Source organism: Pleurodeles waltl, chromosome 5 (assembly GCF_031143425.1).
Source record: "Pleurodeles waltl isolate 20211129_DDA chromosome 5, aPleWal1.hap1.20221129, whole genome shotgun sequence".
NCBI classification, from domain to species: domain Eukaryota; kingdom Metazoa; phylum Chordata; class Amphibia; order Caudata; family Salamandridae; genus Pleurodeles; species Pleurodeles waltl.
The window spans coordinates 1803770020-1804346735 of NC_090444.1; the positions used below are offsets into that span (position 1 = coordinate 1803770020).

Below are 576716 nucleotides of genomic sequence, written 5' to 3' on the forward strand. Positions count from 1 at the left end.
TTTTGTTTGATGGCGTTGAAGGATTTCCTTTGGGCTTGTGTTGCCTTGGTATAATCCAGAAAAATCATGATACATGTGGATAGGTAGAGAAGTTGATTACAAGTTCTGGCCTCTTTAAGATCAGCATCCCAGTTGCCGAAGTTGAGGAGTTTAATAATCAGCGGTATTGAAGGAGCTCTGGGAGGTAGCTGTGGGGTTAGTACACAGTGTGCCTTCTCAACCACAAAGCAGGCTGCTAACGAGTCCACAGGAATCCAGGATTGAAGCCATGTCTCCATGAAGATGATCAGATGGGCGACTTGACTCCCTCCAGGAAGCCCACCAAGCTGAGAGCACTACATCGGGAGAGGTTCTCCGCTTCTGCTGCCCTGGTCTCCAAGGTGTGGACTTTCTCCTTCAGAGATACCACTTTGGACCTGAGGTCAGAGACACGTCCTTCCACCTTCATCACCCGGCCAGTTACTTATCTAAGATCTTGAAGTAATAGGCCAAGCTCAACACCAGCCTCGACAATTTTTGATACAAGGACCTCCCGGGACATCTGAATTGCTTGAAGGATGACATGTAAATCCGGGGATGTAGACAGCGTCGAACTGGAGTCTCCGTCAGGCAGTTTCTTAACAATTTCAGGAGCATTGGTAGTAAATGTGTCTATTTTAGATTGGAAGGTGGAGGCTGGGGGGTTTGTCTTCAACCAGGATGGTCAGCGTAGAGTAGAAGGGAGTTCAAGACAATGAGACGCTCACCGCTGTATATAGTACTCACCAGGGATAAAAGTGGGTAACTGCTGAGCAGTCAGGTAGGACAGTCAATTTTCACCTAGTCATAGGCCAACAAGTGTCAATCCGCAGAAGAGTCCAACCTCTCATCCATGACCCTCTTGCCCCAAATGGGGCAGCATGAGCACTCGGGAAGGGCAATCGGAGGGGTGAGCAAAGCATGTTCACAAAGCTAGGTGTTGGGAATCCTGGAGTGAGAGTCAGCAGTGCACTCACAGCTACTGTCTATGGGTATCAATAATTAGAGAGTCCAGTAAGGTCGGGCAGCTGTAAGTCCACTGAGGCGCCCCCCAGTAGCTAGTTGCTCCTTTGCCACAGCCCAACCACTTCTCGCCCAGCCCCAAAAGAAGGTTGAGGTCAAGCAAGTCAATGGAAGAGTTTCACCTGGTGGGCTGTATTAAGGTTAAAATTCACCTTTCCATGTCTCACAGGTCACTTAAAAGGAAGATAGTTCATTGAACCAGGCAGTGCAGCAGAGAGAGGCCCAAGCGGGTACGCACAGTTTAACCGCGCACTACTCTGCCAAGACATAGGGCTTGCTGCCAAGGCGGTGCCCCGGTGATATATTAGGGCTGTCCAGTAGCTCAGAAGGGCACGCACATCGAGGTGGAATAAATGTTGCTGAGAGCAAAGTAAATAAACTGGCTCTGGTGCTGAGCCCCTGACTCCTCTCCTTGGTGTGGGACCGTAGTTCTGCCATCACCCGCCGTCCAGGAGATCAGGCCGCTTTAGCACTATGGCCTGGAATCAGCATCCACAAGTCAGTTTGGCGGGTGTCTCCGCAGTCCCAATCTCTTTCCAGACATCCACTGTCAGGCCGTCACCCTAATGTTCAGCCTAGCCGCATTCATGCCGGGACACAGTGGCTGCCGCACAGCAGAGACATCAGGAGCCTGATATGGGATCTAGGCAGTCAGTTCCCCAGCATGGACATCCACTCTAAGTGGTGTGAGGTTAGGGACTCCAGGCCCCATGCCAACCAGGAGCATACACGGCAGTCACCGTGTTCATGCCGCAGGCCTTGCCACCAGCAGGGGAAAGGCAGTGTTAGGACAGGATCGAAGCCCGATATCCGTAGAGGCCGATTCCATTTATGAACACGGCCTCAGTAGGGGGTAGATGAGAAGGACGCCACAAGCCTCAGGAGGTCTGGAGACCCCTGGTACACTCCACTTGGGTATTTGCTCATCGGACACCACCACAGCCATCCACCATTTTAGTTGTATTGAAGGTGGTGGGCCTCAGAGTCTCAGCATTTGCAGGGAAGTCAGGCGAGCCAGCTCAGGGGAGACATCCGCCACCTGCTGTGAGGAGTGGTAGAGCAATTCCAAGGATTCACTGGGGTGACCCAAGGTGCTGGATTGAGGAGGATAGTCAGGGAGGTTACGGGAGTGACAATAAAACGTGCCCACTATCTTGGTTACTCCTGTCATACCCTCCACCCGTACGAGTAACTCCTAACAAGCAATTTGTCGTCCTGCTGGATTTGCATGCAGATGCCTGTTGGTGTGGGGGATAGTATTCCTTTGATTGTGGTAACCATCAGTTGTAATGATACTAGACTACATCTTTCCTCCTATGGGCTACAGAGTATTCCAGCATCTCTCCGACTTCCTACCCAGGCCTTGAAAAGCTTAACAGTTCTTTGGACCCGAACATCACAGATGTGACGCATCTTTCAATGACTGAGGGAGGATTTATTTGTGGGCGCCAAGGTGCAAAGTTCTCCAGTGTTTCTTTTGGACGCAGTAAATTTGATTTATCAGTATAGAGCATTCCTTTCAAATTACCTCTGTTTCAGTACCATCTTTCTAATGGGCTGTTGTTTCAAAAGCTCCACCTGCAAGGCACTCATGCTTATTTCAGTGTAGATCTCAAGCCTACCAGTGTCTGCCCTTAGACTGGACTGGGCCTTGTTATCCAGGATACTGGATTCCCCTATGAGACACTTTGATGTTCATTCTTTAGAACCAAGGAGGGGTAGGCAGTTTATTTTTTCTGTCTTAATTCCCATGCACGTGATGTCTCTTTCTAAATAAGATGAAATGCAGAAATATTTGAAGAAATTGCTAATTCTACTGCAATAGCATTAGGATTAGTAAAAGGGCAGCTAGATGCCCATGCTAAGATACTTCAATACACAAATACACACATATTTATGTATGTATATATATATGTATAAAATATACATATATATATACATATATATATATATATATATGTATATTATATATATATATATTCATGTGTATATATATACATATATATATATATATGTATATATACATATATATGTATATACATATATACAGATATATGTATATATACGTGTATATATATATATATATATATATATATATTTTTTTTTAATATATATAGATAACCATTACACAGTAGCATATTTGATTATATATAATTCATATTCTGCATTATCCTACACTTTTGCAAAAATAAAGGTACTGCCAATACTTTTAGACTACTTACGTTTAGGCTTGCTTTTTCTGAGAATAATGATGAAAGTGACAAGAAAGAAGTAATGTTGCAATGCTCTAGCAAATTTTTCCTCCTAGAAAAAAGGGGGGCTGTGAAACCATAATCATATATTCCTACGTACTTCAACATTATTATATAGAACACCCTTCCAAAAAATACTTACAATTACCAGTTGTTTTAATGCAATAAAATTAATGTATTAAAATGTATTATTATATAATAATTTTGAATATTATAAATCTCCCCATTTTATTCAAGTTAATCTACACTCCATGTATTTTTAAACCCTATTACAGTTAGTATATTTACATATAAATTCAAAAGGGATTATTAATTACTTAACATTAATTATTAAAACTAATTTTATACGTACCTTTAAACATATGTATCCTACATAGCCTTTATAATTATATATCTATATATATGTATATTCACAAACTTTGAAAAAAGGTCTCACCCACCTAGGCTCGATGAGGGAGTCCCAGAGGGGTGCCCCTGGGGCAAAGTTTTTTTTTTTTTTACATTTTATCACACACTTGCAAATGATCTGCGGATCCACTGTACAATTTAAAAAAAGGCCTTTATAAAACAAATAATAAAAAAAGTTTTTGGGTGGGCCATGGCCCGAGTGGTCAGTGCAACATATTGTGAATGGTTAGGGGTTGTGCGCCTCCTTCACATCCCCAAGCCTTTTCTATGCCCCGGAAACAAAATAAATTGAATGGCCAGGATGAAGAAGAGATGCAGGGATTGACAAATGGGGTTGAATAATGGTGGGAGAGTATGTTTTTGAAAAGGAAAGTGATAAACTGTGGTTGATTTTGTGTATAAATGTATTTTTAGGTCCTGTGGAAGTCCACTTTTGATGGACGAAACAGCTTGGCTGGATCTTTGTGCGGAATAAGAATTGTCTTATGAACATCATGAGAATAAAGGGAACTCACAAGCAAAATATTCTTTTGGCATTTGATTCTAGCTTAATTCCTGCCACCTGACCTTCTGCTTGAGTGACTAAAAATTTCATTTTCCATTGAATCTTGGATTGGTATTAAATAAACACAGCCTCTTATTGGTTGTTGTTTCATCTAGTATGGAGGTCCGATCAGATGTGACCAAGGTCTGACCACAGCTCCATCACTCCAGTTCAAAACTCCTCTTGTTTATGGTGATCCATGCAAGTGTTTTGTCAGTTTATCTCTCTCCTCAAATTTCCTCACTTTGACCCCCGTCAAGATCTACCTCCTCCCTATTTTGAAGAGGGGCCAAGACAGCCTTGTCCTTAGTCGTGGCATAACTAGTTTCTAGCATCACTGAGAATCAACTTAAGCATGCCGGTGCTCTTACAGATGCATATGCCTCAAGTGTGTGCTTTAAAGGATTCCCAGAGTGTTCATACACATCATCTACAGAGTTTTCATTTAGGCGATAAAAGACAGGCATAGCCTCCCTGACTTTGCACCGAAAGACCTTGGGCCATATGTATGAACACATTTTCCCATAGACATACCATGGGCAAAAATCTTTGATACATCTGGCCCCTTGTCTCATAATTCGCTGTCTTGTAGCTGCCAGCTGTGGAATAGTGGGATTTTAGAGACACCTTTACTGGGGAGTGATTGGATAAAAAGCAGGGGAGTATATCCATGACGTGAACTTTACGAATAAGAATGCCAGAGCCCAGCCACATTCCGAGGTGAGAGGACATGTGCACAAGAGAATAAAATGTGTGTTTGGCTAATGTAGGATGGTGTTCCCTCCACTTGTCAACCAGATTGCAGAGCCACATTATATCTGTGCATGCCAAACTAGTTCATGATGCAAGTTGTGCTTATTCAGATGATCTATTATTCATCATAGGCCAGTCCCTATATTTAGAACACAGCTATAGGGCATCATCGAACAAAATCAGGATCATCTATATTTGGGCAGTATACATTAACTAGCAACGGGCGCTGCCCATCCAACAAACCTGTAGTCACAACAATCCTGCCCGACGAGTCTGCAATGTGTTCTATCAATATGATGTTTATAGACTTTCTGATAAGAATACCCACCACCAGGAGCAGGATGAGTATGAGGGGAAATATTGATGTGAGCCCTATGAGGAAGTAAATGTTGGGTAGCCCTTAAGGCAGCAATTGATTTCCTGCAATATGGCTACATCTATTTTATGTCGGTCCAGGTATACCAGCACCTGTTGGGCCTTTGCACAGATTGCTCCCCCACAAACTTTCCAGGTTAGGAGGTTGACCATATGGATCATGTTGTGATCTACAATTTTGGCCTGCTTCCTTTGTGTACACCACAGAGACCGGTGTATGGCATGAACCATAATGAGTTTGTTTATGTCCCTTGAAATGGCTGTTAATACAACAAAGTGAAACAACGCCACCCCACCAACCCCAACATGCTGACCAGCTATGAAAGCCCCTGTCATGTATTACCCCAGAGAAAATGAATGCACTCCACATATGGAAGGGACCAGCGAGTGCGGCGATGTCCTGTACTACAAGCTCAAGTTTATACTTTGGGTATAACTATACTACCAAACGCCATGTCTGAAACCCTGGGCAAATTTGCCTACAATCCCCTGTTGATCTAAGTGCAATAAAATGCTTAGCATGCAATTCACTTTTTCTGCAGCTAGGAACAGTAAAACAGAAAGAATAATTTCCAAACTATGCTGCTTAACAGATTGAACATATAGAGATAATTCATGAAACAGTACACATGTATTGGTAGTCAGCACCATGTAGACAGGGCCAACGGCGGTTACTTAGTCATTGTCGCTGAGAGTAGCCGTTCCCTACAGCCGTCCTCTGTGGGAAGAGACTGGACTGGCAGGGTGGGAGACACATGTTGTTCAATAAATTTAAGAGCAGAGTCAGGCTGTAGGAAAAGGTAAGGTTTACCCTTGTATTCCAGACAAAGCTTTGCTGGGAACAGCATGGAATATTTAACCACTTTAGATCTGAGGATCTTTTTAACCTCCAAAACAGATCATTGGGTCTCCTGTATTGCTGGAGTAAAATTGGGATGGAAAGATATTCTGGATCCCTGATACTGTAAATCAGCGGTTTTGCTCTTTAGCCTCAATATGAGGTCCCTGTCCCGAAAGTTCAGCAACTGTGGTATTATCCACCTCAGGTTCTGGCCAGATGTGGATTTAGGTCCCAAAGTGTGGTGCACTCGCTTCACAATGACAACTTTGGAAAATTTGTTGCAACCAAACAAGGTTTCAATGAGGTCCTCGACAGAGCCCTCCACATTGTTGCCAGTAGCTGATTTGGGGATATCTATTATCTTACATTATAACTTATGTGACTACCCTCCACGCCTGCATTCTTTGCTTCGTTAACTTTCAGTTCCTGCATTGTTGAGGCTAAAACGTGATTCGATCTCTGTTGTGTGTTCTCCAGATGAGAGGGTCGATCCTAGTTTTTGGAATCTGTTCGGCCTGACAGCAAGAATGTCTATTTGAATCAAGGCTGTCTTTAATCTCCTTCAACATAGCTGCAGTACTTGAATCAGTTGCATCTGGTGGGGCAGCAGCATGCTGTTCACCTTACACCATTGGCTGTCTCTTGTCAAACTGAAGTATAGTTTTCTTATTATCAGTTTTACCCATTGCGGATGTTGATGGACACACTTAGTGGTATAGAATTCCAAAGAAACCTGCGGCGACCGGGGCCAGAGGGACCACACTCAAGTGTCCAAGCCACCAGGAGACTATAACACTCTATAGCCAACTGATGAGGGGGTTGCTGAGACCAGGTTCAGGGTGCAGAGCAGATGGCTTCTGTTTGACACCAATTATTTTTCACACTGGAATTCAAAGCACTAGGAATCCAGAAACAGCTTTATATCTCTGAGTGATCACGTTCTTTAAAGTTGGGTCTTAGAAGGGTGGCTTTTCACCTTCCCCTTTTGGGTTCTGTTTCTACATGTCTCATTTTGTGTTCACTGTAATAGAGCTGGATGGGTGGAAGTCATTTTATTCTATGTTCTCCATGGCCTGCTGCTACTCAGCTTGGAATACTAGCTCTGTGTGGAATGTTAGGAATGCCATTGTGTGTATGTGAAGATCCATTGGAGAAGGAAGTTAAGAAGGAAGCTACCCTTCTCTTTGTGGGGGCATCTAGACAGATACTTATCATCATTTGTACTGATAAAGGAATTACCTACATGAAAGAGGTATTCAGCACTGTAAGAAACTGGAAAATTACTTGGGATGGGTGACTAGCCACCTAAAATAATAATCACATTTCTTGTCAGGATGAACTCTCAAATTCACTAAATTAAACTGAGCTCAACCCCCTGGAAGCTATGGGAGAGAGCAGACCGGCCTAACTTAGGGCAATGTGTTTATGCAGCACAAAAACAGTAATAAAGTAAAAATGTAAAACAATAAAAATCCCAAACAGGATTAGAAAAATATAGTAACATTTATTAAACAAAATTACACCAAAATTAGAAAATTCCAATAAGGGGAAACAGAGATATAATTTTTATATGTAGAATTAGCAGCAAAAGCTTGAAGTGCCAATGTTAGTTAATGGTAGCACTAGTCAGGGACATAGGTGCCATTTGAAACTTATCATAATGGCGCGTGAGTCGGATACGCCACCTAAATTCACCCTGGTCAAAACTTTTACCTTCTGGCTTAGGGCCTGAGTTAGAATTTTGCAAATGGGTTACTCCATCATCAATGTGAGAAATAAACTGTCCCCTTATGACAAGTGCGTTATATCTTATGGCACTTGTAATAAGGTGAACAGAATATGCAGGCCGTTTGTGATAGAGTACGCACCCGCCAAGCTCTTAATCAGGCCATTAGTCTTTTAAGTCCCAATCCAGCACAGAAGCGCACTTCTAAATCCCCCTAGCACCCATGAACTCACAGGAGGCACTCAATGTGATATCTTTACTTTGTATTGTATTCTTTCCTAAGTGTTGCCATGTAGAATGTAGAAGGAGAATGTGTTTTGAAGAAGAAAGAGGCAGTTGCCGATTTGAACCTGGTTGGATGAGGTGGTGAATAAAGTATCTCTTATTTAACCTACATTACGTGTATTCTACATTATATTTATACTTGTTACACTAGCAACGAGCATGGTGAAGATAAACAGAGCACCTCAACAACAAAGATGATTACAGGAGAAACAGAAAATGATATCTGCAAGTAGCGCCAAAAAATAGATCAGTGGATCTCCATGGTGTGAGAAAGTAGCCTCTTTCTAGCCTTGTTACCCCCACTTTTGGCCTGTTTGTGAGTGTATGCCAGGGTGTTTTCACTGTCTCACTGGGATCCTGCTAGCCAGGGCCCAGTGCTCATAGTGAAAACCCTATGTTTTCAGTATGTTTGTTATGTGTCACTGGGACCCTGCTAGTCAGGACCCCAGTGCTCATAAGTTTGTGGCCTATATGTGTGTGTTCCCTGTGTAGTGCCTAACTGTCTCACTGATGCTCTGCTAACCAGAACCTCAGTGGTTATGCTCTCTCATTTCTTTCAAATTGTCACTAACAGGCTAGTGACCGATTTTACCAATTTACATTGGCTTACTGGAACACCCTTATAATTCCCTAGTATATGGTACTGAGGTACCCAGGGTATTGGGGTTCCAGGAGATCCCTATGGGCTGCAGCATTTCTTTTGCCACCCATAGGGAGCTCTGACAATTCTTACACAGGCCTGCCACTGCAGCCTGAGTGAAATAACGTCCACGTTATTTCACAGCCATTTTACACTGCACTTAAGTAACTTATAAGTCACCTATATGTCTAACCTTTACCTGGTAAAGGTTAGGTGCAAAGTTACTTAGTGTGAGGGCACCCTGGCACTAGCCAAGGTGCCCCCACATTGTTCAGGGCCAATTCCCCGGACTTTGTGAGTGCGGGGACACCATTACACGCGTGCACTACATATAGGTCCCTACCTATATGTAGCTTCACAATGGTAACTCCGAATATGGCCATGTAACATGTCTATGATCATGGAATTGCCCCCTCTATGCCATCCTGGCATAGTTGCCACAATCCCATGATCCCAGTGGTCTGTAGCACAGACCCTGGTACTGCCAAACTGCCTTTCCTGGAGTTTCACTGCAGCTGCTGCTGCTGCCAACCCCTCAGACAGGTTTCTGCCCTCCTGGGGTCAAGCCAGGCTTGTCCCAGGATGGCAGAACAAAGGACTTCCTCTGAGAAAGGGTGTTACACCCTCTCCCTTTGGAAAATGGTGTGAAGGCAGGGGAGGAGTAGCCTCCCCCAGCCTCTGGAAATGCTTTCATGGGCACTTTTGGTGCCCATTTCTGCATAAGCCAGTCTACACCGGTTCAGGGGACCCCTTAGCCCTGCTCTGGCGCGAAACTGGACAAAGGAAAGGGGAGTGACCACTCCCCTGACCTGCACCTCCCCTGGGAGGTGTCCAGAGCTCCTCCAGTGTGCTCCAGACCTCTGCCATCTTGGAAACAGAGGTGCTGCTGGCACACTGGACTGCTCTGAGTGGCCAGTGCCACCAGGTGACGTCAGAGACTCCTTCTGATAGGCTCCTTCAGGTGTTGTTAGCCTATCCTCTCTCCTAGGTAGCCAAACCCTCTTTTCTGGCTATTTAGGGTCTCTGTCTCTGGGGAAACTTTAGATAACGAATGCAAGAGCTCAGCCGAGTTCCTCTGCATCTCTCTCTTCACCTTCTGATAAGGAATCGACTGCTGACCACGCTGGAAGCCTGCAAACCTGCAACAAAGTAGCTAAGACGACTACTGCAACTCTGTAACGCTGATCCTGCCGCCTTCTCGACTGTTTTCCTGTCTGTGCATGCTGTGGGGGTAGTCTGCCTCCTCTCTGCACCAGAAGCTCCGAAGAAATCTCCCGTGGGTCGACGGAATCTTCCCCCTGCAACCACAGGCACCAAAAAGCTGCATTACCGGTCCCTTGGGTCTCCTCTCAGCATGACGAGCGAGGTCCCTCGAATCCAGCAACTCTGTCCAAGTGACCCCCACAGTCCAGTGACTCTTCAGTCCAAGTTTGGTGGAGGTAAGTCCTTGCCTCACCTCGCTGGGCTGCATTGCTGGGAACCGCGACTTTTGCAGCTACTCCGGCCTCCGTGCACTTCCGGCGGAAATCCTTTGTGCACAGTCCAGCCTGGGTCCACGGCACTCTAACCTGCATTGCACGACGTCCTAAGTTGTTCTCCGGCGACGTGGGACTTCTTTGTGCGACTTCGGGTGGGCACAGTTTCACGCATCCTCGTAGTGCCTGTTTCTGGCACTTCTCCGGGTGCTACCTGCTGCTGAGAGGGCTCCTTGTCTTGCTCGACGTCCCCTCTCTCTCCTGGTCCAATTTGCGACCTCCTGGTCCCTCCAGGGCCACAGCAGCGTCCAAAAATGCTAACCGCACGATTTGCAGCTAGCAAGGCTTGTTGGCGTTCTTTCGGCGGGAAAACACTTCTGCACGACTCTCCACGGCGAGAGGGATCCGTCCACCAAAGGGGAAGTCTCTAGCCCTTTTCGTTCCTGCAGAAACCGCAGCTTCTTCTGTCCAGTAGAAGCTTCTTTGCACCCGCAGCTGGCATTTCCTGGGCATCTGCCCATCTCCGACTTGCTTGTGACTTTTGGACTTGGTCCCCTTGTTCCACAGGTACCCCAGATTGGAAATCCACAGCTGTTGCATTGTTGGTTTGTGTCTTTCCTGCATTATTCCTCTAACATGACTTCTTTGTCCTTAGGGGAACTTTAGTGCACTTTGCACTCACTTTTCAGGGTCTTGGGGAGGGTTATTTTTCTAACTCTCACTATTTTCTAATAGTCCCAGCGACCCTCTACAAGGTCACATAGGTTTGGGGTCCATTCGTGGTTCACATTCCACTTTTGGAGTATATGGTTTGTGTTGCCCCTATCCCTATGTTTCCCCATTGCATCCTATTGTAACTATACATTGTTTGCACTGTTTTCTAAGACTATACTGCATATTTTTGCTATTGTGTATATATATCTTGTGTATATTTCCTATCCTCTCACTGAGGGTACACTCTGAGATACTTTGGCATATTGTCATAAAAATAAAGTACCTTTATTTTTAGTATAACTGTGTATTGTGTTTTCTTATGATATTGTGCATATGACACTAAGTGGTACTGTAGTAGCTTCACACGTCTCCTAGTTCAGCCTAAGCTGCTCTGCTAAGCTACCATTATCTATCAGCCTAAGCTGCTAGACACCCTATACACTAATAAGGGATAACTGGGCCTGGTGCAAGGTGTAAGTACCCCTTGGTACTCACTACAAGCCAGTCCAGCCTCCTACATTGGTTGTGCAGCGGTGGGATAAGTGCTTTGAGACTACTTACCACTCTTGTCATTGTACTTTTCATAAGAGAAAAATATACAAAACAAGGTCAGTGTATATACACATAGCCAAAAAGTTTTGCATTTCCTCTTTTCACTCTTTTCTAAGTGCTGAAAAGTACTTCTAAAGTTCTAAAAAGTTCTAAAAAGTTTTAAAAGTTTTTTTCTCTGTCTTTCTAAAAGCTCTGACAAACTTTTTTCTCTTTTTCTATCACTTTAACTCTCTCTAAAAATGTCTGGCACAGGCCAAAATGTTGATCTGTCCAAACTTGCATATGATCACCTTAGCTGGAAAGGAGCAAGGAGTCTCTGCATAGAGAGAGGTTTGAGTGTAGGGAAGAATCCTTCCTTGGAATTGTTACTTAACATGCTTAGAGAACAAGATAAGGCAAGAAGTGCCCCATCTGTTGAAAAAGTAGCTAATGGTTCCCAATCTGATCCAGGGACTCCCCCAGGAAAAGATTCAGGAAAGAAACTTCCTAGCCTGCCCATTACTAGACAGTCTAGCATAGTTGGTAATGATGTTGGGTCACACCATACAAATAGTGTTGTCTCACATCATAGCAAAAGCATTTATTCACACCACAGTGGTACTGATGTTTCTGTTAGCCAAGCTGTTAGGGTGCCCTCTGTAAGGGACAGGTCTCCTTCTGTCCATTCTCACCATACTTCTGTTTCAAGGCATGTCCCTCCCACCCACCCTGATGACAGATTGTTAGAAAGGGAGCTCAATAGATTGAGAGTGGAACAAACCAGACTGAAGCTTAAAAAGCAACAGCTGGATTTGGATAGACAGTCTTTAGAATTAGAGAAGGAAAGACAGAAGTTGGGTTTAGAAACCCATGGTGGCAGCAGCAGTATTCCCCATAGTCATCCTGCAAAAGAGCATGATTCCAGGAATCTGCACAAGATAGTTACCCCTTATAAGGAGGGGGATGACATTAACAAGTGGTTTGCTGCACTTGAGAGGGCCTGTGTTGTACAGGATGTCCCTCAAAGGCAGTGGGCTGCTATCCTATGGCTATCATTTAGTGGAAAAGGTAGGGATAGGCTCCTTACTGTGAAAGAAAGTGATGCCAATAATTTTACAGTTCTTAAGAATGCACTCCTGGATGGTTATGGCTTAACCACTGAACAGTACAGGATAAAGTTCAGAGAGACCAAAAAGGAGTCTTCACAAGACTGGGTTGATTTAATTGACCATTCAGTGAAGGCCTTGGAGGGGTGGTTACATGGCAGTAAAGTTACTGATTATGACAGCCTGTATAACTTTATCCTGAGAGAGCATATTCTTAATAATTGTGTGTCTGATTTGTTGCACCAGTACTTGGTGGACTCTGATCTGACCTCTCCCCAAGAATTGGGAAAGAAGGCAGACAAATGGGTCAGAACAAGGGTGAACAGAAAAGTTCATACAGGGGGTGACAAAGAGAACACTAAGAAGAAAGATGGTGAAAAATCTCAAGATAAGCATGGGGATAAGGGTAAAACCAAAGATCCCACTTCAAATCTTAAACACTCTTCAGGGGGTGGGGATAAAACAAATACTTCCTCTTCTTCTCAACCTACACAATTTAAAAAGCCTTGGTGCTTTGTGTGTAAAAACAGAGGCCATAGGCCAGGGGATAAGTCCTGTCCAGGTAAACCCCCTGAGCCTACCACCACTAATACATCAAGCTCTAGTTCCCCTAGCAGTAGTGGTACTAGTGGTGGGACTGCTGGCAACAGTCAAGTTAAGGGTGTAGTTGGGTTCACTTATGGGTCCATAGTAGAAACTGGGGTAGTCAGTCCCAAGACAGTTTCTGTCACACCTAGTGGCATTGGCCTTGCCACACTGGCTGCTTGTCCCCTTACAATGGATAAGTACAGGCAGACAGTTTCAATAAATGGTGTTGAGGCCTTGGCCTACAGGGACACAGGTGCCAGTATCACTTTGGTGACTGAAAACCTAGTGCACCCTGATCAACACATCATTGGACAACAGTATAAGATTATTGATGTCCATAACTCCACTAAGTTTCTTCCCTTAGCTATAATTCAGTTTAGTTGGGGTGGAGTTACTGGCCCTAAGCAGGTGGTGGTATCACCTAGCTTACCTGTAGACTGTCTCTTAGGTAATGACCTAGAGGCCTCAGGTTGGGCTGATGTAGAGTTTTATGCCCATGCAGCCATGCTGGGCATCCCAGAGGAATTGTTCCCTCTCATTTCTACTGAAATGAAAAAGCAAAGGAGAGAAGGCCTGAAAACTCAGGATCCCTCTCCATCAACAGGTACAAAGGGTATCACAGTATCCCCTAACCACCCTACCATTCAGGATACCATTCCTGTGGTGGGAGAAACCTCTCCTGGGGTGTCACCTGTTCCAAGGGAATCATCAGCTGGCAAAGCTGGACTCCCTGAGGTAGAAGTACCTCTCTGTGGGATAACTAACATTGGTGAGAAAAAGAGCACCATTTTAGTTAACATGGAGCATACCTCCAACCCTCCCAGAGAAACTTTAGTGCAGAAACCCTGCACTGCCTCACAACACTTAGGACAGCATCCCTGCCCTAGTGTGGAGCTCATAGGACAGCATCCCTGCCCTGCTCCAACTCAAGAGAAACAGCATCCCTGTTCTCTCTTCCAGCCATATGGACAAAGTTTTTGCCCAGCCATGGCTTTTCTGAGACAGCATCCCTGTCTGGCATTTCCATCACTACAAATAGGTTCAGTGGACAATTCCCACTGCTCTAAACTAAAACTTACTGATAGAACCTCTGAAAATACATCTTCACATTGTTGCTTAGCTAAAAAAACTTCAAACAGGGTGGTTTACATCCCCACAGGGAAGTAACCATATAGTGGATGATAAAGGGAGTAACCAGTCTATTGCAGAGCTACTCTCTACTTATCACCACTTAGACAATAAAGTCTCAACTGGCCAAGGTTAGCCTTATTGTCCTTCGTTTGGGGGAGGGTTGTGTGAGAAAGTAGCCTCTTTCTAGCCTTGTTACCCCCACTTTTGGCCTGTTTGTGAGTGTATGCCAGGGTGTTTTCACTGTCTCACTGGGATCCTGCTAGCCAGGGCCCAGTGCTCATAGTGAAAACCCTATGTTTTCAGTATGTTTGTTATGTGTCACTGGGACCCTGCTAGTCAGGACCCCAGTGCTCATAAGTTTGTGGCCTATATGTGTGTGTTCCCTGTGTAGTGCCTAACTGTCTCACTGAGGCTCTGCTAACCAGAACCTCAGTGGTTATGCTCTCTCATTTCTTTCAAATTGTCACTAACAGGCTAGTGACCGATTTTACCAATTTACATTGGCTTACTGGAACACCCTTATAATTCCCTAGTATATGGTACTGAGGTACCCAGGGTATTGGGGTTCCAGGAGATCCCTATGGGCTGCAGCATTTCTTTTGCCACCCATAGCGAGCTCTGACAATTCTTACACAGGCCTGCCACTGCAGCCTGAGTGAAATAACGTCCACGTTATTTCACAGCCATTTTACACTGCACTTAAGTAACTTATAAGTCACGTATATGTCTAACCTTTACCTGGTAAAGGTTAGGTGCAAAGTTACTTAGTGTGTGGGCACCCTGGCACTAGCCAAGGTGCCCCCACATTGTTCAGGGCCAATTCCCCGGACTTTGTGAGTGCGGGGACACCATTACACGCGTGCACTACATATAGGTCACTACCTATATGTAGCTTCACAATGGTAACTCCGAATATGGCCATGTAACATGTCTATGATCATGGAATTGCCCCCTCTATGCCATCCTGGCATAGTTGCCACAATCCCATGATCCCAGTGGTCTGTAGCACAGACCCTGGTACTGCAAAACTGCCTTTCCTGGGGTTTCACTGCAGCTGCTGCTGCTGCCAACCCCTCAGACAGGTTTCTGCCCTCCTGGGGTCAAGCCAGGCTTGTCCCAGGATGGCAGAACAAAGGACTTCCTCTGAGAGAGGGTGTTACACCCTCTCCCTTTGGAAAATGGTGTGAAGGCAGGGGAGGAGTAGCCTCCCCCAGCCTCTGATAATGCTTTCATGGGCACTTTCGGTGCCCATTTCTGCATAAGCCAGTCTACACCGGTTCAGGGACCCCTTAGCCCTGCTCTGGCGCGAAACTGGACAAAGGAAAGGGGAGTGACCACTCCCCTGACCTGCACCTCCCCTGGGAGGTGTCCAGAGCTCCTCCAGTGTGCTCCAGACCTCTGCCATCTTGGAAACAGAGGTGCTGCTGGCACACTGGACTGCTCTGAGTGGCCAGTGCCACCAGGTGACGTCAGAGACTCCTTCTGATAGGCTCCTTCAGGTGTTGTTAGCCTATCCTCTCTCCTAGGTAGCCAAACCCTCTTTTCTGGCTATTTAGGGTCTCTGTCTCTGGGGAAACTTTAGATATTGAATGCAAGAGCTCAGCCGAGTTCCTCTGCATCTCTCTCTTCACCTTCTGATAAGGAATCGACTGCTGACCGCGCTGGAAGCCTGCAAACCTGCAACAAAGTAGCTAAGACGACTACTGCAACTCTGTAACGCTGATCCTGCCGCCTTCTCGACTGTTTTCCTGTCTGTGCATGCTGTGGGGGTAGTCTGCCTCCTCTCTGCACCAGAAGCTCCGAAGAAATCTCCAGTGGGTCGACGGAATCTTCCCCCTGCAACCGCAGGCACCAAAAGAACGAGTTACTTACCTTCGGTAACGACTTTTCTGGTGGATACATTAGCTACCTGTGGATTCCTCACCTAATGAATACTCCCATGGCGCCAGCATTCGACGGAAATCTTCTTCCTAGTCTCTGCACGTCGACGAGGACGTCACTCTAGCCCACGCGACGCCGTCTGACGTCATACAGGCAATAAGAGGTCCTCGACGACGTGCCGACGTCAGTACCAACATTTTTTACGTGCATGAGAACAACCACCCAATGCAATGAAAGAGCAAGGCAACATCCCATAACCTTGTAAAATACACAATATTGCAATGAATAGCTGTAAATTTAATATAACGAACAAATATATGCAAATCATGTATGTACACAAAGATATATATATATATATATATATTTATATATATATACAGATAATATACACACGTATCCATATATACAACGTCTATTGCAACCTTGAAGACCAAGAGGAGCGCACTCAAGGATTACTTGGTAAGACCAGAAAGGCAACGGGGAGGCGGGTGGGACCGTGAGGAATCCACAGGTAGCTAATGTATCCACCAGAAAAGTCGTTACCGAAGGTAAGTAACTCGTTCTTCTGATGGATACAACTACCTGTGGATTCCTCACCTAATGAATAGAGTCCCAAAGCAGTACCACGCCCGGTGGCGGGTGCCTAAATGGTCAAACCAAGAAATCCTGCAGCACTGACCGTGCAAAATGGCCGTCCCTTCTGACCTCAGAGTCCAAACAGTAATGTTTCGCAAAAGTGTGAAGGGACGACCAAGTTGCGGCCTTGCAGATGTCAACCACAGGAACACCCCTGGCCAAGGCCGAAGTGGCCGACTTAGCTCTGGTGGAATGAGCTCTAATGCCCTCAGGAGGGTCCTTCTTTGCCAAAGAGTAACAGATTTTAATGCAAAGAACCACCCACCTGGAGAGTGTTCTCTTGTGGACTGCATTTCCTCTCCTCTTGCCCATGTACCCGATGAACAGCTGATCCTCCAGCCTGAAATCCTTTGTTCTATCAATAAAGAAGCTCAACGCCCTCTCTGGGTCCAGACGGTGCAGTCTTTCTTCCTCTTTAGAAGGATGAGGCGGAGGATAGAACGTGGACAAAGTAATTGTCTGAGCCAAATGGAAGGGTGAAACAACCTTCGGGAGGAAAGCAGCCTTGGTCCACCTTATCCCCATAAAAAGTTGTATAAGGGGGCTTTACCGATAAGGCCTGCAACTCACTCACTCTCCTTGCAGATGTTATCGCTACCAGGAAAACTGTTTTTATAACCAAATACCTTAAGGGGCAAGAATGCATAGGCTCAAAAGGGGACCCCATAAGGAAAGTCAGGACCAAGGACAAATCCCATTGCGGCATAACGAATGGTTTTGGAGGATATTTATTTAGAAGACCTTTCAAGAATCTGATAACAATAGGGGATTTAAATAACGATGGTTGGTCTGGAAGACAAATGAAGGCTGACAAGGCCGACAAATAACCCTTAATGGTAGCCACTGCACAACCTTTCTGCGCTAGAGAGAGAGCAAAAGACAAAACGTCCGATAGATGAGCATGTAAGGGATCAATCTGCCTCTCTCCACACCACGCAACAAATTTAGACCACCTATTAGCGTAGATAGATTTAGTGGAGTGTCGCCTGGCCGCTAATATAACATCCACTACATCAGGCGGGAGAGAGAAGGAACTCAGGTTGCCCCGTTCAATCTCCAGGCATGTAGGTGCAGACTCTGGAGGTTGGGGTGTAAAACCTGCCCCTGCGACTGCGAGAGGAGGTCTGCCCTGAAAGGGAGACGGAGCGGAGGGCACATTGAGAGTTGGAGAAGGTCGGAGTACCACACCCTCCTTGGCCAATCCGGAGCTATTAAGATGACTAGCGCCCGGTCTTGGCGAATCTTCCTCAATACTCGAGGAATCAAGGGTATGGGAGGAAACGCGTAAAGCAACTGGCCGCACCAGGTTATTTGAAACGCGTCCCCTAACGCTCCCTGCATCGGATACTGGAGGCTGCAGAATAACGGACAATGCGCGTTCTCCCGAGTGGCAAACAGATCTATCCGAGGAAACCCCCACATCTGGAAGATTAAACGGACTTGATCTGGATGGAGACGCCACTCGTGGTCGGCCGAGAATTGGCGACTGAGACTGTCCGCACGTACATTCAAGACCCCGGCCAGATGATTTGCTACCAAGCAAATCTGATGGTCCTTTGCCCAAGACCATAGTCGAAGAGCTTCTCTGCAGAGAAGGTACGACCCTACTCCTCCCTGTTTGTTTATGTACCACATTGTGGTAGTATTGTCCGTCAGGACCTGTACCGACTGACCACGAAGGGAAGGGAGGAAGGCCTTGAGAGCCAGACGTACAGCCCGTAACTCTAACAGATTGATATGAAACATCTGCTCCTCTGGAGACCAAAGGCCTTTGATCTCCAGATCCCCCAGATGAGCTCCCCACCCTAGAGTGGAAGCATCCGTTATGACCGTGGCCACTGGTGGCGACTGCGCGAACGGCTTTCCTTGTGAAAGATTGTTGCTCGCAATCCACCACTTCAAGTCCACAGCAGCATCTCTGGAGATCTTGACAGCACCTTCTAGATCTCCTTTGTGTTGAGACCACTGCCTTCGGAGGCACCACTGAAGAGCCCTCATGTGCCAGCGAGCATGCGTGACCAACAGAATGCAGGAGGCAAACAGACCGAGCAGACGAAGGACCTTGAGGACTGGAACTACCGCTCCATTTCGAAACATTGGAACCAATTCCTGAATATCTTGAATCCGCTGAGGCGGAGGAAAGGCTCGACTCAATGTTGTATCCAGTACTGCCCCTATGAACAGGAGGCGCTGAGAGGGCTCCAGGTGAGATTTGGGCTCGTTCACCGAAAAACCCAGGTCGAACAACAACTGAGTCGTTGACTGCAGATGATGCGACACAAGCTCCGGCGACTTGGCTTTGATCAACCAGTCGTCCAAGTAAGGGAATACTGCTATCCCCTTCCTTCTGAGCTCTGCCGCAACCACCGACATCACCTTCGTGAAGACTCGAGGTGCTGAAGTAAGACCAAAGGGAAGGACCGCAAACTGATAGTGCTGCGATCCCACCATAAACCGGAGATACTTCCTGTGTGACTTGAGTATCGGGATATGAAAGTAAGCATCCTGCAGGTCGACAGACACCATCCAATCTTCCTTGTTCAACGCCCAAAGCACCTGAGCTAGGGTCATCATCTTGAACTTTTCCTGTTTGAGGAACCAATTCAAGATCCTCAGGTCCAGGATTGGTCTCAACCGACCATCCTTCTTGGGAATCAGGAAATACCTTGAGTAACAACCTCGACCCCTTTCCTGCTCTGGGACCAACTCTACCGCGCCCTTTGAAAGGAGGACTTGTACCTCCTGTTCTAGCAACAGGAGGTGTTCTTCTGAACAATAAGATGGGCGGGGCGGGATGAGGGGCGGGAACTCCCGAAAGGGAAGGGTGTAGCCTTTTCCCACAGTACTGAGAACCCAAGTGTCCGTTGTAATAGTCTTCCACTTGCGGAGAAAATGCTGTAATCTTCCCCCTACAGGAGAGGAGTGAGTGGGAAATGGTGGAAGCCTAAGGCTGCTTTCCCTGCTGCACCCCTCCAGAGGACGAGGAAGAGGCAGAGTGCTGCTGAGAGGCTCCTCTGGTGCGGGCCCTCCCTCTCCCTCTAAAAGATCTATAGGGATGGGAAGAGGCAGGTTGCTGGAATCTCCCCCGAAAGGAAGAGGAGGAAGAGCCACGCCCAAATCCCCGAAACCTCCTGAAAATCCTGGAAGAGGCAGAGGAAGAAGGAGCTTGGAGTCCTAGCGATTTGGCTGTGGCCCTGCTCTCCTTAAAACGTTCCAAGGCCGAATCTGCCTTGGCGCCAAACAGCTTGTCCCCATCAAAAGGGAGATCCAATAGGGTTGACTGCACATCTGCAGAAAACCCCGAATTACGGAGCCAGGCCTGTCTCCTTGCCACCACAGTCGTGCCCATTGCTCTGGCCACCGAGTCGGTCGTATCCAGCCCAGCCTGAATAATCTGGGTCGCAGCAGCCTGGGCATCTGAAACAACATCCAAAAGACCCTGGGGAAGCTCCGTAAATGATGAGGAAATGTCCTCCATAAGAGCATGAACATATCTCCCCAGGATACAAGTTGCGTTGGTGGCCTTCAACGCCAGACTGCAGGACGAAAAGATTTTCTTGGACTGCGCATCCAGTTTCTTCGAGTCTCTGTCCCCAGGCACCGTCGGGAAAGAACCAGCCGCTGATTTGGATGAACAGGAGGCCTGCACCACCAAGCTCTCCGGTGTAGGGTGCCTAGAAAGAAAGCCAGGGTCAGTTGGTGCAGCTCGATACCTCCTGGCTACGGCTCTATGAACCGCTGGGGAAGAAACTGGTCTCTTCCACACCTCTAGCACCGGATCCAGCAAAGCGTCATTAAAGGGCAATAGAGGCTCTGCCGCAGCTGAGGCCGGATGAAGCACCTCTGTCAGAAGGTTCTGTTTTGTCTCTGCCACCGGCAAAGGCAGGTCCAGAAAACTAGCTGCCTTCCGTACCACTGCGTGAAAGGAAGCAGCCTCCTCCGTGTATTCCCCTGGAGACGAAAGATCCCACTCAGGGGAAGTGTCCAGCCCACTGGCTTTATCTAGACCATGCAGTCCATCAACCGAGTCCTCTAGTTCTCCTTCTTCCAGGACTCGTTGGTACTCCTGCTCCTCTAATAAACGGAGAGCACGTCTCCTCGAATGAAGCCTCTGCTCGATACGCGGAGTCGACGATGCCTCCGCCGAAGCCGAAGATCGGCGCGATCTTCAGAAGCCACCGACGCCGCGTCCGGCGCCACAGGTAACTTCGGCACCGATGAAAGAGCACTCGGAGCGGATGGACCCACCGGAGTCACAGGACGAAATCCCGACGTCGACGGGATGGAAATCTCCGGGGCCAATCCCTCCGAAGCCACCGGAGCGGCCACCGGCGCCGACACCGGCGCCGAGCCCACGTTCCCAAAAGGCAGAAAGGGCATAAAGGGTGCCGGCCGTAGAGGCGCAGGATCACCCAATGAAAAGGCCAAAGGGCCAGCCGGAGCACCCCCTGGAGCCATCTGTTGGAAGATGGTATACATCGCATTTAGGAATGCGGTACTATCGGAGGCCCCGACGCCGGCCTCGACGTCTGCGACGCCGGGGACAACACCAGAGGCTGCACCACTTCAATCACCGACGCCTGTCCAGGTGAAGTCGGTGACGCCGGAGAGGGCAACGGCGTCGATGGATGCGGCGTGACCGTGGGACTGACCTCCCAAGTCCTCCGGCGCCGATCCGAAGACCTGGAACGAGTCTCCTTGCTCGAATGGCGCCGTGATTCTCTACGGCGCCGGGAGTCTCGATGACGCCGATGCCTTGGCGAAGAAGACTTCTTATGATGTTTTTCTTTCTTCGACTTCGCCATAAACAACTTCGCCTCACGTTCCTTGAGGGCCTTTGGATTCATGTGCTGACATGAATCGCAAGTCGAGACGTCGTGGTCGGAGCTTAAACACCAAAGACAGTCGGAGTGAGGATCCGTAACTGACATCTTGCCCCCACACTCATGACAAGGCTTAAAACCCGACTTTCTCTGCGACATTATTACTGCAGCGAAGGACTACGCAGCAAAAAATACACTGTAACCACGAAAGTAACAGTTGCTCCCTCGAAGATAACCGTTTCGAATGCACAGAAAAAAGGGAACTGACGTCGGCACGTCGTCGAGGACCTCTTATTGCCTGTATGACGTCAGACGGCATCGCGTGGGCTAGAGTGACGTCCTCGTCGATGTGCAGAGACTAGGAAGAAGATTTCCGTCGAATGCTGGCGCCATGGGAGTATTCATTAGGTGAGGAATCCACAGGTAGTTGTATCCATCAGAAAGCTGCATTACCGGTCCCTTGGGTCTCCTCTCAGCACGACGAGCGAGGTCCCTCGAATCCAGCAACTCTGTCCAAGTGACCCCCACAGTCCAGTGACTCTTCAGTCCAAGTTTGGTGGAGGTAAGTCCTTGCCTCACCTCGCTGGGCTGCATTGCTGGGAACCGCGACTTTTGCAGCTACTCCGGCCTCCGTGCACTTCCGGCGGAAATCCTTTGTGCACAGTCCAGCCTGGGTCCACGGCACTCTAACCTGCATTGCACGACCTCCTAAGTTGTTCTCCGGCGACGTGGGACTTCTTTGTGCGACTTCGGGTGAGCACCGTTTCACGCATCCTCGTAGTGCCTGTTTCTGGCACTTCTCCTGGTGCTACCTGCTGCTGAGAGGGCTCCTTGTCTTGCTCGACGTCCCCTCTCTCTCCTGGTCTAATTTGCGACCTCCTGGTCCCTCCAGGGCCACAGCAGCGTCCAAAAACGCTAACCGCACGATTGGCAGCTAGCAAGGCTTGTTGGCGTTCTTTCGGCGGGAAAACACTTCTGCACGACTCTCCACGGCGAGAGGGATCCGTCCACCAAAGGGGAAGTCTCTAGCCCTTTTCGTTCCTGCAGAAACCGCAGCTTCTTCTGTCCAGTAGAAGCTTCTTTGCACCCGCAGCTGGCATTTCCTGGGCATCTGCCCATCTCCGACTTGCTTGTGACTTTTGGACTTGGTCCCCTTGTTCCACAGGTACCCCAGATTGGAAATCCACAGCTGTTGCATTGTTGGTTTGTGTCTTTCCTGCATTATTCCTCTAACACGACTTCTTTGTCCTTAGGGGAACTTTAGTGCACTTTGCACTCACTTTTCAGGGTCTTGGGGAGGGTTATTTTTCTAACTCTCACTATTTTCTAATAGTCCCAGCGACCCTCTACAAGGTCACATAGGTTTGGGGTCCATTCGTGGTTCACATTCCACTTTTGGAGTATATGGTTTGTGTTGCCCCTATCCCTATGTTTCCCCATTGCATCCTATTGTAACTATACATTGTTTGCACTGTTTTCTAAGACTATACTGCATATTTTTGCTATTGTGTATATATATCTTGTGTATATTTCCTATCCTCTCACTGAGGGTACACTCTGAGATACTTTGGCATATTGTCATAAAAATAAAGTACCTTTATTTTTAGTATAACTGTGTATTGTGTTTTCTTATGATATTGTGCATATGACACTAAGTGGTACTGTAGTAGCTTCACACGTCTCCTAGTTCAGCCTAAGCTGCTCTGCTAAGCTACCATTATCTATCAGCCTAAGCTGCTAGACACCCTATACACTAATAAGGGATAACTGGGCCTGGTGCAAGGTGTAAGTACCCCTTGGTACTCACTACAAGCCAGTCCAGCCTCCTACACATGGTAACAGGGAGGATTCAGGAGTGGCAATAGCACATTTGGAAAGCTTCAAAGAAGTAAGGTTGAACTCACTTTGGTTGTAAGTGTGCAAGTACTGACTGTGTAAGTTAAGCGTTTAGTGCTGTGCCTCCGAGTGCCCGATAAAAAGATATGTGCCAGCACGCAATATTGGCCATTTTGAAGGATTGGGAAAGTGACCAGTGTGTGTGCTCGACTGCTATTACAAAGACACGCATGAGCACACCGCAGCGGCCATTTTGAAAGGCTGGGCATATGCCCAATATGTGTGGCCAAACGTCTTTGAGCATAAACAAATAACAGCGCCTGGATTTATATTAAAAATGTGTTTTTGAAAAGTGTTTATGAACATGACTGTATTTTAAAAGAAGGGAAACTGACCGCTTTTTTACATTTGCTCAATTTAAAGTACATTACGGTGATAGGCACACCATATGAATTTGTGCCTGCACTACGGTGATTGCACACCACATATCTTTACAAATATCCAGTTGTTGGTTCTAAGCTAGAAACAAGCTATGGATGTAAAACCGGGTGGCTATGAAGGAGAACCCCAAAAAATGCTAGGGAACTTTAATGCATGTATTGAATTAGGCACAAAATATATGGCTGGTAAGGTGTATAAGTCAAAGAAAGGAGAAAATTTGTTTTGGTGGTCTTATCAAGGGGGTTATTTTAAACCCTAATGCCAAACCACAAGTATAAGTTCAGTAAATAGAAAGTGATCCCTGTGTTTTTGTTTCTGAATTTCCAAAGTTGTTCAAAGAAGATTTGGGATGTTTGAAAGGATACAAACAGTCTATTCGATTAACGAAAGGGGCAAAACTTGTACTGGCCAAAGTAAGAAGGATACCAGTGGCTTTACAGGATAAAGTGGAACATGAACTGGAGAAATGAATAAAACAGAACATTATTATACCTGTGGAAGCCACTGAGTGGTTAACACCGATTGCAGTGGACAAAAAGGCTAATGGTGATATAAGGCTATGCGTAGATCTAAGAGCATTAAATAAGGAAATGGTAGTAGATAACTTTCCACTGCCTAATATTGACGAGGTTATATTATCTTTGGCGGGGGCAACATTTTTTTACAACACTAAACTTTACACAAGGCTGCTATCGCTTTGAACTAACAGAAAGTTCATAAGAACTCACTGCATTTATTACTTTATAAGTTTAAAAGAATGCCCCTTGGACTTGCTTCTGCAGCCTCAGTGTTTTAGAGAATTATGACCACAGTACTCAAAGGTATAAAAGGAATCAAATGCTATCAGGATAATTTGTTGATATTTGGCATTACACTGGCTGAACACAGTAGAAGAGCAAAATTTGAGTTGAGGGAATTGGTGGATGCAGGTTTGACACTTAAAAAAAGAAAAATGTAAGTTTGGAGTACAAGAATTGTTTAGGGCATTTAATTTCAGGAAGGAGTGTGTACCCAAAGAAGGGCTACTTCTGACATTGACTGACTACGTCCATCTGGGTCCCACAATATCAACACTAGTTCTAGTCCACCTGCTTTACCATTTTCCACAAATTTACCAAGTATAGGAGCCGCACCTTTATGGAAATTGTAACCCGACTCTATTGATAACTCTAAAACTGCACTCTTTATTGAGCATATTAACAGTCCTTATTCAGCTGATATTTCTTATAAAGCTAATTGTTCTATTGCTCACTCAACTGCAAAGTTTTTGTCCTGGAATGTGGCTGGTATTAACAGCAAACTAGCTGACATTGATTGGGGGTATATGTTGATAATTTTAACATCTGTATGTTTCAGGAAACATGGGCTACCATTGGCATGTATAGGCAGGGGTTTTGTTCCTTCTTTAAAAAAGCCATGCCGTCTTCAGCTGGTAGAGCAGCAGGACGCCTCTGCATTTGGGCAAAAATGACAGAGGTGGGTGGAGTAAAGGAGCTATATGTAGATTCCCCTGACATTTTGGCTATAGTTATACAGCCAAACCCGGGCCCCCCTGTTTTGTGTATAAACATTTACAATAGACCGGGCCCTCCCAACCAGCGGTTAGCCACCATAGAGCTTCTGAATACTATAATTTTGGATCTTCGTCCAAAGTACCACATTATTATAGCTGGGGGTTTTAATGCGCCAATTGAGCCCAATTCTGCTTTTATTGAGGCCATGCAGACTGAAGATGATATATGGAATATCCCTCCCTACTCACCTCAGTCAAATTCATCCAAAGTTGGCATTAGGGCTCAGCAGATAATAGACCTTATGATACTCCATGGTCTCTGCCCTGGTAATGGAGGCTTTCCAGCTGACAGTCCTGCCAGACCAACTTTTTTCAGGGGGTCATTTAGCAGTATCCTGGACTTTGTTCTTTTTGACTTAAGGGTCTGGCACTACATAAACGACGTGAAAGTGGGCAACCAGTATACTAGCGACCATGCTCCTCTCCAAATCGTATACGATAGACAATTTTTATCAGGAGCTGTGTCTCCCCCTGATTTTGTACCTACTGGTGTCCTGAAGCTGTCTAGTAATAAGCGTGCGGTTAGATGAGACTCTTTCTAGAACTCCAATAATCTACGGGGCAAATTATGTGCTATAGTCTCCAGCCACCATCTCTTTGATGACCATCTCACACCTACTCCACTCGAAGTCATGTCTCTCCATTCAGATCTTTTTGCCACTCTTAAAAATGAGTTTTTTAAATCTGTCAGGGTAACAGCTAATCTTCCCACCTACCCTAGAAATAAGTGATATGATAAGAAATGTAGAGAGGCCAAAAGCACCCTGATCGAGGCGTTAAGATCAAAAGATAGAGAAGAAATTGTTAATGCAAGACAAAACTATGTCTCCATATGTAAGTTGTGCAAAATTGAACATGAAGAGGTGCTATGGAGCGAATTGGCCCAGGCCGCAAGGGCCCCTGACCCCAAACGCTTCTGGCTTTTGGTCGCCCACAGCGATCAAAATGAAGTATTCAAGCCAGAGTGCCATATTGCCCCTGAAGTTTGGCTCTCCCACTTCAGGGAATTGTATGGCTCCCCATCTGACTGTGATGTCATAAGCCCTGGGGAGACGACATCTTCACAGTTGCCAATGACTACTTTGCCACCCTTTTCATTAAAAGAAACTGAGCTTGCCATCACTGCCCAAAAATCAGGGAAGGCCCCAGGGCCAGATGGCATTCCCTCGGACATGTACAAAGCAGATTTGAACAACTGGAGTCCATACATAAACAGGATCTCTAATGCTGTTTTGACAAATAGATCTTATTCCGGGTCATGGAAAGAGGCAACTATTGTGCCTATACATAAGAAAGGGGAGAGGGGCACACCAGGGAACTACAGACCTATCAGCCTCTTAGATAACTTACAAAAAATACTTTGCTACCAGTTACTAAGTAGGCTGAAAAAATGGATAGCAGATAATCAAGTACTTAGCCATCTCCAGGCGGGGTTTAGAGACAAAGTTAGTACAATTGACCAGGTCTTCCGCTTTATTTCCATTAAATGGAAAACAGTTGACTTGGATTCAGGCCACCTTTTTGTGGCATTTGTAGATTTGAAATCTGCCTTCGACCTTGTTCCACGCCAAAAGTTGTGGGAAATTATGAGCAGTGTGGGGGTTCCATGTCCCATGTTAAATATAATTAGAGATCTTTATGCTGGAAATTGTTCTAGTGTTCGATGGGGCCCGAAAGGCGAACTAACATCAGAGTTTCCCACAAACCGTGGCGTGAGAATGGGCTGCGTGCTTGCTCCTACATTATTTCTTCTATTCATCAATGCATGCATCCCCTATCTTCTGGAATGTTCTAGTGATGCCCCCAGATTGGGAGGGCAAAAGATCCCACATCTCCTATTTGCTGATGACACCTTGCTAATATCACAAATGGCTACTGGTCTCTCTAACTTGCTCATGAGTTTTATGGACTTTTGTAAAGATTATGGATTAGAAATTAATTAAACAAAAACCAAATACATGGTATTTGGGGATAAAAAGCAAAAGATGAGGAGACCCATTCGCCTAGAGGGTGTCACACTGGAAAAAGTGGGTGCTTTCGATTATTTAGGACTAAAATTGAAAGATTCACACAAATGGCATGCTCATCTCCAAAAATCAGCAATGTGTTTGAAACAAAGGGGGGCGGGTGGCACTGTGAGATTTGCAGGCAGATCCCCCAGATTTGCTATGACTCCCGCTCTAGAAATATATAAATCTTTAGCAAGGGGGGGGGGGCCTATATGGAGCTGAGTTGTGGGGCCACTGCAACCTGGAGGATTTGGCAAGGGGGGAAAACTCTTTCTTAAAGATGTTGTTAAGTGTTCCCCCTAGCACTCCATCTTTGCCTATCCAAATGGATTTAAATCTTTTCCCAATTAGCCATATCACCGCCCTAAGGCCATTGTTGTTTTGGATCCGACTTTGGTCATTAGATTCTCTCATCCCATATAGACTTGGGCTGATCAACCTGGTGAGTATCAACTCTACCACAAAAATAAAATGGTGCACTTTTGTAGAGCGGACCTTTTCCTCTCTTGGTTTGGGGAACTACTGGAAGGACCATTCTTCCATTCCAAAAAATGCTATACAGATATTGAAGGATGGTTTTTGGCTTAATGTCCAAACTTCGCAACTGGTAGAAGCTTCGTCCTCTACCATGACCGGCAGTTTTTTACAAATTAAATGCCACTACGAGTTTGAGCACTTCATGGATACATTACTTTCTCCACTTGCACGTGCTCTGTATACCGGATTCAGAATAGGGTCCCTTCCTTTGTGTACCCTAACCTATAAAAGGTCCAATACAACCAATAGGTCCAAGTCATGTCCAATGGGTTGTGAGAATGAAGAATCTATGATCCATGTCCTCTTCCAATGTCCTGCATACCGCAAACAGAGGGCTCTTTGGATCATCCCTTTATGCATACGAATGGGTTTTGGGAATTGTTTACCAGCTTTGAGAATATTCAAATCGGATCCATCTGTGCTATTGGTGTGTTCCTTTTTTGTTTCTAGCTGGCATTTTAGACTTGGAATTTTAAAAGATAAAATGTAGCTATAGATATTAGTAGCAGGCAATGCAGTTTATAGTTGTGAAACATAACGTATGGTTAGCAATACATCTTAGATAAAGTATAACTAATATTGCATGCCCTCACTCTATCTGTATATTTATGTAAATGTTCATGTACTGTATCTCACTGTTTTAAGTTTTTATGATTTTAGAGTATTATCCCAAACTTCAATGTTTTTATGTCTTACTACTATTTTTCTAAATGTTTTGTATTGTGCTTTTATGGTATATTTTTACCGAAATAAAGTGATGATGATGATGATGATGATGAGTACAAGAGGTCACTTGTTTAGGGCATTTAATTTCAGGAAGGAGTGTGTCCCCAAAGGAGGAATTGGTGGACACCATTTAGAAGTTGACCTCACCGTGTTCAAAAGAGGAGGCCTTTTTAGGTATGGTGGAATATTATGGAACACATATCCAGAACCTGCCAGAAAACGTTAATAATATAAGATTATTACTTGGAAAAATAAAAAAATGTCAGTGAACTGTTCAGTGTCAGGGTGAGTTTGAAAATGTGAAAAGAGAATTACAGAATGCACCCAATTTGTAATTGTTTGTACTTGAAGATGAACCCATCATAATTACTGATGCAAGTTCTAATGGGATTGTGACATTGCTTGAACAAATGAGACATGGTATGGTAAAGAAGAATTAATTGCCTGTACACCTAGGAACTTAAGAGGGGCTGAGTTCAATTATTCAGCTGTAGAAAAATAAGTCCTGCAATATTTTAGGTGTTGAATACATTTCAGAATTTTGTGTGGGGAATTTCTTTTAAAGTTTGTACTGATCACAAACCATTGAAAGAGATCTTTCCAACTAAAGGTCTAGATTTAATTTCCTCAAGAATCATAAGATGGGCTGTGGCCTTGCAGGATTTCAATTTTGTAATGGAAAATATACCTGGGGTTTAAATTTAACAGCAGACTTTTCTTCCAGGTTGGTGGAAACTGTGAAAGACAATTATCATTTTGAGGAAGTACATGAAGAAACTGTGGATGTGTGTGAACTTATGGTAGGATGTGTGACAGAACAGGAATAGAAAGAAGTGATAGAAAAATATCTTGAATTAAAGTATATTATTTTTAAAAAATCTGATCAAAACAATTGAAAATGTGTTTTGCTAAGTGTTGTCACTTAGACTGTAGAAGGAGAATGACTTTTGAAGAAGAAAGAGGCAGTTGCCAATTTGATCCTGTTAGATTTGATGCTGAATAAACTATCTCTTATTTAACTCACATTATGTCTATTCTACATTATGTTCATACTTGATATACTCAGAGACTCACATAGTGTCAGGCAGAGGCCAACAGCAGGGTCCAGTTCATGTCCAATTCCCACTGGCCAGCTGGGTACTTACAGGAAAGGGCCTTTTACAGTTTGTGGTCTCCCTATAACCATACCGGAGGTCAGCCAACTAACTCTTGCAGCCCACATCTTTGTCCTGGGTACAACAGGCAACAGGTCCAGTCCTTAAGTGCTCCGTTTAGGTCAAAGGTAGGAGGTGCAGTCCTTTTCTGATCATTCCGAATCAAGAAACTATTCTAAAGTGGGTGCCTGGCGATGCCAGATTTATGCCTTGTGAGGGCACTTTTTCAGTAGTTTCTATTTGCCTTAGTGCAAACAGGCCCAGAATGCAATGTGTCAGTGTATTTTCAAGCTTCTGAAAGTCTTTGACCACACTAAATTTGGGCTCTGAGTGCTGGGGATGTGTGAGGTGCAGTGTACTATGATAACCCTAGTGTGCTCCCACAGCTAATACTAAAATCTAATTTGCAGAAGGTATGCTACCCACAACAAACCCAGAGACAGAAGTCTGGTAGAACAAGCATTGTCAAAGCCAATAGGTCTTGCCTATGCAAGATGTATTGAATTTTCCAATGTTTCTTACCTATGATGCAAAAGGCTGAAAGCAAAGGAAAAAAGCTTGATGACACTGCCAGCATTGACCGCATAATAGTTTTTCTTTTACATTCAACAATGCTGCACTGAAGCTTTCATTTATACTGTGTGGACTCATAACTGATATGTACATTTTCACTGTACTGTCCAAATCCATCAATGATAGACCTGATCAAGGAAGGTGCACCAACCCTTGCCAAGAATGAACACACTTATGTGCACATTCAACGATTAGCTCAATCCTGCCTCAGTGCATGCTCACGGATGATAGGACACAAGTCTGAAAACTCACCAAAAAAGTGCATGCTTCTGCATCTGGTTCAGTGATGTTCAAACTTCTGCATGCAGTGTATGCTTGCACTGTTGTACAGACTTAAACACACTATTCACTCAGACATTTGATGCACACCTGGCAGTGATGCCAATTGTGTGATGCACACTCAGTGATAATGTGCATACGTGCTGATTTTATACATAAATGCCAATAAATGTACATGGTCGTGAAACTAAGCAACCTGGTGCCCAACCCTTCTGAATGCAAACCTACCAATAAGGTTAACACTTGACAATAAAGTATGCAGTCCTACATTAGGCACATATTCAGCAAGGATGCACACTTAAATTAGGTGCACTATACAACACCAGGGGAAATGTGTTTGTGCTATAAAGACCCCGCAAAGCAGTGCACATTCCTCCGTTCTGTGATAACACCCCAGTAATGTGCACATGTATCCATGCAAAACACTTGATAGTGTTGTGCATTCACCAACGAGGTAGTGCCTACTCAAACAGGCTATTCATATTATTCTTGCAGTGCACATGTGTGAGCAAACATACTGAAGTTCCTACCAACAGAAGACACATTACACGTGTGTGGTATGGGAAGTGAAGGTTGTGGATGTGCTTCCTTTAACTAAAGTAAATCAGAGACTGTAATAAAAAATAAACGAGCAGGCTCCATGGGGAGACTAATCTGCATTGAAAGCATTTTGTTTAGGGACTGGGAAGCTTAGGAGAGCAACAGAGGAGTACGTTAAGGAGAAGCAATGGTGGGGTGCTTGGGGAAAGGGTGGAGCACATAAGAGAGTTCAAGGAAATGCATTCAGTCTCATAGAGTGCTTAATGTTAAGACCTGGAATAAAATGGAGGGACAAGGAGGGAGGGTGAGAGGAAGTACACCTTGAGCACACACAGATGGTACACTAAACAGCACAGAGGGACAGGGGGATGCAGTAGACAGCATGAGGGATGGGGAGGGCAGTGAGGGACATACACTAAACAGCATGGAGGGACTTGGAATGTGTAGTAACGAGCACATAGGGATGGGGAGGCAGCATGCAACATTTATGTTTGTTGGCTTTTCTAACACATACTTTAATAACATTGATTTTTAAAACTGCATTACCAAAAGTCAGATTAACAACTGGTACACAGTGCCACAGTCCGGCATCCCTGCCAAGAGCCACACAGCACAGGTTGGGGTAACACATTTTAGTGCCGGTTATCGCATTACTGCACTAAATTATACAGTCATGCATTATGAAACTCCTCTCTGACCGAATTGTTCGAGGAGCTTTAGCTTGCACTCAGCCAGAGATGCTTCTTTGCTGTGCCCCCCGGAAGTGTGATCCGGGCTGAGGGTTGGGGAGAGGTGACCAGTTGCCATGGATACCAGTCATCTCATCCCGGGCCTGAACTGATTACTTTGGATCTGCTTCCCTTCCATCAAACCTAAGCTGCAAGACAGCATCTGACATTTGACCTCAGTCTTTGAATGCCCAGCAAAAGTGACGAGACAAGAACAAGATTCACAGGCCTGTTTATTACAGAAAACTAATTTGTGTAAGAATACTGTAAACACGGCTTTCGCATGGGAAGGAATTAAATTGAGTTGGACAGCCTAAAGCAAATAAAACCAGCAAAAGGAAAGGCAGAAAATGTGAGTTACAAACCACAAAGCCAACGGCAAGGGATAGGCATAATGCATTCCCAGGTCAACTTTATGAAACTCCACAAGATGTCTTCTGCATAACAGACAGCTGAGCTGTCTAGTAGGCTCTGACCTAACAAAAGCAGGGTGCTTCACAGCCATACACTGGATACACAAGAATTGTCTTGGCATGCTGTTGTCTCCCTTGCAAGTGTGCTCCAAGTATTATATGTGAACCCAGCCCGCCTGTCAAGCAGGATGTGACACTGTAGTGAAAAAGGATGCTTCTAGTCCCCAGCCCACATATTTTGGGGAGTAATTTCTGCCCATTCAGGTCAGCCTATTGTTTGCTCCTGGGAGGGAATTCACACCTTTTTTACAGCTATTCAAGGCTAAACAATGCTGTGAGAAGCTGGAGAGCCAAATGCAAATCAGCCTCCAGGAACTTCAGGCAGGGAAATAGTAACTTTCTAAATGTTATTTTACTATAACATTTATCAAAAATCCAACTTTACCACTGATTGGATTTTGATTTTTAATATACATTAAAAAAAAGTTGGCTAATTGTTTTTCTAGCTGGCCCCATTCCTAAGATACAGTATTATTATTTGATATGGCTTTTCAGTGTTTCTCAACTAGAATTCTTATAGTGAAAATAACGTGTGGGGGCTAGTCATTGTAAGGACATGTTAATATTCAATTTCTATGCTCTATGTTTAAATACCATGCACCTGCTTTATGTGTTACACGGCCTACATATGGGTGACTTATTAATATTTAAAAGGGAGGTATTGACATGTTAAAAATAGTTATTTTTACAATTCAAATTTCAGTTTTTACACAGTTACAGTCAGGCTACAACAGTAGGCCTGGAGACATGTTTGCACGGCCACTAAAGTGGATGGCACAATAGGTGTTGCAGTCCAGTGGTGGCATTTAACTTCCAGGTCCTGGGTACACCTTACATCATGAACTAGGGACTTATAGATAAGTTAAATATACCACTTGGGAACATACCAACTCCACCATGATTAAAAGGGGAAGCACAGGCACTTTACTTCTGGTTAGCAAGGGTAACGTGGACAACGTTCTCATGCCAGCAAAAATATAGGCTCCAGCAAAAGGCAAAAAATCTGAGATGACCACACAGAAATGGCAAATTTCCGGCAAACACCTTTGTATATCTTTAACGTAGTGGTGAGCTTGAAACAGCATGAGCAGAAGAAAACAAATCCTACGCGTCACCAGTGTAATGACATACCAAGATACTAGATTCCTGTTTTCATGTAGGTAGCGCCTTTATTTGTAGTACAGATGATGTTAAATACCTGTATAATTTCTCTCTCCAGGAGCTAGATAGCTTTCTGCCCAGTCTCCTTCTCCAACTGATTTTCACATACACATGATGACATTACTAATGTTACATTTAAACATACATTCCAGGCTGTGCAGCAGCAGGCTGTAAAGGGTATAGAATAAACATATCCCAAAACCCCTTACACTCTTAACTATAAATTATGAGGTGTGGCCCTTTAGATAAACCAGAATGGTATGCTGGATGGCATGGTAGTTCAGTTCAGTTTTCAGTTCGCTAACATAGTTAGTTCTGCATTAGAAAATGTAATTATGTACTACTGAAGAATTGTAAGTTTGTAACTCCAGCAGCAACTGCAAGACACTTCACATACATGTCAACTCCTGCTTTAGGTACCAAATACCAAAATTGACTTACTTTAGTTTTCTGCTGCTTAAAAAAATCCCATATTCCAGTGTCATTTAATGGAGCAATTAAATTACTCACATATTTTTTTCCTAAACTGTACTTGCAGCTGTTCTTTGATCTTGCCATTTGATTTCAGATCCCTTTACAGCTTCAGAGAATTCCTGGTAAGTCTGTACCTGCTGAGGGAGCTGGATTTGACCTTTTAGCAGATTCAATCTCCAGTTGCCCGAAATAATGGACCAAGATTACGCTGAGAAATGTTAGTTCTGTCAAAAAATAGTAGCGCTGGCATTGAATCATGAATGATGGGATTGTGTGAGAGAGAAAGGCAATTGTCTGCTCGGAGACTTAACGTGCCTTGCCAAAACACCCTTTTCAGGGTTAAAAGTCCTGATTTAAAATGGTTTTCATTTAGTTTTTTTCCCAACAGAAATTGTCCACTCTTTATTCAATACAATTTGGGGAATACATTCCTCCGATTAATTTTGTTTTAAATTGTCGTCTTTCTGCTTTCCAAATGTTGACACGTTTGAGAAGGCCAAATATTCTAGGTTTTGTGTCTAAAGGTTTTGAGGGCCCCTGCTTTTACCTCTTCCTTCACAGCAAATATATTATGAGAAAAGCATAATCCGGCCTCGAACGGTAAAAGGGTTGGCCTGGAGCTAAAGCTCTCGCATTTGAAGGGGGAGGGGCGTGAACTAGACTCGAATCCTAGCAACGGCTCTGTGATCGTAAAAAAAATATTTTAAACTACCCGGCCCTAAAAAAAATCGCTCTAATTTCCTTGGGCCAAATGCGCGTTCATACAACTACGAACACAATACAAATACACGGCCTCGTCTTGTCATTAATTTCCCCTCATGCATGCCTGTGACAGCCAGCGCGAACCGGTTTGACGTGTAGAGAGACGCTTCCCCACAGAGATTAAAGACGTCCGGAGCCATCTTGGGAACAGGCAAAAACGGACATTAGCTCAAAAAAAATTAAAAGGTTCCATTTCGGTGTGTTACAGTTACAACACCAAATATGTTGAGCCTGGCCTTATCATGGCTGTTAGCGTGCCCACGTGACGCTGCGTGGGCTGGTCGCCAGCGTTGGTGCCCGCGCGCAGCCTGACATGCGCACTCCGGCCTACCCCCTTGCGGCGCTCGTGCCCGTTGGCCTCTCAGTCTCGCGCGCGCCCCTCTACGTCAAGTCGTCGAGTGGCGAATGTTCGCGGTCCTGTCAGCCGTCGTCGCCGGTCGTTGATTCCCCTCAGAGGTCGCGGGCCCCGCCTTTGGTTCCTACCCTGGGGCCCTTGCCCTGCCACCCGAGCGGCGAAATGTACCGACCGCGCCCGTTGAGCCCCGAAGTCGGCCGCGGCCTGCTGCCGCCGCTGCCTCCCTTGCCCCCGCTTCCGAGCCTGCCGCCGCTGCCCCCCATGCCGCCGCTGCCTCCGTTGACCCCGCTGCCTCCGTTGGGGCCGCTCGGATCTATAGGGTCGTCGGCGCCCCTGCCACCCTACAGGAGGGACATGCCGCCCGATCTGCCGGGAAGGGTGAGTGTTGAGGGGCTGAGCGCTGCTCGGAGGCCTGGAGGGGACGGAGGGTGGGGGTGTGAGAGAGTTGATGGGGGGCACGGGAGGAGATGCGGGGTGGCTGCATGAGAAGGAGGTGTGCGGGAAGGGGTGATGAGTGTGTGTGGGGGCGGTAGGTATATGCGTTAGATTTCGAGATCTCATTGCGGGGAGAATGGAGAACTGCAATCGGCGCAGGGATGGGGTTGATAGGGAGCTGTTTAAGATGGTGGGGTCTTTTTGCAGCAGATGAGGTAGGTGGTTGAGCAGCTTTTACCTGTGTTGGGTAAACTGGGAACTGATCCTCATCAGAAAGGGGAAGAGTGGCCTGCGTAGCATCTATGTTGTTATATCTCGAGGCACGTTGGCACTCTTGCCCTTTGGAAAAACCCAGAGCCAGCATTTTTTTTTTCTATATAAAGGATTCCGAGGACAGTTCACACAAGCGACGTGTTTGATATTAGCCGTTTGGGATTATTGTAGCTTTAAACCTTGTTTCGATAATAGGTGCATAATCTGAAGAAGCGATTTTCTTGGCGTCCTGAACGCATTCAGCGAACGGGATAGTCGCCCTGAAACATAATTTTTGAGTATCTCTGTTTGCTAGTAATACACATAATCGTTTGCATATTTTGATTCAGACATTATATTAGTCAACTCTGTTCTGCAGCATCGGCTCATTGGAAAGCCAGTGCCAGGTTCACACCTTTCGAGGCACTGTTAGTTGACACTTAAGCCCACGCTCTCACTGACAAGGTTTTGTCATGCAGTGCATCAAATACTCTGGTCTTTGGCGTTCGCCAGTTTGACTACTCTACCGTGACAGGACTTTATCTGTGATTTTTTTTTTTTTAAACCGTTGAACTGTTGTTGGGTTGCACCAGAGTTCACTTTTCGGACTTGTGGGCGCCCTCATTTTGATTTAAGTGTAGGGGCAATGGCCTTCATGCACATGGTTGCAAAGGGATGTCTCTTGAATCATTATCACAAAGGCAGGCACGTTTTTTTTTTTTTTTTTAGGTCTGACACAAGTGTCTCCGAAACCCAGTGATAATTGCTATTGTACTTGCCAAAAGGTCCGTCTCTGACATTTTGATTAGCTCGACCCATCCGTTGTTAGAGAAGAATATAAAGCAGCAAAATAGCATTGTTTTTATTGCCAGTATTGTTTGAATGGGCATCATTCTCCCCACTCTTATGCTGCTGCCTTTGACAGTAGAAACTACAGTATTGAGTAGATTCCAGTCTGTCATAACACATGATAGAAATACTGTCTCACAATAACGTTGTAGATTATTTCACGTTTGTTGGGCAGTCTTATTGTTATCTGTGACAGTAGCACCACAGAGGGCTGCTGTGCTTACTGTAGCTCTTGCTCGTTTGAAACACGACTACTGAAGATAAGAACATACATGGATAGTGTTACATATGTTGAATGTACACGAGCGTGACATTGGTGCAATGTTACGCTCGTGCCCATTTCGGATAATGCGTGTTCTTTGCAACGGGTGATAGCAGTGGCACCTTTGGAATATATGTAACTTTAACGATGCACGCTTGCTCTATTGTAAGTAATATTTATTAGGGGGAGTTCTGATGCAAAGAGATCATGGGGGAGAATGCATTGTATAATATGCATTGAGAGTCTTACAAGAAGCTGGAGAACATATTTACTAATAGAGAGTTTTTGGCTTGTGTTTGGGGAGCGGAGCATTTCAGGACCTTTTTTTGGGGGTACCAAATTTATCATAAAAATGGATCACAAACCTTTGGTGCATATTATGGCACCATCGGCGGTCGTCCCATGACAGCAGAGTTATCTAGACTAGCCTCTAGATTGCTGAGTTTCAATTTTGTTGGGAGTATGTCCCAGGGAAAAGTAATGTGAATGCATATTGTATGTTCAGGTTCACTTTACCAGAGAAGGATCATACTGATGCAGATATGAATGAATGTGAAGTAGCATACACTTTACAAGATATAAATATCCTGAACCTTGAGCACCATGTTGTTCAGGAAACAAAATAGAAAGATGATATAGAAAAGGATTTTGAGTTGATTTGTGTGAGAAAGTTCATTAAGAACGGTTGGCCTGATAAAAGGAACATTCCAGGATAACTGACAGGGTTCTCTAAAGTGCAAACAGGACAACACTGCATATAGAAGAGCCCTGTTCTGAAAAGTCTTGTTAAATGCCAGATGGTTTCAAGCCTCAAACAACTAATTTGTTGCCAAATTTGTTAGGTGTTATTTACATTTTATGAAACCTTCATATTTTATCTGCAAGTTTAAATCCTTCCATGGATACCTATGAGGCATTTAATAATTTTTTGTCCAAAAGACGAGAAACAGTTGGGACTGGATTATTCCCAGTACCAGTGTTGTTTAGTGCTTCAAGAGACAATCTATTTTGTCTTCCTTGTTCTTTTTACACACATGCTGTTTGGGGGATGTTTTGCCTGCTTTTGTGGTCAAGAACTGTCCAGAAACAGTTGTACAGTTTACCAATGTAGTGATAACTTTTTCTTTTAGGTCGAGCATAATCGTCAGACCTCGTATATACTTTTCGTATACTTCTTACGGCTTAAAGCGATTTGATTTGTTGGTTGCAGTGTCCTCTAAAAATATTTCTCTCTCTCTCTCTATATATATATAATATGATGTGAAACTTGCTTAGCCTCGCATCTCGATGCTCTCTCTCTCTCTTTCTCTCTCCTCTCTCAGGCCCAGGGGTGTGGAATTTATTAAAATATCTACTTGTCCAGGGGACAGGTTGCTTCTCAAATCTACTTGTCCTGTAAAAAGATCTACTTGTCCCTTTGGTGCCATGTAGTGTGGCGACAAATTATGGCAGCAATTAATAGCCTCTCTGATTATGCCAGGGCTACTACCATAGTAGGGCTTGAATACTTGGAGTTTCAATCCCTACTGTAGCAATTTCCTTATTTTGCCACCTTTCTGCAGATCTGCATACTGGGGCTGGAGGAAGCAGTAAGCAATAGTTCCAGGGCTGGAATACCTTTGAGTCTGCAAACCTTCTAACCTGCATGTTTTAAAGATTTTTACCAGCTTCTCTCTAATATTTTCCCATAATAAGAAAGGTTGGGCATTTACTCCTGACAATGGCAGAATTAGAACTTCTTCCAGGGTTGGGAAGAAAGTGGCTGGAGGGAAAATGAACTTGCAAATGCTCAATAGATTTTCACATGAGCAAATCTACACATCGTATTTACCCACGCTAAAATACAGTTCACAAATATTTTATAGGGGTACTACATATACCATGGGTGCACTTTTGTGACTTTCTTTAAGAATTTGGGGCCACAAGTAGGTAGGTTCAGATTTGTGACCTGCAAATTGCGAGTCGCAAATCCGAATGTAGGATGGTGTCCTTGACACCATCTGTGATTCGCAAGGGCTTCGCAAATGCCCATATCATGAATAATCATGAGGTGGGTCGCAATTTGCGACCCCCTCATGAATGGTGGCCTGCTGGAGACAGCAGACCACCATGTCTGTGACTGCTTTTCAATAAAGCAGTTTTTTTTTTTTTTTTTTTTTGTAATGCAGCCAGTTTTCCTTAAAGAAAAACGAGATGCATAACAAAAACGAAAAATGAAACGTTTTCGTCTCATTTTTTCAGAGCAGGCAGTGGTCCACAGGACCACTGCCTGCTCTGAAAAAATGTTTACAGTGACATTCACAATGGGGAAGGGGTCCCATGGGGATCCCTTCCCTTTTGCGAAAGTGTTAGCACCCATTTGAAATGGGTGCAAACTGCGATTGGTTTGCGCCCGCGTTCGCGGTCACAAAACAATCCTACATTGCACTGTGAGTTGCAATTAGGAAGGGAACACCCCTTACTAATTGCGAGTCGCAAACCCGTTTTGTGATTCGGTAACCAGGTTACTGAATCGCAAAACTGGGTTTGTGCATCGCAATGTGCTTTTTGCACTTCGCAAACAGCGAAAGTCGCTATTTGCGACATGCAAAAAGCTACCTACATGTGGGTCTTGGTCCCTAATTAGGTCTGGTGTTAACAAAGACATTTTGTTTTTATTAAACTTCTATTTCTCTCTCTTTCGGCTGGCTTTACTGTGAGTGATCGCATTCTGCTCTTCCACAAGGAGTATATTGCCACACAAAGTAGTTTTGTTCAGTGTCAGGAACTACAGTGGCAATCAGTGACTTAACGAAACTGGAGGGTGCCCCTTTGCAAAGAACATGGAGGAGCTCCCTCTCCAGACTCACTCAGGGCAGGTGCTGTGCTGACGGGGCCCCCTGGAGGGCGGCTGCGGGGCCTTTTGTTATGCCGCTGGTGGCAACGTGTGCTTTAAGAGTTCAAAAACTTTGGGGGGGTGGGGTTTGCCAATGTTTGTTACAATGTTGAGGGCCTGGTAGCTCCCACAACAATAAAGTGTTACAAAAGCCATGTCAAAACAAGACACTCATTGATGAAACTAAAAGACTTATAAAAGTATGTCAGATCAGTTGGCTTTGTCAGTGTTTGTTTATTTTCATGCTTCCCATAATCGTGTTGAAAATGGTTACACTGATTTTCCATTAGAAATATTTTTGGAAAATACTAGCATGCATCAACACATTTTACTAAATGAAACTTCATTTGCATATAATCGGAGAGCATTCTGGGAGCATTATACTTAGCCTCTTAGCCCAAACTTTTCAAACATGTGTGTACACGTTTTTTTTTTTTGTACTGGAACCAACGTCAGTTGTGTGACCTTAAAACATTTATTTACAGCACGCACCCTAATAATGAAGGCTTTCAAATAATGAACCATAAATACAAGTTCGAACAGCATTATCTTTTGGAAACACATTACCTCAACTGCAGAGAGTTCAACTCTCTGTAAACAGGCAGCCAAAGGGTTTGTGCTGCAGGGGGTTGGGCCTACTTGTCCCAAGGACAAAGTAAACATAAAAACTTGTTGCCCTTGACCCCAAACAAGATGTCCCGGGCGTCGGGAGGGCATTGCTTGTCTCCGTTATTGGTGCCTTAAATCTGATCAGGCTGCTCTGCACTCTGAAGTGTGAGGCAAGAATGCTTGCAAGACTTCATTATGTTAAAATAAAAATAAAATGCTTTTCCAGCCTTACTTTCCTATTTCTGAATAGACGTTTATACAGCGTGAGGTATTGCAGTCATCTGCTCTCTCCTCAAAGGCTTATGATTTCTGATGCGCTATCAGCCTTTTATAGTACCATTTGCAAATTTAACAAAAAAACACTACATACATTTAATACGTTTGATTCTGCATCAGTATCTTCTAAATTATATTTATGGTACCTTGTTGCTAGCTGGTACTCGGTGCACGCGTGCTCTGTTCGATTTTAGTATTCACACACACTTAAACCTAAAGCATTGTTTTTACACAGTATTTATATGATTTATGTGCTATAAAATGTATGTGCCGTAATGGCCATTCAGTAATAGCAGATTCTTATAGATAACTGGCAGAAGTACTATCGCTGCTTACAATTGACAAATTTTGACTTGCTTTACTGGGCTTTGTCAAACACACCACCACACAATTCAATTCCACACCAAACCACATAAATACCCGCCACGAGAAACAAATCCACTACAGACCATATACATACAGTAGACGCCACAAAATTCCACATCATGCTATATAATTCAGTGCCACACCACATAAACCTGCTTCACGCCACTACAGATACCACTCCATACAATTACACTCCACGATACACAATCCCACTCAACATAATTCCACTACACACAGTACCACATAATTCCAATAAACATCGTTCCACTCAACACCACACAATTCAAACACACACAATTCAAAACCAAACAATTCCACGCCACACAGTTCCACTCAAACCCCCTAGTTCCACTCCACGCCACATAATTGCAATACACACAATATAATTCAACATCATTACACATAGTTCCAAGCCGCTCCACATAAATCCATATCGCACAACATAATTGCACTCCGGCGCTATTAAATATCAACGCTCCGAATAACAAGATTGCGTACTCTTGAATCCACTTATGGCCTCTTTAATCCACTGCCAGACACTCTGTACCCCTCTAGCTCTCTTTTGTGGGTTACATCTTTCAGGAGTGTTGACATATTTTCTAATAATAATCTGCTTGTCCATGGGACAAAACATAAAATATATCTTCATGTCCTGTAAGACAATCAACTTAACCCACCTATTCTCAAATGAAGTATGTGGGCTGATAAAGACACATTAATAGATTGTGTTACAGTCTGCTCTGGCCAGTTCCTGATGCTTTTTTTTTTTATACCAAAGTAGTCAGAGATGACTATGCTAATAGAATGGTCCCCAAGCTTACTGACAGGCTGGTGCCCTCAATCTGCGCGACAGCATGGGCAGTCATTTATGCATTAGTCCGTGCCTAACAGGAAAGGTTTGCATAACATGTGCCTGACTGGAGCAGAGATATTGCCAGCAAAGAAATCCATGTACTTCCAAAAAGGCTGGAAGAAGCCACTCACCTGGACATTCTACAAATGTGTAAGACATAAAAAATGTTTGTTGCAGTAGAGGATGAGTTCCTAAAAAGTTTTGGATTAGGTGGTAAAGATGTCCAACTTGGGACCATGAGGGCAGGTTGGAATCTAGGGCCAGACTTTCAGAATTACCACCGACTATCCTAATTGGTTCCAATGAAATTAAATGAATATTTATTTTATGTGATAATCCTGAAAATCTAGTATGGATTTGGCCCTCCTTTGCACAAGTTAGACACCCCTAGTCTTTTTGGCTGTATAAGGCTCTGTAAGTTGCCAATGCTTGTTTCAACTTTGGTTTGCAAATGGTACCGCTTTTCAGTTTATTAGTGTCAAAGTGTAGATGTGCACTTCTAAAAAGATTCACTTATACCTACATTTTCTTATGAGAAAATATTACCCGAGGTGTGAGAAGAGGGTGTTTCAGGGTGGGAATGCCCTGGGAAGTTTGTACACACCCACAAAATAATGCATTTGGGAGTACTCCAAAATCTTCACACAGCCCATTCTAATGATGGACGTGGCCAAATAGTTACTCGTGTCAAAGGTCGGGCTAAATCTATGTTCAGGGTAGCAGAGGGGGAGAAAGCACCACCTAATTTAGTGGGATTGCAGGGAAAGGTCTTTTCCCCTGTGGCTTAAGAAGAAAAAAGTTTTAAAGTGCAGCTGCGCCAAATTTACACCAGTGATCAAAGTACAGACGTTGGGGTAGGCATCAATACAGGTGCAATGGCAAAGTTGCTTGTGACTCTGATTATAGGAAAAGCAGAGCATTCTTAACTCAGATTTTAGGTGTGCTAGCAGAGCAGCTTGTGATTTCCAGTTCTTCAATATCAGAATACAGGACTGAGATGCATTGGAAGAGCTACTGTCAATATTTGCCTTCATATTTGTTAGTGTATTTTTCTGATCTGCTGACTTTTGGTTAGGCTCAGCACTTGTTGTTCAACCTGGACAGGTGCATTTCATTAAAAAAACCTTTCTCCATACTTGGAAAACGCAAGGAATTTTTTTACTTTAGCCTAGACATCCTGTCCCATCTCTTACAAAGACGCCAATGTGTGTGGATGAATATACCCATTTCCTGTTATCGACTGCTAGCACAAAAGTGTTGCAGCTTTGTCCCTGTTTACTATGATTTAATGTTTAGTTGCCCGTTGGTCAAAATAGACATCAAATCTTCTTGCCCCTGACAGAAATCATCATGTCTTGGGCAATATGAATTTCCCACCCCAGTTCTTTCTTCCTTTGTGAGTTTTCCATCTTTCACTGCCTTCGTCTTTCCCCTTTTTGGGTTTTTCCCTCTCTTGCAGAAAATATGTGCCCAGTGGTACCAACTTAACCAAATTAAGAACTGGATGCTGCCCTCGTTCACCATGTCTGTGCATCTCCAGTGTCCTAAAGTCTTGTTCTGATGAGTTGTTTAGTGTGTGTATGTGTGTATATGTGTGTGTGTATGTTTGTGGTAATGTATATCCCACCATTCAATGTCTTTAAGTTCTCTTATGGCTGGAACTTTTGTTTTACAGCTGAGTAGTTTGTGTTTTAAGGGCCTTGTTTGTAATAGTATTGCAGTAGGCCTGAAAATACGTAAGGAACTACGCCCTCTAGCGGTTACATATATGGTTAAAATGCATTACTTTCTACCATTCTGTTTTCATGTCGTTATGAAAACAGACATAATGACATGTCTGACTACATGCTTATTTGACAATGTTTCCTACAAATGCTATTTGTTATAGTGGTGCCCTCTAGTGGCTGTTAAGAGCATTACAGTCAAGATGCTACAATATTAGCTGCACTTGGAAACTTGCCCCACAATGCTTTGTGGGGCATTCTTTTTACAAACCATTTTTGCCCATAACTCGCCACACAATGTTCTCTTTCTGTCTAGGTCGTCTCTGGGTCCCCACACCAGATTTTGGGTGTGTGTGGGGGGGCAGAGATAAATAGCAGTGCTTTAGTGATATGCAGGGCCTCTGGTATTATGTGGCATAGAGGACCAAATTATGCGGCAGGGTTGAGCAGTTTATATGTCAAGAAAGGTCCAGTTATGCATTTACACCAATAACTCTAACTCAAGCAAATGAGGGGTCTGTTGTATTGCAAATGCTTGTTCTCACTATTGGGGTGATGGCTAAGAGAACTCTAAGCTCACCTTTTTGGTAAAGAAGCATTTGCAATACAGTATGCCTCATTTGCTTGAGGTAGGGCTATTGGCATTGTATATTCATAACTGGACTTTTATGGACGCATACATTGGTATGCCCTACCTCATAACTTCATCTTTTCCTGCCATATAATTTCAGTGGTCCTGCATATAACTAAAGCACCCCCATTTACCCTTTTCCTCTATAGTCCGCAAAAAAAATGCCATTTAGCATTCTAATTTAAATCTGCCATGCTGATTCCAGTAGAATGCCACTTTCACCACCCCACTATCAGAGTTGCTGGCTGGCTAACGCAATTTCCTAATTAAAGACAGAAGACAGCCACAAAGGAGAAATAATCTAGAAGGGCCACCCAAACAGAGTGTTTAAACAGATATAAAGTAATAAGAATGTTACGTTGGTTTGCATTATGGTTATAATTGTAATAAGTATAGATTATTATTACAACCTATACACTTATCATATCATATAAACCGTTTTCAGAAATAAACTTTTGGCATTAGACTGTACTGCTCAAAACAACCACTAGCGGTCACCATATCAAAAAACATTTGTAAGAAACACAGTCATGTAACCATATTATTAGTCCCTAGAGAGGATAACCCCATGAAAAAACAGGAGAAGGTAATGCAGTGTAACCATATACTTAGCCCCTAAATGGCTTTTTTTAGGGCTTGCAGGCCTACTGCAATGATATAGTTAATAACAAGGCCCATAACACAACTTCTTCTAGCTGTAAAACAAAAGTTCCACCCACAAGAGAGCTTAAAAAGATAACTGATGGAAGGGGTTGTTATATTGGAGTCCCCACTAACATAGTGTGGGGACCCAGAAATAATGTAGAACAGAGCACATTGACCACATTGTTTTGAAGGTGGTCCCTTTGTCTTAGAACCTCCAGAGGGTGAGTTATTAAATACAATGTTTTGTAAAACTAATGCCATGCAAAGCATTATGTGTCAAGTTTGGTGCTACAAATATTTAATATGTTGACATGACAGTAATGCTTAGAACAGCCCCTAGAAGACACCACAATTAAAATACATGTGTAAGAAAGATAGTCTTGTAACTATATAGTTAGCCCCTAGAATGAATAGCCAGACAAAAAGAAAATGGCAACAAATAATGCAATGTAATTATATATTTAGCCCTTAGAGCAGTGGCCTCCAAACCTTTTAATGGTGAGCCCCCTAGTTGAAAAATAGAAATCATTGCCCCCCCGCTTCAGAATGTTTTATAGTTATTTTATAAAGATGGCAATGTTTAAATATGTCTGTCTAGACCTTTTTTTAAACATTGCAGTTAAGTACTGTTACCTTTTTAAAAATGCAGTAACATGCTTCTGCTTAAAACAAAGGCCTGTTATCTGTATAATGCTTGTTTTGGCCAGAGTATCACCCCCCCCCCCCCACTGCCCCCCCCAGGATTACAGGAGGCCCACCCTAGTTTGAAGACCTTCCCCCTAGAGCAGAGGTCTTCAAACTTTTTAATGCCGCACCCCCCCCCAGTTGAAAAATAAAAATCTTTGGGGCCCCCTCTCAGAATTTTTCACAATTATTTTAGAAAGATGGCACTGTTTAAATATATCTAAACTTATTTAAACATTGCAGTTAAGTACTGTTACTTTTTTAAAACTGCAATAACATGCTTATGCTTAAAATAAAGGCATGTTATCTGTATAATATTTCTTTTCGCCAGGGGTCCCTACTAACATATTGTGGGAACCCACAGATGATGTAGCAGAGCACATTGTTGTGAACATTTTGGTGGTGGTACTATTGTCCTAGGACCACCACAGGTTATAAGCAAAAATGTTTTGTAAAAAGAAGTGCCAAGCAAAGCATTCTGGGTCGAGTTTCCCGAGTGCAGTTAATATTGTTGTATCTGTTCTCCCGTTGTGCCAGGAGAGCTGCTTTCGCTTTGAGGATTTCTGTTTATCATGAAGCATTTACCAGTTTCAAGTGTTTTAAGGGGAGAATTACAAGAAATGACTCTAATTAGGTAACTTTAAACAATGTGACCAGCGCTCCAATACCGCCGATCAAGTTCACGCTGTTGTGTCTGTTTGTGCCGTGGGCACCATGCAGCAGGAAGGGGAGAGACAAAAAAATAGTTTGGCCACCCTGTACATTGGCAGTTGTGCAATAATCCATGTAATGGGGCAGTCTGCAAGGCGTGACTAACAGCCTCAAGGCGGGACAAGCGTAAAGCATCTACCATTGACATAACGTGTTTTTTTTTTTTTTTTTAAGGCACGCCCACAAACGAGTGAAAGTGATGGGCCTGGTTAAAAGCCCACAATGCTTACAAAAGGTCACAGTGCTTGCGTGCGACCTAAAAACTAATTTGGGCGTAGCCAGCTATTTCTCCCATTTACTAGCTATCTAGAATTCTTTAACATGTGGTGATGCAACCCAGGCTTGAAAACTCCGAAGAGGGTGGACAGTTGGTATTCTTCAAATGTTTCATAAACCTCTAAATATACGATTTTGGTCGATCTCTTCAAGACAGATGGTCAAAATTCAGAACAGTTTGCAAAGGAATGAATATCCGAACACAGGAAACTTTTCAACACCTTTATTTGTATACCATGTCAGTATTCCTTTACAAAAAGACCCAGCCTTTGCATTTTGTCCCAAACTTAGAAAGCCATCAGGGCAATATATAGTATGTATATTCATTATTCACTCAGCCACACAGATCGAACACTGTACAGGTGGATTAGACTTGAGCCACTCAAAACTGCTCCGCTGCAGTAGCGGAAATGTTGGCCGCATCAAAGACTGCATTTGGACAAGCGGACAGGGTGAGCAGGGGGGTGAAGGGGAGGCCGCCTGTATTTCCCTGATTCTCCGTTGTCTATTCAAATGCAGGCAAGCTGCCAAAATTGCATCCAAGGAAGGCAGCAAGGTACTCTCCGCAGTACCTGAGTTTCTTCCCTGTGCAGTGCTTCTCTCTTGCATTCCGCCCACCTGGTCAATTCTTTTGCTCCAGACTCACAAGTCATGGCCAGAGGCAGATTTCCACACATTTTCAGCTGCCTCCTGGCAAGTAGTAGGGCCAAGTCCATTACTTTGAGTCGCGCTGTGAGTTTGCAAGCCCAGAAAGAAAAATTGCATATTACACTCTAATTGCCTTTCTGTGGCTGCTAGAAAACTAGCATGGGTGAAGCCCAATATGGGGCTAAAGTTGGGCTGGACCACACCATATGGAAAAACCCCTCTCCTGCTGCCTGACTTTGGGGGCAGTCTGCTGACAACCCAAGGAGAACAGTGTGCAGCCTACAATGACGTGGGGTTTTGCAGAAAGAAAAACTGGATAAGCTCGAATCTGGCATTTCGAGATACCTTGGGTGGTAGACGCCAGTATCGACTTCCAATAAAAAGCAGAAGGTGGTGCACTTAGGTCTGCCTCCCACTGTTGTTGGAGGGTCACGAGGTCTGGTTGTGCTTTCTTCAACAAGGCCGGGCACAGTAGGGTAATCATATTGGTCATTCCAGAAAAAAGATAACTGAGGCATTTGTTCTCAATCGGTTCAGAGGGACGCTTCTTTCGCCAGTCACAGACCCAATCCCTCAAGGCTCTGTGCAAAAAGAAATGAGCCACCAGTATGTCAAAAATCTCTCTTCAGACTCGGAAAGGAGGCCAGATCACCTCCAGCAAAAAGATAAATACGTCTGCATCGGGCCATGTCTGCAGGCCGCCTCTGCCTCCATGAAGTCTCCCATACCGGGCCATCTGCAAGGGGAGCTCATTGAAGTTCTGGTGTGGGTTCTCTGTAAGGGCTTCACCTATGCATACTGCACTGCATGGACTAGGATTTTCTCCCATCGGGTCACGGAGGCTTGAGTGGGGCGCATCAGGATACAAGTCAGGAGCGTTTTGATAGGCCTACCTTACTCATGTGCGTTTCTCGACCGAATGTGCCGATCTCCATCTGGTGAGCCACTGCAGTTGGGCAGGCACATAGTATACCTCCCCCCATTCACCGGTAAGCAGTAACCACCCTATGTCTGTATGTTCCCCAGTATAATGTGGTAAGCAAGCTATCCAATTCCCTGTACTTAGATCTGGGGAGCCAAGAGGTATAGAAGGCGCAGTAACAGGACCATCTTAGATATGGTGATCCGTCCGTGCACCGGGATCGGTAGGGTACTCCAAAAAGATATTGAGTTCTGTGCAGCCGAAGAGGCCCCTGTTAAGCTTCAGGATGGCAGAAAAACACTGAGTCTCCTCCGCGCCTGGTCAGAAGGGGAAGGCACACATCTTGTGCCAGTTCACCTCTAGTCCCTACAACGATCCGACAGATCAGCCACCGCGCCTTCCAAGTCAGAAGTGGCACCATGGATATATAGAAGCAAGTCACCTACGTACAGGGACATGCAGAGTTGGTTTTCTGATACCTGTAGACCCCGGTAGTGTCGTCCTTGCTGCACCTTTAACACAAGCAGTTCCGGCTCATTCATGAACAGCAGTGGGGATAGTGGGCAGACCTGTCAGTTACCACCCGCCACTGCACATGCTTCAGAACACCGGACCAGTTCGGGCACTTGCCTGCGGCTGAGGAGTACAGGAGCTTTGTCCACCTAACAAAAAGCACTATAAAAAAATCCCACATGGAATGTCTTGTGTATGTCCACTGAGATGGCCAGGGCATCAAATAGAAAAACTCTCGCATCTAAAATCTACACAAATTGTTGGATATTCGGTTGTGTGCTTTGGATGGGAATGAAGCGGGTGTTCTAGTTCAGTCATATGAGGTAGCATTCTATTTGGCCAGCATTTTGCTCAGTATTTTATAGTCTGCATTGATCATGGATAATGGGTAGTAGGAATCGACTGCTGAGGGATCTTTACCTTTCTTTGGCAGCAACAATATTACTGCCGCACGCAAGGATGCCAGGAGCACATCAGTGTGCCTCGCCTCGTTAACGCCTGTCACAAGTCGCAGGGAGACTTCTGTCGGGTAAGTAGAGTAGAATTCTACAGGTAGGCCGTCAATTCCAGGGACTTTGCCCCTTGTCATCTCCTTGGTGGCTTCATAACTTCCTGCAGTGCAATCTCTGCCCCCAACTGCTTGGCAAGTCCCGGATCGAGCATAGGCTAGGAGGCGTCTGCAATGTAGCGGAACATGTCAGTCCTCAACCCCTATACTAGCTCACGGTGGAAACTTCATGAAATCTGCGTTAATATCTTCCTGCGTAAACACAAGCCAGCTGCTAGACTCTTAAGTCTGGGGAATGGTATAGCTCCCAGCGTTTTACCTGAGTAGCCATGCTAACATGTTTCCTGCTTTGTCCCTGTCAGCTTGGACCCTCACTATGTACATCCTGTAGTCTTACTGGTGCACTCCACCAAGATGACCAGCTTTTCGAGTTGTGCGAGAAGTCGCTCCATGCTGTACAGCATATCTAATCCCTCAGGAAGCCCCTCTAAGACTGCCATGTGTTGTATAACAGAATGCAGTTGGGCACACCCACCTTATTTGCTAAACAGTGCCTGCACATGACCATCTTCAACACCACCCATTCAACCTCTACTGACATAGCAGAACCCTAGCTATCAGCCCAGTCTTCTGTGATTTTTCTCTAGCAACAAAGCCCTGAACACTTGGTCTTCAGCAGTGATTCATCTAGCCTCCTGGAGGGGATGCAAGTCCGATGTGCAGACCACTGGAAGGTACAGTTATCAGGATAGTTCAGCGTCTAGCACCCTCATGCATGCATCTGGGCTGCTAAGCACCTTGTCCAGCTTCACCTTTAAGTCATGCACACTAGAGTGTAAGGAGTAAGCCCTAGCTGACGGGTTCCTCACTCTCCAACAGTCCACAGTCCCCAACGCTGTACCCAACTATAGAAGGCAGTCGCTAGTGTAGTTGCAGGTGCCACATGCAGCGGGTAATGGGACCTATCCATGCATGTGTCACCCACACAGTTAAAATTGCCACCTACTGTTTGAGTGTAGGGAAGGAGGGCAATCAGACTGTCCGAATAGGGCACCTGGTCAGTGTTGGGGGCATAGACGTTAAGCAGTGTTACATCCTTATCATCCAGTTGTCCCACCACAAGCACAAACCTGCCACCTGGGTCCACGACTGATCTATGTAGCTGAAATGGCACCCAAGCATAATCCAAATAAGGAACCCCCTTGCAAAAGCAGCGTAAGCCGTATAGTGTAGCTTGTGCCTCCAACTCATGTGCAATGTCTTGCCCTCTCAAGCCGTTAAAAGCATCTTCAGCAAAAAAGCAACCGTGCCCGTTTCTGTTTTGGATACGGCAGTACTTTATAGTGCTTGGAGGGTGATGCCAGCCCTGCACCCTCCAGATTGAGTTGTCCGTGTTCAGCCAATCCATCTTTAAACTTGCAGCTTAAGGTTTAATCAGGCCATCTGAGCCCCCTGATACCATGCTGCCCCTCAACAGCACACATAACAATAAATAATGACAACCTCCCTACTCACCCCCCCTGCCCCCCCCCCCCCCTGCCCCCCCAGAAAGTGCAACTGGCTCAACAAATAAATCCCAACCTGTGTGGGAAGCCCAGAAACATTGGGAGGAGCCAGAGACCATCCAAGGCAGGAAAGGTTAGGTACTTAAAGTTGTGAAAGTGGTGTAAAAGCAGACCCCCGCCTACACACAGGGCTCCCAAACCAGCAGCAAAGACAGTCAACAAATAGTCAAAAGACATTTTTTTATTTATTTTTTTTATCAAGGTTACTGCTCACCAGCGTGTCAAACATTGTCATCCAGTGAGATGGGGCTGACCCACTTCAGGACATCTCCCAAACCTGGGATCACAGAGACTCCCGAGCTTGATGTGGACCACCACTGGGATCAGACATCTGGGTGCTGGGAGCTACCACTGGAGTGCCTGGAAGCCACCACCTCTACTGCGCTTGTATGTACATCTTTTGCCTAGACGTCCAAGTGGGTTCCTGACTGTTGGACCACTCGCATCTTTGGCCAGTCAGTGGAGGAGGGTCCAGAGGATCCGGGCACCTTAATCCTGCATCCTCTCTCTCCACCTAGTCCCATGCAGCAGAAGAAACTACAAAATGTGTCTTGTCCTCCGCCTGTATCTTCAGGCAGGCTGGAAAGAGTGAGGCATACAGCAGTCCCAGTACTTTGATGCGATGCTTGAATGAGACATGCTGCTTCTGCACCAACATGGTGAACTCTGAATAAAACAACAATCTCCTGCTCTCAGCCGCAAATGGAACATGTACCCAGGCCTGCCGGAGATGGAAACCTCCATCCCGGAAGAAAAGGAGATGGGCCAACACTGGCCTGGATCAGGTCCCAGGCCTAGGCGGTGAGGTTGGGACCCTGTGTGCTCAGTCCAACACATTGAACATAGATAGGTCTGCGGGTGCCACCACTTCCTCCAGCGAGTACTCCTTGAGATTGAGCATAGAATCTCCCTCCACTCCCTCAGGCAGTCTGACAATCCTGATGTTATTGCAGTGGGTCTTCCCCTCCTGGTCATCATGGTGGGTGCAAGCCGTGACATCTGCACCTCCAGGTCAGTCAGGTGGTGCACTGTGACCTGGGCCTCGGGTCCTAGATTCTCGACTGCTGACTCCAGAGAGGATACCCTTCCTGCCACCTTCTTGGAGTCCTCCTGGAGCAGACCCAAGTCCACTGCATTTGATTATGTTTTAGCCTCCTGGCGCTCTCCATTGGTGTCAAACGCAGCCAAGAGCTTGTCTGTCTTGGAGTCCATAGTAGAGGGGTCTTCTTCCTCAGTGTTCCACTTGATCCCCTCATGAGAGACACAAGGATGTGGGGGGCAATTTTGTGACTGTGCGGCCCATTGTCCATCAAGGCAAGTGGCAGGGGGACAAGACAAAGCAGTAGGCAGGGATGTCTGTCAGCTGTGATGCACTCCGCCAAAGGGCCATGAAAACCCTGTCCCAGTCACTCTCTGGTGTACACCCAGGCCACTGCAGTGGCACGTCTGCTCCCAGGAGCTAGTGTGGCTCCTTCATTCATCACTAGGAGTGTCCAGCAGGAGGGGCCACAGCAGTGAGCTTTAGGGCATCCCGTGGTGCCATCTCGATGGTCACTGTCCGTTGCCTCCAGGCTCCCCTTCCCCCCAGTCCCAGGGATGGGCCCAGTACGAGGTGGACTTGCCTCCAATCAAAAGGCCTCTGGTGTGCCAATAAAGAACCTCCAGACGATGCCAAGGGACCAAGGGGAGTAAGCCTCACTGAGTCTTTTTTTCCGACTGTGGTGAGGGAGTGGGTCTTAAAAGGTAGTCACAGGGCTTCAGCCAGGGTGGAGCACACCACCCCCATTCCGCCTGGAGGAGCAACTCTTTCGGAGGGACCCAGGCTGTGGGATGGACGCACTATCAATGGGAGGGGCCCGTCATCCTGGGCTGGCTTCTGTTAACGCGTGGCTTGAATACCCCGGGCTGCTGGATGGCACACTCTTTCAAACTGACCCTGCATCCTGACCAGGGTGGGCCAGATAGCCCTGCAGTTAGTACACAACTGTGGGGTCGCCATCTTGGGCGTGGCCTAAGGATTGCAGGCGCTAGCTTCTCACGGGACCTGTGCAGGAACCAAACTGAGACTCGCCCTCTCTACAGTGTCTTCAAGACTCCTGGGGTGCTGATGCTGTTGATGAGGTGGCTGGAGTCAGGTGCGAGTGCCAGGGTTCCGAGTGGTGGCGAGACGCTTCAGCTGAATACATGGTGACTGGCTCTGCCCCCACCTCCAAATCCTACTCACAAAACTACCTGAAGCCTCTCAAGGCTTCTCAAATTTGCTTTGTTCAATAGAGTTGCTAATTAAGTTTCATGTTGAAAACATGCATGTTTCTAATGCATGTTAAGGATTAGCTGTATTTTCATTTTACAGTTACGACAAAAAAAAAAGATGGTGACCCCTCACACATGACGTCATGCATCCTCATAGGGGTCTTGCTTCGCCTCCAATAGATGTTGCAGATGACCTCCCAAAGAGATTCTTTTTATTATATTTTAAATAAGTCTCAGGAGTGTGGAATTTAATAAAATATCTACTTGTCCCGTAAAACAAATAAAAATCTACTTGTCCCTTTGGTGCCATTTAGTGTGGTAACAAATTATGGCAGCAATTTCATTAAGAGCGAGCTCTGATAATAGCCTGTCTGATTATGCCAGGACTACTACTATAGTAGGGCTTAAATACTTGCAAGATCAAAGCCCGTCTATAGCAATTTCTGAATTGCCACCTTTCCACAGATCTACATACTGGCGCTGAAAGATGCAGTAAGCAATAGTTCCAGGGTGCAAATGCCTTTGAGTCTGAAAACCTACTAACTTTTTTGTTTTAAGGATTTTCACCAGCTCTCCTCTAATCTTTCCCCATAATGAGAAAGGTTGAAAATTTACTCCAGACAACGGCAAAAGTTAGTTCTTCCAGGGTTGGTGAAAAAAGTGGTTGGAGGGAAAGTTAACTTTTAAATGCTCAACAGATTTTCACATGAGCATATCTACACATGTATATTTTCTCATACTAAATTAGAGTTTGCAAATATTTTCTATGAGTACGATTTACTGGTCTACTTCTGTAAGTTCTTGTGAATTCATTAAAGCCACTAATTCAAAGACATACCATGGGTGCCTTTTTGTGACTTTCTTTAAGAATTGGGTTCCTAATTTGGACAGGTGGTAACGAAGACATTGTGTTTTTATTAAACTTCCATTTCTCTATTGGCTGGCTTTACTGTGAGTGATCGCATTCTGTTTTTCCCCAAGGAGCATATTGACATACAAAGTAGTTTTGTTCAGTGCCAGGATCTACGGTGGTGTAACGAAACCAGAGGGGGGGGGGGGGTGCAAAGAACATGGAGGGCCCCCTCCTTCCAGACTCACTCAGGGCAGGTCTTGTGCTGAGGGGGCCCACTGGATGGGGGCTGCAGGCCTTTGTTAGGCCACTGGTGGCAATGTGGGCTTTCTGAGACAAAAACGTTTTTTTTTTTTGCCAGCGCTTGTTACAATGGCGAGGGCCTGGCAGCTGCCACAACAATAAAGTGTTACAGAAGCCATGTCAAAACAAGACACACCTTGACAAAACCAAAAGACTCAAAAAAATGTTCGATTAGTTGGCTTTGCCAGTGCTTGTTTATTTTCATCCTTCCCATAATGATGTTTAAAATGGTTACCCTGATTTTACATTAGGAATACGTTTTGGAAATACTAGTATACATCAACACATTTTACTATATGGCGCTTCAAAGAAATAGCTGCTAAAATTTTAATGAGCAAAACATTTTTTTCCCTACTTGTATTTTTTTTCTCAACATTTTATTTTGAAAGCAAAGAATCCTCACTCTTGCTTACAACCTTCTGCAAACATTTGGATCTAATCAGAGAGATTTCTGGGAGCATTATACTTAGCCTTATATTGTTAAACATTTGTATACACTTTTTTTCCCACCACTGGAACCACTCTCAGTAGTGCAGTTTGACCTTAAAACGTTTATTTACAGTGCTCACCCTAATAATGAAGGCTTTTAATTAATGAACCATAATTACAAGTTCACACAGCATTAACATATGGACACACATTACCTTAACTGCAGACAGTTCCTTTCTCTGTAAACTGGCAGCCAAATGATTTGTGCTGCATGGGGTTTGGCGTCCTTGTCCCAAGGACAAAATAAACATGAAAACTTGTTGCCCTTGACCCCAAACGATATGTCCCGGGCTTTGGGCAAAAGGAATTCCACTCCCTGAAGCATAAAACAAAAGGGGGAGGTGGAACTTATTTAGCTGTAGTCTAGCTCCACTTCTGGCAAGGAACTAAGTATTCAAACTGAAAGGAATCACACCCTTACTACTTTTTAAATCTTTGAACCTTATCAGAAAAAAAGTTAGTCCTTTTTATAGAAGGACTGTTAATTTCTACAATTTATTGGCAGACTACATCATCAATTCCTTGCCTAGAATGTAAATATATCCGGTCAGGCTGTAACTCTCGACTCCAACATCTTGGTCCTCAACAGAAGGGATCGCGAAATACAATTACATAAAAACACATATTTTAGACTTGGGTCATCTGGCAAGGGTAAAAACAAGTTAGTCATTATAGTAGATAGTTTCTCCTTAATTTTTTTTTTTAAATGTTTTTTTTTTTATGGGACTACGTGTTCCAGCCTCGTTGATATTTGCCAACCAAGGTCATTCTGCTTTTTTCAGGACCAGTGACTGTCCATAATACTTAAATTGTCAAAGTTATACATACCTTTTGTGGTTACACATTCATACATGCTACACATACCAATCAGTCTGTTATTTTAAGGTAGTTATCCGTGGGTGCAAAGAAAGAATTCGTTTTTTTATCATTGATATATTGAGTATTGCACACCCCATGTCGCTATGTGATACTGTCTACCTTTTGTTACCTTTTTTCAGTGCCACACTCTAAAAATGCCCATCACCAAATGCGCAAGCATATTTTACTTCAGTCATTTTTTAAAAACACATTTTTATTATTTTCGCCACAGTACATACAATACTTGGCATGTTGTGCTTTATAGTATAACTTGTCCTTTGTCCTTGATCCATGTTAGGGTATTTTACATTTGTTTGATATAGTTGGACCATCTAACCTCCAGTCAATATGTATCTATAGGACCCATTCCGTCCCGGCATACAGGTGAATTACTTTATCATGGCATGTATAACTTCAGTAATTGTTAATGTGTTCTCCAATAACTAATAACATTCCCACCACCCCCCCCTTAAACTTGACATTGGGTTCTCGTGTGTTTGGCATGGCAGAGATATTTCTCATCTTTAACTATTAGTTATGTCTCAAGTGGTTAAATTATGGATCTATTCCGGAGGGGGTCTAGCAGTCTATCCTCATTGATAGTAAACAGGAGAGCAGAGCTCCACAACCCACTGCCCGTTTCCGCAGTCTCTATTTCCTACAGGAGGACTTCAACAAGCTCAGTGTTATGTTGTTAGTAACCCCCCCTTCCTCACCCATTCTCCCTTTCGTCCTCGCAGGTTACCTTGACGGTTCCTATTAACACGTCCCATTCCAATGCTATGGGGTGCTTTCGCAATTCTCTACCATACTCCCGCCGGAGGGCGGCGCTATCTGCCGCGCCCCATTCCTCCACCTCTGTACTTCACTGTATCATCGAGGGTGCTGTTGCTTCCTAGCGCCAAGTTAAAAGGCGTTTTGCTAACAGTAGGGCTGTTCCCTTCCCTTTTATGGTTTGTGGGAATAGCCTGAGAAGGCACGCTTCTGCTGTTCTCTAGTCGCGCCTCCCCGTCACTTTCTCCAGTATGTTACCAATACTGTACCATTATTGAGTGATACTAGGGCAGCTCCAGAGCATATGGAGCAGCGTTGCATCTCGGGCATGCCGGTGAGAGTGCCGGGAATAAAATGTGGAGCCTATGTGGCGTAAGATAATATGGCTCTGTGTAATATAGTGTATTGTGTGAACTTAAACCTAGTATTACGGGATATTTGTTTTGGGTATTCCAGAATGCAAGACCACTCTTCGTCCGAAAGTTCCATATCCATGTCCTACCCCCATTTGGTTCTCTGGGGTGTTAGGGGCTTTTGTAAATGCACTCTGAGACCTTTATCGAGCCATCTAATTAAGTGTCTCCCATGCCCCGTGATGTACATTGTGTGAATGAAATCATGCATTGGGGGTTCAATTCCATCCAGAGCCCCGTGATCTCTGATGTAGTGTACTATGTTAGCATATAACAGAAATAGTGAAGTAGGCAAGTTGTGTTCATGAGTGAAGTCCATTTGTGTGAGCAATTTGTGGTCCTTGAACAATAGTGTCCACTCCTTCCTGTGTCCACACTTGTATCCTACCCTGGGTCAGTATTCCAACATTTGTGGGGAGCCGCAACAATGGGATATTTGAGGCTTAAAGAATTGTGTTGTGGTGTACCTGAGGGTAAGCTTCCAGTATTGTAAAGTCACTCAGTCCCTCTGGGTGGAGTGGGATCCAGGTCAGATCAGAGAGTGGATGCGGCCTCTGAACATTGATTGTGTGAACTCTATTTCATGTACATTGCATCCAGCTAGCCAGTATGCCAGCCATTGGAGTTGACTTAGTATACAGTAGGCTTTAAAATCTGGTGCACTCATACCTCCCTGGTCTGCAGACATCTGCAGTTTCACTAAGCTTATCCGGTGTCTACCAGTCCCCCATATGAGGTCTATCAATATAGAGTGAAGTGCTTTAAAATAAGCATCAAGGGCCATTACTGGCAGATTCACGAAATAGTACATGATACGAGGCAACATTACCATCTTTGCCAGTGCCAGCCGGCCCGCAGTGGACAACGGCAGTGTTATGCAGAACCGGACCTGAGACTTGAGCGAAGCCATCGCTCTCTGTAGGTTGCCCTCTAACCGATCCATTGAGGTTCTGTATATTTGAATTCCTAGGTATCGGAAAGTGTCAGTGGCTACTTGCATTGGTTTGTTACCGAAGACAATTGGGTCACTGTAAAGAAATGGCTCCCTGTTGCAGTTACCCCCCACTTTTTGCCTGATACTGATGCTGACTTGACTGAGAAGTGTGCTGGGACCCTGCTAACCAGGCCCCAGCACCAGTGTCCTTTCACCTAAAATGTACCATTGTCTCCACAATTGGCACAACCCTGGCACCCAGGTAAGTCCTTTGTAACTGGTACCCCTGGTACCAAGGGCCCTGATGCCAGGGAAGGTCTCTAAGGGCTGCAGCATGTCTTATGCCACCCTAGGGACCCCTCACTCAGCACAGACACACTGCTTGCCAGCTTGTGTGTGCTGGTGGGGAGAAAATGACTAAGTCGACATGGCACTCCCCTCAGGGTGCCATGCCAACCTCACACTGCCTATGGCATAGGTAAGTCACCCCTCTAGTAGGCCTTACAGCCCTAAGGTAGGGTGCACTATACCACAGGTGAGGGCATAGGTGCATGAGCACTATACCCCTACAGTGTCTAAGCAAAACCTTAGACATTGTAAGTGCAGGGTAGCCATAAGAGTGTATGGTCTGGGAGTCTGTCAAAAACGAACTCCACCGCTCCATAATGGCTACACTGAATACTGGGAAGTTTGGTATCAAACTTCACAGAATAATAAACCAACACTGATGCCAGTGTTGGATTTATTAAAAAATGCACACAGAGGGCATCTTAGAGATGTCCCCTGTAGTTTACCCAATTGTTCAGTGCAGGACTGACTGGTCAGTGCCAGCCTGCTGCTGAGAGACGAGTTTATTACCCCATGTGGTGAGGGCCTTTGTGCTCTCTGAGGACAGAAACAAAAGCCTGCTCTGGGTAGAGGTGCTTCACACCTCCCCCCCCCCCCCCCCCCCCTGCAGGAACTGTAACACCTAGCTGGGCGCCTCAAAGGCTCAGGCTTCGTGTTACAATGCCCCAGGGCACTCCAGCTAGTGGAGATGCCCGCCCCCTGGACACAGCACCCACTTTTGGCGGCAAGCCCAGGAGAGATAATGAGAAAAACAAGGAGTCGTCACTGGCCAGTCAGGACAGCCCCTAAGGTGTCCTGAGCTGAGGTGACTCTGACTTTTAGAAATCCTCCATCTTGCAGATGGAGGATTCCCCCAATAGGATTAGGGATGTGCCCCCCTCCCCTCAGGGAGGAGGCACAAAGAGGGTGTAGCCACCCTCAAGGACAGTAGCCATTGTCTACTGCCCTCCCAGACCTAAACACACCCCTAAATTCAGTATTTAGGGGCTCCCCAGAACCTAGGAACTCAGATTCCTGCAACCTAAGAAGAAGAGGACTGCTGAGCTGAAAAACCCTGCAGAGAAGACGGAGACACCAACTGCTTTGGCCCCAGCTCTACCAGCCTGTCTCCCCCCTTCGGAAGAAAACTGCTCCAGCGACGCTTTCCCCAGGACCAGCGACCTCTGAATCCTCAGAGGACTGCCCTGCTCTAAAAGGACCAAGAAACTCCCGAGAACAGCGGCGCTGTTCACCCAAGACTGCAACCTCGTTTCCAAAGGAGCAACTTAAAGGCAACAGCGTTTCCCGCCAGAAGCGTGAGACTTGCAACCCTGCACCCAGCGACCCCGACTCGACTGGTGGAGAAACAACACTTCAGGGAGGACCCTCCGGCGACTCCGAGACTGTGAGTTACCAAAGTTGTCCCCCCTGAGCCCCTACAGCGACACCTGCAGAGGGAATCCCGAGGCTCCCCCTGACCACGACTGCCTGACTCTCAGATCCAGACTCCTGGAAAAGACCCTGCACCCGCAGCCCCCAGGACCTGAAGGATCGGAACTCCAGTGCAGGAGTGACCCCCAGGAGGCCCTCTCCCTTGCCCGGGTGGTGGCTATCGCGATGAGCCCCCCCCCTTGCCTGACTGCATCGCTGAAGAGACCCCTTGGTCTCCCATTGATTCCTATTACAAACCCGACGTGTGTTTGCACACTGCACCCGGCCGCCCCGTGCTGCTGAGGGTGTACTTCCTGTGCTAACTTGTGTCCCCCCCGGTGCCCTACAAAACCCCCCTGGTCTGCCCTCCGAAGACGCGGGTACTTACCTGCTGGCAGACTGGAACCGGGGCACCCCCTTCTCCATTGAAGCCTATGCGTTTTGGGCACCACTTTGAACTCTGCACCTGACCGGCCCTGAGCTGCTGGTGTGGTAACTTTGGGGTTGCTCTGAACCCCTAACGGTGGGCTACCTTAGACCCAAACTTGAACCCCGTAGGTGGTTTACTTACCTACAAAAACTAACAAATACTTACCTCCCCCAGGAACTGTTGAAAATTGCACTGTCTAGTTTTAAAATAGCTATATGTGTTTTATTTGAAAAGTATATATGTTGTTGTGATTATTCAAAGTTCCTAAAGTACTTACCTGCAATACCTTTCATGCAAAGTATTACATATAGAATTTGAACCTGTGGTTCTTAAAATAAACTAAGAAAATATATTTTTCTATACAAAAACCTATTGGCCTGGAATTGAGTGTGTGTTCCTCATTTTTTGCCTGTGTGTATGTACAACAAATGCTTAACACTACTCCTTTGATAAGCCTACTGCTCAACCACACTACCACAAAATAGAGCATTAGTATTATCTCTTTTTGCCACTATCTTACCTCTAAGGGGAACCCTTGGACTCTGTGCATACTATTCCTTACTTTGGAATAGTGCATACAGAGCCAACTTCCTACAGTCACCTATGTCCATCTTACAGATTAAGAATGCTATGGATTCGGTGTAGTTGATCTCTAGTCCAGACAATGGTGCGAAATCTGCAAATATCTGTGCAGCCGTCTTTAGGTTCTGGCCCAGATCATTTGCATACAGCACAATGTCATCGGCATACAAAGATACAGAGTGCACCTTAGTGCCTATCTTAATTCCCCACGTCTCAGCGTCTTGTTGAAGTCGATGTGCCAGGGGCTCCACTGCCAAGACAAACAGTAGGATAGACAGTGGGCTCCCCTGCCTAGTGCCCCGAAAGACTGGCTAGGAGTCCGAAATATTCTGTTCAGTGCGGGCTCTTGCTGTGGGACCAGCATATAGCAGTCACACCCAACGTATGTATTCTTTCGGGAGCCCAAATCGCTTAAGTACAGCGAACATGTATTCCCAATTTAATGTATCAAATGCCTGGCGAAGGTCCAGGGAGAGGCAACCCGCTCGGGATATCACCCTCCCGTATAGTCCATAATGTGATATAGGCGACGTATATTTAGGGATGTATTACGGGTCGGTATGAATCCACATTGATCCGTATGTATCAAGTTACTTATTAAGGGGAGGAGTCTCTGTGCTAATATTTTAGCCAGTATTTTATATTCATTATTCAATAACGATAGTGACCTGTAGGACGGCATATCTGTTGCAGGTTTATTAGCGACATTGCTATTGCCTGCTTTGTCGTATCAAGGAGGTGACCAGCGACTATTGAGGTCTGGTACAGTTTTTCCAATTGATGAATCCATTTTGTGCTGTACAAGGAATAACTCAGCTGGGAGGCCATCCGACCATGGAGATTTATTACGAGAAATGCCCTTGATGGCATCTCGTATTTCCCTTTGTGGTATCTGTGCTCCCAGGGCTTGCTTGGCAGTGTTGCTAAGCTCCGGCAAAAGGAACTGAGCTGCATTTGATCTAGTTCTGGGGGACAGAATACAGCGTTGCTTAGTAGTCTCCAAATGCAATATTATGCTCCACCTGTGTGTTTATGCTATTGAGTTGCAGAGTGAAGATGTGTAAGATAGGAGTGGGAGATGGCTTGTCATTTATAAGACGTTCTAGACGTGTGCCCGCCTTATCCCCTTCACTGTGCGCTCGTTCCTTGCATTTTGTATAATCCACCACTCACAGCAGTTCAAGGAGGTTCGCATGTTCAGCCTGAGCATCCTGTAATATCTGGGCCTGGGGGGCATGAAGCACAGCCTCCATGGGGCCCCAAGATGTCTTCTACACGTTTTAACTCCCTCATTCTTACCGCTCGGGTACCCGCCGCCGCTCCCATTATGGCCCATCTTATTACCACCTTAAATGCCTCCCATTCTACCAACAGAGAGGATGCGGTCCCTGTGTTGTCAGTGAAGAAGTTTGTTATTACTTGAGCTATCTCCTCCTTCAATACTGCATCCTCAAGGAGCAGTGGTTGTAACCTCCACATAGGGATCGGTGTGGACGCCCTTCCCCACTTCACCCTCTGTTCTAGTGGATTATGATCTGATATTGTTTTCCCTAAGTAGGTGGCATGGGTCACTTGGGTCTATAGTGTGTTTGTGCATAATAAACAATCGAGTCTTGCGTGTACTTTATGTGGGCAAGAGTAGAAGGAATATTCCCTCATCCCCCCCCATTTCTTGCCAGCCATATGTCGGTGAGAGCCCAACCTTGCATTTATCTTTGTAGTGCATTAGTGCCTGACAGCGGGGGGGGGGTGTCGGGGGCAGCGGCAGACAAGGGACGTGTCTACTACTGTACTATCATCGCCTCCTAGGAACCAGGTAGGCACGCTCAATGGGTGCTTCAGAAAGGCATCTTGTTCACTGTTTAGGGCGTAAAGTCTTCCCAGCACTACGGGCTTCCTGACTAAATGACCCCTGACTAAAGACTATCTTGAAAGGGACACCAGAAAGTATCCATATTGCCGCCCCATCAGCGAATGCAGTGTACGAGGTGTGGAACAACTGCCCTCTCCATTTTCCACGTAATTTCCCTGCCTCATGGGTGGTGAGGTGTGTTTCCTGTAGGTACTCTGTGAGATTTACAACTGTTCAATTGGGCTAATATTCTGTGCCTTTTATGGATATATACCATTCCACGCACATCATAAGTGATGATATTGTAATTGTGTGTGGGCAACATGATATGTCACTAGTGTGCTGCTCTCCTTCCCGATCCTTATATTACTGGCCTTATATTACTCTGCGTGCTGTTTGCAATACAAGTGTTGATGTCTTAATAACAATACAGTTAACATTTCCCCAAACTGTTCAGTTCTAGGCAGAGCAGAAACTTTTAGCCAAACCATTACCTAACAGGAAAGTAACCAGTATGTAACCATTATGTAAAAACAAGCCTTCGCAATGGGGGTTGTATAAGATGCAAGAAGCTATGTGCGTCTCTCTTGCGACTGACAACTTACTCCAGTTTTGGAACTTTCATAGATTCACATACTTGAATCATTCCCTGTCGTCGAGATGGGAGCCTCAGTTGTAATACAAAATCACATTCACTTGTACAAAAAACTCAGAGGCACCAGGCCTCTTAATTTAGTAACATCTCACAGTCATTGTATAAAAAAGGACCAAACTTTAGCGACAACCAATCGGCTCCCACTACCCCCTAGAATCCTCCTGTGAGGAGCTGATTTCCCTCAGATTTTCCACCGCACGTTGTGCTAAGGAGTCTCCACTGAGCTCTCCTCAGTTTTTCTCTCACAAACACTGTTTGGGGTGAATTTGGATTTTTCTCTCTTAAAGATTTCCTCAAGGTGATTTAAACTGACTATTATGTCAGACACCTAAGAAAGGGCTCTTCAGAGCTTGTGCCACATGCATGAAGAAAAGGCTGCATGTTGATGACCAGCATAAAGACTGTATTTACTGTCTCTATCCGAGGCACAGGCCTAGAGACTGCAAGGTATGTAGAACCTTTTCTACCAAGACCCTTAAGGATCGAGAGGGTTGTCTCCTCATATGGCTCCAGAAATTAAAATCCAAGGACAACCCTTTGTTTGATGAGGATAGTGCCTCTTCATCTGTTTCTATGGCAAATACACCTGTCAAGAGAAAGTCTGAAGTCTCTTCAGAAGAAACACCAAGAAACGTGGCTAAAAAATCTACTGAGGCACCCTCAAAGTCTGGCAGCCCTTCAATGATGAGGATAAAAGCTCCTGACTTTAAGTCTAAAAGGAAGCCAGCTCTCAGCCATCGACGCCACCACTAAAAGGTAAAACATACCTTAAAAAAAAAAACTTCTGTGCCATCGACAAGTTAATCGTCGACAGCACTGTTGACGACTCGGGTATTGACAAGGACTTCTACTGTCGCTACACTCTCTCTTTGGCGAGATCCGGCTCCTCGTCGAGGGCATGTTCCTCCTTGACGACGACACGCCATATAGCTCCACTGTCGGCAGTTACACCAGCGACTCATCGATGACCCCACCGCTATTGCACTTGCCAACGCCCTCGTCAATGCTGCTTTCGCCGACGACTGTTTCAATGACGGAGCACCACCTGTTGATGCTGCTCTTACCATCGACGATGCTTCTACCGTCGACGTTCCCACCGTCGACGACAGTCGAGACAGGGATGCTCTTGTTGACAATGCCATTGTCGATTACACCACAATTGACGACGAGGACTGCTCTAAAGGCACAAAGACCAGATTTGTTGCCTCTGATGTCGTCAGGAAACCAGGGCACTCACAGGAGGACAAAAAAATATCATCTAACGCCCTCTGTTACATCGCCTAGCAAGGTTTCCAGTCTATTACCATTGCATCTTTTGGATGAAGATGACTCCGATGAGGAAGGTACTTTTGGATTCGCCTGCAGCCCTTTACAACTGAGGGTCAAGTGCCAAGACTACTCCGACGATGATGAGGCTTCATACTATACCCAAGACTACTGTAAGCAAATGTCATTGGTCGGCCTCCCTCCTGGATTGGTGTCAGACTTGCAGGCAATGTTGGCAGATTATCGGGAATGTTTCCCACCTAAACCTTCGCCCTCACAACAGCTGTTGCTTCCGCCGCCGCCAGCAACTCCTCTCTTGCCACAGCCGCATCATGCCCCTCAACCAAGGTCACAGCAGTCTTTGCTTTCCACACCAAGACAGCAGGTATCCTCTGATGAGGCGGAGGAAGGTGAGATACAGCCTGCCACTGATGAGTGGGATGATTACATAATTCCGACTCCTGCCTCGCCTACAGCACCCATAGTTGAGTCTCCGCCTGAGGATATAGGTGGCTTCCATAACCTGCTTGAGCATGCCACCACGCAGTTCGATCTCCCAATGCCCACCACTCAGCAGGATTCCTTCCTATATGACTTCAGATAACCTCACAGAAAAATGGTCAGAGCAATTCCTATCATAGACCATGTGTGGAGCCAGGGCCTGAAGATTATGCAGAATCCAGCTACGGTGCCTGCAATGCTGCAGAGACTGGACCAAAAATATAAGCCAACAGAAGATGCCCCGGCCTGCCTTTCAGGACATCCGAAACCGGACTCCGTCATATCACAGACCGCTCAACGTCAATTTAGGAATCCCTTTACGCCATTGACATCGCCGCCAGATAAAGAAGGGAGGCACCTAGACAATATTGGCAAGCGCTTTTCTTCCATGTCTGCCATTGTGGTCAGAGTGGCCAACTCCCTTGCTCTGCTAGGCAGATACGATCAGCAGCTCTGGTCAGATGTATCCCAATCGTTAGAAGAGCTTCCAGATGCCTCCAAAGCAGAAGCTAGAAATGTTCTTATGGAAGGCCAGTGATCGTCGGCGGAAATAATTGATTGTGCGCTAGACATAGCTGCGATGGGTTTTAAACTGCTCGCTGGTTCAGCGGTATTGAGGCGGCAAGGCTGGCTTAAAGCCACCAACTTTCGGTCAGAGGTATAGACGAAAATCCTAGGCCTTCCATATGACGGAGATGCTCTGTTTGGAAAACGTGTCAACAACGCTCTTGAAACCATCAAGGTGGATACAGAAACAGCCAAATCCCTAGGCACTCTACAATACAGAAAAGTGCCCTTTTGGGGTGCTAGAGGCAGAGGTCAGCTGTCCTTTCGTGATGGATACCAACAATGTAGGTACCCAGCCTATTCGTCCACGTTTCAGGCCACCTCCAGCAGCATACACCATGCCCTACCACAAACCCAAACAGGGGCGTCAACCTAGAGAGCCCACAAGTAGACAGTGATGGTCTACCTTCACGGCTTGTTCATCCTCCTGCAACTTATCATGGAACACTCCACATCATCTACATCGCTAACAACAGATAACCAAAGACAAGTGCGTGCTGGATGTGATCGTTTCGGACACCTATTGGAATTTACTCAAATACCACCTCCAATGCCTCCATCGCGAGTTCATCAAAAACACCTTTGTCTACTTTGCCTGGAGGTAGCCCCCATGTTGTGGAAAGGGGCTATAGAGTCTGTCCCACATTCCCAGAAGGGAAAGGGTTTTTTCTCCTGATTCTTTCTCATCCGGAAAAAGTCTCTCCTCTGGCAGCCAATTCTGGACTTGCAGGAGTTAAACAAATAACTCAAAAAGCAGACATTTCGCATGGTCACCCCCCAAGACTTCCTCCAACTTCTAAACAAAGCAGACTACATGGCCTCTCTGGACCTTCACGACGCGTACCTTTACATTTCCATTCATCCGCTCCATTCAAAGTACCTGAGGTTTGCGGTCAACAGCAAACACTTCCAGTTAAAGGTCCTTCCCTTTGGCCTACGTTCAGCACCACAAACCTTTTTCCAAATGTCTAGTGCCAGTGGCGGCCTACTTGAGAAGGAACAAAACCAAGTCTTCCCTACCTCGACGACTGGTTGGTAAAAGCTCCATAAACGGACATCCAGGCAGCAAAAAATTCAGTCAGGGTAACTCTACGCCTTTTTCAAGGAATTAAGCCTTACGCTCAACAGGGAAAAATCGTCTCTGCAGCCGTCCATTCGTCTAGCCTTCCTGGGGGCTATCTTAGACACTCAACGAGCCAAAGCCTATCCAGTGCCGGACAGACAGACAAAGCTAACACAGCTGGCAAGGTACGTCCAAAGAAAACTGTGTATCAGTGCGGCAGTTCAAGTCCTTGCTGGGCATGATGTCATCATGTATCAGCCTCATTCCATTCTGCCACCTCCGAATGCGTCCGATTCAAGAAGAACTGGCTAAGCAGTGGATACAAGCGGAAGGTTCCTTCGAGGATACCATCCTCGTCACGCCGCGTTTGGTTCATTCTCTGAATTGGTGGACAGTTCCCGAGAACATTTCCAAAGGTCTCCGTTTCTTGGCACGAGTTCCTCACGACAGATGCATCGCTCACAGGATGGGGCGCATGCTTGCAGGACCTTTGGGTGAGCGGCAAGTGGCCACCCTCTCATCGTTCGTTCCACATAAATCTTCTCGAGCTGAGAGAGGTCCATTACGCCTTGCAAGCTTTCCTTCCAAGGATGTGAGGGTCAGCTGTGCTGGTCAGGACAGACAATACCACCACAATGCACTACCTGAACAAGCAGGGAGAAACACGGTCTCACATACTCTCCTGAGAGACACAGACCATCTGGAAGTGGTGCATTCACCACTCCATCCACATCACTGTGGAGCATGTCCCAGGCCTTCAGAATACCATTACCGATTCGCTAAGCAGACTGACCACATCCTCCCACAAGTGGGAGTAACACCAGAAGACGCTAGATAGGATATTCTACCAATGGGGAAAACAGAATCTGGACCTATTTGCATCCTACCAGAATGCCAATGCTGACATTATGCAAGTTGGAATCACCAGCGGGGGTCATGAGGGGATGCATTTTCGATCGCATGGTCAGGGATCTGTGTGTTCACTTTTCCTCTGATTCCCCTCCTTGCAAGTGTGATCAGGAAGATGAAGTCAGAACCCTGCCAACTGATCCTCATAGCTCCAGCGTGGCCGCATCAACTGTGGTACACTGAGTTGCTTCTACTGTCAGCCTCTCCATTCATCAGGCTCAGACAAATCCCAGACCTGCTTACCATGAATCTGGGGCAGGTGAGGCATCCGGACCCCAAAACGCTCAGTTTGCAGGCATGGCTCCTGAGTACAATGAGCTTGGACATTTAGACCCCCCCACCTGAGTGCAGAGACGTGCTAGCTAATGCACGTGCAGCTAGTACCAGCAAGTCTTACTGACTAAAATGGAAGAGATTTTGTATTTGGTGCGAAGCCCAAAACGTACATCCTCTCTCCTCCGCACCAGAGGCAGTGTTGCCCTATTTATTACAGCTGGCACGTTCAGGGCTAGCCCATTCCTCAATTAGAGTCCATCTAGCTGCCATATCCAGATACAGAAGAATGCCAGGCAAACCATCTTTATGCTCTCTCAGATTGGTAAAACAATTTCTCAAAGGTCTCTTCAGATCATTTCCTCCAGTGAAACCGCCACCGGCATGGCAACTTAACATTGTTCTTGGCCAGCTTATAAAGGAGCCTTATGAGCCGACCCACAGAGCAGAGTACCTCAGTTGGAAGATGGCTCTCCTTTTTGCCCTTACTTCGGCGCGCAGTTAGTGAAATTCAAGTTTCAATATACTAGAGCCTTTTCTGCAGTTAGGACAGGACGGAGTCATCCTGTGCACCAATCCTAAGTTCATGCCCAAAGTACCCTCCAAGTTCCATATCAATGAGCCGGTGGTGCTCAAGACTTTCTTTCCAAACCCGCAAACTACTGCGGAAAGAACTCTGCATTCACTCGACTTGAAACAATGCATAAAATTCTATCTGGACAGGACAAAGTCGTTCAGACAATCCACTCAGTTGTTTGTAGCGTTCAATGCTACTAGGAAAGGTCACTCGGTGACCAAACTATATCCCGGTGGATTAACACCACGATCATATTTTGTCATCAGAGGACAGGAAGGCCTTTGAACACAACCGTAAGAGCAGAATTCTACTAGAGCTATCTCTGCATCCTGTGCGCTGTTTGCTGGTGTCTCGATTAGACATTTGCTGTGCTGCGACATTGAGAACAACTCACACCTTCACGCAGCATTACTTCCTGGACACAGAGTTGCTACGGGATGCAGCCGTTGATCAAGCGGTCCTTTGTAACCTGTTCCTATGACGGTGAGTTAAAATATTTATTTCCCTCCATCCGCTTATTTGCTACTATAACACATTTTCTTTGATATCATGTTGTTGATCACAGTAAAAAGTGTATGTACATATTATTAGACCAGTTTGCATTTCAGAATGCTATGCTATTGTTTGTAGAATGAAAATGTGTTATTCACTGCTTACTGTTCTGACTCAAGCATGTGAATCTATGAAAGTTCCAATACTGGAGTAAGAAATAAGTTACTTTCCCTTTAACTGTAGTTCTCTAGTATTGGAAACTTTCATAGATTGACATGCGGCCCACTTTGCCTCCCCTGGGGAGCTCACCTTCATTTTCCCAGCCTTAGAATATCGTTGCACTTGTGCTGGGAAAATCTGAGGGAAATCAGCTCCTCACAGGAAGGTTCTAGGGGGTGGTGAGAGCTCATTGGTTGTTTCTAAAGTTTGGTCCCTTTTTCTACAATGACAGTGAGATGTTACTAAATTAAGAGGCCCAGTGCCTCTGAGTTTGTTATACAAGTGAATGTGATTTTGTATTACACCGGAGGCTCCCATCTCGACGACGGGGAATGATTCAAGCATGTGAATCTCTGAAAGTTTCCAATACTGGAGAACTACAGTTAAAGGTAAGTAACTTGTTTCTTGTGTAGTGTACTAATCACAGTGTCCATCCATCCAGGCTCACCACTTAATACAGGAGTTGCCTTCTTCATAGGAGGTGGGGTCTCATCCACCATTCTGCATCATTCTCTGGGCTGGACAGGTGACAATCAGTGATCCGCGCATCTCTCTCTGTCCCTTGATGACTAATCAGGTGACCACGTTTATACAGCAGTCCAATTGTAGCTCGTGTGCGTCTGTGGGGTAATCAAAGGGAATAATGCTATACTTTCTGAGTTGGACACTACAGTGCTGTTCACGGAGGAAGCAATGCTGGGTGGAGGAGAGCCCTCTTTGTATTGAGTATGCTGTTTGTATTGCTGCTCTCTCACACTCAAATACTTGTGATAATGTTGGTCCAGTATTCCTTCGTGTTGGGCGCTGCCGAGTTTGTCCTTCCCCGCGTGGGAGTCGGGCTTGCTTCGGCGGTGGGGTATCAAACTGTTCCTTGTGGCTCGAGTGTGGGAAGGTCTTGTTCAGCCAGTCATGTACCAGTTCAGTTGTTACAAAAAAATGAGCTTTTTGGTTGTACGTGATACGTAACCGGGTTGGGAACAGTAGGGTGTAGGATAGCCCCTCCGCTCAGTTGTTTATTTACGGCCTGGAAGAAGGCCCTACTCCTCTGGACCGCCAACGTGTAGTCTGGATATAGGGATACCTTAGCATTATCTACTATGATAGGGTCCGCCTCTCTCACCGCTCTCAGCAGGAAGGCCCGATCTCTGTAGTTCAACACTCAAGCCATCATGGATCGGGGTGGCGCCCCCAGCAGAGGTCTCCTATTTGGGACTCTGTGCGCGTTCTCTATCGTGAAGTGAGTCGATAGCCTGTTGGTCGCTATAGTTTTCAGCCATGCCTCTACATGTTGTGTGGCATCCCGCCCCTCTGTACCCTCCGGAAGGCCAACTTTACAAGCGTTATTACGGTGTGATCTTCCTTCCGCGTCTTTGATTCTCTCTCTTGTGGGGCTTCCGTTTTCGCTGTCTTTTTGGGCAGGCAGGAAGGTGGCATCACTTGTTTCTGTTTTACTCTGTCCGCCAATTTCTTATGGTAGTCTTTTAGAATGCCAAGTTCAGTGGTGATAGAACCCAGCATTCGTTCTGTTGCCAGCCATGATTACCTAATTTTCTACTGTATGACATCCAACTCCTCCATTGGAGGGTCTGTTGCTGTGGCCGGTACGTAGTTCCTTGGCGTTGATGTCCCCGTGCTGTCTAGGTGTTTTCCTTTTGTGCCGCCCATTTTCACGTATGTGTGTAGTTTTTGTAGTCTATTATGCCAGCACTCTAGTCCCAATATTTGATCCAGCGGGGGACAGGGGCCCCCCTCAGCGACCAAACTGCACACCCCCTCCCCCCCAGGTTAGCGGCCTCCGCACTCACAGGCAAATCTTATTAACTGTTGTGGGGTACAGGAGTGAACGCTGTCATGCTCACCTACTTGCGGTTCACCCAGATCCTCATGGAGGCTCCAGCAGTCGAGGCCGTTACGTGTCTTGGGCCCTCCGGTAATCTCCTACCTGGTTTTTCTCACGGCCAGCATGCCGGGGCCACTCCACCATGCACCTCCCCGAGATGTGGCCTTCTCAAGCCCCGGCTTTTAGCATCTTCCGCCTCTGGACGCGCCAGGCAGTCTCCGTACTCTGGCCTTCGTGTCGCTCCACTTCATGCTCCCGGGGGGGGAAAAGGGGGCGGGTGGGGAGGCCTCGGCGCCACAGCACAGGCCCCTCCTGGTCATCTTGGATCTCAACCGCAGCCCCCCCCCTTCATTGCTGGCGGGTCTGCACCGGCAGCTCCGTGATCAGATGACCGCCATCTTTGGCAGTTAGCCACGCCCCCCCTTATTTCACTTCAGTCATATTGCCTTTTTTAACAGTTACCATGTAGGTGCATGTTAATCATACACACACATCTAGGTACATTCATATTTCTCAACATACTTGTGATTTGGGCAAATCTTTCCCCACAAGGATCTAGAGAAGAGCAGCCCTTACAGTCCCACTCCAAATAAAAGCAATGGCAGTCAGTATTGTTAAATACGTGTATGTATACCTGTGAAGAATACATTGCGTGAGGTGTAGTGCTGTGCAGTGCATACACAAGGAAAGCATGTGCTGTGTGTGTGTATGTGTGGTTGGGGTGAAGTACAGTACATAATGGTTAAAGTGTTGTACAGCAAACATGGTGAGTGTGTGTGCTGGCAGTGTTGTGTTTGCAAATAGCACTCTGGTGAAATACAGAAAAACTACAGTACTGGACAGTGCACACTGATTTGAATTTGTGAGCTGAATGTTTGCATGTCTCTAGTGGCAAAATACATGGAGGTAACGGAGCTGGATAATAAGTGTGTTGTGAAAGTATTCTGCGCCTGCAATGTTACATCACATCAAGGACTCGGAATTCCATTGTGTGAATCCCCAGGCCTGCATGTGACGACATGAGGATTAGGGGATTCTCTTCAGCCAGATTCGTGTATTGCTGCATTCCTTTGAGCTTGGGGGACACACTAGAGGAAGGAACTCCCCATTTACATTAAATGATGGATAACAAGGAAGGTGTGTGGGCACCTCTCAGAATGGAGATAGGGCTGATAAGGGAATCGTTAAGTGTAGGGCTGGCAGCCTAGGATTATCCTTTTGATGCACGCTTTAGCTGACTTCTGATGTGAACCCTGGTCACCTCTATGAACTGTTGTGGGTCTATAAACTTCTATGTCTTTCCTGCTGTGACAGAGAACCCCTCAAGAGGGAAGAAAGGAAAGATGTACACTTTAAAAGAATCAGAACCCCCCAACATAAATTTCAAAGACTCGGAACCGAAATCACATTTGATATCTGGAAGAGGAGGTTGAGACGCTAAAATTTGGCATCTTCGAAGCAGCTGGTGTGGGGGGTGCGTGGGTGGTTGGGGCCTGTGTGAAAAGGGTTAGTTCTGTTAGACTTCTGCCTGTGACCAGCACTGGGGGGGAGGGGGTAAAAGCCCTACTAGTCTCCTTGCTGGGTGAGGGGTTATTACCTCAGAAAACAAAGATCACCTGTTCTGGAGCCTGGAACACCAGCGCCTATCTGCCTCCCAGGGTGCACTGCCCTGGGCAAGAAGAGGAGAGCGTGGGAGGATGTGAAGTCCATTGGGTAGCCCTACAGAGAGGATTCCCTGTGTGAGGGTTGAGTGAAAGTCTGTGCACTGATTGGATTGTTGCCTTTGTGCAGAAGTGATCTGGTGACCCCCTATATGCCAGGAGAGGATCGCCATGACGCAAGCCTTGTGAGAGCTGTACGTGAAGCGCTATGCCCACACTGCCTCATTGCTGTGACCCTCATATTGCAGAGTGGGCTACAGTTGAATTTATCGTTGCTTGTGTCCACTTTAAGGTGTGTCCCTGTAGGCCAGGAAGGGTCACCTTTGTGTGGGCAGGTGCACTAGAGGAGTCCGCACTAGAATAGAAAGTACAACAGCAAACTCGTATGCCACAAGGGGCTGCCGGTACCACCATTGACCGATGTTTGAGTCGTTCCCTGGACAGAAGATTGCAGTTGTGAACAGCAGGTGAAGCTTACACACCAAGACTTACACTGAATGATTCCTCCAAGGACCCTGAAGGTTGCCTCCAGGGATACTGCACCACTGGTGTGTGCTATAGTTGGGGGCTGCAGATCGAATCCCCCATGAGGGGAGGAGTGCTGTACCTTGGGGCAGGCTGCCAGCACTACTCGAGGGAGAGAGCCTGCGCTTGCCAGATGCTGCTGTGTGTACCACGAGTGGCCCAAATCCCCCGAACAGGATAAGGACTTGAGATCGCCCCTAGGGAGGGCACTCGCGGAACACTTCCATACCTCTGGAGAGGGTAAGGCTAGAACTAGGCTAGTGGGGCCCTGGGGCACTCGCTACTGACCGTACTGCAGCACCATGGACACTTCTGACTAAGTCCCAAAGGTTTAAAAGGAGAACTGTTGAGTATGGCTATATTGTGAGCTTTCCATGGATGCGGCCACCAGTGAATGGGGAATAACCGCAACAACGTTATAAGGAAGCGGGTGGGACAGAGAGCGGGTGCATCAACTAGAGCCCTGACCTCAAGGGGATTGTGATGTTCATGAATGCCAATATTCCTTTGTATATATAGAGTTTAAAAAAGTAAGTATTTGATTGTAGATTAATTTCTTCTTAGTACTGTCTGCACTTTGAGTTATAAGTAGTGTTCACTCACCTCTATCTACACTTCTTGCTAAGGGAGAGATTTTGATATGTTTCAGAAAAGCAAACAGCAAGAAAGGGGTTTAATAAGTTCTTACCTATCTTCTTCCACACCTGATGTTTGGGTAGTGGGCATTCTGGATTATAATACTTTGATCACCTTTTTATTAGTATTGATAATGGAGAGCTGTGTCCTCTTATTGCTGAGTGGGTATATGGCCTGCTCCTAATTCCTAAATGTGCAACTTTATCCACTGTACCCTCCTTTCTAATGACAGACTACTGTTAAGGAGCCTGGACTTAATTTGTCTCTCTCCATTGTTTTATTTTGCAGAGATGGTCTCCCACCCGACTTGGAGAGGCGGAGCAAAGCCTACGTGTTTCCGTGGGGAATGATTGGTATCGCGGTCCCCAACTAGAACCACGTAATGTGCAGAAGGATGTGTTCTCTGACCTTGACAGGTAGGATGCTAAATCAGTGAGAGGTGGGAGAGAATTTCCATATGATAAGCTAGGTGCTTGTAGTGTATGTCTCAAGAAATTAAACAGAGTTTAATTCTACAGTGTCCAACTTTTCAAGCCATGTCAACACCGTTGTTGTTACATCTTGGCTGAATAACATTCTGCAGTCGTGCTCCCATCTGAAATGTTTATACAGTGCTTAAAGGGTAGAAAAAGTGTATGTGGAAATTATTTTGGATATCATACAGAAAATTGACTTTGCTGCTATATCAAATTTGTTGTTAGGTCTTTTTTATTTCATAGAGTTTCTGTGCCCGAAAAGCCTATATGTGCCTTTTATTAATGAACTAATTTGCCATTTTTACAGATAGTTGGGGGTAAGAGTTTTGTGTACATTGCAAAAGAAAACCCTTCCTCTGTGAATTGTTAGCCACAAATACATTGTTCAGCATTACTATTGGAGTGATGGTTCATCTCTGGCCTGTCCCTGTTTACTTGTCGTCTTGGCTTCTGAAAAGCTATTTTTAAATTATTGTGTTATGCCGGGGAGTGAAGCTGCAATCGGTGATCTGTCTCCAGTTTGAAGCGTACATTTGTTGCAGCCCCTAGCCAAAAGAAACTATTCTTGTTAAAAATCCAAGTACCTGAAGCAATTTTCCATCAGCTTTGCCCTTTACGAGGGTAATCATTCTACTCTTCCCGACCTGTAGTTGGCTGTCATACTTGGTATTGCAAGTGCCATAGCTGGTGTGAACCTCCAAGTTGGAGAATTTCTTGGCATTTTTATTAGCTTTGAAGTATAGCCTTTTAAAGCCGAGTCAGTGATTACAGGAGTAGTTGTGACAAAAATAGAGTGTGCAAATGAGGGATAGAATGAAGGCGTCCATCCAGGCAATCGGGAGTATACAAGCTAATGCAGAGTAACGCACACCACATAAATCAGTGAGCGCATACCTTCCCACAAATACACAACAGGGACAGGCAGAGAGTGAGCTCCACATACATTAGGTGGGTGCCCTTAACTGTAAAGGCTGAGCACTGTGTCCAAGGGAAAGATGGGTGTTCAAGTGACTAATGGACAGAGAGAGAGTGCAGCTAACTGCAAGGGAAGAGGCGTAAGTGCAAAACTCACTGAATAGGAAAGAGATGCAAGTGCCAAACTCATTACAATGCACTCACTCACATATGAGCTTGCAGGAGCATGACCCATCCCAAGGGAAGAGATGGGAGAGTAAGCCAAACTACAAAAGGAGAGAGGTTGCATCCGAATGGGGTGCAAACACTTGCTTGGAGAGTGCGCACCAGAAGCAAAGACAAATACATAGAGAACATCCCAAACAAAAGGACAGAAGTAAGGGAGCAAAGATAAAAAACGATCACAAGCTTTCATGAAAGGTCTAAACCCATTCTCTCAGTCACTTATAAGGGACATATGCAGACCCAGCTAGGAAGACTTTCCTTGTTCCATTAGCAGTCTCACACACTCGGAGCTCTCAGCGTCATTCCGCTGCCAAGCTTACCTTCACCAACAAGGAGCCATCTTCATGAAGCCTCAGAAGGTCTCTTCAGGTGACTGCAAGAAGAAGAGAGGTGCCGTTGGAAGTGGCTCAGGATGCAGCGTTGCACAGGGAGCCCCGAGGACAGCTCCCTGTGGGGAAGGAGCAAATAATGATCACATAGTGCTAGAGACAACTGCCAGAGCACCGCTTGCCAGCTATGGTAATCCTGGACCCACCTGTCAATGCTGGCCAGTGTCTCATGCTCAGTGGATGTCAGGGCGGGGCAGTCCTCCTCCGTCTTGCTGGCTTTTCACGCTGCTATTTTCTTCCCCCTCATCACAGAGTGGTGGAGGAGGCGAAAGCAGCAGAAAGCAACACCCCCACAAGACCTTCTGGGAGCTCAGCTGCAGAGGTGGGGGACGCTAGTGCTTGGCAGCCTCCAGGGTAGGGAGCGGCCACATCGGACGTCACCCAAAGCTTCTTCCTAGGATCCCGGTACCTGTTGTGACGATGATGAGTGGTCGCAGAGAGAGACCGGGGCTAGGGGAGAAGCAGACAGAACTCTTATTTATTTATTTCTTTTTTGGTGCGATGAAACAACAAACCTACGTCTCCAGTACAAAGTTGTGATTATGTGACACACTCACACGGCGAAACCACACCGCTGCCGTGACCCGTTGCCCCTGACCTTCCCCATGCACAGCCACTAATAGACAAAGCAAATGAAAAGCAAGACAAGATTTTTTTTTTTTAAATGCGTTCTACACTCCTAGCGAATGAAAGCAGCAGCGCTGCTGAGGAGGGCTCTTAATACAAGAAAAAAAAAGTTGCTAAAATGGTCATAATATGAGGGACAGTGGAGGAGTAGTGTCCTTGGTCCTTGCTCTTTGGGAGAAGTAAACACATGAAGAGGCATGAGAAATGCATGACATGGACAAATGGGGAGAAAGAATAGGAGAGCGACAAAGGAGACAGCAAATGGAAAACCTATGGCTGGCCTGAAGCCCCCAAAAGTAGATACAGCATGTCTCTTCGTAAATGTAAATATTGCAGGCAGCTTTTCTACCTTTAAGTTACAGATAATGCTCAAGTTTCTTAAAGGCTCTTCTTTTTTTTTTTTTTTTTTTATCACTAAACTGATAAGCCACATTACCGGTTGATCACGGACCAACCTTTCCAAAAATACAGTTTAGTCAACTACAGTAGTTTTTGCTAAATCTACAAAGCAGTTGTTAGGTATTTGGAAAACAGGAGAGCAACTTTGTAGTGGGTCAGTTTGGCTCTGCTAGTTTTAATTTGTCTGAATTTGTGTCCTGTCATTTTGAATGAAACACCCCCAAAATAAAAACACGGTTGAAGCGGACATTGTACACATTTCCATTAACACCTTCACTGCTAGTTCCCTTAAGTCTCCCAATAAAAATGGTACCTCACTTGTGTGGGTAGGGCTAATGCCCACAACAGGAAACAGCCCAAAACGCAACATGGATACATCAAATTTTTCTGGGAATACTGACCTGTTCTTTGCAAAGTGGGTAGCTGTGATTTTTGGGGCCTACTTCAGCTGGCACGTAGGAAAACATAGCAAACCTGTACATTTTTAAAAAGTAGACACCTAAGGGAATCCATGATGGGGTGACTTGTGTGGCTCTCAGCAGGGTGTTTTACCCAGAATCCCTTGCAAACAACAAACTTTGACAGACAAAAAAAAAAAAGATTTTCCTCACATTTCTGTGATGGAAAGTTCTGGAATCTGCACAGAGCCACAAACTTCCTTTCACCTAGCATTCTCCTATGCCTTCTGATGAAAATGATACCTCACTTGTGTGGGTAGGCCTAGTGCCTGTAACAGCAAACTGCCCAAAATGAAATTGATACTTCAATTTTTTCCACAGAAAACTGACTAGTTTTTTCAAAGTGGGTAGTTGTGATTTTTTTAGGCCTTAGCTCACCTAGCACCTAGGGAAACCTAGCAAACTAGTACATTTTTGAAAACTAGACAGCTAGGTAAATCCAGGGAGTGGTGACGTTTGTGGCTCCCACCACATTTCTTTTATACCCAGAATCCCTTGCATACCTCCGTGTGCCTAAAATATGTCTGTGATGGGAAATTCTGGAATCTGGGGCGAGCCACAAATATTCTGCCACTCAGCATCCCCTCTCGGTCGCCTGATAAAAATGATACCTACGGTGTGTGGGTGGGCCAAGCGCCTGTGACGGAGAAGGGCCAAAAACATGTATAGCTTGAGGGGGAACGAAAGCGTGTTTTTTTTTTTTTAAAATACCTTTTTAGGCTGACTCTGCTTTAGGCACGCACACAAGTGAAGTATCATTTTTATGGTGAGACTTGAGGGGGAACACTGGGTGGTAAGAATTTTGTGGTTTGTTTCCGGAATAATATGGCAAAGAATTGCAAGAAAAAAATGATTTTAGTCACATTTTGAGGTTTGCAGAGTAGCGTGGGTAAGACAGTGTGGTATGTGATAGATGCGAAGCACACCACCATGGCTTTCCCAGAAGTCTAGTCTTCAGAATTGTCTGGGTCTGCTAGGTTTTTACACGTGGAAACCTAGCCAAGCCCCAAAAATGCAACTGTTCACCATTGCAAGTGATGTGAAACTAGGAGTTGGCCTAACTCTCCTGGCCTAATTTGTAAAAACACCACCCAACAAAATCAATTATCCTCTTGCGCATTGGGGTGAAATGCTTTACTCCACAGGGGAGCAGCAATACTGTTTCCCCATTTTTGAGGGGGTTGAGGCTTAGCCATGCCCATGCTGGGTAGCCTCCACTCTACCAAAAAAGCAATCCCTTGTGTCAAGTGGACTTTATGCCCCCCACTGGGGGTGGGGTGGTTCAGTGGGACTGGTCAGACTGTTTCCCTTTATGTATGGGGGAGGGGGCATGGACATGGGGGGGTGGGGTGTCAGAAAGACTGTGCCTGGTGAGGGGTGGGGGCATTGGCAAGCCCATTTTGGGCAGCCCTCACCCCTATAAGGTAAAAAAAAAAGAAAAAAAAAAGAAACAGAACCTTTGTGTCTGGCGGGCTTTCTGTCCTATTCTCCCCCCACCCACACCCACCCACACACACACCCACACACACACACACACACACACACACACCCACCCACCCACACACACACACACACACACACCAACCAGGGGGGGCAGATCGGGAGTCATAACCCTTATGTGCCCGGCAAGGGGGGGTGGAGGGAGGTTGGTGTCTGTGAAGGGATGGGGCACTGGCTGGCATGCCCATTCTGGCAGCCCCCACCCCTCTTTTATATTGGGAAAAAAATCCCTTGTGTCCAGAGGGTCTTCTGCCCCCTCCGCCCCAGGGCGGTGGTGGTCTGATTGGGGATAATAACCCCTATGTGCCCCCTGAAGGGGGAGTGAGGGTTGATTAATATGGCCAAAAAAATGGGGGAGCAAAAGCCCTTGCCCAAGGGGCCGATCTTAACTCCCTGGTGCCTAGTGGGTGGATCCCGGCTTGGGGATCACACTTTTGCAGCGATCCCCATGCATGGATCTACTAGGGATGGGTACAGTTGGAAAGGGGATATGCTCCTCTTTCCAATAATACCTCTCCCGTCTGCCTTGGTGCTGGAAGGGGGTCTGAGATAGCCCCAGAAGCATGCAGGCAGTGAAAGTGAAATGAGCCGATTGGCTCATTTTGCTTTTGTTTTCAGTGAATGACATCCGCGTGCCCTGTGAGGTGCTTGTCTTTTCACTGAAAACTAAAAATAGGCTAAGGAGTTGAGCAAGCTCTTTCCCAGCTCCCATTGCTGTTTGTAAAAAAGAAAATCCCTTTGCTGAAAGCAGCAGAGGGATTTGCTGGTAGTGTGCAGAGGATGTAACATCCTTTGCACACGACCACAGTGGCAGAGGACGTGATTAAGTCCGCATCACAGTACTGGTTGAAAAATCGAGCGGAACAGAAAAAATAAAAATGGAAATGGCAAAATTGATTGTCATGTAACAATAATTGCAAACAACATCATTTGAAAGCATGTAATGAGTGGATGGATGCTGCAGTTTTATCCAGTTTTGTAAATGGTAAATGTGTGATCAGCTTAATATTTGTTACCATTCTTTTTACCATGATATTGGAAACGGGTCACATCTTATCCTGCCACTCAAATGTGGATGTGCGAGTAAAAAACAGTTAAGGAACTTATGATAATGCTGTCATTTAATGGGTTCTTTTCACTCTCATCAATCATAGCTGTGCAGTTGTTTTCAATTACTTCGTACACTTTGCAATCCTTATGTAGATGAAGTTTCTTTTCAGTGACTGTGAAACCTCTCCCACAGTGGTAGGATAATAACGAATGTGAACATTTAGGAAGGCAGGTACTATGCCACCCTCCAGCTTGAGCATATGGAACACAAGACAAGTCTTGTGCTGCTGTTCACACTTGTTGCCCGGGTGTTGACTAGGATACCATTTAAAGAGACCTCTTTGATGTTCTTGATCAGTGTTGTGGTGCCTCATACTTGTGATTGTGATGGTTATTATTTGACAATTACGTTATAATGATCAAACTCTGCAAAAACATAAAATGGCTGTCAGAGTCCACTGGGCTCTGCCAAATGACACTTCCATGTAGGCACTGATCTTGGCAGCGTGTCTACCCACTGGACTTGGGGACAAAGAGAGCTGTCCGCTTGGGTGCCTAAAGGTTGCACTTGACTGCAAACTTATTGGCTAGGCCCATAGCAGTGCTTTGTCGTTCTAATTGAATGATGTAACTAAAGGCCGTACCCTGTCCAAAGGCTATGCCAGGTGGGCTATGGGGGTATAAGAGCGTGATGTGGCAAAAATCTGTCCTGTGCCAGAGCCACCTGGGTGCACATGAAAGCCTGGGCTTCACAAGCTTGCTGGTCAGAAAGACTCTAGGATGGCATAGCAGAAAACTATGTCCTACACCCTGAACCTGCAGCTGAAGGAAGTGCTTTGCTGTCATGGCTTCCCATATCCACAACTGAAGGATGTGCTTTGCTGGATTGGGACTGCGTTCTGACTGTTAAATGCTCCTGTAGCAGAGGATGAATCTGGCCTAGTGACAGTGCACTCACTTGACATGGCCATGGGCTCTGCCCTGTGCTCTTAAGGCTTTTTCACCTTAGTTCTGAGCCCTTGTTTTTTTTGGGGGGGGGGGGGGGGCAGGGATATTTGGGGTTACTTCATGCTTATGCCTCCATAACTGGCAGAGCTATATGGGAAGGAACTATTGTTTTTATGATAGTTATGACATTTTCCTAAACGGTAGCTAATTTTTTCCAGTTTTTGTACGTTGGACCTCCTTTCAGTTTGTGGAGGTAACAGGTTTGAAACCCATTGGCGATCTCAGAAAGCTATAGATTTCTGAAAAGGTGACAGATTTCTGAATTCTGCAAAAGGCAATTTCTGTAGTTACCTTATAGTTTTCACAAATAGCTGTTGAAATGAAAAGAATATTGAAAATTAGTAACAAAAGAATGACCATTTGTTCAAACATTTTTATCTGTAACATCTGTAACTTGTTGTTGTAATAGCCAATTTTTAAAAGCAATATACCTTTACTTCTGTTAGACTCTTAACTATTCGTAGTAGCATGTTATTCAGAGGGCATTTTTCAAAATGTAATTTTTCTTGCACACTGGCTAACATTTGAAAGGCACAAACTTGGAGAAATCCATTTGGTAATGGCAAATGTCTCCCAATAACAATGGTACCACACTTGTGTGGTTAGGCCTGGTGACAGCGACAAGAAAGGGCCCAAAATGCAACGTGATCACATCACGTTTTTCCACTTAAAACGGACCCATTTTTGGTAAGTGGATAGCAGTGCTTTTTGGACCCTAGCTCAGCCAGCACCCCTGACAACCTAGCAAACCTGCATATTTTTGTGTGCACAATCACTTGCACACAAAAAATATATATCTTAAATGTGGTTTAGAGCCATTACTTAACTTTACTTACATTTGGTTGTCTTCCATGTCACTCATTTCCTCGTTTCCAAAACTGCTTCCTTTGGTCTTTGTCCTTCCACTGGCTAGCAGGCTACTGCAGGTACTTTTACTTACCACCCCCCACAGTGTTTCCCTCCACTGAATAAATGTCTTTGAGAAAAAAATTAAATTGCCTAATGAATGTTTTTTTTTGCTTTTTTATTGTCTGGAATCGTAAACCATACATAGTTCAAGTTGTTCCTTCAATCAATATTTGTAAAGTGCGGCTACTCACTCATGAGGGTTTCAAGGCCCTGGGAGGGGCCTCATCCGAAGAGCCACATCTTGAGGTTCTTCCTGAAGATGGTGAGCGACAGGCTTTGTCTGAGGTGCAGGGGGAGGTTGTTCCAGCTCTTTGCTGCAGTGTAGGTGAAAGATCGTCATCCAGCAGTGGTTTTACGGATGCGAGGGACGGTGGCCAGTGCCATCTGGACAGAGCAGAGGTATCTGGTGTGGGTGTGGAAGTTGTTAGCGTTTGTGAGTTTTAAAAAAAATAATTTGATGTTAATTGAAAGGGTTTCTGAAAACAGTACATACTTTCTTTCTTCAAGCCACCAAACCTAAAATGAGAATTCTCAATCTTTCTCACAGAGATGGTCCACTAGAGGGAGCTAAACGTCCAGCAGAAAACCACCACTTGCCTTATTTTCAACATTCGGCATATGTTTCAATCTCATGCTTTGTGTTTCTCACAGAGACCTCTTTGATAAAAAAAAACTTGACTGAGGTAAAAGATGTTTTGAGATGGTCTCAATTGTGAAGCACCTAAAACAAATAAAATGCTGAATCACAGACATATGGGACAGGCTTGACTAATATACCCTTAACCGTTATAGACGGAGGCTTCACCAGGACAGGGACAAACCAGGCCAATTATTAGCCTGAATACTCCGAAGGGAAACAGCCCCCAGCACAGGTACTACACTCTCAGTCACCAGAAGGCCAGAGAGTGACAACAAAGGAAGACATTGCACAACACTTGGAAATGGTGTATACTGCGTATCTAAGTGTTCAGGCCCAAGAATATATCTTCTTCCGAGCGAAGCTTGATATCCCCATGCTCCCACCAGCTGCTCCAGTCTTCGCGGCTCCCCAGGCACGCTCTTCAAGAGGGATGACTCTGGCCCGACTGCACAGCAGGTCTGCCCTCCATTCAGGCCTTGCTACTCGGCCAGGAGCTGCAAAGCTTTTGCCAGGCCAGAGCCTCTGTTGAAGCGCTCTGTGACCAGGCCTGCAAGCCCTGGTGCACTTCACCTCTCTTACCGGTTTTGCTGCACTCTGGTATCCCAGCCGCCGCCCTCCACGAGCCAGTACAAATGTCGGTCGCCATTTTATAGATTTGTGCGTCCGCAGCTTGGATCCATGAAACTCTCTCCAGGCAGCAAAGGATAGTAGTCTCTGCCAGGGGTGTTACTGGACACTCCTCGACCCAGGGGGAAAGTTGGAGGCCAGGATGGAGCTGGATGGGGCTGGTCATCCGGCACTCCCGGGTCTTGCGTCCTGCACCATTTGCTGCGTTGCCATGCCCCGGGTTTGTCCCTTCCGTTGCCCCAAACCTTGGTTACTATATTCTTCCATTAACTCACTCTCTATAAACAGACTTTTAAATCTTGTTCCTATCATGTCACATTTGCTGCGCATTTAAAGATAAATGTCAGGCTGTGTCTTATGAGGGAGCTTGGTATTTACTTTTCTTTTGCTGACTTAAAAGTAAGAGAATTGATATGGCAGTCCTGTTGGATACCCATGTGAGTGGAGAGGGTCTAGGATTTTTTTTTTTTCCTAGCACACAAACTGGTGATCTTTCAGGATATTTTGTAATTAGTACAAATGTAGCGAATTGTCTTTGTAATCCTGAAGTGTGGTGGTAATAAGTATTGGAATACGATCAAAACCCATCAATGCGCACTGTGTGATGAAATTTGCACACATTATCGTTTGTGTGCAATAAAACTGTATTTCAATGCAAATATATTGCTAATTTCATTTTAAAGTGTTTTGTCTGTAATGGTAGTGCTCTAGCACACTAGGCATACTCCACCCCATGCCCTTCCACTCTGTGCTATTAAACTCCACTTTACCCCCTCCACTCTAAAACACTGTACAACACACCCTGCAACGTCATGTCACTCCACGCCCATCCACTCCATTTACTCGCTCCTCTCCAGTGTACTCCACTCTACCCTACTCCGCCCTAATTTAGCCCACTCTACTCAAATCTACCTACTCCAGTCCACTCCACTCCCCAATGACCCACACGTCACTCCAATGTGCCACATGCCACTCAGGTCTACCCCACTCCAGTCCAGTCTAACCCAGTCCACCCCTTTCCACCCCACTCCAATCTACCCCACCCCAAACTACTCTATTTCAAAACATATATATTTCTCTTCCAGGGGATCCTCATCAATAGTCATAAACATTGAATATTCCCGCCCTTGTGCGGGGACCCTGGAGCATATATAAAATACACACATATAAAGTATGAAATATGCACGAAAAATAAATATATAGCTTTTTTAGTAGACAAATTTTCATACCAAACTCATGTCTACATGTGTAAAACAGCAATGCAGACTATAATCACAAACGGGCTAAAATGCTTTATTTCTATGGAGTTTTTTTGTTTTTTTTTAAACAGTTCTGTTCAAAATTACAATACGAGAAAAAATATTTAACTAAGCCCCATAACTGGGCCTAGGGAAATAAGCAGTAGTAACATCAGAGAAAAAGAAGAAAAAACTACATTGAAAAACAATGAAATTCAACGTTAAGCATTTAGAGTTCTTTCAAGTAACTATGACTTGAGCCCTAAGGTAACTATCTCGTGCCTTCACCTTGCGGTTTTCTTATCAATTTTTTTGCGACTGTTGCAGTAATATCAAAGATTTAATACATTATATCATTTATGATCTAATATGTGGAGTAATTGGTTGTGCATGGCCAAGGCGCAAGTTATAGTTACCTTACGGCTCGAGTTATTTGAAAGAACTCCAACTATAATTGCTGAATTTCTGTAGTTTTGTACGGGTAAATTCAGAACCTAACTATAACGTCCCTGTGTGTGTGTGTGTGTGTGTGTGTGTGTGTGTGTGTGTGTGTGTGTGTGTATATATATATATATATATATATGTGTGTGTATATATATATATATAAAAACAATGAAAAGAACTTCCACAGAAGGACGCACACTCGGGAAATCCCAGAAATTAATTAGAGTATTTAATTCACACACTACGCGTTTCGGCTGTCAAGCAGCCTTGATCACGTGTAAAATTCCACCAATATACATTTAGTTTAAATACCCATCGGATATAAGCATAGAAACAGGACTACACATTGCATCAATTTTACAAACAGTGGAAATAAAATGGGAGTAAATCTATAGAAAATTATTCAATACAGCTAATACAGAAATAAATATATCATTAAGACAATACTTTTCCATATATTACGAAATGCAATATTTCCATAAGTAACGAATTAAGGAATTTAAAACCATCACCTTTCAACTAAGAATGCTGGCATCTCCTGACTGGCTCCTAATCAATACCCATATAAATAAATAAATATAAATCTAAAATATTACATACATGAGTATAACAACTTAAATACATGAGTATAAATTTATTTAAATTTTTTAAAATTTCTAATGCACCTTATATTACTTTGTTTTAATGAATTTAATATTCTTAACAATTATAAATGTCAAAAAATGTGCAAAATCAATTATATCGGCATACTCAATTGCATATAAATATCTCCATAGTTAAATATAAATATAAATAAGAACCAGTCAATTTTAAATTTCATTTCACTTATTTCACACTTTCAAATATACTTTATCAATGTACTGAAATCTCAAGTATTAATTCAACATTCCCTATATTACTCCCTAAAATGATTATAATCCTATTTCCTCCAAATCTATATAACAGCATATTCTACACAATTTCTAAATATCCGATATCCCTGACACCTCGTGACTGAATCACCAGCTTTGTATTCTGAAATCGGGAATCCATCCGGACTCCTCCATTCTGAAAAAATAAAAAAAGTAGAATAAATATTAAAAGTATTAAAAAACATACTCTCAATGAAAAGCCACTACTCAAAATGCTCAAGCATCATTATTAATCCGGATGACTAAAGTCTCCCACCCCATATAGTAATCTTGAGAATAGTCATCAAAATAGATGAGTGGTAAGCTCTTCACTCCTATTCAATCCTTGAGGTGTCTTAGTTTCTAAATCAACAATATATTTGGATTCTTTTCCTCCTCTGTGATGCACAGGTATATGTTCGATGCCAAAATACTCCAATATAGTGGCATTGGAGTTATGGTACTCCTCAAAGTGTCTAGCTACCGGATAGTGGGGATCTCTTGATGTAATAGCCCGCATATGTTCAAGGATACGTTTTTTTCACTGCATGTTTTGTACTTCCCACATACCACAGGTGACACGGGCATTCCAATACATAAACAGTGAAAGGAGTACTACATGTAAGAAACTGCTTAATGGGTCTGTTTGTCCCTGGTCTTTTTATAGAGTACTCTTTTCTTGCCACACTGTTACGACAGGCTTTACAATGACCATAGGGAAAAAATCCCTGTAGATTATGCTCCTTAACATGAGATAAAGGAGAGATATCATTAGATCTCAACATATCATGGAGATTACGACCTCTTCTGTACGTAATCAAGGGCCATCTCTGAATCTCCTTGCCTATAACAGGATCACTCTTCAGAATGTTCCATTGTTTGGAGATAATCTTTTTAATCTGTGTAGTGTCCTCATTAAAAGTTAAAATTAATCGAGTATCATCCTTATCCTCTTTTTCAAATATGGCCATATTGTCAAAGAGGGTCTGAGTTCTCTCAACTTTCTTAATTTTTTCTGTGGCCTTTTTGATTACCCACTCCGGGTAACCCCTTTGTTTAATTCTTCTAATCATTTCTACCTGTTCTCGTTCAAATGCCTCATCTGTATTGCTTATTCTTTTAGCCCTCAATAATTCTCCATACGGAATACTCCATTTAAGTTTATCTGGATGTCCACTAGCAGCATGTAATAAGCTATTTCCTGCTGTAACTTTACGGAAGAGTTCAGTATGCAACATCCCATTTTTAATCTCGATTTTTGTATCTAAAAATTCAATAGACACACTACTAATATTGTATGTTAACCTGATATTGAGGTTATTATCATTGAGTTTAGTAATAAACTTGATAGCTTTGTTTTTCCTGTGTGTGTGTGTGTGTGTGTTTTGACTGTGCATACATATGTGTATATATATATGTGTGTGTGTGTGTGTGTGTGTGTGTATATATATATATATATATATATATGTATGCATGCAAAGTCAAAATTCCTCACTGTGCAAGGAAAACAGATTCTCCTGAGTTTGAAAATATCAGCGTAATTTACTCTGTGTACCTCCCTGCCCAACATGTTTCAGCAGTAGTTTTGATCACAGTACGTCGGAAACTGAAAAAGGTTCTGTAAACATTGTCACAGTGGAAAAAAACCAACAAAGGGCAAAAAGTGAACATCAGCCTTTATTGTGGTCGGACAATAGCCACCATATTACAGAAGCATATACAGGGAGTGCAGAATTATTAGGCAAGTTGTATTTTTGAGGATTAATTTTATTATTGAACAACAACCATGTTCTCAATGAACCCAAAAAACTCATTAATATCAAAACTGAATATTTTTGGAAGTAGTTTTTAGTTTGTTTTTAGTTTTAGCTATGTTAGGGGGATATCTGTGTGTGCAGGTGACTATCACTGTGCATAATTATTAGGCAACTTAACAAAAAAAAATATATATACCCATTTCAATTATTTATCATTACCAGTGAAACCAATATAACATCTCAACATTCACAAATATACATTTCTGACATTCAAAAACAAAACAAAAACAAATCAGTGACCAATATAGCCACCTTTCTTTGCAAGGACACTCAAAAGCCTGCCATCCATGGATTCTGTCAGTGTTTTGATCTGTTCACCATCAACATTGCGTGCAGCAGCAACCACAGCCTCCCAGACACTGTTCAGAGAGGTGTACTGTTTTCCCTCCTTGTAAATCTCACATTTGATGATGGACCACAGGTTCTCAATGGGGTTCAGATCAGGTGAACAAGGAGGCCATGTCATTAGATTTCCTTCTTTTATACCCTTTCTTGCCAGCCACGCTGTGGAGTACTTGGACGCGTGTGATGGAGCATTGTCCTGCATGAAAATCATGTTTTTCTTGAAGGATGCAGACTTCTTCCTGTACCACTGCTTGAAGAAGGTGTCTTCCAGGAACTGGCAGTAGGACTGGGAGTTGAGCTTGACTCCATCCTCAACCCGAAAAGGCCCCACAAGCTCATCTTTGATGATACCAGCCCAAACCAGTACTCCACCTCCACCTTGCTGGCGTCTGAGTCGGACTGGAGCTCTCTGCCCTTTACCAATCCAGCCACGGGCCCATCCATCTGGCCCATCAAGACTCACTCTCATTTCATCAGTCCATAAAACCTTAGAAAAATCAGTCTTGAGATATTTCTTGGCCCAGTCTTGACGTTTCAGCTTGTGTGTCTTGTTCAGTGGTGGTCGTCTTTCAGCCTTTCTTACCTTGGCCATGTCTCTGAGTATTGCACACCTTGTGCTTTTGGGCACTCCAGTGATGTTGCAGCTCTGAAATATGGCCAAACTGGTGGCAAGTGGCATCGTGGCAGCTGCACGCTTGACTTTTCTCAGTTCATGGGCAGTTATTTTGCGCCTTGGTTTTTCCACACGCTTCTTGCGACCCTGTTGACTATTTTGAATGAAACGCTTGATTGTTCGATGATCACGCTTCAGAAGCTTTGCAATTTTAAGAGTGCTGCATCCCTCTGCAAGATATCTCACTATTTTTGACTTTTCTGAGCCTGTCAAGTCCTTCTTTTGACCCATTTTGCCAAAGGAAAGGAAGTTGCCTAATAATTATGCACACCTGATATAGGGTGTTGATGTCATTAGACCACACCCCTTCTCATTACAGAGATGCACATCACCTAATATGCTTAATTGGTAGTAGGCTTTCGAGCCTATACAGCTTGGAGTAAGACAACATGCATAAAGAGGATGATGTGGTCAAAATACTCATTTGCCTAATAATTCTGCACTCCCTGTAATGTTACAATCAACAGATGTGAGTGTTGTATTTTCATTAGCCACTTTTGAAACTGTTGTACCCGTTGGCATTTAAAGATTATACGAACCTCATTTACATGCTATTGTAGTTGCAAATCCGACAGTATAGAATATTGCAAAGCGCTCTTGAAAATATGTAACAATGCGTATTACATTTGATTAGCAAAATGGAATGAAAACGTGATATTATCCACAAGAAAATAGGATTTTTACTGAGCCCCGATGTGTGGCAGGAAATCAGTCATGAGCTGAATCAGCACAGTAACTGAGATGCGCTACAGTATCACGTTGTGCAGGAGGTTCTAGGAAAATTCATGACACAACCTGTGACTGAAAATGCTGAAGTGTTGTGCTAAGCAGGGTGTGTACAACATCAATAGTGATGGAAACGGTCCGAAAGACGTGTAGTGTCTGCAGACTGTGTGGAATAAAAATAGACATGTCAAAGGAGTGAAATCCCAGCTGAGCAGGTCAGTGCCATACAAGGATGTTACCATAAATTTAAGCTAAAGGAAAAATAATGTAGAAAGGCACAAAATTACCATGCAAGAGAAATACTAATAATATACAAATGAATGGTCTATGTATTGCCTGAGTGGACAAAACCACACCACTGTTACCATTACCCATGCCTCCCGCAAACATGCAGGTGCTCTAAAGAAATCAGGCACAAAGTGAATACATCATACAGTGCTTCGCAGGCGGCCATCGAACCAACTCAACACAACCTGCGAGAGAAAAAAATAAAAAGCAATATAAAATCATTCTAAGAAAGAACACAATAACATGTCACTAAAAAGGAAGCAATTGCACTTTAGTTCAAGTCTGATGGGTTTAATGTATCAAAATCTAGTATATATCTTGATTCCAGAGCTCGCGGTCTCTGTTACCTGTTGCTGCCTCGGATAGCTAATACTACAGCATCAAAAACAAACTTCAACAGTTTCTCATTTTGAAAATCTGCTTCAGAAAAAGGTCTGGCTACTGGATTCTGTGGGTCATTATGTCTGATAGCCCTCATGTGCTCCAATATGCGTTTTACCTTTATGAATGGTGCTACCTATGTAGAACCTATAACATGGGCAGATAAGGCTGTAAACACAAAATTCTGTATAACAGTTGTAGTTCCTCTGAACGGTATGTGTATGTGAACTATTGGGTATCCTCGCTGTGGTGGAACTATAACTGCACGCTTTACATTTCATACGGCAAAAGAAGCTCTTAGTAAAGAGCGATTACTGGAGGTTTGCGTGACTGTTGTGATGCAATTTGTCCCTAAGTGACCTGCATTTGTGAAAGGTATGTATTTTTCTGATGGATACAACTCCCTGTGGATTCCTCACCTTATGAATTCGATCCTTGCGCCAGCATCTGACTGAAAGTCTTCTTCCTAGCTGTCTACGTCGACAAGGATGTCATAATGGCACGGCTCCACGTGACTCCGTCTGACGTCAACGTGCCAATAAGAGGTCCTCGTCGGCGTACTGACGTCAGTTTTCCTTTTTTCTGTGCCTTCGACGCCATCGGTTTTTCTTCCTGGCTCGTTGATAACTGTAATGATTTTTGGAGGTTACAATGTCGCCTCCTAAGAAGTCTGGTTTCAAGCCGTGTAGAGAAAGCAGGGGTCGAATGTCAGTGACTGACCCCCACTCGGACTGTATTTGGTGCCTTAGTTCAGAACATGATGTGGAAGGTTGCTCTTCGTGTCAGAGCATGAATCCAAAAGCTCTGAAGGAACGCGAGGCGAAGCTCTTCTTAGCTAAAGCAAAGAAGAAGGGCCATAAAAAGTTTTCCTCCCATGCTTCTCCCAAGAAGCATAAGAAGCAGTGTCATCATGACTATCGGCACCGTTCGGAGCGGAGCCGATTGAGGTCGAGGTCTCGTTCTTCACGACGCCAGAAGATGAGTCCTACTGTCACGCCTCAGCAGGAGAGTCCAGAGTTGTCACTGGCACCTTCAGTTTTTGAGGTCACTCAATGTAGCCCTCACTTTTCACCGGTGCCGAGGGGTCCTGATGTTCAGCAGACCTCTGCACAACAGTACCCGGCTTTCCCGACTCCAGGGACGGATCCGGCCGCATTTTTGAATGCGATGTATGCTGTCTTTCAATCCATGGCCCCTGCTGGTGCACATGCGGGTCCCACGGGGCCATTGGCATTCAATTTGGGCTCACCGGCGTCGTACAGGGCTGCTCCATTCATGCCCTTCTGCCCTACAGAGACTGGCGGTTCGGCGCCTAGGGTCTCCCCTGGCAGGAATCCTCCACCTGTGACTGTGGATCTGCCTGCATGTCAACAGACTCCTTCTCCGCGCCATCCGGTGTTGTCGTTATCTCCATCCAGACCGGCTCTTTCGGCCAATCGACTTTGAGAAGGTCATCAGCCGACTTCGTGTCGGTGCCGGCACTGGCGCCGGATGAGCCTAGGAGCCTTCCTGGCCCTGTTCGGGGTTCGAGATCGTCGGCGTCAATGGATTCTTTGTCGACGCCGGCCCTGGAAACACATCTTAGATCTCGGAGGAAGGCATTGAGACTTCTGGAGGAGGAGGAATACAGACAGCTTGAGGAAGGCGAGATCGAGCCTTCTGATGACTTCCAGGGTCTTGCCACTGCAAGTGGTTTGGATACTTCCCCGGAGTGGGGCACTGCGTCTCCTGGGGAGTTTACTGAAGAGGCCACTTCCTTCCATGTGGTGGTGAGAAAGGCAGCTGAGTATCTGGATTTGCTGTTGTCTGTGGCAGAAGTTAAAACTAACCTGCTCACAGAGGTACTTCATCCCTCTTCCTCCATTGCTGACCGTTTGCTGCCTTTCAATGAGGCTTTGACTGAGCCTATTTTGGATCTGTGGAAAAGGCCAGTGACATCTGCTGTGAACAGAGCAGTGGCGAGGAGACATAGAAGTGCCCCAGGAGATTCGGTTTTTCTGTCTCGTCACCCACTCTGGAGATCTTGGTAGTTCAGGCAGTCATGTTCTGCAAAGACTGCCCCTGGAACATTCCCTGGAGTTCCGACTGATAGGGAATCCAAGAGGATGCAGCAGTCTTCAAAGAAGATTTTTTTCATCTTGCAGGATGGCCTTTAAAGCTACTAATTCCACCTGTGTGCTAGGCAGATACATCCATGCCCTAATGGACTCTGCTAAGGAAATGGCGAGGGATCTGCCACAGGAGATGCAGAAATCATTTGGGTCCCTTTTCTTGGATCCGCCCTATCGTGCCTTTAGAGGGCGGGGTAGGGGTGTAGGGCTAGAGGTCCAGCCCAGCAGCTCTCTTCTTCTTATCCTCCTCTGGTGGACAACTGCAGAAGCAGCCCTAGTTTTCCCCACTTTATCATCCATACTTCTCCTGTAGGAGGGAAGATTGAGTCTTTTTCTGCAGAAATGGAGGTCAATTACAACAGACTTGTGGGTGCTAGGAATTGTAGAAAAGGGCTATGCTCTCCCCTTTCAGGAGTTCCCTCCTCCCTTCCCCCCCGTCCCTCCTTTTGTTCAGAAGACCATCTTCTGTTGTTGCAACAGGAGGTTGTCACCATGTTGGCAAAGGGCGCTATAGTGTTGGTGCCGTTGCAGGAAAGGGGTCAGGGGTGTTATTCAAGAAATTTCCTGATTCCCAAAGTGGACGGTCGGTTGCGGCCGATCCTGGACTTGAGGATTTTGAATTTGTTCCTCAAGCAGGAAAAATGCTGACCCTAGCACAGGTGCTATTGGCGTTGAACGAAGGAGACTGGATGGTGTCTGTCGACTTGCAGGACGCGTACTTTCATGTTCCCATAATCAAGTCGCACAGGAAGTATCTCTGTTTTGTGGTCGATCGCAACACTACCACTTTGCTGTCCTTCCTTTTGGACTTTTCAGCACCTCGGGTTTTCACAAAGGTGATGTCAGTTGTTGCAGCACATCTCAGAAGGAGGGAGGTAGCAGTTTTTCCCCTACCTGGACGATTGGTTGATCAAAGCCAAGTCTCCAGAGCTTGTGTTGTCTCATCTGCAAATGGCAACCCAGTTGATGTTCGATCTGGGTTTTTCTGTAAATGTGCCCAAATCTCACCTAGAGCCCTCTCAACGCCTGCTGTTCATAGGGGCAGTACTGGACACGACAATGTTTCGGGCCTACCCCCCGCCTCAGCGCGTTTGGGACATTCAGGAGCTGATTCCGTTGTTTCAAATTGGAGCGGCAGTTCCAGTCCTCAAGGTCTTACGCCTGCTACGTCTGTTTGCTTCTTGCATTCTGTTGGCCACTCATGCTCGCTGGCATATGAGGGCTCTTCAGTGGTGCCTCCGCAGACAGTGGTTCCAGCACAAGGGGGATCTCAGGGATTCAATAAAGATCTCCAAGGACGCTGTAGCGGATCTTCTTTGGTGGGCAGAGGACGGCAACCTTTCCCTAGGAAAACCGTTTTCACTGCCTCCTCCAGTGGCCACAGTGATTTCGGATGCTTCCACTCTAGGGTGGGGAGCTCATCTGGGGGACCTGGAGATCAAGGGTCATTGGTCTCCAGCGGAACAGATGTTGCATATCAATCTGTTGGAATTGCGGGTGGTACGTTTGGCGCTCAAGGCCTTCCTCCCTTCCCTTCGCGGTCAGTCAGTTCAAATCCTGACGGACAATACTACCGCAATGTGGTATATAAACAAGCAGGGAGGAGTAGGGTCGTACCTTCTCTGTAGAGAAGCCTTGCGACTCTGGTCCTGGGCTCAGGACCATCAGATTTGCTTAATAGCAAATCATTTGGCCGGGGTGCTGAATGTACGAGCGGACGGTCTCCGTCGTCACTCCTCATTAGATCATGAGTGGCGTCTCCATCCGGATCTAGTCCTCCACATCTTCGGGATGTGGGGTACTCCTCGGGTGGATTCATTCGCCACTCGGGAGAACGCGCATTGCCCGTTATTCGGCAGCCTCCAGTATCCGATGCAAGGGTCGTTGGGGGGCGCGTTTCAGATGTCCTGGAGCGGCCAGTTGCTTTACGCGTTTCCTCCCATACCCTTGATTCCTCGGGTTCTGAGGAAGGTTCCTCAAGACCGGGCCCAAGTCATCTTGGTGGCTCCAGACTGGCAGAGAAGGGTATGGTATACAGACCTGCTTCAACTCTCTCAGTGCCCTCCACTCCGTCTCCCTCTCAGGGCAGACCTCCTCTCACAATCGCAGGTTCTACACCCCCACCTCCAGAGCCTGCGCCTCCATGCCTGGAGATTGAGCGGGGCGACCTGAGTTCCTTTTCTCTCCCTCCGGATGTAGTGGATGTTATTCTCTCGTCCAGGTGATACTCCACTAAATCTATTTATGCTGGTAGGTGGGCAAAATTTGTGCTTTGGTGTGGAGAGAACCAAAAGGATCCCTTAAAAGCCCACCTTTCAGATGTACTTTTGTTTGCTCTTAGTTTGGCAAAGAAAGGCTGTGCGATAGCTACAGTTAAGGGTTATTTGGAGGCTCTGTCGGCGTTTCTTTACCTTCCGGACCAGCCATCTTTATTTAGGTCTCCAATTGTAAATAGGTTCCTTAAGGGTTTGGTGAATAGATTTCCTCCTCCTCCCTTTTACATGCCTCAGTGGGACTTAAATCTTGTTTTGACATTCTTAATGGGTTCGCCTTTCGAGCCCATGCATTCATGTCCATTGAGATATTTAGTCTTGAAGACCGTTTTCTTAATCGCAATCCCTTCTGCCAGGAGGATTGGAGAGCTTCAAGCACTTTCCGGTAAGCCTCCTTTTACCATGTTTTTCCCTGATAAAGTGGTTCTAAAAATCAGGGCTGCTTTTCTGCCGAAAGTTGTCACCCCTTTTCATATAGGGCAATCTATCACTCTACCTGCATTTTACCCTCCTCCCCACCCGTCTAAAGAGGAAGAGAGGCTCCATAGGTTGGACCCTAGGAAGGCCCTGAGTTTCTACCTAGAGAGGACTAAGGACTTTCGCTTAGATGATTAACTGTTTGTTGGGTATGCTGGACAGCGAAAGGGCAGAGTGGTCCAGAAACGAACACTCTCCAGGTGGGTCATCTTGTGTATTAAGATTTGTTACTCTCTGGCGAAAAAAGTCCCTCCTGAAGGTATCAGGGCCCACTCTACTAGGGCTAAGTCTGCATCCTCGGCCCTAGCGAGAGGAGTTCCGTTAATAGATATATGTAAAGCGGCAACTTGGGCGTCCCTCCATACTTTCATAAAACATTATTGTTTAGACTCTGAGATGAGGAGGGACGGCCATTTTGCTTGCTCGGTATTGCAAGATTTCTTGGTGTAATCAGGCGGGCACCCACCACCGAGTGCGGTACTGCTTGGGACTCTATTCATAAGGTGAGGAATCCACAGGTAGTTGTATCCATCAGAAGAACAAGTTACTTACCTTCGGTAACGCTTTTTCTGGTGGATACACTAACTACCTGTGGATTCCTCACGGTCCCTCCCGCCTCCCCGTTGCCTGCCTGGTTACACTCTTATCTTGCTTTATTTGGATTAGTATTTCTTCTTATATTTATATATTTTTTTGTGTGTGTGTATGTGTGTATATATATAATTTTTTTTTGTATATTCATGTATTTAAGGTAATAATGTAAATATATGGATTCAATGGACAAGATTTTTGTGTTCGTATATATTTATATATATATCAGTTTTCATGGTCGGTTTACACCTGTTCGCCTCAAAGGCACGAAAAAAATTAGGTGAAACTGACGTCAGTACGCCGACGAGGACATCTTATTGGCACGTTGACGTCAGACGGAGTCACGTGGAGCCGTGCCATTATGACGTCGACAACTAGGAAGAAGACTTTCTGTCGGATGCTGGCGCAAGGATCGAATTCATAAGGTGAGGAATCCACAGGTAGTTAGTGTATCCACCATAAAAAGCGTTACCGAAGGTAAGTAACTTGTTCGTTAAGAACGCCATCAGTTTTAAATATGTGCCAATTACGATTGAAAATGTTTCTTATGTGAAAGCCACAATTAAAGAAGGTAGTAAAGAATCTCACCTTCTAGGAACAGTCTTTACAGGGGCCTTGTTTGTGGTGGAGAAAATTTGTACTGATAACCTTCTCTAACTTGTTGCATGCTTGGTCTATCACCTTGTTGTTTTAGGCCCTCTTTAAATCTTTCAATCCTATTTCTCTTTTCAGTTTGAAATGATTCTTGAGTGCTACAATTAAGCTTGGCACGTAGAAGCTCGCCATAGTAAATACTATAAAGCAAGCTGGATGGATGTACACTTGTGGCATACAGCAGACTGTTGCCAGCAGTTGGCTTGCGGTGCAGCCTAGTGTTAAGCTGACCATCACTAGCTGTTAAATTTACGTCCAAAAACACAGTAGATGTGTTGCTCACATGCCCAGTAAGTTGTATGTTGTTGGTATTTTTCCTTGAGATTGGAAATAAACCTCTTGGCCAAGATCTCACCGCCTTTCCACATAGTGAAAACGTCATTGATATCTCTTACCCACAAAATTTTGTGATTCTCAAAGTCAACCAACTGCATGGACACCTACTCCTCCCCACAGCCCATGAGCAAGTTCGCGTAGCTGGGGGCGCAGCAAGTGCCCATCACAGCTCCCTAAAGTTTGTAAATTTTGTTGTCCAACAGAAAAAAGTTATTACTCAGACATTAAAGCAACATGTCAAGCAGCATCTCGGTATGGAGCAGATTAAAAACAGATCTAGTTCTCAAAGTGTCTTGTTGTGGCAGCTTCTATCTCTTTTGTCTGATGGAGGTATGCAAACTGCACACATTGAGTCATTAACAGAAAGTTATCTTCCCAATGTATGCTCTCAATTCATGTGAAGAAATGTGTAGTGTCTTTGACATAAGTTGGTAAAGCTGTAACGTTCTCAAATAATGATAAATAGTTAGAGGTATTCTCCAAAAGAGACCCTATAGCAGAGACAATTGGTCTGCCCAGCCGACTCAGAGCATGCTTGTGGAGTTTGGGCAACATGTATAGGATGGGAATCCGAGAATGGTCACACTTTAGGAATAGCTATTCATCCCATTCAAGGAGACCTTGATCTCTCCAGTCTCCAAACATCTTCCAGTATTTTCGTTTGGAATCAGTTATTTCTGCATTGCTGGAGGAGGCATAACATACTGGATCACTGAGCTGTCTATACTCTTCCTGCAGATAATCATCCTTAGACAAGATCACCACATTGCCCCCCCTTGTCAGACTGTCTTTATGACCATTGTGGTATCCTTTCTTTAGATTCTGCAATGCTTGATACTCTTGAAAGGTTGTTTCTGCTAATGCTATCAGACTTGTGCTTCAGCTTCTTTAATTGATTATACTTTTTTCAGACATATCCACTACGTCGCAGTAATTTGAAGGTTAAAGGTTGATTAGGTTTAAAATTGCTTGTACAGAGGTTATCAGCATTGATATTCAAGTTGAACAAATTCAAGAAGGGATCCTCCTGGTGGTCACTAAGGGTTTCAAGCATAGCCAGTGTGCACATTTTCTATGTCCCCACTATTGAAATTGCTGATCGTACGTTCATGAACCTGTTTGTCTTGTGTCTCGGATCATGTGTGAAACAATTTCTTCAGGTTAAGTTTACCTTCATTTTAACATTTAAACTCCTACCTTACCTATCATGATGCTCGTGTTTAGTGGCATGTGAGAGGCCTATTTTTTTAATTTACTTAGCTGCACCTTAGGCTAGTGGCTTCCCTGCTGCCTGTTAGGACCGCCATTGTCCTTTCCCTTTTTGGTGCCATTTTAGAGATGCCATTTTGGAAGGCGCTCTAGTTGTTCCTCCTTCTAGCCCACTATAAAAAAGCTGATGAGTTGAGCCCGCTGCTGGCGCGCCTAAGGCATGCCCATCTGTGTCCGAACGGGCCCGGGGGCCAGAAACCCTACTCTAATTCAGGCAAATTGATTTACTCCCCAAATCAACTGTTAAGCATTAGGAGTCACCTCAGTAAAGCTTCTCAGTACTCTGTTAATCCTGATTCTCCTATTAGAAGATGTGGCTCCTGTCGATGGCTCCCTCAGTCTAAATCTTCCCTTGCTCCCATGAAAGATTTAGAGTTTATTGGCAATTTTCTTATAGTCAACTGTCGTTCTCTTCCCACCCATAAATTAGATATCTACTCCCTATTGAGAGAGTGTGCCCCAAAAGCTCTTTTTTTTTTTTCTTTTTTTTTTAAACGAAACCTTGCTCTCCGAGAAATCCTCACCAGATGTGGTTGTGTGTCTACCCCAAGATTACTTAATACATCGCCTAGGTAGGCCCATCTCTAAAGGCGGAGGAGTTGTAATCATTTATAAAAAAACGATCAATTGCACTACCCAGCCCATTGCTATACTTGATAGTGAGAGTTTATTCTTCTCCTTTGCAATCAGTGCTAGGTGTACACTCTCTGGAATTCTAATATACCGTCCGCCCCGGTCCACATGGGAGGTTCTTACAGGCTCTACCAGAACTGGTTGCGGACTTGGCCTGCAGACACCCTAACTCTACCATCCTGGATGATTTTAACATCCATATAGATGAGATGCACATTACAGCTAGCAAAACTATCTTAATGGATATGGCAAATTTAGACTTTGTACAGGTGATCAGTGCCCCTACTCATGTCAAAGGTCACACCATTGACTTAATTGTTAGCAATCTTCAAACTTTAGCTGTACAACCCCCCCTTCCTTTGGTCTGGTCCAATCATTTCTTAATTCCTTTCAATATCACACTTATACCCTCTTCACCAATCTACCAACCATCTAGGAAACTGACCTGTAGGGCTTGGTTAGACACCCTAAAACATACCTGCACCTTTCCAATATAATCTTGTTCAGCAGAAAGATTTAATGAATGGATTTCTAGCTCCCTAGATATCATATTTCCGACCATGATGATGGTCAAAAATTGTGGTCAGAAAAAGCCACTTTGGTTTTCCCCTCAGCTGTGTCTAAAAAGGAGTGTAAAAAATTGGTAAGGAAATGGAGGGAAAACCTACAATGATGACTCCAAATCGTAATACAGAAAAGTGATCTGATTCTATCATATGTAAATCAAACCCATGCAGGTAGTCTACTATGCTTCTAGAATAGAGCAATCCTCTAATTCCCCTAAGGAGATTTTCACTGTATTTATGGAATGACTCGGGAACCTGTTGCTTCCAGTATTATGAAAGCATCCAAAGAACACAGCAATAATCTGGTGTTTTTTTTCTCCAAAATAACATTTCTGATATCCAGGCAACTTTTTCTAACGATTCAGCTCAAGAGCCTAAAAAGTCACCTCAGGCTGAACACCAATCCCCCAGACCCACTCTTGTCATTCAGCCGATGACAGGAGAACTACTTGGAAAGTACCTGCTAAGAATAAAATCAGGATCTTCTCTGGATCCTGCCCCTCCAGCCGTCTTAGCTCAAGGTTTGGATGTTATAGCGCCGATTCTCACTAATATTTTTAACGATTCTTTTATAGTTGGTAATTTACCCCAAACTTGGAAACACGCTATTATCAAACCACTACTGGAAAAAAAACTAAGCTGAATGCATCTCTACTAAGCAATTCTAGACCTATTGCTCTTGTTCCTATAGCATCCACAATAGCTGAAAAACATGTCAACAAACAAATCACTGGCTTCTTGGAAGAACATAAGCTCCTACATTCCATTCAGATGGGTTTCAGACCCCAACATAGCACGGAAACCGCCCTTTTGTCAGGGACCGAAGAAAACCGACAACGGCTAGATACTGGAGGCTATGCAGCAATTATTTTACTAAATTTAAGTGCGCCATTCAACAGTCTATCATAAAATCCTTCTTCAAAGAATTACCCAATTTGGACTTGAAGGCACTATTTTTAACTGGCTCTCTTCCTTTTTAGAAGGTAGGTCTTTTCAGGTTTTGGATAGGTATTTTTTTTTTCTGACATCCATTCTTTTAGCTGCGGGGTTCCTCAGGGCTCTTCTCAAAGCCCTACTCTTTTTAACATTTAAATGTCCCATTTGGCAACAATTGTGGAACCCAGTGGTCTTTCCTTAATATTTTATGCTGCTGATACTCATTTGGTTTATTCTTTTAGCACCAATGTAAACTCTGACCAAGAAGTGCTATCCTCCTGTCTTTCAGACATCGCTAATTGGATGTCAGACAGTAAGCTTAAACTAAATGATGAGAAAACGGAAGTAATGTTGGTTGGCAATTTTTCGCTATTTAAATCGCCCATCTCAGTTCCAGAAGAATCGAAGAAACTCTCCCTCCTCCCTTCCCCCCGTCCTCAAGGAAACTATAAAAAGCCTAAGAGTATGGCTGGACTGAGGTCTATCGATGGAACAGCATGCAAAAAAATTGGCGGATTCGTGCTTCAATCTTTTAAGAATGCTCAGAAAAATCTTCAAATTTCTTCCCTTTCTCGCCAAAAGCCCTTATATTATCTCGCCTAGATTATGGGACTGTTCTGTTTCTGAGCTCTCCCATCTGTGTACTAAGTAGACTGCAGATGGAGCAGAACCCAGCAGCCCGGCTACAAATGGACATCCCTAGAACTGGATTGGCCAAACCAGCCTGAGCCTCCCTTCATTGGCTTCCTATCCAGCAAAGGATCAATTTTAAAGCTATGTCTATAGTGCATCGAGCGCTCTTCTTGATAGGGGACCGTCTCTTATCAAGCGAATGATCACACCTTACGCTCCTCAAAGATCCCTTAGATCCTCATCTGCAGCCCTAATTAACACCTGCTGTGTTAAGAAAATAAGATGGGGAGGTAGGTCCTTCACATTTATAGCAGATAACCCCCCACCCTCCGGCACTGGACAATTCCAAACTCTCTTCAAGGTAAATTGAAGACACTATTTTTCCCATCATAAGATTCCACTGTGATTCCTCTGTCATCTTTTTAGCGCTGGGAGGCCTTCGGGTAGCCATGCGCTTTATAAATCTATGAAACTTGAGTTTTCATAAAAAACAAAAAATAAATTCCATGGTCCACGGTTAGACTGTTCTTGAAATGTCGATGCAGGTGCCCTTTTCACATGAGGCATGTATCCAGTTTTTATAATTAGTACATTATACTCCAGTGTCGTTCACCAGCAGAAATTGCACTGGGCCTTCATACCTCTGCTGCAGACAATTAGTTCCCTGAAAATGTTTTTTACTAGGACCCACTCGCCAGCCTTGAGATTATTCCCTGGGGTCTGCAGAGGTTTTGGCAAAGCTTCCTACACCTACTGGTGCAAAAGTTGTACTTACTTGGTCACGGCAAATAAATAGTTTCAGCAATTAATTAGGCAAATGCTATTTTGCAGTGTGTTTTGGAGGCCCCAGGGCAGACATCAGACACCCTGTGACAATTTCATGGTGGCTCAGCATGTTGAACTAGGTTTACTGTGCATGCTCTTGAATGTTATGGTTGTTTCAGCGCACGTTTTCACAATTTTGGTTTTCAGTATGCCATCCTGTTTCTCCACTTAGCATGCTGCTTGTGGATGATATACACAATGGAACTTTGTGCTTGATGGTTAATGCTTTGGTCACCCAGTTCATCACTATCTTCAAAAAATAAAAATTAGGCCATTGTCTGAAGAAATTATTTTAAGCAGCCTGATCCTTTGCAATAGTTCCTTCGACAAGTTGTTTGCAACCCTCAGGGCATCATCCAACATAGTGGGTTAGACCTTTATCCAGACTGAAAACAAACCATTACATATGGTCAGTTTTCAAACGTTAAAAAGGTGCCTCAGCTGGTATAAAATGTCCCTTTTCCATTGATATTTCCTTTCCAGCATTATGCAGGCCACAAGTCGTGCATGTTTGACAGCTTCAGCATGTTCGTGAAAGTTCTTGTTGTACCAAAACTGTGAGAAATACCTGTGCATTATGTCCCATCTCAAATGGACAGACCTATGTATAGTTAGTGCCATATTTCGAACCATTGCTCAAGGCAATCTTATTCTTCCCCTAGGTCCTATCCAGATATTATTCAGTGATATTCCTTCCTTTTGCCATTTTTGTATCTCTGGGTGGGTTGCTAACGATTTTAAAATGAGTTGGCCATGTTTTCTTTTCTTTCTGTGGTAGTGAGAAATTCCCTTTCTTTACAAAGCCATGGGCTACTCCGACTGCGCACTATCGCTATGCACATTTACTATCAATCCTGTGCTTAGTTCACTTGCTTTAGTCAATGCGCTGATCTCTGTTTGTGAAGATATTTATAAAATTTTAAGAGTTTCAACAGCAGTTTTTTGTTTTAATGTGGTAAAAGCATATGCAGCAGTAGTATCCCTGTTTGCCATCTACACATAGATCCTTCTCTTTCCTGAAAGGCAACAGCTGTTAAATCAGTTCGGCCTTTAGTCTGTTTTTCAGTTACAAGGACACTATTGGGTGTTATAGACTTTCATCTCTTCAGGCAGGGTCATAAGGTAGCTAAGTTCAAGGTGGTGCATTCATGCAGAGGTTCTCAGAGCGTTCCTGCTCGAGCACCTCTGTTTTTATGGTCGAGCGCAAATCGCTCTGTCCCTGCAGTACCGTCTGTATGGGCTTTTAACCACGCCCATCAGTTTGATTGATTCGTGGGCTTGCCTTTTACAATTTGCTTCATTTCATTAGTGAAAGGCATGCATACATCAGGTCTTTTCCGTTGTGCGCACTGGCCAACTACTGAAAGCATACGAGGCTCCATGTTTTCTCAATGGTTTCTGGACTTCTTTTTCTCTTTATTTCGCAGGCAGTGCGATCTCGCTGGGCGGTAGACAGGCGCTTTGCATGACATTGACCATGTTACATGGCTAATTGCACTTTTGTCGGTTACATGGATAATTGCACTTTTGCCTACGTTTCACTGCTAGCCAACTTCTGTTTCCTTTTGTTTCTCCATCACGCTTCATGGTGGCCTTGGACTCTCTTATGTGAAACTGTTTACTTTTCAGTTTATATGCAGGAAAAGTTTGGTTAGGAGTTAACACTGCTAATTGATCTAACTTGAGCAATCTTGCAGGCGCATTGCATTGCAAATGCTTTTTTACTTTATAGTTGTCAAATACCTATTAACTGTGTCATTGAGTGTTTTGGATCTTCCATTTTCAACCACTGGCTTGTATTAAACCACCTCTTTAAGTTGTTGTCAGTTGGCTCTGTTCAGGGAAATATTCTTCTCTCATCTTATGCACTTTTTTTTTTTTTTTTTTTGGGTGTATTCGTCCATTGCTACTCAAGTGTTTGCATTGAACTGCCCAAAGGACTGCTTAACTACTATCACCCTCTTTTTCCACCTCTCAGGCCTCCCTCACGTCTTTCTTGCTGTAACATGCTAATTCTCTTCCAGGGGATCCTCATCAATAGTCATAAACATAGAATATTCCCGCCCTTGTGCGGGGACCCCGGAGCATATATATATAAAATACATACATATTATCATGTGTAAAACAGCAATGCAGGCTATAATCATAAATAGGCTAAAATGCTTTATTTCTATGCAAGTTTTTTTTAATTTTTTTTTATATATTATAAAATCACAATAGATCATAAATATCTACCTAAGCCCCAAAAACTGGACTTAGGGAAGTAAACAGCAGTAAATATCAGAGAAAAATAGAAAAAACCACATTGAAAAACAATGAAGCATTCTTAGCCAATAGGCTGCATGCAGGTTAACACAGGAGAACCATAAAAACTTTGGCACCGTGCCTTTAAGACCCTGAGCACCTCCAGTATCCCACCATGCCTCAGGGGTGAAGGGAAGGTGACAGTTGGTTCACAGTTAGGTCAGTTCTTTTTTCCGGCTTCTTCTGAGAGGATCCTGGAGCATTGAGCTCTCAGTTTTTCTGAGTTTTTCTTCAGAAAAATCCTTAAAAATAGTGTTTTTCCTATTTACTCGACAGATAACATCTTTTGTCTGAGTTTGGAAGTCTTTTTTGACAGAAAATGCTATCTCTTTTTGTAAAATGTCCTTCTTGTGGGAAGAAGAAAGCCCAGTCAGACCCACACTCTCTGTGTATTGTCTGCCTGCCACAGAGTCACTGTCCTGACACCTGCAAGTATTGTAAGAACATGTCAAGGAGGACTCTCAAAGACAGAGAGAAGATCAGGCTACATGGGCTTCAGGAGAGGAAAAAGTCAACATCCTCTTCACTTTCCAGACCTACAGCAGAAGGAATGGCCCGATCGACGTCGACAGGTAGGATTGTACCTGTTTGTTCTCCATCGACGTCATCGGCACCACCGTCTCACCGGCATAGATCGCCGTCGACGGCGACCAGACCGACGTCGAGGGACAAAACGTCGAAGCATGGACACAGGGGTACATCTCCGTCGACGGCAGGCCGCCGTTCGGCGTCGAGTCATCTCCGGCGCTCCCGTTCGCCATTGAGAACGTCTCACCCCTTGGCGTCGAAGGACAAGACACCAAAAACACCTCGACGGCATGAACATCCGCCGTCGACCACTTGCCACTCAACGTCGAGACACACGACGGCGAGTAGGTCCAGGTCCCGCGATAGGCGATCGGCGTCAAGACACTCGACGGCAAGACCTCCGACGTCAAGACCTTCGACGTCGAGAACAGATCAGCCATCGCAACCTTCGACGTCGAGGATGCAATCGACGTCGATACAACCTTCAGCTGTGTCACAGGCAGTAGAGCCAGCGGACAAAGCTCCCTCACCGGTGGTCTCTATAAGGAGTGCATCATCCCATTCCAGAGCATCGGGGCATGTTTCTCCCATCACAGCATCCCCGGATTCACAATACTCTAGGATGTATTCTCCTACTGCCTCATTACCGAGAACGCCATCGCCTACAGCTAGAGCAGGACGGGCTCGTTCTGCTTCTCGTCAGCCGACCACAAGACCTGCACACTCTGCTACAGCCTCTCGGAGCAGGTCCCGTTCCCGAAGGAGAACCAGGTCACGAACACCACGCAGAAGATCACCTTCTTGGTCTTCTTCAGGATCGTCTGTTGGGCGCTACTCCCCCACACTCACAGATTCTCCACCTGCTAGGATTTCCCCGGTGGATGATATCACCACTTTTAATGAGGTTCTTCTAAGGGGAGCGCAGAAGCTAAATATTGAGGTACCGGAGCCGGCCACCTCATCCTCAGTTATCTTTGAGACCCTACAACACAGATCAGTCTCGAGAAAACTGCTGCCACTAGTACCGGGTTTGCTGCAACCGACTATGGACACTTTTCTGTCTCCAGCCACTCTCAAGTCTGCCCCGGCTAGGATTCAAAAGAAATACAAAGCTCCGGAACAAGATCCTTTATTCCTGCGGAAGGATCCGCCACCGGACTCTGTGATCTTAGCCGCAGCCAGAAAAACACACTCTGTGGCATCATCTTCCACAGTCCCCCCGGATAAGGAGAGCAGACACCTAGACTCTCTGGGGAGAAAGATGTGCGGTACGGCGGCATCTGCTATGAAGGTCTCCAGCGCCTCAGCACTTCTGGGCAGATATGACCGCTCTCTGTGGGACTCACTCCACAGATTTACAGAAAAGTTGCCCAGGGAAGATAGACAGGACTTCCAGGAAATCTTGCAGGAAGGGGGCCTAGTATCTAACCAGGTCATCAGCGCGGCGGCGGACGGGGCGGATTTGGCTGCGCATGGGTATGCGCACGGAATCTGCGCTAGGAGGTCTTCCTGGCTACGGCTCACGGGTCTGAAACAGGAAGCACAGCAGCGCATTTTGAACCTCCCATTCAGCGGGAGTTCGTTGTTCGGTACCCACGCGGATGAAGAGATGGCCCGAATGAAAACGGAAGTCGACACCATGAGGGCAGTGGGCCTGGAACGTAAAAAAGACTTCAGGCGGAGGTACAGGCCGTATGACAGACGACCATTCCAGCAGAGGGTTCAAACCCCTCACTGGTCTCAAAGGCCACAACAACGACAGGGACGTCCCCTGTTTCAGGCAAGTAGACCCACAAGAGACAGAGGGTCAAGTAGACCTCAACAGTCTACAGCAAAGACACCATCAAAGCAATGAGGCATTGCTTCCCTCAGCACTGTGCACCACTCCGGTGGGGGGAAGTGTTACGCATCATCTTCGCGAGTGGCACTCAATCACAAAAGACAAATGGGTGCTCAATATTGTCGAACATGGCTATTCTCTCCTTTTCAAAAAACCTCCTCCACACTTGCCGCCAGCAAGGTGTTTTCCTTCTCATCTCAGCCTGCTACGCAAGGAAGTTCTCGCACTCCTACAAAAGAAAGCTGTAGAAAAGGTTCCTCCGGCACAAAAAGGAAAAGGGGTGTACTCCCGTTACTTTCTGGTGGCGAAAAAAGGTCAACAGGGCCTCTTCAGACCAATTCTGGACTTACGGCTCCTGAACAAGTACATAAGAAAACAAAAGTTCAGGATGCTAGCCCTTCACCAGATTGTCCCGCAACTGCATCAGGGAGACTGGATGTGCTCCATCGACCTACAGGATGCATATTTTCACATCCCAATAGCAACCAAACATCGGAAATTTTTACGTTTCCAGATAGCGTCACAGCACTACCAATTCAGAGTCCTTCCATTCGGCCTGAAGTCTGCACCCCGAGTCTTTTCAAAATGTGTAGCAGTGGTAGCGGCACACCTTCGAAGACAAAAAATATTCGTCTACCCCTACCTGGACGACTGGCTAGTGAAGGCCTCATCTCCGGATCAGGCGAGAAAACATCGAGATATCGTTCTAAGAACTTTCGAGTCTCTAGGTCTTCAAATCAACCACGACAAGTCAACCTTGATTCCAACACAAAACCTCCACTACCTGGGAGCGATACTAAACACAGAGCTCCAAAGAGTGTATCCTTCGGAGGAACGACTTTTATCAATCCACAGGAAGTGTCAACATCTATTAACAGCCGATGCACCTACAGCTCGTCAGGTGACATCGCTTCTGGGCTCCATGGCTTCATGCATCTTCATTGTCCCGAATGCCAGGCTACGCATGAGGCCCCTTCAGGAGGCATTAGAGAACAATTGGAGCCAAAAGACTGGTCACTGGGAGGACAGAGTTCGACTACCAGCAGTGGCTTTTCAATCACTACAATGGTGGATGCACAGACCTCACCTGTCGATAGGTTCTCCGTTTCACCAGACAATTCCAGTCGACACTCTGGTAACGGATGCGTCTCTTCAGGGTTGGGGTGCTCATCTGGGTTCCTTCCAAGCTCAGGGTCTGTGGTCCGACAAGGAAAAGAACTATCACATAAATCTACTGGAACTCAGAGCAGTCCATCTGGCTCTCAAATCTTTCTCTCCATTGGTTCAGGGGAAATCTATCCTAATTCAGACAGACAATACAACCACAATGTATTACCTGAACAAACAGGGGGGAACAAGATCACTACCTCTGTCTCGAGAATCCCAAACGATATGGCATTGGCTCCTGGCCAGGGGAATGTCTATCACAGCGGTACACCTGCCAGGTCAGCAAAACGTAGAGGCAGATTTCCTGAGCAGACATCTGGAAGACGCGCACGACTGGGTGCTACACGACGAAGTCGTCGAGGACATCTTCGGTCAATGGGGTCGACCTCAGTTGGATCTCTTTGCAGACGAAACAAACAAGAAATGCCCAGACTTCGCATCCAGGTTCTGCCGTCCGGGATCTCAAGGGAATGCCCTGTTGATCAACTGGTCAGGGACATTTCTCTACGCCTTTCCACCGATTCCCCTCATACCGGCAGTAATCAACAAATTTTACAACTCCAGAACCAGAATGATTCTGATAGCGCCACAATGGCCCCGCCAATTCTGGTACACGGACCTACTCAACTTATCGGAAAGACCTCACAGGAGGTTGCCGTGCAGACCGGATCTCCTGAGCAGAATGGAAGGCAGAATCCTACATCCCAACCTTCCCTCTCTGAGCTTGACAGCACGGCTCCTGAATTCCTACAGTATGGGCACCTAGGGCTCTCACAGGAGTGCATGAGCATCTTGAAAGAGTCAAAACGACCTTCCACGCGGCGTTCTTACGCTTTTAAGTGGAAGAGATTTTACATCTGGTGCTCTCAACAAGGTATAAATCCCATACGAGCTCAGGAGGACGTCATACTATCCTATTTACTTCATCTGGCGAAGTCTGGTCTGCAGGTATCTTCTATTAAGGTTCATTTGTCTGCAATTACAGCGTATCGTAAGTCGCCTTCTCAGGAATCCTTCTTTACGATACCTGTAGTCAAGGATTTTTTTAGAAGGCTTGAAAAAGGTTTTTCCTCCCATTCGGAGACCTTCTCCTCCATGGGAACTGAATGTAGTCCTGTCAAAACTTATGGGCCCTCCTTTTGAACCTATCCACAAGGCCTCTTTACAGCACCTTACGTGGAAGACGGCTTTTTTGGTGGCCATTACTTCAGCGAGGAGGGTCAGCGAAATTCAGGCTCTGTCTTGCAGAGAACCGTACACGGTTTTTCACGATAATAGAGTGGTTCTGCGAACTCACCCATCTTTCCTTCCGAAGGTGGTGTCAGAATTCCATATCAATCAGACTATATCTTTACCGACTTTCTTTCCCAATCCGGAGACTCCGGCTGAGAAAGCATTGCATTCTTTAGACTTAAAAAGAGTGCTGAAATTCTATTTGGACAAAACAAAACCGATTAGACATTCTAACCATTTGTTTCTGAATTATGGTCATTTAAGAACAGGAGAGGCAGCGTCTAGACGAACAATATCAAGATGGATTGTGTCTTGTATTGTTAACACTTACCAACTGGCTAATAAGCAATTACTGGCTAGGCCAAAAGCGCATTCCACAAGGGGAAAAGCGGCTACTGCTGCCCTCCTTAACAATGTACCAATTTCCGAGATTTGTAAGGCTGCTACATGGAAGTCTGTGCATACCTTTACTAAGCATTACTGTTTAGACTCGGATGCAAGAGCGGATGCCCAGGTGGGGCAGGCCTCTCTTAGAAATCTATTTGCATGAATATGTATTCTTTCCTGCACTTCTTTCGGACAGTCCGCAGAGTTTAGGGATGGGCTTGCTAATCTAATCAATGTTTATGACTATTGATGAGGATCCCCTGGAAGAGAAGGATTAGTTACTTACCTGTAAATCCTAGTTCTCTTCCAGGGGTATCAAAGTCATAAACAACCCACCCTCCTCCCCGGACTTAAGTCTCCTAGAAGTGCAGGACAGATTATCTTTCTGATCAGTTACACAGATTGTCACCGTAAAAAAGTACTGACCTAACTGTGAACCAACTGTCACCTTCCCTTCACCCCTGAGGCATGGTGGGATACTGGAGGTGCTCAGGGTCTTAAAGGCACGGTGCCAAAGTTTTTATGGTTCTCCTGTGTTAACCTGCATGCAGCCTATTGGCTAAGAATGCTTCATTGTTTTTCAATGTGGTTTTTTCTATTTTTCTCTGATATTTACTGCTGTTTACTTCCCTAAGTCCAGTTTTTGGGGCTTAGGTAGATATTTATGATCTATTGTGATTTTATAATATAAAAAAAAAAAAAAAAAAAAAACTTGCATAGAAATAAAGCATTTTAGCCTATTTATGATTATAGCCTGCATTGCTGTTTTACACATGATAATATGTATGTATTTTATATATATATGCTCCGGGGTCCCCGCACAAGGGCGGGAATATTCAATGTTTATGACTTTGATGAGGATACCCCTGGAAGAGAACTAGGATTTACAGGTAAGTAACTAATCCTTCTGCATGCATTGCCACATTAAACCCATACTCATTGACGTTGCCAGTGCTGTTTGTTTTATTGTCTTGGTGTATGTGATGTTCCAATACTCCATTACATAACTAAGCTGTGGAAAAATTGACTGAGCCTCCCATCTCTGAAGCTGTAGAGGGAGTGTTCTCTTACAATTCCCCCACACCCACCAACGTTGCAGAAGTGAATCTGAAATGCAGGCAAATCGCTGTTACCGTTAAGCTGTACTGTTCTGTTGGGAATGTTTATATTTATTGTCCAGGGCACTGTTAAATTTAAAGATTTGTTTTTATGTATGTGAAGTCTAACTAGTATTGCTAAAATAGGGACATAAAGTGAAACATAGTCTTTCTTTGCCTTTCTTCGCAGTCGCTAGATCAGAGTTCTCCAAAACCTTTGTTTTGAGAGCTAATTTGATTAATAAAAAATCAGTCCTGAGCCATTAATATAATTAGTGTTGCAATAGTGATTACATCAAACAAGGTTATATTATTTGCCATCCTAGGGAAAATTACCCGTAATGATCACCCCTGAATCGGGCAGAGTAATGCAAAAAAAAAAAAAAAGGCTTTTTTAATTTATGTGGGTAGTACATAATAGCCACAGCTTAAATGTCCCTGGCACCAAGGTAAAATTAGTAATAAATCATATGGTGTTGGGTATGTTTATCACTCTGGTATCATCTTCAAATATATTTTAGAAATTAAACCATCAGTTTATCAATTTTGAAAATACATACATTCTCATTTCAAGTGTTCAAGTCCCAATTTTCATATACATATAGTAATTCAGTTAAGCAATAGCTTCTAATTTAATAGGCTGGACTGGACACGAGGGGCTACTTCTAGGCAGCTGGAGAGCTACCAGTAGCTCACGAGCTCCTCGTTGGAGAAATATGGGCTAGATAACACTATTTGTTTTCTGAAGCTCACTGATTATTTTGTGTTTCTGGATATCTGCTTTAACCCAAATAACGAAGACACTCACAATTGTCCACCTTTTTTATTGTGGTTTTCTCTGTCTACAACTTTAATGTGCAGAAGTAACTGTTTTTCATAGGGGAGGAAGTAGATCTTTTCTCAATGTAATGTAGATTTTGCTTGTGACCATCACAGCATACAACATGGGAAAGTGGTTTAGCCAACTTTAGTCTTTGGCTCTCTGGTACTGTCATTGATGCCACTTTTTGTGCTTGCATGCAGGTTAGCATAAAAGAAAGTGCACTTCAATGCAGAGGCCTTTTCTTTTAATTCTATATCCTTTTTAGGTCTCGCCTAGACAGAGCACACACTGCTTCTTCAAGACCTTTTCCTTTCTGCCAGTAGGGTCAGAGGTCTCCCAATTCTCCCAATTCATTGGTTTCATTACTGCTCTCATTGACTTGGTACATATTAGTCAAATGCCATAGGTTTTACTACTTCTTTGTGTGTTTGTTCCTTCTCTAAAGCATGGACGCATTACTTGTGGCCATCCAGTGCTCACTACCGCCCTCCTCCCCCACCACCTGCTCAAATCCTTCCTCTCTCTCCTTTGCTGCTGCTTGCACTCCCTCGTTCATGTTGCTGTTTGCCCCTCCCTCCCGTGTTGCTGTTTGCCCCCACCCTCCCTCCCTTGTCTGTGTTGCTGTTTGCCCCCACCCTCCCTCCCTTGTCTGTGTTGCTGTTTGCCCCCACCCTCCCTCCCTTGTCTGTGTTGCTGTTTGCCCCCACCCTCCCTCCATTGTCTGTGTTGCTGTTTGCCCCCACCCTCCCTCCCTTGTCTGTGTTGCTGTTTGCCCCCACCCTCCCTCCCTTGTCTGTGTTGCTGTTTGCATTCCCCACCCTCCCTCCCTTGTCTGTGTTGCTGTTTGCATTCCCCACCCTCCCTCCCTTGTCTGTGTTGCTGTTTGCATTCCCCACCCTCCCTCCCTTGTCTGTGTTGCTGTTTGCATTCCCCACCCTCCCTCCCTTGTCCGTGTTGCTGTTTGCATTCCCCACCCTCCCTCCCTTGTCTGTGTTGCTGTTTGCCCCCACCCTCCCTCCCTTGTCTGTGTTGCTGTTTGCCCCCACCCTCCCTCCCTTGTCTGTGTTGCTGTTTGCCCCCACCCTCCCTCCATTGTCTGTGTTGCTGTTTGCCCCCACCCTCCCTCCCTTGTCTGTGTTGCTGTTTGCCCCCACCCTCCCTCCCTTGTCTGTGTTGCTGTTTGCATTCCCCACCCTCCCTCCCTTGTCTGTGTTGCTGTTTGCATTCCCCACCCTCCCTCCCTTGTCTGTGTTGCTGTTTGCATTCCCCACCCTCCCTCCCTTGTCTGTGTTGCTGTTTGCATTCCCCACCCTCCCTCCCTTGTCCGTGTTGCTGCTTGCCCCCTCCCTCCCTCACTCGGCCTTCCCTCCCTTCCTCGGCCATGTTGCTGCCTGCCCCCTCCCTCCCTCACTCGGCCGTCCCTCCCTCCCTCACTCAGCCGTCCCTCCCTCCCTCCCTCGGCCATGTTGCTGTTTGCCCCCTCCCTCCCTCGGCCGTCCCTCCCTCCCTCGGCCGTCCCTCCCTCCCTCGGCCATGTTGCTGTTTGCCCCCTCCCTCCCTCACTCGGCCGTCCCTCCCTCGCTTGTCCGTGTTGCTGTTTGCCCCCACCCTTCCTCCCTTGGCTGTGTTTCTGTCTGCCCCCTCCCTCCCTCACTTGGCCTTCCCTCCCTCCCTCGGCCATGTTGCTGTTTGCCCCCTCCCTCCCTCACTCGGCCGTGTTGCTGTTTGCCCCCTCCCTCCCTCACTCGGCCGTCCCTCCCTCCCTCGGCCATGTTGCTGTTAGCCCCCTCCCTCCCTCACTTGGCCGTCCCTCCCTCCCTTGTCCGTGTTGCTGTTTGCCCCCCACCCACCCTCTCTTGTCCGTGTGGCTGTTTGCCAATGTCTGTGTTGCGGTTTGCCCCCACCCTCCCTCCCTTGTCGGTGTGGCTGTTTGGGCTCCACCCTCCCTCCCTTGTCGGTGTGACTGTTTGGGCTCCACCCTCCCTCCCTTGTCGGTGTGACTGTTTGGGCTCCACCCTCCCTCCCTTGTCGGTGTGACTGTTTGGGCCCCACCCTCCCTCCCTTGTCGGTGTGACTGTTTGGGCCCCACCCTCCCTCCCTTGTCGGTGTGACTGTTTGGGCCCCACCCTCCCTCCCTTGTCGGTGTGACTGTTTGGGCCCCACCCTCCCTCCCTTGTCGGTGTGACTGTTTGGGCCCCACCCTCCCTCCCTTGTCGGTGTGACTGTTTGGGCCCCACCCTCCCTCCCTTCTCCGTGTGGCTGTTTGTTCCCCACCCACTCTCCCTCCTCCGTGTGGCTGTTTGTTGCCCACCCACTCTCCCTCCTCCATGTGGCTGTTGTGAGAATGTTAATGATTTTTTTTAATTCTATTCTCTAGCATGGCGACCTAGTTATTCCTGGCTTTCTTAAACGCCTTGTTGATAATTTGGCACTTTAAATTCCTTGCTATCAAGTTGTCTGTTAGGGTCACAGAGTGTATAATCAAAGTCCGTAATCCCACTGCAGTTGTAATATGAAATCTAACTTTACCTAGTGCAAAATTCTTTTTTTGTTAGTATCCTGTAGAAGAACGCACTCTACAACTTGGCTGATAACACCCTTATTGTGCCTGATGGCGTGCTCTTTCTGCCTAATCAGCTGACTTACAAGAAGTCCATAAAGACATGGACCCTGATTGGGAATTCTATCAAGCCGTACAATTAGAATAGATCTGGTCTTCCTGCACCAGGATTTATTGGATGTGGGAACAATGACTCTGATTTTACCCGCCAGAAAACCCAGCAAGTAAAATGCCTGTGGGAAAAGGCTGCTTTGGAGCCCCAACCGCTTACATAATCTCTGCCCAAAGCTCAGATAAGGTGCTGGAGGGGTATTACATGCATACCCATGCCAGCCAACACTTCCTTTCCTTCCTTCACTGCTCTCACCCCACACCTGCCTTATAAAAGTGGCCTGTACAGTTATATCACCTACTCAGGGCAGGTAATCATTGTGTGTGTTAAATCCCATGGAATGGAATGCCACGCAACTTGTAATGGGGACATGTGGGCTACTTAAATTGCCTAGAGATAGAATTAATAGGGCTGATAGGCTCAGTTGTCATATTCCACCCATCTACAAATACACAGCAAGGGTACTTCACCACACTGGGACAAAAAAAAAAAGGGAATGTAATTCAATTAGATGTAGTAGTGTAAATTCGAACCTTCTGCTATCTCAAAAAAAGTTTTGATTGTGCCTCTGATTTGCAAACCACTAATTGAGGTCCTTAGTTTTCACCTCTATTTTTTCGTTCACCTTAAGTCGGGCTCCACAAATTATTAATGCCAAGTCAGGACTCGAAATCTTTATCTACTGTTACTATACTTGATTTTACCTTCGTCTTACGCATCTGATTTTATCTGCACGATCCCTGAATAGATGGAAGAAAGGTTTTGTCAAACCCCTTCTAAACAAGTCAAACTTGAACCACAGGGCAGAAGCTAAGAATATTCTCCTTTTGCCCGCAAACACTAAAATTGGTGAGAAGTTCTGGCTCAGTGGGTTTCTAATAATCCTGAAGTGTGCCAGTTTCTAGGTACATGTAAACAATCGAGGGACAGGGTGTTTTAGGACAGGTCCAGTGTGCAGTCCCCCTGGGCAGTAGGTAACAATCAAGCTGAGCACACTGTTCCTAAAAAGAAAAGGAAAAAGACACATGGGCACTTATAAATTTAGAAGCTAGAAACCCTCACACAACCATTGGATGTCATGCTTCATCATCAGGTCTGCTCCTCGTCGGGCTGGCGCTGCAATGCCCGACGGGCCCCTACAAGTAGGCTCTATGCCAGAGATCTTTAAAGTGTGTGCCACAAAGGTAAGTAGGAGGAAAATCAGACCCACTGTGAAGAATAGAGATCTAGAACATTAAAATTGCCTCAAACCACCCAGCAACAAATGTATTGTGAATGATGGGTCTCGGACAAGATTAAAAACACGGGGAGTATACGAGAAATAATGTTCCTATACTCTAACCATTAACATGTAGGGCACAAAGGACATTGGCTCTCACCCTAACTATAAGGTAGACATGTTTCACGCCTCAGCTGTCCCTAAAGATCAATTGGTGTTTAATCGGAACCACAGGAACCTTAGCTACTCAGAAAAACACAAAAACACACATTGGGCAAAAGTGAAACAAAAAATGTACATGAACAGCTACGCAAAAAGAAAAAAGCCACAATCGGCGTAAACCTGTAGCAAGAAAACAGACCACAACAAACCACATGAACAAAATGTGTGAAAAGCCACAAATGTGATAGTGGTGGCATGCTAACATGCTATAGGTGACATTGCAAATGATGCATCATACAGCCATAAAAAAAACACTACAAAGCCACATACGTCAAGTACATGATGCAGTGCTTACCCTGCTCTATTAAGGATCGGGCATCATGGGTAAAGTGCTGGCACCTTTACTGAAAGCAATAATTGTAGAAATATACTATCACATAATGCTGTACCATCGTCAAGGACATTTCAGTTGATAATGACTTCTCCTTTGTCCAGGCCACCTTCTTAACACTCACACTCACACCAAGGAGAGCTGCTTTTTTTGCAGTGGTAATTTACATTGCAGCAGTGATCCTAAATTTGAAGTTACCTACTGTTGACACTGGAGCCAGTCTACTTACAGAAATGTTATAGTCCAACACTTCTACTTTTGAGCTCTTGATTGGCTGTTCAGTGCCAAATGAAATGATTCTTTGACAGTGTCTTGGTTCAAGCCTTGTTCTGTTCCTCTAGTGACCTGTCCAATTGCTTGCTGCTACTGGCTTGCTCCTGAGGATTCATCATTTTTAGCAGGACATCCCTTCCAAAAAAGTATGGTAGTTCAAGCTTCTGTTAGTAAGGTCAACCAGAATGCATTGCCTTGAGCTTTCTCTTACAGGGAATACAAACAAAATGGTTCACTCAATCAGATTTGTGGAACCCTACTTGTCACTTGTGGGGCTATCCAGGTGCTGGAAGGGTCCAGTTGATTAGCAGAAAAGCAGGTCTTCATGGACTTCCAGAACTCTGGAAGAGATGGGGTTTCTGTAGATAAAAGGGCAGCTAGTTTCTTGTCTTCGCTACTAGGTAGGAGAAGGAGCGACCTTCCTATCTGTTATGTCGGAATGTGAAGGTAAGGGTTAGAGAAAGGGAGGCGGAGCTAAGGTGTCTGGTGGGCTTATAGAAATTCAGGTGATGGTTTAGAAAGGCTGGTCCACAGTTGTGTAGGACCTTGTATGCATGGGTCAAGAGCCTGAACTGGCATCTTTTCTGTACATGTAGGGGATGATGTGGATCTCCTTAGATTAACCCTCAACAAGTCTGGCTGCATCTTAAGATTCCCATCAACTAGGTCTCCCTCACCATGACAAATACGGATGCCTAGGTACCTAAAGGTGTGTGGTTGCCATGGGACCGTACTCCCAGCAAGACAAAGCTCTAGATTCGGAAGCGTAGAATCAAAAGGGAAGAGGCATGATTTGGACCAATTGACTTTTAGGCCAGACAGTGAGGCAAACTGCTGCAACAGGGTTCCAATCTCGGGGGGGATTTGCGTTACATCCCTAAAATACAACAAGAGGTCATCAGCGTACAGCGATGCCACGTGCAGGCTGTCCCACAGGGTAATCCCCCAGTCAGAGCCCCTATCACGCAAGACCGCCTCCAGGGGCTCCATGGCAATGGAAAAAAGCAGCGAGGAAAGTGGGCAACCTTGCCTCGTACCTCTACACACCCTGCCTAGCTCTGATATAATGTCCCCACCTTAACCCGGACCTGGGGATTAGTATCTAGCAACTTAACCATCTGAATAAAGTGGGGCCCAATACCAAACTGCAGCAAGACCTGGAAAATATACGCCACTCTAAGGAAACAAAGGCTTTCTCCAGATCAAGAACAAGACAACCCGCCCGTGGCCAGTCCCGTCTTGCATAGTGCATGATGCGGAACAGTCACCTGATATTGTGTGATGTATCCCTTGCTGGCACAAATCCATTTTGATCCAGGTGCACCAGGCCCGGCGTTATAGGCGCAAGCCGCATTGCTAAAGTTTTGGCCAGTATATTGTAATCCGTGTTGAGCATTGCTAGCGGCTGATACCATCCCAGCTCTACTGGGTCTTTGCCAGGCTTGGGAAGGGACACAAGCAGCGCCTCCCCCTGGGATGGCGTCAAACAGCCCTTCCGCACTGCATCCTCATAAATGCGTAGTAACTTGGGTGCAAGTATTATATTAAATGTCTTGTAAAAGTCAGCCGGCAAACCATCCGGACCCGGTGTCTTACCAGACGCCAGCTCGCGAATACTGGCCTGTATCTCAGCGAGATCAAGAGGCTCCTCCAGTGCATTCCCTTGGTCCACCGTCAGTTGTGGGAGTTCCACACTAGCATGCAACTCAGTACAAGACCGTTCAGAGGAACTCACCATTGAGGTGTACAGGGTCTGGTAAAGCTGCGTAAACGCAGTATGTATTTCCCCCGGCGTGTGCAACAGACGCCCAGACTCCGAGCGGACCTCCATAATCGGGCCTTGGTCACGGTCACCTCTGACCAGCCAGGCCAGAAGTTTGCCCGACTTGTCTGCTGAGGCATGCGATCTCGCTGAGTGCACAGCATAATTCAGACAAAGCAGCTGTTCAAGCAGAGACAGACGCTCAGCTCGAACCCTGGCTAACCAGGCCTCATCCGTAGGGCTCCAGGCAACTTCACTCTCTGGGCGCAACGAGTCGCGCTCTATACGAGCTAGGTCATGTTCGATCAAGCGGCGCAAATTCCACTGAGTCCCCATACAGTGACCTCAGAAAAAGACCTTGAAAGCAACCTATTCCAATAGGCCCGTAGAGGCAGTACCATTGTTATGCTCAAAAAATTCAGGGATCGCCGCTTCCAGTGATGCTTTAAAAGCTGTGTCCTCCACAGCTCAGGCCGGAGTTTCCAGGTAGGGACAGCCGAGGAGGAGATCCCAACCCAATCGTACAATCTGTAGGTTGTGGTCCGAGTGCGTGCGCCCTAAGTAATCTTTACCTACAACAGCAGAGGTCAGGTTCCGAATGCAGAGTATTCTATCCAGTCTTAAATGGAGGGTGTGCGTAGCAGAGTAGTACGCGTAAACTCTGTCTGCAGCATTCCGTTGCCTCCAAATATCTATCAGGTGCCATTGTTGCGTGCAATCTACCAACCCACATGTGGCTACCACCGCAGGAGATTTAGGCAATGGGGGGAAGGAACGGTCTAAATCAGTATCAAGCACACTATTTAAGTCCCCTCCCAATAACCAAGGGTAATCGCTCCAGCCCGCTAAGTGGTGGGACAGATTGCGCAGAAAAGAAGTCTGATCTACATTTGGTGCGTATATAGAGCCCAACACTATGGCCCGACCCGCAAGTCGGCCACAAACCAGGGCAAATCTCCCTTGCGAGTCTATAATCTGTTCTTCTGCTACAAAAGGGACACCCGCTTTAATCCAAATCTGGACACCTCTGGCATAAGTGGAGTGCCCTGTTGCATATAGTTGGCCCCTCCAGTGCCGCTGCAAGCAAGAGAGCTCTATAAGCGCCAAATGGGTCTCCTGCAAAAAAGCGAAGTGGACAGAGTGCCTTTTAAGATATGAGTATATGGAGTATCGGCGCCCAGGCATGTGTATGCCACGCACATTCCAAGTGACCACAATATATGGATTCATGGCGACATCAGTTTAGTACCCATCCCGCCCTCAAGCGTGACGCTGCACGCGCTTTAACAGGCTACCAGCACCCGGTCAAACACCCTGCACATAGCCTCCAACAGAACCAGAACAAAACCAATACCATAAGAGCAGATAAACAACCGGTCTCCGCCCAAACCCAGCAACTTCAACATTCAACAACATAATCACACATTCTAAGTCTCCGTTAGCAGGAGAGTGGGGTAGGCCAATTCACGCAGTAAAGCAAGCTCTTATTAACCTGTCAACCCTGCAATAGCAAATAACAGAAGGGGGGCCCAGCAGCTAACTGCAGTTCGTAAACAACAATCAGTGACAGTTACAGTGCCAGCAGCAGCTTGCATGGTCTATCCATGGGAATTTCCCACGCCTTGCAGCCGAGCCAACTGGTGGCATACATTTAATAACATATCGACTCTGTTGCCCAGGTGACCCATGAACTCCAAGCAGGGGGTTACAGCATTGCTGAGTCCTCCAAGTAGGCCTCTGCAGGGCCTAGAAAAGTTTGTCTGCTGTGGCAGGCGGGCACTCCTGAAAGCCCAACTCCGAGAGTCGGTCCGGCGTGACAGGCTGATCACTGGGAGGCTGTGAAATTTCAGTTTCTGATTCCGCCGCCGCTGGAGAGGCACCTATAGCTGCAGCTGATTGACTCGCCTCACGCCGCTCCTGTATGAGCTGTTCCAAGTCAGGTGCATGTGACGTTACCTCCGCAGTCGCACCACCTCCCTTACGGCCATTCCTTGCCCAGCTGCGCCTGTTCTTCGATGCAGGCGGGTTCCTCTCCATTTCCTGACCATACATGCGTCCCAGCGACTCCCACGCCGCTTCTGACGTGGTGAAAAAATGAGATTAATTCTCAGCCACGATGCAGAGTTTGGCGGGAATAGTAGAGAGTAGTCCAGGCGCAGGGCTCGGAGTCTGCGCTTCAAGGGCATGTAGGAGGCCCGGTATATTTGCACTGCCAGCGTATAGTTCGGAAACAGCATTATTTGTGCGTCGTCCACTCGAGGCGGCGGGGAGGATCTCAGTCTTGAGTAGGTCACAATCCACATAGTGGAGCAAGCGAATTATAAAGGGGTGAGGGCCGCTCCCTGGAGGCCTAGGCCACGTGGGGATTCGATGAGCCCGCTCCACAGAAAAGAAAGGAGTCTGTGTACCAGCCAGCACCATTCCCCGAAGCCAGCTCTCTGAGTAGGCTACCGCATCCCGACCCTCCACTCCTTCCGGCAAGCCAATCACACGTATGTTGTTTTTTCTGGTGCAGCCCTCCGGATCTTCCACACGACGCTCCAGCTCCGCCAGTCGCGCTAAAACACCCCCCATCGTAGACTCCAAGTGAGTCGTCACCAGTGCCAGCTCATCCACTCGCGCCTCTATCATACCTTTTTTGTCTGCCAGATTGCGGTGGTCAGCGTGCAGGACAAGGTCACTGGCCACTTTGTCGATCTTAGCCTCCAAAGATGTGCGAGCCCGCTCCAAAGAGTCCCAATGTGCTCCACCGCAGCCAGCACAGCATCTAACTTCTGGCTATCGTGTGCCGCAGCGTCCTGCGACCTCCCAGCTCCAGTGCCAGAGCGAAGGTGGCCCGTCCCTGCCATGACCAGGACAAATGCAAGCTCCTGCCAGTTCCACTCCACTCACCGGGCGACTCGCCACCAGCTTCAGCAGCTCAGAACCCCTCGGCTCACCCTGTTGGCACGGGAAGACCAGACCAGGAGTCCGCTGTAACCATTGTGGCGATCCCGCAGCAGATTGGGCCCTCCAGGGCAACCTCTAGCTCCTCACCGCACTCCACCACACTAGCGTAAGTCCTCCGCACCAGGTACAAGATGGGACCTACTCTTCATCGCCCTCGTCGTAGCTGGCAGTTATTTTGCTCCCCTGCCTCTTCCGATGCCAGGTAGAATAACACCTCACCAGGTCTGCTACCAGGGCTGGGCCTGCTTGCCTGCGCCTCCGATACAGCGCTGCGCAGCAGCACGAGCAGCCCAGCCCACAGCTGCTCCGCTGCATTCCTCCTGCCCCACGCCTTCAGGCCACTGCACCCCAATATCAGGCCTCTGAGGCCTTCGGCAATCAGTTCAGCCAGGGGAAGACCAGCAGCCCAAGCTACGTGGCCGGGAGGCCCGGCCCTCCCTCGCCGAGCCTGGGCGCTCCTAACAGGGAGCCGACGCCTCCTGCTGTGCGTCTGCAGGATCCTCCTGCTCCACTTCACCCAGACGGGGCACTAGTTCTCCAGGGGTCCCCCCCTGCAGGCCAGTGTCCGCGGGTGGGCCTCACCGTGCCGCTGCAAGTCCGCACTGCCGCTTACTCGGGCCGTGGATCCCCACAGGCGTGCCCCGATTCCGCTTCACCGCGCCGGGGAACCGGCACTGAGCTCTGCTGCTGCCTGGGGCCCCACAGCCGCCCGGCATCTAACTTAGCAAGCGCCCCCGGCTGTCGATCCCCCATGTGGTGTCAGATTAGCCGGGCGGGACGCAGAGCTTTCTTAGCTCGCATCTGCCATGATCGCCTGCTTAGCCACCAAAATGTATGCTTGCCTGATGCCATGGCCCTGAGATTGGGCTGCAGCAATCTGTTCCACAATGCCATAATCCCTTAGGCGACCAGGTATAAGTGGTTGTGGATCTTGAGAATCCCCATCTTTATCTCCTAGTTGTTCTTGGCGCTCGGTCCTCCTCTGCCTCTCGCTCTTCCTCGAAGTAGTTTGTCCCGTCTGTTCACACCCCATTATTATCCTTCACACAACTCTGTGGCTCTCTCTCTCCATCATTTTCCCATGTCTTGCAACTCACCACGCCTTCGTGTTTAGTCTGCTCCTGAAGCGTCAGCTTTTCTTCCGGGTCTCTAAGCATGTGAGTCATTACTATGCATACCTCTCCATTATTGGGCACTATATGGGGGCCATCATGGAATCCTTATGTGTATTACCGAGTTCCCTGGCACACTCTTGCTACTTCCTGGTTGTGGGATGCTGAGACTTTTCTTGGACCTCATTGAGGAAGAGCCGTTTTAAAATGTTGCAATTGCCCTGGGTTCTGTCTCCCTTGGACCTTTGGGAATGGATGGTGTTCCTGAACTTGAAGGCTGAGTACTTTCATGTTCCAACCCTGCAGGTTTTTTAACATGCTTACTTATTTTCCCACCTGCACCATTTGTTATGCTACACTGGGACCTTATTTTGTTATCTACGTTTTTGATTTGTGCAGTTGCTCATTGAGGTTGCTGACTCTTATGATGGGTCGAACAAAGTAATAGTAATAGGCTAACCATCCGTTATGTGCATGTAGTGTCCATACGTTTTGTATTCAGTTGTCTGGGAATGTGGTTGAGTCATTGGAGATGTTGAGGATGGGTGTAAGTGCTTCACTGATTGGTAGAAGTCCTTTGCTGAAGGCTTGGTGTGGTCAAGGGTCAGACGCAGTCCCTGAGTGAATGCTCTTCGTGATAGCAACGATTTAGACTCTGATGATGGCAGGCCACAATGTCCTGGTTCATCCATTGTTCGTTATGGGAAGCTAAGTTGTAACGGTGAGATGGCCCAGTTGAGGGTCGATGATGCTGTATATGGAGGTGATTTTGTTAAAGAAGAATTCTGCGAGCTTGTGGCAAAGATATTGTGAGTGTGTGATGTTGCTGGAAGTGGCAGGAAGGGTGGTGAAAATTTGACGATGCTGCTTGATGTTACTGGTGTCAAAAAGATCAGCAACAGCTGTACAGCTGTGGGCTTATTTGAAGAGGTTTCTATCTGCAGTGTCTAGACTTGTTCTCCATTTGCTCTCCACCTGCTTGCAGTGGTGTTTAATCACCCTGAGTTTCTCTATCAGCTGGCCTGCGGTTCATGCCATTAGGTTGAGCTTGAGGGGAGCCACTGTGTGTGTGCGCGCATGCAGTCATCCAAGTGTTGAGCTTTTTCATGGCTTTTGTCAAGTCACTTGTTTGCTCGATGAGGACGGAAGCCCATTACTCTTTTGAGATGCTTTTCCAGTTATGGCAGGTGGTTCTTCTTGACCATAATGTTGCTGATTTAATCGAAAATCTGGTCCAAAAGGTGTCCGGCAGTGTGGATGGGTTCTGTAATCCTGGGTGAGGCCAAGTTTTCTGAGGTTTTCTAGAATGGCCCTTGAAGTTGGGTCATTGCAGTCTTCTAGAGGAACGTTAAAGTCTAAGAAGAGGATGAGGATGCTGGCCTTTATGAGTAGTGTGTTGAAGACCATGATGTCGCTGGCGAAATTGGAGCGGGATCTTGGTGGTCTGTATGTGATGGTTCCTCCCAATGAGAAGTTAGCTGTGATGCTTATCTTAAACATGAAGTGTTCCGTGTAGCTGGTAGAGGTGTCTGTGTAGGTGGTGCAACTGATGCGATCTTTGAAAATGATGGCGACTACACCTTTGGGACTGTGCTGCCTAACAATCTTGTAACGGCGGGAATGGCTGTAGCGATGTCTGGTGCTGGCATTGAGTTTGGCCATGTTTCCGTTGAGAAGGAACAGGTTGGAAGCATGTCATGTTTTAGGCCCCATATCTCTATGGCATGTTCGATGAGTGAGAGGTTGTTGAGCATGCATGCGAATGAGGTGTGTTTGGCTGGTGTATGATCTGCATAAGTGTGAGCGGGTGTCTGGTTTGTTTGAGTGGAGTGCTGGGTGCTGTTGGTCTGGGAGTGGTCGATGCATGGTGTTGGAGAGTGCAGAAAAGCGTGGGCGCTCTAAGGGCCAGATGTAGCAAAGGTTTTTCCCCATTCTGTGTCTATGGGAAAAACTGTTCGTACATATGGCCCTAAGTGTTGTGTGGTAGCAGAGCAGCGGGCAGTGTTGGATGAGCACAGCAGGGTTTCAGTGGGTAGGTGGAGAATCAGTGGTTCTGGTGTTAGGCACGGACAGGCACAGAGGGGCTTATCTTTGTAAAGCCTGGTGCATGCATCCCGCTGCAGCTGCCACCATTAAATAGGACCTGGAAGAAGGGAGGAGCACAGAATATCATGGGGGGTAAACCAGTGATGTTAATTCCTGTGCATATGGAGGATTGAAAATCCATTGATGCCACTTCCTGACAAATGTATGATAAATCAATGATATCAAAACTTGTATTTGCTTAGTACTATGAAACATCATGTGGACAATGCCCGGGCTCCAGCTCCCACTTATCTGAATTGGTCCTCCAACAATTCTAAGGCCTTTTTGGACCTAGCCTCGCTCCCTTGGTCCTTGCCTCATCTTGCACTCCTTTTCTCTTGCATGCTGTTCCTTCCTCTCGTCCTTCACGCCTATGCCCTTTTTGTTTTCACTGTCTCTCTCCTTTGTCTACGTCCTTGTGTCCATGTTTGTCTCCACTCTGACTTTTTGCCTGTTTTTCACTGTCCTCTCTTCCTTTTAACCGTTTTATCACTCTCCACCCCCTCTCTTTGTCTCCTAATGCCATTTCTCCACGCTTTTTCTTTTGCCCATTTTCCTTGTGCCCGTTCCTCCTGCACATTCATTCCTCTGTTTTTTCACTTTCCCCCACTCCTTACCTGCTTCCCCTTTGTGTGCCTTCTTCTGCCCTATCCTAGCACCTCCCCCCACACCCCCCCAAACAAATAATCCCACTAAACTCCCATCGACTCCAGGACCAACATTATGGTGGCCGCTACTCGACTGCGCTCTGGTACCCTAAAGGCAAGCCGGTCTGTGCCCATTGCCACGTATCATGGTGTAGCCGAACTCTGCAGCTATACAATCTCCCTTCTGCATACACTCAGCACCAGATGCCACAACAACAGCTGCTTCCATGCCTTGCCTCGTTCTAAGGTAGGATCGTTCTCATGCACTAACTGCCATTTCACCTGCAGCAACACGACAACCATACGCCTGCCTCACCCCATCTGACGTGCATGCTCCCATCACCAGATCTCTTAGCAAACAGGCCACCAAGGTCTGGGACACCATTTATGACGCACACCCTGGACATCCTCTTCCTGATAGACCTGGCTAAACACCACATCAGCACCCACCATCTCCACAGCCATTCTCCAGAAACTGGACCAACACCCTCAATGCCCACAAACCAAACCTCATCGGCAACCTGCATGTTGACATCAAAGCCTTCAATTACTTGACCACTACTGGTGCAAGCACCCTGGACCCCCTGAAGAACATCAAACACCCCAGAGCCAGCTACAAAACCGAAGACATTACAAAGTCCAAACACCGCCCCAAAAAGCACTGCCAAAATCATGAGCATAGTCCACTCTGGGGGGCTCCACCAACCCTTGCCACAACTGTATACAACCTAGGAGGAAGTCTGATCACCTCACTGCCATCATCAACGCTCCCATCCAAAGTGGAACATTCCTGGACAGCTGGAAACATGCAGAAATCACTGGTCACCTTAAAAAAAATATAATAATAATAATAAAATAAGCAGACCCAAAAGAGCTCCGGAACTACAGACCAATCTCACTCTTGTTTTCCCATCCAAAGTTGTGGAGAAAGCGATCACTAAATAGCTCTTCAGCCACCTTGAACACCATCACTTACTAGACATCTCGTAGTCTGAATTCCGCAGCAACCAAAGCCTAGAAACTGCCTCATTGCAGCAGAGGATGACATCTGGACCATCATGGACAAAGGGGAATCCGCAGTACTGCTACTACTCAACCTCTGTGCGGCATTCAACATTGTCTCCCATTGCACCCTCATCACAAGTCTTCATGACTCAGGAATATATGGGCCCACCCTGAGATGGCTGGCCTCCTTTCTGTTTGACAGTACTCCTGCCCTACACTTCTAAAACCAAGAACCTCATCCTCGGAGTCCCATAAGGATCATCACCGAACCCTGCCCTCTTTAATAGCTATATGGCACCACTCACCCACATCACAAGATCCCACGGAATCGGCATGGTCTCCTATGCAGACAACACCCAGCTCATCCTCTCCCTGACAGACAGTGACAACACCACCAGGACCAACTTCACTGCCTTCATGTCAAACGTAGAAACCGGATGAGACAGAACTGCCTTAAACAACACAGATAAAACAGAGGTCTTGATCTTCAAGAACAAGATCTCTCCATGGGACCTCCCTGGTGGCCACAGACCTGGAAACTTCACTCACCCCCACAGACCATGCTAAAAACCTTGACATCATCTTGAACGACACTCACGATGACCAAACTAGTAAACACTGTCATCTCCTCCTGCTTCTTAATCTTATATATGCTTTGCAAAATATTTAGATGGCCCACCATTGACACTAGAGACACGGTCAACTAGCCCTTATCAGCGTACGGGATTATGGCAACACTGTCAACATTACGAATCAAGTTATACAAAGACTCCAGATCACCCAGAATGCCGCCAGGCTCACCTTTAGCATCCCCCATAGCACACACATCGCGCCCCATGCAAGAGAGCTACACTGGCTACCAATCCAGAAGCAATGCCAGTTCGCACTGTTAACCATTGCATACAAAGGCCTTCACAACATATGACGTGCCTACGTCAACCACTGCCACAAATTTCACCAATCCATCAGGCAACTGCGCTCAACCTCACCCCACATCACACAAATACCACGCATCCGCAGGAGCAAATTAAGAGGACACTCCTTCTCCTATATCGCCACCAGATCCCTAAATTACCTTCTACATCAAATAAGAACATTCCCAACCCTACTCTAGTTCTGCTTAAACTAAAGACCTGGCTGTTCCACTAGGAGTCTGGTCTCATCTGCTCCAGCACCTGGTACGCACGCTTTACAAATCCTCATAGCATAGCATAACAATCAGATGTTGGTATTCACTTATGAATAAAGGTGCAGGGGTTCAAGAAGGGGCTTGTCAAGATGGATTATTCTGTGCATCAAAATGCGTTAAGCTCTGGCCAGCAATGAAACTCATGAGCTTAGGGCCGGTGTGAGGCTATTTTATGTGCCATTGAGGCAAATCTTAAATCTTTGCTCAAAGCCTTCCTTTTTTGCTGCTCTTTGTTTTGAAGACAGGCAGGTGAATAGCAAAAAGAGAATAAGTATGCAGTGTGTGCTACATAAGTGTTTACACCCATCCGATGACTTTGGCAACCTAATATTTCGTACCGACCTCCTAGATTTACTGAATGAAAATTTGAGATGGGTGGGGCATAGGTGTTATTTTTTTAAACAAGTTTTGGATGGTTTGAATTCAGTTGACCGAAACGCAAAGCTATGTAGAAAGAAGCTTGGTTTTTTCCAGAACCCACAAAGATGTTTATAACCAAACGGTTTGTTTTCTGTGTTTCTTATTGATTGGTAATTTATGCCAGCTAAGAAACTATTACTGATGTTTCTTAGATGCCGATGGGCACTTGATTTTTTTTTTCCTCTGTTTTATGAGTAATGCAGATGTATTTTGTGATTTATACTGAAAGTTTTGACATTTTTATTTCTGTATGATTTGTAAATGATATGGTCATGACCTGCCCATAACGCTATGCTTTATGAGCAGATAACAAGTCTGCCCTTTTGTGACTTGCATCTATTTTCCACGATGACTTTTCACAGGCCTTCTAATGAGTTTCCTTCAGGCCTGGTGGAGCTCAAGGAGTGTAGCGGATTTAAAACTCTGTGGAATTCCACCTACCCTATTGGCACCCTGTCCTCAATGCGCCCGATCTCGGAAGCACTAACCAGGGTCGGGCCTGGTTATCCAGGCCCAACCCTGCTTATCGCTTCAGAAATGACAGGGCCATGGGTAGCACAAGCTACTGTTTCAGGCCTCTTGTGCGCCGGCCTGCCCTGTGTGCAATGAAGGCCAGTGCACAAGAGGCCTGTAATGCAGGCCAGGGCCGTAGGCAGCAAAATCTGCCTTTACGGGCCTGTTGTGCACCAGTGTGCACAAAAGGGAAAAAAACGAGGACTTACCTGGGTCCTCTGGGTGGGGGTGTCCTCATTCCCAGCAGCATGGCTCTCTGCCTCCCTCTGCCCCTTGCTCCCGGGCTGCTTGTAGAGGGACGCCTGGTTCCCGAGCTGGTGCCAGCAGCAGTTCCATGCCAGCCGAGAATGCGCACTGCAGTCCAGTTATGGGCCACAGAGCGCAAGCACAGACTGTCTGCGCTTACGCTATGTGGCTCATAACTGGGCTGCAGTGCGCTTCGCTCCACTGACAGGGCTAGCAGAGTTTTTGGACAAACTCTTTACTGCCCACGCTTAGTTTCCTTTCCGCCTTCCTTGGCCTGCAGTTGAACTCTGCTGTGTGCATCTAGCACCAGCATATAGATGTGATTTCTCCCCTCATCTCTGTGCCAGTCATTGAGACTGATTGTGCCTCAATACAGTGGTGGCCCTATCTGTTCTGTGCATGAGTCCTTCTCTGTGCATCACACAGCTGCTTGCTGTTGGGCCGTATTCGTGCACTTCCTATTAGCTCTTGATAAGTCATTTTTCCTCAGGTGCTCTTTTCCCAGTCTTATTGTATATTTAAGCTATCCGCCTTATTACTTTGCTTCCAGGTAGACTCACAGACTAGCAGTCTACCTGGTGTACCTCCATTCCCCAGTAAATGGTCCTGTAATTTACTGCAGTGACATGTTCTATATCCCCACTATGGCCTCGTCTGGCCACTAACCCATTCCTCTTGGTTGGACTGCATGTAATATTATTCCCTCTTTATGTTTTAGCTTTAGTGTTAAACCTTTGTCTTCATTTGTCGGGTTGTTTACTGTACTCATACTGCTTTTCAGTGACTCCATTCTTCTTTGGATTGCCTGGCTCACTTTCTTTTCTTTCCAGGAATCATTGGTTTGGAAGTCTTCTCCATTTTCAACTGGTCAGCCTTTCTCTCCTTGGCACACCTTTAACTGTTGTTGTTTTTATTTGGCCTTCTGATGCTCTCCTTTCCTAATTTTTCTGCCACACACCACTGCCATTGTGGGACCTCTAGGCCTCAATGACACCTGAATGGCTTCTTCTGATGGATAAATCTACCTGTGGATTCCTCATCTTTTGAATGCTTCCAGTGCGCCAGCATTAGATGCAAATGTTTTCTTTCTAGTTCTCAACGTCGAAGAGGACGTCTCAATGGAATGGCTCCGCATGTGACTCAGTTTGACGTCATCTGAGCCATAGAAGTCCTCAACGGCATGCTGATGTCCATTCCCTTTTTTCCACGCATTCGACGCTGATGATTTTTGCCTGTGATGCCTGAGTTCCGATCACAATGTTGGAGGGGATTCTCTTCTTGCCAGAGTATGAACTCGAAAGCACTGAAGGAAAAAGAAGCGAAGCTGTTCCTGGCAAAGGCCAAAAAGGAGAAGCATGGCAGTCGTAGGTCCAGATATTGAGAGGAGTAGTCTTCGCATAGATGTTCAAAATCACATAAGCTGTATTGCTACAGCTCTTGGTGTTGCTCTTCCCGAGATGCTAGCCAGAGGTCCTTGTCACCGGTTACCAAGTCTTGATGCAGTGTGACCTGGGAAGTGAGCCGCGCTCTTTCTCCATAACCAAAGTTGCTAGAGTAGTCACTGGTGCCGTCAGTTGAAATCTCTGTGTTGTCTTCAAGTCCTGCAGCGCAGTTATCTCCTGTTAGTTACCAGGAGATTGAGAAGCAAGACTTAGGTCAGGTCCAGCCTCAACAAGGATATCCGGCATTCCAGACTCCTGGGGCGGATCCATCTGCCTTTTTAAATGTTATGTTCAGCGTTTTTAACAGGATGATCCTTCAGATTTTAATCTGGGCTTCCCGGCATCCAGCTCCTTTTATGCCTTGTTTTGTCTAATGCTCCATCACCTTCAGGGATGACTGCGCTGCCGATACCGCCGTTGGAAATATTCGTCTGGCGTTGAATCACTCAACTCCATACTGGAGTAAGATCCCGATGTCTGCTCCTGCTTCACCGGCACGGCAGCTAACATCTTCAACGCCTGTGCACTCTTTATCTATACCACATTTGGAGTCGAGACTAAGATCTAGAATGGAGGCATTGAGGCTCTTGGAGGAGCAGCAGTATTTGGAGGAGCAACAGGATTTAGAAGGAGAGATCCCTTCTCTTTCTCATGGACTTGAGGGTATTGAAGTGGCAAACTAGACACTTCTCATGAGGAGGAGTTAGTCACCTGGGGGTATTCCACCTCGAACTTAACACTTACCATGGTGTGATCAGGTAGGCTTCGACCTTCGGAATTTGCCATTACCCGCATTCAAGCTGAAGTCCAACTTCCTTACTGAGATTCTCCACTCCTCCTCCGCTACATCTGAACCTTTGCTGCCGTTTAACGAGGCTTTCAGTGCCAGTTCTGGATCTGTGAAGGAAGCCCTTGTCTACACCTGCTGTTTCCAAAGTAATTGCTAGAAGGTATAGGGCTGTGCCAGGTGACCCCAGACCCCCCCCCCCCTCCAATTCCTAAGTCTGCATTGGACGCCTGAAAGTCTGGTAGTACAGGCTTCTTATTCTTTTAAAACGACTACTTCCCTACGATGTCTGCAGATATGGAATTGAAATGCATGGAACAGTCTGCTAAGAAGGTCTTTACATCATGTAGCATGGCTTTGTAATCAGTTGATGCTCAATGTTTGATGGGCAGATATATCCATGCACTGATGGACTCAACTAAGGAGGTGTTTCCCAAGCTTTTGCAAAATGTGCAGAAACATTTTAGGGAGCTGTTGCAGGACAGTCAGGTGGCTGCTAAACAGGTCATCCAATCTGGCCTGGACACGGCAGACTATGTTGCCAGAGCCTTGAGTACATCGGTGGCCAGCAGGACACATGCATGGCTTAGGGGGTCGGGTTCTCCTCTGATGTATTATCCGCCTTGATGGATCTCCCGTTTGACGGGTCCATACTGTTTGGAGAGAAAGCTGACTCAGCTCTCGAAAGGTTCAAGGAGAGGAAAGCCACGGCTACGTCTTTAGGACTTCAGTCACTCTGGTCGACCTATATATCTTTCTGTAGGTTTAGGTGGTTTGGCCGCAGCTCCTCCTTTCGTGGGAGGTAGTAGTTCCAGGGTCAGTAGTCTGCCAGCCCCCTTTATAGGTCATACAAAGGTCGGGGAAGATTTTGGCAACATGGTTCTGTCAATCAGCCTTCCTCCTCCTCCTCCTTCCTTCTCTGGGAACCTTTCTGGAAAGCAGCATGTTACAGAACCTTCACCTACATGGCTGGAACAGGACAACCTGAATTCCTTTTCTCTCTCCTCTGAAGTGGTGGATGTTATATTATCGTCCAGGCGTCACTCCACCAAAACGATCTATGCTCGTGGATGGGCCAAGCTTGTCAAATGGTTGGAGCACAGACACGTGGACCCCTTAAGGTCCCTCTTATCCAATGTTTTACAATTTGCTATTTACCTTGGCTGAGCAAGGTTGTGCAACTGCAACAGTGAAGGGCTATCTCTCTGCACTGTCTGCATTTATTTGTTTACCTGACCAACCCTCTTTAAGTACCCTGTAGTTTTATGGTTTCTTAAGGGTTTAACTAATATATTTCCTCACACTCCGTTTATAATGCCTCAGTGGAATACATTTTTTAATTTTAATGTAACTGATAGGTACACCGTTTGAAACATTGCATAGTTGCTGGTTGAGGTTTCATACATTTAAAACTGTCTTTCTTATAGCGATCACGTCTGCTAGGCGTTTTAGTGAGCTGCAAGCTCAAAGTGTAAAACCCCCATTTACCACTGCTAACACATTGGTTTTGAGAACCAAGGCTGCTTTCCTTGCAAAGGTGGTCACCCTTTTCCATTTATGGCAGCCAATCATTCTTCCGTCCTTTTACTCTCCTCCTCATCCCTCTGTGGAGGAGGAAAGGCTGCACCGTCTGGATCCAAAGAGAGCGCTGAGCTGCTTCATGGACAGGACGAGGGAGATTCAGATGGACGATCAGCTCTTTGTTGGCTACATGGGCAAGGTGAAGGGCAAAGCTGTCCACAAAAGAACACTATCAAGGTGGGTCATTCTTCGCATTGATATATTATGCACTGGCATAGAAGGATCCTCCGGGGGGCATAAGAGATCATTCTACCAGAGCTAAGTCTACTACTTCAGCTCTGGCTAGGGGTGTACCTGTGGTTGATTTTGCATGGCAGCAACTTGGGCTTCCCTCCACAATATTGCGAACCATTTTTGCTTAGACTCAGAAGTGAGGAGGAACGGCCACTTTGGCCACTTTGGCAGCTCAATGCTGCAGGATTTCTTGGTATAGCCAGACAGGCACCCACCTCTGAGTGCAGGACTGCTTTGCGACTCTATTCATACGTTAAGGAATCCACAGGTAGATGTATCCATCAGAAGAACAAGTTACTTACCTTTGGTAGCGCCTTTTCTGTTGGATACAGTATTTTCCCGTGGATTCCTTACTGTCCCAACTGCCTCCCCGTCGCCTGTCTGGTTATGCCAAGAATGAAATTGTTTGTATATATTGTATATATATAATATATATCTGTATTTCTGGCAAATTCTATACACACAGTGTATATTTATATTTGCATGTATAAATATTCTTGTTTTGAGTTTATATATCTTGTGATGATGGGGTGTTTACATGTTTGCCTCAAAGGCACGGTTAAAAAAAAAAAAAAAGTGGGTGAAACTGACGTCAGCCTGCGGCAAGGACTTCTTGTGGCTCTTATGACATCAGTCACGTGCGGAGCCTTTACATTGTGACGTCCTGGTTGATGTGGAGAGCTAGAAAGAAATTATTTTGGTTGATTGCTGGCGCATTGGGAGTATTCAAAAGGTGAGGAATCCACAGGTAGACACTGTATCCACCAGAAAAGGAGTTACCGAAGGTCAGTGACTTGTTCTTTGGAAAGCTTTTGCTCTACCACCAAATTTTTGTTTTATGAAATGGACGGCGACAGTCCTCCTTTGGTTCATTCATTTACAGGACCCTCCTTTTTATGGGCGAGCACAAAGTGCTCCGTCCATTCAGTAATCTCTCTTGGGCTTGAAACCACGCCCATGCTACGTCAGTCACTTACATTGGTTTGTGGGCTTGGCTTTTAAAATCCGCTTGCTTTCATTTGTGAAAGGCATGCATAAGTCATGCCTTTTCCGGTGTTTAGCCCACCTACACAGCACTGGTAAAGTAGCAAAAACATACAAGGCTCCATGTTTTCAGCCTGGAGTCCAGATTACTTTATCAGTTTATTTTACACGCAGCGCAATCGTGCTGTTTTTTTAAAAAATTTGCTTTACAACACTAATAGCACTAACTCGAGCAAATGCAAGACCCGTTGCATTAAAAATGCTTGTTAATTTTGTATTATCTTTCATGGTAGCTCTGTTCTAGTCGACATTAGTGTGCTAGACCTAGGCTCCCTAAATATATGGGCTGTCCAATGGTAATTTCAACTGAAGATTAACTTGTGCTGTTCATTAGAACATATTTGTTGGACAGTACATTGTCTAACCCCTTAACTGCTGAGGCTTTTTCATACCAGTGCTAAGCCCTTTTGTTTGACTATTTAGGGTAGATCACTCTTAAGTCTCCACAACGTTTTTTCCCACATATGGTATCCGCACCCTTTTTCCCCAACACCATGGGGAATTTAAAGGTATCTGAGGTTTATGGATACCTCTGGAGGAGACTGAGAAAATAGCCACATTATAGCAAATTTCTGTTTCCTAAAAATGGTATCAACAATAGGTTTGCTGTACTAAAATGGCAGGTTTTCAGTAATACGTAGAGCTGTAGCAATTGTTTTACCACAGTTTTTGCATTTTTTAGAGGTTGCTTATTTTTCATAATTTTTGTATTTTATACCAACTTCCAGTTTGTGATGGCTAGATCTATGAAACCCATGGGTGATGCAGGAAAGCCGTACATCTCAGAGAAATAGACAAATCTTAGTTAATCAAGTATTTAGTTGTGTAGACCTGTCAAGGTTTTCTAAAGAAAGTTCTGTTGGAATATAAGTATGTAAAATGGATTGGAACAAACAATCATGACACTGTTTTCACCTGTACCTTCTTGTCATTGTGGCTGCTTTACAAAAACAATACACAGATACATCAGCTACTCTTTTGGTTGCAGGTGTGTATAAATACGGTTTGTAGATTCAACAAGAACCTGAGGTACCCAGAGACAACAATCTATGCCTTGCAATGCTTTTTCATTTATATATAACCTCTCCCACCAGGTATTTTTACCCAGAAGCTCTTGGAACCCCTAAACTTTGGATAAAAACACATTTTCCATATGTTTCTGTGATGGAAAAGACTGAATTCTTTTGGGAGCCACAAGATTCCTACCACCCACAATTCCCATACATTTCGTCATAACAATGATACCCCACTTGTGTGGGTGGGTTAAGAGACTGCAGCACAAAAGGCCCTAAAGTGCTGTGTGGAGAGAGCAGTGATTGGGGTTGCTGTATTATGTGGGGCTGTGCTGACACCCATGAAAAACTAAAAACCACAGACCTATTTGAAAGCAACCTAGGGGCTTCTAGTGTGGTCTGCTTTTTAAGGATCCTATAAGCTTTTCATGTCTGCAATGCCCTGCAGACCTAAGGACATTGTGGGCAAGAATGTAGTGAGCATAACTACTTTTGAAACTAAGGTAAACGTGCTTGGGAAGACTGTCCTAGGGTCTGTGAAGGGCACTTGAAAAACTACTAAAGATAGATTTTGCTGCACAGGGTACTCTGTGACGTGGGCTATGTTCTGTCCATAGTTATGTGCAGTGACTGTAAATCACTTATATGGCTAGCAGAACATTTACCTCATTTTGACAGCGGATAGAGGTCAACGAGGTCATGAGCAAATTAAAGATTTTCTTAAATGGAGAAAACTGTTACAGTGGCTGTTGGACTAGTGTATTAGTGGCCCATGGAAGGTATGTATCCCTGCACAGCCATTGAAAGATTTATAACAGGACAGCTCCACCTCAGTCAATTTCCCAGTATTTCATTTTTGTATGGTACAACATAAAGCACATTGAAAAACATAGGCCTGGCTGAGATGGCCCCATGGGGCCACTAATGAGATTCCTATCTCTATCCTTGCTTAGATCAGACTGTGCAACAATGATATGGCTGAGTCTTTCTCATGGTTGCAGGAATGCGTTCAGTAAAGTACAGATCCTATAGGATTGCCACGTTCTCTACAATAGATGAAGTGTAGGTGACTGCTTTATCGGTAAGATTTTCGATGGCTGCTGACTGAATTGTATGTTGCTAACTGGGTCAGGTGGGTAAATAATTTCTTATACCATATGCAAGTTTTACGACTTGCAATGTATGGCTGAATTACCTGGTGATTTTTATCCACTCTGCCTGCGTACTTTTGTAATGAGGTATACAGAGGGCTTGTGAAGTTCAGCCAACTAACAGCATTAGTTACCAGAGAAGTGCTCTCGTCAGGGATTGTAGTGCGCATGTACACATCCTGCCTATTGGAGAATTTGACTGTGAGCGGTTTATTTGAATGCAACACAGTGCTCTGCGATTTTGGAGCTTCTTAAAAACAAGCTCCTGTGGAAATCTTTTGCAATTACATAGAACTGTACCATGAGGCACAGTGCCAGCTTTCTACAGCTCACTGAGCGACTCTACTCCTGTATAGAAGTTGTCCATATAAAGGATATAACCTTTCTAAAGAAGTGGCTGGACAAGCTCCTATACAATGTTTGTTGTGACTCATAGCTTGGAAGGGCAACCTTCAGGATTAAAACAGTCATTCCCTGTATTCACTCTCAGGTTGTATACATAACCAGTAGAAATCTCACATAGAATGTACATCTTGATGCCATAACAAGGTATTTCCTGTATGTATTGCCTGAATAGCGGTCGCCCTGTGTACAGAAGCAATGACTCATCAATGGCTATATTCAGGGCCATTGGAATTATGCGATTGTGTGGCTGCTGCATTTTTTGCTTAGTCATAAATGTTTGTTTCTAGCTCAGAGTTGATGTGAAGTGTAAGGCCATTTGTAAAACTGGACTGTCACCTTTCTGTTGTGTTTTGTAATATTTGGATGTTAAACTGGTACTAATGAGGTAAACCAAATTCCCATACACTAATAGGTTTAAAAATTACGAAATAATGAAGTAATACTATGAAAAAATCTGCAGTATACACATAATTTGCCCTCTCCTGCCGCCTAATTCAAAGTGGCCCTGGCTATATTTGTTCCAGGAGTATAAACCTCCTGAAACCTGGCAGACTAATGTTCGTGGCTAGCTGATTTTTCTGCAGCCTAGTTTGATCTGGATGGTCCTGGGGCAATGCAGTAGAATTATCATTGAAATAGTAAAATCAGATCTCTGCTCATAACTGGTGCAAAGGACTGTATCTTTGGTTTGTGCGCTATCCCTGTTTTGAGCATATTGCCCAGAAATTCCTTCAACTGAGTGAAGTGGAAGTCCACCGGTATGCCCTAGACCGAGGCTTGAGAGTGCCTTCCTGCTCCCTCTGAAACTATTTGGCATACAGTTTGTTTGCTGCACAATTTCCGGACGAAAGTCTGCATTCAAAAGAAGATGGTCATAGTCAGTGGGCTAAAAAGTTGCTTTATTGACTTTACATCCAGCGTCTGCAAGAAACGGTGGAATTTCTGGCTGCACTAAATTTGGGGGCTGCCAAGAGAGCACTTGGTCTGTGCTGCCACACATGGCTGGGCTCTGGGATGGTCTATGCTGCTACTGTCTCTCCGCTGCACAGATTGTGTTTGTGAAGGGACATCATTACTGCTGTTATCATGTTACTCAGAATCAATGGAAGACTATTCATTGGATGGGACGCTGCTGACTGAAAAATTACTTTCAGATTCTGTTCCATTTTCTTCTTCCTTGGATTCTGTTTCACTATCTGATCCTGCCTCAGAGCTGTCCTCAATTCGGTTTAGGGCCTGGGCAGTAGTCATCCACTGAGGTGCCATCTCTGCTGATTGTCTAAAACCTTCTTTCCAAACCATTTTATTCTACATAGAAGGCAGGATTGTTGTTCTAGAGTGGTGGGTGAATGTGCTCGTCTGTGAGATGTGTGTGACGGTGTAAAATAAAAATTAATTAAAAAAACACTAAGCTTATCGATGCAGCTTCTCCAAAGACTAAAAGGGAAAAAAACACATTATTACTTAAATATGCTAACACAACATATTACATGGGGCAGGTAGCTCAGTTTAGCAAGCAAGTGTCACCTGGGGAGAGCAGAACTGCCCAACATCTTCAAAGAAATGGCCCAGTTCTGAGCTATGTGCTGTTGTACTATGTGCTGCCTTACGTCAACGTAGGCACTCTTGCGTCATAGTGCAAAGGTGTTTGTGTTATGGTCAGGATAGTTTTGTGCGGCAAGTGGCCTCTTCTGCGTAAAATCTACACTTTCTGTTTTTTTCATCAAATAGAAAGATATTTCTTCTTGTTACGCCAGACTCTGGCGCATGCTGGATATTGGTGCAATTCCCTGTCTGCAGGTCTTTGTAGATATGGATTTACTTCACAAACCACAGAGGATGCACAGGAACTCCCATGTACCACCCATGGAACACCTTTCTGACGCTAAGTAACGCATGGCAGCACAATGCGTTATCACTTTTTTATTTAACAAATTACCTCATATGGCCATTTGCATTGCCTTGTAAAATCTCAACAAGAACTTTGTATTGGGTATGTGTGAGAAAAGTCCTGCAAGCACCATCTTTCAGTCTGGCACATATTTATTATAGTAAGATCACACAAACCAAATTTCAACATGGGGGCAGTTTTAGACAACACTTAAAACAAGCCAGTTACATTGATTATCACACTCCCCAATGGCCCAGATGGGTAACCCTCCAATAGGAGGTAAGTAATACACTTAATATATACATTAGTAAACAGTAATAGGCATAGAAAAGGTTAGAAAACAGTGCAAATAGCAAAAAAACAATAGTGACCCTAGGCTGAGCACAAACCACATACTAAAAAAATGGAATGTGAACACAGGACCCCTACCTAGGTAAGTGGAATGTGTAGAGGGGGGCTGGGAGTAGTAGAAAACCACAGAGGTAAGTAACACAGTAGCCCCCCCCCTCACCTACTCCTTCCCCCCCCGCCCCCCCAAAAAAAACCAGGAGAGCAGAAGTAAATTGCTGGAATTTCCCCATTCCCCATACCACCCAAAAGGAGGAAAAGAAGACACCCAGACAAGACTGCAAGAAACCAGCGGTGGATTCCTGAAGAAAGAAAACCTGTGGCGAAAGAAGACCAAGTCCAAGAGTCACAGTGGAGCCCAGGAGGAGTAGAAGCTACTACTCACCCAGCTGCACTTGCAGGAGTATGTCTACGGTGATGAACAGGTCAGCACTGCACCCCCGGAGCTGGAAAAGAGTTCCTGATTGATGCAGATAATGACCCACACTTGAATGCAGATTGCAGACTGGTGTTGGTGCAGGAATTCCACCAACAAGCCTTGGCAAAGGCTAATTTGCGGTTAGTGGAAAAGTGGTGCTGCGGGGGACCAGCAAGTCCCAGGAGGACTCAACCCCGGAGGGGAAGTCACAGTTGACCCTCAGCTTCGCAGAGAGTCCACAGGAGCAGAGGCAGCACCTACAGATGTCCCACAGGATAGGTACACAGAAGTTGCAGAAGGAGCCCACATAGCACTACAGAAAGGGATCCCATGCTACAGGAGAACCACGCGGAGGGTTGTGCATCGCAGGAAGGAGTGCTAGGGATTGGAGCTGCACGTCGCATGAAGATACCTTTGGAGGAGATGCAAACAAGACTTGGTAGCGGCAAGAGACATGGTGCACGGGGGTACTTCCCTGCGTGGGAAGTCAAAGGCTTACCTCCTCTAAAGTTGGACAGCTGGCACAGAGGACCAAGGGGACTACTCCGGACCACCACCCATGATGCAGAATCCACGCAGCCGGTCGTCGTTGCAGCAGGTGTCTGCGGATGCAGGAGAGTGACTACTTCACTCCAAGGGAGATTCCTCCTTCTTGTGCAGGCTAAAGAGTTTCTGTCTTAGGAAGAGGCACAGCCAGGGAAATGTTGCAAAGCTGGAGTTATGGAAATAGTGTTGCAGAAGAGTTTTCTTTGTTGATTGCAGCGTTGTCAGTTCACTTGCAGTTCCAGTGGCAAGAAGTGGAGGTTGCAGATGAATCCTGCTTGAGTCTTGCAGGCCGAATCTGAGGACCCACCCAAAGAGAGATGACCGAAATAGTCCTGAAAGGTTAGCACCTATCAGGAGGGGGTCCTGATGTCACCTGACTGACCTGGCCACTCAGTTGCTCCCAGAGTTCCCTGCCAACCTTGGAAGCAAGATTGCAGAATCCAGGAACCCCCCTGTAGGAGCTCTGAGTACCAGCACTCGAGTTGTGATTAACAGGGGAGTGGTCACTCCCCTTTCCATTATCTAGTTCCCTGCCAGATGTGCCCTTCAAAGCATGCCAGTGGCTACCCCTCCCAAGCCATGGAAAACCTATTTCCAAAGAGAGAGGGGGTTACCTCCCACTCCCAAAGGAAATCCTTTGTTCTGCCTTTCTGGGCTTGATCAGATCAAGCAGCAGGAGGAACCCTGTCTGATGGGTGGCATCAGCTTGGGCTGCCCTGAAAACCCTGTAAGACTGGTGGTAGCAATGCTGGGGGTCCTCTAAGGAGCCCCCAGGGTGCGTGGAATCACACTTCCAATGCTTCCAACAGTATTGGAGTATGATTCTGACATGTTTGATACTAAAAATGCCCATGTTTGGAGTTACCATTATGTAGCTGGACATAGGTAGTGATTTATGGACAGTACACGCGTAATATCTTGTCTGCGTAATATGGCATCCCCGCACTCACAAAGTCCAGGAAAAAGGATCTGGAGTTTGTGGGGGCACTTCTGCTAGTGCTGAGAGGGCCTACCATAGGGGTGACTTACAGTGACCTGTAGTGAAACCGGGTGCATGCACCCATTTCACACAGACTACAATGGTAGGCCTGGAGAACACTTTGCATGGGCTCCCTATTGGTGGCATTATAACTGCTGCAGCCCATAGGGATCCCCTGGTACTCCAGTGCCCTGGGTACCTAGGTATCATACATTAGGGACTTACATGGGGGGGGGGGAGACAAATATGCCAATTGTGGGGATAAAAAGGTACAGTTACCAATTTAGAAGGGATAGAGCATAGTCATTGTGGTCCTGGTTAGAAGGATCCCAGTGAACACAGTCAAACACATTGAGAACAGGCAGAAAATGAGGGTAACCATTCCAAGAAGAGGGTCCTTACCTACAAATCTCTAGTGCAAAGACCATATTTTCCTTAAAACACTCCCGTGCTGCAGCCAGTGGTTGACAGAGAAACTGGGTAGGGACTGTAAAACTGGGTAGGGACTGTAAAACTGGGTAGGGACTGTAAGCTTTGGCTGTTGGCCGACTCCTGCACTAAAGGGGTTAATTTATGTTCATGTACACTTCTGCACCCTAATTTCACAAGAGCACTGCTCTGTTTGACCATGTCACCATGGTTAATTCAATTATTGTATGAAATAATCTGGAAATAAATTGCTTATTAGAACGTTCCATTTTTTTTACTGCTTCCCCTTCTGCTCCTGATGGCTCATTTGCAACTTTAGCATGTGTTTTTGTTTGTATTCTTAAGGTTATATTCATTGGCCTTAACTTGATTAATTCAGTTGCTGTTATAATAACCTATTCCTTTCCCTCGAATGAACCATTTTTGTTAAACTACAATTACTCAGGTTCCTAGTGCTATTGGCTTGCCTGGTCTATTTGCTCACAAACATTTGTAGTAGGCAGCCTGCTGCTGAGAAAGCTGAAATAATTCATTTTTTTCAAGCAACTTTCAGAAATGTTCTTCAGGCAGTGGTTTTACTTTTAGATAGTGATAATGCTATGTCGTACTACCTAGCTTGCCCATCTCAACCACAGCACTTCTGAAAGCTATACGTCATAGAGGTGCTAGTCATTTACAGAGGCTTAAGAATCATAACACATATATTGTAATTGACCTACACTGACTATCATTAGAAGCTTAAATTTACTTAATGGCATATAGCGTACCCTAAGCCTTAAATCTTGGTCTACCCAGCTACGTTGGCTAAACCACTTTTGGCTGATGGCCACTGAAACCCTAGAAATAAAATTATTATTTTTTGGTACCTCTAGTATTAAAGCAGAGACCACACAATCAACTATGGATCAGGGGAGATCCTCTTGACTTTTTTGGCCCTGTAGAAGTCCATTACCATGAACCTCTCTGCTCCAGTTAGTCTGCAAGGACTTCCTTTTTTCCACTCCTCTTTAACACCAGGTGTCTGTCCGGAATTGTAATCCAGTCCACTCCTCGATGTTTGCACCGTAAGCAATGAATTTCTTGCAGAAAGGGCCCTTAGAAGGTGTATCCTTTGAGAAGAGTGGCACATGATTTAATTGCTTCTACGTCTTGATCCTCATAAATGGGTCGTGAGGGCTATTCATGACTTCATTTGTTTAACAATTCAGGTCAAATTTGAAATAACGTCCCAGTATCGAGTTCTCCTGGCCCTGACCATGCAGGAATGGACAGTGATGTTCCCAAATCTATGGGATGCCTATTTCCTTTTGTTGTGCACCACCAGAACAACAAAATCAAGTTAGTGTGTTAGAGCTCAGGGGCGTTCTTAAAGCACCAAAGGTGTTTCTTCCCAACCTTTCAGGCTGTTTTAATGCAGGTTTTTTGGGACAGCATCGTTCACTGTCAACCAACATGGCAGAGGGGGGTTTTGGACCCTCAGCCGGCAAATCTTGTGCATCTGAAGCAGTTTTATTCCCAGTGACAGTTAACTTTGCTTTTAATCTCAGTATAACTTGTGTTGCCTGTTTGTAGAGTATCTCCAATATGTACTTTACCCATTGTGACAGTTATAGTGTTCCAGCTTAGACTTTTCTGCAACTATCTCTTTGCCACAACTCCGGTAGATCTGCTTTGGCAGCAACCTGGTCAGGTCCTTTGCCACCTTCTTCCTTCTTCAGAAAGCTAATCGGCTTGCTTGTAAACTGAATGGTGCCAGTTAAGTTTTTAGCCTACTGATGGAGATAACAGATGTAATCTTCACAGCCAAGACTTCAGCCACTAAATTTAAATGGGTCACTGGGATAACTTTGTTCCAGGTTCCAAGCTGAGGGTCTTGTTTAACCCCTTCGCTGCCAGGCCCTTTTCCCCCTTCTGTGCCAGGCCTTTTTTTGCCTATTTGGAATAGTTCTTGCTTAGGCCCTCATACCTTTTTGTCCACATAAGCTACCCACGCCAAATTTGCGTCCTTTTTTCCCAACATCTTAGGGATTCTAGAGGAGACTTTGTGGGTTTCCCTGAAGGAGGCCAAGAAATTAGCCAAAATACAATGACAATTATTATTATTTTTTATTGGAAAAAGGGGCTGCAGAAGAAGGCTTGTGGGTTTTTCCCTGAAAATGGCATCAACAAAGGGTTTGCGGTGCTAAAATCACCAGCTTCCCAGCTTTCAGGAAGAGGCAGACTTGAATCAGAAAACCCAATTTTTCAACACAATTTTGGCATTTTACTGGGACATACCCCATTTTTATGATTTTTTTTTTGCTTTCACCTGCCTTACAGTCAGTGACAGAAATGGGTGTGAAACCAATGCTGAATCCCAGAAACCTAAACATTTCTGAAAAATGTAGACAAAATTCTGAATACAGCAATGGGTAATTTGTGTAGATCCTACAAGGGTTTCCTGCAGAAAACAACTGAAATAAAAAAATATTGAAATTGAGGTGAAAAAAACAGCCATTTTTCTCTACGTTTTACTCTAACCTTTTTCTGCAATGTCAGATTTTTTAAAGCAATATACTGTTACGTCCGCTGGACTCTTCTGGTTGCGGGGATATATAGGGCTTGTAGGTTCATCAAGAACCCTAGGCACCCAGAGCCAATAAATGAGCTGCACCTTGCAGTGGGTTTTCATTCTATACCGGGTATACAGCAATTCATTTGCTGAAATAGAAAGAGTCAAAAATGGGTATCAAGAAAACCTTTGTATTTCCAAAATTGGCACAAGATAAGGTGTTGAGGAGCAGTGGTTATTTGCACATCTCTGAATTTTGGGGTGCCCATACTAGCATGTGAATTACAGGGCATTTCTCAAATAGATGTCTTTTTTACACACTGTCTTATATTTGGAAGGACAAAATGTAAAGAAAGACAAGGGGCAATAACACTTGTTTTGCTATTCTATGTTCCCCCAAGTCTCCCGATAAAAATGGTACCTCACTTGTGTGGGTAGGCATAGTGCCTGCGACAGGAAATGCTCTAAAACACAACGTGGACACATCACATTTTTTACCGAAAACAGAGGTGTTTTTTGCAAAGTGCCTACCTGTAGATTTTGGCCTTTAGCTCAGCCGGCACCTAGGGAAACCTACCAAACCTGTGCATTTTTGAAAACTAGAGAACTAGGGGAATCCAGGACGGGGTGACTTGTGTGGCTCTCACCAGGTTCTGTTACCCAGAATCCTTTGCAAACCTCAAAATCTGGCTAAAAAAACACATTTTCCTCACATTTCGGTGACAGAAAGTTCTGGAATCTGAGAGGAGCCACAAATTTCCTTCCACCCAGCATTCCCCAAAGTCTCCCCATAAAAATGATACCTCACTTGTGTGGGTGGGCCAGGTGCCTGCAAAAGAATAAGGTCAAAAACTTGTAGACATAGAGGGTATAGCACAGTGAGTTGATAAGGACATATTCTTCTTTTATACATCTTTAGGCTGACTCTGCTTTGGGGACCCACACAATTGAGGTGTCATTTTACTGGGGAGACTGAGGGGAACGCTGGGGAGTAGGAATTTTGCGCTGAAGCGGTGATGGTACAAACGAAAGTCAGGAAAATATGCTTTTTTAAGCAAATTTTTAGGTTTGCAGAGGAGTCTGGGTAAGAAAATGTTGGGGGATTCATGCAAGCCACACCTCCCTGGACTCCTTGGGGTGGCTAGTTTTGAAAAATGTCTGGGTTTGGTAGGTTTCCCTAGAGGAAGGCCGCACCCACGACCAAAAACATAGGTGCCCCCTCCCCCCAAACACAGGTAGTTTTGCAATATATTATTTTGATGTGTCCACGTACGTCCGTGATGTGCCAAACACTAAAATTGTGAAAAGAAACGCACTTAGGTTATGTGAAAAAGACCCCTCACTCACCAACCAAGTTGGTGGCATACTTCATCATCGGGGTCCCACCTGAGACATCTAGCGTGTCACAAGTGTGCTGCGACGCCTGAAAACAGCGGAGCAGGTTTTGTCATTTGTACCACACATACTGGTTGGATTTGGCACATGGCTGAGTGATGGTTCAGTAGATCAAATTTTATTAACAAGAGCGCCACCCCGCGCACACTGCCGGCCGAGCGCCACCCCGCGCACACTGCCGGCCGAGCGCCACCCCGCGCACACTGCCGGCCGAGCGCCACCCCGCGCACACTGCCGGCCGAGCGCCACCCCGCGCACACTGCCGGCCGAGCGCCACCCCGCGCACACTGCCGGCCGAGCGCCACCCCGCGCACACTGCCGGCCGAGCGCCACCCCGCGCACACTGCCATCACTACTTTTCCCCGTTTATAAACAACAAAGAAACCACTAACTAATTATAAAACAAGTACAAAACTACAAATACAACAGCTCTAACTAAATACAGGACAGTAATGCCAACCGCGAAACTGAACATACGAAAATATAAAATATGCAGTTTACGCTCACGGTATTTCCTCAAAAATTTTCTTGGTGTGGTAATTTCTGAAACAGACAGGCACACATAACCCAGGCTTTGAAGGTCAATCGGGCAGTACATCCGGCTCTGCCTCCGGATACCTCTTCGGGCACATACTCTACATTTCTTAGTGGGTAAGTCTTTCTTGGTAGTGGGAGGAATGTGATCTGGAAAGTGGCGATCTTTCAATCTAGCCACATCCTCCACCACTGCTACTCTAGGAACTCTTACCTGTTCCACCACAATAAGGCTCGATCACCGACTCCTGAAATTTAACAAATGCCATCCTTGATTGAGGTGAATAATAGTTGAACACAATAAAGGCATTAAAAGTTGCCAGATGAAATAAATGTAGGGCCAACTTTTTATACCACACATACGACTTACGTAGAGCAGTGTAAGGCTCCAACCTCTGATCTACTTTGTCAACACCACCCGTGTGCCTATTGTAGTCCAAAATGCACGCAGGTTTGTGCGCTTCCGCAACCTGGCCCCAAACAGTCACAGGGGAAGTACTCTTATCATGGATGGTAGACAGCATGTACACATCCCTCCTGTCTGAAAATTTCAGAGCTAGGAGCTCATTATTCCGCAAGACACTGCACTGCCCCCTCTCAAGTTTTTTTTACAGACAAGCTCCCTTGGATAGCCTTTCCGGTTAGAACGGATTGTGCCACAAGCAACAGTGTCCACTCTAAACAACTCCTTGAACAACTGCACTCCAGTGTAGAAATTATCTATGTACAAATGGTGACCTTTGTTAAACAGTCGTCTACCAAGTTCCCACACAATCCTTTTGCTAACTCCAAAAGTGGCCGGGCAACCAGGAGGGTCAATACTGGAATCCCTACCAGTGTAGACCCAGAAATTATACACGTACCCTGTACTGCTTTCTGACAGCATATACAATTTAATCCCATACTGTGCCTTCTTACTAGGAATGTACTGCTTAAAAACTAAACGCCCCTTAAAAAGGACCAAAGACTCGTCCACACTTCTCTTTGCCTGGAACATAGACCTCTGAAAAACGATCTACAAAATGATCAAGGACAGGCCTAATCTTAAAAAGACTGTCACAATCAGGGTGATCTCGTGGCAAGGCTAAAGCATTGTCTACAAAATGCAGCATACGAAGAAACAAATAGCGATTACGAGTCATAGTTGCAGGAAATATAGCCGTTGCCATCAAGGGACTAGTAGACCAATAAGAAGCCAGTGACGGCTTCCTTATCAACCCCATCAAAAAAGTCAAACCTAAAAACTTTCATCTCTTCAAGATATGTGGGAACCCACTGAGTAGCTCTAGACTGAGCCTAAGTCTGGCAGTGTTGTCCCTCAAATAATGCTCCGCATACACATTAGTCTGCTCCACAATCTCTTCCAAAAATACATTGTCCATAAACAATTGAAAGAAATTGACAGGCAAAAGTTTTCCGTATTGACTCTACAACCTGGAGACCATTAAACGGAGGTAACTTGGGGACAGTTCAGGTGTCAGGTCTTCTAATCGGGAAACCCTTCAGCCCCAGGCTGCTGCACTCTTGGCACATCAATGGCCTCCTCTAAAACAGGCCCTTCATCTGCACTAAGAGTGGCTTCCTCATCAGAAGAATCCTCTCGGACAGAAAACTCACTGCCAGAATCTCACTTCCTCCTAATCATGGTCTGAAGATGACTCAAAAAGCATGCCAATAACCTGCTGAGCGGTCACTCTGCGGCTAGCCATGATCCTCTCTAACAAATGGGTTGCCAACAACCACCAGCACTAAAATAAGTAATAAACAAAGTGTAGCTTTATCACAAAGTTTTGTACTAAAAAACGATACCACTCACTTGCCAGAAAAAGCTACTCGCCAGCAACTACTCTGCACAGACAGAGCAATCACCAATGATATCCCACTAAAAAGAAAAAAAGCAAATTAGACGTATGACAACACAAATATCATTGTGCCCAAATCTAAGGACAATTTCCCACACAGTACTACATTTAGTACACCACCTATGAACATGTCATTCATGCACGTCAACAATACTCCTTAGCAGTACATTGCTTTTGCTTACCTAAAACATGCAACTGTGCAAACCGCAGGACAACTACTGCCAAAACCGCAAGGATCCACAGCAAAGGAAGCAAAAGCTTTGAACTAGAACAAAAAGAAGATTTAAACTGTTAGAATCACAAATACAAATACTTTGCCAGTTGACAAACAGCCCGCCACCAAGAACTTAGAAACTGTCTCTGGTGCCTAAGTGGCTTCTGCCCCCCTTGGGGGCAGATGGGCCTAAAAAAATGGCGAAATGGCCAGCAGCTCTGTGCCCTGTTTGAGGGGGGCGACCCTTGCCAAAGGGGGCGAAGAGGGGTGTCCCCAGCACAAAAAAAACTACGGGGAGAAAAAAAAAAAAACTGAAACATATAAAACATGATTGCCCCCGTGGCAGCGACCCTTGCCTAAGGTGTCGCTGCCCAAAAACATATGGCAAACATAATCCCTGGTGGTCTAGTGGTTTTTGACATGCTGATGTCATCAGATTGCAGAGGGGGGCGGTTGGGGTGTAAGGGGACGGGATTCCCCTTCCATCCACGACCGGGGGTGGGGGGGTTGTACCAGGTGCAGGACGAGGTGATCTCGTCCCAGGTGCAGGACGAGGTGATCTCGTCCCAGGCACACGGGAACCGTGTCACAACTATTTTTATTGTGTTTTTTTTTTACTTGTTCTAGAGTAGAGCATACTGCCAAACATGTGTGCCAACAAGAAATCCGGGTGGCACATGTGTGTAAACCATACAAAACACGAGGAAGGTTGGCGGCATGTTTTAACTGAAAAAAGGCATCCTGCTTTAACCTAATTTTGTTTAATTTAGTGGTGGGTGAAATCTCTTAATTTTTCTTGCACAAATCCATAAAACTTGTATGAAATTGTGGTTTCAAGGCACAGTGTGGTTTGCTGGTAACTCGTATGACTTTTTTCTCCTGACTGCACACTTTGGATAAAACAGTCTTTTAAGATACTACCATAAGACTGGTTCCAGTTTCTGTGCGAATGAGACTTCCATGCAAAAATTGCACAAAAGTGTGTAATGCAAAATGTCAAGTAAATTTGGGAATTTCTTATAACGCAAAAGCCGGGAATTATATGAATTTCGAAAGTATAATGTTTTTATTTTGATCCACATTAGTAGAATAGAATCTGATTTGTAGTGTGTGAGGGCATTTGTTAGCCAGCCCCGCACACCTTTCCAGTGAATGTTTTTCAACATTCCACTACATTCCTAAGGAGGATTAGTAGTGGGTTCACCTGTATCCAACGGAAGCTGACACTGCTTCCAGAACCATTAAGTTCCATAGGGGTACCTGGCATACATACTTTGGAATGGAATGCCAGGCTGAGTGAGGCTGCACTTGGATGCTTCAAAAATAAAAAATGGATCCTGTGGCTGATTTAAAATATAGGGATGAAAAAGGTAAGTGGGACAAGAAAATCCCCTGTAAAAATGAAATTTTCTTTGGTCACCTTTTCTCTGGAAGATAATTGCATCCATAGGAAATTTAAGAACGGCAGAATTTTTTTTTTTCTTTTTTAGTAAATCCAGACATTCTTTATACTTGCCAGCATTTTGGCCCCGATATTTAGTACTAGGTCACTTTTTTAAATAGATTTTTTTGGGCAGAGTAATGACGGCTTGGCTTATAGGGGTAACTATAGACCATCAGACAACTATACTTGTCAACGAACGTCTGTTAAAACAAGCAGTCTTTCTCTTGATACTCTGTTTAAACTAATGATTCAGCTTGAGCATAGTCTTGAAAAGTAAGTTTATATGCAAGCGTAGTTACTTAATATTCATTGAGGGTTTTGTGCTACGAGCTGGATATAAACACTTTTAGTTATGCCCCCACTAAACCTCCTTCCCAAACTGAGGTCCTACCTTTCATGATTTCCTCTCAGACTTTAACACAGCCTTACTTTGTAACCCACCTCCAGGTTCTTCTGGCTTCCTTTGCTAAACCACCAGTCGCCACTGGAAAACATCAACAGTTTTTGGCAGCAGAATCATTACCTAGCATAAGGGGGAAACCAGAAGGAAGGGTTGTGGAGACTTGGAGATAGTTGTAAAGGGGCAGTCTGTGGGGGAGACCAGGATCTGGTCAGGAAGAGACCCATAGATAGGAGCGTAGTAAGGTACAGAGACCTCGGAAGTGAGCACCTAGTGCAGGGAGTGTAAAGAAGAACAGAACCAACCTCGGGAGAGCTGAAGAGGTCTGAAGGATAGAGTGGGCTTATCAGCAGTCTGCACTGGCATTAAAGAGATAATGAATTGTTGACAAAGATGATATAAGGTATTAAAAATGGGTTTCTGTGTGGCTAGGTTAGGCCCCTAAGCCAGGCAGTAACCACCACTTTAGTCAGGGCAAGGGAGCTGCAACCTGCGATAACACCTGCTCATCCCTTTGGTAGCTTGGCACAAGCAGTCATGCTTATCCCAGAGGCAATGTGTAAAGTATTTGCACAACACACACAACCCAGCAATGCAATAAATACACCACAAAAGAGATTTCTCAACCAGGTGTATAAGAATAGACCATACCAACATAAATCAGTAATGCTATACCAATCAGGCACTTGTCACATGATCAATCAATAAGGAATTTGTAAAGCGCACTACTCACCTGTGAGGGTCTCAAGCAGGTCATCATTGATGCCAACAAAGGAAAAGTATTTCCATATTGTAAATGTCTAAAAACACACCCGCCCCATGCCTGCCATTGAGATTCTGAAATTATATACATATCTTGAAAATATACCCGTCACCTCAACAAGGCCAGGACAGCATATAACATTACATCAGGGCATGAAAAATGCAAAATGAGGACCGAAATCTTATGGTGAAATGTTGCACCTAAAGGAATCACCACAAAACCCCTTTTATATGAAAGGAACTGCGCATCTGAGCTGCTTCTACACGATGAGGGTGGTAAATACAACACATCCCGTCCAGCTCAGGAGCGCCTGCGCTCCTATTATAGAAAATAAGTTACTGAAGGGCTCGGCAGGTACGGGACCTCTGTCCTGCGAGCCGTAAGGTGAATGCCCCAACGAAATGCCACCAGAAAGGAGGGAAGCACACACACTAGAACGGGGGGGCTCCTGGGCTCCCCCTTGTGCAGGATTTCCAAAGGGGGCTGCTTCGGGCACCCCTCGTAGGAGGGAAACGGTAGGGACGATCCTCCTGGCTTTGAGGCGCAAAGCCCAACACTCCCACTGCACCGGCAGGGCTCTTCTCACCTCTCTGCTACTGTCACGGTGCTCCCGCTGAGCCACATGTTCCCGACGGCAGCTCCCTAGGGCCCACAGGGAGGGGGCCGTGATGCTCTTCTGCCCTGACGGGTGATGACAGCCTCTTCTGGCCCTGTATACTCTCATGGAGCAGTGGCAGTGATGACACCATAGAAGGTGCCTGCTGGTGCCCCTGGGGCAGTAAAGGAAGCACGCTTTGTCTGCCCTACAACAAAGGCTGCCTGCGGCTCCTCTCATGCTGGTGGCATCTGTCTCTTCACTTTATAGTAGGGGAATGCGATCCACATGCTCCGGCCCAGGCAAGACCACACATGTTGCGCAGGGTCCAGGGGAGCATCAGCCCGCACCACGCAAGGCAATCTCTGGCACATCTCCATAGCCAGAAAAAGTGCTTTACTTGGTGCAAGACAGTAGAAGGTGGGGGAAAAGGGGTGCACATCCCAACCAACTGGAGAGCACCAAATGTAAGGAAAGCAGCAGAAGGCCATCACATAGGGCAGCCAGGCAAAGTAGTAGTACCCTCTGCAGCCCATCAAGTACAGGCAGCAGTCCAGCACCACAAGCCCAGCAGTCCAGATGGCGGTTCCTTCTTAACAGCACCACAGTCCTCGGGTGCAGCGTGTCCAGCCAGCAGCATCTGGCGACATGTTCCTTGCAGTGTCTAGCAACATGTGGGAAAAACCCCTGTACTTATACTCATTTTGTCTTTGATCTTATGGGGCACTTCAGAGGACCTTCAGAAGTGCATAACACCCCCCTTCATTCCCAGCCCTGGCTCCAGGCATTAGGGGGTAGACGAGCCCTTTGTGCGGGACATAGCCTATACAAATGTGAGTGCGCCCCACCTCCCCTCTCCCAGCCCAGGGACTCTATTCATTATGCAGATGTAATCCTTTCAACCCTCCCTGTGTGATGGCTGTCTGGAAAGTATGCACAAAACCCAGCTGTCACTTTACCCCAGACGCGGATTGGAGTCAAGCTACAAAGCACAAGATTCATAAGCACAGAGAAATGCCCACTTTCTAAAAGTGGCATTTCTATAATAGTAATAAAGCATCCACCCACACCAATAAGCAGCATTTCTTACTACCATTCCAAGCATGCCCACGTTGCTGCTGATAGATCAGAAAAGACCACTTGGACATAGGCAAGATTATTCCTAATACAAACCTATGGGAGGCAGCACTCGCAAGAGTGAGAAACCAAATAGGCTGTTTGTCACTGTCAGGACAGGCCACACAATAAGGCACGTGTCCTACCTTTTACCTACACAACACCCTGGCCATAGGGCTACCTAGGACCTTCCATAGGGGTGATGTATATGTAGTAAAATGGGGAATTTCAATCCTGGCAAGTAAATTTAGATGCCAAGCTACTATGAGAGTAACTGTGCACACGGGCCCTGCACTGGCAGGCCTGAGACAGGTTTGAAAGGAAAGGCTACTTCTGTGGGTGGCGCAAACTGTGCTGCAGGCCCACTAGTAGCATTTAATTCACAGGTTCTAGGTAAAAGGGATACCACTGTGGAAGGGACTTCCAGGTAAATTAAATGTGCCAATTTAGGTGTAAGCCTATCATACCAAGTTTACAGGGAAGAGCACATGTACGTTAGTCCTGATCAGCAGTGATAAAGTGCCCAGAGTCCTAGAGCCAACAAAAAGAGGTCAGAAAAGAAGGATGAGGAAGGCAAAAAGTTTGGGCCAGGTCCACCGTAAGGGAAATGAATAGAAATTCAAACAGTAGGACATAAGGCTCAAATAAATGTATCCAGCACACTCCTCCTCTCAGGCTTTGGGTTCCCTTTTGTGGCAGTCGGAGTATTACATTAAGCCTGGCCCCTGAAGGAAGGTTTGGTGAGCAAGGTTTTGAGAGTGAATGATGAGTGGAGTAACAAGGCGAGTGAAGAACCTTTGAGTATTAGTGGCCTCCCTAAGAAACTGTGATGGGAAAATTGATGCACGGGGAAAAGAGCCTATGCTGAGTGATTAGAGGGGCAGGGAGAAGAGAACCTAGTAGTAGATAATGGGAGGACAGGGAAATGAGCCTCTGCTAAGTAGGTGGTGGGTTTGGAAGCTTAATTCTGTGTGTGCGTGAAGGAGAGAGTGTCTGGTTAATTGGGAGATGTAGAGGTGGAAAGTCTTCGGGAATGTCGGATAGACTAATATTCAATGATGAATTGATTGATTGTGAGATGGGGCAACAGAGGGAACTATGAGCGACTTGGGGCCACGTAGTGACTGGAGTGGCCGAGAGCATCTAATCTTATTTGACAGAATGAGAAGACCTAGCCGGTGACGGATTTTGGGGTGGGGGAATTTGGGGAAAGATAAAATAAGTAATGGTTACAGCGCCAGGGTTGGTGGAGTTGTTCGAGGATGGTATACAGAGAATAATTCAGTAGATTTTTCTTATCTAACTGCTAACTCCACGTACATGTGATATGGACCAAAAGCCTTTAGAATCGGTGGTTGTCAATATCGGCACAGGCTTGCTTTCTACAAATGTCGCTTGGAAGACTCATACATTGACCAGATATAGATTTTCTACATATTGGGTTACGGATAATACCAAGTTCCTTTTGGTGTCCTGTAGACTCTCGTTGTAGTTCGGGAGCTTGATTTGCAAATTCTCTGCGCTTGAATGCAACCATTCACGCTGAGGCACCTTTTCTGAGACACGTGGTGCCTTCCAAAAGCGTAATATGTTGATCCAGGCCCTTGGGCTCGCATTGTGCTCGATGGGCATGCGTCTTCATGCAAGTACGCCCTGCTCATTGCTGTTGTGTCCAGTTTCTCTTAATTGTTGCAGCGCTAGCTTTCTGAACAGATACAGCTTTCTCTCTGCCGGGGATCTTGGGGGAGACGCACTCACCGCAGAGAGATGCTTGCAGCATGTCTTTTCAGGCGCATGCACCCACGCCACTGTCATCCTCCTGCATAGACCCAGAAGGCACGAACAGCAGAAACATACCCCCAGCACGCACATCAGAGACTTCTACGCGGTGGGTGGGAGTTGAAAGTTGAGTGAAATAATGGGGAGGCCATATTGGCTGACTACTTTGGGGGGCACGAGTGCACTGGAGATCAGGCGAAGTGTAGATGCTGCTTTCATTGACGAAGCCAGGGGGCGCTGGTGAGATGCTCACCTTCTAGTTGAAATAAGGGGACGTGGTTCCGCATGGACCAGAGAAGGATGCTTCGGTGGCGCTAGCTGCTGGGAACCGAGGATGATGGACCCTGGAAGTACAGACCGAGTTTTTAATTGACTGTGGATTGGGGGTGCACAGGCTCGGAGTGTGACTAAAGATCAGCGTTCCATGCAGCACGGCAGACGTGGAGTGGAAGCCGCCTGCTCATGCATGAATGCCGTACGCAGCGCAGAAACGAGGAAACCAGGCCAGGCCAGGCCAACGCCCCCCATCCCTACACCACTGCGACCAGCTCGGCAGGGACTTGCAGCGGAGTTCTGAGTCAGCACCGAAGGCGGCCGAGATTTCTTAATATACTTTGCTTAGACTCCGGTCTTGTTTTTCGTGTTCTTCAGTTGTATTGTATGGTTCATAACGCTGTTTTGCTTCTTTTCAGTTGTACTTCGGGTGTGCGTTAATTAAACTTGAACCTGATGTTGCCTAATGGGATATTTGTTATTTAAGTAAACACGTGTTGGCTCAACAAGAAGGGTATGCCTTCGAACTTGACCTCACCGCGCTACCCATAAGGCGTTGGATTTTGGCGCACTGCATGAAAAGTAGCGAAGCGTGGAAGGCCCTGGTTTGCAGAGCAGGACACTAGCCAGCGTCTACTAATTTCCAACCTGAGAGGGCATGGGGAACAAAGAACTAGACAAACGGCCAGAATGTCAGGTAACAGAAGCCTACTGGGCATCCAGGAGTTCAGCTCATGGGCTTGAGGGGCAGGAGGGAACCGGAGGGAGCAAAGAGCCGCGAGAACCATTTTCTTGTCTTTGGTTTAGCAGTCTACTCTAATCCTTTATTTACTCACTTCATTTTGCCTATTATTGATAACTAATCACATTAGGAATGATGTTGCTAAACTAGAGATTTGAAGAAATCTACGGCCAATGAGGAATGCTTGCCTTAAAGGAGAAATGACTGGATGGCATCCTCAGTCCTGCCGCATGATGTGAGAGATGCGAGAAGTTTCCCTGGCGCCCATTTAAGTGACCTCCTGGGATCAGTACTGCAAGAATAAACGGGCATTCGAGGATCACTTAATTGAAATTCATCCTGGCAAACAGCATTTCCAACCGGATGGTGTGGGCGGCTCATTGAAATGTTGCTGGGAGTTCAGGCTTTTTCCTGATCGTTTTTCACGGCGGCTTGTCTCTGCCTCCCATTCACGTTCAGCAGCAGATCAAGTGGATTCACCCATCTTCTTCCTCGTGCAACCCCTAGAGGCTTTGTTGTTTATTGCAAATGTTTTGTATATTGTAGTCCAAGAGAGCACGTAAGGAATGTTATTGCTAGCATTAACTTATGCAGGGTTTATTGCATTTGGTATCCCGTAACACATTGTTGCATGCCTCTTGCTTAAGTTTTCAAATTATATTCTTTGCATATTTTGGATGCAGTGAAGATGTCCCTATAAACAAAGTTATTTCTGTGCCGTGAGCCCTGTTTTTTAAATTGTTTTCACTTGCATGTTTGGGATCGCAAAGAAGAAAGGCTAATATTTACTGCATGTTTGATTTGTACAGGACAAACCTAGCTATGCTTTTCATATGCTTACACAATGAGCACAGGTTGGCTTACCTGAGTAGGCTAATGTCCATTTGTGATTATCAGTGGGGCTGAAATTCTTGGGAAAGCTTCCTTGTACTGTTAGGATTCCTATAGTTGCACTGGGAATCTGCTGAGCCAAAGCCCTGACTGCGAGTGCAAGCGAAGACCCGTCCGTGTTTACTTGTTAAGAATTAAAGAAGTGAAGAGTGGCTGGCGCAGAAAAAGACACACAATCCTGTCACCACGTCCTGCACACAGGTAAGGCTCCTTAGACTCGGTCTGGCACAGCTGCAGTGTATTATACGCCAGAAGAGAGAAGCGCTCAATAACGGTATGAGGTATTGCCAAAAATTTCTTGATGAACCGAGGGGAGCTCTACTCACAGATCTTGATTGACTGCCTTTCTCAGAGATCTGAAACAGTTGATATGCAGAACCTCCTTTCTGATGCATAACAGGCCCCTGAGAGCTCGAACTACCTTATTTTCTCTGTAGCACAGGTGAAAAAATAAAGCGTTTCTCCGTGTCTAACATACCTCTTGTGCGATGTGTTGCATGGATTTCTTTCTCTAATGTAGTTTTAACCAGACCGTTTTTTTTTTTTTTTTTTTTGTCCCAGGAGGAATGCAAGCATTGGTCCTAATCCTGATCGATACGAGAGGAGTCTGGGTGACGAGGAGCCCCCCATACCATATGTCATGAGGTATGGGGATGACTTGCTGGATAGAGATCTTTATAAGCCGCCTCCGTCGTACAGTCCTCCTCTGTCTAGTCTTCAGTCAGACAGGAAGATTGAAGGACGAATGAACGAGTCTTTGCGCCCATTGGACCGCGATCTGAAACGCCCACATTATGAAGAAGACCTCTATGCATCGGTAGCACCGAAATACAGAAGGAGCAGGAGTCCTTCCCCATACAGCAGACAGGTGACTGTGGGGCATGAGAGTTCCCAGCGCATGCAAGTACTGGTTAACCAGAGTAGCAATCCTCCTCGTGATATCCCAGTTTCAGCAAACCCCCCTCAGTCTGCTAATGTCGTGTACCCATTACAGCAACCAGAAGGACCTTCACCAATGCCTCGGTCAATTCTGAAGAAGCGAGTGGAACAGGCACCAGAGCCTGCCTTGAGCAATCAGGTTTGATTCATGCATTTGTAATCTGCTCTTTTTTTTATAACTTTAGCGAGTTGGATGGTTACGTGCAAAATTGTGCTAATGATGCATGTTAAAATGATTGCACGAAATCTATTCTAAGTTCTTAGAAGAAATCAACACTTACAGTTTTAATGTGAAATAGCCAATGTTTGCTTAAAGATAGCCCCAAAACAAGAGTTGATTATGTTCTGATAACTGTAAGCTTCCAGTAATTTCACCTAGGGTGACATTTTATATTCTGTTATGACAGCTTGTACCACATACAAATGAAAATTTAGAGATTTTCCTTTGATCGTTTTGTGCTAACTAAAGGAGTGTAAAAATACTCTTTGCCTGTCATCAACAGCCATGCCAAATATTGGCGTCTGTTAAATAATTTTCGGTCTGTTAAGCATTGGATGAGAAAGCTGGCGCATCAGTATGTTACTTGCTATGTTATGTTTACTCGAATTACAAAATTTCAGAAAGTCTGCCTTTTCTCTGGAATTAGGAATTCTTTCAGCTAAAGCTAGAATTATGTCTACTGGTTGCATGGTTTAGTGGATTTATTCTTGTGTCTCCAGCCTTCAATCTTGCACAGCCTTGTAAGATTTCCCGTTTGCAGTTGGACCACGATCAGTGTAGCAGCAATATGGTCATTCAGTACAGAAATAGATCCACCTCCCTGTTTGAACCATTTTTATGACAATTGAATATACTACCACCCCACAGGCCGTATTCCCTTTTTTTTTTTTTTTTGCACTTGTGTGAATAGGACTGTTTTTGGAAGCTTTATTTTCACACATTAAATCTGGAATTATAACTATTTTTTCCCCAGTTGCGTCAAAGCATCATGCTGATAATATATTGCAATCTTGTAATTGCTTTAATGAAGCTTTTTTCTCAGTCACTCAGTGTCTGAGTGACACTATCTCCCTGGTGATCTGCTGTTGTAGGAAGAGCTTTAGTGATCTGAAGTGAGAAGCATGCATTAGATTCAAATGTTGTCACTATGTCTTTACCGAACCAGCAAGATTTGGTTTGTGATTTCGAGACTTGCAAAACAGGTAATATTTGTGTCTCACCCACATTCTGAATATGTTTAGAAACATTTAAATGTAGAATGCTTTGTAAACATATGTTATACGTGTCCATGGAAAAACTTTAAGCTGGGCGCAGTCATCCACACCTAAATAAATGTTGTTCCAGTCATTGGAAGTGATACCATAGTCAATTTGTCAATGTCACTTGTTTTTGTGACGTCCTTGTCAGTCAGAAACTCGGTAATAAAAGCACTGACTAAGGTCCCTGCCCCACAGTTAATTTATGTGTTCAGCCAGTCATTTGACGAAGAGCGATTTGAAAAGCTTTTTGACTATGTGCTCATAGAAAAAGGAAACAGCATGTCAGTTGCAGTAGAACCCGCTCTGTTTGATTGCCAAAACCATTGTTAGAAATGTTTAATTTGTCTACCTGACTTTCAGAAGGATATTTAGGACCATAAGGAGAATACTATCCAAGTAGTTTTCTTTTACAACTTTTTCATTCAACTAACTGGCGATATACTGGCTGCAGACAGTGAATAAGTCACAGCTGTGGTGTCACTGCTGAAGCTAACATACCGATAATAGCAGGTGTAGCAAATTATTCCTTCCAACAGAGTTGTCCTCTAGCCCCAGATTTCTTTTTCTCCCCGGTTGAATGGCAGAGGGGCTTAAAGAGAAATATACTGCCCTTTATACTCGATCTCTTAATGAAGTCAAATCTTTACCCTGCTCTAGTGTCAGCCTGACAAATAACAGGCGAGAATACAGGGCTGGTTCAGTGCTAATAGGTTTTAGCTGAATTGAAGGTGTGGGATATTGAAATGATCAGCAAAGCCTTCCAGCCCATAAAAGCAGAGCAGGGACTGAAATCTGTAGGAAACTTACGTTAAAGAAATAACTGTATTTGTGCAACAGGAACCAAACCCAAGTCCAGGCAAATATTTTTTTTCTTATAAATAAGAAATCATTTACCCGAGCTTAATAAATGGGTTCAGTGTTTCAGCAACAACACTAGGAGGTGAGGCTTAGGCCGGACCAAAGCCGAGACTTACAAGCAGGCCTTACTTTTTCTACTAACTCTACACCTAGATTTTGAAGGAGGCATCTCACCTTAAAGCATAAGGGAAAATGCCTCATTAGATTTGTATTAATAAATATTAATAAAGTATTGTAATGCATACTGTTGATATCCCCACACTTGGAATGTTCCCAGGCGCCAAACTGGATCTCAAGATGTTTTTCTGAAATGCTCCTCAATGCCAGTAAATGGCACTGTATAGCTTGGTGGTGATTTGAAACTGACCTGGAAGTGAAGGATCAGAGATGCTTATAAGCTTCACCCCTGCACACTGAATTACGTTCCTTCTTCCTGTTCCATGTGATGTGGATCCGAAGCTCCACTCCAAGTTTTGCTGGCTTTCTTTTAACTCCAAAATTATGCAGGCCGTTTGCCAGAGATGTCTCCCCGAAAGACCTTATTCCGGCAGTCGTGACTGGAAGAAACTGATGTCTGTTAAAGACCCACACCATGTATGCCTACAGTGCTCGTGCTCTGGTCGGTGCTCTTTCTCGTGATAAGTGCTCCATTATGCACCCAAGGCAAATGGAGATTGAGAGGCAAAGCATAATACGAAGTCATGGTCGAAACAGAGTCATGAGGCTTGGTCATGTGGTCCATCTTGTTAAAAATCCAGTTCTTGCTTGAAGTCTTCTGCTGGTTGAAAACGCACTATAAACCAAGAAAGCCACGTGGGACTCTTCCCATCCTACCACTCGTTGGAGTGGGAAATCACAGTTAAGCTACTAAAAGGGTGCGACATCTACTGATTCTGAGCCAGTCTCAAATTTGGTCCTGGCGTGCCCTGAATATTGTGTGGATTATCAAAGCAGCATCTAATAGCTGTGCCCATGAAGGTCATGTTCGAAATTTTCTAGTCTGTACCAGCTCCAGCCTATGGGCTTCATGGAAGCACAGGGGCCTCCAGTTGGACTACAACTGACGAGCTATTCCCAACACAACTTCTCTCAAAGCTCAATTAGCCTGGCGATTTCTGAAGATGATTCAGACTTCCACTCTGGCTACAATGTCATTTGGCACGGATACCAATTTTGCCTGTGCAAGTACTCAATCTGACTGTGAATGACAGCTGGCCTATGAAATAATAAAGGGGCAACCTCTGATTTTACAGCCATACCTTCAGACTTGGGCTTTCCCTCAAGATCTGTATTATCAAAGGCTAGAGGCCCTCTTTCGACTCTGACGTGGCTTAAAGGTATACCTAATGTGCTCACAGTACTGTTGACGAGGACGCAAAAATTCTATATCCCCTATCATTTCACTACTGAATGGCTGTAATAAGACTTGCAAGATATCAGTGTGCTAGATAATATACAAGGTACAGAGCTGGACACACAACCTGGTCTACCAGTGGAAATAATTACCTCTTTTACTGTAGTGGTTTGATGAGATAGCAGAAGTGCTAGATTTGAAGTTGCCTACCTTGGAAATTAAGGCCAATTTATTGACTGAAATTCTTCAGCCCGACTTCATCTGAGCCCCTACTGCAATTTAACTAGATCTGTATGTGCACTCTCATGGCAACTTGGTTGAAGCCATACTACGCTTCTCCGGTCAATCACCCTGTGGCTCAACTTCACAGGCCAGCCTCTGACTACCTTGTGGCGCAGGCATCCAGGAGTCAAGTGAACCCGAGTGCTTTTGCAGGTGAAACCCATCCTGCAACCCCGAGACAGGGAGTCAAAATGTATTGATGTCTATGGGAAGATTTTTTTTTTTCTTGGCTAGATTAGCCCAAATGATCCTAGGCAGACAGGTCGCAGCAAAGTACAAGGCCTGGACAAAACCTGACTTGTTAGTATATGCTATTTGTCACCATTGTAGTGCTTAAAATGCATGTCTGGATGCAATTAATGGTGCTTTCAGGATATGCCCAAGCGTCCCTTGCTAGCATTCCCCTCGATGAATCATTAAGATGCAGCTCAATCTTTGGAGTTATTGCCCCTAGTTAGACAATTCGACCAGCAATATAGAAATCATAGGGACTATTTCGGAGACCTACCTTAGAGGCAGCTTTCCTGACTGGTGCAGCAGCAAACGTTGCCCTTTCCTGTCAGGGGGTTTGGTTATGACTCGGGCTGTTTACTCCAGCAGAGATAGCAATAATCCAGCATGACCTCCCCTGCTGTAGCTGTTCTCGAGATGCTATGATTAGATTCCTCTGGACCACGACCTGCCCGTGGAGCACTGGATGTGAGATTTGATGCCTGTCTGGAAATCTATAATTTTTTCTTCTGCTTTCATTTGTGTCGACCTCTACTTGTCTCTCCACTAAAGCAATATTTTAGCAGATTACTCTTCTAGCTTGATAAAAGCATTCCTTCTCCTGCTGGTCGAAGGTACCTTATAGTGGGTGCATTCCCAAATGGGCGATGGTGCTATTACGTCACTTCCTTTAGCCAAAGAGCTAAGGCCTCAGGCCTGTTCTGAACCTGCAGCCCTTGAATGCCTTTCTGAAGAAGAACAAATTAAAAATGCTCATTCTGGCTCACATTCTCTCTGCTCTGGATCCAGGGGACTGGATGGTATCACTGACTTTATAGGACACTTATTTATATAACTAATATGTTCATGTCTTCAGGGGTGTGGAATGTAATAAAATATCTACTTGCGCATGAGACAGGTTGCTTCTTGAATCTACTTGTCCCTTTGGTGTCATGTAGTGTGGTGGCAAAATATGGAAACAATCTCATTAAGTAAGAGCTCTGATAATACCCTCTCTGATTATTCCAGGGCTACTAATATAGTAGGGGTTGAATACTTGCAATTTTAATCCCTGCTCTAGCAATTTCCTTATTTTGCCAGATCTACATAGTGGGGTCAGAGGAAGCAGTAAGCAATAGTTCTAGGTCTGGAATGCCATTAAGTCTGCAAACCTACTAACTTGCATGTTTTAAGGATTTTCACCAGCTCTTCTCTAATCTTTTCCAATAATGAAAAAGGTTGGAAATTTACTCCAGACAAGGGCAGAAGTAGAAGTTCTTCCTGGGTTGGGGGGAAAAAGTGGTTAAGGGGAAAGTGAACTTGTAAACGCTAAATTGATTTTCACATGAGCAAATCTACACATGCATATTTACTCGTGCTAAAATACAGTTCAAAAATGTTTTTTAGGAGTACGATTTCCTGGTCTACTTATGTAAATTCATAAAAGCCACTAATTCAAGGACACATACCATCAGTGCACTCTTGTGACTCTATTTAAAAATTGGGTCCCTAATTAGGTCTGGTGTTGAAGACATTTTGTTTTTATTAAACTATTTCTCCATCGGCTGGCTTTGCTGCGAGTCATCGCATTCTGCTCTTCCACAAGGAGCATATTGGCACCCAAAGTAGTTTTGTTCAGTGCGTGCCATGAACTACTGTGGCAGTCAGTGGTGTAACAAAACTGGAAGGGGCCCCCTGCAAAGAACAAGGAGGAACTCCAGACTCACTCAGGGCAGGTGTCGTGCTGAGGAGGCCCCCTGGAGGGGGACTGCAAGGCCTTTCTTATGCCACTTGTGACAGTGTGTGCTTTTTGGGACCAAAAAACGTTTTTTGCTTTTTTTGCCATTGTTTGTTACAATGCTGAGGGCCTGGCAGCTCCCACAACAGAGTTGCAAAAACCGTTCTAAATAAGACACCATTGACAAAACCAAAGGACTCGCAGAAAATGTTGGATTGATTGGCTTTGCCAGTGCTTTTTTATTTTCATGCTTCCCATAATCTTGTTGAAAATGGTTACACTGATTTTCTATTAGGAATATTTTTTTGAAAATACTAGCATGCATCAATACATTTTTATAAACAACGCTTCAAAGAAATAGCACCTAAAACTTCATGGTAGCAAAACTTTATTTTCCTACTTGGATTTTTTTTCTAAACATTTTATTTTGAAAGTAAAGAATCACTACTCTTGCTTACAAGCTTCTGCAAACATTTGCATCTAATCAGAGCATTCTGGGAGCATTATTTAGCATCATATTGTTAAACTTTCGTATGTACACTTTTAACTGAAACCACAGTAGTGCAGTGTGACCATAAACATTTTTTACAGCGCTCACCCTAATAATGAAGGCTTTTCATTAATGAACCATAAATGCAAGTTCAAACAGCATTAACATATGGACACAGGTTGTAGAAAAGTGCTACTGTTGGCATTGTTACCACAGGTCCGCCCCCCACCCCCTCCTTCTTTTTACCTAGTGTTGATACCAATTTTGATTGAAAATGTGCTGGGATCCTGGTAACCAGGCCCCATCACCAGCGTTCTTTCCCAAAAACTGTTCCTTTGTTTCCACAGTTGGCACAGCCCTGGCACAGTTAAGCCCCTTGTAAAGGGTACCCATGGTACTAAGGGCCCTGTGACCAGGGAAGGTCTCTAAGGGCTGCAGCATATATTATGCCACCCTAAGGGACCCCTCACCCAGTACATGTACACTGCCTTGCAGCCTGTGTGTGCCATGCCCACCAGCCACTGCCTGTGGCATAGATAAGTCACCCCTCTAACAGGCCTTACTGCCGTAAGGCAGGGCGTACTACACCACAGGTGAAGGCATAGCTGCATTAGCAGTATGTCTTTACAGTGTCTAAGTCCATTCTTAGGCATTGTAAGTGTAGTGTGGCCATATTAAGTATATGGTCTGAGAGTTTGTCAAAACGAACTCCACAGATACATAACGGCTACACTGAATACTGTAAAGTTTGGTATCAAACTTCTCAGCACAATAAACCTACACCGGTGCCAGTGTGGGATTTATTTAAAAAATGCACACAGAGGGCATCTTAGATATACCCCCTGTATTTTACCCAATCCAGTGCAGGACTGACTGGTCTGTGCCAACCTGCCACTGAGACGTGTTTCTGACCCCCTGGGGTGAGTGCCTTTGTGCACTCTGTGACCAGAAACCCAGCTTGCACTGGGTGGAGGTGCTTCACATCCCCCCTACAGGAACTGTAACATCTGATGGTGAGCTTCAAAGGCTCAAGCCTCGGATTACAGTGCCCTAGGGCACTCCAGCTACTGAAGCTGCCCCCCCCCCCCCCCCCCCCCCCCCCCCCCCCCCCCCCAATTCTCCAAAACCCTTTTCCCCCCAGGGACACAGCCCCACTTTTGGTGGCAAGTCTGTCGGTAAAATTAGGGAAATCAGGTAGGAGCGACAACCCGAGCCAGGACCACCCCTAGGGTGTCCAGAACTGAGGTGACCCCCCTCCCTGCTGAATCCTCCATCTTGGTTTGGAGGACAGGGACCAATAGGATTAGGTTTGTGTCACCCTCCCCAAGGGAGTGGGCACAAGGAGGGTGTAGCCACCCTCTGGGACAGTAGCCTTTGGCTACTGCCCTCTAACCCTTAAAACGCCCCTAAATCTACGATTTAAGAGCCTTCTTGGACCCAGCTCACCATATTCCTGGCGACCTGACAAGGACTAATTAGCTGAAACCCCTCACAGAGAAGGAAGACGTCAACTGCTTTGGCCCCAAGCCTACCAGACTGTCTCCTGCTTCAAAGAACCTGCAAAAGAACACAATGCATCCAGCTGGACCAGCAACCTCTGACAAGCTCCAGATACTGCCCTGCACCCAAAAGGACCAAGAACTCCCATGGACAGCAGCCCTGCCCAAGGAGAAAACAGCAACCAATGAGTCACTCTGAATATGTGATCCCTAACCGCTCTGCACCCAAGACCCGTGTCCAGGTGGCCCAACCAGCTAGAGAGGATCCCCAGGCGATTCTAAGCAAATGCCCACCCAGATTATTGCCAATATTTCAAGAACTGTATAACTTATCGATTTCAAACAAAGTACTGTTGATATGTGTGAAATATGAATCAATTGAAGTACTTATCTGCAACTTGAATGTTGTGGTTATAAAAATAATTAAGGAAAGATATTTTTGCTATATTTAAACCATTGGTCAGGAGTTAAGTGTGTGCTTCTTCTATTGTCTATTTACTACACGTGCTTTGCACTACCCTCTGATAAGCCTAACTGCTCGACCACACTACTACAAAAGAGAGCGTTAGTATTCTCTACTTTAGCCTCTGTTAAGCCTCTGGGGAACCCCTAGACTGTGTGCACACTGTATCTTATTTTGATATAGTATACAGAGCCAGCTTCATACACATATATTTCAAATGCAGACAGTTCCCTTCTGTGTAAATTGGCAGCCAAATGGTTTGTGCCGCAGGGCGTTGGGCCTACTTGTCCCAAGGACAAAATAAACATGAAAACATGTTGCCCTTGACCCCAGACAAAATCACTCGGGCGTCGGGTGACATCCCTGTGTCCTGCAGTTGCACTGCTGCCGCAGGCATCTATGATTCACAGTGGGTGTGGAACTCACTGTTTTCTATGGCATTGTTCGTGACTCATCTTTAGAGAATAGGGATGACATAGGGATGACTGCTCAAGCGGACTTGCCGCAGTTCATTGCAAATCATCGCTGATTGATGGCTGAACTCTTGATCTCCTTAACTGTTTTCCTTCAATGAGCTGAGGATCTGAGCCCTAAACAGAATATTCCCTTGATAGATGCTGCATTTGCGCTGTTCCTTCTGTAATACAGATCACACCAGAACAGAATCATGGCGTTCCCTAAGAATTGAGGGCATCACCTCATGCTAATGAGTGGAACACTTTCTTTGTGCCCATACTATAGTATGGATGTGTACGCAGCCACAAGGAAACCACCAGGAAGCTCACCGACTGTGCTCTGCAAAGAGGTGGCATATGTTTGCAACTGTCCTACTGACCATATCTGTGCTAAGCACTCCCATTTAGAAGTGTGCCTTGACAAATACCAAGGCAGTGCACACACTATTTAATTTCTTGTCAGCTTTTTGATGCTTCCAGTGATCTGACTGTCAACAAAAGCTTTCCTACCTATGACAGGCAAGACAGCACAACTGCTGTGTGCTGCTGCCGCAAGCTAGGTCGGGTGGAGATCCTCTGCCAGGCAGAACAAAGTCTCTGAAGGTGACTGAACCAGGCAAATATATTTTTGTTAACTGGCCACCTAGCAGGTTCTGAGAACACTAGATAAAGAGTTGAGCGTTATTTGCCTGGCAAACTACAAGCACCATCTCCATCCTGAGTTGGCACAGGTCATCTTTGATCAGTGTAAAATTCTTTGGTTAGAGATGTTCGTTACTGTCGTACACCCATTTTCAGAGCTTCTACATATTGGAGTTTCCTCTAAAAGGTAATTGTGAGACACATTTTTTCTGCGATAGAACACTGGTCGCCTGTGTTCGTTTCTACCACATTCTCTATTGCCTGGAGTGCTGAGAAATGTAAGATTAGACCAGGCCCAAGTTATGGATCAGGCGAATGTGACATCTGGAGCGCCTGAACATTTATCCTCCGATTTGGCTATCCTTTCAGGAAGACCTTCTGTCTCAGTAAGAGGTTGATGCCTACACTTGAATCTCTGCCGCCTACTTCTCTTGGTGTTACAGATGGAGTGGTGACAGTCCAATCCTTTTGGCTTGCTTCTGGGAGTAGTAGAGGTCATTCCTATATCCAGAGACCTCTCGACAAAGTCCATCTGTGTCTGGTGCTGCGAAAAGTTTGTTCCGTGGTCTGGGGCACATCACAGTTAATTGCCAGCCCATTTTAGGTTTGCCCGATAAACCCTATCTTTAAATCACTGGTTATGATGTGTTTTCTTGAGGGACTGCCATATATGGTTCCTCCAGTCCGTTCTGTCCTGTCTCAGTAAAACCTAAGTCTACTCTGCTTATTTGAACACCATTCGAGTCTGTGCACAGTTGAGCACTAATAACGTAGGTGGCAGTGGACTATACTGCATGCACCTAACCCCTGCCACTTACTTTATAACAGAAAAAGTCATAAGCTCAAGTCTTACTGGTGCGTGCACACATCACAGTACCTGCCGCCAAAGTGAAAGCCTTTAAGAAGGAACTGTACAAAACTCAAATCTCAGTGGTGCACCACATTCAATCAAATTAAAAAGTCCAATTCATCAGTATTATTCCATTTGTATCTTCTCTTTGTGTTATTTAGCCAGGCCCATCTGTGCAGTCAGATCCAGGAAGAGGTGGAGTGGGGCCACCCACCTTGTTCTTTTTTCCCAGTGGCTACATTACTTTTACTAACCGGGTCTTGGTTGCAGTATTCAGGTGCTGTTTTTCAGCGTAGGTAACATGTTGTCTACAATGCAACTTCTTCCCTGATTATAATGGATTGGAATCGATTTGAATTAAAATATATATATATATATATATATATATATATATATATATATATATATATATATATATATCCCTGAAGAAGTCCTGTCTTGAGGACGAAACGCATTGGCTGTAGCTGTTATGAATTTGTTCTAATTTTAAAAGAAAAGAATAAAGAGAAGATACAAATGGAATAATACTGATGAATTGGACTTTTTAATTTGATTGAATGTGGTGCACCATTGAGATTTGAATTCTGTGCACAGTTGCTGTTTTCTGTTAACCAAGGCAGATTTTCTTACTGGTATCACTTCTTCACCACACATTAGTGAGCCACAAGTGCTGTCTGTGCAACCTGCAGCACTTTCTTGACAGATTTGTTCTGAAGATTCAGGTTGCCTTCCTGCCAAAGGCGATATTACACTTCCATGTTGATCAAGCCATCACCTGCCAACAATTTACAGTCTGCCACACCCCGTGAAAGAGAGGATGAGGTCAACCAGCATTGATTTTCTTCACTGGCTATACGAGAGATCATTGTGTGGATAATTCGCTTTTTGTTGATTTCACCTGGACCAAGGAAGGCAGAGTGATGCAGAAGCACTCTGTTAAGTGGATGGTTCTCTGCATTAAAATCTGCTGCACACTGGTTAAGGAGGAATCTCTAGAAGGCCGTTGAGCCTCATTCCTCCTCCATCGTGTCCCCATGATGGCATTGACAAGAGGGTTGCCTGTTGTGGAAATATGCAGACTGTGATATGTGCGTCTCTGCTCAAGTTCATAAAACACTGCTGCCTGGTCCAATTATAGTCTTTTGTATCTGCTCAGTACTTAGCAGACCCTCCCCATTTTGTGAGGTACTAGTCTATAAGTGTACCTATTCTAAAGGCAAGGAAACTGCAGTTAGAAGTGACTGTCAGATTACCAGTTTACTTACCTTTGGTAACTCAGGTAGATATATAATATGTTGTGTATTAGTGAAGCACAATATCACTTGCATGGGTGTCCTGGCTCTGAGCATGTGTACCTTGCCATGCCTATTGTAGGTTGATTAACTGAAAAGCTAGGTTTTCGGCTACTTGAAGAATTTGGGAAGAGAGGAGGAGAATCTAATGGTGAGTGGGAAGTCATTCCACGCTGTAGGAGAGATGTAAGCAGGGGTGTAGAATTCCTATAGGCCGGAAGCCCAGGGAATATTGTTTGGGATCAAGGACAGCAAGTTTTCATGTTTATTTTGTCCTTTGGACAAGTAGGTCCAACCCCCTTCAGCACAAACCCTTTGGCTGATAGCTTACAGGGAAGTAAACTATCTGCAATTGAGGTAATATTTGTGCCCATATGTGATTCGGTTAGAACTTGTATTTATGGTTCATTAATGCAAATCCTTTATTAATAGGATGTGCGCTCTAAATAAACATTGTCAGCCCACACTGCACTACTGACAGTGGTTCCCGGAAAAAAATATGTATATACACATTTGAAAAGTTTAACAATGAGAGTACGTGTAATGCTCTTAGGATGCTTTCTGATTAGATGCAAATGTTTGCAGAATTTTTTAAGCAAGATTGATGATTCTTTTCTTTGAAACTATGTTCAGAAAAATATCCAAGTAGGAAAAAATATTTTTCTAAATTACTGTGAAGTTTCAGGTACTATTTCTTTGAAGCATTTAGTAAAATGTGTTGATGCATGATCTAATTTAAAAAATATATTCATAATGGAAAATCAGTGTAACCATTTTCAACAAGGTTATGGAAAACATGAAAATAAACCACCACAGCAAAACCAACCAATCTGACATTGGTGGTCAGTCTTTTGATTTTTTTCAATGCAGGTCTGGTTTTGACGCGAGTTTTGTAACACTTTATTGTTGTGGGATCTGCTAGGCCCTCGCAACAAACATTGGCAAAGAACAAACATAAACACATTGGTCTCAAAAAGCACACATTGTCACAGTAGTTCCTGGCACTGAACAAAACTACTTTGTGTGCCAGTATTCTCCTTGTGGAAGAGCAGAATTCTTTCACTCACAATAGACCAATAGAGAAATAGAGTTTTAATAAAAAACAAAATGTTTTGGTTAGCACCAGAACTAATTAGTGGCCCGATTTTTTTTGACAAAGTCTAAAACGTGTACCCATGGTGTATGTATTTGTATTAGTGGCATTCATGAATTCACAAGAATTTACAGCAGTAAACCAGAAATCATACTCCTAGAAAATGTTGTGAAATATAGTTTAGCACGAGTAAGTATGCATGTTTGCATTCATCTCACCCTACTTCTATGCTCTCCCTAACCCTTCCACATCCTCTTTCCCCTCCGCTCCCCTATTATTCATCTCAAGCCTTTGGATTGAGTAAATGAAGGATAAACTCCCAATTAACACTTCTGGATTTCTTTCCTCCTCCACCCCTCCATTACTCCAGTCAATCTAACTAACAAACTCTCATATCTGCAACTCAAATTAACTCATAATAATACTAAAACTGTACTCCTTATTAAATTATACTAATCCATCACTAATTCTTGTTGGGTACCGGAGTAGCGTGCTACTCATCGAAAAGCGCTTCGACGCCTCTTCAGGGGTAGTAAGCGCTATATAAATACGATTACAATTACAATGTGTAGATTTGCTCATGCAAGCATCTATTTTGTGTTTAAAAGTTTACTTTCCCTCCAACCACTTTTTTCACAACCCTCGAAGAACCTTTACTTCTCTTCCAGGGGATCCTCATCAATAGTCATAAACATTGAATATTCCCGCCCTTGTGCGGGGACCCCGGAGCATATATAAAATATACACATATTATACATGTGTAACAAACAGTCATGCAGGCTATCATGTTAAAAACAGGCTAAAATGCTTTATTTCTATGAAGTTTTTTTTTGTTTTAATATTAAATACTACAATAGAGCATAAATATGTACCCAAGCTCCTAAAACTAGGCTTAGGGAAGTAAGCAGTAGCAAACTCTAGAGAAAAAATAGAAAAAACTGCATTGAAAAACAATGAAGCATTCTTAGCCAATAGGCTGCATGCAGGTTAACACAGGAGAACCATAAAAACTTTGGCACCGTGCCTTTAAGACCCTGAGCACCTCCAGTATCCCACCATGCCTCAGGGGTGAAGGAAAGGTGACAGTTGGTTCACATTTAGGTCAGTTCTTTTTTCCGGCTTCTTCAGAGAGGATCCTGGAGCATTGAGCTCTCAGTTTTTCTGAGTTTTTCTCAGAAAAATTATTTAAAAAAGCGTTTTTTCACTTTTCACTCGACAAATAACACCTTTGTCTGAGCTAGGCAGGTTTTTTCTGACAGAAAAATGCCTTCACTTTTTGTCAAATGCCCTGCTTGTGGGAAGAAGAAGGCCCAGTCAGATCCCCACTCTCTGTGCATAGTGTGCCTGCCTCAGAGTCGCTGCCCTGACACTTGTAAGTACTGCAAGAACATGTCTAGGAGGACTCTGAAAGACAGAGAGAAGATCCGGCTACATGGGCTTCAGGAGAGGAAAAGAACATTGTCCTCCTCACTTCCCAGTCAGCCAGAAGGCCATTCTCAGGAGAGAATGGCCCGGTCGACGTCGACAGGTAGGAAAGTACCTGTTTGTTCACCGTCGACGTCGTCGCTACCACTGTCTCACCGGCATAGATCGCCGTCGACGGCGACACGCCCGACGTCGAAGGGAACGGTGTCGGAGGGACATCAGAGCAGGGGCAGGTCTCCGTCGACGGCAGCCCGCCGATCGACGTCGAGCCATCGCCGGCGTGCCCGGTCGCCGCCAAAGGCTGTGCGCCCCCTGACGTCAGGACACACGACGTCGAAATCGCCACGACGGAACGAGAGACATCCGCCGTCGACCTCCCATCGCTCCACGTCGAGGCACACGACGGCGAGCAGGTCGAGGTCCAAGGATCGCCGTTCGACGTCAAGGCACTCAACGTCGAGGCACTCAACGTCGAGGCATGAGCAACCGGCTGGGCGTCCTTTGACGTCGAAACAGCCATCGACGTCGACACAGGTTTTACCTGTCCCACAGGGAGCAGAACATCACCCCACGCCAGACAAGGCGCCATCTCCAGTGGTCTCCATACCGAGCGACTCTTCTCGGTCAAGAGCGGCATCTTCTGGGCATGTCTTGCCCATCAACCTATCTCCGAGATGGCTGGAGAGCCTCAACAGACCAGCGGCCTCCCCAGATTCGCAATATTCGTGAATGTATTCACCTACTGCCTCCCTGCCAAGAACGCCATCACCGACAGCCAGGGCAGAACAGGCTCGTTCAGCTCCTCGCCAACCGACCGCGAGGCCTAGACGCTCGGCTACAGCATCTCGCAGCAGGTCTCGCTCTCAACGAAGATCCAGGTCGCGGTCAAGAAGAAGATCACCCTCTTGGTCTTCATCAGGTTCATCTGTCGGGCGTTACTTACTCACCCTAACAGATTCACCACCTGCTAGAGTCTCACCGGTGGATGACATTACCACATTCAACGAGGTGTTGCTAAGAGGAGCGCAGAAACTCAACATAGAGGTTCCAGAACCATCTACCTCCTCATCGGTCATCTTTGAGACTCTACAACAGAGATCAGCGTCAGAAAAAGTTGCTGCCTCTAGTGCCTGGCTTGTTGCAGCCAACCATGGACACTTTTCTGGCCCCAGCCTCGCTTAAGTCTGCCCCGGCTAGAATTCTCAAAAAATACAAGGCTCCAGAACAGGACCCTTTATTCCTTAGAAAGGATCCGCCACCGGACTCGGTTATAATAGCTGCCGCCCGAAAGACCCACTCGGTGGCATCTTCATCCACGGTACCCCCGGATAAAGAGAGCAGGCATCTAGACTCTCTGGGGAGAAAGATATGTGGGACAGCGGCTTCAGCAATGAAGGTCTCCAGTGCGTCTGCGCTCCTGGGCAGGTATGATCGTTCTCTGTGGGACTCCCTCAGTAGATTTACAGAAAAATTGCCCAGAGAAGACAGACAAGATTTCCAGGAGATACTACAAGAAGGATGCCTGGTATCCAACCAGGTTATCAGGGCGGCAGCAGATGGGACGGATTTGGCTGCTCATGGATACGCACATGGTATCTGTGCGAGGAGATCTTCCTGGCTGAGGCTCACTGGCTTGAAACAGGAAGCACAACAACGCATCCTGAATCTCCCATTTGCCGGGAACTCTCTATTCGGTGCCCATGCAGACGAAGAGATGGCCCGCATGAAAACCGAGGTGGATACCATGAAGGCGGTGGGCCTCGAAAGAAAGAAAGATTTCAGGCGGAGTTACAGGCCGTATGACAGGCGCCCTTTCCAGCAGAGGGTTCAAACCCCTCATTGGTCACAAAGGTCACAGCAACGACAGGGACGCCCTCTTTTTCAAAGGAGAAACACAAGGGAGCGAGGGTCAAGTAGACCTCAACAGTCCACTCCGAAAGCACCCACCAAGCAATGAAATCTCGCTTCCCTTGACACTGTACACCACTCCGGTGGGGGGAAGTATTACGGCTTATCTTCACGAGTGGCACTCTATCACAAGAGACAAATGGTGCTCAATATTGTCGAACATGGCTATTCTCTTCTTTTCAAACAGCCTCCACCACGCTTGCCACCAACCAAAGACAATCCATCTCATCTCAGCTTGCTACGCAAGGAGGCTCTCGCCCTCCTAAAAAAGAATGCCATAGAAAAGGTTCCACCTGCACACAGAGGACAGGGGGTCTACTCCCGTTACTTTCTAGTGGCAAAGACGGGTCGAGAGGGCGTTTTCAGGCCAACTCTGGACCTACGGCTGCTGAACAAATACATAAGGAAGCAGAAGTTCAGAATGCTAGCGCTTCACCAGATTTTCCCTCAACTGCATCAGGGAGACTGGATGTGCTCCATCGACCTACAGGATGCGTACTTTCACATCCCGATAGCTCCCAAACATCGAAAATTCCTGCGCTTCCGAGTATCGTTACAGCATTACCAGTTCAGGGTTCTACCCTTTGGCCTGAAATCTGCCCCAAGAGTTTTCTCGAAATGTATGGCAGTGGTGGCGGCACATCTCCGAAGACAAAGGATATACATATATCCATACCTAGACGACTGTCTACTAAAGGCTTCTTCTCCGGAGCAGGCGAGAAGCCATCGGGACACTGTACTAGGAGTTTGCTAAGCTCTAGGTCTTCAGGTCAATTACCAGAAGTCAACCTTGATTCCAACGCAGAATCTTCACTACCTAGGAGCTATCATAAACACAGAACTCCAAAAAGTGTATCCTTCGGAGGAACGACTATCCTCAATAGATAGGAAGTGCCAGGACCTGTTGAGAGCCAGCGCACCTACGGCACGTCAGGTGACATCACTGCTGGGCTCCATGGCATCGTGCATTTTTATTGTCCCAAATGCCAGACTCCACATGAGACCCCTCCAAGAGGCATTGGAGACCAACTGGAGCCAAAGAACAGGTCGCTGGGAGGACACGGTGCGGCTACCGGCGGTAGCACTTCAGTCATTGAGATGGTGGATGCACAGACCTCATCTGTCAGTGGGTGCTCCGTTTCACCAGGTGCTTCCATCCGACACCCTAGTAATGGATGCATCTCTTCAGGGATGGGGGGCATATTTGGGTCCTTTTCAAGCGCAGGGTCTGTGGTCAGACAAGGAAAAGCAGTACCACATCAATCTGCTAGAACTCGGCTCTCAAGTCTTTCATAGCGCTAATTCAGGGGAAAACTCTCTTGATACAGACGGACAATACGTCGGGTATTACGGGTATTACTTGAACAAACAAGGGGGAACGTGGTCCCTACCCCTATTGCGAGAGTCCCAAGCGATATGGCATTGGCTCCTGGCCAGAGGAATGTCAATTACAGCAGTTCACCTGCCAGGTCAGCAGAACGTGGAAGCAGACTTTCTAAGCAGACACCTGGAGGAAGTTCACGATTGGGTCCTACAAGGCGAAGTCGCAGAATACATCTTCGCGCAATGGGGTCGGCCTCAACTGGATCTCTTCGCAGACGAAGTAAACAAGAAATGCCCAGACTTCGCATTCATGTTCTACCGTCCGGGATCTCGAGGGAATGCCCTGTTGATCGACTGGTCAGGGATATTTCTTTACGCTTTTCCGCCGATTCCCCTCATTCCGGCAGTGATCAGCAAACTTTACAGATCCAGGACCAGAATGATTCTTATAGCGCCACAATGGCCCCGACAGTTCTGGTACACGGATCTCCTCAACCTGTCGGAAAAACCTCACAGGAGGCTGCCGTGCAGACCGGATCTTCTGAGCAGAATGGAGGGCAGGATTCTACATCCCAACCTACCCTCTCTGAGCTTAACAGCATGGCTCCTGAATTCCTGCACTATGGGCACCTAGGGCTCTCGCAGGAGTGCATGAACATCTTGAAAGAGTCCAAACGGCCTTCCACGCGGCGTTCTTACGCTTTTAAGTGGAAGAGATTCTACATATGGTGCTGTCAGAAAGGTCATAATCCCATACGGGCGCAGGAGGATGTCATACTGACCTATTTGCTTCATCTAGCGAAGTCCGGTCTGCAGGTATCATCTATTAAGGTACATTTGTCTGCTATTACAGCCTATCGCAAGTCACCTTCTCAGGAATCCTTCTTTACAAAACCTGTAGTCAAGGATTTCTTAGAGGGTTTGAAGAAAGTTTTTCCGCCAATTCGGAGGCCTTCTCCTCCATGGGAACTGAACATAGTCCTGGCAAAACTTATGGGCCCTCCTTTCGAGCCTATACATAAGGCCTCTTTACAACACCTTACGTGGAAGACGGCTTTTCTAGTGGCCATTACTTCAGCGAGGAGGGTCAGTGAAATCCAGGCCTTGTCTTCAAAAGAACCGTACACGGTTTTTCATGACAATAGAGTGGTTCTTCGAACTCACCCATCTTTCCTTCCGAAGGTGGTGTCAGAATTCCATATTAATCAGACCATATCTTTACCGACGTTCTTTCCCAATCCGGAGACTCCGGCAGAGAAAGCATTGCACTCATTAGACTTGAAAAGAGTGCTGAAATTTTATCTGGACAAGACAAAATCGATTAGACACTCTAACCGCTTGTTTGTAAACTATGGTCATTTAAGGACAGGAGAGGCAGCATCTAAGCGAACAATATCAAGATGGATAGTTTCTTGTATTGTTAATACTTACCAGCTAGCTAATAAACAATTACTAGCGCGGCCTAGAGCGCATTCCACAAGGGGTAAAGCGGCTACTGCTGCTCTCCTTAACAGTGTTCCGATATCTGAGATTTGTAAGGCTGCTACATGGAAGTCTGTCCATACGTTTACAAGACATTATTGTTTAGACTCAGATGCAAGAGCGGATGCCCAAGTGGGGCAGGCCTCTCTAAGAAATCTATTTGCGTAAGACATATTTATTCCTGCACTTCTATCGGACAGTCCGCTGGGTTTAGGGATGGGCTTGCTAATCTATTCAATGTTTATGACTATTGATGAGGATCCCCTGGAAGAGAAGGATAAGTTACTTACCTGTAAATCCTAGTTCTCTTCCAGGGGTATCCTCATCAAAGTCATAAACAACCCACCCTCCTCCCCGGACGCACGTCTCCTAGAAGTGCAGGACAGACTGTGTCTGGAATCAGTTATACAAATTGTCACCGTAAAAAGAACTGACCTAACTGTGAACCAACTGTCACCTTTCCTTCACCCCTAAGGCATGGTGGGATACTGGAGGTGCTCAGGGTCTTAAAGGCACGGTGCCAAAGTTTTTATGGTTCCCCTGTGTTAACCTGCATGCAGCCTATTGGCTAAGAATGCTTCATTGTTTTTCAATGCAGTTTTTTCTATTTTTTTCTCTAGAGTTTGCTACTGCTTACTTCCCTAAGCCTAGTTTTAGGAGCTTGGGTACATATTTATGCTCTATTGTAGTATTTAATATAAAAAAAAAAAAAAACTTCATAGAAATAAAGCATTTTAGCCTGTTTTTAACATGATAGCCTGCATGACTGTTTGTTACACATGTATAATATGTGTATATTTTATATATGCTCCGGGGTCCCCGCACAAGGGCGGGAATATTCAATGTTTGACTTTGATGAGGATACCCCTGGAAGAGAACTAGGATTTACAGGTAAGTAACTTATCCTTCTGCCTTGTCAGGAATAATTATTCAATCTTTCTCAGTATGGAAAAAAGATTTAAGTACTGCTGAAAATCCTTAACACATGCAAGTTTATTAGGTTTGCGCAGGTCCAAAGGCATTCTAGCCTTTGAACTATTCGTTACTGCTTTCTCCAGCTCCTCACTACGTTGATCTGTGGAAAGGTGGCAAGATAAGGAAATTGCTCTTATACGGCTTGAAATTGCTAGTGTTCAGTCCCTACTATAGTATTAGTCCTAGCATAATCAGAGAGGCTATTGTCGGAGGTTTTACATAATCATATTGCTGCCATAATTTGTCACTGCACTACATGGCAGTGAAGGAACAAGTAGATTTGTTTTTTTTGTTTTTTTTTAACAGGACCAGTAGCTTTTTGAAGCACCCTGTCCCAAGGACAGGTAGATATTTTGTTAAATTCCACACCCCTGTGTAAGAGAACCCCTGTCCTCCTGATGTGGGTCTATGGAGATGTGGGATGTGTGCGGGAAGGAGCCCTTTGGAGCAGTGTGGGTGGTTGGTGGAAGGCGATGTGACTGTTCAGGCAGGAGGGGCCTGAGTTGTCGTGTCTTGAACATGTGTGAGGATTTTACATTTAATTCATTTGTGTATTTTGGAGCCAGTTTAGTCCCCCTGAGGTTTTGTGTGAGTTCTCTGTGGGAGGTGGAGGATGGCTTGCTGCTGAGATCTGGATGGTTTGTATTCTCCTAGAAGCGAGACAGAAAAAGGAATAAGTAAATAAGTAAGAAATGAAGTCGAAAAGTAAGGAGAGTGAAACATAGAAAGGAGAGAACAAAGGGAGGGAAATAGAAAGGAATGAAGTGACGATAAAACTAAAAGGTGATGCGTAGACCAAAAGGTGATAAATGAGATAATCGGGGACAAGGAGAGAGGAACGAGATGAGAGAGAGAGAGAGAAACATTGTCAAGATAGAGATTTGATAGAGAGTGGAATGAGAAGAGGATTGAGAGATGGAGTTTGTGAGGGAGACAGAAGCAGCGGAAATAGAGAAAGAAAAGTGGGGAGGGTAAGAAGGAGAAAGGAGCAAAGAAAAACAAAAAATGGGAGGATGGAAATGACAAGGGAGGCAGATTGAGTGGCAGTGGATCGGGATAAGAAAAGGTGCGAATAGGATATGAGTGGCATAGCGAACAGATATCAATTATAGGTAGAATTATTAGGTCATAAGATGCATTGGCACCCATGCCCAGGGGTGCAAGAAGCTACAGTGCCTCTGTAATGGTTGTCTTTTTGTACCAACCTAGAGGTGAAGGGGTAATTATGTTTTCTGCTTTGCATTAGGGTCCATGGCGTTCCTACTATGCTACTGATTTTGGTAGCTTGCACCCCACTTGGGCTTGCATATTAAGTTGGTGCTTTTCTATAGTGCACACAGCCTTAGCAGCAGTGCACAAAGCACCTTTATTGCTGCACATAGAGGTAAAAATTAGAGGGAACATTACGTGTGAGTTACAGTTTCTATAGTGTTGCTTGGGAGTCATTTGAAGATCTTCATCAGCATCTTCAGGGAGTGGAAGCAGAATGTGTTGATTGATTTGGCTTGTATTGTCTTGTCCAGTTTGCTCTTGATGGTTAATCTCAAGTTCTTGTTGGGGGTTCTGGATCCAAACTCGGCAGGTCGCCATTTGGAGTCCCATTCTAAGGTGCTGTTGCCGAAGATCATTACTCCTGTCCTTTCAGTGTTGAGCTTGAGACAGTTGGCTTTCATTCAGTTAGCGACTTCAATCATGCAGGCTGTTAACTTGATTCTTGTAGTGGGGGTTTTGTCGGAGATGAGAGAATTAGTTGTTTTTTTTTACTTTAAAAGAGAGGATGTTGATGTAGTATGCAAGGATGACATTAGCTAGATGGATTATCTGTTCCTTGAAATGGGTGGAGCTGAATGATGAGTCTTGAGGCACTCCACAGATGAGTTTGCTGAGTTCTAAGGAGTTAATTGCTATGTTGACAGCTTGTGTTCTATCCATTAAGGAACCTGATCCAGTGGAGAGCGGGCCCTGGGATGGTTAGTCTCGGGTAGGCAGGCCCCTGATGAGGACGGGGTGTGAAACAGTGTCAAATGCTTCAGAGAGGTCCAGGAGATCGAGGGCTGCGGTGTCTTCTTTGATAGCAATGATTGCGGTTTCTGTACTGTTTGGGCCCGAATATGTCATTTGTGGCGTGGGTTGTCAAGGTGGCCGGTGAGGTCATTGGTTGATTAATTTCTCTCTGACGTTTGCAGGGAGTGGTAGGATTGAGATGGGTCTGTAGTTAAAAAAAATAAATTAATAAATTAAATAATTAAAAAAAAAAGTGGCTGGGTCACTGGATGGTTTCTTGATCAGGGGCATTATGGTGGCATGTTTCGGGTGTCTAGGAATATGGCTGAGTTGATGGAGGCATTGAGATGGTTGTTTGTGCTTTGATGAAGGCATGGTGGGGGCTTGAGTCAGATGGAGCTCATGAATGGATGGTCTTTAATGTAACAGCAATTTCGAGCAAGAGGTGAGGGTTTGGTTATCTCCTTCACTGTCGCAAATCAACTTCCCATCACAGGAGTCCAAGTTTCTATTTCTCATCAATAGTAATAAGCACTGAATAATCACACCCACGTGTGGGAACCCTGGAGCACTTATATACACAAATATATATATATTTTTTTACTAAAATAACAGGTTACTGGGACCTTATAGTTAGACTTGCATTTTAGAAGTACAAAAGCATAGAAATTCATGTTATAGTTATCTCAAGTAACTATAGCTCGTGCCCTAAGGAAACTATAATTCACGCCTGCCATGCACAGTCTTGTTGTCAAAAATGTTACTGCAAATATTACATAGATGTTATCAATGATGTTATCAGAGATAGCATGCTTGCTGTAATTTGTGGGGCAATTAGAAGTGCATGGTGAGGGTGCCCTTTAGTTACTTGAAAAACCTAACTATCACTGCAGAATTTCTATGGTTTTGTATGTTTAAAATGTGAGCCTAACTTTAACGTCCTTGTAACCTTTGTTCTCTCGTAGGGGATTTCCATGTATAGTCATAAGCACTGAATAGTTCCGCGCGCCTGCGGGGACCCCGGAGCACTGATGTGAAGTATATTCTTAAGTGCAAACACCAGCCGTTTGAAGAAAAGGTCTGTCAAAAAACACTTAAGAATAACATTGTGCAGCCTATGTGAACAGCTACACGGGCCAAATTGTTGAAAAGAAAATCAATAGTAGTGTAAATTCATGTTCAAACACCTATTTATTCTAGAAATGTAATAACAAATACATTCTCATACTTTATTTACACCTCTGATGAGAATAAAACAATGCAGGGCAGTGTAGCCCATAGGCTGCCATTATACAGAATGTAAATAGAGCTGTGCCTTTAAGAAAGGAAAGTCTTCCTGTATCCCATCATGCACAGCAACAGGCAGTTGCCTCAGTTCTTTTTTCCGGCTCCTGCTGACAGGACCCTGAAGCATTGAGCTCTACCTCACAAAGCGTTTTGTGACAGAAATTCATTGAAATATCTTCTGAATTTCATTTTCACTCGACGTTTTTACCTTTGAGTGATCATTTTCTACTGATTTCTGTTAAATTCTGACAGAATTTTGAGGTTTTTCTAGTTAGAAATGCCTTCACTTTTTGATAAATGTCCTTCTTGTGGCAGAAAGAAGGCTAAAACAGATCCACATAGGGTCTGTATAATTTGTCTTCCATCCAGCCACAAACCGGAGTCGTGTGACATTTGTAAAACCTTTTCTAGAAGAACCCTTCGTGATAGAGAGAAGATCCGACTTCAGGCGAGAGAGGACAGGAGAAAAAGTGGCCATTCCACTACAGAGCGAGGAGAAGGTCAGGCTTCTACCAGGGCTCAACCTGTTTCCTCCATGACTCCTTCCAGACCTGCTGAAAAACACATAGATCTCCGACGACGTTGAGAGCGTCGACGTCGAAGCAGGGAACGGCGCCAACATGTTCGCCGTCGAGGAGTGGTTCGCCGGCGAGAAAAAGACATCGTTCGCCGTCGACAGCTATTTCGCCGTCGAGGCGGCGAAGACACCCGACGTTGAGAGGATCTGGGTCGCCGCCGTCGGAGGCGTTCACCGTCACTGCACCGACGTCGAGGGTCGTCGTCGAGAGGTTCGCAGTGGCGAGACGAGTCGACGTCTAGAGGCACTCGCCGTCACCGCAGTTTGACGTCGAGGAGTGCTTCGACGTCGAGAAGACCATCTAAGAGGCCTAGAAGGGTTTATACAACCTCGGAATCCTCGGCCTCGCTTATCCTACTTCCAGCATCGCCACAGCTCTCGCAAAGGCAGTCGCCGTTACCACAGACGCCGGTAACACCTACGGCTCCTCTTCCGGCGCCTCCTCCAGAGCCTGTTCCGAGGACCCCAACGCGATCTGCAGGGCGTTCTGGATATTCGTCGAGGCGTACATCTACCTCTAGGCACCGTCGTCAGGAATCACATCATGGACATTCTTCATCGTCCACACGGGACTACTCTCCAACCTTATCGGACTCACCGTCCCCAAGAGTGTCCCCCATAGATGATGTCAACACATTTCAGGAGGTCTTAGTGAGAGGGGCAACCAAGCTGAATATCCCGCTAGCAGCTCCGGCCCCATCGACATCAGTGATCTTTGAGACCTTGCATCAAAAGACATCTTCACGACCTTTACTTCCACTGGTTCCGGGTCTTATTGAGCCAGCAATGGACATTTTTCTCACGCCGGCTACAACAAAGTCTGCTCCTTCCAGACTCATTAAAAAGTACCGTCCACCAGAGCAAGATCCTCTATTCTTGAGGTCGGACCCAGTACCAGACTCGGTAGTTACAGTGGCAGCGAAGAAATCGCATTCGACGTCACCGTCTTCCTCTGCTCCTCCAGACAAAGAGAGCAGAAAGATCGATGCTGCAGGAAGAAAAGTATGCTCAACGGCATCCATCACCATGAAAGCAGCCAGTGCCACTGCTTTATTAGGGAGATATGATCGATCCCTCTGGGACTCTATACTGCAGTTCGCGGAGCATCTCCCTAGGGACAAAAGGGAAGATTTCCTAGAGGTCGTGAGCGAGGGAGCTATGGTTTCTAACCAGATTATAAGTGCTGCGGCGGATTCTTCAACACTATCCGCACATAACTATGCTCATGGTATCGCGCTCAGGAGACATGCATGGCTGCGGCTTACATCGCTTAAACCCGAAGCACAGCAGAGGATACAGAACCTACCTTTCTCAGGCTCCACTTTGTTCGGCTCTCATGCCGATGACGAGATGGCCAGAATGAAGTCGGAGCTGGATATCCTGAAAGCGGTAGGCATGGAGCGACCTAAAGAACAGCGAAAAGGATTCCGCCCATATCAAAGAAGACTGTTCACCCACAGGTATCAGACTCCACATTGGACGTCTTCACGCCCTCAGCAACAGCAGCAGCAGCAGCATCAGAGGGGCTTCTCCAGAAGGTCGACAAGGGGTCGTTCAACACCTCAGACCCAGACACCTCGACAGGTGCCCGCGTCTAAGCCCTGAATCTTCGCTTCCCCCTCCTCCGTTACCCACTCCGGTAGGGGGAAGTATCTCAAATCATCTGGACGAGTGGCTACGCATCACATCAGACGCCTGGGTTTTGAATATTGTGAGACATGGTTACGTTCTCCGATTCACCAGTCCTCCACCATCTGTTCCACCCAAAACAACCAACCGACACCTCGAAGCTCTTCAGTTAGAAGTCACCATCCTATTGCAAAAAAGAGCCATAGAACCCGTCCCGATCAGCCAGCAAGGGAAGGGGATTTATTCGAGGTATTTCCTTGTGCCAAAAAAAGACAAGCAAGAGTTTCGTCCCATTTTAGACCTAAGGACAGCAAACAAGTGGATTCGCAAAGAGAAATTCAGGATGCTATCCTTGCACCAAATTTACTCACATCTTCGTCAGGGCGACTGGCTCTGTGCAGTAGACCTTTGCGACTCTTATTTTCATATTCCGGTGGCCAAGAAACATCGAAAATTCCTAAGGTTCACCGTCGGAAAACATCATTACCAATTTGCGGTTCTGCCCTTCGGCCTAAAATCAGCGCCGAGGACTTTTTCCAAATGCATGGCGGTGGTAGCCGCCCATTTGAGGAAGCATCGAATTTTTGTCTACCCCTATCTAGACGATTGGCTCATAAAGGCCTCCAGTTATCTAGAGACGCAACAACATTTCAAATGGCCTCTACAGCTGTTACAGAAACTCGGTCTTCAAGTAAATCTCCTGAAATCCACAGCAACACCGGTTCAGAGGTTGCATTACTTAGGAGCCATTATAGATACAAATCTAGGAAAGGTGTTTCCTTCGGAGGAACGACGATTATCGATTCTCCAAAAGTGCAAACAACTGCAAGAGGCTCCACAGACCACTGCAAGAGTAATAGCTTCCCTACTGGGCTCGATGGCGTCTTGTATCCATCTCGTTCCCAATGCTCGCCTCCATATGAGACCATTACAGGAAAACCTGGAGGATCAATGGAGTCAACTAATGAACGAATGGGAGAACAAAGTCCTCCTTTCTCCCCACGCCTTACAGTCCCTCAAGTGGTGGTGTCTACCCGACAATCTCTTGGTGGGGATTCCGTTCCAACGACAGCCTCCAGCTCAAACCATTGTAACAGATGCGTCACTGCTCGGATGGGGAGCGCACATGGGACATCTTCGAGTCCAAGGCAAGTGGTCACAGAAAGAGAGTCTCTATCACATCAACCTGCTGGAACTTCGAGCGGTCCACCTTGCGCTCAAAGCTTTCCTTCCCTCTCTGAGAGCGGAAACTCTCCTTCTTCAGACGGACAACGTGGCCACCATGTACTATGTAAACAAACAAGGAGGCACCAGGTCCAGGATTTTATCCAGGGAGGCTCAGACAATCTGGCATTGGCTTCTAGCCAGGAACATGTCGCTAGTAGCAACTCACCTGCCGGGCATCCAGAATGTGCAAGCGGATGCTCTCAGCCGAGTAATGGACGAGAACCACGAGTGGGTTCTACACGACGACGTCGTTCATTCCATTTTCGCACTATGGGGTTCCCCCTCTATAGACCTGTTCGCAACCCCAGAAAACAAAAAATGCCAAAACTTCGCCTCCAGATATTACCATCCAGGGACACTGGGGAATGCCCTGTGGATAAACTGGTCAGGAACATTTCTTTACGCCTTTCCACCACTTCCCCTGATTCCGGCGGTCCTCCAGAAGTTATCCAATGCTCAGTCCAAAATGATCCTGATTGCTCCGGAATGGCCACGACAATGGTGGTTCCCAGACCACCTTCACCGGTCACTCAAACCACACATCGGGCTCCCTTATCGTCCGGACCTGCTCACGAAGTTCGGAGGGCAGATATCTCATCCCAACCTCTCATCACTGAGTTTGGCAGCATGGCTCCTGAGCTAGTGCAATATGGACACTTGAACTTACCTCAGGACTGTATGGAAATCCTGAGAGAAGCTAAGCGCCCTTCCACACGATCCACTTATGCAAGCAAGTGGAAGAGATTTTGTGTGTGGTGTTTAGACAACAACATTGACCCGATATCCTGTGGAGAAGTCTATTCTGCCATACCTCCTAACATTGGCAAAATCGGGCTTACAATTATCATCAATAAAGGTACATTTGGCGGCTCTAACAGCATACAGGAAGAGCCCATCACAGCCTTCCTTTTTTCGAATCCCAATTATTAAAGACTTCCTGGAGGGTTTAAAAAAGGTTTTTCCCCCCATTAGAAGGCCGTCTCCTCCATGGGAATTGAATGTTGTCCTATCGCGCCTGATGCTACCTCCATTCGAGCCAATACATAAGGCATCGCTTCAACATCTCACATGGAAAACTGCTTTTCTGGTGGCAATCACTTCAGCGCGTAGGGTCAGTGAAATCCAAGCCCTTTGCTCTCAGGAACCCTACACGGTTTTTCATTCTGCGAAAGTGGTAATGAGAACTCATCCAAAATTTTTACCGAAAGTCGTCTCTGATTTTCATGTGAATCAAACCATTTCACTTCCAACTTTCTTTCAAAATCCAGCTACTCCTGCTGAGAGAACGCTGCACTCTCTGGATGTAAAGAGGGTTTTGAAATTTTACTTGGACAGGACAAAATGCTTACGTAAATCACAACAGCTTTTTGTTAACTATGGCCCACTTAGAACAGGGTTGGGTACGTCTAAGCAATCACTATCCAGGTGGATTGTTTCATGTATAATGTTATGTTATCAGTTAGCGAACAAGTCCCTCGGTGGTAGGCCAAAAGCCCACTCTACTAGAGGGAAGGCAGCTACTACAGCCTTAATGAGAAATATACCTTTGGCAGAAATATGCAAGGCTGCCATTTGGAAGTCTGTCCATACCTTTACTCAGCATTACTGCCTTGATACAGACGCTAGGGCGGATGCACAGGTTGGACAGGCCTTGCTTAAGAACTTATTTGCATAACTTTAGTGTTTTGGCACTATTTCTTTCTGTCTGCTCCACCGCGGTTATGGGGATGGGCTTGCTACTCTATTCAGTGCTTATGACTATACATGGAAATCCCCTACGAGAGAAGGAATGGTTTCTTACCTGTAACTCCAGTTCTCTCGTAGGGGTATTTCCATGATAGTCATAAGCAACCCTCCCTCCTCCCCGGTGGAGTTCACATAGAAACAGTTGCCATAAATATGGTTGATGTTGGTACTCCAACAAAGCTGGTTCCAGGTTAAAAGCCTTCAAAAAGAACTGAGGCAACTGCCTGTTGCTGTCCATGATGGGATACAGGAAGACTTTGCTTTCTTAAAGGCACAGCTCTATTTACATTCTGTATAATGGCAGCCTATGGGCTCCACTGCCCTGCATTGTTTTATTCTCATCAGAGGTGTAAATAAAGTAGGAGAATGTATTTGTTATTACATTTCTAGAATAAATAGGTGTTTGAACATGAATTTACACTACTATTGATTTTCTTTTCAACAATTTGGCCCGTGTAGCTGTTCACATAGGCTGCACAATGTTATTCTTAAGTGTTTTTTGACAGACCTTTTCTTCAAACGGCTGGTGTTTGCACTTAAGAATATACTTCACATCAGTGCTCCGGGGTCCCCGCAGGCGCGCGGAACTATTCAGTGCTTATGACTATCATGGAAATACCCCTACGAGAGAACTGGAGTTACAGGTAAGAAACCATTCCTTTTTTTTCACAGATTAAAAAAAAAAAAAAAAAGTTTTTATGTAAAGTAATTTTCATCACTGTACATTAATCCTACTACTGCTGTGCACAGCCTTTGGCTGAGCATGGCTGGGGTTGGCTGCTAGACCTGGCCTATGGCCAGGCCCTGCACCCACCCCTCCTTAGTGCGCAATGGGGGTTGGTCACAGGGCCTGGCCTGTGGCCAATCCCCCTAACCACGCCGCCGTACACTGCCTTAGGCAGTGCGTGATGGGAGTTGGCTGTGGCCTGTCTCTGTGTATGAGAATATGTATGTGAGGGTGTATCTGGATGTGAGAGTGGCTGTGTGAGTGGCTGTGTGAGTGTCTGTGTGGGTCTCTGAGGATTTCAATTTGTCTGGGAGTGGATGCCTGGGGGTCTGAGTGAGTGGGAGAAAGATTGAAAGAGAAATTGAGAGAGAGAGAGAAAGAGGGAGAAAGTATTTTTTTGGGCTTCGTTGAATTAAATACTTAGGAGATATTGCTGGATAAAATAAAAAGAAAAATGTATTTGTAAATTAGAGTGTGATCACTTTTCAGTTTTCATCTTTAAAATTGGAAATTTTGGAAATTTAAAAAGAAATTAAAGAAGGAAAATAGCCATGGACACATATGGAGTTGAACCCTCAACTTTCAGTGTGTGGGTATGTTAACTTTACCTTTAAGCCATAGGTGACTCCTTACGGTGATGCTTCCTATGACAGTCAGCCCTCACTTGTGATTCACTACGAAGGTTTAACAATCAAAACACTACTAAATAAACACACACACTGCCAGGCAATACTAGGATTTGAACCTTCAGCCTACTGAATGGCAGCACAAGACCTTGACCATTAGCCCAGAAGTGACTGTTTCGCTCTGCTTCCAAAAGTACTTGTAACTGTCGTACCAAATATCTTGCTGTCTGACTTTTTGAAGTCATTGTATGGAGAGACTATTGCAATGACAATCTCTCTCTTCCATTCCTTTATGGTGGTGATGTCCCCCCCCCCCCCCCAAAAAAAAAAAAATTGAATGCCCTGGGACCTGGCCCACCCGGGGGCTTTACAGAAACAAGCTTTTTTACAATTATTATAATTTTTTTATTTATTTTCCAGCAGATGTGCTGCGATGACTGCTGAAGATGTTTTGGAAAAAATGCATTTTTTTCTTCTTTTCTTTTTTTTCTTTTTTGCTCTGGGTTGTCCCTCTGAGACCCCAGCACCAGAGATAAGGATCCGGGTGAACCTGCCCTGGCTTTTTTTTTTTTTTTTTGTATTTAAATATTTAATCTTTTTTCTTTCTTTCAGGGACTCGGCTAAAGCAGTCTCAACATGGCTTCCAACAATTGTTACACACACACACACACACACACACACACACACACACACACACACACACACACACACACACACACACCTCTATATACACACACACCTCTATATACACACACACCTCTATATACACACACACACACACACCTCTACACACACACACCCACCTCTACACACACACACCCACCTCTACACACACGCACACACACCTCTACACACACGCACACACCTCTACACACACGCACACACACCTCTACACACACGCACACACACCTCTACACACACGCACACACACCTCTACACACACGCACACACACCTCTACACACACGCACACACACCTCTACACACACGCACACACACCTCTACACACACACACACCTCTACACACACACACACACCTCTACACACACACACACACCTCTACACACACACACACACACCTCTACACACACACCTCTACACACACACACACACCTCTACACACACACACACCTCTACACACACACCTCTACACACACACACACACCTCTACACACACACACACACCTCTACACACACACCTCTACACACACACACACACCTCTACACACACACACACCTCTACACATACACACACACCTCTACACACACACACCTCTACACACACACACCTCTACACACACACACCTCTACACACACACACCTCTACACACACACACCTCTACACAGACACACACCTCTACACAGACACACACCTCTACACAGACACACACCTCTACACAGACACACACCTCTACACAGACACACACCTCTACACACACACCTCTACACACACAGCTCTACACACACACACACACACACACACACACACACAGCTCTGCACACACACACACACACACACACAGCTCTGCACACCTCTGCACACACACCTCTGCACACCTCTGCACACACACACACCTCTACACACCTCTGCACACACACACCTCTATACACACACACCTCTATACACACACACCTCTATACACACACACCTCTATACACACACACCTCTATACACACACACCTCTCTACATATATAGCTCTCCATCCTGTGAAAAAGACTAAAAATGGGCAGATTACATTTAGTTTTCATTTTAAACAAATATTCAATTACCACAGCTCGTCATTGAAAGAAAATGATCATAGAAATATCTCACAAACTTATGTTTAAAAGGAAAAGGAATATGAGACATTGTTAGTCAGTAGACTGCCACTCAAAGAATAACAGAGAAAACGGGCACAGTGCTATTAATCTTCAAAGTACCCCATATATGTAATAATGCCTCACAGGCGACAGATCAGTTCATTTTTCCGCCTCCTACTGCTTTGATCGAAGAGAACTGAGGTCTGCCTTTTTTGACACAATTGTCAGAAAACCCATTTTTTTCAACTTTCAAGTTAACATATTTTGAACAATCTCAGTACCTAGATTAGAGATCAGCTTTTTGTCAGATGCCTTCACTTTTTGTGAAGTGCCCATCCTGTGGGGAGAACATTAATACTGATCCTCACTCAGTCTGCCAGAGTTCCTTCATTCTTTCTCCTGTCCTTGTTGTCAGATGCTGTCCAGGTACACTCTAAAGGACAGAGCAAAGATCTGGCTTCATGAACTGCAAGAGAAAGGAACAACTGGGTCATCAAGAGGCTTTGAAGAGCCTCAGCCTTCCTCCAGAGAGCCTTATCCTCATCTAAAAACTCCCCACAGAGGAAGATCTTGTGACGGACACCAAAAAAGGCGGTTCTGGTCGACTTTGAGAGAGATGACGTGAACGGAGAAAGTACCCGTTTGTTAACCATCGAAGATGGGGTCGACTAATAATCTGACGTCATAGAGCACTCGTCACCTGACCTCGAGACTCCAGTCTCAATCACCATCACCATTGGCAGGCAGAAAACACCATTCAGCGTTGTCAGACTTAAGTCATTGTTTGTTTGTATCGCCATCTGACTCGCTGTCAATGGCCAGGAGCTATTAATTGACATGAGAAAGGTAGACGGTGAGGCGGGTGGCGAAAGTCCACACAATGTCAAACGAGAAACAGTAGACATCTTGTATTTCGAAGGCATCGAGGGATAAGCGATGATTGATGTAGGCATAGGTTCAGCTGCTGCCATCTAAACCTCCTTCTTAGTCATTAAACATCTCACTATGTTGGCTAGAGAGCTTACAGAAAAAACATGCTCCTCACACTTTGGACTTGGAGTGTTCACGTACAGAGTCTCCATCAAGAGTCGAGCCAAATACCCTATCTCCTAAAGGGACACCGTCTCATCAGACAACACCATCAGTACCTTAGATGAAGGGTTTGCACCTGCCTGTCACAACCAGGTCTCTTCACAGATCAAGGAGTCCTCTACATCATAGATCTAGATCTAAAGCAACATCTAGAACCAGGTCCACATCACGGACCAGGAGATCACATGATTCTACTTCCAGACATAGGAGACGATCAGCCTTATTGTCTAACACTTCTCTCTCCTCAGTTAAAGACTACTCTCCTACCTTAAAGGACACACCTCAAGCAATTGTTTCCCCAGTGGATTTCCTGTTAACCTCAAATGATGTTTTGCAGCATGAATCCTTTTCTAGATTAACATGCTGTGCATTATTCTGCCATGTAGTGGTTGGGTCCGGAATTCTTTCCTCTTTCCTTTTTTTTTCTTTTTCTCCTTGGCCATCGGCAAGTACTATTTGGTTCTTGGTCCGTCCCCTATGTGATGTCAGACAGCACCCTGAAAGATCCTGTTCGTGGTAGCCATCTTCAAATTATTTTTTCCAACATTGGGGCTGGAAGAAAAAATAGGCGCTTAAAAGGTTTTGGGACAGCACCGAAAAAAAGCAGGAAACATCAAGGTATTTTTTAGTAAAATATTGCTGAACGAGGGAAGAGACGAGCAACATTGAGAAGAGAACTGCTTAGCATACGAAGGGAACCGCTGAACATATCCTCCTGCAGGGGATGCTGGCGGAATATGCACGTGGCAGCAAAATGAAGTAAGGTAGGGGTTATAGAAGAACCCCCGCTTGCCTGCCAAGAGACCGCAGGGACGAGGGATGCGACGCCTGCGCCGCTTTTGTACCCAAAACACTCCAGGCGCACTGAAAGCAGAGAGAGGAACACCATGCAGCAATGCATAGCTGTTAGAAATGGGGTCTCTAGTTGGCAGTGGTATGCACCTTTGCCCAAATAGGGACCACAATCCTAGTCGGGGTAAGTCAAACTCAATCCAAATTATCCTGTGCCCACCCTCTGGTAGTTTGGGACTGAGCAGTCAGGCTTAACGTAGAGGGCAATGTGTAAAGTATTTGTGCAATAAATAATACAGTAACAGTAAAAACACCACAGAATTACACCACACAGGTTTAGAAAAATATAAGCTATTTGTCTTAGATTAAGGTCAAAATGATAAAGATCCAATAAGCACATGTTGAGATATCACTTTTGTAATATTAAAAAGTCTTAAATCTTAGAAATCAACCGTTGTCTCTTGTTTGCGGCAAAATTAACATGCCCAGAGACCGCAGGGGAGGAGATGCGTGGAAAAATAGGGTGCACGTCATAATTTCCGATGCGGCACAGACTATGCGTTTCTTTCCACGCTGCAAGGGCCTTTGCGTTGATTTCCATTGAGCAGTCTTGGTTCCTCACTTTGATGCGGGGATCTTTTTGAACCCAGGGACTATGCGTGTAAATCCTGAGTGTGCGGGACGAAGTCACAGGTGTTGCGTCAATCCAATAGGGCAATGCGTCGAATTTCCTGTCGCACGGCAGGCGCTGCATTACGTCTTCTCTTGGAAGTTGGGCTGCGTCGTTCCGGTTTGGCTGTGCAGCAATTTTCTCCTATCAAGGTGGGCTGTGCGTTGTTTCTGGTAGCTTTTTGGCACACAAGGGAGTACCTTGAACAGATGAAATCTTTGTGGTCCTGAGACTTCAGAGAGCAGGAGGCAAGCTCAATCTAAGCCCTTGGAGAGCACTTCTCAGCCAAATCAGAGGGCAGCAGGGCTGCCCAAATGAGTCCTTTGAGCAGCCCGACAGTTCCTCTTGAAAGGTTGCATGTTCGGGTCCAGAAGTGTCTGATAAGGTTGGGTCAGGGACCCAGTTTATATACTCAAAAGTGCCTTTGAAGTGGGGGAGACTTGAAAGAGTGGTTTTGAAGTGCACAATGTCCCCTTTCAGTGCAGGTCTGTCTGCCAGGGTCCCAGTAGGGGGTTTGTCAGTCCATTGAGTGAAGGCAGGCCCCTAGCCTTTTGTAATGTAAGTGTCAGTCCTTCCGGCCATCCAGCCCAAGAGGAACAATTCACTTTGCGGAAGAGTGCAGGAGTGACTGAGTATCCTGTGTGTTTGGTTGCCTGAGTGAAATGGACAAGGAAGCTGTAAACTAGCCCAGAAATCTCGAGTGGGACGGCGAGAAAAAACACATGCTGAAGAAAGCGATGGATATTGAAAGGAGACTTGAAAAGGTAAAGAGTGCTGAAAACCTCAGAGAAAGAAATCCCTTACAAAAAGTCTTAAAAGGCAGCCCCAGTGTCCAAGAAAACTATGTTCTAGGGTCAGCCACGAACAGAGGGGGCCCACGGATCCCACACCAGGGAGACTGAAGAAGGTAGAATGCCGAAAGAGGTAAAAACCTCCACAGGTGAACCCCAAAACCGTCAGCGGAAGAACAGCCGACACCTAAAAAGAGATCATCGACGACACAGGATGTCGAAAAGGCATTGGGTTTGGAGAAGAAGCGGCGTCGACTAGAGGCTGAAATGGCAGCACTCCTACAATGCAGAAAGGAGTTTGACCCGCTAAAACAATTCAAAATCCTACCAGAACCTTTTACAAGGACAGACGTTAAAGAGGAAGTGACTGCTCTAGACTGGCTAACAAACAGGATACCAGCAATGTCAACATCCCGCAAAACAGCCTCTTCGAGGTGAAGGGAGAGCGAGGGGCCAACCCTCCAGAGGAGGACGACTATCCAGTTGACTCGGAAATACTCTAAAGCCCACACACAACACTGATTAGGGGAGGGGGTGAAATAGCACAATACCCACAAGAATGGAAAAGATTACCACAGACAATTGGGTTTTAAACGTGGTACACCACGACTACTGTATAGAACTCAAAAACCCACCAACACCAAACCCACCAAAGAAGAAAAGAGATCTGAGAATAGAACTGGTACTACTAAGGAAAGAAGTAAAAACTCCTGCAAAAAGATGCGATAGAAAGAGTGCCAAAGGAGAAGTTAAACAAGGGAAACTACTCACCCTACTTTCTGTTACCAAAACTAGACTTTACACTAAGTCTGATACTGTACCTCAAGTTATAAAATTGATCTGCACACAACTTTTCCAGATGACAACCCTACAAGAGGTAATTCCACTCCTACAAAAGGGGGACTACATGGCAACCATAGACCTAAAGGACACCTATTTGCACATACCTATGAATTAAGCACATAAATACTTCGGGTTCGTACTTGAGAAGGTTCACTGTCAAATCAAGGTCTTAGCCTTTGGAATAAAGTCAGCACCAAAGGCTTTTACAAAATGCCTGGCAGCAGTTGCGGCATTCCTAAGAAAGAAGTGGATTCATATATACCCCTACCTGGATGACCGGCTAATAAAAGCAACTACAAAAGAGAATTGTCAAATGGATATTCACAGTGATCTCAAGCCTACAAAAGCTGGGTTTCAGCATAAACCACAAGAAATCATCCCCAAGGCCACAACTGGAGAAGAATTTCCTAGGAGGCAGACTGGATGCAGGGAGAGCACATGCATACCCTACCCAGAAGAGACGGCAGTCTATCACAGAGCAAACTTGTCTTTACCAGAGGGGTCGATCTCTTACAGGACAGTCATGAAACTAATGGGTATGATGGCATCCTGTATTTCCCCTCCTATCCCATGTGAGACTCCACATGTGGCCATTCCATGAATGGCTAGGCAACAACTGGTCCCAAGCCACTGGGAGTTGGGAGGATCTAGCGGTTGTAACAAAGAAATACAGAAGGATAAACATTGCTGGGCATCCAAAGTCATATCCAAGGGGACGACTTTCAAGACTACAGCTACATCTGTAACCATCACAACAGGTGCTTCTCACAAGGGATGGGGAGCACACACAGACGACTCAAGAATTCGAAGCCAGGGGAGCAGGGCAGATGCAATAAAACACATGCTTTTCCTAGAGATGATGAGCGTTACTAGCCCTGAAAGCTTTTAAAACACAAGTAAGACATACTAATCTAGACAATACAACAGCAATGTTCTACCTAAACAAACAAGGGGGCACCAAGCCCTTTACCCTAAGCAAACTAGCCCAAGAAATATGGAAATGGGCGATACCACAAGGGGTCAACTTACAAACAGTTGGTCGGCCGACGGGGGAAGGACAACATAGAGTTGGGCAGACTGAGCAGGCAGGACAGCAGCACACACGAATGGGAGATAAAATAAAAGAGCTTAGAAAAAATCTTCTGGGATTTGGGGCACACCAACCATCAACTTCTTCACATCAGCAGAAAATAAAAATGGCAACTCTTCGCCTCCAGGTTTCCACACCCCCATCAGAGGGGAATGCCCTGTCACTATACTGGTCAGGGAGATTTGCCTATATCTTTCCTCCGTCCGACCCACTTAATACCAAAAGTATTGGAGAAGACTAGGTGTAGGAGGCTGGCCTGGCTTATAGTGGGTACCTGATGGTACTTACACTTTGTGCCTGGTCCAGTTATCCCTTATTAGGAGAGCAGCTTAGGCTGAACTAGGAGACATGCAAAGCTCCTACTGTGCCACTTAAATCACTTAGCACTATATCATAAGAAAACACAAAACTCAGTTACTAAAAATAAAGGTTCTTTATTTTAGTGACAATATGCCAAAGGTATCTAAGAGGATCTACTCCCTTAGGAGGTAAGTAAAATACACAAAATATACACACAAACCAAAATCCGGTAAGTAAACAGTTAGAAAAGTAGTGCAAACACTGTAGGACACAATAGAATGCAATAGGAGACAATAGGCCTAGGGGCAACACAAACCATATACTCCAAAAGTGTAATGCGAACCACGAATGGACCCCAGGGCTAGTGTAGTGTGTAGAGAATCGCTGGGAGTGCACAGAAGCCCTAGCAGCTGCAGATCACGCAGTGCACAAGATTACGGTCTGGCGTGGGGAGGCAAGGACTTACCTCCACCAAATTTGGACAGAAGGACCACTAGATTGTCGGGGTCTTTTGGATCCAGCTCCTGTGTTCCAGGGACCACGCTTGTCAAGATGAGAGGGTACCCAGAGGACCGGTGATGCAGAAATTTGGTGCCTGCATTAGCAGGGGGAAGATTCCATCGATCCATGGGAGATTTCTTCTTGGCTTCCAGTGCAGGGTGAAGGCAGATAGCCCTCAGAGCATGCACCACCAGGAAACAGCTGAGAAAGCCGGCAGGATTAGGCGCTACAATGTTGCTGGTAGTCTTGCTACTTTGTTGTGGTTTAGCAGGCGTCCTGGAGCAGTCAGCGGTTGATCTTTGGCAGAAGTCGAAGAAGGAGATGCAGAGGAAATCTTGTGAGCTCTTGCATTCACTTCATGAAGAGAAACCCACACCAGAGACTCTAAATAGCCCTCAGAGGAGGATTGGCTACCTAACCAGGTAAGAACCTATCAGGAGGGGTCTCTGACGTCACCTGCTGGCACTGGCCACTCAGAGGTCTCCATTGTGCTCTCACACCTCTGCATTCAAGATGGCAGAGGTCTAGGACACACTGGAGGAGCTCTGGGCACCACCCCTGGGGTGGTGATGGACAGAGGAGTGGTCACTCCCCTTTCCTTTGTCCAGTTTCGTGCCTGAGCAGGGGCTGGGGGCTCCCTGAACCGGTGTAGACTGGCATATGCAAGGAGGGTACCATCTGTGCCTTTCAAAGCATTTCCAGAGGCTGGGGGAGGCTAATCCTCCCCAGCCCTTAACACCTATTTCCAAAGGGCGAGGGTGTAACACCCTCTCTCAGAGGAAATCCATTGTTCTGCCTTCCTGGGACCGGGCTGCCCAGACCCCCGGAGGGCAGAAACCTGTCTGGGGGTTGGCAGCAGTGGTAGCTGCAGAGAAACCCCCAGAGAGCTAGTTTGGCAGTACCCATGGTCCATGCTGGAGGCCCTGGGATGCATGGGTTTGGCACCCCAATACCAGATTTGGCTTGGGGGGGGGGGGACAATTCCATGATCTTAGACATATTACATGGCCATGTTCGGAGTTACCATTGTGAAGCTACATTTAGGTATTGACCTATATGTAGTTCACGGGTGTAATGATGTCCCCGCACTCACAAAGTCTGGGGAAATTGCCCTGAACAATGTGGGGGCACCTTGGCTAGTGCCAGGGTGCCCTCACACTTAGTAACTTTACACCTAACCTCCACTAAGTGAGGGTTAGACATATAGGTGACTTATAAGTGCAGTGGTAAATGGCTGTGAAATAACGTGGACATTATTTCACTCAGGCTGCAGTGGCAGTCCTGTGAAAAAGAATTGTCTGAGCTCCCTATGGGTGGCAAAAGAATTGCTGCAGCCCATAGGGATATCCTGGAACCCCAATACCCTGGGTACCTAGGTACCATATACTAGGGAATTAGAAGGGTGTTCCAGTGTGCCAATCAGAATTGGTGAAAATAGTCACTAGCCTGCAGTGACAATTTTAAAAGCAGAGAGATCATAAACACTGAGGTTCTGGTTAGCAGAGCCTCAGTGATACAGTTAGGCACCACACAGGGAACACCTATAGGCCACAAACTATGAGTACTGGGGTCCTGGATAGCAGGATCCCAGTGACACAGGCAAAAACAAACTGACACACAAGTAGAAATGGGGGGTAACGTGCCAGGCAAAATGTCACTTTCCTACACTAGGCAACCAGGGACAAATCTCATCCTAATAGCCCCAAAATGTCCCAGACAAACTTGGTACTCCAACCTTCTCGAGCTGTCTAAGGGACAAATGATCAAGATCAAAGTAGAACGGGACCTGCCCACAATGCAAAGGGGATGAGCGTTCCACCCAGAACCAGTAACACTCAATTTAACAGTATGGCGCCTGAATACATAGAATTCGGACACCTTAACCTACCACTCAGGACCATGGGAATACTAAAGAAGGCTAGGAAGCCAACACCGAGAAAATGCTACACATCATAATGTAAAAGGTCCCTCCTATTGTGCACAGAGAAGAATACTTTGGAGACAATATCTAGACAGGAAACAGTAATAACTTATCTTAAATACTTGCTGCACAGCGGCCAACCACTCCTCTCTCAAGGTACACTTGGCAGCAGTTGTGGCCTACACTAGAGGAGATTTATATAAAAGATTTTTCAGAGCACCTGTTATAAAAGGTTCCTGTAGGGATCCAAAAGAACCCCCCACCCCCTATGCACAAAGCAGAACTCTGGTTTACCACATTAAAAACAGCTTTTCTGATAGCAATCATATCGCTACGAAGGGTAAGCAAGATTCAAGCGCTAATAATACAGGAACCATACATGCAAATTCGCAAGGACAAACGCAGAACAAATCCTCGATTCCAACCTAAAGTAGGGTCAAATTCCACGGCAACCAAACCATGCAGTTGCCAGTTTTCTTTAAGAATCCACAGACACATTTAGAAAGGATATTACATACCAATTATGTGACAAGAGCTCTAATATACTACCTAGAAGAGACCAAACTGTTCTGCAAAGGTAACCAACTGTACCAAATCCGGTAAGAGGTCACCCGTCACAAAGGGAACTATTGCACATTGGATTGTGGAGACAATCCAAACATGGTACAGATCGTCTGGCAGTCACCTAACTCCCCCCCCCCCCCAAAAAAAAGCACACTCAGAAAGAAAAAAGGGCACAACACTAGCTTTCATGGCAAATGTGCCCATACACTACCTGCACAGCAGCAACAAGGGCATACCCACTCACATTACAAAGTATTATTGTGTGGACGTTCAAATGCATGAAGAAGCTCAAGTGGGACAAAAAGTACTACAGCACCTGTTTACAAACTCATTATTTCACCCCAACCAACCCACAGAAGGGGAAACTGCTACATAATCTAATGCACAGCATGTGAATCCCGAAAAGGATTCATGCTGCAAAACAAAATGGTTACTTACCATTTGGAGTAGTTTTGCAGCCTGAAGAGTTTTCTGGATTCACATGCTACCCACCTCCCCAGAAATGAGAAAAGGACAAACCGGTGGGAAGGAGGTCTTATGTATATAAAAGCAAACGAAAGAAAAAGAATCTGAAAATGGCTACCATGCACAGGAACTTCCAGGGTACTGTCTGATGTCACACAGAAGACTGACCAAGCACCAAATGGTGGTTGAGACGCCTGGGAGGAGGGGACAATTCCAGACCCAGCCACTGGATTGCGGAATAATGCACAACTTGTTAATCTTGAAAGTTGTGAGGCTGCAAAACTACTGCTACCGGGATATAACAATTAAGTTCTCCTCAAAGGTGCAAACGAAGTGAAAATTGACATGCCAACAACTACGACTTCAGTTATCTTTGAGATTCTACATCTTAGAGCAGTGAGAAGGCCACTCTTGCCACTGGTTTAGGGACTCTTGGAGCCTGTGATGCAATTATTTTTTAGTGTCCGCATTCTTGAAATCCGCTCCATCCCGGATCATTAAAAAAAAATGTAAGGCTTCTTACCAGGGCCCTTTGTTCCATGGTGCTGATCTTCCTCTGGATTTAGTGATAGTGACTCCTACACGCAAATCCAACTCTGTGGCTTCTTGGTCTTCAGTCCCTCCAGACAAGAGCTGCAAGCAGATACTCTATTGGAAAGATATGTGTAACATCTGCATCTTGTATGAAAGTGGCAAGTGCCTTCGCCATACTAGGGAGATAGGACCGATCCCTGTGGGACTCCCTCAGTGGGTTTACAGAAAAACACGACTTTCAGGAAATCCTGAATAAAGGTAGCCTTGTATCCAACCAGATAATAAATTCAGCAGCAGTGGATTCATCAGACCTAGCTGCCCTGGTACTTATGGCATCTGCGAGAGGCGGTCTTCCTGGCTATCTCTCACAAATTTGTTTTCAGGCAACACCCTGTTTTGGTACTCGTGGACAAAAATGTCCAGAATGAAAATTTAAATGGAAACTACCAAAGATGTTAGTCTAGAGAGGAAGAAATACCGCAAGAGGTGCTGGCCATACAACAGTTACTATTTTTCAGTAGAAGGTTCAAACTCCTCAGTGGACTCAGGATCCCCAGCAGCAGGCAAGATCTCCCTTTCACACTTGCAAGCCATCCAAAAGAAGAGGATCACAACAACCTGTGTCCAGAAAGAAACCTGCTAAACAGAGTCTTCACTTCACCCTTCTCCATTCCAGCTCCAGTGGGGAGAGGTGTTGCCAATCATCTGGAAGAGTCATATTCAATCGCAAAATACAAATAGGTCTTGAATATTGTTCAGAATGGATATTCTCTTAGTTTAAAGTCCCCTCCTGTTTCTAGTCCTCTGGTAAAAACGTCATGGTATCAGCAAGACCTCTCGTAAATAGAAGTCAACATTCTCTTGTAGAAAGAGGCTGTAGAAGGTCGTTCCCCATCTCCAAATGGAATTGGGGATTTATTCTTGTTATTTCCTGGTAAGAACGATAGCTCCGAAACAAGAGTTCAGACCCATCTTAAATCTGAAAGTACTGAACAGATACAACATAAGGAAAAGGACAGAATGCTGTCTTTTCACAAGATCTGCCCACAAATACATCAAGGAGACTGGATGTTTTCAGTAGAGTCTGAAGATGCTTATTTCCACATCCTAATCTCCGTAAAACATCTGGAATTTTTCCACTTCAAAGTGAGATCTCAACACTATCAGTACAAAGTACTACAGTTCGGCCCACAGTCAGCTCCACAAACATTCTCTAAATGTATGGCTGTGGCAAGGATTATAGTATAGAGTTTGACATCTACATTTATTTAATAATGCAATAGGTTTCTATGAAGCACACATATGGGCGGTCTGTGATCAATGCCTAGCTCATCAAAGGGGTGACCTTTTGGGAGGAGGCCAGATAATTTAGGTAGGAGTGTTAAGGCATTAAATCCCAGCTAAAGGTCTTATGAAATTGGCCCGTAAACCCATTGGGCCGGGCGATTTATGGAATTTGAGCATCAATAGTAGACTTGACCTCTTCTTCTCTAATTGGATTATCTAACTAGCTCCACCCCGCCAAGTATTCTATTGGTGCATCTTCCTCTTATGTCTCAGATATGTACAGACGTTTATAGAAATCTCGAAAGGAGTTGGTTTTATCCCGTTCGATTGAGACTATATGTAAGGAAATGCCTCCTTGGCATGGTTACCCCCTGACTTTTTGCATTTGCTGATGCTAAGTTATGATTTGAAAGTGTGCTGAAGCCTGCTAATCAGGCCCCAGCACCAGTGTTCTTTCACTAACCTGTACTTTTGTATCCACAATTGGCACGCCCTGGCATCCAGATAAGTCCCTTGTAACTGGTACCCCTGGTACCAAGGGCCCTGATGCCAGGGAAGGTCTCTAAGGGCTGCAGCATATCTTATGCCACCCTGGGGACCCCTCACTCAGCACAGACACACTGCTTGCCAGCTTGTGTGTGCTAGTTGGGATAAAAAGACTAAGTCGACATGGCACTCCCCTCAGGGTACCATGCCAACCTCACACTGCCTACAGGTATAGATAAGTCACCCCTCTGGCAGGCCTTACAGCCCTAAGGCAGGGTGCACTATACCACAGGTGAGGGCTTAAGTGCATGAGCACTGTGCCCCTACAGTGTCTAAGCAAACCTTAGACATTGTAAGTGCAGGGTAGCCATAAGAGTATATGGTCTGGGAGTCTGTCAAACACGAACTCCACAGCACCATAATGGCTACACTGAAAACTGGGAAGTTTGGTATCAAACTTCTCAGCACAATAAATGCACACTGATGCCAATGTACATTTTATTGTAAAATACACCCCAGAGGGCATCTTAGAGGTGCCCCCTGAAACCTTAACCGACTACCCGTGTAGGCTGACTGGTTTTAGCAGCCTGCCACACACCAGACATATTGCTGGCCACATGGGGAGAGTGCCTTTGTCACTCTGTGGCTAGTAACAAAGCCTGTACTGGGTGGAGATGCTTCTCACCTCCCCCTGCAGGAACTGTAACACCTGGCGGTGAGCCTCAAAGGCTCACCCCCTTTGTTACAGCGCCCCAGGGCACTCCAGCTAGTGGAGTTGCCCGCCCCCTCTGGCCACGGCCCCACTTTTGGCGGCAAGGCTGGAGGAGATCATGAGAAAAAAAAGGAGTCGTCACTGGCCAGTCAGGACAGCCCCTAAGGCATCCTGAGCTGAGGTGACTCTGACTTTTAGAAATCCTCCATCTTGTAGATGGAGGATTCCCCCAATAGGGATAGGAATGTGCCCCCTTCCCCTCAGGGAGGAGGCACAAAGAGGGTGTAGCCACCCTCAGGGCTAGTAGCCATTTGTTACTAACCCCCCAGACCTAAACACCCCCCTAAATTCTGTATTTAGGGGCTCCCCAGAACCTAGGAAACTAGATTCCTGCAACCTAAGAAGAAGACTGCTGAACTGAAAATCTGCAGAGAAGACGGAGACACCAACTGCTCTGGCCCCAGCTCTACCGGCCTGTCTCCCCACTTCTAAAGACACTGCTCCAGCGGCGCGTTCTACAGGGACCAGCGACCTCTGAATCCTCAGAGGACTGCCCTGCATCTAGAAGGACCAGGAACTCCTGAGGACAGCGACTCTGTTCACCAAAGACTGCAACTTTGCAACAAAGAAGCAACTTTGAAACAACACACGTTTCCCGCCGGAAGCGTGAGACTTGGCACTCTGCACCTGACGCCCCCGGCTCGACTTGTGGAGAACAATCACTTCAGGGAGGACTCGCTGGCGACTGTGAGTAGCCAGAGTTGACCCCCCCCCCCGAGCCCTCACAGCGACGCCTGCAGAGGGAATCCTGAGGCTCCCCCTGACCGCGATTGCCTGCTTCAAAGACCCAACGCCTGGTAAAGACTCTGCATCCGCAGCCCCCAGGACCTGATGGATCTGACCTCCAGTGCAGGAGCGACCCCCAGGTGGCCCTCTCCCTTGCCCAGGTGGTGGCCCCCCCTTGCCTTCCTGCATCGCTGAAGAGATCCCTTGGTCTCCCATTGATTTCTATTGAAAACCCGACGCTTGTTTGCACACTGCACCCGGCTGCCCCCGTGCCGCTGAGAGTGTACTTTCTGTGCTGACTTGTCGTCCGTACCCCCCCCCCGTGCCCTACAAAACAACCCTGGTCTGCCCTCCGAAGACGCAGGTACTTACCGGCTGGCAGACTGGAATCGGGGCACCCCGTTCTCCATTGAAGCCTATGCGTTTTGGGCACCACTTTGACCTCTGCACCTGACCGGCCCTGAGCTGCTGGTGTGGTAACTTTGGGGTTGCTCTGAACCCCCAACGGTGGGCTACCTTGGACCCTAACTTGAACCCCGTAGGTGGTTTACTTACCTGCAAAAACTAACAAACACTTACCTCCCCCAGGAACTGTTGAAAATTGCACTGTCTAGTTTTAAAATAGCTATATGTCATTTATGTGAAAACTTTATATGCTATTTTGCTAATTCAAAGTTCCTAAAGTACCTACCTGAAATACCTTTCATTTGAAGTATTACTTGTAAATCTTGAACCTGTGGTTCTTAAAATAAACTAAGAAAATATATTTTTCTATACAAAAACCTATTGGCCTAGAATTGTCTCTGAATGTGTGTTCCTCATTTATTGCCTGTGTGTGTACAACAAATGCTTAACACTACTCCTCTCATAAGCCTTCTGCTCGACCACACTACCACAACTTTGTTCGCCCAGTAGACATAAATTTTCGGAGTCGAAATTAAGAATGCCAGTTTAGGAGCCGAAACCTTTGTCTTCCTCTTTTTCGATCCCGAAAAAGCAATCTTAGGAGCCAGAAAGATTCAACATACACAGAGGAGCATGGACTTTCAAAAAGAGTTACAGAAAGCCACAAAACCTCTGAAGAAGAGTTAGAGGTAGAACCAATTCTAGAAATTATGGATGATAGGCAATCCAGGATCCACATCCATAAAGAAACGGGAAGAACTCTTATAGCACCTCCATTAAAAACAAAGAGGAAGCTAGCTTTTCAGGAGGAATTAGACACTGTGCATCCTCCAGCTAAAGTGCCAAGGCAGAAGGAGAAACCACCACCTCCTCAGTCTTCTCCTCCTCACTCTCCTCCTCATTCTTCCTACCTACCTACCAGCCCTACACCAGTGCATTCACCCACTCATTCATATGATTCACAATAGGACAAAGTTGATCCATGGGATCTTTATGACCCTGATCCCATTACAAGTAATGATCCAGACAGCTATCCCTCTAAACCATCACCACCTGAGGATAGTACTGCCTATAACCAGGTGATAGCTAGGGCTGCAGCATATCATGGTGTTACCATGCATACAGAGCCACTAGAAGAGGATTTTTTATTCAACACTCTATCCTCAACTCATTCTAGGTACCAATGCCTCCTAGTGCTCCCAGGCATGGTAAAACATGCAGATCAGATCTTTAACGAACTAATAAAGGCACACATCATAACACCTAGAATAGAAAAGAAATATAAACCTGCACCCTCTGACCCTGATTATATCACCCATCAGGCTTAGTTAGCGCTGCCAGGAAGAGGGCAAATAGTCAGTCATCAGGAGATGCACCCGCTCCTGATTAAGAAAACAGGAAATTTGATGCTGTAAGGAAAAGAGTTGCGTCCCAGGCAGCAAATCAGTGTAGGATAGCCAACTCGCAAGCACTGTTAGCTCGCTATGACGGAGCCCATTGGGACGAGATGCAGGACTAGCCATTTCAAACAACCTGATAAGATCTGCCCTAGATGCAGCAGATACCGCTGCTAGGAGTGTCTACACTGCAATCACTATACGTAGACATGTATGGCTCCGATCTTCTGAACATGCCACAAACAGATGTACACTGGGTAAGTGACATTTTCTATACCCCCCTCCCCAAGAGCAGTGATCTTTTGATCTTCCTCTGTGGTGCTAAGAATGGAGTCTCCTTATGCGCCTTTTCCTCTACCTTTAGTTTCGCCTCAAGCACCAACCTGTCCTGGGTTTTCTATTTAGTTAAAATGGATATTGGAGAGAGATTTTTCTCTGACAACTGCCTTGAAGACATTTCAAGTATTGGACAGGGTAGTGTCTTGAGAGGGTTGTTCACCTGAAAGAATTCTCAAATAGCCTTAGCAGTTCATCCCAGAAAAGGCGATTTCTTGTGAGAAATCCAGGGTAGAACCACTAGTGTAATTTAGATGTGGGGTTGTCCAGTCTAGTGTGAGCCTACAAGGACGTAATCTGATAAAAGCAATTGGATGGAAACTAGTCACCATAATGAAATGTTCTAGTGACTGGCTTATGATTGTGTAGTCAAGTCTTGAATATGTACGGTGGGAATGTGAAAAGGTGTAATCCCTAGTGGTAGGGTGCACATTTCTCAGGGAATCTATTAGAGCCACAGTTTGGATAGCTTGCTTCTGGGTCTTGATAAAACTTCCTGTATTGGAGCGATGTGGATGGGTGCTGTCTAGTTCAGGGTTTCATTTGAGTTTGAAATTTCCTCTTAGAACTCTCTCACCCTCAGCAAACCCTCCCAGAAGGATGAAGAATGACTTGATAAATGCAGCCTGACTAGAAATGGGGGGCATCAACTGCTGCTGTAGTGCAACTCCGACCCATTATCACCCCTTTTACTATCATTAGTCTGCCCTCTTTTTCAAATTTGATCTTTAGAGCAGAGGATACGCTCTATGTTGTAATCTATGATTCCTTGTTACGTTTGAGGAGGGTGGGGCGGGTAGGAGTGTGGGGGAGGCGGGGGATTGGCCATAGGCTAGGCCCTGTGGTCAATCCCTGTACTGAGCACGCCCGGAGGCTGTGTGCCCCGTGGGTTTCACTGTGGGGTCTGGCCACGGGCCAACCCACACTGCTTGCAATATTGGGTGCCCATGGGTTGGGGTGTTGGGTGGGCATTTGGCCGCAGGGCCTGGATGCAGACCATGCACTTCAGTGGCTGTTCACAGCAAGGGTTCTATTAAAGTAAGGCAATTTAATATTACTTAATGATTAAAAAGCCCATTGAATTTCACTGAAAAAAACAAAGGTTGCAGGGATATTCTAGGTAGGAAATGGTGTTTAAAAAAAAAAACCCTCTAATTCATTAAAAAATTAAAAGTTTGAGTGACGTTATAGTTGGGTTCAGATTTTGTGCGTACAAAACCATATAGCAGCCCTGCATATTTATAAATTATATTATATTTATAACTTATATTAATATGTTACCCAGCCAGAATACTATATTAATAATAGCCTCGGGTAGGTGGTGGTCCCCGGGGCCCCAGAGGTTTGCAGGACCAACCCTTCCCATTATTATAATATATATGTATAATTAATAATAAGCCCTGGGGAGGTGGCGGTCCACGGGACTTCTATAAGCTCTAGGTGGGGGGCCCCAATGCGCGCACCTCTCCCATTTTGCCCACAATGCCCCCAGGACCTGGCCCACGCAGGGGCACAATTAAAAGCAAGTGCAGGAGACCACACTTTTTTTTTTTAAAGTAGTTATAATAATCACTGCAAAATTCTCGGATTGGCTGTGATTATCACTATGATTTTTGTTGTTGTTTTTTTTTTTTTTTTTCTTTTTCTTAAAAAAAAAAAACATACTTTTAAGCCTTGGCGGGGTCAATGAGAGACCCCTGCACCAAGGCTAAGGGCTTCCTTACTTTGGCCCTTTTGTTTTGTTTAACATTTCTTTTTGACGCTCAGTTGAAGCAGAGTCTCAGAATGGCAGCCAATCAGATCTCTTCACAAGATTGGAAGTATTTGCAAAGCCTTCACGCTTTCAGATGTTCAAATTTGGTTTCCTTTTAATATTCCAAAAAGTATTGAACAGATTTACCCCAAATAACAAAAAGCACTCTTTCTGAACCAAGAGCTACCTCCTGACAAATTCAGTGTAATTCTGCCCAGCGGTTCTGGCTGTAATCTTATCTAAAATCACACTTTTTGACAGCCCCCAAATACATCTGTCTATACACCTGTGTGTGTGTGTGTGTGTGTGTGTGTGTGTGAGTGAACCTTTTCCTTCTCCATTTGAGCTCCAGTTGCATACAGTGAAATGTGAGTTTGAGTTCCTCTGTGTACTAGCTAACTTGTGGTCAGGCTCTTGCTGTTGCGTTTGATTTTGAGGGTGCTAGAGTATTGTTGCATGCAGTGCTCCGGCTGTTGAGGTTTTTGGTGACTTTCAGCAAGTGCTCTGAGAGGATGGAAACAGACTTCTCTTAGAAGTTGCTTTTCCATCTGCGGCTGGTGGTTCCGATGGTGTGGGATGGTTATGTTGAATCTGATGAGGATGCGGTCTGTCCAGGTCATGTTTGCTGGCTTGACCACTGTGATGTTGCTGATTGAGGAAAAAAACTGGGGCCAAAATATGTCTGGTGGTGTAGATGGGTTTGGTAACAGGCTGAGTGAGGCGAAACAGGCTGGGTGAGGCGAAACTTTGAGATTCCCTAGAAGGGCTGTAGAGTTTGGGACAGTGAGGTCCACGAGGTGAAATAGATACTCACTGCCCTCCTACCTCTGCATTATGTGGAGTGCACTCTAGAACATCATAATAAAATTCCAAATTAGATTTTGGCAAATTATCACCTGCATTCACATCAAAGTGCTGTAGATCTGATGGTGCAGAAAAAAACCGATTAAGAAACTGTCACCGTATGAAGGTGTTGCTCATATATCCTAAATGCACTACCAGGGATTTGTGAAATCACTGTGGAACCATACAGGGCTTTCTGTTGGCCCATGGGGAATATTGCTGAATAAATCTCTGAATCCAGCCTTGCACCTGGAAATATAAGTGAGGAATCTGAGTTAAGATAGTGTCCATCTGAAACAGGATTACTGAATGTGAATAAATTGCTTTATTCGTCCAGAAAGCCTGCATCAGAAACGTCTGTGATGAGATAACCTTTTTATATTGTGTTATTTTAAAAGTGATGGTGGAAAGGTGCATTCAAGTCAGAGAAATGAAAAAATACCAGTCAGCTAAATCCCAGTAAACAAAGGAGCAGTGGTTTGGGCATGAGTTTGTTCAGTGTTGGGACACAAGGTTGTTTTGTTTTCCACACCAACTGTCAGAAAATACTTTTCCCCCCCCAGAAAAGATTCCACTCTTTCAAAGACAGCAGCATGAAATTAGAGGATATATATTTTCACACCTCCTTACAGAAGGAGTTCAGAGTAATTGAGTTTCTGATGGATACAACTACCTGTGGATTCCTCACCTAATGAATACTCCCATTGCGCCAGCACTCAACGGCAATCTTCTTCCTAGCTTCTGCACGTCGACGAGGACGTCACAGTTGCCCACGCGACGCCGTCTGACGTCATACAGGCAATAAGAGGTCCTCGCCGACGTCGGTTCCCTTTTTTCCGTGCCATTCGAAACCGTTATCTTCGAGGGAGCTACTGTTGCTGTTCGACAGTTAGTGTGTTTTTTGGATCTATTTTTTCTTTGAGATTACAATGTCGCAGAGAAAGTCAGGATTCAAGCCCTGTCGTGAGTGTGGGGGCAAAATGTCTGTAACGGACCCACATTCTGACTGTTTGTGGTGTCTTAGTTCCGATCATTATGTTGACAAGTGTGATTCTTGTCAACATAAGAATCCTAAGGCCCTGAAAGAGCGCAAGGCCAAGCTTTTTCTGGCGAAGTCGAAAAAGAAGGAAAAGAGACACCATCGAAAATCCTCGTCACCGAAGTCTCATCGGAGTCATCGGGACTCCCGGTGTCGTCGAGAATCACGGCGCCGGTCGAGTAAAGAGAGGTCTCGGTCGAGGTCACCATCAACTCGACGTCAGAAGACTTGGGAGGTCAGTCCCACTGTCACTCCCCATCTGTCGACGCCGTTGCCTTCTCCAGCCTCACCGACTTCGCCCGGGTCATCGGGCCAACCACCTTCAGTGTTTGAGGTTCTGCAGCCTCAAATGTTTTCTCCGTCGTTGCAGACGTTGAGACCGGCGTCTGTGTCGCCTTCGAACCAGGCACCCCAGTACCCGGCTTTCCCGGCCCCTGGAGCTGATAATACCGCATTTTTAAATCCGATGTTTTCCATCTTCCAGCAGATGGCTCCAGGTGGTGGACCGGCTGGTCCTTCGGGCCCTTTGGCTTTCAACATGGGTGCTCCGGCTCCGCTTCGACCGGCACCCTTTATGCCCTTTCTCCCCCTGGGGAACGTGGGCTTGGCGTCGGTATCGGCTCCGGTGGCTCCTGAGGCTTCGGCTCCGGTGGCTCCTGAGGCTTCGGCTCCGACAGCTTCGACTCCGGCGGCTTCGATGTTTCAACCAGTGGCGCCGTCTAGACCTCCTACGACTCTGAAGCAGTCTTCTCTCTATCCGACTCCTCGTTCGGTGCCGAAGGTACCTATGGTGCCTGTAGACCCGGCGTCGGACGGATCCGAAGATCAGCATCGTTCTTCGACATCTGCTGACGCCATGTCGACGCCGAGGATAGAGAAGAGGCTGCACTCGAGGAGGCTTGCTCTCCGCCTCCTTGAAGAGCAGGAGTACCAGAGACAAAACCTGGAGGAAGGAGAGATTGAGGACTCTTATGAGGGTCTCCATGGGCTGGACACTGCTAGTGGCCTATATACTTCCCCCAAGGGACTTGTCATCTCCTGGGGAGTATACAGAAGAGGCGGCCACTTTTCATTCTGTTATCAGGAAGGCAGCTAGCTTCTTGGATCTTCCTTTGCCAGTGACTGAAGCCAAGCAGAATTTGTTGACAGAGGTGTTGCACCCGGCCTCTACATCGGCAGAACCACTTTTGCTGTTCAATGAGGCGCTGCTGGAACCTGTTTTGGAAGTCTGGAAGAAGCCAGTGTCGTCTTCAGCTGTCAATAGATCTGTAGCTAGGAGGTATCGGGCTGCACCGGCTGACCCTGGTTTTCTTACCAGACATCCAACACCTGAAAGCTTGGTGGTCCAGGCTTCCTGCTCAGCAAGGTCTGCTCCTGGCTCTTTTGCATCTGTGCCCTCGGATAGAGACTCCAAGAAGATGGACATGGCATCCAAAAAGGTGTTCTCGTCATGTAGCATGGCATTGAAGTCCACCAATGCTACATGTATTTTAGGAAGGTACATTTATGCTCTGATAGACGAAATTGCATCTACGCATACGGAGGTCCCTCAGGGGCTATTGAATCTGGTATCGGACGCTCAGGCAGCTGCAACTCAGGTTATCCAATCTGGGTTGGATACAACTGACTCAGTTGCTAGAGCAATGGGCACTGCTGTAGTTACGAGGAGGCAGGCTTGGCTTCCTAACTCAGGATTTTCCTCGGATGTACAGTCGACCCTACTGGACCTTCCTTTTGATGGGGACAAGCTCTTTGGTGCCAAGGCGGATTCGGCCTTAGAGAGGTTCAAGGAGAGCAGGGCCACGGCCAAGTCGCTGGGCTTGCAAGCCACTTCTTCTGCCTCCTCCAGATTTTTTAGGAGGTTTCGAGGATTTGGTCTTGGCTCCTCCTCCTCCTCCTCCTTTCGAGGGAAATTCCAGCAGCCTACCTCTGCTCTCTCCTATAGATCTTTTAGAGGGAGGGGTAGGGTCCGTACCAGGGGAGCCTCTCAGCAGCACTCTGCCTCTTACTCTTCCTCTGGAGGGGTGCAGCAGGGGAAGCAGTCTTAGGCTTCCACCAATTTCCACTCACTCCACTCCTGTAGGGGGGAGGTTACTGAATTTTCTCCACAAGCGGGAGGTCATAACTTCAGACTCCTGGGTTACCAGCATTGTGAGAAAAGGCTACACCCTTCCCTTTCGGGAGTTTCTGCCCCCCCATCCCGCCCGCCCATCTTATTGTTCAGAAGAACACCTCCTGTTGTTTGAACAGGAGGTTCAAGTCCTCCTTTCAAAGGGTGCGGTGGAGTTGGTTCCGGAGCAGGAAAGGGGTCAAGGTTGTTACTCAAGATACTTCCTGATTCCCAAGAAGGATGGTCGGTTGAGACCAATCCTGGACCTAAGGATCTTGAATTGGTTCCTCAAACAGGAAAAGTTCAAGATGCTGACCCTAGCTCAGGTGCTTTTGCCGCTGAACAATGGAGATTGGATGGTGTCTGTCGACTTGCAGGATGCTTACTTTCATATCCCGATACTCAAGTTGCACAAGAAGTATCTCCTGTTTGTGGTAGGGTCGCAGCACTATCAGTTTGCGGTTCTCCCGTTTGGTCTTACTTCAGCACCTCGAGTCTTCACGAAGGTGATGTCGGTGGTTGCGGCAGAGCTCAGACAGAAGGGGATACCAGTATTTCCTTATCTAGACGACTGGTTGATCAAAGCCAGGTCTCCAGAGCTCGTGTTGCGTCACCTACAGTCCACAACCCAGTTGTTGTTCGACCTGGGCTTTTCGTTGAACGTGCCCAAATCTCACCTAGAGCCCTCTCAGCGCCTCCTGTTCATAGGGGCAGTACTGGATAAAACATTGAATCGAGCCTTTCCTCCGCCTCAGCGGGTTCAGGACATTCAGGCGTTGGTTTCAATGTTTCAAAATGGAGCGGTCATTCCAGTCCTCAAGGTCCTACGTCTGCTCGGTTTGTTTGCTTTGTGCATTCTGTTGGTCGCGCATGCTCGCTGGCACATGAGGGCTCTTCAGTGGTGCCTCGAAGGCAGTGGTCTCAACACAAAGGGGATCTCGAAGGCTCAGTGAGGATCTCCAGAGATGCTGCCATGGATTTGAAATGGTGGATTGCGGACGACAATCTTTCCCGAGGAAGGCCATTTCTCGCAAGTTCCGCCTGTGGCCACAGTAATAACGGATGCTTCCACTCTAGGGTGGGGAGCTCATCTGGGGGACCTGGAGATCAAGGGGCTTTGGTCTCCAGTGGAACAGATGTTTCATATAAATCTGTTGGAGTTGCGGGCTGTACGTCTGGCTCTCAGGGCCTTCCTCCCATCCCTTCGTGGTCAGTCGGTTCAGGTCCTGACGGGCAACACTACTGCGATGTGGTATATAAACAAGCAGGGAGGGGTAGGGTTGTACCTTCTCTGCAGAGAAGCTCTTCGGCTATGGTGCTGGGCAAAGGACCATCAGATTTGCTTGGTAGCAAATCATCTGGCCGGAGTCTTGAATGTACGTGCGGACAGTCTCAGTCGCCATTTCTTGGCCGATCACGAGTGGCGTCTCCATCCAGATCAAGTCCGGATAATCTTCTAGATGTGGGGGTTTCCTCAGATAGATCTATTTGCCACCCGGGAGAACTCGCACTGCCCGTTATTCTGCAGCCTCCCGTATCCGGTGCAAGGAGCTTTGGGGGACGCGTTTCAGATGACCTGGTGCGACCAGCTGCTTTACGCTTTCCCCCCCATACCCTTGATTCCTCGGGTGTTAAGGAAAATTCGCCAAGACTGGGCCCAAGTCATCTTAATTGCTCCGGATTGGCCAAGGAGGGTGTGGTATTCCGACCTTCTCCAACTCTCACTGTGCCCTCCGCTCCATCTCCCTCTCAGGGCAGACCTCCTCTCGCAGTCGCAGGGGCAGGTTTTACACCCCAACCTCCAGAGCCTGCACCTTCATGCCTGGAGATTGAACGGGGCAACCTAAGTTCCTTTTCTCTCCCGCCTGAGGTAGTGGATGTTATCTTATCGGCCAGGCGACACTCCACTAAATCTATCTACGCTAATAGGTGGTCTAAATTTGTGGTTTGGTGTGGAGAGAGGCAGATTGATCCCTTACGTGCTCATTTGTCGTATGTTTTATCTTTTGCTTTGTCTTTAGCACAGAGGGGTTGTGGAGTGGCTACTGTTAAGGGTTACTTGTCTGTCTTGTCAGCCTTTAGTTGTCTTCCAGACCAGCCTTCTTTATTTAAATCCCCAATAGTACTTAGATTCTTGAAGGGCCTTATGAATAAATTTCCTCCAACTCCTTTCGTTATGCCTCAATGGGACTTGACCTTGGTTCTAACTTTCCTTATGGGGTCCCCTTTTGAGCCTATGCATTCTTGCCCAATAAGATTATTAGTTCTTAAAACAGTTTTCCTGGTTGCTATTACCTCTGCAAGGAGAGTGAGTGAGTTGCAGGCTCTATCGGTAAAACCCCCTTATACATCTTTTTATGGGGATAAGGTGGTGTTGAGGACCAAGGCTGCTTTCCTTCCGAAGGTTATTTCACCCTTTCATTTGGCCCAGACAATTACTCTATCCACGTTTTATCCTCCGCCTCATCCGTCAAAGGAAGAAGAGACTACACCGCTTGGACCCAAAGAGGGCGTTAAGCTTTTACATAGACAGAACGAAGGATTTCAGGCTGGAGGATCAGCTTTTCATCGGATACGTGGGAAAGAGGAGAGGAAAGGCAGTCCACAACAGAACACTCTCCAGGTGGGTTGTTCTTTGCAATAAAATGTGTTACTCTTTAGCAAAGAAGGATCCCCCTGATGGTATAAGAGCTCATTCCACCAGAGCTAAGTCGGCCTCCTCGGCCTTGGCTAGGGGTGTTCCTGTGGTCGACATCAGCAAGGCCGCAACTTGGTCATCCCTTCATACTTTTGCGAAGCATTACTGCTTGGACTCTGAGGTCAGAAGGGATGGCCATTTTGCACGGTCAGTGCTGCAGGATTTCTTGGTTTGACCATTCGGGCACCCACCACCAAGTGCGGTACTGCTTTGGGACTCTATTCATTAGGTGAGGAATCCACAGGTAGTTGTATCCATCAGAAGAACGAGTTACTTACCTTCGGTAACAACTTTTCTGGTGGATACATTAGCTACCTGTGGATTCCTCACGGTCCCACCCGCCTCCCCGTTGTCTGTTTGGTCTAACCAAGTAATTCTTGAGTGTGCTCCTCTTGGTTTTGAGGATTGGTATATATTATGTATATATGTTTATATGTATATACATAGTGCATATATGTATTTACTTGTTTAAAAAAAAAAAATGGTAGGTTGAATTCTCAGAATATGTTTGTTTGGAATATCATTAAATATTACTATTGTTCTTTCATCTCAATGGCCTATTATTCTCAGGCACGTAAAAAATGTTGGTACTGACGTAGGCACGTCGGCGAGGACCTCTTATTGCCTGTATGACGTCAAACGGCGTCGCGTGGGCAACTGTGATGTCCTCGTCGATGTGCAGAAGCTAGGAAGAAGATTTCTGTCGAGTGCTGGCGCAATGTGAGTATTCATTAGGTGAGGAATCCACAGGTAGCTAATGTATCCACCAGAAAAGACGTTACCGAAGGTAAGTAACTCGTTCTTCTGGATGATTTGACAGCTCGGTCAGACAAGATTCTATGGCTTGCTTTGTCTGCCTCATTGGTAGTCACAAGCTGCATGAGTCCTCTGCTGATTTATAGGGTTAGCCTCTCCCCCCCCCTCCCCCCCCCCCCCACACACACACATTTATCTCTGCTTGTGCAAGCATTGAGAACCGGAGTGTTAGCATAAACCTGGTCTGTAACTGTTCCCTTCTCACTCAGAAACTAGCTGTGGGCAAAAAGAAATACTTTTATTAATCATGGCAAGTTTGGATTAGAGTGCTGTAGAGTGGATTGATGTAGATTGGGGCAGAGTGGAGGGGCATAGAGCCAAGGAAGTAGAATGAAATATGTCATAGAGTGAAGTGGCATACAGTAGTGAATATAATGGTGTAGTGGAGGCTCATAGAGTGGAAGGTTGTGGGGTGACATGGAGTATAGTTTTGTCATAGAGTGAAGGGGCTGAAAGTGGAGTGACGTAGTGGGATAGCACAGAGTGGAGTAAAGTGTTGTGGAGTGGGGTTGATTGGTGGAGTGACTCAGAGTAGAGAGGGTTTGAGTGTTGCCGAGTAGAGTGCAGTGATGCAGAGTAGAGTTGTAATTACAATTATATAGCACTTATCCCTTCACTCCAGTGTGATAGAGAGCAGTGGTGCAGAATAGAGTGGTGTAGAGTGGGAGCGACAGAGCTGTGACAGAGTAGTGCAGAGTAGAATACAGTGGTGTATAGTGGCTTTGAGTGCAGCGGCACAGAATAGAGTAGCGTGCAGTGGCACAGTGTCTTGGAGTGGTGTGTCCTGGGGTGGCACAAAGTAGAGTGCAGTGGTGTGGCATGGCACAAAGTGGCGTGGTTCAAAGTGGAGTGGCGTAGAGTGGAGTATTCATGGTGTGGTAGCACACTGCCATTATAGACAAAACATTTGTGACAAGAAAAAAACAGGTTTTAAAGGCCTTGTTACAGAGCAGTGTGCAAGAATACAGTCAACTTGTTATACTGCACAGGAGGCATGAAGCTGTACAGCCTAAAAAAAAATTAAGCCAATAAATAGAAAGCAAGCAAATGTGAGTTACAAACCACAATGCCAATTTTAAGCATTGGGTGGAATGCAATCCGAATGTCCATAAGATGTCTTTAGCATGCCAGAATGCTGCGCTCTCTGGTAGGCTTCAACCTAAAAATGGCCTGCATAACTGCCTGTCAGATGTGATTTAAAAAGAAAATGCTGCTGCTGTGAGAATATTTTTAAGTGCATTGCCAGTTTTGCACCCTGAATACAGCTTTAAGTAAAGGCTGTTGATTTATTTTATTTTTCAGTTCTAAAAAATGTTAAAATGTACCTTGACTGATTTGTTTAACAGGCTGAATATTTTTAAACCAAGCTAAAAATGTCACCTCCTATCTTCATGTATTTTGTTTATATCCATTTATTTATAAAATAGAGATTACAAAATGTGAATTCAGAGAGCATACATGTGATCAAGTACTAAGGTTAGAGTTGAGTAACACTTTTCAGTCATGAAATCTTCACCCATGCACTCTGGAACAATGTGATTCAGCATGTGTGTACAGTCTACGAGTCTATGGCAATGAGACTTTGGGCGCATAAACATGAAAACACATGTATTTTTAAAAAACAAAATCTTTGAATGAACAATATGCTGATATTTGCCACTGAGCTGAATCTTCGTCCCCCTTCCCCCAAAAAGTTTCCATTATAGTTTAACTGTCAAGTGCAATAAATGGTTCGTCTGTAGTACTTATCCAAAATGTTGTGTTTAATGTGGGTTTATTTTCATTACACTTTTGTTGTTTCATTCTGACATGTCTGCTTTTATTATCCTTTGCCATATGACTACCATGCCAAATATTTAGTTACTGTTTCAGCTAGTGGTATTGAACCGCACAACACAAATCTTGAATAGGGTGACCTGATTGTCCTTTAGGGTATCTTCGTTTATTGTGATGAGCACTGCTCACATGAGCGATCCCGGACCATGATATTTTATATGAATGTGTGTGATATTATTCCACATGCAACTGTTTTTTTTTCCCCTACTTTTGTGGACAGCGAATCACTGCACAAACGTTTTAGGTGTGCATTGGCTTTTTGCCATATAAAGCAGGGGTAAACTGCAGATCAAGTTTTATGATAAGATCAAATACCCTTACTACAGGAGAGGTTGTTCACGCAGAACCTGTTCCCAAGCTGACGCCAATGGCTAAACTCCACTTTGCACATCTTTCTTCCATGTACAGCAGTGTAGGGCTTGACAGGCATTGGCCTGTTGCCCAGTGTTTGCAGAAGCCAAATACCTGCTGCATGCGGGCCTCTGCCGTACACCACATGGTGGGCTGCTGGCCTGGCCTTGGACTAGGCTGTGTGTTCCATTGTTTGTGGATGTCTGGCCCTCCACCCCCATTGCCTAAGGTTTTTGGCTTTATGCAGTGGAGTGAGCAGGATGACTTAGCCTCTGGCTGTGCTCTGCACAGTCTCTCCGTGTGTGTCTAAACCACACTGCTTATCTACTTTGGATATGTACAATAGGGGTAGTATGCAGTCCGTATTTTACAGCCAAACTTTGTGCTCAACCATCTGCAGATGTCTGACCCTGCTACACACAAACTTTGACTGAGTGCAGTGGGAGTGAAATCCAGGTCCTGAAGTCACAGGTGTCTGACCAAAACAGCACGTGGCCTTTGATAGTGCTCAATGGGGTGGGCTGCAGGGCCTTGCCTATGGCCTGTTCCTACACCAGACCCTCTGCAGGTTTTCAAACATCCATCTGCCCTACTTAGCGGGGATTAGCTGCAAGGCCTCGTCTGTAGACAAACATTTACAGCCATTTTTTTTATTTTTACATAATGCTGTTTACTTGGAACCTTTTTTGTTTATTTTACCTTTTTTAATTTCTTTTTTTATTTTTGGTAAAATTATTTTTAGTACACTTATTGTAACTGTAATTTTTTTTATTTTTTTTAAAGTCTTTATTTTTTCATATACTGATACAAATGTTTATGGTTTATTTTACTATGGAACATTGTGTTATTCTCCCTTGAACAAACTAATTTAGCTGCTTGTTACATTTCTTATAGCATGGTTTCTCCTAGTCTCTCCTCACAAGAATAACATCTGCCTACGAAATTTCATTTGAGTACGCGACACAGATTTTAAATCGTGCTTCTTATGCCGAATTGAGTATGTTCAAGGAAAACACTTGCTGCAGGATATAGCCACAAAATGAAGATGTGACCTAACAGCATTAACTTTCTACCCACGCAGGATTGGTAACACAAAAAAAAAAAAAATTGCTCCACCAAAGATTCTTTTGTCTGGGGGAAGTGTAGCAGGAGCCAAAGCAGTCTTAGATGTTATAGAAATCTCCAACATCATCATCCTGAAGAGGCACAGTAGAAGATTGCCGGTGTGGTGGTTTATCAGATTCTTGGAATGACAGTGGTGGATGTACGATTTAAATCTCTCTCTGAAAGGACAAAGGCTTGTTGGTATCTTGCTAAATATCCTTTGTCTCAGGAGACTATGGGCTTGTTTTTTTTTAATACAATTTCTAGTGACTTAAGTTAAAAAAAAAAAAAAAATGTATTTAGTCCCCCAGGATTTACTAATTTTCTGATGCTAGTAGAAACAGTGCTGTGATGTCAAGGCAGTAGAGCAAGATTGTGAAGGCAGGGCTTCCTTTGCTTTGCCCTTAACTGCAAAATCTGGAGTCACAAATCCTGTAACTTTTCACAGAGTTGAGTTTGCTAAGAAAACCAACTAATTTAATTGTTAGATTCAAGGGATTTGTTACTGGTTAATGTTAACATTTCTACTGTTTGTTTGGCGTGCAGTACCAAGAAATGATACAGCTACTCCACGGCATTCCTCATTTCCTTGGAGTCATGGAGGATATGTAAATACTTGGACACCATTGGAGTCTAAAAACCTTTACCCCTGTTGTTGTGTTTGTAGCTGATTTAAACGTTTTCTCACTTCCATCATAGCTTCTGTGTAGATGACCAGGAGAGGGAAAATCCTTAGCTGCTCATAGAAGCATTGAAGAGCGGGCTCAAGACACCAGGTCTTCTTTCTCAGTCTTTTGTGGCAAGTTTCTTTATATCTGTATAAGGGGACACGAAGGCCAGCTAAGGAATTTGGGGGAAGTATTCCTTTAGTGTGTTCTTGATGTATACGCATTTAAATACTTGGCATCAGAGGCAATTTCTGGCAAGTGTATGAGAGACTCTGAAGAGGCAGCATTAACATCAACATGACAACTCTCCTGGTGACAGGTTGTCACAGGATGAGATGCAAACAGTAGAGATACTACAGTGACACATGCTTGACCACTATTGAGTTGCACTGCCTTGTCTGCAGAATGGTGATCTTCAGTGAACAACAGTCGCAGGCTTAGAAAAATCCATTTCTGGCACAGCAGTAGATATACAAAAAGTAAAAACGTATATATTGTATTTGTTTTTTTTCTTTATCCCCAACATAGTACAAATATAAAAACATTATGTTCTTTAAAACGTTTTTTTAACCATCTTTTACAGCCTATAAATGGATATAAATATGTTGTTTGATTTGTATGTCAGCGAGCCTGAATAAGGGATGTTGTGCATTAGTAACAGAATGTCTCAAACTTTGTAATTGAGAGGGATTGTACTATTGATATTCCCCCCATAGATTGGTTTGCACAAGAGCTTTGCATACAGCATACCACAGGTGAAAACCCTGATGTTCACAGACTATATCCATGTACAGCAGGTGATGGACAGTCAGCCTCTCTGCACAGCCTTTGCAAGTGGCTGACATTTTGTGCACATCAAGTTCTGGGGAGCACAGTAGGAATGGGCCTGGTGTCTAGCCATTCCTCGCACCACACCTGTTGCAGGGATCCAACCCTGCTGCTTAGGTCCTTTAGCCACCTACAGCGAAGGTGGGTTGTAGAGCCCCTCCTCCCCATTCCCTCGCTGCACACAACCTTCAACTGTCTGCAGTGGGGGTAGTGAGCAGAGGCTGCCCTTCAGCTCAGCCCTGAAGGCCCACATATTTCAGGATTCCAGCCCCTATTTTACATAGCCATTGACTGTGTGCAGTGAGGTTGGAGTACAGAAGTCAGCAATAGTGTGTTTTTTCAGGTCTGTGAGTGTGCTCCTGAGTGTCGGGGTGAGATACACTGTACATATACTTTTGCCTCCACTACACTATCAGTCAGTATAGTGCATGTCTGTGAGTGTGCCCCTAACTCTCTGGGTGAGTGGTGCTGAAGTGACACGTGCCTTGGGATCTCATACTATCTCATAGTGCCTTTGGGATCCATGCTATGAAATGGCATTAACGTCTACATCTGGTGGCAAATATTCAATATGTGAGCTACCGAATGCAGTTATTGTGCGTTGCAGAGGAAATTATTAGGTATGCAGCCTTTGTCTTTACTAACATCTGTCGAAGGCATAAGTGGAAATGGACTGGATTTTTTCCACAAATGGATACATCCCAAAAACCTGTCAACAAAGTGATGTCCTCATACCTCCAGGACCATAGCAAGGGATCTATCTACCACAATGTCAGCTGCTTCGGCATGGCTGGAATTTCTGAAGAGATGCAGTGCATTACACAGAAGGAAAGAATTGGATCCTCCTTACTAACCTGACAGAATGTATCCAATTCTTCCTATAATTGTTCACAAAACATAATTTCAAAGGCTGTCCTCAGGGCCACTATGAGATCTTCATTTATAGTGATAGGTGTTGCTTAGGTGTGGAATTCCAGACGCACATTTTGTGTGTATGTATACACAAACACACATATTCCACAAAGGCTTGCTTGTTTGTTTTGGGCCTCGACCTCTGTTTACAGCTAACCATCATTGTGTACAAATTTATTTTAGGCCATTTATGCCCCCCCTGGGTCCGGCTGAGCTAGAGGCCAAAATCCACAGGTAGGCACTTTGCAAAAAACACCTGTTTCCTGTGAAAAAATATGATGTGTCCATGTTGTGTTTTGGGCCATTTCCTTTCGTGAGCGCTAGGCCCACCCACACAAGTGAGGTACCATTTTTATCGGGAGACTTGGGGGAATGCTGGGTGGAAGGACATTTGTGGCTCCTCTCAGATTCCAGAACTTTGCCACCGAAATGAGAGGAAAAAGTGTTTTTGTTGGCCACATTTTGAGGTTTGCAAAGGATTCTGGGTAACAGAACCTGGTCAGACCCCACAAGTCACCACATCTGGGATTCCCCCAGGTGTCTAGTTTTCAGAAATGTGCTGGTTTGCTAGGTTTCCCCAGGTGCCGGCTGAGCTAGAGGCTAAAATCCACAGGTATGCACTGTTTTCTGTGAAAAACTGTTGTGTCCATGTTGTGGTTTGGGCCATTTCCTTTAGTGGGTGCTAGGCCTACCCACACAAGTGAGGTACCATTTTTATCGGGAGACTTGGGGGAACGCTGGGTTGAAGGAAATTTGTGGCTCCTCTCAGATTCCAGAACTTTGTCACCGAATTTGTGAGGAATTTATTTTATTTTTTTAGCCAAATTTTGAGGGCTGCAAAGGATTCTGGGTAACAGAACCTGGTCAGAGCCCTACAAGACACCCCATCTTGGATTCCCCTAGGTCTCTAGTTTTCAAAAATGCACAGGTTTGGTAGGTTTCCCTAGGTGCCGGCTGAGCTAGGGGCCAAAATCTACAGGTATGCACTTTGCACAAAACACCTCTGTTTTCTGTCAAAAAAATGGGATGTGTCCACGTTGTGTTTTGGGGCATTTCCTGTTGCTTGCGCTAGGCCTACCCACACAAGTGAGGTATCATTTTTATCGGGAGACTTGGGGGAACATAGAATAGCAAAACAAGTGTTATTGCCCCTTGCCTTTCTCTACATTTTTTCCTTCCAAATATAAGAGAGTGAGTAAAAAAGACGTCTCTTTGAGAAATGCCCTGTAATTCACATGCTATTATGGGCACCCCGGAATTCAGAGATATGCAAATAACTACTGCTCCTCAACACCTTATCTTGTGCCCATTTTGGAAATGCAAAGGTTTTCTTGACAGCTATTTTTTACTCTTTCTATTTCAGCAAATGAATTGCTGTATACCCGGTATAGAATGAAAACCCAAGGCAGGGTGCAGGTCATTTATTGGCTCTGGGTATCTTGATGAACCTACAAGTCCTCTATATCCCCGCAACCAGAAGAGTCCAGCAGACGTAACAGTATTTTGCTTTAAAATATCTGACATTGCAGGAAAAAGTTACAGAGTAAAATGTAGAGAACAATTGCAGATTTTGTCTCCTCAATTTCAATAGTTTTGTTTTTCAGTTGTTATTTTCTGTAGGAAACCCTTGTAGGATCTACACAAATTACCCCTTGCTGAATTCAGAATTTTGTCTACTTTTCAGAAATGTTTCGGTTTCTGGGATCCAGCATTGGTTTCATGCCAATTTCTGTCACTGACTGGAAGGAGGCTGAAAGCACAAAAAATCGTAAAAATGGGGCATGTCCCAGTAAAATGGCAAAATTGTGTTGAAAAATTGGGTTTTCTGATTCAAGTCTGCCTGTTCCTAAAAGCTGGGAGGCTGGTGATTTTAGCACCGCAAACCCTTTGTTGATGCCATTTTCAGGGGAAAAAACACAAGCCTTCTTCTGCAGCCCCTTTTTCCCATTTTTAAAAAAAAAGAATTTTTCACTGTATTTTGGCTAATTTCTTGGCCTCCTTCTGGGGAACCCACAAAGTCTGGGTACCTTTAGAATCCCTAGGATGTTGGGAAAAAAGGACGCAAATTTGGCTTGGGTAGCTTATGTGAACAAAAAGTTATGAGGGCCTAAGCGCAAACTGCCCCAAATAGCCAAAAAAAGGCTTGGAACAAGAGGGGGAAAAGGCCTGGCAGCGAAGGGGTTAAGGGCTTAGTGCTCTGAGAGGGCTGTGTTTTCCAAGGGGCCTCATGGATCCAGAAGGAATGATGCTGAGTTGATATCTGCACCCTTGAGCAGAGTGGCTGTGAAATTAGAGGAAAGTCCCTAAAATCTTATCCAAATAGTATCCAAATTCTAAAGGGCTTTCTCTCCTTTGCGCCCACGCCATACTTCATCCGAGGTAAGTATTTGATCGAACATGACATTGCCACAGCATGGTTTACTGGCAGCTGTCTCTTGTGTTTCCACTGTGGTAGATCCACCAGTCTTCTCTTCACCAGTGTCTCAAGAAGTATCTTCTCCGGTGTCTGTGCCAGATTCTCCTCACTATGTCTGAGTTCTGGACAGCACTCTAGAACACTGAACAGGCATGCAAGTAGATTTAGGCATTATAAACACTGATATGCACTTTATTAGGCTGCTAATACTTTTCTAAGCAGTTGTGGATGCCCTGTGAAAAAGTCATGGACTCCACTCTAAGTACCACTGCCCCATACTTCTCCTGTGATTTCAGGCTTAGTAGAGTCTATAAGGAATTGTTCTTAACTACAGCTTCATCAAGGGCTGGATCACCCAGACGTCCTGCACATAAAGTACAAATCTTGGGACCGGAGTCTGGTTTTCTTCCATGCAGATCCTCAACTGGACGTAGCTATTTTTTTCTGTTGTATGTATTCACCAACTTTTTGATAACCACATTTTATTGATTTTACTGCAAGAGTGAAATGGTTCAGAAAGCAAGAGTCCATCACATACACATTACAATTCCAGTTGTGATGTTAAACAAGTAGATAATGAAACGGGGATGGGAATCACTTTTCCACCACTAATTGACGAGTGTATTGTAGTAAGAACATCGCCTCCTACAGATCGTTCATTGTTCGTGTGGACACTCTAGCACCTTGTACACCAGGTTCCCCCAGTTTACTGCACCAGTAGACTTCCTGGGCTTAGCAATGTCTTGCTTAGCGACAGTAATCCCGATACCTACTAGTATTTATTCTCCTTTGAGCCCACTCCCATCAACTAAAATCGCCAGTAGTGCTGTGCATAGGAGGCAGTCAATTGGGTGCTCTATATCAGAGACCGCGTACAGGAGATTTCCTTTCAGTAGTGTGCAATGACAGGTCATCCTCAGACCATGTGGAAGAATCTGCTTTCTTTGCTGGCACATCAAGGAAACATGGCCCTCATGAGTATCCATATGTTCTCAAGGCGCGGGGGAGTAGAGTAGGTCTTATGTAGGTTTTTCAGTGCATTTAGGTGTGTGGAGATAACCAGTTCTCTCGGGGCCATCTTTGCATTCCACCAATTGATGCAATCCATGGGTCCTACCCAGTCTTCCCATCAATCTCTGAATTTCTGGGAGGTGTACAGGGGTTTGGAGCCTTGATTATGAAGGATATGTAGATGCATGATACAGCCCCCCAGCCCTGTGGACCAAAAGTAATTTCGGAATCTTGGGGGTTGTGTTACAGTAGGTTTGCCTGTGTGGGTTGCTAGGTCATTAGTGCATTGCAGATTTGTAGGTAATTATTATAGAATTGCGATCTGTGGAGCATAAAGTCTGTCTACAGTTCACCAAGGCTGTCAGTTGGTAGCTGGTTTGCACGTCTCCTAAACTAGTAATGTCAGTAAGGTTCCAGCAGCTAAAGCCTTTTAGTCAGGCTATTTGTTTAAGCCATTGCTGAGCTACAGGAGGTCTCCTGCGTGGTTTGCGATCAAACTGGGTGCAAAGGAGAGTGAGATTCTCTAGGATAGGAGGTGCACTTGCATCAATTCTGGAGTCGTTCTGGATTTAGTAATCCTTCATTGTTATGGTGACTTTGTAGGTACATTGCGAATCAGAAGGCAGTTTCTTCATGGCCACCAAATATACAGTTAATCACCCGATTCTGGGCTGCACAGTTGTAGATGTAAGGGTTAGCCATGCCCATCCCTCCATGTATCGATTTTGTATGTTTACAGAAGGCTATCATATGGGATTTGGTTCCTCAAAGGAACAGTCTTACCTTCATTTCGAGTTGTTTAAACCAAGTGTGTAGAACGAGAAGAGTGATATTTTGTAAACGAGTCTAGGTAGGATTATTTTAAAAAGGGAAACTTGCCCAATGACATTGAGGGAGGTTTGCCCGTTAAGACCATTCTCAGGTGGCGTCTGCTTGCAGGGGTTGAAGATAAGGTTTCATGTTAGCACTGTTGCCAAGGCAATGTGGATGCCAAGATACTGAAGCTAGGATGGCATATTGGGAGTCATGACTGCCAGTCAATTATTAAATTGTTGCCCTTAAGCACGACCAGGAGCCATTTTGTCCAGTTGACCTGAAGTTCTGAGGCCTTCTTATAGAGGTGCAGTATGTAAAGCAGGCGTGGGCTCAACATGCAGGTGACGCATGAAAAAGAGAACATTGTCTGCATTTAAAAAAGGGAAAATGTAACGCTATCTGATGTTCAAAGCCCGCTGCACCAGCGGAAACCCCAGAAGTGACTCGATAACCAAATAGCATTGGTGAGAGAATCATCCATGTCTAGAATTGTGACCGAAAGGGAATGTGGGAGAAAGGATGCCATACTCATTTGAGCCGGGGGATGAGCATACAAAATGTTGTCGTAGGCGAGAAAATGTGGTTTGAACCCCATATTGTTAAACAACTGAAAGAGGAATGGCAAGTCCAGTGAATGAAGGGCCTTTACAAAGTCAAGGACTAAGAGTGCAGCAGAAAGAATGTGGTTGTGCACAAGTGCATTGTGCACTCCGCGAATACAGTAATGGGTGCTGCGAAGAGACATGAAGCCACACTGATCTGGATGAGTGAGCACAGAAATCACTGCCAGCAATTTGCTGGCCAGTATTTTAGTGTAGATTTTAAGCATGGTGTTAATCAGCTAGATCAGGTAGTAGGAAGAGCAGTGTTCTTGGAACTGCCTGACTTACGGGTAATAAGAATGCTGGCTAGATCAAAGCTGACCCGTCTGAATGGCTTCTAGGTGGTAGAGATTAAGGAGGTGCGGGACATGCACGGTTTTGAACTTAGCATAGTATTGAGTCTGGAAACCCTCTGACTTTGGTGTCTTTCCTGGTGGTAAGTCTGCATTAGCTACAATGACTAAGATCAGAGTGATCGTTTTGTCAAGTGCCATTCTTTATCTGGAATGGCAGCAAGGAGTGAGATTGATAATAAGGATGTAGGTGGATTTGCACTGGGCACGCTGGTATTGTGCAATATAGTTTAGTGTAGTATGCAGCGAAGGTGGCTGCAATTGCCGAGCTGTGTCAATTGAGTTGTCTATTCCAGCCTCCCCAATCTTTGTCTCCAGTGCTGTATGTGACTCTTGGATTGCTTGCAGAATGAATCCTGTGCTGGGGGAGTTGGTGGCCAGAGAGGCCGATGGTTGATGACTAATTGGATTAGTGACCCCTGAGGAGGATTAGGTGTACCACTCTGTGTGTGAAGAGGTTGGGCAGTCTAGTCTCATGTTGACAGCCCCCCAAAACGCCCACAGGCTGACACCATTGAGTGTAGTGTATCTATAGTATTGTGGGTAGCACAAGCAGTCAGCTGGCTGGAGGGTGTGCAGGACAGGGGGAGCGATTACTGTGTTGCCGTTTGGTTGGTGGGTCACCTCTGCACTGGCAGTGTATTGGGATTGTACACTTTTATTTCATTTCAAGAGGAGGGTAGATCTCAATGTTTGGATGAGTACCAAGTTGTGCATGGTAGGTTCACAGTGACCTCCCTTAGTTCATTGGTTAGATGAAGTAATGGTCTTTGTCGCAGGTGTGGGATGCATGCCCTCCTCAGGTCCTCTGCAGGAAGTTTGTAGGCCCAGGAGGTCGAAATGGGGTGTGGGAATGCCTCAGGGATGATGGACCCACACTTCCAGACCTCCCACCACCTGGGTTATGGATCTTTCAGCAGTGGGTCCCAAAGACACTTTCGTGAGGGGGGCTAGTTGAAAGTCCTAGGGCCCCCACCTTGAGTTTCCAGGTTAGTGGAGATTGTGTTACTGACCATGTCAAGAGGCCCTCCCTGCCGACCTTCTTTTCAGGTATGGGTTCTCCAGCTGCAGCACAGAATGTGTTTTGATGGGAGAGCCTTGGGTACCACAAAGGCCCACGGATGGGTGGCCTTCATTTCAGCGGGTCTCTGGTGGTGTCTTTGCCTTCTGTGTCGATTCTCGACCTCCATGGCCTGCACCTCCTGGCCGGCGTAGTGCGGTTGTGTGTCCCTAGGGCCCTGCCTGTGCTACCCTCACCATGCTGCCATGGTTCCACCTGAAAACATACAATCATCGACCGACCCTCTGATTCGACGCTGCAAAAGGCAGACACTCCCCCAACAGGCTACCACACCTGTTTCGGTGTCGAGCCAAAAGATAGAGGCTTCCATCTCCGAACCGAGTCTGCGCCATGCTACATTTGAGCTGAAACATCCTCACTCCTTTTCAGAGCCAAAACATCAGAGTCCACCTTTGGAGCAGAAAACACCTTCCTGTTAGAGGAAACTGGACTTTCGACTCGAACAAAGCATGCCGCCAGTAAATTTACAGAAAATTATTTTAAAGGCACAAAACATACTTTAGAACAACAAAGGGATGAATCAGACATTCAACCCTTTCTGGAGCTTATGGAACATAAACAAAGGAGAATTCAAATCCAGAAAGAGACTGGTAAAATTATTGCTTCTCCTCCTCCACTTACCAAAAGGAAGTTAGCATTGCAGGAAATTCTGGATACTGCTCCTTCACCAGCAAAAATGTACATACACACATGGAAAAGCCAAAAACTGTTCAGCTTTCTCCACCACATTCGCCTCAACTTTCCTTTTCTCCATAACCTCTACTCCACTACCAGCTTCACTCACACACACACTCATACTTACTCACAGGACGAAGATATAGGTGACACTAGATATACCCTGGATCCGTGGGATATGTATGACTGGTCCAATCCCGCCTAACAATCCTCAATTGGTTATATCCAGGGCAGCTGCATATCATGGGGTGCAAATGCATGCTGAACCATTATAGGAAGATCTCCTTTTCAACACCTTATCCTCCTCTCACAGGCAGTACCAGTGTTTACCAATGCTCCCTGGTATGCTCAAACATGCAGATGACATTTTTAAGTAGCCTGTTAAAGCCAGAGGCTTTGTAGCCAGGATAGATAAAAAATATAAGCCTTCACCAACTGACCCAATTTTTATTTCTCAGCAGTGAACACCAGACTCCATTGTAGTCAGTGCAGCCAGGAAGCGTGCAAACAGCCAGTCCTATGGGGATACTCCTCCCCCTGACAAAGAGAGCCACAAATCTGATGCGGCAGGTAAAAGGGTAGCAACACAAGCAGCCATTCAATGGCGTATTGCTGATTTCCAAGCCCTTTTCACTAGATACTACAGGGCACATTGAGATGAGATGCAAGAATTCTAGCAATATCTCCCCAAGGAACATCAGAAAAGAACACACCAAATAGTGGAGGAAAGGCAAGCTATCGCCAATAATCAATTCAAGTCTGCAGCTGATACTGCAGCTAGAGGAAGAAACACTAGCATTACCATCAGGAGACCTGCTTGGTTAAGGTCCTCAGGGTTTAAACCTGAAATACAGCAGGCAGACCTTAATATGCTGTTCAGTAAACAGCAGCTTTTTGGACCAGAGGTGGACACGACCATTGTTAAACTCAAAAAGGACCATGGGAGCCCTTTTTACTTCACCATTTCGGGGCTCATTTCGTAAACCTCAATTTAGAGGAGGATTTAAATCACATGCTCCATATGCTTCCACGTCCCACTCAAAACAGGGACAAAAATGTTATACAAGGGGTTTGTATGGAAATGCCTTCCTTGGCAAGGTTACCCCCTGACCTTTTGCCCTTTGTTGATGCCAGTTATGATTGAAAGTGTGCTGGGACCCTGCTAACCAGGCCCCAGCACAGGTGTTCTTTCCCTAAACTGTACCTTTGTTCATACAGTTGGCACACAGAAGTCGCTTGTAAATGGTAACCCTGGTACCAAGGGCCCTGATGCCAGGGAAGGTCTCTAAGGGCTGCAGCATGTATTATGCCACCCTGGGGACCCCTCACTCAGCACATGCACACTGACTCACAGCTTGTGTGTGCTGGTGGGGAGAAAATGAAGTCGACATGGCACTCCCCTCACGGTGCTATGCCCAAATCCCACTGCCTGTGGCATATGTAAGTCACCCTTCTAGCAGGCCTTACAGCCCTAAGGCAGGATGCACTATACCACAGGTGAGGGCATAGTTGCATGAGCACTATGCCCCTACAGTGTCTAAGCCAAACCTTAGACATTGTAAGTGCAGGGTAGCCGTAAAGAGTATATGGTCTGGGAGTTTGTCAAACACAAACTCTACAGTTCCATAATGGCTACACTGAAATCTGGGAAGTTTGGTATCAAACGTCTCAGCCCAGTAAGTGCACACTGATGCCAGTGTGGGATTTATTGTAAAATTCACCCAGACAGCATCATAGAGATGCCCCCTGAATATCAGTCTGACTCCAGTGCTAGGCTGACCAGTTTCTGCCAGCCTGCCACAACCAGGCGAGTTTCTGGCCACATGGGGTGAGTGCCTTTGTCACTCTGTGGCCAGGAACAAAGCCTGTACTGGGTGGAGGTGCTTCTCACCTCCCCCTGTAGGAACTGTAACACCTGGCCTCAAAGGCTCCTGAAAGTTGTTCCAGCAGCCCAGGACATCCCAGCTAGTGGAGATGCCTGCCCCTCCGGACATCTCTTCCCTCCCCCCCCCACCACCACCACCCCTTTCGGCAGCAGGGCCGGAGGAGATAATGAGAAAAACAAGGAGGAGTCACCCACCAATTAGGACAGCCCCAATTGTGCCCTGAGCTGAGGTGACCCCTGCCTTTAGAAATCCTCCAGCTTGAGTTTGGAGTATTCCTCCAATAGGAATAGGGATGTGCCCCCCTCTCCTCTGGGAGGAGGCACAAGGAGGGTGTAGCCACCCTCAAGGACAATAGCCATTGGCTACTGCCCACCTGACCTAAACACACCCTTAAATTTAGTATTTAGGGGTGACCCTGAACCCAGCAAATCAGATTCCTGCAACCTACAACAAGGAGGACTGCTGACCTGAAAGTCCTGCAGAGACGACAACTGACTTGGCCCCAGCCCTCCTGGCCTGTCTTCAGACTCCAAGAACGTGCACAGCAATGCATCTGAGAGGGACCAGCGACCTCTGAGGGCCCAGAGGACTGCCCTGAACCCGTAGGACCAAGAAACTCCAGAGAACAGCAGCACTGTTCAAAAACTGCAGCAGCTTTAAAGCAACTTCCAAAGAACTCTCTCTTCCCACCAGAAGCGTGAGACTTCCCACTCTACACCCTACTCCCCCGGCTCGAGTTCAAGAGAACAAACACCAGTGTCCACTTTTAAAATAGCTTATTGCCATTTTAACCTAAACTGTGAGTACTACTGTTTTAAATCAAAGTTCTCTACTTACCTGTATGAAGTACCTTTTGCATTTTATGTATTTACCTCAAATCTTGAATCTTGTGGTTCTAAAATAAGTTTAGATATCTTTCTATATAAAAACTATTGGGCTAGAGTTACGTCTGAGTGTTTTCCTTATTTATTGCCTGTGTACAACAAACGCTTAACACTACCCTCTGATAAGCCTACTGCTCGACCACACTACCACAAAATAGAGTATTTATATTATCTAATGTTGTCACTGTCAACCTCTAAGGGGAACCCCTGGACTCTGTGCACACTATCTCTCACTTTGAGATAGTATATACAGAGCCAACGTCCTACAGGGATCTTTCAGGGCTTCTTACAGAGGACAAAATTTCAGGTCCAGAGGTAAATCCCCTACCTCAAGGGATGCTTCCACCTCCTCAAAATAATGACTTCCCATCCATTCCACGCCAACATACATCTCTACATCTTTGGGCGGAAGACTGCAACATTTCCATTCTCCCTGTAACAAATTACAAAAGGTCAGTGGGCACTGTCAATTTTCTACAATGGTTATTGCCTAGAACTTATCTCTACTCCACCAAACATTTTGCCCCGTTTTCACAGGCTCTCTCTCGAACGCACTGCTCTGCTGAAACAAGAGGTACAATCTCTACTACTAAAAGAGTCAATAGAAATAGTTCCCATCAGTCAACAAGGGAGAGGAGTATTTCCTCTATACTTCCCCATAACACAAAAGGATGGCACTCTCAGACCCATTCTGAGGCCGCTAAATCAATACATCTGTCAGAGCATTTTCACATGGTCCATATACGGGATGTAATTCCTTTTTCACAAAAACAAGATTACATGACAGCATTAGACTAAAGGACGCTTACTTCCACATTCCCTTTCATCCAGCTCATCGCAAGTATCTAAGGTTTGTAATAGCAGGCAAGACCTATCAATTCAAGGTACTACCCTTTGGGATAACAGCACCAAGAGTATTCACAAAATGTCTAGCTGTATTCGCAGCATACCTCAGAAGGCAGCACATACATGGCTTCCCTTATCTAGACAACTGGTAAATAAAAGCCAGCACCATTCTAAACTGTCAACAGCACAAACAATACACAATAGATACCCTACACAAATTAGGGTTCACAATCAATGACCAGCACAAAGTGAAGCATATCTAGGGGCAATTCTGAACACTCAGCGTTACCCTACCCAAATCCAAAACAAATACAGGCGCTTCACAATCTCATATCCCAATTACAAGTCAGTTAAACTTACACAGTAAAGTTTGCCATGAGGCTATTGGGAATTATGGCATAATGCAAAGCAATAGTGCCCAATACACATCTAAACATGAGACCACTGCAACAGTGTCTCTCACAACAATGGTCTCAGGCACAGGTTCAACACAAGGCTCTAGTGTTGTTGAACTTCCAAACTTATAAATCTCTACACTGGTGGAATTAAACCAACTATCAAAAGGGCGGCCATTTCAAGACCCTGTGCCGCAGACCATAATCACCACAGATGAATCAGTGACAGTTTGGGGAGCCCATCTCAACAATCTTGCAATACAGGGGGAATGGGACTCAATCCGGCAAATTTACCACCTAAACTACTTGGGATTGCTGGCAGTGTTCTGAGCAATAAAAGCATTCCAACCACAAATCATACACAAAACAGTCTTAATAATAAGTGACAACAATGTATTATCTGCAGAAAGAGGGAAAGACTCACTCATCCCAATTGTCCCTTCTAGCACAATTTGGAAGTGGCCGATTAACATTCACCTGCTAGCAGAATACATCCCAGAGATACACAGCCAGTTATCGGACCTCTTAAGCAGGATTCCATTTCTAGTCAACATAATCTGTCACACTTCCTTCACTATGATATTCATGGCTCCCACATGGGCACGTTAACACTGGTACGCAACACTATTGGATCTGTCAGTAGTACCACATCACAAGCTCCCAAACAGACTAGCCCTGTTGACCCAATCCCAGTATGCTCAACCTCACGATTTGGCTCCTGAGGTCATAGAATTTGGATACCTACAGCTTCCATTGGAATGTATGGACGTTTTGAAACAAGCACGTAACCTACAACCAGGCAGTGCTACGCAAATAAATGGAAACATTTTTTATATTACTGCCAACATAAAAACATTGATCCACTTGAAGCATCAGTACAGGATATTTTGTTTGCTTCATTTACAGAAAGCAAATCTTGCATATTCATCTATTAAAATTAATTCAGTATCAGCATATCTACAAAACAGGCAACCCACCTCTCTGTTTAGAATTCCTGTCATAAAAGCTTTTATGGAAGGTCTTAACAGTTATTCCACCTACAGCTCCAGCATGGAATCTTAACAATGTACTCGCACAACTTATGGGTCCACGATTTGAACCTATGCATTCTTGTCCTCTTCAATTTCTGTAATGGAAAGTAGCTTTCCTAGTAGCAATTAATTATTTACGAAGAATAAGTGAAATTCAAACATTCCCTTCAGAAGAACCCTTCTTCCAGGTACACCAACATAAAATAGTACTTAGGACAAATCCAAGATTTTTACCCAAAGTCATCTGATCATTTCATATTAATCAGTCAGTGGAATTGCCAGTCTTCTTTCCACAACCAGATTTAGTTGCTGAAAGAGCTCTCCACACTCTTGATCTCAAAAGAGCTCTGATGTATTATGTAGACAAAACGAATGACTTTAGAAAATCTGAACAACTTTTTGTCGCTTTCCAACAACCTCATAAAGGTAATCCTTTTTTCAAGCAAGGGTTAGCCAGATGGATTGTAAAGTGTATGCAAACTTGCTATATTAAAGCTAAAAGGCAACACTTAGTAACTCCTAAAGCACATTCCACCAGAAAGAAAGGTGCTTTAATGGCATTCTCAGGAAATATACCAATGACAGACATATGCAAAGCAGCCACATGGTCCCCACCACACACATTTACTAAACACTACTGTGTAGATGTGTTATCTCGACATCAAGCAAATGTTGGTCAAGCAGTGCTTAAAACACTATTTCAAACCACTTCAACTCCTACAGGCTAACCACCGCTTACTTGGGAGAAGAGCAGCTTTTTAGTCTCTGCACAGCATGTGTATCTGCAGCTACATATGCCATTGAATGGAAAATGTCACTTACCCAGTGTACATCTGTTTGTGGCATGTAGTGCCGCAGATTCATATACACCCCCTCCCCCCCCCCCCGGAAGCCTGTAGCTCTTGTAGTACATTATCATGTAAATATGCATGTACATTGCATGGACATCTTCACTTTCTATATATATTCATACATATACAATTCTTCACTCCGTACATCACCCTACTGCTGGAAAACAATCTAACAAAGGAGTCGCTGCCAATGCGCACTCACTGAGAGGAGAAGATACTCAATCCCATGATTCGAAAAAAGCTTCTTTGAAGAAAAGCTTGTAACATTCCTAGCCGAACACTAGATGGCGATATATGCACAGCATGTAAATCTGCAGCGCTACATGCCAAGAACAGATGTACACTGGGTAAGTAACATTTTCCATTAATATCTCTTTAACCCCCCCCCGCCCCCCGACTCACTAGTGGTACATGGTACATGCCCCATGCAAGAGAGCAAATGCCCAAGGCACTGGGAATGCCCCGGGCACTGATGCAGTGGGGAAAAAGGGTGCCGGCTCAATCAGGAGCACATTGGCATATTGCCAGCTTGATAGGGCTGTTAGCAAGATGATACTGACCAGTGGGATGAAAAGGGGGGGGAGTTTACATGGCACCTACCGGAACAATTTTAAGGGCACATGAAAGTTTATTAGGTGAGTAGATTATCTCAGATGACTCTTACTTGTTTCCCTTATGCAGCAGTCACTGCAGCTAAGGGTGTAAATTTGAGTATCCTCATCAGGAGACCTGATTGACTTCAGACATATGGCTTTAAGCCCGAAGTTCAACAGAATCTGATCAGCATACCGTTTGATGGAGAACATCTATTCAGCCCTCAAGTTGATAGGCTGGTGGAGAAGATCAAAATGGATACGGTTACTGCCAAGGCCATAGGAGCTTTACAATCTCCATCCCCTCGGGCGAATTTCTGTTGCACATGGTTTCATTGAAATTGCAAAACACCACCCCAGAAGCTCAACCTCTTATCAGAGGCAGGAATAGCACACACAACCCACCAAGGGGTATTACAATAGTTCATACAGAGGAAACACCAATAGAGGTAGAGGTGGAGCAGCTAAGACAGCTGCTCCTACCAAACAGTGACTCCCTATCTCCCACCCTTCATGCAACACCTGTCAGGAGGATATTACAAAGGGGCCTGCCGCGGTGTCGCAACATCACTTCAGACCATTGGGTTTTAACTAATGGGGAAAACGGATACTGCTTGGAGGTCACTGCTACACCACCAAACATCCCACCACACTCCCTCTTCCTTTCCCCTCAACACTAGCATCTTCTGCAGGAGGAAGTACAGTCCCTCTTACAAAAAATCACCATAGAACTGGTGCTGCACCACCGTGGAAACAAGGGGGTGTACTCAATGTATTTTCTAATTCCTGAAATGGATAGCTCCTTCAGTCCCGTCCTAGACATCCGGCACTTAAATAAGTACATCAGATCAGATCATTTCTGTACGGTTACGCTATAAGATGTCATACCACTGCTAAAGAAAGTTGACTTCATGATCTTCCTTGATTTGAAGGATGCCTACTTCCACATCCCAATCCACCCAGCGCATCGAGGTTACATCAGATTTGTGGTAAGTTGCCAACATTATCAATTCAAAGTCCTGCCCTTTGGGATCACCACCGCACACAGTTATCACATAATATTTACCTGTGGTTGCAGCACACCTACGGAGAAGTAGTGTCCACATCTTCCCTTACCTGGATGACTGGCTAATAAAGAGCTCTAGCAGACATCACTGTCATGCTCGCACAGCTCACGCTGGATCTACGCCACAATCTGGGATTTACCATAAATTTGGAAATTCCATCTACATCCATTACAGATTCAACCTTTCCTATGGGCCACCCTCAATTTTATTTCGGGAAAAGCTTATCCCATTCCCACTTGAGTTGAAGCTTTTCAGTCCCGTCTACTCTTTTTCAACCAAATCGTCATCTAACTGTTTGCAGTCATTCGCTTATTAGGTATGATAGCCTCAGTATTGTCGTAGTACTACACTCCTGACTACACATGCTTCTGCTGCAGGAGTATTTAACAGAACTGTGGTCACAGGTGGAGGGTCAGTGGGAAGAGCTAGTGTTAGTAAAGTCCCGCACACACCACTCTGCTTGGGGGGAACAGCAAACATTTGCAATAGGGCATGTATCACCTTATTCCAAGTCCAGGGGTCCCCTTATTAGTGAAGAGTAGGCAGTGTTTAAAAGTCAGGCTCTCTAGAGGTAGCTGTGGATGAGCAGCCAAGGCTTATGTAGGAGACATGCAATGCTCATGCAATACCACTGTAGTCACACAGCACTCACACACAAGAACCACACAGCGTTACAAAAATAAAAGTACTTTATTTTAATGACATAAATACTAAAATGCTAGATAGGCAGCTCTCCAATAGGAGGTAAATAAACAAACTATTGTATTACAGTAGCAATCACAAACTGTCATAAAAAGCAATAGAAAACAGTGAGAAGCAATAGGCAATACTGAAAGCCTAGGGGGGAGACCAAACCGTATATTAAAAAAGTGGAATGCGAAGGTCGGGTCCCCTCAACGAAGTGGAATCGGCAGAGGGGAGCTGGAGGTACTAGGAAACCCCAAAGGTAAGTACTGGGTGTCCCCCAGCCACAGGAGAATTAGTGGTTCTACCTAAACCAGCCCAAAGGACTTCAGAGAAGGAGATTGCAAGACCCAGACGAGATTGCAAGAAACCAAAGGTTGATCCTAGAAGAGGAAGACCTGGGGAAAAAAAGGGGACCAAGTCCAGTTTACGTTAGAGTGTCCAGGGGTGGCAGAAGCCACTACCCCACCCGTCTGTGGATGCAGTAGTTGGTAGACAGACAGTCAGCATGCACCTTATTACGCAGGCTGCAATGGCAGGCCTGCAAACACATTTTACATCGGCTGTCATGGGTGGCATAATCTATGCTGCAGCCCATGGGGAAACCCTGGTGCCCCAGTGGCCTAGGTACCGTATCATAGGGACTTATTTGGGGGCATCAGTCTGCCAAATGTGGGGTGTTCGTGGTTCAAACACCCAAGTGTAAAGGGGTCCTGGTTAGCAGGATCCCTGTGAACACAGTCAAAACACTGACAACAGGCAAAAAGGGAGGTGTCCATGCCAAAAAGAGGGTACTTTCATACAAGGCAGACTTTAGGGAGCTCACCTACCAAACATCAATGTTCAAGGTCTGTGGATGCTCCTACAACAAACACATCACGCAAACTACCTTGTGCTGTTAGCAATTCAATTTGGTACTGAAGGCGTTCTTCTGCCACATCCATCACAAAACTGTCCTGATTGAAACAGTATACTTGGCTGTTATGTATTCCCTTCAGAAACAGAGCACTCACTTGCCCCAACTGTCCACACTAGCACAAAGCATTTGGTGGTGGGCGATAAACTGCAAGGTCACCTTTTAGCGTAGTATCTACCAGGAGTGCACAACGACTTGGCAGACCTGCTCAGCAGCATGCAGCAACAAGTCCACAAGTGGGAACTCCACCCCAAAGTGCTAATCTCTGACTTCCAACATTGGTGTTTTCCCAACATAGACCTGTTCAACTGCTGAAAACACAAAATGCCCGAGCTTTGCCTCCAGGTTCCCACACATCAAGGGAAATGCACTATGGCCAAGCTAGTAAGGCATATTTACCTACCCGTTTTCACCTTTACTTCTCCTTCCATATGTAGTGACGAAACTATGGCAGAGTTCGCTCACATTAGTTCTGGTAGCTCTTGCATGGGTCAGACAGCCTTGTTCCTCCAGTGTTCGATCTTTCATAGATTCAGATGCTTGAATATTCCCCGTCGTCAAAGTAGGAGTCTCACAGTACATTAATAAAGCAGTTCACTTATTTGTATACAAATACAAAATGAAACATTTTTATATATATATGTTCGATGGCATGTGTAGCTGCAGATACACATGCTGTGCATATCCCGCCATCTAGTGTTGCGCTCGGAGTGTTACAAGTTGTTTTTCTTCGAAGAAGTCTTTTCGAGTCACGAGATCGAGGGACTCCTCCCCTTTCGGCTCCATTGCGCATGGGCGTAGACTCCATCTTAGTTTGTTTTCTTTTCGCCATCGGGTTCGGACGTGTTCCTCTTCGCTCCGTGTTTCGGCCCTAAGGCAGGGTGCACTATACCATAGGTGAGGGCATAGGGGCATGAGCACTATGCCCCTACAGTGTCTAAGCCAAACCTTAGACATTGTACGTGCAGGGTAGCCTTAAGAGTATATGGTCTGGGAGTCTGTCATACACAAAGTCCACAGCACCATAATGGCTACACTGAAAACTGGGAAGTTTGGTATCAAACTTCTCAGCACAATAAATGCACACTGATGCCAGTGTACATTTTATTGTGAAATACACCCCAGAGGGCATCTTAGAGATGTCCCCTGAAAACATACCGGACTTCCATTGTGGGCTGACTAGTTTTGCCAGCCTGCCACACACCAGACATGTTGCTGGCCACATTGGGAGAGTGCCTTTGTCACTCTGTGGCCAGGAACAAAGCCTATACTGGGTGGAGGTGCTTCTCACCTCCCCCTGCAGGAACTGTAACACCTGGCAGTGAGCCTCAAAGGCTCACCCCTTTGTTACAGCGCCACAGGGCATCCCAGCTAGTGGAGATGCCTGCCCCCTGCGGCCACGGCCCGACTTTTGGCGGCAAGGCCTGGAGGAGATAATGAGAAAAACAAGGAGGCGTCACTGGCCAGTCAGGCCAACCCCTAAGGTGTCCTGAGCTGAGGTGACTCTAACTTGTAGAAATCCTTCATCTTGCAGATGGAGGATTCCCCCCAATAGGATTAGAGATGTGCCCCCCTCCCCTCAGGGAGGAGGCACAAAGAGGGTGCCATTTGCTACTAACCCCCCCAGTCCTAAACACCCCCCTAAATTGAGTATTTAGGGCCCCCCAGAACCTACGAAGACAGATTCCTGCAACCTGAAGATGAAGGACTGCTGACCTGAAAGCCCTGCAGAGAAGACTGAGACACCAACTGCTTTGGCCCCAGCCCTATCGGCCTGTCTCCCCACTTCGAGAGAAACTGCAACAGCGACGCGTTCCACAGGGTCCAGCGACCTCTGAAGCCTCAGAGGACTACTCTGCATCTAAAAGGACCAAGAACTCCAGAGGACAGCGGCTCTGCTCCAAAGAAGAAACATCTTTGCAACAAAGAAGCAACTTTTAAAGAACACACATTTCCCGATGGAAGCTTGAGACTTTGCACTCTGCACCCGACGCCCCCGGCTTGACCTGCGGAGAACCAACACTACAGGGAGGACTCCCCGGCGACTACGACCCTGTGAGTAGCCAGAGTTTACCCCCCTGAGCCCCCCCAGTGACGCCTGCAGAGGGAATCCAGAGGCTCCCCCTGACCGCGACTGCCTGTTTCAAAGAACCCGACGCCTGGTAAAGACACTGCACCCGCAGCCCCCAGGACCTGAAGGATCCGACCTCCAGTGCAGAAGCGACCCCAAGGTGGCCCTCTCCCTTGCCCAGGTGGTGGCTTCCCCGAGGAGCCCCCCCCCCCGCTTCGCTGAAGAGACCCCTGGGTCTCCCATTGAATCCTATTGCAAACCCGACGCCTGTTTGCACTCTGTACCCGGCTGCCCCCGTGCCGCTGAGGGTGTACTTTTTGTGCTGACTTGTCCCCCCCCCCCCCCCCGGTGCCCTACAAAACCCCCCTGGTCTGCCCTCCGAAGACGCAGGTACTTACCTGCTGGCAGACTGGAACCGGGGCACCCCCTGCTCCATTGAAGTCTATGTGTTTTGGGCACCACTTCGACCTCTGCACCTGACCGGCCTGAGCTGCTGGTGTGGTAACTTTGGGGTTGCTCTGAACCCCCAACGGTGGGCTACCTTGGACCCAACTTTGAACCCTGTAGGTGGTTTACTTACCTGCAAAACTAACAAACACTTACCTCCCCCAGGAACTGTTGAAAATTGCACTAATTGTCCAGTTTTAAAATAGCTTATTGCCATTTGTATGAAAACTATATATGCTATTTTGCTAATTCAAAGTTTCAAAGTGAAATACCTTTCATTTAAAGTATTGTTTGTAAATCTTGAACCTGTGGTTCTTAAAATAAACTAAGAAAATATATTTTTCTATACAAAAACCTATTGGCCTGGAATTGTCTTTGCGTGTGTGTTCCTCATTTATTGCCTGTGTGTGTCAACAACAAATGCTTAACACTACCCTCTGATAAGCTTACTGCTCGACCACACTACCACAAAATAGAGCATTAGAATTATCTCTTTTTGCCACTATCTTACCTCTACGTGGAACCCTTGGACTCTGTGCATCCTATTTCTTACTTTGAAATAGTACATACAGAGCCAACTTCCTACACATGGTTACACTCTTCTGGCTTTAAACCAGAAATTCAACAGGCAGTACTTAACATGCCTTTTGATAAGAAACACTAATTTGGGCCTGAGGTCGATAAGACCATAAAAAAGCTGAGGAAAGACTCAGATACTGCCAAAGCAGTGGGAGCATTATACACAACATGTATAGAGGCTCCTTTCTCAGGCTACAGTTTAGGGGGGATTCAAACCACAATTCTCTGAAGCTTCTACCTCCCAGGCAAAGCAGGGACAACATCAGTATCAGAACGGGGTTTAGAGGGTCCTATAGAGGATAGTATTTTAGAAACAGAGGCACATGCCAAGCCTCAAAACAAACCACTACCCATCCAAACAGTGACTTCTTTCCCATCCCTCCACCCCACACATCTCCTGTGGGGGGAAGACTACAGCAATTCCACTCTCATTGGTAAAATATCACCACAGACAATTTGGTGTTATCAATTATCCACAATGGCTATTGCCTAGAATTAATCTCCACCCCTACAAACGTTCCATCGCGTTACCACAAATAGTCCCCAAACACACAACGCTCTGTTGCAGCAGGAGGTACAATCTCTACTACTAAAACAAGCAATAGAATTGGTCCCACATTCTTAGCAAGGAACAGGGGTATACTCATTATACTTCCTCATTCCCAAAATAGATGGCACTCTAAGGCCTAACGTAGACCTCAGGCCTCTCAATCTGTACAACCTGTCAGAACATTTTCACATGGTAACTTTGCATGATGTCATTCCACTACTACAAAAACAAGATTTTACATGACTGCTTTAGACGTCAAAGATGCGTATTTCCATGTTCGGTGGCATGTGTAGCTGCAGATACACATGCTGTGCATTATCCTGCCATCTAGTGTTGGGCTTGATGTGTTACAAGTTGTTTTTCTTCGAAGAAGTTTTTGAGTCACGGGACCGAGTAACTCCTCCCTTTCGGCTCTATTGCGCATGGGCGTCAACTGCATCTTAGATTGTTTTCTTTCCACCATCGGGTTCGGACTTGTTCCTCTTCGCTCCGTATTTCGAATCGGGAAAGTTAGCTAAAGTATCGAAAAATTTGACGGTATTGTTATCGCTCGGTACCGGGTTAGTGTTAGAGTATCGGCACCGACATCTAGACTGCGTTGGCGGCCCTTCGGGGCTTCCACTCTTCACCAAGGCCTGTTCGGCCTGACCACACCCGTCGTCCCAGACTAATGGACCGGACCCCCTTCCGTTTCTGTCCTAAGTGTCACTCAAAGTATCCTTATACAGACCAGCACTGGGTCTGCAATCTGTTTGTCACCCGAACACAGAGAGGATACTTGTGAAGCTTGCCGAGCGTTTCTATCCAAGCAGACCTTGAGGGATCGACGAGCAAGAAGACTGCAAATGGCGTCGAAACCAAAAGAACAGCTCGACGTCGAGGAGGAAGAAAGAATCTCCATCTAAGAGACAGAATCGGATGAATCCGACAGTGAATGACCCTCGACGGTACAATAAACCGTGAGTAAACCTGCCCCGTCCCAAAGGAAAAAAGACACGGTCACGGCCAAAGCCATGGGCTTTCTATTCCCCACAAGTCAGAGGCACCTTTAGGAAACCACAATTCAGAGGGGGGTTTCGGCAACAAACATCTGAACCTTCCACCTCTCAAACCAGACCCACCTATCAAGCACAATTCCAAAGGGGGAGGGTTTCGTGGTTCCTATAGAGGCCAATTCCCAAAAGGAAAGGGAAAATTCTAACCAGCCAAACCAAGCCAGACCAAGCAGTGACTTCAATGTCACAACATCCCAACACTTGTCACCAGTGTGGGGGGGTGGGGGGGGGGGGGAGTGGAGGGGGGGGTTAACCACATACTACCAAAACTGGACACATATTACCACAGACACATGGGTCCTATCAATTATCCAACATGGTTATTGCATAGAATTCACAACATTCCCTCCAAATGTGCCACCAAAAACACACAGACTATCTCAACAACACTTACCTCTATTACAAATAGAGGTCCAAGCACTGCTACAAAAACAAGCAATAGAGCTCGTACCCAATCACCAAAAAGGAACCTATCTTAGATCTCAGAACACTAAATCTCTTCATCAAATCAGATCATTTCCACATGGTAACAGTTCAAGACGTAGTTCCCTTACTAAAAAAGGGGGAATACATGACAACATTGGATCTCAAGGATGCGTATTTCCACATACCCATCCATCCTTCTCACAAAAAATACCTAAGGTTTGTAATGCAAGGCAAACACTGTCAATTCAAAGTGCTAACGTTCGGATTAACAACAGCCCCCAGAGTATTCACAAAATGTCTAGCAGTAGTAGCTGCTCACATAAGGAGACAGCACATGCATGTATTCCCATATTTGGACGACTGGCTAATAAAAGCCAACACTCAACAACAATGTCAATTTCACACGCAATACGTCATAGAAACTCTACACAAACTAGGGTTTTCTATAAATTACCAAAAATCACATCTGCAACCATCCCAAATACAACAATACTTGGGAGCAACGCTCAACACACAAAGGGCAATTGCCACTCCAAGTCCACAGAGTCCAATCGTTCCAAAATGTAAGATCAAGCATACAACCAAACCAACACTACACGGTAAAGTTTGTAATGAAACTACTAGGCATGATGTCCTCATGCATAGCCATTGTCCCAAATGCAAGATTACACATGCAACCCTTACAACAGTGCCTAGCAAAACAATGGACACAAGTACAGGGTCAACTTCAAGATCTAGTGTTGATAGACTGCCAAACACACTCTTCGCTTCAATGGTGGAACCCTATGAATTTAAACAAAGGGCGGCCATTTCAAGACCCAGTGCCTCAAGCTACTATCACGACAGATGCTTCCATGGTTGGGTGGGGAGCACGCCTCAACAATCACAGCATACAGGGTCAATGGGACAATCAACAAAAACTACTTCACAGAAATCACTTGGAACTGCTAGCGGTATTTCTAGCATTAAAAGCGTTTCAACCAATAATAACCCACAAACACATTCTTGTCAAGACGGACAACATGACAATGTACTATCTCAACAAACAAATGAGGACACACTCATCACAACTGTCTCTTAGCATAAAGGATTTGGCATTGGGCAATTCACAACCACATTCACCTAATAGCACAATACATACCAGGCATTCAGAATCAATTAGCCGACAATCTCAGTCGAGATCACCAGCAAACTCACGAATGGGAAAAACATCCCCAGATCCTACAGGATCACTTCCACCGCTGGGGAACACCAAACATAGACTTATTCGCAACAAAAGAAAACGCAAAATGCCAAAACTTTGCGTCCAGGTACCCACACCCTCAGTCCAAGGGCAATGCTCTATGGATCAGCTGGTCAGGGATATTTGCTTACGCTTTTCCCCCTCTCCCACTCATTCCTTATCTGGTAAACAAATTGAGTCAAAGCAGACTCAAACTAATACTCATAGCACCAACCTGGGCTCGCCAACCGTGGTACACAACACTGTTGGACTTATCAGTAGTACCCCCACATCAAACTACCAAACAGACCAGATCTGTTAACACAAAACAAACAGATCAGACACCCGAATCCAGCATCGCTCAATCTAGCAATCTGGCTCCTGAAGTCTTAGAATTTGGACATTTAAATCTTCCACAAGAGTGTATGGAGGTCATTAAACAAGCGAGAAAACCTACAACAAGACATTGTTATGCAAACAAATGGAAAAGATTTGTTTGCTACTGCCACACTAATCAAATTCAACCACTACATGCCTCCACAAAGGACATAGTAAGCTATTTATTACACCTACAAAAGTCTAATCTAGCATTCTCTTTCATTAAAATCCATCTCACTGCAATATCTGCCTATGTGCAGATTACACATATAGCATCACTTTTTAGAATCCCAGTCATTAAAGCATTTATGGAAGGATTAAAAAGAATCATACCCCCCAAGGACGCCACCAGTACCTTCGTGGAACCTTAATATTGTATTAACACGACTCATGGGCCCACCATTTGAACCCATGCATTCTTGTCAAATCCAATATCTGACTTGGAAAGTAGCCTTTCTAATAGCTATCTCATCACTTAGAAGAGTAAGTGAAATACAAGCATTTACTATTCAAGAACCCTTTATACAAATACATAAACATAAAGTGGTTCTCCGTACAAATCCAAAATTCTTACCAAAGGTCATATCACCATTCCATCTAAACCAAACTGTGGAACTCCCGGTCTTCTTTCCACAACCAGACTCAGTAGCTGAAAGGGCCTTGCATACATTAGACATAAAGAGAGCACTAATGTATTACAGTGACAGAACAAAACAATTTCGTTAAAAAAAACAATTGTTTGTAGCTTTCCAAAAACCTCATGCAGGCAACCCTATATCCAAACAAGGCATTGCCAGATGGATAGTTAAATGCAGTCAAACCTGTTACCCTAAAGCAAAAAGAGAATTTCCCATTACACCAAGAGCACATTCCACTAGAAAAAAGGGTGCCACAATGGCTTTTCTTGGAAATATACCAATGTCAGAAATTTGTAAGGCAGCCACCTGGTCTACGCCTCCTACATTTACTAAGCATTACTGTGTAGACGTGTTAGCAACACAACAAGCCACAGTAGGACAGGCTGTATTAAGAACATTATTTCAGACAACTTCAACTCCTACAGGCTAACCACCGCGTTTGGGGAGATTACTGCTTTGTCGTCTATGCACAGCATGTGTATCTGCAGGTACACATGCCACCAAACGGAAAATGTCACTTACCCAGTGTTCATCTGTTCGCGGCATGAGATGCTGCAGATTCACATGCGCCCTCCCACCTCCCCCGGAGCCTGTAGCCGTTTTTAGTTGCATTAATTGTAAATATGTAAATAACTATTATTTTAATACACACTATGTACATACATTACTACTCTATTGCATGGGCACCTCTAGTATACTCACAACTCCTACCTCACCCTTTGCGGGGAAAACATTCTAAGATGGAGTCAACGCCCATGCGCAATGGAGCCAAAAGGGAGGAGTTACTCGGTCCCGTGACTCAGACTCCTTTGAAGAAAAACAACTTGTAACAGTCTGAGCCCAACACTAGATGGCAGGATAATGCACAGCATGTGAATCTGCAGCGTCTCATGCCACGAACAGATGTACACTGGGTAAGTGACATTTTCCATACCCATGCATCCAGCTCACAGAAAATACCTCTGGTTTGTCATAGCAGGATAACATTATCAGTTCAAAGTTCTGCCATTCAGCATAATAGCTCCAAGGGTGTTCACAAAGTGTCTAGCAGTAGTAGCAGCCTACTTAAGAAGGCAACATATTCCCGTATTTCCACATCTAGACGATTGGCTAATAAAATCCAGCAATTTTACACAATGCCAGCAACACAGTCAGTATGTAAGAGAAACCCTACATATACTAGTGTTCACTCTAAATTACCAAAAATCTCACCTTCAACCAGCACAGGTACAACCTTACATAGATGCTATTGTAAATACTCAAAAAGTGCTAGCATATCCAAATACAGAAAGGATACAGGCTTTCCAAAATCTTGTACCACAAATACAGCCTTGTACCACAAATACAGCCAAATCAACAATACACTGTAAGATTTATCATAAAGATTCTAGAAATGATGGCATCCTGCATAGATATAGTACCACATGCAAGACTCAACATGAGGCCTTTACAACAATGCCTCCCACAACAGTGGTCTCAGGCACATGGTCAATTGCAAGATCTGGTGTTGATAGACCGCCAAATGCACACGTCCCTTCAGTGGTGGAATCTCAGCAATCTAATGAATGGGCGGTCATTTGAAGACCCCGTGCCTCTGACCACAATAACAGATGCATCAATGATAGGTTGGGGAGCCAATGTCGACAACCAATACCACTCGAGGGGAATGGGATTCCAATCAGAAGGAATTTCACATAAACCATTTAAAATTAATAGCTGTTTCTTGCCCTAAAAGCATTTCGACCCCTTCTCAAACACAAGATTGTTCTGATAATATGATCATGTATTACCTCAGAAAACATGATGACCATGTATTACCTCAGAAAACAAAGCGGGACACATTCATCTCAACTGTCCCTACTAGCCCAGGCAATGTGGAAATGGGCAATTCACAATCACAATCTGTTAGCAGAATACATTCCAGGAGTACACAGTCAGCTGGCGGATCTCCTAAGCAGAAAACACCAACAAACACATGAATGGGAGATTCACTTTCAGGTACTTCAAAAGTACTTCAAAAAAATGAGGAACACCAGAAATAGACCTATTTGCCACAAGCAAAAACGCAAAATGCTAAACCTTTGCATCCAGACACCCACATCCCCTATTCAAGGACAATGCTCTATATGGATCTTTGGGTCAGGGATATTTGCTTATGCTTCCCCCCCCCCCCTCGCCCACTCCTTCCCTTTCTGGTCAACAAACTACGTCAGACTTCTCTCACCATGATACTTAAAGCCCCAACGTGGGCACGACAACATTGGTACACAACACTCCTAGACTTGTCCATAGTACCTCATTCCAAACTCCCAAACAGACCGGATTTGTTAACACAAAACAAAGTCAAATCAGGCACCCAAATCCCAGTGCTCTCAATTTAGCAATTTGGGTCCTGAAGTCATAAATATTGGATATCTAAAACTTCCATTGGAATGTATGGAAGTGCTTAAACAGGCACGTAAACTTAGTACTAGACAATGTTATGCTAATAAATGGAAAAGGTTTGTTTACTACTGACAGTCTAAAAACACTGATCCACTTATAGCATCAACACAAGATAGTGTATGCTACCTACTTCATTTGAAACAATTTAATTTGGCTTCTTCATCCATCAAAATTCACCTTACTGCAATACCTGCATACTTACAGACTATTCAGCACACTTCTCTATTCAGAGTTCCTCTTATTAAAGCCTTTATGGAAGGACTACAACTCATTATTTCACCTAGAACACCACCTGTCCCTTCTTGGAATCTAAATATTGTACTTACCAGACTCATGGGCCCATCTTTTCAACCCGTGCACTCTTGTCAAAGTAAATTTTTAACATGGAAGGTTGCCTTCCTTGTAGCTATCACTTCATTGCGAATAGTTAGTGAAATCCAAGCATTCACTCTTGAAGAACCTTTTTTCCAAGTGCACAAACATAAAGTTGTACTTAAGACAAATCCCAAATTTCTACCAAATGTAGTATCTCCTTTTCACATCAACCAAATAGTGGAATTGTCAGCCTTCTTTTCACAGCCTGACTCAGTTGCAGAAAGAGCCCTTCATACTCTAGATCTCAAAAGAGCTCTTATGTACTATATAGATAAAACTAAAGATTTTAGGAAAACAAATCAACTTTTCGTTGCTTTTCAACAACCACAAAACGGCAATCCTATCTCTAAACAAGGATTAACAAGATGAATTGTTAAATGCATACAAACATGTTACATTAAGGCAAAAAGACAACTTTTGATCACATTCTACAAGAAAGAAAGGTGCGTCTATGGCATTCTTAGGAAACATACCAATGGGTGATATATGTAAAGCTGCCTCATGGTCTACTCCTCATACATTTACAAAACGTTACTGTGTAGATGTATTTTCAAAGCAACAGGCCAATGTTGGCCAGGCTGTCTTACAAACACTATTTCAAAGAACTTCAACTCCTACAGACTATCCACCGCTTTTTCATTTTTTTTGGGGGGGGGGGGGGAGAGAGAGATTAACTGCTGTGTAGTCTATGCATAGCATGGGTATCTGCAGGATACATGCCATAGAATGGAAAATGTCACTTATCTAGTGTACATCTGTTCGTGGCATGTAGTGCTGCAGATTCACATGCACCCTCCCTCCTCCCCGGAAGCCTGCAGTCTTTTAAGTTTATCATTCGTACATATGTAGATACATTTGCATGGACATCTCTTTATATTCTTCTACTCTGTCACTCCTTCCTTCACCCTTTTCGAGAAAACAAAATCTAACAATGGAGTCGATGCCCATGCTCAATGTGACCGAGAGGAGTCGCCACTCGATCCCGTGGCTCCGAAAAGACTTCTTCGAAGAAAATCAACTGGTAACACTCCCAGCCCAACAGTAGATGTCGGAAGAGATATACATAGCTTATAGAAATACAGATATATAAGTGTAAATGAACTGCTTTATAAATGTACTGTGAGACTCCTACTTCGGGGGAATGTTCAAGCATGTGAATGTGTGAAAGGTACCAATACTGGAGAAACTACAGTTACAGCCAACTGACATTTTCTTCACTGACCTTCGCACACAGCATCAAGGAACGTTAAGAGATCCCAACTCCAAACAATTCAACCTAGCAATTTGACTCCTGAAATCCTAGAGTTTGGTCTGGGTGCATGGGCATTTTCAGGGGGTCTTGTAGACCCACTACTATGTCCTGTTAAGGTGCAAAGTGGTAGAAGTTTGTCTGCTACTGTCTTCCCAGTCACAGAAATCTCCTAAAACCAACAGTTCAGATCATTGTCCTCTACCTATTTTACTTGCAACGGTTAGGAACAACATGCATGTCCATTCGTCTACTCTTAGCTGCAATTGCAGCATATGTGCAAAACAGGGAACATTCCTCACTCTTCAGAGTCCCTGTAATTAAAGCTGTCATGGAAGGGCTTAAGAATCATTCTTCCCAGACTACCTCCAATTCCATCCTGGAAACATAATATAGTCCTCACAAGACCAGTGGGACCCCTCTTTGAGTCCATTCTTGCCATCTTCAACTTCTGTTCTGGAAAGTGTCCTTCTTAGTCACCATTACCTCACTTAGACATGTAAGAGAGATTCAAGCATTAACTTTAGAGGAACCTTTTTTCATAGTGACATGGTGTTCCCTAGAACTAATTCAAAATTCCTGCCCAAGTTAGTTATTTTCACCTTAACCAAACTATAGAACTGCCAGTTTTCTTTCTTCCCACATCCAACAACAGTAGCAGAGCGGGCAATTCATACACTAGCTGTTTAAAAAAAAAAAAAACAAATCCCTCATGCACTACCTAAATGGGACACAACCATTACATAAGTCTCAACCACTGTTTGTTTCTATTTACAAACCAAGTAGAGGGACTGCTATTTCAAAACAAGGAATCACTCGTTGGCTAGTCAGGTGTATTCAGACCTGCTACGCCAAAGCTGAAAGGCAGCTCCTAACACCTCACAGCCACATTCTACTTGACAAAAAGCAGTTTCAATGGCTTTTATTAGTAAACATTCCAGTTGCTGATATTAGTAAAGCTGCTACTTTGTCCAGACCACGCACTTCTACTAAACATCATTGTGTGGATGTTCTAACAATACAGCAAGTTCAGGTGGGTCAGCCTGTTTTGCATACACTTTTCCAGTGTTCTGCAACATCCTCCGGCTAGCTTCTACCTTACAGGGGAAACTGCTTTTTAGTCCATGCACAGCATGTGTATCTACAGCTACAAATACCACAAACGGAAAATGTTAGCCTGCAGACACCTGTTTGTGGCATCTAGTGCTGTATATTGACTTGTGCGACCCTGCTTCCTGGAAGCCTTTGGTTGTCGAGGATAGCTTTTTTCTTCATCTAGTATTTTTTTCTCACTGCATAAACAACTTTATGCTTCACCTCACTCTGTATCCTACACCCAGTGGGAGGGGGGAATCACACTAACTATGGAGTCCATGTTCTTGTGCTATACTTCCTAAGGGATGAATCACTATACCTCAAGACTCAGAAGACGTCTTCGACCAAAAACACGTTGTACACAGAGTCTAACACTAGATGGAAGAAATATGCATAGCATGTGAATCTGTCACTACATGCCACAAACCGATCTTAGAAGTAAGTAACATTTCCCTTCTGGTGGATACAGTCTTCCCTGGTGTGTTAGGGCATACATCAGATTCCATAATATGCTTCCATTTCATAAACTGTGTTTGTTTGTTCTTGATGTTCTCTTGATTATTTTACTAATCCCTCATAGCACAGTAAAAGGCACCAGGAACTAGTGCTTTATGTTACGTCCTGGGTGGGTTGAGTTGTGCCTGAAACTGGATTGCAACACTTGGCAACTCTGGTGAATTTTGGTGTTAACTTCAGTTTATATCACACTCAGAGTAAATTTAACAATACATACTATGAACTTAACATGGGAATCCGATAAGGGGGTCACAATGAGCCCAAGCCCAATCTTGCTTTGTGTGTAACACCAGATGAAACACGAGCAATGGCATCATAAGTGTTAAACTTTATTCCCTCTCATTGTTGGTAATGGATAGCCAAATTTCCTCCAGCCCTTCTCAAAACAGGAAATATACAATTGGAATTCCCCACGTGAAACATCTAATAGAATTCTATTTTAGACTCTTAAGTGTTGATAACAAGATTGTTATAGTTCAAACATTATGGACAAGAATGTCTTGAATACACTGAGAAATTAATTGATATTTGATGTTGAGGGTGTGGTGTCTAGAAGAGAGTTGAGTTTGTGTTGAATGGGGTTTATGGGTGCTTTTTAAATGTATAGATAATCTTTAAAAGAATTGCCTGTAAGATTAACTTTTATCTATAGAACAAGAAGACTTAGTGTCGTGGCATTTAGAATTTTTTTAATGCGCTTTGGAAATGTATTCTTTGGTCAGTGTGAAGAGGGCAAATGCCTTTTTGCAATGTGTAGAAATTAAAGGTGGGTGGAACACTCAGTTTCACTTTGCGGAGTTGCATAAAGTCAGTGTATTTCCACTGAGTTACGTTAGTGGGCAAAATTCGGTCACGTTGCACTGCTGTTATTTTGCTCCAGAAACTTGTTCCACTCTATGAAATCATCCTGAAAGGCACCACACGGTGCTCCAGAGGGTGCAGTTTCTTTCTGCCACTTGAGTAGTATTTCAGGTTTCACAGCACAGAGAGTCGCAACCTGCCACGGCTGTCCTTGTTGGGAAATCTCACTTCCAGGCATTCTAGCTCTGAAAATTGTGCCAGGAAATGCAAATTCTCGCTTAGATTCACCAGATAGTCACATTAGAGAAAAAAGTCTGGCATGCGGCGATTGGTGGAGTTTTGCCGGAACTCTACAAACCGAACGGAAAACAGTGTAGGCAAAACTCAGCAAACTCTGCCGGCAGAGTCTGCGTCAGCCCCGTCAAGATGAAGCACAGGGAGTTCAGGATTTTGCAATAGGTCATTGATTAATGATTGAACATATTCTTAGTCTGTTATGCTTAACAGATGTTGGTATCCATCTGATGGGCTTATTATTGTTCTTGGAGCAATTTTTGGCATTTTGTAAGCTGGATAGAATGCGTAATTGTTAAAAGATTTCCAAAAGCTATACCTGGGTTTTAGCCCTTTCAAGGCATATTTCTTGTGGCTTGGTTTTGTGTGTGGTCGCATTTGACCTTGTAGACAGTATCAAGAATTTGCCTTACTGATTTTGTAATGTCTCATTTTACTGTATTGGGGATAGCTCCATTTCATTCAAGTAATGGTTAGTAATAGTAGTAGTAATTTCCATCACCTTTGATAGAGTTCTTGGTTACCTTAGTATTGTCATTTGATTGTTTAAACAAATGCTCCTATGTTTTTTTTTTCTTTTCTTTGGCTGATAAATACCTTGATGGAGATACTTTATAGTAGGGAGGTGTTTGGTGGATATAGGTGTGTGGTGGATAAAACATAGCTAATTGCAGAGGGATTTTGTTGGACTGCTTTTGACAGTGGTAGGCAAGTCAGAGGCAGCCAGTAGTATACTTGTATAGAATGGATTATTGGATCCAATTTCAAATTTAACCTAGAACTCTTACTACCCCAACCCCCCCACTACCCAAAAAAAAATATCCTCTCCCAACCCCAGAGAGTTAAAAAAAAAAAAAAAAAAAAAAAAAAAAAGTATGAGAACATACCACCACTGCTGCTCCAAAAATCCCTTCTTACTTCATAGGGATCTACAAGCATATTTTGCCAAGGGGAGTGAGGATAAAATCAATACAGTAGATTGCTCTGCTTGGATAAGTGTCTGTACCCCTTTTCTTGCTGTTTGAGCTTCCCTGTTGCACATTGCTATACTGACAATCACATACTTCAGATGTAAATGGAATCCAGTCTGATTTTTTCATTTTGAGTTTGTCCTAAGTATGTTAACAATCATTTGGCCTCCAAACCGTGTAAGTTAAAACTAGATATGTGCCTCAACACATCCCCATTGCTACAAGCTCTGAGGATCATAAAGGCTGTTGGTTTACTAAACCTATTTTTAAGAATGCATGCGAAATCACATTAAACAGCACTAAACTAAACGTGTTCGATGGCATGTGTAGCTGTAAATACACATGCTTTGCATTAGTCTGCCATCTAGCTTTGGGCTCGGAGCGTTAAAGGTTGTTTTTCTTCAAAGAATGTTTTTGAGTCAGGAGATAGTGACTCCTCCTCTTGGTGATACTGCGCATGGGCATAGAGTCCTTTGTTAGATTTTCTTTTCACCGTCTGGTTTGGATAGGTTTCCTCTCGTTCCAGTGGATCTGGGTTTGGTACTTATGAACTTTATTCAAATAAAATGTTATTATCAGTGGGCCAGTTAATGAACACCGTTGCACTCATGCACAATAAAATGCATAAAATCGAACCATTGCTCTTTAAAGAAATAGATCCATAAAAATAAAGCCATGGAGCTTGTATCTCGTTCAATAAATGAGTGTCATTCATGCTGGGATGTTATTGTGTTTGCTCCCTGGCAGAAGGCTTGTTACTGAGTCTTGTTGTCAGCTGTAAATACCTTGGCCAGGGTGGGATCCACACCCTCCAGATAACTCACTGTATGGGTGATCAGTTTTTGGTTGGTGGAATTAAGACATTCTCTTCCAGGGGATTCTCATCAATAGTCATAAACCTTGAATATTCCCGCCCTTGTGTGGGGACCCCGGAGCATATATAAAATACACACATATTAAGTATGAAATATGCACGAAAAATATATATAGCATTTTTAGTAGACACATTTTCATACTAAACTCATATGTGTAAAACAGCAATGCAGACTATAATCATAAACAGGCTAAAATGCTTTATTTCTATGGAGTTTTTATTTTTTTAAAGTTCTTTTCAAAATTACAATAAGAGAAAAAATATCTACCAAAGCCCCACCACTGGCCTAGGGAAATCAGCAGTAGTAATCATCAGAGAAAAAACTACATTGAAAAACAATGAAGCATTCTTAGCCAATAGGCTGCATGCAGGTTAACACAGGAGAACCATAAAAACTTTGGCACCATGCCTTTAAGACCCTGTGCACCTCCAGTATCCACCATGCCTCAGGGGTGAAGGAGAGGTGACAGTTGGTTCACAGTTAGATCAGTTATTTTTTCCGGCTTCTTCTGGAGCATTGAGCTCTCAGTTTTTCTGAGGTTTTTCTCAGAAAAATACTTCAGAACAGCGTTTTTTTCCACCTTTACTCGAGATCTAACACCATTGTCTGATTCTGGAACTTTTTTCCTGACTGAAAAAATGCCTTCACTTTTTGTGAAATGCCCTTCCTGTGGGAAGAAGGCCCAGTCAGATCCACACACACTCTGCATTGTGTGCTTGCCTCAGTCACTGCCCTGACACTTGCAAGAGCATGTCAAAGAGAACTCTGAAGGACAGGGAGAAGATCAGGCTTCATGGGCTTCACGAGAGGCAGAAAACATCGTCCTCTTCGTTTCCCAGGCAGCCAACAGGCCATTCTCAGGAGAGACGGGCTAGATCGACGTCAGCAGGTAGGAAGATACCTGTTTGTTCCCCGTCGACATCATCGCTGCCACCATCTCACCGTCATAGATCGACGGCGTCCCGACCGACGTCGAAGGATACGGCGTCAAGAGAGCATGGCTACCGCAGGGGCACTCCGTCGACGGCAACCCACCGATCGACGTCGAGCCATCACCCGCGTGCCCATTCGCCGCCGAAGGCTTCGCACCCCTCGACGTCAAGGAAGGCGACGTTGAAATCGCCCTCAGCTGCGAGAACGAGGACATCCGCCGTCGGCGGCCCACCGCTCGACGGCGAGGCACACGACTGCGAGCAGGTCGCGGTCCAAGGATCGCCGGTCAAAGTCAAGGCACTCAACGTCGAGACAGGAACAACCGGCGGCGCTCCCTTCGACGTTACAGCTGTCGACGTCGACACAGGTTTTACCTGTCTTGCAGGGAGCAGAGCATCGGCTTCCGCCGGCGGATAAGACCACTCCATCTCCGGTGGTCTCCATAAGAAGTGGTTCATCTCGGTCGAGAGCTGCATCGTCTGGGCATGTCTCGCCCATCAATTTGTCACCGACGTGGTTGGAGAGCCTTAATAGACCAACGGCCTCCCCGGACTCGCAGTATTCGAGGATGTACTCTCCTGCCTCTCTCCCCAGAACACCATCACCAACAGCGCGGGCAGGACGTGCTCGTTCTGCTTCTCACCAGTCGACCACGAGGCCTGGGCGCTCTGCTACAGCATCTCACAGCAGGTCACGCTCCCATAGATGATCTAGGTAGAAGGTCGCCCTCTTGGTCATCGTCCGGTCATCCGTCAGACAATACTCCCCCACCTTAACGGATTCTCCACCAGCTAGGGTTTCGCCGGTGGACGACATCACTACCTTTAATGAGGTGCTTATCAGGGGAGCACAAAAGCTAAACATAGAGGTTCCAGAACCGTCAACCTCCTCATCCGTCATTTTTGAAACTCTGCAGCATAGAGCGGTTTCGAAAAAGCTGCTGCCGCTAGTGCCTGGTCTGTTGCAACCAGCCATGGACACCTTTTTAGCGCCAGCCACCCTCAAATCAGCTCCTGCTAGGATCTTGAAAAAATATAAAGCGCCTGAACAAGATCCTTTATTTCTCAGGACGTATCCGCCGCCGGATATTGGCCGCAGCCCGAAAAACACACTCAGTGGCATCATCCTCCACGGTTCCACTGGACAAGGAGAGCAGACATCTAGACTCTCTGGGGAGGAAAATGTGCGGCACGGCGGCTTCTATGATGGTCTCCAGTGCTTCTGCACTCCTAGGCAGATATGACCGTTCGCTATGGGACTCTCTGAACAGGTTTGCAGACAAATTGCCTAGGGAGGACAGGCAGGACTTCCAGGAGATCTTGCAAGAGGGATGTCTGGTCTCCAACCAGGTCATCAGCGCAGCGGCAGATGGGGGAGACTTAGCTGCACATGGATACGCACATGGGGTTTGTGCAAGGTCTTCCTGGTTGAGACTGACTGGATTAAAACAGGAAGCACAATAGCATATCCTAAATCTTCTGTTCAACGGGAACTCGCTGTTTGTACCCATACGGACGAAGAGATGGCACGCATGAAGACGGAAGTGGACACCATGAGGGCAGTAGGCCTGGAGAGAAAAAAGGACTTCAGACGAAGGTATAGGCCTTATGACAGGCACCCTTTCCAGCAGAGGGTTCAAATCCCTCATTGGTCCCAGAGGCCACAGCAGAGGCAAGGACGCCCACTTTTTCAGTCTCGTAAGGCCACGAGGGAATGAGGGTCAAGTAGACCACAGCAGTCCACACCCAAAGCGCAAGCCAAACAATGAGAACTCGCTTCCCTTAACACTGTGCACCACTCCGGTGTGGGGAAGTATTACAGACTTTATTCACGAGTGGCGTGGTATAACAAAAGACAAATGGGTGCTCACCAACCAAATGCAATCCGTCTCAAGTCAGCCTATTGCGCAAAGAGGCTCGCGCCCTTTTACGAAAGCAAGCAATAGAAAAAGTTTCAGTTGCGCACAGAGGGAAGGGGGTTTACTCACGTTATTTTCTGGTAGCGAAAAAAGGCCGAGAGGGTGTTTTCAGACAATTCTGGACTTACGACTACTGAACAAGTACATAAAAAAGCAAAAGTTCAGGATGCTGGCCCTTCACCAGATTTTCCCTCAGCCACATCAGGGGGACTGGATGTGCTCCATCGACCTGCAGGATGCGTACTTTCACATCCCGATCGTTCCCAAGCATCGGAAATTCCTGCGCTTCCGGATAGCCTCACAGCACTATCAGTTCAAGGTGCTACCATTCGGCCTGAAATCTGCCCCTCGCGTTTTCTCTAAATGCGTCGCAGTGGTAGCGGCACATCTACGGAAACAAAAAATCTTCATTTACCCATACCTAGATGACTGGCTACTGAAAGCCTCCTTTCCGGAACAGGCGAGAAGCCATCGGGACACTGTGCTCAAGATTTTCGGGTCTCTAGGTCTTCAAGTCAACTACCAAAAGTCCACCTTGATTCCAGCGCAGAACCTCCACTACCTGGGAGCAATACTAGACACAGAGCTCAAAAGAGTGTATCCTTCGGAAGAACAACTATTATCAATAAAGAAAAGGTGTCAAGACCTGTTGAAGTCCGATGCACCTACAGCCAGTCAGGTGACATCTTTACAGGGCTCCATGGCATCATGCATTTTCATTGTCCCGAATGTCAGGCTACCATTGAGGCCCCTCCAAGAGGCGTTGGAAAACAACTGGAACAAAAGGACAGGCCGCTGGGAGGACAGAGTGTGGCTGCCGATAGCAGCACAACAGTCATTACAATGGTGGATGCACAGACTTCACCTGTCAGTAGGAGCTCAGTTTCACCAGGTAATTCCATCCGACACTCTGGTAACTGATGCGTCTCTTCAGGGATGGGGGGCTCATCTAGGTCCCCTTCAAGCTCAGGGCCTGTGGTCCGACAACAAAAGGGAGTACCACATCAATCTGCTGGAGCTCAGAGCGGTCCATCTGGCTCTCAAGTCTTTTGCTCCATCGATTCAGGGGAAATCTCTCCTAATACAAACGGACAATACGACCACAATGTATTATTTGAACAGACAAGGGGGAACGAGATCCCTACCCCTATCTCGGGAGTCTCAAACAATCTGGCATTGGCTCCTGGCGAGTGGAATGTCGCTTACAGCGGTTCACCTACCAGGTCAACAAAACGTGGAAGCAGATTTCCTGAGCAGACACCTCGAGGACGCCCATGATTGGGTCCTGCACGACGAGGTCGTCGAAGACATCTTCGCTCAATGGGGTCGGCCTCTATTGGATCTCTTCGCAGACGAGGTAAACAGGAAATGCCCAGACTTCGCGTCCAGTTTCTACTGTCTGGGATCTCGAGGGAATGCCCTGTTGATCGACTGGTCAGGGATATTTCTCTACGCCTTTCCACCGATCCCCCTCATACCTGCAGTGATCAACAAACTCTACAGATCCAGCACCAGAATGATTCTCATAGCTCCTCAATGGCCCCGTCAGTTCTGGTACACAGATCTCCTCAACCTATTGGAACAACCTCACAGGAGGCTGCCGTGCAGACCGGATCTTCTTTGCAGGATGGAGGGCAGGGTACTTCACCCCAACCTACCCTCTCTGAGCTTGACAGCATGGCTCCTGAATTCCTGCAGTATGGGCACCTAGGGCTCTCGCAGGAGTGCATGAACATCTTGAAGGAGTCCAGACTACCTTCCACGCAGCGTTCTTACGCGTTCAAGTGGAAGAGGTTCTACATATGGTGCTGTCAGCAAGGCCAAAATCCCATACGGGCTCAGGAGGAGGTCATGCTGTCTTACTCCATTTGGCAAAATCTGGTCTGCAGGTATCATCTATTAAGGTACATTTATCTGCCATTACAGCCTATCGTAAGTCACCTTCTCAGGAATCCTTCTTTACGAAACCAGTAGTCAAGGATTTCTTAGAAGGTTTGAAAAATGTTTTTCCGCCCATTCGGAAACCCTCCCCTCCATGGGAGCTGAACATAGTACTATCAAAACTTATGGGCCCTCATTTCGAACCTATACACAAAGCCTCTTTGCAACACCTCATGTGGAAGACGTTTTTTTTGGTAGCCATTACTTCCACAAGGAGGTTCAGTGAAATTCAGGCTTTGTCCTCCAAAGAACCGTACAGTCTTTCACGACAATAGAGTGGTTCTACGTACTCGCCCATCATTCCTACCGAAGGTGGTGTCAGAATTTCACATCATTCAGACTATTTCTCTACCAACTTTTTTCCCCAATCCGGAGACTCCGACGGAGAAAGCTTTGCACTCCCTAGATCTGAAAAGAGTGCTAAAATTTTATTTGGATAAAACCAAGCTGATTAGACATTCCAACCACTTGTTTATAAATTATGGTCATTTGAGAACAGGGGAGGCAGCATCAAAACGAACCATATCAAGATGGATAGTTTCTTGTATTGTTAATGCATACCAGTTGGCTAACAAACAACTACTTGCTAGACCTAAAGCACATTCCACAAGAGGAAAGCCGGCTACTGCTGCCCTCCTTAATAATATTCCAATATCTGAAATTTGTAAGGCTGCTACATGGAGGTCTGTACATACATTTACTAGACATTACTGTTTGGCCTCAGATGCAAGAGCAGACGCCCAAGTTGGGCAAGCTTCTCTGAGAAATTTGTTTCCATGATGCATATCTATTCCTGCACTTCTATTGGACAGTCCGCAGAGTCAAGAGATGGGCTTGCTAATCTATTCAATGTTTGACTATTGATGAGGATCCCCTGGAAGAGAAGGATAAGTTACTTACCTGTAAATCCTAGTTCTCTTCCACGGGTATCCTCATCAAAGTCATAAACAACCCACCCTCCTCCCCGGACGCACGTCTCCTAGAAGTGCAGGACAGACTGTCTTTCGAATCGGCTACACAGCTTGTCACCGTAAAAAAGAACTGACCTAACTGTGAACCAACTGTCACCTCTCCTTCACCCCTGAGGCATGGTGGGATACTGGAGGTGCTCCGGGTCTTAAAGGCATGGTGCCAAAGTTTTTATGGTTCTCCTTTGTTAACCTGCATGCAGCCTATTGGCTAAGAATGCTCTAGTGTTTTTCAATGTAGTTTTTTCTCTGATGATTACTACTGCTGATTACCCTAGGCCCAGTGGTGGGGCTTTGGTAGATATTTTTTCTCTTATTGTAATTTTGAAAAGAACTTAAAAAAAAAATAAAAAAAAATCCATAGAAATAAAGCTTTTTAGCCTGTTTATGATTATAGTCTGCATTGCTGTTTTACACATGTATATATGAGTTTAGTATGAAAATTTGTCTACTAAAAATGCTATATATATTTTTCATGCATATTTCATACTTTATATGTGTGTATTTTATATATGCTCCGGGGTCCCCGCACAAGGGCGGGAATATTCAATGTTTGACTTTGATGAGGATACCCCTGGAAGAGAACTAGGATTTACAGGTAATTAACTTATCCATACTGTTGCATGTCTGCATGTACGGACCCCAGATGAACCCACAGCAGTCTCAGAAGCCTATGGCGCTCCTCCAGGGTCCTATGGCAGAGGCAGAGCATATGGGGCATGTTTCAGGTATTAACCCGCAGAGCCGGAAAAGTCCATCTTTTGGTGGCCGTCGTCAAGGACCCTCATTTATTCCTACTGGGAGTACCCCAAGCGATAGAGCAAGTACTTCCTCTTGATACTGTAGGATAAAGTTTCACCCAAATATGACTGGGGAGCTAGGATCTTTCAGCTGTTTAGAACTAGCCAGGTGTGGTGCCTTTTCTCGAGGGCTGTCTTCTCTCCAGTGAGGTATTGAAACTTTGTTGTTTTTTTTGGTTAAAATAGTTTATGGTTAAGCTCTGATGTCCATGGGCTCACAATATGAAACTGCTTTATTGAGGTATTAAGGTATCTTAGTGGCCGCAGTCCTTGTTTTGTGAAAAAAGTTGGTAAAAGCTGCTCTCCTTGCTAGAGACTGTTTGAGTAAGCTGAACTCCAACCTTATCTGTGCTGGTGATGTATGCCTTGGGAGCTTGAACATATGTCTGTAGATGCTTACTACTGTAGCATACATGACCTTTGCTTCCCTACCGTAGAGTGCAGTACTGCCGTTGGCTAATATTGGAACCACCTTAGCCCCTGCTACTTCTTGCAGTGGGCTCAGTGTGTACTTAGTCAGTTTTAGCTGACAGTGTATGTAGCCCCATGGAGAGCGCACCCCCTTTCTGTCATTAGTTCTTTGTTTTAGAAAGGAACCGTGATGGTCAAGAAAAAGGCCTAGATATTTATTGGTTGCTGTTTTTAAGTGTACTTCCTTCCACTGAGCCATCCAGGTTGTAACCCCTTTAGAGTGATCTTGCCTACTCTTATGATTAGTCTTTTTAGGGTTGATTTGCAGCCCGTTCTTAAGGGAGTAGTCTTCTGTGGCTTTCAGGAGATGTTGCATGCTTACTCCTTGTTCTGCTGAGCAGCACAATGTCATCTGCATATAGCAGGTTTGACAGTTGCTTCTTCCCCAATCATGGTGCGTGGGAGTTGTCTGAAGATAGCGCTTTTGAAAAGTCTGCTATGAAGAGATTGAATAACATGGGGGCCAAGACGCAGCCCTGTTGTAAGCCTCTTGTCTGTATCTTCCTGGATAGGTTTGATCCGTTGCCCAGTTTAATCCTAACCCACGTGCTGGTGTACAGGGTCTCAATGGCTTTCAGCAGTTGCTGTGGGATTTGCCAGCATTTAAGTTTCTCCCAGAGTCTTTCGATTGATGCTCTCAAAGGCTGCTTTGAAGTCAGTGAAACTAAGATAGAGTGGGAGCTTTTTGGCCTTTGAGGAGTCTAATATGAGAGACAGTGCCATGATGTTGGTGTCCCTGCCTGAGTTACCGGTAAACCCTGTTTGGTTTGGGGGAGGGGATTATTGATTCCTGACCGGCCCAGTCGACCAGCTGTTCAAGGAGAGTGCTGGCATAGTAGTTCGCTTCGTTGTCTGAGTGCGATCAGTTGGTAATTACTGGGATCTGACTTGTTGCCACCTGTTTGTATTGGCGAGATTATGGATCCCACTCCAGGATTCTGGGATTGGTTTGCTAGCCAGGGTGTAGTTAAAGAAGGGGGCCATGTCTTCGTCCCACTTCTGTGGATCCAGTTTATAGATGGCCTGAGGAACTCCGTTTGGGCCGGGGGCTCCTGCCCTTGGATTCCTGTACTGGAAAAGACAAGTTCACTGTCCACATTACTGGAGCTACAGGTGGCTGGGTTGTCAAGCTTGGTTGGCCTGCCTAGGCCACTGGTAGCATGATCCTCAATGCCTTTGACTTGCTGGAAATGGAGTTTAAAAAAAGATGCCCAATCCGCCTCCGAGATGTTAGTCCATGACTAGACCTCGTGGGTTTTTCAGTGCATTTACAGTACTCCAGAATTTGCTGGCATTCTTGTGTTTAATGTCCCAGATGCGTTTGGCCCAAAATATCTCCATACGTAGCCTCCTTGTTATCCATGCAGCCTTTTTCAACTTTTCTTTCTCTTGTTTGTTTGGTGAAGTGGCATACTTGATCGGGAAACCGGTGGACCAACTGGAATGCTTGATTAACTTTCCTCTTTTGCTGTTGCAGACTGTGCGAGGTTTAGGACTTTGTGATTTGTGAGGTTTGGCTCCAGATAACTGCAACATTTCCGACAAAGTGCTCGGTGTATGAGTGAATAAAAGCCTCCCATTTGTCTTTAGGTGACCCTTCTCTTCTTTGGGAGGTTTTTAAGTGCTTGTTAGCTTCCTCAGCCAGGATAGCTAAAGAAGTAGCTGTCATTTTAATTATTTTTAGCTGGCTCAGGTGTTCAGTGCCGTCAGGCTCCTTGTTGGCCGTATGTAAGGCTGAGGTCGAAGTGAAGGCCGCTTCCGGTGGTAGGTGATAGCTTTCAGACCTTAGACCCAGTTTGAAGGAAGAGACCGTTTGTAACAGTGTTAGGAAGACTCAGGTGAAATTGATTAGTGATTTTCCATTTGCAGCATGGAACGATAAGGAGGGGGTTGGATATCTTGGCTGAATCGGGCGTTTAGGGCTATGAGACTCAATAGAGCCAACTAAGACTGTTCTTATGTTGCTTCTTTTTGCCGTTTTAATCAGTGCTTGTTCTGGATTATGCGACTGGTGTTCCTGAGCATAGGTGACCCTCTTTGCATGTTCATGTTGAAGTCTCCTGTTACCAGTAGTGGAAGTGAGTGGGGGGAGCCAGCCACTTGAGTGATGTGGTCCACAGCAAGTTTGACATTTTTCTCTTGATTTTTCAGTTTCTGAGGCATATATATGTTAACTAGGATTAGCCCTTGCACCTTCCCTCTGTGTTGATAGGTAGGGTGCGTAGTGAGAAATTTGTTGGTGTCCAAAAAGAGTATCTAGCAGCTGGCCTTTAGAGCAGTTGACAGATATACCCTCAGGCCCCCTTTCCCTTGAACGAATTAGCCTTCCTTAATTGCGGGAAGGAGGACATTGGAATAGCCCAGGATGGGGATTGGTTCCAGGGCCCAAGTTTATTGTAGGGCGATGATTGAGACCTTGAAGGTAGTTGAGTCTGTCAGGATCTTGCAGTTTGTCCTTTAGGCCATGAATGTTCTTGTACTTCTGAACTTTATTCTGCCTCTTTCTATTCACATTGGTATAGTTTTGATCGTGTTTTTACTCTATACTAGATCTGATTTAGATCGTCAGGATCGATTTTACGTCCTTACGGGGGCCTTTGCCCTTTTGGGCCTAATTCAATGTCAGGCTGATGGAACAAACTCTTTTGATTCTGTCCTTGGTGTCATGCCAAATTCCCATACACCGACCAGCATCTGGTGTGTAATCTCTGCTTAACGCCTGACCATTTAAAAGAGACCTGCCGATGCCATTTCGATCCAAGAAGACTTTTTGGGACCTAAGTGCGTGTCAGTTCGGTCCACAGAAGAGATACCTGATATGTTCGGAGAGGAGCACATGCATGAAGAGGTGGGACAGCGCACAACCTTATCGATCAGAGTTTCGGACTCCGATCAAGATTACGATGTTGACAGCCAGTCCATACCTCCGGCACAACATGTGAGTACACCTGCCAAGTCACACCACCCAAAGACAGTCAAAAACACTCCTGCACTGGTCTTCGGTCCTCCACTGCCTTCGGCCCGTGGTCAGAGCTGATAAATCCAGATGGACCAGCCTTTGAGTTTGGCACAGAGAACATCTAAGACCATAGTGCATTCAGTACCGACTAAACCCACTGTTGCAGATGTTTCAGTATCGAGCTGAAAATGTGTGACCTCTGAGCTGAAAAAGAAACGTTACCACTTCCGGAGCCAACACTTTTGGTTCGAATCAAACGCTTGGTGTCGAAGTCTTCGGAACCCAAAAACATCAGTAGCACACTACAGCTACAGTGGACTCAAATATAGAACCTATTTTGGAGGTTATGAACGTGAAAGAGGGTAAACTTCATGTTCAGATGGACACAGGGAGGATAATTGATTCGCCTCCTGCAACTATGAAAAGAAAATTTACTTTTCAAGAGACTAGATGCTGGGCTTCCACCAAAGAAAATCTCAGCAGAGGAGAGAGAAAAGGCTACACAGCAACAGCAGCCTTCACCACCATGCCACCATATACTCCTTTCCATTCTTCCACTCCACTCCACCACCACCCACTTAAGACACAGTTTTCACCACAGACATCCTCAGCATCACCTCACAGGGATGATCTTAGTGACATTCAACAATATACAGATCCATGGGACCTATATGACCCTGATTCCAGTCTTTATAACAATCCAGATTTATATCCTGTCAGACCATCTCCACCATAAGATACCATTGCCTATAACCAGGTTATAACTAGGACAGCTGCCTACCATAATGTTAAACTGCACACAGATCCCATTGAGGAGGGGACTTTCTATTTAATACATTAACAGCTACACATAAGGAATACCAATGCCTTCCAATGCCTCCAGGCATGCTCAGACATTCGCCTGACATTTTTAAAGATCCAGTCAAGGCCAGAATAATCACACCTAGGGTGAATAAGAAATATAAACCTGCACCTTTGGACTCAGTTTTTATCAGGACTTGGTAACCACCTGATTCCATAGTCTGTGCAGCCAGGAAAAGGGCCAGTCGGCAGTCCACTGGAGATGCTCCTCCAGACAAGGAAAGCAAAACGTTAGATGCAGCAGGTAAAAAGGTAGCTTCCCAGGCTGCAAATCACTGGAGGATAGCAAACTCTCATGCACTCTGAGCAAGATATGTTAGTTAGGGCCTACTGGGACCAGATGGAAGAGCTTTTACAGTATCTTCCACCGGAACATCAAAAATGGGGACAACAGATAGTCACAAAAGGGCATTCTATATCTAATAACACTATTAGATGTGCTACAGATGCAGCTGATAGAGCAGCAAGATGGCTTCACTTCGCATTCCACTGTTGTATATGGTTTGGCCCTCCCCTAGGGCCCAAGCTATTTTCTACAGTTCTTGCCAATGATGGTGGTTTTCTGTGCTAATAACTGATTGCTATCATGTATTTATATAGTGTATATGTACCTCCGGTTAGGGGGACTGCCTATAAGTAATCTAGTGTAGTGTTACTGTAATAAAGTACCTTTATTTTGGTAACACTGTGTAGTGCCTTTCATGTCTGATAAGTTACTGTGTTACTATTGTGGTATTGCATAAGTGTTGCTTGTTTCCTAGATAAGTCTTGGCTACTCATCCATAGCTATCTCTAGAAAGCCCTGGTTTCCTAGACACAGTCTTCATTCACTGATAGGGGTTGCCTGGACATGATATAAGGTGCCAACAACATAGGTGTACACCACACACGAGGCCAGCTTCGTACACTGGAAACACGTTATTATGAGTTACCCAGCTCCATAATGGCTTCATTGTAACCTAGGGTGTTTGATATCAAACACCTTGTGTTAATAAATCCAGGCTGCTGCCAGCTTCGGAGTTATTATGACGTGCACCCAGAGGGCACTGAACAGGTGCCCCCATGAACCTTGCTAGTCTTAATGCTGATTGACTGGTCTCTACCAGCCTGCCCACACAGACTGGTTTTTGTCCCCCTGAAGGTGAGAGCCCGTGCTCTGAGGCTAGAAACAAAGCCTACTCAGTAGTAAAATGTTCACCCTTTCTCCAGCAGGAAGCCTAGCAAATCTGCAAACCAAGGACAGGAACTTTCAAGGCCCTGCCACCTTGTGGTATGCAACCCTTGGCTTCCCTAGACCTTGGTTTAGCCACCCCCTGTACTGAGGCCCACCTGGCACCAGAACTGGTGGGAAAATTAGTAGGTGTGCACCGCCTTTGGGCCAGTCACACCTCTATGGTGGGCTACCTGAAGTGGACACTAAGAAGGATTCCACCATTCTGTTTTTAGTGGAACAAGGCCTTCTGGGATAGGGATATGCCCACTCCCCCACAGGAAGTTGTCATATATGGAGTGTGGTCACCCCAAGAGTAACCTATTGGCTACTGCTTTCCACTTCCTTAAATTGAGTATATAGGTGACAAAACCCTGCCTGCCTACCTGCTACTGTACCGCCAGTTGCAGCATCACGACTGGTCCAGCAGCTGTGAGGACTCCAAAAGCCTCAGCGCTTCTCCAGCACTTCGCCAGCCCATCAGCCTATCCCTTGGAGCCACTTTCCTGCAGGCACCATCTGCAACGTCCAGTTCTGCTGCCCACTGAGTCCACCGACGCACCAGCCATCCAGGAGGAGGTCACTGTGTTCTAAGAGACCAGTCCCGTCTCCCCTCAAAGTGAAAAGACTTCAGGACCACCTGGAGCTGAGCTGCACTAATTCCAGGGGTACTGGATCCTTTGCACCATCTAAGCCTCGTGGACCCCTTGCACCATCCAAGGATTGTTGAAACGTATCCCAGACACCAACACTGCAACCAAAGACCTGCTGGCGAGGGATGTCAGCACTGCAGAGGACATCCTTCAGAGTCATCCAGTTGCCTTGTTTTTTCTCTCCCTCTGCAGGTCACCCAGAGAATAATGTGCGCATTGACACAGGAGCACCCCTGCTAAAGATTCTCTGTACTGAGCTCCCCAGCCTGAGTCCATGACTCCCAACAGGAAGCCCAACGATCAGGACCTCCTGGACTTGTCCCTAACTCCCTAATTCACCCTTCTAGCACCCTCCTACCCACAGAGAACGGATTGCAAGGACCCCTGTGCAGTAAAAGTACTTTGGAACCTTTACAGTGTTAAAGAGCATTTAAATACAAGTTACTTGGAAATTTTCATAAAACTTAAACAGTATTTAACTTCTTTGAAAGTATTCTAGTGGTAAAACATAATATAAACAAAATAACTACCTATTTTTCTAAGAAATTGTTCTCAAGTTCCTTCTCGACTCTCATTTATAAACTGTGTATTCAACAAATGCTTAGCATTGCCCTCTATAAGCCAAACTGCTTCCCCGCACTACCACAGAGCTTTTGGGATCATTGCTTTAACCTCTGTAAACTAATAAGGTTAGTCTGTACTATCTACATAGTGTTCCCCTACATTTGATGCACTACCATCCTGTGTGATGGCCCGCTTCCTTCAATCACACTCTTCACAATTTAGGCCCAAACTCCTGGATCAGTTTAATCTCCTTCCACCAACCCACTCACACCCTCCCCCAGGACTCCTTCTCAGTCACATCCTACACATGCATAGAACCAGACCAGAAGGATGGGGGTTGTCAAACAGTTGCTCACTAACGGTGAGACAACCTCTCACTCTACATCAGAGCCCCTTCTTCCCTTCCCTTTTTTTCTTTTTTACATGTTGCAAGAAGTTGAAGACCTACCTGTGTCACCTTCTAATATGGTTTCTGCAGTGCTACACATACACTAGACTAGACCATATTAGGGCTACATGATAATCTGCACTGCTCGCGAGCGCTGGTCATTACATGTTTTTTTTATTTTATTGTTTTATTTTTATTATTGCATTGCTGGAGGCTCCATGGAAAGAGGGAAAAGACAGTAGGCAACGTGGATGGAGGAAGGGGGTGATAGCAACATGGAGGGAGGGCAAGTTGGGTTTGGCACTGACAGCAGGTGGAAGGGAAGAATTGGGATCATGCACACTAACAATGGAGGGTGGGAGGAAGGGTCTGAGGCAAGCTGATGGACAGCAGGGGTTCAGAAGGCAGACTTGCAGAACATCGAGTTGGGGAAGAAGTACACAAGGGAATCATCTTAAAAAGATACACTCTTTTTCACTGCTTTAAGAGAAAGAAAACTTGACCTAACAAAATGGAGCTCTGGAAGGACACACACAATGTGCTCATGCCCCAAGGGCAGTACATACACAAAGAAGGAAGCCTACTGCAGCCGAACCCTGAAAAGCAAGGAAATGAGAGATAGAGCCACACAGTGGTAAGCAATATATGGCCTCTGAGCCACTGTTGGTAATCAGAAGGTCACAAAAAGACAGCAGCGATCTAAAAAATCAGGACAGTCTGTTTTGGGCCATATGTGTTGATCTATGTCAAACTGTTGTTCCCGAACATCCCTTTTACAATAAGATATATATGCTCAGCATCTGAGATTGCTCATATATGTCAGAACTGTAAGCCCTTTATGCGTATTCTAGTCATTCCTTTAGAGTGCATGTTGTATGATGGAAAATAGTAATGGACTTCTTATCCCTTCGCAAAATTACCCTCTGTCCTTGTAGTCAGACACGTCTCCTGCAGATATGCCACTGCATCTTTGGGTCTATGTGGATACCCTCCTAGCTTTTGAGAGATCATTTATCCCTCTCACATTTTACAGGATCATGTCCAAGTCCGGGACACTTGTTTAATTCTTATGATTCTCTGTATTTATCAGTTCCTATCTTAGTGTCTGATTGCATAAAAGTTACTTTAACTCACATCTTGTTGAAATCTGTCTGGTAGGCTCTGTAGAAGCTCTTAACTCTACAACTTTACTTACAGTGTGTCACATGCGGGGGTAGAAGGGCCCGGGGAACAAGTGACAACCTTGCCCAAGTACCGAGTTTATGTAGTCACAAAGCACCTCCCCTCTATATCCACAATGCTTCACTGGGCATCCCCTCCAAATAATTAAAATGTTAGTTACCTTTGTTTCAGCTGCCAACTGTCCTTGGTGATGTAATAGACCTGCACAGAACTGCAGCAATATTAAGATAGTACAAAGGAGGAGAAAGGAGAGAAGGGAGGGAAACTTCACCATCAGATCCACATGCAACTGTTTGGCAGATATAAATTGTGATAGGTTGTCCATTTTGTCCTGCATAATTTTGTTTCTGAACAAATGCCATTGATGCCACATCTCTATCAGAGGAGCGGCCACTTAGAACTCTTGAATCCTGATTACTCTACCTCCAGAGTATAACCAAACTTCCCATTGACCTTTATGAACTTAATGACCTCTTGAAAGTTAGTGAATGTGTGCTCTTTACTTTTATGTTCGATTTTCAACCTTGCAGCATACAGTATCTTAGTCCCACCCTAGCTGCTGGAACCTCTTCTTCACTGTAATGTAAGCTTTACAGCTAAGCAATTGTGAAATTGGAGACAATGGGTATTGGCATACCATCACAATGTAAGTCTTTTCTCCCAGCTACAAACAATGTTTTTGAAATATGAAAATGTATTATCTACAGTACAGTTCTGGTGTCTTAAGGATGCTGTATAAAAAGAAGCTAAACTTGTGGAGTGAGAAATATGATGTATTTTTTGTCTTCAACAACAGTTACTTTGGAATAGATTGTAACCACTGTAGGAGTGCAGATGTCTTAATACAGACTATTCATGGAGTCCATCTTAGCTTGGATAAGAATAACTGCTCCATTTTGAGAGTTTAGTATTTCTGGGCAAAGGAATTGTATTGGATTTCAACTTTATAAGGCAATGAATATTATATCTCGATGAGATGTCAGCTCTTTGCAATTTCATAGTGTATTTGATTTATTTCCTTTTGTATTCCAGCACAAAACCATTGTGAGCAGTCCTGCATCCTTGACTCCTGCTCCTGGACCGGCTCCTGCACCTTCTCCTGCATCTACTCCCATCCCACCTACTTCATCCCCACAAGCAAGCAATAATTCCTTCTCGTCTCAGGTTGAAACCTTACTCAAAATTTTTAACAAGGCTGCAAATAGCGATACGACGAGAAAACAAACTGAAGATGGATTATATGATCACAGTCCTTTTTCCACAGATGGCATCAAAGATCAGAGGGAGCCTGGGGCAAAAGAACAGGGTACATCACTTAGTGCTGACTTCCTCCTTCCCCATGAAAAAGCCAGTAAGGATGGCAGTGGGTTCCCAAATATCTTGGACATGGCAACTGACCATTCCAGGGTACCACAAAGCAAGCAGCAAATCCTTGACAGCATTGAAGATGAGGAGAAATTCCTTTATGGTGATGATGATGGTAAACCTAGCCCGTCCTTGGGTAAAAAAGACCTACCAAGTCATTTGGATGAATCTGCGAACAAACCGCCTGCACTGCAGGGATCTGACGCTCCTGTAGAAAAATCAGACAATGAAATTTCAGCAATCCATGACTTGTTGAAGACAATTGGACTTGATATGGATGTTGGTGAAGTTGGCCAGCTGACTGCTCGCACCCAGGAGCGACTTTATGGTAAAAAGCCAGTTTCTCATTCTCCAGAGCGCCGCATATCTGATCCTAAAAAACCAGACTCCTGGGAGTTGCGCCGAAGTAGGAGTGATACTCAGTCTCCAGAATCTCCAGTGATTGCTTCCCAGGCATCTGACAAAGATCTTCAGCAAACCTCTAAGGCACAAGTAAAAGATGCAACAGTTGGGCAAGATACTCTTATTTCCAATAGAGCCCCAAATACTGTAGTCACTCAGACAATAACTGCACCTATCCCAGCCCCACGTGACACTACCAAAGGACAGAAGCCAGTGAACAGTGAACCAGCACCTCCGACAGTGCAGCAGCATGGACAGAACACAACCCCTGGTTGGCAAAAGGCCAAGTCTTCCCAAATTTCCACTCGGACACAGTCCATTAGTCATATTTCCCCTAAACAGCCATCTAACAAAGGAGCCCAATATTCACAGCGTCATTCCAATTTAATTTCAGTTACGACCACAATTGAGAGTAATGACAACTCTAATCTCAAAGTGACTCCAATACCTGAGCCCCCACAGCCCTTGAGGAAAGATGGAGATGCTCAGAATCCAACAGACATGCAACAGTTGAAGCCTGATGTAAAAGAACCATCTACTACAGGCCAGGAGCCTCAGACAGATAAGGTGAGCCTACTTTGTGTTTGTATTTAAGGACTAATGGCAGATATCAGACGTGTTTGGAGGTTATGGAAAGACTGACCACTTGAACCTTATGCAATGAGTTACTTTAAGATGTGCTCTACAATTATATCCAGGCCTCTAATGCTGTACTTTGTATTTTTGTATAAACCTAATCTAACGTGTGGCTGTGGAAAACAAAAAAAACCTTGTCAAACTATTTCACGTCTACTAACACAATACATCGATGGGTATGTTAGCAAAAACATTTTCAGGCATTAGCCAAGACGTTTTGCTTTTACTAGAATTCTGTATATGATAAATACTTATAGGGGTGTTTAGTTGACCCTGTTTATCCATTGTCCGCTGACTTTAATGTCATTCATATTTTGATTCCACCCACAACAGCATATGTTATGTGGCACATGGTAAGCTCACTTCAGCAATGTGCTTACCTGACTGAGTGATAACATTCTGCTCATGTGATCTATGCTCATCCTCACAATAATTGGTCCCTTTCATTGCCAGGGATTACTGGTGCTCGTGTACTTGTGCTTTAAAAAGATTTACAAACGACACCAAGGCTATTGATTTTGCTAGTACCTGTTATTTCTATTTTTGGCAGCGTTGTGCTATTTTCTCCAAGACCATTTGGTGCATCAGAAAGAGTGCTTTTATGTAGCAGAGAGAGGAGCAGATAAAATTGTGTTAAGTTACATAGTTCCTATTAAGGTTGTACTTTTTAACTTCTGACAAGTATCACAGGTTTTTCAAAGAAAGAGTTCAGCCCACATCTGAAGAGATTGATTGTGCCATTGTTTGCCGGTCTCCTTATTTTCTGTACCTAGTTTGAAGTCTCTTCAGTTTGTTTTGTGTTGAATATAGGCCTTTGTAGAGTCTTTCTTTTCCAGGACATACATTGATGCATTCACTGCATGCTGATCAGCTGAAGCAGACTGTAGCCCTAGTCTATGGGAGAATGCCTTAAGCTATTGAGGGCAAATAAAAAGTTGGATTTCAAAGTTTATTTTCCTCTGAAATTAACCTTGAAAGGGTTTTTAGTTTCTGTCTTAATTTCTTGTATTTTCAGGAGCTGAAATAAATTCTCTTGCCTTATATGCTGTGACGCTGCCTTGCGTTGACGGCCAATAATAGATCGTGGCTCATCTATGACAACACATTGCATGATGACAAAACTAAAGCTTTTAAGCTACTTTAGCTAGTTTGCCAGGGTTAAAACTTCTGCATTGCAATAGTGCTGGTGCCAAATGCCCATTAGTTGAAGGACATGGTTTCCCTTTTCTGGCTAGAATCTATTATAGCTCTTTTATGATCTCCTTTTGACTTCTCTATAAGATTGCCTTTAGTTCTAGCATTCTCCACAAATTCCTTTTCAGTGACAGTCCACAGTTGATTACACAGCTTCCCTATCCAGACCTCTGTGCTCCTTAATCAGCCTGCATTTTCACATCCAAACTATGAGCCCAATAATCTTTTCATTTTGTCCTCCAATCTCAAACTCAATGCTCGTTTAGCCATAATCCATTTTGCACCTCAGTAACGCAGCTAAAAACTACGCACCAGTGGTCGGTGTTCTTCATGGCTCTGCCCTTATTGCTCAAAATGGATATTGTCTCAATTTGACATCTCTTCCACGTAATAAACAACTAAAGAAATACTTTCAGTTACAGCAAAACTTACTTTACGAGGAAGTACACGCCCAGTTACAAATGAATGCTGTGAAGGAAGTACCTTCTTACCAAAAAGAGCCATTGGCTGATAAATGCATCTCTTGATATAGTAAAAAGAAATGTAAACATGCAGAAACAGGGTTTGAAAATCAACTTTCAGAAATTAAAGATCATCCTAGTGAAAAGGATTCTGTACTCCATAGCAGCATTAGACTGCATTGTCCCAAAAGTGTTTCCTTCAGATGAGAGACTGTCATCTATCAAGTAAAAATGTTGCTTTTTGTACAGGACACTCAGTCCAACACCACAACAAATTTCTTCATTATGGGGTTCAGTGGTGTAGGAAGTTGGCACTGTACATACTATCTCAAAGTGAGCGATAGTGTGCTCAGAGTCCAAGGGTTCCCCTTAGAGGTTGATAGTGGCAAAATTAGATAATTCTAATGCTCTATTTTGTGGTAGTGTGGTCGAGCAGTAGAGTGTAGTGTTAAGCACTAGTTGTGCACACACAGGCAATAAATGAGGAGAACACACTCAAGGGCTTAACTCCAGGCAAATAGGTTTTATATAGAAAAATATATTTTCTTTATTTTAGAACCACAAGATTCAGATTTGAGGTAAGTCCATCAAATGAAAGGTACTTTACACAGGTAAGTATAGAACTTTTATTTAAAACAGTAGTAAACACAGTTTAAGTTAAAATGACAATAAGCTATTTTAAAAGTGGGCACAGTGCCAAAATCAACAGTTCCTGGGGGAGGTAAGTTCGGTTAAGTTTCTCAGGTAAGTAAAGCACTTACACAGTCAGCCTCCTGGGCATAGGCAGCCCACCGTTCTTGGGCCAGCCACCAACTGAGCTAAGAAGAGGGCCACCTGCTGGTCACTCCTGCACTGGAAGGTGGTTCCTCTCGGTCCTGGGGGCTGCAGGTGCAGTGCTTGGTCCAGGCGTCTGGTTCCTTGTTACCAGGCAGTCGCGGTAAGGGGAAGCCTCTGGATCCTCTCTGCATGTGTCACTGTGTGGGGTGACGACTCGGGTTACTCACGTCGTTGTAGTTGGCTGGGAGTCCTCGCTGCAGTGTTGGTTTTCCTGAACTCGAGCCGGGGGCGTCGGGTGCAGAGTGTAACGTCTCACGCTTCCGGCAGGATGAGAGACTTCTTTGAAAGTTGCAAAAAAGTTGCAAAGTTGTTGCTGTTTTTAAACAGTGCCACTGTTCTAGGTTTTTTTTTTGGTCCTTCAGGTTCAGGGCAGTCCTCTGAGTCCTCAGATGGTCGCTGGTAGTTGGTGGATGCGTCGCTGTGCAGGTTCTTTGAGTTTGGAGACAGGCCGGTAGGGCTGGGGCCAAGTCAGTTGGTGTCTCCGTCGTCTCTGCTGGGCTTTCAGGTCAGCAGTCCTTCTTTCTTCAGGTTGCAGGAATCTGATTTCCTGGGTTCAGGGTCGCCCCTAAATACTAATGAGTGGTGGGTGGCTCCTCCTTGTTTTTCTCATTGTCTCCTCCAGCTTTGCTGGCAAAAGTGGGGGCAGTGGCCAGAGGGGCCGGCATATCCACTAGCTGGGATGCCCTGGGGTGCTGTAATAAAAGGCATGAGTCTTTAAGGCTCACTGCCAGGTGTTACAGTTCCTCCAGGGACTAGCCTAGGACTAGGGGTTGGACTGGTATTCAGCTGGCAACTCTGGGTGTATTTTACAATAAATCCCACACTGGCATCAGTGTGCATTTATTGTGCTGAGAATGTTTGATACCAAACTTCACAGATGTCAGTGTAGCCATTATGGAACTGTGGAGTTCGTGTTTGACAAACTCCCAGACCATATACTCTTCATGGCTACCCTGCACTTTCAATGTCTTAAGGTTTTCCTTAGACACTGTAGGGGCACAGTGCTCATACACACATGCCCTCACCTGTGGTATAGTGCACCCTGCATTAGGGCTGTAAGGCCTGCTAGAGGTGTGACTTACTTATGTCACAGGCAGTGAGAGGTGGGCATGGCACCCTGAGGAGAGTGCCATGTCAACTTAGTCTTTTTCTCCCCACCAGCACACACAAGCTGTGAGGCAGTGTGCTTTGCAGAGTGAGGGGTCCCCAGGGTGGCATAAGACATGATGGAGCCCTTACAGACCTTCCCTGGCAACAGGGCCCTTGGCACCAGGGGTACCATTTAGAAGGGACTTATCTGTGTGCCAGTGTTGTGCCAATTGTGGGAACATAGGTACAGTTTTAGGGAAAGAACACTGGTGCTGGGGCCTGGTTAGCAGGGTCCCAGCACACTTTCAATCATGATTGGCATCAACAAAAGGCAAAAAGTCAGGGGGTAACCATGCCAAGGAAGGCATTTCCTTACAAGTGGCTTCATCCACTTTCCTAACATCAAATGCCAGAGCTGTACATGAGACCCCTAAAACAGATGCGTCCCTTCTATGGTGTTGTGCCCATTAAAAAAACATATACAAGTCCTCGAAACCTGGTCTGAGAGAGAGAGAGGTCTTGCCACATCAATCTGTTAAGAGTTAGGAACTGATCATCTGACTTTGAAATTTTCTTCCTTCGTCGGTGGACAGTGCAACTGCAGTGAGTTACCTGAACAACCAAGGGAATGTATTTGTGGCAGTTGTCTCTAGAAGCTCAGACCACGTGGAAATGGCTGTTAGAAAGAAACCCAACTATTACAGTAATCCATTTACCAGGCTTTCACGAGCAAGCTGATACCCTAAGTCATGTGATAAAAGCATACCACAATCGGATCCTAAAAGACGAAGTACTTCTTTGATGAATGGGGTGTCTTCCAGTAGACCTTTTTACAGGCGTAGACAACAAAAAAGTGTGCACATTTTACTTCAAGATTCTGCCAACCAGGAGCCATGGGGGATGCCCTCTTGATCAACTGGTTAAGGAGATTTCTCAGTGCTTTTCCTCCCATTCCACAGGTTCTGCCAGTGTTGATCAAACTAGACCATTTCAAAGTAAGAATGAAAACTTTCCAGCAATCATAATAAAGTTTCAATTCTATTAAAGACACAGGCACGGATTAGGCTGTTCTTTATTTTTGCACCAGCAGCAATTAGTCAACATTTTAATAACTTGCTCAAACTACATTTCTCATGAAATATCGGGAAAAGAAAACAAACAATCCAACCAATCAGAGGCCAGCATGTTCTTGAAGACGACCTGTAGACATTCTAGCCCCCTCTTTATTCCTCCGAACACAGCTTGGAAAACTGGACCTTAATCAAGTTAAGAAGATTGTTCCGAAAAGATAAATGACACTTATATAATGCCTATGTTCTGAATAACCAACAGAAATACAGTTTGACCAGAACCATGAGAGAAACTTCCAGTAATTTCAGATAGACAATGTGTCAGCTAGCAGGATTACCTGTAACGTGTAATTATTTCTGTAACATCCTTCTCGGGTTAAACTTGAAGAGTGGAAGCAAGACAAAATCATTTTTAAGGATGTGTTAATTCTTGCCTCAGTTTTGTTAATAGAATTGAAACTTTGTTAAAATAGCTAGGAAAATGTTCATTCTATATAGGGACCGGATACCAGGATTAGTGTGGTTCAACATTTTTCCACAATTAAGGATGCCAAGTTCGGTACAGGTTTAAAATAAAACCTTGGACCCATCTGCAGCATTACAAATGTCATCCAAGCTGGCTTCCAAACTAAAAGGAGTTAGAGTTAATTTCTCCCCTAACTGAGAGAGCATCACACTTGGATATAGCAATACCAGCTTTCTGCATAGCCCATCTGACAAAAGTAGGAGAAGAAACGGCTCTGTGGGGTTTGGTAAGATCAGTAAGCAAGTGTTATGGACTACTAAGCTTTAATTGAACGTACCACCCACAATTTTGGAACATCTGGAAAAGAAGAATATGAAACCACTTTTGAATTAGTTTGTTCTCTTGGAAATATAAAAGGTTTTTCTCTCTCAGGGGATTTCCATGTATAGTCATAAGCGTAGAATAATTCCCCGCCCACGGGGACCCCGGAGCACTTTTTCCAATATCACTTTTTAAGTGTCCCTGTTCTCCTTACTTCAGAAAGGCCTGCCAAGACACTTAAGAATGTTCCCATGCAGCCTCAAGGAAGGGCTACAGTGTTCAAGCTTCTTCATTCAGATTGTCCTTGAAGTAAAAACATTAAATGCTTGACAAATAAAAGCCATTTTTCAGACAAACTACTTCCAAAAACTTAATTTATTTCACAAAAACCTCTAAGAAGGAGTGCAGAACAGTGTAGCCTATAGGCTGCCATTAGTAATGAAGAAAAAGAACAGCCAGCCCTCCAGTATTCCATCCTGCCTAGAGAGAGGCTGTTCCTCAGTTCTTTTTTCCGGCATCTGCTGACAGGACCCTGGAGCATTGAACTCGACCTTTTTATTTTAGAGAAACTTTTAGATAAAAGGCTTCATTCGAAGTCTTTTCTCTTTCTCTACTACATTTTGCAGTTTTCTGAGAGAAGTTTAAGGCTTTTTTCCTCAATGCCTTCCTTGTTTGACAAGTGCCCTAAATGTGGCAGAAAGAAGGCTAAAACAGACCCTCATGAGCTCTGTATTATTTGTCTGCCCTCATCACACATTCCTGCCTCCTGCAGCATCTTCAAGACGTTCTCCAGGCGCACTTTACGCGACAGAGAGAAAATTTGCCTTCAAGGGAGAGCAGAGAGAAGACGCCATGGAACCAGTGGGACCTCTGAGCGAGGGGAAGGTCAGTCTTCCACCAGGTCTCATATCTCAGCCTCCAGTGGTCGTGGGAGGTCTGAGAGACGCTCTTCAGGGCGAAAATGACACCGGTCCCGGTCGACGTTGAGAAGGTCCGGTTCGACGTAGTACAGAAGTCACCAGTCGACGTCAAAGACCCCAAGGCGCACGATGTCGAGGAGCAGATCGGCGTCGTCTAAGTAGACGTCATGGCTCGACGCCCCGCACAGCATCGACGTCGAGACGGGAGAGAGATCGACGCCGAGGAGCCACAAGAGGTGGAGAATTTATTCCTCATCGGAGCGCTCTTCCTCAGTAGTGCTGCTTCCTTCGTCACCTTCTTCTCGTCCTTCTCCGCCTAGGTCTCCTCCTCCAGAGCTTCCGGCAACGCCACCTCAGCCAACGGGCCAAGAGTTGCCACAACCAGCGCCACTTCCGGCACCTCAAGTACCGGTTAGTATACCACCTAGGCCGCGCTCTACATAGCGCCACCGTTCACGCCATGGCCATGACTCTTCCAGATGAAGATCGCACCGCAGATCGAGGCGCAGATCAAGTTCAAGGGAACATGAGGGAGACTTGGTCTTCCACCAGAGACTATTAACCGACTTTGTCGGACTCTCCTCCTCCTCGGTCCTCACAGGTGGATGACATTAACACCTTACATGAGATCCTGGTCCGAGGTGCGTCGAAACTAAATATACCGATGGTCGCCCCTACGCCATCGGCATCTGTCATCTTTGAAACACTACAACAACGTTCAGCTGCCAGACAACTACTACCCATAGTGCTTGGCCTCTTGGAGCCCGCTATGGAGGTTTTTCTTACACCGGCATCGACAAGGCCTGCACCGCCCAGGCTGCAGAAGAAGTATCACCCTCCGGAGCAAGATCCGGTCTTTTTGCGCTCTGATCTGCCACCGGACTCCAGATAAGGAGAGTAAGCGATTGGACTTGACAGGCCGTAAAGTCTGTGGTTCGGCGGTGTCCTCTGATAACGGCGAGCGCCACAGCCCTTTTGGGCAGGTATGATAGATCTTTGTGGGACTCCATCTTGCAGTTCGCAGAACATCTCCCTAGAGATCACAGAGAGCACTATTTAGAAGTAGTTAAAGAAGGCGCCATGGTCTCCAATCAAATCATAAGCGCGGCAGCGGATGCGTTGTTGCTTTCAGCACATTATTACTGCCATGGTGTGACGCTGAGAAGACATTCCGGTCTGCGGCTCACGTCATTAAAACTGGATGCCCAGCAAAGAATTTTGAATCTGGCATTTTCAGGATCCACATTATTCGGCTCACCCGCAGATGACGAGATGGCAAGGATGAAAGCGGAGGTGGACACATTAAAGGCAGTAGGATTGGACAAACCTAAAGAGCAACGTAGGTCCTTCCATCCTTTCCATCGCCGCTACACCACACAGAGTGTTCAAGCCCCTCAATGGGCCCCTACGAGGCCTCACCAGCAGTACTAGAGGCCCTACCAGCGTAAGGCACAGAGGGGATGATCAGTCCATCAGTCCACTCCGAGCACCCAACAGCCTACCACCTCAAAACCCTGAGAATTTCCTCCCCCCAGCTTCGTTAACCACTCCGGTGGGGGGAAGCGTCACCAATTGCCTGGTAGAGTGGCAAAAAATTACAACAGACGCTTGGGTCTTAGACATTGTACAGAATGGATATTGTCTCAGATTTTCAACACCACCTCCGGCTATCCCGCCAAAACAAACAACTGCACACCTTGATCTCCTAAAGGTGGAAGTTTCCATCCTCCTCAAAGAGAGCAGTGGAATCGGTTCCCTTCAGCCAACAGGGGAAAGGTATTTACTCAAAATACTTTCTCATCCCAAAGAAGGACAAAAACGAATTCAGGCCCATTCTAGACCTCAAAATGGCCAACAAATGGATCCGAAAGGAGAAGTTCAGGATGCTATCCTTACACCAGATATATCCTCAGATTCAGCAAGCAGACTGGCTATGCTCAGTGGATCTACACGATGCGTATTTCCACATCCCCATCGTGAAGAAATATCGGAAATTCCTGAGGTTACTGGTAGGTCAACATCACTTCCAATACCCGGTCCTACCATTCGGTCTCCAGTCTGCACCTTTTCCAAGTGCATGGCAGTGGTGGCAGCTCACCTCCGGAGGAAACGAATCTTCATATACCCGTATCTGGACGACTGGTTAATCAAAGCATCCACTTATGCAGAAGCAAAAGGGCATTTCCAAATGACCTGCGACCTCCTGTACGATTAGGTCTTCATATCAACTTTCAAAAGTCAACGACCGTACATGTCCAGAGGTTACATTACTTAGGAGCTACCATAGACACATTGCAGGCAAAACTGTGTCCTTCGGAGGAACGATGCTTATCTATTCTCCGGAAGTGTTGGGATCTCCGATCAATGCATCACCCAACAGTGCGGACAGTCTCCTCACTTCTTGGATCCATGGCATCCTGCATTTGTCTGACACCCAACACTCACCTCCACATGCGTCCGCTTCAGGAATGCCTGGAGGACCAGTGGAATCAGTGGTCGGGGAGCTGGGAAGATCGAATTCACCTATCCACTCATGCAATCAGATCTCTAACTTGGTGGTGCTCTCCAACCAATCTCCTAAAGGTGATGCCATTCCGGGCACAGCCTCCAATGCAGACTATTGTGACAGATGCCTCTCTCCTCGGATGGGTAGCTCATATGGATCACCTGTAAAAACAAGGCCGATGGACACAGAAAGAATCTTTATACCACATCAATCTCCTAGAATTACGAGCGGTACACCTAGCTCTCAAAGCGTTCCTACAATCAATCATAACAGGCAACTTGCTGGTGCAGACAGACAATACCACCACTATGTTCTATCTGAACAAACAGGGGGGCAACTGATCCAGAATCCTGTCACAGGAATCCCAGACAATATGGCACTGGCACCTAGCCAGGAAATTGAACATAGTGGCTACCTGTAAGCAAATGCCTCCTTGGCATGGTTACCCCCTGACTCTTTGCCTTTGCTGATGCCAAGTTATGATTTGAAAGTGTGCTGAGGCCTGCTAACCAGGCCCTAGCACCAGTGTTCTTTCCCTAAAACTGTACCTTTGTCTCCACAATTGGCACACCCTGGCAGTCAGGTAAGTCCCTTGTAACTGGTACCCCTGGTACCAAGGGCCCTGATGCCAGGGAAGGTCTTTAAGGGCTGCTGCATGTCTTATGCCACCCTGGGGACCCCTCACTCAGCACAGACACACTGCTTGCCAGCTTGTGTGTGCTGGTGGGCAGAAAATGACTAAGTCGACATGGCACTCCCCTCAGGGTGCCATGCCAACCTCACACTGCCTGTGGCATAGGTAAGTCACCCCTCTAGCAGGCCTTACAGCCCTAAGGCAGGGTGCACTATACCACAGGTGAGGGCATATGTGCATGAGCCCTATGCCCCTACAGTGTCTAAGCAAAACCTTAGACATTGTAAGTGCAGGGTAGCCATAAGAGTATATGGTCTGGGAGTCTGTCATACACAAACTCCACAGCACCATAAAGGCTACACTGAAAACTGGGAAGTTTGGTATCAAACTTCTCAGCACAATAAATGCACACTGATGCCAGTGTACACTTTATTGTGAAATACCCCCAGAGGGCATCTTAGAGATGCCCCCTGAAAACATACCCAACTTCCAGTGTGGGCTGACTAGTTTTTGCCAGCCTGCCACACACCAGAAAGGTTGCTGGCCACATGGGGAGAGTGCCTTTGTCACTCTGTGGCCAGGAACAAAGCCTGTACTGGGTGGAGGTGCTTCTCACCTCCCCCTGCAGGAACTGTAACACCTGGCGGTGAGCCTCAAAGGCTCACCCCCTTTGTTACAGCACCACAGGGCATCCCAGCTAGTGGAGATGCCCGCCCCCTCCGGCCACGGCCCCACTTTTGGCGGAAAAGGCTGGAGGAGATAATGAGAAAAACAAGGAGGAGTCACTGGCCAGTCAGGACAACCCCCAAGGTGTCCTGAGCTGAGGTGACTCTGACTTTTAGAAATCCTCCATCTTTTAGATGGAGGATTTCCCCAATAGGATTAGGGATGTGCCCCCCCTCCCCTCAAGGAGGAGGCACAAAAAGGGTGTAGCCACCCTCAGGGCTAGTAGCCATTGGCTACTAACCCCCCAGACCTAAACACACCCCTAAATTGAGTATTTAGGGTCCCCCAGAACCTAGCAAGATAGATTCCTGCAACCTGAAAATGAAGAAGGACTGCTGACCTGAAGCCCTGCACAGAAGACGGAAACACCAACTGCTTTGGCCCCAGCCCTACCGGCCTGTATCCCCACTTCGAGAAAAACTGCAACAGCGACGCGTCCCCCAGGGTCCAGCGACCTCTGATGCCTCAGAGGACTACCCTCAAGAACTCCTGAGAACAGCGGCCCTGTTCCAAAGAAACTGCAACTTTGCAACAAAGAAGCAACTTTTAAAGACCACACACTTCCCGCCGGAAGCGGCAGACTTTCCACTCTGCACCCGACGCCCCCGGCTCGACCTTCGGAAAACGAACTCTACAGGGAGGACTCCACGGCGACTGCAAGCCCGTGAGTAGCCAAAGTTGACTCCCCCCGAGCCCCCACAGCGACGCCTGCAGAGGGAATCCAGAGGCTCCCCCTGACCGTGACTGCCTGCTTCAAAGAACCCGACGCCTGGTAAACACACTGCACCCGCAGCACCCAGGACCTGAAGGATCTAACTTCCAGTGCAGGAGTGACCCCCAGGAGGCCCTCTCCCTTGCCCAGGTTGTGGCTACCCTGAGGAGCCCCTTCCCCCTTGCCTGCCTGCATCTCTGAAGAAACCCCTGGGTCTCCCATTGAAACCTATTGCGAACCCGCCGCCTGTTTGCACACTGCACCTGGCCTCCCCCGTGCTGCTGAGGATGTACTTTCTGTGCTGACTTGTGACCTGTGGTTCTTAAAATAAACTAAGAAAATATATTTTTCTATATAAAAACCTATTGGCCTGGAATTGTCTTTTGAGTACGTGTTCCTCATTTATTGCCTGTGTGTGGACAACAAATGCTTACCACTACCCTCTGATAAGCCTACTGCTTGACCACACTGCCATAAAATAGAGCATTAGAATTATCTCTTTTTACCACTATCTTACCTCTAAGGGGAACCCTTGGACTCTATGCACACTATTTCTTACTTTGAAATAGTATATACAGAGCCAACTTCCTACACTAACCATCTTCCAGGGGTTCAGAACATGCAAGCGGATGCCCTCAGCAGAGTTCTAGAAGAGAACCACGAGTGGGTGCTCAACGAAGATGTCACTTGAGACATTTTCCGTTTGCAGGGCACACCATCTATCGACCTTTTTGCCACAGAGGAAAACAGAAAAATGCTGCGACTTCGCCGCCAGGTTTTACCACCAAGAATCGCTGGGCAATGCTCTTTGGATAGACTGGTCCAACAAATTTCTGTACGCCTTTCCACCGATTCCGCTGATCCCAGCAGTCCTCCTCAAACTGTCAATGACATCAGCCACAATGATCCTCATTGCACCAGAGTGGCTGAGACAGTGGTGGTTCCCTGATCTGCTTCAGAGATCATTCCAGCCCCATCTCAGGCTACCCTGCAGACCAGACCTCCTGACGAAGTTCGGCGGACAAATGAGGCATCCCAATCTCTCATCATTGAATTTGACGGCATGGCTCCTGAGCTAGTCCAGTATGGTCACCTAAACCTGCCACAGGGTTGTATGGACATTTTAAAGGAGGCGAGGAGGCCGTCTACTCGTTTGGCGTACTTTCAAATGGAAAAGGTTCTGCATCTGGTGTTCTTCTAAGGGGATAGACCCTACATCTTGCAAGGAAGATGTCATTCTCCCATACTTGTTACATTTGGCTCGCTCTGGCCTGCAACTTACTTCAATAAAAGTTAATTTGGCAGCTTTGACCGCTTATAGGAAAAGTCATTCGCAAACCTCTTTCTTTAGGGATTCAGTCATCAAAGATTTCCTAGAGGAGTTAAAGAAGGTCTTTCCTCCAATTAGATGCCCTTCACCACCATGGGAACTCAATGTGGTCCTTTCACGTTTAATGCAGTACCCATTTGAACCGATACACAAGGCATCCCTCCAACATCTCACTTGGAAGACGGCCTTTCTAGTAGCGATCACCTCAACACAAAGGGTCAGCAAAATCCAGGCCCTCTGTGCGCACGAGCCTTACACAATATTTCATTCTTCCAAAGTAGTCTTACAAACACATCCAAACTTTCTACCTAAGGTCATATACGACTTCCACATTAACCAGTCGAGTACCTTGCCACCGTTCTTTCCAAACCCTTCCACCACAGCTGAGAGGGCTCTCCATTCTCTAGATATTAAGAGAGCATTGAAATTTTATCTAGATAAGACCCATCCTTTACGGAGAACTACACAACTGTTTGTTAATTACGGATCTGTACATACTGGCTTAGCCACCTCAAAGCAATCAATAGCGAGATGGATAGTCTCTTGTATTTTATTGTGTTATCAACTAGCTAAGAAAACCCTATAGGGTAAGCCTAAAGCCCATTCCACCAAAGGAAAAGCGGCTACCGCTGCTCTATTGCGGAATGTTCCATTAGCAGAAATTTGTAAAGCTGAGACTTGGAGATCAGTTCACACCTTTACTAAACATTGTCTATATTCGGACGCTAGGGCAGATGCTCAAGTAGGCCAGGCTTCTCTTAGAAAGCTTTTTGCTTGAGAACATATTCACAGATTACTCTAACTGCTCCTCCGCTGGTTTTGGGATGGGCTTGGTATTCTATTCTACGCTTATGACTGTACATGGAAATCCCCTACGAGAGAAGGTATAGTTTCTTACCTGTAACTCCAGTTCTCTCGTAGAGGTATTTCCATGATAGTCATAAGCAACCCTCCCTCCTCCCCGGGGGAGCAGTTAGATGTCTTGATTACGTTTATTCCTATTGTCAGCCAGTAACTACCTGCAAAAAGAACTGAGGTAACAGCCTCTCTCTAGGCATGATAGGATACTGGAGGGCTGGCTGTTCTTAAAGGCACAACATCCTTTTTCTTCATTACTAATGGCAGCCTATGAGCTACACTGTTCTGCACTCCTTCTTAGAGGTTTTTGTGAAATAAAAGAAGTTTTTGGAAGTAGTTTGTCTAAAAAATGGCTTTTATTTGTCAAGCATTTAATGATTTTACTTCAAGGACATTCTGAATGAAGAAGCTTGAACACTGTAGCCCTTCCTAGAGGCTGCATGGGAACATTCTTAAGTGTCTTGGCAGGCCTTTCTGAAGTAAGACGAACAGGGACACTTAAGAAGTGATATTGGAAAAAGTGCTCCGGGGTCCCCGGGGGGAATTATTCTACGCTTATGACTATCATGGAAATACCCCTACGAGAGAAGTGGATTTACAGGTAAGAAACTACCTTCAGCATGAATCCTTTTATGGGTTCACATGCTGTGCATTATTCCACCATCTAGTGGTTGTGTCTGGAAAGTTGTGTTCTAGTCTTTTTATTCTGCTGAGGTGTTACCGGCCACCATTTGGTGGTTAGTCCAACCTCTGTGTGATATCAGATGGTGCCCCCAAAGTTCCTGTGTGTGGCTTTTATCTTGAGGTTACTTTTTCTGCTGTTGGGTCCAGAAGCACAATGAAGGATCTTCAAAAATTAATTTAAAAATAGAGATTTTTTTAAAAAGGTTTTTATAGAAAGACCAAAGCTGGGGAGACTGTCGAAGGGGGTGGTGAGAGGAGAAGATAGACCTCGCTGTGCCCCCACGAGGAACACCACCGTGAACTAACCTCGTGCACATTGGGAGACTAATCAGACACTTGCGGACCTGGTCTGGGTTACTGGAGGAGGCAGGCGGACCTACCGCTGACTGAAAATGAAGACAAAGCAGGCCAGTAAGGGCCATGGAGAATACTCCCTTTAGGTTTTGCCCAAAGTGCCACCATAAGTTCGCAAAAAGGTTCCTCCCCGTCCCACCCTCCTCCCCAAAAAGGTCTGCAACTTTTGCCTGCGCAATGACAACAAGGGGGAAGTCTGCGAGGCCTGCACGCAGTTAATACTTAAAACTCTTGTAGGAAGTTGGCTCTGTATGCACTATTTCAAAGTAAGGAATAGTATGCACAGAGTCCAAGGGTTCCCCTTAGAGGTAGGATAGTGGCAAAAAGAGATAATACTAATGCTCTATTTTGTGGTAGTGTGGTCGAGCAGTAGGCTTATCAAAGGAGTAGTGTTAAGCATTTGTTGTACATACACACAGGCAATAAATGAGGAACACACACTCAGAGACAATTCCAGGCCAATAGGTTTTTGTATAGAAAAATATATTTTCTTAGTTTATTTTAAGAACCACAGGTTCAAATTCTACATGTAATACTTTGCATGAAAGGTATTGCAGGTAAGTACTTTAGGAACTTTGAATACTCACAATAGCATATATACTTTTCAAGTAAAACACATATAGCTGTTTTAAAACTAGACAGTGCAATTTTCACAGTTCCTAGGGGAGGTAAGTAATTTTTAGTTCTTGCAGGTAAGTAAACCACCTACGGGGTTCAAGTTTGGGTCAAAGGTAGCCCACCGTTGGGGGTTCAGAGCAACCCCAAAGTTACCACACCAGCAGCTCAGGGCCGGTCAGGTGCAGAGTTCAAAGTGGTGCCCAAAACGCATAGGCTTCAATGGAGAAGGGGGTGTCCCTGTTCCAGTCTGCCAGCAGGTAAGTACCTGCGTCTTCGGAGGGCAGACCAGGGGGGTTTTGTAGGGCACCGGGGGGGACACAAGTTAGCACAGAAAGTACACCCTCAGCAGCATGGGGGCAGCCGAGTGCAGTGTGCAAACACACGTCGGGTTTTCAATTGGAACCAATGGGAGACCAAGGGGTCTCTTCAGCGATGCAGGCAAGGGGGGGGGCCTCCTGGGGGTCACTCCTGCACTGGAGTTCCGATCTTTCAGGTCCTGGGGGCTGCGGGTGCAGGGTCTTTTCCAGGCGTCGGGATCTGGGAGTCAGGCAGTCGCGGTCAGGGGGTGCCTCGGGATTCCCTCTGCAGGCGTCGCTGTGGGGGCACAGGGGGGGCAACTCTGGCTACTCACGGTCTTGTAGTCGCCGGGGAGTCCTCCCTGAAGTGTTTGTTCTCCACAAGTCGAGCCGGGGACGTCGGGTGCAGAGTTGCAAGTCTCACGCTTCCGGCGGGAAACGCAGTTGTCTTGAAGTTGCTTCTTTGGAAACAAAGTTGCCGTCTTTGGTGAACAGGGCCGCTGTTCTCGGGAGTTTCTTGGTCCTTTTAGAGCAGGGCAGTCCTCTGAGGATTCAGAGGTCGCTGGTCCTGGGGAGAGCAATGCTATAGCAGTGTCTTTAGAAGGGAGGGAGACAGGCCGGTAGAGCTGGGGCCAAAGCAGTTGGTGTCTCCGTCTTCTCTGCAGAGTTTTTCAGCTTAGCAGTCCTTCTTCTTAGGTTGCAGGAATCTGAGTTCCTAGGTTCAGGGGAGCCCCTAATTACAGAATTTAGGGGGGTGTTTAGGTCAGGGAGGGCAGTAGCCAATGGCTACTAGCCCTGAGGGTGGCTACACCCTCTTTGTGCCTCCTCCCATGGGGAGGGGGTCACATTTCTAACCCTATTGGGGGGGATCCTCCATCTGCAAGATGGAGGATTCCTAAAAGTTAGTCACATCAGCCCAGGTTGCTTTAGGGGCTGTCCTGCCTGGTCAGTGACTCCTCCTTGTTTTTCTCATTATCTCCTCCGGCCTTGCCGCCAAACGTGGGGCCGTGGCCGGAGGGGGCGGGCAACTCCACTAGCTGGAATGCCCTGTGGTGCTGTAACAAAGGGGGTGAGCCATTGAGGCTCACCGCCAGGTGTTAGTCCTGCAAGGGGGAGGTGATAAGCATCTCCACCCAGTACAGGCTTTGTTACTAGCCACAGAGTGACAAAGGCACTCTCCCCATGTGGCCAGCAACATGTCTCGAGTGTGGCAGGCTGCTAAAACCAGTCAGCCTACACAGGTAGTTGGTTAAGGTTTCAGGGGCACCTCTAAGGTGCCCTCTGGGTTGTATGTTACAATAAAATGTACACTGGCATCAGTGTGCATTTATTGTGCTGAGAAGTTTGATACCAAACTTCCCAGTTTTCAGTGTAGCCATTATGGTGCTGTGGAGTTCGTGTTTGACAGACTCCCAGACCATATACTCTTATGGCTACCCTGCACTTACAATGTCTAAGGTTTTGTTTAGACACTGTAGGGGTACCATGCTCATGCACTGGTGCCCTCACCTATGGTATAGTGCACCCTGCCTTAGGGCTGTAAGGCCTGCTAGAGGGGTGACTTATCTATACTGCATAGGCAGTGTGAGGTTGGCATGGCACCCTGAGGGGAGTGCCATGTTGACTTACTCGTTTTGTCCTCACCAGCACACACAAGCTGGCAAGCAGTGTGTCTGTGCTGAGTGAGGGGTCCCCAGGATGGCCTAAGATATGCTGCAGCCCTTAGAGACCTTCCCTGGCATCAGGGCCCTTGGTACCAGGGGTACCAGTTACAAGGGACTTACCTGGATGCCAGGGTGTGCCAATTGTGTAAACAAAAGTACAGGGTAGGGAAAGAACACTGGTGCTGGGGCCTGGTTAGCAGGCCTCAGCACACTTTCAAATCAAAACATAGCATCAGCAAAGGCAAAAAGTCAGGGGGTAACCATGCCAAGGAGGCATTTCCTTACAACTCTGAAGGTACGACACAGGCAAAGACTGGAACACTACACCATGTCCCAGAAATAGGAGTCTCTCACACGAGGAAGCAAAGAAAGAGTTCTTCGAAACAGACTAAGAGGAGTACGATCAAGGCTTCGAACCAGTCATCTCGAGGACACATGGCAGGACCTCAACGTTGATTCACCCTAGGAGGGTATAGGTAACTACCCATTGAGGAAATCTCCACCGGATGACTAGACCATGTACAACAGCCTGGTGAAAATGGCTGCAGACACCTATTGGGTACAGCTGGAAGAAGAGAAAAAAGGGGGGATCATGCTTCCTCATAGAAACACTACTGCCACCCCAAAAGGGAAGCATTTACGTGCCCATGCTGTCCTCCATCCTGGATAAAGGCAAAGAGGCTTTTAGGAAACCAGGTAACTTGAGAGCTCTCGCACCCAGAGTGGAGAAGAAATACAAGCACTCCACACAGGACCCTAAATACATCCAGGGAAAAGTCCACACAGACTCCATTATTGTGACCACTGCGAGGAAGAGAAACACACCCACCTCCATGGTTCCATCACCCGAGAAAGAGAGTAAGATCCAGCACCTGCTGGGAAAAACAATGGAAAGTGAGGCTGTCACACAACGGAGGATAGCCAACTCCAATGCCCTCATGAACCTCTAAGGACACTACCAATGAAAGGAGATTGAAGACCTCATGCAGCACCTTCCTGAGGATTGCAAATAAAGAGCTATGGCGATCATTCAAGAAGGGAAGGGCATCACCAATACATGCTTAGTCAGCACTACATGCAGCGGATACATGATGCAGATGTGCACGGGCACCACCCCTAAGGAGACACGCCTGGCTCAGGATCTCAGGATTCAAGCCTGAGGTGCAGGCATCAATAATAAATGTGCCCTTCATAGGGGACGTCCTATTTGGACAGGCAGAGGATAATACCCTGCAGCAAATAAAAAAAGATGATGAAACAGCAAGAGCAATGGGTGCTCTACAATTCAAGGAAACGCATAAAAGGGGCACCCCCTATGAGAAGTCCCACAGGCAGAGCTCCCTTCAGTACAGGACACCAATAAAGCCAGCAACAAGTATCTTCTTTACAAAACACATAACTGCGGCCTTACCAACAATGGCAGCTTACAGCAAGACAGCCCTTTCGAGGAAGGGCAAGAGGAAGAGGACAAACCCGCAGGGGCATGGGATCTGCTAACAATTGACTGTCACGTCAAGGATGCCAAACACAACACCAGTGAGGGGCAGAATCAAGGGATTCCTACAAGAATTGAGAAACATCACCACTCACAAATGGATCCTAAATATCATCCACACGGATACTGCATAGAAATGAGCAAGCAACCCCAACAAAACCCCCAAGGGTGTGGGGCTTAAAGGGAAAATAACTAAAACTCTGGACAGAGGTGAAAGAACTACTCTTAAAAGGAGCCATAGAACTCATGCCACCACAAGAAAGGTGGTACAAGGTACTCACCATATTTCCTAGTGTCAAAGCAATATCTGACCATAAGGCCAATCCTAGACCTCAGGATCATAAACAAATTCACACAAACACAATGCTTTAAGATCAATAACTTAGAAGAAGTAATCCCACTACTGCGGGAGGGAGATTACATGGCCACCCTAGACCTAAAGGATGTGTATTTACATGTTCGGTGGGATGTGTAGCTGCAGATACACATCCTGTGCAGTCTGCCGTCTGGTGTTGGGCTCGGAGTGTTACAAGTTGTTTTTCTTCGAAGAAGTCTTTTCGAGTCAGGAGACTGAGGGACTCCTCCCACTTCGGTTCCATTGCGCATGGGCGTCGACTCCATCTTAGATTGTTTTTTTTCCGCCATCGGGTTCGGACGTGTTCCTTTTCGCTCCGTGTTTCGGGTCGGAAAGTTAGTCAGAATCTCGGAAAAATTTGTCGGTATTGTTTCGTTCGGTATCGGGTTAGTTAGAACAAATCGACACCGAATCTTGAAGAGCTCCGGTAGCCCTTCGGGGTAATTTCGATCCCCCGTCGGGGCCTGGTCGGCCCGACCGCGTGCAACTTCGAGACTGATGGAACGGACCCCGTTCCGATTCTGTCCTAAATGCCATAATAAATATCCTTATACGGATCAACATTTGGTCTGTAACTTGTGCCTGTCCCCTGAGCACAAGGAGGATACGTGCGAAGCCTGTCGCGCGTTTCGGTCGAGAAAAACGCTCAGAGACCGAAGAGCCAGGAGGTTGCAGATGGCGTCCACGCCGACAGGACAACAACGGTTCGAGGAGGAGGAAGAAGAAACTTTCTCCATCCACGAGTCGGATTCCGAAGAATTCGACGTCGAAGAAACACCAACCGTGAGTAAGACGTCGAAACAAAAAGCTCACGAAAAGACTGACAAAGCCCAGGGGACGCCACCGCCAACAGGCCATGGCTTAACCCTAAAAGTAGGTGACCGTCCATCGGCACCGAAAAAGGGCGAGCTGGTGTCGAAGTCATCCGACTCCGGTCGAGATACAGGCACGCAGCAATCTCGGGACCGAGAGAGTGGCGCAGAAAAAATTCGGCACCGAGACAGCGGCACTGAAGTTGGTCAGCACCGAGAGGGCACAACGCTGAAAAGAAAAAAGATCTTGTCGGAGCTGAAAAAATCCGGAGACACGATTTCGGTGCCGAAACATCCGGCAACCGAACCGAAAACTGGTTCCTACTCAGAGGAACAAGGACTGTCCTCTCAACTAAAAAAAAACACAGATTTGAGGAGGAATTACAAACAATAGAGCCAGATCACACGCAAAAGCGGCTCTGTATTCAAAAAGATACAGGGAAGATCGGCACTCTTCCCCCAATCAAAAGGAAAAGGAAACTTGACTTCCAACAAGGAGACAAGCAACCACAAGCAAAGGTGGTAAAGAAGGTAACTCCACCACCATCAACTCATGCATCACCAGCACCAACTCCACCATTAACACACTCACCAGCTCATACCACAATGAGCCAGGATGATCCAGATGCATGGGACCTCTACGACGCTCCAGTATCGGACAATAGCCCAGAGTCGTACCCAACTAAACCGTCACCACCTGAGGACAGTACATCATATGCACAGGTGGTCGCTAGGGCAGCCGAATTCCATAATGTATCACTACATTCAGAACCGATCGAAGACGACTTCCTCTTTAACACCCTGTCCTCCACCCGTAGCCATTACCAAAGCCTTCCCATGCTCCCAGGAATGCTAAGGCACGCGAAACAAATATTTCAGGAGCCAGTTAAAGGCAGAGCCATAACTCGAAGGGTGGAGAAAAAATATAAGGCACCACCAACAGACCCTATATTTATTACAACACAGCTGACACCGGACTCTGTAGTTGTGGGGGCAGCTCGTAAGAGAGCCAACTCGCATACATCAGGCGACGCACCACCTCCGGACAAGGAGAGCTGCAAATTTGATGCAGCGGGAAAAAGGGTTGCAGCACAAGCAGCAAATCAGTGGCGTATCGCCAATTCGCAGGCACTCTTAGCGAGATACGACAGGGCTCATTGGGATGAAATGCAACATTTCATCGAACACCTACCCGAAGAGTTCCAAAAACTAGCGCAACAGGTGGTGGAAGAGGGACAAAGTATCTCGAACAATCAGATACGGTCTTCCATGGATGCAGCAGATACAGCTGCAAGGACAATAAACACTGCAGTCACAATAAGGAGGCACGCATGGCTGCGCACATCTGGTTCAAACCTGAAATCCAACAGGCTGTGCTCAATATGCCGTTTAATGAACAACAATTGTTTGGGCCAGAGGTGGACACTGCCATTGAAAAACTAAAAAAGGACACCGATACAGCCAAAGCCATGGGCGAACTCTACTCCCCGCAGACCAGAGGCACATTTCGGAGGACACCTTTTAGGGGAGGGTTTCAGGGTCAACCCACAGAAACCAACACTTCACAAACAAGACCACCTACCAGGGTCAATTTCAAAGGGGAGGTTTTCGGGGGCAATATAGAGGAGGCCAATTCCCAAGAAGTCGGGAAAAATTTCAAGGTCCCGAAACCCCTCAAAATAAACAGTGACTCACAAGTCACACAACCCCATCACACAACACCAGTGGGGGGAAGACTAAGCCAATTCTACAAATCTTGGGAAGAAATAACGACAGACACTTGGGTCTTAGCAATTATCCAACATGGTTATTGCATAGAATTTCACACATTCCCTTCAAACGTCCCACGAAAACACACAATATGTCAAAACAGCATATAGATCTTCTAGGACTAGAAGTTCAAGCATTACTACAAAAGGACGCAATAGAACTAGTACCAAGCCCACAGAAAAACACAGGGGTTTACTCACTGTACTTTCTAATACCAAAGAAGGACAAAACTCTGAGACCAATACTAGATCTCAGAATACTAAATACCTACATCAAGTCAGACCACTTTCACATGGTCACATTACAAGACGTAATCCCACTGCTCAAACAGCAAGACTACATGACAACATTAGACCTAAAGGATGCGTATTTCCACATACCAATACATCCTTCACACAGGAAATACCTAAGGTTCGTATTCAAAGGAATACATTACCAATTCAAGGTGTTACCATTCGGAATAACAACTGCGCCAAGAGTCTTTACAAAATGCCTAGCAGTAGTAGCTGCACATATCAGAAGGCAGCAAATACACGTGTTCCCTTACTTAGACGACTGGTTAATCAAGACACACGCTAACAAAATGTTCACGTCACACAAAGTATGTCATACAGACCCTTCACAAGCTGGGTTTCTCTATCAACTATGCAAAGTCTCACCTTTTGCCGTGCCAAACACAGCAATACTTAGGAGCGACAATCAACACAACAGAAGGGATAGCCACTCCCAAGTCCACAAAGGGTTCAAACATTTCACAAGGTGACACAGGCCATGTATCCAACACAAAAGATACATGCAAAAATGGTATTAAAACTCCTAGGCATGATGTCCTCATGCATAGCCATTGTCCCAAAAGCAAGATTGCACATGCGGCCCTTACAACAATGCCTAGCGTCACAATGGTCACATGCACAGGGTCAACTTCTAGATCTGGTGTTGATAGACCGCCAAACATACATCTCGCTTCTATGGTGGAACAGTACAAATTTAAACAAAGGGCGGCCTTTCCAAGACCCAGTGCCAACATACGTTATAACAACGGATGCTTCCATGACAGGGTGGGGAGCACACCTCAATCAACACAGCATCCAAGGACAATGGGACATACATCAAAGAAAGTTTCACATAAATCACTTAGAACTGTTAGCAGTATTTCTAGCGTTTAAAGCATTCCAACCCATGATAACCCACAAATACATTCTTGTCAAAACAGACAACATGACGACAATGTATTATTTAAACAAACAGGGGGGGGACACACTCGACACAGTTGTGTCTCCTAACACAAAAAATATGGCATTGGGCAATTCACAACCACATTCGCCTAATAGCACAATTTATTCCAGGGATCCAGAACCAGCTAGCAGACAATCTCTCTCGGGATCACCAACAAGTCCACGAATGGGAAATTCACCCCCAAATACTAAACACTTACTTTCAAATTTGGGGAACACCTCAAATAGATCTATTTGCAACAAAAGAAAACGCAAAATGCCAAAACTTCGCATCCAGGTACCCACACCAGCAATCCCAAGGCAATGCTCTATGGATGAATTGGTCAGGGATATTTGCGTACGCTTTTCCCCCTCTCCCTCTCCTTCCATATCTAGTAAACAGATTGAGTCAAAACAAACTCAAACTCATACTAATAGCACCAACATGGGCAAGACAACCTTGGTATACGACACTACTAGACCTGTCAGTAGTACCTCATGTCAAACTACCCAACAGACCAGATCTGTTAACACAACACAAACAACAGATCAGGCATCCAAACCCAGCATCGCTGAATCTAGCAATTTGGCTCCTGAAATCCTAGAATTTGGACACTTAGACCTCACACAAGAGTGTATGGAGGTCATAAAACAAGCTAGAAAACCTTCCACTAGACACTGCTATGCAAGTAAATGGAAAAGATTTGTTTGTTACTGCCATAATAATCAAATTCAACCATTGCATGCATCTCCAAAAGATGTAGTAGGATATTTACTACATTTGCAAAAATCCAATCTAGCTTTCTCTTCCATAAAGATACATCTCCCCGCAATATCTGCTTACCTGCAGATTACTCATTCAACTTCCCTATTTAGAATACCTGTCATTAAAGCGTTTATGGAAGGCCTAAAGAGAATTATACCACCAAGGACACCACCTGTTCCTTCATGGAACCTCAACATTGTCTTAACAAGGCTCATGGGTCCACCTTTCGAACCCATGCATTCTTGTGAAATGCAATACTTAACGTGGAAAGTTGCATTTCTCATTGCCATCACATCTCTAAGAAGAGTTAGTGAAATTCAGGCGTTTACCATACAAGAACCATTTATTCAAATACACAAGAATAAGGTAGTTCTAAGAACAAATCCAAAATTCTTACCAAAGGTTATCTCACCGTTCCACTTAAATCAAACAGTAGAATTACCAGTGTTCTTCCCACAGCCAGATTCAATAGCTGAAAGAGCACTACATACATTAGACATCAAGAGAGCACTAATGTACTACATTGACAGAACAAAACTAATTAGGAAGACAAAACAACTATTTATTGCCTTTCAAAAACCTCATTCAGGAAATCCAATTTCAAAACAAGGTATTGCCAGATGGATAGTTAGGTGCATCCAAACCTGCTATCTTAAAGCAAAGAGAGAGCTGCCTATTACACCAAAGGCACACTCAACCAGAAAGAAAGGTGCTACCATGGCCTTTCTAGGAAATATTCCAATGAACGAAATATGTAAGGCAGCAACATGGTCTACGCCTCATACATTTACTAAGCACTACTGTGTAGATGTGTTATCTGTACAGCAAGCCACAGTAGGTCAAGCTGTACTAAGAACTTTATTTCAAACTACTTCCACTCCTACAGGCTGAACCACCGCTTTTGGGGAGATAACTGCTTACTAGTCTCTGCACAGCATGTGTATCTGCAGCTACGCATGCCACTGAACGGAAAATGTCACTTACCCAGTGTACATCTGTTCGTGGCATTAGTCGCTGCAGATTCACATGCGCCCACCCGCCTCCCCGGAAGCCTGTAGCCGTTTGGAAGTACATCTTAAACATTTGTACATTTGTAAATATATTACATTAAACCTTCATTTTGTACATACGTATTCATTCCATTGCATGGGCACTATTGTTAGCATACACAACTCCTACCTCACCCTCTGCGGGGAAAACAATCTAAGATGGAGTCGACGCCCATGCGCAATGGAACCGAAGTGGAAGGAGTCCCTCGGTCTCGTGACTCGTAAAGACTTCTTCGAAGAAAAACAACTTGTAACACTCCGAGCCCTATACCAGACGGTGGACTGTGCACAGCATGTGAATCTGCAGCGACTAATGCCACGAACAGATGTACAGTGGGTAAGTGACATTTTCCATCCATGTCAACCAAGGACACAAGAAATATTTATGGTTCATGTTGTACAAGGAACACTACCAATTCACAGTGCCGCCCTTCGGCATAAAATCTGCTGCATGAGTATTCACCAAGGTTCTCTCTGCAATAGCAGCACACTTAAGGCAGGGGAATCGACAACTACCCATACTTGGATGACTTGCTAATAAAGGGACAATCAAGGAACAAATGTAAGAGAAACGTACAAGTGGTCACACACACGTTACAGCTCCTGGGGTTTATAATGAACCAGGAGACGTCATCACCTCAACCAGAAAAAGTAAAGGTTTTCCCTTGAGTCACATTAGACCCCATGTGGGCATGGACTTACCCAGTCCAGAAGAGGTTAGAAGCCATTGAGACACAAACTTGCCTGTACCAGAGAGGTTAGTCTCTAACTGTGAGGACTGTCATGAAACTCATGGGCTTTATGGCATCTTGCATTCCACTGATCCCTCATGAAAGATTTACACATGCCCATCCAGGAATGGACCTGCAGTAAATGGTCACAAGCCACTTGCAGCTGGGGGGTGATCTAGTGGTTGTCACAACAGAGGTTCAAAGGGAGATGCATTGGTGAAGCACAACAAACATGAACATAGGGAGAGTATTCAAGACACCTGCTCCAACTGTGACTATCACAACGGACGCATCACACAAGGCCTGGGGAGCTCGCACTGGTCTTCTGAAGGTACAGGGCCTATGGAACAATTTGGATGCAGTGAAACACATCAACTACCAAAAACTGAAGACTGTCTTCCTAGCCTTAAAAGCTTGCCAGGCAACCTGATAGGCAGAACTGTAGTGATACAGACCGACAGTACAACCACCATGTTCTACCTGAACAAATAAGGGGGAACAAAGTTCTTCAGCCAATCAAGGCTAGCCCATGGCATCTGGCACCGGGCAATCCAGCACCAAATAACTCTTCAAACGGTTCACCTTCCGGGAGAACTCAACACAGGCAGTCAAACTAAGCAGAAAAGAGAACAGCTCACACAGTTGGGTCATCCAAAGGATTTTCAACACCTGACACACACCAAGTATAGACTTGTTTGCTACAGCAACAAAGGCAAAATGGCAACACTTCACCTCCAGGTTTCCACACCACCGGTTAAAGGGGAATGCCCCGTCACTAAATTAGTCAGGAAAATTTGTATACACCTTTCCTCCAACTCCTGTAATCCACAGGAGAAAGTCTGACTCACAGAGCAAAATCATCCTAATAGCCCCACAATGGGCAAGTCAAACCTGGTACCCCAATCTACTGGAGATGTCCAGGGGACAGATGATCTCACTGAAACCAGTGAAGGATATATTGACAATACAACAGAGAGAAGTCTATCACCCGGCACTCAACCTATCAGCTTGGCTCCTAAATACTTAGTGTTAGGCCACATTCAACTTCCTCCAAAGATGATAGGAAGCCAAGCACATGAAAATGCTGCACGCTTAAATGTAAGAGAGATATCCATTGGTGCATAGTCAACAATAAGATTCTCAGACACACCAGAACATAGTACTAATATCTCATTCATCTGCTAGACAGTGGCATCACCTATGCTTCAATAAGGGTACATCTGGCAGCAATAGTGGCTTACACTAGGGACACATCAGGAGCCAGTCTCTTTACATCCACAGACGAAAAGAGATTCGTAGAAGGATCAAAGAGTGGTACCACCCATATCAGCACCAACATCGTTATGGTACCTGAACAGTGTATTAACGCAATTGATGGCAGAGCCATTAAAACCCATGCACAAATCAGATCTGAAGTCACTTTCCCTAAGGAAAGCCTTCCTGAGAGCAATCGCGTTGGTACGTAGAGTTGGCCAACTGCAAGCACTATTGGTACATGAACCCTACTTGCAAATAAACAAGGACAAGGTGTTCCTCAGAACTAACCCTTGTTTCTTACCAAAGGTAATAACGCAGTTCCATGTTAATTAAGGCATACTGCTACTGGCTTTCTTCTAGTAGCCAAAGACGCAAGTAGAGAGAGACCTCCGTGCTCTGGATATTCAAAGGACCCTAATGTGCTACCTAGAGGCGATTAAAGTGATTCGCAAAGGGAACCAGCTTTCTCCCGTAGGGGATTTCCATGTAAAGTCATAAGCACTGAATAGTTCAGCGCGCCTGTGGGGACCCCGGAGCACTGATGTGAAGTATATTCTTAAGTGCAGATATCAGCCCTTTGAAAAAGGTCTGTCAAAAACCACTTAAGAATAACACTGTGCAGCCTATGTGATCAGCTACACAGGCCAAATTGTTGAAAAGAAAACAGCTGTAGTGTAAATTCATGTTCAAACACCCATTTGTTCTAGAAATATAATAAGTACATCCTCATACTTTATTTACACCTCTCATGAGAATAAAACAATGCAGGGCAGTGTAGCCCATAGGCTGCTATTATACAGAATGTAAATAGAGCTGTGCCTTTAAGAAAGTAAAGTCTTCCTGTATCCCATCATGCACAGCAAAAGGCAGTTGCCTCAGTTCTTTTTTCCGGCTCCTTCTGACAGGACCCTGAAGCATTGAGCTCTACCTCACAAAGCTTTTTTGATAGAAAATTCAATTAAATTTCAATTTCACTCGACGTTTTTAATATTGAGTGAACATTTGCTAACCTTTTCTGTCAAATTCTGACAGAAATGTAAGTTTTTTTCTATTTTTATAATGCCTTCACTTTCTGATAAATGTCCTTCTTGTGGCAGAAAAAAGGCTTAAACAGACCCACACCAGGTCTGTATAATTTGCCTTCCATCCAGCCACAAACCTGACTCCTGTGACGTCTGTAGAACTTTCTCCAGAAGAACCCTTTGTGATACGGAGAAAATTCGACTTCAGGCAAGAGAGGACAGGAGAAGAAGTGGTCAGTCTGCCACAGAGCGAGGAGAAGGTCAGTCTTCTACCAGGGCTCACCCTGTTTCCTCTGCAACTTCTGCCAGACCTGCTCTTAAACGGCATAGGTCTCCGACGACGTTGAGGCCAGGAACGGCGCCAACATGCTCGCCGTCGAGGACCGGCTCACCGTCGAGAAAGAGGCATCGCTCGACGTCGTCGCCCGCTTCGCCGTCGAGACGGCGTGGACGCTCGCCGTCGAAGATCTTGGTCCGGGTCGCCGTCGGCGCGACGAGGACGATCGGCGTCGAGGGAGAGTGGTCGCCGTCATCACATCGACGTCGAGGGAGGTTGTCGTCGAGGATCTCAGCTACTAGGGGAATCAACGGCAAGAGGCACCCGCCATCACCGTACTTCGACGTCGAGGAGTGTGTCGACGTCGAGGCGACAGTCAAAGAGGCCTAGAAGGGTTTATACCACTTCAGAATCCTCAGCCTCGCTCATCCTACTTCCAGCTTCACCTCCGCTGTCTCCTCAACAGCTGCCGTTGCCGCAGACACCGGTAACACCCACAGCTCCGCCTTCAGAGTCTGTTCCGGTGACTCCAGCGGAATCCATAAGACATTCCAGGCATTCCTCTAGACGTTCGTCTTCCTCTCGGCACCATCGACATGAGTCACTTCAGAGATCTTCACATTCACGTCATAGACATTCCTCTTCGTCTACACGGGATTACTCTCCAACCCTGTCGGATTCACCGTCCCCGAGAGCGTCCCCCATAGATGACGTGAATACCTTCCAAGAGGTCCTAGTGCGCGGGCGACCAAACTAAATATCCCGCTGGCGGTACCCGCCCCATCGACCTCGGTGATTTTTGAGACTTTACACCAGAGAACAGCCTCAAGACCTTAACTTCCACTGGTCCAGGGTCTTCTCGAACCGGCAATGGACATTTTTCTGACACTGGCCACAACAAAATCTGCTCCTTCCAAGCTTATTAAAAAGTATCGCCCACCGGAGCCAGTGCCGGACTCTGTGGTTATAGTAGCGGCAAAGAAATTACACTCTACATCTCCGTCTTCCTCCGGACAAGGAGAGCAGAAAGATCGATGCCGCAGACCGAAAAGTATGCTCTACCGCGGCCATCACAATGAAAGCAGCCTGTGCTACTGCTTTATTAGGAGGATATGATCGTGCTCTTTGGGACTCTATGCTACAGTTTGCGGAGCACCTACCCAAAGACAAAAGGGAAGATTTCTTGGAGATCGTGGGTGAGGGTGCCATGGTTTCCAACCAGGTGATAAGCGCTGCTGCGGAATCTTCGGTGCTGTCGGCACATAACTACGCTCATGGAGTAGCTTTAAGACGACACGCTTGGTTGCGATTGACATCTCTCAAACCAGAGGCACAGCAGAGAATTCAGAATTTACCATTCTCAGGCTCCACCTTGTTCGGCTCTCATGCCGATGATGAGATGTCAAGAATGAAGTCTGAGCTAGACACTTTAAAAGTGGTAGGCATCGAACGCCCAAAGGAACAACGAAAAGTATTCCGTCCCTACCAGCGAAGGCTATTCACCCACAGGTATCAGACACCACACTGGATGTCATCACATCCCCAGCAGCAACAACAGCATCATAGGGCCTTCTCGACAAAGCGAAAGTCGACAAGGGGTCATTCCATGCCGCAAACTCAGGCAACTCGCCAGGCCCCCGCGTCTAAGCCCTGAATCTTCGCTTCCCCCGCCTCCGTTATCCACTCCGGTAGGGGGAAGTATCTCAAATCATCTGGACGAGTGGCTACGCATCACATCAGACGCCTGGGTATCGAATATTGTGCGAAATGGTTATGCTCTCAGATTCATCAGTCCTCCTCCATCTGTTCATCCCAAACCAGCCAGCCACCACCTCAAAGCTCTTCAGTTAGAAGTGGCAATCCTATTACAAAAAAGAGCAATAGAGCCCATCCTGATCAACCAACGCGGGAAAGGGATTTATTCGAGGTATTTTCTAGTGCCAAAGAAGGACAATTTGAGAAAGCATTGAATATTTGTCTACCCCTGTCTAGACGATTGGCTCATAAAGGCCCCAAACTATCTAGAGGCTCAACATTTCAACTGGGCTCAACAGCTGCTCCAGAATCTCGGTCTTCAAGTCATTCTTCTCAAGTCCACAGCAACGCCTGTTCAGAGGCTGCATTACTTAGGGGCCATTATAGATACCAATCAAGGAAAGGTGTTTCCTTCGGAGGAACGACGATTATCGATTCTCCAAAAGTGCAAACAACTAGAGAGAACTCCACAGACCACTGCAAGAGTAATATCCTCTCTACTGGGGTCGATGGCGTCTGGTATCCACCTCGTTCCCAATGCTCGCCTCCATATGAGACCCTTATAGGAGTGCCGGGAGGATCAATGGTGCCAACTGATGGACGATTGGGAGAGCAGAGTCCTTCTTTCCCCCCACGCCCTACAATCCCTCAAGTGGTGGTGTTTAACCAACAATCTCTTGGTGGGGATCCATTTCCATCAACAGCCTCCAGCTCAAACCATCGTAACAGACGCATCGCTGTTCGGATGGGGCGCGCACATGGATCATCTTCGAGTCCAAGGCAAGTGGTTACAGAGAGTGTCTCTATCATATCAACCTGTTGTAGCTTTGCGCAGTCCATCTTGCGATTAAGGCCGTCCTACCTTCTCTGAAAACGGAGACTCTCCTCCTCCAGACAGACAGCGTGGCCACCATGTATTACGTAAACAAACAAGGAGGCACCAGGTCCAGAATATTATCCAGAGAGGCTCAGACAATCTGGCATTGGCTTCTAGCCAGTAACCTGTCGTTAGTGGCAACTCACCTGCCGGGCAGGCAGAATGTTCAAGCGGATGCTCTCAGCCGCGTAATGGACGAGAACCACGAATGGGTATTACATGACGACGACGTTCGTTCCATTTTCGCACTATGGGGTACCCCCTCTATAGACCTATTCGCAACCCCAGAAAACAAAAAATCCCGAAGCTTCGCCTCCAGATATTACCATCCAGGGACGCTGGGGAATGCCCTGTGGATAAGCTGGTCAGGAGCATTTCTTTACGCCTTTCCACCGCTTCCCCTGATATCGGCAGTCCTCCAGAAGCTATCAAATGCTCAATCCAAAATGATTCTAATTGCTCCAGAATGGCCACGCCAATTGTGGTTTCCAGACCTTCTTCACCGGTCACTCAAGCCACACATCAGACTGCCTCATCGTCCGGACCTTCTCACGAAGTTCCGAGGGCAGATATCTCATCCCAACCTCTCATCGTTGAGTTTGGCAGCATGGCTCCTTAGTTAGTGCAATATGGACACTTGAACCTACCTCAGGACTGTATGGAAATCCTAAGAGAAGCAAAGCGCCCTTCCACACGATCAGCTTATGCATGCAAGTGGAAAAGATTCTGTGTGTGTTTGGACAACAACGTTGACCCGATATCCTGCGGAGAGGAAACTATCCTGCCATACTTGCTAAGTTTGGCCAAATCGGGTTTACAATTGACATCAATAAAAGTGCACTTGGCGGCTCTAACGGCATATAGAAAGAGCCCCTCTCAACCCTCCTTTTTTAGGATACCAATTATCAAAGACTTCCTGGAGGGCTTAAAAAAGGTCTTCCCTCCCATTAGGAGACCATCTCCTCCTTGGGAACTGAATGTTGTCCTGTCGCGTCTCATGCTACCTCCGTTCAAGCCAATACATAAAGCATCACTTCAACATCTCACGTGGAAAACTGCTTTTCTGGTTGCAGTCACATCAGCGCGTAGGGTCAGCGAAATCCAGGCCCTTTGCACTCAAGAACCCTACACGGTCTTTCATTCTGCGAAAATAGTGATGAGGACGCATCTGAAATTTTAACCAAAAGTCGTTTCCGACTTTCCTGTGAACCAAACCATTACCAACTTTCTTTCAAAATCCAACTACTCCTGCCGAGAGAACCCTGCATTCTCTGGATGTAAAGAGGGTTTTGAAATTTTACTTGGATAGGACAAATTGCTTGCGGAAATCACAGCAGCTCTTTGTTAACTATGGCCCAGTTAGAACAGGGTTGGGCTCATCTAAGCAATCATTATCCAGGTGGATTGTTTCATGTATACTGTTGTGTTATCAGTTAGCGAACAAATCTCTTGGTGGCAAGCCAAAAGCCCATTCTACTAGAGGGAAGGCAGCTACTGCGGCCTTAATGAGAAATATCCCTTTGGCAGAGATATGCAAGGCAGCCACTTGGAAATCGGTCCATACCTTTACACAGCATTACTGCCTTGATACAGACGCTAGGGCAGATGCGCAGGTTGGACAGGCCTCGCTTAAGAATTTATTTGCATGATTCATGTTTTTCCAGTATTATTCTGTCTACTCCGCCGTGGTTATGGGGATGGGCTTGCTAGTCTATTCAGTGCTTATGACTATACATGGAAATCCCCTACGAGAGAAGGAATGGTTTCTTACCTGTAACTCCAGTTCTCTCGTAGAGGTATTTCCATGATAGTCATAAGCAACCCTCCCTCCTCCCCGGTGGAGTTGACATAGGAAAAGTTGTCATAGTAGTATCGATGTTGGTACTCCAACGAATGTTTTGTTCCTTCATGTCAGGTTACAAGCCCTCAAAAAGAACTGAGGCAACTGCCTTTTGCTGTGCATGATGGGATACAGGATGACTTTACTTTCTTAAAGGCACAGCTCTATTTACATTCTGTATAATGGCAGCCTATGGGCTACACTGCCCTGCATTGTTTTATTCTCATGAGAGGTGTAAAAGTATGAGAATGTACTTTTTATTACATTTCTAGAACAAACGGGTGTTTGAACGTGAATTTACACTACAGCTGTTTTCTTTTCAACAATTTGGCCTGTGTAGCTGTTCACATAGGCTGCACAGTGTTATTCTTAAGTGGTTTTTGACAGACCTTTTTCAAAGGGCTGATATCTGTACTTAAGAATATACTTCACATCAGTGCTCCGGGGGTCCCCGCAGGCGCGCGGAACTATTCAGTGCTTATGACTATCATGGAAATACCCCTGCGAGAGAACTGGAGTTACAGGTAAGAAACCATTCCTTTTATGTCATTTGCCAAAGGAAACAAGGGCTCACCCAGTATCCAAAGCAAACATCGCAAGATGGATTGTTGCCACCATCCAAATCTGTTACCCAAAATCGGGGAAACTACTAGCTGCCAAACTTAGAGCGCACTCAGCCAGAGAAAGTTGCCGCACTTGGTGTATCTGGCAGACGTACCTATTGAGGAGATCTGCGCCCCAGCAACCTGGGCATCGCCACACACCTTGGCTGAACACTATTGTGTGGACATTCAAATGAACAAAGAGGCACAAGTAGGAAAGAAGGTACTACAATACCTATTTGCCAACTCATCCACATTTCACCACAGCCAGCCCAGAAGAGGGGATACTGCTGTATAATCTAATGCACAGCATGTGAATTCAGAAAAAGGTTCATACTGCAAAACTAAATGGTTTCTTAACTGTAGAAATAGTTTTGCAGCTTGAAGAGTTTTCTGGATTCACATGCTACCCACCCACCTTCCCAATAAATGAGATGAGATAAGCAAACAGGTGAGTGAAGAAAAAGGGAAAAAGAAGAACAAAATATGAAAGAAGAATAAAGAATCTGAAAATGGAAGCCAAGAACAGGAACATCTGGGCCGCTGTCTGACATCACACAGAGTATGGACTATAAGCACCAAATGGTGGTTAACGACACCCCAAAAGGAGGGGGGGAAAAAAAGACTACAGCACAACTTTCCAGACTCAACCACTAGATGGCGGATTAATGCACAGCTTGTTAATCTGGAAAACTCTTCAAGCTGCAAAACTACTTCTATGGGTGAAAAACCATTTAGTTACTCCTTCCGGAGTATACATACACTACCTGTTAAGTTCAGAGCACATACGTCAGAGTCTCTGCGACATGACACCAAACACAGTAGTGTAGCCAGTTTCACTGACATCTGCTTCCTCTACAAAAATGTATTTGAAGTCTATGATTTAAATAGTCTCAGGACTTGATTGACGTTCCATAAAGCAGAATACCGAGGTTCGGGGGTAAAAGATAACCAGATGCCATGGAGACGTTTGCAGACCAAAGGATGTTTTTCAACTGGATGCTCATAGAAAGGGGAATGATCCGGTGAGATGGCTGATCGAAAGATACGAATAGACCTGTAAGACAGCCCTTGCGAAGCTAAAGAGGCAAGAACATTCAAGATATGAGCAACATCTGACCCCATGGGATCCACCTGATTTTGGTGACACTAACCCAACCATCTAGACCATGCCAAGCAGTATCTTTTATGCGTGCTATCTGCCCAAGATCTGGCCAGTAGCGAAGCAGCTTCTTGAGAAATACCAGAGACTTTACAGGTTTCCCTGTAATCCTCCATGCCATGAGACAAAGGAATCTTGAGAGAACCAAGTAGTGTGGATTCCCCTGGGGATCCCAGAGGAGATCCGGAAACAGGGGTAGATTGGAAAACCTCAGTCCCATCAGACCTGGAAATAAAACTTGAGATCTCCAAATCTGGGTGATCACCACCAGATTCACCAGCTGCCTCTGAAGCTGCGTGGGCAACCTCATCATTATGGTGAATGGGGGAAACATGTAAACTCTTTCCTTGCTCCAGTCCTGGAAAAAAGCATTTGTCGCTTTGCGTCTAGGGCCAGACGCTAGATGCAATACCTGCCCAGTTGATGATCCAGGCCAGAAGCGAACAGTTCTATTGTGAATGGGCCCCAGCTGGACTGGATCGCTTGAAACACTTGTGGGTGTAATTTCCAAAGACTGGCATTCTCCCAATGTCGGGACTGCCAATGCCATCTGATCGGATTTGCCTGGAAGAAATTTTGCTGAGACTGATATCTGATTGGCCAGGCAGTAAGTCCAAAATGTCCACGTCAAGTCTGAGAGAGATTCTGGTCTCATCCCTTTCAGATTGTTGATGCAGTGAAGATGATGTAGCGAACCGCTGCTACATTTGCCATTTTGAGACGGTCAGGTTGAAAGCTGAAAATGGCCCTTCTCGTGTCTTCCAAGAGGGGAACCAACTGGAAGTACTTTAGACCTCGATTGAAGTGAAACTTCTTAAGGCATTGTAGATCCTGGTAATGTAGAGAACCTTAGAAAGTGATTAGTATGTAAGGGGACAGTAGACACACGATGTGGGCCAAGTTTTGAAGACAGATCGAGGTTTTGGCTAGAGCTTTTTGCAGCTCGTGCTTTATCTTGGACAACTTCTGAGATAAAAGACTCAGTGGCTTTGACCAAATCCACTACGAACCTCCGAAATTGCATTGATCTGGATGGGGTTAGAGAAGATTTCCATTCGTTGATCAATAAGTTTAGAGACTCCAAAAAGTTGATTGCTAGTCTGTTGTAAATGACCGGACAGGTGTATCTGGCATTATTCCATGGATATCGTCCTGGTGAATAATCAGATGCATGCCTTGGGGCCTCAAGCATTCTACCACTGGTTTAAAGACCTTGGTAAAACACAATGCGGCGGAGGATAGCCAGGAATTAAAGCAAACTGGAAGATTTGAGACTTCCACTGAAACTGCAGGAATCACTTGTGAGGTGGGAAAATGTGAACTGAAATAGGCATCCGTCAAGTCCAGACGCACCATCCAGTCGCTCTTGCAGCACATTTCTGAGAAGGTGGATACCCTCCATCTTAAAGTGGCGGAAAACCAGCCACTCAGGTTGGTAACAGGTCGCTGACCCATCCATCTTGTCTACCAGACACAGGTTGCTGAGAAAACCATGGTGGTGTAAGGACGTCAGTGCAAGAGCCCCTTTCTCTAAGAGCTGGCCAATCTCTACCGCCATGAGGTCCATTTGGCTGGGGGTAAAAGAAAGGGGCCTGGGCTTAAGAGGCTGGAAGGGAGAGCCATATAAGTCGATATGCAGCCCCTTTACAGTTTGAATAACCCATGCTTCTGGCGTGAAAGCCTCCAAGTTGTGATAGAAGTCTCCCAATTTGTCCCCAAGTCTGATGGCCTTGGAAGGTTGTACACTCACCTGGAGCATTGTTGTAGGAACCGTTGGCCTTGGAAGCTCCTCTCCACCCCCGACGACGAGGGTAACTTCTGGTTGGGTAAAAGTTACCAAACGGCTGGAGTCTTACCACTGGCTTCTCCAACTGTCTATATCTCTGGGGGAGCTTGTTGGAAGGATGGGCTGGTAGAGTGCCCCTGATCACGACCAGCACTGGAAAAAAACCTTGGGCATAAAGCTTTGTTTTATGGAACATTGTACTTTGTCAAGAGAGTTAAAAGTATTGACAAATCTTCCCCATTTGCAGATAAAAGGTTCCCCCGAAGAGAATCCCTTCTGCGATGGGTGCCGCCTTTGAAGTTGCCAATTCACCCAGTTTCGGGTCTATTTTAATCAAAAACGATTGAATTGGCGTCCCTAGAAAGATGTTCACCCTTTATGCCCAACTAGACAGTTTCTGGAGAGATAAGGGCGCTAGATGCTTTAGTGTCTTAAGCCATGTCCAGTATTTTGGACAATGAGCCTACATCATCCAGTAATTTCTCCTGGCATGCCTGCCGGGAGTGATCTATTCCTTTTTTGGGTCCTTCACAAATTTTCCTAGAAACGTAGCCATCAATCTCTGGAGTAAAGGTGACCTTACCGTCAAGAGAAGTACTAGGACGTTCCGCCCTGAAGCAGCTATCGACCCCCTTATCTAGAGGATTACGTAATCCGGAAGCCACATAAGATGCTACCTTTGGCACAGGGGACTATTCTGCCGAACGCAGGTGTAATTTGTCGTCTGGAATGAAACATGTCAGTTGGGAGTTTGGGAGGGGTACCATGAGCCTGCTCAACCTTGAGGTTATTAGGAGGGTGCCGAGGCCTGCTGCAGTCACCTTCTTTGTCAGAGATGTTAGGGGAGTCATCCCCGTCCAAAGGGGGGGAAAAAGGAAGAGTCTAACAAGGCTCCAGGAGTTTGGGCCTGCGGGTCAGTTGGGCTTGGGGAGGGGGGGCAGTTTGGTGAGGGAGGGGAGGAATCCTGGGATGTATCCCAATAACAAACAAGTCTTACCTTAAAAAAAAACGGGCTTTCTATCTTCAGGTGGCGACTCTGGTATGGTTAGACAATGATCGGCACAAACAATAATGAATGCGATATAAAAATGAACATTGGAAATCACAATTTAACAGTAAAAAGAAAATAAATTAATAAAAGAGTAGAGAAAACAACTGAAGCTACTGGTGAAGTGATCAAGAGGGGGAGCGAATGACTGCGGAAGTCTTCAAGGACATGCTGCCCTTGGATGCAATGGAATGTTTGTTTCCTTTTCCCAATGTTTCAAGGGAAGAGTGATTTGAGCAAGTTATTATAATGTTGACGAAAGGCTGCTGGTGCAAAAATGAAGAAGAAAGAACAGCCTAGTCCTTGCCTCTGGTCCTTTAACCACTTCGCTGCCAGGCCTTTTCCCCCTCCTGTGCCAGGCCTTTTTTGGCTATTTGGGGCAGTTCGCGCTTAGGCCCTCATAACTTTTTGTCCACATAAGCTAACCAAGCCAAATTTGCGTCCTTTTTTTCCAACATCCTAGCGATTCTAAAGGTACCCAGACTTTGTGGGTTCCCCTGAAGGAGGCCAAGAAATTGGCCAAAATACAGTGAAAATTTCGTTTTTTTCAAAAAAATTGGAAAAAGGGGCTGCAGAAGAAGGCTTGTGGTTTTTCCCCTGAAAATGGCATCAACAAAGGGTTTGCGGTGCTAAACTCAGCAGCTTCCCAGCTTTCAGGAACAGGCAGACTTGAATCCGAAAACCCAATTTTTCAACACAATTTTGGCATTTTACTGGGGCATACCCCATTTGTGCAATTTTTTGTGCTTTCAGCCTCCTTCCAGTCAGTGACCGGAATGGTCATGAAACCAATGCTGGATCCCAGAAATCTAAACATTTCTGAAAAGTAGACAAAATTCTGAATTCAGCAAGGGGTCATTTGTGTAGATCCTACAAGGGTTTCCTACAGAAAATAACAGCTGAAAAAGAAAAATATTGAAATTGAGGTGAAAAAAACATCAATTTTTCTCTACTTTTTACTCTGTAACTTTTCCCTGCAATGTCAGATTATCGAAAGCAATATACCGTTACGTCTGCTGGACTCCTCTGGTTGCGGGGATATATAGGGTTTGTAGGTTCATCAAGAACCCGAGGAACCCAGAGCCAATAAATGAGCTGCACCCTGCAGTGCGTTTTCATTCTATACCGGGTATACAGTAATTCATTTGCTGAAATATAAGGAGTAAAAAATAGCTATCAAGAAAACCTTTGCATTTCCAAAAAGGGCACAAGATAAGGTGTTGAGGAGCAGTGGTTATTTGCACATCTCTGAATTCCGGGGTGACCATAGTAGCACGTGAATTACATGGAATTTCTCAAATAGATGTCTTTTTTACACACACCCCTATATTTGGAAGGAATAAATGTAGAGAAAGACAAGGGGCAATAACACTTGTTTTGCTATTCTATGTTCCCCCAAGTCTCCCGATAAAAATGATACCTCACTTGTTTGGGTAGGCCTAGCGCCCGCGACAGGATATGCCCCAAAACACAACGTGGACACATCACAGAAAACAGAGCTGTTTTTAGCAAAGTGACTACCTGTAGATTTTGGCCTCTAGCTCAGCCGCCACCTAGGGAAACCTACCAAACCTGTGCATTTCTGAAAACTAGAGACCTAGGGGGATCCAAGGAGGGGTGACTTGCGGGGCTCGGACCAGGTTCTGTTACCCAGAATCCTTTGCAAACCTCAAAATTTGGCTAAAAAAACACATGTTCCTCACATTTCTGTGGCAGAAAGTTCTGGAATCTGAGAGGAGCTACAAATTTCCTTCCACCCAGCGTTCCCCCACGTCTCCCGATAAAAATGATACCTCACTTGTGTGGGTAGGCCTAGCGCCCGCGACAGGATATGCCCCAAAACACAACGTGGACATATCACAGAAAACAGAGCTGTTTTTAGCAAAGTGACTACCTGTAGATTTTGGCCTCTAGCTCAGCCGCCACCTAGGGAAACCTACCAAACCTGTGCATTTCTGAAAACTAGAGACCTAGGGGGATCCAAGGAGGGGTGACTTGCGGGGCTCGGACCAGGTTCTGTTACCCAGAATCCTTTGCAAACCTCAAAATTTGGCTAAAAAAACACATGTTCCTCACATTTCTGTGGCAGAAAGTTCTGGAATCTGAGAGGAGCCACAAATTTCCTTCCACCCAGCGTTCCCCCACGTCTCCCGATAAAAATGATACCTCACTTGTGTGGGTAGGCCTAGCGCCCGCGACAGGATATGCCCCAAAACACAACGTGGACATATCACAGAAAACAGAGCTGTTTTTAGCAAAGTGACTACCTGTAGATTTTGGCCTCTAGCTCAGCCGCCACCTAGGGAAACCTACCAAACCTGTGCATTTCTGAAAACTAGAGACCTAGGGGGATCCAAGGAGGGGTGACTTGCGGGGCTCGGACCAGGTTCTGTTACCCAGAATCCTTTGCAAACCTCAAAATTTGGCTAAAAAAACACATGTCCCTCACATTTCTGTGGCAGAAAGTTCTGGAATCTGAGAGGAGCTACAAATTTCCTTCCACCCAGCATTCCCCCAAGTCTCCCGATAAAAATGATACCTCACTTGCCGTGGGTAGGCCTAGCGCCAGCGACAGGAAACACCCCAAAGCGCAACGTGGACACATCCTAAATTTTGGAAAAAAACAGAGGTGTTTTTTGCGAAGTGCCTACCTGTAGATTTTGGCCTCTAGCTCAGCCGGCACCTAGGGAAACCTACCAAACCTGTGCATTTCTGAAAACTAGAGACCTAGGGGAATCCAAGGAGGGGTGACTTGCGGGGCTCGGACCAGGTTCTGTTACCCAGAATCCTTTGCAAACCTCAAAATTTGGCTAAAATAACACATGTTCCTCACATTTCTGTGGCAGAAAGTTCTGGAATCTGAGAGGAGCTACAAATTTCCTTCCACCCAGCGTTCCCCCACGTCTCCCGATAAAAATGATACCTCACTTGTGTGGGTAGGCCTAGCGCCCGCGACAGGATATGCCCCAAAACACAACGTGGACATATCACAGAAAACAGAGCTGTTTTTAGCAAAGTGACTACCTGTAGATTTTGGCCTCTAGCTCAGCCGCCACCTAGGGAAACCTACCAAACCTGTGCATTTCTGAAAACTAGAGACCTAGGGAGATCCAAGGAGGGGTGACTTGCGGGGCTCGGACCAGGTTCTGTTACCCAGAATCCTTTGCAAACCTCAAAATTTGGCTAAAAAAACACATGTTCCTCACATTTCTGTGGCAGAAAGTTCTGGAATCTGAGAGGAGCCACAAATTTCCTTCCACCCAGTGTTCCCCCACGTCTCCCGATAAAAATGATACCTCACTTGTGTGGGTAGGCCTAGCTCCCGCGACAGGATATGCCCCAAAACACAACGTGGACATATCACAGAAAACAGAGCTGTTTTTAGCAAAGTGACTACCTGTAGATTTTGGCCTCTAGCTCAGCCGCCACCTAGGGAAACCTACCAAACCTGTGCATTTCTGAAAACTAGAGACCTAGGGGGATCCAAGGAGGGGTGACTTGCGCGGCTCGGACCAGGTTCTGTTACCCAGAATCCTTTGCAAACCTCCAAATTTGGCTAAAAAAACACATGTTCCTCACATTTCTGTGGCAGAAAGTTCTGGAATCTGAGAGGAGCCACAAATTTCCTTCCACCCAGCGTTCCCCCACGTCTCCCGATAAAAATGATACCTCACTTGTGTGGGTAGGCCTAGCGCCCGCGACAGGATATGCCCCAAAACACAACGTGGACATATCACAGAAAACAGAGCTGTTTTTAGCAAAGTGACTACCTGTAGATTTTGGCCTCTAGCTCAGCCGCCACCTAGGGAAACCTACCAAACCTGTGCATTTCTGAAAACTAGAGACCTAGGGGGATCCAAGGAGGGGTGACTTGCGGGGCTCGGACCAGGTTCTGTTACCCAGAATCCTTTGCAAACCTCAAAATTTGGCTAAAAAAACACATGTCCCTCACATTTCTGTGGCAGAAAGTTCTGGAATCTGAGAGGAGCTACAAATTTCCTTCCACCCAGCATTCCCCCAAGTCTCCCGATAAAAATGATACCTCACTTGCGTGGGTAGGCCTAGCGCCTGCGACAGGAAACACCCCAAAGCGCAACGTGGACACATCCACAATTTTGGGAGAAAACAGTGCCTACCTGCGGATTTTGGCCTGTAGCTCACCCGGCGCCTAGGGAAACCTACCAAACCAGTGCATTTCTGAAAACTAGAGACCTAGGGGAATCCAAGGAGGGGTGACTTGCGGGGCTCGGACCAGGTTCTGTTACCCAGAATCCTTTGCAAACCTCAAAATTTGGCTAAAAAAACACGTTCCTCACATTTCTGTGGCAGAAAGTTCTGGAATCTGATAGGAGCCACAAATTTCCTTCCACCCAGCGTTCCCCCAAGTCTCCCGATAAAAATGATACCTCACTTGTGTGGGTGGCCCAGGTGCCTGCAACATAATAAGGCCCAAAACCTGAAGGGATAGAAGGGATAGCACAGCAAGTTTATAAGGGCATATTCTTTTATACATCTTTAGACGGACTCTGCTTTGGGGACCCACATAAGTGAGGTGTCATTTTACTTGGGAGACTGAGGGGAAAACTGGGGAGTAGGAATTTTGTGCTGGAGCGGTGATCCTACTAAGAAAAATCAGGAAAATATGCTTTTTTTATGCAAATTGTGAGGTTTACAGAGGAGTCTGGGTAAGAAAATGTTGGGGGAGCCACACAAGCCACACCTCCCTAGACTCCTTGGGGTGCCTAGTTTTAAAAAGTTTCTGGGTTTTGTAGGTTTCCCTACATGACGGCCGCACCCAGGACCAAAAACATAGGTGGGCCCTCCCCCCCCAAACACAGGTATTTTTGGAATATATCACTTTGATGTGTGCACATACGTCCGTGATGTGCCAAACACTAAAATTGTGAAAAGAAACACACTTAGGTTATGTGAAGAAGACCCCTCACCCACCAACCAAGTTGGTGGCATGCTTCATCATCGGGGTCCCACCTGAGGCACCTAGCGTGTCTCAAGTGTGCTGCGACGCCTGATTACAGCGGAGCAGGTTTTGTCATTTGTACCACACATACTGGTTGGATTTGGCACGAGGGTGAGTGATGGTTCAGTAGATCAAATTTTATTAACAAGAGATTTCACAAAAGTGAAATGCACTGGTAATAACTGAAAGGCCAAAAAACTGAACCAATGACTCACAGCTCGTGAGCTGTAAAGCCACGACAAGGCACCAACCGCTTTACAGTCCATTCACACACCTTTCATACATGACATGCACTAGACCATTCACGCCGCCAGCCACGGGCCCAGCACATTACAAGACTCGCATCCACAGACAGCGCCAGTCAAGGGCCCATCACTTTCATACGCCCACATGCCTGATACAGCAATCACACCAGCTGATGAGTGTGTGGACTGGCGTTTGGCCGGCACTGCCAGCCAAGCGCCACACCACCAGCCAAGCGCCACCCCACCCACACCACCAGCCAAGCGCCACCCCACACACACCGCCAGCCCAGCGCCACCCCACACACACCGCCAGCCCAGCGCCACCCCACACACACCGCCAGCCCAGCGCCACCCCACACACACCGCCAGCCAAGCACCACCCCACACACACCGCCAGCCAAGCGCCACCCCACACACACCGCCAGCCAAGCGCCACCACACCCACGCCGCCAGCCAAGCGCCACTCTACACATGCCATCCCCTTTTTTTTGTTTTTAAACAACAAAGAAACCACTAATCATAAATTAGTACAAAACTACAAACACAAAAGCTCTAACTGAATACATGACTAATGCCAACCGTGAAACGGAACATATAAAAATATAAAACACCAGTTTACGCTCACGGAATTTCCCAATAATTCTTCTGTGTGTGGTAGCTCCTGAAACAGCCACCCACACACAGCCCAGGCTTTGAAGGACAATCAGGGCAGTACATCCTAGTCTCCTTCCTGATACCTCTTCGAGCACAGACTCTACATCTCTTAGCAGGAAAGTTTTTTTTTGGCCGTGGGAGGAATGTGCTCAGCAAAGTGACGATCTTTCAATCTAGCCACATCCTCCACCACTGCTTCTCTAGGAACTCTTGCCTGTTCCAGCACAACAAGGCTAGCTATGAGAGACTCCTGAAATTTCACAAATGTCATCCTTGACTCTGGAGAACTATCCTTAAACACAACAAAAGCATTAAAAGTTGCCAAGTGGAACAAGTGAAGCGCTAATTTCTTATACCACACATAAGACTTACGAGCAGCAGTGTAAGGTTCTAACCTCTGATCTACTCTATCAACACCACCCATGTGCTTATTATAGTCTAAGATGCACACAGGTTTGCGCACTTCGGCAACCTGACCCCAAACAGCCACAGGTGAAGTACTCTCATCATGGATGGTGCTTAGCATGTATACATCCCTCTTGTCTACAAATTTCAGAGCTAGCAGCTCATCATTCCGCAAGGCACTGCACTGTCCCTTCTCAAGTTTTTTACAGACAAGCTCTTTTGGATAGCCTTTCCGATTAGAGCGGATTGTGCCACAAGCAACAGTGTCCACTCTGAACAACTCCTTGAACAACCGAACTCCAGTGTAGAAGTTATCTACATATAAATGGTGACCTTTGTTAAACAGTCGTCTACCAAGTTCCCACACAATTTTCTCACTAACTCCAAAAGTGGGAGGACAACCAGGGGGGTCAATATTGGAATCCCTACCAGTGTAGACCCGGAAATTATAAACATATCCTGTACTACTTTCTGACAGCATATACAATTTAATTCCATACCGTGCCCTCTTGCTAGGAATGTACTGCCTAAAAACCAAACGACCCTTGAACAGGACCAAAGACTCATCTACAGATATTTCTTTCCCTGGAACATAGATCTCTGAAAACCGATCTACCAAATGATCAAGGACAGGTCTAATCTTAAAAAGACGGTCAGAATCAGGATGATCTCGTGGCAAGGCTAAAGCATTATCTACAAAATGCAACATCCGAAGAAGAAGCTCATACCGGTTACGACTCATGATGGCAGGAAATATAGCAGTTGCCATCAAGGGACTAGTAGACCAATATGAAGACAGCGACGGCTTCCTTATCAGCCCCATCAAAAAAGTTAAACCCAAGAACTTTTTCAACTCTTCCAGATTTGTGGGAATCCACCGGCTAGCTCTAGAGTGTGGCCTAAGTCTGGCAGCGTTGTCCCTCAAAAACTGCTCTGCATACAAATTAGTGTGCTCAACAATCTCTTCCAAAAATATATCGTCCATAAACAACTCAAAAAAGTTGACGGGCAAAAAGTTTTCCGTATTAACTCGACACCCTGGAAAACCAGTAAACGCAGGCAACTGTGGCTGCTCCATGTTTGGTGCAACCCATGCGTCAGGTCTTCCAATGGGAAGCCTTTCAGCCGCTGGCTCCTGCACCATTGGCACATCACTGTCCTCCTCTAAAACAGGCCCTTCATCAGCACTGAGAGTGGCTTCATCATCAGATGATTCATCTCTGACAGAAAATTCACTTCCAGAATCCTGCACTTCCTCCTCTGCCTCAGATGCAGAGTCAGTCTCATATTCATGGTCAGAAGATGACTCAAAAAGCACACTAACAACCTGCTGAGCGGTCATCCTACGGCTGGCCATGATCCTTCCTACTAAAATTAACTGGACAAATACACCACCAACAACCAGCACTGTGTAAGATAAGTAACAAAGTATAGGTTTATCACTAAGAATTATAAACTCAAAAACTATACTGCTCACTTGCCTGAAAAAGCTTGACTCACCAGCAACTACTCTGCACAGCCACAGCAATCACCAACGATATCCCACTAAAAAGAGAAAAAAAAAAGCAAATTAGACATAAGACAACACAATAATCATTGTGCATAACTCTAAAGACAATTTCACATACAATCCTGCATTCAGTACACCACCTACAAACATGTCATTCATGCATTGCAACAATACTCACTTGGAGTAAATTTATTTACTTACCTAAAACATGCAACTACGCAAACCGCAGGACAACTACTGCCAAAACTGCAACAAGCCACAGCAAAGTCAGCAAAAGCTTTGAACTAAAACAAAAAGGAGAAAAACTGTTATTATCATAAAAGTAAATACTTCGCCAGTTGACAAACACTCCGCCACTAACCATTTTTTCATTTTCCCGTGTCTAGTCTTCTCTGCTTGGGGGAAGATGGGCCTAAAAAAAAATAGGCCAATCTACCCCCAAGGGGAGGGGGCAGAAATCGCCCAGATTACATTGCACCCTTTGGGGGGGGGGGCGACCCTTGCCCAAGGTGCCACACCCCCACACAAAGCACACACACACATACATAGTATCCCTGGCGCTATGGGGATTCTGCCCCCCTTGGGGACAGAAAGGCCTAAAAAATAGGCATATCTGCCCCCTAGGGGGGCAGAACTGCCCAAAAATACATGTGGGCCCCTGGGGGCGACCCTTGCCCAAGGGGCCACCCCCCAACACAAAAAATAAAAATCAACAATAAAATCCCTGGTGTCTAGTGGCTTTCTGCCCCCCTTGGGGGCAGATCGGCCTAAAAATAGGGCCAATCTGCCCCCAAGGGGGGCAGAAACGACAATAAATACATTGCGCCCCTGGGGGGAGCGACCCTTGCCCAAGGGGCCACCCCCCAACACAAAGCACACATACATACATACTATTTCTGGCGCTATTGGGATTCTGCCCCCCTTGGGGGCAGAAAGGCCTAAAAAAAATAGGCCTCTCTGCCCCCAAGGGGGGCAGAACTGCCCAAAAATACATGAGGGCCCCTGGGGGCGACCCTTGCCCAAGGGGCCGCCCCCCAACACAAAAAATACAAATCAACAATAAAATCCCTGGTGTCTAGTGGCTTTCTGCCCCCCTTGGGGGCAGATCGGCCTAAAAATAGGGCCAATCTGCCCCCAGGGGGGGCAGAAACGACGTAAAATACATGTACCCCCAAAGGGGAGCGACCCTTGCCCAAGGGGCCGCCCCCCAACACAAAAAATACAAAGCAACAATAAAATCCCTGGTGTCTAGTGGCTTTCTGCCCCCCTTGGGGGCAGATCGGCCTAAAAATAGGGCCAATCTGCCCCCATCTGCATCGCGATCGGGCAGCAGGAATGCTCAAAGAGACATCGAGGGAAAGGAAAACCCTTTCCTTTCCCTCGATGCCTCTCTGAGAGCACCCCCACCCCGCAGGAAGGTGAAATACTCACCTTCTCCCTTGACGCGCTGGAAGCAAATGGCTTCCAGCGCGTCATTCCCCCTTTCCATGAAATCAGCGCGCGATCGCGCGCTGACGTCATGGGGGGGGGTGGGGGGGGGGGTGGGCGTGAAAGGGGAAGGGATTCCCCTTTCAGCCCTGGCCTGGGGGTGTTGGGGGGCGGCCCTCGGGGGAAGCGCTAGCGCTTCCCCCAACTGCCAGTCCCTGGACGTAATGGTTACGTCCATGGCGCCACACGGGCGCTGCCATGGACGTAACCATTACGTCCGTGGCGGGGAAGGGGTTAATAGAATTATTGTATGGACCCGTTCTCTTCCAGGGGATCCTCATCAATAGTCATAAACATTGAATATTCCCGCCCTTGTGCGGGGACCCCGGAGCATATATAAAATACACACATATTAACATGTGTAAAAAACATCAATGCAGGCTATAATGTTAAAAACAGGCTAAAATGCTTTATTTCTATGAAGTTTTGTTTATTTTTATTTTTTTTATATTATAAAGCTACAATAGAGAATAAATATCTACCCAAGCCCCTCAAACTAGGCTTAGGGAAGTAAGCAGCAGCAAACTCTAGAGAAAAAGAGAAAAAACTGCATTGAAAAACAATGAAGCATTCTTAGCCAATAGGCTGCATGCAGGTTAACACAGGAGAACCATAAAAACTTTGGCACCGTGCCTTTAAGACCCTGAGCACCTCCAGTATCCCACCATGCCTCAGGGGTGAAGGAAAGGTGACAGTTGGTTCACAGTTAGGTCAGTTCTTTTTTCCGGCTTCTTCTGAGAGGATCCTGGAGCATTGAGCTCTCAGTTTTTCTGAGTTTTTCTCAGAAAAATTCTTTAAAAAAGCGTTTTTTCATTTTTCACTCAACAAATAATATCTTTGTCTGAGCTAGGAAGGTTTTTTCTGACAGAAAAATGCCTTCTCTTTTTGTCAAATGCCCTGCTTGTGGGAAGAAGAAGGCCCAGTCAGATCCCCACTCTCTGTGCATAGTGTGCCTGCCTCAGAGTCACTGCCCTGACACTTGTAAGTACTGCAAGAACATGTCTAGGAGGACTCTGAAAGACAGAGAGAAGATCCGACTTCATGGGCTTCAGGAGAGGAAAAGAACATCGTCTTCCTCACTTCCCAGACAGCCAGAAGGCCATTCTCAGGAGAGAATGGCCCGGTCGACGTCGACAGGTAGGAAAGTGCGTGTTTGTTCACGCTCTGCTACAGCGTCTCGCAGCAGATCTCGCTCTCAACGGAGATCCAGGTCGCGGTCAAGGAGAAGATCACCCTCTTGGTCTCATCAGGTTCTTCTGTCGGGCGTTGCCCACCCTTACAGATTCACCACCTGCTAGAGTCTCACCGGTGGATGATATTACCACATTCAACGAGGTGTTGCTAAGAGGGGCGCAGAAACTCAACATAGAGGTTCCAGAACCATCTACCTCCTAATCGATCATCTTTGAGACTCTACAACAGAGATCAGCGTCGAAAAAGTTGCTGCCTCTAGTGCCTGGCTTGCTGCAGCCAACCATGGACACTTTTCTGGACCCAGCATCGCTTAAGTCTGCCCCGGCTAGGATTCTTAAGAAATACAAGGCTCCAGAACAAGACCCTTTATTCCTTAGAAAGGATCCGCCACCGGACTCGGTGATCATAGCTGCCGCCCGTAAGACCCACTCGGTGGCATCTTCATCCACGGTACCCCCGGATAAAGAGAGCAGGCATCTAGACTCTCTAGGGAGGAAGATATGCGGGACGGCGGCTTCAGCAATGAAGGTCTCCAGTGCGTCTGCGCTCCTGGGCAGGTACGATCGTTCTCTGTGGGATTCCCTCAGTAGATTTACAGAAAAATTGCCCAGAGAAGACAGGCAAGATTTCCAGGAGATACTACAAGAAGGATGCCTGGTATCCAACCAGGTTATCAGCGCGGCAGCGGATGGGGCAGATTTGGCTGCTCATGGGTACGCACATGGTATCTGTGCGAGGAGATCTTCCTGGCTGAGGCTCACTGGCTTGAAACAGGAAGCACAACAACGCATCCTGAATCTCCCATGTAGGAAGTTGGCTCTGTATGTGCTATTTCAAAGTAAGGAATAGCATGCACAGAGTCCAAGGGTTCCCCTTAGAGGTAAAATAGTGGTAAAAAGAGATAATACTAATGCTCTATTTTGTGGTAGTGTGGTCGAGCAGTAGGCTTATCCAAGGAGTAGTGTTAAGCATTTGTTGTACATACACATAGACAATAAATGAGGTACACACACTCAGAGACAAATCCAGCCAATAGGTTTTGTATAGAAAAATATATTTTCTTAGTTTATTTTAAGAACCACAGGTTCAAATTTAACATGTAATATCTTGTTTGAAAGGTATTGCAGGTAAGTACATTAGGAACTTTGAATCATTTCAATTGCATGTATACTTTTCAAGTTATTCACAAATAGCTATTTTAAAAGTGGACACTTAGTGCAATTTTCACAGTTCCTGGGGGAGGTAAGTTTTTGTTAGTTTTACCAGGTAAGTAAGACACTTACAGGGTTCAGTTCTTTGTCCAAGGTAGCCCACCGTTGGGGGTTCAGAGCAACCCCAGAGTTACCACACCAGCAGCTCAGGGCCGGTCAGGTGCAGAGTTCAAAGTGGTGCCCAAAACGCATAGGCTTCAATGGAGAGAAGGGGGTGCCCCGGTTCCAGTCTGCCAGCAGGTAAGTACCCGCGTCTTCGGAGGGCAGACCAGGGGGGTTTTGTAGTGCACCGGGGGGGACACAAGCCCACACAGAAATTTCACCCTCAGCGGCACAGGGGCGGCCGGGTGCAGTGTTAGAACAAGTGTCGGGTTCGCAATGGAAGTCAATGAGAGATCAAGGGATCTCTTCAGCGCTGCAGGCAGGCAAGGGGGGGCTTCCTCGGGGAAACCTCCACTTGGGCAAGGGAGAGGGACTCCTGGGGGTCACTTCTGCAGTGAAAGTCCGGTCCTTCAGGTCCTGGGGGCTGCGGGTGCAGGGTCTTTTCCAGGCGTCGGGACTTAGGTTTCAGAGAGTCGCGGTCAGGGGAAGCCTCGGGATTCCCTCTGCAGGCGGCGCTGTGGGGGCTCAGGGGGGACAGGTTTTGGTACTCACAGTCGTAGAGTAGTCCGGGGGTCCTCCCTGAGGTGTTGGTTCTCCACCAGCCGAGTCGGGGTCGCCGGGTGCAGTGTTGCAAGTCTCGCGCTTCTTGCGGGGAGATTGCAGGGTTCTTTAAAGCTGCTCCTTTGGATAAAGTTGCAGTCTTTTTGGAGCAGGTCCGCTGTCCTCGGGAGTTTCTTGTCGTCGTCGAAGCAGGGCAGTCCTCAGAGGATGCAGAGGTCGCTGGTCCCTTTGGCAGGCGTCGCTGGAGCAGAGTTCTTTGGAAGGCAGGAGACAGGCTGGTGAGTTTCTGGAGCCAAGGCAGTTGTTGTCTTCTGGTCTTCCTCTGCAGGGGTTTTCAGCTAGGCAGTCCTTCTTGTTGTTGCAGGAATCTAGTTTCTAGGTTCAGTGAGAGCCCTTAAATACTAAATTTAAGGGCGTGTTTAGGTCTGGGGGGTTAGTAGCCAATGGCTACTAGCCCTGAGGGTGGGTACACCCTCTTTGTGCCTCCTCCCAAGGGGAGGGGGTCACATCCCTAATCCTATTGGGGGAATCCTCCATCTGCAAGATGGAGGATTTCTAAAAGTTAGAGTCACCTCAGCTCAGGACACCTTAGGGGCTGTCCTGACTGGCCAATGACTCCTCCTTGTTATTCTCATTATTTTCTCCGGCCTTGCCGCCAAAAGTGGGGGCCGGGGCCGGAGGGGGCGGGCAACTCCACTAGCTGGAGTGTCCTGCGGTGCTGTGACAAAGGGGTGAGCCTTTGAGGCTCACCGCCAGGTGTTACAGCTCCTGCCTGGGGGAGGTGTTAGCATCTCCACCCAGTGCAGGCTTTGTTACTGGCCTCAGAGTGACAAAGGCACTCTCCCCATGGGGCCAGCAACATGTCTCTAGTGTGGCAGGCTACTGGAACCAGTCAGCCTACACAGATAGTCGGTTAAGTTTCAGGGGGCACCTCTAAGGTGCCCTCTGTGGTGTATTTTACAATAAAATGTACACTGGCATCAGTGTGCATTTATTGTGCTGAGAAGTTTGATACCAAACTTCCCAGTTTTCAGTGTAGCCATTATGGTGCTGTGGAGTTCGTGTAAAACAGACTCCCAGACCATATACTCTTATGGCTACCCTGCACTTACAATGTCTAAGGTTTTGCTTAGACACTGTAGGGGCACAGTGCTCATGCACTGGTACCCTCACCTATGGTATAGTGCACCCTGCCTTAGGGCTGTAAGGCCTGCTAGAGGGGTGTCTTACCTATACTGCATAGGCAGTGAGAGGCTGGCATGGCACCCTGAGGGGAGTGCCATGTCGACTTACTCATTTTGTTCTCACTAGCACACACAAGCTGGTAAGCAGTGTGTCTGTGCTGGGTGAGGGGTCTCTAGGGTGGCATAATACATGCTGCAGCCCTTAGAGACCTTCCCTGGCATCAGGGCCCTTGGTACCAGAGGTACCAGTTACAAGGGACTTATCTGGATGCCAGGGTGTGCCAATTGGGGAATCAAAAGTACAGGTTTAGGGAAAGAACACTGGTGCTGGGGCCTGGTTAGCAGGCCTCAGCACACTTTCAATTCAAAACATAGCATCAGCAAAGGCAAAAAGTCAGGGGGTAACCATGCCAAGGAGGCATTTCCTTACATCCCATTTGCCGGGAACTCTCTATTCGGTGCCCATGCAGACGAAGAGATGGCCGGATGAAGACAGAGGTGGATAGCTTGAAGGCGGTGGGCCTCGAAAGAAAGATTTCAGGAGGTGGTACAGGCCGTATGATAGACGCCCTTTCCAGCAGAGGGTTCAAACCCCTCATTGGGCGCAAAGGTCACAGCAGCGACAGGGACGACCTCTTTTTCAACGAAGAAACACAAGGGAGCGAGGGTCAAGCAGACCTCAACAATCCACTCCGAAAGCACCCACCAAGCAATGAAATCTCGCTTCCCTCGACACTGTACACCACTCCGGTGGGGGGGGGAAGTATTACGGCTTATCTTCACGAGTGGCACTCTATCACAAGAGAGAAATGGGTGCTTAATATTGTCGAACATGGCTATTCTCTTCTTTTCAAACAGCCTCCACCACACTTGCCACCAACCAAAGACAATCCATCTCATCTCAGCTTGCTACGCAAGGAGGCTTTCGCCCTCCTAAGAAAGAATGCCATAGAAAGGTTCCACCGGCACGAAGAGGACAGGGGGTCTACTCCCGTTACTTTCTAGTGGCAAAGAAGGGTCGAGAGGGCGTTTTCAGGCCAATCCTGGATCTACGGCTGCTGAACAAATACATAAGGAAGCAGAAGTTCAGAATGCTAGCGCTTCACCAGATTTTCCCTCAACTGCATCAGGGAGACTGGATGTGCTCCATCAACCTGCAGGATGCATATTTTCACATCCCAATAGCTCCAAAACATCGAAAATTCCTGCGCTTCCGAGTAGCGTTACAGCATTACCAGTTCAGGGTTCTACCCTTTGGCCTGAAATCTGCCCCAAGAGTTTTCTCGAAATGTATGGCAGTGGTGGCGGCACATCTCTGAAGACAAAGGATATACATATATCCATACCTAGATGACTGGCTACTAAAGGCTTCTTCTCCGGAGCAAGCGAGAAGCCATCGGGACATTGTACTAGGAGTTTGCGAAGCTCTAGGTCTTCAGGTCAATTACCAGAAGTCAACCTTGACTCCAACGCAGAATCTTCACTACCTAGGAGCTATCATAAACACAGAACTACAAAAAGTGTATCCTTCGGAGGAACGACTATCCTCAATAAACAAGAAGTGCCAGGACCTGTTGAGAGCCAGCGCACCTACGGCACGTCAGGTGACATCACTACTGGGCTCTATGGCATCGTGCATTTTTATTGTCCCAAATGCCAGACTCCACATGAGACCCCTCCAAGAGGCATTGGAGACCAACTGGAGCCAGAGAACAGGTCGCTGGGAGGACACGGTGCGGCTACCGGAGGTAGCACTTCAGTCATTGAGATGGTGGATGCACAGACCTCACCTGTCAGTGGGTGCTCCGTTTCACCAGGTGCTTCCATCCGACACCCTAGTAACGGATGCATCTCTTCAGGGATGGGGGGGCTCATCTGGGTCCTTTTCAAGCGCAGGGTCTGTGGTCAGACAAGGAAAAGCAGTACCACATCAATCTGCTAGAACTCGGAGCGGTCCATCTCGCTCTCAAGTCCTTCATACCGCTAATTCAGGGGAAAACTCTCTTGATACAGACGGACAATACAACCACGATGTATTACTTGAACAAACAGGGGGGAACGAGGTCCCTACCCCTATCGCGAGAGTCCCAAGCGATATGGCATTGGCTCCTGGCCAGAGGAATGTCAATTACAGCAGTTCACCTGCCAGGTCAGCAGAACGTGGAAGCAGACTTTCTAAGCAGACACCTGGAGGACGTTCACGATTGGGTCCTGCACGGCGAAGTCGCAGAATACATCTTCGCGCAATGGGGTCGGCCTCAACTGGACCTCTTCGCAGATGAAGTAAACAAGAAATGCCCAGACTTCGCATCCAGGTTCTACCGTCCGGGATCTCGAGGGAATGCCCTGTTGATCGACTGGTCAGGGACATTTCTTTACGCTTTTCCGCCGATTCCCCTCATTCCGGCAGTGATCAGCAAACTTTACAGATCCAGGACCAGAATGATTCTTATAGCGCCGCAATGGCCCCGACAGTTCTGGTACACGGATCTCCTCAACCTGTCGGAAGAACCTCACAGGAGGCTGCCGTGCAGACCGGATCTTCTGAGCAGAATGGAGGGCAGGATTCTACATCCCAACCTACCCTCTCTGAGCTTAACAGCATGGCTCCTGAATTCCTGCAGTATGGGCACCTAGGACTCTCGCAGGAGTGCATGAGCATCTTGAAAGAGTCCAAACGACCTTTCACGCGGCGTTCCTACGCTTTTAAGTGGAAGAGATTCTACATATGGTGCTGTCAGAAAGGTCATAATCCCATACGGGCGCAGGAGGATGTCATACTGTCCTATTTGCTTCATCTAGCGAAGTCCGGTCTGCAGGTATCATCTATTAAGGTACATTTGTCTGCTATTACTGCCTATCGCAAATCACCTTCTCAGGAATCCTTCTTTACAAAACCTGTAGTCAAGGATTTCTTAGAAGGTTTGAAGAAAGTTTTTCCGCCAATTCGGAGGCCTTCTCCTCCATGGGAACTGAACATAGTCCTGGCAAAACTTATTGGCCCTCCTTTCGAGCCTATACATAAGGCCTCTTTACAACACCTTACGTGGAAGACGGCTTTTCTAGTGGCCATTACTTCAGCGAGGAGGGTCAGTGAAATCCAGGCCTTGTCTGCAAAAGAACCGTACACGGTTTTTCATGACAATAGTGGTTCTGCAAACTCACCCATCTTTCCTTCCGAAGGTGGTGTCAGAATTCCATATTAATCAGACCATAACTTTACTGACGTTCTTTCCCAATCCGGAGACTCCGGCAGAGAAAGCATTGCACTCATTAGACTTGAAAAGAGTGCTGAAATTTTATCTGGACAAGACAAAATCGATTAGACACTCTAACCGCTTGTTTGTAAACTATGGTCATTTAAGGACAGGAGAGGCAGCTTCTAAGCGAACAATATCAAGATGGATAGTTTCTTGCATTGTTAATACTTACCAGCTAGCTAATAGACAATTGCTAGCGCGGCCTAGAGCGCATTCCACAAGGGGTAAAGCGGCTACTGCTGCTCTCCTTAACAATGTTCCAATATCTGAGATTTGTAAAGCTGCTACATGGAAGTCTGTCCATACGTTTACAAGACATTATTGTTTAGACTCCGATGCAAGAGCGGATGCCCAAGTGGGGCAGGCCTCTCTAAGAAATCTATTTGCGTAAGACATATCTATTCCTGCACTTCTATCGGACAGTCCGCTGGGTTTAGGGATGGGCTTGCTAATCTATTCAATGTTTATGACTATTGATGAGGATCCCCTGGAAGAGAAGGATAAGTTACTTACCTGTAAATCCTAGTTCTCTTCCAGGGGTATCCTCATCAAAGTCATAAACAACCCACCCTCCTCCCCGGACGCACGTCTCCTAGAAGTGCAGGACAGACTGTGTTTTGAATCAGTTATGAAAATTGTCACCGTAAAAAGAACTGACCTAACTGTGAACCAACTGTCACCTTTCCTTCACCCCTGAGGCATGGTGGGATACTGGAGGTGCTCAGGGTCTTAAAGGCACGGTGCCAAAGTTTTTATGGTTCTCCTGTGTTAACCTGCATGCAGCCTATTGGCTAAGAATGCTTCATTGTTTTTCAATGCAGTTTTTTCTCTTTTTCTCTAGAGTTTGCTGCTGCTTACTTCCCTAAGCCTAGTTTGAGGGGCTTGGGTAGATATTTATTCTCTATTGTAGCTTTATAATATAAAAAAAAAAAAAAAAAAAAAAAAACTTTATAGAAATAAAGCATTTTAGCCTGTTTAACATTATAGCCTGCATTGCTGTTTTTTACACATGTTAATATGTGTGTATTTTATATATGCTCCGGGGTCCCCGCACAAGGGCGGGACTATTCAATGTTTATGACTTTGATGAGGATACCCCTGGAAGAGAACTAGGATTTACAGGTAAGTAACTTATCCACATGGCCTCAACAGGGGTGTTTCACAGGCCTTCTTCACCCATCAGAGACCATACAGGAAGCTGCTGTGCAGATAGCCCCTTCTTTAGAAATTCTGGGACCAGAACCTACACACCTAACCTATCATTGATGGGTTTAGCAACTTGTCTTCTGCATTTTTGAAATATCAACATTTAGATTTTGTAAGAAAATCTTGAAAGGGGTGAAGACATCCACTAGAATGTCATATTCTTCCAGATAGTAAAGATTCTACATCCACTGTTAACCTTGTCTCATGCCAAGAGGAAGAGGTTATCCTGTATATTTTGCACTTAGAAAGATTTGGCCTTTTTCCCCCCTTCCTTATTAGTTCTTCTTGCAGCAATTAACTGCATAACAGAAATCTTGTCAACAAGCCTTTTTCTTCCAAATACCATTAGTGAAGTGTTGCATCTGTCCTTTTTTGCAGGGTGATCCCCAATCTTTTTGCCTCCTCCCTCCTAATTTTTCGGATCATTTTTTGTTTGCTTTAGGACTCTGGGCACTTTACCACTGCTAATGAGTGCTAAACTGCATATGCCCTCTTTGTAAATTGTATTGTTGATTGGTTTATTGCTGATTGGCATATTTGATTTATTAGTAAGTCCCTAGTAAAGTGCACTAGAGGTGCCTAGGGCCTGTAAATCAAATGCTACAAGTGGGCCTGCAGAACTGGTTGTGCCACCCATATTAGGAGCCCTGTAAACATGGCTCAGACCTGCCACTGCAGTGTCTGTGTGCAGTTTTAAACTGCCAATTCGACCTGGTAAGTGTACCCACTTGCTAGGCTCAAACCTTCGCTTTTTGGTACATGTAAGGCACCCCTAAGGTAGGCCCCAGGTGGCCCCATGGGCAGGGTGCAGTGTATTTAAAAGGTATAACATGTACTGGTGTGTTTTACTTGTCTTAACAGTGAAATACTGCCAGATTGGTTTTTCACTGTTGCAAGGCCTTTCTCCCTCATAGGTTAACATTGGGGCAGGCTTTATATAACTTTAAAGCGCAGATTCCTTTTGAGGGCAGATAGAAATAAGTAGTTTGGGGTCTCTTAACTCACAATTTTAAAAATACATCTGTTAGTGAAGTTGTTTTTCAGACTGGGAGTTTGAAAATGCCACTTTTAGAAAGTAGACATGTTCTTGCTTAAACCATTCTGTGACTGCTTGTTTGTGGATTCCCAGTCTGGGCCAGTTTGACAGTTGGGCTGTTCACTATTCTCCTCTAGACAGTGATACAAAGGGAGCTGGGGTGTAGCCTGCATATTCTGATGAGCCATCTGGGCTAGGGTGGAGGGAGGAGTGGTCACTTACACCTGAAAGGGCTGAGCCTGCTGTCGCACATTGCAGTCTCCGACCCCCTAGAGTATCTCTGGGGCCAGGCCTAGACAAGGAAGGATCTTTCCAACATGAGACCTTGCTTTGAAGTTTGCCAACTTCAAAGGGGTATTAGTAGTAGACCGAAACCCCCAGACTTTAGATCACTTCTGGAAATCAAGAGGAACCTCTGTCAAGGAGAAGAGCTGGAGGAGTACTGTCCCTTTGCTGTGTTGCTTTGCTGGACTGGCCTGCAGTTGATGCTTCTGCCTGAAGAGAGTGCAACGTGTGAACTTTGGGAATGTTTCCATGGGAATCATCCTGAAAGGCGCTCGCAGGACAATGGTCCGTGCATTTAATAATGACTAGGTTGGATTAAGTTAATTACCTGTATTTGGGTTTGCCTTCTCAATGGATTAAACAAAAAAAAAATCTTCAGGCACTATAAAATGCTGCTGCACGCCTTGTTTTGGGTGTTCACAGTTGAGAATCCATTATCAGGCATCTATATAAATTGCCCTAGCTTACAGTTAAGAAGAGGATTCTTTTTATGGTGCTGCTATTCATACACGGGCCTTCTACAAATGGGATCCGCAGTACTTTGATTAGTAGGATCCAGCATTATCCATAGGCTACGAACTAGTCATGGGTATCTACCTATGCTTTTTGGCCCCCCCCCTTTTACTCTATCTGCAAGGCTGCTACTTGGTCAACACCACATACCTTCACCAAACATTACTGTGTTGATTTCCTACAACGTCAATACGCTTTGGTTGTTCAATCAGTCTTGAATACCTTTTCAAATACTGCATTATCTGCTTGCTAGTCACCGCCATGGAGAGGCACTGCATTATAGTCTATGCAGAGCATGCACATCTACAGCCACAGATGCAATTAACAGACAGTGCTGCTTCTAAGTGTAGTGCTTCAGATTCATATGTCTCCACGCACCTCCCTGTAAGCAAGTGATGTTTATAGATGTTCTTTACTGACTTCATTTTTATAATGTGGCGCACATTGTTTTCAACACACAACAGCACATACAGTACCCACACTTTCAGAAGGAAAACAGTCTGAGGTGGAGTCTGTGTGCTGTTACATTGTTGACAGAGGTTAGCGTTATGGCAGGTTTTGTGACTCGAATATCTTTGATGAAAAACAAGTTGCACATGTCGGGGCCCAGAACTAAGATGGAAGTATGCAGGGCATGTGAATCTACAGCACTACACACTAGTAATAGATGGTTATGGGTAAGTAGCATTTTTCTTCCTGTCTTTGGAGTCAAGATATTGGGGACACCTAATTTCTGTTCCTTCATGTTATTTTACCAAAAACACACTGTATTGTTTTCTGAAACTAATAAAACCTAAATCATAGCTATCATTACAGTCTCTATTCCTGCTCTTATAATATTTGTAGCCAAATAAATAAGATTTGAATGCTAGGTTGTGTGCACTGGGATTAATATCCCTTAATGAGATCTTGGCCTCCCAGCTATTAAAATTGGGCAGTTTTAAAAAAGATTTTCACTTTAAATGGAAAGATGAGCTTAAAATAATATTAATTGCTAACCTTCGGAACACAGAAGTATCAAGTGCTTGTTTTCAGTGTTTGAATTACAGATGAATGTCACTTTCTACTGAATGCAATGTGGCATTGTCCAACACCACTGGCATGATTTACATTTGCTCTGTCCGACACAAATCTTGTTTTTTAAAAACCAAGACTAAAGGATGAAAGCCAAATGGTTTCCATACATAATTAGTGGACTAAATATAAATTTTTCTCTTCCAGGGGATCCTCATCAATAGTCATAAACATTGAATATTCCCGCCTATGTGCGGGCACCCCGGAGCATACATCAAATACACACATATAAAGTATGAAATATGCACGAAAAAAAAATATATATAGCTTTTTTAGTAGACATAACTTTCATACCAAACTCACATATACATGTGTAAAACGGCAATGCAGGCTATAATCTTAAACAGGTTAAAATGCTTTATTTATATGAAGTTTTTTTTTTTTATCATAATAAAAATTACAATAGAGAATAAATATCTACCCACCCAAAACTTGGCTTAGGGAAAAAAGCAGTAGTAATCACTAGAGAAAAAGAGAAAAAACTACATTGAAAAGCAATGGAGCATTCTTAGCCAATAGGCTGCATGCAGGTTAACACAGGAGAACCATAAAAACTTTGGCACCGTGCCTTTAAGACCCTGAGCACCTCCAGGATTCCACCATGCCTCAGGGGTGAAGGAGAGGTGACAGTTGGTTCACAGTTAGGTCAGTTCTTTTTTCCGGCTTCTTCGGAGAGGATCCTGGAGCATTGAGCTCTCAGTTTTTCTGAGTTTTTCTCAGAAAAATACTTTAAAACAGCTTTTTTTCCTGTTTTACTCGACATCTAACATCATTGTCTGAGTTTGGCAGTTTTTTCCTGACAGAAAAATGCCTTCCCTTTTTGTCAAATGCCCTTCTTGTGGGAAGAAGGCCCAGTCAGATCCACACACTCTTTGTATTGTATGCCTGCCTCAGAGTCACTGCCCTGACACTTGCAAACACTGCAAGAATATGTCAAAGAGGACTCTGAAGGACAGAGAAAAGATCAGGCTTCATGGGCTTCACGAGAGGCAGAAAACATCATCCCCTTCCTTTCCCCAGGCAGCCAACAGGCCACTCTCAGGAGAGAATGGCTAGGTCGACTTCAGCAGGTAGGAAAGTACCTGTTTGTTCCCCGTCGACGTCGTCGCTGCCACCATCTCACCGCCATAGATCGCCGGCGACCCGCCCGACGTCGAGGGAACATGGCCATAGCAGGGGCATATCTCCGTCGACGGCAGCCCGCCGATCGACGTCGAGCCATCACCGGCGTGCCCGTTTGCCACCGAAGACCTCACGCCCCCGACGTCAAGAGACACGATGTCAAGAGACACGGCGTCGAGATCACCACGACGGCAAGAGCGACATCCGCCGTCGGCCTCCCACCGCTCCACGTCGAGGCACACGACGGCAAGTAGGTCGAGGTCCAAAGATCGCCGTTCGACGTCAAGACACTACGTCGAGGCACTCAACGTCGAGGCAAGAACAACCGGTGGGGCGCCCTTCGACGTCGGCACAGCTGTCGACACAGGTTTTACCTGTCTCGCAGGGAGTAGAACATCGCCTCCCTCCAGCAGACAAGGCCGCACCATCTCCAGTGGTCTCCATACGGAGCGATTCATCTAGTTCGATAGCGGCATCATCGGGGTATGTTTCACCCATCAACTTATCACCAAGATGGTTGGAGAGCCTTAATAGACCAGCGGCCTCCCCGGATTCGCAGTATTCACGAATGTACTCGCCTACTGCCTCTCTTCAGAGAACACCATCACCGACAGCGCAGGCAGGACGGGCTAGTTCTGCTCCGCGTCAACCGACCACCAGGCCTGGGCGCTCTGTTACAGCGTCTCGCAGCAGGTCACGTTCCCAACGACGATCTAGGTCAAGATCACGACAAAGATCGCCCTCTTGGTCGTCGTCAGGATCATCCGTTGGGCGTTACTCTCCCACCTTAACAGATTCTCCACCAGCTCGGGTCTCACCGGTGGATGACATCACCACTTTTTAATGAGGTGCTTTTAAGGGGAGCGCAGAAGTTAAATTTAAAGGTTCCAGAGCCATCTACCTCCTCATCAGTCATTTTTGAGACTCTGCAACATAGAACAGCGTCAAAAAAGCTACTGCCGCTAGTGCCTGGTCTGTTGCAGCCGACCATGGACACTTTTTTGACGCCAGCCACCCTCAAATCTGCTCCGGCGAGGATTTTGAAAAAATATAAAGCGCCTGAACAGGACCCTTTATTCCTAAGAACGGATCCTCCACCGGACTCAGTAATATTGGCCGCAGAACAAAAAACCCACTCGGTGGCATCATCCTCCACGGTACCACTGGACAAAGAGAGCAGGCATCTTGACTCTCTGGGGAGAAAGATGTGCGGCACGGCGGCATCCATAATCAAGGTCTCCAGCGCTTCTGCTCTCCTGGGCAGGTATGACTGTTCTCTGTGGGACTTCCTCAACAGGTTCACAGAAAAGTTGCCCAGGAAAGACAGACAGGACTTCCAAGAAATCCTGCAAGAGGGATGTCTGGTATCCAACCAAGTCATCAGCGCAGCGGCAGATGGAGCAGACTTAGCTGCGCATGGGTACGCACATGGAATCTGTGCAAGAAGGTCTTCCTGGCTGAGGCTGACTGGTTTAAAACAGGAAGCTCAACAGCGCATCTTAAATCTCCCTTTAAACGAGAACTCGCTGTTTGGTACCCATACGGATGACGAAATGGCACGCATGAAGACCGAAGTGGACACCATGAGGGCAGTAGGCCTGGAGAGGAAGAAGGACTTCAGGCGGAGGTATATGCCTTATGACAGGTGCCCTTTCCAGCAGAGGGTTCAAACCCCTCACTGGTCCCAGAGGCCACAGCAAAGGCAGGGACGCCCTCTTTTTCAGGCTCGTAAAGCCACAAGGGAACGAGGGTCAAGTAGACCTCAGCAGTCCACACCGAAAGCGCCGGCCAAACAATGAGATCTCGCTTCCCTCGACACTGTACACCACTCCGGTGGGGGGAAGTATCACAGATTTTCTTCACGAGTGGCACTCTATCACAAAAGACAAATGGGTGCTCAACATTGTCGAAAATGGCTACTCTTCTTTTCAGACAACCTCCAGCGCACCTGCCACCAGCCAAATGCAAACCATCTCATCTCAACCTGCTGCGCAAAGAGGCTCTCGCCCTCTTACGAAAGAAGGCAATAGAAAAGGTTCCATTGGCGCACAGAGGAAAGGGGGTTTACTCCCTTTATTTTCTAGTGGCGAAAAAAGGCCGAGACGGCGTTTTCAGACCAATTCTGGACTTACGGCTGCTGAACAAGTACATAAGAAAACAGAAGTTCAGGATGCTGGCCCTTCACCAGATTTTCCCTCAGCTACATCAGGGAGACTGGATGTGCTCCATCGACCTGCAGGATGCATATTTTCACATCCCGATAGCTCCCAAGCATTGGAAATTCTTGCGCTTCCAGATAGCCTCACAGCACTATCAGTTCAGAGTGCTACCATTCGGCCTGAAGTCTGCCCCCCGTGTCTTCTCGAAATGTGTGGCAGTGGTAGCGGCACATCTTCGAAAACAAAAAATCTTCGTCTACCCATACCTAGACGACTGGTTACTGAAAGCTACCTCTCCGGATCAGGTGAGAAGCCATCGGGACATGGTGCTCAAGGTTTTCGAGTCTCTAGGTCTTCAAGTCAACTACCAAAAGTCCACCTTGATTCCAACACGTAACCTCCACTACCTGGGAGCTATACTAAACACAGAGCGCCAAAGAGTGTATCCTTCGGAGGAACGACTATTATCAATAAAGAGGAAGTGTCAAGACCTGTTAAAATCCGACGCACCGACGGCCCGTCAGGTGACATCTCTGCTGGGCTCCATAACATCATGCATTTTCATTGTCCCAAATGCCAGGCTGCGCATGAGGCCCCTCCAAGAGGCGTTGGAGAACAACTGGAGCCAAAGGACAGGTCGCTGGGAGGACAGAATGCGGCTACCAATAGCGGCACGTCAGTCATTGCAATGGTGGATGCACAGACCTCACCTGTCAGTAGGTGCTCCGTTTCACCAGGTAATCCATCCGACATTCTGGTAACGGATGCGTCTCTTCAGGGATGGGGGGCTCATCTGGGTCCCCTTCAAGCTCAGGGCCTGTGGTCCGACAACGAAAAGAAGTACCACATCAATCTACTGGAGGTCAGAGCGGTCCATCTGGCTCTCAAGTCTTTTGCTCCATCGATTCAGGGGAAGTCTCTCCTGATACAAACGGACAATACAACAACAATGTATTATCTGAACAGACAGGGGGGAACGAGATCCCTATCTCGAGAGTCCCAAACAATATGGCATTGGCTCCTGGCCAGAGGAATGTCGCTTACAGCGGTTCACCTGCCAGGTCAACAAAACGTGGAAGCAGATTTCCTGAGCAGACACCTAGAGGACGCCCACGATTGGGTCCTACACGACGAAGTCGTCGAAGACTTCTTCGCTCTATGGCGTCGCCCTCAATTGGATCTCTTCGCGGACGAAGTAAACAAGAAATGCCCAGACTTCGCATCCAGGTTCTACCGTCTGGGATCTCGAGGGAATGCCCTGTTGATCGACTGGTCAGGGATATTTCTCTACGCCTTTCCACCGATTCCCCTCATACCGGTAGTGATCAACAAACTTTACAGATCCAGCACCAGAATGATTCTCATAGCACCGCAATGGCCCCGTCAATTCTGGTACACAGATCTCCTCAACCTATCGGAACAACCTCACAGGAGGCTGCCGTGCAGACCGGATCTTCTGAGCAGGATGGAGGACAGGGTTCTGCATCCCAACCTACCCTCTCTGAGCTTGACAGCATGGCTCCTGAATTCCTGCAAATGGGCACCTAGGGCTCTCGCAGGAGTGCATGAACATCTTGAAAGAGTCCAGACGACCTTCCACGCGGTGTTCTTACGCTTTTAAGTGGAAGAGGTTCTACATATGGTGCTGTCAACAAGGTCAGAATCTCATACGGGCTCAGGAGGATGTCATATTGTCGTACTTACTTAATCTGGCAAAGTCCGGTCTGCAGGTATCATCTATTAAGGTACATTTGTCTGCCATTACAGCCTATCGTAAGTCACCTTCTCAGGAATCCTTCTTTACGAAACCAGTAGTCAAGGATTTCTTCGAAGGTTTGAAAAAAGTTTTCCCGCCCATTAGGAGACCCTCTCCTCCATGGGAACTGAACATAGTATTGTCAAAACTTATGGGCCCTCCTTTCGAACCTATACACAAAGCCTCTTTGCAACACCTTACGTGGAAGACGGCTTTTTTGGTAGCCATTACTTCCGCGAGGAGGGTCAGTGAAATTCAGGCTTTGTCTTCCAAAGAACTGTACACTGTTTTTCACGACAATAGAGTGGTTCTGCGAACTCACCCATCATTCCTACCGAAGGTGGTGTCAGAATTCCACATCAATCAGACTATCTCTTTACCGACTTTCTTCCCCAATCCGGAGACTCCGGCGGAGAAGGCGTTGCACTCCCTAGATTTGAAAAGTGTGTTGAAATTTTATTTGGATAAAACAAAACTGATTAGACATTCCAACCACTTGTTTGTAAATTATGGTCATTTGAGGACAGGAGAGGCAGCATCTAAACGAACAATATCAAGATGGATAGTTTCTTGTATTGTTAATGCTTACCAGTTGGCTAACAAACAACTACTAGGTAGACCTAAAGCGCATTCCACAAGGGGAAAAGCGGCTACTGCTGCCCTCCTTAACAATGTTCCAATATCTGAGATTTGTAAGGCTGCTACATGGAAGTCTGTACATACATTTACTAGACATTACTGTTTGGACTCAGATGCAAGAGCAAATGCCCAAGTGGGGCAGGCCTCTTTGAGAAATGTATTTGCATGATACATATCTCTTCCTGCACTTCTATTAGACAGTCCGCAGAGTTAAGGGATGGGCTTGCTAATCTATTAAATGTTTATGACTATTGATGAGGATCCCCTGGAAGAGAAGGATAAGTTACTTACCTGTAAATCCTAGTTCTCTTCCAGGGGTATCCTCATCAAAGTCATAAACAACCCACCCTCCTCCCCAGACGCACGTCTCCTAGAAGTGCAGGACAGTGTGTCTTTCGAATCCGTTACACAGGTTATCACCGTAAAAAAGTACTGACCTAACTGTGAACCAACTATCACCTTTCCTTCACCCCTGAGGCATGGTGGGATACTGGAGGTGCTCAGGGTCTTAAAGGCACGGTGCCAAAGTTTTTATGGTTCTCCTGTGTTAACCTGCATGCAGCCTATTGGCTAAGAATGCTCCATTGCTTTTCAATGTAGTTTTTTCTCTAGTGATTACTACTGCTTTTTTCCCTAAGCCCAGTTTTTGGGGCTTGGGTAGATATTTATTCTCTATTGTAATTTTTATTATGATACAAAAAAAAAACTTCATAGAAATAAAGCATTTTAGCCTGTTTATGATTATAGCCTGCATTGCCGTTTACACATGTGTATGTGAGTTTGGTATGAAAGTCATGTCTACTAAAAATGCTATATATATATTTTTCGTGCATATTTCATACTTTATATGTGTGTATTTGATGTATGCTCCGGGGTTCCCCGCACAAGGGCGGGAATATTCAATGTTTATGACTTTGATGAGGATACCCCTGGAAGAGAACTAGGAATTACAGGTAAGTAACTTATCCATATGTACCATAAAAGTACTCTCTACCATACTTTATATTTAGGCTGTTTTTTCACTTTATTTTTTGTGAATTTCAGTGGTGGTTTCTCAGTGTTTTCCAAATCTTTTGAAGTCTGTACTTGTTAATGTTTTCTGGGACACTAACTCTCTTAAGAAACCTGAATGTTTTGTTTGTATCCGTAAATATCCTTGGTACCCTACAATGAAACAATAAAAGGAAATTCCTCTGTATATACCAGGAGGTGTTTTAACAGTTTATTCTGGATCCCTTTTTCTATCCAGTAAGATCATTTATATAAAAACTCCCAACTTTGGGTGAGTCCGCGCTGGTGGTAACATCCAACCAGGGTGTGCAAAGGCACCTATGATGAAACGTGCCACTTTCAGTGGGTGAGGCGTTTACTACAATTCTTTTTGAATACTAGAAGGTTACTTTAATGGTAGTTTCCTATTTCTGCCCCCTTCTTTAGTCTAGTTGCCACTTTGTATGTACCAGTGTTTATTCAACTGTATAACTCCCAAAATACTGGTGGTAGTTTTTAGCCATTAAAAAAGTGCGTCTGTCCCTTAAAGAAAACAAAAAAAAAAACACTGTTGGGCGGACTTGAAATCATTTGAACTACCAGCACACGAGGATACTTTCCTCGAATTGCACTAGTTAACAAGCCTTTGTTTGTTACAGAGGACGGTATCCTAGGCAGCCCCATCCTCTGTTTACCTTTCTTTGTGTTTTGGTAGCTGTTATTACCACATCCAAATGTCCTCATTAGGTTGACCTTAAAAATGTGTTGTATGTGATGTATGTCAGCTAATGGAAAGCTATAACTGAGAACTACATTGAAGGAAACCAAATCCTGGAAAAAACAATTTTCAGGTAAAGCAATTTTAGGGTAATAAACACAAATCGAAAATTAAAGGAATCATTTGAAAGGAAAGATAATTTAAAGGAAAAATCCAAACTTGCATTAAACTTTGGTGGAGTTTAGGAGTATTGAACGTTTTTTTTACTTCAGGGGTGGGTGATGTTTAGAGGTGAATAGGAGTTTTTATGGGTCAGTGAGGAGTCTGATTCAGGTGTAGAAAGGAGTTTTTAGGATTCAGGTAATGTTAAAGTTTAGGGGTTGTGAGGGTTATTAGGGATCTGGAATGAACAAAGTGTATGGGTGATGAGGGTCTTTTAGGGATCGGGTGTGCAAAGAATTTAGGGATAGTAAAGGTTTTTAGGGATTAAGTATGATGAGGTGTACGTTGATGATTTTTAAGGTTCATGAATGGGCATAGTTTAGTGCTGGCAAGGTTCAGTGATGAGCAGAATTGAGAGGTGGCGAAGAGTCTAAGGTTTAGGATTGGATATACTTTTGGGATTGTGAGAGGTTAAGGTTCTGGACTGGGTGGATGTAGAGTGATGGGTTTTAAGGGTTCAAGGATGGGTGCTTATTTATAGGAACAGGATTTTAGGATTCTGGGATGGTTGGAGTTTAGGGGTGGAGTTTCTGCATGGAAGAGGGTTTTTACAGTTCAGTAAAAGGCGGGGTTTAGAGATAATGAGGGGCTTTAGGGCTCAGGCATGGGTGGCATTAAGAGGTAGACCTCTTTAAGGGTCATAGTTATGTAGAGTTGAGGCTTTTAGGGGCCAGGGATGGATAGTTTTTATAGATTCTGAGGGAGTAAAGGATGGATGTTGGTGTTGGTGAGGGGCCAGCAAAGTAAAAGCCTCCAAAGTAATTCTCTGACAGCGTATTGTAGGAAGCTGGCCTGGTGTGTGGTCTGTACCTAAGGAACGTAAACCATATGCCAGGTCTTAACTTAGTGTAGTGTAGGCAGTGTCTAGAAGCCAGGTTCTCTAAAGGTAGCTTTGGATGAGCAGCCAGGACTTATCTAGGAGACATGCAAAGCTCATGCAATACCTCTGTGGTCACACAGAACTTACACACATGAAAGAAAAAACTCAGTGTTGCAAAAATCAAGGTACTTTATTTTAGTGACACAATTAACAAAAGTACTAGACGGGCTTCCCTCCAATAGGAGGTAAGTAAACACACTAAATATGTACACTAGTAATCTGAAATAGGCAAAAATAGCAATAGACAATAGCGACCCCAGAGGGAGCCCAAACCATGTACCAAAAAAATGGAATGCGAATGCAGGACCCCCACCCAGGTAAGTGGAATCTGTAGAGGGGAGCGGAGGGAACTAGGAAAACCCAAAGGTAAGTACCACAGTGCCCCAGCAACCAGGAAGAAAGGAGTAAGTTGCTGGATATTCTCCTAAACCACCAAAAGAACTGAAAATAAGGAAAATGCAACACCCAGACAAGACAGCAAGAAACAAGCGGTAGATTCCTGCAGAGGAAGATCTGAAAAAGAGGCGACCCACTGGAAGGGAACCCAGGAGTCGCAGATGAGCCCACGCAGTACAACTGAAGAAGGGTTCCACGCCGCAGGAGTATGCACGCAGAGGGCTATGTGTCGCAGGGAAGATTGCTGGGGCCACACAGAGCCTGATGATCCCTTGGAGATGCCAACAAGCCTTCGTAGCGGTGCACGTGGGTACAGTCCTGCGTGGGAAGGCAAGGGCTTACCTTCACCAAAGTTGGACAGCCGGTAGAGAAGACCACCACCAGTCGTATGTTGGAGTTGGTGCCTACGGATGCAGGGGAGTGATTCCTTCTATCCAGGGGAGATGATATATTTTTTTCCTGGTGTAGACTAGAGACTTTCCACCCTCGGAGGATGCACAGCTGGGACAATGTTGCAGAAGCTGGAAGGAGCAGTGTAAACAATCTTGCAAGCTGAGTCTTCATCATGAATGCAGATTGTCAGTTATTGGAGGGACCGGTTGCAGTTCCAGTGGCCAGATGTCAAAATAGAGGTTGAAGAGTAACACTACTGAAGTCTTGCAAGCTGAATCTGAGGACCCACCCAAGAGGGAGACCCTAATTAGCCTTGGAAGTGGGATTGTTCACCCAGCCAGGTGACCACCTACAGGAGGAGGCTTTGACGTCACCTACCTTACCTGGCCACTCAGAACCTCCCAGAGGCCTCTGCCCACCTTGGATTCAAAATGGCAGAGTCAAGGGACCCTCTGGAGGAGCTCTGGGCATCACCCCTGGGGTGATGATGGACAGGGGAGTGGCCACTCACCTTTCCATTGTCCAGTTTCACACCAGAGCAGGGGCTGGAGATCCCTGAACAGGTGCAAACTAGGTACGGAAGGAAGGCACCAAATGTGCCCATCAAAGCATACCAGTGGCTTGGGGAGGATCCCCTCCCAACCCACGTAACACTGATTTCCAAAGGGAGAGTGTGTAACCAACTCTCTCCCAGAGGAAATCCTTTGTTCTGCCTACCTGAGCTTGAGCTGTTCAAGCAGCATGAGGGCAAAAACCCGTCTGAAGGGTGGTAGCAGGTTGGGCTCCCCAGAAAGCTGGGGTCCTTTAAGGAGCCCCCAGAGTGCGTGGAATCATACTTTCAGTACTGGCAACAGTATTGAGGTATGATTCCGACATGTTTGATACCAAACTTGCCTAGGTTTGGAGTTACCATTATGTAGTTGGACATAGGTAGGGACCTATGTCCAGTACACGCATAAAATGTTGTCTCCGCACTGACGAAGTCCATGAAAATTGAGCCGGAGTTTGTGCTCATGCAGGGGTGCCCTCACTCACAGGTACCAGCACCCTGCCCTCTGGGCTAGGAGGTCCTGCAATAGGGGTGACTTAGTGACCTGGTGCAGTGACCTGTTATGAAAGGGGTGCATGCACCCATTCACGCAAGCTGCAATGACAGGCCTGCAGATACACTTTTTATGTGCTCCCTATGGGTGGCATAATACATGCAGCAGCCCATGGGGGACCCATGGTACCCCAATGCCCTGGGTACCATATAATAGGGACTCATAAGAGGGTGCAAGTATGCCAAATGTGAGGTGTTTGTGGTCCAAGCAACCAAGTTTAAAGGGAGAGAGTATAGTCGCTGGGGTCCTGGTTAGGAAGATCCCAGTGAACACAGTCAACCACACTGAAAAAAGGCAAGAAGTGGAGGTAACCATGCTAAAAAGAGGCTACTTTCGTACACGTATAAGACACAAATTCAAAATAGTATCCCATGAAGTAAATGGCTGAAATAGATATCTCTAACAAAAATGATCCTGAAGGTAAGACCTGCAACCATTGCATTTACACCTTAAAAATAAGCGTGCAAAGGAAAATTTTGACAGGAAAAAAAACAAACATTCTACATATTTGTTTCTATGAAATGGTAAATGCTGTTTATCCTGCACATTTCTGTTAAACAGTTTAGGTAAAATAGTTTCTGAGTAATGGCATTCTTCTCAGTCGTTTTCCATGAAATGCCATTCAACTGTTCCATGACCACGTAGCAGAACTAAGTAAAAGGCAGAGTTCCTTCGTAAATAAAAACCTTTTTAACGTACAGTAGGAAATATTTTTTTTCTTCTGCTGCATGGCCAGACAATTACAGGTTTTCCAAAAAATTACTCCTTGTTCTGTGGAACATAAGTTTGAAATGCATAGTGTGGCTGCAAACCTACAATAAATATAGCGTATGAGAATATGTACTCCAAGTGAACATGCTGCTAGTAATTTGTGGCAGATTCATCTTAAGAGCAGTATAATGTAGGTCGCTTAGCCGGAAATTATTGTAGTTCGGAAGGTGTAACGTGGCATTCCCCCTTCTAATGATTTCTGGCAGTTCACAAATTAATCATAATGTAATAAATGTTTATTTGTTGATGGCTGTTCAGGCGCATGCAAAGTTAGCTCTAAGGTAGCTCACAAGAGCTGAAAAGCTACTTGTCCTTTCCTTGTCTAAAACACAGCAGTAGGTATGCTCTTTGACCCATCTGTCACACTGTCTGCCGGCAGCAGTTATTTGGCTGTTTCAGTTCATCCATCTTAACTTACTATAGTTGAATAGCTGTTATTTTCGTATTATTGGTGAGCAGGGATGTTGTAACTAGACTGTATTAATAACTTAGAGACAGGTTTGCATTTGTATATTGTTGACGTTTATCTGTGAAGTGGAGGTCATTTAGTAAGCATTTTCCTTCCCGTATCTTTCAGGTAATCGAAGAAATTGAAAAGATTAAAACTGAGCAGGATCTCCGACAAAAGAGGCTTCGTTATCTGGGGATAGAGCTGGAAAGAATGAAGAAGCAAAGAGGTATGCCTGTGATTTGATTTTACTGGCATATTTCTGGTAGTTTTACGTTGTTCATGTTGGTATTGACTTTTGTCATCCAAGTGCATGAGATACCGTTTCTAAAAGAGTCTTAACTACCAAGTTTCCACAGCATTTTAGTTTTTAATAGTTAACATGTATTTATATTAGATTGGAAATTGGCAGCCAGATTCCTGTGACTAGATTCAAATCTAATTTTGCATTTAGTTTATATCAACTTCTCCTTCATCGGATCTTCATTTATATTCATAAACCTAGAATATCTGTCTCGATGCAAGAAATTTGGGAATAGATTTAAAAAGGAGAATATTTTTACTTCAATTATTTAAAAAGGAAATACCTACACGTAGCATTTTATGTTTTATTAAATCCAATGATATTCAAATGTAACTTAAGATGGATTAAGACTGAAAAGATCTATTTAATGTATGTTCTGCAATGGGTAAATGAAGTATGATGGCTGGACTGGGGCACATCAAGCTTAATAAAGTGACATTTTACTGCTCTTGGGTCCACAGGTGTAGCATCTGGGGTTGTTAGTATGTTCTGAGTAGCAACGGTGCTCTGAACCATTGCTTTGCCTTTGTTTTGCTGTTTTACTTTTAAATATCTATTTTCTATTCTATCTTGATAACGTCTTTTGATGTTCAAATCATTATTGAAGACTTAGGGTCTGATTTAGAACTCTGTTGACGGGTTACTCCGATCAACGGTGATGTATATCCCATCTGCCGAAATCTAAATCCTGTTGTGCTCTGTGGGGTTTAGATTTCGGCTGGAGTAATATCTGTCATTGTTGTGACGGAGTAACCTGTCCAGTGAGCTCTAAATCAGGGCTTTAGTGTCTGATTGCCTTGCCTTCTATAGTGCTATGAAGTTGACAGACTGTTGATTTTCTCTAAATGTTGAAGAGTTCAACATTTGCTAAGATGTCATTCATGTGGTTAAGGGACTGGAAATAGCTTGAATGTAGGTGCATTTGGGCCTTCTCTGCTGGTGGGTGTCTCTGCTCATCTCTACTACGATATACACTTACCATTTTCACTCTTATTTAGGGCTTCGACCAAGCAAGATTACCAGGATGTCTGTCCACCTTCCTCTGACTTGTTGGGGATTTACTTTGAAAGTCTCAGGGGTCACAGAGCTGCTGTTTTGGCTCACCATAAAGGACTTTATGCCAGTGTCCTTGATCGTGACTCATTTCATGTCAAGACTCCTGTTGTCTTTGAGATTTTGCGCCCTGCTAAAGGAGTTATCTTTGAAATCCTTAGAGACTTGAAGACAGTTTAGTGTTGAATATCCCTGATTCTATTAGGAACTGAAAACAAATGCCAGCAATAGATGTGCAGGTTTTGCAGGGGTCCCTGGAGTACCTTGTGTCTAGTTATATTTGTTAGGTGAGAAGGAAAGTGAGCTTGGCTAATGTTGGATATCTAGGATACTAGAAGTTCCCCTCAAACATACGTCTGATTCAAATTCCTTGATTTTTTTAAATTTATTTATTTTTAAAAACCTGCAACCGCACCTGTTGCAGACTCTTAGCCATGGCACTACATGAGGACATTGTGCTTGCAATGTTGAGCCATTTGGTTTCAAATAATCTTTTTGCGGCTAAGGGCCGTGCACACCAAAAAGGCACTTCAGTTGTGACCCCTCAGTAAACAGGGGTTGCAGACAACATGTTGACATGAGCATGGTAATTATTTGTTACAGTGGGGGCATACATTAATGGAAATATTTTCAGTTACTTCCTGCTTATTTTCATGAAACCTACTCATTTCGTATACTGTATAGACTTCAATGTGATGGTTAATAAGCAAGGTATTTGCCTGTAAAAATAGTTTTGCAAGTTGGAACTCCATTAGATTTACATCTAGTGTTTCTGTCGGGAAACATTCCCTGCTTAAATGCATGTAAACTCGTAATGCCCCAATACATTCTTTCTATCTTTAGATTGCTTTTTTCTAGTGTTTTTTTTTTTTTTTTTTTTTTAAGTTCTCTTACTTTTCAGAAATGCCCTCCTTCACTGGGGATGCTGGAGAATTGCCTGTGTATCTAGAAGAGTTCTACGCTCAAACAATTGTTAGTGGTAGCTGTTTCTTTGCAGTGTGATCCTCTTTTATGTTTGTACCAGTCCCCTCTAGAGGTGGCAGTGTAGTGTGGGCGGTTGCAAATAAATGTTTCAGAAGCCTAGTCAAACCTGTGTCTCCAACCGCTTTGAAGTGAACATCCAGATAATGTTTTGTCAATGTTTACTGATGGCTATATGGTTGCCATAAATATATTATTTTTGCTGGAAGCGTTTGTCAAAAATGTCAGTAACTTCCCTTATTTCCCCTTCTGGATACTAGCCTTTGGTTCTGACTGAGGCTCTATCCGACCATTTGTAACCCGTTTTGATGGGCTTTTTCTATGTTGCCTGTTCCCTTTGACACTGGTGGTAGGCTTTTGACTGGAACAGAATTAATGAAACTGTTTGTTTTTCTTTAACGATTTTGTCTGGTCAATGTAATACATAAAGGGTCTCCTCACTTTCATTAAGTGCAAGTCAAGGTGTGGCCTATCCCCTCGTCTCCCAGCCCCTCCCATTGAGAAGCACTGCAGTTAGTTTGTCTCCAAGGGTGTCCTTGGGGAGCAGACCAGGGGGGGTTTGTAGACCCCTCTGGCTACTCACCCTTGAGGGTGGCTACACCCTCCTTGTGCCTCCTCCCTGAAGTGAGGGGGGCACATCCCTATTCCTATTGGGGGAATCCTTCAAAACCAAGATGGAGGATTTTTAAAGGCAGGGGTCGCCTCAGCTCAGGGCACCTTAGGGGCTGTCCTGACTGGTGGGTGGTGACTCCTTGTTTTTCTCATTATCTCCTCTGGACTTGCTGCCAGAGGTGGGGGCTGTATCCGGAGGGGCGGGCATCTCCACTAGCTGGGATGCCCTGGGGCGCTGTAACAACAGACATGAGCCTTTGAGGCTCACCACCAGGTGTTACAGTTCCTCCAGGGGGAGGTGAGAAGCACCTCCACCCAGTTGCAGGCTTGGTTCCTGGTCACAGAGTGACAAAAGCACACACCCCATGTGGCCAGAAACTCATCTGGTTGTGGCAGGAACTGGTCAGCCTAACACTACGAGTCGGACTCTTATTCAGGGGGTATCTCTAAGGTGCCCTCTGTGTGCATTGTTCAATAAATCCCACACTTGCATCCGTGTGCATTTATTGTGCTGAGAAGTTAGAAATCAAACTTCCCAGATTTGAGTGTATTCAGTATGTGTAGGAAGTTGGCTTTGTATATACTATTTCAAAGTAAGAAATAGTGTGCACAGAGTCCAAGGGTTCCCCTTAGAGGTAAGATAGTGGCAAAAGTAGATAATTCTAATGCTCTATTTTGTGGTAGTGTGGTCAAGCAGTAGGCTTATCAGAGGGTAGTGTTAAGCATTTGTTGAACACAAACAGGCAATAAATGAGGAACACACACTCAAAGACTTACTCCAGGCCAATAGGTTTTTATGTTGAAAAATATATTTTCTTAGTTTATTTTAAGAATAACAGGTTCAAGATTTACAATTAATACTTTAAATGTAAGGTACTTCGCTTAGATACTTTAGGAACGTTGAATGACAACAATATCATGTACAGTCTTTGTAAAAATGGCAATAAGCTATTTTCAAAGTGGACACTGTGCAAAAATCAACAGTTCCTGGGGGAGGTAAGTAAAGGTTAATTTGGAAGGTAAGTAAATCACTTACAAGTCTCAAGTTTGGGGCATAGGCATGTGCATTTGGCGGTTCAAGGCAACCCCAAAGTTACTACACCAGCAGCTCAGGGCCGGTCAGGTGCAGAGGTCAAAGAGGTGCCCAAAACACATAGGCACCTATGGGGAACAGGGGTGCTCCGGTTCCAGTCTGCCAGCAGGGGGTGGGTGGCAGACCCGGGGGGGTTTTGTAGAGCACCGGGGGGGGGGGGGACACGAGAAGGCACAGAAAGTACATCCTCAGTGGCACATGGGCGGCCGGATGCAGTGTGCAAAGCAGGCGTCGGGTTTTAGATTGAAAACAATGGAGGGACCCGGGGGGTGGGGAGGTCACTTCAACAATGCAGGCAGGCACGGGGGGTGTTTCCTCGGGGTAGCCACCACCTGGGCTAGGCAGAGGGTCGCCTGGGGGTCGCTCCTGCACTGGAGTTCGGTTCCTTCAGCTCCTGGGAGCTGCAGGCGCAGTGTTGGTTCCAGGCGTCGGGTCCCTTGTTACAGGCAGACGCGATTAGGGGGGATATTCTCTGCAGGTGTCACTGTGGGGGCTCAGGGTGGTCGTCTCTGGTTACTCACGGGCTCGCAGTCGCTGGGGAGTCCTCCCTTAGGTGTTTGTTTTCTGCAGGTCGAGCCGGGGGCGTCGGGTGCAAAGTGGGAAGTCTCACGCTTTCGGCGGGAAACGTGATGTCTTTAAAGTTGCAAGTTTGTCGCAGATTGTTGAGTGGGGCCGCTGCTCACTGGAGTTTCTTGGTCCTGGGGGTCAGGGCAGTCCTATGAGGCTTCAGAGGTCGCTGGTCCCTGTCGGATGCTTTGCTGGAGCAGGTTTTCGAAGTTGGAGACAGGCCAGTAGGGCTGGGGCAAAATCAGTTGTCGTCTTCCTCCTCTGCAGGCTTGTATGTCAGCAGTCCTTCTTTCTTCAGGTTGCAGGAATCTGATTTCCTGGGATCTGGGGAGCCCCTAAATACTGAATGTGTGTTTAGGTCTGGGAGGGCAGTAGCCAATGGCTACTGTCCTTGAGGGTGGCTACACCCTCTTTGTGCCTCCTCCCTGTGGGGAGGGGGGCACATCCCTAAACCTATTGGGGAATCCTCCAAACTTAAGATGGAGGATTTATCAAGGCAGGGGTCACCTCAGCTCAGGACACCTTAGGGGCTGTCCTGACTGGTGGGTGACTCCTCCTTGTTTTTCTCATTATCTCCTCCAGCCTTGCCGCCAAAAGTGGGGGCAGTGGCCAGAGGGGTGGGCATCTCCACTAGCTGGGATGCCCTGGGGTGCTGTAACAAAAGGGGTGAGCCCATGAGGTTCACCGCCAGGTGTTACAGTTCCTGCAAGTGGGAGGTGAGAAGCACCTCCACCCAGTACAGGCTTTTGTTCCTGGCCACAGAGTGACAAAGGCACTCTCCCCATTTGGCCAGCAGCATGTCTGGTGTGTGGCAGGCTGGCAGGAACTGGTCAGCCTACACTGGAAGTCTGGTTTGTTTTCAGGGGTCATCTCTAAGATGCCCTCTGGGTGTATTTTACAATAAATTGCACACTGGCATCAGTGTGCATTTATTGTGCTGAGAGGTTTGATACCATACTTCCCAGTTTTCAGTGTAGCCATTATGGAACTGTGGAGTTTGTGTTTGACAAACTCCAAGACCACATACTCCTATGTCTACCCTGCACTTACAATGTCTAAGGTTTTGCTTAGACACTGTAGGGGCATAGTGCTCATGCACATATGCCCTCACCTGTAGTGTAGTGCACCCTGCTTTAGGTCTGTAAGGCCTGCTAGAGGGGTGACTTATCTATGCCATAGGCAGTGTGAGGTTGGAATGGCACCCTGAGGGGAGTGCCATGTCGACTTAGTCATTTTCTCCCCACCAGCACACACAAGCTGGCAAGCAGTGTGTCTGTGCTGAGTGAGGGGTCCCCAGGGTGGCATAAGACATGCTGCAGCCCTTAGAGACCTTCCCTGGCATCAGGGCCCTTGGTACCAGGGGTACCAGTTACAAGGGACTTACCTGAGGGCCAGGCCTGTGCCAGTTGTGGAAGCAAAGGTACAGTTTAGGGAAAGAACTCTGGTGCTGGGGCCTGGTTAGCAGAGTCCCAGCACACTTTTTAATCATAACTTTGCATCAGCAAAGGCAAAAGGTCAGGGGGTAACCATGCCAAGGAGGCATTTCCTTACATCCACCACCAGCATAAAAATTCAAATGGAAGGAGAAGCCATTACCTACCCATACTTCTCCCCCTCATTCACCACAACTTTTTTTCACCACCACCCATTAGCCCACCACTTTTGCCTTCACCAACTCATTCACAGACATATTCTCATGGTGATATGGTTGATCCTTGGGATCTGTATGATTCAGATCCTATACCTGCTAATGACTTGGACTTATATCCTTCCTAACCTTCCCCACCAGAAGACACTACTTCATACACGCAGGTTATTTCTATGGCAGCAGCGTACCACGGGTTTCTTATACACAGTGATCCTTTTGGAAGAGGATTTCCTTTTAAATTCCTTATCCTCCACACACTCACGATACCAATGCCTCCCAGTGCTACCTGGCACGATAAAACATGCGGATGAGATATTCAGTGAGCTGGTCAAAGCTAGGGTTTTAACACCATGCATCAACCAAAAATATAAGCCTGCACCTACAGACCCTGCTTACATTACCCACCAAGTACCTCCAGACTCAGTGGTTGTGAATGCTGCTAGAAAAAGGGCCAATAGTCAGTTGTTAGGGGATTCCCCTCCCACTGACGGAGAGTAGGAAATTTGATGCTGCTGGCAAGAGGGTAGCTACACAAGCAGCTAACCCATGGTGAATTGCAAACTCACAAGCCTTGCTTGCAAGGTATGATAGATCCCACTGGGACAAGATGCAGGAGCTGTTAAAAGACCTGCCAAAACAGCACCAAAAAAGAGCTCAACAAATTGTTTAGGAGGGGAAGTCCGTAAGTAATAACCATATACGGTCAGCCCTTAATGTTGCAGATACAGCAGCTAGAAGCATGAATATTGCTGTCACCATACGTAGTCATGCATGGCTACGTTCCTCTGAAATCAAGCCAGAAATAAGGCAGGCAGTACTGAGTGTGCCTTTCGATAAACACCTGTTTGGTCCTGAGGTTGACACCACAATAGGAAAACTCAGGAAGGACTCAGACACTGCTAAAGCAATGGGCCCTTATATACAACACCTTACAGAGGCTCCTTTCGTAGGCAACAATTTACAGGAGGATTCAAGCCACAATCCGCAGAGGCTTTTAACTCCCAGTCTAAACAAGGGCAACAACTGCAGTACCAGAGGGGGATTTAGAGGTTCTTATAGAGGCCAACATTGTAGGGCCAGAGGCAAATTCCAGGCCTCAAAACAGTGAATTATTAAGCACCCCACAACCCAACACATCTCTCGTGGGGGGCAGACTGCAGCAACTCCACTCCCAATGGCAAAATATCGCACAGACCAATGGGTACTTTCAGTTCTCTTCCAGGGGATCCTCATCAAAGTCATAAACATTGAATATTCCCGCCCTTGTGCGGGGACCCCGGAGCATATATATATAAAATACATACATAATATCATGTGTAAAACAGCAATGCAGGCTATAATCATAAATAGGCTAAAATGCTTTATTTCTATGCAAGTTTTTTTTTTTTTTTTTTTTTTTTTTATATTATAAAATCACAATATATCATAAATATCTACCTAAGCCCCAAAAACTGGACTTAGGGAAGTAAACAGCAGTAAATATCAGAGAAAAATAGAAAAAACCACATTGAAAAACAATGAAGCATTCTTAGCCAATAGGCTGCATGCAGGTTAACACAGGAGAACCATAAAAACTTTGGCACCGTGCCTTTAAGACCCTGAGCACCTCCAGTATCCCACCATGCCTCAGGGGTGAAGGGAAGGTGACAGTTGGTTCACAGTTAGGTCAGTTCTTTTTTCCGGCTTCTTCTGAGAGGATCCTGGTGCATTGAGCTCTCAGTTTTTCTGAGTTTTCCTCAGAAAAATTCTTTAAAAAAGCGTTTTTTCACTTTTCACTCGACAAGTAACATCTTTGTCTGAGCTAGGAAGGTTTTTTCTGACAGAAAAATGCCATCTCTTTTTGTAAAATGTCCCTCTTGTGGGAAGAAGAAAGCCCAGTCAGACCCACACTCTCTGTGTATTGTCTGCCTGCCACAGAGTCACTGTCCTGACACCTGCAAGTATTGTAAGAACATGTCAAGGAGGACTCTCAAAGACAGAGAGAAGATCAGGCTACATGGGCTTCAGGAGAGGAAAAAGTCAACATCCTCTTCACTTCCCAGACCTACAGCAGAAGGAATGGCCCGATCGACGTCGACAGGTAGGATTGTACCTGTTTGTTCTCCATCGACGTCATCGGCACCACCGTCTCACCGGCATAGGTCGACGGCGACCAGACCGACGTCGAGGGACAAAACGTCGAAGCATGGACACAGGGGTACATCTCCGTCGACGGCAGGCCGCCGTTCGGCGTCGAGTCATCTCCGGCGCTCCCGTTCGCCGTTGAGAACGTCTCACCCCTTGGCGTCGAAGGACACGACACCAAAAACACCTCGACGGCATGAACATCCGCCGTCGACCACTCGCCACTCAACGTCGAGACACACGACGGCGAGTAGGTCCAGGTCCCGCGATAGGCGATCGGCGTCAAGACACTCGACGGCAAGACCTCCGACGTCAAGACCTTCGACGTCGAGAGCAGACCAGCCATCGCAACCTTCGACGTCGAGGATACAATCGACGTCGACACAACCTTCAGCTGTGTCACAGGCAGTAGAGCCAGCGGACAAAGCTCCCTCACCGGTGGTCTCTATAAGGAGTGCATCATCCCATTCCAGAGCATCGGGGCATGTTTCTCCCATCACAGCATCCCCGGATTCACAATACTCGAGGATGTATTCTCCTACTGCCTCATTACCGAGAACGCCATCGCCTACAGCTAGAGCAGGACGGGCTCGTTCTGCTTCTCGTCAGCCGACCACAAGACCTGCACACTCTGCTACAGCCTCTCGGAGCAGGTCCCGTTCCCGAAGGAGAACCAGGTCACGAACACCACGCAGAGGATCACCTTCTTGGTCTTCTTCAGGATCGTCTGTGGGGCGCTACTCCCCCACACTCACAGATTCTCCACCTGCTAGGATTTCCCCGGTGGATGATATCACCACTTTTAATGAGGTTCTTCTAAGGGGAGCGCAGAAGCTAAATATTGAGGTACCGGAGCCGGCCACCTCATCCTCAGTTATCTTTGAGACCCTACAACACAGATCAGTCTCGAGAAAACTGCTGCCACTAGTACCGGGTTTGCTGCAACCGACTATGGACACTTTTCTGTCTCCAGCCACTCTCAAGTCTGCCCCGGCTAGGATTCAAAAGAAATACAAAGCTCCGGAACAAGATCCTTTATTCCTGAGGAAGGATCCGCCACCGGACTCTGTGATCTTAGCCGCAGCCAGAAAAACACACTCTGTGGCATCATCTTCCACAGTCCCCCCGGATAAGGAGAGCAGACACCTAGACTCTCTGGGGAGAAAGATGTGCGGTACGGCGGCATCTGCTATGAAGGTCTCCAGCGCCTCAGCACTTCTGGGCAGATATGACCGCTCTCTGTGGGACTCACTCCACAGATTTACAGAAAAGTTGCCCAGGGAAGATAGACAGGACTTCCAGGAAATCTTGCAGGAAGGGGGCCTAGTATCTAACCAGGTCATCAGCGCGGCGGCGGACGGGGCGGATTTGGCTGCGCATGGGTATGCGCACGGAATCTGCGCTAGGAGGTCTTCCTGGCTACGGCTCACGGGTCTGAAACAGGAAGCACAGCAGCGCATTTTGAACCTCCCATTCAGCGGGAGTTCATTGTTCGGTACCCACGCGGATGAAGAGATGGCCCGAATGAAAACGGAAGTCGACACGATGAGGGCAGTGGGCCTGGAACGTAAAAAAGACTTCAGGCGGAGGTACAGGCCGTATGACAGACGACCATTCCAGCAGAGGGTTCAAACCCCTCACTGGTCTCAAAGGCCACAACAACGACAGGGACGTCCCCTGTTTCAGGCACGTAGACCCACAAGAGACAGAGGGTCAAGTAGACCTCAACAGTCTACAGCAAAGACACCATCAAAGCAATGAGGCATTGCTTCCCTCAGCACTGTGCACCACTCCGGTGGGGGGAAGTGTTACGCATCATCTTCGCGAGTGGCACTCAATCACAAAAGACAAATGGGTGCTCAATATTGTCGAACATGGCTATTCTCTCCTTTTCAAAAAACCTCCTCCACACTTGCCGCCAGCAAGGTGTTTTCCTTCTCATCTCAGCCTGCTACGCAAGGAAGTTCTCGCACTTCTACAAAAGAAAGCTGTAGAAAAGGTTCCTCCGGCACAAAAAGGAAAAGGGGTGTACTCCCGTTACTTTCTGGTGGCGAAAAAAGGTCAACAGGGCCTCTTCAGACCAATTCTGGACTTACGGCTCCTGAACAAGTACATAAGAAAACAAAAGTTCAGGATGCTAGCCCTTCACCAGATTGTTCCGCAACTGCAACAGGGAAACTGGATGTGCTCCATCGACCTACAGGATGCATATTTTCACATCCCAATAGCAACCAAACATCGGAAATTTTTACGTTTCCAGATAGCGTCACAGCACTACCAATTCAGAGTCCTTCCATTCGGCCTGAAGTCTGCACCCCGAGTCTTTTCAAAATGTGTAGCAGTGGTAGCGGCACACCTTCGAAGACAAAAAATATTCGTCTACCCCTACCTGGACGACTGGCTAGTGAAGGCCTCATCTCCGGATCAGGCGAGAAAACATCGAGATATCGTTCTAAGAACTTTCGAGTCTCTAGGTCTTCAAATCAACCACGACAAGTCAACCTTGATTCCAACACAAAACCTCCACTACCTGGGAGCGATACTAAACACAGAGCTCCAAAGAGTGTATCCTTCGGAGGAACGACTTTTATCAATCCACAGGAAGTGTCAACATCTATTAACAGCCGATGCACCTACAACTCGTCAGGTGACATCGCTTCTGGGCTCCATGGCTTCATGCATCTTCATTGTCCCGAATGCCAGGCTACGCATGAGGCCCCTTCAGGAGGCATTAGAGAACAATTGGAGCCAAAAGACTGGTCACTGGGAGGACAGAGTTCGACTACCAGCAGTGGCTTTTCAATCACTACAATGGTGGATGCACAGACCTCACCTGTCGATAGGTTCTCCGTTTCACCAGACAATTCCAGTCGACACTCTGGTAACGGATGCGTCTCTTCAGGGTTGGGGTGCTCATCTGGGTTCCTTCCAAGCTCAGGGTCTGTGGTCCGACAAGGAAAAGAACTATCACATAAATCTACTGGAACTCAGAGCAGTCCATCTGGCTCTCAAATCTTTCTCTCCATTGGTTCAGGGGAAATCTATCCTAATTCAGACAGACAATACAACCACAATGTATTACCTGAACAAACAGGGGGGAACAAGATCACTACCTCTGTCTCGAGAATCCCAAACGATATGGCATTGGCTCCTGGCCAGGGGAATGTCTATCACAGCGGTACACCTGCCAGGTCAGCAAAACGTAGAGGCAGATTTCCTGAGCAGACATCTGGAAGACGCGCACGACTGGGTGCTACACGACGAAGTCGTCGAGGACATCTTCGGTCAATGGGGTCGACCTCAGTTGGATCTCTTTGCAGACCAAACAAACAAGAAATGCCCAGACTTCGCGTCCAGGTTCTGCCGTCCGGGATCTCAAGGGAATGCCCTGTTGATCAACTGGTCAGGGACATTTCTCTACGCCTTTCCACCGATTCCCCTCATACCGGCAGTAATCAACAAATTTTACAACTCCAGAACCAGAATGATTCTGATAGCGCCACAATGGCCCCGCCAATTCTGGTACACGGACCTACTCAACTTATCGGAAAGACCTCACAGGAGGTTGCCGTGCAGACCGGATCTCCTGAGCAGAATGGAAGGCAGAATCCTACATCCCAACCTTCCCTCTCTGAGCTTGACAGCATGGCTCCTGAATTCCTACAGTATGGGCACCTAGGGCTCTCACAGGAGTGCATGAGCATCTTGAAAGAGTCAAAACGACCTTCCACGCGGCGTTCTTACGCTTTTAAGTGGAAGAGATTTTACATCTGGTGCTCTCAACAAGGTATAAATCCCATACGAGCTCAGGAGGACGTCATACTATCCTATTTACTTCATCTGGCGAAGTCTGGTCTGCAAGTATCTTCTATTAAGGTTCATTTATCTGCAATTACAGCGTATCGTAAGTCGCCTTCTCAGGAATCCTTCTTTACGATACCTGTAGTCAAGGATTTTTTAGAAGGCTTGAAAAAGGTTTTTCCTCCCATTCGGAGACCTTCTCCTCCATGGGAACTGAATGTAGTCCTGTCAAAACTTATGGGCCCTCCCTTTGAACCTATCCACAAGGCCTCTTTACAGCACCTTACGTGGAAGACGGCTTTTTTGGTGGCCATTACTTCAGCGAGGAGGGTCAGCGAAATTCAGGCTCTGTCTTGCAGAGAACCGTACACGGTTTTTCACGATAATAGAGTGGTTCTGCGAACTCACCCATCTTTCCTTCCGAAGGTGGTGTCAGAATTCCATATTAATCAGACTATATCTTTACCGACTTTCTTTCCCAATCCGGAGACTCCGGCTGAGAAAGCATTGCATTCTTTAGACTTAAAAAGAGTGCTGAAATTCTATTTGGACAAAACAAAACCGATTAGACATTCTAACCATTTGTTTCTGAATTATGGTCATTTAAGAACAGGAGAGGCAGCGTCTAAACGATCTATATCAAGATGGATTGTGTCTTGTATTGTTAACACTTACCAACTGGCTAATAAGCAATTACTGGCTAGGCCAAAAGCGCATTCCACAAGGGGAAAAGCGGCTACTGCTGCCCTCCTTAACAATGTACCAATTTCCGAGATTTGTAAGGCTGCTACATGGAAGTCTGTGCATACCTTTACTAAGCATTACTGTTTAGACTCGGATGCAAGAGCGGATGCCCAGGTGGGGCAGGCCTCTCTTAGAAATCTATTTGCATGAATATGTATTCTTTCCTGCACTTCTTTCGGACAGTCCGCAGAGTTTAGGGATGGGCTTGCTAATCTATTCAATGTTTATGACTATTGATGAGGATCCCCTGGAAGAGAAGGATTAGTTACTTACCTGTAAATCCTAGTTCTCTTCCAGGGGTATCCTCATCAAAGTCATAAACAACCCACCCTCCTCCCCGGACTTAAGTCTCCTAGAAGTGCAGGACAGATTATCTTTCTGATCAGTTACACAGATTGTCACCATAAAAAAGTACTGACCTAACTGTGAACCAACTGTCACCTTCCCTTCACCTCTGAGGCATGGTGGGATACTGGAGGTGCTCAGGGTCTTAAAGGCGCACGGTGCCAAAGTTTTTATGGTTCTCCTGTGTTAACCTGCATGCAGCCTATTGGCTAAGAATGCTTCATTGTTTTTCAATGTGTTTTTTTCTATTTTTCTCTGATATTTACTGCTGTTTACTTCCCTAAGTCCAGTTTTTGGGGCTTAGGTAGATATTTATGATATATTGTGATTTTATAATATAAAAAAAAAAAAAAAAAAAACTTGCATAGAAATAAAGCATTTTAGCCTATTTATGATTATAGCCTGCATTGCTGTTTTACACATGATATTATGTATGTATTTTATATATATATGCTCCGGGGTCCCCGCACAAGGGCGGGAATATTCAATGTTTATGACTTTGATGAGGATACCCCTGGAAGAGAACTAGGATTTACAGGTAAGTAACTAATCCTTATCCTGCAATGGTTATTGCCTAGAATTGATTTCTACCCCTCCAAACATTCCTCCACATTATCACAGGTTGTCCCAAGAATACAATGTTCTATTACAACAAGTACAATCGCTACTACTAAAACAGGCAATAGAATTAGTCCCACATTCTCAATAAGGAACAGGAGTATACTCACTATACTTCATCATTCCCAAAAAGGATGGCACTCTCAGACCCTTTCTACATCTCAGACCACTAAATCTATATATCCTGTCAGAACACTTTCACATGGTAACTCTGCAGGATGTCATTCCACTTCTACAAGAACAAGATTACATGACTGCATTAGACCTCAGGGATGCTTATTTCCATATACCCATCCATCCAGCTCACAGAAAATACCCAAGGTTTGTGATGGCAGGAAAACATTACCAGTTCAAAGTTCTGCCATTCGGCATAACAGCTCCAAGAGTATTCACAAAATTCCTAGCAGTAGTAGCAGCTTACCTAAGAAGACAACACATACATGTCTTTCCTTATCTCAACGTTTGGCTAGTAAAATCGGGCAGTTTTATACAATGTCAACAGGACACTCACAATAGAAACCCTACATACATTAGGGTTAACTCAGGGTGATCCCATCTTCAGCCAGCACAAGTACAACCTTCCCTAGGTGCTATTCTCAATAATCAAAAAGCATTAGCCTATCCAAATGCACAAAGGACACAAGCTTTCCAAAATCTCATACCACAAATGCAGCCAAATCAACAATACCCAGTAAGATTTATCATGAAACTATTGGGAATGATGGAATCCTGCATAGCAATAGTACCGCATGCAAGACTAAACATGAGAAGGCTACCACAGTGCCTCTCACAGCAATGGTCTGAAGCACAGGGTCAATTGCAAGATCTAGTGTTAGACAGCCAAATACACAGGTCCCTTCAATAGTGGAATCTCAGAAATTTAATAACGGGGTGGTCATTTCGAGACCCTGTGCATCAGACCACATTAACAACAGATTAATCCATGTTGGGGAGCTCATCTCATCAACCTTACCATTCAGGGGGAATGGGATTCAAAGCAGCTAAATTATCACATAAACCATTTAGAATTATTAGCTGTATTCCTTGCCTTAAGTGTTTCAACCACTTCTCAAACACAAGACTGTCTTGATAAAAACAGACAAAATGGCAACCATGTATTATCTAAAGAAACAATGCGGGACAAATTTTTTCTCAGCTGTCCCTTCTGGCCCAAACAATATGAAAACGGGCAAGTCACAGTCACGTTTATCTACTAGCAGAATATATCCCAGGAATACAACATCAGCCAGCAGATCTCCTAAGCAGGACACATCAACAGATACACGAATGGGAGATTCACTTTCAGGTACTTCATCAGTACTTTCAAAAAAGTGGAGGACAGCATAAATAGACATATTGGCAACAAGCAAAAATGCCCAAGCTTCGCATCCAGACACCTACACCTTCTCCAGTATTGGATCTTTCATAGATTCACATGCTTGAATCATCCCCGTCGTCGAGGTGGGAGCCTCACGGTAAGTTTAAATACATAAAGCAGTAAGTCAGTAAAAGTAAAACAAGTAGGCCCCAGTAGGTTGCCTAGAGTATTTTACAGTCTATCCACTTTGTTTTGTGAAAAGACCCGGAGACTCCGGCGGAGAAAGCTTTGCACTCCCTGGATCTGAAAAGAGTGTTAAAATTTTATGTGGATAAAACCAAGCTGATTAGACGTTCCAGCCACTTGTTCATAAATTATGGTCATTTGAGAACAGGGGAGGCAGCATCAAAACGAACCATATAAAGATGGATAGTTTCTTGTATTGTTAATGCATACCGGTTGGCTAACAAACAACTACTTGCTAGACCTAAAGCGCATTCCACAAGAGGAAAGGCGGCTACTGCTGCCCTCTTTAATAATGTTCCAATCTCTGAAATTTGTAAGGCTGCTACATGGAAGTCTGTACATACATTTACTAGACATTACTGTTTGGACTCCGATGCAAGAGCAGACGCCCAAGTTGGGCAAGCTTCTCTGAGAAATCTGTTTGCATGATGCATATCTATTCCTGCACTGTTAATGGACAGTCCGCAAAGTCAAGGGATGGGCTTGCTAATCTATTCAATGTTTATGACTATTGATGAGGATCCCCCTGGAAGAGAAGGATAAGTTACTTACCTGTAAATCAGTGGTTCCCAAACTGTGCGCCGCGGCTCCTTGGTGCGCCGTCAAAATTAGCCAGGGGCGCCGCACACAGTCTGGAAACCACTCGGAGGTGCTTTTAATCGGTAGCTTTTCACCGTGGTTTTGGAAACAAAACCCCCTGCATTAATTATTGTGACCAGCGGAGGGCGCCAGAGTACCATTAATAATATCCCTATGACAAAAGAAATAATTTAAAATAAATGGTTTTCAGGAACCTGAACGAGAGAATTAAGAAGTCAAACTGTAAATAGTGTAGGTACAGGTACAGGCTGGGATTACGTTCCCCCACCCGCCAAAAAAAAGTAACATAATGGGGAGCCGTGGCCAACACGGCCAATAGGTCAAAGGAGCCGGGGATCGAAAAAGTTTGGGAACCACTGCTGTAAATCCTAGTTCTCCTCCAGGGGTATCCTCATCAAAGTCATAAACAACCCACCCTCCTCCCCGGACGCACGTCTCCTAGAAGTGCAGGACAGACTATCTTTCGAATCGGCTACACAGCTTGTCACTGTAAAAAAGTACTGACCTAAATATCAAACATACACTTAGATTAGCATACCCCCATCCCACTCGCATTCAGAATTTTCAGACACTTCTACCTCAGTTCCAGGAAAACCAGTCTTACACAGTAAGGAACACCATACGTCTCTTGGGAATTATGGCTTATTGCATTGCCATAGTCCCCCCAGGCAACATTACACATGCATCCCCTACAGCAGTAAAATAATAAACAGAGGCATAGGGAGGAATAATTGTCCAGTGTATGTCCTCCCGATGTTAATACTGTGAAAATAAACAAGATACACTGTTCCAAAGGAAAAATAGGCGAAGGGATACAAAGGAGTCCTAAATTTTAGGAGCAAGAATCCTCACACACCCAACTGGGTGTCATGCTTCATCATCGGAGTTGCTCCTCGTCAGACTGGTGCTGCAATGTCTGACGGGCACCCCCCGAAGGGATCTCTTTGCCGGAGATCTTTTCTCGATGATGCGAAGACCCCAAGAGTGAGTTTGGAAAAGAGAAAACTACGAGAGTCAAACTAAAGATTAAAATGAGCTCACAAATCCGAAACAGAGGGTAACCATTTTATTAATCCAGGGGGGGGGGGAGAGAAGGGGTGGGGAACTACCAAATCATCCCTGACGAAGGGTTAACATGTTTCGCGTCTCTATGGTCCAGCCGGATCCAGTGACGCTTCTTCAGGACCTTATGACTAGGTAGATTGCCTGTCCTATAACAGTGAAAATCACTTTTGGGTTCTAGTTACTATAAGGACATGTTAACATTTCATTTATACGTGTCCTACTTTTAAACACCATTCACCCTCCTTGTGGGCTACAAGGGCCTCATAGAGGTGACTTACTAATAGTTAAAAGGTAGTTTTTATCTCTCATAAAAGTTTCTTTTGACAGGTGGAATTGTAATTTTTACACTGCAACAGTTAGGCTATAGTTGTAGACCTGAAACCATGTTTGCACGTCTATTGTAAGGGATGGCTGAATAGGTGCTGTAGTCCACTAGTAGTACTTAACTTACATGCCTCAGTAAATTTTTACCATATACTAGGGACGCATAGGCAAATTAAATATAACAATGAGTATATCCCAATTCAACCATGTGAAAAGGAGAAGAGATAATTTACTACACCACCAGGAAAAATAGAGGGTCCAGCAAAAGATGAAAAAGCCAGAACGATCATGCAGAAAAGACAGCTTAACTAACGCAACGTGAGCAGAATTCCCCACTGATTCACACTGTACTGAATTCATGTCCATGGGCAGAAAGATTCAGAAGTAAACACAAAAAAGAAATGAAGTTAAAATGAAAACATACCTGCCAGCATGTTATTTATAAAAACTCAGGCAAAATGTTCCTGAACATCTAAAATAACTGTTTCAGATGGCACTTCTGTGTGACCGCAGATAAGAGCAGAGCACTTTATGGATTACTTCTCACAGAGATAGAAAAAATAATTAAGGTGCTCACTGTCGCTGTGGAGCAAGCTTATGGATGTATTGTTATGGACGTATGCTTAAGGACTTTGGTGTACGGCCGTGAAGTGACAGATATTTTGTTTTGCTTTGATCTTGCATGACAATGATAGCTTTTCCTCCTTTTATTCTTAATAGGGGTAATCAACAAACTGTTGTGGAAAATCTTGTTGCTAAACGTATTTTTAAACATTTTCAGTTCTGTAAAGGTAAAATATGGAAGGTCATTTTTTTCTTTACATACATAGTTTGAGTTTATAGCATTTTTGTATTTTATGTTTTGCTGTCTTGGCTCATAGTCAATGTTTGTGATGTAAAACTGAATTTAAAGACACGTAACGTTACCGTTCACTTCTTTGCAGGGCAAGAGATGCACCTTTGCACTGTTTGAAGTGCTTCTCTGACCTATTGTCAAGTGAGGAAAAGCAGAAATTTTATTTTTGTTGGAGGTGTGACATTTAAGATTATCCACACAGCTAACGAAGTAACACATTTTGGTGCTTTCGTATAGGCCATTCATTGCTATATGTGTGGGTAGAAGCCTGTAACAGGAGAGAAAGCATTTGAACGTACTTATTCAGGCTGCATTCTGTATTTCCTGCGCAGACAAGTCAGGCTAGGAGTAGTTGGAAGCAGACACACACTGTAAAGGACTCGCCTGGTTAAAGGGAAGAAATACTCAAGACCCACAGTACATGACCTATTGAAGGGCATTTGGGGAGTGGAATATTAACTGCACTGAAATTAGTAACTCTTACTTCACGTTTGACTGCACAGCCTGTAGCAGCTACCCAGAAGCCACATCGTTGCTCATCCTGGTGGTAATCTGAGTCACAGGATAAAACGAAAAATTACTATATTTTGCCGGAAGCTAACCATGCAGCCACACATATTGAGCATGTCAATACTGATAAGATAATTTAACTATTTAGTAGGCAGACCTAAATGTAAACCACTTCTACAACGAGTAGACAACGTCCGCTTTCTGGGCTGTCATCAAATAATGACTGACCCAACTTGTTTGTCTTTCACGCTGGATCCTGCTTATCGCCCCTGACAGTAGAGCTCAAGTACTTGCAGTATGTTTCGCCATGCATGAACAGTCTGAAAACTGTTTAATGAATTGAACTCTTTCTCTTTTGAGAAAAATGGTCTCAGTCTAAATGTTTACAAGTTGTTCCTTTCTTTTTTTCTCGATTAGCGGAGATGCTCAGAAAGAAACCCCATGACAAAGACACCAACACAGATGCAGTCCTGAATGAAGTGACCAGGATGCAAGATTCTATTAAGGTTGAGATGGTGGAAATATGCCAGGAGGCTGCAGATGCCAGGACAAAGCTGTACGAACTTGAAACAGTAGCAATGATTTTGGGTGTTGCCATCAAAGCCAATTCACAAAATTCTTCCACTGAAACCAAGGAAGACTCGGCTGAAAAGAACAGCAAACCAGTGGCTTCAGGACAAGAAAGCAGCAAGCCTGTAACAGCTGCACGAACTGCCAAACATGTAGCTTTAGCAGGAAAAGACACCAAAGGTGTAGCTTCAGTTGAAAAAAACAACACATCACTTGTTATGACTCAAAGAAATAGTATAGACAAAAGCAACAGTCCAGTGATTTCAAATGAGAAAAATAGAATAGAAGTAGTTTCAATTGGAAACAGTGGCGTGGCAGAGATGGAAACCAATTTGGACAACACAGTTCTCCAAAACAAGCAGAAAGCACCATTGCAGGTTAGTAGTATTGACCAGTACAATGTGGCTGCCGATTTTTGTGGCGATTTCCTTATGCTTAGCACTCATATCTTGGTTGCAACAGCTGTTGTCATCTTTATTTTAATTAACAGCGTGCACATGATTTAAAACTCATTAATAAAATTGTGTCAGTATTTAGCTTTCAAAATGTAACTTTCTGGTCATTTGTAGCAAGGGATAGCTAAAACAATTTTCTTCTTACAGTTTAAGTTGTAAGTTACTTAAATTATTTGCATAATATGCATGGCTAGGAAAAAGCTTACAAGCATCTACAACAGAAAACTGCAAATTATGACAAATGAACTATTTAATAATTTACGTTTGTACTCTTAACAGTAGATTCCTAACCATTTGAGTAGGCCAATGTTGGATCTGGAGAAATTTGCTAGCAATGCTCCTGCACACCGGAAATTGGTTCTAATGACGCCACACCCCCTTGGAAGTATCTGAGCTGACACACATGTAAGGGTTCACCACTCCATTCTGGTGTCACATCCTTGCATATCTGGAGCTCCATTTGCAACATTGTCAGTTTTTTGAGGTTTCAAAAGTCTTACAACAACCATAAGCCAGGGAAAACATCCCCACCTTCAAACCGTGCCGATACTGTAGGTACTAGATGTCTGTCACAGACCCACACAACATGCTTTTGTAGTGCTTAGGCTTAAGTCACAACTTGCAATATATATTTAAAGAGGATCTGGGAACAAGATGTGAAGGTTTAAACTGGGAAGTAGAGAAGCCATTGTAGTCGAAGCACAAGTCCTGCTCCTAATCACGTGGCAGCTGACTATCCCAGTGCGAGGCGATTTCTGCAAAAAGTCCAGTTGCTGGTCAAAGTCTTCAACAAACTTGAAGGTGCTTGGTAAGAACAAGAAAACCAAGGGCAACTTGGCCCCTCACCCACCATGGAGTCTAGTGAGAAGGTACGAGGGTGTCAAGCAAAACATTTTACCCCTTTGGTGTCAGGCTAATTTGAACCTGTCCTGGAGTTGGTCCTGGCGCACCTTGGATTCCCCAACCTGTCATTGATTCCACATCAAATAGCAGCTTTAAAGGAAGTTATGCAGCACATAGTTCATGCACTTCCAGCTCAGCTCATTCTTATCAACCTTTGTTTGCCTCTGAGCTGTTAAAGATAGTCTAACTTTTGCCAACAGGTCTTTCCCCCACCCCTCATGCAGAATCATCTCTCAAGCCCTGTTACCCAGCCCATACTAATTCCAGTTCAGCTTTTCATACCGGCTCAGAGGTCTACAACAGTTCCTTCTGTGTGGGTATCAATATAGACAACACCAGCATGACATCCTATTTCGACGTCCGTCTCTGACCTCAGATCATTAGTCCCTCTTCAAGTGTGCACTGTTGTACTAAATAACAAAGGCATAACCAGTCAGTTTGATGGCATGTTTGGCTGTAGATACACATGACCTGCATACTTCTGCCATCTAGTGTAGGGTCTGGAAGGTTGCAAGTTGTTTTTGTTATAAAAGTCTTTTGAGTCACAACGTACTGACTCTTCTAGCTGGTAATACACATAGTCCTTGACTCCATCTTCAGACTGTTTTCATCTGCTGTCTGCTCCAGTCATGTTCTCTCAGAGCTCCGGTTCAAGACCTTATTATGTCGCTTTCATTCAGGAAAACTTCTCCAACTCTGTTGGTATTGTTATTGATCGCGTTTCTCTTTATCATTTTGCGTTTCATAAATCTGTGGTCTCAGTATGACGTAGGCATATACACTGATACAGATATAGAGGCTTACTCATCTAGACCTTCACCACCCAATAGCACCACTTCTTACTCATTTATTGGAGCTTTCATAGAGTTACATGCTTGAATACTTCCCCATCGTTGAGATGGTAGTCTCCGGTGGAATATTCAACCTAGGCCTGAAAATGTACGTATACAATACATGGCCTAGGCCTCCATGGAATAACCGATCAGTCATTTTGTAAAATAGACCCAAACTCAAATTTTAACCAATCAGGTTGCCTCACCCCTTAAAACCTCCTGTGAGGGGCTGCCTTTTCGCTCTGCTCAATATTTTCTCTCAGGAGATCTAATACTTCAGTTTTGGGACATTTCTTTTCTTCTCTGGTGCTTCAAACTGGCTGCCATGTTAGACACACCAAGGAAAGGCCTTCTTAGATCCTGTGCCTCTTGCTTGAAGAAAAGTTTATATGTGGATTATCCATATGAGTAATGCATTTACTGCTTATATCCCAGCCATAAAACAAAGGACTGCAAAATACGGAGAAAATTCTCTACAAAGACTTTGAAAGACAGAGAGGGTTGTCTGCTGTTGTGGCTTCAGAGAGGTAGGACTGCCCACTCAGCCTCTGATGAGGATAGTGCCTCCTCCTCTATTTCTGCTCCTAAAACACCTGTTAAAAGAAAGCAGGAGGGCTTGGATATTCAAGAGCCACCTAAGAAAATGGCACAAAAATCAGCTGGGACATCTTCTAAAAGTCCTACCTCTCCGCAGAGGAAGAAAACAGGCACAGAATGCTTCAAAAAAATAATCCAAAAAGACTTTCTGAACTCGCTACCCCACCGCCTAAGGTTCACCACAAGTTAAAGAAACCAAGTTCAGCACCGCCGACAGCGCCATCGTCAACGGTACTCTCGTTGATGACTGACTATTTCATCAGTGACGCTGGTTGTAGTCACTCTTTCAATGTCAATGGCAGCGGCTGCAGGATCCTCGTCGACGATGCTATCATCCTCGTCGACAGGACACCCCATTTTGTCAACGCTATTCTCGTCGACGACACTCCCATCGCCGATTGATCTCACCACGGCGCTCCCTTCGACGGTACTATCGTCGTCAACCACCCCGTCGACGTTTCCAGTGACAACGATATCGTCGATGCCTCCGTCGACGACAACAGTTTTTTTCTCGTCGATTATCAAAATGTTTCCAGCAAAGTGGCAGAGACCATCAACATTGCCATAATATCAATCTGCGGAGCATACTCCTCTCAAGAGGCTTTCCAAGACTCATTTGACACCGTCTGTCGCATCACCAAGCAAGGTGTCAAGACTTTTGCCGATGATGATGAAGAATCAGATCAAGACGCATTGTTTGGAGTAGCCAGGAGTCCATCCCAGTTGCATGTTAAATTTCAGGAGTACTCTGATGATGACTCCTATTATAATCAGCATTATTATGATATAGTCCCACAGCACCAACAACAAGGAATGGTGTGCTTGCCTTCTGGTCTTGTTTCTGACCTACAGGCCATGCTGGCGGATTATAGGGAGCGCTTCCATCCTCAGTCGGCAAGAGATCCTACACCCGTGGTTACTGCACAATGTACTCCGGTACCTCTACCAGTTCTTCCTGCTGCACCGCAAATACCTCCTCAAGCTCCACAGAGTCCACAAGCCCAAGCCAGATGAAGCGGCTGTAGAAGTAGTTCTCTTGGAGCAGGGTGAATGGCATGATTATGTACTCCTGGCACCCCCCTCACCGTAGCAAACTGCAGTTTAATCCCTGCCAGAGTATATTGGATCTTTTCATAATCTATTAGAAACAGCGGCTGCACGTTTTGAGCTCCAAATGCCATCCTCACAGCAGGATTGCTTCTTATGACTTTAAAGAGCCGCATAAGAAAGTAGTCAGAGCAATCCCTATTATAAATCATGTATGGAAACGGGGATTAAAAATTATGCGGAACCCCGCAACGGTACCAGAGGTGTTGCCAAAGCTGGATAAGAAATATAAAGCAACAGAGGATGTCCCTGCTTGCTTGGTGGGTCATCCAAAACTAGATTCAGTGGTTTCTCAAGCTGCCCAGCGACGCTCTGGAAACCCTTCAGCACCTCTATCTGCAACGCCAGACAAGGATGGTAGGCACCTTGACAACATTGGAAAGAGATTTTCTTCCATGTCTTCTATTGTGGTCCGTGCTGCAAATTCCCTGGCGCTCCTGGGCAGATATGACAGGCAGCTATGGTCGGACATTTCACACTCAGTCGATTATCGCTTCCGACTTGCTGGAATCCAGAAGATAAAGATTCTCATTGAAGGTCCACGCACGTCTGCAGAGGTTGACTGTGCTTCGGACATTGCTGCTATGGGGTTTCGGCTACTGGCTGGTTCAGCTGTCTTAAGGCACCAAAGGTGGCTTAAGGCCAGAAATTTTAGACCGGATGTCCCAACAAAGATCCTTGACCTCCCTTATGATGGGCAAGATCTTTTTGGTAAACATGTGGATGATGCTCTTCAGGCAATCAAAGCAGACAGATACTTCCAGGTCTTTAGGATCACTGCAGTATAAGTGCACACCCTTTCGAGGATCCAGAGGTAGAGGCCACTGTTCCTTTCAAGGTGGTTACCAATCATTCAGGTATCCAACTTATTCCTCTCAATACCAGTCTTCCAGACCCCAAAACCATCAGAGACCACCTCTGTCGGTGGCATACAACAGCCCTCCTCCTAGAGGGAAGTCGAGGAGACAATCTGACACCTTCCGCAGGCAATGACAGCCTCCAGGGGCCTGCTACCTCTCCTTCTTTGACACCTCACCTGCAACGTTGGCGTAAGATCACAAACGACAAGTGGGTTCTGGTCATAATAAATTATGGTCATCTGCTATAGTTCACTTGCATCCCCCCCGAGACTCCGCCTTCCCGGGCACGTCAACATCTGCATCGTCTCCTTCTGGAAATAGATGTCATGTTATCCAAAGGGGCGATAGAGGTAGTGCCTTATTCTCAAAAAGGAAGCGGTTTCTATTCTTGCTTCTTCCTCATCAGTAAGAAAGCTTGTTTGTGGAGAACCATCCTGGATCTCAGGGAGCTCAACAAATATCTAAAGAAGCAATCCTTCCACATGGTAACACTGAAGGATGTTTTGCAACTTCACAACATAGGGGAATTCATGGCTTCCCTAGATCTGCAGGATGCCTACTTCCACATATCCATTCACCCCAAACACCAGAAATTCTTAAGTTTCATGGTAGCTGGGCGGCACTTTCAATTCAAGGTGCTACCTTTCGGACTCTAATCCGCTCCCCGGATTTTCACAAAAGGCTTAGCCCCTGTTGCAGCGTATCTGAGGCACTTCAAACACCAGGTATTCCCATATCTGTACAACTGGTAACTGAAGTCTTCCGACATCCACTCTCTACGCCACTCTCTCTCAAGACAAAATTACGCCTATTCCAACAACTAGGTCTCACTCTCAGTCGAAACAAGTCCCATCTTTAGCCTATCAGAAGAATAGTTTTCCTGGGAGATATACTGGACACGACTCAAGCAAAGGCGTTCCCAGCTGAGAAATGACAACTCAAACTTGTTACCCTAGCAGATACAATTTGGAAAAGAAAGTTTCTTTCAGTAAGAAAGTTCAAATCATTACTGGGGATGATGTCGTCCTGTATCAATCTAGTTCCCCACTGTCTCCTTCGGATGCGCCCTTTACAAGAAGAGTTTGACAAACAGTTGTAACAGACACAAGGTTCCTTCGGGGACATCATACAGATAACAGCAAGGATCGTCGACTCCCTCAATTGGTGGTCAACACCGACAAACATCTTCAATGGTTTAGGATTCTTAGCTCAGGTCCCTCCGTTTTACCATAACAACGGATGCTTCGATGGTGGGATGGGGTGCATGTCTTCAAGGTCTTCAAGTGAGTGGCAGGTGGCCCCCTTCTCATGCTACTCTTCACATCAACCTCCTTGAGCTCAGAGCTGTGTACCTGGCATTGCAGCTTATCTGCCAAGAATATGTGGCTCATCGGTGCTTGTCCCAACAGACAATACGACCGCCGTGCACTACATCAACAAACCAGGAGGGACTCTGTCTCATCTGCTGTCCAGAGAAGCTCAAACCATTTGGAGCTGGTGCATTCAACATTCAGTGCACATACGAGCAGAACATCTTCCGGGAGTGAGCAACAACCCAGCAGACTCAATAAGCAGGCTCGGCACATCTTCCTACGAGTGGGAGCTGAATCAGAGGGCACTGGATGCAATATTTCTCAGGTGGGGAAAACCAAATCTGGACCGGTTAGCGACGTCCCGGAACGCGAAAGGCCGGTTTCATGAAAGCTGGCATCACCAACCAGGGTCGTGGGGAAATGCCCTTTCAATAGCATGGTCAGGGATTTATGCTTACGCTTTTCCTCCGATACCTCTACTTCTGCGAGTCATTAGCAAGATCAAATCGGAACCCTTCTAGATAATCCTAATTGCTCCAGCCTGGCCACGTCAACCGGGGTACACAGAACTTCTGTTGCTGTCCTCGAGTCCTTCCATCAGGTTTGCACCTATACCGGAGCTACTAACCATCAGCCAGGGCCAAGTCAGGCATCCGGATTCCAAGACTCTCAGATTATGTGCATGGCTCCTGAGTAAAATGAGTTCGGCCATTTGAATATTCCTAATGACTGCAAAACTCATTTAGCTAAAGCACGTGCTGATAGCACTTGTAAAACATACAGATTAAAATGGAAAAGGTTTTGTTTATGGTGTGTTCCTAATGGCATTCATCCGCTTACATCTGCTCCAGACCAGGTTTTACCATATCTTCATCTGGCGCGATCAGGTCTCGCGCATGCATCTATTAAAGTTCACCTGGCTGCTATCTCCAGATATAGATGGCTTTCTAATGGACCTTCCCTCTGGTCTCATAGGCTTATCAAGCAATTCATGAAAGATCGGTTCCGATCTTTTCTTCCAGTCAGAGCACCGCCTCCAGCTTGGCAGCTAAATACAGTCCTGATTCAACTAATGAAGGAGCCATTCGAGCCCATTCAGAAGTCAGACATTAAGTATCTCTCCTGGAAGGTTGCACTCCTCTTGGCTTTAACATCTGCTCGCCGAGTAAGCGAGATCCAAGCAGTTACCATACAGGAACCTTTCATGAGATTTGCTGATGATAGTCATCCTACGGACAAACCCTATGTTTATCCCCAAATTGCTGTCAGACTTCCATATTAATGAGCCAGTGGTGCTAAAGACTTTCTTTCCACAGCCTCAGACTGGAGCAGAAAGATTGTTGCATTCCCTTGATGTCAAACAATGCCTTAAATTTTATCTGCAGCGAACATCCTCGATCCGGAAATCAAATCAACTGTTTGCATTTAGTGCACCCAGAAGAGGGCATCCTGTTGCTAAACTGACTATTTTTAAATGGATCTCAAGCGCAATAGCCTTTTGCCATCAAAGGGCTGGTCGACCCCTGGATGCCAGAGTACGTGCGCATTCTACCAGGGCAGTCTGTACATCCTGTGCGCTCTTCTCTGGTGTGTCACTGCCGGACATCTGTCGAGCAGCGACGTGGAGAAGGACACACGCCTTCACGAAGCATTACTGTCTGGATGCTAAGGCGCTACGAAATGCAGCGGTGGGTCAAGCAGTCCTTAGGCATTTTTCCGATAAGGTGAGCTTTTGTTTTCCCACCATCCGCTTCTGATACAATATCACATTTTCTGTTAAATATTAACGTACCTCTTAAGCATATTCATTTATGTTTCAGAGGGTTAACTTTTATTGCTTTGCATTTACCTCTTTTAATGCGAACGATATCTTATGATGAGATGAACAGTGTTCATCAATACAGAAAATGCGTTGGTTACTGCTTGCTAGTCTTATTCAAGCATGTGAATCTATGAAAGTTCCAATACTGGAGTAAGAAATAAGTTACTTACCTGTAACTGTAGTTCTCCATTATTGGAAGCTTTCATAGATTCACATGCGACCCACCCGCCTCCCCCGGAGGAGCTCACTTTCTCTCTTTTCCCAGTGTTTTTCATTATTACAGCACTTATGCTCGGAAAATCTGAGGGAAGGCAGCTCCTCACAGGGGGTCCTAAGGGGTGAGGCAATCTGATTGGTTCAAATTTGAAGTTGGGTCTATTTTACAAAATTACTGTGATAGGTTACTCTATTGAGGCCTTGGCCATGTCTTTTCAGGCCTAGTTTGTATATTCCTACGGGGAAGAATTCAAGCATGTGAATCTATGAAAGCTTCCAATACTGGAGAACTACAGTTACAGGTAAGTAACTTATTTCTTTTCGAGAACGAGTGGGAAGGGCAGCTACATTCCACCAGTACCTCTCCCTAAAGGATCCTATTGAGGATGATTGTTTTTATTGAGACTCTGCCGCACATAAGTCTACGCAGTACCTCCCTATGCTGAATGGCATGTTAAGACATGCTGACAATATATTTTAAGACCCAACCTGAGCCTGTATTATTACCCCAGGAGTGGATAAAAAAAATACAAGGCTTCGCCCACAGGCCCTAGCTATATATCAAGGGTCAAATTCCAGCAGACTCTGGTTGTGTCAAATGCTAGGAAGAGTTAATTCCCAAGCTGCTCCAGATGCTCCACGACCTGATGAGGAGAGTAAACTCATTGACACCTCTGGCAACTGAGTGACTGCTCAGGCGGCAAATCACTGGTGTATTGCCAATATGCAGGCACTCCTGGCAAGATATGATCGTGTCCATTGGGACGAAATGGAGCAGTTACTCCAGTACTTCCCAAAGGAGCACAGAAGAGGACAAGAAATTATTAATGAGGGACAGTTAATTTACAACAGTTCCAAACGCTGTGCTTTGGACTTGTATCCCATAGCAGCCAGAGCTATCAATACCAGTGTCCTTTTAAGCCAATTTGCATGGCTACATATTTCCAGATTCAAACAAGAGGTACAACAAACAATATTAAATGTTCCATTTGATAAAGAGCATCTTTTTGGTCTCCAAGTAGATTAGGCACTAGAAAAGATGAAAAAGGACAATGAGGTGGCAAAATCCATGGGCACCCTCCATCTTCCTGCTTCTCGTCGTGCTTTTCGTAGGCCACAATACAAGCCAACCTCTAAATCTTCAGGTGAAACATCATCATACAATAAAGGTCAGCCACACACATCCTCACACAGAGGTTTTTACAGGTGTACATATATGGGAATCAATTACAGGGGTAGATGTAAAACACGCTCCCCTCAATCCTCCACCACTGTCTCTAAACACTGACTTATTCCAGCTTCCCGCCTTCAGTTATTTCTCCAAAATTGGCAAACAAATTACAACAGTTCAATGAGTGTTTGTTATTATCCAACATGGTTACTGTCTGGAGCTCAGTTCCACACCTCCAAACACCCAGCCTTGTTGTCACAAACTTAAACAGAATCACATCACTCACCTCAAACAAAAAATACAGTCTTTACTACAAACTGGGTAAGAGAACAACCTCCTATTCAACTTCAAGGAACCAGAGTGTATTCCCTTTACTTTCTTGTACCCAGGAGAGATGGCTCTCTAAGACTATTCATAGATCTGACATTTAAATCATTACATTATATCAGAACATTTTCATATGGTCACACTTCAAGATATGCTCCCTGTAGGAAGTTGGCTCTGTATGTGCTATTTCAAAGTAAGGAATAGCATGCACAGAGTCCAAGGGTTCCCCTTAGAGGTAAGATAGTGGCAAAAAGAGATAATACTAATGCTCTATTTTGTGGTAGTGTGGTCGAGCAGTAGGCTTATCAAAGGAGTAGTGTTAAGCATTTGTTGTACATACACACAGGCAATAAATGAGGAACACACACTCAGAGACAATTCCAGGCCAATAGGTTTTGTTATAGAAAAATATCTTTTCTTAGTTTATTTTAAGAACCACAGGTTCAAATTCTACATGTAATATCTCATTTGAAAGGTATTGCAGGTAAGTACTTTAGGAACTTTGAATCATTTCAATTGCATGTATACTTTTCAAGTTATTCACAAATAGCTACTTTAAAAGTGGACACTTAGTGCAATTTTCACAGTTCCTGGGGGAGGTAAGTTTTTGTTAGTTTTACCAGGTAAGTAAGACACTTACAGGGTTCAGTTCTTGGTCCAAGGTAGCCCACCGTTGGGGGTTCAGAGCAACCCCAAAGTCACCACACCAGCAGCTCAGGGCCGGTCAGGTGCAGAGTTCAAAGTGGTGCCCAAAACGCATAGGCTAGAATGAAGAGAAGGGGGTGCCCCGGTTCCAGTCTGCTTGCAGGTAAGTACCCGCGTCTTCGGAGGGCAGACCAGGGGGGTTTTGTAGGGCACCGGGGGGGACACAAGCCCACACAGAAATTTCACCCTCAGCGGCGCGGGGGCGGCCGGGTGCAGTGTAGAAACAAGCGTCGGGTTTTCAATGTTAGTCTATGAGAGATCAACGGATCTCTTCAGCGCTGCAGGCAGACAAGGGGGGGCTTCCTCGGGGAAACCTCCACTTGGACAAGGGAGAGGGACTCCTGGGGGTCACTTCTGCAGTGAAAGTCCGGTCCTTCAGGTCCTGGGGGCTGCGGGTGCAGTGTCTTTTCCAGGCGTCGGGACTTAGGTTTCAGAGAGTCGCGGTCAGGGGAAGCCTCGGGATTCCCTCTGCAGGCGGCGCTGTGGGGGCTCAGGGGGGACAGGTTTTGGTACTCACAGTCGTAGAGTAGTCCGGGGGTCCTCCCTGAGGTGTTGGTTCTCCACCAGCCGAGTCGGGGTCGCCGGGTGCAGTGTTGCAAGTCTCACGCTTCTTGCGGGGAGTTGCAGGGTTCTTTAAAGCTGCTTCTTGAAACAAAGTTGCAGTCTTTTTGGAGCAGGTCCGCTGCCCTCGGGAGTTTCTTGTCGTCGTCGAAGCAGGGCAGTCCTCAGAGGATTCAGAGGTCGCTGGTCCCTTTGGAAGGCGTCGCTGGAGCAGAGTTCTTTGGAAGGCAGGAGACAGGCCGGTGAGTTTCTGGAGCCAAGGCAGTTGTTGTCTTCTGGTCTTCCTCTGCAGGGGTTTTCAGCTAGGCAGTCCTTCTTCTTGTTGCAGGAATCTAATTTTCTAGGGTTCAGGGTAGCCCTTAAATACTAAATTTAAGGGCGTGTTTAGGTCTGGGGGGTTAGTAGCCAATGGCTACTAGCCCTGAGGGTGGGTACACACCCTCTTTGTGCCTCCTCCCAAGGGGAGGGGGACACAATCCTAACCCTATTGGGGGAATCCTCCATCTGCAAGATGGAGGATTTCTAAAAGTTAGTCACCTCAGCTCAGGACACCTTAGGGGCTGTCCTGACTGGCCAGTGACTCCTCCTTGTTGCTTTCTTTGTTCCCTCCAGCCTTGCTGCCAAAAGTGGGGGCCGTGGCCGGAGGGGGCGGGCAACTCCACTAAGCTGGAGTGCCCTGCTGGGCTGTGACAAAGGGGTGAGCCTATGAGGCTCACCGCCAGGTGTTACAGCTCCTGCCTGGGGGAGGTGTTAGCATCTCCACCCAGTGCAGGCTTTGTTACTGGCCTCAGAGTGACAAAGGCACTCTCCCCATGGGGCCAGCAACATGTCTCTAGTGTGGCAGGCTGCTGGAACTAGTCAGCCTACACAGACAGTCGGTTAAGTTTCAGGGGGCACCTCTAAGGTGCCCTCTGTGGTGTATTTTACAATAAAATGTACACTGGCATCAGTGTGCATTTATTGTGCTGAGAAGTTTGATACCAAACTTCCCAGTTTTCAGTGTAGCCATTATGGTGCTGTGGAGTTCGTGTTTGACAAACTCCCAGACCATATACTCTTATGGCTACCCTGCACTTACAATGTCTAAGGTTTTGTTTAGACACTGTAGGGGTACCATGCTCATGCACTGGTACCCTCACCTATGGTATAGTGCACCCTGCCTTAGGGCTGTAAGGCCTGCTAGAGGGGTGACTGACCTATACTTGCATAGGCAGTGAGAGGCTGGCATGGCACCCTGAGGGGAGTGCCATGTCGACTTACTCGTTTTGTTCTCACTAGCACACACAAGCTGGCAAGCAGTGTGTCTGTGCTGAGTGAGAGGTCTCTAGGGTGGCATAAGACATGCTGCAGCCCTTAGAGACCTTCCTTGGCATCAGGGCCCTTGGTACTAGAAGTACCAGTTACAAGGGACTTATCTGGATGCCAGGGTCTGCCAATTGTGGATACAAAAGTACAGGTTAGGGAAAGAACACTGGTGCTGGGGCCTGGTTAGCAGGCCTCAGCACACTTTCAATTGTAAACATTGTAAACATAGCATCAGCAAAGGCAAAAAGTCAGGGGGCAACCATGCCAAGGAGGCATTTCCTTACATCTAGGTCTTCAGGCCCTGACCGTGACTGCCTGTAACAAGGGACCCGACGCCTGGACCATGCACTGCACCTGAAGGAACCTAACCTCAGTGCAGGAGTGACCCCGGGCGGCCCTCTGCCTAGCCCAGGTGGTGGCTGTCTCGAGAAGCCCCCTGTGCCTGCCTGCACCGTTCGAGTGGCCCCCGGGTCCCTTCATTGAATCCTATCTAAAACCCGACGCCTGCTTTGCACACTGCACCCGGCCGCCCCTGGGCCGCTTGGTGTGTGTGTTGTGTGCCTACTTGTGTTCCCCCCCCCCCCCCCCCAACACACACCCCTTAGTGGCGGAATGGAACCGAGTAGCCCTGTTCTCCATAGGTGCCTATGTGTTTTAGGCACCTCTTTGACCTCTGCACCTGACCTGCCCTGAGCTGCTGGTGTTGTAACTTTGGGGTTGCCTTGAACCCCCAACGGTGGGCTGCCTATGCCCAGGAGCTGAGACTTGTAAGTGTGTTACTTACCTGAAACCAGGAACTGTTGATATTTTAACTGAGTCCACTTTTAAAATAGCTTATTAACATTTTAACAAAGTCCGTCTCCACCCCCACCAAACCCCCGAAAAAAAAACAAAAAAAACTGGTAGTTTGTATTTGAGAATTTTGATGTGTCCATATAGTGTTTTGGGGCATTTCCTTTCACGAGAACTCGGCCTAACCACACAAGTGAGGTACCATTTTTATCTGGAGACTCGAGGGAATGCTGGGTGAAAGGAAATTTGTGGCTCCTCTCAGATTCCAGAACTTTGTCACCGAAATGATGGAAAAGTTTTTTGGGCCAAATTTTGAGGTTTGCAAAGGATTCTGGGTAACAGAACCTGGTCAGATCCCCAGAAGTCACCCCATCTTGGATTCCCCTAGGTGTCTAGTTTTCAAAAATGCGCAGGTTTTGTAGGTTTCCCTGGGTGCCGGCTGAGCTAGTGGCCGAAATCTACAGCTAGGCACTTCTCAAAAAACATGTCAGATTTCAATGTAAAAATGTGATGTGTCCATGTTGCATATCCTGTCGCGAGCATTAGGCCTACCGATGCAAGTGAGGTACCATTTTTATCGGGAGACTTGCGGGAACACAGAATAGCAAAACAAGTGTTATTGCCCCTTGTCTTTCTCTACATTTCTTCCTTCCAAATGTAAGACAGTGTGTAAAAAAAAGACGTCTATTTGAGAAATGCCCTGTAACTCACATGCTAATATGGTCTCCCCGGAATTTAGAGATGTTCTAATAACCACTGCTTCTCATCACCTTATCTTGTTCCTATTCTGGAAATACAAAGGTTTTCTTGATACCTATTTTTCACTTTCTATATTTCAGCAAATGAATTGCTGTATACCCGGTTTAGAATGACAACCCATTTCAAGGTGCAGCTCATTTATTGGCTCTTGGTACCTAGGGTTTTTGATGAACCTACAAGCCCTATATATCCCGCAGCCAGAAGAGTCCAGCAGACGTAATGGTATATAGCTTTAATAAATCTGACATTGCAGGAAAAAGTTTAGAGTAAAACGTGGAGAAAAAATGGCTCATTTTGTTCACCTCAATTTCAATATTTTTCTTTATCTCTGCTGTTATTTTCTGTAGGAAACAATTGTTGGATCTACACAAATTACCCCTTGCTGAATTCAGACTTTTGTCTACTTTTCAGAAATGTTTAGCTCTCTGGGATCCAGCCTTGGTTTCACACCAATTTCTGCCACTAACTGGGAGGAGGCTGAAAGCACAAAAACTAGTACAAATGGGGTATGTCCCAGTAAAATCCCAAAATTGTGTTGTATAATTGGGTTTTCTGATTCAAGTCTGCCTGTTCCTGAAAGCTGTGAAGATGGTGATTTTAGCACCGCCAACACTTTGTTGATGCCATTTTCAGGTAATAACCCACAAGCCGCTTTCTGCAGCCCTTTTTTCCCATTTAAAAAAAAAAAAAAAACTTTTTGCTGTATTTTGGTTATTTTCTTGGTCTCCTTTAGGGGAACCCACAAAGTCTGGGCACTTCTAAAATCCTTAGAATGTTGGGGGGGGGAAAAGGACGCATTTTTGGCGTGAGTAGCTTATGTGGACAGTTATGAGGGCCTGAGCGCAAACTGCCCCAAATAGCCAAAAAATGGCTTGGCACCTAAGGGGGAAAAGGCCTGGCAGCGAATGGGTTAAGCCGGTCAAGCAGCAGGAGGGCAGAAACCTGTCTGAGGGACTGCAGCAGCGTGGGCTGCTCACAAACCTTGGAAGAATGCTAGGAGCAGTAGTAGGGGGTCCTCTAAGGAGCCGCCAAAGTGCATGGAAGAATCATGCCACCAATGTTGCCATTAGTATTGGGGTATGATTCTGACATGTTTGATACCAAACATGCCTAGGTTCGTAGTTACTATTATGTAGCTGGACCACAGTGGCCAGTACATGGGTAAAATGGGTTCCCGCACTTACAAAGTCTAGTGCATTGGAACTGAAGTTAGTAGGGGCACCTCTGATCATGCAGGGGTGCTCTCACAAATAGGAACTTGCACCCTGCACTTTGTGCTGAAAGGGCCTGTTTCACAGTACAAGGTCTCTGGGATACCAAACTCTGGGGTCTCAACATCAACTAGCTTCTAGATGTTCACCCAGCATTGAAAGTATTCACTCACTCGCTGATCAGCAGAGTGTCTTGATCTGAACATGACAACTATGTACTATTTACAGGGGTGGGGGCGGACAGGAGGCGGGGTGGTGCATTTCCTACAGCTATCCTGCCTATCTGTTCGCAACAGCGGGCAACAGAAAATGCCCAGTCTTTACCTACAGGTTCCCACACCCCAGCTCCAAAGGCAATGCTTCATGAATGAACTGTCACGGATGTTTGCCTACTCTTTACCGCCTCTCCTTCTCCATTTCTGGTTCAAACCTCTGACAGTCTTACCTCACACTAATACTAGTGGCTCCCACATGGGCCTGAGAGCCCTGGTTCCCAGCCCTTCTTGAAGTATCAGTAGTTCCTCACGAGAAACTTCCCCTCAGCCTGGACCTTCTCACTCAGAACCATGGAGAAATCAGGCACCTAAATCCCAACAAACTCAATCTAGCAATTTGATTCCTGGGGTCATAGTTTGGTTGTCTGGCCATCCTTAAAGAAGCATGCAAACCCACTACAAGAGCATGTTACGCAGCAAATAAGAGTATCAATCCATTTAACGGAACAACGCAAAACATTTTGTTAACTACTACATTTACAATGCTCTGGCCTTGCATTCACATCCATACGTTTACATTTAGCAGCAGTTGCTGCCTATCTTCAAAACAGACAATATTGGTCTTTGTTTAAAATACCAGTCTTTAAAGCCTTCATGTAAGGTCTTGTAAGTGAAATTCCACCAGCACCTGCATAGAATCTTTATTCTCGCAAGACTTATCGATCCTCTGTTCGAACCACTACATAATTTATCACTCCAATTTCTATCTTGTAAGGTTGCTTTTCTCACTGGCATCACTTCTCTCGTGTGTCAGTGAGCGCTAGGCACTAATCTTAGAAGAATCTTTCTTCCAGCTACATAGAGCTAGGGTAGTACTTCACAGAAACCCAAAATTCCTTCCAAAGGTGGTCTCCCACTACCACCATAACCAGTCAGTGGAATTACCTGTGTTCATTCGTCACTCAATCAGTTGCAGAAAGGGCTCGTCATACTTTAGACATTAAAAGAGCTCTTATGTATTACATTGACAGAACTAAACAATTTTGCAAACCCAAACACTTTTTGTTGCCTTTTTGCCCCCTCATAAAGGAAAGGCCATTTCTAAATCAGTTATTGCTAGGTGGATATTTGCATGCATACAAACATGTTACATTAAAGTCAAACAAACTCTACCTTCATCTCCTAGAGCACATTATAGTCACACAATAGGGGCTTCAATGGCTTTCCTTGGTAATATACCTATAGCTGATATATGCAAAGCAGCTACATGGTCTACACCACTCACCTTTACTAAAGGCTATTGTGTGTATATTTCAGCATTCCAACACACTGTCAGTCCGTCAGTGCTACGCAGACTTTTCCAAATAACTGCAACACCCACAGGTTAGCCACCGCTTTTGGAGGGTACTGCTTTACAGTCTATGCAAAGCATGTGTATCTACAGCCAAACATGCCACCAAACAGAAAATGTTACTTACCCAGTAACCATCTGTTTGTGGCATGTAGTGCTGTAGATTCACGTGTGCCCACCCTCCGCCCCAGACACTTGTGTATTTCATTTACATTCCTATTTATATGGACATCTCTTTACTTATACTTAATCTGCACTCCATTCATACCTGCATGTTGGAAAAAAAAAAAACTGACAATGACGTCAATGCCCATGCCCATTAGCACCAAGAGGAGGAGTTACTCTACCACAAGATTCAAAAGACTTCTTAGAAGAAAAACGACTTGCACTTTTACGGACCCAACACTAGATGGCAGGAGTATGCAAAGCATGTGAGTCTACAGCACTACATGCCACAAACATATGCTTACAGGGTAAGTAATGTTTTCCTTGTTGAGGCATTTCCACACAATGCACAAGCACTTTGTCACTTTCCATGAAACACTACATTTTTTGTTTAATAAATGTTTCATTCAAGCTATGAACCTTTGTGAAATAAGAGACCGTACATTTATTTGGAAGCTATTTCTGACCCTCGTGTTCATTTTTCTATGTCCTTTACATAAAGGAACAGTTGTTGTAGGAGGCAACTGTGTGGCCTCTCAGTAAATAAGCAACATACTTTTAACTAATTTCATCAGAACCACATACAACTATACTGATTATCAACCGAGGTTCTAAGGATAAAAAGGTACCAGTGGCATATCAGTTTTCTACATAAATCCATGTTTAATGATTTAATTTGCAATCACTGCAACTGAATTGGCAATGCATATTGCGACATCCTGAATGATGCCAAGTTTACATATTCACTCATTCAGAATCTATTTTGGTTATCTACTTGCCTTCACTACTTCTTCGTCCATTGTGATAGCATTGCTATGCTATGTATTCAAGATTCTGGGAATTAGTACAAAAATCAAAATGGGAAGAGGGTAGAATTTCATTTTTGAAAGTGTGCACTTTGAACCTTGGCACTCTTGCTTTTGATAGTCGTTAGACTGCTATGTGCTGACATTGTTTTATTAACAAACGCTTGTATACAATGGAACAAAGATGGTCTAAGTTCAAATGGCTATGAGGGAATAGATAGCCACTCGAGTAGAGTTTCTTTCAGAACAATTTGGGTTTGAGGTCTTTGTAAGCAGAACAGCTTTGCGATGCAGCATTTTCAGTAAGTGTCCTTACTGATATGCAGCCATTTGATCCAGCAATCTGATTTCAAGCTCCTTGCAGCAGATACAGTATCACTTTGAATAATATTCTGTGCCCCTTCAGTACATATTGATAATCCTTCTGACAGAGGTATATTTCTATGTTTCTATTTAGGGTGCAAAAACAATCGCTGATAAACGCAAGTCTGCAGAACCATCTAAATCCGTTGCGTCCCTAGCAAATATGTATGAGTTTTGTGATGGAGGAAGCCACTGGTGCAAAGACTGCAATGCTATCTGTGCCAACTTGTATGATTACTTCACTCACATGCACAATAGGAGACATAGACAGGTATGTATAGCTTTCATGTTCTTTATCATTTCTTAGACTTTTAACAAGTGATGCAAGCTAGTTTGTACTGATGTCACCTAGACCCAGTATTTGACCAGGAATGCCCGCACTGATTTCCTACATGCATATTATGCTTGCCATGCAAGTGATTTTCATTCTTTTGCAGTTTGAGTGCAGTTTACAGTTCTCAAGTCCAGTGAAGACAGCCAGTTTAATCAGCTTCTACAACATGAGGCCTAGAAAGAAATTTCACCTATTAACAAATAGTTTACTTTTGGACTGTATCTCCTATCCTATTTTGTACAAACACCTAGAGACTAGGTATGTTTGATGGTAGCTAATATACACTTTTAAAGGAAATATTTAATTGTTTTAAGTGTATCCAGCAGTGCGTTGCCTTGAGTATTTGGCAGGCACTTATTATATTGTATTTAAAAACGGCATCATTGTTAGGCACACCACTGTTGTATGGAACTCGCCAATTGTCATTTTATGAGAATTTAAGCCCGCATGAGGGGGGACATGACACGCTGGTAAGTTGTGATAGCAAAACTCTTAGAGCAATCATGGCACATGTGAACTTGTGCTCTGGTGTGTGGCTCACCTCTTCACGTTGTCAAGCTTTGCACCCAAGTTATTTCCTTCTTTATCACACAAATGTCTCAGATTTGACTTATTTTATATCTTTACACTAGGCCTGGGTGGGTTATTTTTAAATGAAATAATGCCTTAATGTTGATTTTTGTTTCTACAAACAGTCATGCAATTGTCCATGTCAAACGAGTTTGAAACGTGTTTTGAGGGAGATGTTTTCTCCTCATAGTGGTGTGCTGCTAGTTTGTTAGATGTGCCCTCGCTTTTAATTTTCCCCGTCCTTCGCTCCTGTTGAGTACAGCCACAGAGCCATTGTGAATCCTAATTAAGATTATTTCCGGTGTAGGCAATGCTACCACCAACACATCACTGCACTGTGTCCTCTAACCGTCACCATCTGAACCCCCAAAGTGCAACCTTCTATAACATAACATTCCATGGAGACCCTACATATATCCCTTCTTTGACAAATAATATTACAATACAACGAAAATACAATCAACACATAAACCCCATAAAAACTGTTAAACATAAAACAAAAGGAAAACCAAATGATATCATCATTTGCAGGAAAATACAAAAAGACAAAACAGCCTCAGTAAATTGTAAAACCCTCAAAGCGTTTAGAAACAGAACAATTATGTTGAGGACGATTATTTTGCAATGAATACTTTACCTCACTTTCCATTTGTTGACATCCAAATTCAACTTGTTCATCAGGATCTCTTACCACTCTCTCCTTATTCCACACGCTAACATCACTCGTATGCACATTGCTAGACCACACCTTTGCAGCCTGGAAGGAAGCACTACAATTTGACTCCTTATATTTGGCACAGCCAGTTTATCTTATCCTTACCCAACAACTTTTTTTATATTGTCACCAACCACAAACCTCTGCCACCCTTCAATTTAATGTTTCCTGACATGTTAGACACCTTGCAATAGCTTAGGATTAAATTTAAAAAAAAACGACAAACCCAACCAATTTTGAGTCAACCTGGTGCACACCACTCCCCCTAACAAAACGAAATACACAAGTGATGTTGTTCACCAGTGCTAGTCCTTGGTACCCACAACATCTCATTAAATTCATCCTTCCGAACCCAGTTTGTTAATAAAAGTCAACTGCCATTTCATAGTATGATTAAACCGATCAACCAAACCATTCCTCCTGAGATGAAATAGAACTTCTCTTCCAGGGGATCCTCATCAATAGTCATAAACATTGAATATTCCCGCCCTTCTGCAGTCATGCAGGCTATCATGTTAAAAACAGGCTAAAATGCTTTATTTCTATGAAGTTTTTTTTTTTAAATTTTTCTTTTTTTATATTAAATACTACAATAGAGCATAAATATGTACCCAAGCTCCTAAAACTAGGCTTAGGGAAGTAAGCAGTAGCAAACTCTAGAGAAAAAATAGAAAAAACTGCATTGAAAAACACTGAAGCATTCTTAGCCAATAGGCTGCATGCAGGTTAACACAGGAGAACCATAAAAACTTTGGCACCGTGCCTTTAAGACCCTGAGCACCTCCAGTATCCCACCATGCCTCAGGGGTGAAGGAAAGGTGACAGTTGGTTCACAGTTAGGTCAGTTCTTTTTTCCGGCTTCTTCTGAGAGGATCCTGGAGCATTGAGCTCTCAGAAAAATTCTTTAAAAAAGTGTTTTTTTCACTCGACAAATAACACCTTTGTCTGAGCTAGGCAGGTTTTTTCTGACAGAAAAATGCCTTCACTTTTTGTCAAATGCCCTGCTTGTGGGAAGAAGAAGGCCCAGTCAGATCCCCACTCTCTGTGCATAGTGTGCCTGCCTCAGAGTCACTGCCCTGACACTTGTAAGTACTGCAAGAACATGTCTAGGAGGACTCTGAAAGACAGAGAGAAGATCCGGCTACATGGGCTTCAGGAGAGGAAAAGAACATCGTCCTCCTCACTTCCCAGACAGCCAGAAGGCCATTCTCAGGAGAGAATGGCCCGGTCGACGTCGACAGGTAGGAAAGTACCTGTTTGTTCACCGTCGACGTCGTCGCTACCACCGTCTCACCGGCATAGATCGCCGTCGACGGCGACACGCCTGACGTCGAAGGGAACGGCGTCGGAGGGACATCAGAGCAGGGGCAGGTCTCCGTCGACGGCAGCCCGCCGATCGATGTCGAGCCATCGCCGGCGTGCCCGGTCGCCGCCAAAGGCTGTGCGCCCCCCGACATCAGGACACACGACGTCGAAATCGCCACGACGGCACGAGAGACATCCGCCGTCGACCTCCCATCGCTCCACGTCGAGACACACGACGGCGAGCAAGTCGAGGTCCAAGGATCGCCGTTCGACGTCAAGGCACTCAACGTCGAGGCACTCAACGTCGAGGCATGAGCAACCGGCTGGGCGTCCTTCGACGTCGAAACAGCCATCGACGTCGACACAGGTTTTACCTGTCCCAAGACCAGCGGCCTCCCCAGATTCGCAATATTCGCGAATGTATTCACCTACTGCCTCCCTGCCAAGAACGCCATCACCGACAGCCAGGGCAGAACGGGCTCGTTCAGCTCCTCGCCAACCGACCGCGAGGCCTAGACGCTCGGCTACAGCGTCTCGCAGCAGGTCTCGCTCTCAACGAAGATCCAGGTCGCGGTCAAGAAGATCACCACCCTCTTGGTCTTCATCAGTTTCATCTGTCGGGCGTTACTCACCCACCCTAACAGATTCACCACCTGCTAGAGTCTCACCGGTGGATGACATTACCACATTCAACGAGGTGTTGCTAAGAGGAGCGCAGAAACTCAACATAGAGGTTCCAGAACCATCTACCTCCTCATCGGTCATCTTTGAGACTCTACAACAGAGATCAGCGTCAAAAAAGTTGCTGCCTCTAGTGCCTGGCTTGTTGCAGCCAACCATGGACACTTTTCTGGCCCCAGCCTCGCTTAAGTCGGCCCCGGCTAGAATTCTCAAAAAATACAAGGCTCCAGAACAGGACCCTTTATTCCTTAGAAAGGGTCCGCCACCGGACTCTGTTATCATAGCTGCCGCCCGAAAGACCCACTCGGTGGCATCTTCATCCACGGTACCCCCGGATAAAGAGAGCAGGCATCTAGACTCTCTGGGGAGAAAGATATGCGGGACAGCGGCTTCAGCAATGAAGGTCTCCAGTGCGTCTGCGCTCCTGGGCAGGTATGATCGTTCTCTGTGGGACTCCCTCAGTAGATTTACAGAAAAATTGCCCAGAGAAGACAGACAAGATTTCCAGGAGATACTACAAGAAGGATGCCTGGTATCCAACCAGGTTACCAGCGCGGCAGCAGATGGGGCGGATTTGGCTGCTCATGGATACGCACAGGGTATCTGTGCGAGGAGATCTTCCTGGCTGAGGCTCACTGGCTTGAAACAGGAAGCACAACAACGCATCCTGAATCTCCCATTTGCCGGGAACTCTCTATTCGGTGCCCATGCAGACGAAGAGATGGCCCGCATGAAGACCGAGGTGGATACCATGAAGGCGGTGGGCCTCGAAAGAAAGAAAGATTTCAGGCGGAGTTACAGGCCGTATGACAGGCGCCCTTTCCAGCAGAGGGTTCAAACCCCTCATTGGTCGCAAAGGTCACAGCAACGACAGGGACGCCCTCTTTTTCAAAGGAGAAACACAAGGGAGCGAGGGTCAAGTAGACCTCAACAGTCCACTCCGAAAGCACCCACCAAGCAATGAAATCTCGCTTCCCTCGACACTGTACACCACTCCGGTGGGGGGAAGTATTACAGCTTATCTTCACGAGTGGCACTCTATCACAAGAGACAAATGGGTGCTCAATATTGTCGAACATGGCTATTCTCTTCTTTTCAAACAGCCTCCACCACGCTTGCCACCAACCAAAGACAATCCATCTCATCTCAGCTTGTTACGCAAGGAGGCTCTCGCCCTCCTAAAAAAGAATGCCATAGAAAAGGTTCCACCTGCACACAGAGGACAGGGGGTCTACTCCCGTTACTTTCTAGTGGCAAAGAAGGGTCGAGAGGGCGTTTTCAGGCCAATTCTGGACCTACGGCTGCTGAACAAATACATAAGGAAGCAGAAGTTCAGAATGCTAGCGCTTCACCAGATTTTCCCTCAACTGCATCAGGGAGACTGGATGTGCTCCATCGACCTACAGGATGCGTACTTTCACATCCCGATAGCTCCCAAACATCGAAAATTCCTGCGCTTCCGAGTAGCGTTACAGCATTACCAGTTCAGAGTTCTACCCTTTGGCCTGAAATCTGCCCCAAGAGTTTTTCTCGAAATGTATGGCAGTGGTGGCGGCACATCTCCGAAGACAAAGGATATACATATATCCATACCTAGACGACTGTCTACTAAAGGCTTCTTCTCCGGAGCAGGCGAGAAGCCATCGGGACATTGTACTAGGAGTTTGCGAAGCTCTAGGTCTTCAGGTCAATTACCAGAAGTCAACCTTGATTCCAACGCAGAATCTTCACTACCTAGGAGCTATCATAAACACAGAACTCCAAAAAGTGTATCCTTCGGAGGAACGACTATCCTCAATAGACAGGAAGTGCCAGGACCTGTTGAGAGCCAGCGCACCTATACAGGTGACATCACTGCTGGGCTCCATGGCATTGTGCATTTTTATTGTCCCAAATGCCAGACTCCACATGAGACCCCTCCAAGAGGCATTGGAGACCAACTGGAGCCAAAGAACAGGTCGTTGGGAGGACACGGTGCGGCTACCGGCGGTAGCACTTCAGTCTTTGAGATGGTGGATGCACAGACCTCGCCTGTCAGTGGGTGCTCCGTTTCACCAGGTGCTTCCATCCGACACCCTAGTAACGGATGCATCTCTTCAGGGATGGGGGGCTCATTTGGGTCCTTTTCAAGCGCAGGGTCTGTGGTCAGACAAGGAAAAGCAGTACCACATCAATCTGCTAGAACTCAGAGCGGTCCATCTGGCTCTCAAGTCTTTCATACCACTAATTCAGGGGAAAACTCTCTTGATACAGACGGACAATACAACCACGATGTATTACTTGAACAAACAGGGGGGAACGAGGTCCCTACCCCTATTGCGAGAGTCCCAAGCGATATGGCATTGGCTCCTGGCCAGAGGAATGTCAATTACAGCAGTTCACCTGCCAGGTCAGCAGAACGTGGAAGCAGACTTTCTAAGCAGACACCTGGAGGACGTTCACAATTGGGTCCTACACGGCGAAGTCGCAGAATACATCTTCGCGCAATGGGGTCGGCCTCAACTGGATCTCTTCGCAGACGAAGTAAACAAGAAATGCCCAGACTTCTCATCCAGGTTCTACCGTCCGGGATCTCGAGGGAATGCCCTGTTGATCGACTGGTCAGGGATATTTCTTTACGCTTTTCCGCCGATTCCCCTCATTCCGGCAGTGATCAGCAAACTTTACAGATCCAGGACCAGAATGATTCTTATAGCGCCACAATGGCCCGACAGTTCTGGTACACGGATCTCCTCAACCTGTCGGAAAAACCTCACAGGAGGCTGCCGTGCAGACCGGATCTTCTGAGCAGAATGGAGGGCAGGATTCTACATCCCAACCTACCCTCTCTGAGCTTAACAGCCTGGCTCCTGAATTCCTGCAGTATGGGCACCTAGGGCTCTCGCAGGAGTGCATGAACATCTTGAAAGAGTCCAAACGGCCTTCCACGCGGCATTCTTACGCTTTTAAGTGGAAGAGATTCTACATATGGTGCTGTCAGAAAGGTCATAATCCCATACGGGCGCAGGAGGATGTCATACTGTCCTATTTGCTTCATCTAGCGAAGTCCGGTCTGCAGGTATCATCTATTAAGGTACATTTGTCTGCTATTACAGCCTATCGCAAGTCACCTTCTCAGGAATCCTTCTTTACAAAACCTGTAGTCAAGGATTTCTTAGAGGGTTTGAAGAAAGTTTTTCCGCCAATTCGGAGGCCTTCTCCTCCATGGGAACTGAACATAGTCCTGGCAAAACTTATGGGCCCTCCTTTCGAGCCTATACATAAGGCCTCTTTACAACACCTTACGTGGAAGACGGCTTTTCTAGTGGCCATTACTTCAGCGAGGAGGGTCAGTGAAATCCAGGCCTTGTCTTCAAAAGAACCGTACACGGTTTTTCATGACAATAGAGTGGTTCTTCGAACTCACCCATCTTTCCTTCCGAAGGTGGTGTCAGAATTCCATATTAATCAGACCATATCTTTACCGACGTTCTTTCCCAATCCGGAGACTCCGGCAGAGAAAGCATTGCACTCATTAGACTTGAAAAGAGTGCTGAAATTTTATCTGGACAAGACAAAATCGATTAGACACTCTAACCGCTTGTTTGTAAACTATGGTCATTTAAGGACAGGAGAGGCAGCATCTAAGCAAACAATATCAAGATGGATAGTTTCTTGTATTGTTAATACTTACCAGCTAGCTAATAAACAATTACTACTGCGGCCTAGAGCGCATTCCACAAGGGGTAAAGCGGCTACTGCTGCTCTCCTTAACAATGTTCCGATATCTGAGATTTGTAAGGCTGCTACATGGAAGTCTGTCCATACGTTTACAAGACATTATTGTTTAGACTCAGATGCAAGAGCGGATGCCCAAGTGGGGCAGGCCTCTCTAAGAAATCTATTTGCGTAAGACATATCTATTCCTGCACTTCTATCGGACAGTCCGCTGGGTTTAGGGATGGGCTTGCTAATCTATTCAATGTTTATGACTATTGATGAGGATTCCCTGGAAGAGAAGGATAAGTTACTTACCTGTAAATCCTAGTTCTCTTCCAGGGGTATCCTCATCAAAGTCATAAACAACCCACCCTCCTCCCCGGACGCACGTCTCCTAGAAGTGCAGGACAGACTGTGTCTGGAATCAGTTATACAAATTGTCACCGTAAAAAGAACTGACCTAACTGTGAACCAACTGTCACCTTTCCTTCACCCCTGAGGCATGGTGGGATACTGGAGGTGCTCAGGGTCTTAAAGGCACGGTGCCAAAGTTTTTATGGTTCCCCTGTGTTAACCTGCATGCAGCCTATTGGCTAAGAATGCTTCATTGTTTTTCAATGCAGTTTTTTCTATTTTTTCTCTAGAGATTGCTACTGCTTACTTCTCTAAGCCTAGTTTTAGGAGCTTGGGTACATATTTATGCTCTATTGTAGTATTTAATATAAAAAAAAAAATAATTAACAAAAACTTCATAGAAATAAAGCATTTTAGCCTGTTTTTAACATGATAGCCTGCATGACTGTTTGTTACACATGTATAATATGTGTATATTTTATATATGCTCTGGGGTCCCCGCACAAGGGCGGGAATAATCAATGTTTATGACTTTGATGAGGATAGCCCTGGAATAGAACTAGGATTTACAGGTAAGTAACTTATCCTTTTTTGACATGCTTAATACTAGTTCAGCTAAAATCTTTATCATCTTATGAGACACTAACTGCGTTCCCTTAGCCGTTACCAATTAACAAGGATATCCCTCTCTCTTGTGCTGCTTCACCAAGAACTTTGTGGACCAGAGATGTTCAAAGCTGATTTGTTCCATGGAACAATTACACCTCCATAGGTGTATCTGAGGACTTATGAGTGACCTGTTTTGTCACTTACTGCACAGACTCTGATCTCCCTGATGTACACCCCCAGTGCTTTGTTCACTTAGTGCCACCAAAGCTCCTCTTTCATAGCACAAATCCCCACATATCCTTCGCAAGCTAGATCCAAAACCCTCCTCTGTAAATAGGGCAGCACCAGTTGATGTACATGATGTAACTATCCTTATTTACAAGTCCATTCCTGAGCAATTTGAAAGTATAGAGTGAAATCAGATTGCTCCAACTTTTCACATAGGGCCACCTTGACACAACCCAATTTTTTTACTTGCATCAAAACCATGCCATTCTCTAACTCAATCCTCCCCTCCTCCTCTCATACAGCTCTCTTAAAAACGTCTGACAAACTCTTCATAGCAGAAACCACATCAATATCATCCTCAGACTTATCATTGAAACCCACTTCACTTAGGGGTAAACACGCCAGTGTTCTATATTTTGTTTCCCTGGTACATACTCTATCACATATTCATATTCTTAAAAGTGATTTTGCTGCTTTGCTATCCTAGGATTGGCCTTATCAGCACTTTTAGTAGGCAATAAACCTGCAAATGGTTTGTGGTCAGGTCACATGATAAAATGTGGCCCCTCAAACATACATTTTAAAATGCAGCATTCCCCACTATAATGCAAAGGCCTCCTTTCCTATGACCAGCAGGTGGCCCTCATCTTTGCCCATTCGGTGCCTGGCGCGAGAAGCCCCCTAGGTGCCCTGCCTGCATCGTCAGAGTGACCCCTGGGTCCCTCCATTGATTCCAGTACAAAACTCGACACCTTGTTAGCACACTGCACCCAGCTGCCCCTGTGCCGCTGAGGGTGTATTTTGTGTGCCTGTTTGCCCCTCCAAATGCTCTAACAACCCCCCCACCCCAGTCTCCAGTCAGCTCCCCGAGGACGCAGGTACTTACCTACTGGGAGACTGGAAAGTAAGAAATGTATTTAACTAAGACAAGTCGACTGCTTGTGCTTCTACCTCCCCGTCCGCCGGGGTATGGGGTGTGCTTCCTAATCTGTTCAGTGTTATGACTATTGATGAGGATCCCCTGGAAGAGAAGGATAAGTTAAGTCATAAACAACCCTCCCTCCTCCCCGGACGTAATTCTGGAGGTACAGCAGTCTTCATTTGTCTAACCTATTTCTTCTTATCACCGTAAAAAAGTACTGACCTAACTGTAACCCAGCTGTTACCTCACTCTCACCTCTGAGGGATGGTGGGATACTGGAGGTGCTCAGGGCCTTAAAGGCACGGTACCAGTTTTTTGGTTCTGCTGTGTCAATTTGGATGCAGCCTATTGGCTAATAATGCCCCTCTATTTTCAATGCATCTTTCTTTCTACAATGAATTGTTTACACTTTCCATGCTCTCTTCTTTGATTGCAGAAAGTTTACCTCTAATTGAGGAGTTTAATTAAAGAAAAACTTAACAAAAAATAAGACATTTTTAGCCTCTTTGTCAACATAGACTGCATAATTGCTTACACATGTATATACTATATATGTACTAAAATTCTCTGCACGATTACTTTTACTTATTAATTTGATGCATATACATGTGTGTTTATATATGCTCTGGGGTCGACGCACGTGGGCGGGCATAGTCAGTGTTTTTGATACCCCTGGAAGAGAACTAGGGTTTACTGATAAGTAACTTAAACTTCATCACCGTCTACCAACTCTTGCAAGTACAGCTGGGTGGGTAATACATCCTACTCCTCCTGGACTCCACTGTGACTCTTGGACTTGGTCCCCTCTCTCTATGGGTCTTATTTCTTCAGGAATCCACTGCTGTCTTTCTTGCGGTCTTCTCTGGGTGTCTTTTTGTTCTTCTCCTTTTGGGTGGTTTGGGGAAATCCAGTAATTTACTTCTGCATTCCTGGTCGCTGGTGGGGGCGCTGTGTTACTTAACTTTGTGGTTTTCTCTTACTCCCAGCTCCCCTTTACACATTTTACTTACCTAGGGTGGGCCCCTTTGTTCGCATTCCATGTTTTGCAGTATATGGTTTGTGCTCCCCCTAGGGTCACTATTGGTTTAGTATTTGCACTGTTTTCTAACCTTTTCTATGTCTATTTCTGATTGTTAGTGTATATAGTTAGTGTATTACTTACCTCCCAAGGGTGGGTTACCTTTCTAGTATTTTGTGGTGATATGTTCCAAAAATAAAGTACCTTTTTTTGTACAACGGAGTGTTTTCTTTTCATGTGTAAGTGCTGTGTGATTACAGTGATTTTGCATGTCTCCTAGATAAGCCTTGGGTGGTCATCCACAGCTACCGGTAGAGAGCCTGGCTTCTAGACACTAAGAGCAAATACCTGGACCTGGTTATAAGGTGGAAGTACTTTGGGTACCCACCCAGCACCAGCTGTAGGACAGTTTCCTACAGTAATGTTTTTAAAATAAACCTACCTTCAGTTCCTAAATTGTGGACAAGTAAGGCTGTGTGTTTTTTAAATAATAAAGGTGTTGCCATCAATTTCCTCAAGATGTGATTTTAATGCTTCTTTCCTCCTTTGCTAGTCTAGAAAAGACACAACGGTTCAGATAAAAATGGAGGTGGGGCTAACATACCCTCCATACCAGAATAATAAGTGGTGAAATAACTGTTACCAGAAAGTAGAAGACGAAAGGCTACTTATTGATATGCAGTACAAATCGGGCAAATTCAAAATGGTGAAAACAGACTTGTTGATTATTTAATACAAGAGTCAGACACAGCACACAGTAAGCATCGTCCACAGGGCTGGCTTTTTTCTATGGTGCGCCATGTGACACTGCCCGGCAACCAAACAACGCTCTGCACAGTGTCGCGCACACTGTAATACTGCTGCACACAGAACATTGCCGAAATACTCAACTGGTCATTTATAGACTGCCTCCAAATTTTGGTACATTGAGACAATCAGGCAACAGTTTAGCACAATCAAGGAAAATATAGAAACACAGAAGAAACTTTGAGTCCCAAAACTAGGCAAATCAAAATCCTGGCAGTTGCAAGTTGGTGACCGGGTTCCCACTTGTTGCCAATATCTAAAGAAGACGCGGTCACACCCCTGTTGTGAATGATAAGTGTATTCCTAGCGTAGGCAATGGAACCACCAACTCCCTGAAATCTCTTAAGCGCAACCTTCTATAATGTAAAACCATTCTAAGTAAACCCTACAACTCCCATCTGGCTTGTGCCCCTCTCCCTCTGGTGCGATGTATGTAAAATCGAGGAAGTTATTACACCGAAGACTCATCCCATGTATAATGTGTAACATACAGTTTGCGACGTCAGCTTTTCCAATGCCTGTTTCAGCTACTTAGGCATCCTCCAGTATTACTTGCTGTCCTCTTTGTTGTGAAATAGCAGCAAACGTTTTTTAAGTTGCATGCTGCAAATGTGGGCTAAGAACACTTGATGGATTTGTTGTTCACCTTTCTAAATCACACTGAGCACCCCCACACTCTTTTCGCCTTTACATTGACTAGGTCTCTGCTTAAATATGCTTGCTTAACAGTGAATGTTTTAACATTCAGAGAAACATGGAGTAAGTCTCAAAAGTCGCTCCACACTTCCCTTTGAGTGCCTTACGTTTACACCAGTTTCATCAGAGATCCTCTCATAATTAAATAATGGCATTTAGGATGTGGATCATCTTATCTCAAGTCAAATGACTGCTGTTAACAGTTTCAGCATGTACAATGCCATTCATCAGGATCATCATTGTCTTCTCTGGCCTAGTGGTAGTGATGGTCCATGCATCAGGTCAGTTTAATAGTATAGATTTAAGGCATCTATATCATGCACCAGGTGTGCTCCATCAAAGAATAAGCAGTCCCCTAAACTCCCACCCCTTGCGGTTGTCCTATAATAGGTGCTGTAGGAAGTTGGCTCTGTATATACTATTTCAAAGTAAGAAATAGTGTGCACAGAGACCAAGGGTTCCCTTAGAGGTAAGATAGTGGCAAAATTAGATAATTCTAATGCTCTATTTTGTGGTAGTGTGGTCGAGCAGTAGGCTTATCAGAAGTTTGTTGTACACACACACAGGCAATAAATGAGGAACACACACTCAAAGACTTAATCCAGGCCAGTAGGTTTTTATATTGAAAAGCCTTTTCTTAGTTTATTTTCAGAACCACATGTTCAAGATTTACAGTTAATACTTTAAATGTAAGGTACTTCACTTAGATACTTTAGGAACTTTGAATGGAAACAGTATCATGTACAGTCTTTGTAAAAATGGCAATAAGCTATTTTCAAAGTGGACACTGCGAAAATCAACAATTCCTGGGGGAGGTAAGTAAAGGTTAGATTAGGAGGTAAGTAAAACACTTACAAGTCTCAGTCCTGGGGCATAGGCAGCCCACCATTGGTGGTTCAAGGCAACCCTAAAGTTACCACACCAGCAGCTCATGGCCGGTCAGGTGCCCAAAACACATAGGCGCCTATGGAGAACAGGGGTGCTGCGGTTCCAGTCTGCCAGCAGGTAAGTACCTGCATCCTCGGGGGGGCAGACCAGGTGGGTTTTGTAGAGCACTGGGGGGGACACTAGTAGGCACACAAAACACACCCTTAGCGGCACAGGGGCGGCCGGGTGCAGTGTGCAAAGCAGGCATCAGGTTTCAGGTAGAAAACAATGGAGGGACCCGGGGGTCACTCGAGCTATGCAGGCAGGCACAGGGGGGGGGGCTTCTCGGGACAGCTACCACCTGGGCTAGGCAGAGGGTCGTCTGGGGGTCACTCCTGCGTCAAAGTTCGGTTCCTTCAGGTCCTGGGGGCTGTGGGTGCAGTGTTGACTCCAGGTGTCGGGTCCCTTGTTACAGGCAGTCGCAGTCAGGGGGAGCCTCTGGATTCTCTCTGCAGGTGTCGCTGTGGGGGCTCGGGGTCGGGGGGTCGTCTCTGGTTACTCACGGGCTCGCAGTCGCCAGGGAGTCCTCCTTGAGGTGTTGGTTTTCTGCAGGTCGAGCCGGGGGTGTCTGGTGCTTCTGGCAGGAAACGTGAAGTCTTTGGAAGTTGCTTCTTTGTTGCAAAGAAGTAGCTGGTTTTGAACAGGGCTGCTGTTCATGGGAGTTTCTTGGTCCTGTAGTCCAGGGTAGTCCTCTGAGGCTTCAGAGGTCGTTGGTCCCTGTCGGATGTGTTGCTGGAGCAGGTTTTCAAAGTTGGAGGCAGGCCGGTAGAGCTGGGGCCAAAGCAGTTGTCGTCTTCCTCCTTCTCTGCAGGCTTGTAGGTCAGCAGTCCTTCTTTCTTCAGGTTGCAGGAATCTTATTTCCTGGGATCTGGGGAGCCCCCAAATACTGAATTTAGGGGTGTGTTTAGGTCTAGGAGGGCAGTAGCCAATGGCTACTGTCCTTGAGGGTGGCTACACCCTCTTTGTGCTTCCTCCCTGTGGCGAGGGGTTGCACATCCCTAATCCTATTAGGGGAATCCTCCAAACTCAAGATGGAGGATTTTTCAAGGCAGGGTTCACCTCAGCTCAGGGCCCCTTAGGGGCTGTCCTGACTGGTGGGTGACTCCTCCTTGTATTCCTCATTATCTCCTCCAGCCTTGCCGCCAAAAGTGGGGGCAGTGGGCAGAGGGAAGGGCATCTCCATTAGCTGGGATGCCCTGGGGCGCTGTAACAATATTGGTGAGCCTTTGAGGCTCACCGCCAGGTGTTATAGTTCCTGCAGGGGGAGGTGAGAAGCACCTCCACCCTGTACAGGCTTTGTTCCTGGCCACAGAGTGACAAAGGCACTCTCCCCATGTGGCCAGCAACAAGTCTGGTGTGTGGCAGGCTGGCAGAAACTGGTCAGCCTACACTAGAAGTCGGGTAGGTATTCAGGGGGCATCTTTACAATGACCTCTGGGTGTATGTTACAATATATTACACACTGACATCAGTGTGCATTTATTGTGCTGAGATGTTTGATACCAATTGTAGGAAGTTGGCTCTGTATGTACTATTTCAAAGTAAGAAATAGCATGCACAGAGTCCAAGGGTTCCCCTTAGAGGTAAGATAGTGGCAAAAAGAGATAATTCTAATGCTCTATTTTGTGGTAGTGTGGTCGAGCAGTAGGCTTATCAGAGGGTAGTGTTAAGCATTTGTTGTACACACACAGGCAATAAATGAGGAACAATTCCAGGCCAATAGGTTTTTGTATAGAAAAATATATTTTCTTAGTTTATTTTAAGAACCACAGGTTCAAGATTTACAAGTAATACTTCAAATGAAAGGTATCTCACTTAGGTAACTTAGGAACTTTGAATCAGCAAAATAGCATGTACAGTTTTCACAAAAATGGCAATAAGCTATTTTAAAACTAGGCACTTAGTGCAATTTTCAACAGTTCCTGGGGGAGGTAAGTGTTTGTTAGTTTTGCAGGTAAGTAAACCACCTACAGGGTTCAAAGTTGGGTCCAAGGTAGCCTACCGTTGGGGGTTCAGGGCAACCCCAAAGTTACCACACCAGCAGCTCAGGGCCGGTCAGGTGCAGAGGTCAAAGTGGTGCCCAAAACGCATAGGCTTCAATGGAGAATGGGGGTGCCCCGGTTCCAGCCAGCAGGTAGGTACCCGCGTCTTCGGAGGGCAGACCAGGGGGGTTTTGTAGGGCACCGGGGGGGGGGGACACAAGTCAGCACAAAAAGTACACCTTCAGCGGCACGGGGACGGCCGGGTGCAGAGTGCAAACAGGCGTCATGTTTGCAATGGAGTTCAATGGGAGACCCAGGGGTCTCTTCAACAAAGCAGGCAGGCGGGGGGGGGGGGCTCCTCTGGCTAGCCACCACCTGGGCAAGGGAGAGGGCCACCTGGGGGTCGCTTCTGCACTGGGGGTCGGATCCTTCAGGTCCTGGGGGCTGCGGGTGCTGTGTCTTTACCAGGCGTCGGGTTCTTAAAAGCAGGCAGTCGCAGTCAGGGAGGTGCCTCTGGATTCCCTCTGCAGGTGTCGCTGGGGGGGCTCCGGGGGGGTCAACTCTGGCTACTCACAGGGTCGCAGTCGCCGGGGAGTCTTCCCTGTAGTGTTGTTTCTCCGCAGGTCGAGGCGGGGGCGTCGGGTGCAGAGTGGAAAGTCTCACGCTTCCGGCGGGAAGCGTGCAGTCCTTTAAAAGTTGTTTCTTTGTTGCAAGATTGTATCTTCTTTGGAGCAGAGCCGCTGTCCTTGGGAGTTCTTGGTCCTTTTAGATGCAGGGGAGTCCTCTGAGGCTTCAGAGGTCGCTGGACCCTGGGGGACGGGTCGCTGTTGCAGTTTTTCTTGAAGTGGGGAGACAGGCCGATAGGGCTGTGGCCAAAGCAGTTGGTGTCTCCGTCTTCACTGCAGGGCTTTCAGGTCAGCAGTCCTTCTTCATCTTCAGGTTGCAGGAATCTATCTTGCTAGGTTCTGGGAGCCCCTAAATACTCAATTTAGGGGTGTGTTTAGGTCTGGGGGGTTAGTAGCCAATGGCTACTAGCCCTGAGGGTGGCTACACCCTCTTTGTGCCTCCTCCCTGAGGGGAGGGGGGGCACAGCCCTAATCCTATTCGGGGAATCCTCCATCTGCAAGATGGAGGATTTCTAAAAGTCAGTCACCTCAGCTCAGGACACCTTAGGGGTTGTCCTGACTGGCCACTGACTCCTTGTTTTTCTCATTATCTCCTCCTGCCTTGGCGCCAAAAGTGGGGCTGTGGCCGGAGGGGGCGGGTATCTCCACTAGCTGGAGTGCCCTGGGGCGCTGTAACAAAGGGGGTGAGCCTTTGAGGCTTTGAGGCTCACCGCCAGGTGTTACAGTTCCTGCAGGGGGAGGTGAGAAGCACCTCCATCCAGTACAGGCTTTGTTACTAGCCACAGAATGACAAAGGCACTCTCCCCATGTGGCAGGCTGGTAAAACTAGTCAGCCCTCACTGGAAGTCGGGTATGTTTTCAGGGGGCATGCCCTCTGGGGTGTATTTCACAATAAAATGTACACTGGCATCAGTGTGCATTTATTGTGCTGAGAAGTTTGATACCAAACTTCAGTTTTCAGTGTAGCCATTATGGAGCTGTGGAGTTCGTGCATGACAGACTCCCAGACCATATACTCTTATGGCTACCCTGCACTTACAATGTCTAAGGTTTTGCTTAGACACTGTAGGGGCACAGTGCTCATGCACCTATGCCCTCACCTATGGTATAGTGAACCCTGCCGTAGGGCTGTAAGGCCTGCTAGAGGGGTGACTTATCTATGCCACAGGCAGTGTGAGGTTGGCATGGCACCCTGAGGGGAGTGCCATGTTGACTTAGTCATTTTCTCCCCTCCAGCACACACAAGCTGGCAAGCAGGTTGTCTGTGCTGAGTGAGGGGTCCCCAGGGTGGCACAAGACATGCTGCAGCCCTTAGAGACCTTCCCTGGCATCAGGGCCCTTGGTACCAGGGGTACAAGTTACAATGGACTTACCTGGATGCCAGGGTGTGCCAATTGTGGAAACAAAGGTACAGGTTAGGGAAAGAACACTGGTGCTGGGGCCTGGTTAGCAGGGTCCCAGCACACTTTCAATTCATAACTTAGCATCAGCAAAGGCAAAAGGTTAGGGGGTAACCATGCCAAGGAGGCATTTCCTTACAGGTGCGTTTTAACAGTAACATCCAGAGCTATAGCATCCTAAATCTAAATGGAGGGCTTTTGACCATGTGTGCAAGAGGGGGGTCTCCAGTGCTTAGATTTCTATGGCAGCAGTCCCAGGAGTTGGCCTTAGGGAGGTTAGTGATAGGTCTTTATAGGGAAAAATAATAGCAAAAGGGACACCTCAGCTGTCACCTGGCGGCTGACCACCTGGTCCTTCAGTGCATCCACCAGTCTCTCCCACACCCCAGCCACCTAGATTGGTGCCCCACCCCCACTTAGTGTCCCAGAGTCTGTCTTCTGCCTCATAGTCCGCCCACCTAGTGAATTCTTTTCTCCACATGGACTTGCGCGGGCCTCTCTGGAATTTCCAATTTCCACTGCGATTTCCCTCTTACCAAGGGCAAAGGCTAGGTCTTGAAATCCACTGGTGACCTTATTCTTAGCTGTGTGAGGGAACCAGCCCAAGAGACAGTGCTTTGCTGTGCAGGGGACCTCCCTTTCTATAACATCTGGCAGTCTCTGTGATATCTTCCCAGAAGGTAGCTAACTCTGGACAATTCCAAAACATGATAAAACACCGCTCCCACCTCTACACACCTAGGACATTTCACATCTGTTACCTGATAGTATCTGTTCACCTTCCCAGGAGTAAGATACACGCCCTGTGTAGCACATAGAAATTGATAAGTTTGAACCTGACATTCCTAGTTGCCTTTGTGTTTTATAGGAGACCATCCCAGTCATGGTTCTCTATTCCTGTGTTAAGGGCTGCCTCCCACTTGTCTTTGATTGCAGTTAATGGGACTGTAATCTCTACTCTCAGTCGTCCATAAAGGCAGGTGACCACTTTGTATGTCCCCGAGACAATAAGTACATATTGGCAACAATGTGCCTGCCGGCGTTCCACCAGCCCAGATTTCCAATGTTGACGAATGGCTGCAGTGAGTGCAGTGTGAGAGGAAGTGGCCTCGGGTGGGTCATATCTGAGGCAAAACTCCTCTAAGGGGAGGAACACTCCATTCTCAGTGTTCCTACTGTGGTCGCCCCTGCCTCCTGCCATGTCATCACACCACCCAATGTCCCTCCATGGGGAGATCCTCAAGAAATCCTATTGGTATGTCCAGTGAGTATGGGGATTTTAGCCGCGCCTTTCAGAGGCTCTGTGCCCAGCAGTGTTGTATTACTAGAAACTCAGCAGTGTCATCAGCTCCTGATGTCAGAAGTCTGAGGAGAGCCCTAGCCAGTCTAGTGATCCCTTGAGCAGGTAGAGGTTAGTGCCCTACCTAATGTGGATAGGTTAGACTGAGAACCTTTAACTGAATACCAAACAAACTGGCAAAAGTGTACTGTGGAGGCAGCAGGACTCGAACAGGAAACACATCTTAAAGTGCAGAGGTGTTAAAAGGGCTAGTGTTGAGATTTTCTGTATAACTTTAGAAAGAATATAAATTAAATGGTGCTCCAACGAACAGAGAATTATTGGAATGCCACCTCAGTGGCATTTTTAATTGTTAAAGGCATGTGTCCTCTCCCTGTTTGCTGTTTAAATTGTGTGTTCGGTTTTATTTTGTAATGGTTAGTGAAGTAACTTCTGCATCATAAGATTCTCTTCCAAGGGATCCTCATCCATAGTCATAAGCACTTAATAATCCCACCCCTGTGTGGGGACCCTGGAGCACTCTTTTAAATAATGTGTGAGATAATACACCCAGTTCTTTCATATATATATGAGCCCAACACTAGATGGCAGAAGTAATGCACAGAATGTGTATCTGCAGATACACATGCTGTGCATTACTTCTGCCATTTAGTGTTGGGCTCGGAGTGTTAAAAGTTGTTCTTCAAAGAAGTGTTTTCGAGGCCTCCTCTTCGGTTCCATTGCGCATAGGCATCGACTCCATTGTTAGATTGTTTGCTTTCCGCCGTCTGGTTCAGACGTGTTTGCTCTCGCTCCGAGATTTTGATTCGGAAAACTTTGAAAACACTTTCTTTTCGTCAGTATTGTATCGATCGGGTTTACTCTGCCATTGGCACATTGGTACCGTCAGAGAAGTCAACTCTACTCGCCCTTTGGGAGCCGCGGGCCCAACTCTGGCCTAGTCGGGCCAACCGCGTGGAAGCCTCATTGATCGGGCTCCTTTCCGGTTCTGTCCTCTGTGCCATGCGAAATATCCTTATACAGACCAACATCTCATCTGTAATCTTTGCCTTTCCCCTGATCATCGGGAAGAAAATGATGAGGCTTGTCTATCCTTCCGTTCTAAAAAGACTCTTCAAGACAGGAGGGCACGAAGACTCGAGATGGCGTCAAGAAGCACCGAACATATCGACATGGAGGAGGAAGAAATCATGTAAACAGCAGTCTCCGTTCGAGGTTCCGACTCCGAACAGAAATCCGAGGAAGACAGACCGGTCACGGTGGGACAACATGTGAGTATGCCTGCCCCGTACCCTCGCAAAAGCAGAAGGCCTTGGGTACGCCACTGCCAGAAAGGAGATGGCTCGGCCTGAAAAAAGACCTACCGGTGACCAAACTACCAGTTTGAGCAACGAAAAAGGCCACTCCTCCCAAAACATCGGAGGCAACAAAAGGCTTCATGTCCGACTCCAGCAAACCCCATTTTTCGGAGCAGAAAATGTGAAAATCACTTTCGGAGCCGAGAGCATCAACCACCTCATCTTTTTCGATCCCGAAAAATCCTCCTTCGGAGCCGAAAAGGCCAGCATATACAGAGGAACATGGACTTTTTCAAGAGACTGAAAGAAAGCCACAAAACCTCTGAGGAGGAGTGTCAAGTACAACCAATACTTGAAGTTATGGACAAAAGGCAAGCCAGGATTCACATCCATAAAGAAACAGGCAGGATCCTAACACTTCCTCTAAAACCAAAGAGAGGAGGAATTGAACACTATGCAGCCTCCAGCAAAAGTGCCAGAGCAGAAGGAGAAACCACCACCTCCTCATTCTCCTCCTCATTCTGCACACCTGCCTACCTCGCCTCCTACTAGTCCTACACCAGTGCAGTCTCCCACTCACTCTTTCGACTCACAACAGGGCATTGTAGATCCATGGGATCTTTATGATCCAGATCCCATTCCTAGCAATGACCCAGACAGCTGTCCCTCTAAACCTTCACCACCTGAGGATAGCACTGTGTACAATCAGGTTCTAGCTAGGGCTGCAGCATACCATGGGGTCACCATGCATACCGAGCCACTGGAAGATAATTTTTTGTTTAATACCCTATACTCAACACTCAAAATACCAATGCCTTCCCATGTTCCCAGGCATGTTAAGACACGCCGATCAAAGATTCAGTGAGCCGGTTAAGGCACGTATAATAACGCCCAGGATAGAGAAAGTATAAACCTCCACCCTCTGAACCTGATTACATAACACATCAAGTACCTCCAGATTCACTAGTAGTTAGTGCTGCCAGAAAAAGAGCAAACTCCCAGTCATCAGGAGATGCTCCCCCACCTGACAGAGACAAGAACATTTAATGCTACAGGGAAGAGAGTTGCATCCCAGGCAGCATGTAGGAAGTTGGCTCTGTATGCACTATTTCAAAGTAAGGAATAGCATGCACAGAGTCCAAGGGTTCCCCTTAGAGGTAAGATAGTGGCAAAAAGAGATAATACTAATGCTCTATTTTGTGGTAGTGTGGTCGAGCAGTAGGCTTATCAAAGGAGTAGTGTTAAGCATTTGTTGTACACACACAGGCAATAAATGAGGAACACACACTCAAAGAGCATTCAAAGTCAATAGGTTTTTGTATAGAAAAATATCTTTTCTTAGTTTATTTTAAGAACCACAGGTTCAAATTCTACATGTAATATCTCATTTGAAAGGTATTGCAGGTAAGTACTTTAGGAACTTTGAATAATTACAGTAGCATATATACTTTTTACATAAAACACATATAGCTATTTTAAAAGTGGACACAGTGCAATTTTCAACAGTTCCTGGGGGAGGTAAAGTAATGTTAGTTCTTGCAGGTAAGTAAACCACCTACGGGGTTCAAATTGGGGTCCAAGGTAGCCCACCGTTAGGGGTTCAGAGCAACCCCAAAGTCACCACACCAGCAGCTCAGGGCCGGTCAGGTGCAGAGGTCAAAGAGGTGCCCAAAACACATAGGCTTCAATGGAGAAGGGGGTGCCCCGGTTCCAGTCTGCCAGCAGGTAAGTACCCGCGTCTTCGGAGGGCAGACCAGGGGGGTTTTGTAGGACACCGAGGAGGACACAAGTCAGCACAGAAAGTACACCCTCAGCAGCGCGGGGGCGGCCGGGTGCAGTGTGCAAACACGTGTCGGGTTTCCAATGTAAATCAATGGGAGACTAAGGGGTCTCTTCAGCGGTGCAGGCAGGCAAGGGGGGGGCTCCTCGGGGTAGCCACCACCTGGGCAAGGGAGTGGGCCTCCTGGGGGTCACTCCTGCACTGGAGTTCCGATCCTTCAGGTCCTGGGGGCTGCGGGTGCAGGGTCTTTTCCAGGTGTCGGGATTTTAGAGTCAGGCAGTCGTGGTCAGGGGGAGCCTCGGGATTCCCTCTGCAGGCGTCGCTGTGGGGGCTCAGTGGGGACAACTTTGGTTACTCAGTCTTGGAGTCGCCGGAGGGTCCTCCCTGTAGCGTTGTTTCTTCACCAGTCCGGTCGGGGTCGCCGGGTGCAGTGTTGCAAGTCTCACGCTTCTTGCGGGGATTGCAGGGGTCTTTAAATCTGCTCCTCTGGATACAAAGTTGCAGTCTTTGTTGAACCAGGGCCGCTATTCTCAGGAGTTTCTTGGTCTTTTGGAAGCAGGGCAGTCCTCTGAGGATTCAGAGGTCGCTGGTCCTGGGGAAAGCGTCGCTGGAGCAGTGTTCTTCCGAAGGAGGGAGACAGGCCGGTAGGGCTGGGGCCAAAGCAGTAGGTGTCTTCTTCTTCTCTGCAGGGTTTTTCAGCTCAGCAGTCCTCTTCTTCTGTAAGTTGCAGGAATCTAAATTCTTAGGTTCAGGGAAGCCCTTAAATCCTAAATTTAAGGGCGTGTTTAGGTCTGGGGGGTTAGTAGCCAATGGCTACTAGCCCTGAGGGTGGGTACACCCTCTTTGTGCCTCCTCCCAAGGCGTGGGGGTCACATTCCTATCCCTATTGGGGGAATCCTCCATTTGCAAGATGGAGGATTTCTAAAAGTTAGTCACTTCAGCTCAGGACACCTTAGGGGCTGTCCTGACTGGCCAGTGACGACTCCTTGTTGTTCTCATTATTTCCTCCGGCCTTGCCGCCAAAAGTGGGGCCGTGACCGGAGGGGGTGGGCAACTCCACTAGCTGGAGTGCCCTGTGGTGCTGGAACAAAGGGGGTGAGCCTTTGAGGCTCACCGCCAGGTGTTACAGCTCCTGCCTGGGGGAGGTGTTAGCATCTCCACCCAGTGCAGGCTTTGTTACTGGCCACAGAGTGACAAAGGCACTCTCCCCATGTGGCCAGCAACCTGTCTCGAGTGTGGCAGGCTGCTAAAACCAGTCAGCCTACACAGGTAGTCGGTTAAGGTTTCAGGGGGCACCTCTAAGGTGCCCTCTGGGGTGTATTTTACAATAAAATGTACACTGGCATCAGTGTGCATTTATTGTTCTGAGAAGTTTGATACCAAACTTCCCAGTTTTCAGTGTAGCCATTATGGTGCTGTGGAGTTCGTGTTTGACAAACTCTCAGACCATATACTCTTATGGCTACCCTGCACTTACATTGTCTAAGGTTTGGCTTAGACACTGTAGGGGCACAGTGCTCATGCACTGGTGCCCTCACCTATGGTATAGTGCACCCTGCCTTAGGGCTGTAAGGCCTGCTAGAGGGGTGACTTATCTATACTGCATAGGCAGTGTGAGGTTGGCATGGCACCCTGAGGGGAGTGCCATGTCGACTTACTCGTTTTGTCCTCACCAGCACACACAAGCTGGCAAGCAGTGTGTCTGTGCTGAGTGAGGGGTCCCCAGGGTGGCATAAGATATGCTGCAGCCCTTAGAGACCATCCCCGGCATCAGGGCCCTTGGTACCAGGGGTACCAGTTACAAGGGACTTACCTGGATGCCAGGGTGTGCCAATTGTGTGAACAAAAGTACAGGTTAGGGAAAGAACACTGGTGTTGGGGCCTGGTTAGCAGGCCTCAGCACACTTTCAAGTCAAAACATATCATCAGAAAAGGCAAAAAGTCAGGGGGTAACCATGCCAAGGAGGCATTTCTTTACAATATACATCTAGTGGCTGAAATAAACAATGAGAAACCAGAAAACCTGGAATTAATCTCAGCTTACCCACTTTTCCAAATTGTGTGATCCTAGGCAATTGTTTAGTGTCACTTTCCCTCCTTTTTCTGCATTATCACATTTAAGATGTCCTCAAAATACATGATTCATGGTGTGCGCTGCACATAACCTGCTTCTATGTTTGATTTAATAAACTATAATGTTTTTTATGTATGATAGGAACCCAGGCCACCCATAAAGTGCACGTACCAAGTGACTTGCCTCTTTAATTTACTATAGGTGGTGTTCTCAGGGTAAGGGAAATAATTAATGTTTCCAAATATTATGTTTGAAAACTATCACTTTAAAAGGAATACATCTCAAAGCACTGATAAAATAAATTGTACTAATGCGAAAAGGTTCTGCATGTTAACTAAATACACTTAATTAATTTTGAAGAGACTGTCTTAGTTTTACACTTATGCTGCAAGGTGTCATTAAAAATGAAGGCGTTTCTGAAGTTAAGTGCAGGAGTCCCTTCTTCCTTTCTTTAGCACCAATTAAGTTTGAAATAAAAGATTGTGTGTGTATTTAATATTTTTGTTAGTGTGGAGTCGAGCAAACAGCTGCCCAGTGCTCCTGTTGCCCCAGGGGCCGCATGTAAAGGTCAGAGGGGCCGCATGAGGCCCGCGGGCCGTACTTTTGAGTATCCCTTGTGTATATGTATGTCTATATGTTCGGTGGCATGTGTAGCTGCAGATACAAATGCTGTGCATTATCCTGCAATCTAGTGTTGGGCTCGGAGTGTTAAACATTGTTTTTCTTCGAAGAAGTCCTTTTGAGTCACAAGACCGAGGGACTCCTCCTTTTTTGGCTCCATTGCGCATGGGCGTCAACTCCATCTTAGATTGTTTTCTTTCTGCCATCGGGTTCGGACCTGTTCCTCTTCGTTCCGTATTTCGAATTGGGAAAGTTAGCTAAATATAAAAAATTCAACGGTATTGTTATCGCTCGGTACCGGGTTAGTGTTAACGTATCGGCACCGATCGCAGAGGCGCTCCGGCGGCACTTCGGGGCTTCCGCTCTTCAGCAGGGCCTGGTCGGCCCGAACGCATCCATCGATGAAGACTAATGGATCGGACCCCCTTCCGCTTCTGTCCTAAGTGCCACTCGAAGTATCCTTATACAGACCAACACCTGGTCTGTAATCTGTGTTTATCACCAGAACACAGGGAGGTTACTTGTGAGGCCTGTCGGGCGTTTCGATCAAAAAAGACCCTTCGTGATCGACGAGCAAGAAGACTACAAATGGCGTCGACACCGAGAGAACAACTCGACGCCGAGGAGGAGGAAAGAATTTCCATCTAGGAGATGGACTCTGACGATTCCAAAAGTGAGTGAACCACGACGATGCAGAAAAAAGTGAGTAAAACTGCCCCGTCCAAAACTCACACAAAGGTGGTTAAGGCCAAGGGGACGCCACCGGCAGCAGGCCATGGTTTAACCCATCGAAAAGAAGGTGACCTAACATCGGCACCGAAAAAGGCCAGAGATTTGCCGAAGACTTCCGACTCCGGTCGAGATTCTGGCACCGAACGATCTCGACACCGAGAGTTCGACTCACCCAAGGTGAGGAAAATAACGTTGGAACCGAAAAAGACTTTAGCGGAAACATTGGTACCGAAAAAAGCGGCTTCGGAGCTAAAAAGAAGCTCTTACACAGAAGAGCAAGGACTTTCCAGTCAAATGCATGAAAAGCACAGATTCGAGCAGGAAATAAGTATGGTTGAGCCAGACCATACGCAAAGGAGGTTGCATATCCAGAAAGAGACTGGGAAAATTCAAACTCTTCCTCCAATTAAAACAAAAAGAAAGCTGGCATTTCAAGATTAAGAAATGCAGCCAAAGGCGAAGGTGGGCAGAGAAAAAAAACACCACCACCAAGTTTTTCTCCACAACCTTCCCCACTACACTCACCACAGTTTTCTCCGGTGGGAACACCTCCTATGCATTCACCTACGCATACAGGGATGACGCAGCATGATCCTGATGCATGGGACTTGTATGATGCTCCAGTATCAGACAACAGTCCGGACTGTTACCAACAAAGCTGTCATCTCCAGAGGACAGTACTGCATATACGCAGGTACTATCAAGGGTATCTACGTTCCATAATGTAGCAATGCCCCTTGAGCCAATAGAGGAAGATTTCCTATTCAACACCTTGGCATCCACCGACACTTCCTACCAGAGTCTGCCAATGCTCCAGGGCATGCTCAAACATGCAAAACATGTATTCCAGGAGCCAGTCAAAGGAAGTGCTATCACACCTAGGGTGGAGAACAAGCCTCCACCAATGGATCCTGTGTTTATAACACAGCAACTTACACCAGACTCGTGGTTGTAGGAGCAGCAAGAAAGAGGGCAAGCTCTCAATCGTCAGGAGACGCTCCACCGCCTGACAAAGAGAGTAGGCAGTTTGACGCAGCGGGCAAACGAGTGGCAGCACAGGCAGACAATCAATGGCGGATCGCAAACTCACAAGCCCTACTTGCTCGCTATGACAGGGCACACTGGGACGAGATGCAACACATTATACAACACTTGCCTAAAGAACACCAGAAACGTGCCCAGCAGGTTGTGGAAGAAGGACAAGCAATTTCCAACAAACAAATAAGGTCCGCATTAGACTCTGCAGACACAGCAGCACGAACGGTCAACACTGCGGTAACCTTTCGCAGGCATGCATGGTTGCGAAGCTCTGGATTCAAGCCAGAAATCCAACAAGCAGTGTTAAACATGCCTTTTAACCAGGAACAATTGTTTGGGCCTGAAGTGGACACAGCAATTGAAAAATTAAAGAAGGACACAGCCAAAGCTATGGGCGCTCTCTACTCCCCTCAGGGCAGAGGCACATTTAGAAAGCCACAATTTAGAGGGGGGTTTCGAATGCAAACACCAGAGCCTTCCACCTCGCAAACCAGACCCACCTATCAGGCACAGTACCAGAGGGTAGGGTTTCGTGGCTCATATAGAGGTGGACAATTCCCAAGAGGAAGGGGAAAGTTCCAGACACCTAAAACAAGCCAAACCAAACAGTGACTTCAATGTCACAAAACCCCAACACTTAACACCAGTGGGGGGGAGACTTACCGCATACTATTAAAACTGGAGACACATCACTACGGACGCATGGGTCCTAGCCATTACCCATCATGGTTATTGCATAGAATTCACAAATTTCCCGCCAGATGTGCCCCCAAGGGCACACAATATGTCCAAACAACACTTAGACCTATTACAACTAGCGGTCCAAGCATTATTACAAAAACAAGCAATAGAGTTAGTACCCAAACATCAGAAAGGAACAGGCATCTACTCACTATATTTCCTAATTCCAAAAAAGGACTAAACATTAAGACCTATATTAGACCTCAGAACACTGAATCTCTTCATCTAGTCGGATCACTTCCACATGGTAACACTTCAAGACGTGGTTCCCTTACTAAAAAAAGGAGGACTACGTGTCAACGTTAGATCTCAAGGATGCCTACTTTCACATACCCATCCATCCTTCGCACAGAAAATACTTAAGGTTTGTAATACACGGCGTACACTATCAATTCAAAGGTGTACTGTTTGGGATAACAGCCCCTAGGGTATTCACAAAATGCCTTGCAGTAGTAACCCCTCACATAAGGAGACAGCACATGCACGTATTCCCATACTTAGACGACTGGCTAATAAAAACTAGCACTCAACAACAGTGTCTTCTTCACACGCAATATGTTATAGAAACTCTACACAAACTAGGGTTTTCTATAAATTACCAGAAATCACATCTGCAGCCATCCCAAATACAACAATACTTGGGAGCAACACTCACCACACAAAAAGTGATTGCCACTCCAAGTCCACAGTGGGTCCAAGCGTTCCAAAATATAACATCAAGCATACAGCCAAACCAACACTACCCAGTAAGGTTTGTAATGAAACGTCTAGGCATGATGTCTTCATGTATAGCCATTGTCCCATACGCGAGATTACACATGCGGCCTAGCAAAACAATGGGCACAAGCACAGGGTCAACTCCAAGATCTAGTGTTGATAGACCGCCAGACACACTTCTCGCTTCAATGGTGGAAACCTATCAATTTAAACCAGGGGCGGCCATTCCAGGACCCAGTGCCTCAAGATGTGATCACAACAGATGCTTCCATGATGGGGTCGGGAGCACACCTCAACAAGCACAGCATACAGGGACAATCAACAAAAGCATTTCAACCACTAATACCCACAAACACATTCTTGTCAAAACCGACATGACAACAATGTATTATCTCAACAAACAAGGAGGGACACACTCGTCACAACTGTGTCTCTTAGCACAAAAAATTTGGCATTGGGCAATTCACTATCACATTCGCCTAATAGCACAATACATCCCAGGCATTCAGGACCAGTTGGCAGACAATCTCAGTCGAGATCACCAGCAAACACACGAATGGGAAATTCATCCCCAGATCCTACAGGATTACTTCCTATGCTGGGAAACACCAAAAATAGACCTATTCGCAACAAAAGAAACCGAAAAATGCCAAAACTTTGCGTCCAGGTACCCACACCCTCAATCCAAAGGCAATGCGTTATGGATCAGTTGGTCAGGGATATGTGCTTACGCCTTTCCCCCCTCTCCCACTCATTCCTTATCTGGTAAACAAATTGAGTCAAAGCAGACTCAAACTAATACTCATAGCACCAACCTGGGCTCGCCAACCGTGGTACACAACACTGCTGGACCTATCAGTAGTACCTCACATCAAATTACCAAACAGGCCAGATCTGTTAACGCAACACAAACAACAGATCAGACACCCGAATCCAGAAGGCTCAATCTAGCAATCTGGCTTCTGAAGTCTTAGAATTTGGACACTTAGACCTTACACAAGAATGTATGGAGGTCATTAAACAAGCTAGAAAACCTACTACAAGACATTGTTACGCAAATGGAAAAGATTTGTTTACTACTGCCACACTAATCAAATTCAACCACTACATGCTTCCACAAAGGACATTGTAAGCTACTTATTACACTTATAAAAGTCTAAGCTAGCATTCTCTTCAATTAAAATACATCTCACAGCAATATCTGCCTATCTGCAGATTACACATTCAACATCGCTTTTTAGAATCCCAGTCATCAAAGCATTTATGGAGGGACTAAAAAGAATCATACCCCCAAGAACACCACCAGTACCTTTGTGGAACCTTAATATTGTATTAACACGACTCATGGGACCACCATTCAAAACCATGCACTCTTGTGAAATGTAATACTTAACTTGGAAAGTAGCCTTTCTAATAGCTATCACATCACTTAGACAAGTAAGTGAGATACAAGCATTACTATACAAGAACCCTTTATACAAATACATAAACATAAAGTGGTTCTCTATAAAAATCCCAAATCCCTACCAAAAGTCATATCGCCATTACACCTAAACCAAACAGTGGAACTCCCAGTCTTCTTTCCACAACCAAACTCAGTAGACGAAAGAGCCTTACATACATTAGACATAAAAAGAGCACTAATGTATTACATTGACCGAACAAAACAATTTGGTAAAACATAACAATTGTTCGTAGCCTTCCAAAAACCTCATGCAGGTAATCCTATATCCAAACAAGGCATTGCCAGATGGATAGTTAAATGTATTCAAACTTGCTATATTAAAGCAAAAAGATATCTACCTATTACACCAAAAGCGCATTCTGCTAGGAAAAAAGGCTCCACAACGGCTTTTCTGGGGAATATACCTATGACAGAAATTTGTAAGGCAGCCACCTGGTCTACGCCTCATACATTCACAAAGCATTTGCTGTGTAGATGTGTTAACAACACAACAAGCCACAGTAGGACAGGCTGTATTAAGAACATTATTTCAGACAACTTCAACTCCTACAGGCTAAGCCACTGCTTTTTGGGGAGATTACTGCTTATTAGTCTATGCACAGCATGCGTATCTGCAGCTACACATGCCACCGAACGGAAAATGTCACTTACCCAGTGTACATCTGTTCGTGGCATGAGTTGCTGCAGATTCACATGCGCCCTCCCATCTCCCCGGGAGCCTGTAGCCGTTATTAGTTGAATGAAAATTGTAAATTTGTGTTCGATGGCATCTGTCGCTGGAGATACACATGTTGTGCATAGCCCGCCATCTGGTGTTGGGTCGGAGTGTTACAAGTTGTTTTTCTTCGAAGAAGTCTTTCGAGTCACGGGACCGAGTGACTCCTCCTCTTTGTCTCCATTGCGCATGGGCGTCGACTCCATCTTCGATTGTTTTCTTTCCGCCATCGGGTTCGGACGTGTTCCTGTCGCTCCGAGTTTCGTAACGGAAAGTTAGCTAACTATCGGAAGATTACGTCGGTATTGTGGCGTTCGGGATCGGCTTAGATAGAATCGACACCGCATCGAAGATTGAAGAGCTCCGGTGCCCTTCGGGGTAGCTTTCGATCCCCCGTCGGGGCCTGGTCGGCCCGACCGCGTGTACAACAACGCTGATGGAACGGACCCCGTTCCGTTTCTGTCCCAAATGCCACAACAAATACCCGTATACAGACCAACATTTGGTCTGTAACCTGTGCCTGTCGCCTGAGCACAGTGAAGAGACTTGCGAGGCCTGTCGTGCGTTCCGGTCCCGAAAGACACTTCGTGACCGTCGAGCCAGGAGACTTCAGATGGCGTCCACGCCGACAGCGCACCGAGAGTTCGAGGAACAAGTGGAAGAAGAAACCTTCTCGATCCACGAATCGGACTCCGAGGAATTCGACGATCAAAGAACTGTGAGTAAGACGTCGAAGAAACAAAAGAAAAGTGACAAGGCCCAGGGGACGCCACTGCCACCAGGCCATGGCTCGACCCATAAATTCCGTGACCGACCATCGGCACCGAAAAAGGCCGAAACAGTGCCGAGATCGTCCGACTCCGGTCGAGACACCGGCACGCAGCCTTCTCGGGACCGAGAAAGTGCTGCTGAAAAAGATCGACGCCGAGATAGCGATGCCGAAACGGCTCGACGCCGAGACAGCGGCACCGAGGAAGATCGACGCCGAGAGGTTTTGACTCTAAAAAAGAAGGTGGTCACCTCGGAGCCGAAAAGGAATACAGACAGGGTTTCGGTGCAGAAACGACCCGCAACCGACCCAGTTACCGGTTCCTATTCAGAGGAGCAGTCCTTGTCCTCTCAGATGCGAAAGCATAGATTTGAGGAAGAGTTGCAATCCACCGAAGTAGACCATACGCAGAAACGTATTTTCATACAGGAAGGAACAGGGAAAATAAGCACACTTCCCCCTATTAGGAGAAAAAGGAGACTGTAGTTTCAGACAGACCAAGCACCACAAACAAAAATGGTGAAAAAGGTAACTCCGCCACCCTCTCCTCCACCTGTAACTAACGTTTCGCCAGCACAAACTCCATCACATTCCCCGGCTCACAACACCGTGAGCCAAGGTGACCAGGACCAAGACGCTTGGGACTTATATGACGCCCCAGTGTCGGACAACAGTCCAGAGGCGTATCCCACAAAGCCCTCACCACCAGAAGACAGCACAGCTTATTCACAAGTGGTGGCTAGAGCGGCAGAGTTCCACAACGTAAACCTCCACTCAGAACCAGTCGAGGATGACTTCTTGTTCAACACCCTCTCATCCACCCACAGCTCCTACCAAAGCCTGCCTATGCTCCCAGGAATGCTTCGGCACGCAAAGGAAATCTTCAAGGAGCCGGTCAAGAGTAGGGCAATCACACCAAGGGTTGAAAAGAAATACAAAGCACCTCCCACAGACCCTGTTTTCATCACCACACAGCTGCCACCAGATTCCGTCGTAGTAGGAGCAGCTCGCAAGAGAGCCAACTCCCACACATCTGGGGATGCACCACCCCCAGATAAAGAGAGCCGCAAGTTCGATGCAGCCGGAAAGAGTCGCAGTACAAGCTGCAAACCAGTGGCGCATCGCTAACTCTCAAGCACTACTTGCGCGCTATGACAGAGCCCATTGGGACGAGATGCAACACCTCATTGAGCATCTACCCAAGGAACTACAAAAGAGGGCGAAACAGGTGGTTGAGGAAGGACAGAACATATCTAATAATCAGATACGCTCCTCTATGGACGCAGCGGACACAACTGCGAGAACAATGAACACATCTGTGACTATAAGAAGGCACGCATGGCTACGAACGTCTGGTTTTAAACCAGAGATACAGCAGGCAGTGCTCAATATGCCCTTCAATGAGAAACAACTGTTCGGACCAGAGGTGGACACGGCAATTGAGAAACTGAAAAAGGACACTGACACTGCTAAAGCCATGGGCGCACTCTACTCCCCGCAGAGCAGAGGCACTTACAGCACCTTCCGCAAGACAACCTTTAGAGGGGGGTTTTGGGGTCAGGCCACACAAGCCAGCACCTCACAGGCAACACCGTCCAGCTACCAGGGACAGTACAGGGGAGGCTTTCGGGGCCAATATAGAGGGGGACAATTCCCTAGGAATAAGGGAAAATTTCAAAGCCCCAAAACCCCTACAACTAAGCAGTGACTCACATGTCACTCATCCACTCCACACAACACCAGTGGGGGGAAGAATAGGTCATTACTACCAAGCATGGAAAGAAATAACTACAGACACTTGGGTCTTAGCAATTATCCAACATGGTTATTGCATAGAATTCCTACAAATCCCTCCAAACATACCACCAAAAGCACAGAATTTATCGAAACAACATTCCGACCTTCTAGAAATAGAAGTCCAAGCATTATTGCAAAAGAATGCAATCGAGCTAGTACCAAAGTCACAAATAAACACAGGAGTTTATTCACTGTACTTCTTAATACCAAAAAAGGACAAAACACTGAGACCAATCCTAGACCTCAGAATACTAAACACCTACATCAAATCAGAACACTTTCACATGGTCACGCTACAAGAAGTGTTACCATTGCTAAAACTACAGGACTACATGACAACCTTAGACCTCAAAGACGCGTATTTCTATATACCAATACATCAATCGCACAGGAAATACCTAAGGTTTGTATTCAAAGGAATACATTACCAATTCAAAGTATTGCCGTTTGGTTTAACAACCGCACCAAGAGTCTTTACAAAATGTCTAGCAGTAGTGGCTGCACACATCAGAAGGCAGCAAATACACGTATTCCCGTATCTAGACGACTGGCTAATCAAGACCAACTCACTGACAAGGTGCTCACACCACACAGATCAGGTCATACAAAACCTCTGCAAACTTGGTTTCACCGTCAACTTTGCAAAATCACACATTCTGCCGTGCAAGGTACAACAATACCTAGGAGCCATAATAGACACAACAAAAGGACTAGCCACTCCAAGTCCACAAAGAATTCAAAATTTCAACAATATCATACGACGCATGTACCCAACACAAAAAGTACAAGCAAAAATGATATTACAACTCCTAGGCATGATGTCCTCATGCATAGCCATTGTCCCGAACGCAAGACTGCACATGAGGCCCTTACAACAGTGCCTAGCATCACAATGGTCACAAGCACAGGGTCACCTTCTAGATCTGGTGTTGATAGACCGCCAAACATATCTCTCGCTTCTATGGTGGAACAGTATAAATTTAAACAAAGGGTGGCCTTTCCAAGACCCAGTGCCACATTACGTAATAACAACAGATGCTTCCATGACGGGGTGGGGAGCACACCTCGATCAACACAGCATACAAGGACAATGGAACGTTCATCAAACAAAACTGCATATAAATCACCTAGAACTGCTAGCAGTTTTTCAAGCACTAAAGGTTTTCCAACCAATCATAACTCACAAATACATTCTTGTCAAAACAGACAACATGACAACAATGTATTATATAAACAAACGGGGGGGGGACACTCAACGCAGTTGAACCTTCTAGCACAGAAGATATGGCGATGGGCAATTCACAACCACATTCGCCTAATAGCACAGTTTATTCCAGGGATCCAGAATCAACTTGCAGACAATCTCTCTCGAGATCACCAACATGTCCACGAATGGGAAATTCACCCCCAAATTCTAAACACTTACTTCAGACTTTGGGGAACACCTCAAATAGACTTGTTTGCAACAAGAGAGAACGCAAAATGCCAAAACTTCGCATCCAGATACCCACACAGGCAGTCCCAGGGCAATGCCCTATGGATAAACTGGTCAGGGATATTTGCATACGCTTTTCCCCCTCTCCCTCTCCTTCCTTATCTAGTAAACAAATTAAGTCAAAACAAACTCAAACTCATATTGATAGCACCAACTTGGGCAAGGCAACCCTGGTACACAACACTGCTAGACCTATCAGAAGTACCCCACATCAAATTGCCCAACAGGCCAGATCTGTTAACACAACACAACCAACAGATCAGGCATCCAGATCCAGCATCGCTGAATCTAGCAATCTGGCTCCTGAAATCCTAGAATTCGGACACTTAGAACTTACCCAAGAATGTATGGAAGTCATAAAGCAAGGCATAAGGCCATCCACTAGGCACTGCTATGCAAGCAAATGGAAGAGGTTCGTTTGCTACTGCCATCATAATCAGATCCAACCATTACACGCATCTCCAAAAGATGTAGTGGGTTACTTGCTACACTTACAAAAATCTAACCTAGCTTTCTCTTCCATTAAAATACACCTTGCGGCAATATCTGCATACCTGCAGATTACCTATTCAACTTCACTATATAGGATACCAGTCATTAAAGCATTTATGGAAGGCCTTAAAAGAATTATACCACCAAGGACACCACCCGTTCCTTCATGGAACCTCAATGTTGTCCTAACAAGACTCATGGGTCCACCTTTCGAACCCATGCACTCTTGCGAAATACAGTTCCTAACCTGGAAAGTTGCATTTCTCATCGCCATCACATCTCTACGAAGAGTGAGCGAAATTCAAGCGTTTACAATACAAGAACCTTTTATCCAACTACACAAAAATAAGGTAGTCCTAAGGACTAATCCTAAATTTTTACCAAAGGTTATTTCACCGTTCCACCTAAATCAAACGGTAGAACTACCAGTGTTCTTCCCACAGCCAGATTCCGTAGCTGAGAGGGCACTACATACATTAGATGTCAAAAGAGCATTAATGTACTACATTGACAGAACAAAAAACATCAGGAAAACTAAACAACTATTTATTGCATTCCAAAAACCTCATGCAGGAAACCCAATATCAAAACAAGGTATAGCCAGATGGATAGTTAAATGCATCCAAATCTGCTACCTTAAAGCAAAACGACAGCTGCCCATTACACCAAGGGCACACTCAACCAGAAAGAAAGGTGCTACCATGGCCTTTCTAGGAAATATTCCAATGCACGAAATATGTAAGGCAGCCACATGGTCTACGCCTCACACGTTCACCAAGCACTACTATATAGACATGCTATCCGCACAACAAGCCACAGTAGGTCAAGCCGTGTTAAGAACCTTATTTCAAACTACTTCCACTCCTACAGGCTGAGCCACCACTTTTGGGGAGATAACGGCTTACTAGTCTATGCACAACATGTGTATCTCCAGCGACAGATGCCATTGAACTGAAAATGTCACTTACCCAGTGTACATCTGTTCGTGGCATCAGTCGCTGAAGATTCACATGTGCCCACCCGCCTCCCCGGGAGCCTGTAGCAGCTCGGAAGTTAGCTTAAGCTTTGTACATTTGTAAATATATAATTTAAACCTTTAATAGGTACATACTTAGTCACTCCATTGCATGGGCACTGTTACTACAACACAACTCCTACCTCACCCTCTGCGGGGAAAACAATCGAAGACTGAGTCGACGCCCATGCGCAATGGAGACAAAGAGGAGGAGTCACTCGGTCCCGTGACTCGAAAGACTTCTTCGAAGAAAAACAACTTGTAACACTCCGACCCAACACCAGATGGCGGGCTATGCACAACATGTGAATCTTCAGCGACTGATGCCACAAACAGATGTACACTGGGTAAGTGACATTTTCAAAATATATCACTTTAAACTACATTATGTACATACATATTCACTCCATTGCATGGGCACTATTACTATAATACATAACTTCTACCTCACCCTCTGCGGGGAAAATAATCTAAGATGGAGTCGACGCCCATGTGCAATGGAGCCAAAGAGGAGTCACTCGATCTCGTGACTCAAAAACACTTCTTCGAAGAAAAACAACTTGTAACACTACAAGCCCAATATATATATGTTCGATGGCATGTGTAGCTGCAGATACACATGCTTTGCACATCCCGCCATCTAGTGTTGGGCTCGGAGTGTTACAAGTTGTTTTTCTTCGAAGAAGTCTTTTCGAGTCACGAGATCGAGGGACTCCTCCCCTTTCGGCTCCATTGCGCATGGGCGTCGACTCCATATTAGATTGTTTTCTTTCTGCCATCGGGTTCGGACGTGTTCCTTTTCGCTCCGCGTTTCGGTTCGGAAAGATAGTTAGAATCTCAGAAAATTCAACGGTATTGTTTGCGTTCGGTATTGGGTTAGTTACAACAGATAGACACCGATATTTGAAGAGCTCCGGTGGCCCTTTGGGATTTTTCGATCCCCTGTCGGGGCCTGGTCGGCCCGACCACGTGTCTCTTCAAGGCTAATGGAACAGACCCCATTCCGCTTCTGCCCCAAATGTCACAACAAGTATCCTTATACAGATCAGCACCTGATCTGTAACTTGTGTTTGTCTCCAGAACACAAATAAGATACTTGTGAAGCCTGTCGAGCGTTTCGGTCGAGGAAGACCTTAAGAGACCGAAGAGCGAGAAGACTGCAGATGGCGTCGGCGCCGACAGGACAAAGACACTTGGAGGAGGAACAAGAAACCTTCTCCATCGAGGAGTCGGACTCGGACGAGGTCGATCCCGAACAGACGCCTAAAACCATGAGTAAGACGTCGACACATAAAACTCACGAGAAGACTGCAAAAGCCCAGGGGACGCCACCGCCAGCAGGCCATGGCTTAACCCGAAAAAATAGGTGACCGAACATCGGCACCGAAAAAAGGCACGCATGTGTCGAAGACATCCGACTCCGGTCGAGATACCGGCACACAGCAGACTCGACCCTGAGACAGCGGGTCCGAGCAAGTTCGGCACCGAGAGACCGGGACGCCAAAAATAAAAATACAAAAAAGTGTTGTCGGAGCCAAAAAAGACAGCCGGAACAGTTTCCATTTTGAAACATCTGGCCTCTGAACCGAAATCAGGTTCCTGCACAGAGGAACAGGGACTGTCCTCACAAATGCAAGGACATAAGTTCGGACAAGAACTGGAGTCAATGGAGCCAGACTACACCCAAAGAAGGCTCCACATCCAAAAGGACACAGGGAAGATAAGTACTCTTCCCCCAATTAGGATGAAAAGAAGACTTGCCTTTCAAGAAAAAGACAAGCAGCCGCAGGCAAAGGTGGCAAGACAAATAACACCGCCACCATCTCCACCACGCTCAACGCACACATCACCGGTAGCCACTCCACCACTGATGCAGTCCCCAACTCATACTGGAATGAGTCAGGATGATCCCGACGCATGGGATCTTTATGATGCGCCAGTGTCCGATAACAGCCCAGACTGTTACCCAGCCAGACCGTCACCACCTGAGGACAGTACAGCATACACACAGGTGGTGTCAAGAGCAGCGGCATTTCATAATGTCACCCTGCATGCAGAGCCTATTGAGGATGACTTTTTATTTAAAACACTATCCTCCACTCATAGCCAATACCAAAGCCTCCCTATGCTACCGGGAATGCTAAAACACTCCAAACAGGTGTTTCAGGAGCCTGTGAAGGGCAGGGCCATAACTCCAAGGGTGGAGAAAAAATACAAGCCACTGCCAACAGACCCGGTATATATCACGCAGCAATTAACACCAGATTCTGTGGTAGTAGGGAAAGCTCGCAAGAGAGCAAACTTTCATACCTCGGGAGACGCACCACCTCCAGACAAGGAGAGTCACAAGTTCGACCTGCAGGGAAAATGGTTGCAGCACAAGCGGCCAACCAATGGCGCATTGCCAACTCACAGGCACTGCTGGCAAGATATGATAGGGCTCATTGGGACGAAATGCAACATTTCATTGAACACTTACCCAAAGAGTTCCAGAAAAGGGCACAACAGGTAGTGGAGGAAGGACAGAGTATCTCGAACAATCAGATACGGTCAGCAATGGATGCAGCAGATACAGCTGCTAGGACAGTAAATACTGCAGTAACCATAAGGAGACACGCATGGCTGCGTACGTCAGGATTCAAGCCGGAAATACAACAAGCCGTGCTGAATATGCCCTTTAACGGACAGCAGTTGTTTGGGCCGGAGGTGGACACTGCTATCGAAAAACTTAAAAAGGACACTGATACGGCCAAAGCCATGGGTGCAGTCTACTCCCCACAGAGCAGAGGCACATTTCGCAAAACGCAGTTTAGAGGGGGGTTTGGAGGACAAACTACAGAACCCATAACCTCACAAACAAGGCCCACTTATCGGAGCCAATATCAGCTGGGAAGTTTTCGGGGACAATATAGAGGGGGACAATTCCAAAAGAGTAGAGGGAAGTTCCAAAGTCCCAAAACTCCTCAAAACAAGCAGTGACTTCCACGTCACAAATCCCCAACACAACACCTGTGGGGGGGAAACTAACCAAGTTTTACAAATATTGGGAGGAAATAACAACAGACACTTGGGTCCTAGCAATTATCCAGCATGGTTATTGCATAGAATTTCTCAAATTCCCTCCAAACGTCCCACCGAAAACACACAATATGTCAAAACAACACATGGACCTTCTAGGACTAGAGGTCCAAGCGTTGCTACAAAAAGAAGCAATAGAATTAGTACCAATTCATCAGAAAGGAACCGGAGTTTACTCTCTGTACTTTCTCACACCCAAAAAGGACAAGACTCCAAGACCTATATTAGATCTCAGAACGTTAAATACCTACATCAAATCAGATCACTTTCACATGGTGACATTACAGGACGTAATCCCACTGCTCAAACAACAAGACTACATGACAACTCTAGACCTAAAGGATGCATATACCGATACATCCTTCACACACAAAGTACTTAAGGTTTGTATTCCAAGGAGTACGTTACCAATTCAAGGTGTTGCCATTCGGAATAACAACTGCGCCAAGAGTTTTTACAAAATGCCTGGCAGTAGTGGCCGCACATATCAGAAGGCAGCAAATACATGTGTTCCCGTACCTAGACGATTGGTTAATCAAAACCAACACACTAGAACGCCCGGGAACAGCGGTTCACAACACACAAGGTACGTTATAAAAACCCTCCAAAAACTAGGTTTCTCAATCAACTACACAAAGTCACACTTTCAGCCGTGTCAAACACAGCAATACTTAGGGGCGACAATCAACACAGCAAAAGGGATTGCCACTCCAAGTCCACAAAGGGTACAGGCATTTCACAATGTAATACAAGCCATGTATCCAAAACAAAAGATACAAGTCAAAATGGTGATTCAACTTCTAGGCATGATGTCCTCATGCATAGCCATTGTCCCAAACGCAAGGTTGCACATGCGGCCCTTACAACAGAGCCTAGCATCACAATGGTCACAGGCACAGGGTCAACTTCTAGATCTAGTGTTGATAGACCGCCAAACATACACCTCGCTTCAATGGTGGAACAATATAAATTTAAACCAAGGGCGGCCTTTCCAAGACCCAGTGCCTCAATATGTAATAACAGATGCCTCCATGATAGGGTGAGGAGCATACCTCAATCAACACAGCATCCAGGGACAATGGGACACTCATCAAACACAGTTTCACATAAATCACTTAGAACTACTGGCAGTATTTCTAGCGTTAAAAGCATTTCAACCCATAATAAGCCACAAACACATTCTTGTCAAAACAGATAACATGACAACGATGTATTACCTAAACAAACAGGGAGAAACACACTCAACACAGTTGTGTCTCCTGGCACAGAGAATATGGCTTTGGGCGATTCACAACCACATTCGCCTAATAGCACAGTTTATTCCAGGGATTCAGAATCAGTTAGCAGACAATCTCTCTCTGGATCACCAACAAATCCACGAATGGGAGATTCACCTCCAAATACTAAACACTTACTTCCAAAGTTGGGGAACACCACAAATAGACCTATTTGCAACAAAAGAAAACGCAAAATGCCGAAACTTCACATCCAGGTACCCACAAGATCAGTCTCAGGGCAATGCATAATGGATGAGTTGGTCAGGGATATTTGCATACGCTTTTCCCCCTCTCCCACTCCTTCCATATCTGGTAAACAAATTGAGTCAAATCAAACTCATACTAATAGCACCAACTTGGGAAAGACAACCTTGGTACACAACACTACTAGACCTCTCAGTAGTGCCTCATATCAAACTACCAAACAGACCAGATCTGTTAACTAAACACAAACAACAGATCAGACACTCAAATCCAGCATCGCTCAATCTAGCAATTTGGCTCCTGAAGTCTTAGAATTCGGACACTTACACCTTACACAGGAATGTATGGAGGTCATAAAACAAGCTAGGAAACCAACCACTAGACATTGCTATGCAAATAAGTGGAAGAGATTTGTTTATTATTAACATAATAATCAAATCCAGCCATTACACGCATCTGCTAAATACAGTGTAAGCTACTTACTACATTTGCAAAAGTCAAAGCTAGCTTTTTCATCCATTAAAATACATCTTACTGCAATTTCAGCTTATCTGCAAATTACGCACTCAACTTCATTATTTAGGATACCAGTCATAAAAGCGTTTATGGAAGGCCTCAAGAGAATTATACCACCAAGAACACCACCAGTTCCTTCGTGGAACCTCAACATTGTCTTAACACGACTCATGGGTCCACCTTTCGAAACCCATGCACTCATGTGAAATGCAATACTTAACATGGAAAGTTGCATTTCTAATTGCTATCACATCTCTAAGAAGAGTAAGTGAGATACAAGCATTTACCATACAAGAACCATTTATTCAGATACACAAGCATAAAGTAGTCTTACGAACAAATCCTAAATTCTTACCAAAAGTCATATCACCGTTCCACTTAAATCAAACAGTAGAACTACCAGTGTTCTTTCCAGAACCAGATTCTGTAGCTGAAAGAGCACTACATACATTAGACATCAAAAGAGCGTTAATGTACTACATTGACAGAACAAAACAAATTTGGAAAACAAAACAATTGTTTGTTGCTTTCCAAAAACCTCATACAGGGAACCCAATATCCAAACAAGGCATTGCTAGATGGATAGTTAAATGCATTCAAACCTGTTATCTCAAAGCAAAAAGAGAACTGCCTATTACACCAAAGGCACACTCGACTAGAAAGAAAGGTGCTACCATGGCCTTTCTAGGAAATATTCCAATGACTGAAATATGTAAGGCAGCCACATGGTCTACGCCTCATACGTTTACCAAACACTACTGTGTGGATGTGTTAACGGCACAACAAGCCACAGTAGGCCAAGCAGTACTACGAACATTGTTTCAAACAACTTCAACTCCTACAGGCTGAACCACCGCTTTTGGGGAGATAACTGCTTACTAGTCTATGCAAAGCATGTGTATCTGCAGCTACACATGCCATCGAACAGAAAATGTCACTTACCCAGTGTACATCTGTTCGTGGCATGAGACGCTGCAGATTCACATGCGCCCTCCCACCTCCCCGGGAGCCTGTAGCCGTTATAAGTTGATTAAAGTTAAACTTGTACATTTGTAAACTTGTAAATATAAGACTTTGAGTCACATTATGTACATACATACTTACTCTATTGCATGGGCACTTTTACTATATACACAACTCCTACCTCACCCTCTGCGGGGAAAACAATCTAAGATGGAGTCGACGCACATGCACAATGGAGACGAAATGGGAGGAGTCCCTCGGTCTCGTGACTCAAAGTCTTCTTCGAAGAAAAACAACTCGTAACACTCCGAGCCCAACACTAGATGACGGGATATGCACAGCATGTGAATCTGCAGCGTCTCATGCCACGAACAGATGTACACTGGGTAAGTGACATTTTCCATATATACATATACATATATATATATATATATATATATATATATATATATATATATATATATATATATATATAGATTTGTATTAGCATGGACATCTCTTTTCTTTTACCTATATACTCTTATCACTCCTACCTTACCCTCTGTGAGAAAACAATCTAACAATGGAGTCGATGCCCATGTGCAATGGAACCAAAGAGGAGTCGTCACTCGATCTCGTGACTAGAAAACAATTCTTCGAAAAAAAGCAACTTGTAACACTCCAAGCCCAACACTAGATGGCAGAAGTAATGCACAGCATGTGAATCTGCAGCGGAACATGCCACGAACAGATGTACACTGGATAAGTGACATTTCCATATATATATATATATATATATATCTGCAGCCTATAGAAAAGCCTAAAAATGGGCAGTTTACATTTTGTTTTCATTTTAAACAAATATCCATTTACCAAAACTCATGTCATTGAAAGAAAATAACTATATAAATCTCTCACAAGCCTTTATTTAAAAGGAAAGGGAACATGAGACATTGTTAATCAGTTGGCTGCCACTGAAAGGATAGAACTGACACTGATTCAAGATCCTCACAGTACCCCATGTATCCAATCATGCCTCACAGGTCAGTTCATTTTTCTGGCTCCTACTGTTATGATCCTGGAGCACTAAGCTCTGACTTTTTTGACAGAATTGTCACAAAAACCCTTTCATACTTTTTCAAGCTAAAATCCTTTGAACAATCTCAATATCTAGAGTACAGAGACAAACTTTCCTGTGGGAAGAAGGTGGCTTAGACTGATTCTCACTCTGTCATTGTCTGTCAGTCTCATCGTCCTGATTCCTGTCCTCCTGTCAGAAGCTGTCCAGGCGCACTCTAAAGGACAGAGAGAAGACCGATGTCGACAGAGGGTCAGCTGCTGCCAACTTATTCTGCTGAATCAAGGCCTTTCTCTCCATCTAGACCTCCTTCTCAATCATCATTAAACATCTAACCACGTTAGATGGAGATTTTACAAAAAGACAAGCACCTCACACTTAAGGTTCACAGGTATTTGCTCCCAAGAGTCAAGCCACATACACAATCACCTAAAGAGACCCCTCCTCTTATGTTCTCACCACTCACACCATCAGTACTTGTTAGGAGTCCTCACCTGCCTGTCACACACAGGTCTTGCAAATCCAGGAGTTCTCTACGTCATAGATAGAAATCCAAAGCAACATCCGGATCCAAGTCCACATCACGGTCTAAGATCTCATGATATTGCTTCCATGCATAGGAGAAGATGATTACACTCCTGGTGGACCACTGTTTCTCTTCAGTGTAAGACTACTCTCCTATCATAACTGACCTCTGGACAGAGGGTACCCAGTGGATGACCTGTTAACCTTCAATGACGCCCTTGTCGGAGGTGCTAACAAACTGAAAACTGACATTCCAACAAATACATCGGTTTTCTTTGAGACTCTAGATCATACAGCAGTAACAAGGCCACTCTTGCTACTGGTTCAGGGACTCTTGGAGCCTGTAATGCCCTTTTTTGACCCCAGTATCCTTGAAAATTGCTCCATCTCTGATCCTTAAAGAATAAAAAGGCTCCTGCCCAGGCTGGGACCTTTTTTCCTCATGGTGGATCCTCTTCTGGATTCAGTTATAGTGGCTGCAGCACACAAATCCCATTTTGTGGCTTCTTCGTCTTCAGTCCCTCCAGACAAGGACAGCAAACAGATAGACTCCAAAAAATGGAAATGGAAAAGATGATGTGTGGAACATCTGCATGTGATATGGAGGTGATGAGTGCTTCTACCTTCCCAGGGAGATGTGACAGATCCCTGTGGGACTCCCTCAGCAGCTTTACTGAAAAACTGCCTAAAGAAGACAGACAGGGCTTGAAACAAATTCTGAATGAAGGTGGTCTGGTATCCAGCCAGATAATAAACTCAGCAGCAGCTGATGGATCAGACCTAGCTGGTCATGGCTACTTCCAGCTCCCTCCTACTGATTCAACTTCCTTGGGTGGGGGACTGCCTTTCACATTCCACTTTTTTAATATATGGTTTGGCCCTCCCCTAGGGCCATCACTGTTGTCAATGCTTATTGCTTTCTATGCACTTTACTAATTACTAACATGTATAGAATAGTGTGTTTACTTACCTCCAGTTGGGGGATTGCCTGTCCAGTTTTCTAGTATTTGTGTTACTGCAATAAAGTACCTTTACTCTGGCGTTAAACAGTGAGAGGCCATTGTTTCAGAACATATTCCTTGGCATGCTGGGACCATGTGTGCATTGGCTTAGAAAAAAGATATTTAGAATATTGGGAGAGTTGTACTTGTTATAGGCACTCCATAAAAGCTTTTTTCCACATCCTGCTCCTCAAAAAAAGCTATTCCCCTACCCATTCTCATACTTCACACCTTGTTACAAACCTCATTTTTTAATGTACCTCCTATCCTATACTAATTCCTTTCGTCACAGTTTTGCTCTAGCTTTCTAGAGTAACCATGCTTTGAGTTTACATGCCCACTGAACGTCTTAGCCCTCCGTTTTTTTAAACACACTAGTCTAAAATGCTCTTTCCCTCTTATTCCATCCTCAGAACATTTTGTCTATCCACATTTCTTGACTACAGGCAGTCGCAGCATGAGCGCTAAGATATTATCTTCTTTGTTATGGAAGCGGGAATTGCCTACCTGATGTGGTAGACACCTGTGCTCTTAATCTTTTAGCTGATTGCTATCCCACTAGAAAATTACCTTCAGAGTTTCGTTATGCTCATGCTGAAGCGTTTGTTGTCTTCATTTATGGCGTATTGTGAGCAAGGAATGTTAATTTCTGTGATAAGTCCTTTTTTGCAGCTAACTCACTGCTAAGAATTTTGTTGTAAAATGTGTTTAGTAAAACTAATGGACTGTACATATTAAAACACAAACAAGATATAAATTTCCCCAAAAACTGTCATGACTATCAGAGTAAGAACTGGGTACGAACATATTGCCCAAGAATGTGTTTTTTTACTGGTTTTAAAGCTGCTATTTACCTACAGTATACCACACTTTTACCATGATGGTGATGACTGAGAATGCTAAATACAAGTAAGTATTTTTTTTTTAAATATAGCAAAAGCTGAAGAGTTGTAGTTACAGAGAAGAGAATAGTTTTTCTTCCTTAACGGTGAGAAATATAGAGTAAGGAAGAAGAGAGTGGTTTGAAATGGGTAACTATTTGTATTAATAAACATAAGCATTTAATCTTTGTGCTTTTTTCCTATAGACCCTGGATCCATACAAGAGACCATGGGCCAACAAGGGCCAAGTTGATGCTAAACAAGATGCAACAAAAACAACCAATAAAATATCTGTCCCCGCCAAAGGTATATCCTCCGCTTTCATGAAACATTTGAATTGTTAGTAGTAAAGTGTGCCTATCCGAGAAGTGAATATCACAAGAAAACAAATTTCAGAGCCATTTGTTGTGAATGAGGAAAACCAACATGTATGTAACATTAACAGCTTTGACGCTTATCATAAACGTGCCCCACATTTACAGGGTGGGGTGGGAAAAAATCTAAATCAACTGTAAGCAAAACTGAATTTGAAAGTACACCCCTCAGTGAACAAATATTTTTTTTCCAAAATTTAGTTCTATACTTTGCATCTAGTGGCACAGCAATTATACTATTTATAAAACTCATTTCTGCATCCCAGAGTCCTCATTGAGAATTAGTAACTTAGAAACTGCAGTCTATCACAAGGCCGGTATACCAGATTTCAAATGGAGAAAAAATGCTAATAATAAACAGAAAACCTCTTAGCAGCAACATCCTAGCTTGCTGAACCCAAACTTAACTCTAAAAACATGTTAGAACTGAAGAGAAACACACCTTACTAGGCAGCATTTTTGCAGAGCCTAGAAACTCCCTGTTCTATTGTGCTTTGTACAGACATTTACTAGCGATAACATCTGTAATTTCGTCCGGCTAGTGCTGAGATTGCAGAACCTTTCTGACTCTTTTTAAACCCTTTTTTCACTCAAAAATCCATTCCATTTAGTCCTATGATGTTTCGCTTAACATCTTTTGATGGCTTAAGAATTTCCTTGTAGGGATTTTGATTATCCTTTAATTTTTTTCCACTCTTTATAGACAAAAAATACCTTTCCAAGTATCCCAGCTGGGAAAGAAACAAGCATCAGTAAATGCATTAGGTTTGGTCTATATTGTTAATGTTTTTTGGTACGTTTTAATTTGAGCAGCTGTGCAGTAGAAGTTAAAGAAACTCTATAAAGGGTGGATAACATTAATAGAAATGTCTATACCGCGTGGGGGAAGAGGAAGCAATGAAAGGTGAGAATAGTAAACATGTATCTCTAACTACTAGAATTATGCATAATTGTTTGGCAGAATGGCATAGGACAGGAATGGTGGCCATCTGTAAAACATGAAAACAAACATGAAGGAAAATGCTGTGCTTTTGAGAAAAATTACCTGAACCATGCATTGCAGCAACTTCGCGAGGACACAGTAGTGTGTGCCAGGACAATTACATGGACTGAAAGACAGGGAAGCTTCCTTGCAGTGCAGAAATAAATATAGCAGGGTCCACTAGGCAGAACAATGACCACATAATATCAATGCAAAGAAAAGCCAGGCACATTGATTACCCAGAAGTGGTTATGCGACTGGTGCAGAAATATGGTAATGTGCACATCTGTGTGCGAACAGTACAGGAACTGGTTGTTAAAAAGCTATTGAGCTGAACAGTGGGCAGCATGGTAACGACCATTAGACAGCCAGCTGTAAAGTAAAAAATTATTCCTCACCTTATGGTGCAAGATGCAAAGTGATCCTGGGGGTGGAACGCTTCCAGTCATAGCCGGTGTCGGGTTGGAAGTGCGGTTTGTAAAACATGGCTAATATGGCTGCTTTGAGGAACATTTGCCACAGTGAAACACATCTGCCTTGCTAGAAGTACTTAACGACCATACCCCATTAGTCAACTAGAGGGTTGTTGAACTAATCAGGTGTAGTCTGGGAATTTTCTGATTACATGGTTATCGTATTTGGGAAATCCATTTTTGTATATGCCCTGTAGAATAGCGTCCCGGTCCCTTCGATTAAGTAATTTAGCAACGATAGTTCACGGGGCACCCCCAGGGTGTGGCAGGCAGAGACCCTGGGGGTGCCCCGTGCACCCTCTCCACCACAAAGAATTGGGACAGTCTGGCATCGAGAAGCTGTCTTATCCAATCTTCAAAAACAAATAAGTTCTAGTGCAGTACCCTCAGCCACATCTGGAGAGCCTACAAATTGCAAATTATATCTGCAAGCTCCTTCCCCTCTGTCATCGACTTTCAGTTCTGGGTTTTTAGTCTGCATCTTGAATGCCTCTACCATGGCCTTTAGGAATTTCACCTCTTACTGTAGCTCACCCACCTGTTCCGTTGTGACAAACCTTTCATTCACCTTACGGATGTCTGCACACAGTAAGCTGACATCAAGGGCTATTGTCTAATTTCGGCTTCTACTGCTATATTGGAAGCTTCGATGGCTGCCAGGATTTGCACCCCTGTGGGTCCCTGCAGCTCCTGCTGGCCATTTCGGTATGGTAATTGCTGGCTTTCCTGCTGCCTAGGGGCTGTGTATCAGTCTATGGTGGTCTGTTGGGTGTTACATTTTTTTTTTTTTTTTTTTATCCTTGACCGAGTTGGATACGTGTGGCTATTCCAGACCCCAGGATCCAGTCATGTTGCAGGTTACTGCCACCCCAATGGCACCAGGACTTGCCACTGAGAAAAGTGATCAAGAAAGAGATGTTATAAGGTGGCGTCACACAATACTTGTTTATTACAAGTAGCTTTCTTTTCGACTTCTAGTGAGCTTGCAGTGCTTTTTTCCCCAGAATTGTGGGATTTATTTTTTTTTTTTTTTTTGGTTCTTCATAAAAAATTCTTACAGTAAGCGTAAGCAATAAGCTGCCAAATTGCAGGAGCAGTGTGACAAAGGGCTGTGAACTTGCAGCTGCAACGTGTATGTTGCTGCTCCAACCAGGCATGCCTGGTTGCCTCTGCAAAGCAGTATAAAAAATCACAACAATTGCAGAGAATTGTAAAAATAAGAAAAACAGAAATGAGGGGGAGGAGAGAAAGAGAGTTAAGGGGGGTGGGGGAGTACCCCTATGTGGTCAGTGCAACCCAGGCTTCCAGAATACTTTTGATGTGTGGCCGCATTTGAGATTAAGTGAAAGGAGGGTTTGAGGAGGCCTTACAGGAATGGAAGGGGAGGAAATACAGGGGTGAGCCCGCAATGCTTTGTTAACATTCTGTATTTATTTGTTTTTTTTATGATTAGCTATAACTCACTGCATGCATGAATGGTTGAGTGTATAATATTGAAATAAGAAAAATTAGTTGCAATTGATAATGATCTAATATTCCACACAATAAAAAACACTTTTAGGGACAATTCTTTGGTATAAGTACCACACTCACAGTGAATAGATGTGCAGTCATCAAGTGTCTGTATCTCAATCTCTAAATTTGTCTTGTGGATAACTAATGTTAACCTCAAGAATAGCATTTAATAAGTATATATTCTCCAGTATTGGATCTTTCATAGATTCACATGCTTGAATCATCCCCGTTGTCGAGGTGGGAGCCTCACGGTAACCTGAAATACACATAGCAGTACACTTTATACACTAGGCCCCAAGTGCCCCCTTAGGTTTTTTTATTGTCTATCCGTGTCGTTGTGCAAAAAGACCCAAAGTTGAACCTCGGCCAATCAGGCGTCCACACCCTCTAGAACACTCCCAACAGAGGCTCTTTCCATTAGATTTTCTACTGCACGTCGTGTGAAGGGAGTCTCTCAGAAAATTTCACTTTTACCATTCTAACATGTCTCAGCAGACTAAGAAAGGTCTGTTTAGAGATTGTGGCAGCTGTGGGAAGATGAGACTTCACGTTGATGACCCCCACAGAAAGTGTATCTATTGCCTGCATCCTGACCACAAGGTGAGAGACTGTAAAATCTGTTGCACCTTTAGTCAGAAAACCCTCAAGGACCATGAGGGTAGGCTTCTGTTGTGGTTCCTGAGACAGAAGGCCATGGAAAATCCATCCTCAGATGAGAGTGAAGCATTATCTCGCTCCCTCAAACATCCTGGAGAGAAGGGAAGACTATCCGAGGAACCCCCAAAGAAGGTGATTAAGAAGACAAAACATAAATCTATGGAGAAACGGGCGCCAAGAGCCTGCTACTGCCGGATCAGACCCAGGCAAAACTCCTAAAAAGGTTTGTTCAGAGCCTACGATGCCTGGGGGGGGGGGAGGCACCCCCAAAAGGTGCCTCTGTCCCTGTCGCCGACGATTGATCCGGTAAGGCCTTCCTCTGATGTTCCCCAAAAAGACGTTTGTCGACGACCCCGTCGACAGTCACAGTGACAACGTCTACTTTTACGGCGGTGTCTCCAATGATCCTAACATCATCACCGTTTTCATCGACGACGATCATAACTGCTAAAATATTCAAAAAGGCATAGTCGATGAAGCACATGTCCGCAAGGATGAGGAAAAAGACGTTGACGAGCACACCTGGGTCGTCGACCAGACAACCGTTGACAGGAGATCTGTCTGCGAGAGACCCGTCAACGGCACCTCCACCATCGACAACAGATCTGTCAACGGCACAACTATCGACGAGAGTCCTGTCTACGGCAATACCCGTCGACGAGGGGACTGTCGACGACTAACACTGCAGTGTCAGCGGCAGGGATGGAACTTTGTCCACACAATCGTTGACCATCATGCCACCCTCAGGAGATTTCGGAGCACAGCATGAGTCCACAAGATTTCTCCCTCTTTCTTTTATTACCATGTGAGAAAGACCATTATCAATCCTTCCAAGACATACGTCTCCAAGTAAAGTCTTGTCATATCCCCCGCAGCATCTCATGGATGACGATGAGGACAATTATTCCCAGGATGGGAATGTTCGGTGCAGCCAGTAGTCCATCTCAGCTGCATGTAAAATGCCAAGACTTGGATGAGGAGGAAGAAGGGCAGCAGCAGCTCTATTATTCCTCAACTATATATCAGGAGGGCTCTTCATACCCAATGGGGGAGCAGGAATCTTCTTTCCCCATGCCCAGGTCTCTGGTGACAGATCTACACAGTATGCTGAAAGACTACTATAGACGGTTCCCACTGTCAACGCCGGTAACTCCATCTAGACCTTACAGTCAACGGACACCTATGCAGACCCCTTTTACCAGCCTCCCAGGAACACCGCACAGAGGTGTCCCATTGGTTCCACCGCCACAAGATGAACACATCTCGACAGATGGAGAGGGAAGAAAGAGAGATTTCTTAGGCGGCCCCTAGTGAGTGGGATGACTACCTCATTCCCACGCCGTCACCACCGGCAGCAGGACCGGTTGATTCACCTCCTAAGGACATCGGGGGTTTCCACAACTTAATGGAAAGGTCGGCCAAGAGATTCACTTGCCTATCATTTCCCAGGAAACAGATTGTTTCTTATATTATTTCAAGGAACCATCAAGGAAATCAGTAAGAGCGATCCCAATAGTGGACTTCCTATGGCAGGAGGGATTGAAGGCAATGAAGAACCCAGCCACAGTGCCTTCACAGATGCAAAAGCTGGAAAAGAAATACAAGGCCCCTGACAACACTCCAGCCTGTTTAATATCGCAACCAAAGCCGGATTCTGTAATATCCCAGGCTGCACGTCTATCAAAGAACCCTTCGTCACCTATCGCAGCGCCTCCAGACAAGGATGGGAGGAGGTTGGATAACATTGGTAAAAAGTTCTCCTCGGTGGTGGCGATCACAGTAAAGGCGGCCATCTCCTTGGCCATACTAGGGAGGTACGATCGCCAGATGTGGGCGGACATGTCAGCTTACGTGGATTTGTTACCTGGGGATGTCAAGGTGGAAGCAAAGAAAGTGCTGCAAGAGGGTGAGCGGATCTCAGCGGAAATCATTGACTGCGTGATAGACATTTCGTTAACAGGTTTCTGACAGCTCGCAGGAGCAGCGGTCTTGCGTAGGCAGGGGTGGCTCAAGTCTACCTCCTTCCGCCCAGAATTCCAGAGCCGCATTCTAGATATGGCGTATGATGGGGAAAGTCTATTTGGGAAGCATGTTGACGACATGCCACAGTCCATCAAAACAGATACTGACACTGTGAGATCGCTTGGTACCTTGCAGTACCGCAGACAGCCCTTTCGTGGGGCAAGAGGTAGAGGAAATTACTCCTTTCGAAGGGGTTTTCAACAACACAGACCCCAGTATCAGTCCTCTACAGCAGGACCCAGACAGCAATACAGCCAACATCAGCAGCATTACCGCTTACCACCTACCGCAGCATATCTGCACCCGGCGAAGGGAAGACCAGCGCCACAGGGAAGAGATACCATGAAGAAAATAATGACCAGCTAGCCATACCAGCTTCCTACACTACAAGAGGCTTGAAGGTCAGGGGTCGCATCACTTCTCACTTCCTTCGTTGGAAAGTAATAACATCAGACAGGTGGGTGTTGGATGTAGTGGCTAGAGGGCATACTCTGGAGTTCATACAGAAACCACCGGACGTCGCTCAGTCGGGCCCTCCACGAGTAGCCCAACTCTTCAAGAAAGTACAATTGAAGCTACGCAAGGGAGCAATAGAGCTGGTCCCTGCTCCTCACAGGAGCGAGGGGTTCTACTCACGCTTCTTTCTGGTAAAGAAACCTTCAGGAGACTGGCACCCCATTCTAGACTTAAGGTCGCTAAATAAGTTTCTGAAGAAACAATCGTTCAGGGTGGTAACACTGCAGGACATCTTGCGCCTCCTGAGTCCTGGAGATGATATGGCATCCCTAGACCTCCAGGATGGGTATTTTCATGTTCAGATACACCGCAACCATCGAAAATTCCTCAGGTTCAAGGTAGCTGGTATGCATCTACAGTTCTGGGTCCTACCTTTCGGTTTAAAATCAGCCCCCAGAATTTTTACAAAGATGCTGGCTCCAGTAGCAGCTCATCTTCGCCAGTCGGGCATGCAGGTGTTTCCCTATCTCGATGACTGGCTCATCAGAGCACCCTCAAAAGGTCAAGTGGTGCGTCACATATCTCTCTGCCTCCAGTTGTTCGACAATCTGGGGCTTACCGTCAACTACCAGAAGTCGCATCTTCACCTCACGCAGACATTGAACTTCTTAGGAGCGGTACTGGACACTGTCCAAAGCAAGGCGTACCCATCGCAGGAAAGGAAATTAAAGCTCAACAGGTTAGCCCGCAACCTCTCGGCAAAAAAGTGAGTTTCAGTTTGCACTTAGAAGTCATTGCTGGGAATCATCTCGTCATGCATTCCGCTGGTTCCAGACTGTATATGCGGCCCCTGCAAGAGCAATTGGATGTGCAGTGGTGCCAGGTTCAGGGTTCTTTCGAGGACAAAATTCTCGTCACACCGGAAATGAGAGCAGCCATGGCATGGTGGGCGACACCGGCAAATTTATCCAGCGGTCTCACATTTCTTCATCAGGTGCCTCGCTATATCGTGACGACGGATGCCTCCCTCAAAGGTTGGGGTGCCCACCTTCAAGATCTTCGAATCAGTGGGTCTTGGACTCCAAAGGACAGACAGCTCCACATGAATCAGCTGGAGCTCAAAGCAATAGATTTCGCTCTAAAAGCTTTCTTACCAAGGCTTCAGGGTTCAGATGTCTTAATCAGGACGGACAATACCACAAGCATGTTTTACCTAAACAAACAGGGTGGCACAAGGTCTCTACAGCTGTTGCAGCAGGCTCAAAACATCTGGAAATGTGCCATAGCGCACAACATTTCTCTGAAAGCAGAGCATGTCCCAGGACACATCAACGTGCTGGCGGATACCCTGAGCAGGACAATTATCCCCTACCACGAGTGGGAACTAGACCAGGAGATTCTGGACCAACTCTTACAGTTATGGGGCAGACCAAACATCGATCTGTATGCCACGTTCGAGAACAAGAAATGCCCTTACTACGCAAGCTGACTTCCCCAAAGAGGATAGTGGGGGAATGCATTTTCTATGAGATGGTCCTGCGTTTATGCCTACGCCTTTCCCCCTATCCCACTGATACCGAGAGTCATCAGCAAGATGAAGGCGGAGGGTTGTCGCCTCCTATTAATAGCACCGAGATGGCCCAGACAGGTGTGGTTCACGGAGCTCCTCATGCTCTCGGAACAACCACATGTGCTACTCAAATGGAAATCATCCCTATTAACGATGCACCGGGGCCAAGTCAGACATCCGGATCCGTCATCTCTCCACTCATCGGCCTGGCTCCTGAGTTCCATGAGTACTCAGCTGTAAACATCTCTTCTGAATGTAGGGAGATTCTAGCCGGAGCTAGAGCGGATACTACCAATAGAACCTACAGGTTGAAATGGAAGCGTTTTTGTCTGTGGTGCGCAGCTGAAGGGATCCACCCGATCGCCTCCCCTCCAGAACAGGTACTAACGTACTTGTTACACCTGGCAAAGTCTGGACTCTCATACTCTTCAATCCGCGTGCATGTGGCGGCAATTTCAAGATACCGCAGATCTCAGGATACGGTTTCAATATATTCCACCAGAATTGTAAAGCAGTTCCTTAAAGGCCTGTTTCGTGCTTTTCCACCAGTGCAGAAGCCTCCACCGTTGTGGTCCCTAAACGTGGTCCTGGGGCAGCTCACAAAACCTACTTTTGAGCCCATCCATAGAGTGGAGTTAAAGTTAATTTCATGGAAAACTGAGTTGTTCCTGGCTCTTACTTCAGCTAAGAGAGTGAGTGACATACAGGCATTCACCATCAAAGAGCCTTTTCTTCAGTTCACCACTACTAGTGTGATTCTGAGAACGAATCCTAAGTACATTCCGAAAGTGCCCTCAACTTTCCATCTGAATGAACTAGTTGTTTTGAAAACCTTTTTTCCTAATCCGCAGACAGTGGCAGAAAAAGCATTGCAATCCCTGGACGTTAAAAGATGTCTAAAGTTTTACCTACAAAAGACTCAGAGCATACGCAAGTCAGACCAGTTGTTCGTGGCCTTTGGAAATGCAAGGAAGGGCTTTGCAGTATCCAAACAGACTGTGGATTGGCCTGCAAGTCCAATTCTGTCATATTCAGGTTGGTAAGCCTCTCCACAGCAGGGTAAGAGCCCACACGACAAGGGCGGTAGCCGCATCTGCTGCCCTCTTCGCAGGAGTACCCCTACGGCAGATCTGTAGAGCGGCCACATGGTCCAGCCAGCATACGTTCATGAAACAGTACTGTCTCGATAAGGCGAATAACATGGACACAGCAGTGGGTGAAGCAGTCTTGAGGCATTTATTTTGGTACGGTGAGCCTCTTGGATCATCCCACCTCCGCAAGCAGGGTAAGGTGAACAACGGTTTCTTATTCTAATCAAGATTACATGTGTTCTATTTCTTATGCTTATGCTAGAGCTGGATTATCGTAGCATGCTACATATTTGTAGTAATGCAGAGATCTATGTTTATTATGACTGATTGTTACATACAGAGGAACATTGTTACATTGCAATTGAACACTAACTGGAGGTACTGTTGCTCTCATTTCTATTGATATTCTGATGTTTAGCCAGTAGCTGCAGGCAGTCATGCGGAAGTGTGTGCCACGGAGAGCCAGTGGATGTATATCAGGACAATGTCCCCCCTCGCCCCCCCTCTACATGAGCTCTTAACTTCACACTCTTACTAGAAAATCTGAGGGAAAGAGCCTCTGTTGGGAGTATTCTAGAGGGTGTGGACACCTGATTGGCTGAGGTTCAACTTTGGGTCTTTTTGCAAAACGACATGGATAGACTATAAAAAAAAAACCCTAAGGGGGCCCTTGGGGCCTAGTGTATAAAGTGTACTGCTATGTGTATTTCAGGTTACCGTGAGGCTCCCACCTCAACGACGGGGATGATTCAAGCATGTGAATCTATGAAAGATACCAATACTGGAGTACCACAGTTACAGGTAAGTAACTAATTTTCATCATGATTAAAGTGGAGGAGTGCTAATCCAATACTGCAAAATTGTCACATAAGCTAATAATAAATCATGTGAAATGAGTTATGCAAACATAAAAAGAAAAAAGTCAGTCGTTGGAAGCACTTTAGGAGTCAGTTAAGCTGGTAATATTGGGGTGCCCCTTAAGAATGAAGCCCGTAAAGACTCAAAGCATCTTTGCCTAATGCCAGAAGTGAGATACCCTGTCATCCATTTGCCTTGTTAGGAAAGAACATTGAATATTTTCTGTTTTATTTAACCTTTAAACCAATGTTACCTTTTAGGTTCAGAATTTTTGATGCCAGTCACTGGGTTTTACTGTGAGCTCTGTGAAGATTTCTTTGGAGATCAACTATGTGCTGAACAGCATGTTAAAAGCTACGGTCATAATGAAAGTTATAAGGTTAGTTCCCTATGCATCCAATTCACTTGGGGGCTGGGTGTCATTTCTGGCTCTTCCATTGATTAAAACTCAGTTCAGTTTTACAACTTACTTTGGTCTTTGCACTATGTGAGTGACAACTGTAACTTGACAGTCTTAGTTGTGTCTAATATGTTGTAATGATGTGTTGTGAAAGAAAGCCACCAAATAAGATATTTGTGCTCGTGCAAACAACTTCAGATATTATATTTTTGACCCAGTGCCTTATTCATAGAGGGGTATTTGAGAAGAATTTCCCTAAATGAGTTAATCAATCCTGATATATTGTTTGTTGTCCCTTTGGCTTAAGAGTGTTTGTTTTTCCATGATGTGACAGAAGCACTGGGAAGAAAACAGGGTGTGGAACTGATGCATGTAGTGTCTTGATATGCAGTAAAATGCATAATGGTCTAATTTCTAAAGTGTGTCCAGCTTCCCCATGAGGCCTCCCAGTTCTGGTCAAATACCCTGAGTAACTGTCCAATGCACAGATAATTTACGATGTAGCAAATGATCAGGTCTTCTGTAGTTTTTAGATCGAAGCCTACCTGTCTGGTTTGCTATACACATCTTGAGGACTTTCAGAAAGTTGACCTAGGAATGCATTCTGCTCATTGATTACCATTGCCTTTGTGGTTTGTAACTCACACTTTCTGGCGTTCCCTTTGCTGGTTTTATTTGGTTTAGGCTCTCCTAGCTCAGTTCATTACTCCCACTGCCTAAACAGTGTTTTCTGTATCCTTCCTTGAGCTTGCTTTCTGTTAACAGGCCTTCAGATCTTTTTCTTATATCGTCACGTTTGTGTGCATTCAAAGACAGGTGAACTGTCAACTGCTGTCTTCCAAGTTGTAAGTGCTTGTTTACTTCTCTTTCTCTGACTTTAGTGAGAGGATTTATGTGACAATCTTGCTGGGTACTCAGTGTAGGAAAGAGGATTTGTTTTCTAGCACACATTTAAATGAACTGTGTGAGTATTTGTAAGGAAATGCCTCCTTGGCATGGTTACCCCCTGACCTTTTGCCTTTGCTGATGCCAAGTTATGATTTGAAAGTGTGCTGAGGCCTGCTAACCAGGCCCAAGCACCAGTGTTCTTTCCCTAACCTGTATCTTTGTTTCCACAATTGGCACACCCTGGCATCCAGGTAAGTCCCTTGTAACTGGTACACCTGGTACCAAGGGCCCTGATGCCAGGGAAGGTCTTTGAGGGCTGCAGCATATCTTATGCCACCCTGGAGACCCCTCACTCAGCACAGACACACTGCTTGCCAGCGTGTGTGTGCTGGTGGGGAGAAAATGACTAAGTCGACATGGCACTCCCCTCAGGGTGCCATGACAACCTCCCACTGCCTATGGCATAGATAAGTCACCCCTCTAGCAGGCCTTACAGCCCTAAGGCAGGGTGCACTATACCATAGGTGAGGGCATAGATGCATGAGCACTATGCCCCTACAGTGTCTAAGCAAAACCTTAGACATTGTAAGTGCAGAGTAGCCATAAGAGTATATGGTCTGGGAGTCTGTCATACACGAACTCCACAGCACCATAATGGCTACACTGAAAACTGGGAAGTTTGATATCAAACTTCTCAGCACAATAAATGCACACTGATGCCAGTGTACATTTTATTGTGAAATACACCCCAGAGGGCATCTTAGAGAAGCCCCCTGAAACCATACCCGACTTCTAGTGTGGACTGACAAGTTTTAGCAGCCTGCCACACACCAGACATGTTGCTGGCCACATGGGGAGAGTGCCTTTGTCACTCTGGCTAGTAACAAAGCGTGTACTGGGTGGAGGTGCTTCTCACCTCCCCCTGCAGGAACTGTAACACCTGGCGGTGAGCCTCAAATGCTCACCCCCTTTGTTACAGCACCCCAGGGCACTCCAGCTAGTGGAGTTGCCCGCCCCCTCCGGCCATGGCCCCACTTTTGGCGGCAAGGCCGGAGGAGATAATGAGAAAAACAAGGAGTCGTCACTGGCCAGTCAGGGCAGCCCCTAAGGTGTCCTGAGCTGAGGTGACTCTGACTTTTAGAAATCCTCCATCTTGCAGATGAAGGATTCCCCCAATAGGATTAGGGATGTGCCCCCCTCCCCTCAGGGAGGAGGCACAAAGAGGGTGTAGCCACCCTCAGGGCTAGTAGCCATTGGCTACTAAGCCCTCAGACCTAAACACACCCCTAAATTGAGTATTTAGGGGCTCCAAGAACCTAGCAAGATAGATTCCTGCAACCTAAGACGAAGAAGGACTGCTGACCTGAAAGCCCTGCAGAGAAGACGGAGACACCAACTGCTTTGTCCCCAGCTCTACCGGCCTGTCTCCCCACTTCAAGAAAAACTGCAACATCGACGCGTTCCACAGGGTCCAGCGACCTCTGAAGCTTCAGACGACTACTTTGCTACTCCAATGTATTTCACTCTGACTCCACACTGTGCCACTCGAATACATGACACTCTGCCACTCCACTCAACAACACTAATCCACTCTTATCCATTCCCCTTTGTGACACTCCACACCACTTTCTTCCATGCTACTAATTTAGCCATGCTGAACAGCAGCCCTGCTGGTGAACGTGGCTAGAGCACATTGGCAAAGCCAATAACTCTTGCATATGGCTTGGCCAATGCTAGTTAGATTTGAGACTCCAGTTTGATGGAGCAAATCACAAGAGGGGAGCTTGTTACATGCTTTTGCTGCTAGGAAGAAGAATGTTCTTCTCATTCTCAGTTTAAAAGTTGGAATTTTAAATAGCAGGTATTTTCTAGCCCTAATAAGTCTACTTGGAAACTAGGGATAGAGACCCTATTACTTCATAGATTCACATGCTTGAATCATTCCCCGTCGTCGAGATGGGAGTCCCGGGTACATTAAAATAGCAATGTAGAAGCAACTGTAATGGGGGAAAAAAGCCCAAAGGCTTTCAACTTACTAGCCTATCCTTGTCTCTTTGAGCGAAAAGGACCAAACCCAAGTCTCAGCCAATCAGACTTCCCCTCCCTCTAGAACCCTCTTGTGAGAAGCTCCATTCCCTCAGGTTTTCTTCCATACGTCGTAATAGGGAGTCTCCACTGAGCTCTACTCAGTCAAATCTGCAAAGATCTATTTCTAGTGCTTTTTCTGACAGAGAAAGAAGATTTCTTCAGCAAGTAAGGCTTAAAAAATTTCCCTGGCCTAAGGGAATTCTATTTTTTCAAAATTTCAACATGTCAGACAAGTAAAAGAAAAGCCTTTTTAGAGCCTGTAGAACCTGTGGAAAAAAGAGACTTAGGGCCTGATTCTAACTTTGGAGGACGGTGTTAAACCGTCCCAAAAGTGGTGGATATACCACCTACCGTATTACGAGTTCCATAGGATATAATGGACTCGTAATACGGTAGGTGGTATATCCGCCACATTTGGGACGGTTTAACACCGTCCTCAAAAGTTAGAATCAGGCCCTTAATTTTGAAGATCCACACAAGGACTGCATTTATTGCCTCTATCCTGATCAAGTAGCCAAGGACTATAAGGTATACAGTCCTTTGTCTAAAAAAAACCCTCAAGGACAGGGAGGGTAGTCTACTGAACTGGCTACAGAAATTGAAATTCAGATCAAACCCCGTTTCTGGTTCTGATAGTGAAGAGTCGTACTCTTCATCAAGAAAGTTCCAAAAAAGGGGCAGATCTCCTCAAGCTCATCTTTCTGAGGATCCACCTAAAGAAGCTCTCAAAAAGAAAAAACAAGTGTCTTCTAAAGCATACAGCCCTTCCAGTTCTCCTCACAGGAGTTCTGTATAATCCAAAAGAGACTCTAAAGAGCATTCTGTTTCCTCAGAACGCAGCAAAAAAGCCTTTTTTGAGCCCCCAACACTACTTTCTGTGGTAAAACACACTTTCAAAAAAACATCTGGAAGAAGTACGATGACGACACCGTCAACGGCAGCATCAAAAGGAGTGTATATGGCCTCATCGTTGACTGCCACAACATAGACTATCTCTACAGCAGGTTCTGCTTCAAAGATGGTTACCTCAACGACATCCTCGTCGAACGGTTTTTCAGTCACGTCGTCGACGATCAATGTACTCATCGTTTCTCCATCAACGAAACCGTCGGTGAGACCATCGTCAACGATGACACTATTACCATCGTTGACAACCTCGTCGACGAGTTTCACCGTCGGCACAGTTGACTCCGTCGACGATACTGTTGACGGTAAAAAAAATATTAAAAAAATCTGAATTGCTGTCGCCATTGCTTCCATCACCAAGTAAGGTGGTATCATTGTTACCTACACATCCTTTTAGAGGAGGACGATTCAGAGGATGAGGTCCCGTTTGGGATTGCACATAGCCCTTCAGAACTGCATGTGAAGTGTCAGGACTTGGAGAAGTATATGCAGCACGGTCCCCAATCCTTTTATTTGCAGACACAGCAGTATCCTTATCAAGAACAAATTGTCCCTTTGCCGGGATCTCTTGTAGCAGACTTACAATTGATGTTAGAGGACCACACAAGGCGATTTCCGCCATCCGGCTCGGAAGTACATCAACCATCTTTGCCACCCTCTGTGTCTCTTCCTTCCACTCCTATTCATCCTGGGGTTCCACAGTTAGATATACCACCGCATACACCTATATCAGTTCTGACACAGGATCTGTCATCATAGGACGAGGGCAGAGAGGAGGGAGAATTGCCGGATGCAATAACAGAGTGGGATGATTACCAAATTCCTACTCCATTTTCACCTTCCTCTGTCCCATTAGATTCCCCCCTGGGTGACATTGGAGGTTTTCATAGTTTGTTACAAAGAGCTGCAAAGAGGTTTGAGCTGCCCGTGCCAACAAAACGAATGGATTGTTTCCTTTGATTGTGAAGAACTGTAGGAAGTTGGCTCTGTATATACTATTTCAAAGTAAGAAATAGTGTGCCCAGAGTCCAAGGGTTCCCCTTAGGGGTAAGATAGTGGCAAAATTAGATAATTCCAATGCTCTATTTTGTGGTAGTGTGGTCGATCAGTAGGCTTATCAGAGGGTAGTGTTAAGCATTTGTTGTACACACACAGGCAATAAATGAGGAACACACACTCAAAGACTTACTCCAGGCCAATAGGTTTTTATATAGAAAAATATTTTCTTGGTTTATTTTAAGAACCACAGGTTCAAGATTTTGAAGTAAACACAAAAATGCAAGGTACTTCACATAGGTAAGTTAGGAACTTTGAATAAAAGCAATATCATATACAGTCTTTGTTAAAATGGCAATAAGCTATTTTAAAAGAGGACACAGTGCAAAAATCAACAGTTCATGGGGGAGGTAAGTAATGGTTAGTTTGTCAGGTAAGTAAAACACTTACAAGTCTCAGTTCCTGGGCATAGGCAGCCCACCGTTGGGGTTCAAGTCAACCCCAAAGTTACCACACCAGCAGCTCGAGGCCTGTCAGGTGCATAAGGTCAAAGATGTGCCCAAAACACATAGGCGCCTATGGAGAACAGGAGTGCTCCGGTTCCAGTCAGCCAGCAGCTAAGTACCCGCGTCCTCGGGGGGAAGACCAGGAGGGTTTTGTAGAGCACTGGAAGGGACACAATTAGGCACACAAAACACACCCTCAGCGGCCCAGGGCAGCCGGCTGCAGTGTGCAAAGCAGGCGTCAGGTTTTAGATAGGATTCAATGGAGGGACCCGGGGGTCACTCTAGCGGTGCAGGCACAGGGTGGGGGCTTCTCGGCACAGCCACCACCTGGGCTAGGCCTGGGGTTCACTCCTGCACTGAGGTTCGGTTCCTTCAGGTCCTGGGGGCTGCGGTGCAGTGCTTGTTCCAGGCGTCGGGTCCCTTGTTACAGGCAGTCGCGGTCAGGGGGAGCCTCTGGATTCTGTCTGCAGGCGTCGCTGTGGGGGCTCAGGGGAGTCGTCTTGGGCTAATCACGGTCGCAGTCGCCAGGGAGTCCTCCATGTGGTGTTTGTTCTCTGGATCTCGAGCTGGGGGCATCTGGTGCAGAGTGGGAAGTCTCACGCTTCTGTTGGGAAACGTGAAGTCTTTAAAGTTGTTGAAGAGTTGCAAGTTTGTTGTCGTCCATCGTCTCTGCAGGCTTGTAGGTCAGCAGTCCTTCTTTGTAGTTCAGGTTGCAGGAATCTGATTTCCTGGGTTCTGGGGTGCCCCTAAATACTAAATTTAGGGGTGTGTTTAGGTCTGAGAGGGCAGTAGCCAATGGCTACTGTCCTGGAGGGTGGCTACACCCTCTTTGTGCCTCCTCCCTGTGGAGAGAGGGGGCACATCCCTAATCCTATTGGGGGAATCCTCCAAAACTAAGATGGAGGATTTCTAAAGGCAGGGGTCACCTCAGCTCAGGGCACCTTAGGGGCTGTCCTGACTGATGGGGGGTGACTCCTTGTTTTTCTCATTATCTCCTCCAGCTTTGCCGCCAAAAGTGGGGGGATTGGCCGGAGGGGCGGGCATCTCCACTAGCTGGGATGCCCTGAGGCGCTGTAACAAAAGGGATGAGCCTTTGAGGCTCACCGCCAGGTGTTACAGTTCCTGCAGGGGGAGGTGTGAAGCACCTCCACCGAGTACAGGCTTTGTTCCTGGCCACAGAGTGACAAAGGCACTCTGCCCATGTGGCCAGCAACTTGTCTGGTTTGTGGCAGGAACTGGTCAGCCTACACTAGAAGTCGTGAAGTGGTATTCAGGGGGGATCTCTAAGATGCCCTCTGGGTGCATGTTACAATAAATTGCACACTGGCATCGGTGTGCATTTATTGTGCTGCGAAGTTTGATACCAAACTTCCCAGTTTTCAGTGTAGCCATTATGGAACTGTGGAGTTCGTGTTTGACTAACTCCCAGACCATATACTCTTATGGCTACCCTGCATTTACAATGTCTAAGGTTTTGCTTAGACCCTTTAGGGGCATAGTGCTCATACACATATGCCCTCACCTGAGGTATAGTGCACCCTGCCTTAGGGCTGTAAGGCCTGCTAGAGGGGTGACTTACCTATGCCACAGGCAGTGTGAGGTTGGCATGGCACCCTGAGGGGAGTGCCGTGTCTACTTAGTCATTTTCTCCCCACCAGCACACACAAGCTGTGAGGCAGTGTGCATGTGCTAAGTGCGGGGTCCCCAGGGTGGCATAAGACATGCTGCAGCCCTAGAGACCTTCCCTGGCATCAGGGCCCTTGGTACCAGGGGTACCAGTTACAAGGGACTTATTTGAGTGCCAGGGCTGTGCCAATTGTGGAAGCAAATGTACAATTTAGGGAAAGAACACTGGTGCTGGGGCCTGGTTAGCAGGATCCCAGCACACTTTCAATCAAAACTTAACATCAGCAAAGGCAAAAAGTTATGGGGTAACCATGCCAAGGAGGCATTTCCTTACAAGAACCTTTTCAAACGAGTATAAAATTGATGCCAATAGTGGACTATTTATGGGATGAAGGCATCAGGGTGATGAAAAACCCGGCTACCGCCACTCCTGTCTTGCCTCGTCTAGATAAAAAATATAAGGTACCTGAGGAATCCCCGGCCTGCCTCATGGGGCACCCCAAACCGGACTCAGTTATTACCCAAGCTGCACAGCGCAGGTCCAGAAACCCTTCGGCACCAATATCTGCTCCACCAGACAAGGGGGGTAGAAGACTGGATAATATAGGGAAGCGTTTCTCCTTGATGTCTTCTCTTATGATAAGAGCCTTTAACTTTTTGACCAAATTGGCAGGTACGACAGGCAGTTATGGGCAGACATTGCTCCCTACTGCTCCTCAACTACCAGAGGACTCAAAGGAGGTGAGAAAAATCTTGCAGGAAGGTGAAATGTCTTCCGGTGAGGTTATAGACTGTGCAATGGATATCGCTACCACGGCGTTTCGGCAGCTGGCAGGCACAGCTTATTAAGAAGGCAGGGTTGGCTTCGTGCAACTTCGTTTCGACCGGAGGTTCAGAACAAGATTCTAGACTTGCCTTTTGAAGGAGAAGCCCTCTTCGGAAAACATATTGACGATGCACTTCAGTCCATAAAGGCCAACACGGACACAGCCAGGTCCCTTGGCACGCTACAGTTTAGAAGGCAACCTTTTCGGGGTGCTAGAGGTCGGGGTATTCATCTTACAGGGGAGGATTCCACCAACACAGATACCCCTCTGTCTCCGCTGCGTCTGTCCTTTCGTTCTCAGTACCAACAGAGACTGCCTGCACAAGCGGCATATTCGAGAACAGCGCACACTGGGAAGAGCAGGAAGATAAGCGAAGGACGCACACAATGACTTTCTAGTGACTCCAGCTACGTGCATTTCCTCAGATACAAAAATAGGGGGAAGTATTTCCTACCACTTTCACAATGGGCAAAAAAATTACATCAGACCAATGGGTCTTAAACCTGATCCAATTTGGCCATGCTTTGGAATTCCTGCAGATTCCTCATGCAAGACTCCCCCACCCCCCTTCCACTAATGGTGAAACACTTACATCTGCTCAAACAGGAAGTTGAATCAATGCTCCTCAAGGGAGGTATAGAGAGAGTTCCGTATTAAGACAAAAAGAGGGAATTTTATTCTCGGTTCTTCCTGATTCAAAAGAAGTGGAAAAGCTGGCACCCAATCTTAGATTTCAGGGATCTCAATACTTATCTCAAGAAGCAGTCGTTTCGCATGATTACCTTAACAGATATCATGTTCCTTCTAAATTCAGGAGATTTCATGTCCACCCTCGATTTGCAGGACGCATAATTCCATATCCCTATACACCCTCCCCACAGGAAATATCTCACATTTGTAGTAGCCGGAGAGCATTTCCAGTTCAAGGTGCTTCCTTTCCGACTGGGAATCAGCTGTGAGAATTTTTACAAAATGTTTGGCTCTAGTCGCAACATTCGTCAGAAGGCACAACCATCAGGTATTTCTGTATTTGGACGATTGGCTCGTCAAGGCCAAGTCCAGATCTCAGGCTCTTAGGTCGACATACACCTGCGTGGAGCTGTTCATAAATCTGGGCCTACATTTCAGGGGGCGATATTAGACTCATCCTCCAACAAGGCATCTCCTACAGGAGAGAGGCTGAAAAAGCTCATATCCCTGGCCAGGCTTCTGCATAAAAGAAAGTATGTTTCAGTTCGCCTCTTCAAGTCACTGTTGGGAATGATGTCCTCCTGCATTCCACTGGTACCGTTCTGTTGTTTCAAAATGCGACCCCTCCAGGAACAGCTTGGACGTTCAGTGGACATAGCCCAAGGGGTCTTTCGATGATATAATTAGGATAATGAAACCCATGATATCATCTCTGGCCTGGTAGACTTAGGAGCCTCAATTGTTGGTGGGACTTTCTTTGCTCCTCTAACCAGCCCCGTGGGTGATCACTTCCGATGCATCTCTCGAAGGTTGGGGATCTTTCTTCAGCACTTGCAAGTCAGGGGCAAATGGAAGCCACATCAGAGGTCTTTTCACATCAATTACCTCGAATTGAATACAGTCCGCTTAGCGCTTTCCTTCCAAAGATAAGGAGCTCATCAGTACTCATTCGGACAGACAACACTACAACTATGCATTATGTCTACAAGCAGGGAGGAACAAGATCTCTCCTCTTATCGAAAGAATCTCAACGCAATTGGAACTGGTCCATCAGTCACAAAATAAACCTTCGAACAGAACACGTCCCAGGCATTCAGAACGTCATAGCGGACTGTCTGAGCAGGTCAGTGTCATCCAACCACGAGTGGGAGCTGGATCAAGGAGTGTTAAATTGAGTTTTCTCCCTATGGGGAAAACCAAACCTGAACCTCTTCGCCACCCGGCAGAATACAAAATGCTGGTTCTTTGCAAATCAGGATTACCATCTGGGCTCTTGGATGAATGCATTTTCGATGGCATGGTCAGGAATTTATGCTTACGCTTTTCTTCCCATTCCCCTCATACCGAGAGTACTGGCAAAGATCAAGAATGAACGCTGCAGACTTCTCCTGATCACTCCAGCATGGCCTCAGCAGTATTGGTATACAGACCTGCTTCTCCTCTGAGAGCCACAGCATCCCTCTTCCAGTAATTCCGTCCCTCCTTACAATGAGCAAGGGTCAAATTCTCCACCCGGATCCAGCTTCACTTCACTTGACAGCCTGGTTCCTGAACACCATGAATTTGCATACCTGAGTATTCCTTAGGAACGTAGAGTCATCCTAGCCAGATAGCCAGAGCTACAGCTGACCGTACCAATAAATGTTATCGTCAGAAGTGGAAAAGGTTTTGCTCATGGTGTGCGCAGGCTCAGGTACATCCTTTCTCTTCATTACCGGAGCAGATGCTACCTTATCTTCTCCATCTGGCCAGATCAGGTTTGGCAAACTCTTCAATTAGAGTTCACTTAGCAATTTCCCCCATTGACGTAAGGACAACGCACCTCCTCTGTGGTCCACAAGGGTCATCAAAATATTTCTTAAAGGGCTGTTCCGATCTTTCCCACCAGTCAGACCTCCTCCACCATCGTGGCCGCTTAACCTGTGTTGTCTGAATTATTGAAGCCTCCGTTCTAGCCTATTCACAGGGCAGACTTAACATTTTTATCCTGGAAAGTCGCTCTCCTTCTCGCTCTTACCTCAGCCAGAAGAGTGAGCAATATCTAATCATTCACTATTCAAGACCCTTTCTCACAGTTCAAGAGAGACAGGGTAGTCTTATGAACAAATCCAAAGTTTATACCTAAAGTTCCTTTGGATTTCCACATTAATCAACTCGTGGTAGTAAAGTTGTATTTCCCAAATCCTTCAACACCGGCGGAACAGGCTCTTCATTCATTGGACGTTAAGAGGTGCCTTAAGTTTTATCTGGATAGAACTAGGCATTTTAGAAAATCAAATCAACTTCTAATAGCATTCAATGATCCTAAGAAAGGCCAGTCGTTGTCCAAGCAGGGGATTGCAAGATGAATAGCCTCTGCTATTAACTATTGTCATACAGCAGCAGGAAAACCTTTACTTGAACCAACTCATGCACACTCAACCAGGGCAATGGCTGCATCCACGGCGCTCTCCGCAGGAGTGCCCGTTCAGGACATCTGCAGGGCGGCCACCTGGAAGTCAATGCATAACATTTGCGAGGCATTATTGTTTGGAAGAAACACAGCAGGGTGATGTGGCAGTAGGACAAGAGGTATTACTGCATTTATTCCAGTAACGGTGAGCTGTTGTATTTTCTTAATTTCATTTATCCCCGTCAGCCCAGTATGTTTCACGCACATTGTATAGCATTATTTTCTTTCTTTGGTGTATTATTTATTTATCATGCTACAGTAATGTTCTCTTCGCATATTCATTGCTTATTTAATATTTCTTCTGTCATTCATGGTGATGTTTATTTCAGTGATTGTGGTGATACGTATTATTCAGTGTGCTTCATTACTGCTTGCTATACTGATTCAAGCATAAAGTTCCAATACTGTAGTAAGAAAATTTGTTACTTGACTGTAACTGTAGGTTCGATGGCATCTGTCGCTGTAGATACACATGTTCTGATAGCTCGCCATCTGGTGTTGGGTCGGAGTGTTACAAGTTGTTTTTCTTCGAAGAAGTCTTTCGAGTCACGGGACCGAGTGACTCCTCCTTTTGTCTCCATTGCGCATGGGCGTCGACTCCATCTTCGATTGTTTTCTTTCCGCCATCGGGTTCGGACGTGTTCCTGTCGCTCCGAGTTTCGGAACGGAAAGTTAGTAGATTTCGGAAGATTTTCATCGGTATTGTTGCGTTCGGGATCGGCGTAGTTAGATTCAACACCGCATCGAAGATCGACGCGCTCCGGTGCCCTTCGGGGTACTTTTCGATCCCCCCGTCGGGGCCTGGTCGGCCCGACCGCGTGTCCAACACCGCCGATGGAACGGACCCCGTTCCGTTTTTGTCCCAAATGCCACAACAAATACCCGTATACAGACCAACATTTGGTCTGTAACCTGTGCCTGTCACCTGAGCACAGTGAGGAGACTTGCGAGGCCTGTCGCGCGTTCCGGTCCCGAAAGACACTCCGTGACCGTCGAGCCAGGAGACTTCAGATGGCGTCCACGCCGACAGCGCACCGAGAGTTCGAGGAACAAGAGGAAGAAGAAACCTTTTCGATCCACTAATCGGACTCCGAGGAATTCGACGATCAAAGAACCGTGATTAAGACGTCGAAAACAACACATAAGAAAAATGACAAGGCCCAGGGGACGCCACTGCCACCAGGCCATGGCTCCACCCATAAGTTCGGTGACCGACCATCGGCACCGAAAAAGGCCCAAACAGTGCCGAGATCGTCCGACTCCGGTCGAGACACCGGCACGCAGCCTTCTCGGAATCGAGAAAGTGCTGGAGAGAAGCAACGACACCGAGATAGCGGTGTAGAAACGGCTCGACGCTGAGACAGCGGCACCGACGAAGATCGACGCCGAGAGGTTTCGACTCTAAAAAAGAAAAAAGCCACCTCGGAGCCGAAAAAAGATACAGGCAGAGTTTCGGTGCCGAAACAACCCGTAACCGACCCAGGTCCAGGCTGTTATACAGAGGAGCAATCGCTGTCCTCTCAGATGCGAAAGCATAGGTTTGAGGAAGAGCTGCAATCCACCGACGTGGACCATACGCAAAAACGTATTTTCATACAGCAGGGAACAGGAAGAATAAGTACCCTTCCCCCTATCAGGAGAAAAAGGAGACTGGAGTTTCAATCAGACCAGGCGCCACAAACAAAGATGGTGAAAAAGGTGACTCCGCCACCCTCTCCTCCACCTGTAATTAACGTCTCACCGACGCAAACTCAGTCACATTCCCCGGCTCACACCACCATGAGCCAAGGTGACCAGGATCAAGACGCTTGGGACTTATATGACGCCCCAGTGTCGGACAATAGTCCGGAGGCATATCCAACAAAGCCCTCACCACCTGAAGACAGCACAGCATATTCTCAAGTGGTGGCTAGAGCATCACAATTCCACAACGTAAACCTCCACTCAGAACAAGTCGAGGATGACTTTTTATTCAACACCCTCTCCTCCACCCACAGCTCCTACCAAAGCCTGCCTATGCTGCCAGGTATGCTTCGGCACGCAAAGGAAATCTTCAAGGAGCCGGTCAAAAGTAGGGCAATAACGCCAAGGGTGGACAAGAAATATAAAGCACCTCCTACAGACCCTGTTTTCATCACCACACAGCTGCCACCAGATTCCGTCGTAGTGGGAGCAGCTCGGAAGAGAGCCAACTCCCACACATCTGGGGACGCACCACCCCCAGATAAAGAGAGCCGCAAGTTCGATGCAGCTGAAAAAGAGTCGCAGTACAAGCTGCAAACCAGTGGTGCATCGCTAACTCTCAAGCACTACTTGCGCGCTATGAAAGCCCATTGGGATGAGATGCAACACCTCATCGAGCATCTACCCAAGGAACTTCAAAAAAGGGCAAAGCAGGTGGTTGAGGAAGGACAGAACATATCAAATAACCAGATACGATCTTCTATGGACGCAGCAGACACAGCTGCAAGAACAATTAATACATTTGTGACCATTAGAAGGCATGCATGGCTAAGAACGTCTGGGTTCAAACCAGAGATACAGCAGGCAGTGCTCAATATGCCATTCAACGAAAAACAACTGTTCGGACCAGAAGTGGACACGGCAATCGAAAAACTTAAAAAAGACACTGACACTGCTAAAGCCATGGGCGCACTCTACTCCCCGCAGAGCAGAGGAACCTACAGCACCTTCCGCAAGACACCTTTTAGAGGGGGGTTTCGGGGTCAGGCCACACAAGCCAGCACCTCGCAGGCAACACCGTCCAGCTACCAGGGACAGTACAGGGGAGGCTTTCGGGGCCAATACAGAGGAGGGCAATTCCCTAGGAATAGAGGAAAATTTCAAAGCCCCAAAACCCCTACAACCAAGCAGTGACTCAGATGTCACTCACCCCCTCCACACAACACCAGTGGGGGGAAGAATAGGTCATTATTACAAAGCATGGGAGGAAATAACTACAGACACTTGGGTCTTAGCAATTATCCAACATGGTTATTGCATAGAATTCCTACAATTCCCCCCAAACATACCACCAAAAGCACAGAAATTGTCAAAACAACATTCCGACCTTCTGGAAATAGAAGTTCAAGCACTATTTCAAAAGAATGCAATCGAATTAGTACCAATCACACAAACAAACACAGGAGTCTATTCACTGTACTTCTTAATACCAAAAAAGGACAAAACACTGAGACCAATCCTAGACCTCAGAATACTAAACACCTACATCAAATCAGACCACTTTCACATGGTCACTCTACAAGAGGTGTTACCGTTGCTAAAACTACAGGACTACATGACAACCTTAGACCTCAAAGACGCGTATTTCCATATACCAATACATCCATCTCTCAGAAAATACCTACGGTTCGTATTCAAAGGAATACATTACCAATTCAAAGTATTGCCTTTTGGTTTAACAACCGCACCAAGAGTCTTTACAAAATGTCTAGCAGTAGTGGCTGCACACTTCAGAAGGCAGCAAATACATGTATTCCCGTATCTAGACGATTGGCTAATCAAAACCAATTCACTAACAAAGTGCTTACAACACACAAATCAAATCATACAAACCCTCTACAAACTAGGTTTCACCGTCAACTTTGCAAAATCCAACATTTTGCCCTGCAAAGTACAACAATACCTGGGAGCCATAATAGACACAACAAAAGGAGTAACCACTCCAAGTCCACAAAGAATTCAAAATTTCAACAAGATCATACAACGCATGTATCCAACACAAACAATACAAGCAAAGATGATATTACAACTCCTAGGCATGATGTCTTCATGCATAGCCATTGTCCCGAACGCAAGACTACACATGAGGCCCTTACAACAGTGCCTAGCATCACAATGGTCACAAGCACAGGGTCACCTTCTAGATCTGGTGTTGATAGACCGCCAAACTTACCTCTCGCTTCTATGGTGGAACAGTATAAATTTAAACAAAGGGCGGCCATTCCAAGACCCAGTGCCACAATACGAAATAACAACAGATGCTTCCATGACAGGGTGGGGAGCACACCTCGATCAACACAGCATACAAGGACAATGGAACGTACATCAAACAAAACTGCATATAAATCACCTAGAAATGCTAGCAGTTTTTCACGCATTGCGGGCTTTCCAACCAATTATAACTCACAAATACATTCTTGTCAAAACAGACAACATGACAACTATGTATTATCTAAACAAACAGGGGGGGACACACTCAACGCAGTTGAGTCTTCTAGCACAGAAAATATGGCGATGGGCAATTCACAACCACATTCGCCTAATAGCGCAGTTTATTCCAGGGATCCAGAATCAACTTGCAGACAATCTCTCTCGAGATCACCAACAAGTCCACGAATGGGAAATTCACCCCCAAGTTCTAAACACTTACTTCAGACTCTGGGGAACACCTCAAATAGACTTGTTTGCAACAAGAGAGAACGCAAAATGCCAAAACTTCGCATCCAGATACCCACACAGGCAGTCCCAAGGCAATGCCCTATGGATGAACTGGTCAGGGATATTTGCCTACGCTTTTCCTCCTCTCCCTCTCCTTCCTTATCTGGTAAACAAATTGAGTCAAAACAAACTCAAACTCATTTTAATAGCACCAACTTGGGCAAGGCAACCCTGGTACACAACACTGCTAGACCTATCAGTAGTACCCCACATCAAATTGCCCAACAGGCCGGATCTGTTAACACAACACAACCAACAGATCAGACATCCAGATCCAGCATCGCTGAATCTAGCAATCTGGCTCCTGAAATCCTAGAATTCGGACACTTACAACTTACCCAAGAATGTATGGAAGTCATAAAGCAAGCCAGAAGGCCGTCCACTAGGCACTGCTATGCAAGTAAATGTAAGAGGTTTGTCTGTTACTGCCATCATAATCAGATCCAACCTATCCACGCAACTCCAAAGGATGTAGTGGGTTACTTGCTTCACTTACAGAAATCTAGCCTAGCCTTCTCTTCCATTAAAATACACCTTGCGGCAATATCTGCATACCTGCAGACTACCTATTCAACTTCCCTATATAGGACACCAGTCATTAAAGCATTCATGGAAGGGCTTAAAAGAATTATACCACCAAGAACACCACCTGTTCCTTCATGGAACTTAAATGTTGTCTTAACAAGACTCATGGGTCCACCTTTTGAACCCATGCACTCTTGCGAAATACAGTTCCTCACCTGGAAGGTTGCATTTCTCATCGCCATTACATCTCTAAGAAGAGTAAGCGAAATTCAGGCGTTTACAATACAAGAACCTTTTATACAACTACACAAAAATAAAGTCATCCTAAGGACTAATCCTAAATTTTTACCAAAGGTTATTTCACCGTTCCACCTCAATCAAACAGTGGAACTACCAGTGTTCTTCCCACAGCCAGATTCCGTAGCTGAGAGGGCACTACATACATTAGATGTCAAAAGAGCATTAATGTACTACATTGACAGAACGAAAAACATCAGAAAGACTAAACAACTATTTATTGCATTCCAAAAACCTCATGCAGGAAACCCAATATCAAAACAAGGTATAGCCAGATGGATAGTTAAATGCATCCAAATCTGCTACCTTAAAGCAAAACGACAACTGCCCATTACACCAAGGGCACACTCAACAAGAAAAAAAGGTGCTACCATGGCCTTTCTAGGAAACATCCCAATGCAAGAAATATGTAAGGCAGCCACATGGTCTACGCCACACACGTTCACCAAGCACTACTGTGTAGACGTGCTATCCACACAGCAAGCCACAGTAGGTCAAGCCGTGTTAAGAACGTTATTTCAAACCACTTCCATTCCTACAGGCTGAACCACCGCTTTTGGGGAGATAACTGCTTACTAGTCTATGCAGAACATGTGTATCTACAGCGACAGATGCCATCGAACTGAAAATGTCACTTACCCAGTGTACATCGGTTCGTGGCATCAGTCGCTGGAGATTCACATGTGCCCACCCACCTCCCCGGGAGCCTGTAGCAATTCGGAAGTTAGCTTCAACTTTGTATATTTGTATATACATTATTTTAGCCTTAAATAGGTACATACTTAGTCACTCCATTGCATGGGCACTATTACTACAACACAACTCCTACCTCACCCTCTGCGGGGAAAACAATCGAAGATGGAGTCGACGCCCATGCGCAATGGAGACAGAAGGAGGAGTCACTCGGTCCCGTGACTCGAAAGACTTCTTCGAAGAAAAACAACTTGTAACACTCCGACCCAACACCAGATGGCGAGCTATGCAGAACATGTGAATCTCCAGCGACTGATGCCACGAACAGATGTACACTGGGTAAGTGACATTTTCATTCTCCAGTATTGGAATCTTTCATAGATTCACATGCGACCCTCCCTCCTCCCCTGGGAAGCTCACCGTTGTAAGGAAATGCCTCCTTGGCATAGTTACCCCCTGACTTTTTGCCTTTGCTGATGCCTAGTTATGATTTGAAAGTGCGCTGAGGCCTGCTAACCGGGCCCCAGCACCAGTGTTCTTTCCCTAACCTGTACCTTTGTCTCCACAATTGGCACACCCTGGCACCCAGGTCAGTCCCTTGTAACTGGTACCCCTGGTACCAAGGGCCCTGATGCCAGGGAAGGCCTCTAAGGGCTGCAGCATGTCTTCTGCCACCCTGGAGACCCCTCACTCAGCACAGACACACTGCTTGCCAGCTTGTGTGTGCTGGTGGGGAGAAAATGACTAAGTCGACATGGCACTCCCCTCGGTGCCATGCCAACCTCACACTGCCCATGGCATAGATAAGTCACCCCTCTAGCAGGCCTTACAGCCCTAAGGCAGGGTGCACTATACCATAGGTGCGGGCATAGGTGCATGAGCACTATGCCCCTACAGTGTCTAAGCAAAACCTTAGACATTGTAAGTGCAGGGTAGCCATAAGAGTATATGGTCTGGGAGTCTGTCATACACGAACTCCACAGCACCGTAATGGCTACACTGAAAACTGTGAAGTTTGGTATCAAACTTCTCAGCACAATAAATGCACACTGATGCCAGTGTGCATTTTATTGTGAAATACACCCAGAGGGCATTTTAGAGATGCCCCCTGAAAACATACCCGACGTCCAGTGTGGGCTGACTAATTTAGCAGCCTGCCACACACCAGACATGTTGCTGGCCACATGGGGAGAGTGCCTTTGTCACTCTGGCCAGGAACAAAGCATGTACTGGGTGGAGGTGCTTCTCACCTCCCCTGCAGGAACTGTAACACCTGGCAGTAAGCCTCAAAGGCTCACCCCCTTTGTCACAGCGCCAGAGGGCATCCCAGCTAGTGGAGATGCCCGCCCCCTCATGCCACGGCCCCACTTTTGGCGGCAAGGCCGGAGGAGATAATGAGAAAAACAAGGAGTCGTCACTGGCCAGTCAGGACAACCCCTAAGGTGTCCTGAGCTGAGGTGACTCTGACTTTTAGAAATCCTCCATCTTGCAGATGGAGGATTCCCCCAATAGGATTAGGGATGTGCCCCCCTCCCCTCAGGGCTATTGGCTACTAACCCCCCCAGACCTAAACACACCCCTAAATTGAGTATTTAGGGGCCCCAGAACCAAGCAAGATAGATTCCTGCAACCTGAAGACGAAGGACTTGTAAGGAAATGGCTCCCTGTTGCAGTTACCCCCCACTTTTTGCCTGATAAGTGTGCTGGGACCCTGCTAACCAGGCCCCAGCACCAGTGTTCTTTCACCTAAAATGTACCATTGTTTCCACAATTGGCACACCCCTGGCACACAGATAAGTCCCTTGTAAAAGGTACCAGTGGTACCAAGGGCCCTGTGAGCAGGGAAGGTCCCTAAGGGCTGCAAGCATATGTTGTTCCACCCTAAGGTACCCCTCACCTAACCCATGCACACTGCCATTGCCGATTGTGTGTGTTGGTGGGAAGAAAAAGGCAAAGTCGACATGGCACCCCCCTCAGGATGCCATGCACACAAAATACTGCCTGTGGCATAGGTAAGTCACCCCTCTAGCAGGCCTTACAGCCCCAAGGCAGGGTACACTATACCACAGGTGAGGGCATAGCTGCATGAGCAATATGCCCCTACAGTGTCTAAGTCTATTCTTAGACATAGTAAGTACAGGGTGGCCATATTAAGTATATGGTCTGGGAGTTTGTCAAAAACTAACTCCACAGCTCCATAATGGCTACACTGAATACTGGGAAGTTTGGTATCAAACTTCTCAGAATAATAAACCCACACTGATGCCAGTGTTGGATTTGTTAAAAAATGCACACAGAGGGCTTCTTAGAGATGCTCCCTGTATTTTTCCCAATTGTTCAGTGCAGGACTGACTGGTCTGTGCCAGCCTGCTGCTGAGAGACGAGTTTCTGACCCCATGTGGTGAGGGCCTTTGTGCTCTCTGAGGCCAGAAACAAAAGCCTGCTCTGGGTGGAGGTGCTTCACACCTCCCCCCTGCAGGAACTGTAACACCTAGCAGTGAGCCTCAAAGGCTCAGGCTTCGTGTCACAATGCCCCAGGGCACTCCAGCTAGTGGAGATGCCCGTCCCCTGGACACAGCCAGGGGACGTCAAGTCCAGGGGAGATAATGAGAAAAACAAGCCCCTAAGGTGTCCTGAGCTGAGGGGGGACCCCTGCCTTTAGAAATCCTCCATCTTGATTTTGGAGGATTCCCCCAATAGGAATAGGGATGTCGTCTCAACCTCCCACCCCCTCAGGGAGGAGGCACAAAGAAGGTGTAGCCACCCTCAAGGACAGTAGCCATTGGCTACTGCCCTCCCAGACCTAAACACACCCCTAAATTCAGTATTTAGGGGCACCCAGAACCTAGGAAACTAGATTCCTGCAACCTGAAGACGAAGAAGGACTGCTGACCTGAAGCCCTGCAGAGAAGACGGAGACACCAACTGCTTTGGCCCCAGCCCTACCCGCATGTCTCCCCACTTCGAGAAAAACTGCAACCGCGACGCATCCCCCAGGGTCCAGCGACCTCTGAAGCCTCAGAGGACTACCCTGCATCTAAAAGGACCAAGAACTCCTGAGGACAGCGGCCCTGTTCCACAAAGACTGCAACTTTGCAACAAAGAAGCAACTTTTAAAGATCACACGTTTCCCGCCGGAAGCGTGAGACTTTTCACTCTGCACCCCACGCCCCCGGCTCGACCTGCGGAGAACCAACACTACAGGGAGGACTCCTAGTGTTGGGCTTGGATTGTTACAAGTTGTTTTTCTTCCAAGGAGTTTTTTTAGAGTCATGGGTTCGAGTGACGACTCCTCTTCGGTTCCATTGCGCATGGGCATCAACTCCATTGTTAAATTGTTTTCTTTTCGCTGTGGTGTTCGGACGTGCTTCCTCTCGCTCTGAAATTTCAATTCGGAAAACTTTGTAAAACTTTCTTTTCGGCGAAATTGTATTGATCGCGTTAATCTTCCTTCGACACAGCCATACCGTCTGGAAACAACTTTGTTCGTCCTTCGGGGCACGCAAGCCAAACTGGGGCCTATTCCGGCCGACCATGTGGAGAGCCTCATAGATCGAACTCAGTTACGATTCTGCCCTCTGTACCACGCGAAGTACCCCTACACAGACCAGCATCTGGTTTGCAACCTCTGCCTTTCTGCAGACCATCAGGAGGCAAACTGCAAGGCCTGTCGATCCTTCCGATCGAAAAAGACTCTAAGACAGGAGACAAGAAGGCTCGAAATGGCGCTGAAGAAGACCTACTGCAGACAGCGGTCTCAGTCCGAGATTCGGAGTCAGAGCAAGAATCTGAGGAAGACAGACCCGTCGGGCCAGCCAGCATGTGAGTACGTCTGCCCCTGCTCCCTCACATAAGAAAAAACAGAAGACCTCTGGTATGCCACTGCCAGAAGGCCATGGCTCGGCCAGAAAAAAGACTGTTGGTGTCCGACCCTCCAATTCGGCACTGAAAAAGGCCACCCCTCCGAAAACCTCTGAGTCGACAAAAAGCTCCATTTCAGACTCCAGTAAACAGCAAATTTCGGAGTCGAAAATTCGGAGCCGAGACCTTCCTCATCATTTTCGATCCCGAAAAAAATGGCATATACAGAGGAGAACAGACTTTCTAAAAGACTTAAGGAAAGCCACAAAACCTCTGAGGGGGAGTCAGAGGTCGAACCAATACTTTAATTATGGATGAAAGGCAGTCCTGGATCCACATCCATAAAGAAACAGGGAGAATTATCACAACACCTTCTTTAAAAACAGAGGACGCTCGCATTTTCGGAGGAATTGGACACTATGCTGCCCCCAGCTAAAGTGCCAAAACAGAAAGAGAAGCCAGCACCCCCTCAGTCTTCTCCTCCTCAGTCTTCTCCTCCTCATTCTCCACACCTACCGATCTCTCCTCACACCAGCCCTACAACAATGCATTCTCCAACTCATTCCTATGACTCATAACAGGACAATGTTGATCCATGGGATCTTTACGACCCTGATCCCAACCCAAGCAACAATCTAGACAGCTACCCCTCTAAACCATCGCGACCTGAGGATACTACTGTGTATAACCAGGTCATAGCTAGGTCTGCAGCCTATCATGGGGTTACAATACATTCAGAACCACTAGAAGAGGATTTTTTTATTCAACACATTATCTTCAACTCATTCTAGATACCAATGCCTCCCGATGCTCCCAGGTATGGTAAAACATGCAGATCAAAATTTTAACGAGCTGGTGAAAGCACGCGTTATAACAACTAGAATAGAAAAAAATTCAAACCTGCACCTTCTGACCCTGATTATATCACCCATCAGGTATCACCTGATTCGATTGTGGTTAGTGCTGCCAGGGACAGAGCAAATAGGCAGTCCTCAGGAGATGCACCCCCTCCTGATAAGGAAAGCGGAAAATTAGATGCCGCAGAGAAAAGGGTGCGTCCCAAGCAGCAAACCAGTGGAGAATAGCAAATTCACAAGCACTACTAGCGCGTTATGATAGAGCCCATTGGGACGAGATGCAAGATATAATACAGCATCTCCCAAAAGAACACCAAAAAAGGGCTCAACAGGTAGTGGAAGAAGGGCAAGCCATTACAAATAACCAAATAAGATTTGCCCTAGATGCAGCAGATACAGCTGCAAGGAGTGTCAACACATCAGTCACTATTCGCAGACATGCATGGCTCCGATCTTCTGGATTCAAGCCAGAAATACAGCAGGCTGTGTTAAACATGTCCTTCGATTTAAAAAAAAAAATATATATATATATCTTTTTGAGCCAGAAGTAGACACATTAATAGAAAAGCTACGAAAAGACTCCAACACAGCTAAGGCAATGGGTGCACTCTTTTCTACACCATATAGAGGGTAATTTCATAAAACTCAATTTCGAGATAGTTTCAGACCACAGCTGTCAGAGGTATCAACCTCCCAAACAAAACCAGCATACCAAACACAGTACCAACGAGGTGGATTTAGAGGCACATATAGGGGAACAATACTCTAGAAATTGAGGAAAATTCCAGACCTCTAAGCAGCCTGCAACACACCCAAAAAAAAAAACAGTGACTTCCCTCACTCCCTTCCACTCCACACCTCTCCTGTGGTGGAAGGCAACAGCAGTTCCATACACATTGGTAAAATATCACCACAGACAACTGGGTGCTATCAATTATCCGCAATGGTTATTGCCTAGAATTGATAAACACTCCTCCAACTATTCCACCAAGGTTTCACAAACTATCCACAGAGCACACAATTCTGTTAGAAGAAGAGGTCCAATCTCTACTACTCAAACAAGCAATAGAGCTAGTTCCACAGTCTCGGCTAGGAACAGGAGTTCACTATACTTTCTATACTTTCTAATTCCCAAAAAAGATGGCACCCCCAGGCCAATATTAGACCTAAGGCCCCTCAATCTTTACATCCTGTCAGAACATTTTCACATGTAACTTTATAGGATGTTATCCCACTGCTACAAAAACAAGATTTTATGACCGCTTTAGACCTCAAGGATGCGTATTTCCACATACCCATCCATCCTGCCCACAGAAAATACCTCAGGTTTGTCATTCAAGGAAAACACTACCAATTCAAATTGTTACCCTTTGGAATAACATAAAAGCCAAGGGTATTCACAAAGTGCTTGGCAGTAGTGGCAGCTTACCTAAGAAGACAACATATATATGTCTTTCCATATCTAGGCGATTGGCTAACAAGCAGTTGTACACAATGCCAAAATCATACAAGTTATGTAATACAAACTTTACACACGCTAGGTTTCTCAATAAATTACCAAAAATCACACCTTCAACCAGCACAGCTACAACCGTATTTAGGTGCGATACTAAATATTCAACAAGCACACAAAGGATACAAGCTTTCCAAAATCAAATTCCACCAATACAACCAAATCAACAATACACTGTAAGATTTGTCATGGAAATTCTAGGAATAATGGCATTCTGCATTGCGATTGTTCTACACGCAAGATTAAACATGCAGCCCTTACAACAGTGCCTTGCACAACAGTGGTCACAGGCACACATCAACTCCAAGATCTAGTGTTGATAGACCGCCAAACATATATGTCCCTTCAGTGGTGGAATTCTACCAAACTAATCAAGGGGCGGTCATTTCAAGACCCTGTTCCTCAGACCATACTTACAACAGATGCATCAATGATTGGTTGTGGAGCTCACGTAAACAGTCACAACATTCAAGGACAATGGGATGTCAAACAGAAACAGCTACACATAAACCACTTAGTTATTAGCTGTCTTTCTAGCCCTCAAAGCGTTTCAACCTCTTCTCACACAGAAGAATGTTCTTAACAAAACAGACAAAATGACAACCATGTATTATCTGAATAAACAGGGAGGGACACATTCATCCCAGATGTCCCTTCTAGCCCAAAAAAAATTGGAAATGGGCAATCCACAACCAAATTCATCTATTAGCACAATACATCCCAGGGATAGACAATCAGTTGGCAGATATCCTCAGCAGAAATCACCAACAAACTCACGAATGGCAGATTCATCCTCATGTACTTCAAAAATACTTTCAAAAGTGGGGAACACCAAACATAGGCCTGTTAACATCAAGCAAAAACACAAAATGCCAAAATTTTGGATCCAGACACCCACATACCCTACCCAAGGGCAATACTCTATGGATCAGTTGGTCAGGGGTACTTGCGTATGCTTTTCCCCCACTCTCACTCCTTCCGTTTCTTGTCAACAAGTTAAGTCAAACGTCACTCAACATGATACTCATAGCACCAACATGGGCACGTCAGCCGTTGTACACATTACTAGATCTATCTGTAGTACCACGCTCCAAACTCCCATGCAGACCAGATCTATTGACACAAAACAGAGGTCAAATCAGACATCCAAATCCCAAAGCACTCAATCTAGCAATTTGGCTCCTGAGGTCATAGTTTGGATACTTATAACTCCCATCAGAATGTATGGAAGTTATTAAACAAGCAAGATGTACTCTTTGTAGCTTTCCAACAACCACATACAGGCAATCCTATATCAAAACAAGGTTTAGCAAGATGGATTGTAAAGTGCATCCAAACATGCGATATCAAAGCATAAAGACAGCTTTTAATTAATCCCAAAGCACATTCTACATGAAAGAAAGGTGCAACAATGTTTTTTTTAGGGAGTATACCAATGGCTGAAATATGTATAGCAGCTACATGGTCAACACCTCCTACATTCACTAAACAATACTGTGTAGATGTATTATCACAACAACAAGCCACAGTAGGTCAAGCTGTTCTAAGAACATTATTTCAAACAACTTCAATTCCTACAGGCTAGCCACCGCTAATTTTTGGGAAGACAAACTGCTTTGTAGTCTGTGCTGAGCATGTGTATCTGCAGCTACACATGCCATCTAACGGAAAATGTCACTTACCCAGTGTACATATGTTTGTGTTATGTTCTGCTGTAGATTCACCTGCACCCTCCCTCCTCCCCGGAAGCCTGTATTTGTTTAAGTTAACACATTTGTATATACATTTACATTTGCATGGACATCTTACTTTATACATATATACTCTCACTCCTTCCTTTACCCTCTGTGGGAAAACAATCTAACAATGGAGTCGATGCCCATGCACAATGGAAACGAAGAGGAGGAGTCACTCGATCCCGTGACTCAAAAAGACTTCTTCGAAGAAAAACAACTTGTAACTCTCCGAGCCCAACACTAGATGGCAGGAACAGTGCACAGCATGTGAATCTGCAGCGGAACATGCCACGAACAGATGTAAACTGGGTAAATGACATTGTCCATAGATATATTTGTTTGATGGCATGTGTAGCTGAAATGAATGAAGAAATACAACAGCTCACCGTTACTAGAATAGATGTCGTAAAACCGCTTGACCTACCGCCACATCACCCTGCTATATTTCTTCTAAACAGTAATGTTTTGCAAAAGTATGCGTTGACTTCCAAGTGGCCACCCTGCAGATTTCCTGGACGGGCACTCCTGCAAAAAGCACTGTGGATGAGGCCACCTTCCTTGTTGAGTGTGCATGAGTTGGATTCTGTAAAGGTTTTCCTGCTGCTGTATGTCAGTAGTTAATAGCAGAGGCTATCCACCTTGCAATCCCCTGCTTGGACAACGATCGGCCTTTACGAGGAGCACTAAATGCTACAAAAGTTGGTTCGATTTTCTAAATTGCTTAGTTCTATCTAGATAAAACTTCAGGCACCTCTGAACGTCCAATGAATGCAAAGCTTGTTCCGCCGATGTTGATGGATTTTGGAAATACGACTTTAGTACTACCAGCTGGTTAATATGGAAATCCGAAGGAACTTTAGGTATAAACTTTGGGTTCGTTCGTAAGATTACCCTGTCTGTCTTGAACTGCAAAAAAGAGTCTTGTATAGTGAATGCTTGGATCTCACTCACTCTTCTGGCTGAGGTAAGAGCGAGAAGGAGAACGACCTTCCAGGATATAAATTTTAAATCTGCTTTGTGAATTGGCTCAAACGGAGGCTTCATTAATCGGGATAAGACCAAGTTAAGTTGCCATGATGGAGGAGGAGGTCTGATTGGAGGGAAAGATCGGAACAGCCCCTTAAGAAATAGCTTTATGACTCTTGCAGACCTCAAAGGAGCTATGTTATCTGTACGTCTATAGCGGGAAATTGAGTCCTTTGTTAGATTGTTTGCTTTCCACCGTTGGGTTCGGACGGGTTTCCTCTCGCATTTCACAGTCTCATATCTCAACTTCAATACGGCCACACTTACACAGTAAAACTAGTGATGAATCTATTGGGAATGATGGTTTCATATATAGCCATAGCCCCAATGCAGGACTACACATGCGACCACTACAGCAGTGCCTTACTCAGCAATGATCTCAGTCACAGGGTCCAAATTCAGGATCTAGTGTTGTTGGACCGCCAGACTCATTGCTTTCTGCAATGGTGGAATTATGCCAATCTATCAAAAGGGCGGCCCTTTCAGGACCTGTGCCTCAGACCACAATCACAACAGATGCATCACTGATAGGTTGGGGAGCTTATCTCAACAACCTCGCCATACAAAGTCAATGGTACTTAATCCAACAGACTTATCATATAAACAACTTGGAATTACTAGCAGTATTCCGAGCACTCAAAGCTTTTCAGACACATATCGTACACAAGATAGTGTTAATACGGACAGACAATATGACCACAATGTATTATTTCCAAAAGCAGGAGTGGGGAAGGGGGAGGGGCACTCATCCCAATTGTCCCTTTTAGCACAGCCACTTTGAAAATGGGCAGTTCACAATCAGATTCAATTAGTGGCAAGAGTTATTCCACCTAGAGTTCCTCCAGCCCCTGTGTGGAATCTTAATATCATACTCACAAGACTTATGGGGCCACCATTTGAACCAATACATTCTTGTACTCTACAGTTTCTATCATGGAAGGTTTCATTTTTAGTAGGAATCACATTTTTAAGAAGAGTTAGCGAAATTCAAGCGTTCACTTAGAAGAACCTTTCTTTCAAATCCATAAGGATAAATTAGTTCTTAGAATAAATCCAAAGTTCCTGCCAAAAGTTGTTTCACCTTTTCTTATCAATCAGTCAGTAGAATTGCTAATCTCCTTTCCACAGCCAGATTGAGTTGCTGAAAGAGCTCTTCTGATGGATACAACTACCTGTGGATTCCTCACCTAAAGAATTCTCCCCATGCACAGCATTCAACAGAAACTTCTCTCTCTAGCTCTGCACGTCGGCGAGGATGTCACAATTGCAGGACTCCACACGGCTCCGCGTGACGTCATCGTGGCAATAAGAGGTCCTCACCACCGTGCTGACGTCCGTTCCCTTTTTTCCGTGCCTTCGATAACGGTTACATTTCTGTTACCTGCATCGTTAGCTCTTCAGAAGGGATACTTTGTGTATTTCCAGGATGTCGGCTCCGAAAAAGTCTGGTTTCAAGCCATGCAGGGAATGTGGAGGTCACATGTCTGTGACTGATCCGCACAACAATGGTCTTTGGTGCCTCAGTTCCGATCACGACGTCCAAGAATGCGGATCCTGCCAAAAGATGAATCCGAAGGCATTGAAGGAAAGCAAGGCGAAGCTTTTATTGGCAAAATCCAAGAAGGAGAGGAAGCAGCACCATCGGTCCTCTTCTGGAAAGTCATCCCATAAGAAGCGACATCATCGTGACTCCCGACGTCGGTCCAGAAGTCGGTCGGCGTTGAGGTCTCCATCGTCCTGGCGCTGCAAGTCTTGGGAAGGGAGTCCGACGGTGTCCCCTCAACCTGCGACGCCGCAGACGTCCCCAGCGCAGTCAGTCTTTGAAGTTGTGGAGCCCCAAAGTCATCTGGCTTCGCCAGGGCATCCTGAACCCGAAGAGTCCAGCCCGGCACCGGCTCCACAGGCTTATCCTTCGATTCCGGGTACGGATCCTGCGGCACTCCTTAATGCCATGTTCCAGATCTTTCAAAATATGGCTCCGGGAGGTGGTGCGCCGGCTGGCCCCACTGGTCCCCTGGCTTTCAATCTCAGCGTTCCGGCTCTATATAAACAGACGCCATTTATGCCATTTTGTTTGGCTGGAGATTCAAGTCAGGCCTCTCTGCCGACAGTGCAGCCCTCAACGTCGAGGGAGAGACCTTAGATGCCGGTGTCAGAGGTGATGGAGCGAGAGGTCGGATGTCGGCATCGGATGCAGGTGCCTTCTCCATGGCGCCGATGGATCCATCTGTGCCGTCGGGTGGATCCGGAGAACCTGTCATGATGCCTTCCCAGCGCCATTCACTGACCTCGCTCCACTCCATGTCGACGCCGGGGCTCGAGGCCAAGTTGAGGTCACGTCGGAAGGCCCTTAGACTTTTAGAGGAGAGGGTATATCAGCAGCAATTCCTCGAAGAAGGGGAGATCACTAATCCCCAGGGTGATTTCCCTGGGTTGGACACAGCAAGTGGTCTTGATACCTCTCCAGAGTATGGCCTGGCCTTCCCTGGTGAATATACAGAAGAGGCAGCCTCTTACCACTCTGTTATTAGGAAGGCCGCAGCATTTCTGGATCTTCCTTTACCGACGACGCAGGTGAAGACCAACCTTTTCACTGAGGTTTTGCATCCTGCTACAGCCATGGCGGATCCTCTTCTACCATTTAATGAAGCCCTGATGGATCTGATCGGAGAGGTTTGGAAGTAGCCTGTTTCCTCTTCGTCTGTTAGTAGGTCGGTGGCCAGGCGTTACAGATCTGCGCCTGGGGACCCGAGTTTTTATCCAAACACCCTTCACCAGTGAGCTTGGTGGTGCAAGCATCCTGCTCTTCGAGGTCGGCCCCTGGTTCGTTTCTGGGAGTACCAAGCGGATGGACCAATCGGCCAGGAACGTGTTTTCTTCTTGCAGCATGGCTCTAAAATCTGCCAATTCAACATGTATTCTGGGCAGGTATATCCATGCCATAATGGATGCGACGAAGACTGTACTTCCGGACATGCATCAGGACTTGCGCAGTCTTCTTTCGGACGCTCAGGCAGCGGCTACGCAGGTTATACAGACAGGGCTGGATACCACGGACTCTATTGCAAGAGCCATGGGGACTTCCGTTGCCTCCAGACGGCATGCGTGGTTACGCCATTTCGATCTTTTAGACGGCTGCGTGTTTTTGGAAGAGGTGCTTCCTTTCGTGGGAGATCACAGCAGCCGGGGCAGCTGTCCTCCAGCCTTCCTTATCGTTCATACACGGGGCGGGGTAGAGTCCGCACAAGAGGTGCCACCCAGCAGCAGCACCCTTCCACTTCCTCTGGAGGGTTAAGTCAAGGAAAGCAGCCCTAGTCCTCTCACCATTGTTTCTCATACCTCTCCTGTAGGGGTGAGGCTTTCACTTTTTCTCCCCATTGGGAGTCCATAACAGACTCTTGGGTCATCAGTTTGGTGAGAAAGGGTTACGTCCTTCCCTTTCAGGAGATTCCTCCTCCCTTCCCTCCCCGTCCTTCCTTTTGTTCAGAAGATCATTGTAAGGAAATGCCTACTTGTCGTGGTTACCCCCTGACTTTTTGCCTTTGCTGATGCCAAGTTATGATTTGAAAGTGTGCTGAGGCCTGTTAACCAGGCCCCACCACCAGTGTTCTTTCCATAACCTGTACTTTTGTTTCCACAGTTGGCACACTCTGGCATCCAGGTAAGTTCCTTGTAACTGGTACCCCTGGTACCAAGGGCCCTGATGCCAGGGAAGGTCTCTAAGGGCTGCAGCATGTCTTATGCCACCCTGGGGACCCCTCACTCAGCACAGACACACTGCTTGCCAGCTTGTGTGTGCTGGTGGGGATAAAATGACTAAGTCGACATGGCACTCCCCTCAGGGTGCCATGCCAACCTCACACTGCCTATAGGTATAGATAAGTCACCCCTCTAGCAGGCCTTACAGCCCTAAGGCAGGGTGCACTATACCACAGGTGAGGGCATAAGTGCATGAGCACTATGCCCCTACAGTGTCTAAGCAAAACCTAAGACATTGTAAGTGCAGGGTAGCAATAAGAGTATATGGTCTGGGAGTCTGTCAAACACGAACTCCACAGCACCATAATGGCTACACTGAAAACTGGGAAGTTTGGTATCAAACGTCTCAGCACAATAAATGCACACTGATGCCAGTGTACATTTTATTATAACATACACCCCAGAGGGCATCTTAGAGATGCCCCCTGAAACCATACCGACTTCCAGTGTGGGCTGACTAGTTTTAGCAGCCTGCCACACACCAGACATGTTGCTGGCCACATGGGGAGAGCGCCTTTTGTCACTCTGTGGCTAAGTAACAAAGCCTGTACTGGGTGGAGGTGCTTCTCGCCTCCCCCTGCAGGAACTGTAACACCTGGCGGTGAGCCTCAAAGGCTCACCCCCTTTGTTACAGCACCCCAGTGCACTCCAGCTAGTGGAGTTGCCTGCCCCCTCCGGCCACGGCCCCACTTTTGGCGGCAAGGCCAGAGGAGATAATGAGAAAAACAAGGAGTCGTCACTGGCCAGTCAGGACAACCCCTAAGGTGTCCTGAGCTGAGGTGACTCTGACTTTTAGAAATCCTCCATCTTGCAGATGGAGGATTCCCCCACTAGGATTAGGAATGTGCCCCCCTCCCCTCAGGGAGGAGGCACAAAAAGGGTGTAGCCACCCTCAGGGCTAGTAGCCATTGGCTAATAACCCCCCAGACCTAAACACACCCCTAAATCGAGTATTTAGGGTCTCTCAGAACCTAGGCAACTAGATTCCTGCAACCTAAGACGAAGGACTGCTGAGCTGAAAAACCTGCAGAGAAGACGGAGACACCAACTGCTTGGCCCCAGCTCTACTGGCCTGTCTCCCCACTTCAAAAGAACTGCTACAGCAACGCGTTCCACAGGGTCCAGCGACCTCTGAAGCCTCAGAGGACTACCCTGCATCTAAAAGGACCAAGAACTCCCGAGGACAGCGGCTCTGCTCCAAGAAGGAAGCATCTTTGCAACAAAGAAGCAACCTTGAAAGAACACACGTTTCCCGCCGGAAGCGTGAGAATTTGCACTCTGCACCCGACGCCCCCGGCTCGACTTGTGGAGAAACAACACTACAGGGAGGACTCCCCTGCGAATGCGAGCCCGTGAGTAGCCAGAGTTGACCCCCCTGAGCCCCCACAGCAACGCCTGTAGAGGGAATCCAGAGGCTCTCCCTGACCGCGACTGCCTGCTTCTAAGACCCGACACCTGGTAAGGACACTGCACCCGCAGCCCCCAGGACCTGAAGGATCCGACCTCTAGTGCAGGAGCGACCCCCAGGTGGCCCTCTCCCTTGCCCAGGTGGTGGCTACCCCGAGGAGCCCCCCCCCACCCTTTGCCTGCCTGCATCGCTGAAGAGACCCCTAGGTCTCCCATTGAAATACATTGCAAACGCGACACCTGTTTGCACACTGCACCCGGCCGCCCCCGTGCCACTGAGGGTGTAGTTTTTGTGCTGACTTGTGTGTCCCTCCCTCCCCCCCACCCCCCTGGTCTGCCCTCCGAAGACGCGGGTACTTACCTGCTGGCAGACTGGAACCGGGGCACCCCCCTTCTCCATTGAAGCCTATGCCTTTTGGGCACCACTTTGACCTCTGCACCTGACTGCCCCCGAGCTGCTGGTGTGGTAACTTTGGGGTTGCCCTGAACCCCTAACGGTGGGCTACCTTGGACCCAACTTTGAACCCTGTAGGTGGTTTACTTACCTGCAAAACTAACAAACACTTACCTCCCCCAGGAACTGTTGAAAATGGCAGTGTCCAGTTTTAAAATAGCTTATTGCCATTTGTGTGAAAACTGTATATGCTTTTTTGCTTATTTTTTTGCTTATTCAAAGTTCCTAAGTGAAATACCTTTCATTTAAAGTATTGTTTGTGAATCTTGAACCTGTGGTTCTTAAAATAAACTAAGAGAATATATTTTTCTATATAAAAACCTATTGGCCTGGAATTGTCTTTGAGTGTGTGTTCCCCATTTATTGCCTGTGTGTGTACAACAAATGCTTAACACTACCCTCTGATAAGCCTATTGCTCGACCACACTACCACAAAATAGAGCATTAGTATTATCTAATGTTGCCACTATCTTACCTCTAAGGGGAACCCTTGGACTCTGTGTATGCTATTTCTTACTTTAAAATAGTACATACAGAGCCAACTTCCTACAATCATCTCCTGTTAGAACAGGAGGTTCTCTTCCAGGGGATCCTCATCAATAGTCATAAACATTGAATATTCCCGCCCCTGTGCGGGGACCCCGGAGCATATATCAAATATACACATATTATACATGTGTAATAAATAATCATGCAGGCTATCATGTTAAAAACAGGCTAAAAATGCTTTATTTCTATGAAGTTTTTTTTAATTTTTTATATTAAATACCACAATAGAGCATAAATATGTGCCCAAGCTCCTAAAACTAGGATTAGTGAAGTGAGCAGTAGCAAACTCTAGAGAAGAAATAGAAAAAACTGCATTGAAAAACACTGAAGCATTCTTAGCCAATAGGCTGCATGCAGGTTAACACAGGAGAACCATAAAAACTTTGGCACCGTGCCTTTAAGACCCTGAGCACCTCCAGTATCCCACCATGCCTCAGGGGTGAAGGAAAGGTGACAGTTGGTTCACAGTTAGGCCAGTTCTTTTTTCCGGCTTCTTCTGAGAGGATCCTGGAGCATTGAGCTCTGTTTTTCTGAGTTTTTCTCAGAAAAATTATTTAAAAAAGCGTTTTTTAATTTTTCACTCGACAAATAACATCTTTGTCTGAGCTAGGAAGGTTTTTTCTGACAGAAAAATGCCTTCTCTTTTTGTCAAATGCCCTGCTTGTGGGAAGAAGGCCCAGTCAGATCCCCACTCTCTGTGCATAGTGTGCCTGCCTCAGAGTCACTGCCCTGACACTTGTACTGCAAGAACATGTCTAGGAGGACTCTCAAAGACAGAGAGAAGATCCGGCTTCATGGGCTTCAGGAGAGGAAAAGAACATCGTCCTCCTCACTTCCCAGACATCCAGAAGGCCATTCTCAGGAGAGAATGGCCCGGTCGACGTCTACAGGTAGGAAAGTACCTGTTTGTTCACCGTCGACGTCGTCGCTACCACCGTCTCACCGGCATAGATCGCCGTCGACGGCGACTCACCCGACGTCGAAGGGAACGGCGTCGAGGGAACATCAGAGCAGGGGCAGGTCTCCGTCGACGGCAGCCCGCCAATCGACGTCGAGCCATCGCCGGCGTGCCCGGTCGCCGCCAAAGGCTGTACGCCCCCCGACGTCAGGACACACGGCGTCGTCATCACCACGACGGCACGAGAAACATCCGCCGTCAACCTCCCATCGCTCCACGTCGAGGCACACGACGGCGAGCAGGTCGAGGTCCAAGGTTCGACGTCAAGGCACTCTACGTCGAGGCACTCAACGGCGAGACAGGAACAAAAGGCTGGGCGTCCCTCGACGTCGAAACAGCCATCGACGTCGAAGCAGGTTTTACCTGTCCCACAGGGAGCAGAACATCGCCCCACGCCAGACAAGGCACCATCTCCAGTGGTCTCCATACCGAGCGGCTCTTCTCGGTCTAGAGCGGCATCATCTGGGCATGTCTCGCCCATCAATCTATCTCCGAGATGGCTGGAGAGCCTCAACAGACCAGCGGCATCCCCAGATTCGCAGTATTCGCAAATGTATTCACCTACTGCCTCCCTGCCAAGAACGCCATCACCGACAGCCAGGGCAGAACGGGCTCGTTCAGCTCCTCGCCAACCGACCGCGAGGCCTAGACGCTCTGCTACAGCGTCTCGCAGCAGATCTCGCTCTCAACGGAGATCCAGGTCGCGGTCAAGAAGAAGATCACCCTCTTGGTCTTCATCAGGTTCTTCTGTCGGGCGTTACTCACCCACCCTTACAGATTCACCACCTGCTAGAGTCTCACCGGTGGATGATATTACCACAATCAACGAGGTGTTGCTAAGAGGAGCGCAGAAACTCCACATAGAGGTTCCAGAACCATCTACCTCCTCATCGATCATCTTTGAGACTCTACAACAGAGATCAGCGTCGAAAAAGTTGCTGCCTCTGGTGCCTGGCTTGCTGCAGCCAACTATGGACACTTTTCTGGCCCCAGCCTCGCTTAAGTCTGCACCGGCTAGGATTCTCAAGAAATACAAGGCTCCGGAACAAGACCCTTTAGTCCTTAGAAAAGATCCGCCACCGGACTCGGTGATCATAGCTGCCGCCCGAAAGACCCACTCGGTGGCTTCTTCATCCACGGTACCCCCGGATAAAGAGAGCAGGCATTTAGACTCTCTAGGGAGAAAGATATGCGGGACGGCGGCTTCAGCAATAAAGGTCTCCAGTGCGTCTGCGCTCCTGGGCAGGTACGATCGTTCTCTGTGGGATTCCCTCAGTAGATTTACAGAAAAATTGCCCAGAGAAGACAGGCAAGATTTCCAGGAGATACTACAAGAAGGATGCCTGGTATCCAACCAGGTTATCAGCGCGGCAGCGGATGGGGCGGATTTGGCTGCTCATGGGTACGCACATGGTATCTGTGCGAGGAGATCTTCCTGGCTGAGGCTCACAGGCTTGAAACAGGAGGCACAACAACGCATCCTGAATCTCCCATTTGCCGGGAACTCTCTATTCGGTGCCCATGCAGACGAAGAGATGGCCCGCATGAAGACCGAGGTGGATACCTTGAAGGCGGTGGGCCTCGAAAGAAAGAAAGATTTCAGGCGGAGGTACAGGCCGTATGATAGGCGCCCTTTCCAGCAGAGGGTTCAAACCCCTCATTGGTCGCAAAGGTCACAGCAGCGACAGGGACGCCCTCTTTTTCAACGAAGAAACACAAGGGAGCGAGGGTCAAGCAGACCTCAACAATCCACTCCGAAAGCACCCACCAAGCAATGAGATCTCGCTTCCCTCGACACTGTACACCACTCCGGTGGGGGGAAGTATTACGGCTTATCTTCACGAGTGGCACTCTATCACAAGAGACAAATGGGTGCTCAATATTGTCGAACATGGCTATTCTCTTCTTTTCAAACAGCCTCCACCACGCTTGCCACCAACCAAGGGCAATCCATCTCATCTCAGCTTGCTACGCAGGGAGGCTCTCGCCCTCCTGAGAAAGAACGCCATAGAAAAGGTTCCACCTGCACAAAGAGGACAGGGGGTCTACTCCTGTTACTTTCTAGTGGCAAAGAAGGGTCGAGAGGGCGTTTTCAGGCCAATTCTGGATCTACGGCTGCTGAACAAATACATAAGGAAGCAGAGGTTCAGAATGCTAGCGCTTCACCAGATTTTCCCTCAACTGCATCAGGGAGACTGGATGTGCTCCATCGACCTGCAGGATGCGTACTTTTACATCCCAATAGCTCCAAAGCATCGGAAATTCCTGCGCTTCCGAGTAGCGTTACAGCATTACCAGTTCAGAGTTCTACCCTTTGGCCTGAAATCTGCCCCAAGGGTTTTCTCGAAATGTATGGCAGTGGTGGCGGCGCATCTCCGAAGACAAAGGATATACATATATCCATACCTAGACGACTGGCTACTAAAGGCTTCTTCTCCGGAGCAGGCGAGAAGCCATCGGGACATTGTACTAAGAGTTTGCGAAGCCCTAGGTCTTCAGGTCAATTACCAGAAGTCAACCTTGACTCCAACGCAGAATCTTCACTACCTAGGAGCTATCATAAACACAGAAATACAAAAAGTGTATCCTTCGGAGGAACGACTATCCTCAATAAACAAGAAGTGCCAGGACTTGTTGAGAACCAGCGCACCTACGGCACGTCAGGTGACATCACTACTAGGCTCCATGGCATCGTGCATTTTTATTGTCCCAAATGCCAGACTCCACATGAGACCCCTCCAAGAGGCATTGGAGACCAACTGGAGCCAAAGAACAGGTCGCTGGGAGGACACGGTGCGGCTACCGGAGGTAGCACTTCAGTCATTGAGATGGTGGATGCACAGACCTCACCTGTCAGTGGGTGCTCCGTTTCACCAGGTGCTTCCATCCGACACCATAGTAACGGATGCATCTCTTCAGGGATGGGGGGCTCATCTGGGTCCTTTTCAAGCGCAGGGTCTGTGGTCAGACAAGGAAAAGCAGTACCACATCAATCTGCTAGAACTCAGAGCGGTCCATCTCGCTCTCAAGTCTTTCATACCGCTAATTCAGGGGAAAACTCTCTTGATACAGACGGACAATACAACCACGATGTATTACTTGAACAAACAAGGGGGAACGAGGTCCCTACCCCTATCGCGAGAGTCCCAAGCGATATGGCATTGGCTCCTGGCCAGAGGAATGTCAATTACAGCAGTTCACCTGCCAGGTCAGCAGAACGTGGAAGCAGACTTTCTAAGCAGACACCTGGAGGACGTTCACGATTGGGTCCTGCACGGCGAAGTCGCAGAATACATCTTCGTGCAATGGGGTCGGCCTCAACTGGACCTCTTCGCAGACGAAGTAAACAAGAAATGCCCAGACTTCGCATCCAGGTTCTACCGTCCGGGATCTCGAGGGAATGCCCTGTTGATCGACTGGTCAGGGATATTTCTTTACGCCTTTCCGCCGATTCCCCTCATTCCGGCAGTGATCAGCAAACTTTACAGATCCAGGACCAGAATGATTCTTATAGCGCCGCAATGGCCCCGACAATTCTGGTACACGGATCTCCTCAACCTGTCGGAAGAACCTCACAGGAGGCTGCCGTGCAGACCGGATCTTCTGAGCAGAATGGAGGGCAGGATTCTACATCCCAACCTACCCTCTCTGAGCTTAACAGCATGGCTCCTGAATTCCTGCAGTATGGGCACCTAGGGCTCTCACAGGAGTGCATGAGCATCTTGAAAGAGTCCAAACGACCTTCCACGTGGCGTTCCTACACTTTTAAGTGGAAGAGATTCTACATATGGTGCTGTCAGCAAGGTCATAATCCCATACGGGCGCAGGAGGATGTCATACTATCCTATTTGCTTCATCTAGCGAAGTCCGGTCTGCAGGTATCATCTATTAAGGTACATTTGTCTGCTATTACTGCCTATCGCAAATCGCCTTCTCAGGAATCCTTCTTTACAAAACCTGTAGTCAAGGATTTCTTAGAAGGTTTGAAGAAAGTTTTTCCGCCAATTCGGAGGCCTTCTCCTCCGTGGGAACTGAACATAGTCCTGGCAAAACTTATGGGCCCTCCTTTCGAGCCTATCCATAAGGCCTCTTTACAACACCTTACGTGGAAGGCGGCTTTTCTAGTGGCCATTACTTCAGCGAGGAGGGTCAGTGAAATCCAGGCCTTGTCTGCAAAAGAACCGTACACGGTTTTTCATGACAATAGAGTGGTTCTACGAACTCACCCATCTTTCCTTCCGAAGGTGGTGTCAGAATTCCATATTAATCAGACCATAACTTTACTGACGTTCTTTCCCAATCCGGAGACTCCGGCAGAGAAAGCATTGCACTCATTAGACTTGAAAAGAGTGCTAAAATTTTATCTGGACAAGACGAAGTCGATTAGACACTCTAACTGTTTGTTTGTAAACTATGGTCATTTAAGGACAGGAGAGGCAGCATCTAAACGTACAATATCAAGATGGATAGTTTCTTGCATTGTTAATACTTATCAGCTAGCCAATAGACAATTGCTAGCGCGGCCTAAAGCGCATTCCACAAGGGGTAAAGCGGCTACTGCTGCTCTCCTTAACAATGTTCCAATATCTGAGATTTGTAAGGCTGCTACATGGAAGTCTGTCCATACGTTTACAAGACATTATTGTTTAGACTCAGATGCAAGAGCGGATGCCCAAGTGGGGCAGGCCTCTCTAAGAAATCTATTTGCGTAATACCTATCTATTCCTGCACTTCTATCGGACAGTCCGCTGGGTTTAGGGATGGGCTTGCTAATCTATTCAATGTTTGACTATTGATGAGGATCCCCTGGAAGAGAAGGATAAGTTACTTACCTGTAAATCCTAGTTCTCTTCCAGGGGTATCCTCATCAAAGTCATAAACAACCCACCCTCCTCCCCGGACGCACGTCTCCTAGAAGTGCAGGACAGACTGTGTTTTGAATCAATTATGAAAATTGTCACCGTAAAAAGAACTGACCTAACTGTGAACCAACTGTCACCTTTCCTTCACCCCTGAGGCATGTTTGGATACTGGAGGTGCTCAGGGTCTTAAAGGCACGGTGCCAAAGTTTTTATGGTTCTCCTGTGTTAACCTGCATGCAGCCTATTGGCTAAGAATGCTTCATTGTTTTTCAATGCAGTTTTTTCTATTTCTTCTCTAGAGTTTGCTACTGCTCACTTCTCTAATCCTAGTTTTAGGAGCTTGGGCACATATTTATGCTCTATTGTTGTATTTAATATAAAAAAAAAAAAAACTTCATAGAAATAAAGCATTTTTAGCCTGTTTTTAACATGATAGCCTGCATGATTATTTATTACACATGTATAATATGTGTATATTTGATATATGCTCCGGGGTCCCCGCACAGGGGCGGGAATATTCAATGTTTATGACTTTGATGAGGATACCCCTGGAAGAGAACTAGGATTTACAGGTAAGTAACTTATCCTTCTCTCCCTATTATTGAAGGGTGTAGTGGAGTTGGTTCCAGAGCAAGAAAGGGGTCGGGGTGTTATTCCAGGTACTTTCTGATCCCCAAGAAGTATGGTCGTCTGAGACCTATTTTGGACCTGAGGATTTTGAATTGGCTCCTCAAACAGGAGAAATTCAAAATGCTGACTATCACAGGTGCTTTTGGCGTTGGACAAGGAGAATTTGATGGTGTCAGTCGACTTGTAGGATGCTTATTTTCACATTCCCATTCTCAAGTCGCACAGGAAGTATCTCCGGTTTGTGGTAGGATCGCAGCACTACCAGTTTGCGGTCCTTCCTTTTGGTCTTACTTCCGCGCAACGGGTCTTCACGAAGGTGATGGCGGTTGTTGCAGCACACCTCAGGAGGAAGGGAGTAGGAGTATTCCCTTACCTGGACGATTGGCTGATCAAAGCCGAGTCTCCGGGGCTTGTGTTGCATTATCTGCAGCGGACAACCCAGTTGTTGTTCAGTCTGGGTTTTTCAATAAATGTGCCCAAGTCTCATCTAGAGCCCTCTCAATGCCCCCTGTTCAAAGGGGCAGTACTAGACACAACGTTGAATCGAGCCTTTCCTCCGCCACAGCGGATACGGGACATTCAGGCGTTAGTCCAATGTTTGAAGAAGGAGCCGTAGTTCCGGTCCGCAAGGTCCTTCGTGTGCTCGGTCTGTTCGCTTCTTGCAATCTGTTGGTCACTTATGCACGCTGGCATATGAGGGCTCTTCAGTGGTGCAAGCAATGGTTTCAGCACAGAGAAGATCTCAAGGAATCGATAAGGATCTCCAGAGACACTGCAGCGGATCTCCGATGGTGGGCTGTGGAAGGCAACCTTTCTCAGGGTAAGCCTTTCTTGCAGCCAACTCCGGTGGCCACGGTGATAACGGTTGCCTCCACCTTAGGGTGGGGAGCTCATCTGGAGGATCTGGAGATCAAGGGTCATTGGTCTCCAGTAGAGCAGAAGTTTCATATCAATCTGCTGGAACTGCAGGCGATTCGTTTGGCCCTCAAGGTCTTCCTCCCTTTCCTTCGCGGTCAGTCAGTTCAGATCCTGACGGACAACACGACCGCGATGTGGTATATCAACAAACAGGGGGGTGTAGGGTCGTACCTTCTTTGCAGAGAGGCTCTGCGACTCTGGTCTTGGGCGCGGGACCATAGGCTTTGTGTAGTGGCAAACCATTTGGCCGGGGTCCTAAACGTACGTGCGGACATAATCAGTCGATTCTTCTCGGACAACCACGAGTGGCGTCTGCATCCGGATCTAGTTCTTTACATCTTTCGGATGTGGGGTTTTCCCCCGAATATACCTCTTTGCCACTTGAGAGAATGCGCATTGTCTGTCGTTCTGCAGCCTTCAGTATCCGATGCAAGGAGCGTTCGGGGACGCGTTTAAGATGTCCTGGTGAGACCAGTTGCTTAACACGTTTCCTCCTATACCCTTGATTCCTCGGGTTTTGAGGAAGATTCGCCAAGACTGGGCCCAGGTCATTCTGATAGCTCTGGATTGGCCACGAAGGCTGTGGTATGCAGACCTTCGCTGACTTCTCACTGTACCCGCCGCTCCGTCTCCCTCTCAGGGCAGACCTCCTCTCGCAGTCGCAGGGGCAGGTTCTACGCCTGCACCTTCATGCCTGGAGATTGAACGGGGCAACCGGAGTTCCTTTTCTCTCCCACCGGAGGTGGTGGACGTTCTTTTATCGGCCAGATGACACTCCACCAAGTTGGTCTATGCAAGTAGGTGGGCTAATTTTGTTCGTTGGTGTGGAGAGAAGAAAATTGATCCCTTAAGTGCCCATCTTTCTGATGTTTTATTGTTTGCATCGTCATTGGCTCAGCGTGGTTGTGCTATGGCCACGGTTAAGGGCTATCTTTCGGCTTTTTTATATCTTCCACGTCAGCCCTCCATATTCAAATCTCCTTTGGTTGTTCGATTTTTGAGGGGGCTTTCTAATAAATTTTCTCCCAGGCCTTTTATTATGCCGCAGTGGGACTTGAATTTGGTGTCGACTTTTTTGATGGGCTTCCCCTTTGAGCCACTTCGTTCCTGCCCATTAAGATATTTGTTTTTCAAGACTGTGTTTTTGGTGGCCATCACGTCGGCTAGACGTGTTAGCGAACTGCAGGCTCTTTCTGCTCACCCGCCTTTCACCACTTTTTATAGGGACCAGGTGGTTTTGAGGACCAGGGCGGCTTTCCTCCCCAAGGTGGTGTCTCCATTTCACTTGGGACAATCAATAACTCTCTCGACGTTCTACCCTCCTCCGCATCCATCTAAGGAGGAGGTAGGACTCCGTCTGGACCCTAAGCGGGCTTTTATTTCGACAGGACGAGAGAGTTCCGGTTGAATGAACAGCTCTTTATCGGATACATGGGGAAGGGGAAGGCCATCCACAAGAGAACGCTCTCCAGGTGGGTCGTTCTTTGTATTAAAATATGTTACTCATTGGCAAAGAAGGATCCTCCTGAGGGGATCAGGCCTCATTCCACCAGGGCCAAGTCAACCTCATCGGCTTTGGCCAGAGGTGTTCCGTTGGTGGACATCTGCAAGGCTGCGACTTGGTCTTCCCTCCACACCTTTGTGAAGCATTGTTTGGATGCGGAGGTGCGGAGGGATGGACATTTTGCGCGGTCGGTGCTGCAGGATTTCCTGGTTTGACCAGACGGACACCCTCCTCCGAGGTGGTACTGCTTTGGGACTCTATTCATTAGGTGAGGAATCCACAGGTAGTTGTATCCATCAGAAGAACAAGTTACTTAACTTCGGTAACGCTTTTTCTGGTGGATACATTAGCTACCTGTGGATTCCTCACGGTCCCTCCCACCTCCCCGTTGTCTGTCTGGTCATACCAAGATCGCATTGGGTGTGCAATTCAGTGCTTTAGTTTCAGTGTTCTACATATGTGTGTGTATGTAGATAGATAGATAGATAGATAGATAGATAGATAGATAGATAGATAGATAGATAGATAGATAGATAGATAGATCGATAGATAGATATATATGTTCGATGGCATGTGTAGCTGCAGATTCACATGCTGTGCACAGTCCGCCGTCTGGTGTTGGGCTCGGAGTGTTACAAGTTGTTTTTCTCCGAAGAAGTCTTTTCGAGTCACGAGACCGAGGGACTCCTCCTCTTTCGATTCCATTGCGCATGGGCGTCGACTCCATCTTAGATTGTTTTTTTTCCGCCATCGGGTTCGGACGTGTTCCTTTTCGCTCCGTGTTTCGGGTCGGAAAGTTAGTTAGAATCTCGGAAAAAAAACGTCGGTATTGTTGCGTTCGGTATCGGGTTAGTTAGAACAAATCGACACCGAATTTTGAAGAGCTCCGGTAGCCCTTCGGGGTAATTTCGATCCCCCGTCGGGGCCTGGTCGGCCCAACCGCGTGCGACTTCAAGACTGATGGAACGGACCCTGTTCCGCTTCTGTCCAAAATGCCATAACAAATATCCGTATACGGATCAGCATCTGGTCTGTAACTTGTGCTTGTCCCCCGAGCACAAGGAGGGTACGTGTGAAGCCTGTTGAGCGTTTCAGTCGAGGAAGACGCTGAGAGACCGAAGAGCCAGGAGATTACAAATGGCATCCACGCCGACGGGTCAACAACGGTTCGAGGAGGAAGAAGAAACTTTCTCCATCCACGAGTCGGATTCGGAAGAACTCGACGCCGAAGAAACAACAACCGTGAGTAAGACGTCGAAAATAAGGACTCACGAAAAGTCCACAAAAGCCCAGGGGACGCCACCGCCAACAGGCCATGGCTCAACCCAAAGACTAGGTGACCGATCCAAGGCACCGAAAAAGGGCATGCTGGTGTCGAAGTCATCCGACTCCGGTCGAGATACCGCCACACAGCAACCTCGGAGCCGAGACAGCGGCTCCGAGAAACTTCGGCACAGAGACAGCGGCACCGAACAATTTCGGCACGAGACACCACGCCGAAAACAAAGAAGGTTTCTTCTGAGCCTAAAAAGACTTCCGAAAACTGGTTTCTATACAGAGGAACAAGGATTAACCTCCCAATTACATAGATTTGGAGAGGAGCTTCAAGCTGTAGAGCCTGACTACACGCAAAGAAGGCTTCATATTCATGAGGACACAGGGAAGATAACCACTCTTCCCCCAATCAAAATAAAAAGGAAACTTGCCTTTCAACAAAAGGACAAGCAACCACAGGCAAAGGTGGCAAGGAAAACAACCCCACCACCGTCTCCACCACCATCAATACATGCATCACCGCAACAACTCCATCACTAATGCACTCACCAGCTCATACTACAATGAGTCAGGATGATCCCGATGCATGGGACCTTTACGATGTTCCAGTGTCTGACAACAGCCCAGACTCTTACCCTACAAAACCGTCACCACCTGAGGACAGTACATCCTATACACAGGTGGTCGCAAGGGCAGCCGAGTTTCACAATGTCTCCTTACATTCGGAACCAATTGAGGATGACTTTCTCTTTAACACCCTATCCTCCACCCATAGCCAGTATCAAAGCCTTCCTATGCTCCCAGGAATGCTAAAACATTCAAAGCAAATATTTCAGGATCCAGTTAAAGGCAGAGCCATAACTCCAAGGGTGGAGAAAAAATATAAGCCACCGCCCACGGATCCAATATATATTACAACACAACTAACACCAGACTCAGTAGTTGTGGGGGCAGCTTGTAAGAGAGCCAACTCTCATACCTCAGGCGACGCACCTCCTCCAGACAAGGAGAGCCGCAAATTTTATGCTGTGGGAAAAAGGGTTGCAGCACAAGCAGCAAATCAGTGGCGTATTGCCAATTCACAAGCACTTTTGGCAAGATACGACAGGGCTCATGGGGATGAAATGCAACATTTCATTGAACATTTACCCAAGGAGTTCCAAAAAAGAGCGCAACAGGTGGTGGAAGAAGCACAAAGTATCTCAAATAATCAGATACGGTCTTCCATGGATGCAGCAGATACAGCTGCAAGGACAATAAACACTTCAGTCACAATACGAAGACACGCATGGCTGCGCACTTCGGGGTTCAAACCGGAAATCCAGCAGGCTGTGCTCAATATGCCGTTTAATGAACAGCAATTGTTTGGGCCGGAGGTAGACACTGCCATCGAAAAACTCAAGAAGGACACCGATACAGCCAAAGCCATGGGCGCACTCTACTCCCCACAGAGCAGAGGCACATTTCGGAAAACACCTTTTAGGGGAGGGTTTCGAGGTCAACCCACAGAAACCACAACCTCACAAACAAGGCCTACCTACCAGGGTCAATATCAGAGGGGAGGTTTTCGGGGGCAATTTAGAGGGGGCCAATTCCCAAAAAATCGAGGGAAATTCCAAGGCCCCAAAACCCCTCAAAATAAGCAGTGACTCACAAGTCACACACCCCCTTCACATAACACCTGTGGGGGGAAGACTAAGCCAATTTTACAAACTTTGGGAGGAAATAACAACAGACACTTGTGTCTTAGCAATTATCCAGCATGGTTATTGCATAGAAATTCGCCAATTCCCTCCAAACATCCCACCGAAAACACACAATATGTCAAAACAACATATAGATCTTCTAGGACTAGAAGTTCAAGCATTGTTACAAAAGGACGCAATAGAATTAGTACCAATTCAACAAAAAAACACAGGAGTTTACTCACTGTACTTTCTAATACCCAAAAAGGACAAAACTCTGAGACCAATACTAGATCTCAGAACACTAAATACCTACATAAAATCAGACCACTTTCACATGGTCACGTTACAAGACGTAATCCCACTGCTCAAACAGCAAGACTACATCACAACATTAGATCTAAAAGATGCGTACTTCCATATACCAATACATCCTTCACACAGGAAATACCTAAGGTTCGTATTCCAAGGAATACATTACCAATTCAAAGTGTTGCCATTCGGAATAACAACTGCGCCAAGAGTTTTTACAAAATGCCTGGCAGTAGTAGCTGCACATATCAGAAGGCAGCAAATACATGTGTTCCCGTACTTAGACGACTGGTTAATCAAAACCAACACGCTAAAACAGTGTTCACAGCACACAAAATATGTCATACAAACCCTTCACAGGCTAGGTTTCTCCATCAACTACGCGAAGTCACACCTTTTGCCGTGTCAAACGCAGCAATACTTAGGAGCGACAATCAACACAGCAAAAGGGATTGCCACTCCAAGTCCACAACGGGTTCAAACATTTCACAAAGTAATACAGACCATGTATCCAACACAAAAGATACAAGTCAGAATGGTAATGAAACTACTAGGCATGATGTCTTCATGCATAGCCATTGTCCCAAACGCAAGATTGCACATGCGGCCCTTACAACTGTGCCTAGCATCACAATGGTCACAAGCACAGGGTCAACTTCTAGATCTGGTGTTGATTGACCGCCAAACATACATCTCGCTTCTATGGTGGAACAGTACAAACTTAAACCGAGGGCGGCCTTTCCAAGACCCAGTGCCACAATACGTCATAACAGATGCTTCCATGACAGGGTGGGGAGCACACCTCAATCAACACAGCATCCAAGGACAATGGGACATACATCAGAGACAGTTTCACATAAATCACTTGGAAATGTTAGCAGTATTTCTAGCGCTAAAAGCATTTCAACCCATAATAACCAAAAAATACATTCTTGTCAAAACAGACAACATGACAACAATGTATTATCTAAACAAACAAGGAGGGACACACTCGACACAGTTGTGCCTCCTCACAAAAAATATGGCATTGGGCGATTCACAACCACATTCGCCTAATAGCACAATTTATTCCAGGGATTCAGAACCAGTTGGCAGACAATCTCTCTCGAGATCACCAACAAACCCACGAATGGGAAATTCACCCCCAAATACTAAACAATTACTTTCAGATTTGGGGGACACCTCAAATAGATCTATTTGCAACAAAGGAAAACTCAAAATGCCAAAACTTCGCATCCAGGTACCCACAAGATCAATCCCAAGGCAATGCTCTATGGATGAACTGGTCAGGGATCTTTGCATACACTTTTCCCCCTCTCCTTCCATATGTAGTAAACAGGTTGAGTCAAAACAAACTCAAACTCATACTAATAGCACCAACATGGGCAAGGCAACCTTGGTACACGACACTACTAGACCTGTCAGTAGTACCTCATGTCAAACTACCCAACAAACCAGATCTGTTAACACAACACAAACAACAGATCAGACATCCAAATCCAGCATCTTTGAATCTAGCAATTTGGCTCCTGAAATCCTAGAATTCGGACACTTGCACCTCACACAAGAATGTATGGAGGTCATAAAACAAGCTAGGAAACCTACCACTAGACACTGCTACGCAAACAAGTGGAAAAGATTCGTGTATTACTGCCAGAATAATCAAATTCAGCCGTTACACGCATCTCCGAAGGATATAGTAGGATATTTACTACATTCGCAAAAATCAAATCTAGCTTTCTCTTCCATAAAGATACATCTCACCGCAATATCTGCTTCTCTTCCAGGGGATCCTCATCAATAGTCATAAACATTGAATATTCCCGCCCTTGTGCGGGGACCCCGGAGCATATATAAATAAAATACATACATATTATCATGTGTAAAACAGCAATGCAGGCTATAATCATAAATAGGCTAAAATGCTTTATTTCTATGCAAGTTTTTTTTTATTTTTTTTTTATATTATAAAATCACAATAGATGATAAATATCTACCTAAGCCCCAAAAACTGGACTTAGGGAAGTAAACAGCAGTAAATATCAGAGAAAAATAGAAAAAACCACATTGAAAAACAATGAAGCATTCTTAGCCAATAGGCTGCATGCAGGTTAACACAGGAGAACCATAAAAACTTTGGCACCGTGCCTTTAAGACCCTGAGCACCTCCAGTATCCCACCATGCCTCAGGGGTGAAGGGAAGGTGACAGTTGGTTCACAGTTAGGTCAGTTCTTTTTTCCGGCTTCTTCTGAGAGGATCCTGGAGCATTGAGCTCTCAGTTTTTCTGAGTTTTTCTTCAGAAAAATTCTTAAAAATAGTGTTTTTCCTATTTACTCGACAGATAACATCTTTTGTCTGAGTTTGGAAGTCTTTTTTGACAGAAAATGCCATCTCTTTTTGTAAAATGTCCTTCTTGTGGGAAGAAGAAAGCCCAGTCAGACCCACACTCTCTGTGTATTGTCTGCCTGCCACAGAGTCACTGTCCTGACACCTGCAAGTATTGTAAGAACATGTCAAGGAGGACTCTCAAAGACAGAGAGAAGATCAGGCTACATGGGCTTCAGGAAAGGAAAAAGTCAACATCCTCTTCACTTCCCAGACCTACAGCAGAAGGAATGGCCCGATCGACGTCGACAGGTAGGATTGTACCTGTTTGTTCTCCATCGACGTCATCGGCACCACCGTCTCACCGGCATAGATCGCCGTCGACGGCGACCAGACCGACGTCGAGGGACAAAACGTCGAAGCATGGACACAGGGGTACATCTCCGTCGACGGCAGGCCGCCGTTCGGCGTCGAGTCATCTCCGGCGTTCCCGTTCGCCGTTGAGAACGTCTCACCCCTTGGCGTCGAAGGACACGACACCAAAAACACCTCGACGGCATGAACATCCGCCGTCGACCACTCGCCACTCAACGTCGAGACACACGACGGCGAGTAGGTCCAGGTCCCGCGATAGGCGATCGGCGTCAAGACACTCGACGGCAAGACCTCCGACGTCAAGACCTTCGACGTCGAGAACAGATCAGCCATCGCAACCTTCGACGTCGAGGATGCAATCGACGTCGACACAACCTTCAGCTGTGTCACAGGCAGTAGAGCCAGCGGACAAAGCTCCCTCACCGGTGGTCTCTATAAGGAGTGCATCATCCCATTCCAGAGCATCGGGGCATGTTTCTCCCATCACAGCATCCCCGGATTCACAATACTCTAGGATGTATTCTCCTACTGCCTCATTACCGAGAACGCCATCGCCTACAGCTAGAGCAGGACGGGCTCGTTCTGCTTCTCGTCAGCCGACCACAAGACCTGCACACTCTGCTACAGCCTCTCGGAGCAGGTCCCGTTCCCGAAGGAGAACCAGGTCACGAACACCACGCAGAAGATCACCTTCTTGGTCTTCTTCAGGATCGTCTGTTGGGCGCTACTCCCCCACACTCACAGATTCTCCACCTGCTAGGATTTCCCCGGTGGATGATATCACCACTTTTAATGAGGTTCTTCTAAGGGGAGCGCAGAAGCTAAATATTGAGGTACCGGAGCCGGCCACCTCATCCTCAGTTATCTTTGAGACCCTACAACACAGATCAGTCTCGAGAAAACTGCTGCCACTAGTACCGGGTTTGCTGCAACCGACTATGGACACTTTTCTGTCTCCAGCCACTCTCAAGTCTGCCCCGGCTAGGATTCAAAAGAAATACAAAGCTCCGGAACAAGATCCTTTATTCCTGCGGAAGGATCCGCCACCGGACTCTGTGATCTTAGCCGCAGCCAGAAAAACACACTCTGTGGCATCATCTTCCACAGTCCCCCCGGATAAGGAGAGCAGACACCTAGACTCTCTGGGGAGAAAGATGTGCGGTACGGCGGCATCTGCTATGAAGGTCTCCAGCGCCTCAGCACTTCTGGGCAGATATGACCGCTCTCTGTGGGACTCACTCCACAGATTTACAGAAAAGTTGCCCAGGGAAGATAGACAGGACTTCCAGGAAATCTTGCAGGAAGGGGGCCTAGTATCTAACCAGGTCATCAGCGCGGCGGCGGACGGGGCGGATTTGGCTGCGCATGGGTATGCGCACGGAATCTGCGCTAGGAGGTCTTCCTGGCTACGGCTCACGGGTCTGAAACAGGAAGCACAGCAGCGCATTTTGAACCTCCCATTCAGCGGGAGTTCGTTGTTCGGTACCCACGCGGATGAAGAGATGGCCCGAATGAAAACGGAAGTCGACACGATGAGGGCAGTGGGCCTGGAACGTAAAAAAGACTTCAGGCGGAGGTACAGGCCGTATGACAGACGACCATTCCAGCAGAGGGTTCAAACCCCTCACTGGTCTCAAAGGCCACAACAACGACAGGGACGTCCCCTGTTTCAGGCACGTAGACCCACAAGAGACAGAGGGTCAAGTAGACCTCAACAGTCTACAGCAAAGACACCATCAAAGCAATGAGGCATTGCTTCCCTCAGCACTGTGCACCACTCCGGTGGGGGGAAGTGTTACGCATCATCTTCGCGAGTGGCACTCAATCACAAAAGACAAATGGGTGCTCAATATTGTCGAACATGGCTATTCTCTCCTTTTCAAAAAACCTCCTCCACACTTGCCGCCAGCAAGGTGTTTTCCTTCTCATCTCAGCCTGCTACGCAAGGAAGTTCTCGCACTCCTACAAAAGAAAGCTGTAGAAAAGGTTCCTCCGGCACAAAAAGGAAAAGGGGTGTACTCCCGTTACTTTCTGGTGGCGAAAAAAGGTCAACAGGGCCTCTTCAGACCAATTCTGGACTTACGGCTCCTGAACAAGTACATAAGAAAACAAAAGTTCAGGATGCTAGCTCTTCACCAGATTGTCCCGCAACTGCATCAGGGAGACTGGATGTGCTCCATCGACCTACAGGATGCATATTTTCACATCCCAATAGCAACCAAACATCGGAAATTTTTACGTTTCCAGATAGCGTCACAGCACTACCAATTCAGAGTCCTTCCATTCGGCCTGAAGTCTGCACCCCGAGTCTTTTCAAAATGTGTAGCAGTGGTAGCGGCACACCTTCGAAGACAAAAAATATTCGTCTACCCCTACCTGGACGACTGGCTAGTGAAGGCCTCATCTCCGGATCAGGCGAGAAAACATCGAGATATCGTTCTAAGAACTTTCGAGTCTCTAGGTCTTCAAATCAACCACGACAAGTCAACCTTGATTCCAACACAAAACCTCCACTACCTGGGAGCGATACTAAACACAGAGCTCCAAAGAGTGTATCCTTCGGAGGAACGACTTTTATCAATCCACAGGAAGTGTCAACATCTATTAACAGCCGATGCACCTACAGCTCGTCAGGTGACATCGCTTCTGGGCTCCATGGCTTCATGCATCTTCATTGTCCCGAATGCCAGGCTACGCATGAGGCCCCTTCAGGAGGCATTAGAGAACAATTGGAGCCAAAAGACTGGTCACTGGGAGGACAGAGTTCGACTACCAGCAGTGGCTTTTCAATCACTACAATGGTGGATGCACAGACCTCACCTGTCGATAGGTTCTCCGTTTCACCAGACAATTCCAGTCGACACTCTGGTAACGGATGCGTCTCTTCAGGGTTGGGGTGCTCATCTGGGTTCCTTCCAAGCTCAGGGTCTGTGGTCCGACAAGGAAAAGAACTATCACATAAATCTACTGGAACTCAGAGCAGTCCATCTGGCTCTCAAATCTTTCTCTCCATTGGTTCAGGGGAAATCTATCCTAATTCAGACAGACAATACAACCACAATGTATTACCTGAACAAACAGGGGGGAACAAGATCACTACCTCTGTCTCGAGAATCCCAAACGATATGGCATTGGCTCCTGGCCAGGGGAATGTCTATCACAGCGGTACACCTGCCAGGTCAGCAAAACGTAGAGGCAGATTTCCTGAGCAGACATCTGGAAGACGCGCACGACTGGGTGCTACACGACGAAGTCGTCGAGAACATCTTCGGTCAATGGGGTCGACCTCAGTTGGATCTCTTTGCAGACGAAACAAACAAGAAATGCCCAGACTTCGCATCCAGGTTCTGCCGTCCGGGATCTCAAGGGAATGCCCTGTTGATCAACTGGTCAGGGACATTTCTCTACGCCTTTCCACCGATTCCCCTCATACCGGCAGTAATCAACAAATTTTACAACTCCAGAACCAGAATGATTCTGATAGCGCCACAATGGCCCCGCCAATTCTGGTACACGGACCTACTCAACTTATCGGAAAGACCTCACAGGAGGTTGCCGTGCAGACCGGATCTCCTGAGCAGAATGGAAGGCAGAATCCTACATCCCAACCTTCCCTCTCTGAGCTTGACAGCATGGCTCCTGAATTCCTACAGTATGGGCACCTAGGGCTCTCACAGGAGTGCATGAGCATCTTGAAAGAGTCAAAACGACCTTCCACGCGGCGTTCTTACGCTTTTAAGTGGAAGAGATTTTACATCTGGTGCTCTCAACAAGGTATAAATCCCATACGAGCTCAGGAGGACGTCATACTATCCTATTTACTTCATCTGGCGAAGTCTGGTCTGCAGGTATCTTCTATTAAGGTTCATTTGTCTGCAATTACAGCGTATCGTAAGTCGCCTTCTCAGGAATCCTTCTTTACGATACCTGTAGTCAAGGATTTTTTAGAAGGCTTGAAAAAGGTTTTTCCTCCCATTCGGAGACCTTCTCCTCCATGGGAACTGAATGTAGTCCTGTCAAAACTTATGGGCCCTCCTTTTGAACCTATCCACAAGGCCTCTTTACAGCACCTTACGTGGAAGACGGCTTTTTTGGTGGCCATTACTTCAGCGAGGAGGGTCAGCGAAATTCAGGCTCTGTCTTGCAGAGAACCGTACACGGTTTTTCACGATAATAGAGTGGTTCTGCGAACTCACCCATCTTTCCTTCCGAAGGTGGTGTCAGAATTCCATATCAATCAGACTATATCTTTACCGACTTTCTTTCCCAATCCGGAGACTCCGGCTGAGAAAGCATTGCATTCTTTAGACTTAAAAAGAGTGCTGAAATTCTATTTGGACAAAACAAAACCGATTAGACATTCTAACCATTTGTTTCTGAATTATGGTCATTTAAGAACAGGAGAGGCAGCGTCTAAACGAACGATATCAAGATGGATTGTGTCTTGTATTGTTAACACTTACCAACTGGCTAATAAGCAATTACTGGCTAGGCCAAAAGCGCATTCCACAAGGGGAAAAGCGGCTACTGCTGCCCTCCTTAACAATGTTCCAATTTCCGAGATTTGTAAGGCTGCTACATGGAAGTCTGTGCATACCTTTACTAAGCATTACTGTTTAGACTCGGATGCAAGAGCGGATGCCCAGGTGGGGCAGGCCTCTCTTAGAAATCTATTTGCATGAATATGTATTCTTTCCTGCACTTCTTTCGGACAGTCCGCAGAGTTTAGGGATGGGCTTGCTAATCTATTCAATGTTTATGACTATTGATGAGGATCCCCTGGAAGAGAAGGATTAGTTACTTACCTGTAAATCCTAGTTCTCTTCCAGGGGTATCCTCATCAAAGTCATAAACAACCCACCCTCCTCCCCGGACTTAAGTCTCCTAGAAGTGCAGGACAGATTATCTTTCTGATCAGTTACACAGATTGTCACCGTAAAAAAGTACTGACCTAACTGTGAACCAACTGTCACCTTCCCTTCACCCCTGAGGCATGGTGGGATACTGGAGGTGCTCAGGGTCTTAAAGGCACGGTGCCAAAGTTTTTATGGTTCTCCTGTGTTAACCTGCATGCAGCCTATTGGCTAAGAATGCTTCATTGTTTTTCAATGTGGTTTTTTCTATTTTTCTCTGATATTTACTGCTGTTTACTTCCCTAAGTCCAGTTTTTGGGGCTTAGGTAGATATTTATCATCTATTGTGATTTTATAATATAAAAAAAAAAAAAAAAAAAAACTTGCATAGAAATAAAGCATTTTAGCCTATTTATGATTATAGCCTGCATTGCTGTTTTACACATGATAATATGTATGTATTTTATTTATATATGCTCCGGGGTCCCCGCACAAGGGCGGGAATATTCAATGTTTATGACTTTGATGAGGATACCCCTGGAAGAGAACTAGGATTTACAGGTAAGTAACTAATCCTTACCTACAAATTACTCATTCAACTTCACTATTTAGAATACCAGTCATTAAAGCGTTTATGGAAGGCTTAAAGAGAATCATACCACCAAGAACACCACCTGTTCCTTCATGGAACCTCAACATTGTCTTAACAAGACTCATGGGTCCACCTTTCGAGCCCATGCATTCTTGTGAAATGCAATACTTAACGTGGAAAGTTGCATTTTTGATTGCCATCACATCTCTCAGAAGGGTGAGCGAGATTCAAGCATTTACCATACAAGAACCATTTATTCAGATACATAAAAATAAAGTAGTTCTAAGAACAAATCCCAAATTTTTACCTAAGGTTATCTCACCGTTCCACTTAAATCAAACGGTAGAATTACCAGTGTTCTTCCCACAACCAGACTCTGTAGCTGAAAGAGCACTACATACATTAGACATCAAAAGAGCACTAATGTACTACATTGACAGAACAAAACTAATTAGAAAAACAAAACAACTATTTATTGGCTTTCAAAAACCTCATACAGGAAATCCAATTTCAAAACAAGGCATTGCTAGGTGGATAGTTAAGTGTATTCAAACCTGCTATCTTAAAGCAAAGAGAGAGCTGCCCATTACACCAAAGGCACACTCAACCAGAAAGAAAGGGGCTACCATGGCTTTTCTAGGAAATATTCCAATGAACGAAATATGTAAGGCAGCAACATGGTCTACGCCTCATACATTTACCAAGCACTACTGTGTAGATGTGTTAACTGCACAACAAGCCACAGTAGGTCAGGCTGTACTAAGAACATTATTTCAAACTACTTCAACTCCTACAGGCTGAACCACCGCTTTTGGGGAGATAACTGCTTACTAGTCTATGCACAGCATGTGTATCTGCAGCTACACATGCCATCGAACGGAAAATGTCACTTACCCAGTGTACATCTGTTCGTGGCATGAGTCGCTGCAGATTCACATGCGCCCACCCGCCTCCCCGGGAGCCTGTAGCCGTTTAGAAGTAGATCCTGAACATTTGTACATTTGTAAATATATTACTTTAACCTTTATTATGTACATACGTATTCATTCCATTGCATGGGCACTATTACTAACATACACAACTCCTACCTCACCCTCTGCGGGGAAAACAATCTAAGATGGAGTCGACGCCCATGCGCAATGGAATCGAAAGGGGAGGAGTCCCTCGGTCTCGTGACTCGAAAAGACTTCTTCGAAGAAAAACAACTTGTAACACTCCAAGCCCAACACCAGACGGCGGACTGTGCACAGCATGTGAATCTGCAGCGACTCATGCCACGAGCAGATGTACACTGGGTAAGTGACATTTTCCATATACATTGCATCGACATCTCATTGCTTTACTATATATCTGCATATACATTTACACACTCTTTACTTCACCTTCCTGCGGGACAACAATGGAACAAAGGACCCGATGCCCATGCGCAGTATTACCGAGAGGGGGAGTAACTCGATCCGTGTCTCTTTTCTTCTTAGAAGAAAAACAACTTTGTAACACTCCAAGCCAAACACTAGATGGCGGACTTATGCAAAGCATGTGAATCTACAGCACTACATTCCACAAACAGATGTCTACTGGTTAAGTAACATTTTCAATATGTATATACATTTCATATATTGGGCTCCAGGATCCTGTGTGTGGTGAGAACTGTTTGCTGCTTATATTTTCAATTACTATTTCCCTGAAGGTGCACTAGAGTTATTGAGAATTACGTTTTCCTTCTATTGACTTCAGTTGATGCTTGAAGTTTTACTTTGTTAAAAAATATTTTTGTACTGTTCAGGCTTGCATGTAAAAGACAATCTGTCTGCACATGGGGTATATAAAGTAGGGTAGCTGCCTTGGTAATTGTCTGCCTCTCCTGCCAAGGTGTAGGCATGGATCCCACTCCATTAGGGGTTGGTGGCAACATTACTGCCTTAATATTCAGTCAAACTTTGCCTAGATTGGGTTCTCCCAATGTTTTATCAATAAGGTGTACTTCTCCTTCCCTTCAGATGTATTATTGTTAGCTAGTATAATTCAGCTAGATGAATGTATGAAGGATCCAGTGCTGGAAGAGGAAGTTAACTATTTGTAACACTTGTTTTCTGCTTTTGCTGACTTCTCATACATATCCACTCAAACCTAATTTACTCTTCACCTTTTTTAAGAGCTCGTTTAGGTGGTCCTCTAAACAGGGCTACAAATAGATAACTAAATGTATTTCCAGGTGCTGCTTGCCTATAGTATTCAGAGATAATCTCCAGCCCCTAAGTAGTAAGCATGTAGTTACAAATGTGATGGTGCTCATGCCATTAAGTAGGACGAGTCCTACTAGGTCTCAAAAGATAAAAGTAGTTACAGACTGGATTTGAAATGAGCCAGGCTCTATAATCCTGTAATAGCGTTTACAGGCAAAAACAAAACAATGTCTCAGCAATGGCCCTAAACCTAAGGTATTAGGTGTCAGTGATGCATTCCCTTCTTTACTTGACCTTGCATTTCCTATGATTATTTAATTTTTCCATATGGTGTTTTTCTGTAGTCCTCTTTCATGTGGCATAGTATGATTGTATTGTGCCTACTATGAACAGTTACCTTTAGGAGCCTAGGTGAGTTCAGGCTGTGGTTTGGTGTTTATGATGGGACAGGACTGATTTGAGGTTAAAGGCAGTGAGTTCCTTACAGTGCCTGTACGTGGCTCACAATTTGTTCACACTACATGCTCATTCAATTCCTGGTCTCTGTGTGGAGCATAGAGCGCAGTGATCATATATTTGCCAATTGTAATTACCTTTTTATGTGTAAGTAGTCGGAAGGAGAACAAAAAGAAAATACCTTTTTTTCTTTTCAGGTGAGATGTGTGTGTGTGAGTATGGTAATGGGGCGCTGGCTCAATGAAGTACATGCAGAATGACAGACTAAAAATACATTGTTGAAGAGGAAGAAGAACGTGTGTGCAAGATGCATGACTTCAAGATGGATAGAGAAGAAAGGTACATTTATCCACCAGTGAGATACTGCAAAGGAAAGTGGTATGAACTGAAGAATAGGAGTGATTAAGGTCCATCCTTCCAGACCTTAGTAATATATTACTCAGTCTCATATTGTCAGAATGGAAAATTGTCAACTTTATTGGTTCACCAAAAAAAACATTGCTTTGTATGTGATAGTTATCATTTGGAAAACCAGTTGGGCTGAAACTTGTTTGAAGCATATGTTCTTTTGTTGTGTGATACATCTGGATACAGTAACAAATTCACAGAAGGACACCCACACTCTGGTCAGGTGGCACGATGTGTGAAAAGGATTTTATTTGAAATGCTTGAAGCAAAGCACTCAATTACTTAGGTGACACCTCTTAGAAAGGATTCCTAATTGTGCGTCTTCGTTCACACCCCTTTCAGGGACTTGCCCAACACTCCTTTTTCGTCCCACTTAAGGCACTGATGAGGTCCATAATGAACTGTTATTTCATCTAAACACATGTTCTTTACTGCCAGTGTCAGCAAATTGTAGTAGTTGTTGGATAATACAGCATATCTTGTCTTAAAGAATGTGTTTACTAACTTTAGATACCCACACAAATCAGGTGGCTTTGAATATTCTCTTAAGTGCCATATAAATGTGTTTTCCAAAGTGATGTATGTATTTTGAAAACCTTTTTTGTTTTCACAGAAGTATATTGAGAAGAACCTACTTTATGAGGAGAGAAGAAAATTAGACCGGCAGGTTGGTCTGGCTGCAGTCAAGGAAGCAGATCGCCGAAGAGCAAATGAGTTAAAACGCAAGTTGCAAGAACAGCCAAAAGAGGCAAGCGAGGAAAAGGACTCTAAGGTACCAAAGAAGGGAGACGAGCATTCAGCAAAGGATAAAATAACCAATAAAGATGAGTCTGCCAATCAGAATCTTAGCAAAAACGAAACCTCACAGAAGAGTAGCACTCAGTCTGCTTCTAAAAAGGATAAGGAAGACAAAGTAGATTCTGATAAATATGATCCAGCTTCCACCTCTGTTTTTGGCAAAGTAAATTGGAAAAAGCCATTGCATGATAAAAAACCACAGTCTGTGCCAAAGAGTGTTACAGTGGCAGACGTCACAGACCAGGAGAAGAACGAACAGGAAAAAAGCCAAGAGACTGGTAAGGAAGCAGGACGAGAGAACGACAAAGAAAAAGACCAAAAGGAAAGGCTTAGAGAAAAGCTACGAGAGAGGCTAAGAGATATGGTCAAAGACTTGGATAAAGACATTGACAAGGTCAAGGATTTGTCAAAGGAGAAGGATAAGAAGGAGAGAGAACGGGAGAGGGAGAAAGAGAGGGAGAAAGAGAGGGAGAGGGAGAAAGAGAGGGAGAGGGAGAAAGAGCGGGAGAAGGAGAGGGAGAAGGAGCGGGAGAGGGAGAAGGAGAGGGAGAGGGAGAAGGAGAAGGAGCGGGAGAGGGAGAAGGAGCGGGAGAGAGAGCGGGAAAGGGAGAGAGAGAAAGCGAGGGAACGAGCCAGGGAAAGGGAGCGAGAAAGGGAGAAGGAAAGGGAGCGAGAAAGGGAGAAGGAAAGGGAGCGAGAAAGGGAGAAGGAAAGGGAGCGAGAAAGGGAGAAGGAAAGGGAGCGAGAAAGGGAGAAGGAAAGGGAGCGAGAAAGGGAGAAGGAAAGGGAGCGAGAAAGGGAACGGGAAAGAGAAAAAGAGAATGAATCTCAGCTTGAGAAACAGAGTATTAAAATTAAACTTGCTGGAAAACCAACATTATCTCAGTCAAGTCCGTTTAAATCTAGTAATTCTAATTCTTCACAAGCAAAAGGGAGCATTAACCCATTAATTCCAAGCACCAGGCGATCTGGCAATGCTACGCTAAACAAATCATCCCCTCTGGATTCCACCAGGTCCTCTCCTACTGCAAAAGTAAATTCTTCATCTAATAATTTGACACCAGCCTTATCCAAGAAGGTCTGTGGTAAAGATGAACATATAAAGGTGACACAAAAAAGTGTGAAAGGTGATGCAGCGGTACCTAATCAGCAGAAATATGTAAAAGCTCCAGAGATGACAAAGCCTCAAACCCAGACTACAGGGTTAACAACAGTTACTCAGCCACTGTGGCCCCAAGTCCCCACATTACAACCGTTTGCTACACCATTATGGCCACCAGTTCCAGTAACATATGGAATACAAACCATTGTAACTCCTTCTGGGTTGCCACACCCTTATACTCAACCTCAGTGGCCACCTGTTACCGCACCAATTGGAATGCAGAACAATCAGACAACTCACGAAACCCCTAAACCAGTTGCTCAGCCTCAGTGGCCATTAGTAGCAGCGCCATTTGGAAGAAAAAATATACAGTACAATGTAAGAGCCCCTGTGAGAAACGAACCTCAGTGGCCACAGATTTCTGTAGTGGAAGGAGCACCAACAGGTGGCAAGGCAAGAGGAAACATGCCATCGTTAACTATTCCTCAGTTTTCATCTGTACCTGTAACACAAACTGCGGTTATCCCAACATCGACTACTGTAGCTAAAAGTGTCTCTGTTCCACCTAAACATCCTGAACCTGCAGTAAGTGAAAAGGCAACTAAATCCTCCCTGACGTCAACAAGTGCTAAAGATCTTTATGACATATTTTACAGCAGTGGTGCAAAGATTTCAGCTGATACAAAGGTAAAAAGTCTCTCCACTGGAAAGGAGAATGTACATAACTTGGACACTGCCAAAGAGAAGGGGGCTAATGCAACACCTAGCGCTAAACAAAACACTGGTGCTGTTGTGCGCACTGGGAAAGCAAGTTCACTTGCTACCTCCAAAAGCAATAATCGTGCAAGTAGTAAATGTGCATCTCGCGAAACCAATGTGGTTCCTCCTGACTCCAAGGGTACTAAAGTTGCACAACCTACCGTGTCAGCTACTACTGCCAAGCCTGATAAAGTTAGTCCACCACCCACTAAAGCTGATGATTTAGCTGACTCCCAGAAGTCTACTGCTTCAGACATTCGTATTAAAGAAGAGCCCATTGATCCTGAATTTGATAAAATGATGTCAGGAAATAATAAAGTGATAGAGCATGAACACAGGGATCTACGAAGTGCGAAAGTAGGGACTTGCCCTGCACCATCAGAACCCAAGGCAGGCACAGTAGACAAAAACAAAAAGGATGAGCCTAAATCTGCAGCACAGATTGTAGCAAGTGCACCAGTGAGTGTTGTACCAAACCCCCCAGAGCCTCAAACTGTGGTTACTCCAGAAGAAACACAAGATGAAGAACCAGAAGGAGTCTTTGTGACTGAAGAGGATGAAGAAATGGAAGATGAGATAACGCCTGAGCCATCTGGAACAAACAGTCACTCTATCTTCACAGCTTTGCGACAAGGAAATGTTTTTATGGAAAGTAAAGAGCCCTCTGGGAATTTAGATCTCAAAAGTGCAAGCACTGATGGCGAAAGAAAGGAATATAACTCATCTGGCTCTGATGATCAAGTGTGTGTAGCGGAAGATTCGGGTGAAGAAGAGCATGACCCTTCAAGCCCAGAATCCTCTTCAAGAAATAAAAAGCTCACAGATGATAGTGAAGGCAGCCATGTTGAATCCACTGAAATGTCCACTACTTGCTGTGATGATGAGCTTGCTGCAGAGATTCCATGTAATGAAGCAGACAATGCTGAAATAGCAGCATCTCCATCTGGAAAGGCTGACAGTTTGCGGAGCCGGCAAGCAAAGATCAATCCAAAGACTCCTTTAAAAGAGTCAAGACGCTCTGCGCTTCAAAGGATAAAGAAATAAATTATGTAAATATTAAAATATGTATAATGATTTTCGTATGTTTTAAGAGTGGTACTCTGTCATTTAAATGTATTCTAGTTTATCCTGTTAGTATTATATATGGCTTATTTTTATGCTTTTATTCTGTGGCATTTTGCAGATGTCTTAAAATTTAAACTACTCTAACATTTCATTACTTAAAAGTGATCAAGTACCTGGGGAAAAAATAAATAATATAATTAAGAATTGGAAACAGAACACATAGAGATTTAAGAAAAAGTTGCCCAATTTTTCTTAATTCCTGAAAACGTTGAATATTTGTTGCAGAACACTTGTACAGTTTGGTGTTTATTTTTTTTTTATTGCATTGTAAATTTTCTTAGGTTTACTTCTCTATGAAAGGGCACCCAGACATTGGCAGGAGTACGAGAAGGCTGAACTTCAAAGTGTCTAAAATAATCTGAGCTATTTCAGCTGAAAATTTGGGAACGGTTAATTAACCTAAGAGATTAAAAGATGTGATTTTTCTGTGTCCGATTTGGATTGGTACCCTGTACCTTATACCTGTTCAAGTATTGAAGGGAGCCTGATGCATTTAAAAGCCACCATTGCAGTTTTCAGTCTATATGAACTTGTTTACTTATTTGCTTTAGGCACGTTTGTCAATCACTTAAAATAAATGGCATAAGTGGAACCTTATTTGTGTTCAGTTTTTTTCTTATAGTTTAGGAACACCTCATCTTGCACCTAGTAGGAGGGCATTTGATCTGATCTGTGCGTATGTTAATAATGAAACATGTCCACTTCATCCTAACTGAGGTGATACAGTGAATAATGCTGTATGCGTCAGAAGCTAGGCTGACCTTATCAAACAATCATTGGACGATATTTAGTTTTACTAAGTTAATAAGCAACATTTGATCCAATTGTGATGCAAACCCATTTTCCTTCATTTCAGAATGTCCTTTGATAGTCACAAACATTACAATTATTCTTTATTTTTTACTTGCAGGTACTCAGAAAGAAACACTAATGCATCTTTCATAGAAAAAACAAGGATCTAGCCATTCTTGAGCAGATGCATCTCCATTGTACTCTAGCAAAGGTTACATTTTTGTGTAAATGGAGTTTTTTTTTTTTTTTTTTTACATAAAACTACATTGCAGCACAGAAACTAGAGAAATATTTTTTAAAAAGGAGGAAAATGCAGCTAGACAGACTGCACCACTTGCAAAGCTGAAACTATCCAGTCCTGCTTTAAGGATTAATCAGTTGCCGCAGTCGGTTATGTTTTTCCAGTTTGTGGGAGTAGGGTCTTAGAAAATTGTAGGGTGTCATTTAACACTTGTTTTTATAGGAGATTCTCTCTAGTACTTAAAAAAAAAACAAAAAACTCATTCAATGCCATTACCATGGTATTTCTGTTTTCAACAGCTTATTTGGTAACCATGGCGTCACTCTTTGTGAAGTGCCTTTTGTATGGTTGAACAAAACGCTGCTCCAGACCATCACCATGTGCATGTTAGGTTTTCCGCCATCACCTATCATACCCCAATACTGTTGCCAGTATTAGTTGTATGATTACATGCACTCTGGTGGCTCCTTAGAAGACCCCCAGCATTGCTCCTACCAGCTTTCTGGGGTTTTCCGGGCAGCCCACTCTGCTGCTACCCCTCAGACGGGTTTCTGCCCTCCTGCTGCTTGAACAACTCAAGCCCAGGAAGGCAGAACAAAGGATTTCCTTTGGGAGAGGGAGGCAACACCCTCTCCTTTTGGAAATAGGTGTTACCTGACTTGGGAGGGGTAGCCTTCCCAAGCCACTGGTATGCTTTGAAGGGCACATGTGGTGCTCTCCTTGCATAAACCATGCAACGGTTCAGGGACCTCCAGTCCCTACTCGAGCGTGAAACTTGACAATGGAAAGGGGAGTAACCATTCCCCGTCCATCCCAGTGTGCCTCCAGATGGCCACTTGATTCTGACATCTTGAATTCAAGATGGGCAGGGGCCTCTGGGAGCATCTGAGTGGCCAGGTCAGGCAGGTGACATCACAGCCCCCTCCTTGATAGGTGGTCACCTGGATAGGTGACCAATCCTCCTTCCAGGGCTATATAGGGTCTACCTCTCGGGTGAGTCCTCAGATTTGACATGCAAGACTCCAGCAGGAATCCTCTGCAAGGTTTACTTCGACTTCTGGCCACTGGAACCGCAACTGGACTCCTCAGGAACCTACAATCTGCAGCGACAACTCTGCTCTGCAACATTGTTTCTCCGGCTTCATCCAGCAACTGCAACATTTTCCCAGCTGTGCATCCTCTGAGGGCGGTAAGTTTTTGGTCTGCACGAAAAGGAAGAAGGAATCTCCACTGGAGAGGAGGAGTCACATGCCTGCATCTGCAGGCACCAACTGCGACGACCAGCTGCATGGATCCTGCATCACAGGTGGTGGTCTGGAGTTGTCCCCTTGGTCCTTTCTGCCAGCTTTCCAACATTGGAGACGGTAGATCCTTGCCTTTCCACGCAGGACAGTACCCCCGTGCACTGTGTCTCTTGCAGCTACCAAGGCTTGTTGACATCTCCTCCAATGGATCTTCAGGCTGTGTATAGCTCTAGCCCCCAGCACTCTTCCCTGTGACGCACAGCCCTCTGCATGCTTCTCCTGTGGCATGGGACTTCTTCCAAGGTGTGCTGCGTGGGCCTCACTGTACCTCCTGTGCTTGCTGCCTGTGGGTCATCTGTGGGGGCTACCTCCTGCTCTTCTTCAGACTCTCCTGGTCACTTGGGACTCCCTTTCATGGGTTGAGTCCCCATAGACCTTGCTGGTCCCCGCCAGCTCCACTTTTCTTCATTTGCGACATTAGCCTTTGCCAAGGCTTGTTGTGGTGTTCCCACACCAAACCTCAGACTGACTAATCTTTAATCCAGCACGGGACGTCAACTGCTTCACTCAGGAACTCTTCAGCTGCTCTAGGGCTGCATTGCTGACCTAGTTAGTCTCATCGTCGACCAGATCCTGTATCCACAGACGGGTGGGTAGTGACTCCTGCCTCTACCTGACACTCCAACGTGAACTGGACTAGGTCCCCTTCTTTTCCAGGTCTTCCTCTTCCAGGATCCTTGTACTCTTGTCTGGGTCTTGCAGTATCCTTCTCTAAATTACTTTGGGTGGGTTTGGTGAGAACCAGTTACTTACCTCTCCTGGTTGCTGGGGGGCTCTCTGGTAATTACCTTGTGGGTTTCCTAGTTCTCCAGTATTGGATCTTTCATAGATTCCCATGTTTGAATCATCCTAGTCGTCAAGGTGGGAGCCTCACAGTAACCTCAAATACACAAAACAGTAGGTTTAAAACCACTAGGCTTAAGTAGTCCTCACAGGCTGTTTTATAGCCTATCAATTTTGTTCTGTGAAAAAGACCCAAACTTGAGTCCCATCCAATCAGGCTTCGACACCCTCTAGAACACTCCCAACAGAGGCTGTTTTCTCGCAGATTTTCTACCGCACGTCATGTGAAGAGACTCTCCCTGAGCTCTGCTCAGTTTACCTTTTCTGACACAAAATGTTTCTCTCAGAGAACCCAGTTTTGCAGTTATATCATGTCTGAAAAAAACAAAAAAGGGTCTGTTCAGAGATTGTGGCAGTTGTGGGAAGAAGAGACTACATGTTGATGACCCCACAAAATGTGCATCTACTGTCTCCATCCAAACCGCAAGGGGAGAGACTGCAAGATCTGTTGCGCCTTCAGTCAAAAAACCCTCAAGGACCGTGAGGGTAGGCTTTTGTTGGGGTTACAGAGACAGAAAGCCATGGAAAATCCTTCTTCAGATGAGAGCGAAACGTCATCTCATGCTTCTCACTCCTTAAAAAGAACAGGTGACAAGGGAAGACTGCCTGACGAGCCACAGAGGAAGATGGCCAAAAAGACCACTCTCTCTACTACTACTGAGAGACAAAAGAAACATGAGAAGGCGACTTCTGAATCAGGGACCCACACATGGTTGCCAAAAAAGGTTAGTTCAGAGCCTACTTTGCCTCTGCAGAAGAAGGTTACCACTAAAAGTGCATCCCTGTCTCTGTCACTGCAAAAAGATCCGGTAAGGCTCTCCTCAGACAAAAAACGCCCGTCGATGACGTTGTCGACTGTGACATCGACAGTGTCGTAGACATGTACAACGGCAGTTTCACCAAAGATCATGACATTGTCACCATTATCATCGATGACGATCATTACCGCAAAAATATTTTAAAAAGCTTTGTCGACGAAGGCATCGTCGACAGCGGAGGCATCGTGGGTCCATCAATCGACAAAGGCACTACTGTCGACAAAGCACCTGTCAAGGCTTAAAAAGACACCATCGTCCAGCACACCGACGATGACTGCACCGTCTGGGAGACAAATGCCAACAGGGGACTCGTCGACGTGGGGACCGTCAACGGGAGCACCGTCGACGAAGACACCGTCTACGAACATGCCGTCGACGACAATGGCAACTGATAAACCGCCGACCCTCCTGCCATATTCTGAAGAGCAGGATTCAACAAGATTCCTACCTCTTTCACTCATCACCATGGGGGAGAAATCATCACACATTCCTCCAATACATACCTCCCCGAGCAAGGTATTGCCATATCCCCCGCAACATCTCTTGGATGACGACGACGACATGTATTCCCAAGATGACGGGATGTTTGGGGCAGCTAGTAGTCCATCTCAGCTGCATGTAAAATGCCAGGACTTTGATGAGGAGGATGAAGGGCAGTACCAGCCCAACTATTCTTCAACTTCATACCCACCGAGGGGACAACAATTATCCCTCACCATGCCTAGCACATTAGTCGCAGATCTTCAGTGTATGCTGAACGACTACTACAGGAGATTTCCATCGTCAACACCCATAACGCCGTCCAGGCCTGACAGCCACCAGACACCTTGTCAAACCCCGAGGACCAGTCTCCCGGGGACGCTGCACACTGGCATACCATTGAGTAGCCAAACACAGGATGATCATCCCCCGACGGACTACGAGAGGTAAGAGGGTGAGATAAGGGAGTCAGTGGCTCGCGAATGGGATGACTATCTCGTCCCCACACCATCTCCACCTCCAGCAGGGCCGGTTGATTTGCCTCCTGAAGACATAGGAGGTTTTCATAATTTGATTGAGAGAGCGGCAAAGCGATTTGATCTGCCTATTGTTTCTCACGAAACCGTGTTTCCTTTATGACTTCAAGGAGCCATCAAAGAAGTTGGTAAGAGCTATACCAATAGTAGATTTCGTATGGCAAGAGAGGTTGATGGCGATGAAGAATCTGGTGACAGTGCCTTCACAAATGCCGAGGCTAGAAAAGAAATATAAAGTGCCTGATAACTCTCTGGCCTGCTTAGTGTCGCAACCGAAGCCGGATTCGGTAATATGTCAGACGGCACAGCGTACTCTAGGAACCCTTCCACACCTATAGCATCTCCTCCAGACAAGGACGGGGGAATGTTGAATAATATTGGAAAGAAATTCTCCTCAGTAGCGGCGATCACTGTAAAGGCAGCTAATTCCCTGGCCATTCTAGGGAGGTGTAATCGCCAGATGTGGGCAGATATCTCTCCTCTCTTGCCGGAGGATGTCAAGGTGGAAGCAAAGAAAGTATTACAAGAAGGTGAACGGATTTCTGCCGAGATTATAGATAGTGCAATAGACATTTCCTTGACAGGTTTCAGACAACTAGCAGGGGCAGCGGTCTTGCATAGGCAAGGGTGGCTAAAGTCTACCTCCTTCCGCCCGGAGGTCCAGAGCCGTGTTCTGGACATGCTGTTTGACTGTGAAAGTCTGTTTCGAAAGCATGTCGACGACATGTTACAAGCCATCAAAACAGATACAGATATGGCTAAATCACTGGGTACCCTGCAGTACAGGAAGCAGCCCTTTCATGGAGCAAGGGGTAGAAGAGGTTATTCCTTTCGAGGGGGCTACCATCAGTACAGACCCCGTATCAGTCTTCTTCGACAGGACCCCAACAACAGTACAACCATCAGCAGCAGCATTATCGATTGCCACCTACCGCTGCTTATAGACACCCAGCGAGAGGGAGAGTGGCTGCCCGAGGAAGGGATGCAGGCAGGAAGCAATGACCTACCAGCCATACCAGCGTACTACCCCACAGCAACCTTGAAGATTGGAGGTCGCATCACTTCTTACTTCCTTCAATGGGCAGCAATAACATCAGACAAGTGGGTGCTCGATGTAGTGGCCATACCCTGGAGTTCACGCAGACACCACCGGACATCCCTCCGTCAGGCCCTCCACCCCTGCGAGTGAACCAACTCCTCAAGGAAGTGCAAGTGATACTGCACAAAGGAGCGATAGAACTGGTCCCTATTTCTCACATGAACAGGGGATTCTATTCCCGCTATTTTCTGGTAGACTGGCGCCCCATTCTGGACTTAAGATCACTAAACAAGTTCCTAAAGAAACAATCGTTCAGGATGGTGACACTACAGGACGTCATGCGCCTTTTAAATACCAGAGATCATATGACATCCCTAGACCTCCAGGATGCTTACTTTCATATTCCAATACACCGCAACCACCGCAAATTCCTCAGGTTCAAAGTAGTTGGTATACACCTACAATTTCAAGTCCTCCCCTTCGGATTGAAATCGGCCCCCAGAATTTTCATGAAAATGTTGGCTCCTGTGGCAGCACACCTCCGCCAGTCGGGCATGAAGGTATTTCCCTATCTCGACGACTGGCTCATAAAGGCACCTTCAAAGCCACAAGTGGTGCGTCACATTTCGGTTTGCCTCCAATTGTTCAGCAACCTAGGGCTTATTGTCAATTATCACAAATCACATCTTCACCCCACACAAACCTTGAATTTCTTAGGAGAGATAGTAGACACGGTCTGCAGCAAGGCGTATCCATCTCACGAAAGGAAACAAAAGCTATGCTCCTTAGCACGCAAACTCTCTTCAAAAAAGTTTGTTTCAGTCTGCACCTACAAGTCATTGCTAGGGATGATCTTGTCATGCATTCTGCTTGTCCCAGATTGCAGGCTGCATATGCGACCCCTACAAGAACAATTGGATGCACAGTGGACTCAGGTGCAGGGCTTTTTCAAGGACAAAATTCACATAACACCAATAATGCAGACCACCATGGCTTGGTGGGCAACGCTGACCAATTTGTCCAACGGGCTCACGTTGCTTTATCAGGTGCCCAGTTACATAGTAACGACGGATGCTTCTCTCTCAAAATGGGGTGCACACTGCCATGATTTACAGATCAGCGGATCCTGGAATGCAAAAGAATGTCGACTCCACTGGTGCTCAAAGCAGTAGGTCTAGCTCTCAAAGCCTTTTTGCAAAAATTTCAAACCTCAAGCGTATTAATCAGGATGGACAAAACTACCAGCATGTATTATCTAAACAAGCAGGGGGGCACAAGGTCTCTGCAACTCTTGAAACAGGCTCAGAACGAGTGGGAGCTAGACAAGGAAATTCTCAATCAACTCTTCCTTTTATGGGGCAGACCAAATCTCGATCTGTTTGCTACGTTCAAGAACAGGAAATGCCATTATTATGCAAGTTGGCTTCCCCAGAGAGGGTTGTGGGGGAATGCGGTTTCGATTAGATGGTCTGTGGTCTATGCCTACGCTTTTCCTCCGATCCCGCTGATACCGAGAGTCATCAAGAAAATGAAGACAGAGGGTTGTCGCCTTCTGTTAATAGCTCTAAGATGGCCCAGACAGGTGTGGTACACAGAACTCCTAATGCTCTCAGAACAGCCACATGTGCAACTCAGAGTTCAACCCTCTTGACGATGCACCAGGGACAAGTCAGACATCCGGATCCATCATCTCTTCACTTATCGGCTTGGCTCCTGAATTCAATGAATATGCAACTTTAAACATCTCCTCAGAATGTAGGGAAATCTTATCAAGGGCTAGAGCTGACACTACCAGTAAGACTTACAAATTTAAATGGAAAAGTTTTTGTGTATGGTGTGCAGTGGAAGGAATACATCCTATCCGTTCTGATGGATACAACTACCTGTGGATCCCTCACTTATTGAATTCTCTCCTTGCGCCAGCTTTTGACAGAAATCTTCTTGCTAGCTTCCGCACGTCGACGAGGACGTCACAATTGCCCACGCGACGCTCTCTGACGTCATACAGGCAATAAGAGGTCCTCGCCGACGTCCGTTCCCTTTTTTCCGTGCCATTCTAACGACGGTTATTCTTAGAGGGAACTACTGTTGCTACTCTCCGTAGTTACTGTTACTGTTTCTTTCTTCGAGAGAGAAAGAATGTCTCAAAGAAAATCTGGTTTTAAGCCCTGCAATGAGTGCGGAGGCAAAATGTCGCTGTTTGTGGTGTCTCAGCTCCGACCACGACGTTGACAAATGTGACTCTTGTCAACGGATTAATCTGAATGCGTTAAGAGCGAGAGGCGGAGCTCTTTTTGGCGAAGTCCAACAAGTCCCATCGGCGTCATCGTGACTCCCGGCGTCGTCACGAATCTCGGCGCCGATCGAGTAGGGCGAGTAAAACATGGGAAGTTAGCCCTACCATCTCTCCACAGCCTCTTGCATCACCGGCTTCGCCGACTTCACCTTTGAATCCACCATCTGTATTTGAGGTTCCTCAGCGTCAGGAGTTCTCACCAGCTTCTCAGACGCCGGGGCCGGCGTCTATGTCACCTCGAGCCCAGGCTCCACAGTATCCGGCTTTCCCGGCCCCAGGAGCCGACAGTTCCGCATTTTTAAATGCGATGTTTGCTATCTTTCAACAGATGACTCCAGGTGGTGGACCGGCTAGCCCTTTGGGTCCTTTGGCCTTCAACATGGGTGCTCCGGCGCCGGTTCCTGTGGCGTCAAATTCACAGCCGGTGACGCAGAGTAGATCCGCGGGTCCGGCGCCAGAGCATTCTCCTGTCCATCCTTTGCCTCATACAGCCCCGAAGAAGTCCATGGCGCTGATGGATCCGGCGTCAGATGAATCAGAGGATCGGCGTCAAGCTTCGACGTCGGCTGAAGCCATGTCGACGCCTAGAATTGAAGCCAGGTTGCATTCAAGAAGGCTTGCTCTTCACCTTCTTGAGGAGCAGGAGTATCAGAAGCAGGCATTGGAGGAAGGAGAGATTGAGGAACCTCTGGGGGACCTCCAAGGTTTAGATACAGCTAGTGGTTTGGACACCTCTCCAGAATGGGACTTAAGATCTCCTGGAGAGTATACAGAGGAGGCTGCTTCATTCCACTCTGTAATAAAGAAAGCAGCTAATTTTTTGGACCTTCCCTTGCCGGTCTCTGAGCCTAAGCCTAATATTTTAATAGGTTTTACATCCTGCTTCGACGGTTGCAGAGCCACTTCTGCCTTTTAATGAGGCTCTGTTGGATCCAATTCTAGAAATCTGGAAGAAGCTGGTGTCATCTTCTGCAGTTAATAGATCGGTATCTCGCAGATATCGGGTGGCTCCTGCGGACCCAGGCTTTTTGTCCAGGCACCCAACCCCTGAGAGCCTGGTGGTTCAGGCTTCATGTTCATCCCGGTCTGCCCCAGGTTCTTTTCCGGGTGTGCCTTCAGACAGACTGGATCATTCTTCCAAGAAGGCTTTTTCTTCATGCAGCATGGCTTTAAAATCTACTAATGCTACATGTATTTTGGGGAGATACATCTACGCCGTGATGGATGAGATAAAGTCGTCCCATGCTGAGGTGCCCCAGGAGGTGTTGAGTCTGGTCTCCGATGCTCAAGCTGCGGCAACCCAAGTGATCCAGCCTGGGCTGGATACGACTGACTCTGGAGCCAGGGCTATGGGCACTGCTGTTGCTACAAGGAGGCAGGCCTGGCTTCGTTCCTCTGGTTTCTCGTCAGATGTCCAGTCAGCCCTGCTGGATCTTCCCTTCGATGGGGATAAACCTTTTGGCTCCAAGGCGGACTCTGCCCTAGAGAGATTTAAGGAGAGTAGGGCAACGGCGAAGTCTTTAGGCTTGCAGGCCTCCTCTTCTGTTTCATCCAGACTTTTTAGAAGATTTAGGGGGTTTGGTTGTGGTTCATCCTCCTCCTTTCGAGGCAGATTTTAACAACCCGCCACTGCTCTCTCCTACAGATCGTACGGGGAGGGGTAGGGTCCGAACCAGGGGAGCCGCCCAGCAGCACTCTGCCTCTGCCTCTTCCTCTGGAGGGGTGCAGCATGGGAAGCAGCCTTAGTCTTCCACCAATTCCTTCTCATACCACTCCTGTAGGGGGGAGGTTATTGAACTTCCTCCGCAAGTGGGAGGTTATAACATCAGACTCCTGGGTCACCAGCATTGGTGGGAAAGGCTATGCCCTTCACTTTTGGGAATTTCCTCCCCCCATCCCGCCCTTCCTACTGTTCAGAAGAGCATCTCCTGTTACTAGAACAGGAGGTTCAAGTCCTCCTTTCAAAGGGTGCGGTGGAGTTGGTTCCAGAGCAGGCGAGGGGTCAGGGTTGTTACTCAAGATTCTTCCTGATCCCCAAGAAGGATGGTTGTTTGAGACCAATCCTGGACCTGAGGATCTTGAATTGGTTCCTCAAACAGGAAAAGTTCAAGTTCTCTTCCAGGGGATCCTCATCAATAGTCATAAACATTGAATATTCCCGCCCTTGTGCGGGGACCCCGGAGCATATATAAAATATACACATAATATACATGTGTAACAAACAGACATGCAGGCTATCATGTTAAAAACAGGCTAAAATGCTTTATTTCTATGAAGTTTTTTTTTATTTATTTTTTTATATTAAATACTACAATAGAGCATAAATATGTACCCAAGCTCCTAAAACTAGGCTTAGGGAAGTAAGCAGTAGCAAACTCTAGAGAAAAAATAGAAAAAACTGCATTGAAAAACAATGAAGCATTCTTAGCCAATAGGCTGCATGCAGGTTAACACAGGAGAACCATAAAAACTTTGGCACCGTGCCTTTAAGACCCTGAGCACCTCCAGTATCCCACCATGCCTCAGGGGTGAAGGAAAGGTGACAGTTGGTTCACAGTTAGGTCAGTTCTTTTTTCCGGCTTCTTCTGAGAGGATCCTGGAGCATTGAGCTCTCAGTTTTTCTGAGTTTTTCTCAGAAAAATTCTTTAAAAAAGCGTTTTTTCACTTTTCACTCGACAAATAACACCTTTGTCTGAGCTAGGCAGGTTTTTTCTGACAGAAAAATGCCTTCACTTTTTGTCAAATGCCCTGCTTGTGGGAAGAAGGCCCAGTCAGATCCCCACTCTCTGTGCATAGTGTGCCTGCCTCAGAGTCACTGCCCTGACACTTGTAAGTACTGCAAGAACATGTCTAGGAGGACTCTGAAAGACAGAAGATCCGGCTACATGGGCTTCAGGAGAGGAAAAGAACATCGTCCTCCTCACTTCCCAGACAGCCAGAAGGCCATTCTCAGGAGAGAATGGCCCGGTCGACGTCGACAGGTAGGAAAGTACCTGTTTGTTCACCGTCGACGTCGTCGCTACCACCGTCTCACAGGCATAGATCGCCGTCGACGGCGACACGCCTGACGTCGAAGGGAACGGCGTCGGAGGGACATCAGGGCAGGTCTCCGTCGACGGCAGCCAGCCGATCGACGTCGAGCCATCGCCGGCGTGCCCGGTCGCCGCCAAAGGCTGTGCGCCCCCGACGTCAGGACACACGACGTCGAAATCGCCACGACGGCACGAGAGACATCCGCCATCGACCTCCCATCGCTCCACGTCAAGGCACACGACGGCGAGCAGGTCGAGGTCCAAGGATCGCTGTTCGACGTCAAGGCACTCAACGTCGAGGCGCTCAACGTCGAGGCATGAGCAACCGGCTGGGCATCCTTCGACGTCGAAACAGCCATCGACGTCGACACAGGTTTTACCTGTCCCACAGGGAGCAGAACATCGCCCCACGCCAGACAAGGCGCCATCTCCAGTGGTCTCCATACCGAGCGACTCTTCTCGGTCAAGAGCGGCATCTTCTGGGCATGTCTCGCCCATCAACCTATCTCCAAGATGGCTGGAGAGCCTCAACAGACCAGCGGCCTCCCCAGATTCGCAATATTCGCGAATGTATTCACCTACTGCCTCCCTGCCAAGAACGCCATCACCGACAGCCAGGGCAGAACGGGCTCGTTCAGCTCCTCGCCAACCGACCGCGAGGCCTAGACGCTCGGCTACAGCGTCTCGCAGCAGGTCTCGCTCTCAACGAAGATCCAGGTCGCGGTCAAGAAGAAGATCACCCTCTTGGTCTTAATCAGGTTCATCTGTCGGGCGTTACTCACCCACCCTAACAGATTCACCACCTGCTAGAGTCTCACTGGTGGATGACATTACCACATTCAACGAGGTGTTGCTAAGAGGAGCGCAGAAACTCAACATAGAGGTTCCAGAATCATCTACCTCCTCATCGGTCAATCAATCAATCATAGTATTTATAAAGCGCGCTATGTACCCGTTAGGGTTTCGAGGCGCTGAGGTGGGGGGGGGGTGGAGAGGCTGTTTAGCGGTCGAAGAGCCAGGTCTTGAGGAGCCTTCTGAATGTGAGGAGGTCCTGGGTCTGGCGTAGCGGAGTGGGGAGAGAGTTCCAGGTTTTGGCGGCGAGGAAAGAGAAGGATCTGCCGCCTGAGGTCTTGCGCTGGATTTGGGGTACGATGGCTAGGGCGAGGTTGGCGGATCGGAGTTGGCGTGTTGGGGTGTAGAAGTTGAGTCTGGTGTTGAGGTAGGAGGGTCCGGTGTTGTGAAGCGCCTTGTGAGCGTGGGTAAGGAGTTTAAAAGTGATCCTCTTGTCTACTGGGAGCCAGTGGAGTTCCCTCAGGTGTGGGGAGATGTGGCATCGGCGGGGTATGTCGAGGATCAGTCGGGCGGAGGCATTTTGGATCCGTTGGAGTCGTTTGATGTCTTTGGTAGGGATGCCTGTGTAGAGTGCGTTGCCGTAGTCAAGTCTGCTGCTGACGAGGGCCTGGGTCACCGTCTTTCTGGTTTCTGTTGGAATCCACTTGAAGATTCTGCGGAGCATACGAAGGGTGTTGAAGCAGGAGGAGGAGACGGCGCTGACCTGTTTGGACATGGTGAGGGCGGAGTCCAGGATGAAGCCGAGGTTTCTTGCGTGGTTGGCAGGGGTGGGCGGGGGACCAAGGGCGGAGGGCCACCAAGAGTCGTTCCAAGCCGAGGGAGTGCGCCCGAGGATGAGGACTTCCGTCTTGTCGGAGTTGAGCTTCAGGCGGCTGATGTTCATCCAGTTGGCGATGGATTTAAGTCCCTCGTGGAGGTTGGTTTTGGCGGTGAGCGGGTCATTGGTCAGGGAGAGGACGAGCTGGGTGTCGTCGGCGTAGGAGATAATGTTGAGATGTTGGCGGGCCAGTTTGGCGAGGGGGGCCATGTAGACGTTGAACAACGTAGGGCTGAGGGAGGATCCTTTGGGGACGCCGCAGATGAGGTTGGAGGCTTTGGAGCGGAACGGGGAGAGGCGGACTCTCGGAGTTCTGTCGGAGAGGAAGGATGAGATCCAGTGGAGGGCTTTGTCTTGGATCCCAGCTTCCTGGAGGCGGGTCAGTAGGGTGCGGTGGCAGACTGTGTCAAAGGCGGCGGATAGGTCGAGGAGGATGAGGGCTGAGGTTTCGCCCTTGTCCATTTGAAGTCTGATGTCATCTGTGGCGGCGAGGAGAGCAGTCTCAGTGCTGTGGTTTCGTCTGAATCTGGATTGTGAGGGGTCCAGGATTGAGTTGTCTTCGAGGAAGTGGGTGAGCTGAGAGTTGGCGATCTTCTCGATGACTTTGGCTGGAAAAGGGAGGAGAGAGATCGGTCGGAAGTTTTTGAGGTCGTTGGGGTCAGCCTTGGGTTTCTTGAGAAGGGGTTGGATTTCTGCGTGTTTCCAGCTGTCCGGGAAGGTGGCGGAGGAGAAGGAGAGGTTGATGATCTTGCGGAGTTCGGGGGCGATGGTGGCGTTTGCCGAGTTGAAAACATGATGAGGGCAGGGGTCCGTAGGGGAGCCTGAGTGGATGGTGTTCATGGTTGTTATGGTTTCTGCATCGTCCACGTGGGTCCAGGCGGTGAGGCGGCAGTCGTGGGAGGAGACGCCGGGGGTGGGGTCTGGCGGTGGGCTGGAGTCGGTCATCTTTGAGACTCTACAACAGAGATCAGCGTCAGAAAAGTTGCTGCCTCTAGTGCCTGGCTTGTTGCAGCCAACTATGGACACTTTTCTGGCCCCAGCCTCGCTTAAGTCTGCCCCGGCTAGAATTCTCAAAAAATACAAGGCTCCAGAACAGGACCCTTTATTCCTTAGAAAGGATCCGCCACCGGACTCGGTTATCATAGCTGCCGCCCGAAAGACCCACTCGGTGGCATCTTCATCCACGGTACCCCCGGATAAAGAGAGCCGGCATCTAGACTCTCTGGGGAGAAAGATATGCGGGACAGCGGCTTCAGCAATGAAGGTCTCCAGTGCGTCTGCGCTCCTGGGCAGGTATGATCGTTCTCTGTGGGACTCCCTCAGTAGATTTACAGAAAAATTGCCCAGAGAAGACAGACAAGATTTCCAGGAGATACTACAAGAAGGATGCCTGGTATCCAACCAGGTTATCAGCGCGGCAGCAGATGGGGCGGATTTGGCTGCTCATGGATACGCACATGGTATCTGTGCGAGGAGATCTTCCTGGCTGAGGCTCACTGGCTTGAAACAGGAAGCACAACAACGCATCCTGAATCTCCCATTTGCCGGGAACTCTATTCGGTGCCCATGCAGACGAAGAGATGGCCCGCATGAAGACCGAGGTGGATACCATGAAGGCGGTGGGCCTCGAAAGAAAGAAAGATTTCAGGCGGAGTTACAGGCCGTATGACAGGCGCCCTTTCCAGCAGAGGGTTCAAACCCCTCATTGGTCGCAAAGGTCACAGCAACGACAGGGACGCCCTCTTTTTCAAAGGAGAAACACAAGGGAGCGAGGGTCAAGTAGACCTCAACAGTCCACTCCGAAAGCACCCACCAAGCAATGAAATCTCGCTTCCCTCGACACTGTACACCACTCCGGTGGGGGGAAGTATTACGGCTTATCTTCACGAGTGGCACTCTATCACAAGAGACAAATGGGTGCTCAATATTGTCGAACATGGCTATTCTCTTCTTTTCAAACAGCCTCCACCACGCTTGCCACCAACCAAAGACAATCCATCTCATCTCAGCTTGCTACGCAAGGAGGCTCTCGCCCTCCTAAAAAAGAATGCCATAGAAAAGGTTCCACCTGCACACACAGGACAGGGGGTCTACTCCCGTTACTTTCTAGTGGCAAAGAAGGGTCGAGAGGGAGTTTTCAGGCCAATTCTGGACCTACGGCTGCTGAACAAATACATAAGGAAGCAGAAGTTCAGAATGCTAGCGCTTCACCAGATTTTCCCTCAACTGCATCAGGGAGACTGGATGTGCTCCATCGACCTACAGGATGCGTACTTTAACATCCCGATAGCTCCCAAACATCGAAAATTCCTGCGCTTCCGAGTAGCGTTACAGCATTACCAGGTCAGAGTTCTACCCTTTGGCCTGAAATCTGCCCCAAGAGTTTTCTCGAAATGTATGGCAGTGGTGGCGGCACATCTCCGAAGACAAAGGATATACATATATCCATACCTAGACGACTGGCTACTAAAGGCTTCTTCTCCGGAGCAGGCGAGAAGCCATCGGGACATTGTACTAGGAGTTTGCGAAGCTCTAGGTCTTCAGGTCAATTACCAGAAGTCAACCTTGATTCCAACGCAGAATCTTCACTACCTAGGAGCTATCATAAACACAGAACTCCAAAAAGTGTATCCTTCGGAGGAACGACTATCCTCAATAGACAGGAAGTGCCAGGACCTGTTGAGAGCCAGCGCACCTACGGCACGTCAGGTGACATCACTGCTGGGCTCCATGGCATCGTGCATTTTTATTGTCCCAAATGCCAGACTCCACATGAGACCCCTCCAAGAGGCATTGGAGACCAACTGGAGCCAAAGAACAGGTCGCTGGGAGGACACGGTGCGGCTACCGGCGGTAGCACTTCAGTCATTGAGATGGTGGATGCACAGACCTCACCTGTCAGTGGGTGCTCCGTTTCACCAGGTGCTTCCATCCGACACCCTAGTAACGGATGCATCTCTTCAGGGATGGGGGGCTAATTTGGGTCCTTTTCAAGCGCAGGGTCTGTGGTCAGACAAGGAAAAGCAGTACCACATCAGTCTGCTAGAACTCAGAGCGGTCCATCTGGCTCTCAAGTCTTTCATACCGCTAATTCAGGGGAAAACTCTCTTGATACAGACGGACAATACAACCACAATGTATTACTTGAACAAACAAGGGGGAACGAGGTCCCTACCCCTATCGCGAGAGTCCCAAGCGATATGGCATTGGCTCCTGGCCAGAGGAATGTCAATTACAGCAGTTCACCTGCCAGGTCAGCAGAACGTGGAAGCAGACTTTCTAAGCAGACACCTGGAGGACGTTCACGATTGGGTCCTACACGGCGAAGTCTCAGAAAACATCTTCGCGCAATGGGGTCGGCCTCAACTGGACCTCTTCGCAGACGAAGTAAACAAGAAATGCCCAGACTTCGCATCCAGGTTCTACCGTCCGGGATCTCGAGGGAATGCCCTGTTGATCGACTGGTCAGGGATATTTCTTTACGCTTTTCCGCCGATTTCCCCTCATTCCGGCAGTGATCAGCAAACTTTACAGATCCAGGACCAGAATGATTCTTATAGCGCCACAATGGCCCCGACAGTTCTGGTACACGGATCTCCTCAACCTGTCGGAAAAACCTCACAGGAGGCTGCCGTGCAGACCGGATCTTCTGAGCAGAATGGAGGGCAGGATTCTACATCCCAACCTACCCTCTCTGAGCTTAACAGCATGGCTCCTGAATTCCTGCACTATGGGCACCTAGGGCTCTCGCAGGAGTGCATGAACATCTTGAAAGAGTCCAAACGGCCTTCCACGCGGCGTTAGTGGAAGAGATTCTACATATGGTGCTGTCAGAAAGGTCATAATCCCATACGGGCGCAGGAGGATGTCATACTGTCCTATTTGCTTCATCTAGCGAAGTCCGGTCTGCAGGTATCATCTATTAAGGTACATTTGTCTGCTATTACAGCCTATCGCAAGTCACCTTCTCAGGAATCCTTCTTTACAAAACCTGTAGTCAAGGATTTCTTAGAGGGTTTGAAGAAAGTTTTTCCGCCAATTCGGAGGCCTTCTCCTCCATGGGAACTGAACATAATCCTGGCAAAACTTATGGGCCCTCCTTTCGAGCCTATACATAAGGCCTCTTTACAACACCTTACGTGGAAGACGGCTTTTCTAGTGGCCATTACTTCAGCGAGGAGGGTCAGTGAAATCCAGGCCTTGTCTTCAAAAGAACCGTACACGGTTTTTCATGACAATAGTGGTTCTTCGAACTCACCCATCTTTCCTTCCGAAGGTGGTGTCAGAATTCCATATTAATCAGACCATATCTTTACCGACGTTCTTTCCCAATCCGGAGACTCCGGCAGAGAAAGCATTGCACTCATTAGACTTGAAAAGAGTGCTGAAATTTTATCTGGACAAGACAAAATCGATTAGACACTCTAACCGCTTGTTTGTAAACCATGGTCATTTAAGGACAGGAGAGGCACCATCTAAGCGAACAATATCAAGATGGATAGTTTCTTGTATTGTTAATACTTACCAGCTAGCTAATAAACAATTACTAGCGCGGCCTAGAGCGCATTCCACAAGGGGTAAAGCGGCTACTGCTGCTCTCCTTAACAATGTTCCGATATCTGAGATTTGTAAGGCTGCTACATGGAAGTCTGTCCATACGTTTACAAGACATTATTGTTTAGACTCAGATGCAAGAGCGGATGCCCAAGTGGGGCAGGCCTCTCTAAGAAATCTATTTGCGTAAGACATATCTATTCCTGCACTTCTATCGGACAGTCCGCTGGGTTTAGGGATGGGCTTGCTAATCTATTCAATGTTTATGACTATTGATGAGGATCCCCTGGAAGAGAAGGATAAGTTACTTACCTGTAAATCCTAGTTCTCTTCCAGGGGTATCCTCATCAAAGCCATAAACAACCCACCCTCCTCCCCGGACGCACGTCTCCTAGAAGTGCAGGACAGACTGTGTCTGGAATCAGTTATACAAATTGTCACCGTAAAAAGAACTGACCTAACTGTGAACCAACTGTCACCTTTCCTTCACCCCTGAGGCATGGTGGGATACTGGAGGTGCTCAGGGTCTTAAAGGCACGGTGCCAAAGTTTTTATGGTTCTCCTGTGTTAACCTGCATGCAGCCTATTGGCTAAGAATGCTTCATTGTTTTTCAATGCAGTTTTTTCTATTTTTTCTCTAGAGTTTGCTACTGCTTACTTCCCTAAGCCTAGTTTTAGGAGCTTGGGTACATATTTATGCTCTATTGTAGTATTTAATATTAAAAAAAAAAAACTTCATAGAAATAAAGCATTTTAGCCTGTTTTTAACATGATAGCCTGCATGTCTGTTTGTTACACATGTATAATATGTGTATATTTTATATATGCTCCGGGGTCCCCGCACAAGGGCGGGAATATTCAATGTTTATGGCTTTGATGAGGATACCCCTGGAAGAGAACTAGGATTTACAGGTAAGTAACTTATCCATGCTGACCCTAGCTCAGGTGCTTTTGGCGTTGAACGAAGGAGATTGGATGGTGTCTGTCAACTTGCAGGATGCTTCCTTTCATATCCCTATACTCAAGTCGCACAGGAAGTATCTCTGGTTTGTGGTAGGGTCGCAGCACTTACAGTTTGCAGTCCTCCCGTTTGGTCCTACTTCAGCACCTCAAGGCTTCACAAAGGTGATGGCGGTGGATGCGGCAGAGCTCAGAAGGAAGGGGATAGCGGTATTTCCTTACCTGGACGACTGGTTGATCAAAGCCAAGTCACCTGCAGTCGACAACCCAGTTGTTGTTCGACCTGGGTTTTTCTGTGAATGTGCCCAAATCTCACCTGGAGCCCTCCTGTTCATAGGGGCAGTACTGGATACAACGTTGAATCGCGCCTTTCCTCCGCCTCAGCGGATTCAGGACATTCAGGCGTTGGTTCCAACGTTTCAAAGTGGAGCGGTCATTCCAGTCCTCATGGTCTTGCGTCTGCTCGGTCTGTTTGCTTCTTGCATTCTGTTGGTCACTCATGCTCGCTGGCACATGAGGGCTCTTCAGTGGTGCCTCCGGAAGCAGTGGTCTCAACACAAAGGAGATCTCGAGGTATCGGTAAAGATCTCCAGGAACGCTGCGGCGGATCTAAGATGGTGGATTGCGGATGGCAATCTTACTCAAGGAAGGCCGTTTTCACAACCTCCGCCGGTGAGCACAGTAATAATGGATGCTTCCACTCTAGGGTGGGGAGCTCATCTGGGGGGACCTGGAGGTCAAAGGTCATTGGTCTCCAGTGGAACAGATGTTTCATACAAATCTGTTGGAGTTGCGGGCAATACGTTTGGCTCTCGAGGCCTTTCTCCCCTTCGCGGTCAGTCGGTTCAGGTCTTGACGGACAATAATACCGCGATGTGGTATATAAACAAACGGGGAGGAGTAGGGTCGTACCTTCTCTGCAGAGAAGCTCTGCGGCTATGGTCCTGGGCAAGGGACCATCGGATTTGCTTGGTAGCAAACCATCTGGCCGGAGTCTTGAACGTGCATGCGGACAATCTCAGTCGGCACTTCTCGACCGATCATGAGTGGCGTCTTCATCCAGATCTAGTCCGACAGATCTTCTAGATGTGGGGAATCCCTCAGGTAGATCTTTTTGCCACTCGGGAGAACTCGCACTGCCCATTGTTGTGCATCCTCCAGTATCCGGTGCAAGGAACGTTGGGGGACGCGTTTCAGATGTCCTGGTGCGACCAGTTGCTTTACGCGTTCCCCCCCCCCCTACCTTTGATTCCTCGGGTTCTGAGGAAAATTCACCAAGACCGGGCCCAAGTCATCTTAATAGCTCCGGATTGGCCAAGGAGGGTATGGTATTCAGATCTTCTCCAACTCTCTCTGTGCCCCCCGCTCCGTCTCCCTCTCAGGGCAGACCTCCTCTCACAATCGCAGGGGCATGTTTTACACCCCCACCTCCAGAGCCTGCACCATCATGCCTGGAGATTGAACGGGGCAACCTGAGTTCCTTTTCTCTCCCACCTGAGGTAGTGGATGTTATTTTATCGGCCAGGCGACACTCCACTAAATCTATCTACGCTAGCAGGTGGGCTAAATTTGTGTGTTGGTGTGGAGAAAGACAAATTGATCCCTTACGTTCCCACTTATCAGATGTCTTGTCTTTTGCTTTGTCCCTGGCACAGAGGGGTTGTGTAGTGGCTACAGTTAAGGGCTATTTGTTGGCTTTGTCAGCCTTTCTGTGTCTTCCAGACCAACCTTCCTTATTTAAATCTCCTTTAGTATTAAGATTTTTGAAAGGTCTCATTAATACATTTCCTCCCACTCCTTTCATTATGCCTCAGTGGGATTTAAATCTAGTCTTAACATTTCTTATGGGCTCACCGTTTGAGCCAATGCATTCTTGCCCTATAAGGTTATTGGTTTTGAAGACTGTTTTCCTTGTTGCAATTACTTCAGCTAGAAGAGTGAGTGAGCTGCAGGCTCTATCTGTTAAGCCCCCGTATACATCCTTCTATGTAGATAAGGTGGTGTTGAGGACGAAGGCTGTTTCTTGCCGAAGGTTGTTTCACCCTTCCATATGGGCCAGGCTATTACTCTCTCCTCTTTTTATCCTCCACCTCATCCTTCGAAAGAGGAAGAAAGACTGCATCGTTTGGACCCAAGAAGAGCGCTGAGCTTCTTCGTAGACAGGACGAAGGAGTTTAGATTGGAGGATCAACTCTTCATTGGGTACGTGGGAAAGAAGAGAGGAAGGGCAGTCCACAAGAGAACACTCGCCAGGTGGGTCATTCTTTGCATTAAGCTGTGTTATTCTCTGGCAAAGAAAGAACCCCCTGATGGAATAAGAGCTCATTCCACCAGAGCTAAGTCGGCCTCTTCGGCTTTTGCTAGGGGTGTTCCTGTGGTTGACATCTGCAAGGCCGCAACTTGGTCATCCCTCCACACTTTTGCAAAACATTATTGCTTAGATTCGGAGGTTAGGAGGGATGGCCATTTTGCACGGTCAGTGCTGCAGGATTTCTTGGTTTGACCATTGTAGGAAGTTGGCTCTGTATGCACTATTTCAAAGTAAGGAATAGTATGCACAGAGTCCAAGGGTTCCCCTTAGAGGTAAGATAGTGGCAAAAAGAGATAATTCTAATGCTCTATTTTGTGGTAGTGTGGTCGAGCAGTAGGCTTATCAAAGGCTAGTGTTAAGCATTTGTTGTACACAAACAAGCAATAAATGAGGAACACACACTCAAACAATTCCAGGCCAATAGGTTTTTGTATAGAAAAATATATTTTCTTAGTTTATTTTAAGAACCACAGGTTCAAGGTTTACAAGTAATACTTCAAATGAAAGGTATTTCAGGTAGGTACTTTAGGAACTTTGAATTAGAAAAATAGCATATACAGTTTTCACATAAATGACATATAGCTATTTTAAAACTAGACTGTGCAATTTTCAACAGTTCCTGGGGGAGGTAAGTGTTTGTTAGTTTTTGCAGGTAAGTAAACCACCTACGGGGTTCAAGTTTGGGTCCAAGGTAGCCCACCGTTGGGGGTTCAGGGCAACCCCAAAGTTACCACACCAGCAGCTCAGGGCTGGTCAGGTGCAGAGGTCAAAGTGGTGCCCAAAACGCATAGGCTTCAATGGAGAGGGGGGGTGCCCCGGTTCCAGTCTGCCAGCAGGTAAGTACCCACGTCTTCGGAGGGCAGACCAGGGGGGTTTTGTAGGGCACCGGGGGGGACACAAGTCCACACAAAAAGCACACCCTCAGCGGCATGGGGGCGGCCGGGTGCCGTGTGCAAACAAGCGTCGGGTTCTCAATAGAAATCAATGGGAGACCAAGGGGTCTCTTCAGCGATTCAGGCAAGGAGGGGGGTTCCTCGGGGTAACCACCACCTGGGCAAGGGAGAGGGCCACCTGGGGGTCGCTCCTGCACTGGAGGTCGGATCCTTTAGGTCCTGGGGGCTGCAGGTGCAGAGTCTTTACCAGGCGTCGCTGTGGGGTCTCAGGGGGGTCAACTCTGGCTACTCACGGTCTCGTAGTCACCGGGGAGTCCTCCCTGTGGTGTGTGTTCTCCACAAGCCGAGCCGGGGGCGTCGGGTGCAGAGTGCAAAGTCACGCTTCCGGCGGGAAATGTGTGATGTTTCAAAGTTGCTTCTTTGTTGCAAAGTTGCAGTCTTTGGGGAACAGAGCGGCTGTCCTTGGGAGTTCTTGGTCCTTCTAGATGCAGGGTAGTCCTCTGAGGCTTCAGAGGTTGCTGGACCCTGGGAACGCATCGCTGGAGAAGTGTCTTTAGAAGTGGGGAGACAGGCCGGTAGAGCTGGGGCCAAAGCAGTTGGTGTCTCCGTCTTCTCTGCAGGGTTTTTCAGTTCAGCAGTCCTCTTCTTCTTAGTTTGCAGGGATCTGAGTTCTTAGGTTCTGGGGAGCCCCTAAATACTGAATTTAGGGGTGTGTTTAGGTCTGTGGGGTTAGTAGCCAATGGCTACTAGCCCTGAGGGTGGCTACACCCTCTTTGTGCCTCCTCCCTGAGGGGGGGCACATCCCTAATCCTATTGGGGGAATCCTCCATCTGGAAGATGGAGGATTTCTAAAAGTCAGTCACCTCAGCTCAGGACACCTTAGGGGCTGTCCTGACTGGCCAGTGACTCCTCCTTGTTTTTCTCATTATCTCCTCTGGCCTTGCTGCCAAAAGTGGGGCTGTGGCCGGAGGGGGGCGGGCAACTCCACTAGCTGGGGTGCTGTAACAAAGGGGGTGAGCCTTTGAGGCTCACCGCCAGGTGTTACAGTTCCTGCAGGGGGAGGTGAGAAGCACCTCCACCCAGTACAGGCTTTGTTACTAGCCACAGAGTGACAAAGGCACTCTCCCCATGTGGCCAGCAACATGTCTGGTGTGTGGTAGGCTGCTAAAACCAGTCAGCCTACACGGGTAGTTGGTTAAGGTTTCAGGGGGCACCTCTAAGGTGCCCTCTGGGGTGTATGTTACAATAAAATGCACACTGGCATCAGTGTGCATTTATTGTGCTGAGAAGTTTGATACAAAACTTCACAGTTTTCAGTGTAGCCATTATGGTGCTGTGGAGTTGGTGCATGACAGACTCCCAGACCATATACTCTTATGGCTACCCTGCACTTACAATGTCTAAGGTTTTGCTTAGACACTGTAGGGGCATAGTGCTCATGCACTTATGCCCTCGCCTATGGTATAGTGCACCCTGCCTTAGGGCTGTAAGGCCTGCAAGAGGGGGGTGACTTACCTATACCTATAGGCAGTGTGAGGTTGGCATGGCACCCTGAGGGGAGTGCCATGTAGACTTAGTCTTTTTAGCCCCACTAGCACACAAGCTGGCAAGCAGGTTGTCTGTGCTGAGTGAGGGGTCCCTAGGGTAGCATAAGACATGCTGCAGCCCTTAGAGACCTTCCCTGGCATCAGGGCCCTTGGTACCAGGGGTACCAGTTACAAGGGACTTACCTGGCTGCCAGGGTGTGCCAATTGTGGAAACAAAGGTACAGGTTAGGGAAAGAACACTGGTGCTGGGGCCTGGTTAGCAGGCCTCAGCACACTTTCAAATCAAAACTTAGCATCATCAAAGGCAAAAAGTCAGGGGGTAACCATGCCAAGGAGGCATTTCCTTACACTATGCCCTCCAGAAAAGTATCCGGAGCCACACTGCCCCGATCATCCGCCGCGTATAACCCCCGATAAAACTCCGCAAACACCTCTGCTATCTGATCACTCGTTCGCGCCTACCCTCCTGAAGGGGAACGGACTAGTTTTATCGTTGACGCTGCGCATTGTGCTCGCAATCGATGCGCCAGAAGCTTCCCACACCTCACCCCCAATGTAATATTTATGCTTGAGACGCGCTATTGCATACTCCGCCCTGTCCCAATCTAGCCGTTTAATCTGTTGCCGCGCCTTCTCCAACTCCTGCCAAATTCTAGGCGCACCAGTGGATTTATGGGAGCGCTCCAGTACAGCCACCCTCCGTTCCAGTTCCTCCCTCATCTCTCTCCTTGTTTTATTATCTCTAGCTGACAGCGACATCGCCTCCTCCCTCACCCACCACCTTCAAAGCCTCCCACAGAGTCTCCAGACAGGTGCTCCCATAGTCATTAAAACTAAGATAGTCTGTGATCGCACACTGGAGCAACTCCACCGTTGCTCCTCTCTGCAGCAACAAATCCCTAAAGCGCCAGCCTGGAGTACCCACCCGGCTCATGTCCATAGTGACCTCTACAGTAATAGGAGCATGATCCGTCGAGGTTCGATCGTGGTCTCCCTAACTCGGGAGATGAACTCCTGTGAGGCCAGAAAAAGGTTGATCCGTGCATACGTCTTAGTTGCCACTGAGTATAAGGAATAATCCATTAGCGTAGGATGCGCCTTCCTCCACACATCCTCCAAACTACAGTCAGCCAGCCACTGACGCCCAGCCGCTGTCAGCACCCCAGTCTGCCCAAAGCGGTGACCAGAGCGATCCAACTCATTATCCATCACCAAGTTAAAATCCCCTCCCACCAAAATGGCGCCATCTGGCGAGTTAAGCATTGGAGAAACAGCCTGTCTCAGGAAGTTTTCCTGCTGGGCATTAGGGGCGTACAGGGAAGCAATAGTAAAGGAGAAGGCCCCCACTTTTATTCTAAGAGCCAAAAACCTGCCCTGCACCTCATATATTTTTGCCACTACTTCCCCAGAAAAGGTCCTCGAAAGCAGTATCGTTACCCCAGCGTCTTTCGTGGAGGCTGAAGACCAGAATTGCCTAGGGAACTACTTCGAGCGCATGCGATATGTGTCCTTATGCAATAAATGCGTCTCCTGTAACAAACAAATATGACTCCCAGAATTCTCAAGACCCAACAGGATCGCCAACCTCTTAGTCAGACTGTTAAGCCCGCGGACATTCAAGCTTAAACACTTAATAGCCATGCATCATAAAAGGAAGATCGCTCAGGAGGAGAGGAGCCCCGTGGGAGTTCAGTCGCTCTGAACAACATGGCCAAACCGCTAAGACACCCAGTGAACAGACTCCAAGGGAAGCACACCAACGTGCAACTATAACGCACAACAGGTGCTCACAACATAAAAGTCCTCTCACACTCATCTCCAAAGAGGCAAAGTCTCAACAGGGCAGTAGAACCACTCAAGTTCGTCGAGCAAAGTCCAACGACTCCACCGCCCAGGGCCCTCTCAGACGGCCAAAAGGCCTGAAGTAATGTGACCCATAGCAGACCAGCCGCCCCATCCTTAAGCACTGGTCCCAGCTGCTACGCTACTCAATGCCGACTGCTATTCCAACATCTGCTCCGATGTGGTAGGTCGCTGCTGCTTCCTCCTCTCCTTTCGCCGCCAGCGCGGTCGGTCCTCGCCAGCCAGACCCACACTCGCACCAACATCCTGGCTATCACTCTCCAGGCGCAGAATCCGGCTCACCTCCGATGTTCTCTTCACTTGCCGAAGCTGATCCTCCCATCCGAAGACAAGGCAGAACGGGTGACCCCAAGAGTAAGACACATTGTGCGCTCGTAAATGCTCTGTAATGAGCTTAAATTCTCGCCGCCGCTGCAAAGTCCGTAACCAGAGGTCCTCAAATATTTGGAGGGTGTGCCCTCGAAAGTGGACCAGCGGAAGATTACGAGCCCATTGCAATATGCTTTCTTTAAGCCTGTAGCTGTGGACACATGCTAGAATATCTGGCGGACGGTCCCCGGCCCCACCAGCGCAGCCCACTCGATGAACTCTATCTATGGTGATCTCCCGGGACTCCTCTAGGCCAAGAACCGAGCGGAACAGCGCTACCACAGTGTCTCCAATGTACTCCTCCTCAGCCCCAATCGGCACTCCTCTGATGCGAATATTATGCCTTCTCGACTGGTTCTCTAAGTCCTCCACCACAATCTGAAGGAGGTCCTGCTGCTCCCGTAGGCGTATGAGCTCCTGCTGCATGCCTGCCACCTCCTCATCACAGGAGATCTCACCATCTTCAACCTGTGCCACCTGCTCACCCAGGGACGTGACCTGCACTCGCAGCTCCTTCACCTCTTGGAAATGTCCCTACTGAGTTCCTGCAGATCACTCTGGAGCGAGTTGAACAAGGAGGTAAGGAAGCCCTTCGTAACGGGAGCCCCCTCATCCTCTTCCATCTCCATTCGTACCTCTGGAGACTTCGCTGCCGGCGGCCCTTCAGCAGCTCCGGTCAGCATCTCTCTCACTGTCCGATCCCGCTTGGGCTTGGAGGTCGCCATCACTCCCGGCCTCCTACTGCGACCGCACAATCACCCCAGCAGGGGCCTCCTCGCGTTATCTCCGGGGGGCCAGGCCACCCCAGGCCTTGTGTTTCCGCCAGCAGCCACTGACCTCTCCACTCCCAGGCTCTCTGAGGCCAATCGCCACTCAGCTGCTTTCTTTAGCTCCAGTTAGGGCCACCGATGGCCGACCGCACCGCCGATTAGTGGCCCAACCCTGTGCCACTGCAGGCTGCACCACGCCGGAGCCAGAGCAACCCAGGAGCGCCCCGGGCCGCCCGTCACTTCATCCGGAGGCCCTGCCCTCCATGGGGGGCCAAGCAAGACAACCGCTTCGCCCCCCAGGGGCACCCAGGGCTCAACTTCGTACTGGGCCCCTGGCACAGCCCCCACCGTGCCGCGGCACCGCAGTACCTTCCTGGGCCACTGCCGCGTCACCACGAGCGGCCGACAGACCGCCGGGACCAGGAATCACCACGCGGCCCGGTCCCCCTTGTACCGCGCTTGCCGTCAACAGCTTCAGGCTCAGGCCGCGCTGATTCGCGCATCTGCCCTTTACTGCTGCGGGTGTCTCCGACCCCTCGGGCCCCCACTGCTCCACAGCACCGGCCGCTACACCAGGGGGCCCCAGGCCATCAAAATGCAGGGTCGCAAGGCGATCTATAAGGCCTGGATGGCGGAGCTTGGACAAACGTGTCTGCTCACGCCGACATCTTGGCCACGCCCCCCCCCCCCACCCCCCCAGCCTAGTGGTTTAAACCTACTGCTTTGTGTATTTGAGGTTACCGTGAGGCTCCCACCTCGACGACGGGGATGATTCAAGCATGTGAACCTATGAAAGATACCAATACTGGAGAACTGCAGTTACGTAACTAAGTAAGTAACTAATTTTCTTCCTCCAGATCCTCTCTACCGAGTCCACTTCCATGGGTGGGGGCCCGACTTACACATTTCACTTTCTTAGTATACGGTTGGGGTGTCGTTCTCCCCCCCCACCCAGGCCTTCAGTATTGTCTACTCCTTTTCACTGTTTTCTATTGCTTTCTATGCTAATTCCTGAACGTTACCATACATATGTGTTTTCTTACCTCAAGTTTGGGTATTTCCTATATGGTATTTTTATATTTGTGTCACTAAAATAAAGTACCTTTATTTTTGTAACACCCAGTGGTTCTTTCATGTGTGTAAGTTCTGTGTGGCTACTGTGGTATTGCATAAGCTTTGCATGTCTCCTAAATAAGTCTTGACTGCTCGTCCACAGCTACTTCTAGAGAGCCTGGCTTCCTAGACACTGATCGCACCTCACTAATAGGGGATACCTGGACTTGGTATACGGTGATAACATCATAGGTACTCACCACACACCAGGCCAGCTTCCTACAGGCAGTATGAAATAAGCAGCTGAAAAGTAGGCATAGCTTCTATTTCAAAGCATGCCTTGTGCTGCAAGCCAAGTGAGAGCCTTGATTCTTTTTGAGGAACTTATGTCAGAGTCTAGATCAATAGGTAACCTCCTGCTACTCAACAATTAAAGAATGTGGAGGAATAAGGGGTCTTCATGACTTAAATTAAGATTTTTAAGATGGAAAACAACTATTAAAAGTAACTTTATCTTCTGCATCGTAGGACTTTCATTGATAGTCATGAACATTAAATAATGCTTTCTTCCCTACTAAAACAAGTGGTCTCGCTACTCCAATGATAGTACAAAGTTACTTACCAAATATGTGTTTTGGGATGGCATGTCCAACTGCTGACTGTTCTAACAATATTTTTTGTTAAGCATATGAAGTCCATATTTCTGCTTTAAACATCTGTGGCATGGGATATTTCTAAGACAAGTAAAGTCACTACTTTTCCTATTTTCAAATATGCTCTAGATTTCACAGGTAAAGGTTTGTTGGCTAATTGAACACTGAAGGAGATGTAAGAGTATCCACCTTGGAATGGATTAATAAATGTAACAAAACCTAAGTCGCCATAGTTGATGAACATTGAATTGATCTCTCTGAAATCTTTTGTGATACCCAGAAAATATATGTTGCCATGTGTCTATGTGTAAGAGGAAGGATTACTAAAGAAAATCAGCAAGGATATAGATTGATTACAAATCTGAGACCACTTTTGGCAAGAAAGCAATGTTTCTCCATTACTGCTCAATGGAAGGCAATACAGGCTTATCCAGTATTGGATCTTTTATAGAGTCACATGCTTGAATCTTCCCTGTCGTCGAAGTGGGAGTCCCACAGTATCCTATAAAGCAGTAAATAATAATAACCATGGAGTCTACAATGCAAATAGGGCTAACATTTCCCAGCCTATCCATGTTATTTTTTTTTAATGGACCAAACTTGAACCATAACCAATGCGGCGACCGCACCCTCTAGAACACTCCCAAGAGAAGCTCCCTTCCTCAGATTTTCACTGCATGTCGAGTGTGAAGGGAGTCTCCCTGAGCTCTGCTTAGTTTTTTTCCACAGATCACTTCAGATAAGGTTTGGACTTTCATTTAAATCCAGTTATGTCTGATTCTAAAGGCCTCTTTTGTCCCTGCAAGACCTGTGGGAAAAAGAGTTCATGTCCACATAAAAAGTGTATCTATTGCCTTCACCCTACTCACAAGGCAAAAGAGGGCAAAATCTGTCGAACCTTCCCACCAAAAACATTGAGAGACAGTGAATGCAGATTATTGCTGTGGCTACAGAGAATTAAATCCCAAAAAACATCTGATGAGGATAGTGACTCTGTTCCTAAGACTCCTAAAAGGGCTAGATTTCTGGGAACTTCTGAGGAGAGCAGAAAATCCCTCAAAATTCATCAACAGTCAAATGATTAAAAAAAGAGAAAGAATAACACTCCTACAGAGGTAGCTAAGTCTGCTCCAGCTACTCCCTGTAAGCCATTTCAGCACAGTCAACGGCAACATCGTGGATGAGACCATCTGCATCGACGATGACATCTTCCATGTAGGTTCCGATTTTGTCTATGAGAACCTTGGAGACACCTAAGACTTCGCCAACGGCACCGTCGGCGACAACGTCATCAGCAACGCTCCCATCGTTGACACGTTCGTTCCCACCGTCGTCGATCTCACTCTCTACGATCGTCGACGGTAACACCAACGACATCACCGTCAAGGCTAAAAATAAAAATTAAAACTTGCCAAAAACCAACTCCTGCATACATGCCAAAAATCTCACCCCTTCTTCGAAGCCACCTTCTAGACATTTGAGAGTCAGAGGATGAAGGACCTTTTGGGCCGGCTCATAGTCCTTCAGAATTCCATGTAAAGTATCAGGAAGAGGAGGAAGAATATTATGAGGGTGACCAAGGTCAGGACTTTGAGGGATACTATCGTACACCACCTACTCTGAAGTACACTGAACAACAGTACTACCCGGAGTTGCTTGGTCCACAGGAACACACATTTATGACTAGTACATTAATAGAGGATCTTCAAGACATGCTATCAGACTATAGATGCGCTTTCCTCCACAAACGGGTACCACCATCCACCCCGCCACATAGTTTCTGATGGATACAACTACCTGTGGATTCCTCACCTCATGAATACTCCCATGGCGCCAGCATTCGACGGAAATCTTCTTACTAGTCTCTGCACGTCGACGAGGACGTCACTGTCTCGCACGCGACGCCGTCTGACGTCATACAGGCAATAAGAGGTCCTCGACGACGTGCAGACGTCAGTTCCCTTTTTTCCGTGCATTCGAAACGGTTATCTTCGAGGGAGCAACTGTTACTCTTGCGGTTACAGTGTATATCTTGCTGCGTACTCTTTCTCTGTGGAAATAATGTCGCAGAGAAAGTCTGGATTTAAGCCTTGTCGTGAGTGTGGAGGCAAGATGTCGGTGACGGATCCTCATTCCGATTGCCTTTGGTGTTTGAGCTCCGACCACGACGTCTCGACTTGTGATTCATGTCAGCACATGAATCCGAAGGCCCTTAAAGAACGTGAGGCGAAGCTGTTTATGGCCAAGTCAAAGGAGAAGCATCACAAGAAAAAGTCTTCTCCAAGACATCGGCGTCATCGAGACTCCCGGCGCCGTAGAGAATCTCGGCGTCATTCAAGGGAGGCTCGTTCCAGGTCTCCGGATCGGCGCCGAAGGACATGGGAAGTCAGCCCCACGGTGACGCCGCATCCTTCGACGCCGTTGCCCTCTCCGGCGTCTCCAACTTCGCCTGGACAGGCGTCGGTGATTGAGGTATTGGAGCCTCAAGTGTTTTCTCCGGCGCAGACGCCGAGGCCGACGTCGGGGTCGCCTCCGAGTCAGGCACCCCAGTATCCGGCTTTTCCCACCCCTGGAGCCGATAGTTCCGCATTCTTGAATGCGATGTATGCCATCTTCCAACAGATGGCTCCAGGGGGTGCTCCGGCTGGGCCTTTGGCCTTTTCTTTGGGTGATCCTGCGCCTCTTCGGCCGGCACCCTTTATGCCCTTTCTCCCGTTTGGGAACGTGGGCTCAGCGCCAGTGTCGGCGCCGGTGGCCGCTCCGGTGGCTTCGGAGGGATTGGCCCCAGGGATTTCCATCCCGTCGACGTCGAGATTTCGGCCTGTGACTCCGGTGGGTCCATCCGTTTCAACTGCTCTTCAGTCGGCGCCGAAGTTAGCTGTGGCGCCGGATGCGGCGTCGGTGGCTTCGGAAGATCGGCGCCGATCTCCGACTTCGGCGGAGGTATTGTCGACTCCGCGGATTGAGCAACGACTGCATTCAAGGAGGCGTGCTCTCCGGGTACTAGAAGAGCAGGAGTACCAACGAGCCCTAGAGGAAGGAGAGCTAGAGGACTCGGGTGATGGGCTGCGTGGACTGGAGTCGGCCAGTGGGCTGGACACTTCCCCTGAGTGGGACCTTTCGTCCCCGGGGGAATATACCGAGGAAGCTGCTTCCTTTCATACAGTGGTACGGAAGGCAGCTAGTTTTTTGGACCTGCCTTTGCCGGTGGTGGAGGCGAAACAAAACCTTTTGACAGAGGTGTTGCATCCGGCCTCAGCCGCGGCGGAGCCTCTATTACCTTTTAATGACGCTCTGCTGGATCCGGTTTTAGAGGTGTGGAAGAAGCCGGCATCTTCCCCAGCAGTTCACAGAGCCGTGGCCAGGAGGTATCGGACGGCTCCAACTGATCCTGGTTTCCTATCTAGGCACCCTACGCCGGAGAGCTTGGTTGTGCAGGCCTCCTGTTCGTCCAAGTCAGCGCCTGGTTCTTTTCCGACGGTGCCTGGGGACAGAGATTCAAAAAAGCTGGAGGCGCAGTCGAAGAAGATTTTTTCGTCCTGCAGTCTGGCATTAAAAGCCACCAATGCAACCTGTATCCTGGGGAGGTATATTCATGCTCTGATGGATGACATCTCCTCTTCGTTTACAGAGCTTCCCCAGGGTCTTTTGGATCTTGTCTCTGATGCCCAGGCTGCTGCGACCCAAATTATCCAGACGGGACTGGATACCACCCACTCGGTAGCCAGAGCAATGGGCACAACTGTGGTGGAAAGGAGACAGGCCTGGCTCCGTAACTCGGGCTTTTCGGCAGATGTACAGTCCACATTGTTGGATCTCCCGTTTGATGGGGACAAACTGTTTGGGGCTAAGGCTGATTCGGCCTTGGAACGGTTTAAGGAGAAGCAGGGCCACGGCTAAGTCGTTGGGACTCCAAGCTCCTTCTTCCAGGGCCTCTTCCAGATTCTTCAGGAGGTTTCGTGGATTTGGGCGTGGCTCTTCCTCCTCTTCCTTTCGGGGAAGATATCAGCAACCTGCCTCTTCCCATCCCTATAGATCTTTTAGGGGGAGGGGTAGGGTCCGCACCAGGGGAGCTTCTCAGCAGCACTCTGCCTCTTCCTCATCCTCTGGCGGGGTGCAGCAGGGGAAGCAGCCTTAGGCTTCCACCATTTCCCACTCACTCCTCTCCTGTAGGGGGGAGATTACAGCATTTTCTCACCAAATGGGAGACTGTTACGTCGGACACTTGGGTTCTCAGTGTTGTGGGAAAAGGCTACACCCTTCCCTTTCGGGAGTTTCCGCCCCGCATCCCGCCCCGCCCTTCATATTGTTCACAAGAACACCTCCTGTTGCTAGAACAGGAGGTAGAAGTCCTCCTTTTAAAGGGCGCAGTGGAGTTGGTCCCGGAGCAGGAAAGGGGTCAAGGAGTTTACTCAAGGTATTTCCTGATTCCCAAGAAGGATGGTCGTTTGAGACCAATTCTGGACCTGAGGATCTTGAATTGGTTCCTCAAGCAGGAAAAGTTCAAGATGCTGACCCTAGCACAGGTGCTTTTGGCGTTGAACATGGAAGACTGGATGGTGTCTGTCGACTTGCAGGATGCTTACTTTCATATCCCGATACTCAAGTCACACAGGAAGTATCTCCGGTTTGTGGTGGGATCGCAACACTACCAGTTTGCGGTCCTTCCGTTTGGTCTTACTTCAGCACCTCGAGTCTTCACGAAGGTGATGTCGGTGGTTGCGGCAGAGCTCAGAAGGAAGGGGATAGCAGTATTCCCTTACTTGGACGATTGGTTGATCAAAGCCAAGTCCCCGGAGCTTGTGTTGCGTCATCTGCAGTCAACAACCCAGTTGTTGTTCGACCTGGGCTTTTCGGTGAACGAGCCCAAATCTCACCTAGAGCCCTCTCAGCGCCTCCTGTTCATAGGGGCAGTACTGGATACAACATTGGGTCGGGCCTTTCTTCCGCCTCAGCGGATTCAAGATATTCAGGATTTGGTTCCAATGTTTCGAAATGGAGCGGTAGTTCCAGTCCTCAAGGTCCTTCGTCTGCTCGGTCTTTTTGCCTCCTGCATTCTGTTGGTCACGCATGCTCGCTGGCACATGAGGGCTCTTCAGTGGTGCCTCCGAAGGCAGTGGTCTCAACACAGAGGGGATCTAGAGGGTACTGTCAAGATCTCCAGAGATGCTGCTGTGGATTTGAAGTGGTGGATTGCAAGCAACAATCTTTCACAAGGAAAGCCGTTCCAGCAGTCGCCACCAGTGGCCACAGTCATAACGGATGCTTCCACTCTAGGGTGGGGAGCTCATCTGGGGGATCTGGAGATCAAAGGTCTTTGGTCTCCAGAGGAACAGATTTTTCACATCAATCTGTTAGAGTTACGGGCTGTACGTCTGGCTCTCAAGGCCTTCCTCCCTTCCCTTCGTGGTCAGTCGGTACAGGTCCTAACGGACAATACTACCACGATGTGGTACATAAACAAGCAGGGAGGAGTGGGGTCGTACCTTCTCTGCAGAGAAGCTCTTCGACTATGGTCCTGGGCAAAGGACCATCGGATTTGCTTGATAGCAAACCATCTGGCCGGAGTTTTGAACGTGCGTGCGGACAGTCTCAGTCGCCACTTCTCGGCAGACCACGAGTGGCGTCTCCATCCAGATCAAGTCCGTTTAATCTTCCAGAAGTGGGGGTTTCCTCGGGTAGATCTGTTCGCCACTCGAGAGAACGCGCATTGTCCGTTGTTCTGCAGCCTTCAGTATCCGATGCAGGAAGCGTTGGGGGACGCGTTTCAAATGACCTGGTGCGGCCAGTTGCTTTACGCGTTTCCTCCCATACCCTTGATTCCTCGAGTATTGAGGAAGATTCGCCAAGACCGGGCTCTAGTAATCTTAATAGCTCCGGATTGGCCAAGGAGGGTGTGGTACTCCGACCTTCTCCAACTCTCAACGTGCCCGCCGCTCCGTCTCCCTTTCAGGGCAGACCTCCTCTCACAGTCGCAGGGGCAGGTTCTACACCCCAACCTCCAGAGTCTGCACCTACATGCCTGGAGATTGAACGGGGCAACCTGAGTTCCTTCTCTCTCCCGCCTGAGGTAGTGGATGTTATATTAGCGGCCAGGCGACACTCCACTAAATCTATCTACGCTAATAGGTGGTCTAAATTTGTTGCGTGGTGTGGAGAGAGGCAGATTGATCCTTTACATGCTCATCTATCGGACGTTTTGTCTTTTGCTCTATCTCTGGCGCAGAAAGGTTGTGCAGTGGCTACCGTTAAAGGTTATTTATCGGCCTTGTCAGCCTTCATATGTCTTCCAGACCAACCATCTTTATTTAAATCCCCTATTGTTATCAGATTCTTGAAAGGTCTTCTAAATCAATATCCTCCAAAGCCATTCGTTATGCCGCAATGGGATTTGTCCTTAGTCCTGACTTTCCTTATGGGGTCCCCTTTTGAACCTATGCATTCTTGCCCCTTGAGGTATTTGGTTTTAAAAACAGTCTTCCTGATAGCTATAACATCAGCAAGGAGAGTGAGTGAGTTGCAGGCCTTATCAGTAAAGCCCCCTTATACAACTTTTTATGGGGATAAGGTGGTGTTGAGGACCAAGGCTGCTTTCCTCCCGAAGGTTGTTTCACCCTTCCATTTGGCTCAGGCAATTACTTTGTCCACGTTCTATCCTCCGCCTCATCCTTCCAAAGAGGAAGAAAGACTGCACCGTCTGGACCCAAAGAGAGCGTTGAGCTTCTTTATCGATAGAACAAAGGATTTCAGGCTGGAGGATCAGCTGTTTATTGGTTACGTGGGCAAGAGGAGAGGAAAGGCAGTCCACAAGAGGACACTATCCAGGTGGGTTGTTCTTTGCATTAAAATATGTTACTCTTTGGCAAAGAAGGATCCTCCTGAGGGCATTAGAGCTCATTCCACCAGAGCTAAGTCGGCCACTTCGGCCTTAGCCAGAGGTGTTCCTGTGGTCGACATCTGCAAGGCCGCAACTTGGTCGTCCCTTCACACTTTTGCAAAACATTACTGTTTAGATTCTGAGGTTAGAAGGGACGGCCATTTTGCACGGTCAGTGCTGCAGGATTTCTTGGTTTGACCATTTAGGCACCCACCGCCGAGCGTGGTACTGCTTTGGGACTCTATTCATGAGGTGAGGAATCCACAGGTAGTTGTATCCATCAGAAGAACGAGTTACTTACCTTCGGTAACGACTTTTCTGGTGGATACATTAGCTACCTGTGGATTCCTCACGATCCCACCCGCCTCCCCGTTGCCTTTATGGTCTTGCCAAGTAATCCTTGAGTGCGCTCCTCTTGGTCTTTGAGGGTGCAATAGATGTATATATAATATATTTATATATATATATATGTATATGTGTATATATCTTTATGTATATACTTGGTGTGTGTATATATTTTAAAAGAGAGAGTTTTATATATATATATATATATATATGTACATAAAAAGATTTACAGTTATTCATACAATGTGGTGTATTTTTACAATATAATGGATGTTGCCTTGCTCTTTCATTGCATTGCCTGGTTGTTCTCATGCACGTAAAAAATGATTGGTACTGACGTCTGCACGTCGTCGAGGACCTCTTATTGCCTGTATGACGTCAGACGGCGTCGCGTGCAAGACAGTGACGTCCTCGTCGACGTGCAGAGACTAGTAAGAAGATTTCCGTCGAATGCTGGCGCCATGGGAGTATTCATGAGGTGAGGAATCCACAGGTAGCTAATGTATCCACCAGAAAAGTCGTTACCGAAGGTAAGTAACTCGTTCTTCTGTTCCGGCATCAAGTATTCTGCCTCCAGTTACACCCCGGATGACACTATTGTGCGCGGTCTCCCCTCCTAGAGACCATCCTTCCACCTCTGGATGACACCAGGGAAGAAGATGAATTAACGTCTGAACCAGATGATTGGGAGGATTACATCATTCCTACTCCATCTCCACCTCAAAATCCTCCTGCTGATTCCCCTCCGGAAGACATTGGGGGGTTTCATTATATTATGGAGAGGGCAGTGGAAAGGTTTCATCTGCCCATCGCAGTGAAGCATTCAGATTGCTTCTTATACGATTTCAAAGATCAGGCTCGGAAATCAAAAAGGTCCATTCCCATCATTGACCACTTATGGCAGGAAGGTGTCAGGATTATGAAGAACCCTGCTATGGTGCTGACGGTCCTGCTACATACTGACAAGAAATACAGGGCTCCTGATGATTCTCCTGCATGCCTCACAAGGCATCCTAGGCTGGATTCTGTAACCTCACAAGCTGCGCAGAGATGATCTAAGAATCCAGTAGCTCCCATTTCAGTACCACCAGATAGATGGCCGATGCCTTGACACTATAGGCAAAAGAGTTTCCCTCATGTCGACCGTTACAGTGAGAGCTGCTAATGCTTTAGCCATCCTGGCACGTTATGATAGACAGATGTGGTCCGACATCAAACCTATGATTAATCTCATTCCTGAGGAGCAGAGGCAGGATGTAAAATAAAACTTGCAAGAAGAACGAGCCTCTTCTGAGATCATTGACATTGCCATGGACATAGCCTCGACAGGGTTTAGACAATTTGAAGGCACCTTTGTTTGGAGGCGTCAGGTTTGGCTCAAAGCCACTTTATTTCGATATTAGATATGGCATACGACTGGGATATGCTCTTTGGCAAGCACATAGATGAAGCTCTTCTTGCTATTAAGACAGACACTGACACGGCTGGATCCTTAGGCGCTCTGCAGTATAGACGGCTGCCTTTCAGAGGGCAAGATGACGTGTTTCTTCTAATTCCTATAGAGGTTCATACTATCGCTCCCAGCAGTTTGTTTCAGGCCTATCAACAATTCAGAGCATCACAATCTATCGCCAACCAACTACAGCTGGTTTCTCTAAGCAGGGAGCCCGTCGCAGAACAACACATCAACCCAGAGACACAGGATGTAAACAATGACCTAGGCGAAGTATCAGCTGCGCGACCGTCCCAGCATTAACTAGGGTCAAATGTATCCAAGTATCTCTACAACTGGAAGACTATCACCTCTGATCAATGGGTATTGGACATAGTGGCTTATGTTAACACCTTAGAATTCACATTAAAATCACCAACAACTCCCCCAAAAGAGACGCATTCCCTGCATCTTCACTTACTGGAAAAAGAGACCAAAGTGATGCTTCTCAAGGGAGCAATAGAAGAAGTTCCAATGGCATATTAAATCTCATAAACAACGGAGACTATATGATATCTCTAGACTTGGGGAATGCTTATTTCCATATCCTCATTCATCCGAAGCATCGCAAATATCTTCGATTCATAGTGGCTGGTACTCACTATCAGTTTTGAGTCCTTCCCTTCGGACTCAGATTCACTCCATGCATATTCACAAAGTGTCTAGCCCCAGTAGCAGCCTCTCTCAGGAAGCAATGTCACCAGGCCTTTCCATATCTAGATGACTGGCTACTAAAAGTGTAAACTCCACAAATGACACTGGCAGTGACAAAAGACTGCATTGCACTCTTCCAAAAACTAGGTCTCAGTCAACAAGAGGAAATCCCTCACAGTACCAACTCAGAGAATTACCTTTCTCCGAACTATCCTGGACACGCAGCAGAAAAAGGTTTTCCTTACACAGGAAAGACAAAATTGTCTAGCATCCTTAGCCAAAATAATATCAAAAAGAAAGTTAATTTCAGTGAGGCTGTACAAATTGCTTGTAGGTATATCTTCCACAGTCAACCTGGTACTAAATGCACGTCTTAAAATGAGACCATTGCAGGTTGTAAGGAAATGCCTCCTTGGCATGGTTACATGGTTACGTGACTTTTTGCCTTTGCTGATGCCAAGTTATGATTTGAAAGTGTGCTGAGGCCTGCTAACCAGGCCCCAGAACCAGTGTTCTTTTCCTAACCTGTACCTTTGTTTCCACAATTGGCACACCCTTGCATCCAGGTAAGTCCCTTGTAACTGGTACCAAGGGCCCTGATGCCAGGGAAGGTCTCTACGGGCTGCAGCATGTCTTATGCCACCCTGGGGACCCCTCACTCAGCACAGACACACTGCTGCCAGCTTGTGTGTGCTGGTGGGGAGAAAATGACTAAGTCGACATGGCACTCCCCTCAGGGTGCCATGCCAACCTCACACTGCCAATAGGTATAGATAAGTCACCCCTCTAGCAGGCCTAGTATATGGTCTGGGAGTCTGTCATGCATGAACTCCACAGCACCATAATGGTTACACTTTGGTATCAAACTTCTCAGCACAATAAATGCACACTGATGCCAGTGTACATTTCATTGTGAAATACACCCCTGAGGGCATCTTAGAGATGCCCCCTGAAAACATACCAGACTTCCAGTGTGGGCTGACTAGTTTTTCCAGCCTGCGGTCTGTGGCTAGTAACTAAGCCTGTACTGGGTGGAGGTGATCCAGCTCCCATTCGTGACAATCGCTGTTGGTCCTGCTGAGTGCATCCACTAATGTGTTGAGCACTCCAGGAACATGTTCGACCTTCAGGGAGATGATGTGTTTTGTTAGCCAGTCTCATAGTACCTGAGCTTCCTTTGAGAGCGTTAAGGATCTTGTGCCTCCCTGCTTGTTTATATAATATATAGGGCAGGGCTTCAGGTCAGCAGTCCTTCTTTGTCTTCAGGTTGCAGGAATCTGGTTTCCTAGGTTCTGGGGGCCCCTAAATACTCAATTTAGGGGTGTGTTTAGGTCTGGGGGGTTAGTAGCCAATGGCTACTAGCCCTGAGGGTGGCTACACCCTCTTTGTGTCTCCTCCCTGAGGGGAGGGGGGCACATCCCTAATCCTATTGGGGGAGGATTTCTAAAAGTCAGAGTCACCTCAGCTCAGGACACCTTAGGGGTTGTCCTGACTGGCCAGTGACGACTCCTTGTTTTTCTCATTATCTCCTCCGGCCTTGCCGCCAAATGTGGGGCCGTGGCTGGAGGGGGCGGGCATCTCCACTAGCTGGAATGCCCTGTGGCCCTGTAACAAAGGGGGGTGCCAGGTGTTACAGTTCCTGCAGGGGGAGGTGAGAAGCACCTCCACCCAGTACAGGCTTTGTTACTAGCCACAGAGCGACAAAGGCACTCTCCCCATGTGGCCAGCAACATGTCTCGTGTGTGGCAGGCTGGTAAAACTAGTCAGCCTACACTGGAAGTCGGGTATGTTTTCAGGGGCATCTCTAAGATGCCCTCTCTAGGGTGTATTTCACAATAAAATATACACTGGCATCATTGTGCATTTATTGTGCTGAGAAGTTTGATACCAAACTTCCCAGTTTTCAGTGTAGCCATTACGGTGCTGTGTAGTTCGTGTATGACAGACTCCCAGACCATATACTCTTATGGCTACCCTGCACTTACAATGTCTAAGGTTTTGCTTAGACACTGTAGGGGCATAGTGCTCATGCACCTATGCCCTCACCTATGGTATAGTGCACCCTGCCTTAGGGCTGTAAGGCCTGCTAGAGGGGTGATGTATCTATGCCATAGGCAGTGTGAGGTTGGCATGGCACTCTGAGGGGAGTGCCATGTCGACTTAGTCTTTTTATCCCCACCAGCACACACAAGCTGGTAAGCAGTGTGCATGTGCTGAGTGTGGGGTCCCCAGGGTGGCATAAGACATGTTGCAGCCCTTAGAAACCTTCCCTGGCATCAGGGCCCTTGGTACCAGGGGTACCAGTTACAAGGGACTTACCTGAGTGCCAGGTTTGTGCCAATTGCAGAGACAAAGGTACAGTTTAGGGAAAGAACACGTGCTGGGTCCTGGTTAGCTGGCCTCAGCACACTTTCAAATCATAACTTGGCATCAGCAAAGGCAAAAAGTCAGGGGGTAACCATGCCAAGGAGGCATTTCCTTACATCAAGATTACCCCAAAATGTAGAAGCATACTTTCTAAGGTGAGAGCAGACAGCACAAACAAAACGTATCTACTTAAATGTAAGCAATTCTGTTGCTGGTGTAAGTAACATAACTTAAACCCGTATGAGGCCTCTCTAGAACAAATATTGCCTTACCTGTTAATGCTAGCGAAATCCAAGCTTGTGCATTCCTCTGAGAAAGTGCATTTGACAGCGATCTACACATAGAGACACTCTTCCGACACGGCCTACCTTTGTTCATCATGATTGATTAGGCAATTCATGAGAGGTTTATTTAGGGTCTTTACTCCAGTAATGTTGCCTCCTCCTGAATGGCAACTTAATGTGGTACTCTCACAATTAATTAAATCCCCGTATGAACCTATACATAAAGCAGACCTCAAGTTCCTTACATGGTAAGTAGCTTTCCTCCTAGCAATCACTTCCTTGATAAGGGTCAGTGAAATCCAAGCCTTCACTACACAAAAACCCTTTCTGCGTTTTACTGTGGATTTTGTCGATCTCAAAACAAACCCAAAATTCATACCTAAGGCGCCAATTTCATCTCAATCAAACAGTTATTCTCTGAACATATTTTCCCAAGCCAGCATCGCCAGCAGAAAGATCCCTCCATACATTGGATGTGAAGAGGTGCCTTGAGTTCTATCTTCAACTAACTAAAATATTTTGCAAGTCGGATCAGTTGTTACTCTCCTACGGACCTGGGCGACTGGGTTCTGCAGTAACAAAGACAACGATAGCAAGGTGGCTGTCAGCAACCATTCAGTTCTGCCATTCTGCAGCAGGAAAACCTCTAGAAAGGTGGCCTAGAGCACACTGAAAAAGGGCCGTTTCTACCTATGCGGCTCTGTTTGCTGGAGTTTCGTTAGAAAAAAATATGCCATGCTGCTACTTGGAAGAGTACCCACTCCTTACCGAATCACTACTGTCTTCAGTCCACGCATAGGACCGATGCGGCCGTGGGCAGTTCTATGACACCTGTTCCAGTAAGGTGAGCCTCTATGGTAATAAAGAAATGTATTTTCTTTTCTGGTAATTATATTTATTGGTTTTGTAATTACATTATTATTATTATTATTGTTATATAGCATGCTTCCAGTGCTATGCGGAAGAGAAATGCTGAGCACTTCTCTTTCCCTCTGGAGGAGGGGGCAGGCAGAGGCATGAAAGGAAAGGCTTTTCCTTTCATTTCTCTGCAAGCATTTCTGCTGCCTGATCACGATCGGGCAGCAGAAATGCCCACTAGACACAAGGGAGGTATTTTTGGTGATACTGACACATAAGGGTAACGGGTCCTTGCGCCGCTCCCCAGGGGGTCAAAATATTTTTAGGCCTTTTCTAACCTCCTTTCCCCTCCGGGGGCAGAAACCCCCAGACATCAGGAAAATATATATATATATATATATATATATATTTTTTTTCTTTGTTTTTATGTAAGGGTAGCTCCCCTGTGGGGCAAATTGTATTTAGGCCATTTATGCCTCCCCTTGGGGACAGATCAACCTATTTTCTATTTTTGTTCTGCCTCCCAAGGGGGGCAGAAACCACTAGACAGGGATTGTTTTTTTTTTTTTTTTGGGGGGGGGGGGTCAATTTCACGCAAGGGGAGCGACCCCTTAGGCAAGGGTCATTCCCTTGGGGAGCACATTTATTTTAGGCTATTTCTGCTGCCCTTGGGGGCAGATAGGCCTATTTCCATTAGGCCGATCTGCCCCGTGGGTGTGCGGGGGGAGGCAGAAACCACTTAAGCACCAGGGATTGGTGTGTGTGTCTTTTGTTTGGGGGGGGGGGGCAGCCCCTTGGGCAAGGGTCGCTTCCCATGGGGGCACAGAACTTTTGGCCATATCAGCCTCCCTTGGGGGCACATCGGCCTATTTTTGGATTTTTGGAGGCCCGAGTGGGGCAGAAAGCCCACCAGAGACCAGGGAAGATTTTTTTTATCAAAATAAGAGGTTGGTGGTATGGCCATATCCCCACCCCAAATAAATGGGGCCAAAGTTGTTCTGCCCACCAGTGGGCAGATGGTGCAATTACCCCCGATCCACACCTCGGGGGGGCAGAAAGTCTACTAGATGCCAGGAAATAAAACAAAAAAAAAAAGTGGGATGGTGGCTACCAACCAGTATGGGCCTGGTTATGTCCCCACCCCAACTGAAGAGGATAACAGTTTTTCAGCTCTCCCCCCCCACACACTAAAACATCTTATTCCACGGAAAGCAAGAGGACATTTGATTATTTTGGGTTTTGGTTTTACATTTGGGCCATGAGAGCTTGGCTAACTCTCAATCCTCCCACTTGGAATGATGAAGGCTGCACTTTTTGGACTTTGGGGCGCTGCCATGTAGAAAAATCCACAAGACCTAGACACGTCTGAAAGCTAAACATCTGGTTGATTCCAGGGTGGTGTGCTTCACATGCACCCCGCACCATTTTCTTACCCACAATGACCTGCAAACCTCCAACTTTTCTGTAAACACATTTTTCCCACATTTTTGTGATGGAACCTTCCGGAATCTGCAGGAAGCCACAAAATTCCTACCACTCAGCATTTTCATCTATACTGATAAAAATTCTGCTGCACTTGCCAGCCTAGAAATGTTTTTTTTTTTTTTTTTTCAAACTGCTCTTTTGGACCTGCTTAGGTTCCCCCTCAATTTCAACATGTTTTTGGCTCTTCCCTGTCACAGGCACTTGGCCCACCTACACAAGTGAGGCATAATTGTTACCGGGAGACTAAGGGGAGCGTTGGGTGGTAGGAAATTTGTCGCGTGTGGTGATCCCACACAGAAATGTGGCATAATTTTTTTTTTTTTTTTTAAGCTAAGTTTGAGGTTTGCTGAGGATTCTGGGCAAGAAAACATTGGGGGATCCACGCAAGTCACACCTCCATGGACTCACTCGGTGTCTAGTTTTCAGAAATGTCTGGGTTTGGTAGGTTTCCCTAGATGGCTGCTGAGCCCAGGACCAAAAACGCAGGCCCCACGCCCCGCAAAAACAGGTAGAGTTGTATTTGATAATATCTGATAGAGACTTCTAGTTGCAGATTCCTTACCTTAGAATTTTTCCCCCCAGGCGTCAGACTGGATCCGGAGATTTTTTCTTCGAGCAATACCCTTGCGTGTCGGTAGATGGCGTCAGTCGACTTCGCAGGCGTCGTGGTCGCCGTGATGTCGGCGGGAGTAGTACATAGACGCCGCCCTCGCGCAGGGACGTCAGTTCTTTTCTTTCCGCGCCACGCGCTGATCTGAGAGAGAGCTACCCTCGGCTATTTTTTGGCCGAATTCGACCGTTTAGTCGATATTTTTTGGTGCAACCTTTGGTGTGTTGAGGATGTCCCCGAAGACCGGGTTCAAGCCGTGCGAGGACTGCCACCGCATGATGTTGGTGATGGACCCTCATCGTGTCTGTCTGTGGTTCCTCGAGCGCGACCACGACCCGAAGTCGTACTCCGAGTGCTGGGCGATGCATCCGAAGGCTTTGAGGGAGCAGTCCCTAAAGCTGATGGCGGCCCGGCACTCGACTCCCCGTAGGTCACCACCACTCATCTTCTTCGAAATCTTCGGGTCAAGGTAAGAAGAAGAAGTTGTCGAAGTCCCATCGCTCGGTCGATGCGACGCGGGACGAGCGTCCACGAAGTAGGCCTCTGTCCTCGGAGCCTACGTCTGGGTCGGTCCATGCTTCCCTGAGTTTCCCGGAGCAACCCCCGCCCAACTCAGAGTTCTACGAGGCCATGAGCCTCATCTTTGGGCGTGCCGACCCCGATACGAAACCTTTGGGCCCGAGGGGCCTTCAGGTTCCGCGCTGGCGGCTTTGGCCACTGAGGTCGCCTCCGGATCCGTTTGCGGATCCGCATAGACGCCGGTCGTACAGTCAAGACTTTCCCGGCGCCAGGTCGTTTAGCGACGTGCTCGACGGCGCAGTGCCCACTATCGACGTCGACCCGATTCTCATCCCCTCGGAGTCAGAGCGGCGTCAACCGCCGCCGCCATCGGCTTCAGTGGGCCCTATTCGCCTGAGGTCGGATTCTGACCCATTTTCCTATGGGTATGAATATGGGGAAGAATTGGAGGGGTCCCTGGACCCTTATGAATACCAGGAAGACCCTACTATGGACTGGGCACAGAACTCGGGCAGGGCCAGTGGTCTTGAAACTTCTCCTGACTCTGGCATGCTGTCTCCTCCTACTGTGGCTACGGCGGAGGGAGCTACCTATGGTATGGTGGTTAGTAGGGCGGCTGAGGTCCTTGGCCTTGAGCTACCTACTGTCGAAGTCAGGTCTAACCTCCTGACGGAGGTGCTTCAGCCTGGGGCTTCTACATCTGAACCCCTTCTCCCATTTGGCACTCCCCTCAGGGTGCCATGCCAACCTCACACTGCCTATGGCATAGATAAGTCACCCCTCTAGCAGGCCTTACAGCCATAAGGCAGGGTTTCACTATACCACAGGTGAGGGCATAGGTGCATGAGCACTATGCCCCTACAGTGTCTAAGCAAAACCTTAGACATTGTAAGTGCAGGATAGCCTTAAGAGTATATGGTCTGGGAGTCTGTCATACACGAACTCCACAGCACCATAATGGCTACACTGAAAACTGGGAAGTTTGGTATCAAACTTCTCAGCACAATAAATGCACACTGATGCCAGTGTACATTTTATTGTGAAATACACCCAAAGGGCATCTTAGAGGTGCCCCCTGAACACATACCCGACTTCCAGTGTGGGCTGACTAGTTTTGCCAGCCTGCCACACACCAGACATGTTGCTGGCCACATGAGGAGAGTGCCTTTGTCACTCTGTGGCTAGTAACAAAGCCTGTACTGGGTGGAGGTGCTTCTCACCTCCCCCTGCAGGAACTGTAACACCTGGCGGTGAGCCTCAAAGGCTCACACCCTTTGTTACAACAACACAGGGCATCCCAGCTAGTGGAGATGCCCACCCCCTCCGGCCACGGGCCCACTTTTGGCGGCAAGACCGGAGGAGATAATGAAAAAAACAAGGAGGAGTCACTGGCCAGTCAGGACAACCCCTAAGGTGTCCTGAGCTGAGGTGACTCTGACTTTTAGAAATCCTCCATCTTGCAGATGGAGGATTCCCCCAATAGGATTAGGGATGTGCCCCCCTCCCCTCAGGAAGGAGGCACAAAGAGGGTGTAGCCACCCTTAGGGCTAGTAGCCATTGGCTACTAACCCCCCAGACCTAAACATACCCCTAAATTGAGTATTTAGGGGCCCCCAGAACCAAGCAAGATAGATTCCTGCAACCTGAAGACGAAGGACTGCTGACCTGAAGCCCTGCAGAGAAGACAGAGACACCAACTGCTTTGGCCCAAGCCCTACCGGCCTGTCTCCCCACTTCAAGAAAAACTGCAACAGTGACGCGTCCCCCAGGGTCCAGCGACCTCTGAAGCCTCAGAGGACTACCCTGTATCTAAAAGGACCAAGAACTCCAGAGGACAGCGGCCCTGTTCCACAAAGACTGCAACTTTGCAACAAAGAAGCATCTTTTAAAGACCACACGTTTCCCGCCGGAAGCGTGAGACTTTCCACTCTGCACCCGACACCCCCGACTCGACCTGTGGAGAACCAACACTACAGGGAGGACTCCCCGGTGACTGCGACCCTGTGAGTAGCCAGAGTTGACCCCCCCTGAGCCCCACCAGCGACGCCTGCAGAGGGAATCCAGAGGCTCCCCCTGACCGCGACTGCCTGCTTCAAAGAACCCGAAGCCTGGGAAACACACTGCACCCGCAGCCCCCCGGGACCTGAAGGATCCGACCTCCAGTGTAGGAGCGACCCCCAGGTGGCCCTCTCCCGTGCCCTGGTGGTGGCTACCACGAGGAGCCCCCCCTTTACCTGCCTGCTTCGCTAAAGAGACCCCTGTGTCTCCCATTGAACTCCATTTCAAACCCGACGCCTGTTTGCACTCTGCACCCGGCCGCCCCCGTTCCGCTGAGGGTGTACTTTTTGTGCTGACTTGTTTCCCCCCCGGTGCCCTACAAAACCCCCCTGGTCTGCCCTCCGAAGTCGCAGGTACCTACCTGCTAGCATACTGGAACCGGGGCACCACCTTTTCCATTGAAGCCTATGTGTTTTGGGCACCACTTTGACCTCTGCACCTGACTGGCCCTGAGCTGCTGGTGTGGTAACTTTGGGGTTGCCCCGAACCCCCCACGGTGGGCTACCTTGGACCCAACTTTGAACCCTGTAGGTGGTTTACTTACCTGCAAAACTAACAAATACTTACCTCACCCAGGAACTGTTGAAATTTGCACTGTCTAGTTTTAAAATAGCTTATTGCAATTTTTGCCAAAACTGTACATGCTATTTTGCTGATTCAAAGTTCCTATGATACTTAAGTACCTTTCATTTGAAGTATTGATTGTAAATCGTGAACCTGTGGTTCTTAAAATAAACTAAGAAAATATATTTTTCTATATAAAAACCTATTGGCCTGGAATTGTCTTTGAGTGTGTGTTCCTCATTTATTGCCTGCGTGTGTACAACAAATGCTTAACACTACCCTCTGATAAGCCTACTGCTCGAACACACTACCACAAAATAGAGCATTAGAATTATCTCTTTTTGCCACTATCTTACCTCTACCGGGACCCCTTGGACTCTGTGCATGCTATTTCTTACTTTGAAATAGTACATACAGAGCCAATTTCCTACAACAATGCTAGAAGGAGGCTACCTTCTCACATGTGGGGCTTCAACAACCTGAATTTCAGGCACCCATGAGTGAGAAAGCCAACCCTTGAAAAACCAAGCCAGAGCCTTAGTTTATTCAACAGATGGATACTTCTGCCTCCAGATTCCTCACCCTGTGAGTATCCCTCTCCTGCCCGACTGGATCCTGAGAATTGTTCCTAATAATTATTTTGGGTGCCCATAGTTGCCATTGTGCTATTCTCCGTCAATTCCATCCAGCCGTCAAAATGATGCAAGAGTCGCATGTAACTGCCACCTCTGCACACTCATGTCAGATCCTTACCTTCAGCACCTTCGGACACTCATCGAGAACATGAGCCCTCAATATTTCTGCTGTTTAACATGATTTGGAATTCTACACAATGTATAAGGATTGTGTCTCCTCCAAAGACCACAAGATTTAAGCCCTTTAGGTACTGGTAGAAAGAGATGTCTGTGAGAAACACAACAAAGTTGGTCTCTGGTGCCTGGGTTTGTCGCACAATACCATGTCCTGCAGGCACTGTATCAGAATAAATCAAAAGGCAATCTGGGACCTTGAAACTAAGCTCTACATTGCTGAACATCGTCTGAATGTGCATAAAGGTTGGTCTCGATCAACATTGAGAACGTGGCCCCCTTCCCATACTCAAGGCAGTTCTCAAGAAAAGACTTCTTAACATTCACAGTATGCCAGTCTAAAAAATAAAAATAAAAAAATAAGTTAAAGCATGAGACTTCATCTTCCCATCACTCGTCAAGTGAATTTACATGGACGCCAGGGTACCTCTCACACCTAGTCTGCTTCCGCAGAATCAATCCCACATCTTCCAATGCAACCCAAAATCCCAGGCCCATTGGCGAGACTGCAGCAAGTTGAGGTTTTCAAGGAGGCCATGTTGCACACCTTTGGCACCCGTCCACCTCCATCAGGCATGCTTCTATGCCACAAGGATGCCTGTAATCAGTTTAGATCCATTCTCTATGCCGTCTGTTCCTGTTGACACACCTGTAGGATCCTCTCTAACTGCAGACTGATGCCCATTCTGACCTCACACCCATTCGAGAGACCTCTACGGTCCCGCACATGTTGCACTGATGCTGCCAACACCAGAAGTGGAACTAGTAGTTCTTTCTGACTTGAAAGCGAATCTTGCATGACTGCAGTGTTGAAGGACAAGACCAACATCCTAGCAGAAGTCCTACAACCTGGACATATCTCTACAGAACCCTTCCTCACCTTTACTGAGCCTCTTACGAACACATTAATGGGCACTAGGACTAAACTGCATTCTTGTCTGCCAGTCAACAAGCAGCTTGCCAGATGACACTTTTCCTCCTCCATAATCCTACACCTGAAAGTCTAGTGGACCAGACTTGGACAAACAGACTCAACCTAAATTCATTCCCTTCTACACCTGATGAAGAATCCTAATGCATAGATGCATTCAGAAAGCATATTATGTCTTCAGCCAACCCCTCTCTTGGTTCAGTGAATGCCTTTTGCCTCCTTGAATGCTATTTACATGTGTTATGGAACATGATTGGCGAGATCTTGTTCACGGTCTGTGCGCCAATCTTGTGTTGATTATGCAAGATGGCCAAGCCCCTTATAACTCGTCCGCTGTGGGCGGGACAATACCTACTGCCAGTATGATGCTTCAGTGCCACATGTGGATGAGATCCAGAGACTGTGATTCACAGACTTTTCAAGTGATGTGCAGATGTTACAAACGGACATGTCATTTAATGGCAAGCATCTCTTCAGAGACAAGTCAGACTGTGACCTGCAACACTTCAAAGAGAGCAGAGCCACCGTGTGGTCCTGATTTTGCACCCAAGCAGCAGTAGGCCCAGCAGTTTCTGCATTTTCAAGGCTTCAGAAGAGGCTTCGCGCAAACACCACACCAAGGTCAGCCTTCGAACCACAGACTCACTTCCTGACCTTTCGAGGTCGGGGATCCAGCCAACAGCATCTAGGCTCATGCCCTTAGTGGCACATGGCCATCCCGTTGGTGGCAGGATAAGGTAACACATACATGAATAGCGGAGCATTACATCCACCAGATGGGTGTTCAAAACGTTCAGTAAGGATATGCACTACTATTCCTCCACACTCCGCTGCATATTTCGCCTACACCAGAGCGGCTGTTGGAGAACCATTTGTCCATCTTAATTCCAGGCTCTTTTGGACTAGAGCATTCAACAGGGTCCCCGTTTTAGAAATGGGAGCTTTAATGCTACTTTAATTACTTCTTGGTGCCTGGCAGGAGGGAGGCCTTCACTCTATTTTAGATCTTTGCCCTCTCAACTTCTCTCACAAGAAGGTTAAATTCAAGATGTCACCAGCTGTGCAAAGTTTTATCTGAAATGCATTCAGATGGTTGGATGGTAGAATTGGATTCTTAGGATGCCTATTTCCACATTCCCATCTAGCAGACATAAGTTACTTGTGGTTCAAGGTGGGTCACAAGCATATTCAATTTCTGTATTCTCATTCCGCCTCACCAGTGCCCCTTGGGTGCTCACAAAAGTGATGGTTGTGGTCACAGCACATCTTCGGAGGTTGGGAATACCAGTCTTCCCATACCTTGATGACTGGCTGCAGAAGGTGGGCTTGCTACAATCAGTCGTAGATTTCCTCCAGACAATGGCAAACCTCTCATTTTGAGGTTCTCTATCAATGTTTCAAAGTCCTTCCCAGAAGCTCCCGTTCATTGGTACTGTTCTGGATGCACCAATTTTTCAGACTGTCCTGGGTCTTGGTGAGAGCAGTTCTGAGGCTTCTTGCCTCTTCCATGCTGCTTGTGGAACATGCCAGATTGCATATGTGGGCTCTGCAGTAGGATCTGAAGTCTTAGTGGGCTAAGCACTAGACAAACCTGTAGGATTCCCTTCAGATTTTGTAGGAGACTACAAATGTCCTGCTGTGGTATCTGCTTGACTGTGACTAACAGTCATGACCGATGCATTGTTACTTGTTTGGGGACGCCTTTTGGGAGAGGTGAAGATAAGAGGGCTCTGGTCTGCTGCTAAGACTTGCCCCCATATCCATCTGTTGGAGTTGTGGGTGTTTCACTTGGCATTAAAGGCTTTCATACAGTCCATCAAGCGAAGGCTGTTTCAGGTTCTCATGGACAACGCCACCGCCATGTGATACTGTAACAAACGGAGCAGAGTGAAGTCCTAGGTCCTTTGTGCCTCTGGAACAGACTGACCCGCCAGGGCACCACCTGACAAGATCTTTGACTGCCAGGGCAGATTAACTGGCGGCAAATCCAAAGGTGATGAATCTGTGATTAGAAGTATTCATCAGGAGAACAAGTTACTTACCTTTGGTAACACTGGTTTTTGGTGGATACCCTAACTGTAGATTCCCCACTGTTCCTTTTACGTCCCCGTTCTATGGAGTGGGCACTTATTTAACCATCCTAAGAAGGTCCCAATTTAGAGATCTGCACACTTTTAAATGTTATCTGCCTGTGGATCCGTGTCCAACGGGGTAGACAAAGTTCAGAAAGAAACTAACGTCACCACTTTGGAGTGGCGGTTATATGTAGCTTCAGCATCATGTCCAAGGTGGCACGGGGTGCACAGTGCACGGTACTGGCACACAAAGGAACTGCTGGAAAAAATTCTCCAGATCCAGTCTGGTGCATGGTGGTATTTACCAGGTGAAGAATCTGGTTAGAGTATCCACCAGAAAAATGGCCACTCAAGATACATAACTTATTAGTGCTCCCACAAACCTCTGGTGGTGTTTTGCAGCTCTGTACTGACTCCATGCCATCCTGGAAGTGACAGACACTAGCTTGTATGCCATCGCTATACACGTTCTTTGGGACAAGGCCAATAAGATCTTGCTGGCGGCCGCACATGCCTTGTTGGCTAAGGCTGTCCATGACATGCATAACTCCACCAGGTACATCATCCTTGCAGGCTTGGATACCACAGACAGCATTGGCACGGCAGTCCGTACCAACGTTGAGCTTCACAGGCATGCCTGGATGAGATCAACCAGATTCTCCAGCGATGTCCAGGCTTCATTAATAGATGTGCCTTTTGCTGGGTCTCGCCTCTCCAGAGAGAAGGCACGCCCACTTTGGAATACTTAAAGATACCCGGGTACCAGCATGTTCCTTGTGATAACTTTTGTAGATTTTTCTAGAAACAGGTCGGTTTTCTAGACCACCTGGAACTAAGGACTTGGTCAATGTGCCAACCCAATTCAGAAAACTAGGTGTACTGCAATCATTACAGAACACACTGAGCAATGACTGAGCAAGAGGAGTACTAGGTAACGATCAATCACTTGAGATATTACAGGGACAATCAGTGGTACCCAAAACCTATTTCGTTAAACAATACCAAAGTCAATAAATATTAGAACACACCACATACATTTTAAATATTTATCTTCAAACTAAAATCCTAATCTAGTAAACATAATATGAATTGTAACCACAGTGAAGACCAATAATAGGGCAACAGTTACCAAAGGTGCCATAAGAGATACCAATTCATCATGATTGCTGTCATTAATACATAGCTGCTATTTCTAAGCACTAGTCTAATTTTAGACTTCAAGCAAAGCAGAAAATAAAACCCATTGCAAGTTTCAAGGTTTTAGGTACGTGTAGAAAGCAATACTAAAGCAAAAACAAAGCACTGAGCATTTAGATAAAACATTGCTAATTATTCTTGCAAGCTTGCTTATCCAACTGCAGAATATAACAATACAAACCAAAAATGCATCATATGACTTCTGTTTAGCATTTTGATTAATTTCTTAACACATGTAACTCGAGTTTGCAAATGCCCAGTTTAGAAAAGGCACAATATTCATGACACTCTGGGCTGTTGACATCTGCAAAGCGTTTTTTTCACTTGCTCTGAGAATTCAGGGGCTAACCTATTGGCAGTAAAAACCATGCCAGCTACTGATGCAGCGGACACTGAGGGCCTTTCAGGACCCCAGACGGGGAACCAACAGACAGCGGGCTGGCTAGCAAGGGGACCAGTCTGTAAACTTCTGTTCCGGCCAACACCCCACTTTAGTTTACTCTCAGGTGTCCCATGCCCAACCAGTGGGGAGCAGGACCGAGCACTTCCTCCCAGACTGGCTATGCATCACATCCAGTGAAGCAAAATTTTCAAAAAAAGCTATGCTTTCTTCTTTCTCTCCTCCCACTAAATAATTTCCATACCAGAGCAAATTTGGAAGAGTTTTTGCCCATCCATCCTGTTACAGGACGTGCACCTGTTGCTTTCCAATGTGCCATAGAAAAGGTGACGAATTCTGGGAATGGTGGGGTTGTTATTGCTACTTTGTCTTCCCCCACCCCCCCCCCGCCCCCAAACAAAAGGACAGGAGCCTTATTTCCATCTTTGACCTCCAAATCCTGGACACCTTCCTGCAGAAGGACAAATTCAAAATGCTCCTGTTATCTCAGATGCTGTCTGTTCCGGATATAGGAGACTGGATGGTGTCCTTGGACTTACACAACTATATTTTGCGTAGACCTGTCCTGCAGTCAGTATCTGCTATTCAAGGTTGGCCGGGAGCATTTTTAATTTGTTGGGCTTCCCTTCAGCCTTACGAGCGCCCCTTGGTTGTTTGTTGCCGACCTGTCTTTAGAGGTCAGGAGTTCCTGTATTCATGTACCTCGACAACTGCTGAAGGCGACTCACAGAAATGAGTGGTGAACCTCTGTGTATTTTTGGCTTAATGTGGCACATATCGTTCTCATCCTTCTCCTTAGGTTCTATTTAGAATGCATTGGTGTGACTAGATAAGGAGTTAGAGAGCTGAGCTGTGCTTCGCTTGGGTAGCTCACGCAGTGGCTCCATGAGATTAAATTCTTCACATTGGATGTTATAATTCTGCCTAGATTTCTGTTCATGTAAGAAGAATTAGCACTCTTTTGGCGATGATCCCTTAGCTATCCATCGGATTCCCTGCACTCTTAGGTACTATTATTTAAAATGTCTGCTTTTGGAAACACTTTGTTCTTGGATTCACTTATACTCAACTAAATTGAGTTTCTATTACCATATTTTGATGATCGTTTTCCAGAGTAAGTGTCGTTTTTAACATTGGTGTACATTTATTGACTTGTCTTTGGAATTTGTGGCAGCCTACTCCCTTTAGAGTTATTTTGTTTTAGACATATATGTACTCAGTGAAAAAAACAAAAGGTTTACAGGGATGTTATAATCAGGAAATATAATTTAAAAAACATAGAAATTCACTGTAAAAAACAAAGGTTACAGGGTCATTATAGTTAGGTTCTGAATGTACTTTTACAAAACCATAGAAATTTAGTAGTAGCAATAACTTGCAGCCTAAGGTAACTATAACTCGCCCCTCTAACATGCACAATTTTGTCTTCATTAATTTGACTGCTAATGCTTCATTTATATTTTTTAATAATGTTACAGAATTTGTCATGAGTGCTGTAATATCTAGTTAATTAACAATGCATGGCAAGGTGCAAGTTATAGTTACGTTAGGGTGCAAGTTTTTTAAATTCCTAACTATAACGTCCCTGTAATCTTTGATTTTTTTTTTCAGTCAATTTGTATGTTTTTTTTTTTAAACATAAAGTTATTTTAATTACTATGGTCCTCATTACGACCCTGGGGGTGAGTGATAAAGTGGCAGTAATACCGCCAACAGACTGGCGTTAAGTACTGCCAAATTATGACAATGGCGGTGATAACTCCCATAGACAGCCAATGTACCACACCAACCGTCAGGGCAGAAACAACACTCACCACAGTGGTAGCCGCCAACAGCCAGGTGGAAGACAAAGTGCCGCCCACCATGTTAAGACACATCAATCCGCCACCTTTTCTGGGGTGGTACCAACGCCATCAAAACCCTGGTGGAAATGCATCACAGAAGAGAAAAGACTCACCATCAGAGACACAGGGAAGAACGCTGCCGCCATTGAAGCCGAATTGCAAGTCTTGCCGATGATCTATGTAATGCTCCACCTGGAACACCAACGAAGCTGACGACTGTGAGTACAGCCGCTTAGCAGACAAGGGAGGGTGGGAGGAAAATAAGAATGAAACAAACGCACAACACACACCGTATACACATCCAGCGGCACATGAAAAACAATTTGCCGCAAAAAAAACTGCAGAGTAATGCAAAGACAACAGGAATGGACTAAAGTGATTGTAATCAAATCAACATCAAACTAATTCGATTTGTCAATGAAACAGATATGTACACATGTACACAAAGGGACACTGCCCAGTCCAATGTTCAAAGGGCCCACATGGCCACAGTCTAAGTCCCATCTCGAATCCTGATCACATCTGGTTTGTACACTGAAGGGGCATCAGTTTGCAAATAGGGAGGCACCTCAGGACCTCAGGAGGAGGGTGTGTGTGGGGGGCACCTCAGACAGATGCGGGAACAAGCCCACTGGTTCTGGAGGGGGCTCCATGTCCATTGCTCTATCCTGGGGAGTGCAAGGCCACAGTCTCTCAGGTGGGTGACTTTCCCACTGGTTCTGGATGGGAAAACTTGCCCATTGCTCTGTCCTGGGGAGTGCAAGGCCACAGTCTCTCAGGTGGGTGACTTGCCCACTGGTTCTGGAGGGGGCAACTTGCCCATTGCTCTGTCCTGGGAAGTGCAAGGCCACAGTCTCTGGAGTGGGTGACTTTCCCAAGGGTTCTGGATGGGGCAACTTGCCCATTGCTCTGTCCTGGGGAGTGCAAGGCCACAGTCTCTCAGGTGGGTGACTTGCCCACTGGTTCTGGAGGGGGAAACTCGTACAGCAGCCCCTGGGTGTGGCCTACATGGCGTCCGCTGGCGGTGACGACTGCAGTGTGGTGGCGGATGGAGGAGCCTCCTGGGCAGCCCCTGCACTTTCGAATGGCTGCAGTGGGGTGGTGGATGGAGGACCTTCTGGGCAGCCTCTGCACTTTCTAATGGCTGCAATTCATCAGCTGGCGATGGGGGCCCGTGACAGTCGGTGGTGGTAGAGGTGTCACCCTGACAGCCTCTGCTGGAGTAGAGGGCTTTGTCTCCTCCAGTACAAAGGGCGTAGATCCCTTACCTTTCATGGCAGGGATGGATGGGCTCTTCCCCTTCCTGCTGGGTGGTGCAGGCTCCTTCCCCTTCTTGCCTGGTGGTGCAGCCTCCTTCCCCTTTATCGATGGAGTTGTGGTATCCTTACCACCATGAGTAGGTGGTGCTACCACTGTCCCTGTGGACTGTTTGGCTGAGGTGCTGGGCTGTGTCCTTGGTACCCTGCTCATACGGGCAGGACGGAGGGGGGGGACAGGTCAAGTTGGGAAAGGAAGCTTTATAGGGATGTTAGGGCGGGAGGAGTAATCGGAGTGAAGGTTGAGGAAGTGGTTGTTGGGGGGTGTATGTCTGCTGGTTTTGGGTGCAGGTGCATGGGCTGTAGGCTAATGTGAGGTGGATGGCTGTTGGGTGTGTGTGTTTGCATTTGTGTCCTTTAGGAGGGGGGGACAGACACAGTGGGAGAGGACAGAGGGGTCACTTGCATGGCTGTTGTGGAGGTGTCTGCCAGTGAGGTGTGTGTTCTGCTTGGTGTGGTGATGCTGGTAGTGGATGTTGATGTAGTGCATGCAGGTGTGAGTGTGGATGTGACTGTGAGGGAGGCTGATGAGGGGGAGACAGTGGAGGCAGTGGATGTTGTCATGTCTGCAACTGTATGGTGTTTGTGTGAGTGCCTGTGGGATGCAGTATGGTACTTGTGTTTTCCTATGCCACTCTTGGGTGTTGTCTTGTGTGCATGCTCATCTGTATGTGTGCCTGGGATGGGTTGGGGTTGAGGAGAATGGGACTGTGAAGTGTGCGATGGAGGGGGGGACAGTAGAAACAAGCTGCCATCAGAGAGGAGGCCAGAGCCTGAATCGATCTCTGTTGGGCCACCAATCCACTGTGAATGCCCTCCAGCAATGCATTGCATTGCTGCATCTGGGATGCCAGCCCCTGGATGGCATTCACAATGGTTGACTGCGCTATAGAGATGGATCTCAGGAGGTCAATAGCCTCCTCACTCAGGGCAGCAGGGCTCACTGGGGCAGGGCCTGAGGTGCCCGGGGCAAAGGAGATGCCCACCCTCCTGGGTGAGCGAGCACGGGGAAACTCGCCGTGGGGCTGCTCGGAGGGCGGTGCTGGTACGGGGGTGTGGCGGCTGTACTTGTAGTTGGGGTGGTCACTGAGGTATCTGCCCCCACCATGGTGCTCCCATCGGAGGAGGTATCTGAGTCTGTGTTGTCTCCTCCAGTCTCCGGCGTGGTGCTCCCCCTGCCCTCCATCCCACTGGTTCCCTCAGCGTCGGTGGACTTTGCCTCCTTGTAAAGCGGCGCCTTGACGCGGCGTCTCTCTCTGCCTCCGCGGCAGGAACGCGCTGCCGATATTCGGAGCGCTGTTCCCCACGTTTCTTGGTTTCCGTGGTAGTGCTTCCTGGGAAGCGTGTATTGCGCTCCCGGTCGCGTTACCCTTACCTGTAAGACATTTTTCTTCGTTCCTGTCAGTGGTGGTTTTTCTCTGTCCTCTTTCCTTCTTGCCTTTGGCTGCCACCTTTTTTCATGTCCATGTTGTGTCCATCTTGTCTTCTTCCTGTTTGTATGTCCCAGCATGCTCTCTTTTCTTATATACTGCTTTATTTTTCCTATTCTTGTCTATGGGCTTTTCCCAATTCAAGATGGTGTCCTTTTCCTTGCCTGTGATGTCACTTCCCCTTTTTCAGTATATAAGCCTGCTTTTTGCCTAGTTTTTGTTCCTGTTGTCAAGTCCTGTTTTTTCTTCTTTTTTAGGATTTCCTGTTTGAGGTTTTTCCCCAGTTCTTGGGGTTTTTATTACTGGGACTCCTTCTGGGATTATCCAGAACCTGTAGAAGACCGGATGTGTTCTCCAACCCTGTATCCAGAGGTGAGATGTCAAGTGCAGTGCGTGACACCTGGGTCATGTGGGATGCAGCTCCCTCTGTTGCCAGTGCCCTTGCTCCTCTGCCAGATGATGCTAATGCATACAAGGACAGGATGACAAATCAAGAAACGGGGTGAAAGAGACAAAGGATACACTGGGTCAGTGTCAGCGAGACCGGATCCTCGGGGTCTGTGCCTGTTCCCAATATGTCCACCTCTTGGCAGCTCCAAACTCTGCTAGCTATCATAGCACAGAATTAAAGAATCGCCAAGTGGGGGATGGGTTTTAGGTTGGGAACAGCGGGGACGGAGACCTGTGGAAGCAAGAGTTAAGAGCACAATAGTGTTATTCACATTAATCTTCATGAACTTTGTTTTTAATTCTTTTATGCTCTATCAACATGAGAGATCAAGAACTTTTCAATAACGCTCTGAACATTGAACTCACTCAAGTTAATCCTTATCATAGCAATTACATCACAACAAGAATCAATGAGTACTTTTGTTCCCAAAGAATTAACTGCTATAGGATTCATGAATAATACTGTAGCATATGCAAAGTGACTAAACTTGTTTTGTCTAGAAAGATCACACTCTGTTCTAGATTTCAAGATTCAATTGGCCAGAAGTTATTGCGCACCTTATTGCCAGACTGTACATCAAGATTCAAGTACCTGGAATGATCGCGCACTCTGTCGATCTGAACTGCAAAGGTTAATTGCCAAGAATGAATCACACACACTGTTGCCGATTCAACCATCAAGATTCAAATGCCTCGAAATGATCGCGCACTCTGAGGATCTGAACTGCAAGGGTTAATTGCCAAGAATGAATTGCGCACACTGTTGCCGATTCAACCATCCAGATTCAAAGGCCTTGAAATGATCGCACACTCTGCCGATCCGAACTGCAAGGGTTTAGTGCCAAGAATAAATCGCACACACTGTATATCACAAAGCTAAATGTTTCTAGAAAACGGAGTCTAGGAAATTTCCCCGAACCCCGCCTTACTGCCCTGCTTGAAGATCAGCAAGGTAATGAGGACAGGGCCAGCAAATGTCCAAGTAGGCCTCCAGAACCGGAGCCCAGGAAAATGCTGCTGCTCGGCACCGGGACCTCTGAATAGTGAGCATGTGGAGCTGGGCTGGGTTCCTTAAATAGACCCAAGCCCTGCCCACATGCCACACCCAGCCAGGTTGCAGGAAAGGCTTGAAAATTAACAATACATTACACACAGCATTAATGACAGTTCAAGATAAATACTTGCAATGCAAAAAGTTAATATGCAATATTAGCACACAATGCATGAATTATTACATTGAATAAGGTTTGTCATTTTGAATTATTTTGCCCTAGAGCGTGCACTGTCCTGGTGTTGACAGTCAGTGACTGCACCAACACCACCGTTGGCATACACATCACTGTCACACACCGGGAACAGGCTTAAGTACTATGCATTGCACTACCAGTGATATGGCTAGTCACTAAAGCAAGATGAGGACCACACACCACCAACTGCAGCACTCCTGGAACCCACGATGCTCTGGCTGAAATGGACTGCTAACAAGCTAGGTCACCTGTATTTGCCATACACCCATTACCCTTCAGATGACCCACGCTGCACTGTCTGGCTTGGCCTTAGGGGGCAACCACTAACACCCATCCACCACCCGGATATCACCCCACCAGCCAAAGTATGTATTGATACCCACTATACTCACCCCTTTGTGGCTGCTGTGATGCCCTCAAGCGCCCATCCAGCTCAGAGTAGGCTACCGCCAGCATGCAGGCTGTCAGGGTCCGACGGGCACCCCTTCCTCGTTGGGAGGCCAAGCCCCAGCTGGGCCTCTGCGGTCTTCCGTGCCCAGCGTCTCAAGTCCTACAGTTTCCGACAGTGGGTGCTTCGCCTGCCATAGACCCCCAGGGTTCGCACGTCCTTGGGGATGGCACGCCATATTCCCTTCTTTTGATGGGTGCTGACCTGCAGAGGCAATGCAGACAGGAGAACACCAATAAACAAACAGTCCAGCCTGTCACACAAATGGCCCACCATACCTGTTTCCATCACCATTGGCACACACAGCCCAGCGTACAACATGTACACCGCCAACAGACAATCCCCTCCCCCCCCTTAGACGATGCTTGCACACACATCTCCATGCATCCTTGCTACATTCATTGTGGCCAAAGTGTACTCACCTGTTGGTCTGGAGGGACATACAGCTGTCCGTAGTGGGGTAGGACCCCATCCACCAGTCACTCCAACTCCTCCGAAGTGAAGGCAAAGCCCCTTTCCCCGGTCACACGGGCCATGGTAGGTTCCAGACACAGGTCACAGCAGCACATGCAGTGTATGTGTTCTCCTGTTGAAGGTCAGGAAACAAGTGAGGATTGAGATAGAAAATGGCGGTCACGTCCGCGGTGCTTTACACCGACACCGCTGGCATACATCCCCATTGGCCACTGTACTTCCATAGAGCCCCGTATTATCCAATGTGGAATTGCACTGCGGTGCAAGACTGCCTTCTGCCACGACACCCAGCGTCGGTGGAGTTACCTCACTTACACCTGCCAGAATGAACAGGTGTACAGGAATCATAAGAGTTTCCACTCACTGAATGTGCAGATGGTGTGCCTGGCAGACCAGTACATCTCCCACGTCAATGCTAAGTATCCTGGGTCGGTGCATGATGCCTTTGTCCTGAGGAATACCAGCATCCCAAATGTGATGGCCCATCTACAGAGGCACTGGGTGTGGCTAATAGGTGAGCCATGGTCCCCACCCACTGTATGTTAGTGTATGCCTCTGCTGTTGACCCCATAGGATTGTGTGTGGCTAAATGTTGTCCCTAAATACCTGCAGGTGACTCTGGCTACCCAAACCTATCATGGCTGCTGACCCCTGTGAGGAATGCCAGGACAAGGGCTGAAGTATGTTATAATGAGGCACATGGGCAAACCAGATGGATCATCAAGAGGACCTTTGGCCTCCTGAAGGCCAGGTTCAGGTGCCTCCATCCGACAGGTGGATCCCTGTGCTGCTCATCCGAGAAGGTCTGCCAGACAGTAGTGGCAAGCTGCATGTTGCACAACCTGGTCCTCAGGCGCCATGTTCCTTTTCTGCCGAAGGAGGAGACAGGAGATGCCCCTGTGGCAGCAGTAGACCCTGATGACAGTGAGGATGATGAGGATGAGGACAACGGAACATCAGTTATCCGTCAGTACTGCCAATGACACACAGGTGAGAGTGCAACTTCACATTTCTATGACTATTGGTGTATTCTGTGTGGCTGTGACAAGATGGCATTAACTTCCTTTTACCTCTACTTACTGTCACCTATGGCTTATCGTTTTACGGATGTTGGTGCTACGACAACTGTGTACTGATATGCTGACTACAGCCAGCTACAGGTCATTGTTTCTATGCTCTCATAATGTACAGTTCATTTGCCATTGATCTAACTGTTTCCATAAATACACATTTTCTACACATGACATACGAGTAGTCGAATTGTGTTCAAGGGTGTTTATTTTAGTACTGACAAATTCAGGCAAAAGTGCAATGGAATGGGGTAATGATAGAGGAAAGTCCAGGGTATTGTTCCATTCTTTTTGTAGCACAGGTGCAATGTCAAAGTGGCCATAGTAAGGGAAGCAACTGCAGTTCAAGGTGGACAAGGTGATTGAGTGGGACACAAGGGGGACAATCAGAAGTCTCATTTCCTGGCGGTGCTCTTGGCAAGTGTCTCTGGCTTCTGTCTGGGTCGCAGGGAATGTTTGCGTGGTGGTTCACCTTCTGCAGGGGGAGGGATGGTGGTGGCCTGTGGGTCCTGTGGCTGGGCCTCCTGCCCACTAGCGGCAGTGGAAGTGGAGGGTTGGTCAGTGGATTGGCTAGTGGTAGGGGCCCACTGCTGTGCTGTTGCCTCCCTCATAATGTTGGCCATGTCTGCCAGCACCCCTGCTATGGAGATCAGGGTGGTGTTAATGGCCTGCAAGTCCTCCCTGATCCCCTGATACTGTTCCTTCTGCAGCCACCTGTTCTCCTGCATGTTGTCAAGGACCTGGCCCATCGTGTCCTGGGAATGTTGGTAGGGTCCCAGGATCTCGGAAAGTGCCTCCTGGAGAGTCAGTTCCCTGGTCCTGTCCTTCCCCTAGTGCACAGCAGTCCTCCCAGCGTCTCTGTTGGCCTGTGCCTCTGTCCCCTGAACAGTGTGCCCACTGCCACTGACCCCAGGTCCTTGATTGTCTTGTGTGTGCGGTGTGGCCTGGGGTCCCTGTATAGGTGGGAACACTGCTGATTGACGTGTCCTGGGGACAGAAGTATGGGTACGCTGGGTGGGTGCTGTGGTGTTGGATACTCATGGGGGAGGCTCCGTGGTGGTCTGGGAGTGGGCTTGGGTGACCAGCTGTCCAGTGGTCCCTGATGGGCCAGGTAGGTCATCCAGAATCAGAAGACTAGAGTTACAGTCATCACTGGGGGCAGTTTCTGTTTGGGGATTGGATAGTCGTGACACCTCCTCTCCACTGACATTGGCTGTGGTACCTGTGGGGATGTAAGTGATGTATTATGCTTCATGTGTATGACATTTGTACATCCCTGGCTTCCCCTCTATCATTGGTGTTACCCTCACACATTTTGCTTGTGTATGGTGATGTATTGTGGGATTGTTAGTTTCCTATGCTGTGCATGCTTTAGTGATGGGTGTCCATGCAGGGCTGGGAGGACTGTTCATGCACTGGTATGGCATGCAGGGCCTGGCATTGGGGTTAGTCATAAGTGTAGGTGCAGTATGTGGGATGGAGTGGAGTGAGGGTGTGAGCTGGCATGTAGGTATGGGGGGTGATAAGTAGTAAATATTGACTTACCAGTGTCCAGACTTGTGTTTTACCTTTAATTCTGTACTTTAGCCAGGTTTTTCATCTGCTGTCTTCTTTTCAGCTTTTGTTATCAGTGACCTGATGAGGACTACTCATTCAGCTGGCATTGGTTTACATGCTTTAATAGCCTTTTACTGCGGTGTGTGGGGTGTCCTCCACACTTAAACTTTGTTTTATATTAGTTTTTGTCTCACTGAACGCTTGGCTTGGTCCTCATACATTTTTCTGACATCATCGTAGTATCGGCTTTTGTTTTGGCTGATATCTAATTATATCTCTTTTCCTTTGTCATTATATTGACAATTATTTTTCCTTTCCTCCTATGTGAATTCCAGTGTCTAAATGTCCTAGAGATGTAATGTATCTCTGGCAGTTTTTTCTTGGGACAGTTGTCTAGGCCAATAGTTTCTGTTGTGATCTTTGTCATATTTCTATTACTGTAGTATTCAATTCTTCTTTATGAATGGGTTCTTGGTTTTTCCACTTTATCTATGCTTTTACAGAGCAGCTTTGGCTGAAAAGATGTTTTTTGTTATGGCGAAGAGCTATAGCTCACCGTCATTGCCTTTGACTCTGATCCCCATGTACTGGCTAAATATGAGTTCAATCCCACCTTGGGGCAGGTGTTTTTTTTATTTATATTGTCTTGTCTTCTGACACTTTTTGGCCTGCTGCCACAGCAATGTTATTCCCCCCATGCTTTTCAGTGCCTTTATGACTTACCTGTGGTCCCTTCCACAGTTTTTATGGAACTTGTAAGCATTTCCGTTCTCTACTAGACTGGCTTGTTCTGGTCAGTGATTTTTTGCAGGATTAGTCATTAGCATTAAAATCTGCTGAGAATTTCTTGAGAAGCAACCCCTTGAGGGTTTGCATCCTCATTTTACCAGGGTTAGATCTGCGACCACTGCATTGGAATGCAATGTTCCTGTGCTGGATATATACCTGGCAGCAATGTAGTTTCCCTGCACACATTTACTTACATTGCTCTCTAAACATTTGCTCTTTCGGCCCTGCAGGACTTCCTTGTCTGAAATCAGTCCGCAGAGCCTCCTCCAGGGATGGTGTATTGCTTTGGTATCTAATCCTAAGGTAAGGAATCTGCAGCTAGATGTCTGATGCCTTTGGTAACGCCTTGTCTGGGAGAGACCGAATCTTGCCCCCAGACTCCTTACTGACCCAACCATCATCCTTCCACTGTGAAAACTGATCTTTGAACAGGGACTCCCCTTTTAGGGGAAGCTCTACAAACTGATTTCTCTTGTTCTCTTAAAGATTCCTTCTTGGAATTAAGATAGCTTATTGGGTGCTCTTAATTGATGAACACATCTCTTCTTGGCACACTGTTTTCCTGTTGGCTCTCCGCGTTTCTGGCACAGAAAACAGTTGATGAAGAAACTGATGCCGGCACGTAGGGACTCAACATCACATCAGGTGGACAACATCGCAATGGAGTCACACAACGTGCTCTACCGGTACACAGAGGTACTCCTGAGAAAAAAATTGTCGATCCAGTATGGCACCGGGGGAAGAATTCTAAGGTAAGGAATCTGCTGCTAGATCCTGTCTTCACTAGAATAAGGTGTTACTGAAAGCAAGTAACTTGTTCCTCTGCTTGGATTTCTGCAGTTATGAGCCTTTACTTAAGCCTGTACTTGTGCCTTACCACGCTCTGACTAAACTCTAGCCTCGAGCACCACCTGCTGTACTATGACTTTTGGGTGTCCCTGCTTCCTCTTGTACTCATGCCTTGTAGTGACTAGCAATAAACTTACAAATACCACTACTCAAGGATAAGCTGTGCTCTAAATACAGAAAACATTATTTGCAAATTACCTGCCCTGGCTTTGATGTCAGCTGGGGTGTTAGTTTAGATGTCTCATCTGCAGAATCTCCTCAGCTTCTCTTCTGGCACCAACCTGACTGCAGTTCCAGCAGGATTTCTCAAGCTTCTATTGGACAGTTTACTGTTTTCAAACACTAGAACGCATATAATGTTTCTCATATTGTTTAGTGTCTTCTTTATTTTTCTATTTAGTATATTTCTTTCACCAGTACTGTCAATTCCTTTGTTGTTTTGTGTTTTACTAACATTATTACCTTTCACGAGAATACTGTCAGGCACTAAATCAGGTGTCTGTGTGTTTCTCCATTCAACATGCAAAACATTTCACTGTTTTTTTCTTGTTATCTCTTGGAGAACCAATGCTGCATTAGTAAAAATCTAAAAAAGTTTTCTGTAACTATTAAAATGTCTGTGGCTCAAATTTATCACTAGAATAGAAAGGCTCTGTGCTTATGCATTGTTTGGCTGCAGAGGGTCAAGAAATGTATGAAAATCTTCCTGAACTAGCGGAACTTGCGCAAGAGCTGACACAGGTCCTGGAGGAGGCTCTGGGCATTTTCTCCCAAACTGTTGCTGATTGGAGAGATGCAGGTAAGTTCACAATACAGTATGGGCTGGATACGACAGACTCACTAGGCAGATTGGTTGCATTGACGGTAGTAGCCTTAAGCTCCATGCTTGGTTGAGGATGTCTGGCTTTTCGGAAGATATCATTCCACTCATATGGACATGCCCTTTGATGGACCTGTCTCTTCGGAGACAAAGCAGACTTAGCTCTCAAGTGCTTTAAGGGTCTCGCAGCTGCCCCTCGTCCTCATCTGTCTGCTTTCACCTCTTTCGTGGTTACAGAAGGGCATCCCACTGCGTCCGATCCCCTCCACCTACCGTGCTGCGCATGCTGCCCAGCCTCTACGTGGCCAGGGATGTGAGATACAATGTTCTCATGGATCAGGGAGCCAGCAAGTCCACCACCACCTTACCCTCCTGCAGCCTCCAAACCTTCCTAGCGTGACGCTTCCGCATCAGGGACCAGTCGCAAGCAGGATTTGCCTTCACCTGCCCCGCTGGTAGTCCATCACGTCAGACAGGTGGGTTTTGCAAATAGCCTGAAGGAGCTACTTCCTCCCCTTTGAGACTATGCTTCCATCCATGCCACCATCCTACAATCAGATGACGGAGGATCACTTGGCACTTATACGCAAGGATGTTACGGCTCTCTTAGCCAAGGGAGCCATAGAGAGGGTCCCTGTGCACAAAGTAGTCTGTGGTGGTTATTCCTGCTACTTTCTGGTGCCCGACAAGGGCCTCCTCCCTACCCTAGACCTCCAGTCCCTCAATCTTTTCCTTAGGAAGGAGAAGTTCAAAAAGCTCACTCTGGCTCAGGTTCTATCCTTCCTGTACCCAGAAGACTGGATGGTTGCCTTGAATTTGCAGGATGCCTATTTCTATATTACCATCCTACCTGCCCACAGACATTGCTTCTGGTTCACGGTAGGCCACAAGCATTTTCCGTTGCTAATGCTCCACTTTGGCCTTACCAGCGCCCCTCGGGTGTTATCCAAAGTGATGGCGGTGGTTGCATCTAATCTACACAGGTCAGGTCTTTGTCTTCCCCAACCTCGACGACTGGCTGTTGAAGGCGGGCTCACCCCATGCTGTTGTCTCCCATCTCCAGACTACGGTGGATATCCTGCATTTGCTGGGGTTCACTATAAAATGCCAAAGTCACACCTTAATCGTAGCTGTTCTGGACACTGTGCAGTTTAGGGCTTATCTCCCTGAGCGGCGAGTCCAGGATATTCAGGCCATGATGCTGATGTTTCAGCCTTTCTCCTGGATTTCGGTGAGAATGACTCTGAGGCTGCTGGGCCTCATGGCCTCTTACAACCTGCTGGTAACACATGCCAGATGGCATATGCGGTCTCTGCAGTGGTACCTGAAGTTCCCTGGCTGCAGCATCACTGGAATCTCTCCAATATGGTACAGATCTCGGAGGGAAGTGCTCGAGATCTGCAGTGGTGGCTTTCGAACTGCAATTGGGTCAGAGGCAGTTCTGCCTGTGCAGGCTTACGAGGTCTGGCTGCCAGCCCACACTGCTGCTTACCCCAGACACTGTTCTGCCCTCCTGCTGATGAGACTAACTCAAGCCGAGGAAGGCAGAACAAAGGGTTTCCTGCAAGAGAGAAGTGTGACCACCTTTTCTTTTGAAATGTGTGTGTCTGGGCTGGGAAGGCCTCTGAGCGCCCCCAAGCTGCTTTGAAGGGCACATTTAGTGTCCTCCTTGCATAACCCGGTTTGCAAGTTCAGGAACTCCCGGTTCCCGCTCTGGCACGAAACTACATAAAGGACAGGGAAGTGAACAGCCTCCTGTCCAGCTCCTCCCCTAGGGAGGTGCATAGAGCTCTGCCAAGTGGTCAGTTGACTCTGCCATCTTGGAAACAAGTTGGGCATAAGCCCCTGAGAGCATCTGATTGTTTAGGCCAGGTAGATGATTTCCCTGACCCTCTCTCATAGGTGGGTCACTATTGAGGGTGACCAACCCCCTTTTAGAATTACCTAAGGGATCCCCAGATGGTGGGTCCTCAGATAAGTTGAGCAAGACTCTTCAAGGAACTCTCTGCAAGACATCTTCTGCTCCTTGCCTCTGGAACCGCTGCTGGTCTGCTTTTGGAAGTGAAATAAGACTGTATCCAGTTGGGAGGGCTCCCGCTGCAACATTGTTTCTCTAGTTCTTGCAAGATTCTGCAACATCTGTGGCTGTGCATCCTCCAGGGTCACAAGTACTCTGCCTGCATCCAGGAAGCAAAAGAATGAAGAAGGAATCTCCCTTGGAGTGAAAGAGTAACTCCCCTGCATCCACAGGCACCTCAGGATGGCCGGCCCACAGGCCCCTCAAGATGACGCCTGGCCGCTGGATCCTTCTTTCCCCCAACATAAAGGCTCTGCTCACAGGTGGTGGTTCTGTGGTCCTCTCCAGGTCCAACTTGTCTTCCGACCAACTTGGGAGACAGTGGACACTTTCTGCAGCCACTGGAACAGAACCCCTGTGCACTGCGACTGTTGCTCTTGCCAAGGTTTGTTGGCTGTTCCTCCAAGAGATCTTCAAGCTCCTAGAAGCCCCAGCCTCTAGCACTCCGCAACTCCAGATTGAGCTCCCACTCTGCAGCTCCTGCAACGTGGGACTCCTGTTTGTTGTGCTGCTGATGCTTTCCTGCCACTCCCTGTGCCTGCTGCCAGTGGGTCTCTCGTGGGGGCTCCTCTGACTCTGACTTGCTTTCCGTCCTGCTGAAGACCTGCCCTGCCTCCCCTCCAAGGGTCAAGTCACTAGGACCTTGCTTGGCCTCATAAACCTGCAATCTTTCTTGAATCAGCTATTTGCAATTGGCAATTCTTGTTGGTGGTCCTGCTGGCCACTGACCTTCTAGCAAACAGGCGACTGACATGGGACAGCTCGTGGGTGAATCAAAGGATCTCCTGCATCCCCCTGGACTCTGGAGCAGGACTTCTTCCTTCACCATTGTAAGGAAAGGCCTCCTTGGAATGGTTACCCCCTGACTTTTTGCCTTTGCTGATGCCAAATTATGATTTGAAAGTGTGCAGAGGCCTGCTAACTAAGCCCCAGCACCAGTGTTCTTTCCCTAAAACTGTACCTTTGTCTCCACAATTGGCACACCCTGGCATCCAGATAAGTCCCTTGTAACTGGTACCAACGGCCCTGATGCCAGGGATGTCTCTAAGGGCTGCAGCATGTCTTATGCCACCCTGGGGACCCCTCACTCAGCACATACACACTGCTTGCCAGATTGTGTGTGCTGGTGGGGAGAAAATGACTAAGTCGACATGGCACTCCCCTCAGAGTGTCATGCCATCCTCACACTGCCTATGGCATAGGTAAGTCACCCCTCTAGCAGGCCTTCCAGCCCTAAGGCAGGGTGCACTATACCACAGGTGAGGGCATAGGTGCATGAGTACTATGCCCCTACAGTGTCTGAGCAAAACCTTAGACATTGTAAGTGCAGGGTAGCCATAAGAGTATATGGTCTGGGAGTCTGTCATACACGAACTCCACAGCACCATAATGGCTACACTGAAAACTGGGAAGTTTGCTATCCAACTTCTCAGCACAATAAATGCACACTGATGCCAGTGTACATTTTATTGTGAAATACACCCAGAGGGCATCTTAGAGATGCCCCCTGAAAATACGCCCGACTTCCAGTGTGGGCTGACTAGTTTTGCCAGCCTGCCACACACCAGACATGTTGCTGGCCACATGGGGAGAGTGCCTTTGTCACTCTGTGGCTAGTAACAAAGCCTGTACTGGGTGGAGGTGCTTCCCACCTCCCCCTGCAGGAACTGTAACACCTGGCGGTGAGCCTCAAAGGCTCACCCCCTTTGTTACAGCGCCACAGGGCATCCCAGCTAGTGGAGATGCCCGCCCCCTCTGGCCACGGCCCCACTTTTGGCACAAGGCCGGAGGAGATAATGAGAAAAACAAGGAGGAGTCACTGGCCAGTCAGGACAACCCCTAAGGTGTCCTGAGCTGAGATGACTCTGACTTTTAGAAAGCCTCCATCTTGCAGATGGAGGATTCCCCCAATAGGATTAGGGATGTGCCCCCCTCCCCTCAGGGAGGAGGCACAAAGAGGGTGTAGCCACCCTCAGGGCTAGTAGCCATTGGCTACTAACCCCCCAGACCTAAACACCCCCCTAAATTGAGTATTTAGGGGCCCCCAGAACCCAGGAAGATAGATTCCTGCAACCTGAAGACGAAGAAGGACTGCTGACCTGAAGCCCTGCAGAGAAGACAGAGACACCAACTGCTTTGGCCCCAGCCCTACCGGCCTGTCTCCCCACTTCAAAAAAAAACTGCAACAGCGACGCGTCCCCCAGGGTCCAACGACCTCTGAAGCCTCAGAGGGCTACCCTGCATCTAAAAGGACCAAAAAACTCCAGAGGACAGCGGCCCTGTTCAACAAAGCTACATCTTTGCAACAAAGAAGCAACTTTTAAAGACCACAAGGTTCCTGCCGGAAGCGTGAGACTTTCCACTCTGCACCCGACGCCCCCGGCTCGACCTGCGGAAAACTAACTCTACAGGGAGGACTCCCCGGCGACTGCGAGCCCGTGAGTAGCCAGAGTTGACCCCCCTATGCCCCCACAGCGACGCCTGAACGCGACTGCCTGCTTCAAAGAACCGGACGCCTGGGAAACCCACTGCACCTGCAGCCCCCAGGACCTGAAGGATCCGACCTCCAGTGCAGGAGTGACCCCGAGGCGGCCCTCTTCCTAGCCCAGGTGGAGATTACCCCGAGGAGCCCCCCCCTTGCCTGCCTGCATCGCTGAAGAGACCCTTGGGTCTCTCATTGAAACCTATTGCGAACCGGACGCCTGTTTGCACTCTGCACCCGGCCGCCCCTGTGCCGCTGAGGGTGTACTTTTTATGCTGACTTGTTTCCCCCCCGGTGCCCTACAAAACCCCCCTGGTCTGCCCTCCGAAGACACGGGTATTTACCTGCTGGCAGACTGGAACCGGGGCACCCCCTTCTCCATTGAAGCCTATGCGTTTTGGGCACCACTTTGACCTCTGCACCTGACCGGCCCTGAGTTGCTGGTGTGGTAACTTTGGGGTTGCTCTGAACCCCCAACGGTGGGCTACCTTGGACCCAAACTTGAACCCCGTAGGTGGTTTACTTACCTGCAAAAACTAACTAACTCTTACTCCCCCCAGGAACTGTTGAAAATTGCACTGTCTAGTTTTAAAATAGCTATATGTGATTTATTTGAAAACTGTGTATGCTATTTTGATTATTCAAAGTTCCTAAAGTACCTACCTGCAATACCTTTCATTTGAAGTATTACATGTAAAATTTGAACCTGTGGTTCTTAAAATAAACTAAGAAAATATATTTTTCTATACAAAAACCTATTGGCCTGGAATTGTCTTTGAGTGTGTGTTCCTCATTTATTGCCTGTATGTGTACAACAAATGCTTAACACTACTCCTTTGATAAGCCTACTGCTCGACCACACTACCACAAAATAGAGCATTAGTATTATCTCTTTTTGCCACTATCTTACCTCTAAGGGGAACCCTTGGATTCTGTGCATACTATTCCTTACTTTGAAATATTGCATACAGAGCCAACTTCCTACACCAAGCCCAAGTCAATCTAGTGGCCCCAGACTTGGCAACGAGAATGTGGCAGGCTGCCTTCTCGGGAGGACATCTTTTAGCAGATGCAGGAAAGGGTCCCCTGACTAGAACAAGCTATTCAGGATGCCAGGAGAAGTTTGTTGCCTGGTGGTCTTCCCAAAATGTTCAACCTTTACAGGCACAGTTATATGACATTTTTGTTATCCTTAGCCTAGCAAAGCCTTGCTGTGTCACCAGTTAAAAGCTATGTACTGGCTCTTTCAGTCTTTTTATGCTTCCTAATCAGCCATCTTTATTGAAACCTCAATCTGGTACTCTTTTGCTCATGTACACTCCATTTGGGCTAATGCACAAATGCCCCTTCTATACAACACCGTAAGGTCAGCATTCTTCATAGCGATAACATCAACTTGTCACATGAATGAACTAGAAGCACTGTCTGTCAGTGATGTCAGTACCACCCCCTTTCTAGACAAACTAGTGCTTAGGACTAAAACAGCATCCCTCCCGAAAGATTCACGCCTTTCCACATAGGACATTCCTTACCCGCCAGCTGTTTTCCTTTACTTCAGAGTGAGACAAGACAAACTAAAAGGAATGCCAACAATTCAGCACTCTTAGTCTGAGTAATAAATGGATAAAGGCATGTTCCAAGGTTCATATAGGGAAGGCATGCAGGTCAAATACAGCAACACTAATACACTTCTGAAAATAATGACAGCAGTAGAATAATGAAGACTGAAAATACACTACTTCAATCATGGATAGTATAGCTACATTTAGTGATTATATATTCAGGCACAATGCAAAACTAAAAATAGGAATTAAAAATGCATCACCATGGGGCTCGACATCAACATCATCTCGTTACCAACTTCAAGTCGGGAATGCAGACGACTGACGAAACAGAGAACCACCCTCAATGGGAATGAACCAGGCAAAGGACTCACCCTCCCAGAATGAGTTCTATCTAACCCCAGTCGTCAAGCTTCCCTCTTAATTACCTTAAACAAGTTGAAGAGGAAAATTCTAGAAACTCCCCCTCCCATACTGTAAGTTGTTGTTCAAGTGCTGGCTGTACCAGTCAGTGTCGAAAGAGCACGTTAGAGATTGGCCACATCCTGGTGCTCCCCCAAGACTGAACTGTTCCCTGCCATATAATAAACATTCTCTGGTACATCTTTATCTTTCCCTGACTTCTCCGTGTTATGTCCCTGCCTTGGTGAGAACAAGAGCGTAAACATGTTGCACAAACTGTATGCAGAAAAATACCTGATGGTGTATGAAGCTAAGCTAAACACAAAATGGAGTCAGTGGTCAAGATGGATCTGGTGGTTAAATACGAATAACATTACACTCCACCTTTTGACCAGTGACTCTCATAACATACGGGTGTGAAATGAACTAGTTTTGGTCTAAACATTGCATGCAAATTAGGTATGCATTGTACACAGCAGCACAACATTATAACTCTTAAAATTACCACAGATATCCCATCAAAAACATTATATAATTGTCCGAAATCGGGCAACCACTGGAATAACCAATCCCACCACCCTTTATCCTCATCTTGTTTTACTCCTTTCACCAATTTATGTAAAATGTCGATATGGAACTGGATGGATTTCGAGTGGGCTGACAGATTGAGGCACCACATGCCTTCAAATTCAGAGCGACAGTGATCATTCTTTAATAATAAGTAATCAATAGCAGCTCTGTTTTGCAATGCAGCTTTTCTAGTACCAAGTATATCTAGTAAAAAATTGGATAAAGCAATAGAAGTGTGATTAATACTCTTAACTATTAAGCATGCCAATTTATTGATCATTCAAGTATTATAAACGGCCAACCAACAATTGAGAGACTCAACCTTAAATATTCTGATTTAGATAATAATTGTATGTCAGCATCACAGTTTTCATTTAATTTAATAGTTTCTCTTCAATAACAAGTATGTACAGAATGAAATGGAAATATCATGAGTCCTAATCGTGTAAATGTACACGGTCCACCAGGTATATTAGTGGGAAAGCAGATGAAAGTGATATTTCCACACGAAAAGAGCCAGCCCACTGGTAATTTAACATGCTTAATGGTACTAGCGGCGGTCACAGTGTGAAGGCAAGCCGTGTTGTTGATCATGTTTTTACAGTGTTTATCCGTTCGATAAGAACATAGTTTGGTGTTCACACGGTATCTCTTGAGAAGACTGTGTTTTTGCCTCTAGACACAGTTGAGTGCATCGTCCAACATCATAAGGATTACACGACATGCAGTAACAGACGTCACCAGTGGTGATATTGTACACAGTTATCTGAGTGAGATTTTCCCACATTTCATTTGTTGCTTCTTGGCAGTCCCTACAATATTCACATGGGCTGAAATGGGATATCACGTCTTGCAGGTATGAGTTTTGCAATCAAACATGTAGATAGAACATCCACTGTACTTTGCATAGATCCCATGCAAAAGTCTGATCTGTTGAGTCCGACTCGTGCCAGGTGAGTCCAAATATTCTCAGTCAAGTGCAGTAGAGGTGTTGCTCGACATGGTCGATCAATCAGGTTGGAGTTGGGGGGATTTTGGTCCCTCCTGCCTCCACATGCCTGAAAGGAGACCACACAGCACAGTCAGTGCATAGACGCCTTGTAGTATGATCTGTAAAAGAGACAAATATGATCATACTTGCAAATAACATTTGCCAGCTGGGATGTGTTCCCTCCATTCTTTCCTGGTTTCATGATTAGAAGAACATTATTTGGGTCCTTAGCTATAATTTCTGCTGGTTCTGGAAGGTTATTTGGGGATTCCACTCACACCTTAGCACCAGGGTTTTTGTCAGTTGAACCGAAACCTCCCTCCCACATACTGTAAGAAGGGCTGGGGCCGTCCCATTTCTCACTCATCCTCCATACACAGGGATAGTTATAATATGCACAACTCTGTCTTCTGTTTGTAGAATCCAATCAGTGTCTCCATTATTACGGAGAATAACCTTGATTTCTCCTTGGTCTTCTGCATCCATCACACACCCTAAGACCTGAGTGTCAACCTAGATCTAGGTGCAATCAATTTGAAATGCTCCAGGGGACTCTGTATGCCAACACCTGTTTCACAAAGTGCCATGTCTCTTGGTTTCAATGTGTAAGCTTTTAAAGCAAGTAGGTCAAGACCTGCAGATGATTCTGGTGTGGCTCGGTAAGGAACTAAGGCTCCTGGTTTGTATTTCCCAATACATGATGGTGTTGGTGGCCACATGGGATTGTATGTGCAATGTAGGGGTTAACATCCTCATTAGGGGAGTCTCAGCATTTGTTAGTGGTCTGTTATTCAGAATTTGAAGGGCTTCATTTAAATGCTCTCTCCAGTTTTGCAAAGATCCATCTGACAGTTTTCTTAATTGGGCTTTCAACAAGCCGTTCGTTCTCTCAATCAGTCCTTCAGCTTGTGGATAATAAGGAATGTGATATATCCATTCAATTTTTTGTTGTAAACTGTAATCTTGTACCAATTTTCCTTTGAAACGTGACCCATTGTCACTCTGGTCCTGGAGTGGTACTCCACAATATAACATTAACAGGTCCAGAGTCTTGATCGTATTATTCTGAGTGGCACATTTACAAGGGACTGCAATCAGGTAACCAGAACAGGTGTCCACTACTGTGCAAGCGTATTGACACCTGTGAATAGTCGATAGTGGCCCAGTATAGTCAATTTGCCAAATCTGCCCCGGTAACCTCCCTCTCCCCAACTGACATCTGACAGTTTGCGGTACTGATCTCTGTTGTGTGTTGACAAATAGGACATTGCATTGTTACAGTTTTAATCAAGTCTAGGGGAATGTGCATCCCTCTAATTTCTGCTGGCTTTCTCTTCCATGTGTCCACATTTTTGGTGTTCCCATTTAGCCATCTTCACCAAGTCAGAATTCGGTGTCGCCACCTCTGCCTCTGAAGTTTTGGCTTTGTCGCCTGCAAGAGAATTGATCCAGCATTCTAGTGAATGGGTGGGACAGTGAGCATCTACATGATATACAGTAACGGTACTTTGCTCTAGCATTTCTCAAATGTCCTACCACATTTCTTTGTCCCACACCTACTTTGAATGTACTTGCCAGTTATGTGCATGCCTTGTGGGAAGCCAGGTAACTAACCCATTGCGGTAGACCAAGAATCAGTATAAATGTGACAAGTTCCAGGCAATTCTTGCTTTAATGCCTGATACACAGCATACAATTCTGCATACTACTCTTTCCTTCTCCTGTAGTGGTCAACAGCTTTTTGGCGACTGGGTTACACAAAACTGCCTTCCAATGTCTTTTAGCCCCCACATATTTGGCTGAACCATCGGTAAGCCATACATGCTTTCTATCCTCAGGGGACAAAGATTCAAATGGTTCACCACATCTCACTGGTGACTTATCTGTGGTACCTCCTGCACCCTCTCCTCATCTTGCACAGGGGCTTGTGGCACCTGCTCATGTACAGCGACTGTGCCTGCTGGTCCCGCTCGAACCCTGTCCTGTATGTACCATTTCCAAAGTATGATACTAGCTTCTTGTGCGTGTCCTATGCTGTGCATTTAGGTGAACTCATCACCCACTGCATTATTGGAATCTCAGGTCTCAAAATCACATTATGACCTAGGCTCATTTGCTCAAGATCCACTAGAGCCTAATAGCATGCAAGTAATTATTTCTCAAAGAGAGTGTATCGCTCCCCTGCCTCAGGTAACTTTTTAGTCCAGAAATCCAGGGCACCCTTGTTCTTCCATTTTTGCCACATGCTCCAATTTGCATATTGCCTCTGAACAGTTACATGCAACTCAATGTCTCCTCCTCGTACTGGCCATAAATCTAAAGCCTGTTGAATCACCGCCTTTGCCAAACCAAACTGAAACACTGCTGTTGTTCACCCCTTTCAAACTCATGCTTCTTTAGTGTTACTTTGTACAAAGGGGCTAGGATCTGACTCAAATGAGGAATATGCTGTCTCCAAAAACCAAACAATCTGATGAATTGCTGTGTCTCCTGCTTAATGCTGGGAGTTGCAAACTCCAACATCTTTTGTTTTGCCTGTGGCAACACCTCTGTATGTCCCAACCTTCATCCTCTTTCCCTTGTGAAGAGACATTTCTTTCCCTTTCCTTTTCATCCTCCTGCTTCTGTGACTGACTGTGAGTTGCACGTTTATAATCTTGCTTGTGAATCCACCTGCTACCTTCTTCGCAGGCCAGGCCTCTTTTACATTACATCACCCACAGGCTTTTGGTATCTGTTGCTTGCTGACACCATCCTTCAGTAATGCCATAAACATGCCTCTCCTAGATACTCTGTTATCTGTGTGACACTCTAATCTGGTTTATTCCAATCGCCAAATTCTCCTAGCTCGCCAACCACCTCCAGCACCTCTTTTATTCTCTGCCCTGTCTGATTAATTAGGAGAGTCATTATCACCTGCTTATGAGCTGGAGGGGCGAGACAAATCATTTTATTTCGTACTGAAATGGTCAATGGAGCCTCTAACAAATTGTGAGCTTCATCTAATAGAATAGCCATTTTTCTACTTTCTTTCTTAATTCTTTGCATGGCATGTCTTAATGTGAACCAAGGGGTGTCATTTGGCGGCCAGTCTAATTCAGTATGGTATTTTTTATTACATCCCATGACCGCCAATTGTAATAAATTGGTCACTCGTTGATTCCCATAACTCCTGAATTGTACTTGTACTAAGGGGTTCGTGCTAAGAATACAAAACTTCCTTGAATCTCCTGAATCTGTTAACCCTGAAGCACCGGTGTCAAATAACCTCACCATCAACGTAAGCAGTGCTTCACCACTTTTCTGTTTAAATCATCCATAATATCATTAACTTCTTGCTGAGTATAATCTTCTACAAAATGCATTTCAAATGCTCCTGGATTCTGTGGAGTGCCATGTATTTTGGTCTAAATATGGACTGTGCACAAACCACATTGTGCTCATTTGGCTCATACTGCCCCCCACCTTTTTGACCTCTTGATCACTCGAATTTGAAAAATCAGTGCTCTTCTGTATGTTAATGACCCACATATCTGGATTCCAATCTAATCCTTCATTAGCAATTGCTAAATGAACTTTCTTTTGATTTATTCTACCTCTGCATTTCCGAAATTTGTTCTAGGCAACTTCAACAGCAGCTTTCTCTGCCACGGACTGATAGGTATCCGTCTTATCTTGCAACAACTTACTCTGACAAGGCAGTATTTTTAGTTTCAGCAAGCTGCTTTTCTAATTGCTGATTCTCCTGTTCTAATTGTGTGCATTTCTCATGCATTTTTCTAAAGGCAGAAAGCAATATCCACGCTTGCCGTCCTAAAATAGATAAACCACTACAACATTCGAAGTGTACTTCATTTAAACATAGCAGTACATCTTGGGGCTCTACGTCCCCAAGGCATTCATCCCAGGATTCATAAAGTCCCAAAAAACAAGAACATACATTTGCTAAGACATTATAAGTTTCTTTGATCCACCCTGGAATCGCTCATGCATTTTTAGAAATGTTCTGCGGTGCTGCTTTTGACTTCTTGCCAAACATATTTCACTTTTAAATTTTACACTTTTTAACCTTCCCACCATTTTGCGACTACACCAAAGGCACAATGAGACAAGAAAAAATGAAAGGAATGCCAACATTCAGCAGTCTTAGTCTGAGTAATACATTTATTAAATCGCTTTCCAAGGTTCGTATAGGGAACGTGTGCAGTCAAATACAGCAACACTAATACACTTCTGAAAATAATCACACCCGTAGAATAATAATAATGATGATAGAAACAAACAATGAAAATACACTATTTCAATCATGGATAATATGTCTACATATAGTGATTATATATTCAGGCACAATGCAGAGCTAAAAATAAGAATTAAAAATGCATCACCATAGGGCTCGACATGGACATCATCTCTTTGCCAACTTCAAGTCAGGAACCCAGACGACTGCTCAAACAGAGAACCACCTTCAATGGGAATGACCCGTGCAAAGACGTTCCCCTCCTGGGATGAGTTCACTCTAACCCCAGTTGTGAAGCTTCCCTCTTAAATACCTTAAACAAGCTGAAGAGGAGAATTCTAGAAACTCCCTCCTCCCATAGTGTAAGTTGTTGTTCAAACACTGGCTGTACCAGTTTGTGTTGAATGAGCACGTTAGAGATTGGCCACATCCCAAGGTGCACTCTCAAGACCAAACTGTCCCCTGCTGTACCATACACATTCTCTGGTACAGCCTTATCTTTTCCTCACTCCTCCGTGTTATGTCCCACCTTGGTGAAAAAAAGAGCGAAAACATGTTGCACAAGCTTTGCGCAGAAAAATACCTGATGGTGTATGGAGCTAAGCTAAACACAAAATGGAGTCAGTGGTCAAGATGGAGCTGGTGGTTAAATATGAATAGCATTACACCAGCTTACTTTTCCCACTTCATCCATGGAGAAAGAGAGACTTCATCTGCTAGACCTATAGGGAGCTCTGACTTCACACTGATGGTACCAAGGACCATTGGATTTATGAACAGCTCTTTGTGCAGTTCTCTGGGGCAAAGAAAGGAAAAACTGTATAAAAGAAACCCATCACAAAGTAAGTTGTTCAATGCATCAAAATCTTCTATGGACTGGCAAAGAAACAGCCGGTAGAAGGCCTACACGCTCATTCTGCCAGAGCAAAGGTTGTTAGCACTGCATTAGCGAACAGCATGCCAGGCTTGGACATCCGCCTGGCCACTACTTGGGAGTCAGTTCACATTCACAAGACACCCTTACCGGGCTAGCTAGATCCAACTGAAAAAGTGTTTTGCCCGATTTGTCTTGCTGGATTTCCTGGTCTGAGCTATTCCACAGACCCATCACCTTGGGAGGTACTGCTTTGGTATCGATTCACCAGGTGAGTAATCTGCAGCTAGAGGTACCCATCAGAAGAATGAGTTACAAACCTTAGGTAACGCTGTTTCGGGTGATAGACTATCAATCCACAGATTGCTCACTGACCCACCCTCTTCCTCGATCTTTGGAATGGGCTTTTATAGTCCTAGCTAATAAGATAACATCTTAAAGATCTCAAATCTGGCACAATTTGATTACTAAGGCTGTGCACCAGAAGGCGCGGACCAGTATCAAAAAGAAACTTGACGTCAGTGCGTGGAGGTGGTGACTATGTAGGGGCCCTGGTATCACAATGAGACAGAGGTGCATGACACCACCTACCGACGTGTGTGGGTTAATTACTGAAGAAAATTCTCTAGAGCTAGTCTAGCAGCTCGGGGTATTTTCAAGGTGAGGACTCTGCAGTTAGATAGAGAATCCACCAGAAAGAGTGTTACAGAAGGTTAAGTAGCTTGTTTTTTTAAAGTGGTCTCAGAGTAGCAGCTTTTGTAGGCGTTGGGGGTAAGAAATTGTTCCTCTGCAAGCTCTGCCAAACCTTTGTAGTAGAAGTCAAGATGAGGCTTGCGGCTGAAGCATAATTACCGGCAGGGATGTTCATATAACCACCAAAGGCATGTTGATTTTATTTGCTCCTTTAACTAGAACATTCTGAAAAGTGGTTATGTCTTCTATTATATTAGCAATGACCTTGATGAAAGTAATTTGGTAACTTTGGTGTTTACGAGGTGGAGGTATCTGCATCTGACCATAACACATTGCAAGTGATGACCTTTTCCTCATGTGCCTCCACAGAATTAATTCTTCAGGATGTTCTGAAGGAGAATGAATCTCCGGAACTGGTCAAGATGGGCGGTCTTACAGTGGGCAAGGTGGTATGAAACAGACATTTTCCTGATTGGAGACAAATAAGTATGCCTAGCAGTCATCACTCGTTCTGGAGAAAGGATCAAAAACTTCAGGGGTTCGTGTAGAGGACCTTCAGCTGGTGTAAAAATTCACAGTGGTGTCAGTAGCAGCAGAGAGATAACCAGCAAAGAAGACAGAGGCAGGTGCCCAGATGGGGATGGAGAGGCCACAGTTGATGTTGACCCTACTGACCTCTAGTGAGGTGATGTTGAATAATAAAAGGAGGCCTTGAGCTTCAGCAACTGCCTCTTTTTCTTTTTACTCTAACATCTCCCTGTATGGGACTTTTTTGGAGGAAAGGGGCTGTTCGCAGTGGAAGGTGGACCTTCCCTGGCCATGCTGCAGTGATGGTTCTGTTCTGCTTCATTCTTTAGATTTTCTAGCTGGCTTCTAAGGCCAACTCCCTCCTGGTCTTTCAATGCACGCTTTGTCATTGGGGGACACAATTCACATTCTTTATCATAATGTGACAGTGGCAGACATAACACATGTTGAATGTGGGTCAACAGCTGCCTTTGTCCTCCCATAGAAGGGACAATTGACAAAAAGTGAAGACGCTGCCAAAACAATTCGCGTTTGAGATTGAGTGAAGCAAGGCATTTTTTTAAAGAGAAATCCCACAAAATAGGTTGGGAAAACTTTAAGGTTTTCTAAAATCCCTTGTGTATGAGCCAGAAAAAACAGAGATTCTCTAGTTGCTGTCAGTACAAGGCATGTTGGGAAATGGAATCTGCTGGCTCCTTAGAGGGCAGTACACATTTTGCATTTGAGGGTATTTTTCCCTTTGAGACAACTCTACAGTTCCGACCCAGGGCTCCTCTGAGTCGGGATTTCAGGAAATTGTTTTATCTGCCAAAATTAGGCACTGGAAAAATGGTCTGTTTAGGCGTTTAAAGGCTGGTGTACTGTCTTTGGAAATTCCGTCAGATCCACCTCTGACTAGTACATCCTTTGTATGGGTTTGATTTGTTCCAGGATACCGCACAGACATACAGAAATATTCTACATTCATGACTATCAATGAAGATCCTACAATGCACAAGGAGGGAAAACATTAGCATCACTACGGTTAACATGACATTTGTTTTGATGTCAGTACAAGGTACTGCACTGTACTGTCTAAGAAAAGATCAATGTTGACAGTGATGTTGAAGCATAGATGTAATTTGACACCAAGAGATCCATCAAAATCTAGGAACCCTTGATGTCTGTCACAACACTGAAGATTACCTGCACACTTGATGTTGCATTACTCAACATCAACCTACTATTAAATGGTGTTCCAGGTTCTTATGACGCAGAGAAAGAGATTGAGTTGTTCTCTGATGTCTGCTGGATCTCCAGGGCATTCTAATCCTCCCATTATCCTTCACCCACTTTATGACCTGGTCCAGGTCCTTTTGAGACCTTTTCAGCTGCCTCTTCTGCTTGCACTGAAGTCCGTGCTGGAACCCTGCAAACATCCAGCTTGCCTTTAAGAAAAAAGATCATCTTCTCCTTGGCGATCAGTAGTTTCTGCATACCTAACTCCAGATGGTGGCATCGCCTTCTTGTCTGGTGTCAACACCTAATGAAGTGAACCAAGATCAGCTTACTTAGAAAAAAAAAGACTGACTCAGCCCTTCCCCCAAGGAGAGATGAGGACAAGGATGACGACTCCTGCGCATGTTATACTCCAAGTGCAGATCATCCCTGCTGGACGCCATCACAACATTTCGGGATGTGTTGGTATGTGGCAATTGTAAGTGGGCTTTTGGATGGCAAAACCTCAATCTACAGCATGTAAACTTCGAGTCTTCTGGGCCCTTTCTACATCCATTCCCTGTTTTGCTGGAGATTATGAAAGAAAATTCCTTATGATAGCAAAGACCCCACTTTTCCTAAGAAGGTTCAAAACCCAATTCAGTGATTATATCAGCAGTTTGTAAGAGGCATGCATCTGCTTCTGGGACATCAGCCCTTCTAAACAGAAGTAGCAAAAGAATTAATGTGTCTGGCCAAAATAAGTCATATAATGTCAACAGCCCTGAAAGTGACCAGAGCTACATGTCTCTTAAGAAGGTATGATCAGGCCTTAAGTGAGGACTTGCAAAGGTGCAGATGAATTGCCCAAAGGACAGCAGGCAAGACATTTGTGTAGTGCCTGGTGGCTCATTGGGCTTACGCATCCACTACAGTGATCTGTGTTTGATCACAAGGTAACAGGTTCATATTCCCACAGGGTCAAGTTTGCCTTTCCATCGTTCAGAAGTCGACAAAATGAGTACTGGGTTATCTAACTATAAGCAACTGTTATCCAGGACCAAGATAACTAAAGAGTAAATGTGTACCTTAATAATAGTTGTTATGTTTATGTTCCACAGGATAATCGTATGTGTTCTGGCGGTCTAGTGGTTGATCTTTTATTTCAATTAATTAAAACCATAAACATTTTACAAACAATGAAAGTGCATAGGGACAAGATCTTATAAATAGTCATATCTGGAGACTTTATTCACTTATTAGAATCCTGCTGTGCAAAAGACAACCTTATAAATTAAGCATTTTACAGACAAAAGTGCATAGTGTCAAAAATCTACAAATGGCCATATCTGGAAGCTTAAAATCAATTATTAGGATCAATCTGCACAAGATAATGAGATAACCGATTAAAATCACATATTAAGGTCAATCCCACATTCAGGTATTTCAATCAATATAAATCACAGAACTTTAAAAATGAAGGATAGCATGCTATTTATATAATTATTTCAGCATGACAACCGAAAAGCCTCCTATCAAGACAGAAAAATTTGTGTTATTAGCAGCGAACACCAAAAAAAACTTTTGGTAAAAAGCATAAAATAGGAATGAGTTATAGGGCATTTTCCTAAATTATCTAAACGAAGGTACCACCATTGTCACACTCGGCAATCAAAAATCTATCCACTTAGTTAATAAATTTAATAAATCCTAGTCATGCAAGCAAATTCATCTCTTGTTCAGAAAATTGATTGACAACATGTTCTTATGTCATGTTGGTTAAGAGCATTTCAAAGTCAGAATTTGCACTCACTAAGTAAAAAGGTTCATGTGCAAAGTAAATAACTTAACTCCTAAAGCTGTTGCACCCAACATCGTTTTTCTCATCGAGACTTGGCTCAACCCTTAATTCACCCCTGACATCGCCACAGCAGTTCCCGACGGGACTGCGCCAACAAATCCAGAGGAGGAATCGCCATCGTCCACAAAGAGACCATCCAATGCCCATCAGCATGGACAACCCCACCATGATCATGGAACACCTCAACTTTAGGCTCCAAACTGACGGCAAGTCAACCATCAGAAGCAGCCTCGCTGACCACACCCCAGCTTCTGTGAATGCTATGAAAGATCTTGGCTCCCCATGAACAGCAGACACACCGTCACATGAGCCATAATCAGCAGCAGACTGGACTACGGCAACACTCCTGACTCAGGAATCTTTACACACACCCTCCACAAATTACAGACCATTCAGAATGCAGCAGCCAGACTAGTCGTTGACCTCCCCATCATCCCTCATCTCATGGAACGCCACTGGTTCCTTGTACAGAAGGGATGCCAGTTCAAACTGCTGACCCATGCATACAAGGCCCCACACAAACCAGAACCCACCTACATCAACCAACGCCTGAACTTCCACCAACCATCCAGACAGCTACGCTCCACCTCCCGCTTGCTTGCCCACACTCCCTGCATCAACAGAAGCATGACAGAGGATGCTCCTTCTTCTACTTCGCAGCGAAGACATGGAATGGCCTCCTCCTGCAGCTCTGGACCTCCCCTACTCTATCGGAATTCTGAAAAGTGCTCAAGTCCTAGCTATCCAACTCAGCCCTTCAGACCATGCAAGATCCTGGATACCCTCTTGGGTGATTAGCTGCACTATAGAAATCAACTGATTGATTGGCGTGATCCGCAAGTTCCTCCAATTGGACTGTCCTCCATTTTGGAAGGTGGTCCTGCAACGAGTACAGGCCAATTCTTAATTGAAAAAGATTTATTATAAAATAGCTTTTAAACGTTTACAAAAAATAATTCTGTGGTGCGAGATGATTTATAAGAGTTCATTGTTTTTTTTTAATTCTTTTTATTAAGTTTACAGCATTGAACAAATTGCAGCAACACTGTCCACATTTAGCATTGTCATTCGGTAGTCTGATTGGTTAACAAAAGAGGATGTACGCTATCACATCACATAATAAAACATCTATAGGTGGCGGTAGTACAGCAGTGGGTGAATGCCCTTCTTCAGCCCTGCAAAAGGTGAGGAGTTAGCATTATGCAATGTAGTGGGCACGTACTGTGGTGAAGCAGGGGACGAGGAATGGCAGTGACCCTGAGCATCCGGTGTCTTATCGCCAGCAAGCATTAACAGGTAAGCACGAAGTGGCTGCCAAATGTCCTTCGGGCGTGAAGTGGGAGGTTGAAGAGAGGCATATACTTCACTAGTAGTGTCATAGAATACTAAGCTTCTGATCCATGGCTGTGTAGTAGGGGGGCCCTTGAGCCACAGTGAGGAACTATGTCTTGTTCAGCCAACAGGAGAGCCATGGCCACATATTGTCTCAGGGGTTTGGGCACGAACTTCACATTTCCGAGCAGAGCCATCAATGGGTCCGGGGTGATCTCTTATCGAGCACTGAACAAAGAATAGTAAAGACTCCACTCCAGTATGTCAGTACAGAAGTACATGCCCATATCATATGTTCGAAATCAGCATTGTCGGCAGCACATTTCAAGCAGGTGGATGGTCGGGTAGGGTCAAATTTGGCCAGGACACTGGGTGTCACATAAATTCTACGAAGGAATTTATAATGAAGAAGCTTATGTCTGTGGTTAGGGGAGACCATACGTTTTAGTGAGCAGCAAGCATAACACACCTTATCGGATAATGAATGCCCCAGGTCTGTCCCCCATACCTCTCGCACCCTGCTGTCTCAGATTGGGAGAAGAGCAAGGCAAGTGTGGTATAGTTCGGAGACAAGGTTATGACTTGAGTCGGTGGTGATGATTAGAGTAAGGAGTATGAAGTCCGCTGGCACTAGTAGGTATGCAGGAAATAGTGCACGCAGTGTGCTCTGCAATCAGCTAAGAATGAAGTGGTCCATATTGGTGGCAGTATGGAAGCAGGCATCCCCGGTTAGCGAGAACACATGGCTGTCAGGAAAATAATCGTTCATGTTTGTGAGATTATGAGAGCGAAGTGTGAAATGTACCAATTTTTCCTTTCTAAGGGGGAGCCACGGTTTATCCTCCAGAGGGAGGGCGGATGATTAGAGCACAGTGCATGCCAGTAGGCATGCTAAGCGGCCCCAGGCCCAGCAGGCTGTGGCTAGTGGTTGAACATCTGTAGGGTCCAGCAAAATGCCAGACGGGAACAAAAACCTTAGGCGAGTGGGGTAAACCAAGTCCCTTTCCGGGATGTTGTATGGCAGACGTGAGTTGGGGCTGGTACCAGTAATATGCATAGTGGCATTGGGCAGTTAAATATTACATTTGAAAATGAGGACCCCGGAACCCCTGCGATCATACGGGTGCGTCAGTATCTCCCAACAGACGTGTGGACACCTACCGGGCCAAATCAGGAGTGTCAAGGAGGCCCAAAGCATTGTGAAGGAGGAAGTTGTGAGTGGGATCAGGATGTTGATAAACAAATACAAAAAGCGTGGAAGCACGACCATTTTGATCAAGGCTATGCGCCTCGCCATCGACAAGGGGAGGCATGTCCAACAATCAAATCTAGGTGTTTAACTTTTCTAGTGCAGGGCTATAATTCAGGCGAAGCATTTGTTTACGGTCCCTGTGGATGTAAACGCCCAGGTACTTAACTTGGTCGTCGCACCATGCAAGCGGATACTCTCATGTAACAGGGACAGTTGTGTCCGTGAGAAGGAACAGTTCTGATTTTGCCCAATTAATAGTGAGCCCCAACAATTGTCTAAAGCGTGACAGCTTCCCAAGCACTGGGTTAAGATTAGTTGGGGGGTGACGAAGAAACAGAAAGATATCATCTGCATAGAGAGAGATCAATAAAGGGCCTGTTTTGAACTGCAACACCCAATGCACATGCCTATCCTGTAGGTGGCCGACAAGGGGGACCATTGCCAACATGAAAAGGAGAGGGTGTATCCTTGTCTCGTCCCTCTAGCGATGGGGAAGTGCAACGTGAGTGTATTGTTAATGTACAACCATGCAGTCAGGGAGGTATATAACAGCATTATCAAGGAGACAAAACCAGGGGGCATGCCCAGCTTGCAGAAAGTGGCCCTCAAGAAGGGCCATTCCAGAGAGTTGAAGACCTTCTCTGCATCCAGGAGGGCAATTGCTGCTGGGGTCTTTGGTGACATTCTGTGATGGGTAGCGAAGACCGTTCGAAGGTTGATGGATGTCGATTTATGTAGAACAAAACCCGACTGGGCCAATGATATAATCGTGTCCATGAGCAAGGACAACCAGTTAGCTATGAGTTTTGCCAGTATTTTATTATTAGAGTTGAGCAGGGACAAGGGTCTATATTAACCACAGAGCGACGGGTCCTTACCCGGTTTCAGCAGCAGTGCGATCACTGCTTCCTGGAGCGTTGGTGGTAGGACCCCAAGCTCTGCAGCCTTTTGATACATGTCCAAGAGATTGGGGGGGGAAGGGCAGGAGGCTTCTATAGGTTTTATAAAGAATACCCATGAATCCATCTGGTGCCTTGGTGCCAGCCAAAGCATCAATTACAAGCAGAATCTCCTATTCAGTGAGGGGCTCACTGAGGTACTGTTAATATGCTGAGTCCAGCCACAACATGGCGACCTCCTCAAGGTACTGTAATGTAAGAGTTCATTGTTAACCAGGCATGGTTTCTTCTGCTAAATTTATGTTCATCACTGGTAAAATAAATCCACTTTACTTGTTTGTTCAGAGGTCTTATTAAATCCATTAGACAGTAGGACCTGATACTGTAACAGTTCGACATCTATGATTTGTAGTGCCATGATTATTGATAGGCACCAAGCATTCGTTCTGCATGTCTTAATATCAATAATAACAAATATTTGAGTGATGCTTTCAGTGCCAGGTATTGATCAGTTAAGTCGAACTCCACTCATATCTGGGCTTAGGATTTGTGCTGGGAGGCAATTTGAACAGGAGAAGATATATTTTGTATTATGAGATATTAAATGATCCAACCCGATCAGAAAAAGCTTCTGAGCCAAATGCAACATCAAGGATAAGCTTTGCTGTTAGAGATGGACTAAGAGTTTTGCATCAGAACTGCTGGAAAGCAAAAATGAAGCTTGCAAGCTTATGTTCTAATGCATTGAGGTGTTGTAAGTGGGTACTCCAATCATTTATCTATACTCCAAAATATTTGTATTTGTTACTCTTTGTAACAGGCTCCCCACTCCCAAGCAATGTGCCAGCTTCCTTTTTAGGAGCGAGAACAAAGCGCTCCGTCCCTCTTCTAATCTCTCTATAGGGGGATTTTAACCACACCCATGTTACATCAGTCACTTTCATTGGCTCGTGGGCTCTCTTTTTAAAATCCACTTGTTTCCATTTGTGAAAGGCATGCATATGTCATGCCTTTTCCGGTGCTTAGCCCTCCTCAAGAGCACCAGTAAACAACTGGAAACATACGAGGGTCCATGTTTTCCGTAAGGTTTCTGGAATACTTTTTCTCTTTATTTGGCAGCGCGATCGTGCACGTCTTTTTTCCCATTTAATGTGGCAAGAAAAGTCCAGTTACGAGTTTTCAACGCTAATAGCTCTAACTCGACGTAATGCGAGACCCGTTGCATTACAAATGCTTGTTTATCTTTTTGTCTAAAAAGAGTATGTTTATGTTTCCAAAGTTTACTACAATTTGATTTTCTTTGGTGCATTTATCTAGCGCATTCACAAGTTTCTGAAGGCCTGTTCCAGTTAGATTAAGAAGGACCACATTATCCACATATTGCAGAGAGGTAACAGTCTGAAGGCCAGTGTTAGGAAGGTTGGAGTTTGCTCCATCTAAATGTGTGCTTAGGTCCGAGATGAACAAATTCAAAAGCATTGGAGCGAGCCTGCATCCTTGTTTGAGTCCTCTTTGTGTGGGCACTTTCGGAGAAAGAGCCTGATTTGCACCCAAATTAGTTTGAACCCATGTATTGTATACAAGAGTTGTATGGCGTGCAATAAGTTGTCAGGAATATTACACAGTCATTTTTTTGCCATAATAAAGTCTTGTAGACATAGTCAGAAGCCTAGGTAAATTCTACAAACAAGTATAGAGAAATTGTTTTTTTGCAGCTAGATTTCTCAGTTAGCATTGACAGGGCTACCAAATTATCCAATGTGCTAGACATGACTTTAGACCCTGTTTAGTTAAATGAAATTAATCTTTCTTTGCCTGCCCCGTCTTCCAGCTACGTCAGCAGTAAGCTAGTGAAATACTTAAGTCTGTATCCAAATAAGCTATCAAGCAATTGCTATAGGGACTTGACTATGGACCTGTAGGAGGTTGGATTTGTATATACTATCTCAAAGTGAGAGATAGTGTGCAGAGTCCAAGGGTTCCCCTTAGAGGTTGATAGTGACAAAATTAGATAATTCTAATGCTCTATTTTGTGGTAGTGTGGTCGAGCAGTAGGCTTATCAGAGGGTAGTGTTAAGCATTTGTTGTACACACACAGACAATAGAAGAAGCACACACTCAATGACTTAACTCCTGACCAATAGATTTTTATATAGAAAAATAACTTTTCTTAATTTATTTTTAGAACTACACGATTCCAATTTGAGGTAAGTGCATAAAATGCAAGGTACCTCACATAGGTAAGTATTGAACTTTGATTTAAAACAGTAGTACACACAGTTTGCTTAAAATGGCAAATAGCTATTTTAAAAGTGGACACTGCAAAAATCAACAGTTCCTGTGGGAGGTAAGTAATTGTTAGTTTCTCAGGTAAGTAAAGCACTTACACAGTCAGTCCCCTGGGCATAGGCAGCCCACCGTTGGGGGTTCAAGGAAACCCCAAAGCCAAAGCACCAGCAACACAGGTCCGGTCAGGTCCAGAGGTCAAAGGAAGGCCCAAAACGCATAGACACCTATGGAGAACAGGGGTGCTCTGGTTCCAGTCTGCTAGCAGGTAAGTACCTGCATCCTCGGGGAGCAGACCAGGGGGGTTTTGTAGAGCACTGGGGGTGGAAACAGGCACACAAAACACACACTCAGCGGCACGGGGCGGCCAGGTGCAGGGTGCAAAGTAGCCATCGGGTTTTGTATTGAAAACAATGGAGGGACCCGGGGGTCACTCTGGCGAAGCAGGCAGGGCACAGGGGGGCTTCTCGGACCAACCACCAACTGGGCTAGGATGAGGGCTGCCTGCTGGTCACTCCTGCACTGGTAGGTGGTTCCTCTCGGTCCTGGGGGCTGCGGGTGCAGTGCTTGGTCCAGGCGTCCTTTGGTACCAGGCAGTCGCGGTCAGGGGGGCCTCTGGATCCTCTCTGCAGGCGTCTCTGTGGGGGTGCAGGGAGGTCGACTCAGGGTGTCCACATCATTGGAGTCACCTGGGAGTCCTCTCTGCAGTGTTGGTTTCTCCAAACTCGAGCCGGGGGCGTCAGGTGCAGAGTGTGAAGGCTCACGCTTCTGGCAGGAAGTGAGAGTCTCTTTAAAGTTGGTTTCTTGTTGCTGTTTTGTCGTCGTTTCTGGACAGAGCGCTGTCCTCAGGAGGTTCTTGGTCCTTTAGGTACAGGTCAGTCCTCTGAGTCCTCAGAGGTTGCTGGTCCCGCTGGATGCGTCGCTGTGCAGGTTCTTTGAGTCGAGAGACAGGCTGGTAGGGCCGGGGCCAAGTCAGTTGTCGTCTCCGTCGTCTCTGTGGGGCTTTCAGGTCAGCAGTCCTTCTTCTTGTTGTAGGTTGCAGGAATCTGATTTCCTGGGTTCAGGGTCACCCCTAAAACTGAAATTAGGGGTGCGTTTAGGTCTGGGAGGCAGTAGCCAATGGCTACTGCCCTGAAGGGTGGCTACACCCTCTTTGTGCCTCCTCCCAGAGGGGAGGGGGGAACGTCCCTATTCCTACTGGGGGAATCCTCCAAAACCAAGATGGAGGATTTCTTAAGGCAGGGGTCACCTCAGCTCAGGACACCTTAGGGGCTGTCCAAACTGGTGGGTGACTCCTCTTTGTCTTTCTCAGTATCTCATCCGGACTTGCTGCCAAAAGTGGGGGCAGTGGCCGGAGGGGCAGGCATCTCCACTAGCTGGGATGCCCTGGGGCGCTATAACAACAGGCATGAGCCTTTGAGGCTCACCGCCAGGTGTTACAGTTCCTGCAAGGGGAGATGAGAAGCACCTCCACCCAGTGCAGGCTTTGTTCCTGCCACAGAGTGACAAAGGCAATCTCCCCATGTGGCCAGAAACCCGTCTGGTTGTGGCAGGCTGGCAGGAACTGGTCAGCCTAACACTAGGAATTGGACTCGTATACAGGGGCATTTCTAAGATGCCCTCTGTGTGCATTTTTCAATAAATCCCACACTGGCATCGGTGTGCATTTATTGTGCTGAGAAGTTTGATACCAAACTTCACAGATTTCAGTGTAGCCATTATGGAACTGTGGAGTTCGTAATGGACAGACTCCCAGACCATATACTCTTTATGGCTACCCTGCACTTACAATGTCTAAGGTTTGGCTTAGATGCTGCAGGAGCATAGTGCTCATGCAACTATGCCCTCACCTGTGGTATAGTGCACCCTGCCTTAGGGCTGTAAGGCCTGCTAGAGGGGTGACTTACCTATGCCACAGGCAGTGGGTTGAGGGCATGGCACCCTGAGGGGAGTGCCATGTCGACTTAGTCATTTTCTCCCCACCAGCATACACAAGCTGTGAGGCAGTGTGTATGTGCTGAGTGAGGGATCCCCAGAGTGGCATAATACATGCTGCAGCCTTTAGAGACCTTCCCTGGCCACAGGGCCCTTGGTACCACGGGTACCAGTTACAAGGGACTTATCTGTATGCCAGGGCTGTGCCAATTGTGGGAACAAAGGTACAGTTTAGGGAAAGAACACTGGTGCTGGGGCCTGGTTAGCAGGATCCCAGCACACTTTCAATCATAACTAGCATCAACAAAAGGCAAAATGTTAGAGGGGTAACCATGCCACGGGAGGCATTTCCCTACGGGACCTTTTTATTGTTGGGATGCAGCAGCAAGACTTCGGTGTGCTTACTGAGACCAGACAAAAATTATACAAGAAGTGAAAGCACTCTGTTCACTACTGAAGATCTTGTTCATAAATGGCCGCTCGTAGCAATGTCGTGTCAATGAATTTTCAGGAAATTATAGGGATACATTTGTTTAAAACAGTTTTGGTTTGAAGCGTTTGTCCATGTACCCAGTCAAGCCTTCTTGTTGTCGTTAAGAGCAGCTGATATCCAATCCTAGAATACTGTTTGTGAGTTGATTGTATTAGTCAATCTACAGTGACAGCCTAGATTTTTATTCCATATTATGATTAATGGTACTGCCAATTGTGATTTGTTGCCCGTGGCAGGTCCCATCCCCCACATTAAGGCCCTCATTATTAACACGGTGGTTTTAACCGCTGTGTTCATGCTGGCGGTCATTTAACTGTCTGCCAGCCCCCGTGGGACTCTGCCGGCTGTATAATGTACATTCTGCTGGGCCGGGACATTGCCGGCAGCTACATGCAGCTGCACCCGTCGCGCAGATCACTGCCCGTAAATCGGGCAGTGACCTGCGCGATGGGGCACTGCACAGGGCCCCTGCACTGCCCATGCCAAGTGCATGGGCAGTGCAGGGGCCCCCAGGGGGGCCCCGGAGCACCCCTTCTGCCAGCCTTTGGAAAGGCTGGTGGCAGTAGGGATCATTATCCGAGGGTCAGCAGCGCTGCCCTGTCTGATAATGATTCCTTCCCCCCGTCAGGCTGCCTGTCGGAGGCAGCCTGGCGGTGGAGGAGGGCTGCCTATGGCGGCCCTCTATGTGTTCATTATATGGCGGTCCAGCCCGCCATGCCGGTGGTGGTCTTTTCACCTGCTGCCGGCATGGGGGGGCTGAACCGCCGGGGATCATAATGACCCTCTAAGTATTGAACCGATTTCCTTTGACCTTCTGTGGTAAAACAAAAAAAAATGTATTCCTTAAGCCACAGTGGCACCTGCTTCTTCTAAGAGTAAGACTGATGGACAGCTTTTCTCTGTCATTTAGGTGACTATAATGCCCCAATCGACAAAATCATGCCTCTTTGATATAATAAGGTCAGTTATGTCTGCCCTCCAGATAAAGGAGACCGAAATTCAATCGATTCTATACAATTTGAAGTTGGGTTACTAAGACCTTTATGTGCTGCAAAGAGTCTCAGAATGTTGCCCCTATCCAACATATCTTTATTACTTCTATATTTTCATTCTGTGTATAAAATAGTCTTTGTGGTAGTATTGTTTTTCAACAGGCACTTAAAGCTGAGTTGACCGGATAAGTTGGTACAGGGAGCCTGTCCTCTCTAATAATTGTTGGGGCCAGCTGGCTTCCTAGCCAGGGCCCTCTGTTTTGTGTGTTTGGAAAAAGACATAAAGAAGTGTTCAAATGAGTTTGAACCTGAGCTGAGTTGGGTGTTGTTTTTGGGTGGGATGTGATCCCTGTGTCGGTACCTTGGTCATGCTGTTCTTAGCTGGCCTTCTTGTTGATTGATCCCTAGAATCCTTAGCAGTAACTCTGTGGTTTTTATCTTGTAACAAACTATGTGAATGTTTAGCTTCTGGTACTAATATGGTGGCCACACAGTGGATTGTGTGCTTTGAGAAGTTGGCTTTGGGTTAGTAATAGCCACACTTAGAGTATGTCCTGCGGAAGTTTGTGTTTTTTGTTTTTGCTTTAGTTTGGGGCTAAGA

At 46.2% G+C, this 576716-nt stretch overlaps 1 protein-coding gene across 2 annotated transcripts; it reads left to right on the forward strand.

The window, feature by feature from the left end:
* The first annotated feature begins 35332 nt into the window (after positions 1-35332).
* LOC138296817 (zinc finger protein 318-like) lies at positions 35333-486207 on the forward strand. Of its 2 annotated transcripts, XM_069236271.1 has the most exons (10): positions 35333-35749; positions 73944-74071; positions 154397-154913; positions 263900-265201; positions 334461-334560; positions 353558-354087; positions 371642-371818; positions 416178-416277; positions 426230-426348; positions 482440-486207. In XM_069236271.1, the coding sequence occupies exons 1-10, from the start codon at positions 35534-35536 to the stop codon at positions 485527-485529; spliced, it is 6279 nt and encodes a 2092-aa protein (XP_069092372.1). In that variant the 5' UTR covers positions 35333-35533; the 3' UTR covers positions 485530-486207. The 2 variants fall into 2 exon arrangements, with proteins under 2 accessions (XP_069092372.1, XP_069092373.1); XM_069236272.1 differs by lacking the exon at positions 154397-154913 and having other exon boundaries at positions 35372-35749.
* Positions 486208-576716: the final 90509 nt, after the last annotated feature.

Excerpts from the sequence above, each read along its gene's own strand:
- LOC138296817 (XM_069236271.1), top strand. The coding sequence starts at position 35,534 with ATGTACCGACCGCGCCCGTTGAGCCCCGAAGTCGGCCGCGGCCTGCTG. Across the intron at positions 265,202-334,460 it reads AGGAGCCTCAGACAGATAAG|GTAATCGAAGAAATTGAAAA; the intron begins GTGAGCCTACTT and ends CGTATCTTTCAG. Across the intron at positions 334,561-353,557 it reads AAGAATGAAGAAGCAAAGAG|CGGAGATGCTCAGAAAGAAA; the intron begins GTATGCCTGTGA and ends TTTCTCGATTAG.